Consider the following 576,716-nt stretch of genomic DNA (forward strand, 5'->3'; position numbering starts at 1 on the left):
AGAGCATATGCTACCACCACGTATTTCACAGCACCTTTGTATCAACTGATCCTTATTAGAGATCCACTCTTCTTTGAATCAAAAATAAATCCACAGAGAAGTGTCATGATGTCACAGTACAACTAGGTAAGAAGAAAAGAGAGGGGCTCTTAATTACCCAAAGGGAAATGGAGCGCCAATGTACTTGAAAAGTAAAACAAAAGGTTTCCCAATGGGATATACTGTTTCCTGCTCATAGATCAGGGCTCAACTCTCAAACACCATTCACACCATTCATTATTATGGAACGGGAAAACACTCACCAGAAAGAAAAATCACCTAATATAATAATACAGTGAAAAATATAGTAAAAATTGTACACTTTATTCTAAAATTTACAACACTAATTGATAAGTCAAAAAATAATAAAAAAGGACACTTAAAAAACACAATTGGATACACAATTAAAAAAACCACCTAGTGTGGAAGTGGAGAAAGTTAATCTAAAAAGACACTTAAATCTGTCTTTAGTCCGTCATTTCAGGCCCTCTTTTGTCAACACTACGAGGAAAAAATATTCCTTTCGTTCAGTTAGAATGTTGGCAATGCCGAATATGACTTTGGAGTTGGCGTCGACGCGTTTCGGAAGCTTAGGAATTGATAGGGGCTTCCTTCCTCAGGACGGTTTGTATATGTATTCTCCACAATTTGATAGACAACCTAATGTATAAATAACATAAAATATAACTATTAGTACCCTCTTCTATTTTACACATGTTACTATTATTAACATTACTATTTTGGTTACAAACAAACTTTATACTCTTTTTATAAATCACGATAAGGGTGATAACAACAGCAACAACAATTCATAATGCCTGTCAGTGATTTTAGAAGCTTTGTTTTTTACATGATTCCCATGCGAGATACTAACCATTTCTTACCCAAAGTTGGTTATACACCCAGTTACACTCATTGGAAAGATTTTTTGAAAAAAACATCAACACAGAACAACATGTCGGGCTGACAACTGATTTATGCATCTAGATCCTCTTTTTGCACGCTACTTACATAACGTTTTAGCCCTGCGAGATTAGCATCTACCACACTGGGTCCTAATTTATTTTAAAAAAACACCGGCGGAATTTATACACATCCGAGCAGGATGACTACACATAAACATTCCCAGTATAAAACACACATCTCTACAACTGAAACCATCTATCCATCCATTTTCAAACCTAATTACAACGTAAGAGACATTTGTTATTTTTCGCTGTCTATAAAGTACATTTTGCCTTTTGGTTCATGTTATCCACGTTCTTTTGCAAGAAATACCACATTCATGCTTCAATCATACTCACTGGCAGCGATGATACACTAACCAAAATGATTGTTATTTTCGTGAAGAGGCCACCCAATGTATGATGATCCTCAGTTTTGCTCCCGTGACAGTCACCTGGCTTTTCTTTCCTGCCCCACCTATGGGTTAGAGCGATATTCAATTAGGTATAAGCTTACATTTATTCAATTATCACCTAATGTGCTAGGTTCGAATTATATTCACCTTCAAATTTTGAAAGATGTTTTTTATCATGACACTCGTCTTTTTCTAATCTCTGCAAGGATAAAGCAGGGGAGTACCTTAACAGCCGCTCAATGCGATCTCTATTTGAAGATATAGGTCTTTCAGGTGCTGTTATTTGCTGCAAAAGCGGAGACAAGCGCATTACATCAGCTAAAATCCAGGGCGTAGTTTAACTTATCACCCAAGTTTCAAAGTCACGTGTTTCATCTTACCCGAATTAAGTGGGTTTTCTATCCGTAAATAGGGCTGTTATCTTGCTGCTGGTTATAGTAGTGCACGAGGCTACATGCAGAAACAAATGATGAGAGTTGTTATTAGGGGGTAACTTAAGAAAGGAAGGTTTAGCGTATTCAATTCTAAACAACCCTTCCACTTTCAGAATTTAATCTTACCCGGGATCCGGAACTCTCGTTCCTTAATTGGGGTTCTTGTTCTGCAACCGGGTGCTTTAATGCGCGTGGCTGCATACAAGAAGATTAAGAAGGTTTTACTGAAAAATTCCGCTCGATAACGGAAGCTTCGTTTCTTTTAGTCTGAGCACCCATTTCCTGACTGTCCTTACCTAGTGGATGCACACGGCTCGCGTTCCCGGTGCTTTATCTCGTGGCGTTTGTTCAATCACCGCTATCGTAGGGAAATGTTTGCACGTCCCATTCGGCGTCGCATTTTAATCTCGTGTAGAAGTCACGTGATTAAAGAAGGGTGGGTCAGTATTCATGGATTCTCCCTGCTTTAGTCTGTTTTTTTTATTTATTTACAAAGGGAAAATGACTGCTCCTAAATAAACTTTATTGTTCTAAATCGACAGTGATATTATTTCTATTTACCTGTTGTTAAGCTGTGGTGTTCATCGCTATGTAAAATAAACATTACATCGAGAAAAAACTTTCTGCGCTTAGCTAACAATTGTATTAAATAACACCGGTTATTTTTGGTACATATTCTTTGCTCAACTTTAAACCGGACCCTTCACGAGGGGAAAATTATTCGAATCTGACAAAGCTATGTCATAGCGATGAACACCACAGCTTAACAACAGGTAAATAGAAATAATATCACTGTCGATTTAGAACAATAAAGTTTATTTAGGAGCAGTCATTTTCCCTTTGTAAATAAATAAAAAAAACAGACTAAAGCAGGGAGAATCCATGAATACTGACCCACCCTTCTTTAATCACGTGACTTCTACACGAGATTAAAATGCGACGCCGAATGGGACGTGCAAACATTTCCCTACGATAGCGGTGATTGAACAAACGCCACGAGATAGAGCACCGGGAACGCGAGCCGTGTGCATCCACTAGGTAAGGACAGTCAGGAAATGGGTGCTCAGACTAAAAGAAACGAAGCTTCCGTTATCGAGCGGAATTTTTCAGTAAAACCTTCTTAATCTTCTTGTATGCAGCCACGCGCATTAAAGCACCCGGTTGCAGAACAAGAACCCCAATTAAGGAACGAGAGTTCCGGATCCCGGGTAAGATTAAATTCTGAAAGTGGAAGGGTTGTTTAGAATTGAATACGCTAAACCTTCCTTTCTTAAGTTACCCCCTAATAACAACTCTCATCATTTGTTTCTGCATGTAGCCTCGTGCACTACTATAACCAGCAGCAAGATAACAGCCCTATTTACGGATAGAAAACCCACTTAATTCGGGTAAGATGAAACACGTGACTTTGAAACTTGGGTGATAAGTTAAACTACGCCCTGGATTTTAGCTGATGTAATGCGCTTGTCTCCGCTTTTGCAGCAAATAACAGCACCTGAAAGACCTATATCTTCAAATAGAGATCGCATTGAGCGGCTGTTAAGGTACTCCCCTGCTTTATCCTTGCAGAGATTAGAAAAAGACGAGTGTCATGATAAAAAACATCTTTCAAAATTTGAAGGTGAATATAATTCGAACCTAGCACATTAGGTGATAATTGAATAAATGTAAGCTTATACCTAATTGAATATCGCTCTAACCCATAGGTGGGGCAGGAAAGAAAAGCCAGGTGACTGTCACGGGAGCAAAACTGAGGATCATCATACATTGGGTGGCCTCTTCACGAAAATAACAATCATTTTGGTTAGTGTATCATCGCTGCCAGTGAGTATGATTGAAGCATGAATGTGGTATTTCTTGCAAAAGAACGTGGATAACATGAACCAAAAGGCAAAATGTACTTTATAGACAGCGAAAAATAACAAATGTCTCTTACGTTGTAATTAGGTTTGAAAATGGATGGATAGATGGTTTCAGTTGTAGAGATGTGTGTTTTATACTGGGAATGTTTATGTGTAGTCATCCTGCTCGGATGTGTATAAATTCCGCCGGTGTTTTTTTAAAATAAATTAGGACCCAGTGTGGTAGATGCTAATCTCGCAGGGCTAAAACGTTATGTAAGTAGCGTGCAAAAAGAGGATCTAGATGCATAAATCAGTTGTCAGCCTGACATGTTGTTCTGTGTTGATGTTTTTTTCAAAAAATCTTTCCAATGAGTGTAACTGGGTGTATAACCAACTTTGGGTAAGAAATGGTTAGTATCTCGCATGGGAATCATGTAAAAAACAAAGCTTCTAAAATCACTGACAGGCATTATGAATTGTTGTTGCTGTTGTTATCACCCTTATCGTGATTTATAAAAAGAGTATAAAGTTTGTGTGTAACCAAAATAGTAATGTTAATAATAGTAACATGTGTAAAATAGAAGAGGGTACTAATAGTTATATTTTATGTTATTTATACATTAGGTTGTCTATCAAATTGTGGAGAATACATATACAAACCGTCCTGAGGAAGGAAGCCCCTATCAATTCCTAAGCTTCCGAAACGCGTCGACGCCAACTCCAAAGTCATATTCGGCATTGCCAACATTCTAACTGAACGAAAGGAATATTTTTTCCTCGTAGTGTTGACAAAAGAGGGCCTGAAATGACGGACTAAAGACAGATTTAAGTGTCTTTTTAGATTAACTTTCTCCACTTCCACACTAGGTGGTTTTTTTAATTGTGTATTCAATTGTGTTTTTTAAGTGTCCTTTTTTATTATTTTTTGACTTATCAATTAGTGTTGTAAATTTTAGAATAAAGTGTACAATTTTTACTATATTTTTCACTGTATTATTATATTAGGTGATTTTTCTTTCTGGTGAGTGTTTTCCCGTTCCATAATAATGAATGGTGTGAATGGTGTTTGAGAGTTGAGCCCTGATCTATGAGCAGGAAACAGTATATCCCATTGGGAAACCTTTTGTTTTACTTTTCACAGTACAACTAGGGACCAAACTATCACTTCATAGAGTGGAATACATTTTTTTTTACAAGATGCTTAGAGGGTGGTGTGAGACCCAGTGCTCACACACTGATCACTCTTAGGAATTCCAAATTGGTGCTCTCTCGAAAACTGTTCACATGCATCCGAATAGGGAGAGTCCGAATAGGCTACTTATCCGAATAGGCTACTTATGAAAGGCAGATATTTGACATCTGCACAGCAGTGTCACAATCTTAAGAATGGCAGACATTTGGATAATGCAGAAAATAAAACACTGGTTTAAAAACATAAAAGTTGGGTTTTATTAACATATCAAGAACTTGAGAAGCATTATATACATACAGCAAGAGCATCATCTGATATGCACCGTCAATCCCGTTCAGTGAAGCAGCCCCACCTCTCACTTCGCATCAACCTTACTAATACCGCAAATCAAGCATCACACTCATTCACAACGCACATAAAGCTCATTCCAACCCAATGCCATGCATGAACCCAATCCCATCCAGTGTTTCAGAACAACCCGCCCCCTCACCTATACATCACACTGACATCAGTCACACCCAGTCTTTGCCACAGACCTGTCCAGTGTTTTGCGACCCACCCGTCATGTCCAGTGTTTCAGACCGAGTACTGTCCTGTCCAGTGTTTGTGACCAACCACGGTTTAGTTTAGTGTTTGCGACTCTGTCCAGTGTCTCAGACCAACATCTATCCCGTCTAGTTTTTCTGGTGCACACCAGCCCTTGCCAGTGGTTCAAACAATGCTCATTCAGGGCCGGTGACCAATTCACACACTAAACCTTACTTATTAACTCACAAAACCAGTCTCAGGCCTAATCAATATCAAACTTCGGACCTTCCCATGCATTAGTCATTCCAATCTCATCATGTGCTCTGATAGAGGGCAGGATGGGTCTGGGATTACTGAAGCCCTCTAATTATTAAATGAGTTTTGCTTGCTCTATGTGCATCACATCGACCAGAAGTCTATCCAGACTATTAGGCCAAAGGAGTCCTTGATAGGTTTACCAGACTAATCTCAGTCCTGCCCAGTGTATTAGTCTGTTCCAAAGTCAAGTCAAATGTTTCAGGTTAACCTCTGTTCTCCTAACCTCAACAATTACTATCGTCCTTAGCACATCCCTAACCAGTGTTATCCAAGTCAAAACAAACCCTCTCAGTATACCACACAATTTGTGTTTTCAGTCCAGTGTATTATAAGGTTATTGTGTCCCAGTCCTAAATGGTGTGCATGTTTGGTTCACATTTCTAGACGAATGTTAGTCCGGCTCCGTGATTTTGAATAACTCCTTTTTTGATACAATGTATCAGACTATTTTGGCACCAAGAGTTCTGTGGTGTTAGTCACATCATAGTCGGACATTTTCACAATGCCCTTCTTGTGCGTATGTTCTTGACGTTTTTGAGAACAGAACGCTTTCATTGTCTGTAAAAGTACCGAAGAGATCCATAGATCACAGTTTGACACAGGCCATGTGGGGAACTTGTCACTTTTTAAATGAGCTGTAGAGAAAGTCTTGGGTCATGTGGCAGTACGCACAATCTACAGCTTCTACGAATGTCAGCATTGAAGGTCCCTTTGGAGGTGTTTTTGGAATCCCCAACACAGAGGCCAGTCCAAAAACAAAGGTGCAGGGTGTTCAAGAGAGGCAAGAGTGAGGTCAAGTCCCAAGGCAGATTCTGAACGACTTGAAGAGCTGCCACCAGGATTTCAGGTGCAAATAACATCCCTCAGTCTTCTGCATTTGGTGATCAGTGCTGAGAATGGTCCCACAGGAGTCTGACGCGGTTCAGAGCGCCCAAAAGGCATCAAGTTCAAAGGGCTAACTCTGGGCCATCAATAATAGCTCTCTGTCTCTTGCCAGTTTGTTACCCAGTACTTCTGGGGCTTGTGAGGAATAAAGTCTTCCTTAAGTTTGTATCGCTCCTCTTGCCGGATCCGCACCGCGTTGTACTTTGGCATGATGCGGTAGTAACTCGTTCGCTTGAAGAACCCACACTGTGGAGAAGAGGGAGAGTTGGGAATAAAAAACAAACATTAGTTTATGGAACAAAAAATTGAGGAAATGGGAAGAGAAGGAGGTGATGAAATGGGTTGTCCTAGAGATAATAATAACGAGAGGAGGAAAGGAGTTGACAGGATCACTTGAAGGAGAGAGGGTAGACCGATGATGAGGAGTGATAGTGAAATCATAGGGTGAACATGAAGGTATCAAAAAAACAATAGGGACTGTAGTGAGATACATAGGGATAGAGGACAGGGTCATGTGGTGAATATGATCCTTATCTATGTTCTCTGGTAACCTTATAAATCACAGATATACAGACAGAGCTTTCGTATACGTCACCACAATTAAGAGATACAATATTAAACAATATAAAAGATAGTTGTTATGTAGCTTTTATATTGCATTTGACCATAAAAATCTATGCTACCCATTGATTGGCGGCTATTGTGTTAAACTCATTAATTAATAGGCAATAGTTCTTGGGTGTGACAATATTCCCAAGCCTTATGGGTTTCAAAACCTTTACATTTTCAGCAATAACATAATAGTCAAACATGCAATATATAAATAAAAAAAGGAATTAAAACGGGTGAGACTAATAGAGCGAAAAAGAGCAAGAGAGAGAAAGAGGGATGAAGGAAGAGAGAAAGCGAGAGAGGAATATGGATGGAGGTTTTACAGTGAGAAACAAATGCTGTGAGAAGGACAACAGTGGAAAGCAAGGGGAAGCAAAAAAGTCAGGGGGTGTTTTTAATTAGATGTCGAGAAGGGAGAAGTTAATAGGCCCCATGAAAGCACACAGGATCGCAGACATAGATTTAGTTTCAGAGTGAACCCTGAGAGAATCCAGAGAGGCAAAAGAGCAGCAAGTTCCCTAAGGAGAGTGCAAGAGACTGGTAAAGAAGGAATAGTGAGACAGTCCCAAAACACCACTTTTATTACCCTGAGGAGGGGGCAGTCAGACGATGCCCCCAGTTACTAGTCCTCCATTAGCCCTTTGGTTTCAGACGGCCGGATCACCTCAGCCTTTTGGCCCTTGGCCTCATACATGGCTCGTGTGTTCGCTCTCCGGAAGAATCCACACTATAAGGAAGCAGGCGACAGCGGTCAGGATGAGGAATCAATGGAGAAGGGGAATGAAGAGTGTTCCTCAGGACAGGGTGGAGGAACACAATTTAACGGAGGAACTGATAGGGGGCAGGATGGGCAGTCGATAGGGGATCAATAGTATCCTTGACAAAATGTTGAGGCTCACATTGTAGGAGAGTAAGTGATTCCAGTAAAGAGACTCAAACAATGTTGAAAAAAGAGAAAGACATTCTAATAAATCAGGCTAGGGAGTCGATGGGGCCAGTGAGAGGCACACAAGTCGCCACAGCGACAGGGTGGAGGCACTCATTCTGAGTAAGCGGTTTTGAGTGGGAATCAAATGAAGGAGGGCAGAGACGGTCTTAGTTGGTAAGAGCCTGATGTACAAAGTGATTTAGTGGTGGCAAATGCCGAGTTACAAGTGTGTGGCCACTTCATCATGTTTTCTGATGTACCTCATTTTGTGATTCAGAAAACTTTAGAAACCCATCCGAATTGTGATTTGGAAAGGGCACATTAAGAGCTTTCCTTCCAAATCGTGAATCAGTATGGTATGTATAAAAGGTTTAGTACTGAAATTCCAGTTTCAAACCATTGATCTGTTGCCAAATACCAACTTGGGGTGGTGCTGATTCGCAAAGGGAAGTGGTGTGGCAGCATAACCGGGAGAAGCAGCAATCTAGGAGTCCACTGCCTGCACTCAGTGCTCACTGAAGTTTTCAAAAACAAGATTTATTTTTCTTTTTAGATGAGTGTGGGCTTGTTTAAGGGACTCTACTGCTTTAAAAAACAAGTATTTGCAATGCAATAGGTCTCGCATTACTGCAAGTTTGAGCTATTGGCGTTGCTAATAATAATAAAATGCTAATAGCTCAAACGTTCAGTAATGCGAGTACTATTGCACTACAAGTCAATCGCGGCACTCTTGCTTTAGCTTTAAACATCTTAAGCGAAAGAGTAGGTGCCGCGATTCATACAAAAGTAAAGAAATAGAAAAACTTTTTTTTTCTATTTTTTTACTTTTGAAGCAATTGGAGCACCCATGCTTTAGCTTAAGATGTTAAAAGCGAAAACACGGGTGCTGAGATTGTAATAAAAGTGAACAAATTAAAAAAAAATTGGCCGCTGAACGCTTTTTTTTCTATTTATTTAATATTGTTACAATGGCAGCACCAGCGCTTTAGCTTTAAACATCTTAAGCTAAAGCATGGGTGCTGCGATTGCTTCAAAAAGAACAACAAATGCCCATTGGTTTTTCTATTTCTTTCCTTTTGACACAATCGGGGCAACTGCATTTTAGCTTAAGATGGTTAAATCTAAAGCATGGGTGCCACCATTGTAACCAAAGTAAATATACTGAAAAAAGGCATTTTAGCAACTAAAAAAGAAAGGGGCGGCCTCCAATATTTCAGCCGAGGCATGCTGCGCTAGGTAAATAAAAAGAAAAAAGCATTGTGGAGAGCGTGTCCTGCCTGCAACATCAGGCAGAAGAAAGCCATTTAAGAAAATAGCACTTGGAGTCTGTATTTAAAATGTAATGAGTAATAACACATGTACCAGGGGGTGTCCTCATGGGAGGTTACAAGAAGAGAAAAGGCAATACTAAAGAGGGAATACTAAGCCTATTGACCAATGTAAAGCCACCAGTTACAAAGGACAGTGACAGGAGCCAATTAAAAAATGGGCAGAAAGTGGGCGGAGCTTCATGCCTATATCCTGAATACAGCATGTCTCGAAAAGTCAGCACACTCGCTGCCTAGGCGAGACCTAAAATGTTTTAAATTTTGGAAAACAATTACAGGGCTTGTGGTCTGCTGTTCCTTGCATGCCATCAGCCCTGAAAAACACAAATTGCAGCCAGCTTTAATAATATTAATTAAGCAGGTGGTTCTGTGACCCCCTGAGATTTGGTATTTTGTGGACTGACCTATTTGTATATAGGTTGGTTCATAATACCAGAATACATTTGGAAAAAAGTCACTGCAACCATGTTTTGCAAATAATAATTTTTGCACATCAGGCCCTAAGTAGTAACAATACGGAGAGTAGTAGGGTGGAGCTGGGAGAGCTCAAAGGGAGCTGGTGATGGCAATCAGAAGCCAGGTGAGATGTGAATGTGAGAGCTATCACAAAACGCAAATGTGAGACCTATCACAAATTGTAAATGGCATCAGTCAAAATAGGAGGTGAGATGGGAAATTGAGAAACAATCTAAGGAGAATATCACATTCAAGTTGGAAATGGGCAGAGTGTGGACAAGAAATGGAGTGACTGCACTCATGATGGCAGTCAAGTAGAGAACAGTAGGATACATTAGAATATATTTGGTATATTATACTGTTTATATTATATTGATTGGCAACAGTCAAAATTGATAGTGTATGGATCTGAAAAGACAAGGGCGAACCAAAGGTCTTACTGCAAGTCTGCATGTATGATAACCGCCTCCAATGAATGCTCATTCAAGAGCATCAAACACTGAACAGAGCAGGGAAGTATTTAAACACAACTTTGTTTATTTCTTAACATGCTCACGCCATTCCAGACATGGAGAAAAGATAACTAAATTGTATATTTATAAAAAATAGTATAATATGATAACGTCTCTGCTGTTCTTTCTAGGTTGCTTGGTAATTTGGGTGCTAAATTAAGTGAGTGCTGAAGTTTTATTGCGGATGTGAATTAAATCTGGATGGTGCTGTGAAAGAATAGACTCTCCCACTGCTCAGAAGATGAATCAAGACCCCCCAAGCGGGCATGAACATTAAGGACATGGCCTCTTGTAATGTACAATGAACCCCATGGTGGGATTCACATAGGTACAGGGACAAATAATGATAATATATTCTCACTACACTTCACTACATGACCTGTGGATAATGGCAGGTCATTGATTAGCAAAGGCAGCACTGTGAGGTGTGCTTTCATCTAGGGGCACTGTGCAATCATTAGCTGTAGTCTGTGGAATAGGGAATAATCACCCAGATCCAGATCTATATATATACATATGCATAATGCAGAAGATGGGTGGAGTTGAGGCTGGCTGTGTGGGAGCATTCCGTGCACCTCCCCTATTGAGAATTATGGAGTTGCAATGTCTGATGAGGTGCTGAAACATATCTGGCAAAACTGGGCCATGTGTTCCCATACACTGTCATTCTGTTATTTCAGATGTGCAAATACCTGCCCCCGTGGAAGTATCTGGGGCTCTGGTCAACTGATATTCAGTCTCCATGTAATCACGGTAAGAGATCAGTGTTATTTTAAATCATCAATAAGATGAGTCCTCATTCAAAAGCCACACTGCAATCTGTAGTTATGTAAAGCACTAACTGAAGTGTGTGATCATGTGATGGGTCATTAAAAGGTGCAGCTGTTTGAAGAGCTCAACGTAATGTGTGGCCATACAAAAGCCACTGTGTATTGTATGGTGATGCAAAGGCCTCAGTGTTTTGGGAAGTCATGTGAAATCTTCAATGCATTTTGCCGGCATGCAGGAGTCTATCTACATTGTGAATGTCACACTGGATTGTACAGGTGCAGACTAGACTGCTGAGTCATGCAAATGCCTTGATGCATTTCATCTTCGCATAAAGGTATTCTTAGCTTATGCCTTGCTTTCAGCACATTAAGTTGTTCATACCCAAAGTAGCCAAACACTCCACAAGGACCTCATCTTCCCTGCTTCTGGAAGTCCATACATTTAAATCCGTTTTTAATAAGGAAATAATGAACAAGTTACTTACCTTCGGTAACATGTTATCTGGTAGAGACTCTATCTAGCCACAGATTCCTTACCGGAGAATAATCCCCAGGCATCAGACTGTATCTGGAAATGTTTTGTGAGCAATACCCCTGCACGCCAGTGGGTGGCGTCCTTTGGCTCCATGTGGTTTCATTGGCATCGTTCGCAGTGCCTATATATGTGCCACACAGGCACACTGATGTCAGTTACTTTTCGTGACTTTCCACGCCAGAAGTGTGGAGCCACGAAGTACACTAACCGCTGGTGTGGAAAACTAGGACCCAGATAGGAAGGTACCCTGTACCTAGAAATACGCTCACAGCGCAGGGTTGATGGATGGGTCATTAAGGAATCTTCAGCATGATCGAGTCTCCACTAGATAAGGAATTACTGAAGGCAAGTAACTTGGTCATCTGATAGAGACTTCTAGCCCCAGATTCCGTACCTTAGGATAGATACCAAAGAAATGCCTCCACGGAGGTGGGTCCAAAGACAAATTTCACACCAGGAAGTCATGTAAGACCGAACAGGCAAAATGTTCATCTCTACAGACCTGACTGTCCGAACAGTAATGTTTATTGAACTTGTGGAATGAGGCCCACATTGCTGTCTGCCAGATATCCAGGACTGCAACTCTGGGAGCTAACACAGCGTTTACAACTTTAGTTCTGGTGGAATGAGCAGGCAAATCCTCAGGGGGTTGCTTTTTGGCCAATGAAGATTTGGATGCAGAGCACGATCCATCGGGAGATGGTAAGCATTTGCAAGACCAGTCCTTTCTCCGCTCCGACATACTCCACGAAGAATTGGTCATTCGCACGGAACTCTTTTGTACAGCCAAGGTAGAACAACGCTCTTTTTGGCTCCAGACGGTGAAGTCACTCCTCTTCATTGGAGGGATGAAGGAGAGCCTTAAAAAGTAGGCAGAGTTATGGTTTGGCCTACGTGAAATGGAGTGACTAATTTCGGGGAAGAGGTAGCTCGCGTACAAAGCACCAGTTTGTCAAGGTAGACGTTCAGATAAAAAATACTCTATGACAAGGCCTGAAGCTCACTGATCCTCCAGGCAGATGTTATCATCACAAGAAAGGCTGTCTTGATGGAAAGGAACCTGAGTGGAGAATTGTGCAGAGGCTCACAAGGAGTGCACATAAGAAGGTGAGAACGAGATTGACATCCTACTGGGTCATAACGAAGGGAGTGGGAGGGAAAATATGTTGCAAACCTTTTAAAAACGTATGTACAATAATGGATTGGAAAAGGCAAGGTTGCTCTAGCAACCGAAGAAAAGCAGAAATTGCAGATAGATCTCCCTTACCAGTGTCCAGAGCAGAGCTCTTCTGGTCAAGGGAAAGAACAGACAGGAGAACCTGGGAAAGGGGCAGAAAGGGGATTAATGCGTCTTTCTGAACATCATGACACTAATTTGGCCCTACAGCAGGCACGAACCGTCTTGGTAGAGGGCACGCCTGGCTACCAAAATAACATTACAGACTTCAGGTAGAAGGTTGAAAGCGGTCAACTGTCACCAATCAATCACCATGCAAGAACGCGGAGCGTCGACATGTTTAGATGGAGAACCCTGAATCAGCACTCCATCCGTTCGCCAACTTCGGCTAAGTTCTTCTGGCATTTAGATACCCCCTCCAGATGTTGAACTAGTATGGATATGCCCTGATGTTCCAACCATGTCCAGAGACCCTCTTTTCAGTAGGTCCATGACCCCACCCTGCCCTGCTTGATGCAGTACAACACGGCGGTGGTGTTGTCCATGAACACCTGCACTAGCCTTCCCTGGATGGAGGTTAGAAAGGATATCAATGCCAATCGGATCACTCAGAGCCCCAACGGGCTGATGTGGAGTCCAGATTTCGCCTGAGACCAGAGTCCTCTGATCTCCACCTCTTCCAGATAGCCACCCCAATCCAAGAGTGATGCATCTGTCACCACTGTGAGATCTGGTTGGGGAAGGGAGAGGGGCCTGCCGCTGACCCAATTGAGGTTTGTAAGCAACCACTGCAGATCCATTGCAGTTTCCTCCGAGATCTGGACCATGTTGGAGAGATTCCCCTGATGCTGCACTCACTGGAACTTTAGAACCCGATGCAGAGCCCACATATTCAAACCGGCATGCATCACAAGCAGGATGCAGGAGGCCACGAGGCCTCCTGCATCCTGCTTGTGTCACAGAAATCCAGGCTAGAGGCTGAAACATCGGTGTCATAGCCAGAATATTCTAGACTCGCTATTAGGGAGGATAGGCCTGAAACTGCACTGTGTCCAGAACGCCTCCGATGAAAGGGAACGTATGAGAGGGAGTCAGGTGTGACTTCGGCAAGTTGATAGTGAACCCCAGCGAATGCAGGTGGTTTCCCGTAGTCTGAAGGTGGGAGATGACAGCCTGGGGTGAGCCGGCCTTCAACAGCTAGTCGTTAAGATAGGGGGAAGACTAGCATCCTTCAGCTCTACTGTTAAGCTCCAACCACCACCACCACCTTGTGAACACACAAGGGGCCAAAATTTAGCAAAGTCAACTGAAAAAGCTTGTGGCCCACCATGAAACACAGGTAGCGCCTGTGGGCAGGCAGGATGGGAATGTTAAAATTGGCGTCCTGCAAGTCCAACACTACCATCCAGTCTCCAGGGTCCAAGGCAGACAGGACCGGAGTCCTGTCTGAGTGAGCATCTTGAATTTCAACTTCTTGAGGAAGAAAGTGAGAGAGCATAGGATGAGCCTCCGTACTTCTTGGGCACCAGAAATTAGAAGGAATTCCAACCATGACCCACTTCTGGCACTGGAACGCTCTACGGATCCTTTGGCCATAAGAGCCATCAGAGAAGAGATAGGTGACCCTCTGTCAGCCTGTCGTAAGAGGATGGCATGGCGGTAAGGGGTAGTCTAGATGGGAAGGGAGCAGCCCCTACGGACAGTCTGCAAAACCCACCTGCTCGATGTTTTGGACCGACAAGGGGCAGGTGATGGCGAATTCTGAATATCTAGGCAGACTAGGAGAGTTTGGAGGCTCCAGGGGGGATGAAAGACTCTCCCGACGGCCGGCCACTTGACCCACGGGGCCGGCATTTATAGCCACACAGAGGCTGGGGAACTTGCGCATCGCTGTAGCTGGACAGGTAAAGATGTAGGTGCCCGCCTGTTCCGTGGCCATAAAAGGAGCAAAAGCCGGATTGAGGGTGTCAAGAGCCATAGAAAGGCTGTAGCCCTGCTGTCCTTAAAGTGCTCTAGTGCTGAATATGCCTTGTCTACGAAGAGATAGGAGCTATCAAAGGGCATGACCATGAGTAAGGACTGGACATCCCCAAAGAAGCCAGTCATCCTGCACCAGACGAGAGGTCACAGGGCCTCCACTGAGAAACCTCTCTGCCCTGTGAGTCGACGGTGCCAAGTCCACAATGGATGTTGAACTTTGTTGCATCTATCCCATCAGCAACAGCCTGTGAGAGCAATGCCCGGTCTCCTCCAGGACTATTGGCAGCACCTGAGCAACCGTATCCCACAGCACATGGGAATAGCGGCTCAAAAGGCATGCATTGTTCACAAACCACAGTGCCAGGCTGGTTGAAGAAAACATCTTCTTTACAAGACAGTCTAGCCTCTTTGATTCCATGTTCGGAGGTGCAGTAGGGAATGAACCAGGATTTAGGTGGGACATGAAGGCTTTGACCACCAAGCTCTCCGAGGTAGAGTGTTGTGTGTGGAAATGTGAGTCTCCTGGAGTGGGACAGTGGTGGCGGGTAATCATCCTGTACACAGGAGCCCTTGTGTTGGGCTTGGACCTAGTCCCAAGCAGGACGTCAGAAAGTGCCTAGCTGAAAGGGAGCAAAGGTTCTGAAGGGGACACTCACGGCCAAAATACTTCTGTCAATACATTAGTCTTGACTGCCATAGAGGGCAAGCTAAGGTGCAGGACCTCAGCTACCCTCCGCACCACCATTGTGAAGGAAGCTCCCTCTTCCGTACCCATGGTAGGGGGAGAAAGCAAGCCAGTATCTGGAGAAGTATCTAGTCCATTGGCTTCACCCAGATCCTCAGCCCAGCTCAGTTGTTCCTCAAAAGGATGGTATTCTACAAAGTCCAGTGAGACCTCCCAATCCTCCCGAGTCCTAACCTGTAAGAACTGGGCTCAGTACCGGACCCAGAAGGCATGGCTGAAGTCGGCACCAGAGCAGGCATCGGCTGATGCCCCTCCAGCTCCATGTCAGAGTCAGGGATGAGAATGGGGATGGCACCGCCAGAGGGTGCCAGGTGCGTAGGCCTCAGGATCGGTGCTGGGGACAGTCGAGGTGGCATGACTGGTGCCGATCGGGATTCATCCTTGGATTCCTGGGGCCCAACAGGTGCTAGAGCTGCCTGCGTGGATGCAGGAGGTGGCCTCAAGAACCCACGAGCCGAATACGCACAGAGGGAACGGGCCATCCAAAGATGAGGTGCATGGTCTCATAAAATTCATGCAATTCGGAGGGGGTTGCTTTGGCTCCCAGAAACTCCGGGAGGCACCGTGCCGACTTAGATGCTGGCCCAACCGCAGAGCTGAGTCTTCGAGAAGTGATGCTCTCTCGTCTGCCAATGGACGAGGTGAGGTCGAAGCATGCTTCAACTTCTTTTTCTTCTTGTGAGACTTGAACTTATACGAATGGCTCAATGACTTAGAATAGGCGATCTCGGACTGCGACGACTCGGGGGACTTTCCTCTAGACCAGGACCATGAACGCCATGCCGTCGCATGTTGAGCCACCAATAGCTTGAGGGATTGCTCCTTCAAGGCCTTCAGGTGCATTGCGCAGCAGTCAGGTCAGGTCTACTGTCATGGTCCCGCTCATGGCGCCAAAGGCATACAAGGTGCGGGTCTATCACCGACATCTGTTGGCAAGGCCGGACTGGCAACCAAAACCGGCCCTGGCAAAGTGCCCGGCCGCCCCCAGGTGGGGGGTGAGGAGGGGGGGGGTAAAGGGGGGTGCGACCGCGCTCTTTGCCGGGGCAGGTTTCCGGCAGGTTTTGTTACAGGGGCGATTTTGCAAACCGACCCTATAACAAAATCGGCCGCCAGGGGCCCAAATCCTGTCCCAACCCGTGCGGTGCACCGGGGGATTGCCCAGTGCCCGCTACGGCCAGTCCGGCCCTGTCTGTTGGTGACAGGCACCGCAGGGCTTGAAACTGCCCTTCCTCGAAGACATCCCTGTTACACCATGAGGTAATACCTCAAAAAATACTTAAACAAAATGTTTTTAATAAACTAGTCAAAAAGTGAATATGAGGTAGCTCTTCCCGCATCTTCGCTGGATGGCGTGAAAATATAGGAACTGACATCAGCGCACCCGACTAGCGCCTATATTGGCACAGCGAACGTCACCTCTGGTGCGGATGACGCCGCATGACGCCACCCACCGGCACACAGAGTTAGTGCTCATGAAAAATTTCTGGATCCACTTTGATGCCTGGGGATTATTCTAGGGTAAGGAATCAGCAGCTAGAGGTTTCTATCAGATCATTGTTTACCTGCTAGCCTTAGAACGATTACACATCTGTCCTTGCTTTTAGGAGACAGCTCAAAACACATCTCTTAGAAAAGTCTTGACAGGATAATATCATGAACAACAACAGAATCATTGACTCTACACTACAGTTTTTGGACGTTATTTACTGTCAATTTAATTGTTTATAAGAATCATTATCTCCTCTTTGTGAGGTATGCTCAGTTTGGTGCAGTTGTGAACTTTTGAATACACTACTGTTTTGCTTCTTACCCATCTCAAAGTATCCCTTGTTCATGTTCACTAGTTATATGTAAAGAACCCCTATACCTCGCTTAGTATTGTCTGTAGTACATAAATATTGAAATTAAATAAATAAATACAGGCCCTCAATTTCTAGCTGATGTCATAGAAGGTGTCATATTTAAAATCTTAGGTTTTACCAAATTGGAAATGTGCAGCTTCCAAGTGCAAAACAATGACAAAGACCTTACCTTCCATAACAGGACAACAATGATTAACAACAGCAGGACCCCTGCCACAGCTGCCACAATGAACACCCATAGATCCTGCGCCACAGGTATCTCCTCCTCCAGTTCCGAGTCGATATTCACAAAGAACTACAAAACACAACCACACACAGTGAGCAGAAGGCAGCAGGATAGAGAGTTACTGGTAAAGAATAAGCATGCCATTGTAAGCAAATTATATACCACAGCATGGTGACATTAAATCACTCAGTCAGTCCGAGTGACCACAGAGATTACATGTATAGTTTGTGGAACAGACCTTAATTATTAAACAGAAAAAAGGAGTAACTTGAGTAAGACATCTTTCCAGACGAGAGGTTCATTGATTATTATCAAGGGTGAGTCTGTTACAAGGTGTGACACTCAACCACATAACCATCAACATACCAGTCAGATGGTTGCGTTGATGATGAGATGGAGTTCAATGGGAGTCTGTTGCAGGCTTTTTGGAAGGGCCATCAAACTTAACACTCGACAGCCTGGCTAGGGTGGAAGGATGATCCCACTGAGATTGTCAGCCTCCAACTGAGAGTGGCTTGAGGTTTCTAAGTTAAAATCAGACATGCTCACAAATGTGATGGAGAGTGCATAATGCCTAGTAATGACCTTGCAAACAGTGTGGTTGTTTCTAGGATCTATGGTCACTGGAGAATGATGTCATATGTAGGAGGTGAGTGGTATGTAGAACGATATGCTTATCTATAGGAGGCGATATTAAGAACGATATGCTCATCTACCAGCAGTGTGGTGATCTGTAGGATGGTGTAGTGATCTTTAGGTTAGCTACATCACAGAAAAAATAAAGTAGGATTACCTAAAAAAAGGGGTGTGATTACAGTCTCTGCGTAATCTGCTGTGATACTGTAAGCAATTAATTCTAAGTACAATTTTTTAAAGGAAAATGCTACTTACCCAGTATGTATCTATTCCTTTCATATAGAGCTGTAGAGTCACATGCAGTGCATAGATCGCCATCTAGTGTTGGGTCCGGATGTTTGCACTTTTGTTTTTCTTTAAAGAAGTCTTTCCATTCATGAGGTAGCTGACTCCTCCTTTTGATGATAGTGCGCATAGGCATCGACTCCATTGTTAGATTGTTATCCCGCAGAGGGTGATAATGGAGTTAGTAAGAGTAGTAAAAGGAGATCTCCATGAATGCATGTATCTAAGTAAGATGTTACAGCAACAGGTATAGGTACCCGGGGAGGTGGGGGGGTGCAATTGACTCTACAGCTATATATGCCAAGAACAGATGCATACTGGCTAAGTAGCATTTTCCGTTCAAAGCATATGAACTGTAGATCATATGCTGTGCGTAGACTATTTAGCAGTTATTTCCCAAAGCGGTGGCTAACTTGTATCTGTTGCAGTGGTCTGAAATAGTGTACGTAAAACTGCCTAGGCCACTCTAGCTTGTTGTCTTGATAACACATCTACACAATAGTGATTTGTGAATGTGTGAGGTGTAGACCATGTTGTAGCTTTGCATATGTCATCTATGGGTATATTTCCTAAGAATGCCATAGAAGCCCCCAGTTTGCGTGTAGAGTGTGCTATAGAGGGATCTATTAATGTTTGTTTTGCTTTTGCAAAGCATATTTGAATGCACTTGACTATCCATCTGGCAATGTCTGATTTTGATATGGGATTGCCTTGGTGTGGTGGAGCAAAAGCGACAAAAAGTTGATTTGTGTTACGGAAAGGTTTTGTCCTTTCTATGTAATAAAGCAATGCTCTCTTCACATCCAATCTGTGTAGGGCACGTTCTGCCACTGAAACTAGTTGAGGGAAGAACACAGGTAACTCAACAGATTGTTAGTTGTGAAAAGCAGAAATTACTTTAGGAAGGAATTTAGGATTAATCAGAGGAACCACTTTATTTTGGTGCCAATTGTTAAAAGGGTTCTTCTATAGTTAATGCCTGAAGCTCATCCACTCTTCTGAGTGATGTGATAGCAGCGAGGAAAACAGCCTTTCATATAAGAAATTGTGGTTGACATTTGTGCAATGGCTCAAAGGGTGGACCCATTAGTCTAGTGAGAACAATGTTGAGATTCCATACTGGAGCAGGTGGACATCTCGGGGAATGACTCTTTTCAATCCCTCCATAAAGGCTTTGATAACAGGCACTCTAAAAACAGATAGCGGTCGTCTATTCAGGAGGTATGCATCTATTGCAGCCAGATGTAAGCCTATGGACATGTACAGTAAATTGAAATGTTGTAGATGTAACAAAACATATAATGTTTTGTACAGAAGCATCAAGCGAGTTGATGTGGTTGTTATTAAAGTATATCACAAACTGATTCCACTTTACTGCATAGCAGGTTCTTGTGGTAGGACGTCTAGCCTCTTTTATAATATTCATGCAGTCTGGCGGTAGATTAAGATAGCCATACTCTAAGACTTCTGGAGCCAGATAGCCAGATTGAGTTGACTGGGGTCTGTATGTCTTATGTCTCCATGGCTCTGTGTGAGAAGATTGGGTGTAAGACGTCGTTTTTGGTGAGGAACTACTGAGAGTTCCAATAAGGTTGTGAACCAAGGCTGACATGTCCATGTGGGAGTAACTAGGATTAGTGTACGGGACGCTTGGTTGAGTTTCCAAACCACTAATGGAATGAGTGAGAGAGACGGAAAAGCGAAAGCAAATATCCCTGACAAATTCATCCATAGTGCATTTCCTTTGGACAATGGGTGTGGATACCTGGACGAGAAAGTTTGGGCATTTGCTTTTTGGTATGTGGCGAACAGGTCTCTGTGAGGGGCTCCCCAACATTGAAAGTATGGATGGAGGACCTGAGGGTGTGGAGTTCCCATTTGTGTATTTGCTGTCTCTGCCTGCTGAGGAGATCTGCAATCTGGTTGTTGACTCCTGGGGCGTGTTCCACTAGGAGATAAAGTTTGCGGTGAATGGCCCACCTCCGGATGTCTTGGGCTAAGTGAGACAGTTGGAGAGTGTGTAGACCTTCCCCCCCCCCCCCCCCCCCCCCCCCCCGTTTGACATTGCTGTCATGTTGTCTGTACGAATTACGACAGCATTGTCCTTGCGGTGAGTTTGAAACGCCTTGAGTGCTAGGAATTTTGCAATCATCTCTAGGTGATTGATGTGGAGCACCTTCTGTTGTTGGCTCCACAAGCTTTGCACTGTGTGCTGTTGTAGATGAGCTCCCCAGCCAGTGAGGGACGCGTCCACTGTCAGTACTATCTGTGGCACCGGGTCTATGAACGGAGATCGTTTTGATAAATTTTGTGTTCCACCACTGCAGTAATGAGTACGGCCGTTTACCAACACTAGATCGGTAAATAGACCTTGTGAGTGGTTCCACTGACTGGCTAAGCATTCTTGAAGTGGAAGCATGTGCAGTCTGGCATGGGGGATGATCATGATGCAGAGTGACGTAATTCTGTGTAGCTGCATGTAAGTTCGAGCTGGAATCCACTGGAGTTCTTGGAGTATCTATTGTGGCTCCTAGGTAGTCCTTTTTAGGTCTCGCCTACGCATAGGAGGGGACCTCATGTAATCGACTTGCTTTTTGGGCCAAAAATGTGCACTCGTTGTAATGACATCAATGGCAACGGGTGCACGTGAGGCGATCTACTTGGGGGAGCGCGCGACGCCAAATGGCAGCAATTATTGCTCCCCCAAGTTCAGGCCCCCCTCCTCCACCCGCTGCCGCGCCTCCTCCTGCTGCTGGCGCGAGCGCGCAGGCCCCTTCTCCCTGCTGCTGCTCTTTTAGTGCGCGCACGGAACTCCGGTTTCTCCTGTGGGTCTCCGTGGCAGCCATGTTTGCTGAGGCCTGGAGTACGAGCGTCAGTCCCCTTTCTATGCCGCTTGTTCTTGATGTGGCCTAGGGGTTAAGATCCGGTCTCACTGTGATTTGTCCGACTTTGGCTTCCGTTGTCCGGAAGCTGGGATTGATGCCGAGGAGCAATTGACTCGGTCGTGTGTTGGAGGATCGGCGCAGGGTTTATCACTAAGCGCAATCAGGTAAATCTGTGATTTAGTCACAAATATCTAGCTGGGTTCACGTTAGAACATACCTTGGCCTCTTCCTGAATTATATGTAGAAGCTATGTGTTAGATGTATAAGCGTCTAAACCACGGGTACATTTTACATTTGTTTATATTCCCCGTTTATCAGGTTCGACAGTGCCAGCTGACGCGTACTTTATGTATATAAATCCGGCACATGTATATAAGTCCTGTTGAGTGATTAGGATATGTTTACGTTACATTAATTGGGGACATTTCTTGATACTATCCTTTGACATTTGGTGATTTAGGTTGTCTTTTGGAAATTCCCGAATGGTGTTTTACATGAATATCGGAGACACACATAATTCGGATGAGCACAGTTGTGCAGAGGAAATGAATGCCTCCTTTTTTTGCGACCATTTAACTCCTGAATACGTCTGATGCACTTGACATCCATATTTGAAATTGGATATTTATTGGCAATTCCCTTGTTTTGTAGGTAAGGCCACATGGTTAGCCATGTTGTTTTTGTTTTCAGTCACACTGGCATGATGGACACCAGGGGTGGTAGCACGAAGACATAAGAGTTGTTTTCACTGTATGTGTGCACTTATGATTAATACGTTGTTGGTGTTGGTTTTTCTGATCACACTTTCCCTTTCGGTGTAAAAATAGTTTGTGATACCAGAACCTTGAGGAACTCACTTCTCTTACAGTGGGAGTGGCCCCTTTGGGTGCCTGTGTCGGTGAAACATATAGTCTCATTGTTTTATGACTTAGAAGGATGTAATTACTGATAATGTTTATTTACTCTTTTGTTTTAGGATTTCCTGTTAGATTATTGTTGCCCTTTGTCCTGATGAGGCCTGAAATTGTTTGACAGGCTGAAACGCGTCGACAGTTACCATTGATTTCGACACCTTCTTTTTGATTTGGAAATCATGTGGATATAATCTCTAGGAGCATTATTTTGATTTCAAGCCACAAAGACATTGTTGTTCGCTTCTTTATGCTCCTTGCCCTCTGGGTGTTCGAAGAAGGAAATAAGGCCAGAAAAGACATTGCCAGATTTTCCTTGTATATAAACTATTGGGCTTCTCATACATCTCATGGATTAAGGAGTTACAACGATTAGATATTTGAGTATTTGGATTCTGAACAGGATATATTGCTGCTGAATTTTGAAAAATAGTTTCACACAAGATTAAATATTGCGTGAATTGTATGTATGATGTAAACATATAAAAAGGATTTCTAAAAGAAAATTTTTAATCACTTTTGTTTGCAGGTGTCCTTTTTAGTTTTAGTTGTTTTGTAATGGCTAGTAGATGAACGTCCAATTAGATGAGATATTGATTATATCATGTACTATATGATGAAGACAGATAATTAGTAGTGTTTGTCTTGACAAATAACCATTTTTAAGACAATACCGTTGGCATCACCTCTTTCTTAAATTGCTATATTCACCCAGATGCTACATGGTTTACCGGGTACCCCCTGTTGTTAATATTAATATTTATTTATTTATTGTCTCCTTAGGTGAGCAGCTACTACTGCCAGGCACTTTGTGAAGACTCTGGGAGCGGTGGTGACACCAAATGGGAGTACGCTGAACTAAGATTGTTGACCCGCTACCACAAACCTGAGGAATTTGCGATGGGCATGGTGAACTGGTATATGAAAGTAGGCGTCTTTTAGATCTAGAGTAGATAGAAAGTCGCCTTTCTGTAGTAGAAGTATCACCAGTTGAAGTGCCACTATGTGGAAATAGTCTGACTGAATGTACTAGTTAAGTTATCTGAGATCTAAATTTGGTCTGAGATAACCGTCTTTTTGGGGAATTAGGAAATAAAAGGAGTTTACACCTGACCCGTGATGGTGGGGCGGCACAGGCTCTATAGCCCCTTTTAGAAGTAGAGACTGAACCTTTTGTTTGAGGAGGTATAGACGGGTCTGGTGATAGTTTGTGGGGCTTTGGTGGAATATTTGGAGACATGTTGATATATTCCAGGCAGTAACCAGAACGGATTATTTGGAGATCGCAATTGTCTGTTGTGATTGATTGTTAGATTGGTAGAAAATCTGACAGTCTTCCACCGACAGGTATTGAGTGGTTGGGGGGAAGTGCAGGCAAGTCACTGCTTTGTGTTGGCGGGGGAGGTGCATGTGTTTGAACCCCAGACCCTGCCTTTAGGGGTTATTTCAGGGGAGGTTACAGGGGTAACAACAGTAGATGGAGAGGGTTGGCTATTGCCCTTATAGGTGGAGGTGGCTTCCGATGAGGTATTCTTGGAACCTCCTCGGTAAAAGGAGCATCGAAAGGAAGCACAAACCTGTGTGGACTGAAGGGCTCCCATAGATTTGGCTACCTTAGTATCTTTCTTCATTTTGTCAAGTGAAGAATCTATCACTGGGCCAAATAGAAGTTCCTTATCAAATGGGGTATTTAAAATGGAGGATTGAACCTCAGGTTTAAAACCAGATATACGGAGCCATGCATGCCTCCTTAAAAAGACACTAGTGTTTATAGCTCTAGCAGCAGTGTCTGCAGCATCTAGAGAGCATCTTATTTGATTGTTAGCAATAAGTTACCCTTCATGAACCAGATTGTGTGCTTTTGATTTGTGTTCCGGGGGTAAATATTGGATCATTTGTTCCATTTCATCCCAGTGCGCATGGCTGGCTCATGCTAACAGTGCCTGAGTGTTGGAGACGCGCCAAAAATTGGCTGCTTGATAAGCTACCTTTATCCCAGAAGCGTCAATAAGTTTTGATTCCTTATCAGGAGGTGGAGCCTCTCCTGTTGTCTGGGAGTTGGCTCTTTTTGTTGCAATGGACACCACCAGGGAGTCTAGTGGCAATTGTCCCCTTATATACACTTGGTCCGATAGTGCTGGCTTGACTACTTGGCCACTCTAGTAGTAAGAATACGAGCTCTGACTGGGTCATTAATAATTTCATCTACATGCCTGACCATGCCTTTAAGCATGGGTAGTGTATGTGATGACTTCTGTGTGGTACTGAGGGTTTGAAAGAAGAAATCCTCTTCTAATGACTCCTTATGTAGCCTACACTATCATCTGGTGGAGAGGGTTTGGTAGGGAACAGGTCGGGATCATTGCCCGTGGGCGAATTGGTGTTATAATCGTCCCATTGGTCTTGTGATGGCTGATCATCATCCTTATCCTGATCATCATCCTCGTTGTCAGGTGTATGTGGTGGTGAACGTTCAGGTAAAATGGGGTGAGGCTGAGGGAAAGGTGGTGATGAAGGAAGATTAGGTGGAAGAAGAGGAGAAGGGGAAGGGTTAATTCCAACAGATCTCTTTAAAGGGAAGTGATATTCTTCTTCTGCATCAGCCCCTCTCTTAGGAGTTACTTTAGAGGTGATATGGCAAGTCTGTAGATGGATATACAAAAGCTTGTGGTTTGGATCCAGTTTTTCAATTGGGGCATCGAAACTGGGCTTTGTCGTTGTTTTCTGCACGGAGTGGAAACCCTTGAGGTTTACGGATCCGAAGATTTTGTCGGGGTCGGTGCCGGACTGGTGTTTTGACCCGAAGGGCTGGGCTCTGAACTCGGTTTGGAGGGAGTCTTTTCGGAGCAGGAAGGCTTTTTGGTAGGCTTTGGTGCCGAGCCAGAGGGCGGGGCGTAAGAAGCGCGATCTTGGTGCCAACAGGGGCCCGGGGTGCGGGTTGGACCTGTGCCTTCTTTTTAATTGGAATTGTCTCTTGGGAAGAGGGGGGAGCTATACTCATGGTACGTTGACCATGTGGGATGTCGTCCTCTTGTTCGGAGTTGAGTTCTGAGTTAGCGATCAGCTCCTGCTCCTCCACGGTTCTCATGGCCTCACCGGCCTCTTTGTCGGATTGTTGACCGAAGATGTCCGGAATGGAGCATGTGTGCTGGCTATGCATGTCGCAGTCTTGTTCTCTGTGTTCGGGGGACAAACACAGATTACGCACTTCGTGCGAGTCGTGCGCTGGTATTTCGCATGACACCAAAGGGAGAATTTGAAGGGCGTTTGTTCCATCGACTGCAGGTCGACCCGACACAGGTAGGTACGATGGCCTTCCACGAACTTTCCGTTCGAAAGATTATTTTAGGTAATTACGATACGCGATAGAAAGGGAGACGTGATCGAAAACAATACCGTCGAGAGGGAGTATCTTGCGCACCGAGGAAAACTGAAGGAACGGTGTCAGACCGGAGGGCAACGATAGACGACCGAAACCGATGGCGGAAAAAAACAATCTAACAATGGAGTCGATGCCCATGCGCACTACCACTGAAAGGAGAAGTCACCTACCTCGTGACTGGAAAGACTTCTTCGAAGAAAAACAATGTGCAAACATCCGGACCAAACACTAGGTGGCGATCTATGCACAGCATATGATCTACAGCTCATACGCCTCAAACAATTTTTTATTAGCATTTGCAAAGAAAAGATGTGGACATACACAGTACATTAAGTTGCACAAATGCCGAGGCACAAAAAGAAGTCCAATAAAATGCAGCTGGCTATTAGCCACTCAAGTAGATAAGAAGTCCATAAAACAGTCTTGTTTTTTCTTATGTATCCTTTATTCCAATTCAAGTACGATTTTCATATCCGAAACAGGCAGCAGACACGTGTTTCGTCCGAAAGGACTTTCTAAAGGCTAAAATCGAAAGAGTGCCATTGTATATTTAAGAATCCTACGTCAATGTAAGAAATGTACCACCTGCGTTGAAGGTGTGACACCTACATTCTAGAGACTCAAAGGAATCCTCTCTCACAACACATGTAGTGAGAGAGGATTCTTAATTATGCAATGGCTCTCTTTTGATTTTAGCCTTGAGAAAGTCCTTTCGGAGGAAACACATGTCTGCTGCCTGTTTGGGATGATACGAAAATCGTACTTGATTTGGAATAAAGGATACATAAGACAAATCAAGACTGTTTTATGGTCTTCTTATCTACTTGAGTGGCTAATCGCCAGCTGCACTGTATTGGACTTCTTTTTGTGCCTCGGCATTTGTGCAACTCATTGTTAAACCTCAAGAGGGATTCACCACCTTGGGTGTTGATTCAGCCTCCTATGAGCAGAGGGAGGCTATATGCTTGGAGAGCACTATAGTTTATACACATTTAGAGGAATTTCTTCCCGACGGACGAAAGGGGTGGATGTGCATGTGTTAAATGGCATTTCTGGTTTGTTTCTCTTTTGTGTATTGATACACAGTACATTACCATGTCTTAACCATTATCAAATTGCCCCAATCAGGGTTGGCTGTTCAGAACCCAGAAAACAGTTTTCAATTACATAATCTTGCTAACAGCTGGTACAGTATCTGAGCTGCTGGCAGGGGAATTACAATTGAGCTGCAATCCGATAGGAAGTGTGCAGATAAAAGTGAGATCAACAAGACCGATAACAAAATTATAAAGTTGTCCAACTGTGGGCTCCAGGTGGACAAACTTAGAAAGGAGAATGCATGGGGAGGAGTGGGTAGAGAGGACAGTGAGTGATGGGCACTTTCACCTGCACTGCGAGCACAAACCTTCATGTACAGCACAACTCGTACATAATGTGTATTGCATCTAAGGTGCAGCATTCTCACCACGTCAAACCATTTGGAGTGATTGCTCCAGGCGGTTGCCATCAATTTCTCACAAGCGTTCTAAGGCATTCACCACACCCTCACTTTCAAACTTCAGGGGAGGAACCAGCGAGGTCTCCAGGGTTGTCAACTGGCGCCCAAGAGTGGATATAGGGCGTCTCTGTATGCCCTGAGCTTGCTCCCTGCACAGCACCTGGTCTTCTGCACGAGCACAGTCTCTGAATGCTGTCTCCCATCTCGCTACACTGGCCCAGTGGTCGCCTTCCAGGTCAAGGCAATAAGTCTTTTAGCTGCTAGAAATGCCAGGTCAAGGAACCTGTTACACACCTTCCTGGACTCTGGGGGTGGGAACCAGCCCAGCAGGCATACCTCCAAAGTAGAAGGTATATCCCGGTTCAATGTCCTATTCAACCTCTGTACTACTGCAGACTAGAACAAACACTTGCACATGAGCACATGACCAAGTAAGGTGACAAAAGTCTGCTTCCTGAAGAGTGCAGGAGGGGTAGCGCTTGGGGGCGCTTCCGTAGATTGCAGTCAGTTTCTTCGGGTGAGATTAGTTTGATAAAGATATTTGAATTGGATCACCTTGTATCGGGTGTTCTGGGACACCTTCTCTGGAGAGGACAGCCCAGCGTTGTCGCCCATTTGCATGTGAGTGCATTCAGGTTTTTCAGGACCATCCTACTGAGTGCCCCGTACAACCACTTGATCAAGTGTCGACCCCGGCCTAAGGTCAGCAGCAATTGCAAAACAGTATGTGTCTCGGAATGGTCCACGTCCCATAACTCAAACCCCACCCTCGCTACAGATGTCTGAACAGGGCCTCGTAAATGAGGAATTGTCCAGGGAGCAGGTCTCGTGTTTCAACCAGAACCTCCAGAGGCACCAATTTATCGGCCTCATAACAATCTCCAACCCTGACCAAACCCGCTCAATCCAAGGTGCCAGCTGGGCCTCAGAGAAGAGTGTGGGGGATTCCCATGTGGAAGTCCCACCAGCGTCAGCGAAGGGGCATACAGTGGGCAGTCTCACATCCAGAAAGCACAATGTCTCCAACATCGGAGCACCATCTCCAAGAGTACTCTTTTTGCTCCCCGCCTGGGCGTCCACCTCAGCAGGTGGGCCAGAAGGGCAACTCAACCATAGACTTTCCCCTGCATGTCAGCTCAGCTAAATTCTCAGCCAGCCAGTGTGTAAGCCACTGGACCTGGGGTTCCAGACATTAGAGTCCAAAGTCAGGTGTTCCCAGGGCCCCCTTCCATGATGGGTCGCTAAAGCCTATCTAAGGATACCCTGTTTCTCACCCCCCAGCCAGTGTGTAAGCCACTGGACCTGGGGCTCCAGACATTAGAGTCCAAAGTCAGGTGTTCCCAGGGCCCCCTTCCATGATGGGTCGCTGAAGCCTATCTAAGGATACCCTGTTTCTCACCCCCCAGCCAGTGTGTAAGCCACTGGACCTGGGGCTCCAGACATTAGAGTCCAAAGTCAGGTGTTCCCAGGGCCCCCTTCCATGATGGGTCGCTGAAGCCTATCTAAGGATACCCTGTTTCTCACCCCCCAGCCAGTGTGTAAGCCACTGGACCTGGGGCTCCAGACATTAGAGTCCAAAGTCAGGTGTTCCCAGGCCCCCTTCCATGATGGGTCGCTGAAGCCTATCTAAGGATGCCCTGTTTCTCACCCCCCTCCCAGATGAAATCCTTCAAGAGGGCGTCAAGTGTCTTAAACAAAGAGGCAGGCAGCCAAACTACCTAAAATGCAATCGGGCAGCATGATCATCTTAGTCAAGGCTATACATGCAATGATAGGGAGTTGGAGGGAACACCAGAAGGCCATGCATCCCTTCAGAGACCATAGAACTACCCCATGCTTGCCTTCACAGATGTCATCCAGAGTGTGACACACCCGGATAATCAGAAAATGGACAGTTGAGGGTGCCCAGTTGAGATCTAGCGGTAGGGACTGTGGCCGAACCGAAGCAGGAGCAATCAGAAAGATGTACATCTTCGCCAAATTCACCCTCAGTCTGAGAGTTCACCAAAGCTGTGTAATAACTGAAGCATGAACTGAACGTCAGTAGCCATGTTGGAAACATATATTAAGATGTCTGCATATAGCGAGATCAGATGTTCGGTGTCACCTACTAGAATGCCCCTACCTTGCCCCCGGAGCTGGAATATTTCTGCTAGGGGCTCAATAGCAAGAGCGAAAAAGAGTGGGAACAATGGGCATCCTTACCTGGTACCCCTACAGACATCATAGCAGGCCAATATGATCTGGCCCATGCGGATCTGGGTGGTGGGGTCCGTTTATATTAGCCATACCAAAGATGCTCCCAACTGCATGTTAGTCATAACTTTAGATAGGTACTGCCAGTCAACACAGTCAAATGCCTTTTCCAGGTCCACGGACATCAGGCCAGCCCCAGTCTCCTTGCCTGGTCTGGGGTAAATAGCACTGAGTACATATGACATAGGTTAAGGGAAATATTACGCTGGGGGACAAACCCACACTGGTCTTATTCAAAGTACTGATCATGGGAAGTTGACCACTGACTTTAGTATACGACTGTGCACAAGAATTTAAAGGTATACATCAAAAAAGCTGGAGAACTTGGGCACTAAGAAGGTAGAGGATCTGTACCCATACACAGAGCACTTGTTATAACAAAAACTTACAACCCATCCTTCCAAAACAGAAACTGCAGATAATTGCTCAAAATCAGGAATTGAAGGAGTGTTGTGAAACCTACAGCCCCATTTTCTGCAAAACAGAGGCCACATATTTCATCGCAAAGACACCTTCAGTGCTGGAAGCTCAAAGCTCTTCTTAGGCTTCTAGTCAAGCTGCTCTAAGAAGAAGCTACTTAAGGTATCAGGTTTATTATGCTACACAATTGGAAGTTCAGAGCTACAGGCAATCAAACTGCTTTTGGTAGGTGACACGTCCAATACAAAAGTCTATCTGTGAAGGACTGGGCCTAACTCACCCTCAGTGTGTGATTCTTCATGTGTACAGTGGTAATGTTTGACCGTAGATACAGCATTGCTTCTCCAAACACCTTCACTCGATCCATTTTACGATACTCCTGTGATGGAAGAAGCAAGAAATGCAAAATTCAGATTATTCTCTTTTGGTGCTTTAGGTGTTCAGGTATGTGTACTATTCTGTTAAGGTTAACTGGTTGCAGTGTTATTTGCAGATTTCTGCAAAGCTTGTGACCTTTTGATGTAGGGCTGTGTACTCATTACATTAACTGTTGGGTTTGTACAGGGTTTCAGAGCTCTCTGGATGTGTTACCCACCCAATCAATAGTTACTCCAATGTGTTAGATTTAGAAGAATTTGTTAAGCACTGCATGATGTTGTGCTCTGCATTCACTGCATCGGTGTGATGAGCGTGTTAAAGTTTGGCAATAATTTCAGGAGTTTGCCTTCCATGCATAAGTAGATGCCGTCAAAATCTGTGTTGTCTTCATTGGCTGAATGATTATGTTGAATTTGAAGGGGAAGGTCACTGGCTGTGGGGTGATGTTGGATTTGTTCTGATGCATCAGTAGCTTTAGGGTTATGCTACATGCATCAGCTGTTGAGTTTTGTTTGCTTTACTATGTGCTGTATATTGCACTGTGCCTTGCATTATGACCGCTCAGCCCTCCACAGGGCTTGGTCGCCCCACTAACTGCTGCCGCTCCTGCCTGCCTCCTGCCTGCAGATTCCTTCGCTCGCTGCCTGCTGCTCCTAGGACTTTCCCACTGCCTGCTGCTTCTTGGATTTCCCGCCGCTGCCTCCCTGCGGCCCGCCCCCCTGTGATTCCATTCGCCGCCCTGCTCCCGCCACCCAGCTGCTCCTCCCTCCCGGCTCCTTACTTAAGGGGACCGTAGGGGACCTCAGAGTGTGACCGCTCAGCCCTCCACAGGGCTTGGTCGCCCCACTCACTGCTGCCGCTCCTGCCTGCAGATTCCTTCGCTCGCTGCCCGCTGCTCCTGGAACTTTCCCGCTGCCCGCTGCTTCTTGGATTTCCCGCCGCTGCCTCCCTGCGGCCCCGCCCCCCTGTGATTCCATTCGCCGCCCCGCTCCCGCCACCCAGCTGCTCCTCCCTCCCGGCTCCTTACTTATGACGCCCCCAGAGCGACCGCGCAGCGGACGCGGGCAGCGGGAGCACTGATTGAGCGCCGAAGGTGCGCCAAAGGTAAGCCTGTCTGCGCCCTTCCGTGCCTGGTCCGCGCCCAGCGCCAGAACGCCTGGCCCCCGCAGAGGCCACCCCACCCGCCGGACCTACGACGCCGCCACCCTCAATGCACTCAGCACTGGCCGAACCCCCGGGTGCTACCGAGCCACCCCGAGGCGCACCCACGGACCCTTCACCTGCCAGTCCTGCAAGTTCTCCTTCATCCGGACCTGCACCGCACCCACCAAGCCGACCCCCAGCAGCAACCACCTCAAGTGCATCCTGCTCAACACAGCCCCGTCCACAGACACGCTGTGGAACTCTGGAACCTCCTCGACTCGACATCCCCAGACGTCGCCTTCCTCAACGAAACATGGATGAACGCCTCCTCAGCGCCCGACATCGCCATCGCCATCCCGGACGGATACAAGATCACCCGGAGGTACCGCGTCAACCAGACGGGAGGAGGCATCGCCATCGTCCACAAGAATACCATCCGCATCACAACCAACTCCGACGACACCCTCACAGCCGCCGAACACCTGCACTTCCAGATCCACACCGACCCAAGACCACCCTCAGAGGCACCCTCATCTACAGACCCCCGGGACCAAGCACACAATTCAGCGAAGACATCGCCAACTTTATCAGCCCGCACGCCCTCCCCTCCGCTGACTACATCCTCCTCGGGGACCTCAACTTCCACCTGGAGAACAACAACGACCGCAACACCACCACCCTGCTGGACAACCTCGCCAACCTTGGACTCAAGCAGCTAGTGACCACCCCCACCCATTACGCCGGCCACACGCTCGACCCCGTCTTTTCCTCCAGCAAGGACATCTCCTTCAGCCACGCCACCGGACTCCACTGGACGGACCACAGCTGCATCCACTTCTGCTTCAGAAGGACCACGATCCACCACCACCAGCAACAGGTTCCCCGCAGAAGCTGGAACAAGATCACAGCCGACCAGCTCGCCGCATCCCTGAACAAGAACCCTCCCGCCAGCTCAGCAAACCCCAACCATGCCGCCGACAACCTCACGAGGTGGATCAGCAACTGTGCAGATGACCTCGCACCACTGAGGACCCCTCCCAGCAGACCCGGCAGCAAGAAAGCATCCTGGTTTACCGACGAACTCAAGAGCTCCAAGAAGAACTGCCGAGCCCTCGAGAAAGCCTGGTGCAGAGACCCGACTCCAGACAACATGACCACCCTCAAGCTCGCCACTCTAAAACACCACCAACTTATCCACACCACCAAGAAAACCGCATTCAAGGAACGACTGGACAACAACGCCCACAACAGCAAGGAACTCTTCAACATCGTTAAAGAGCTCTCCAACCCCAGCGCCTGAAACGACATCACCCCATCGCAAGACCTCTGCAACTCGCTCGCCTCGTTCTTCCACAGCAAGATCGCAGACATACACAACAGCTTCATCACACAGCCGACGCACCCTACGCCCGCACCAGCGCCCCCCACCACCATCCTCTGCGCCTGGACCCCGATCAACACCGAAGACACCATCCGCACGATGAACTCCATCCACTCCGGATCCCCAACCGACCCCTGCCCTCACCACGTCTTCAACAAGGCCGACTCAGTCATCGCACCCCATCTACGGGACACCATAAACGGCTCCTTCGACCCCGCAACCTTCCCGGAGAGCTGGAAGCACGCCGAACTCAGTGCCCTCCTGAAGAAACCAGCAGCAGACCCCACCGATCTCAAAAACTACCGCCCCATCTCTCTCCTCCCGTTTCCGGCCAAAGTCATCGAGAAGACCGTCAGACAGCTGACCGCCTTCCTCGAGGCGAACGGATCCCTCGACCACTCGCAGTCCGGATTCCGAGCCAACCACAGCACCGAGACCGCCCTCATCGCAGCCACTGATGACATCCGAGCCCTGCTCGACAACGGGGAAACAGCGGCCCTCATCCTCCTGGACCTCTCCGCGGAGTTCAACACTGTCTGCCACCGCACCCTTGTACAGCGCCTCAGCAACGTCGGAATCCAAGAGAAAGCACTGGAATGGATCATCTCCTTCCTCGCCGGAAGGACACAGAGAGTCCGCCTCCCCCCGTTCAGATCAGAAGCCACTGAAGTCAGCTGCGGCGTACCATAAGGATCATCACTCAGCCCCACGCTGTTCAACATCTACATGAGCCCCTTCACGGCCATCGCACGCCAGCACAACCTCAACATCCTCTCCTACGCAGACAACACCCAGCTGATCCTCTCCCTCACCAACGACCCCGCCACCGCCAGAACCAACCTACACGAAGGGATGAAAGACGTAGCCGAGTGGATGATGAACAGCCGCCTGAAACTGAACTCAGATAAGATGGAAGTCCTCATCCTGGGATCTTCGCCCTCCGCCTTGGACAACTCCTGGTGGCCCCCTGCCCTGGGCAGCGCACCCAAACCAACGGACCACGCACGCAACCTGGGCTTCATCCTGGACTCCTCCCTCTCGATGACCAGACAAGTCAACGCCGTCTCCTTGTCATGCTTCAACATCCTACGCATGCTACGGAAGATCTTCCGGTGGATCCCCCCTGAAACCAGGAAGACGGTCACCCAGGCCCTCGTCACCAGCCGACTGGACTACGGCAACTCCCTCTACACCGGTACCACCGCAAAACTCCAGAAAAGACTCCAGCGTATTCAGAACGCCTCAGCACGACTCATCCTGGACATCCCCCGACACAGCCACATCTCCGCACACCTAAGAAACCTGCACTGGCTCCCCGTCAACAAGAGCATCATGTTCCGACTCCTCACCCACGAACACAAAGCTCTCCACAACCAAGGCCCAAGATACCTCAACGACCGCCTGAACTTCTACACTCCCACCCGCCAGCTTCGATCGACCAGCCACGCCCTCGCCGCCGTCCCCCGCATCCGAAGAGCCACAACGGGAGGAAGATCCTTCTCCTACCTGGCCGCCAAGATGTGGAACTCCCTCCCCACCCACCTCCGCCTGACCCTAGACCACCTCGCCTTCAGGAAGCAACTCAAGACCTGGCTGTTCGAGCAGTAGAGGATCCCCCCAAGCGCCTTGAGACCCTCCGGGTGAGTAGCGCGCTATACAAATGCTTTGATTGATTGATTGATTATGGACTCTCAGAAGCATACCAAAACTTTATTACTACCCTCACAACAACAAATCTATCAGGGAATGGTATCCTAAAGATGTTATACCACTGCTGAAAAACACATGATTACATTGCTTGGAATTGCTTCTCGCTCTGCACAATGAATCATTTTACAACTCGACTGTACAACATACAGGAATGCAGGTCTATGCAACAGGATGTAGGAGTCGGAAATCATGGACAGAAGGAATTGATATCAGACTATGAATGTGAACCAGTCTGGTACTCTTCACATAATCTACCCCCCTTTACAAGTGTGCAGTTCTTCCCTTCAATCTTGAATAGGGATTTGTAGCAGCAACAGTGTAATGCCCAACTCGTACTGGGAGTAGTGAGTAATCCTGCACTAAAGCGCTAGGGTTTCCCTTCGTAAGGGTAGATTCCTATTAAGGATTTTTCTGCTGTGGTTCCTTCATAACTTTTAAGCATCTACAGCATCCTAAACTGACAATACTTACACTATTGAAGCCCGTATCTTTCTGACACGTATGGTGTTTTTAAGGATTGTAATGCTAGTGTGTTCTCTGTATTTATTTACAACCAGTTGTGTATTGCACCTGTTTTTCCATTTTTCCTGGATTAGTGATTGTGATATTCTGTGCTCTTATTACATATTTAATTGTGTTATATTTGTGTGGATTGTATTTTAAGCTAGCAGGTTTTGTTGTGCTTTGTGTGGTCTGTCCATGCGTTCCTGAAATGTGTTCTGTTCATGGGCTCTTTGACTTATCTACGTAGTTGGGCAGTGGTTCAATGTTTCTACTGTTCATTATTCGGCTGCCCTGTGATGGTATTGTCACTGCATTGGATAATGTGATTAACTGGGATGCTTTGCTCATAATAGCTATTTGGTTGGTTGTGTGTTGATGCATTCATCCTCTGGTGTAGCTGATTCCCAACATCCATTGGCTGTGTTTTCAGACTCAGAAAGCTGGATGTACTAGATCATCATTTGCTCAAAAATTACAACATGGGACATCACTTTACCTCCAGAAAGGTGCTGTTCCACACTCGAGCCCGGACAATGATGTTGGAAGAATTCCTCATGCGCAGCGGACACTCAAACCGGACACAGTTGGCGTTCCCCTTACTACAGCGCTATGAAGCAGAGATAGAAACTCCAGTTAGTTTGATAGCATGGAAGTAGACAGTAGTTAAGGGTACTTAGTTGTGCCACTCACCACTACAAACTCTGCTCTAGCTGCTTTAGTACTGGGTAACAACAGCACATCTGGAGACTGTGTCTGCTCTTCAACCTCGCGCTTTCTGCGAGAGTCTTTCTTACTCACAAGCTGCAAAGGAAATATAAAAACTCCATTATCCAACGGTGCATATATACAAACACACTCTACAGGATGCTGCATGGGCATGAAATCACTATTTCTGTGCCTAACAATGAGTAGTGACCTTGGCTCAGAAATAGAACAGGTCAATGCTGATGAAGAAGCATGCACCTTTCATTAGCTCAAAAACGCAGTCCACCATCTTGTACGCCGGAGACAAGACGATGTACTCAGTCTACTTGGTTAACATAGTGCATCAGCTGCTATTGAATAATACGTGTGCGTGCATAACGTCACAGGAAGGCAAAGGGAATAGTGACCATATGGCTCTGTGCCATTGTAGCAAGACTTGGTCAATTCCAGGGCTTTCTTTTCACAAGACATTATATTCTAGATTTGCTAGTCCGATTGTGAAGAAATAGTACAACTTAATTAATATGTTGGATTGTTCAGTAAAACCTGGCCTTGAAAGATGGTGTGCCGTTGATACAGAGCTACTCGATCCCCTCACCCAAGGCATGTCTCTGCTAATGCTAATTCATCATCACCCAACCCTATAAATGTTCGCACAGTTACTCGGACAGTGAATTTGAGATGTTCTCAACTTCTGGAGATACATTTTACAGAGGTTTGTAAAAGTCCAATAGAGAGTCTTTGTGTCATAGAGTTATGATGCTGCAAATTCTTAAGTGGTGAGCTGAGAAACAGAGTTAACATCAGGCTGAGACAGGTGTAGAGCAAAGCTCATCAGGCTGCAATAAGGTCCTTTTAATTACACCAGGCACGAGTTGGCCTGGAATGTCGAAAATTGTGAGTTTTGCTAAGAAGTTGCTGCCTATGAATGGGCGGTAGTGCAGGGACTGAGGTAGTCACCTGCCAGAGGCCTGTTGGCACTTGAGAAGCACTAATATGGCAAGAAATGCCACTATCGCTCCACACGATAAGCTGTCTCTACATATTAAGATAGAAAACTCACAACGAAATTCAACATTGATTGGTAGTGAGTAAAACTTACTGTCAAATTGAGAGGGTTTATAACATCCCCTGGAGGCACACAGGGCTCCTTCACTGACCCTTCCACAAGGACCTCCGTCAAGTACAGCAACCATTTGCCATTTGCAATCTCAATGGGCCATTCAAAGGCAGCGATCAGGGCTGTTTCATCCTCCAGGAATTCGCCAATAGTGTTCACCTGGGAAGACACATGTACATTAGTTCACCCATAGCTGTACTCATGGAGAAACAACTCTGTCCTTACTACAGGAACGAGGGATCTAATACTTACTTCTCTGTATGGGAACGCTTCAGACTAATAATCCAACTTAACACACACTGCCCTTCTTACTGAGACCTATCTCCATCTGCCTAGCCTTTTCCAGGGAGACACTAGTGGGACAAAACCTGAAGGGGAAACCTGAATACTATATCTCGTTATAGAAAAATGTATGAGACTTTCTTGAGAAAGGTTCCCCACAATCTTTGCTCTTCCTTGAGTATTCATCACTTTCTTCAGTCTTTATAGGGAAAATCTCGGTTACCCCTTAATTTTCCTTAAATACATAGGGAAAAAGTTTAACATATAAGCATCTGTTTATAGCATGTATCACTGTAGATTCACATGCTATGCATACTTCTGCCATCTAGTGTTGGACTCGGACGTTTGCAATTTATTTTCTTTGAAGAAAGCCTTTTGAGTCATGGATGCCTAGTTGGCGATGTGCATGGGCACCGACTCCATATCACTCACATAGCGGGTCACAGCGATTAATGAGTGGCAAGCGAACACAGTATTGTGCACATGTGTATTGCGAAAGTAAGTTAATTAATAGGGAAGAGGTCTGCAAGTAGAGCCACACAATTCCGGAGAGAAGGGTAGGCTTATGTGAATATACAGCACCACACGCTATGAACAGATGCTTATAAGGCAAGTTACATTTTCCGTCTGTAGCATGTGTTGCTGTAGATACTCATACTCTGTAGTACTCCCCTATAAATGGTGGCTAGCATGTATATAATGCGGGTGCCTGAAAGAAAGTCCCTTATGAGTTTCTGGCAAACTATCACACGCTGGCAGGCTAAGATATCCATACAGTAGTGATTGTTCAGAGTGTGTGTCGTTGACCACATGGCTGCTTTACATATGTCAGCTAGTATGATATTGTAAAGGAAGGCCATGGTTGCTCTTTTCATGTATGGAGTTTGCACCATGGGGGTAACACAGAGGGCTCTTTTGGCTTTACGATCGCAATTGTGAATGCACTTGACTATCCATCTGGCAGTAGATGATTTGGAAATAACCTTTGTGACGTTTGACAAAGGCTATGAATAACCGGTTGGCTTTACAGAAGGGCATGGTCCTGTTAATGTAATACCTGAGAGCCCGTTGAAAATCCAGGGTATGGAAGGTACTCTGCTTCGGAGTATGGTTGCGGGAAGAAGACTGGAAGCTCTATGGTTTTGTTGAGGTGTAAAGGAGAAACCATTTTGGGGAGGAACTTTTGGTTGAGTATGAGAATGACCCTGTTCTTGTGGACTTTAAGGAAAGGCTCCTATAGTGTGATGGCCAGCAACCTACTGGTGCATCGGAGAGATGTTATGGCTACGAGGAAAGCTATTTTCCAGAAGAGGAACTGCAGAAAGCAAGAGTGCAGCGGCACAAAGACGGTTCCTGTGAGTCTGGTAAGGACCACATTGAGGTTCGAGATGGGGGCAAAGGGGCACTCTTGGAGGGATGATCCTCTTAAGGCCCTTAATGAATGCCTGAACTACAGGGAAGTGAAAGAGGGAGGAGTGTTCCCTGTTTTGCATGTGTCTACGGCTGCTAAATGCAGTTGTTTAAAAGTGTATGCGAGGCTTGATTTCTGCAGAGAAGAATATAACTGGTAATGTGCTGGATAGTAGATTTAAGGACATAGGAAGCGGTCTCTTTATACAATATGCCAAAATAAGGTATATAGTGCAAAGAGTCGAGGTGAGCGAACAGGGGCGTGCTCTAGAAATCCCACTGTGCTCTTCTAGGGGGTAATGTGGTCGAGCAGCCATAGGCTTATCAGAGAGGAGTGTTAGACACCTGCAAATACACAGAGTAGTCAATAAATGATGCACACGACTCAATAAGGATAGACACACCAATTTATAAAAGTAACACACATCTCTATATCTTAGCAGGTTGTTGCTGTTTCACCATTGCAGAGAGATAGACATTGGCCATCATACCTAGCAGACGAATGAGAGTTCTGAATCGGAGTGGTCTATTGGGATGAAAAAAATGTTAAATCAGATTGAATGCCAACACCCTCTGTAGACTGGGGTAGGATTTGCCTGTGACTGCATTGAGTAGAGATCCATGTAAGGGCTGAACTTAAGGGTTACAGGTTGGATTTAGTGGCATTTATCATGAACCCTCGGCTGTGGAGAAGCCTGTGTATGTGACACTAGTGCATGCCAGCACTCTTGAGCAGCCTGTCATTGTGGTATGGAAAAACGGGGACGCCCGTTCCTTAAGTTGGTGGCCACTACTGCCAGGCACTTTGTCAAAAATCCTGGGGCAGTGGTAATCTCGAATGGGAGGGGTCATGATGAAGCAATCTCACCTTCGGTGTCAACATGGAGCTATCCCTATCTCCCTCGATGTTCAAGAAGTTTCCTTACCTTGAGGAACTGCCTGAAGTCTCCTTGTGCTTCATAGGACAGAATAACCTCCACAAGCCTCAGACAGTTTGTTATCTGTCCCAATGTTGCTTGACAAGTTGCAGCCCAGCTCCTTCAGTCAGACTGACAAATTGCTTTCACCAGCAATTATTATCAAAGACAACTTCTTAAGTTCTAACTCTATCCCAGGGCTGAAAGGATAATGGCAATCCAACCTTTGGACTCCACTCATGGATCTGGACTTCCTCGATGACCCCTTGTGGGTGCCTTTCCAGAAAAGATAACAGCCTTGAACAACCCAACTGGCTGATGAATCCATAATTTTATCATTACCTGAGGGACAGGCTAATTCAATCAAGGGACTACTACTTTTGCATCTTGGGTACTCCTCCAATTCTGGGGCATTTTTCCTGCATGTTCACTGCATGATCAGTTTGTATGAGAGGTGCTCTCTCAGACTCTTGGCACCTGTCCGTCCTAGCTCCCAGAGAGGAATTTTAATTTATTCCAGACCATGAGGCTCTGACCATCAGCCAGCAAAAAGGGAGGGGGTCGTCCCAGCAGACGGTAAGAGCTAGTGCCTACCCCAACCCACCAGACTTCTACTAAGAATAGGGAGGGCAACAGAGCTGAATTGTCCAGCAGAACAGATTCCTGCTCATCTCACATTAAAAACACAATTACTCACTAAACTTCCCAGTGACCCCACTGGCTCTCAAAACACACATCCCACATACCACACAGGCAAAGGGTAATGGGAGGCAGCCCCTCCTATAGGGTACTTTGGTACTAGTACCCCTGAGTATAGATCAATGCTGCCACCACTGTTAGTCTACCACAGCCTGGGCAGACAGGGCAGTAGTCAATCTCTGTAAAAAAAAAAGGGGGTACATTATATATGCACCCTCGACCTCAGAGCCAAGCTCTAGGGTCTCAACCCATGTAAACAGGAAGGCCTTCAGTGGACATGCGTGATGGTCATATTCACGGAGGCAAAGATCACGAAAACCTACAGTACCTTTAAGTGACTTGCCAATGGATCAATACAGGGCAGGGAAACACGCTCTTCAGAGCCCTGCAGAAGACTTCCCATCCCAACAATGGGTATGTGAAAGTAGGCTTCCTTCAGATCTAGCGCCGTAATGTAATTACCTTATTGTAGCAAGGGGCGACATCCTGCAGGACTGTCATGTGGAAATTTCAAAAAGTATATAGCGACTAGGGCCTGAGGTCCAGGATTGCCCTGCGAGAGCTAGCCTTCTTGAGAATGAGGAAGTAAAGAGTATTCGACCTTCCCCCGGTGGTGAGCGGGCCCTGATTCTATGACTCCTTTTTGAAAGAGGTTGAGATGTTCTTTACTGAGAGAGTGGGGTGGTATGTTGGGAGGAGTTGTAAGAAGTTCTAGGTAGTAGCTGTGGTGACCACTGATAATACTCACTGGTATGATGTGATTTTCTCCCAGGTAGGTAACATTCTGCAGTCTCCCATCTGACAGGTGATGTGTGATTGGGGAGGTGGGGCTGAGACATGGCAAGTCCGCGCTAGGTGGCAGATGCCCCATTGCTGGAGACCCCTCTACATCTGGCTTCATTATTTTTGCCCCTTGAAGGCACCCTTGTGCACCCACTTCCTGCCGATGTAAAGGTTGTCTCTAATATGAGGGAGTGAGATCTGGTGAGGCAGCCTTCGAGCGTCCTCCACACCCCTCGTGCACCCACTTCCTGCCGATGTAAAGGCTGTTCTTAATAGGAGGGAGTGAGATCTGGTGAGGCAGCCTTCGAGCATCCTCCACACCCCTTGTGCACCCACTTCTTGCCTGCTGATGTAAAGGATGTCCCTAATATGAGGGAGTGAGATCTGGCGAGGCAGCCTTCGAGCTTCCTCTAAGCTGCTTTCTCCGAAAGCAGTCTCTGGCAACAAAGCTTTGCAGGGCACCTATCGACTCATTAACCTGTGGCCGCTTTCGAAAAGCAGGTTGAGGTTATGTTGTTGAACCTCAGGTTTGAGGCCTGAAATATGGAGCCAGGTGTCACTTCTAACAAGGACACTATTGTTCACTCATCAGGAAATAGTGTCCACAACATCAAAGGCACAGCAGATGGTGAAATTGGATATAATATTCCTTTAGGGGGAGGCGGTAGGGCTTTTTCTGCTCCCATGATTCCCTGTCATAGCGGGCGAGAAGCCCCAGAATTGGCTATCCTCCACTGGGTGACAGCCCCTTCCTCCACCCTTTTGCTGGCAGCGTTGGCTTTTTGTTTTCCTTGTTCAGCAGGGGAGCATCGCTCTTAGGTTGAGCGAAAGACAGCTTGTGCACAGTGTGGAGAACCAATAAGTCGAGTGTGACATGACCCCTAATATAGGCAGGGTCATTGAGAGAGGGATTATACTTGTTTCAACCCTCAGCATTACTGCCCTGGCTTCCACTGGTTCTTGAAATGTGTCAGGATAGGGGTTATACTTTTTTCAACTCTTGTTGTTACGGCCCTGGCTTTCACTGGTCCCTTGAAAGTGTCAGAATTTGAATTTAACATACACTTAGCATGAGCTAGAACTGGACAGTCCATTCAGACAATGGAGGTGGAGGTGGCACATAGGGGTTGGAGGGCTGGTGTCTCTGTGTCTATGTTTCTTGGACCTGGGAGCATGGTCCGTCCTCAAAATCCAAGCCTCCTGGTTTGAGGTAGTGTTTCAACAGGTTTCAGTGAAGGGGATTTTGATTAAATCTTCCCAGTGATGGAATGAATGATCTATTCTGCCATGTGTCCAACTCCTCCTGTAGTCTTTGGAGGATTTCCTGCTCTAAGTTATTGTAGTGGATCGTTGACATTTTAGACAACGAAGGTGGCATAGTAGTCAAAGATGGTTTGTGTGCTGAAAGGGCTCTGGCTTCAAGTGAAGTTGAAGCCTATACAGGATCCTGGGGCTCACAGGCCATTAATGGCCATGCCCTTAGATGGGAGCTTTGTCGGCTCCGAGGCCTTTGTTTGGTGCCGACGGGAGGCAGTGGAGTTCATAGAGGCTGTGATGACTTTAGCACAGGGCTCGGCACCTGTGCTCTTAGGCAGTGCTCTACGTCTGTCTATGGCCTCTATTCAGGCTTAGCATGTGTCTGTGTGCTGACCATACTCACGACCCTGCCGAATGTCTTTGTTCAAAGACCACTGGTTGTGGAAGTCAAAGGAACCTCCTCTTTTTCTCCCTGGTCTGAGCTACTGAAGACCGCTTTTGGACTGGGCCCTGGTTGGTCGGAATTCCCGAAGAGCCGGCATCCTTACTTTCATTGATGCTGAGACGGTCCTGTTTCTCAAAGAAGTCAGGCGCATCACTGGGGGGGGGGGGGGGGGGGGGGGGGGGGGAGACTTACTGTTGTACATTCTGGTGCACTCAACGTCTCACCCACCGGTATCTTCTTAGCCCTTAGGACGGCACAGGCTTAACACATGGCATCATCACAGTTGTGGGAGAGGCAGAGTTTACAGACCTCCTTGACAGTTGGACTATGGGTTCTTCGCGTGGCCCAGAGATAGTTCTGGAATGGCGTCCGTTCCATCATCTTGTGTGCATTCTTGGCAAAGAAGTTATAAAAGATGAAAGGGCACATAGCGTTTATCTTCGACAGGTGCTATTAAGGACAGCGTGGCTAACATCGTTTTTCATGGTTGCGGGTGTCAAGTTTAACGGTGTGGGCCTAAAGAAAGCATAGGAAGATACTAAGCCTCCTAGCCCCAGTACACGCCTGAATCCGATGGTGGAAAAAAACAATCTAACATGGAGTCATTGCCCATGCGCATTGTCAACTAGGGTGGACTCCCAGTCCATACAGTGACTCGAAAGCCATTCTTTTAAGAAAACCAACATGCAAATGTCTGAGGCCAACACTATATGGCAGGAGTATACAGAGCATGTGGATCTACAACAAATGATACCAACAATTATTTCTGTTCATTCTTTCTCAAGATGTTTCTGTGAACATTTCATATTACCTATCTGGACTTCGTTCCAAGTGGGACTTCCTGCAAATTTGCACCATTTCTTTAATAAATACATGTTGTATTTATCAGTCCTTCACTAAGCAGCAATACACATTTTATCCTGTATCTCTTTTCTGTCATTCTGTTCTTCAGCGATAAAGCTGTAACTTAGAATGTGTTTGCAGAGAGACACTGCTGGCAGCTCATCTTTCCCTTTGAATAAACGTACCCCACAAGTCTTTTTCTGAATACAGAATTCCAACTCATTGCTGGATATAAGTATGTCTACCTACCAGTCCAGTCCTTCTCGATGCTTAGCAGACCATCAGTGGGTATAAACACCCTTTTCAGTCTAGCCGGTTCCCCCATGTCCCTCTAGATGGAAACACCATTGTATTACAATTTTTACCATAAACGTAAACTCTACAGGGCTTCCAACATCAGTCACCGTCTTCATAGCCGACTCGCCCATCACAACCCCACTGAAATAGGTCTCCACATAAGAGGGCTTTCTACAGAGAAAAGGAAGAAAAGTTTTTCAGTAGCAAGTACTGTCAGCATTCCAGTATAAGGATTCACACTCCTAGCAACATACACTATTAACATAACAGTACTGAGATTCACACTCCTAGCAACAAGCACTATTAACATACATGATTTAACTTTGGCATCAAGCACTACTAACACAGCAGTCTGCACTATTAACACACCAGTCTTAAGATTCCTACACATAGCAGCATCAGTGTGCACTGATAATACACCACATGCAAAGTTCATCCTCTTAGCAGCAAGCACCATTAACAAACCAGATCCACTATTCACAGTCTTATCAGGAAGCACTAGTATCAACATTCACAGTCATTGCAGCAAGGACCATTACCACCATTATCAATAAGAACAATTCACACACCAGTATCAAGATTCAAAGCCTGTCAGCAAATTCTATTAACCAATTAGTATGAGTATTTACACACCTCTACACATGCACCAATAGCACACCAGCATCAACATCCACGCACCTAGCAGGCTTCACTAATGATGCACCTGAATTAAGACTCACACCCCTATCAGCAACCCACAAGTATCTATGTTTGTGGTGGCAGCAAGCATCGTTATCACTCACGTTTCAAGATTCATGCTCTTAGCAGCATTCACCAATGACATACCACAATCAAGGTTCACACTCTAGCAGCATGCCCCGGTAATGCATCAGTATCAAGATTCCCTGCTATCATCCTGCACCAATGAAGCACTGAACCAGGATTCACATTCGTATCAGTAAATCTCTTTATCCACAAGTATCCATATTCATACTTGTAGCAGCAAGCACAAATAACACATTAGTTTCAAGATTTACACTTGTGGCATGCACCAATATAGTGACTACCAATCCTAGCAGCATGAGTCCCTTTCTCACTGCTCCATCAGGATTCAAGCAAGCCGGGCCGAAGAAGGCTGAAATGCCAGAAACCGGTCCCCGGTAGCTTGTCTCCTTTCTGGTGAAGAATTGGCTTGGTAGTTTAGTCTGCCCTGTTCCCATGATGCACTGGGCCAGGGACAGACTGATTTGCATATAGCCAGGTTCTGAGCTGGGATGGGGCAGTGAGATAAATAACGGTGATGGATCAAGCCCTGATCTTTGGACTGGGTAAGAGTGGTCTGTTTAACTCAGACACTCTGTTCATCACCACCCCCTTTTCTAAATCGTTTTTGGCCACTATCGGTGTGGCAGGGTATACTCAGACATGAGTCCCTTTCTCACTGCTCCATCAGGATTCAAGCAAGCCGGGCCGAAGAAGGCTGAAATGCCAGAAACCGGTCCCCGGTAGCTTGTCTCCTTTCTGGTGAAGAATTGGCTTGGTAGTTTAGTCTGCCCTGTTCCCATGATGCACTGGGCCAGGGACAGACTGATTTGCATATAGCCAGGTTCTGAGCTGGGATGGGGCAGTGAGATAAATAACGGTGATGGATCAAGCCCTGATCTTTGGACTGGGTAAGAGTGGTCTGTTTAACTCAGACACTCTGTTCATCACCACCCCCTTTTCTAAATCGTTTTTGGCCACTATCGGTGTGGCAGGGTATACTCAGACATGAGTCCCTTTCTCACTGCTCCATCAGGATTCAAGCAAGCCGGGCCGAAGAAGGCTGAAATGCCAGAAACCGGTCCCCGGTAGCTTGTCTCCTTTCTGGTGAAGAATTGGCTTGGTAGTTTAGTCTGCCCTGTTCCCATGATGCACTGGGCCAGGGACAGACTGATTTGCATATAGCCAGGTTCTGAGCTGGGATGGGGCAGTGAGATAAATAACGGTGATGGATCAAGCCCTGATCTTTGGACTGGGTAAGAGTGGTCTGTTTAACTCAGACACTCTGTTCATCACCACCCCCTTTTCTAAATCGTTTTTGGCCACTATCGGTGTGGCAGGGTATACTCAGACATGAGTCCCTTTCTCACTGCTCCATCAGGATTCAAGCAAGCCGGGCCGAAGAAGGCTGAAATGCCAGAAACCGGTCCCCGGTAGCTTGTCTCCTTTCTGGTGAAGAATTGGCTTGGTAGTTTAGTCTGCCCTGTTCCCATGATGCACTGGGCCAGGGACAGACTGATTTGCATATAGCCAGGTTCTGAGCTGGGATGGGGCAGTGAGATAAATAACGGTGATGGATCAAGCCCTGATCTTTGGACTGGGTAAGAGTGGTCTGTTTAACTCAGACACTCTGTTCATCACCACCCCCTTTTCTAAATCGTTTTTGGCCACTATCGGTGTGGCAGGGTATACTCAGACATGAGTCCCTTTCTCACTGCTCCATCAGGATTCAAGCAAGCCGGGCCGAAGAAGGCTGAAATGCCAGAAACCGGTCCCCGGTAGCTTGTCTCCTTTCTGGTGAAGAATTGGCTTGGTAGTTTAGTCTGCCCTGTTCCCATGATGCACTGGGCCAGGGACAGACTGATTTGCATATAGCCAGGTTCTGAGCTGGGATGGGGCAGTGAGATAAATAACGGTGATGGATCAAGCCCTGATCTTTGGACTGGGTAAGAGTGGTCTGTTTAACTCAGACACTCTGTTCATCACCACCCCCTTTTCTAAATCAATCCTAGCAGCAAGCATGATTAACAAAAATCACACTCCTAGCACATGCACCGATAAAACACAAAAATCAAGATTCACACTCCTTTCTGCAAGTCCCAAAAACCAACATGAATCTATATTCATTGCAGTAAGCACCAATTAATCAGCAGTATTAAGATTCACACTTCTGGTATCAGGTACCAATAATGCACCAGTATCTAGAGTCACAGTCCCACCAGTAACCATCAATAATGCATCATTATCGAGATCCACATTTCTACCAGCAAGCACAGTTACCAACAATATCACATTTCACACTCCTACTAGAAGCACTATTAACAACCCAGCTTACTAGCCTCAGGATTGACACGCTTACCTGCAAGCTCTACTAACAATCCAGCAGACTGACATCTGCACAAAGAGCCAACAACATGTTGTGACCATTACGAACACCCTCCAACACTCAGGTAACAGGTGAAATAGCAATACGTAAAGACACTTACTTGAGAATAAAGTGATCCAAGTGACCAAATGCACAAAACCAGGATGCATACATCACACTCTATGCCACATATATGTACCTCGAACCTAACTATAAAGCAGCAGTGACTACAGTATACTGTGGTTGGTGTTTAGAATAACATACAGACTATAGGTTACAAACAGACAATACACAATGGGGTTCAGGTGGGAAGAGGGGGCATATTGCTTTGCCTTCTGCACTTTTTGGTCTTCAACCTAACAATGTTGCTTCAACAGGTTTCAGAGCCCACCCCTTCTACAGTAATGATTTTGATTTGACTTGCTAGATATGCTGCTGTTTTAGGTTCACTGCCTCAATGATGTCACATTAGTGAAATTGTCTCCAACCGGTCACCTTTGCATTCTGACAATAAATGTTACTGCAGCCACACATACCCAGTTCCAGACACATACACATTGGGCTTGTAGAAGAATGCAGAAATGTTCTCTTTATGCAAGGACATCTGATGGCACATACATCCCCAGTGTGTAATGCTAGAATGATCAGATATATATGCCACTGTACGCTTTAATAGTGCATGAATTATTTCCCCCATCACTGAAGCAGAAGATCTAATGGTGCAGAGCACTCATAGTTGGCAAATGCCACCAGCTCGAGTAGACTGTAGGGCGAGACCAGAAGAACTTACACAGAGAATGTCGTCTCGATTGTGTACTCCACCAGAAGCTTTGCTGACACCGGTGAGAGATCGCTCTGCTTACTTAATCTGTGAACAGAAGAGAGAACTGGGTGAGTGTGAGTGAGTGAGTGGGCTTCACCAAAGGCTAAGTAACCAATACTCTGGACTGTCCGATAACAATTCCCAGCTGGGCTCACATGCATCCTCCTCGAAACGCGGCCACTGTTTTCAGATTCCACGATTTCAGTGAATACAACAGGGGACACCTCAGGGCAAAACTACGCTCTCTTCTGTTTGGAGTACCGCACTGTCATTTGCATTTGGATCATGTGAAGCTCTGTGAAAATACACTGGCAGTGCACCCATGTGTTCCTTCATGTTACTTATAGTGGCATGTCAAATATGCCCTTGACGTGTGCTCCTCATAGTGCAGCATTTTGGAGGCTCTTGGCTATGCTGGCTGGAGTGCACTGCAGAGAAATCTTGGTGTGTTCTGATTACACTTGATGTGTGTTGGCTAGAGTTGCAGTATCAGTGAGGCTCTTGTTATCTCTTGGCGAGCGCACAGTGCCGGGTACCCTTTTGGTGTGTGTTTGGCTAGACAGCAGTGTCAGGGCTGCTCTTGCTGTCTCTTGGCTAGCGCACAGTGCCGGGCACCCTCTTGGTGTGTGTTGGCTAGAGTGTAGGGTCACTAGCACTCTTGGTGTGTGGCTGGCTAGAGTGCAGTTTCACGGCTGCTCTTGCTGTCTCTTGGCTAGCGCACAGTCCAGGGTAGCCTCTTGGATAGTGTTGGATGGAGTGCAGTGTCACTAGCACTCTTGGTGTGTGGCTGGCTAGAGTGCAGTTTCAGGGATGCTCTTGCTGTCTCTTGGCTAGCGCACAGTCCAGGGTAGCCTCTTGGATAGTGTTGGATGGAGTGCAGTGTCACTAGCACTCTTGGTGTGTGGCTGGCTAGAGTGCAGTTTCAGGGATGCTCTTGCTGTCTCTTGGCTAGCGCACAGTCCAGGGTAGCCTCTTGGATAGTGTTGGATGGAGTGCAGTGTCACTAGCACTCTTGGTGTGTGGCTGGCTAGAGTGCAGTTTCAGGGATGCTCTTGCTGTCTCTTGGCTAGCGCACAGTGCCGGGCACCCTCTTGGTGTGTGTTGGCTAGAGTGCAGTGTCACTAGCACTCTTGGTGTGTGGCTGGCTAGAGTGCAGTTTCTCGGATGCTCTTGCTGTCTCTTGGCTAGCGCACAGTGCCGGGCACCCTCTTGGTGTGTGTTGGCTAGAGTGTAGGGTCACTAGCACTCTTGGTGTGTGGCTGGCTAGAGTGCAGTTTCGCGGATGCTCTTGCTGTCTCTTGGCTAGCGCACAGTCCAGGGTAGCCTCTTGGATAGTGTTGGATGGAGTGCAGTGTCACTAGCACTCTTGGTGTGTGGCTGGCTAGAGTGCAGTTTCAGGGATGCTCTTGCTGTCTCTTGGCTAGCACACAGTGCAGGGCAGCCTCTTGGATAGTGTTGGGTGGAGTGCAGTGTCACTCGCACTCAAGGTGTGTGGTGGCAGGCATGCTCTTGATCTCTTCTCATTAGAGTTCAGTTTTTGTAGCTCTAGCTCACCGTGCATTGCTAGGAGTGCTTATAGGAAAAAAAAACTCCCCATAACTCACGTGGAGAGCTGCAGCTGCAAGTTAACCTCTCTTGTTTTCAGTGATATTCCAGATGCTTCGAAGGTGACGACCATCTCCAACTGTGAAGAAGGAAGATGAAAAGTGAGTGAAATACAGTTACAACCCTTCTGTGTCTTACACCTCAGTGACAGCAGAGACAAACCATCTTTGGCTCAGACCAATCCTCTGCCAGCAGCAGATATCTCATTTAGAGTTGAGAGATAAGAAAACAAACCTATTTCTAGAACAAGTGCTAAATCGATTGAAAATTCCACTAGTGCAATTTACTACAGCGACAGAAGGGCACCGATAATTCCCAGTGCATTCTACTCCAGATTTAAACACTTCCTTTAGAAATCAGACTTCTTTACATCACAACCAGCTCTAGATCACACCTCAAGTCTGAAGATTACACACTAAACCAGGCTTCTCCAATGAGTAGCTCGCAAGGAAGAAGCTCTCCTGCGCGCAGCAAAGCCTACTACATTAGAAGAATTTGTTTTGAATTAATATATGTATCCCAAAATTGAAAAGCGTGTATTTGAGACGAAAATGTGCATATTTTCAGAATTCTCTAGCTAATGCTTGGAGAAAAACATATTTAAAGTCTATATATGAAAATCATGAAATATTACCTTGGTACCAAGGGCATATCAGTTATGGATGCCATGTATTACCCATGTAGAGGATTTCCAAATTGAAAAAGCTTTTTAAATGATTGTTGGCAAACCTGAAGGGAACACCGACATCTTTGAGCAGCTGAATAAAACCAAATATTATTTTTTTGAAGTCGGCCAGTGATTAGAATAATGAAGCGATGTAATGACCTACGTCCTGCTAAACATTTTTTTCAGAACCTACAGTGGGGGCGACACAAAAGTTGTGGGGCGGGTGGTGTGTGTGTGGGGGGAGTGCAGGGGGGGGGGGTAAATTAAAAAAAGAAATAAAACGCACGTGCTGCTGCTTCTTCTGCCTCGTGCTTCTCTGCTTCCTGCTCTTAGCAGTCCCTGGGACAGCATCAGAGACTCCCTGTGCATTCCCCGTTCTGCTCTCAAGTAGCATGAGAGCAGCGCGGCGATTGGCCTGAGCGGGCTTGTTTAACTCTCGCTCAGGCACAGGGAGTCTGTGCTGTTTCTCCAACCTGGCTGTGGAATACAGCTGAGTTGGAGAAACCCAAGTGCGCATATGTGTTTGGCCGGCCTAAGACAGACAGTCAAACACACATGCACAACACTCCACCCCATCTGCCATGGCCTGGCCCGGCTCCTCCCTACACATGCTGGCTCAGTCACAAGCTGGAAAATAAAATGAAAATAAAATAGTTTTATTTTTCAGCTGCTGGTGCTGAGCCAGTGGGTCGATTCTCCTCCGCCCCTGCCTATCTATCTTTCTGACTAGATGGGAACTGGTAGCATCTGCACATTTCTTGTGGACGACTTAAATCTCAAATATTCACTTTGCGAAAAATAGCAATGGCCTTCTATCAGGTAGTTTTCTCGCTAATTATCTCACAGGAACACATTAACACCTTTCCAGTCATCTGCTCAGGTTAGTTTTTTAACAATTTGGTTATAACTTTCCCTTGTGTCAAAATTCAGTTGCAGGTTACAAAAATAAAAACACCCAATAACCTAAAGAGACTTTGATATTACACAAAGAGATGTGTATGTAAACTAGAGGATGTTTAAATATATGTGTATATCCATACTAATATAATAAAGAGAGAGCCCAAACCTTTGAGGCGGGTAATCTCAGGAACCACAGCACCAATCACAACACCCAATAGAGCGTTGGAAAGGGCAGTGGCAGCAGAAGGACATAGGCTATGCAGACGCCCACCATATAAAAGGTAAAAGAACCGTGCCAGCAAAGTAGTCCCTTGTGGGCGTGTTTGCGTTGTGCTGTGGGCGTGTGCTGGGGGCGTGACAAACGCTGGGGGCGTGTGGTACATTCCGCCCTTCATGCCATGTCTCATATTGTGTGCTAATCCCACCCTGCTCCCTTTAAATACCCCTGCACCCCATAATCATAACCCACCCTTACTCCTTAAAATACCCCGACACCCTTACACACTAACCCATCTTAACCCTATAAATATACCCTGTACCCCAAAACCTAAACCTATCCCTAAACCCTAAAAATACCCCTGTACCCCAAAACCCAAACCTAGCCCTGAAATCTATAAATATCCCTGTACCTCAAAACCCAAACCTACCCCTGAACCCTAAAAATACCCCTGTACACCAAAACCCAAACCTAGCCCTGAACCCTAAAAATACCCCTGTACCCCCAAACCTACCCCTGAACCCTAAAATACCCCTGTACCCCAAAACCCAAACCTAGCCCTGAACCCTAAAAATACCCCTGTACCCCAAAACTCAAACCTAGCCCTGAACCCTTAAAATACCCCTGTACCCCCAAACCTACCCCTGAACCCTAAAAATACCCCTATACCCAAAACCCAAACCTAGCCCTGAACCCTAAAAATACCGTTTTACCCAAAAACCCATACCTATCCCTAAAACTACCCCTGTACCCCATAAATCAAAACTATATCTGAACCCTTAAAATACCCAAACACCCCAAAACATATACCTTAGACCCCCAAAACATATACCCCTATACCCATACTTACCTTATCCAAACATTAAAAAGAAACATGCTTTTACCATTCATGCATTTAAGTACATTGGTGGTACGGAGGCACACATCTCCAGCAACATACTCATATTTGTTCACCACCCATTTGAAAAATGCACAGGTCTCTCATTGATGGCCAGCACCAACATACACTTTTAGACACACCTCCGCCACAAGTTCTAGAATTGCGAACTTTAGAGCTGGGGAGCTACGTTCGAATATCGGCATCAGCTCAACATCCTGTGATTCCAGGCAAATCGCTTTGTCTCCCCGTGCCTACCACAAATGAATGTGTTCTTCTGTAATGTAAATTGTGCTCATGCCATGTTGTCGAGTTCGCGCTATTTAATAATGTTGCAAGGAAAAATAAAGTAGGGAAACTCGAGTTCACACACTACTGAACGCGCACTCTTAAGTGCATTAGCAGTGCACTGTGAATCAGGCCTGTCACAGATAAGAAATGCTATCAAAACGAAATCCTACAAAACAATATACTACTGGCCGGCAGCAATTCATACCCGGACAACGTCGGGACGGGCTACTAGTTCTATATAAAGTGCACTAGTACTAAATTGGTAAAGTGGTGCAAAGGAAAAATTTGAAATAAATAAAAAGCTCTGTTTAAACCCTAGAAGGAAATGGTGTCCATAACAATTTTTTTCGAAACTTTATGCCCCTGGTTGCATGTTGTCGATCCCACTGCCCCTATTGTGGGAGAAAATGCTATCAAAAAGCAAGAAATTCACTCAATCAGAGCTCTGACGCTGCATTTTAGATAAAATGGATTTTTTTAACCTGTGCTAAAACTTTTTTTTTAAATATCTATCAAGATATCAGGCTTTGTTGATTACAGAGATGGTTCACCTGGACGAGTGGTTTTATGCCTGGAGAACACATGTATAATTTAATCCACTTGACATTACTATTACTGTCCAGAGTGGATGCTGAAAAGGCTTTGGACTGTGTGACACAGGCTTTTTTGTAGGAAGTCCTATTACATAAGCCCTTTGGAATAATAATAGTTATAATTATGTAGGCCTCATACAAGTACATTTATACAAGATGATAAATGTTGAAATTTAAGATTTTTATACAGGTGACCGAGCAGCAACGCTGTGATGCCCCACTTTCGAGAGCTGTTTAATAAATTGTTTAGTTTAGGCATTGTTTGCACCCTAACATATTTTCAATTTCAAAATTGTTCCATTATGTTAGACTTGAAGGCGGATGATTCTACTGTTTACACATCTGATCAAAGGGAGCCTTATTTTGCTATTTTTTTTTTTTTTTACTTTTTATTGCTTTTTTCACACCAACCAAAAACCGGTACATACAAAATAGAGTCACTGTGAGAAATACTCCAGTAGTGTATTTAACATAGTGCCATTTACCCCATGGTGGAAAGGGAGTCCAGGCAGAATAGTACTCATTATACATTTCCGGGGAGTAATGAGAGACCAAATTATACATAAAGTATGAACAGACAGCAACAGGGAACGGGGAATAAAGAGACCTAGAACATCACCCCTAAGGGGGGAAAGCCAGCACCTCTGCCGTCAACGGAGCCATCAGCGCCCGTCTGTCTCTACGGAGTTCCACCGTTCGGGAGATGCAGAGGTCCCCTCTGTACCTATTCCGTTTCCCCCACTTCCGGTCCCACTTTTTGGGGCAACTTCGACCTTTGAATACTGACTTTTCCGCCACCATGGCAGTATCCATTTCCTTTGCCCAGTCAACCAGGCGCAGGACCGTAGCCACCCCCCAGTGCCGTGTCATATTTCGCTTCGTTATAATGAAGCCCGTAGAGGCCCATGTCTGTTCCGCCTGCGTGAGATCGGACGCCCCCCAAATGTTAATTATGCATAGTTGGGGAGACAACTCAAGGGATTTACCTCCCAGCCGCTCAAGTTGACCGGCGATCCTCGCCCAGTATATGAGAATATGTGGGCAGTCCCATAAAATGTGAAAAAAGTGCCCTCTTGATTGCAATGTCGGAGACAGAATGGATCGGGGCGTCTACCTAGCCGGAACAGGAGTTTGGCATCAAAATATGCTCGGTGAAGGATCTTGAGCTGGAGCAGTCGCATGCGCATAAGGATGGCTATATCTCGGGGTGAAGCTAGAGCGTTCCACCACATACTGTCCTCCATTTCTCCCAAATCTCTCTCCCACCCCTCTTTAGGTTTCAACATCGGGTCCGGCGCTAATTGACCAGCTTCTTGTAGGTGAGCGAGATGGCCTTACGGTCCATGGGATCCAACAGGCGGTCCTCCAGAGGGGACGAGTCGGGGAGAGGACTGTCTCTAGGTAGGGCTGAGGACACCACGTGAGTAATCTGTAAATACCTGAACGTCTCTGACGGAGTCAGTTGATACTTAGCCTGGAGCTCCTGGAACAATGCTAGCCTCCCCTCAACCCAGATATCTCTGACTGTGGAGATTCCAATCAAATCCCAGTTGTCGAACCCTGGACAAGTGCAGAGATGACCTAAAACATCGGGCTCCCACAGGGGGGGTCGCCTTCGTCAAGCGCCCGCGTTATCCTAATTTTCTGTTGACATCATGCCAAATCTCGACCGTGCGCGCCGTGGGGCCTGTTAAATTATGCTTGCGGGGGTTGGTGTAAAGTGCCCTGTTGTAACCGCCCCGCCCCAGGAGCCAGAGATCCGTGTGGAAATTCGGCTCGTCGTGAGGCTCAAACACCCAGCGATTGACTACCACCAGCTGGGAGGCCTGGTAATATAGTCTGAGATCCGGTAAAGCGATGCCGCCATCATACTATAAAAACAAAAAGAATATGCCAGTACTGAAAACACGAATCCTTTAGTAACTGTAAGAGTAAGTTTGTTGTTTATGGCATTATATGCCCTTGTCGCCTACTGTACATAGGCAAAACCAATCAAGAGATCCGTCAACGAATCTCGCAACATAAATCGAGAATCAAAAGGAAGGTCGAAAACGCCCCTTTGGTGCTCCACTGGACGCGGATGCAACATGCTGTAAGTGACCTCAAATGGACTGTAATTTCCAAAGTGGATAAAAATCCACGTGGTGGCGATCAGAATCTTGCATTGTCGAAACGGGAAGCTTTATTAATAGTCAAATTTGACACTGCGGTGTCTGGGCTGAATGAACTAAGTGAAATTTTTAAATTATAAGCATGTTTGCTTCACTTCCATTCGCCCCTTCTATGCCTGCAAATTCCGTGGTTCTAGTAGACCACTGTAAGTCTTCACGGATCCATCAATCCGGTCCTGGTTTTCCTTTTCCAAACTGACTACCGGGAAACTCAGTGGGCGTGTACTAATTATCGACCTGTATATATGGGCGGTCGCATGGCAGTCCAGCTAGCTAAGGCGCTTCCGCCAGAGTGCAGCCCCCTCGCTACGCCGTCGCCCGAGGTCCTTGATTAGAGCTTCAAATGTGAGTATCACTAAAACGCTTGCCCCGCAGTGCTAGCCAGTTACACTCTACCGCCGTATAACTAACCCCTACAGTTTTGTTTTTATCGCAGTAATTATCTCCAATATGCCCTCAGCGTGCAGCGCCGCGTTGACGGTAATACATTTACAATCACTTCTAAATTTAGTTCTTATCCGTTGCAATGGTTCCCTGACATTCGTCATGTTACACTCTTGCAGGGCCTCTGATTTGTTTGTAATCAGCAAGTCGCGTTCAGCGGACCACGCCCTTCGCAATTAAACTACAGTAAGCCGCGTTGCGTCCACCGAACGTTGTGTAATTAGTGGCGGGCAACATCCCAAATGTTCTGACGAGCGCTTTGTTGGTTCCTTCGTAGGTTCGCCAAACTACGTAAGCTAAAGTGTCGGTTACAGTAATTGCTACACTGTATCTCCAGTCTCTCTGGTAAGATATTCCAGAAGTTACACCTCGATATGTTAGTATATTGAGGCTGTCGCATTTAACTGAAGCTCTTGCTCCTTTACATTTTTATAGACCTCGTGCCTTGTTTTACTCTCACTTCGACGGCGGCTGTACCTTAAGACAAAGGCTCAAGAATAGTAGGTAAGGATTGCTGCTGCCATCCTATAACTTTTCGCGCCTTATTAGTAAGAAGTCTGCCCTGATTCTATACGTGTCCACTGTCTTACAGGTACTACCACAGTTCTTTTAAGTGACCCCGCCTTTAGTATAGCATTCCTACTTACTACCAAGGCAGGTAAGATCAAAAGTTTTTCAATTCTTTCATCCTTCAGCCACCCTGATTTAGTCCTGTAGGTAACCAAAGTCTGCCTCGATCATTTTTAGGTACAATTTCCCCCCAGCCATGATGCTGTGAAATTTAATACCTGGATGTAATTTCACCATTTTGGTAAGCTGTGGAGGAGGGGGTGTTACCTGAGTGAGGAATCTGATGTTGATTCACTGAATGCACACTTGATACAACTTTTTTTCCTAAAATCTTTCTTTTTCTTTTTTAGATATAAATAAAGGCCCTGATGAGAATCCTCATAGACCAGCAGGATTCGAAACGCGTAGGCCCATTACCACTCTCGAGTCTGCATGGGTGATAAGCTCATTTGAATCGCCTTGTTGCTTATCACTAATTTTTGTACATTACTTTGTTCACTTTCTTTTCCCTAACAAAAAAAACTGTGAATATTTGAATTTGTTTAAGGAATGTACTCTTCGTATAAATAATTTTTTAGTAATACCCTTCAAAATACTTTGCAGACCGTGGTTTTTTTCCAGCATTTTTGTGCTTGTTTGCCCACTGTAAATATTGTTCACTGTAATATATTACACACGTCCTATTTTCCCCATTGTTCCTGAATGGTTGAATGCTGTATGCTTGTGACATGTTTGATATGATGAAAGATTTCCTTTTTCCGTATTTTTGTACCTGGCATGTAATATTGTTTACCCTTTTGAACAAAATTTTCTAAAACATAGCTGCTTTTTGACAAAATTGAACAAAATAATAAAAGCTACTAATCAGCTCCCAGTCTTGAATCATTGTTTCAGGTTCTGTGTTCTAACATTTGTTAATTAATCTTTTGGATCAGTACTGGCATATTCTTTTTGTTTTTCTAGATATTGGCTCAGCCATACTGATTAGAGCCACCCTTTGTAGTTTTTTGGCCATCATACTATGCCATGGTAAGCTTGTTCATTGCGATGCGCGGCGTACAGCCCTCCCAAGTCAGACCCCGTAATATTCCATCGATCTTGGAAAAATAAGAGCCCGGGGTCTGGATACGGGTATGCTTTAATGCATAGAGAACGCGCGGGAGTGCTCACATTTTGAAAAGGGACGCTCTTCCGAGAAGAGTGAGAGGGTGGAGAGTGCCAATGCACGAAGTCTGATTTGAAATGCTGGAGATGTCAGAGTAAGTTGTGTTTGAAAAAGAGTTCGGGATCAGGAGTAACGAAAATGCCCACGTACCGAAAGCCCCGAAGTGCCACCGGGATATTAAAGCCCCGAGGACTCGCCGGGAAAAGCAACGGCGACAAGGGGCAGCCTTGTCTCGTGCCCGATGAAGTGAAAAATTGGCGGAGTGATGATTATTTACAACGACATGGGCCGTAGAGTGAGTATACAATAGTCTAATTCAATGAATGAATTTGGGTCCGAGCCCCAGACGGGCCAAAACGGTTTATGAGTATCGGCTTGGTTTATTAATCGGCACGTTTCAATCAATAAAAGTGCTGATTAATAAACCAAGCCTATACTCATAAACGGATCTAACCCAATATGTCTATCCACCAGAATCTTGCCCTATGAAATATCGTTTGAAGACAGTCAACATAACAACAAACAAACCATACTGCTTCAAGTTCAGCCTAAGGTGATTAACTAACGTATTACTTTCTATGAATTTAAATTTTGCCGTATTGCTCGATGTTGATTGATCGCCAGTTAGTGTTGAATCTTTAGCTCAATATTAACTTGGACAATGACTGCCTTTGATTCTTTTTGAGAGAAGCGTTACTTTAACTCCTTTAGATTAATGGTTTACTTTTTCTGATACTATCATTATAGGACCAACTGGATACTTTCTTCACCAGTTGCATACACGATTGACAAACTGCTACACATTGTAAAGGTATCCAAATGTTATATAATCGTGATTGTTTTGAGTAAAGTATCTTTTGCTTTATAGGAACAGAGACTATGATAATTGATTTGACATTTATCTATAGCTCCAAAAGGGAATAACTTTTGAAATAAGTCACTGTATATAATGATCTTGTATTGCACATTAAGTCCTCTTGTTTTCATAATGCTAATTTTTAAGAGATGCCGAAATTCTGTGTTACCCAGTTGTTTTCAAAAACAATCTTTCTTAAGATGGTATAGTTCAGGTGATATGATTTTGAATAAATGTAAATGCTGTACAGTTGTTTATGATGAGATATTAGCTAGGATAAACAATAATTGATATTCTATGCTATTTCTAGGGGTCTTCTTGTAGATCTTCGCTATTGTACTGAAGATGGTCTTGACAATCAATTTATAGAGACCGAAACGTCGACCTACGCTTTTTCTTTAGAAATCTACTGTATAGACTACAACAAAGAAGAAAAGCGCACATAATTGCTACAATGAAATTGTTTTATTTCTATAATATGTACTTCTTGTAACATTGTTGATATACTTTCCAGTACCCTATTTTGATTAACAATCTATATAAAATATACTTTTTCTAAATACACCCGTTTCTTTTGCCTTTCATAATTTGATCACATACTGTGACCGTCTTAAATTTGAACACATAATCACGCTTGTTTAGTTCATCAATAGATTTCCTATTGTAAACAAAATACCTTGCAGGCACCTCCACCCAATACACAAAGAGCCTGTCTGCGGAGGTGCCAGCACCTCCCTGGGCAGGAAACCTATTGTCCAGGCCTCCCCTGCCGGAGTTTCGTCCAGCAGCAGGAGGGCAGACTCGTGTCTGTGGCAGCAGCATCCATTTTGTGATGCTGAGGCTCTGTTTAACTTTAATCAGGTAAACCAGTAACTACATGTCTTGTCCCTCTAGAAGGATGGAATGCTAACCCCACCAGCAGAACTGGTGAGGGGTAGTATTCCAAAGTGTTTGACACCTTGCACAACATGTTTTGATAAAGCCAGACCAAAGTTAGCATTAACCGCGAGGATTTTAATGCACTTAAGAGTATATGGTATGGCTATATCATAGAAAAGTTATAAGGAGATGGTTCCGAAAGCTGCAGAGGGGCTCAGCTCTGCTAGGGCACCCTCTCACATAAAACCAAGCACTCTGCCTCCAGGATTGTTAAGGCCTGCCATAGGAGTGACTTATAGGTGTATATGTGTCTATATGTTTATATAGATATAAGTATACTATATCTAAGTAAGGGGTGATTACACCACCTTCCCAGGCTGTGTGAACAGACCTGTGGTGTCAGTTTGGAAGGCAAAGAAGGTGGCACAATACATGCTGCAGCCCCTAGTAGTCCTAGGGTGCACTATGCCCTGGGTACCAGGGTGACCCAGTAACCAATCTGGTATGTACCTAAAGTACACAGTATCATTTTAGAGAGAGAACAGCTGGGCTGTGGACCTGATCAGCAGGACCACAGCCAAACTAAAGTCGAAAAAATGAAATGAGTTACTTACCTGTAACTACAGTTATCCAGTATTGGTGTCTTTCATAGATTCACATGCCTGAATCATTCCCAGTCGTCGAGACGGGAGCCTCCGGTACATAGAAAAGTAATGTCCTATAGACATACATAGAGAAAAATAGGCCTAAGGTCCTCCCCTCAGTAGCCTATCCTTGTCCTTTTGTAAAAAGGACCAAACTCTTAGAGCCAGCCAATCAGCTAACACCTCCCTCTAGAACCTTCCTGTCAGGAGCCTCAGTTCTTCAGATTTTCGTACGCACCAAGCTAAGTAGGCGTAGCACTGATAGAGAGATAGGTGAGTCCTTCCAGGGGAGGCGGGAGGGTTGCATGTGAATCTATGAAAGACACCAATACTGGATAACTGTAGTTACAGGTAAGTAACTCATTTCTTATCCAGTATTATGGGTGTCTTTCATAGATTCACATGCCTGAATCAGAGTAGCAAGCAATGCAGAGTGCACATTTCTGATGGAACAGCATATAGAAGTCCTTAGATAAGACATCCTGCGAGCATGAACCATCACTAGAGCATGAACCATCACTAGGTATCCACAATAAATAAGACTAAAGAAATGTGCATACCAGGGTAGGATGGAGGGACGGAGGAAGGCTCACCTTACCGAAATAGATGGCGTTACACCTTACAGAAATAGATGGCGTTACACTGTTTGTCCCACTGCTGCATCATTCATCAGCTCCGTATCCAGGCAGTATTGCCTAGTAAAGGTATGCGGCGACTTCCATGTTGTCGCCCAGTAAATGTCAATGAGAACCATAGAACTGGACATAGCTCTCATGGTGAGCGCTCTCACTTTGGAATGCAATGGCTGTCCAACTTGGTCATGACAGAAAGCAATGGCTGCAGAAATCCATCGGGAGATGCTCTGCTTGGCAAGCGGTAGACCCTTCCTAGGTCTGCTGTAAGTTCCTAATAGCTGGTTAGATTTCCTGAATGTTTTCGTTTTGTCACTGTAAAACTGTAAACATCGCTTGAGATCCAAGGAAAAAAACAGCGATCTCTCAGCTGCCGTGCAGTGGTTCGGAAAAAAGGAACGCATAACCACAGGTTCATTTAGGTGGAAGTTCGACGGAACTTTTGAGATAAACCTAGGAGTGGATCTCAGAGTTACTCAGTCTCTATTAAACTGCAGAAAAGGATCCTGGATACAAAACCGCCTGTAGCTCACTGACCCTCCTTGCGGATTTGAGCGCCAGGAGGGGTGTGGATTTTCCACGAGATATACTTTGGGTCAGCTCTGTGTACTGGTTCAAACGGATGTTTAATGAGCTGGTTAAGAACCACATTGAGATGCCAGGAGGTGGCAACATCCTTATTGGCGGGAAAGATCTATATAATCGTTTTAGAACTTGCTTAATCAACCCGCTTGACCAGAGCGATGGACTCGTTGAAATTATTTCCTAACGAGATATTGCTGCTAAGTGTACTTTACTGGAGGAGTGGGCTAGGTCCGACTGTGCCGGATGTAATAGATAAGGCAATATTTGCTCCGGTGACGTGGAGAAAGGCCAATTTCCGTGATCTGCACCCTAAACACAAAAGCTCTTCCATTTCAGGGAATATGTGTAGGTGCTATCCGCTCCTGCTCTGGCAAGAATGTCTACAGTCTTGTGGAATATTCAGATGGTGGAACTCTGAACCCAGGGGCCAGGCGACTAACCTGAGAGACTTCAGATCCGGACGTTGAACTTGATTATAGTTCATTGTAAGCAGAGATAGGTACTGCCGCAGGTGGGCCGGCGGCTCCAGGGATAGACGATGGAGCTCTGTGAACTAATGTTGCCTCGGCCAAATTGGGGCTATTAAAATCAGAATACAAGGCTTCACTAAAATTTACTTGAAGACCATGGGAAGCATCGGGAATGGCGGAAAGGCCTACGCAAAGACGTTGCGCCATGCGATTGGAGATGCATTCCCTAGAGACCCTGACTGGGGTTGCCAATTTGCGAAGTGTGGGCATTTGGCGTTCATTCTCGTCGCAAATAGATCAATTTGCGGCGTGCTTTATCTGGAGAAGATGTGGCCAATGATTTGTTGGACAAGCTCCCACTCGTGTGACGATGTTTTCTGGCTGCACAACACATTGGTGAGCCCATTGTCCGTCCTATTTTTGGCAGGCAAGCTTGAAGGGCCAGGAAGACCGCCTATAGTTCAAGCAGATTGATATGTAGTTTCTTCTCCATAGGAGACCACCATCCACATATCTGTAGCTCTTGCAGAAAAAACTCCAGAGTCTTCCAAAGAGACGCCTTTTGTGACGACATGAGGAACAGCCGGAAGTAGGAATGGCGAGCCTTGAGACAGGTTTTGAGATGATATCCCCCATTGTAGGACTCCGGCCATGTGAGAATTCATTTTTTATGTGGTCGTCAGATGACCCTGTGCAGTGGACCCACTGCTTCTAGAGCGCCTCCTGTAGAGGTCTCATTCGTAGTTGACAGTGAGGAATCAGGAGGATACACGATCACTCTCTGGATGGGAAAACCTTTGCTGACCGTGTGTCCAGGGTTGCACCTAGGAAACTTATGTAGTGAAAAGGTTTTAGGACCGATTTTTCTTGATTGAGGGTAAGATCCAAGCAATCGAAAGCTGAAAACAGGCGTTGGAAGACCTGGACACGTCTTCTAAGGATGAAGCCTTGACCAGCCAGTCATTCAGATATTGAAAGACTTGGTGTCTGAGATATGCCGCCACCGGGGAACGGTATTTCTTGAATGTTTGCGGCGCAGACTGGAGCCCAAAAGGCCGAACGCGAAACTGCAAGTGTCTGCCCACTACTGCAAATCGTAAGTACTGTTAGCTATTCCTGTGAATTGGGATATGGAAGTAAGCGTCCTGTTTGCAAGACCTCCTGGATTATCATGCGAAACGACTGCTTCTGTAGGAATTTGTTGATGGCTCTGAAGTCCAAGATTGGTCTCCACCGCTTATCTTTTTTCTGGATTGAAATATATATTTTTTACAAATTAAAAAAATAAAAATAAATAAATAAATAAAAAGAAGCGGGAATAAAACCCTTTTCCCTTATGAGGAGGTACTCTCCCTATAGCTGCTTTCTACAGCATAATCCAGATCTCTCGAAGAAGCAGCCGTATATTTTGATATCTCCGCTGTCCTTTCCTTGAAAGGACAACTTCTCAAAAGAGGAGTGCTTGTTTTGCTATTGTTGGCGCTGAGGGCATTGCAGTCCATTATGGCCTGAAGAGCAGGAAGACTCGAATTGATAATTTCCTCTGTAGGAAGACCGTCTTCTTCCTCCATTTCTACTAAAGGACTGGTTCTTATACTGACGCGTGACCAAAGCTCTCGCATTGTCTGCTTCGTTAACTTTATGTGCCAAATAGTAACTGGCTATCATATGGCCTGTCCAAAAAACGTTGTTCGCACCTCAGGACGGAAAGGGCCCTTCTTGGATCCGCAAGACTGCTGCTCCAGCCAACTGGTGGAACCCTGTCATAGCGATATTCCTCGCGCAGTCTATGGTTTGACGCCGATGCTTCACCATCTAGCAGACTCCACTTTACTTTCTCCTCGGATGAATGTGGCAATTCCGATTGGTATGGGGCATGTGTGCTCACAATTGTTCATGATAGCGTCCCAAGGGCGCTAGAGCGTTCGCTGGGGAAAGCCTGTCCCCAATGTTGTCCACTCTTATTCCCTCCTTATCAGGAGGAGGCGACAACGGGGCCGAAGGATTCCCGGAGCTCTTCTGGGCCGCCTGTGTCACTACGGAGTCCGGCTTAGGATGTTCCTGTGAAACACGCCGGTGCTGTATCTGGCGCCTTATACTTCTTATCCAACTGAGGGATCACCAGTGATACAGAGGAGGGGTACATCATGACCCTTTCCTGTCTTATCCAACTGAGGGATCACCAGTGATACAGAGGAGGGATACATCATGACCCTTACCCTTCCTGACTATAGGTAATTGATAATCAGTATTGACCTTACTGCCTTCTTGAAGGGTTCTTTGAAGACGAACAAGAAACAGGCCTCTTCCTGAGAGGTTATTAGATCTTAAAACATTGAGCAGCCCTCTCTACCACCTTAGAAGAGATTCCAGAATTGGCGGATTTCTTCCTTCGTCCACGAGCCCTTCGACGAGATCGCCGCCATAGACTATGCCGTCGTAGACGAGCAGTCATAGATGAGGCCGTCGTAGACGACTCCATAGACGATCCGTCGTAGACAAGGCCTTCGACACCGTCGGAGACTAGCCGTTGTAGATGAGGCCGTCGTAGATGAGGCCATCATAGACGAGGCCATCGTAGACGAGGCCATCGTAGACGAGTCCATCGTAGACGAGGCCATCGTAGACGAGGCCATCGTAGACGAGGCCATCGTAGACGAGGCCATCGTAGACGAGGCCATCGTAGATGAGGCCATCGCAGAAGAGTCAATCGTAGACGAGGCCATCGTAGACTAGGCCATCGTAGACTAGGCCCTCGTAGACTAGGCCCTCGTAGACTAGGCCATCGTAGACTAGGCCATCGTAGACTAGGCCATCGTAGACTAGGCCATCGTAGACTAGGCCCTTGTCGACGCTGTAGACAGGCCGCCGTAGACAGGCCGTCATAGACGAGGTCGTCGGGGACTATGCCATCGTAGACGAGCCATCGAAGATGAGCCTTCGTAGACGAGGCCATCGTAGACGAGGCCATCGTAGACGAGGCCATCATCGATACCGTAGACAGGCTGTCATAGACGAGCAGTCGACTCCATAGACGATCCGTCGTAGACAAGGCCGTCAACGCCGTCGTAGGTCATGGTCGACGCTCTCGCCATCGACGCTCTCGCCGTCGACGCTCTCGCCGTCGACGTCGACGCTCTCGCCGTCGACGTCGACACCCTCGGCGTCGACACCCTCGCCGTCGACACCCTCGGCGTCGACACCCTCGGCGTCGACACCCTCGGCGTCGACACCCTCGGCGTCGACACCCTCGGCGTCGACACCCTCGGCGTCGACACCCTCGGCGTCGACACTCTCGGCGTCGACACCCTCGGCGTCGACACCCTCGGCGTCGACACCCTCGGCGTCGACACTCTCGTCGTCGACACTCTCGGCGTCGACACTCTCGTCGTCGACACTCTCGTCGTCGACACTCTCGTCGTCGACACTCTCGTCGTCGACACTCTCGTCGTCGACACTCTCGTCGTCGACGCTGTCGTCGACGTGCCATTGTAGACGAGCCTTTGTAGACGAGGCCATCGTAGACGGGGCCAACGTCGACGCCGTAGACAGGCTGTCATAGACGAGCCATCGTAGATGAAGCCATTGTAGACGAGGCCAGCGTAGAAGAGGCCATCGTAGACGAAGAGGCTGTCATAGGCAATGATGATGGTTTTGTCATCGACGATCCAGTTGACGATGTTGGCTTCTTAGTCTTTACCTTAGGAGGTATAGAAGACGCCTTTCTGAATGATCCCATGACCAGTGGAGGTGATTTTGACGGCTCAGAAGTCGTCTTTTTACCTGATTTTTTCTCCAAAAGCAAGTCCTTTACTCTCCTTTTCCACAGAGTGAGGAGATTTTTGAAGGACTGCGCCCGGAAGACCCATGAGCGGTCTTTTTTAGGGCCTTCTCAGGACGGTCCCCTGAGGAATGAGTCTGAGGAGATTCTCTTCTTTTTTGAGGTCTCCAAGACGTTGAGGGCAACACCTCATAGCAGTAACTGGAGAAAATAAAAACCTCCTTTCTGGTCTGAACAATATTAAAAGTCTCTCTTCACAACCCCTCAAGAAATTACTTGAGAAAGTGCAACATACCTTGCAGCCTTTGGCCTGTGAGTGTGAGGAACAGAGCAAAGCAACCTTCTGGAACAAGAAGCGCAGGCTTTAAAATAAAATTATTTCATTCATCTGTGAAGGTAATCCATAGTAGAAAGCAAAATTATTGTAATTAAGTGAAAAAACACAGAATCTGAGCAGAGCTCAGGGGAGACTCCCTTAGCACATCGTGCGGTAGAAAATCTGAGGGACTGAGGCTCCTGACAGGAAGGTTCTAGAGGGAGGTGTTAGCTGATTGGCTGGCTCTAAGAGTTTGTCCTTTTTACATAAGGACAAGGATAGGCTACTAAGGGGAGGACCTTAGGCCTATTTTTCTCTATGTATGTCTATAGGACATTACTTTTCTATGTACCGGAGGCTCCCGTCTCGACGACGGGGAATGATTCAGGCATGTGAATCTATGAAAGACACCCATAATACTGGATAACCAGAGAATCACAGCAAAAAGTGGGGGTAACCATAAGAAGCAGACCCTACTCTCCTACACAACTCCCCCCCCCCCCAAACGCAGGGACATTAAACTAACCTGGACCAGCTGAGTCTTCATGTTCTAAGTGGAAGTATCTAGAGAGTCCATCTGCATTGGCATGGTTACTCCCAGGTCTATGTTCCACTGTATAGTCCATCCACTGTAGGGAAATGGACCACCTGAGCAGTTTGAGATTTTCACCCTTCATCTGTTTTAGCCACAAGAGTGGCTTATGGTCTGTCTGAACTGTGAAGTGAGTACCAAACAAGTATGGCCTCAGCTTCTTCAGGGCCCAAACCACAGCAAAGGTCTCTCTCTCAATAGTTGACCAACGTTTCTCTCTAGGGGTCAGCCTTCTGCTAATAAAAGCTACTGGCTGGTCTTGACCTTCTTCATTCAATTGTGATAGTACAGCCCCTACCCCCAACTGAGAAGCATCTGTTTGAACAATGAATTATTTGGAGTAGCTTGGACTTTGCAGAATGGGAGAAGTGCACATGGCATGCTTCCGGTCATCAAATGCCTTTACTGTCCGCTGAACTTTCTTGGGCCTTCTTTTAGAAGTTAAGTCGTTCAGGGGTGTCACAATGGAACCATACCCCTTGACAAATCTGTAGTACCCAGTCAGGCACAAGAAGGCTCTGACCTGAGTCTGGGTGGTTGGAGCAACCCAGTCCATTATGGTCTGGATTTTGCTCTCTAATGTTGAATCTGGCCTTCACCTACAAGGTGGCCCAGGTACACAACCGGACTCTGCCCTAACTGACACTTGGTAGCCTTGATAGTTAGGCCTGCCTTTTGCAGGGCCTCCAAAACATTTTCCAGGTGGATCATGTGATCTTCCCAGGTGGCACTAAAGACAGCAATATTATCAAGATAAGCTGAACAGTAGTCATCCAGGCCTGAGAGGACTTTGTTCATCAACCTTTGAAATGTAGCAGGTGCATTTTTCAGACCAAAGGCATCACCACAAATTGATAATGCCCACTAGGGGTTGAAAATGCGGTCTTTGGCTTGGCCTCCTCGGCTAACCTGATTTGCCAGTAGCCAGCTGTCAGATCAAATGTGCTCAGATATTTGGCTGAGGCCAATTTATCTATGAGCTCATCTGCTCTAGGTATTGGATGGGCATCTGTCCTGGTGACAGCATTGAGACCTCTGTAGTCTACACAAAACCTCATCTCTTTCTTACTACCCTGGGTGTGAGGTTTTGGCACAAGGACTACTGGACTGGCCCAAGGGCTCTCTGAGGGCTCAATCACTCCCAGTTCCAACATTTTCTGGACTTCTGTCCTGATACAGTCCCTGGCATGATCAGATTGCCTGTAAATCTTATTTTCAACAGGCAGACTGTCTCCAGTGTCCACTTCATGAGTGCACCAGGTAGTCTGACTTGGAGTCAGTAAAAAAAAAGGCTGTGTGCCTGTAGAACTTGTCTGCAGTCACTCTGCGGTTGGTCAGTGAGGCTGCCTGCCAAGGCTACACCATCAACTGAACCATCATCAGGGTTCTGAGAGAGCAGGTCTGGGAGAGGGACATTCTCTTCCTCCTGTCCTTCATCAGTAGCCATGAGCAAGCCCATGTCTGCCCTGTCAACATATGGTTTCAATCTGTTGACATGAAGCACCCTGTGGGGGCTCCTGGGAGTTCCAAGATCAACCAAATAGGTTACCTCTCCTTTCTGTTCAACAATAGTGTGGGACCTACTCCACTGGTCTTGGAGAGCTGCTGGGGCCACTGGCTCAAACACCCCCACTTTCTGTCCTGGATGGTAAACAGTCAGTACAGCCTTTTGGTCATGTAAGGCCTTTTTCAATTCCTGACTTGCCTTAAAGTTTTTGGATGCCTTTTTCATGTACTCTGCCATCCGGGAGCAGAGACCACATACATAGTCCACAATGTCTTGCTTGGGAAGTTTCAGAGGTAACTCCCATCCTTCCTTTACCAGACAAAGGAGTCCTCTTACAGGATGCCCACACAGAAGTTCAAAAGGGCTGTAGCCAACCCACTTCTGTGGGACCTCTCTATAAGCAAACAAAAGGCAGGGTAGCAGGATATCCCATCTCCGCTCTTCTGGGAGACCCTTGATCATACACTTTAAGGTCTTATTGAATCTTTCAACTAGACCATTGCACTGCGGGTGATAGGTTCACTCCACACTCCTTCCACATTGCAGTCAAGTAACTCGACATGAAGTTTGCACCTCTATCTGATACAACCTCCTTAGGGAAACCCACTCTTGAGAAAACTCCCAGGAGGGCTCTTACCACAACAGGTGCTGTAGTGATCCTAAGAGGAATAGCTTCTGGGTATCTGGTGGCATGATCCACTACCACCAGAATAAACCTGTGCCCAGAGGCTGTTTGGGGATCCATTGGTTCAACAATGTCTATCCCAACTCTTTCAAGGGGAACCCCCACCACAGGTAGTGGTATAAGGGGACCTTTTTAGTGCCACCTGCTTTGCCACTGGCTTGGCAGGTTACACAGGAGCGACAAAACTCCTTGGTGTCTTCTGACATGTGAGGCCAGTGAAAATATGGAACAAGCCTGTCCCAAGTTTTGTTCTGGCCAAGGTGTCCTGCAAGGGGAATATCATGGGCTAGTGTCAAAAGGAAGCCCCTGAATGCAAAAGGTATGACCAACCTCCTGGAAGCACCAGGCTTGGGGTCTCTACCCTCTGAATACAGGAGCCCTTCATCCCAGTAAACCTTATGGGTTCCACTAGCATTCCCTGCAGCCTCAGCAGCAGCTTGCTGTCTGAGGGGCTCAAGAGAAGGGCAGTCCAACTGCGCCTGCCTCAGACCTGCCCTAGAAGGTCCCCCTGTCCCAAGAAACTCAACCTGATCAGGCTCAAGCTCTTCTAGGGCAGTTCCTTCCTGGGGCTCACAATCAGCTTCCTCAGAAGGCTGATCCTCATCCTGAGGCAGGGGGAAGACACAGCCTTAACCCTACTGCTCCATTTCCTGGAAGGCAACTGGTCCAATATTCCAGAATCCAGTGCCTGTTCAGTGTTGCAATTTTTGACCTGTGACCTGGTCACAGCAAGAACATGTGCTGATATGCCCAACATTTCTGTATGTATCCTAATCTCCACTTCAGACCAAGCTGTAGTCTCAAGGTCATTGCCAAGCAAGCATTCTACAGGGAGGTCTGAACTAACAACAACCTTCTTAAGGCCAGTTACCCCTCCCCAGGAGAAATTAACAACTGCCATACTGTGTGTGGTAGTGACATTGCTAGCATTGGTCACTAGGTAAGTTTCACCTAGTATGATCTGTCCATGGTCCACAAAGTCAGGTATCACCATGGTGACAGTAGCCCCTGTGTCCCTGTAGGCCTATTCCTCTTTCTCATTGACTAAAGGAGTTTGTCTGTACTTGCCCAAGCTATTGGGACTCACAGTGAAGGACATATCCATGCCTCCATCACAGATCAAAACAGCTTGAGTTGGAACTCTGACTAGGCCAGAGTCCATCTCAGTTCCCAGGGTTAACCATACTACACCCTTTTGTTGAGAACCACCACTTGGAGCTGAACTAGGGGGAACAGTTGCCTTAGGGGCAATGGTGGCTGGAGCGGTCTCCTTTTTGGTGCAATCACTGGTCCAGTGAATATTACTTTTACAAACTTTGCACCATGGTTTCTTTTGGCCTTCTTTCTTTTTAGATTGTTGGGAACCCCCTCATTAGAAGCTTTTTGGGGACCTTGAGAAGACTTCTGGTCTTTTGCTTTCTCCCCACCCTTTTGATCTTGCTTCTTCTGGTCACCACCTTGGTTCTGTACCTTCTGCTTCACCCTGGTTCTGACCCATTTTGTGCCCTCTTACCCAATTCTTGAGGAGAGGTCAAATCAGAGTCAACCAGGTGTTGATGCAATAACTGGTTCTGACAAATATTAAGAATCTGTTCTCTCATTATAAGGTTATACAATCCTGTATAGTCACTTACTTTACTGCCCAGTAACCAACCTTCCAGAGCCTTAGTAGCACAATCTACAAAATCTGTCCAGTCCTGAATCTGTGTCTTTTGGGTATCTCTGAACAGCAACCTATACTGTTCAGTGGTTAGGCCAAACCCATCTATTAGAGCACTCTTCAGGACAGTGTAGTTGTCAGCATCCTCTTCTCTAACATTGAGGAGCTTGTCTCTTCCTTTGTCTGCACAGGAGAGCAACACAATTGATGCCCACTGACTCTGGGGTACCTGCTGTACTTTGCAGGCCCTCTCCAAAGCAGTTATCCACTTGTGGATGTCATCCCAAATCTGATAGGGAGGGACAATCTTGTTTAGGTTTCAATGGGCATGAGCCGATCCCTACCACTAGGGATATTGCTGCCACCAGTGGGCTCTAGCCCACACAATTTCCTCTCTCTTTTAAGAGCCAGGGTCTCTTTGACCAGGGCAACTTCTTGCCTCCTGAACCTAAGATTGACTTCTCTCATTCTTGCGTCATGCTCTCTTCTCTGAGGGGATGTTCTGCTCCAGTGAGATGAGGCAGTTGACCCTATTGATGAGCCAGAATGGTGAGATTCACCTGAGTTAGATCTCTATCTTCTGGGTCCACCAGTAGGCCTATCTGCGGGAATGAAGGAGTGACCCTCATGGCCATCTCCATCTCCAGTTAGTCCTCTTTCTCCCAGGTCTGGTTCTTAAACCACTTCCTGGTCTTCATCCTCATCCTCTTCAGAGTCCTAGTGGTGAGCCCCACCAGGATCCTCCTCTGATGATAGATGCCCCCCTCCCTACTACCTTGGGTACCTGGATCTGATGCTTTTGCCAAGTCATCTGCCACCAGTAGATCTATGAGGTGTTGACTGGTTTAACTCTGTCCTTGCCTTAATGTTCTTGTGACACATAATCCTCTCAAATCTTGGAATGAGAAGGTGTCCTACTTAGAGGTCTGCACTTGGCAGGTCAGCACTTGGCTGACATCTGGCAGAGCGCCACTAGCACCTGCTCTTAAGGACATGACCAGTGAGGTGTGGTGTGTGCACTACCTACACTACTTGTTTTCCTACTAGAACTTCTCAAGAAGTTGTAGTAAGGGTGTGCTAAGCCCTTACCACCTACAACTGCTAAGTTCAGTAGAACTTATGTATTATAAGACTTGATTCATATGCGCTATGTATAGCGCATAACCACCCGGAGGCCTCCGGGTGGTTATGCGCTATACAAGTGGAATTTTTCATTTCATTTCATTTCATGTACCTACAGGTACCTTGATGTGATTTATCAAATGATATTCTCAAGATTATTTGGTTAAACAATGCAAGCTCTTATCCCATCCGCTGCTCACCAATGTGAGAAGTTAGCGTGGCATATATGATGTCCACTAGTTCTAGTGGGCACCTTGCACCAGTCTAAATCGACCCATATTGATGGTGGTTGTAAAGTCAACCTCATAGAAAGCTATCCTAAGGGTAGCAGTGACGAGCAGTCTTCAGGCTAAGACTTCAGAGAGCGAATTAAGCAAGTTGTTTTTATCAAATATAATCCCTTGAGTACCAAATGAAAGCACACCACAAACAGTATATATCACACATATATATATATATATATATATATATATATATATATATATATATATATATATATATATATATATATATATATTATTCAAAACACAACCCCTCTGCATTCTTTATGAGGTCAGAGGTAAAAGTACAATACAAGTTACTCAATTAGCATACGATAAGTTGCAAAGTATACGTTTTGCCCTAAGGGCCACACAAATCATATACTAAAATAGTGGTATAAGAACCACGTGAGAATTAGAAAGCAGGCCTGGGCCCTGTGGAATCGCTGGAACTGCTCTAAACAACCAAAGATTAGGATGCAGGAGGCCCACAGGAGAAAGTGACTAAACACAGCCGCGGGTTACCATTGACTTTCTATGGGAAACAAACAAGTTACAAATTTACAATTTAAGGACACTTCTAAATAAACTACGATGGAACCCTTTTGGACTCAGACACTAGGAGTGCTAATACCCTCGTGACTACCAGAGTACTCGTGTTACCTCACCCACGGAAGCCGGGTGCATAGGTCTCTTTTGGTGTCGGGTTTCGTTGTCGATTTCAATGGAGATCTGCAAAGGAGTGCTGCAGGTGACCAGAGGAAAGTGTCTGGGTGGATCTAAGGGTGGATCGAAGGGTGGATCGAAGATCTGTAGAAACTAAAAGCAGAAGGGACAGAGTCTGGGCCACTTGCCAGTGACCAGGGCGGCGATAGGAAGATGCCACCAGATGCCGGATGATTTCAGGTGATAAGGTAAAGTTTGTCTCTTCAGCCACGAGGACCAGGAGGCGTCGACGACAACCAGGAGCTGGATTCGAGCTGTGCCACGAAGGATCTAGTTGACTGCGGTGTCGGTATCCGGATGGGACCCAACAAGCCTTGGCAAACGCAACCCATGCAGGATGTCAAGATTGGCTTCGGTGCAGACCAGCAAGGTCTGGGGAACTCCTGGTTGCAAGCCTGGAGCAACCAGGAAAGCAAGTTAGATTGAAGGTTTGTCTTCTTGGGGGCTCACTAGCCAATGGACTAGGAACCATGAAGACGCGTCGAGCGGAAATGCACAAAGCGAGCCCACAGGCCACTCGTGGAGTGTGGAGCTCTGTGCTTCGTTGCAAAAGGTGCTTGGGTCTGGGGCTTTAAGCACCCTAATGCAAAACTTCGGAATACCTCGGGAAATCGATGCAGGTAGCAAAATGCAGGATGTCCAGGAGTTCCGGTCCCACGTCTCTCGTGTCTACCACGGGTCTCATCTTTGCTGTGAGCGAAGGTCGGGTCAGAGATGTCTCAAAGTCTGTGCCCTGTGTCGCAGATTCTTCGGGATCCGGCGAAAGCCTCGAAAATGCAGACCGGCAAAGATGCTTTTGGTGCCTGTTTGAACAGGGTGGTCACTCCTTGACCCCAAGGGAGATGTCTTCCGTCTTCCAGTCGAAATGGAATGTCGAAGGTCCAGGATATAGGTTTCAGAGTTTCGTCCAGGGTAATCTAAAGTCCTTTGGACTGGGATCCTATACTTATACTAAGTTTAGGGGTTGGACTAACTTTAAGGTCCCTCCTATGGGTGGACCTGGGGTGGAGGTGGTAACACCCCTTCCCTGTTGTCCAGTTTCGCGCCAGAGCTGGGGCTGAGTGCCCCAACAGGCGGTTTGAACTAAGAAATGCATGGAGCACCTAGTATGCCCCAGGCAGTGTCTGGAAAGCATTCACTGAATGCAGCCCTCCATGCCCCAAGACACAAAGAGCCTGTCTGGGAGGTGCCAGCACCTCCCTGGGCAGGAAACCTATTGTCCAGGCCTCCCCTGCCGGAGTTTCGTCCAGCAGCAGGAGGGCAGACTAGTGTCTGTGGCAGCAGCATCCATTTTATGATGCTGAGGCTCTGTTTAACTTTAACCTGGTAAACCAGTAACTACATGTCTTCTCCTTCTAGAAGGGTGGAATGCTACCCCCACAAACAGAACTGGTGGGGGGTAGTTTTCCAAAGTGTTTGACACCTTACACAACATGTTTGATAAAGCCAAACCAAAGTTATCATTAACCGCGAGGATGATAATGCACTTAAGAGTATATGGTATGGCTATATCCTAGAACAGCTATAAGGAGATGGTTCCGAAAGCTGCAGAGGGGCTTAGCTCATGCTAGGGCACCCTCTCACATAAAACCAAGCACTCTGCCTCCAGGATTGTCAAGGCCTGCCATAGGAGTGACTTATAGGTGTATATGTGTCTATGTACTATATCTAAGTAAGGGGTGATTACACCACCTTACCCAGGCTGTGTGAACAGACCTGTGGTGTCAGTTCGGAAGGCAAACCAGGGGTGGCACAATACATGCTGCAGCCCCTAGTAGTCCTAGGGTGCACCTATGCCCAGGGTACCTATGGTACACTAAACAGGGGCTCACAAGGGTGACCCAGTAACCAATCTGGTATGTACCTAAAGTACATGGTATCAATTTAGAGAGAGAACAGCTGGGCTGTGGGCCTGATTAGCAGGTCCACAGCCACACTAAAGTCAAAAAACCAGAGAATCACAGCAAAAAGTTGGGGTAACCATAGGAAGCAGACCCTACTCTCCTACAGTTATCACTAGTGTTGCGCTACAGCGACTTTCCAGCCCCAGAAAGTATTCAGGCCACTGTCAGGCCGTCTGGGATGTGTACCACAGGCGTGCACCAGTGGCAGCAGAGGGGGAGAAAAAGGTCTTTGTAACAGGAGCCGGTCAGAGGCAGTCGATGAGCGCTGGCACGGTGGCCGCGGCATCCCGCCACACAAGGCAAGTTCACAGGCAATGTCGGGGGTCACCACAGTCCCTGTAGTCAAGCTCCAGTCACGTCATATCACGGCAAAAGATAGTCTTCCAACGCCGGTCGCAGCCCGACCTGCCTGTGCCCGGAGAACAGATGTATGCCGCCGGTCACTGCCACTGCAGCGTTGCGGTTCCGGCTCAGACGAATCCTAGGTACACGGGGCCACGTGGGGTTCCCCAGGGGATCAAAAGTGCAGTCCCCCGCCGCGACGCACTCCAACCAGAGCGGGGTAGGTCACCCACCTCTCTCACTCGCTCCCTAGCCCCGGTCTGTAGCGATAAAGGCCACCGTCGGCACCTCCGCCGGTGTTTCAAGGACGCACCCACTAGCCCCTCTGGTATTCAGTCCGCCGCAGCGCCGGGTCCTTAACGGCGCTCCCGCGACCCAGAGAGGATTGAGGCGAGCAACAGCCACAGTCCGGGTCCTCCCGCTTGTAGCAATGGGGTGCCTCACGCTATTTCTCTGCCCTCCAGACACGCAGAAGGTTTCCATCACCGGTCTTACTCACAGCCGGCAGCCACGCGGCAGCTCCCAAGGACCTGTCCGGTCCGATTGCGCAGGTTGTGTATCCGGTTCTCCGCTGCTCCGCTGAGGTCACAACGGGCATCGATAGGTTGTCTGGCCCTTTCGGAGACAGCTTGTGGCAGTTCTGCTATGATTTGGGGACAAATAACCGGATATTGGGATGGATTTGGAGCTCGGTCGGCGGAGCGGAACGATTAGGCGGCCATCTTCGTGCTCTGCTTTGCCACGCCCCCTTATTTTGCTAACTTGTCTACCGTTTTCAATGTTTGAGGGCTTAAACAGTTACAAGATTAGCATCAGTAAGACCGCCTAGACACAGACCAAACTCTATAGATGGTAGGACTGTCAGATGCCCTGACTCCTATGACAAACGGGAAAAAACCCTGGCGACAAAGCCTAGTAGCCAAAATGTTAACATAACTTTCCCAGATAATAACCCAACATTTATAGGAGGCAGTTGAAGAGGCTGCTGAGGTGGGATTTCTGTATGGCTAGTGTGGTAGCGATACAAAACCCAGGTCGACCATCGGAGAGTGATGGTGCATACCGCCCAATCTCGCTTTTAAATATAGAGACTAAAATAGTAGATAAGGCTCCAGCCAATAGGTTATTTAATAGTTGATTGAAGATGATCCCTTCACTGGTACACCTTGACCAGCAGCTTCATGCTAAAGAGAGGCAAGACATAACCAAAGAAAAATGCAGTTGGCTATGGGAAAGGCTCACACCTTGCCATGGCAAGAAGCAATCAAGGCAATCAATTTATTTGTCACACTGAATTAGAAATATCTATTTAAGATAATGGAACAGGCCAATTTAGGGCAAGTGTTTTTAAGGTATGCCTGATCATTTGTAATAGAGGTGAGAGATTGCTCTGCTTGGTTAATCTAATGTCCCCATAACTCAAGTCCAGTGTTTTCTCCATTCACCGTACAGCAGGATACTAGACAAGGCTATCAAATCTCCCACAGCCGGGATCCGTATGGATGGGCAAACACTTGGACTTGATTGGGCAAACTGTTGTTCCTCCACCTTAGAAAACCAAGATGGTCAGGTTAGCAACTTTTTGCAAACCTGGAAAAATGAGAAATGTCTGGTCTCTTTTTTAAGTGCGATAAATTAACTCCTTACCCACTGCAAGGAGGTGATCTTGCAGTGAATTAGCAACATTGGCTACCCATTGCTTTAAATACGTGGGCACACACATTACACATGTCCCACAACTTGCATGGAAATTAAACCTTGACTCACTCCTTCGGACTTCAAGGGCAAACCTGACACAGTGGCATAATTGCCCCTTTCCATTACAGCCCCATTAAAAATGGTCTCTCCACCTAAATTGCTGTGTGTGATCCAAAAGTACCCCTTGTGTCTTCCAGAAGATTCGAGAGCACCTATGTTGCACACCTATGTTGTGCCCAGAGAGTAACAAACTTAGATTGTGGCAACGCCAGTTTTAAACAGACGTTATTTCAGAAGGAACCCATCTTTCACCTCTTAGACTCATGTGGGGGACTTTAGAAAAATATGTAAAGCCAATCTCACCTTCTGGTTCCTCTTGAAAGGATTCCCCAGTTCGCATAACAATGTCCCATTAAAGGTGCACGAGAGACTCTAGGGGAGACAGTACAACAAACAGCTTAATGCATGACATCTTCCACCCACCACCAAATGTATACAACAAATTCATGTTTGTGTAACAAAACTAAGAACAATGTATTTCTGCCCTTCCAGGACACTGGGGCCATCGTCCAGGTAGGAGGGAGCCTCGCGGATTTCCCTCCCAAGACTTTCAGTCAGCAAAGGGAACAATTACTGCCCCCATGCTGTTGGATATACAAACTAACATTGTATCCATCCCATTTTAGCCAATCATCCCAGGTTTCATCCATTGCTCCAAATAACACATCAACCAAATCCTGGATGTGCATGAGAAACAGGCACTGGAGATGTAAGCAGCCAAAGGAAGATGAGAGCAAGCAATGTAAGAGTCAACTAGCAAACGCAGAGAATGAGAAATGAAGGTGAGAAAGAGAATGAGGCGAAAGACATATTAAAAGAGATGTTAGCTAGCACAAAATGGATCAGTAGAAACATTCAGAAATATCAAGTTAGGGAAGAGAGGAATAAGCAAAAGAAAAGGAGAGAACAGCTAGGTAGAGGGAGCAAGAATGGAGAGACTTATGTGGCAGCATGTACAATTGCATTTCTGTATGAAATATATATTTTGGAGGAATTTGAACATGGAGTAAGGAATAGTAAACATTTATAACTGCTGTATCAGGATGCTGTTTGGTCACTTTGTCAAATGAGGTCAGTGATGTCACTGGAGAAAACAATGGCCGTGGATCAGTGGTAGAGAGAGCAAAATAATATTTGTCCTTACCGGTCGGACAGAAGAGAAGAGCAGGACAGGCGGGATGGTGATATTTAAGTTCGCCTCATGTGCGTCCTCGCCATTGGTGGGTGTGGTTGGAATGTTTGTGACCGTGACACTCAGTTGGAGCTTTGTTTCAGGGCTGTACTCCAGGACCTGTACACCCTTGTCCCTGCGGATATACACAACATGTTTACAAGGCTATATTGTTAACTTTTCTAGAGGTGCTCAGAGTGGTGCAAAAGAAACCAGCAGCCTGCCTGCTCTTGGAGAGGCACTTTGAGTTACCTTGCGACACCCATATGCTACTGGATGCATGCAAAAACATCAAACCGATGGCTAGATATTGCTCAGAGCACACACGCTACAACTGATTTGTATGGTCTTGTGTTGTATTTTATTGGCATTTATATAGCACTTTCCATAAAAGCCCGGAACAGCAAGAGGCACAGTCAGGTATTGCACTAACACTTGCATACTCGTCAACTTGTAAGAGGAACACCTGTAAATCACACACACACTGATCTGTGAAACGTATCAACGGGTTACAGTGACACCTACATACTTCTCTTGAGAGAAGTGTGTATACAAATTTAACACTGGGCCGTTTACATATTGCTAACAGTGTTAGGGACAGGGACTGGGGTTAACTAAACTAATATCCTCCTCATCCGGTGGGACACACATGCAAAGAGGTTGCACTGGTACCTAATCATTGGTAACACTTTAAGAGACACCTGTGAAGCAGTCAGGGTGTAAGGCATGGGCCAAACACACAAAACATTGGTGGGAGGAATGCTTGCATTTTGTCTAACCACTGGCAATTGCTCGGGTAGCATTCCAAACTGTTCTTTTGCCCACCATGCCAGCCACCTCAGGTTGGACCCCTGGACTGGCAGTTTGGGCTGATATGTTCCTATTGGAGCAGTGTCGAGTCTGATTTGCATATATCGGTGTCCTGACTGAGGAGGCTTGGTGGGAAAAAGAACACTGGGTTGGAATACAACCATGAGCAATTGCCAGTGGATAGACAGTGCAAGCATTCCTTCTATCACAGTATGCATGTTTGATATACCGCCCTAAGTGGCGAGGGCATGCACAGTCGTGGGTCCTGTGTCTACTGTGCCAACGGAACCAAAGAGTACCAGACTAATGAGCCCCAATCAGTCTTGGGTTGCTTGTGTTCTGCTTCAGGGAGGACCTAGATACCAGTTCATGCTGGACTCCTTCTACTGGAGCAGTGTGGAGACTGATTTGCATATGGCTGGTTCCAAACTGAGGTTGCATAGTAGGCAAAAAATCAATGGGTTGGAATGCTACCATAGCGATTGGCATTGGTAAGACTTAGTGCAAAATTTCCTCCCATCACCTTTTATGTGTCTGATGTAAAACGGGGGTATCCGCATATCGATGACACTATTAAAGGCTGGAGGTAACGGACTCTAAGCTGCTCCTCATGAGACACAGACACACCCACACATCTAACATCTAAGCATGAGCGACACTTTAGGAGCTATATGTTTGAAACATGGTGTAAGACGGGAGTACCAGCACATGTGTGACACTATTAGCGTCATACATAGAGTTCCTTATGGACACGTAACAAACCTGTGAAAACCTCAAGCGCCCATACGTCTCTCCTCCCTGATCACTCACATCACACCCTGTGAGTCATTAGAGTGGAAGTTGCTTATCAGTAGGGTGATCAGGTGATCTTGGGCAACGTGTTTCCATTTAAAGGAACTGAAAGGCTGACACTTACAAGCTTCATCTTTTCTGTGGGCACAGTATACAAAAACCTAGCAATGGCAGAAAGCAGGAACAGGACAAGCCTTGCTTCCTCCCCATTATTAACCAGAGAGCAGACAGGCGGGCCTCTCACCTGGGCAGCGGATCCATCTGCGAATTCACAAACTGGTAGGACATCTGCAGGTTGCTGTTGCAGGTGTTGTCTGTGCCACACTCCTTCTGGAAGTTAATCTAAAGGTAAATCAACATAGTTACAAAATCTGCTACTTGCCCCTCAAACACAAGAGGGAGCAAAATGCACAGTGGCAGATGCCCCTAAGAGGTGTGGGAGGGAGGGGGGGGGGGGGGACTAAAGGAAGTGTGGCCCCACTAGAAAATATCTATAGGGAATGAAGGCAGAGAGGAGCATAATGAAAAAATACACTGCTTTCATTTTGCTTTATGTTTGAATATACATAACAACCAGCATTGAGTCACAGCCAGGGTGTATACGCTCACAACCAAAGCTGTGAGAGTTCCTGTTTAATGAAATTAGGAGCCATTTCCATTCCTCCCATTAACATGCAGAGGCCTGGCTGGATCAGCAAGGGCGAGCTGAATGAACACATAGTAATGAGGTGGCTCATCAAGGAATGGTTTGAAGGAGGACAGACCCTTGACTTGAGAGGGATAATTAATTGTGATCCTTCACAAAAGAGACTTTCCTGTTCAGGCCCATATGCTTAGTAGCTTTGATACGAGGCCATTCGATTTTTCTACTTGCGTAGCTGAGCTTTACAAGTATTAGAGGCACAAGGAGCTAAGAAAACAGCTACTTACCTCTAACAATTGTTTTGCACCCACCTGTCAGACGTGCAGTCTAGTCTTTGTTTGTAGAAGTGCAATATTTTTCCTCAAAAACTTTCGTTGTGGCTGTCAACACTGGGAATGTCTGTAAAGATGTACCTGTGTGACGTCGACCAATGAGCAACAACGATACAGGGTTCGGTTCCATCCAAAGACTCTTTTTTTATGCTCTCGGTATAATGTGTGTGAAAGAATTTGTCGCTGATGCACCTCATGGGGAGGCTGAGATGCATGTGATCCATAACCATTCAGGCTACAAAACTACTGGTGCAGATAAACAGCTTCATTTTTGGAGCTTGAAACTGTTAACACATTTGCATACTGTGCACGGAATAGCAAGCACTATTTACTTCAGGGCTGGGCTAGCGATAGGAACAGCTCAAAACACATTCTAAAGTAGTGTTTCCCCTGTGCACTCATCCGTGCAGCTATGTTAATACGGTCATGTTTTGCAAATGAACGCAGTATGCCTCAAATCGGTGCTGAACGTGAAAGTGTTCAGCCTTGTGGAACGTGCTCGAGGCCATCTTGGTCATGAGTGACTGATGCTTTTAGAACAAATATGTTTGCACCAAACAATTCACCTGTTCCATCCAGATTGAGTTAGGTCTCCCTCGTTAAAAGGAAATGAAGGATTGCTTTGAGCTCGGTCACTTTAGAGCCCTCCAGGCAGGCAGTGATCTGTTTAGAACTATTTCTGCTTTTATCTGTGGAGCCTTAAAAATACAGTCACTAACTCATCTGACCTACATGGAATTGGTGTTATCTTAACTGCTAGAAATACAGACTATAGAAATGTACGTATATAGCTTGCTGCAGCTCGCACTAGAACATGGGGTAACAAAATAGCAATATCGGATGTGCAGGTAAAGCGTCATATTTTCTATATGTATCTGAATAAAGGGATGTTCTGCATCCAATACATGAAACTCTCTAATGCTCAGCAAATTCAGTACAAATATGAGTGTTCCCTTGAAAAACAAAGATAGTCCATGTCTGCATTGGTTGCAAAAGAAAGACCTCTTTTATAGGTCAGTATCGTGTTTCGATCCTATTTTGCCACCTGTTTTTTTTTATTGGTGGTCTTGTTTTCTTTAATTGTTTTAAGAAAAATGCACTCATCGGAAGCTTAATATAGGCAAGGCAGCAGACCTTTCCCCTGTGTGCAATCAGGACCTGACACAACATCCATAAGGACCATGCTAAGATTAGGAAAAAGTTGTAGACGCGCCTCTTTAAAGAGCAGCAACTGTACACTTCTGCTCCCAGAAACCAGCTACCACCCCATCACTTGTTGGCTTTATGCTTGCCTTTGAAACCCTACAACGCTCTTCTGCCTTTTGGCTAGGTCAGCGCTATACAAATAGCGCATACATACATACATAAAGGCCAGCTGTGCGGTGTTGTGTGCCTCTATATGCCATTAACGTTGCAATGACTAAGTGTACATAGTCGTACATTTTAGATTTTTATTTACCAAATGTGGAAGGTATGTTAAAATGCCCTTCCCTGCCCCATGAATGGGCGAGACTTTATTCCTCAGCGACCACATCATAGAAGGTTCTCATCTAGGTAAAACTGTCAGATCGAAGGTCGTCTGTCCTCCCTCAGATCAGGTCAGTGACCTCTGGAGCCATGCTGCTGCCTTCATTGGCTTCCATAATAAGTAGTGTGATATGTAATTGCCTTTCATGTGAGATGCAATGGCGGTCTGCATTCTTAGGAGCACTGTGTGCCCATGTTGTTGCAGTCAAAATCATAGTCCTACAATTTCCAAATAACCCAAAGGGCTAGTAGAAAAGGTGGAAAAGTAAAATAATTGTATTGTACCATCTTCTCAACAGTGAGTTCCCTTTGGATGCTCTTGGTGGGTGAACCGAGGTGCTAACTTACCTTGTTGTGTTTCTCCTGCAGTAAAAGTCTATGTCTGGGGACACCTCATCGAGAAGGTGTAATAAGGTAAAGCGATCTACTTCTCAAGTGTGGTTTAGTTTTATAAATATTCTCCAACCGGTATGTGTTCTGTAATAACAGCGATAGGTGCCTTTAATTATTGACATTATCTATGCATCCTGCAATAGCCTTGGTAAGGATATTTCCCCTGCTTCTTGATGTAATATTTTGTTATAGGCTTTGTTCTGATTTGAATGAAGATGTCATTTTACCATAGTCTGAAAGAACCGAGGGCTCAACACAACATTTCACGGTCCAGCACGTGTGTATGCAACACAGGACCTGTCCTTGACCAAGACCCAATAATAGCCTTTGTGGCTCGGACCTCTGCCTTGGATGTGTCTCTTCTGATGTTAACCTGACGTCTGGGAGAAAGATTGTTCTCCTTTGAGGTTGTGCTGATTCAACCATTTTGAAGAGTTCACCCCCAGTCGCCTGCCTCCAGCTCACAGCATCATTTCTTGAGCAACCACTGTTGTTGCGCTCTCATTTCGGTCTAGAGGGGCCTTGGAGGATGCATGAATTCGTAATTTCCAGCCGTGCTATCACTTCTCTCAATGCCAGTGACTGATGTCTGATTAAGACAAATGTTCTGCATAAAGGATGCTCTCCTCTTCTCGGTTGGATAGTGATCGTCTTCTTTGTGTTTTTCAGGGGCCTCAGACGTTCTCTGTCCTGCCTCACTTGGAAGCCAATGTTACTTGTTTCTCTTGATTGCGAATCACTGTTGATGTGTCGGTTCTGTTGTTCCCCTTGAACTGCTAACGTTGATATTATTTGGCAATGGTGTAGCACACAATCAGCCAGTAGAGAATTCAGAAATCACACATGTATCAACACTGCCCATGACCAACAGCTGATGCAGGTACAGACAAGCACGTATGCCCTCTTGTCTACAATGCACATTTTTCAAATGCTCCTAAACGCAGACAGGAATATGAATGGTATGGCTGAGAACTGATCATGCTTGTGGCGTACTCTGAAACGTTGTGAAACAAAAGGGGATGATGGACGGAGCGTTTGAGCAAATCAAACACTCACCCCCAGTCAACTGATCTGGGTTTAATCCATCACCATTCTTTAGCTCACTCAGCCACCCCAGTTCAGAAATTACCATATGCAAATCAGTCTGACCCTGTACCTCATGGGAACAGTCCAGCCCGAACTGCCAAGCCATGTCTTCCCTGGACCGGAAACAAGCATCCTGGGACCAGTGAGTGAGCTAAAGAATGGTGATGGATTAAACCCAGATCAGTTGACTGGGGGTGAGTATTTGATCTGCTCAAATGCTCCGTCCATCATCCCCTTTTGTTTCGCTTTGTTCGCCCTAAGTTGGCAGGGTATGCTCAGACGTGAGTCCCTTGCATTTAGGCCTAGATCTCTGTATTGGGGTGAATGCATGACTTTGTTCTGCATTCTGTCCATCAATTGTTGTTTTTGCATTTGTCACCCCGAGTGGGATGGGTATGCTCAGACGTGAGTCCCATGCTCTCCACACCACTGAAGGCAAGCTATCCTGGCTGAAGACGGCTGATAGCCAGAAACCGGTCCTAGGATGCTTGATTCCGGTCCAGGAAAGACATGGCTTGGCCGTTCGGGCTGGACTGTTCCCATGAGGCACAGGGTCAAGGCTGATTTGCATATGGCCATATCTGAACTGGGGTGGTGTGGAGTGCAAAAAAACGATGGATTTAGGCCCGGATCTCTGTACTGGGGTGAATGTATGACATTGTTCTGCATTCTGTCCATCAATTGTTTTTGCAGTACTCAAAAACGTTGTCATTTTTTCCAGGTCTCTGATACTTCGGTATGTGAAAATTGTGCGACCTCTTTTCTTAAATTGACTTGAGCCATATTATGGCTTGTAATCTGGCTGTGCAAAACATCTGAGTTTTGCACATTTAATCTGAGCAAACTCATTTATTCATTGATCTAGGATTTGTCACAGTATCCTATATCTTCCTTCTAAAACAAATTACTTTTTTACCCTTTCCACTTACAAAGCCACCGCGTTAGCCCTTTTTGCTAGAAGTAATTTTACGTGTCCTCTCAGAGATGATAAGTGTTGCTCCTGTTAACTTTTAGTGGTACCTGCCTTTACCTTTTTCCAAACTGGATGCAGTATTGTTGGGCATGCTATATCCAAGACCCATCTGTTTGAGGTTATCTCCACTCACTGTCTTGGGGGAAACCTAGACGCCCGTCACCCATTGGGGTGCTTCAGTCGGGGCTTAGTTAAAAGTCACCTCCAGCACACTAAAAACACATGCACGGATACTATGGCCCCCACTGTTGTGGGACTTTTTGACCTTTGATTGAATGTCTCTGTATCTTTAGACAACTAACAGACTACTATCGTCTCATACGACCTCTTGTGGTCAATGCACAGATGGGGTGTGAGCGTCCATCGCCTTCCAAATTGTGTCCATGGCTCATCCAGTGGTGATCCATTGAAAGGCATATTCTTAACCTGTAGCACAGACTTGATCCTTTTGCTCATGGCCAAAAAGGTGTGATCACACACTGGGCCAATGTATCACTTTGTTCTAAAGGAAAGTTTTTCCTATTATTGACTGTTATCCTCTAATCCTTTATGATATTCATGTGTCAGATGATGTATTAACTCTTCATGTCTGCGTCAGAATTCAGCAATGGCCAGGCACAAGTGCATTGTTTTTCATAATGGGGAATAGTTATGTTCTTTACGCTACACACTTCTTCTGGGTGTGCACAAGAACATACCCTTGTGCACCATATTTAAATACAGATTTGACCTTTTCCCAGATCTGTAACCACTAATCTCTAACCCTTACCCTGAGAGGAACTTTTTCCTACTACAAAAAGTCTTGCTCATTAGCATCTATTCTTTCTACAACAACCAGGCTCATTACCTCATTCCAAGGACAGTCATGTATTTTCACTGCGACCCCCTACATAGCAAGGTACAACAGAATGATAATCATAGGTTTTAGATGAAGAAAACACATGTCGCAAAAAATTATCACTCCTAGGTGAGAGAAGCCATGTTTTGCCTTCATTCCCTGATCTCCTTCACCCTCCTTTCAGCAATCACGCCTTGTGCACCTCTCAGTTACTTGTTGGTTCCTGGTAACTCTTCTAACTCAAACTCAGTCCTTTCACATCTACATATCAGCCCTCCATTCCCTTTAACCCCACGCCGGCTTTCTCCCGATGCGCCATGAATTTTCATCTTTCATATCAGCTCCCTACTGTCCCACACCTGCTCTACTTTCAGCGCCAAAGGGTTCCGGAAACGCACTTGAGCCTCAACGCATGCCTCGGTAGTCCTCTCATACCTCATCCCTCTCATACCTCATCCCATATGGGGATCTCCCACTTTAGATCCGAGAGACGCTCTCACCTCAGTCTGCTCCATGGTGGGCTGATCCATGTTGAGGACAGGGAAGTTGTCCAAGGAGCGCACGGCTTGCCTGCCGCGAGCTTCCCTCTCGTGGATGGAGTAGTTCATCGAGAGCTTGATGGGATGAAGCTTATCTCGAATATTGTTCTGTAAACCATAAGAGACTGGGGGTCAGAAGCAAGCATCACCAAGATGAGCATTCAAGACTGCACAGCACTGTTCAGAAATGTAGCAAACAGGACTGTCGCCAACTGGGAAAACCAGCGACAGTTCCATGTTTGCAGAACAAGAGCATCCAGAGCATAACATTTTTTTTATTCTAGGTATGTTGTGTAGCACAGACATAGCTCCATGGAGCACTTCACAAACAACAAACTTTTTGGTAGGAGGAATTTTTCAATCATGTGAAACCTGACTGCAGAATCCAGGGGGCAGCGGATATGAACATTTAATTGGGATTGCAGTAGAGAGGATACTAAACATTACATATAGTCGCAAATATTTTTTTATTACCCGACCATGCACTTTTATATGTAATAAACACATTGACAAGTTCAGGAACAGAGGGATAACGTGTGTGGCAGCTGCCTGTATATCATGGGACTGGAGGAAGTACTTTCCTGGCTCCCAGACTGCTGTTTGAACCTGACCTGTTCAGTGTTCAGGTAGACAAACATTACTCAACATGTTTCCTGACACAGGAGGTCATGTCGTGGGGGACCTACAAGGCTGCGATAGTTTTTGAACAGCTCGTAATTTTGATCCCCGCACAAACCTCAGTTTACGTAAAGATGAGAATTTGCAGCCTGATTCATTATCAGTCTGTATATTGTGCTAGTGAAGAAATAAGTTCCTGATGGTGTCGAGGGAGTGACACAGAACGTATACTGTTGATGTGGGGAAGAGTAGAGAATATTTGATTTTGACATGTAGGCTTGCGATATAAGGATACTTATAGCCATTCACCCACCGGCTACGGCGTTGTGTCCTGCATATGAATTTAAGTGCTACAGCATGTGATTGAATGGGAGAATGTTTTATCGTCAGTTAGACAGACATTTGCATGTGGAACGTGTGCATTCATGTGCAAACATAAGCACTGTGCGAAATGATTTCTGCTCCAATCACAAGCTAAGCAGAAGCCTGCGTTACAGACACACACTAGAAGAATAAAATCCCTGACAGATTGGTGCACAACCTAACTCCTCAAGTATGGCTTCCCATTCCATGCACAATAAATGTGCACAGGGTCAACACATTTCTCAATACGTCCACGTCTGTGCTGACAACAAATGAGTCAGAGCGGTTCTGCTCCTCCTTTCCTCATCCCCTTCCTTGTTCAACAGATAAGGAACAGAGACTTATCTGATGCTCTTCCCTTCATCATCATCAGGCTGAGCAACCTTCAAAGAACTAAGACAGATTGAGGTTCGAAACTCAAACTAAAACTGATCATACGCTGCACTGTAGCTTAAAGATGACGTAATAGAATCTGAATTTACTTACTTAACATACTGTAAGTTACCTTCTACAGTGGGCACACAATCCCAAAGTCGTGATTCTGTTTCCAAATCTCCCTCTGCCAGCCGTCTAAATCTGGCGTGCATGGCTAATGCACAGTAGGAAGCAGCTTTTCTTCAGAAGCCACCATCTAAGCTGGCTCAAGGCTTCACATATTAACAATTTCTCATTAGAAAGCAAGAGCCTAATATCCTTTATGTTTAACTTTTATTTGCCAATGGAAACTCATAAATTTGAACAGATGCAGATTCTGTCTGTCTCCATCACTCCAGATGTTCATATCTGTCAGCACAGCTTTCCTTGCGATTGTGTGGACAGGATTCTAACTTCCACGTCACCTCCAGGTACTTGATACCTTTTGTCTTCCTCTGAAGCCTCTTTGGCTAGATTTATCTGCCTGTATGGCTTCTACATTCATAATTTTCTTTAAGACTTGCCTTCTGGAGGCGCAATACTGGATAACATAACCAGCTGAAGCTTAATTTTGAAAATACAAATGTTGGGGTGCTGGGTGGCAGTGACAAGTCGAATGATCACCTTTTGGCAATAAAGATGGGTATTAATACTATATGGGTCAGCTTTATAAGCACCTGCACCTTCAGATTTGACTCGGTCATCATCTTCTTGACTGTAACAAATGCTGATTTTCCCTCCTGTACCTGACATTTTTGTCTATTGCAGAACATGTTATCAGTACTTACATACAGTGGGGGTACGTTGTGCAAGTCACTGCTGTAACTGGGGTCTTTTAAGGCTATGGGAACTCCGGTTGTTGGGATCTCCCATATGTGTAATCAATAAACTGCAAATTGTCCAGAATGTGGCAGTTATAATGCCCACTGCAATCTGTAACTTTGTCTCTATGGCCTTGCATCAGTTTCACATTGCCTCACAACAGAGCACCAGATTTCCGAAAAGGTACTCTGCACACAACATTGGGTCAAGTGTTCTTGAAATGCAAACTGAGAATACAGGGGCCTGACGGATCGTGCACTCAAGTAATTTCTAACGTTTTCAGATCATTTACCAAAATGAGACAGGAAGGGGTCCTTAGCTTGTGGCTTATCTGCCTTTTGTGGGAAATGTTTGCTAGAAACTGAAGACTTACTGTTCTTGCAAATGTTTTAGGCCTTATCGCCTTCTAGCACCGAGGAATAATTTGATCCACTCTGCACGAAAATGTAGGAATCAAATAGAAACCAGCAGCCCAGAATGCCATGCAGGTGCCACAGACATGGGCACCTGAGCCAGGCAGCAGGTGTGCAGTGCTCAGCACTCACCAGGAGAAGCAGCGTGCGCGTCTCACACTTGGTCTCCGGCATGCTGAAGTACCCCTGGTAGATGGGTGAATTCGTTTCAGGGAAGCGCACTCTGGCTGGCCTTCTGTCCTTGTCCGCTTCCAGGGTGTACGCTAGAGCTGTGGAGGACAAAGGGGCATAATTAAGGCCTCCATCAAGCAAAAAACGACCTCCCCTACACATTCATACTATAGGGTCAGTGAGCTTCCCACATTAACACCACCCACAAATCAGAAACAGACATCAAATTTATGATTGAAACAAACAGGCATCAACTTCAAGAACCCAGGTACAGCGTGTTCATCTCTACATCAGAAACCAATGATAAAAGCCCTGAAGATAAAAATCTCAAGTCTGCATATCACCTACACCTCACTACTACACCTACTCACAATTCCCACAAACCCCACCGAAAATACTGAACCTGATCAGATATCAAAAAATCACTACTACACCCAAACCACTGTGTACATCACTTCATACAAGTCTACATAAGAACTACTTTGTCCACTAACCAGAGTTCACTACAACACTGACCCACTTTGATCATCAGCCATATGGCCCCATGACTCAATATCCACATATCACTAGTAAATGCAATCCAAACCTCCCACCGGTACCCCTTCCTAATCAAACAATGTCCCATAAAATCAAGAAACACCATCTCACTCCTACGACCCGTCCAATGCGTCAATACGACCGGACTAACTATGCTCACCACCAGCAAATTACTACTACACCAACCATCACACCTGAACCCAGAATGCATAGTATACCACCTACACTTCACTAACACACCCAGCACTATATGAAGAAACAAAATGCAAACTATTGCCACATTAGTACTCTCACGTCTGAGTCCTGGTCCAGTGACACCTCAGCATCCTGGCCGGGGCTAGTACCAAGGTCAGCAGCCTCGCAGTTCACACTGATCCCTCAAATCAACTGTGCACTCACCACTGCTTTCCTCATGTAAAACTTTGAAACACATTTTCCTCTTCAATCATGATAGTACAATGTTCAGAGCACACAGGCGCCAGTCATCGCCAGGAACGGCTACAGCAAAATCATCTACCAGGGCCTTCAAAAGTATCCACTGCAGAGGTTGTGATGCATTCAGAATGCAGCAGCCAGTCTCTTCCTTAATTTGAAGCACAGAAAGCACATCTCTAACGTGCCTGCCTCGCTTCAAGGGTTGTAAATTAATCGGTGGAGCCGCGTATGAAATTCAGGAAGCTTTGTGCGGTGGATTATATACCACAATATACGGACGGAAATCTTGTCCTGCAAAACTATTGACTCCAGAAAATCAACTAACACTACATTGTCAAAGATCGGCAATTATAGATTTACTATACCTAGCTCCACGTCTACATACCTTGAATATATGTATATTTCTTCAAACTACAGAGATGTGGAGTTAAGAATAGTAAATCTATACCTACCAATGTATAATTACCTTGATAATATGGAGGTCTCCGATATTCTGGAGTCAATATATTTGCAAGATAATTTTACAAACATGATAATATGATAGACCACCTATGCAATATAGAGGTTTTTACAATATGGACCACACAATATTAAGGAATAAAAATCGGTCGCTACTGCTGTGGGGAGGCTTACACGTCGCCATTTCCAGATTTCTGACTGTGCCCACACAGAGAAAACTAAAAGCGGGGGAAAGCTTTATTTCATTTCAAGTGGCAGTCCCCTGGAAGAGTCTGTAAGAAGAGTTGAGGACCAAGTTTGACCACGATGCTGTCAGCACAAAACACAAAGAGGATCTTTTCGGCTGGGCACAATAAGCGACATGATATGAACTATAAACTCCAGTTATGCAAACTGGGCTGGCAGGTCTTGCCAGATGCTGGTGATTGAAGATTTTATAAAACCACATTACCATAAAGGAATGTTGCATCCAAACAAACAACCCCAATCTATCATACTCTTGACTATAAAAAGTTTAGTAATCATACCGCTAAACTACTCCCTCATCTATTATACAAGAAAAATTGCACACAAACCAGCACCCACTAATCTACCTTCACTACAATTCTTGCTGACTCTGCAGACCTCTACTTCTGCATTACAATTACAGTATGCATTGTTACCTATTACTTAAATCAAATGCTATCATGAATAGATAGGGGCTACTGTACAGACCATTAACACAAGAGGTTAGAAAACACAAAAGATAACCATACACTGTACTCTATGCTAGTCACACTTGCACAAACATTAGCACAATATTACAACACCTCCACAACATGCAACTCACACCGTATTGCCACACTAGTAGTAGACTTAGTCCAACCACACCTCTCCACTAAACACACATCGTGCAATGCTCACCATAACCATTTAACTACTATAGGTTGCACAGTTATTAAAATTGTACACATGATTGAATATCTGGAACTGGTGAGGAATAAACATTCATCCCAAACCAAGATGGCCCCTGGGAGGTAATTCTAGTTCAGAGGGCTTTCAGGGAAGCGGAGAGTATCTGGGCTTCAAGGTGACAGACAGCTTCGCCTATTCCGACATGTCAGAATGAATATCTATTAATGATGAGGAACAAACAGTTATCCCAGGCCAAGATTACATCCACTGGAGTTTGTGCTTCAGAGGATGTGTTCTCTCCTTACTTCCTGTATTGCACCATTAAGGTAGCTGCTTTACAGGAATGGTTCCTTGCAACACCTATTAGTTTAGCTTTGATTTTAGATCCTTTACCGGTCTTAATTCTGTGATACCAATTTCTGATTTGTGTTTTGAGGGTTGTCCGGTTCATGTCACTTTTGGAACCCTCCAAGTTGAGCCAAGTAAGAGTTAGATCTTCAATGTTAAAAGGGTTGAGCCCAACAGCGACTTCCCAGACAGGTTATGTTAATAGATTATTTATAGAGAGCTTGGTTGCCTAGGCTTCATGGCACTGTTGAAATCACAACACTGATTTAAAAACCCCATACTAATACATATAAAATCAGATACCGTGGGAAACATAAGGTGCTCAGGAAATAATATTTAAGTAAAACTGAACACAAAATGTAATGGTAATGGGCTATCGCTGAACAGCTTGATTTTCTGCAGGTTCATTTCTTGTCGAAGATTTAGGGGGGAAGAGTTTCATGCTCTTGCCTCCCGCAAAACATGAACTCTTTTTGGTCACTCCTTCATATTGGAGTGTGGGGTTAAATTGGGGTTTCTTTCCTTGTGCAAGTCTTCCAACACAACCAGTCTTGAAAGGAAGGGAAAGGGGAAATGGATGGGAGTTAAAACCATGAAGAGATAACAATGGGACTATGAGATAAACAACCATAAGAATATTGAGAGAAGAACTGCTGCATTTGTACAATAGGACTCTACTGCATTAGCACCACATGACTACTATTCATCCCTTCTACATGAAACACTACCACACTACTACATCTCTAATGCAAACAAGCCACTTCCCCACCACACGTACTAATATTTTTCTTGTAATTTAAGTTTCCAGTGCTCAGGAGGTAAGAGAAGCACAGCTGGATTTCGATGCTGTAAGAAAGAAAAGAGAACATAATTAGAAATTTAACGACTTGGAAAAAGTATGAAAATAATGAAAATACTGAGGTAGACAGAAAATAACTTGTACAGCAAGCATGATATTGAGTGAGACATGGCTTGGTGAGACAAGAGAAGTATCCTAAGTGTGTTGAGAGTTAAATCCATGCAAAAAGCGGGAGGCATTAAGGAGGCGAGAAATAAGCATTGAGAAGAAGCAAGGAGAAGGAGAAAGAAAAGAGGGAAAACACGGATAATAAGGAGTGGAGGGAAGCGTGGGTTGGGAGAAGAGGGTTGTTTGATGTTATAACGTATGCTTTTACCCCGCATGCCATAACAATGCACATTTTTACCCCGACTTGCTCTTGGGGGTGCGCTGGATGTTAGTATAGTATAATTTACTATTCCAACTCCAGTACGTGCAACAGTAGGGAAGGTGTTGGAGTTAAATCCAACACCCTGCAACAAGCCATTTGCATTGTAAGTGCATGAGGGGTGAAAGCATGCATTGTAACTCATGCGTTGTAACAGCTGTTTCCCGGAGGAGAGAGAACAAGACAATGATAGTGGGATGACAAGTGGTAAAAATATTGTAAGAGAAGAGAGCCAAGTAAGCAATGAAGTTAGATTAGGGCTAGGCGGAAGAAGAACAGGAATTATTTATGAAATAATTGAAACAATAATTGAAACAAACACACTGCACAAATGGTGTAAAGTGGGGAGTGGTGTCATCCAGAATGAAAACATACTAATCAGTAACAGCAGTTTTGCATGCTGGGGCTATTTGTGCTCAACATGTGCGAAAAAAGCGTTTGGCATACGAGATTTTAAAGCATTTTGTTTCCTTGAATAATGGTTTGCGTTTCCTATATGCAGGGTCAGGAAGTCTCATGACCGCATCATACTGAAACCTATCATGCCCAACACTGTAAATGCCATGTCCAGATTGTAATTTTTCTTGTTGTTATGCACCGTAGGAGGCTATGAATCAAACTATGTTAGCTCTCTACAGTGGGGAGGGATGGGCAGAATTTGTAATCCAGGGCGCAATAGATGATTTAGGGCTCCACTTAAGAGTTCAGATGGCGGATTTACTCTGTCAGGGTGACAGTATATCCGTCCCTTGAATTTACAGTTGTCCATCTGCCCACCAGACAACTCTAGTCATTGACAGAAACCTCTACCATGGCAGTTCCTGGAATAAGTTAAGTTTGACGTAATGCTCCTTCAAACATGAGGGCCGCCTGTCAAACATTTAACTTGTTTTTGTTTCTTCAAAAACAAAATCCCAACGTGCAAGTTCAGTTTTGAAAAAACAAAAACTAATGACCCCCCCCACACCATGGGAGATTTCTTCCCATGGTGTGGGGGGGGGTCATTTAAAAAATGTTACTGTCCCATACTACCAGGTTTTTTTACGGCAGTAAGAGACAGCAAAAATAGGCCATTCAAATACCTACTTTTAATAGGGCTGGCGGGCAAATGGCAAAACATTTGGCGGCTCTTACTCCGTCAGGGCCTTGGGGGAGTATGTCTGCGATAGAGACATACTTAGGGTCCGCCTGACTGTAAATGAGGCTCGCGGACCTGAAGTTTGGTGTAGAGGGTAACTCTGCCGCTGTTGCCACAGAGTACCCTCTCAGCCGAGATCTAAATCTGTCCATTGGTGATTGGATTAAGCAAAGCAATGGTGCGGGTGTTCAAAAATATTTTTGGGGCATTACGCATGTTATCTTAACTAGAAGGGTAACAGCAAAATCAGTATAAATTGGAAAGGTATTTGGTGAGAAAGTTGAAAAGTTTACCTACCTTTAAACCTATTCGTAATGATTATCACAAACTCTGATTACTCCTACCATCTAGTGGATATATCCTCAATAGTTTTTAACATTTCGATAAACCGCTCCAATTAGGAATCCACAGGAAGACGCATCGGTGACCATGCTGCCCGTAACACTGCATAGAACTTAAGAATTTGTTATAGATCCATACGGCGTAGCTAGTAGCATCTGTTTGTGGAGAAGACTTCAATGTTTTTCCCAACATGTTCGTTAAGACAGGCTTCAAGTAGCTGTTTCTCAGCAGGCAGTGGGTGCCAAAGAACATAATGTTATTTTGTGCTAGATGTATGACCATTCAGTTTTGTGGGTCGCAATTGTGATTTTTTGCGACTCGCAATATGGAATGTGCTAATGTGTCCCAAACACATTTAGAGAATCTTAATTGGGTCGCAAATGACCTGCCTCATCAATATTCATGAGGCAGGTCGCCACTTGCGACCCATTGGGAATGGGCTATAAATCACAGGAATGGTGGTCTGCTGGAGACAGCAAACCATCATGTCTGTGTTTGCTTTTTAAATAAAGCAACTTTTTTTCCAAATGCAGGCCATTTTCCTTTAAAGAAAACGGGATGCCATTAATAGAAAAGAAGTAAAAGTTTTTGTTTCAATTTTTAAGGGCAAGCAGTGATCATGGACCACTGCCTGCTCTTAAAAAATATTTTTGCATACATTAACAAAAGGCAAGGGGTCTCCTGGGGACCCAGTCCGGTTTGCGACATGCTTACCACCTACTTGAAGTAGGTAGCAAACTGTGATTGATTTGTGACCGCTATTAGGAAGGGACGCCCTTGGCACGCCCCTTCCTAAGAACGACTCGAAAACCCTATTTTGCAAGTTGGTAATGGTTACCAACTCGCAAAATAGGCTTTGTACATGCTACAAACTTTAGTGGTCGCAAACGGGCCGATTTTCAGTTTGCAGCCGCTATAAACTGTTTGTTATGTATCTTTAGTATTTGTGTTGTGTGTTTATTTTCAATATAGTCATGGCACGGACCTTGGACCTCGGCTCTCCCTGATGTTCTAGAGTCCTGGTCCGAGTCCGTGCCGTGTCAGTTCTGGTCAGTTGCAAAGTCTGTTCTGCGCTGACGGATGCCTGTTCGTGGTGCTGCCTTTTTATGGAATAAACTACTTTCCATCAATACTTGTCTACGACTCTTCATAACACTGTTGTACCTCTCGCCCTTAGTTTATAACTGCTCCAATTCACAGCAGCGAAAATTGCGAAAATAAAGAAGCCAGACCTTACCTCAGGATGGATGCTAATATGGATTGGGACACAAACTGGTTTCACTTGATTTTCGACTCGTTTCTCGCCCACACGTTGATTTTGTCATGTAAAACCTTGCACTAGTCTAACATATTCAAATTTGAATGCTTCGAAATGGGGTAACGTGTGCTATAAAGAGTTATGCCCCATTCTGAGGTTCAAAAATCATAATGGGGCATACATTGCATCCCCTGTAAATATCATAGATAGAACTAGTAATTTTTAAACTCAACTGGACTTATTACAATAAATGTTACAAAAAACAGTAATGTTATAGTTCTGTACGTGACAGCCACCCCATAAATGCTCACCCTACTTGGCAATTGTTCCTTCAGTGATGCACAACCAGCAAGCAATATAAAGCCCTGCTGCTCACATCAGATGTAAACACAGGCCCAGTCCCGCCAGAGCTAACCGAGCCTTTCATCCTTCAAAGGTCGATACTATAACCCAATTTAATGGTACTTAATGCATCACTTGTTACTTACAAGGTTTCTAAATGGGACAAACAAGACTATAAGGTAACTTTTTACCAACTCACAAAATATGGTATACAAGTCGCTATTAGGAAGAGGTCTGCCAAGGGCATCCCTTCCTAATAGCGAGTCACACTGTTATGTGTTATGTAGAAATGTTTTGCAAATGTGGTCGTAAAACATTTGCAGTTTACCACCAATTCCAAATTGGTTGTAAGCCATTCGCAAATGGAAAGGGGTCCCTCAGAGGACCCCTTCCCCTTTGTGAATGGGGGCACCAACATTTTTTCAGAGCAGGCAGTGGTCCCACTGACCACTGCCTCCCCTGAAAAAATGAAAAGAAATCTTTTCATTTTCTTTTCGAAAAGCATTCCATTTTCCTTTAAGGAAACGGGCTGCATTAAAAACAAGCATTTGCAATGCAATGGTCTCGGCATCATTAAAGGTAGAGCTATTGGCATTGCTCATGACATTTTTTTTCTTTAAATCAAAAATAAATGGGCATTGTCATTAACATTGCCAATACACAGCACTCTGCACTCAACAGCACACAATGCTCTGCACTCACTGCTCTGCACACTCACTACTCTGCACACTCACTACTCTGCACACTCACTACTCTGCACACTCACTACTCTGCACACTCACTACTCTGCACACTCACCACTCTGCACACTCACCACTCTGCACACGCACCACTCTGCACACGCACCACTCTGCACACGCACCACTCTGCACACGCACCACTCTGCACACGCACCACTCTGCACCCTCACCACTCTGCACCCTCACCACTCTGCACCCTCACCACTCTGCACCCTCACCACTCTGCACCCTCACCACTCTGCACCCTCACCACTCTGCACTCACCACTCTGCACTCACCACTCTGCACTCACCACTCTGCACTCACCACTCTGCACTCACCACTCTGCACTCACCACTCTGCCCTCACCACTCACCACTAAAAATACAGAAAGCGGACACCTCCCTGTTAGAATCCGAGGGAAGCGAAGACGCGCCCAGAGATGACCACGTGAGCTCGTTCGCATGGGGAAGGAACATCGCTTAATCTTAAATTCATTGAGGTTTTAGTGTTGGAATGATGTCATTTAACATGTCTTGGGTGTTTGCCATAAATGTGCACACAAAGTACTCTGGACAGTTTTAAAGTAATTGTGTCTGCCACAATGAAACCGGTGTTCACTTTTAAGGGTGTAGGCCAGGAGCTGTAGAACTCCAAATCTGAACAGCTAAAAAGGGACTATCCCAAAATATTAACTTTTTTTTTCTTTCGCAGGTATTTTTGATTTTCCCATTCATTTAATGAACTTGCAGTCCTACTGGCGTGCACAATTACATTATGGCTAAAGTCGTGAGTCAACAGGCCTTCAGCCGACTCGCACCAAACGCTTGTACGAGTTCAGAAACCTCATTTTCGTTGGCTGGCCTTGCATCACTGGCTAAGGTTGTTTACACTCGATTTTAAGTACCGATTGGGATGGTTCAATTTCACGGAGCATGGAAATACTTGGGGAAATTATAGCAAGTATTGGGTATTGCTAACTGTTCTTTATGTCCCCATTGTATACGGGGAGGCAAGCTATGTGAGGGAGTCTGAACACTGCTCTGCAGGTTGCCACACCCCGTGTGTGGTAGAACCATTGCTCAGAACACGACAATTACACACAATTGCAGTGCAATTAAGGGAGGGACTTGTGCGCGCAGGCTTGCCTTTGTTAAGCAGCACGTGGTACAACAGAAGATTGTGGCTCTGTGGTTAGACATGGATACAAAGCCTTTCCTTTAGATACTCCAAACTGGGTTTCTAAATACATGGGTATTAAAATCCCATGATGCTCGCTCTACCTTTCTCTTATCCACCGTTCCCCTCGCCCCCCACCCACCCCCTCAATTAACTGCGCATGTTGCATACAAACTGCACAGAGCAGACATACTTTTTCGTCGGGCCAAATGCTTCCATTGTAGCTATGAGTTCGACTTCAGCATGATTGCAAAACGCTAAAATAAGTATAAATTGAAGTGTGCAGAGGTCCTGAGGCACTATGGGTGGGGTGTCGAGCACAGCAGGCCCGGGGGCGGATCTAGTCCAAACTTTAAACATAAAAGGCCACTCGCACAACAGGTTGGTTGTATGTGCCTTAAGTGGACAGCGTTAAAATGCAGCCTGCATCCCACTCTCCTGGGCTTGTGTTGGACACGCCACAAAGGGTCACGGCTATGTGAATATTCGCCATGCCTTTCCCACGCTCAACGCCGTTTTAAATTCACCCCTAAACTAACTGGCACACGTGGTGCAGAACGTGGGAAAACACAGAAGCCCTTGTTCAAGGGTGTGAGAGAAGGAATATTTTTCAGGAACTAGTTTTTCACATGGACAAAAGCATTAAATGTGCTGGAGAAATACCTTAACGCATTTTAATGTGACGCAAAATGCTCAAGGGTTTTAAAGAAAAAAAATCCCGATAGGTTTTTAAAGAGAAATTCCCAATAGGCCATACGTTTTCCATGAATTAATATAGTTAGTAAATGTCTAAAATAAATTATTGTGGCTGCAATTTTTAATTTTTTTTTTGGTGTGGGGGCAGATAAGTGAAGGCCCTGCTTAAGCCCAACCTGTTTGCAGTTTTCTTTTGCTTGATATTAATTACAGGCCACACACTGTTAACTAAGACCGTCTTTGCAACAATGCATAATGTGGGTGTCTCGGGTTACCTAATGGAGATGACCAACGTGTCTGGAGTTGTGAAACACTTTTAACTAGGAAAGAAGCCACGTCAGTATCGCGGCCGCCCCGGAAGTCAGGCACGGTCGCCTGTGACGGGGGCGGGGCCACGTTCAGACCGGAAGAGGAGACAGGCGGAGTCGTTGCGTCTCGCGGCCCGGGGCTCCTGTGAGCGGTGTAAAGCCCCGGGGCCGCGCCAGCAGGAGGTTGGGCGCCGCGTGCTGAGGTAAGGTAAGTTCCAAAAGGCTGGAGCGCGATTGGTGCACTTGTGTGTGTGTATGCTCGTGTGTGTGTGTGTATGTATGTATGTGTGCGACGGTGACGGTGGGGGAGGGGGGGCCTCGGTGCACTTGTGTGTGTGCGCGCATGTGTGTATGAGTCAGGGGTGGTGTCTCTGTATGTATGTATGTGCGTGCGTGCATGGGCGCTTGTGTGTGTGTGTGTATGCGCATGCGTGTGTGGTGCTTGCGCTTCCCAGGAGACAGCGCCTGGCCACAGCGCGCGTTCCAGTTACAAATCGCCTGGAAGGATGCGCGTGGCCGGGACTGTCTCCTGGGAATGATGGTCGCTGACAAAAGATCTCGGCGGAGACGCGCTTCCGCGCGTTGACGCCGAGACCTAAAAACTGCTTCATGTCAAAAGCAGTCTCAGACCTCAGTATGCCACGATCCTTGCGAGTGCTGGCCATTCCCAATGGGTCCCAAATTGCAAGCTGCCTCATGAATATTAATGAGGAAGGTCTCTTGCGACCCATTTGCGAATCGCAAACAGTGTCTCAGAAACTGTTGTACATCATGTTTTGCGATAAGCAATTTGTGAGTCGCAAATCCTGATGGTCGTACATCTTGCCTTTAATCTCTTAATAAAAGCATGGACTCTTAAGGTGAACCAGCAGACGACAGTATCAGTTTGAGCATTCTGTTACGGTGCTGCTCTACAAATCCCAACCAGTGAGACTTTTCCCAAAAAGAAAGTGCTTACTTACTGCAGGCCTCAAACCGACATGATTTACAAGTGCTTCTGAATTCTGTGCTGGGTCTAAATGTCCCTTTCGCAGGCAGGGTGTTTGAACAGCTATCTCAGGTGTGGGATAGTACACTGGTAGTTCAATGGTTTACTTAATATGGAACTCTGAAATGATGTCAGGCAGAAGTGATAAACATCTCCTAGTCTGACATTACTGCTATGGGATAGCATGATGGGGCTGCCCACAAAGCTTGCAATCCACAAAATGTGTGATCTGATGCCCACAATTGTGATGTCCACTTTCCATAAAAGAGGTATAGAATCTGTAAACAGGTTTAACTCAATGCCTCATATGTTTAGGTTATACAACGTTCACATCATAAGATGGCACTTGATGCTCTGATACTGACATTTCTTTTTTTAACCCCTTCGAAGCTAATGACGAGCTGGGCTCGTCATGGCGCTTACCTGCCGTGCGCGGATGACAAGGCCAGCTCGTCATGAATAATGGGATCCTGCATATCTCAGCACAGGACGGGAAAACGCCTAGCAGCCATGTGGTTAAAGCATCTAGAAATTAGTGTACCACTGGTACGTAAAGTTCAACATCCTGTTGCATACCCTCTAATAGAGGAGCCTTGCTTGGACAAGCACGGGCAAAGTGAGTAGGTTTGGTTCAATATCCGAACCATTTTGGGGAGAGGCACGTGGGAGGCATCCAGCAAGAGCGGACAGAGAGGGCTATAGTTGTAAAGTAGCTCCGCATGCAGTTCAATGCAAGTCCTCGAGTGGAGGTGTAAGGATACACTCAAATAGAAAACAGCGTTAAGTGAGAGATAAATTCTCTACTGGGTAGAGCCAAGGTTCAAGCCAATGTGTGAAAGAGGCTGGTTAAAGAAAGCCAATGGTTGAAAGACGCAGACCCAAAATACACTTAATGCATATTGTTAGCAATAGGTCTGTTTGACAGCTGCACTGTCAAACCCCAGAAATAAAAACACACAATAAAACACTGAAACTATAGAGATGAAAAGGCCATCCTCCGAAGCTCTCAGAAACACATTTCCACATGGTTTCTCTGACAGTGTTCATGTATTTTTAAAAAGTCATCTTGCACGAGTTACATTTGCCCTGGCTTATGTGGTTTGTTGTCAAAGAGGGATGGCTTTTTAATCCTAAATCTATTACTATTGTAGGGGCAGAAGCAGATGCTGGAGCCGTGGAAGACTGCATATGACCAGGAAGGCTGGAGAAAGTAACATACACGGATCCCGCCCTGGTTAGGGCTCACTTGTTAAAATGCCTTTCAATGATTCATTTGGTAATAATTTAACCCAAATTCACTGAGTGGATAATCCTGATGACCCCTTTGGAGGTAAACTGAAATCCTACATTGTCAGTTGAATGTCACTTTACAAATATAATTTTAAAATGCCCAACTCTGCCAAAATTGCCCCTGTGGGCACTGCTCGGGCATATATAGAACGCACTAGACCCAAAGTTATCGGGTATCAGAGCGATTTACATAAGGACACTTTCATGTTTTTGTTAGGCACAGGGATATTAAGTGATTTGCCCAGAATCATAAGTTATTGAGCATTGTTGCTGAGACTCGAACCCGGTTCCCCAGGTTCGACGTCGTCTGCTCTAGCCGTAAGGCTACATTCTCTCCCCATATCAGTCAGGTTAACTTTTGTACATGTGCCTTAAGAACAGTGTAAATTGTAAGAAGCATTAGAACATTGGAATGTTGGGAGCTCCACTGCGGACAATGGAGTGCTCCCTGCTTCTACGGGCAGGTATAGGCCCGCAGAGCAACATTCCAATGTTCTACAAAGGCTTCTCGAAGCTCGAGGGGATTTATATCCCATCGAACTTCGAGAACCCTTTGTTTAATTTGTTAGAACATTCTGCCCTCTAGTGGCAGAATGTTCTAATAGCCTTTTAGCCCTTCGTAGCAGGGCTATACCAGCTATTAAAGTCCCGCTGTCTCGTTAAAGTCCCTCGCCTTCGTCTTGGGCCTTTAACGATTCAGCGGGCCTTTAATAGCCGGTATAGCCCGCTACGGCGGGCTATAAGGCTATATTAAATGCTTGTGATCACAAAAAGCAGTCTAGTTACGAGAGGCACACCCCGCCACATGTAGATCTGTTTTTTAAATCTGAATTAGTAGAAAAGCCAAGTTATCCACACGAGGGCTGGAGAAATATTATGATGGGGAGCTAGAAATGTATCATCTACTCACTGCCTGCTAGAGCCCAGAAACTACACCAAGAGAAAAATAGCGGCCTATTCTGTAGAAAGCAACATCCAAGCGAAACATAACACGGAAGGCACTGAACCCACCACAAGGTTTGCTTCTGGTTTTCAGAAGGAAAGATGTGGAGCAAGCATAAAACACAGCAGCTACTGGTGTAGGGAAACGTGCAGCCAACCCCAGGTTCCGGATCATAAGGTATGATGAGCTAGAAAAACTCATTCAACATTTGCCTGACTAATATAAATGTAAGGCTGAAACCTTATTCAGGAAGGTAAACTCATTACCACATCCATTAAATGTGCACTAGACGCAGCAGACACAGCATCTCGTGCAATTAACACCAGTGTACTATTACGCAGACATGCTTGGCTCAAAATTTCTGGATTATATGGGAGCAACTAGGATAAGCGTCAGGGAGTGCTGTTTGGGTTTCCGAACCACTAACGGAATGAGTGGGAGAGGTGTAAAAGTGTGAGCAAATATCCCTGGCCAATTCATCCATACTGCATTGCCTTTGGAAAATGGGTGTGGATGCCTGGTCAAGAAGTTTGGGCATTTTGCTTTTAAGTGGGTGGCGAACAGATCTATCTCTGGGAAGCCCCACATTTGGAAGAATGGGAGGAGAAATGGAGGGTGAAGTTCCCATTCGTGTATCTGCTGTCGTTTATGACTGAGCAGATCTGCAATTTGGTTGTCTACTACTAGAAGATGTTGAGTGAGCAAGGAGATATTTTTTGAGGTATGGCCCATCTCCAGATGCTCTGTGCTAGCTGTGAGAGCTGGAGAGAGTGCGTCCCCCCCTTGCTTTTGTATGCAGTACATCGCTGTCATGTTGTCTGTGTGAACCAGAACAGCTTTGCCTACTAGATGAAGTTGAAAAGCTTTCAATGCTAGAAACATTACTAGCTGTTCTAGATGGTTTATGTGGAGTTGTTTTTGTTGCAGAGTCCACATGCCCTGAATTGTATGTTTTTCCAGATGTGGTCCCCAACTAGTGAGGGATGCGTCTGCCGTTAGCACTATCTGTGGAACTGGATCGAGAAATGGCCATCCCTTGGAAAGGTTTTGTATGTTCCACCACTGCAGAGAGCGATGAGTACGGCCATCTATCAACACCAGATCTGATAAAGGACCTTGAGCCTGGTTCCACTGACGTGCTAAGCATTCCTGTAGGGAACGCATTTGAAGTCTTGCATAAGGAACAATTAAAATGCAAGAAGCCATCATTCCGATCAATTGCATGAACACCCGGGCTGGTAATGAGTGTTGAGGCTCAAACTGTGAAAGGTGAAAGTGGTCTGACTGTATGTACAGATTCAGTTATCAGAGGTCTAGTATAGGCCTGAGAGAGGCATCCTTTTTAGGAATTAAGAAATGCAGGGAGTATACCAGAGTCCCTTGATATATTAATGGGACAGGCTCTATAGCGTGCTTTTCTAACAGAGATAGAACCTCTTGCTTTAAGAGGGTAAAATGTTCCGGGGAGGGGAAACGAGGAGTAATGTTTCATTTCTGATAGTTATTTTCCTCTTTCAATGTGTGCTGCATTCTACAGCACGCATTGAACGAGGAAAATGCCTGTAGTGTTTTTTTTCGTGCAGAAAGGTTCCCCTTCCTGCACGAAAACAATCTCCCCATGACATAGGCATTCTTGCACCAAGGTGCAAGGAAGCCTATGCATGGCAGCTGTTTGTACGCCAGCGAAGGGGAGAGCACAGGAACGTGACATGTCAATTTAAATATGTCGCATTCCTGTGCTCTGAAAGGGCTGCAGTATGGTCAGCCAAGGGCTGCGTCACCTTCTTGTAAATCTGCCCAAAATGTTTACATACTGCATAATCTTACCATGAAGAGGAAGTGCACTTGCTGGGGTCTATCACCGTTGGGGTCACTGTCAATGTCTTGGAGATGTTTATTACAGGCCGAGATCTAATTGGAGAGAGAGATTAGAGAAAGCAGGTTAGCGATGGCAAATCTTCCGCTGTCGCCTTGTGAAAACAGAATAAACCTCAATGTAGAAAGAGAACAGCCTTGGACATCATTAAAACTAATCTAGCCTGTGCATTGATAGCTTGACGTTTTGCCAAGGTCCAATGCAGGCAGTTTTTAAACTCAGAGAGAGTTTAAGAGGGACAACACATGAAACACTCACTGCAAGAGTCCGCTGTTAATGCATGAAGAATACCAAACCACAGAACTAACATGAGTGCAATACATAGGCAGACAAGTCCTCAGTAAGAAAGCAAACTGCTGAAGGCAATAAATCCTACAAGACGCAATGAAGGAATCTACCCAAACCATAAACCCATGTCTAACCCCAAAAAGAGTGGTCAGTACAATATATGGAGTCGACCAAGAAACCAAAGAGACCAATGCATGGAGTCAACCAAACATATTCAAGCAATGTTAATCAGGGGACTAAGTCAAACCCAACCACCTATTTGGGTACAAACAACCCATAATCACACACTGAACAACTAAGATCAATGGAGAGGAACCCATCTCCACTGCTGAGGGAACCTAAATCTCCAGCCAACAATTATCCAAGTATCTAACCAAACTCCACATCCACATCAAGCCCTACAGGAAGAAGTCAGACAAACCTGAGCATAATGTTTGGTGCCAGTCAAGTAAGTCTGAGATCACTGCACTCCACGATGTGGGATGCAAAACAAACCCCATAACTCAGTTTAAAGGGCAAACCCACTCCAAAGTGTGGAGTGGCCCAGACTACTAATAGAATTAAAGCACTATCATTCAATGTGGGAATTAAACCAAACCACATTACTGAAAGTGTAGAGCTAAAGCAATGCCCCAGGATTAAAGTTCCTGATAAAGTGTTAAAAAATGTTGTAGGCAATTCAAACCCAGACAATAATAGAGAAGTAAACATAACCGCCAAGTGTAATGAACCAAGTGACCAAAAAAAGACAAAATTTATAGTTCAAAACAACTCACACCTTAGAACACAGAGCACAAAGTAACCAAAAGGGCAGAAACCAACGTAGGACGTAGCACAAAACCCTAGAAGTCATTGCTGGAAGCACTCCGAGCCCAAACCCAATATTTTAATGCAGAGGCGATGGAACGCCCAGGATTTAATGAGGCACTAACTAAAATCCTCCTACCGCAGCGAGTGGCGTGACTGAAAACACTAGAACCGTACAAAGGGCATAAATAATTCCAAGATAGAAAAATCAAGCAGTAACTCCCAGAATTCAATTAATGGAGTAACTCAACCACCAGACCCTATGCAAAGCAAAATAAAACCAAACCTGTTTCTCAAACCTCAGAATCCAATGAATGGTGACAAGCAAATGCATACGTAACACAGAACTCCACTAAAGAAGTGACAACAACTTAAAAACCACACACATTCGGGCCTTTCCTGGTTTTATATTTGGATACCCTCAACTCATATCAAATTGAAATTGATGGAGACCCATGTATCAAATTTATAGTGGTATGAAGTTACATTTATAGAGACCTGCCCCGGACTCCTACTCAATGAAAATGTAAGAAACCTGCCAATTCATTCGATTTGCGAAGTATGAAAACTCCCCAGCCAAACTCCCATGCAAGTCAAAATAGGGAGTATCACAGAAACGATCATAGTCCAATAAAGGGAAAACCAAAACTCTTTCTTAAGCCCAGTGAACGGAGACCCCCAGTTCCTGTTCAAGTCCAATGTTCAAGTCAAGCCTCCATATCCCATCCAAATTCCATGCACACATGATGCATGAAAGACCCTTCCCAATCCAGTTAAGGAAAGCACCTCGCTCTCATCCAACTGCAAACTGGAAGAACCACAGCTCTCAAGTGCATTGCAAATAACATGTAATCTAATGCAATAAAACATGCATTACTTTCAAGAGCTGGTGAATACTCCGCGATTCTCAGCTCGGTGGTCTGAGAGCACATTTCTAGACACCCCCTTCACTCTCACACCCCTTGCTCACCACCATGTCTTCTCCTCCAGCCACACTTGCTAAGCAGAGTCATACATCCCCCATTCTCTCACATCTTGACTGCGACCTCCTTACCTAAGTAAAGCGATGCGGTCTGACAAACTCCCGACGAGCAGATCCGGATATGAATTGTCGTCCACATCAAGCCCACCATTAAGAGAGTAGCCGAAGGTGCGTATTCCAGCAGGCCCTACATCCTTCCCATCAATGACCTAGAGGAGAAGGAAAAACGAGGACATTAAGAGTGAATACTTATAGCAGGTGTTTCAGAAAGACTCGGCAGATGTTTAAAACCTGCAGCCCTATATCTGGGTCTCCAGCGTCTGACTATGTTATGTTATGTTATGTTAAAATGGCTTTTATAGAGCGCACGGCTACTCAAAAAGAGTGTCCCGGCGCTTTTATTTAAGGTAGGCTGCAGTAGACTAACATAACACATTAAAAGAGAGAGTGTCACAGACAGAAAGAAAACAACAAGCATGCAAAAGGCCTACTGGGTAAACAACCAGGTTTTAAGGTCCTTTCTAAAAGCTAGTAAGCTGGTGGCTCCCCGGAGTGTAAGAGGCAGAGAGTTCCACAGCTGTGGCGCCAGTAGTCCAAAGGAGCGACCTCCCAAGCGCGCTCTCTTCACTCGCGGGACAGTCGCCAAAAATAGGGATTCTGACCTCAGAGAGCGAGCCGGTCGGTAGAAGGCAAGTCTCTTTTGGAGGTACTTTGCTCCCGTCGCATGGAGGGCCTTGTATGTTAGGGTCAAAGCCTTAAAGGTGATCCGCTTGCGGATTGGGAGCCAATGCAGGGTCTGGAGCAAGCCCGCAGCACTAGCGCGTCTGTTCAATCCATAAATCGCTCTCGCCGCAGCATTCTGCACAACTTGGAGCCGCTGTAGCAGGTACTCTGGCAGGCCCAGGTACAGAACGTTTGAATAATCTAGCCTAGAGCCTATCAGGGCCTGCACAGTCAGCTTCCTGTGCTCCTCCGATAAGAGGGGAAGAAACCTCCGTAGCATCCTAAGGAGGCCGAAGCAAATGCCCAACACCCCCAGGATCTGGGACTTCATGGTCAACCCCTTGTCCATCTTGACCCCCAAGTTCTTAGCCATTTGGGATGAACACGTTGGGGGGAACATGTTGGTAGGCCACCAAGCCTGCCAGTCTGGCTCCGTGTCACACCCAAAGAAGAGTACCTCGGACTTATCGGAATTGCACTTGAGGCTGTTCAGTTGAAACCATTGAAACACAGCCCCAAGGCAATCCCGGATACTCTCCCCCTCAAAGTCTCCTCCTCTCTTGCACGAGAAGAGGAGCTGGGTGTCGTCTGCATAGGATACGATCCGGGCCCCAAACGACTCCGCCAACGCCGCCAAAGGGGTCATGAAGATATTAAAGAGGGTCGGGCTCAAGATAGAGCCCTGAGGGACCCCGACTCCCAGAGGCGGCATCACGGCGGAATCTGGCGAGGCCCAGACCGTTTGCCGGCGGCCAGCTAGAAAGGAGGAAAACCAGCTGAACACCGTCCCCCGTAGTCCTATCTCATAGAGTCTTGTGAGAAGGCCATCATGGGGGACGGTGTCGAAAGCCGCCGACAAATCCAGCATCACCAGCATGGCTTTGCCCCCAGTATCCAAAATCCCTTTGATAGTTTCGGAGACCTCGAGGAGCGCAGTCTCCGTGCTGAGATTAGGACGGAAGCCCGACTGGGTGGCGTGCAGAATCTCATTCGACTCTAGAAAATTGGACAGCACCGTCTGCACGTGCTTTTCAACAATTTTCGTGAGAGCCGGCAGCAGAGAGATAGGCCGGTAGTTAACTGGGGCCTTAGGGTCCAGACCAGGCTTCTTGAGCAGCGGGATGACCATTGCCTGCTTCCAAGCCTGCGGAACCACTCCCTGGCTCAGCGAGAGATTCAATAGCGGGTTAGCCAATGGATTAATCACCTCGGCCAATTTCGCCAGAATTTTAGCAGGGCATGGGTCCAAGGGCGAGCCCGATTTCAAGTTGCCCATAAGTGCTAAAGAGGCGGGCGCAGATATAGGTGGAAATACGCCCAGCGTCAGGCCTGGCGAAGCCGGGGACGATCGGTTGGCCTCAGAATTAATCCGCTCCGCGGGTACCGCCGACGGAAAAGAATCCTGTATAAGTTGGATCTTGCTAGTAAAAAAACTAGCAAGATCAGAGGCCCAAGAGTCAGAGGGCCTCTCCTCAGAGGTGTTAGTCCGTGGAGATATAAATTCTCTAACTATAGAGAAAATCTCCTTACAGGAGTTGGAGGCAGCTTCTATCCTCCCTGCCAGGTAGGCTTTCTTACCCAGGCGGATGTCCCGGTGATACTCCTTAACCACGCTCTTATAGGTCAACTTAGCCTCCGAGTCATATTTTCCCCGCCAGGCTCTTTCAGCTACCTTGCACTGCTGCCTCCTGGCTGCCAGTGCTACGGTGAACCAAGGGGCGGAAACTCGTTTAGGAGTAAGACGGGGGGCTAGTTCCGGGGCAAGATCGTTAAGCCTGTCAGAAAGCCATGCCTGCAAGGACTCCAGATCCTTCGTCAGGTCGCCAGAGAGGGGGCAGGGATGATCCAAGGCAGCCTGAGCCAGCATCTCAGGGGTCACTCGATGGCACGCCCTATGGGTTCGACCCTGCTGCTGTGGGGCGGCAACAGCCGATTTAACTGGGCCTTTGATTGAAAATTTAGCCAGCAAGTGGTCTGACCATAGTACCGGGATAATCTCTAACCCCTCAAGAGGGGAAGTCGAGAAAACCTGGTCAAGAGTGTGCCCTTTGTCATGCGTCGGCCCATGCAGATAGGGAAGCAATCCCAGCGGTGCCATAGCCTCTGAGATTTTAATAGCGGCCGCGTCAGATGGATCATCCATCCGGAAGTTAAAATCCCCGGCCACGATGCAGTGTTCTGCTTTCAGGGCCAGTCCCAGTAAAACGGAGTCAAGATCCTCAAAGAACGTTCCGGGTGGGCCAGGCGGTCTATAGACCAATAATCCCTTGACTGATTGATGCGGAGCCAAAGCGATAGAAAAAGCGAGGGCCTCCGAGCCACGAATGTCCTCCACTGGCAAGATAGTACAAGCCGTGCCTTTCTTCACCACCAGTGCCACTCCACCGCCCCTTCCCTTAGCTCTGTCCTTCCTGAAGACGTTATAATCAGGCGGAATTGCCATGGCGACATCTGGATTTGAAAGTTCTCCCCACCATGTCTCGGTGAGCATAAGACACAGTGGCTTAGCCGTGTCAAGAAGCTCAAAGATGTCTTGTGCATGTCTGCACGCCGATCTGGTGTTTAGTAACATGCAGAGATATCCCACAAAGGCGATGTTATTGCCAGGGGGCCATGGCAGAGCACGGGAGGGACGCCAGCCGCAACCGGGGCAGATGGACTTACCACGGTGACGCCCAGGGAAGACAGTACAGCAGCCACTGGAAGCAGTGAGGAGAGCGCGGAGCTCCCCGGCAGTGTAACGCAGCGCCAGTGGTCCAGTATGGCCCATGTTGGATGGCCGAGCCTGCCCCGCCGCCCCGAGCGCCTCCGGGTCGCTGACGGGCGCAGACGGGCAGGACTCTGGCTTGACTCAGGCGAGAGTCAGGCGCTACCGCTGCGCGTCACCGCTGCGCGGGTATAGCGAGCATTAAGTAGGGCTCACCTGTGGACGTAATAAGCGCTAGAGCGCTCAACAAGTGGCACACTCGACACTAGCCACCCCCAAGATGGCGGCCACGTGCCAAAACGAAGGCAGAAAGATTACAAATCCGCTCAAAACGCGGTGAGGGGCCCAATTTAAAGTGCAGGTGTGTGGGCGCTACAAGCACAGTTAAGAACAGGGTAGAATTGAAATTAAAACAAAAGTAAATAGAAAAAAACGGTAATTTTAAAAATGACCAGCGCTGCAGCCTACAATTACAGCAGCATAGCGCGCGTGCGTGCTATTACCTTATCCAAGGTCGAGCTGAAGGAGTGCTCACCTTAAGTAGGGCTCACCTGTGGACGTAATAAGCGCTAGAGCGCTCAACAAGTGGCACACTCGACACTAGCCACCCCAAGATGGCGGCCACGCGCCAAAACGAAGGCAGAAAGATTACAAATCCGCTCAAAACGCGGTGAGGGGCCCAATTTAAAGTGCAGGTGTGTGGGCGCTACAAGCACAGTTAAGAACAGGGTAGAATTGAAATTAAAACAAAAGTAAATAGAAAAAACGGTAATTTTAAAAATGACCAGCGCTGCAGCCTACAATTACAGCAGCATAGCGCGCGTGCGTGCTATTACCTTATCTATGTACCACTGAGGTGAACTGAGAGCCAAGTTTTGTTGTGTACTCCGATAGAACCAGTTCCAAACTGGTGCTATCGGAGTAAGCAACAAAACTTGGTCTTGATGGCTTTAGAGGTTACCATCTCTTCAACAGCTAGAGAGCTCTGCTATCTAGAGCATTACTATGTGTAAGATGAAAAATACATCGCATGAAGCGGTTATTTAAAGTTGGACGCTGTGGGACATCTGCCAAAAATTGGTGGAGGTCTTATCTGCCGTTTTACACCCCAAATTGGACAAACGAAACACCCACAAATTTTGGTGAATGCCTCTCATCCAGCAAACCTTAATTAATCCATACATCTGCAATCTTAAGTTAACTCCATGGCCAGGATAGTGTTCTGTATTATATATCCTTAGCTAATAAATAGGTCTAATGTCGAACTTCAGAATCAATGTAATATATGCAGCTAGAACAACAGCACAACTCCCTGAGCAATTAGACTCTTTGTGGCCGATGTAGAGCTTGGCAGACAGGCTACCCTGTTGCAAACGCCCCGTTTAGAGATGGGGAGATCTTAAATATTCCATCAACGGCCCGTCGGCTCTGCCGATGGAATACTTCCACCAACTGCCCAATGGAGTAGGAGCCATTGGAGAGAGGACATTACACAGGCCATCCTATTTAGGATAGAGGGTTTAATGCCTTTTTTCCTGTCCATCAACTCAAGTAAAAAAAAAAAACCCGGTGGGGAGGGACAGAAAAAAACTAACGAAAATTCCCAGGGCCCGATTCACAGAATTAACTTAAGACATAATCCTAAACTTACTTACTAAATTCTGAAAGTCTTAAAATTAGGATTTTTCTCAGTTTAGGAATCCGAAAGTTAGGAGTCCTAACTTTACTACTCCTAAACTGAGAAAAATCCTAACTTTAAGACTTTCGGTATTCACAGAAGGCATTTAGGAGTCCTAAACTTAAGACTCCTAACTTCTGTGAACACCGAAATGAGTAAGTGCCTACTGTGAATACCAAAATGGTAGAAAGTTTAGGATTTTGTCTTAAGTTAGTTCTGTGAATCGGGCCCCCAGACACTAGGGGGTCATTCGTTTTTTGTTTTTCAAAAACAAATTATCACTCTGGGAGTTTGTTTTTGAAAAACTAAATGTCAATAGTTAGGTATATGACTGTCAATACCGAAAGCGGAAGTTACACCAAATGCTTCAGCACATTGAAAGGAACTGGCATGATGGAGTTGTACACGCGCCTTGACTTTCAGATAAGTTATTCTGATTTTAGGAGAAGTCCCACATGTAAAAGGAAGGAGCACTCATAGTAATTCAATATCACTGTCAATAATTGACTAATATTATATTAATATTAGCAACAGTATTTATAGCAGGAGTTCTTTTTTGGCAATCTTCAATGAGTTATTTCTCAATTACTGTCCCAAAACATGTCAACCTCTGAAAAGTTCATGGGTGAAAGGATCTGTGAAGCTTCTTCAAACCAAAAAACTCAAATGATCCAGATTTAATTCCTACTTCAGCTGGTTCAGCCCTCAATGGTACGACAAAGTAGAAAACTTCTTACCAGGGTGTTTCCCTGTGGGTATTCTGAAGGGAGAAAAGTGTAGCTGTTGTAAAGCTCTCTTACCTGGCTGGGAGTTTTCACAAGACCCTGGGCGCTGCTGTGGTAAATGTACACTTTACCATAATCCTCAAAAGGTGCTCCGACTGCAATATCTGTGGGAGGGAGAGACGAAAGAGGATAGGGCAGTTCACTGGACACAAACTACAACTGATACTGTCTAGAATGCCAGAGTTAAGAACACAACAAAAACAGACACTCAACGAGCATGGGGGAAAGGAAGTGAGAGGGGAGAGAAAGAAGACACAAAAATACTAAACAAAATGGAGGCAAAGAGAAATGGAGCAAGCAGCTCTGATTCACAGCTATTTCCATGTGTAAGTTCAACTGCATGTGCAAATAACTTGATTTTAGAGTGCAAATTCACTTTTTCAATTCAGAGTAATGTATTTGCACTTTTTAAGTATTTGCACTACCTCAAGGGACAAACCTGCCATGCTCCTGGAACACATGCACTTCCAACTGCATCTCAGCCTTTCCACGGTCATCTCAGGCACCCTTGCATATTGACCGCCAGCACCCCGCACCACATCAGCAACCTCCTCAATGACTATCACTCTTATCGCCATTAGATTCAATGCCTTCCTCCTGCTCGGCAATCTCAACATTCATCTCGATTACCCAACGGACTGCAACTCCACTGACTTCCTAGAGAGCTGTGACAACATCGGACTCACACAGCTTGTGTAAGGCCTGACTGATCAGTGCCAAGCTCACCATCATCAGCTCATTCAATCTCAGTGGAAACTTCCCAGACAGCTAGGGACACGCACAGGTCACAGCTCTCCTGAGGAAACCCTCAGCCAACCTGAAAGTTCTCAGCAACTACACTCCCATCACGCAGAGTCTTGGAGAAAGAGCTCAACAAGCAGCTCTCTGCCCATCTTAAACAGCACCACCTCCTGGATTCCACCACAGCCAGGGTTCCGCTGCAACCACAGCATGGAAACCACCCTCGTGGAAGCAACAGATGACATCCGGCCCATCATGGACAGTGGAGAAAGTGGACAGTGGAGAAACCGCCGTTTTCCTCATACATGACCTCTTGACGGTGTTAGACACCATCTACAATGGTACCCTCATTACCAGACTCCAGGACTGAGGAACCAACAGCCCACCCTGATCTGGTTTGCCTCCTTCCTCTCCAACAGGACACAGAGATAGAATCTCCACGTTCACCTCCAAACACAAGAAGTCCATCTGCGGAGTCCTCCAGGGGAGTTCCCTCATCCAAGCCCTGTTCAAAGTGTACATGGCACCTCTCGCCCACATCATAATAACCCACTGCATCAACATTGTATCCTACGCAGATGACACTCAGCTCATCCGCTTCCTCAGTGACACGAACAAAACAACCAGGACCAACCAGGACCAACTCCACTGCCTGCATGTTCAACGTGGCCAACTGGATGCAAGCGAACTGCCTCAAATGAATATGACACTTTACAACGTAGGCGTTACAAAGCGTGTCATTACAACACATTTTTTACATCGCAAAATCCATTACAACACATGCCGTTACAACGCATAATCCATTACAACGCAATTACTATCCTAACTCTGCTGTGGCGTTACTTTGGGGAATGCGTTGTAATGGATTATGCGATGTAATGACATGCGTTGTAATGGATTTTGCGTTGTAAAACATTTGTTGTAATGACACGGGTTGTAATGTGTGCATTGTAAACAATGTTTCCCACCTCAAACTGAACATGGAAAAAACTAAGCTCCTGATCTTTGGAAGTAAGAATTCCTCCTGGGACTCCTGGACAGACCATGCTGGAAACCTCAGCCTCATCCTTGATGACAAACTCACGATGAACAAACAGGTCAATGTTGTGATCGCATCCTGCTGCCACATCCTCAGAATCTTTTGTAAGATATTCAAATTGCTTGTCACTTACACAAGACGCTCGGTCATCCGGGCCTGCTTATCACCAGCAGACTAGACTATGGCAGAGCACTCTATTTCAGAGTCTCCAACCAACTCAAGCAAAGACTCCAGACCATCCAAAACACAGCTGGCAGACTCACCGTAGACATTCCAGGAAGCACTCACATCACTCCCTAACTCACTGAATTACACTGGCTGCCCATCCAGAAACGTTGCAAATGACCAACGGATCTTAATGACCAACTCCAACTCTACTGATCCTCAAGACAAATACACTCCACCTCTCTCTCCCTTGCACAAATCCCCAATATCTGCAGAAGCAAGACCAGAGGGGGCGCTTTCTCCTTCATCGTCGCCAAAAACTTGAACTAACTTCAACATATCAGGACTGCTACTCCGCTTCTCAACTTCCGGAAGAAACTGAAGCTCTGGCTGTTCAACTAGGAGCAACGCCGGGCCTATACTCCTGTTCCAGTGCCTGGATACCCCCACGGGTCATAATCTGTGCCATACAAATCTACATAACAATGTGATTAGGTCCAGTATGGCGGTAAGGAGTCCCTTTACAAGAAAGTAAATCTGCTCGCATGGGCATTGAGTTGGCTTTCCAGAATGGGGAAACCCTGGAATGTTTGGAAACACCCACAAGCCTGTGTGTCTGTGAATATTCACAGACTTTTCCCCAGCTCCTTCCGGTCCTGGAAATGGTTGGATATTTTCTCCTGTCAAGTTAAGGAGCAAATCCCCTTACAAGCTAAGGATGCATGGGGGCACGCACATAACTGGAGAGAGCACACAAGAACAGGTTTCTCAGCAGTGAAAAATATTTTTAGTTGGACAGAAAAAAAAGAAATGTGCATTTTCCCTAATGCACAGCATGTTCACGTGCTCAACTGTAAGCTATGTACATGTGTAAATTGCTTTGCATGAATATAAATAGGAAATCACAAACGTTTCCCAGGAGTTCTCAATGAAAAACCCATGTGTTATCTGAGAAAAATGTTATCAGCCACATTTGAACACTTACAAATAAGTGAAAAGTAAAAAAAACTGGTTAGACTACATGAGTCTAATATGCATTTGATACAAACCATATCCAACAAGCATTCAAAAAAATAGGCAAGGGGGATGCAAAATCAAGAGACCAGAGCTTCATCCCTATCACAAAGCATGTACAAATTCCATACATTTTGGTTGTAAATTTATATACTTTTACCTAAAGTTCTAGTGAATTGAAACTGGAACATGTGACATACTGACAGCTACAGATAGACCCTAACAAACAGGTGCAGGGCTTTTTCCAGGAAAAGAATGTGAGAAGACCTTAGGATACTTTTTTCTAGAAAAAGCTGACTCTTCTACTTACTGCAATCCTTGCTTTGCTGTGTTAACTTCAGAATGCTTCTATGTTTACTAAGGCAGGTTAACATGTGAAGTGTACAGCACAGGATAACAACATAGAAACTTTTTAAAAATGCATTTGGTTGTGCATTAAAGAGAAGGCTTTACTGAGCTTCAAGCAGGTAAGAAAAACAAAATTGCAACTGATTAATAAAATATTTCAGCACATGGTAAGGCACATAAGTGGATTTCCATTGGTATACTTCCATAACTCTTTACTGTGACACTTTTGGCAAGATTGCGGACTCTTTCGTCTATAAATTCTAGTCACTTAAATCTGACTTCTCTTTGTATCCTCGTCCTGCCAACCTCCTTCATCCTTGGTCTCTTGTTCGCCCCGTCATCATTGGCCTGGTTTTCCTCCTAACATTTTGCCTTCAACCCTCCTTTTTACTGACTTCGTTTTGGCTGGCTTTAGGATTTTGTGCATTTTACCACTGCTAACCAGTGATAAAGTGCTTGTGCTCTATCCTTAATACATGGTAGAATTGGGTTATACCAAATTGGCATATTGAATTTACTTGTAAGCCCCTACTAAAATGGCACTGCCTGTGCCCAGGGCCTGTAAGTTAAATGCTACTAGTGGGCCTGCAGCACTTATTGTGCCACCCACCTAAACAGCACTTTAATCATGTCTCAAACCTGCCATTGCAGCCAGTGTGTGCAGTTTTAAACCACCATTTTGCCCTGGCAAAACAAACCTTTGCCAGGCCCAAACAGTCCTTTTTAATTCATACGTCACCTCTAGGACAGGTCCCTGGATAGCCCTGAGGCCAGGGTGAAAAGTATTAAAAAAACAGGACATTTACTCTCACGTTTTACATGTCCTGGTAGGGAAAAACTCCTAAAATTGTTTCTCACTACTGCATTATATTTAATAAGCTGTAAATGGGAACAGGTAACACATTCAAGTTTGGTGTCTTTTGAATTGTAATGAAAAATAGCAACTTATAGTAAAGCTGGATTTTAAATTGCAATTTTGAAAATGCCACTTTTAGTTTGCATTTTCCTGCCTTAGCTATTTGATACCTGCAGCCAGTCTCTAGGTCACATGACTGTGTGTAGTTGACAGTTGGGCTTTTTGTATTACTCCTGCACAGCCACACACAAAAGGGGGCTTAGGTGTGCCTGGATGGGCCATTACAGGCAGGATGAAAGGGAGGAGATTGACACAGCCCCAGTTACAATTGTATAGGCTGTGTCCTGCCTCCACACAAAAGACTGCATAACCCCTGTAGTTATTGTGGAGAAGGGGAAGAAAGGCAGGACACCTGTGCACTTGAAAGGTAAGCCTCTAGAAACGTTTCCACTTCAAAGGCAGAAATGGGTATAAATATTGGCCTTCAGACACCAACTCCTTAGTACACATCTAGACCTGTGGATACTCTGCCAGGAAGAACTGCTGTGCTGCTGAAAGGACTGCCACTCTGCAGGACTGCTGCTCTGAAATACTGCTACCCTGCTGTACTGGCCAGCTGCCCTCTTGCCTGTCTGAGAAGAACAGGACCTGTTTCTGTTGAATCCATGACCCCGAGTGACTCCAAGGGTTAAGGGGCTTGCCTCCTGACTTGAGCCTCAGGGACAGAAGGCTAAAACAACCTGGCGCCAGCACCTGGACTCTGCCATCTGTGAATCTACCCTGCCAAGTGGTGCTACCCCAGTCCTGCATTCCTGGAAGTGAGCCTAAGGTGTTCTGCTAGCCTCTGTGGATCTAGCAGAACCAACTCATCTTTTCGGCTATGCGGCGCAACCCCAGGTAGAACCAATGCATTGTTGTCCCTGCGTGGATCGTCCCATTCGCAAAGATCCACATCATGGGCCCACCACCTCATCAAAGCCAGCGCTGCAAGATACATCCTTGGCGCAGGCCCTCATTTACCTCATCAACGGCAGCCTTGATGATGACGACAGACACCGCATTGCAGCCCCCCAGAACCGATGCATCACTTCCGGTGGTGACGCACCTTCAATGCAGACCCTCGAATGCTCCAACAACCAGGACTTTAGGATTTACTTTGTTCAGTGGCCTCACTGGGTCACAAAGCTGGCTTGTGCTTCATCATGCTCGGCCTGAACTTGTGACAGTGGCAAGGTCCAGATATCCACTGTTGGCGCTTTGTGTTTTTTTGGCACTGTTTTCCCTGAAATCTTCAAACTTACATCTCTCCAGTTCGAAGGTTTGGATTTTTGTTGTGTTGGTCTTGTTTTATTTATAAAAAATTACACTATTTTCTAATCTGGTGTAGGGTTTTTGTGTGGTATTTTCACTCTATTACTGTTTGAAATGATGTACAAATACTTTACGCATTGCCTCTTAGTTAAGTCTGACAACTCTGTGCCAAGCTACCAGAGGGTTGAGCACAGGTTAATTTAGGGTTGGCTTGTGCATCACACTGAGAAGGATTGGGGTGTTGCTTGACCAGGGATCACACCCCAATCAACCAACAACCCAATTACAGCGCGTGGCTTTTGACCAGCAGTTGCCAGCGTGGATACTGGTGTCGTTCTGACAGATGGCTGAAGCAATGTCTTTCCATGTGTGGGGAGACTGGGAGGGGGACGTTTACCCCAATGAGCACTTTATCTGATTCGAGGATGCCTGGGCGGAGTTTGTTCTAGGGCCTGGTTTCTTTATGCATTAAGTTGGCTTGGTGGAGATAGCCAAGCAGACCTGCACCACATTTCCGGTGGTACCAACAACATCAGACACTTTGAGGACCCTATTGTCATGCGGGTCAGGGAGACACTTGATATCACTGATATATAAAGCCCTGACGGTAGAGGTGGTTGGTGGCAGGGTGCGGGCCCAGATGGCTTGGGAGGGGGACATGGGGTATCCCATTGATGACAAAGTTGGGCTCGCGTATGTACTCTCACGCAAACTTTATCGAGCAATGCTCACTTTGAGATGGTTCATTATAACTTTTTGCATCACTCTTACCGGACTCCCTTGGCTCTATGGCGAATATCTCGGTTCCGGTCTGACAGCTGCCCCCGGTGAGGGATTCAGTGGGCAGACTTCCTTCAACTGGCCTGGGGCTGGTGCGGAGTATTGGATTTTTGGGTTCAGTGGTGGATGAACTCGTCGGTACCACATTACTAAGTGCCATGCTAACTTCACAGTGCTGCTTGCTGGGGGACATCAGACGGCCCGAAGGCCATGAGATGGCTGGTCTAGCTAGATGTAGGGTGGCCATTACTTGGATGGGACAGCACGCCCCGGAGATAGTTTGTTGGCAAGGAGACGTGGCGGAATGGATGCTAGCAGATGAGGATCATATAAAATGTAGCAGGAGGGATGAAAACCTTGTGTAGCAGCATCTGGGTGACATGTTCCTGACCCTGGATTCTGGTCCGAACAGAGGTGAAAGTGATGGTTCCGAGTAGTCCCCCTTGCTAAGTGGAACCTCCACATGTCGCGATGCAGCGTGTCTGGCTGTACTGTTGTGCCTTTGCCGTTACCTCCTAGGGTAATGAATGAGAATTACTACTCCACTATTGGAAATCCTATACCTACCTGCTGTACACAGTGGTTCCTATTACTACGAATGCAAAATAAAGGTTTTAAAAAACACGTAAAAACCAACAACCGAATTTCTCACATCTCTACACAATGCTCTTTCTGCTCGCTTCTCTTATTAATCTTTATTTTCCCTCAGGAATAGTCCCAGAAAGATGGAAGTAGGTTCCTGTTTTAAACGAGCCATCTGTCGACCATGAGCTACTCTCAAATTTAAAACCTATGTGCTTGCTTCCTGGCCCTTCTAAGATTCTGGAGTCCTATTTAATTGAGAAACTGTCATCCTTTCTTAAAACCTCAAACTCTTTTCACACCCATCAGTCTGGTTTTCGATCCAATTTCAGTACTGAGCCAATTGTAGAGATGATTGTAAATTAAATCAGATCATGTTTGGCCACTGGAGATTCTGTTATCCTGCCTTACTAGAACTCTCTGCCGCCTTCGACAGGATCTCAAACCCCATACTTGTGTACAGACGTCAGGAGGCTGGGATGGGAGTGCGTGCCCTGGACTAATTTTGATTCCTTTTTCTTCAATAGGACCCGAGTGCTGCATCTCCCTCCTTTCCAATCTGATTTCTCTAAAACTACATTTTTGGTTCTTTATGATTCAGTCTTGAACCCAACCGTATTTAATGTGTATGTTACATCTCTGGCTAACATTATCTGTACAGCTTCATGTGTTTTTCATATGCTGATGACACTCAAATGATCCTCAGCTGAGGGTAAGTTCTTTGCCCTAAAGTCTAGATTAAAGCAGTTTATGTTGAAAGTCTCAGGCTGAATGAATAACAATTCTTTGTTCTGAACTCCACCTTCTTGGCTCGAATTTCAGGCATCATTTTTGACAGCTCAACACTACACATCAAAGACATCTTCACTCTGAAAATTCTGAAAAAGTCTTCTCTCTTTTGCCTAACAATTGGTAGAAAAAGATATTGCAGTCCATCATCTTATCCAGTTTGTACTATTGCAATTCTGCATATCTTGGACTTCCTCAAAAACAGATTCAGACTCCAAAGCATTCGGAATGCTGCTGACTGCCTTCTGCTAGTTATCCAGAAATTCGAATCAATACCGGGCCACCTTTGTGCCTTGCATTGGCTTGCAGTGGAAAAAGATGCATAGAAAGCCCAATGCCTTTGCTATTCGGTCATTTAGGGCTGACAAACACCCTGATTTCTTTTCTTACTTGGGTTCCTTCAAGCAGTGGTGGGTGCTTAGGGAACGGTAGTGAGGAGTGAGGGCCGGAGGGGGAAGGGGGGAGGGTTAGAAAAAAGGTTAAAAAAAAAAAAGAAACGACTCTCCTCCGTACTCCCTCGGTTCCTGGCTCCTAACCGCACCCAGGCTCCCAGCCTCCCCTCAGCCAATCACGTTGCCACTGTCACCAGCATGACAGCAGCATTGTGATTGGTCTGAGCGGCTTGGTTTGCTGCTAAGACAGGGACTGTAAGCCTGGGGCTGTTCTCCACTCGACTGCGCAACACAGCCAGGTGGCGAAATGCTAAGTACACATGACGGTTTGGGCGGCCAATTTGTCATGCGCACTTATGGTGCACCAACCACACCTCCTCCCTTTGACTAAAGCCCAGCCCTACACGCCCTAATCTGGCTCCGTACTAGAAATAAAATGATAGCAACTTTGTTATTATCATTTTATTTTTCCTTTTGCACTGCTCAGAGAGCAGTGGGGCGGCGCTCCTTAGACCGCCTTAGAGGAGGATCAGCTGCTGCCTTCAAGCGCTCTCATATCCTGATCCGCTAATCTTATCAGAGTCCCTCTCATCAAGAAACCCAAACCAGCATGCGATTCATTCAGTTTCTCACAGTCGCCCTTTGGAAAACATTTCTACTGTCACTCCGTTCTACCCCTCCCTATCTGAAATTAAGGAACTATATCAAAGCCTATTTTCTTTAATTAGTTACTCTGCGCCGCTTTCTCAGACTTGCAACTAAGCTTAGTGCCAGGACACCACCAGTGGGTAAAATGCTAATTCATTTACACCATATACGCAATCATTAAAACATGTATGTATATATGTTCACGTTCTCACTACGAGTCATGGGGTTCGAATTTCTGTGTGAATCTGGCCTGGAGTGTGTTGTAAAGTAGACCAATTAGATCTGCAGCTCTTATGACCCAAGTAAATCTTAGACATTCCTTCTAAATGTGTTCATTCTAGTGTGCTCTATGGCAATCTTCTTGTAGTATCATGCTGCATAGCATTCACACTGTCATGCCAAGAAGTACTCGAACACCCTTTCATCAGACGTGGCCCACACTATACAAACACCGAAAGAGAAAAAGGTAAAGCAAGTAGGAAAAAGAGTGGGAAAAGTTTGCAGAGGGGTGAAGAGAGCAAGAAGAATACATGTGGTGGTAGATTTTATGAGGAAACAGAGATTTAATGGAATTGGAGAAGGAAAGAAGAAGAAAGAGACAGTGAGGGACTAGGATGAAGACAAAGTGAGCAGGAGCAAAACCAAGTAGAAAAAGAAAGAAGACCACAGAGTGCAAAAATGTAAGAGGGATGAAAGTTGGACGGTCATACATGTCAACATTTAGGAACAATTTATTTTGAAGCACGAAGTTACAGATAGCCCTTCATTTACTGAAGAATGTGGCATATTTTGGGAGAGCAAAAGGAAACATGTTAGAAATGAAATCAACATTTTAGCTAGAATATCAGGAATCTCCCTCCTGAATTGGGTAAGTTTGAATGTTTAGCAGGTATTAAAGAGAATGGGGAGGGTATGAAAAAAAGAACGGTGATAGTTACAAGGACCGAACCAGTAGGAGGTGATACGGAGGAAAAGGGAGGAACTCGAGAATAGGAGATTTCTAGAGTAGGAGGTAGAGGTAGAGAGGAGCCATACATTTTTGGGACAAAAGACAGGAAAGGCAGGACATAAGTCAAAGCCCATCCTCGTCACAGGCGTTAGTCATCAGACAGTACCTGCTCCCCACATCCATGTATTTACCATCCTTTACACTTATAGATGTAATGTCACATTTCACATTACCTGGAAATCCATCTTGGTTAATGTCACCAATATTTGCCACAGCAAACCCGAAGCCTGAGCCACTTGGACCAACCACGAATGGTTCAGCCTGGTCCTGGAAACTTCCAGCTTCATTGATGTACACGTAGACAGCTCCGCCAATCTCTTCCTTCCGATCAAAGTAAAAGGGAGCCCCGACCAGCAGGTCCTGCCACCTACCAGAAGACAAATATCAGACAGGGGTAGATGCCCTAAAATACAATCTACCATAAAAAGAGATTCTTACAATGTGTAGACATCATATGAAGGGTGAGACACCCCCAAATAAACCTTTATGAAGTACGTAAACAAAGATCTTGCTGGGGCACAGATTTTTAATGCCCTGAGAACAGGGTCTTGGTGGGCAGCCGACCACAGGGAGGTCTGCCCCTAGGATAGTTTGGGGAATGGAGCAATCCAGCAACTGCTGCTGGATTTGGTCTGGATCTGGGTTATAATGTAGGCCAGGAGATTACATGGGGCCATTTACAGCTACCAGCCACCATTTTATAGTGGTGACATTGTGGCTACTAGAAGTTTGTAGAGCGTTTTCCCACCCGCCAACTACTTAATTAAGAGTCCTATTATTCATGTATTGGCTCATTGGGGTTGGCTCTGGTTAAAACATGTGTACAAGGGTTATAAAAGGCATGTACGGTTGTCACTTTGAAGCAGGTGCAGGAGCCGTTGGCAAAGAAGTTGGCATGGGTAAGCCAAGTTTATTGTTGTTGAAAGCGGCAATCCAGGCTGAAAGGGGACAGGTAGACAAGCTCATGCCAGGACGAGGCAGGAAGTTTAAGGTTTATTAGGAAGTTGGCTTAGTTCGAGGTTAATAGCTGCAGGAAAAATGTATGGACGGTTTAAGGTCTCAATTGCTGAAGATCAGCACAGGAGGAGGTAGAGACTTGTGGGTGAGGTCCGTTGGGGGAGGACTTTTAGGGGTGAGGTGAAGTTTAACATAGCCAACATATCTGTAAAGTGAGGTTATAGTTTTGTAAGGTGAAAGGCCCAGGGTTTATATTTGTGATGTGCACCTGTTTCAATAAAAGTAGCCTTTTTCACACAAATCTAGTGTCAATGGCCTGTGCTGCTCCCTCTATTCCCCAAAAGGTTTCTTCCACTACAAAGTCCTCTCAGGGAAGCAAAACATCTTTAAACACAACACAAAGCCCAGCTTAACGTAAGACCATATTCTACTCTTTAACTAGATGTCACGCCATATTCTACTAGAGGTCAATATGTCAACATGCTTGGTTCAGGGACACAACCATGTCAGCAGAGCTCTCACCCAATTCCTTTTCTCCACTCTTCAACTATAAAACCAAAAGACATAGTAATGAACACGTTTACATCTCTTTGTTGTCTCCAATGAGACAGGTCAGAGAAAATATCCTCTTTGGCTAAATCAAACACTGAGGCTTTTTGATTTAGCCAAAGAGGATATTTTCTCTGACCTTCATCCATTGGGTACTCTACCTCTTTGGTGTTAAGGAGCCCCCCTCTCTTTTTGAGATCCAATGAGACAGGACCATGACAATATAAGATTTACATGGAGTACTTGCTACTTCATTTTATAAACAAAGGAACTCACCCGTCATTATTCAGATCTGCCAGGGCAAGGGCACTTCCAAAGTAGGAGCCAACTTGTTCATTGAGCAGTACCAGGTTACTGTACAAATCCTTCCTGCCGACACTCATCAGCATCACAGCACCCTTGTGATCCCAACGCGGGGCTCCTGCAATCAGCGTACTATTGTCCTTATTCAGGACAGCCGTGCTCATTTGAACAGAGTAGCCTAAAGAAGGCAACGCACAAGTTAGTGTACCAGAACCTGGGAATAAGTTCACATAAAGTTCACAACAGCCTTTAAAGATGACATCACAGATTTATTAGGAGGGTCTTACAGTGAACGCAGGCTACTGTCTGAGGTCAGCATGAGCTCTTGTGATGCACTGGTGTCCAGCCCCGTTGACAGATCGAGGCTGCTGCTCCGCCCCGGAAGTGATTCAGTTGAGGGATCATGGTCTCTGGGTTGGCATTGCTTCTGCACAGTCAGGAGCCCTATGACCTATGTTCACTTCCCCCAGGTGTTTTGTCCACTTAGCAGCCAGGGAATAATGTATGGACGGTTTAAGGTCTCAATTGCTGAAGATCAGCACAGGAGGAGGTAGAGACTTGTGGGTGAGGTCCGTTGGGGGAGGACTTTTAGGGGTGAGGTGAAGTTTAACATAGCCAACATATCTGTAAAGTGAGGTTAACTCCTGGCACCATCAGGCACACAGCCAGCCAGGACCGAACTGGACTATAGGGTAATCAGTGCCGGACGGGCTGGTCTGACAGTTCGGTGTGTGGGCGTTTTTTTTGCTGCTTGTGGGCTGGTTTTATGGTCTGCCATAGGGTCTTCTCACTGGAAGTTTGGCTAGGATCTCAGTGCTGGCGTGTTTTTTTAGAGACGCACTACAACTGCATTGTAGGTTATGCTCTGCCACCATCTACTAAGAAATCTTTGGAGGGTTTTGTTTTCAACTGAAAAGTCGGATCATCTGTACAGCATTAATAGGTTAAAACCAGACACCAAAAATTCCATCTGCAGGATACCACTATATAGAATAGGCGCCAGTGAGCAAAACAACCAACAGCACTCACTGAACGCAACCACTTGCATCATCAGGCAAACAATAAAGCCCCAAAACATGTACGTGGCAAGTGTCTGCAATCTCAATCGCATATTTAGATACAACTTTAATACAACATAGTCCAACAGTACATAGCGGAGAACTCCTGGCACCATCAGGCACACAGCCAGCCAGGACCGAACTGGACTATAGGGTAATCAGTGCCGGACGGGCTGGTCTGACAGTTCGGTGTGTGGGCGTTTTTTTTGCTGCTTGTGGGCTGGTTTTATGGTCTGCCAATACGGTTTTAGCTGTTGAGTTCCCTTATATTAAAGTAAACATTGCCTGTAGCAAGCTCAAATCCATGCAGTCTTCAATTCATTGCAAAAGACTTGTACAGCAGGTTTTCACAAGTACAAAACTGCCCAATTTCCAAACCTAGGCCACTTTTTTTAGCTTTCTAATTAACTAAAGGGGACCACTTTATTATGTGCCTGGGCCTATTTTGTGTCCCAGTCGGACCATGAGCACTGATGGAAGCCATATATATGCTAAATGATTATCACTTTAACAGAACACTTGATTAAACCATGTGCTCTCTAAGTTCTATGACTATGTTACACATTAGAAATCACCCCTAGTACCTTCATGCACATATGATGGCTTGAACCATCAAGTTGACAAAGTATTTACCATTTCCAGAGCACATCAAGATTAAGTTATACTCACACTTCACAAACGGTACACCTTAGATGCAGCCCCACTGCACCTTCACGTGGATTGCATCTGACACTGGGCAAAGGTTGTCTATCGAGACAGCATGACCCCAAACTATCTCGTTAGCTGTGCTTTCATCACCTCAATGACACACATAGTAGCCATTGTGAGGAAGCCAACTCAAACCTACTACGTACACATCAAATAGCATCAAAATCACACAATGAGCAAAAATGTCTTGGGTTTCACACACACCTGAAGCTGAGAAACACACTGCAGTAACACCCAGAATAATAACACAAAAGGCAAATTCTTTCAGCACACACACACCCTCATGCAACACTCTACACAGATTCACAGCAGGAACTGGATTGCCAACTCCAATACAAACAATAACTAGAAAATCCGCTACCTGATGCCAACTTTACAACTACTATCTAATGTAACTTGACACACAGTATGAAACACAACCAAGTGCAGATTTAACTGGCAAATCGGACTCAGGTCAACAAAAATCCCAGAAGTGTATAGGGCGCCCAGATACCAAAAGTGTTTTGGGACCACTGAAATGGTAGGAATAGGATACAAATGCCCTCACCACAGAACAGTGGTCTTCAAACATGTTAATGCTGCGACCGCCCCCCAACCCCCGTGACAAAATAAAACCAGGCCCCTCTCAACATTTTCCACATTTATTCTATTAAATTGGCAAAGTTTCAATAAGTCTAGACTTATTTAAACATTGCAGTCAAGTTCTGCTACCTTTTTATAAACAATCAAATGCATGTTGCCAAACATACTATTCTGTTTAGACAGGTCTTACTAACGAGTAAAAGTATCTACAGTGTGATTATTAGAAATGAGGGTAGGGGATTTGCAGTCCCTTACCTTTTCACACCTTCCCCCACCCAGGATATACATGACAAAAGATGTTAGTGATGACCATTCACAGAGCGGCTTACGGACACTCGTTTTTCCCACTGAAAACAAAGCACTGTTATCAGCATAATAAGTATTTTGGTCAGAGCCTGGCCCTCCCCTCCCGAGATCACTTGAGGCCCCCCAGTTTGAAGACCCCTGCCATAGAATATGTGTGAACGGAAATCAGCACCTGGCTTCCCCGGTGGAGAACGCGTTTTCAATCTGAAGGCAGTAAACACCTAGGTCTGTGCTCCATACAGTGTATTAAGCACTTCAGCATTTGCAATACATCAGCAACCACATCACATGTTAATTTCATATAAACATGTTAACATTAGTGCTGCACAATAGCAATAAATATAAATATATTGGATAGACATCACATGCCATCTTCAGATTGTATTCAGAACAATTTATACCTGTGATAAAGGGATTGCCTTGTAAAGCAGAAGAGGCAGATCTGTCAATTCAAGGACATTAAACAGACTCTTAAAGAATGAGGCAGGTGGGAGCTGGAAGCAATATTCACCGGTGTCAGGGGTGAGTGTGGTCTTGCAGTCGAACGAATATGCTACTTACCAGTATGCATCTGTTCTTGGCATGTAGGGCTGCTGACATTCATATCTGTGCATAGATCGCCGCCTAGTGTTGGGTCCGGATGATTGCACATTGTTGTCCTGGAAGAGTCTTCGAAGTATCACGAGATAGGTGGCTCCTCCCCTGGACTACAGTGCGCATGGGCATCCTCTCCATCCTCAGATTGTTTTTCGCCATTGTGGCAGAGATGGAGTGTAATACAGTGAGTGATGTCCATGCTAGATAGTAATTCTGAATGCTACAGCTGCCACAGGCGCCGGGGAGGAGGGTGGGCGATATGAATGTCAGCAGCCCTACATGCCAAGAACAGATGCATACTGGTATGTAGCATATTCGGTTCGAGGCATGTGGGCTGCTGAATTCATATCTGTGCATAGATTACATAGCAGTCCCTCCTGTTAGCGGCGGCTGCCCGTGCCAGCTGCAGCAGTCTGAAAAAGAGTTTTGAGAACAGCCTGTCCTACAGCTGCCTGCTGTTTAGAATGTATGTGTATCAAGAGGGAGAGAGAGGACCAGATAGCTAGTCCAGATCCCCGGTTTATATGTCAATGAATCAAAAAGAGACTAGCTAAGAATGGGGTTGGTATGATATTTATATTATAAAGATCATGGTGACTCAGTTTAGTTTTGTCAATTGGTGGTGGCACCTGCTGGGTGTCTTTAGAAAGCCCTCACCCACCAACCTAGTTGGTGGCATGCTTCATCATCGGGCCCACCCAGTGACACCTAGCGTGTCCCGGGTGTGCTACGACGCCTGATTACAGCGGAGCAGGTATGTCACTGTGTGTGCGGTGAAGGATGATAAGATTGTGAGTTTAAAACGGCTTGGCGGGGGTCCCAGTACCCAGAGGGTAAAGACGCTTTATTATCTGGGCCTCCGTCAGCGGTTAAAAATAAGGCTGTGGGACGTTAGAGGCGAGTTACGACCTCCCACGTCCTTTAGACAGACCCCCCAGGATATAGCGGCATGGATTAGCAAATTTAGCGGCACAAAAATGGAAATTTAGCGGCACAAATATGGAAATTTAGCGGCAATTTTGCGGCATTTTATGTGGCCATTTTTCCTACAACAAACACAGATATCTTAGTTTTTTTAGTTACTTAACAACATGAAGCTATGTATATTTGGTTTCTTTACAATGTAGACACTTTGGGGCAGATTTACAAGCCCCTTGCGCTGCTTTTACGCCACCGTTGCGCCACTTTTGTGACGCAGCGGTGGCGCAAAAGATGCACCATGGTGCAGGGTATTTACTACGTGACGCATCTCCCAGATGCGTCACGTTGCAAAGCCCTGCGCCAGAAGAGGCGTACCATTGCAGGTCAGTTTGTGTCTTGCAATAGCCTTAGAGCTTGGTGCCACTGTACCTGCTGCACTAATGATGGCTATACCCATCGCCCCTTTTATTAGTAAGCACGTTAAATAGTACAGTGTATTTTGAACACGACCTGATATCCCACCGGATGCCCGTTCGACAGACCTAAACACTAGAGAAAGAGCAGTCAAAACCGCCAAGTGGTCACTTGTTAAACAGTAGCGAACTGCATGTTGGTACTTGTAGTTTTGTTGCAAAATGTCAGCCTGCAAATCGTCTCAGATTTAAAAGCGGGGACTGATTGAAGTTGACACCCATGACATGGGGCCACTTGACGCCCGTGTTAAATGTCTCGCCTCTAGGATTTTTCCCATGGCTCACTCCCAGGGGGAAATGGTCTGCAATAGGTGAGCTCAACCCTCTGACTTCATCCCTTGTCCAGCGCGCCTCTGCAGATACCCCGTCCCGTGTGCGCCTCAGCTCTCTCGGCTGAGTGGTTCTGTCTGTTTATCTTGAGGGACAGACATCTCTGCACAGCGCTCCGTCTCCAAGACAGCGAATAGGGTGACCAACTGGCATTGGTGCAAATTCAGGACGGTGAGTGTAAAAATTCAGGACAAAGGGTCAAAATTCAGCACACAAATTCAGGACAGGAGCTCAAAATTCAGGACAAAACTTCAGGACAATAAGTACGTTTTACCATCAGAGGTCGCGCAATAGTATATAAGTAAGCCCAGCCATTTCCAAACATATTCAACCGTTTGCAAACCTATCCATCATGTATCCTTCCATCTATCATTTCACTCATCCATCCCTTCATCCATCCCCTCATCCATCCTTTCACTCATCTCCATTATCCATCCACCCTTTCACCCTATCCATCTGTACACTTATCCATCCACTCTTCATCCCATCCATCCATTCACTCATCCATTCAGCCAATTCAGGACAAAGGGTCAAAATTCAGCACACAAATTCAGGACAGGAGCTCAAAATTCAGGACAAAACTTCAGGACAATAGGTACGTTTTACCATCAGAGGTCGCGCAATAGTATATAAGTAAGCCCAGCCATTTCCAAACATATTCAACCGTTTGCAAACCTATCCATCATGTATCCTTCCATCTATCATTTCACTCATCCATCCCTTCATCCATCCCCTCATCCATCCTTTCACTCATCTCCATTATCCATCCACCCTTTCACCCTATCCATCTGTACACTTATCCATCCACTCTTCATCCCATCCATCCATTCACTCATCCATTCAGCCAATTCAGGACAAAGGGTCAAAATTCAGCACACAAATTCAGGACAGGAGCTCAAAATTCAGGACAAAACTTCAGGACAATAGGTACGTTTTACCATCAGAGGTCGCGCAATAGTATATAAGTAAGCCCAGCCATTTCCAAACATATTCAACCGTTTGCAAACCTATCCATCATGTATCCTTCCATCTATCATTTCACTCATCCATCCCTTCATCCATCCCCTCATCCATCCTTTCACTCATCTCCATTATCCATCCACCCTTTCACCCTATCCATCTGTACACTTATCCATCCACTCTTCATCCCATCCATCCATTCACTCATCCATTCAGCCATTTACCCTTTCACCAATCCAGCCATCCTTTCACTTACTAATCCTTCCAATCATCCACTATTTTAGTCATCCATCCATCCTCCCTTTCTCTCTCCATCGACCCTTTCACTTAGCCATCCTTCCTTCCATCCATCCTTTCACCCACCCATCATCCATCCATCCATCCATCCATCCATCTGTCCTTCCCCTCATCATCCATCCTTCCCCTCATCACCCATCAATCCTTCTCCTCATCCATCCATCCTTCCCCTCCATCCATCCATCCATCCTTCTCTTCATCCATCCATCCCCTCCATCCATCCATCCTTCTCCTCATCCATCCATCCATCCATCCTTCCCCTCCATCCATCCATCCTTCCCCTCATCCATCCATCCTTCCCCTCCATCCATCCTTCACCTCATCCATCATCCTTCCCCTCATCCATCTTTCCCCTCATCCATCATCCAGCTACCCTTCCATTTCTTTATTTTCTTAAATTATAGACTGCATGTTTGAAAAACCGAGGTTTGCTTACAATTTAGTGACATTAATTACGCTCTGTGAAGAGAACCACGTGCTGCCTCGGTGTAATCAGGGGTGTAATCTGGCCGAGTCTCGGATGTTTGGGGCCCTGGGTAGAAATGGAATGTGTGAACCCCCCTCTAAATAGCAGAGACATGACACATTGCCTCGTACAGGAATTCACAGACGCAGGGCGCTTGCCGCCCCAGAGCTCGAGAGACAACCCTCCAACCTCACCTCTCCCCAGCCCCTCTTCCACCTGCTGGCGCGTGCTGCCCTCCTGGGACCCTGTGACCTCTGCGGCTGGCCCCTCTCGGGCTCTCCGTGGCTGGATAGCTGAACCTGTCTGATAATTAGCATCAACTTGGAGACAAGTTGATTGTTGGCTCGGGGTAACAAGAGGGAAATGGCAGTCGCGGATTGCACCATCAGGCAGGGCTGTTTGCATGTGAATAGATGTCGCTGCTCCTGAACCTGCAGCCCCTCCCTCTCAGTCACCTTCGAAGCACCTCTTAACAGGTCATCAAGGGCTGGAGGTGTGAGGGTTGCAATCCCGCTGTGCCTCTCCAATGCTGCTGATAAAGCAGACCCCCCAGGATATAGCGAAAAATGCCGCGATTTCTACAAAAATGCCGATTTCGCGGGCATTTTTGTAAAAATCGCGGCATTTTTTAAAAAGTGCCGATTTCGCGGCAAATCGCGAAATCGCGATATCCTGAAATCGCGATATCCTGGAGGGTCTGTTTAGAGTGTCAACATGTTTCAGCCAGTGCCTTATCAATATGCTGGCTTTCTTTTTCAGAACCGGTTCTGCGAAGGAGGCACAACAGGTCCAAAGCCGGCGCTGGCCAGAAATCCTGGTCAACCCCTTGCCACTTCAATAACCTTGAAGAGAAAACAACTTAAAACTAGCGTGATCTTGAGAAGGGAATCCCCCCTCTCACAGTTAGATACACTTTAGGGCGTGTAGACACATAGCCTGCACTACACACCCACTAGTTTTAATTACACACACCCTTTTTATCAGTCCTGAAGAAAGCCAGCATATTGATAAGGCACTGGCTGAAACATGTTGACACTCTAAAGGACGTGGGAGGTTGTAACTCGCCTCTAACGTCCCACAGCCTTATTTTTAACCGCTGACGGAGGCCCAGATAATAAAGCGTCTTTACCCTCTGGGTACTGGGACCCCCACCAAGCCGTTTTAAACTCACAATCTTATCATCCTTCACCGCACACACAATGACATACCTGCTCCGCTGTAATCAGGCGTCGTAGCACACCCGGGACACGCTAGGTGTCACTGGGTGGGCCCGATGATGAAGCATGCCACCAACTAGGTTGGTGGGTGAGGGCTTTCTAAAGACACCCAGCAGGTGCCACCACCAATTGACAAAACTAAACTGAGTCACCATGATCTTTATAATATAAATATCATACCAACCCCATTCTTAGCTAGTCTCTTTTTGATTAATTGCTGTTTAGAATGCACATCTACGCATGAGTGTTTCGTAAATGTATGTGTGGTGGACCAAGTGGCTGCCTTACATATCTCTTCTAAAGGAATATTCCCCAGAAAAGCCATGGACACTCCTAACTTACGTGTGGAGTGTGCTCTTGGTGGAATGGTAAGTGTGCCTTTAGCCTTAGCATAGCAAATCTGTATACACTTAACGATCCACCTGGCTATCCCTGACTTGGAAATGGGGTTGCCTTTGTGTTGTGGAGAAAAAGCAACGAAAAGCTGTTTTGTTTTTTTAAAATCTTTTGTTCTGTCTATATAGTACATTAGAGCCCTTTTGACATCTAACGTATGTAGGGATCTTTCCGCGACATTTTCTGGATTAGGAAAGAAAACTGGCAGTTCTATGGTCTGGTTCATGTGGAACTGCGAAATTACCTTAGGCATAAATGTAGGGTTGGTGCGTAGTACAACTCTATTAGCGTGGACCTGTATGAATGGCTCTTGAATGGTTAGTGCCTGGAGTTCACTAACTCTCCTCAGTGAGGTAATGGCCACTAGGAAAGCAACTTTCCAGGTCAGAAATTGAATCTCACAAGAGTGTAGAGGTTCAAAAGGTGGTCCCATCAATCTGGTGAGGACCACATTCAGGTTCCAGACTGGTGACGGTGGGTGTCTGGGAGGGATCACTCTTTTAAGCCCTTCCAGAAAAGCTTTAATGGCAGGCACTCTGAATAATGAGAGGTGCTGCCTGTTCTGAAGATAGGCTGCTATGGCGGATAAATGTATGCGAATGGAACTGTACGCTAGATTACATCTGTATAAATGCAACAAATAACAGATAATGTTTTGAATAGATGCATCCAGTGGGTTAATGTCATTGTTGGTACAATATATGACACACCTTTTCCATTTAGCCGCATAGCATGCTCTGGTTGTGGGCCGTCTTGCCTCCTTGATGATATTCATACATTCTGGCGGCAAGTTGAGGTAGCCAAATTCTAGGACTTCAGGAGCCAGATCGCCAGGTTGAGCTGTTACGGATCTGGATGCTGAATGTCTCCATGGCTCTGCGTCAAAAGCCTGGGTGTGAGGCGTAGCCTTTGATGCGGTACCACAGATAGTTCTAGAAACGTGGTGTACCATGGTTGGCGTGCCCACAGTGGAGCAACCAGGATGAGGGTCATTGAGTGTTGCCGTAGTTTGCGTGCCACTAGCGGTATCAAAGGTGCTGGGGGAAAAGCGTACGCAAATTTGCCTGACCAGTTCATCCATATCGCATTGCCCTGCGACTGTGGGTGTGGGAACCTGCTTGCGAAGCTTTGGCATTTTGTGTTTTCCCTTGTAGCGAACAGGTCTATCTGTGGATGACCCCACTGCTGGAAGTACGGTTGGAGTACTGATGGATGTATCTCCCACTCGTGCATCTGGTGGCTGTGTCTGCTGAGCAGATCCGCCTTCTGGTTGTCTTTGCCCGGGAGGTGTTCCGCCATGAGGAAGATGTTCCTCTGAATGGCCCACTTCCACATGCTCTGAGCCAGATGAGACAACTGTGGAGAGTGCGTTCCTCCCTGCTTCTGTATGTAGTACATGGCAGTAATGTTGTCCTTCGGGATCAACACGACCTTGTTGCACAAGTGTAGCTTGAAAGCTTTCATCGCCATGAAGATTGCCATCAGTTCCAGAAGGTTGATGTGCATTTTCTTTTGCTGTGCTGTCCATAGTCCCTGCACCGTGTAGTGGAGTACATGAGCTCCCCATCCCTGGAGAGACGCGTCCGCCGTCAGTACAATTTGTGGAACAGGCTCTTGGAACGGTCGGCCCTTGCAAAGGTTTTGTGGGTTCCACCAATGCAGAGAGTTGAATGCCCGACCGCTCACCAACACTAGGTCTTTTAACTGTCCTTGAGCCTGATTCCATTGACGTGCTAAGCACTCCTGAAGCGGACGCATATGTAGTCTCGCGTGCGGAACTATGAAAATGCAGGAGGCCATCATGCCTATCAACTGCATGAACACCTTCGCTGGAAGCGAGCGTTGAGGTCTGAATTTCTGTATCAGCAATTGCATGCTGTTTATTCTCACTGAATTTGGCTGTGCTTTGGCTGCCAGAGTGTCTATTGTCGCACCCAGGTACTGTCCCACGTGGGCGGGTTGAAGGTGTGACTTCGGATAATTCAGTGAGAATCCCAGTCTGTGAAGAAGATGAATGGTGTGGGACATGTGGCTGACACACTGCTGGGCCGACTTTGCTTGAATAAGCCAGTCGTCGAGATAAGGGTAGACATGTATGTGCTGTATCCTGAGGTGTGCTGCTACTGTTGCCAGGCACTTTGTGAACACCCTGGGTGCTGTCGTTACTCCTAAAGGGAGGACTTTGAACTGGTAATGTTGATGTTGAATAGTGAACCTGAGATACTGTCTGTGTGATGGGTGTATGGGTATATGGAAATACGCATCTTTTAGATCCAGCGTTGCGAGGAAGTCTCCCTGACTGAGTAACGGCAGAACCTGTTGCAAGGTGAGCATATGAAAATGCTCTGACAGAATGTAACTGTTTAGAGGCCTGAGGTCCAGTATAGGTCTGAGAGACCCATCCTTTTTGGGTATTAGAAAGTCGAGAGAGTACACCCCTGACCCTTGGTCTTCTACAGGCACGAGCTCTATGGCCCCTTTTTGCAGCATGCTGACGACCTCCTGCTGCAATAAGTGTAAGTGCTCTGCGGACATAGGACGGTGTCTTGGTGGGATGTTGGGTGGAGTGGATGTTAATTCCAGACAATACCCGTACTGTACAATGACTCACCCACCTGTCTGTGGTGATGGATTTCCAAACCGGCAGGAACTGTTGTAGTCTCCCCCGACAGGTGTTATATGGTCGGGGGGCAGTGACAGGGCGTCACTGTTTGGTATTGGCAGAGGATCTGGAGCTGTTGTTTCCTTTGCCTCTGCCCTTGATGTTGTTTCCCCGATATCCACCCCGGTTGTTCTTATTGTAGGTGGATTGTGTACCTCCCTTATTGTATTGTGTCTGTTGCGTTGACTGGCCTCTTGAGGGGCCTCTAGTACTGGAGCGACGAAAGGAGCCACCCCGAAACTGCTGTGACTGCAGAGCCCCCATAGACTTTGCAGTCTCTGTGTCCTTTTTAAGTTTCTCAAGGGTGGTGTCAACCTCAGGTCCGAATAAGAAGTCTGAGTTAACAGGCTGATTGAGGATAGAAGTTTGAATTTCAGGTTTGAATCCTGAAATCCTCAACCAGGCGTGTTGTCTAAGCATAACACTAGTGTTGATGGCCGTGGCTGCAGTGTCAGCTGCGTCTAGAGCGCACCTGATAGAAGCATTTGTTATGAGTTTCCCCTCCTGGATGAGTAGCTCTGCCCCCTCCTTGTACTGATCAGGTAGGTGTTGCAATAGTGTCTCAAGGGTATCATAATGTGCCCTGTCATATCTGGCCAAGAGTGCCTGAGTGTTGGCAATGCGCCAGATGTTAGCCGCTTGCGCAGCTACTCTTTTTCCTGAAGTTTCCATAACTTTTTACTCTTGGTCAGGAGGAGGAGCATCACCTGTAGTCTGGGAGTTTGCTCTCTTGCGCGCATTAGAAACAACCAATGAATCCAATGGCAACTGTCCCCTTATATAAGGAGGGTCCACAGGGGCCGGCCTATATTTTTTCTCAATCCTTGGGTTTAACACCCTGGCCCTAGTGGTATCTTTAAAAATGTCAGCAGCATGCTTGAGGACCCCTTTGAGCATGGGTAGAGTTTTGACTGTCCTTTCTGACGTTGAAAAAGTGTCTACCAGAAAGTCTTCGTCCACAGGGTCAGCATGTAGCTCTACGTCATGATTACTGGCTGCCCTCTCAATAAGGGCGTTAAAAGCTGTTGTGTCCTCAGTAGGAGACGTTTTCACACTGTACACATGAGTGTCCGGGCCAGTGTGCGGATCCCTTAAGTCAGCAGGGTCCGTCCATTGTTGGTCTTGATCATCAGGATCAGTGTCCACATGATAGAGGTTATCCTCATTGTCATTATCCCCAGTGCCCACATTTGAGTATGTTAGGGAATAATTTTGAGGTTCCTGTCCATAGTGATGGAGGGGTTCCACAAGAGCTGGAGAAGTTGTAGAAAGTCTCTTTTTCTTTAAGGGAATCCTATATGATTCCATGGGAGTCTCTGGCATTAACTTTCTTTTGTATATGGACAGTCTCCTATTTTCCGAGTCGATGAATTGTCTCGGTTCTTGGTCTTCAGGCTCTTCCGCAGCCTCCATTTCCGTCGACACATGTTTAGTGGCGCCGATAGATTGTTTCGGCTCGAACATCTTCGGACGCACAGAGGGTGGTAACCCAAATTTGATAGGTGTGGACGCGGTCTGAACTTGTCCGACCAGCTTCGGCGTCGGGGCCTTCTTCGGTCCAACTGATGTAGCCTTATGAGTGATGCGCTGGAGCGACTCCGACACTTCTTTGGCTATGAACGGACTGGGTCGCGTCGACTCGACAGGGTCCTTGGAGCCAGTCTTCGACTTGTCCGTAGGCTTCGACCCAAGTTCGGTCCCGTCTTTCGGTTCGAGCCTGTTGTGCGAATCGACACCCTTCGGCGTTGGCTTCGGTGGCCTTGACCTTGGTCTTCGGCGCCCCAACCATTGGCTCGACGACCTTCTTGAGTTTTGCGGCGTCGACGGCCATTTTCTTTTTCTTCGGCTCCGAGGGGTTTGAGGCCTTGGAGCCGACGAGAGGCACAAGCACTTTCGGTTTCGGTTTATGCAAATACGCTGTCGGTTTCGATTTCTTTGTATCGACCGATGGCGGTTTCGAAACCGCAGGCTCTTTAGAAATGTTCGAAGCCGGGCCTTTCGGCGGGGCTGTAGAACGAGATTGTGGATCTTGGGTAAGGCCTAGTGGCGATCCCTCGACCTGAGCCTTATTGAGTGCGCTATCTTCGGCCCCCGTGTAGCCGGGTTGGCCTAGCTCATCGCCCGAGCTATCTTCGACGGCCCCAAGGGCCTCCACGTCGTCTCCTACCTCATCGACGACGTTCTCGTCTTGTACCTCCTCGTCTTCGGCGTCATACTCTGAGTCATGGCCCGAAGCCGGATCGGAGCAGTGTTCCTGATATTCCAGATCAACGACCTCCTCGTCCTCGGTCCCGAAGATGTTCACAGGAACAGGCGCTGACTTCTTCGACTCCAATCGAGCCGCGCGTCGAATCTTGAGGGTTTTCTCCGACCTGAACCAGGCACAGGCCATACAGTTGGCTTCGTTATGCTCCGGGGACAGGCACTTGTTGCACACCGGGTGGACATCGATGTGCGGGTATTTTGCATTACAAAGGGGACACCTCTTGAATGTACTTCTTTCCATTTCAGATCTAAGATCGGGTAGAGTGTGGAAAGAAAAAACCTGTTGAGTCCTCGATGTCCTCTCGAAGCAAAGGCACCGATACCGAATGAAACGATACCGACGCTATCGAAAGCCTTTTGGCTTTGTAGAAAGTTTTCCTAACTTGATCTAAGATAGTAACATCCGAACCAAATGGCGGAAAAAAACAATCTGAGGATGGAGAGGATGCCCATGCGCACTGTAGTGCAGGGGAGGAGCCACCTATCTCGTGATACTTCGAAGACTCTTCCAGGACAACAATGTGCAATCATCCGGACCCAACACTAGGCGGCGATCTATGCACAGATATGAATTCAGCAGCCCACATGCCTCGAACGCATGATCACCAGGTCAATGGTGAGTGAACTTAAGGTGTGGAAGCTCTGTCAGTTTTGAGCGTGCTGGTGTTGTGAAGCTTGATCACTGTGTCAGTGGTGAGTGCTGATGGTGTGAAAGCAAGACCATTGGGTCAGTTCTCATTATCACTGGTGAATGTGCTTGTGGAAGCACGATCACTATGTGAGTGATAAATATCTCTTCTTGAAAGCAGTGGTGAGTGTACTTGAGGAGTTGAAACTATATCAGTGGTGAGTGTGCATGTTGAGGAAGCATGATCACTGTGTCCGTGTCACTAGTGAGTGTGCGATCACTATGTCAGTGTGACTGTGGAGTGCAGGCTGCACCTATGTGTGCCAGTAGTGAGTGTGCTTGCGCAGATGAAGCATGCTGAATGTCAGTGATAAGTGTGCTTGGTTAGAAGCAGTGGTTATTCTGTCGATGGTGAGTGTGAATGAGGAGTGGAAGCTGTACCGGTGCCAGTGGTGAGTGTGCGTTTGTTGAGGAAGCATGTTACAGTGCCAGTGTTAAGTGCCCTTGAGACGCAGAGGCAGTGGTTACTGTATCAAGGGTACGTGTGCCCGAGTAGTGGAAGCAGAGATTTATGGGTAGTTACTGGATTGGTACCAGATCATCAGACTTTACCTGCGTAGTAGTAGTTCAGATCCTTGTTTGGATACGAAACAACTTCTTTCCCCACTTCGCTTGTTTCTGCTCTCTGGACAACGTAACTAGTCCCTGAAACAGAAAGCGTGAAACATTCGCTGAACATGAAGAGAGACAGGTAAGCAGAGAGAAGACAAATTGCCTCATTTATAATGCTGAAGTAATGTAAAAAAAAGAAAAAACAGAAACATCAATCTTTGAGTTATTGTAAACCCTCGTTTCGAGATATATGTTAACACTCCATGCTGCAAAACGGAGCTTTGGCCACCATTGGAAATGAATAGTGCAACTATGTAGTATTTCTTCATGTGCTTTTCCTTCTGCGGCACAGTCTATATATTTTACCACATTGCTCTAAAATTGCAGATAATTATCTAAAGCATGTGTGCAGTAATAAAATATCAACGCTGAGGGCGAAAGAGCAGTGGTGGAAGCCTAGAGTTATTGTGAACAAGCATTTACAATGCAATTGGTCTCGCATTTGCGAGAGTTTAAGCTAATGGTATTGTAAATGGCAATGCCTTTTATTTATCGTTTTGATAATTAACACTTAAATAAAAGGCATTTACAATGCCAATAGCTCAAACTCTTGTAATTGCGAGACCTATTTCATTTCAAAGAAGCGGCCACCATTGTCCCGGGCTGCTTGGAAAGTGAAATCGCGTGGCGTGCTGAAAGTTGCATATCTGTTGCAGAACCCACACTGTGGAACAAACTTTCTCTGACCCTCAAACTTTGCACAGATCACCTAAAATTTAGAAAACAACTGAAAACTCTGCTTTTTACTAATAAGATCTAGTTCCATTCTTTTTCATCTCCTCATCTGTTGTAATCTTACCCGGTACCAAAGCGCAGAGATACTCCAGTTGGAGTCGATTCCAGCGCTATACAAACTCACAAATAAATAAATAAATAAATAAATAAAGTTGCAGGAAAGCAGGTCGTGCTTGCAGTAGGAGAAACTCAAAGAAAATAGCGCTTGCAGACTAAATAAGACATACTGTGTAACAACAGAAGTAAAAGGGGCAGTCCTCATGAGAGGTTACAAATGAAGACAAGGCGGTTCTAAGGAGGGACTAAAACCTATTAACGAACCAGAAGCCAGCATTTATGAAGGACAATGACAAATATGGGCAGAGTGTGGGCGGGCTTCAAGTCCAGACTCGAATACAGCTGCCCAGGCTCGACCTAAAAACTAAGACAGCTAACACTGAATGGAAAAGAACAATCGTGTAGGTTGCTTTCTGACAACTCTTCATAGATAATTAACCTTAGGAACAGGAGGATGCCTTTCAGCTACACCAAACAAAAGGAAGACCACCACTGACACAAAACCTGAAGAAGCCCTCCACCAATACCCAGCCTCAAGAAGTCATCCATCTATACAAATACTAAAGAAGTCCTCCGCCAATACCCTGAGGAAACATGTTAAAATCGCCTACAAACAAGGAACCTGAAAATGTTCTGTGGAATAGGATCCAAGCTATAACTCACTCAGAGGCCTAACCAGGCTTAAACCGGCATCCATTTGCTTGTGCTCCCTTCTGGAGAGGGCCTCATCTGGCAGCTTGGGATGGATAGTTCCAATGATGAGCAAAGTCTGAGCTGATCTGCATATGGCACTTTGCATAGAGTGGCACAGGGGACGAAAAACAATAGGTTGGAATGCTACTTTGAGTGATTGCCAGTTGTTAGACTATTCGCAAGCATTCCTCCCTTCACCTTTTGTGTGATTAATTGTTCAAGGAGGCATAAAAAAATGAATTGCCCAATAACTTTGGCGCAATTTAAGGAATCTCCACGAAATGTGGTAGGCAGTTAGCAAATTTCCTCAGTGCAGGTATTTTTATTGTGTGCAAATTTAGTAAGGGGGAGGGGTTAAAAAATCTTTCACTTACTTATAACTTTTGCATGTATAGGTTACTTTTGGCATTTTTCAGTTCGTCCATCGGGTGTCGATAATTTAAGTTCTTTTGGCACGGTTTGGTAAATCAGCACAGAATTTGGTAGGCGTTTAGCAAGTTCACCTTTCTGTTGATATGTCTGCTTGAGGTGGTGGGGTTAGCAAAAATAACTGGGGGCAAGAAGATGATTATTTGCTAATAACTGATACTTTACTGATGTAGTGCGTGAAATTTGTCAGACAGCAAATTAAGCCTGAAGTAGATATATCAGATCTAATTCAGAAAAGACAAAGGGGGAGGGATTAAAGGACAGGGCCAAATATAATTACCTGGCCTTCTATTTATATAGGGTAGGGTGCACGGTCAACCAAAGGTTAGGCCCCTGCAGCAAAATCCGTGACCAAAACTCATGCTCAATAAGGGTTGTCGAACTGTGGGAGTTGCGTGCTTATGCCTCAACTCTACTGAAAGTCATGCACCCGTGAAATGGGAAAATGGCAGATGAATGCAGTATATCATAAAAAACCTAGAAATTCACTGAAAAAACACTACTAAAGGTTAGTTATTGTTCAGCGAACATAAAACCAAAAAATTACTAACATTTACCAGTTTTAGTATGCAATGCATAAAAAGAACATCACAACACACGCCGCACCACAATGATCAGTGTATCACTTTTCTAATGGCGCGTAAGAAAAAAAATGGTCTACCAACGTGCATGTGTGTATATACAATGGGGGAAAAAAACAAAGGTTAAAGGTTAGTTATAGATAGGACAACTTATTTTCCCAATACAAACCAAGTCTAAACTACAGAAATTTAAAAAATTCTACAGTTATAGTTATAACTTTAATTTACAATTTATCTACCCCCTTCAAATTATCATAAGTAGCGGACCTCATTTCACACTCTTTTCAGCTCGCTAATTAGACAACACTAACTATAACACGCGACTCTACCATGCACTGTGTTTTGACAAATAATGTAATTTGAGAAGTTATAAGTGTCATTATGAATGCTATGATTTCACGTGCTATTAGTATGCAAGGGTATAAACAGTGCATGGAAAATGCATGAGTTATAGTTAATGTAGGGCCATAGGTATCATGCATTTTGTCGGTAGCAAATGACCTGATTCATAGAATCGGGCCATTTGCGACCAGCAAAAGAAATTTTGGTATGTATGAATTCCAATTTGCGAGTCCATACTGATTCGAAATTAGGAAGGGGCGTGTTTAGGGCGTCCTTTCCTAATACCGAATAACAGTGGTATGTATGAATGTTTTGAGACTGAAATGTGGTTGCAAAACATTTGCATTTTACCACCTGTTTCAAGTAGGTGCTAACCCAATTGCAAATGGAAAGGGAACCCTAAGGGAGCCCTTCCTCTTTGGCATTGGTAGCGCTACCCATTTTCCTTTAAGGCGGACTCCCTGTGATTTTAGCGATTCCTAATGGGTCGCAAATTGTGACCTACCTCAATAATTTCATGACATAGGTTGGTTTGCGACCCACTAGGAATAGCTAAATAAAATCATGGAGTTTCATACATTAGGAATAGCAATTACCAAATTGAGATTCACAGAAAATCGCAATTAGGGAATCGCTATTTCCAATAATGTCACATGTGTCCTGTAGTGTTTCAAGTAAGGTGACGAGTGTGTTTGGCGGTGCACGACTTCTAGTGATTCAAGGAGGTGCCTCAATTATAAATTGAAGTTATAAATATTACTTTACAATTTTTAATGTTTGTATACTTTAAGTAGGGTTTGTAGAAAAACAAAAACATGGTATTTAGGACTATAAATTATCATAAATTACACTTAAAGTTTATTTTTTCCATTGTATGTTAATGGTTTTCATTTTTAAATAAAAAAGTGTGTTTCAAATCGCAGTGTGGAGTGCCATACATTGGAGTGTCGTCAAGAGGAGTGTCAGAGTATAGTGTAGGAGAGTGTCGTAGACTGGAGTGTCGTGTCTTATAGTGAAGAGAGAATTGAGTGGCGTATCGGTGTGTGTCATACAGTGTAGTACAGTAGCGTACAGTGGATGGGCATAGAGTGGAGTAGCTTGTCAAAGTGGCACAGAATGTAAGTACTATTTTGTACAGCAGAGTTCCATTCAGCGGTTTAGAGAGTCAGACAGTAGAGCGACGTGGAGCAGAGAATGGTACAGTAGCGAAAATTTGGATAAGAAAGGAGTATAGTGGAGTGGAGTACACTGGAGTAAGTTAGTGTAGAGTGGAGTAGTGTCAGAGTGGAGTGGCGTGTCAGACTGTAGTGGCATGGAGTGCAGTGGAGTGAAGTGGCACAGCATACAGTCAAGCAAAGTGTCATACATTTGAGTAATGTGTTGTACAGTAGAGTGTAGTGGGGTGTGATACAGTATTGGAAAGTGATGTTGACTACAGTAGAGTAGGGTGGCACAGTCGAGTTTATTTTTGCTGAGTGGAGTGGTGTACAGTACAGTGTTGCAGAGTGTGTACAGTGGATTGGCAAACAGAGTTATAGAGTACAATAACATTGAGTGGCTTGGAGAGGCGTACAGTGGAGTAGTGGAGTAAACTGGAGTCTTGTGTCAGAGTAGAGTGGAGCAACGTGGGGTGCAGTGACATTCCAAGAGTTGCATACAGTGTTGTATAGTGGACCAGAGTATCGTAGAGTGGAGTAGAGTGTTGTACAGTGGCATAAAGTATAGTACAGTGTTGTACAGTGGAGTGGCGGGGTATAGTCAGGAGTAAAGTGTCAGAGTGGCAGACCGCATAGCAGGGTGTTGCAGAGTGGAGTTGCATGGATTACAGTAGTTGTGTGAAACATTTGAGCTGCATAGAGTGGATTGTTGTACAGTAAAGTACAGAGAGATAAAGTCTAGTACAGTGGAGAAGAGTGGAGTGGTGTAACAGTGTGAAGTATGATAGATTGTATTGGTGTGTCAGAGTGGAATGCACTGACAGCATAGGTACTAAACTGTTATAAAGTGGAGTGGGGTCTCGTACAGTAGAGTGGAGTGCTGTGTTGAATAACAAAGTACAATATAGTGGAATAGAGTGCTGGACAATGAATAGTATGGGGAAAGAGGGAAGCAGAAAGTTGCAGAGTGCCATCAAGTGTCGTAGACTTTTATAGAGTGGAGGAGACTTTCATACAATGGAGTCGCGTAGAGTAAATTACCGTAAAGTGGAGCGGCATGCAGTGGAATATATATGGAAAAAGTTACCTACCCTGTAAGCATCTGTTCATAGCAAGTAGTGCTGTAGATTCACGTGCTCTGCATCTAGTGTTGGGCTCGGACGTTTGCAAGCAGTTTTCTTTGAAGAAGACTTTCTAGACACGAAGTACAGGGTGACTTCTCTTTTAGTTGGCAATGCACATGGGCACCGACTATGTTAGACTGTTTATCGCACAGCCGGCGAAAGTAGTATGGAGTGTGAGTGAACACAATGTGGTACACATATGTATTGCAAAAAGGAACTTTATTAAGAAAGAAAAGAGATCTGTGATCAGAGCCACATGCTTCAGGTAGTAGGGTGGATGCATTTGGATCTACAGCACTACACACCATGAACAGATGCTTCAAGGGTAAGTAACATTTTCTGCTCATAGCATGTATTGCTGTAGATACACTTGCTCTGCATAGGCTGTAAACCAGTACCCTTCTCTAAGCGGTGGCTAGCATGTGGATGATGCAGAGTTGTCAAATACGCTCCATAGGACTGTCTGGCCAACCATAGCTTTTTGTCTGACTAGGATATCCACACAACAGTGAATAGTGAACATGTTTGGGGTTGAATATGAAGCGATTTTACATATGTCGACCAAGGAAAATATTTTGCATGGCCATATTTGCAGCCTTTTTTGTGAAGAGTGCACCCTGGGTGTGACAGGGAGGGTTCTCTTGGTTTTATGACAGCAAGTTTGGATTCACTCGACTATCCTTCTAGCAATGCCTGCTATAGATAAGGCTGGCCCTAGTGAGGTTTTGCAAAGCCTACGAATAGCTGGTCTGCTTTATAGAAAGACTTGGTTCTGTTGATATAATACATAAGAGCATGTTTTAACTTCTAGGGTGTTGACAGCTCTCTCTGCTACCGAGTTTGGTTGGGGAAGAAAACTGAGACATCTGTTGTTTGGTTTAGGTGAAAAGGGAAAACCACCCCAGGAAAGGACTTAAGCTTAGTTCGGAGTACTACCCTGTCCTTGTGAACCTGAACGAAGGGTTTCCATATTGTGAACGCTGCAAACCACTAATGTTTCTAAGAAAACTTATTGCAACAAGGAAGGCCACTTTCAAGGAGAGGTACTGGAGAAGCCAAGAGTGTATGGATTCAAAAGGGGTACCCTTATGTCTTTTGAGGACTATGTTAAGATTCCAGATTGAGGCGGGTTGGATGCCCCTTTTGAGACCTTCCATTAAGGCTTTAATGCTACGCTGGCTGGATTGTGAGATCGTCTAGAGTCTAGAGTAGGCTGTCAAGGGGACTCTCGTAGATAGCAGGTGGAATTATTTTGTGTATCGGCTGAAAAAAGGGAACCATCCTTGGAACCCTTGTGTGCCTGATCAGCGGTTTTTAGGATTAGAGACACAAACCTACAAGGATACAGTGTGAAAGAACATAGTATGCACATCTGCACTTGAAGGTCGCTTGCAGCTACAGAGGAATGACTCTTCAGCTATGCCAGTGTGTGATGACTGAGCTTTCTATGAGTTTCTATTGTACATCCTTGGTGGCTGCTGCCATCCAGAAGCTATTTTTGATACCAGGCTTACTACTGATAGTTTTTCTCTGGACAAAGGCTATTTGTGGGTCAATTGCAATTATTTTATAATGTTTGAACGAGTTATCCATTTTCTTAATTTTGCTGCAATTCATACTATTAAAGGAAAATGCTACTTACCAGTATGCATCTGTTCTTGGCATGTAGGGCTGCTGACATTCATATCTTAGCATAGATTGCCACCTAGTGTTGGGTCCGGATGTTTGCACTTTTTTGTCCTGGAAGAGTCTTCGAAGTATCACGAGATAGGCGACACCTCCCCTGGACTATAGTGCGCATGGGCATCTTCTCCATCTTCAGATTGTTTTTCGCCATTGTGGCAAAGATGGAGTACAGAAAAGTAAGAGATGACCATGTAAATGTATGTAGAAAGAATTACTGCAGCTGTGACAGGCACCGGGGAGGAGGGTGGGCGATATGAATGTCAGCAGCACTACATACCAAGAACAGATGCATACTGGTAAGTAGCATTTTCCGTTCGAGGCATGTGGGCTGCTGAATTCATATCTTAGCATAGATTGTATAGCAGTATCTCCTCTAGCGGTGGTCACCTGTACTAGCTGCAGCAGTTTGAAAAAGAGTTTTGAGGACAGCCTGTCCTACGGCAGCTTGTTGCTTTGCTTACACGTCTACACAGTAGTGTTTAGTGAAAGTGTGTATGGTAGACCATGTAGCCGCCCTACATATGTCTTCTAGTGGAATATTTCCTAGGAAAGCCATGGATGCCCCCATTTTGCGCGTTGAGTGGGCTTTAGGGAGAACTGTTAAGAGTGCGCTTGGACTTTTGATAGCATATCTGAATGCACTTAACTATCCATCTGGCTATTCCTGTTTCTGAAATAGGGTTACCCTTATGTTGTGGAGCAAAAGCAACAAATAGTTGTTTTGTCTTTCTGAAAGCTTTAGTTCTGTCAACGTAATATAACAGAGCTCTTTTTACATCTAGTGTGTGTAGGGCTCTCAGCCACTGACTGCGGGTTTTGGAAGAAAACTGGCAAATCTATTGACTGATTGATATGGAACATGGACATAACTTTTGGCATGAACTTAGGGTGAGTACGGAGCACTACCATATTATGATGTATTTGCATGAAAGGTTCTTGAATTGTTAGTGCTTGTAGCTCACTTACTCGCCTGAGGGAGGTAATGGCAACTAAAAATGCCACTTTCCATGTTAGGAATTGTAATTCACACGAATGGAGTGGTTCGAAAGGTGGCCCCATAAGTCTGGTAAGTACTACGTTTAAGTTCCAGACTGGCGAAGGTGGATGTCTTGAAAGGATACTTCTTTTAAGTTCCTCCGTAAAAGCTTTGATAGGTGGTATTCTGAACAGGGACAGGTGTTGTCTGTTTTGGAGATATGCTGCTATAGCAGCAAGGTGTAGCCTTATGGAAGAGTATGCTAGATTGCATCTTTGCAGATGTAACAAGTAACAGATTATGTTTTGGATGGAGGCATCTAATGGATTGATTTGGTTATTATTACAGTAAATTACAAATCTTTTCCATTTAGCTGCATAGCATGCTCTAGTAGTTGGGCATCTTGCTTCCTTGATAATGTTCATACAGTCTGGAGGCAAGTTAAGATATCCGAACTCCAAGACTTCAGGAGCCAGATCGCTAGGTTCATCTGATTGGGATCTAGGTGCCGGATTTCTCCATGGTTCTGCGTTAACAGCTGTGGCGATAGGCGCAGTCTTTGGTGTGGAACTACTGAGAGTTCTAAGAGTGTTGTGTACAATGGCTGTCTTGCCCATGTGGGAGCAACCTGGATCATTGTGAGGGACTGTTGCTTTAGTTTGCGTGCCACTAATGGAATCAGTGGGGTTGGCGGAAAAGCGTACGCAAATCTGCCGGACCAGTTCATCCATATCGCATTGCCCTGTGACAACGGGTGTGGGAACATGGCGGCAAAGGATTGGCATATTGAGTTTTCTTTTGTGGCAAAGAGATCTCTCTCTGGATGCCCCCACTTTTTGAAGAATGGTTGGAGGACTGGAGGGTGAATTTCCCATTTGTGTATCTGTTGGCTGTGTCTGCTTAGTAGAGCTGCGATCTGATTGTCTATTCCTGGGAGGTGTTCTGCCAGGAGAAAGATGTTTTTTGGAAATGCCCACCTCCATATGCTCTGTGCTAGGTGAGACAGCTGCGGAGAGTGTGTGCCTCCCTGTTTCTGGATGTAGTACAGGGCTGTCATGTTGTCCATCCGTATTAATACAGCCTTGTTGTACAAGTATTTCTGGAAGGCTTTCATTGCTAGAAATACTGCTAGCAACTCTAAGTGGTTTATATGCAGTGTCTTCTGCTTGACTGTCCAGAGCCCTTGGACTGTGTATTGAAGTAGGTGGGCTCCCCAACCTGTCAGTGATGCGTCCGCTGTTAGCACTACCTGTGGAACCGGCTCTTGGAACAGTGCCTCTTGGAAAGGTTTTGTGGGTTCCACCACAGCAGAGAGTTGTAAGTGCGACTGTCTACCAACACTAGGTCTTTTAGTTGTCCTTGAGCTTGGTTCCACTGCCGTGCTAGGCATTCTTGCAATGGACGCATTTGAAGTCGGGTATGAGGGACAATGAATATGCAGGAGGCCATCATGCCTATAAGCTGCATGAACACTCGAGCTGGCAAGGAGTGTTGTGGGTGAAATCTTTGAATTAGAGACTGCATGTTGGCTATCCTGGCTGGATTTGGATATGCTTTTGCCACGGAGGTATCTATTGTTGCTCCCAGATATTGTTGTATGAGGGAGGGCTGCAGATGTGATTTTAGGTAATTTATAGAAAATCCCAGACTGTGCAGCAGCTGGATTGTCTGAGATGTGTGGTTTGCACACTGTGCGTATGAGTTGGCTTTTATGAGCCAATCGTCCAGGTAGGGGAACACATGGATGTGTTGCCTTCTGAGGTGTGCTGCTACTACTGCTAGGCATTTTGTAAAAACCCTTTGTGCTGTAGTTCCCCCGAAGGGGAGAACTTTGAATTGATAGTGTTGACCTTCTATTGTGAACCTGAGGTATTTCCTGTAAGCTGGATGTATAGGTATGTGAAAGTATGCATCCTTGAGGTCTAATGTAGCGAGGAAGTCGCCTTGTTGGAGTAACGGGAGTACTTGTTGAAGAGTGATCATATGGAAATGCTCTGAGAGTATGTATTGGTTCAGAGGTCTGAGGTCCATTATTGGTCTGAAGGACCCGTCCTTTTTGGGAATAAGGAAGTATAGGGAGTATACTCCTGTCCCTTGGTGTTGAAAAGGGACTGGCTCTATGGCTCCCTTTTCTAGCATGGATGTTACCTCTTGTTGTAACAGCATGATGTGTTCTTTAGACATAGAACGGTGTTTGGGTGGTATGTTGGGTGGAGTAGAAGTGAGTTCCAGGCAATAACCATACTGGATAATTTGTCTCACCCACCTGTCTGTGGTAATTGCGTTCCAGACTGGTAGGAATTGTGTTAGTCACTGTTTGGTGGCGGTGGAGGCTCTGGTGTTGTTGCCGCCACGTCCTCTGCCCTGGTTATTAATGCCTCTATAACCTCCTCTGTTGGAGCCTTTATTAAAGGTGCTCTGGGTATTACTTTTGAATGTAGAGGAAGTTTGGGATGTGTTGCCTCTATCTGAGCCTCGAAAGGAGGAGCGGCGAAAGGAACTTCTAGATTGTTGAAACTGAAGTGCGCACATAGACTTAGCAGTATCGGTATCTTTTTTCATCTTCTCTAAGATGGTATCTACTGCAGGGCCAAACAGAAAGTCTTGGTTAGCTGGCTGGTTGAGGATGGTTGACTGCACTTCATTCTTAAATCCGGAAATGCATAGCCACACATGCAGGCGTAGTAATACGCTAGTGTTGATGGACCTAGCTGCTGTGTCAGCTGCGTCAAGTGCACATTTAATGGAAGCATTTGTTATAAATGTGCCTTCCTGTATTAGGTCGTTAGCTTTAGTTTTAAAGGGTTCTGGGAGGTGTTGTAGTAAACCTTCCAGCTGGTCACAATGTGCTCTATCATGTTGTGCTAATAGAGCCTGTGTGTTTGCAATTCTCCAAGTATTTTCTGCTTGGGATGCCACTCTTTTGCCTGAGGCTTCTAGTATCTTTGACTCTTTGTCAGGAGGGGGAGCATCTCCTGTTTGTGAATTAGCTCGCTTTCGAGCTTTTGCTAACACTAATGAGTCTAAGACATTGCCGGAGAGCTGCTTACCTACGCTGGAGTCCTGTCTGCAAACTAAAGCCCCTTTTAAGCTGCTTGTTCTTGCTCTGTGAGCGGGGGGACTAAAACCCCCAGGATCCTTGGAGACTCTGCCCCGCCCACCCACGCCTACTTCCGCGCCCGGAGGCACTTAAAACATCGCTGCTTCCTAGGTGGAGCGGGAGACATTGCCAGAGAGCCGCTTACCTACGCTGGAGTCCTGTCTGCAAACTAAAGCCCCTTTTAAGCTGCTTGTTCTTGCGCTGTGCGCGCGCCGTGTCCCTGGTTGCTGTCCCCCCCCCCGCTGCCGCCTACAGTTCCACCAAGCGGCCGCCGAGCGGGGGGACTACAACCCCCAGAATCCTTGGAGACTCTGCCCCGCCCACCCACGCCCAATTCCGCGCCCGGAGGCGCTAAAAACATCGCTGCTTCCTCCGCGTCGCAGGACTAGCCGGGCTAAGCCCGGCCAAGGTTGGGCCCGTCCGGGCCCGTCCTAGCCCGTCACAGCCCGAAGCAGGCTGGGATGGGCCACCCAACTTCCATCTGCCACCTGGACTTTATCGTAAGACTTTACATCTTTCACTGCCCTATTTAAATGTCTGTTCACCCGTGACATTTGATTTGGACACACAGTTCAACCTAGATTGTGTTGAAATTATTTGCTAATTGAAGACGGGGTTAAAATGCCACGTAAAGGGGGGGAATGTTACTGGTACCCTGGACCAGTTCTTAACCAGGGCCAGATCAGCGCTGGAAAAAGAAATCGCCATTGCTGAGCATCGCCTCTCTTTGGAACCCCTTCTAAATAAACGTTCCTCCTTGGGCCCCATAGAAACAGCTACATCCCCAACGATACATGGGAGTCTAACACCCAATGTTGGGACCACTGGGGGAATCAGAACAGACCGTTCAATCGAGGCGTCTCCAAACTTAAATATTATCAGGGAGAATAGCAATACTGACTCAAGCCTGGAATTACTCCTAGATATTACATCTAACGAGTCTCTAATGCTTCTTCCAATAAAACCTAAAGAAAACGTAGAATCAGTGGTAACAGCCCAAGGGCAAGGCTCTGTAAACAAAAGGAAATGCGGTGGGACCAGACAGAGGGGAAGATGCCCAAAAACCGCAAAAATTGATAACCCCCAAAACATCCAAAAGTGGAGTTAAAACAGCCAGAAGATCCCTTACCCCCGACCTTCACACCGACTAGTACCCCCTCACTAAACGTTTAACAGCAGAAAAATCTGTTTCCCCTTTATCACTTTTGTCATACAATGAGGGGCTCATGGACAAAGTTGAACATCTCATGAAATCCCTAATGGCCCCACTTTTTGAAAGGGTAAAGCGGATTTGTGAAAAGATTGATCACCTAGAGCAAGTAACGATATCTAGCTCCAATACCCTAAGGCAACTTGCGGATGGTATCTAAAACAAGGCCATGGAATCCCAAACATGTCCCAGAGCCCAAAATAGTGTTTCCAATAACATAACCCAGTCACCAACTGCCCCCAGACCTTTACCTGCCCAACGAATGAATCACACTGAGAAGAATGGTAGGATTTCTCTGAGGGACTTGAGGGAGGTCGAAGGCGAGGATGTGCAAATAGGTGAGAGTGGTTCGCTTAAGGTCACAGAACATGTGGGACAGGAGAATACAAATATCCATGCAGGTAAGGACTTACCCATAGCTCCTAAAGCAAAGAGGATATTCCCTCATATTGACCTACTTCCACAATCAGCTCCATACACTGTAGTGCTAGCTGGTGTCCCGGAGTTAGGCCGAGAAAAATCAGAAACTTATCCAGAGCTAAGAAACAAAGTTGCCTACTGGCTAAACAACAGGCCACTCCCCTTAAACGTCAGTGGGGAAATCTTATTTGCCAGGAGATTACGTTGGGTGGGACACAGAAGAGAAGATCTCCCGGGGGACTGCATTGTCATCAATTTCAGGGATAGACGGGTGGTTCACCACATATGTAACTGGCCTATTCACTTTGTTGAAAGTGGAATCCACACTAAAGATTTTAGTTTTTTCTATCCTCAATGCCCCCGCCCATCATCAACAGTCGTGGGTCAAGGGGGTGTATTGAATATGGAATTACTGGAGGGGACTAGACCTAGATATAACATCCCGACTTTCAATTACTTTGACAAGCTCTCTGAGCTGGAGAGGGTGGACTGACTTGAGTCTGAGGGCTCGATTACAAATGCAATGCCTAACACCTATGCCCCTACTGAACATCTAGTCAATTTGGATCAAGGCATTACTGATAGTGAAGAGACTTTGCCCACTATGACCCAGTTTTGTCACTATGAAGAAAGTATGGGCCTAGACTCTGAAAATCTAATCAATAAGGAAAAACCCTCCCTGAAAATATTATATTGGAACGTTTCAGGCTTGCGTGCTAAGGTGGTGAATGACATCTGGCTAGATTTTGCCCATAATTTCAGTATCTTGTGTCTGCAAGAAACATGGGCGACATCTGAAATACATATAGAGGGATATAAAACGTACTTTTCCCCCGCACGACCATCACCCTCTGGCAGAGCAAAAGGTGGACTGACCATCTTTGTGTCCAAACCTTTGCAGATCATGAAAATAATTCCCATTAAAATAGAAGTATATTTCCAAATACTCGCTCTACATCAGAGTAAAACTAATGATCTCTTAATGGTGAATTTCTACAATAATCTTCCCCCAGATGATTTAATAAAAAACATAAAAGACATATTTTTTACCCTCCAGGACCTATTAAACAAAGCCACTAAAGAAGAGGTAATAATATGGGGAAGGGACTTTAATCAAATCTTATGCAATCATAGTATAAATACACTCTGTGGTGTTGTGGATGAACACGATAACCCGGTAACCCATTTCCCTCACACTCTAGTTGGGGACTGCTTGAACAAAACTTTTTGTGGCTTAGACCTTGCCCTTGTCAATGATATGGTAAATCCAACCATACCTCTTATTTCGACCTTCAATGGTAGAGGAAGGTTAAGTATAATTAATTTTATTTTTATGTCCTCCAAAGCCGGACCCCAAATATTGAATTGTAAGACCCACAACATCACCATTAGTAATCACTATTCAAATAGCATCACATTAAAAATTCCACAGAAATGTCTTAGGTATGATTTTATGAGCATTCTTGGTCAAAATAACCTGACACTAGATAAAATAAACGGTCATTCACTCAAGTGGGAAAAAGTTGCCCCGATGGATGTCACTGTGAGATTGGTCAGAAATTCAAGGTCACTGATCGATAAATGTTGCGACGGCTGAGCCTGGGACCAGGCTAGGTCGCCCCCACGCTCCTCTGCTGCCTACTACCTTCTAGGTAGCCTCCATGCTTCCTGCATTTGCCGCTTACTTTTTTCTCTGACTCGGACGACCCATCCGCCGCTGAGCCGCCCGCCCGCCCCAGACTCTTCCCATCGCTGCCTTCCCTGCGGCCCGCCCCCCGCCAGCCCATTCGCCGCCCCGCTCCCGCCACCCAGCTGATCCTCCCTCCCGGCTCCTTACTTAAGGGGACCGCGCTGACCTGGTAGGGAGCGACCGCTGAGCCTGGGACCTGGCTAGGTCGCCCCCACGCTCCACTGCTGCCTACTACATTCTAGGTAGCCTCCACGCTTCCTGCTTTTGCAGCTTCTTTTTCTCTGCCTCGGACGACCCAGCCGGCGCTGAGCCGCCCGCCCTCCCGCCTGCCCCAGACTCTTCCCGCCGCTGCCTTCCCTGCAGCCCCGCCTCCGCCAGCCCATTCGCCGCCCCGCTCCCGCCACCCAGCTGATCCTCCCTCCCGGTGTAATGGTAAGCTTTGTATGTTTTCCATGTTATGCCTATGTTCTTTAATAGAATGCAGAATTCTGTGTGAGTAACATTCCTTGCACAGAGAATGTTCATCTGTAGATTCTGGACAGTTGAGCTAGAGCTGTTTGTGGCTGAGGTTAAATAAATCTTACCTCTCAACTCTTCATTCCTTGTCTTTCATCTTTCATGTGGTAAACACCACATATATTTGGCGACGATCGGAAGTGAACCTCTTCTACCTCAATACGAAGCCTATTCGTCTATCCCATCACTCCTCCAGCGGCCGAAGAATTTTGAAGGAAGCGCCGTCTTCCCAGCGGCTGATTCTTCATTTTCAGCGAAAAAGAGATTATTACACGGTGAGGAGTGTGGTGGGAGGCCTTAAAAGGGCTTTTCTAGGCTTTATTTGGAAAAGTCAGGAGAAATCATCCCAACCGCTTTGCGTGCCGGTGACGTTTTACTTTGCTCGCGTGTGCGTTTCACCAAGCACGGAAGAGTTTCCTTTCACATTAGCGTATGCGTGTCAGTGACGCGCTACGCTAGCAGCTGGTTGTCAATCATTGTGACGCACTACGCTTTACTAAGAGGAAAAAAAAAGTCAATTTACACGGAGAAGGAGAAGGCAATGTTCGATGCGTAACAATGGTACATTCTTTGTTCTGAAAGAACATCATTTTTGCGCTGCATTGCCAGGAGACTGTCTTTTATTGTTCTCCTTTTGATGAAACATTCTTGTTTTCTACTGCTTGTTAAAAGAATGTTGTTACACGCATTGTGAGTGGACAAAAGCTTTAAGGCCAATAGAGATATAATCTTAAAAATCTATCTCCAAGTTAAATAAAAAACATATTAGTCCTTATGTTGAAGGAAAAGAAGTGAGATATAAAATATATGGATAGACACTATAAAAACAAATAGTTTTTTTTTCATGAGTATAAATTAGTTTTTTTTTTATTTCTTGTTACAAGTTTTAAAAAAAATATACGTTTAAAGAAAAAAGGAAATCAAAGGAAAATGTAAAATGTAACTCAGCCAGCATTTTTTCTAACGAGTCCAGGAGAGCCGAATGTAAAATGGCAGAAGTGGAAGAAAATATTTGCTAACTATGCAAGAGTGTGCGGCACGAACTGAAGTGCTGAAAGAAAACATTCATTATTACTAAATTGCTTGGGAGGTGAAGGTCAAGATGTATTAGAACATTTACCAGAACTAAGTACGTCAGAACAAAGGAACTTACATGAATATGAAATAGCTATTGAACAATTGGATCGACATGATCTTCCCAGATTGAGTACAATAATGGAAAGAGAGGCCAGAAAAAAAGATGAGTCTGTGGAGGACTATGTCTCGGCGTTAAGGAAATTGGCCTCCTCTTGTAAATTTGGTCAGACGTTGGAAGAAAGAATAAGAGACCAGTTTGTTTTAAAATGTGCACATGACAGTATCCGGAAAGAACTTTGGTTAAAGGATGAACCTCCATTGGAAAAAGTTTTGGTTATTGCGAAACAAGTTGAACACATGACTAAATGTGTGGATGAATTGAAAGGGGAAAAAGAAAAGACGACGGACTCAGAAAATAAAAATGAATCAAAAGAAGAGGAAGTAATTTGTCAAGTAAAAAAAGAAGAGAAAGTAACCATAGATAAAAATGATTCTGCGTTGAGTAACTCTAATTCTAATGTCACGAATGTTAATAACAAGTTTTCCTGTTTTAGATGTGGAAATTTTGGTCATTTGGCGAACTCTCCTATTTGTCCTGCTTTGAAATCTATGTGCAATAGTTGTGGTAAGAGGGGGCATTTCTCGAAATGTTGTAGAACTAAAATCAATAAAAGGGAGGGTACTAATAGAAAATGGTCTCAACCTCATGTAAAGACTGACTTTTCAAGTTAATGGAAGCCCTCTAGAACACCCATCACATTTAGTAAAAGTTGATGATGCATTAATTGAGTTTAAATTTGATTCCTGCTCGCAGATTACAATGATTGATGAAACTTTATTATATAAAAATTTTGGAAAAAATTTTAAGCTCCTAAGAAGTGACATTTTACCTTTGGGTTATGGAAAGAAACCCATCAAATTGTTGGGTTATTTTGTGGCTACCATAGAGTTGGGAAGTCATATCATTCCTGGGAAAGTTTATGTAACCAAACAAGGTGATGCACTACTTGGTTGGAAACATCAACGTGATCTAGGGGTTAAACTTAATCCCAATGCTTCACCTCAAGTACAGATACAGGAGGTGGAGGATTTGTCTTCAATGTTTGCAGGTAAATTTCCTTGTGTATTTAATGAGAATTTGGGATGTTTAAAAGGTTACAAACATTGTATCAAATTAAAGAAAAATGCAGTTCCTATTATAGCAAAAGTAAGAAGAATTCCTTTGGGTGAACAAGAAAAGGTACAGAAGGAAATTGATAAACTTATTGAGAATCAGATTATAGAGCCTGTAGAAGCTACAGAATGGTTAGCACCCATTGTTATAGCTAAGAAACCCTCTGGCGAGATTCGCTTATGCATAGATTTACGTGCCTTAAATAAGGAGGTCGTCGTGGACAGGTTCCCTTTGCCAAATATTGAAGAAATTGTAGGCACTTTGGAAGGAGCGAGGTATTTTACCACCTTAGATTTAGCTTCTGCCTACCACCAGGTAGAATTAGATGTGTCTTGTCAGGAGTTAACAGCCTTTATTACTCAAATGGGCACATTTAAATTTAAAAGGATGACCTTTGGGCTGGTTTCAGCTGCTTCAGTATTCCAACGCATTATGGCGAGTATTCTCAAAGGTCTTTGTGGTGTAAAGTGTTATCAAGATGATTTGTTAATTTATGGAGCTAATATGTTTGAGCATAATGAACGTGTATGTACAGTTTTAGAGAGGTTGAGTGAAGCTGGTTTGTCACTTAAGAAAGAGAAGTGTAAGTTTGGTATGGAAAAAGTGAATTATCTTGGGCATTGTATTAAGAGTGAAGGTGTTTTTCCAAAAAGTGATTTAGTTGAATCTATTGATAATATGGCTGAGCCAGCTAATAAGGAGTCTCTGTCTTTTCTTGGTATGGTGGACTTTTATGGGAAATACATCATGCATTTTGCTGATAAAACTAAGAATATGAGAAGACTTACTGCAAAAAGTGTGGTTTTTGAATGGTCAAGTGAATGTAAGAAAGAGTTTGAAGAAATTAAAGATGAATTGAAGAAAGCTCCATGTCTTCATGTCTTCATGCATTTGTTCCAGGTTTGCCGACATATTTATTTACAGATGCTAGTGATAAAGGTCTTGGTTCGGTTTTAGTTCAAAGTAAACAGGGTAATGATTCTCTCATTGCTTGTGCTTCAAGATGTCTTAGAGGACCAGAGTTGAATTACTCGGTTATTGAGAAAGAGTCATTAGCGATTTTCTGGGCTTTGAGAAAATTTAAAAACTTAATTTGGGGCACTAAGATCATGGTCATGTCAGATCACAAGCCATTAAAAGAGGTTTTTTGTAAGAAAGGTTTGGATTCTATCTTGTCTACGATTAGGAGATGGATTATTTCTTTGCAGGAGTTTGATTTTGAGGTGTGGTACATACCTGGTGTTTCTAATAAGTCTGCTGATTGTTTCTCTAGATTGGTGAAAAGAGATAAAGTGTATGCTGAGGATGCGATTGAAGAGGAGGATGATGGTATTAATGTCTGTGAAATTACGGAAGGTGTTGTTGAGGAGAATGAGTGGAAAAATGAACTGGAAAAAGATGAGGTGTTAGTTAAGGTGATGGGTATGTTGAGAGAAAACAAGCGTTTGGATAAACCTTGGTCTCTTGTTTCTGAGGAATTATCTATAACTGATGGCATGCTGACACGTGGAGCGAGACTTGTACCTCCATCAGGGTTGAGGAAAAAATTGTTATTGCATGCACACTGTGGTCATTTAGGGATTGTAAAAACCAAGGAGATGTTACGTACTCAATTTTGGTGGCCTGGAATGGATTTGGAGATAGAAAGAATGGTTAGAGAATATGTTGAATGTTGTGCAAGTGATAAAATTCTGAAGACTAAAGATATGCCCATGGTTTGTAGGAGTTAACCTAATCATCCGTGGGATGAGATAGCTACTGATATTCTAGGGCCGTTTTCTGGTGTGTCTGACATTCCTTACTTGATTGTGGTAATTGATTTGTATTCACGTTGGATTGAGGTGTGTGCAGTTAGTGACATAACGTCTGATTCGGTTATCAAGTTTTTGGAGGAAATTTTCAAGAGGGAAAGCTTTCCTAATAGCATCTTGTCAGACAATGGTACACAATTTTGTTCTGGAGTTTTTGACTCTTATTTGAATAGTCGTGGCGTTGTTCACAAGAGATCTTTTTTTTGTACCATCCTGAAACCAATGGTGCTGTTGAGAGAGTGAATAAAACGTTAAAAGAATGTATTCAGCTTGCAAGGGCTAATGGTTTAAAATGGAAAGTAGCTCTTAAGGAAAGGATTGATGCCTATCGGTGTTCTCCCCACTCCCCACTGGAAAGTCTCCTTTTGAGTTATTTAAAGGCAGAATTCCTAATACTATGTGGTGTCCTGGTTGAATGAAGTTGAATAAAGGGTTTGTGGACAACCGCATTGGTGCTTGGAGAGGGAGGAAGTTGGAAAAGCAAGCCTGTAGGAAAAGGTATTTTGATGATAAGAAATGTGTCCAGTTCCAAGACGTCAAGATAGGTGACTTTGTCAAAATAAAAGCACCTGTTGGACGGAAATCTTGGTCCAAGTACACCAATGTTAGACCTGTTATAAAAGTTTTTAAGAATGCTATAAAAACACATGATGGGAGGATTTGGAATAAAAGTCGGGTGGTTGTGGTGAAATCCAAAAATTGTGTTCAAGGCGATTTGGATGCTGATAATCATATGTTTGGTGCTGTCAATGTTCCTCCACTTTGTTCTAAATATTCTCCTGGAGTTCGTGCAAGGAGTCAAAGAATACGCAAGGCTCCTGCTTACATGAAAGATTTTGTGTGAACTACTCTGTGTTTTCTATCTTATTAGTTTTATTGTGTTGTTCTCTCTTTTCTTTATTTTTGCTGCATATTTTATTTTGTAGTTGTTAAGAAGGGAGATGTGTAATGGTAAGCTTTGTAAGTTTTCCATGTTATGCCTATGTTCTTTAATAGAATGCAGAATTCTGTGTGAGTAACATTCCTTGCACAGAGAATGTTCATCTGTAGATTCTGGACAGTTGAGCTAGAGCTGTTCGTGGCGGAGGTTAAATAAATCTTAACTCTCAACTCTTCATTCCTTGTCTTTCATCTTTCATGTGGTAAACACCACACCCGGCTCCTTACTTATGACGCCCACGTGGATGCGCAGCGGTAACGCGCAGCGGGCGCGCCGATTGTGCGCCGAAGGCACGCCGAAGGCAAGCCCGTCTGCGCCCGTCCGCGCCTGGACCGCGCCCAGCGCCAGAACCCCTGGCCCTCGACGACGCCAGACCTCACGACGGACCTACGACGCCGCCACCCTCAACGCACTGAACACAGGACGGAACGCCACCTGCTACCGAGCCACCCCGAAATGCACCCACGGACCCTTCACCTGCCGAGCCTGCAAGTTGACCTGCCACCGGACCTGCACCGCACCCGCCAAGCCGAGCTCCAACAACAACCACCTCAAGTGCATCCTGCTCAACACCCGCACCACCAACCGACACGCTGTCGAACTATGGAACCTGCTCGACACAACATCACGAGACGTCGCCTTCCTCACAGACACCTGGATGAATGCCTCCTCAGCGCCCGACATCGCCATAGCCATCCCGGACGGTTACAAGATCATCCGGAGAGACCGCGTCAACCAGACCGGAGGAGGCATCGCCATCGTACACAGGAACACCATCCGCATCTCGACCAGCTGCAACGACACCCTCACCGCCGCCGAACACCTCCACTTCCAGATACACACCGTCCCCAAGCCGACCCTCAGAGGCACCCTCATCTACAGACTCCCGGGACCATGCACACAATTCAGCGAAGACATTGCGAACTTCATCAGCCCGCACGCCCTCTCCTCCACGGACTACATCATCCTACGGGAGCTCAACTTCCACCTGGAGAACAACAACAACAGCAACACCACCACCCTGCTGGACAACCTCACCAACCTCGGACTCAAGCAACTGGTGAACACCCCCACCCTCTACGCCGGCCACACTCTTGACCCAGTCTTCTCCGCCAGCAAGCACATCTCCTTCAGCCACTCCACCGGACTTCACTGGACCGATCACAGCTGCGTCCACTTCAGCTTCAGGAGAAACACGACCATCCACCACCCACAACAGACGCCTCGCCGGAGCTGGAGCAAGATCACCGCCGAGCAGCTCACCACCTCCCTCAGCCAGAACCCGCCAGCCAACACAACAGACCCCAACGAAGCAGCCAGCAACCTCACACAGTGGCTGACCGCCTGCGCCGATGACCTCGCACCACTAAAGAACCCTCCCAACAGACCCGGCAGCAAGAAAACCCCCTGGTTCACCGACGAACTCAAGGACTCCAAGAAGAATTGCCGCACCCTAGAGAAAGCCTGGCGCCATGACCAGACCACAGACAACATGACCGCCCTCAAGCACGCCACCCGCAAGCACCACCAGCTAATCCGCACCACCAAGAAGACCGCATTCAAAGAACGACTGGACAACAACGCCCATGACAGCAAGGAACTCTTCAGCATCGTCAAAGAGCTCTCTAACTCCAGCGCTGGAAACAACGACATCACCCCCTCGCAAGACCTCTGCGACTCACTCGCCTCGTTCTTCCACCGCAAGATCACCGATATCCACAACAGCTTCAACGCACCAACCACGCACCCACCTGCCGAACCAACGCCCCCTACCACTACCCTCTGCAACTGGACCCCAGTCAGCACCGAAGACACCACCCACACGATGAACACCATCCACTCCGGATCACCTACCGACCCTTGCCCCCACCACGTCTTCAACAAGGCCGACTCCATCATCGCACCCCATCTACGGGACATCATCAACACCTCCTTCCACACCGCCACCTTCCCCGAGAGCTGGAAGCACGCCGAGCTCAGCGCCCTCCTGAAGAAACCAACAGCGGACCCCCACCGACCTCAAGAACTTCCGCCCCATATCACTCCTCCGTTTTCCTGCCAAAGTCATCGAGAAGACGTCAACAGACAACTCGCCGCCTTCTTCGAGACAAATGGATCCCTCGACACCTCACAGTCCGGTTTCTGTGCCAACCACAGCACCGAGACCGCCCTGATCGCAGCCACCGATGACATCAGATCCCTGCTAGACAACGGGGAAACAGCAGCCCTCATCCTCCTGGACCTCTCCGCAGCGTTCGATACTGTCTGCCACTGCACCCTAGTACAGCGCCTCAGCAACATCGGAATCCAAGAGAAGGCACTGGAGTGGACCATCTCGTTCCTCGCCGGAAGAACCCAGAGAGTCCGCCTCCCCCCGTTCAGGTCCGAGGCCACCGAAGTCATTTGCGGCGTACCGCAAGGATCATCAATCAGCCCAACCCGCTTCAATGTCTACATGAGCCCCCTCGCAGCCATCGCACGACAACACAACCTCAACATCATCTCCTACGCAGACGACACCCAGCTGATCCTCTCCCTCACCAACGACCCCGCCACCGCCAGAACCAGTCTACACGAAGGGATGAAAGACGTCGCCAAATAGATGAACAGCCGCCTGAAACTGAACTCAGACAAGACGGAAGTCCTCATCCTGGGATCATCGCCCTCCGCCTGGGACGATTCCTGGTGGCCCCCTGACCTGGGCTCCACTCCCAAGCCACCGGACCTGGGCTTCATCGTGGACTCCTCCCTCTCGATGACCAGACAAGTCAACGCAGTCTCCTCATCGTGCTTCAGCACCCTGCGCATGCTCCGTAAGATCTTTCACCGAGACCAGGAAGACGGTCAGCCAGGCACTCGTCACCAGCCGGCTGGACTACGGGAACACCCTCTACGCCGGAACCACAGCCAAACTGCAGAAAAGACTCCAACGCATCCAGAAAGCCTCCGCACAACTCGACCTGGACACAGCCACATCTCCGGCCACCTGAGAGACCTGCACTGGCTCCCCGTCAGCAAGAGGATCACGCTCAGGCTCCTCACCCACGCACACAAGGCTCTCCACGACCTGGGCCCCAAGTACCTCAACAACCGCCTGACCTTCTATACGCCCACCCCCCAGCTACGATCGACCAGCCTCGCCCTCGCCGCCGTACCACGCATCCGCAGAGCCACTGCCGGAGGAAGATCCTTCTCCTACCTAGCAGCCCAGACTTGGAACTCCCTTCCCATCCACCTTCGGATGACCCAGGACCATCTCTCCTTCAGGAAGCAACTCAAGACCTGGCTGTTCGTGCAGGAACGTATCCCCCCCTCCCCCCCCCCCCAGCGCCTTGAGACCCTTCCGGGTGAGTAGCGCACTATACAAATATCATGATTGATTGATCCTGCTACCACCAATGAGGGCGTTATGTCTAATTTTGCAACACTATTAAAATCAATAAAGGAAATTCTATTTGTTAAACTGAAAACTAGTAAGTTCAGATCTAACGGATGGTTTAATAGTAGTTGCACAAATGCCTACCAGAATATGAAAGTAGCTTTATATAACAAGCATTTGCAATGCAATGGTCTCGGCATCATTAAAGGTAGAGCAATTGGCATTGCTCATGACATTTCTTTTTTTTTTTTAAATCATAAATAAATGGCATTGTCATTTACATTGCCAATACACACCACTCTGCACCTGCACTCACTGCTCTGCACACTCACTACTCTGCACACTCACTACTCTGCACACTCACTACTCTGCACTCACTACTCTGCACACTCACTACTCTGCACTCACTACTCTGCACTCACTACTCTGCACTCACTACTCTGCACTCTGCACTCACTACTCACTACTCTGCACTCACTACTCTGCACTCTGCACTCACTACTCTGCACTCTGCACTCACTACTCTGCACTCACTACTCTGCACTCACTACTCTGCACTCACTACTCTGCACTCACTACTCTGCACTCACTACTCTGCACTCACTACTCTGCACTCACTACTCTGCACTCTGCACTCACTACTCTGCACTCTGCACTCACTACTCTGCACTCACTACTCTGCAGTGACTGAAGACAGCGCGGAGTGAGGCTGTTGGTGAGCGAGTCCAATCAGAGAGCTTGATATGGAGTGAGCCCAGTGGTGAGTGAGCATGGCAGTGAGTGAGCACACAGCGTGAGCCTCCGACGGAGTAAACCTGCCGGCGGGAATGATTCAATCTGAGTTGGGCTGCTGGCGGGAGGGGGCAGCAGTTCATGAAAGCCCTGTGGGGAGTGTTGGCTTTCTGTGTGGACGCCCAGTGCCTCTTTTCACTATGTTAAATGCATTTTTAGGTGTTACTGAAAATGTGCAATGACTTTATTGAAGATGGTGTATGCATGTAGTTCTAAATACCATTAAAGATCCGCTCGAAGCTGGCAGGGGGCGCTGGTAGCAGGGAGTGCCCGAGCGGGACTCCCACAGACTGCGCCGCGGGGTGCCCTCCGGTGCCCGCAGGGTCGCATCCTGACCGGCCGCCGCGTGATTGGAGGGCGCGCTGTGCGCAGTGTGGTGCTGGCAGCCGTGTCCGTGGTCACTCCCTGCGTGTCTGGGCAGCAGCCGTTCTCCACCTCCGTGTGTCTGGCGGCTGGGCCTGGCACAGAGCGGGCTTCCCCAGAGGGAGTCCCCATTCCTGGAGAGGGAGGGCAGGACGCGGGTGGGGCAGGGTCACTGTGAGTGTGAACAGGTCAGCGCCTCCCTGCAGCCTCGCAGATTAATTAAAGAGTGCTAATCGGGCTCAGCAGACAGTTGGCAAGGGGATACTGGCAGAGAGTGCCCGCCTGTCACGGCGTGTGAGGGCTTCCAGACACTGCATTCTGGAGCTGGGCACCACGGGTATGGACACTGCCAGCCTGGGCGAGCCTGTCCATCCCACTGCTCGTGATCGCTTCCAGACACTGAGTTCTATGTGAGAGCAGGGGCGCTGCTGGGAATGGCGCAGCAGGCGCGGTAGCACCGGGGTCCGTGGAATCCTCGCTACGTCACTGAGCCGCGCAATACTGGCGGCAGTGGCGTGCATTCACCAGGGTATTCCGCGCTGAGAAGTACTGGGGTGCCCTGGAGCAGGGCGGCGGAGGGGGCACGGGCGGAAGTGAGGAGGGTGCTGGCAGTGAGTACTGAGTGTGCGGCCTGGCGGTCCAGCTGTGTGGTTTCACATCGCCCGCTGCACTGGTCTCTGTGCTGGCGCTGGTTAACTGCAGTGGCGCGTGGGTTATGGCAATGTGGAACGCGAGGTGTTGAATTATTGGCTTAATAGTGGCCTGAGCTCATACTGGTGCACACGAGGCCGCACTGCACTACACTGCAAGCCGATCCTGGAAACATGCAGTGCGCAGCTGCACGGCGGTGAATTTATTATTGATAAAGGACGAGGTGTGATGCATGTACTCCTTGTTGTGGAAGAAGACAGCTTTCCTGTGCACGTGCTCAGTGGTGTACAATCAGCGCTTTAAACTCTGAGGCACTGTCAGGCACTGAGTATGTGCACTTCTTTCATTCGCAGTGAGCGAGCCTGCACTTCTTTGATTTGCAGGGAGAGAGCATGCACTTGTTTCATTTGCCTAACGTGGGGCGGGACTGAGAAAACGAAACCTATCGTGGGGCGGGACTTCCGTTTTGTGAAGCCCGCGCCCACGGAGTGCCTGGAGGAGCACCGAGGGAGAGCCCCGCGGTCGGAGGGCCTTTGACCGGTGAGCGGAGCGGCGGGGGGGGGGGAGAGAATGCCTGTATGTCTGCGTGTCCGGAGGGCCTTTGACCGGTGAGCGGAGCGGGGGGGGGGGGGAGAGAATGCCTGTATGTCTGCGTGTGTGTGTGCGCGACGGCGGAGGGGTGGGGGGCGGGGTGCGACGGCGGAGGGGAGGGGTGCGACGACGGAGGGGTGGGGGGGGATGCTCGGTGCACGTGTGTGTGTGTATGCATGCGACGCTGGGTTCGCTGTATGTGTGGGTGCGTGCGTGCATGAGCGCTCGTGTGTGTCTGTCGCTGTTTCTGCGCATGCGCGTGTGGTGTATCTGCTTCCCAGGAGACAGCAGCTGAGCGCGTTCGCGAGCGCGTGGCCAGCGGAAATCGCCTCCAGAGAGGCAAAGCGCGCGACAGACCCTGTCTCCTGGGAAGCATCGTCCCTGACATAAGATCTCGGCGGAGACGCGCTTACGCGCGTCTTTTAGCCGAGACCTAAAAAGGATAGAGACTCAAAGGAAAATGTTACCCTCAGGAAGACTTGTACCCAGGTCTTAAAACGCAGGAAGGAGAAATTGAAAAATGATCTCTGGGATCAATTGCACGAATCTTGTTCCCTGAGGGATAGTGCCTCCCTCCTTCTGGAAGGTCGTTAATTCGCCATTTCTATCAGACTCAAAGGCTAAACCTAGTCTTGACGTTGCGATTGATGAGCACCTGTTGATTGAATATTTTGCGTGGATATTCGGCCTCCCACTAATCGCAACGCAAACTACCCCAGTTTTGACTATTCCTAGCCCAAAGCTGAATCCCTTCCCGTTATCCATACACATATCCCATGAGGAGGTAGAGCTTGCAATGTTGGCTAGCAGGAATGGAAAGGCTCCAGGCCCTGACGGGGTTCCAATTGATCTTTTTAAATTTAGAATGGATTTATGGTCCCCAATTTTAACTAGGGTTCTTCAAGCATCATGTGCCTTGGGGCTCGTTGACTCTTGGTCCCAATCAATTCTTGTCCCCATTTTTAAAAAAGGGGACCGCCAATTACCCTCGTGTTACCGGCCTAGTTCACTGCTGGACTCGCTCGGGAAAGTGGCTGGTCGTGTTATCCTAGAGCGTCTTCAGCAGTGGGCGTCCGATAAAGTTCTATCCGATCTGCAATTTGGGTTTCGAGAGGGTTTGGGTACCACAGAGCAAGCCCTTAATTTGTCTCTCTTAATAGGCAAATATGTAAATGCAAAAGGGGGGGCTCTATATATGGCGTATGTCGAACTTTCGGCAACTTGCGTCAGCCACACCAAGCTGTGGACCATTTTGGCGGACATGGGAGTAGAGGAGTCTCTCGTAATTTTCCTATGTGAGCTATACTCAGACGCTACAGCTAGAGTCAGGTATGGTGTGGGAGGGGAATTAACAAAGTCATTCAGAGTAGAGAGGGGAGTAAGGCAGGGTTGCGTCCTGTACCCGTTTTTATTTAATCTTTACACTAACGGCCTGGAGCAAGCCATGGTTATAGGGTGCCAGGACCTCCCCACCATTAACAAACGCCCAATACCGTTGTTACTCTATGCGGATGACGCCGTGATTTTAGCCCGTACCCCCATGGAACTACAGCGAGCACTCTGGAGATATTGTACCTTTATGGCCAACCTGGACTTGAAGATCAAAATTAAAAAAACTTTTGTTATGTCCGCTGGTTCTAAGATTAAGAACATAAAGGCAATTTACATTGATAAGCAAAAACTCGAGAGCACTATTACTTATCCATACTTGGGCATCGTTTTCGATCATAAATTCACCTGGAAGTACGCTATTGAGTCTAGGAAACTGTCCTTTATGACGGCCTATGGCTGAGCTTATAGAGATCTATAGGGCAAAATGCTTATCTACTGTAATTTACGGGGCTGGCGTGTGGGGATATGGGAAGGTTGAAGCGGTCCAAAGGGTAGAAAATAGTTTTGTAAGATTTCTACTTGCAGTCCCGCGGGGCACATCGACATATGCATGCCATTTGGAAGTGGGCCTGTCTTATTTAACAGATATAATTAAAATCCAACCCCTTCTTCTATGGCACCGCATTTGGTCTAGTAGTGAAACTATTCTCTGCCAAAGGTTCATACAGGATTGCATTTCCTTAGACAATGCCCATAAGATCGGATGGATTGCATATATTAGGAAATTTCTCAATGATATGAGTATGTTACAATACTATCATTCCCCCACTTCAATTGCTGTTTTGCCGAGAAAACTGTTTAAAAAAGCTGGTTTCGCTCATCTAGAATCCCTGAGGCTGTCTAGTGAGGTAACCAAAGTGACAGTCCAACAATCGCTACTAATTCAAACAACCATGACGGTCCAGCCATACCTAACTTTCAATTTTTCAGGTTATCAAAGATTCTTATTAACTAGGTTCAGGCTAGATATTTTTCATCATTTGGTTACTTTCCCTACAACTAATAACTGGGCAAAGTTCTTACAACCCTGTCCTTGCGATGACACCTCCCCCCAATCAACGATTCATACAATACTGTTTTGTAAATTCTACCACGAACCAAGGAGACGCTGGCTCACACCGATTTTAAAAATCATGAGCCTACGAAAGTGCCGTCCCGCCTTTCTCGCCCTGCAATTTCTGGACGCGGATTGTTTTGCCAAATCGATAGCAAAATTCTTGAGCTTAGTCGTTAGGCATAGGCAAGACTTGGATTAACATGGGGTGCTTATTTTTTTTATCACGTCACGTTTTTACTGTTAAAGTTTGATATGATTTTATTAGTATTTAACATGCTGCAGCGAACGATTGCTGTTTTTAAAAAAAAATTGTACTGATCTTAAAACTGAGATAATTGTTTCGCCTAAGCACCACGCACTTTATATACAGTCGTGTTGAAGTGTTGTTCTCCAGAGTCCCACCCTAAAAATTACTCTAATTACTTCTTTCCTGTTATCAGGAGAATTGCCAAAATTGCATGACGCCAAAATGAACTTGCTATCCTTTCGACACTTTACCCTGAAGATCATATTTTTAAATTGTGTTTTTATGTATTTGCAAGTACACTATGCTTTTATGGCTGTTTGATACAACCGAATAAAGTTTAATACATTGTAATTGAGTCTAAAGGCAACTGTGACTTAATACAAGAAGGGTCTGCAGGGGCTGCTTTATACTTTTTCTAAATTCTGGGATTGAGGACACGCGCTCTGGCTGGATCTTTAAATATGTCTGGTGCATGTTTTAGTACCCCTTTTAACATAGGAAGTGTACGCACGCTTTTTTCTGAAGTTGGAAAAGTGTCAAATGGGAAATCCTCTTCTATTGGGTCAGTGTGCATGTCTACATTATGATATTTAGCTGCCCTATCCACTAGTTGGTTAAAGACAATGGTGTTGTCAGTAGGCGACGGCTTTGTAGGATATGTAGAGGTGTCAGGGATGGGTTGTGGGTCGTATGTATCATAAGGATCATTCTGGTCATCCCATGTGTTATCTTGTATATCCTGATCCTCAGGTTCTACAAAGTTATCTTGAGGATCTTCCCCTATGTTTTCTGTCTCATCATAATTTGAGGGAGAGTAAGGTACATAAGGCATGTCAGGAAGGAAAGGAGGAGGAGTGAAAGGCCTTGAGGGAGATGTTGCAAAGTCTTTCTTCTTTGGAGGAACAGGGGAAGAAGTGTCAGTGTCCAAAGGTCTCTTCTTCCCGTGGTAAACTGTTACCCGTGCTGTTTCAGGGTCTATATACAGTTTAGGCTGTTCTTCACTTTCTGGATCAGGATGGAAAAGTTCTTCCTCAACTGTCCGTGGTTTTGGAGCCGATGTTTTTGGCTTAGTCAGTTGTTTGTGGTGAGTCTTTGGCTCGAGGGCCTTTGGCTGTGGAGCTTTTTTCGGCTCGACTCCTTTTTTCGGATCGGTGACCTTTTTCGGGTCGACGTTTTTTGTTCGCTCTACTTTTTTGGTTTGGCGGCCTTCTTTGGTTCGACGACCTTTTTCGGATCGACCTGTTTTTTCGAGTCGATAACCTTTTTTTGATCTACCGGTGTTTTCGGTTCAATAACCTTTTTCGGATCTACCAGTTTCTTTGTAGAGTCTACTGCCTTCTTCGGGTCGACGGGATTTTTAGTGTGACTTGTTTTTTGTCGGTCGACACTTTTTTTCGGCTCGGCGGCCGTTGTCTGGTTCACTATTCTTTTGGGATCGACTACCTTTTTTGTTTAGACGCTCTTTTTTGTATCAACCAGTGTCTTTGGTTCGACAACCTTTTTCGGTTCGGTGGCTTTTTTGGGAATATTGTAGCTTGTTCCCGGGGTATCAGAAGGCTTAGGTTTGTTCTTTGGAGCCGAGCCAGAAGGCGGGGCCTCTGAAGGAGTTTGTTGATCTCGGCTAAGTCCTTTAGGCGATGCTTCGACCGGAGCCTTGTCTTGAGATGCAAGCGGGGGTGGGGGCGTGGTACTCATCGTTTACCCCGGTGCGATCTGGTCATCGGAGTCCGACTGGTCCTCTACAGTGACAATTTCTAGGTCGGAGCTCGCCGCTTCTGGGAGGTCATGTTCGTCTTCAAAAATGTTCTCCAGTTCCGGTGCCTGCCGCTCTTGTCTAGCGGCCCTTCAGTTCCGGATAGTCTTCTTCGACCGGAACTGAGCACAAGCTGGACAGTTTTCCTCGTTGTGCTCGGGAGAGAGGCACTTGTTGCATACTGTATGTTTATCAGTATGTGGGAACTTGGAGTGACATTGTGGGCACCTTTTAAACGAGGTCCTTTCCATTGGCAGCAGGCCCACGTGGCGTCGAAAAGGCCCAACGGCCCGTGTCGACGACCGGATCGAGATGGAAAGTATTATCGTGTAAAGGTTTTACCGAACGAGAACAACACCGTCGAGGTAGAAGGCCTTTTGGCCTTAGAAAGTTGAAAAGTTTTGGTTCCGAAGTTGGAGTTGAGGAATAGCATCCTTTCCCAATGGCGGAAAAAAACAATCTGAAGATGGAGAAGATGCCCATGCGCACTGTAGTCCAGGGGAGGAGTCACCTATCTCGTGATACTTCGAAGACTCTTCCAGGACAACAAAGTGCAAACATCCGGACCCAACACTAGGCGGCGATCTATGCTAAAATATGAATTCATCAGCCCACATGCCTCGAACACATATCTTTTCCCTTAGCATGGTTTGAACATTGTAGATTATTAGGTTCTATTGTGGAATATCTTTGTAGTGGCTTGTTGCACCTCCACTTGTATTATCTTCTCTGTTGATGATCTTTACGCTTCAAAGATGATCAGAGGTGTGCTTAGTAAAACGGGGTTACTGCCGTGGTTTCCTTTCACTGGGTAATGAGGAAGCTCAGTCACAGCTCACATCAAGACTTTGGCCCTACGCAGCCAGCCAGTGGCAATTTCCTAGACTTATAATAAGCTCTCACCCAAATTTACCATCTGTCAACGACATTATATCACTTTCTCAAACAGACTCAAAATGACTGGAGAGTTAAAGAAGCTAAGGATGTCATCCATAACCTTTAAGGTCCTGGGATAGCCAGGAGACAAAACAGTACTAAACACAGATACTGTCCCATACACCACCACCCCCCCCCAGACTTGGAGAAAGAGATAGCCATGCAGCCTCCTCTCCTTCGCCAATTGTTATTGTCATTCTTGTTACCTCACCATCCCCTTTGCTTTCTTGATATCCCAATGCCTCCTCCTGCTGCTTACCCACTTTCACACCCCTTCCTGCTTTGCAAGTTCTTTCTGTTTCTGCAGCCCTGCCCTGTGTATTTGATTTAACTTGCTTCCTGGCACTTCAATGCTTCTTCTCTTCATTCTCCCACTTACCAGGACTCTACCTCAGCAAGTTCCAGGCATCTGATGGGTTCAGCATTTCCCAACATGGTCTTTGCCCACATTATGTCGCTTGGGCATCTGTGGATGTTTAAAGTAGGTGTGAAGAACAATGCAACTCCCACATTACCACATACCTTGCCAGTGAAATGCGCCAGGTGCACCAAAATACACCATGTCCTTGCTGAATCCACCACTGATGCCCAGCTGGCACATGCCCGTCATCTCGTAGTACGTGTTTGGGTTGCACAGTTCGTAGTAGTCATTCTGCCAGTCATCATTTGCATTATACTTCAGGTCGTTGCCACGCATGTAGCACTTGCCAATCATCCTGCGAGGCTCGTCTGTGTTTATCAGCTTCGTGTACCTGTGTGCACAGACCTGCAAACACCAAAAACAGACATCAGGCCTGGGTGCAGAGATCGGTAAACAGCAGAAACAGAAATCTTACCTGTGTGCACACTGCACAGGAGTCAACTTCCAAACCTTTGCACATATATCTGTAAACACCTGGAATATGATCTCACCTGTTATAAAGCTTGTGTGTGTGCACTTCGGAAAACCTAGAAATAGCAACACACACATGTGCATTGATCTTCCAACACTAAGAAAAGACATCACACTTGTCTGCACAGTACTGCAGGCAACTGAATCACAGATCAAACTCTGGTGCCCGGGCGGGGCTGATATTAGCAATTCTTGGAAACATTCAGATATCAAATCGTTGTGCACAGACCTGCACCGCCATTTGCGGGTAAGCACATAGGTGTGCACATAACATAGAACACGGCAACCCACATTTACTGTCCTTCATGCAATGGAGCACCGAGTGATAAACTGCACCTCCACAAATAGAGTAGCAGCAGATTTAGCAAGAAACGCCCTCTGATGACATCATCAATGAAAACTGCACTACATTTGGCTCTTCTGTGCGTTGTTTGTTTTGCCACGTGCTATGGCGCAAAGGCAAGCAGCAGAGTCCAGTTTACGATTTGTACACATCCTACAACCTTCAGTAAAAACTTGTAAATAACAACACTGGGGTGAGAAATGTAAGAACTGTGATTTTGTGTAGAGCGCACATCTTACACAAAGGTCCATCAGGTGATACACCACATGGCGCCCTTGCTTCCACCTGATAACAGGGATTTGGAGCAAAGCCAAATCTTTTCTTTTAGCAGATCTGACTTAGAGTGAACGCCTGTGTTTTTTGGCTTCTCCCACCCCTTGCATACAGTAACAGAATTAATGTAAAGAGGTTTAGACACAGCACAAGGGCTAGAACTTTCAGTGCAAAACAGCTTTTGCCCACCAACTTTGCTGCGGTTTGTCTCACTTTGTGTCACGCGGGTGCCAGTAAAAACCATCAGACAAGAACACACAGACGTGGAAATGACCACACCTGTGTACACAGATCTTGTAACATAAAAGATTTCTCCTAGGCACACAAAACAACAAAGATCACACCACAAGCCTAGGTGCACAGTCACCACACACACTACAACTACAATAGACATATGAGGAAGGTGAGCGAGTGCACTCCAGACTGCAGTATGGAGGGGGTCCTAGTGCATAAGAGAATATGGTGGGAGCTCGGATTGGAAGATGCTAAGAATTCTTACTTAAGAAGAGGGTAATTGGTGGACTGGATAGTGGGAGTTGTTTGTGCAGAGGAAAGGACTCATAGTTGAGAAAAGAAGATAGTTGATGCTCTTTTATAATAACTTGTGTTTGTAGAACGCTTGCTATTGCACTCCAGCTGTTTCTAAGCACTGTGACTAATGCTGAATGTCTAGCAACAGGTTAGAAGATGGCAGGGAAGCATAGTACAAAGATGAGGCTAGATGGGGCCATATTATACATGGTGTCCCTGTGGCAAAGTGAGCATTTACACCCATGATTAATATGGCATTATAGAAGGAGTTGCAAATACTCAAACAGCCAGTCTGTAAAATGCAGTGCGCCAGTGCTAAATGGGTGCAGGCGCAATCCTAAGGGAGGGTGCCCCCATTTGTAATGAGTTGTAGCCCTATACAAATTAGGAGATCCTTTGTCTTTGTGCCAGTGCCATATTACAGACTTAGACGCAGAGGCAAAAGCTAAGACAGGAGGCACAAAATGTGTCCCCACTTTGAGGGGACACTTGTGTGGGGAGCATGGGGTCCCAGGTACCTCCCCTTCTGGCTGGCAGGTGGAGTCACTCACTGCACATTCCTGCAGGGGGATCTCTGCCTCTGTTTGAAATAGAGGCCCGGTTGCTGCCTGCCCAGTGAAAGGCAGGCCAGTATCTTGAACATGCTAGCTAAGTCCTCTTAGTCGGGAAGTCAGTGTTCTTAGTAGAAAGACAGGATGCACAGTGCTCTAAGGTCACAGTAGAGGATGGGTGCTGTTCTTAGTACAGCAGAGAGGTTGGTTGATGCGCTTAGGGCAGAGGAGAGGATGGTTGGTGATCTTGGTGCAGAGGAGGAGAGGGTGGTTGGTGCCCTTAGTAACAAGAATCGGGTAGACGGTGCTCTTAGTACAGAGGAGAGGATGGTTGGTGCTCTTACTACAGAGGAGAGGATGGTTGGTGGATGGTTGGTGCTCTTACTACAGAGGAGAGGATGGTTGGTGCTCTTACTACAAAGGAGAGGATGGTTGGTGCTCTTACTACAGAGAAGAGGAGGGTTGGTGCCCTTAGTACGGAGTACAGGAAGGTTGGTGCTCTTACTACAGAAGAGAGGATGGTTGGTGTTCTTAGTGCAGAGGAGGAGAGGAGGGTTTGGTGCTCTTGCTACAGAGGAGAGGGTGGTTGGTGTTCTTAGTGCAGAAGAGGAGGGGATGATTGGTGCTCTTACTACAGAGGAGAGGATGTTTAGTGTCCTTAGTGCAGAGGAGGAGAGGATGGTTGGTGCTCTTACTACAGAGGAGAGGGTGGTTGGTGTTCTTAGTGCAGAGGAGGACAGGATTGTTGGCGCCCTTCGTGCTGAGTAGAGGATTGTGGGTGCTCTTAGTACGGAAGAGAGGATGGTTGGTGTTCTTAGTGCAGAGGACGAGAGGATGGTAGGTGCTCTAACTACAGAAGAGAGGATTGTTTGTGCTCTTAGTGCAGATGAGGATTAGTTAGATGAGAAGTTTCTTGGTGCTCTTACGACAGAGAGGATGGTTGGTGTTCTTAGTGCGGAGAGGAGGGTTGGTGCCCTTAGTACAGAATAGAGGATGGTTGGTGCTCTTAGTACAGAGGAGAGTGGTTGCTGCCCTTTGTTCAGAGGAGAGGGGGTAGTTGTTGCTCTTAGCAGAGAGGAGAGGGTGGTTGGATGAAAATTCTCTTGAAGATAGCCACATTGCCAGCAAATCCATCGCACCCCTCTTTTAATTCCAGAACTTACTGCCAAGAGGTCTTGGAGTGGACAATAAAGTAGTAAGTGTTTTTAGTGCAGATGAGGATAGTGAAAGTTCTTTGTGCAGCTATGGATAGAGGAAGATCTTAGTAAATAAGAGAGGATTGAGAAAGTTCTTATGGCAAATGGTAAGATGTGAGTGCTTTGTGCAGTTCGGCATAGTAAAAGTGAGCAAAAGTTAACTTAGTTAAGTGAGAGGATTATTACAGTTCTTAGTATCGACAAGAGGATGGCGAGAGCTCTTAGCATGAATTGGAGGATGGTCACAATTTGAACACAAACGAAAGGAGAATGAGTTCTCTTATTAAAAACAGGATTGTTAGAAGTCTTAATAAAGCTGTAAGGATGTTGAGAGCTCAGCTCTTAATACGCAACATAGGATGCTCCTAGTGCAGGTACGAGTAAATGGAAAGACTTCAGTTCCGATAAGAGTACAAAGATAGCTGTTAGTACAGAGCACAAAATGCTTGACATTATTACGCAGATTATCCTTTCATGAACTTGCTTCACCATACAGCACCCTTCTCTTCCTGACCTATGTCATGGCATAAGCATGGCAAGGCCATGGCATACAATGCTTACCAGTACTCTGCCCGCAGACGCCTGGCTTGCGACGGTCACACCCAGCCACATATTCTCAACGATGCTGTCCTCAGTATCAACTGAAAGAAAATGTGCATAATGATGAGTAATGTCAAGTGGACATTACCTGCCTAGAGACAGCTCTAAACAGTCCCTGACAGCAGTCCAGTTTCTCATGGGATGTAGTAGCTTATCCCTAAGCAATGTTCATGCTTCAGGTGGGATGGAGCTGCTTAAACTGGAGCACCATATGTGCTGAATGTAAGTGGGGACAGTCCTACTCTAAAGAACACTCTATGTGAGATGGTATGATCCAACCATAACCAGTTCTACCCCATATGGGATGGTATGATCCAACTGTGTTACAGTAGTGCGTCATCTTGGGGGATGGCACGAGGCGACCCCAAAATATGGTTACAGTTCTTACCTAAAACCAGTACCCAATTTAATGCAAGTTCAGTCCAAAGGAGCATTCACTCTCTTTTTTTGTCATGACATGCTCCATCCAGGAATGGTTGTTCTGAATGTGAGATGATACTGCCCAAAATTTCCTAAATAGTCCTAGTGTATGTGGATTTCAAACAAAGTAAAAACTCCACACTCTTACATCCACCCACAAACCTACTACAAAGGTGATGGGAGGAATGCTTGTAAATAGTCTAACCACTGATAATCGCTCAGGGCAGCCTTCCAACCAATCATTTTTCACCCACTGAGCTACTCCACTGTGCCTACCATACGCAAATCAATACTGACCCTGCTGTTTAAACAAATAAGTTTATTAAGACATATCTATACTACTATTATAAAGAGAGAACTTGCACCTTTTGGCCAGGTAAACTCGGGAACCACAGCGCCAATCTAACCACCTGATACATCTATGAAAATGTCAGGGTGTGTAGATGGACATAGGCTATATAAATTTTAAAAAAAGTAAATAAAAAAAATTAAGTTTGTAAACAAAGTAGTCCCCTGAAAGTAGCGCCGGCCGGGACCTAGCGCTGGCCGCTAAGCGACGTGCGGGATGACGAAGAAGGAGGGCAGTGCAGTGACGAGCGGCTACGCAGTGAGGAGCGGCGGCACAGGTAAGGAAAGGGAAAGTGAGACTGTGTGATGCAGGGGGAGGCAAGAAGGAGGCAGTAGTAAATGAAAATGTCGGAGCGCGGGTGAGTCGGGGCGGGAGGGGGGCGCGAGTGAGTCGGGGCGGGAGGGGTGCGCGAGTGAGTCGGGGCGGGATGGGGTCGGGCGGGAGCGGGTGTACTGCCCCCAGCCCCTTTCTGCCCCAGGCAACGCTGGGGCGGGCTGCTAGTATATCCATAAATCATAAACGTACGTTGCCTACAGCAACATCAAAGAAATGCATATTGGTCAGAAATGCTGTTTCCTCATATCTTGACCAAATCGGCTATTTTAAAAAACTAGAGATTTTAAAACATTTCTACGAGTGGTTATATAATAAGGGCAATTAATTAAGATATAAGAGATAGAGCATTTTGTTTTTAAAAAATATTACGAATTTTATTATTATCCCTAGTCATATTGTACAATTCAAGTTGAGAGAAAACTGGATTGCAACCAAGACGCATTTTGAGTAATTCAAAGTACATTTTAGGGTTTGGAAGATTTGCCAAATAGGTAGGGAAAAACATCTGCCTGTCCAAGGGTGGATGGTTTCTTAAGAAGGTGTTCCATGTCCAGCTTTTAGGAAGCGTTAAGGTGGATTCTCTCAGGGTACGTTTTTGGGAAATGGTACCCATGGTCTTATAGTGCCAAAAGTACAATGCATGGTTTTAATTACATTGGCTAATTTGATAAGTCCCATAGCCCATTTGCTTTCACTTAGGAGAAACATATCCCAGCATAATTTAAACATTATTGATGCCTCTTCTCATAAAGACAATTTATTAAGGAAGCTTAAGAGACGTGAGCATGGCATAATTTACCAAGATGTAAGATTAAATTATCGGCTTATGCTTTGAACTATAGTGACCTTAGGCAGATCAAAAAATATGTTTTAACACTGTAGTCTCTTCAGCTTCCCAGATGCTCCTGGCTTCTGATAGCTGAACCTCTGCTCCATACAGGTCAAATGGCAGGATTTTACCTTCATATGCTTTCATAAGAGGAGCTAATGATAAAAGCCCATGTGTATGATTACATTTGATTAAGCAACCTGTTTGTAACAGGTCTCTTTCCCTTGTTATTTTCATATGGTTGACCCATTTCAGTTTTTTTTTTTTAAACAACAACCCTACGTATTTATACGAAGTGACCACCTCACGTCACTTTTCATCCAGTAACCCTTTTGGCTTAATTACCTTTTTCCCAAAGATCATAATCTTTGCTTTGTCGAAATTTATTTTTAAAACGTTTTCCCTACAATATGTTGATACAGTGTCAAGTTTCTACTACAGGCCAATAGCTGTATAATCCAATAATATTGGATTGTCCGCTTAAAGGAGACAAGGAATATGACGGGACTGCATCTTTGGCGAAAAAGACTGTTGCTTTTAGAGCAGCTGGCAAGTCTGACATATAGAGCCTAAAAAGAGAAGGTGCCAATACACAACCTTGTTGTTAATATATTAATTCTATCAGATAACCACCCCCAAGGAGTCCAATTCTACCTGTGCCCAGTCCACCATACGCAATGACTGTATGAAAAATAAAAGATCACAAGGAACTTTCCAGTCTCTTCAGGGTCTATTAGGATGGCGAACAGATGGCCGCCCCTCGGGCCGGCGGTGGCAACCGCCGGACGGGCAGTGGACACCCGCCCGCGATTGCAACCCGGTAAACCGCCAGTCCCATCAGCATCAAAGAACAAAACAAAGGCCAATACTGGATACCCTTAAAGGGGGAAAAAATTGTGGTCACCTTTATGAACAAAACATAACGGTCCAGATTACGTCATCAGTCAAAAAAACTTTTTATTATTTTCTTTAATTTAACTTTCTTTTTAGTAGTTGATTTCACAAATTAATTGTGCATGTATAAACAGTTCAAACGTTAAACATAACAACACATAAAGTCTTTATACATATTTACAATTTACAATTTACACACATCCTCTCAAACATTCATTCTGCATTCATCCAGTTGTACACACACAGAAAAAATAGAACACCTTTTGTCACAAAAAGCAATTGAAATAAACAGTGGATGATGATCCCTATTTATGATTGGAAAATAATTTAAATTGAATGTTGAGAACATTAATTCATATTAAGGAAAGCCAAAACCTAATTCAAAAGAATTTGGTCATATGACAAAAGAGTTCAGTCACTCCTATTGAAGGTCAAAAGGTCGACGCGTTTCAAACCCCCAAGTCTGGGGTTCTCATCAGGACCAATCTTTTTCTACAAAAAAGAAGAATTGTAAACCAAGAATTAGCCAACCAGTTTACTATTGGACTAAAGACCTGCAAAACACCAGTATAAACCAAAGCCATACCTTATAAAGTCACTAAATGGCCATGCGTAAGTCTGTGGGACATTCGACAGGTACACAATGACGCTAGACGAATAGACAGAAAAAAATCAATACTCATGCGTTTGGGTGGACACTGGCAGAACCTAACTGGTCGTATACCAAAAAGCACTCACCTCTTTATGGTGGCGCAGGGTCTCCCTAAAAAAGAATAGGGGAGAAGCTGTAAGGACTCAAGCTGGGCGGAAGAGAAATTGCTGAAAAAAACTGAAAAAAACTTTGGTGAATGGGCGCTTACCGGTTAGCGGTAGCTCTTGTTACATGTCCGCTTGATTTTTAGAGTTGCACTCCGTATAGTTGGATCGATGAATTTATCTGAAAAACGGAATGCACGGTAAGCAAATTGTGGCGATGAGTGCATACGGAGCTATACGAGGACAGATGGTGGTTCTTAGCAGGAGCCTTACCTCCGGGCCGGGAGCCGATGGTTTAAACTGTTGCACACGGGAAGCGTTAAAGGCATTAGTCCTGCCTCGATATTTACCCGGAAACTACAGAAACCACGTGACCGCTCCGGGCAGCCAGGCGGACGATTCCTTAAAGTGATAGTATCTGAGTCAAGTGCTTAGTGCTTTATTGACAACTAACAGCGATGGTCGTGGGCAGCCTTCACGAATGCGCTACGATTGCCTTATGTTAATTGATCCTTAGAATTTCCGATACTTCATTCAGTCCCGTGGATGCAGTGTCATATTTCATGATAAGCAGCGCTTCCCGCTGACTAAGTCTGCCCTCAATGTCACCACCTCTAGAGTCCATTTCGACTTTAGACAGCACAGTCCATTTTAAATCTGCTTCTTGATGCTGACAACGTTGCCAATGTAGTACCAACGGAGCATTTGGTGTGTCATTCCTCAGGCGTGATTTGTGTTGTGTAACACGATGCCTTGCTTCTTGGGTTGTTTTTCCCACATAAAGTTTCGGGCATGGGCACATGATGCCATACACAATATTTCTCGTTTGACAATTAGTAAAGGAATCATGTCTCCAATGAATCCCATTGAATGTAAAAAGGGATCCTTCAACGGTCTGAGCGCAACATGCACAATTGCCACACTTATGGTGACCTTTTACAGGAGGTAAGTTCAACATACTTCTTAAAGAAGGTTTCGGAGCAGTTGGTAAAGCAGCTCGGACAATGTGATTTGCCACACTTTTTTCTTTTTTAAACGCAAACAGCGGAACATCGGAAAAATCCCCGTGTAAACCTTTAACTAGATGCCAATTTTGTGTGACTAGCTTCCGTAGCTGATTGGCTTGGGGTCCAAATGTGGTTACACAAACAATTCTGCTTTGTTCCACACGCTCTTTCTTTTGCAGCAGGGTCTCCCTTGGCACCCACCACGCTCTTTTTATCGAGTTTTTTAACAATTTTTTGGGGTACCCTCTTAGTACTAATCGGTCTCTAAGTATATTAGCATGCCGAAAAAACTCATCTTTATTGGAACAGTTCCTCCTAATCCGGAGAAACTGTCCGAATGGTAAATTTTGCTTCAGACTCCTAGGGTGGTGGCTGGTATAGTGGAGTGCCTTGTTGCGATCAGTCGCTTTCCGAAACAAGGTGGTACACAAGGTGCCATCTAATGCAAACACTTGAACATCAAGAAATGTAATGTTTTTATTGGAGTAGCTGAAGCTAAATTGGATCTCTTCCATCCTTTGGTTCAGCCAAATCATAAAATCTTGAAGCTGTGCTTCTGATCCTGACCAAATCATAAATACGTCGTCAATATAACGAACGTATTTCTGGATGTATTCTGCAAATGGGTTGCCATTATAGATGTATTTTGTTTCGTACAGTCCCATGAACAGGACTGCCAACTCGGGGGCAAATGGACAGCCCATCGCTACTCCTTGCGTTTGATAAAAGAACTCACCATCAAACTGAAAGTAGTTCCTTGATAGTGCAAACTTAGCTAATTTGATCAAAAAGTCAGTGGGTACTCGCATCGGTTGCTCTCTCTGTTCTAAGAAGTAGAAGATCGTTTCTAATGCTAACTCCTGAGGGATCTGTGTGTATAGTGAAACTATATCCATAGTCACTAAAAATTGTTTTTCATCATTGAACTTAACTGACGATATGTGGTTGAGAAATGCCGTTGTATCTTTCAAATGTGATGGTATTTCATTGATAAATGGTTTTAGAAAAAAATCAATATATTTAGATACTGGTTCAATCAATGATGAACAGCCGGAAATAATCGGGCGCCCAGGGGGGTTGACCGCATCCTTATGTATTTTCGGAAGTACGTACATTATGGGTATTCGTGGGTGTTTATTCTGGAGAAATGAGAATTCTTTATCTCCTAATATCCCTAGGTCATGTCCCTCTTGTAGTAATGAAAATAATTCCTTTTGAAGGTCATTTGTTGGATCCTTAGTAATTCTTCTATAACACTTCTGGTCTCCAAGTTGGCGATTGACCTCTTGTTTGTATTTGTTAATGTCCCATAGGACGACCGCCCCACCTTTATCTGCTTGTTTTATGACCAATGTTTGGTCATTTTTCAGGGTAAAGATTGCATCCTTTTCTTTTTTAGATAGATTGTAGCAGGTGAATTGTTTTTTCTTTTCAATAGCTGTTATTCCTGACAATAAAGTTTTTTCAAACGTCAGTATTTCTTTTGGGACTTTAGACGGCGGTGGACAGAAAGTCGATTTATTGCGCAGTCCTGTAACTTCATTGGAGATACTGATTGGTGTATCTTTGAAGAACATTTTTAAACGGATCTTCCGGCAAAATTCAAGCATTTCTAATTTCATTTTAACAAAATCCGGAGCACGCACTGGGACGTAAGACAGTCCTTTTCCCAGGATTGATATTTCTGATGGAGACAATGTGCGATCTGAAAGATTAAACACTGGTGACAATTCTAACTCTGATAGTGTTGGCGTCTCGTTCGCATTTCCCATGGCTGATACGTTGAACGCGACCTGCCGCGTGGTCTGCGTTGGCCTCTTCCTAAAAAAGGTTGGAGGTTTTGTTGTTGATTATTTTGATTAGTCCTGGATGATTGATTTGTCCGGGTATCGCTTGAATCAGTTTCCGTTCCTGATGAGGAGGAGGTGTCAGAGAAAGTAAGAAACTTATTACGAGAACGTCCTTGGTTATCCTCAAAAAATCGTCTTTGTACTGGTTTAGTATAAAAGTCCGCTTGGAGGTAGGGATACACTGACTCCAATGAAAAGTTCTTTTGATCTGACTCGAATTTATTACTTTTCTGTGTAACCGTGTGGTCCTTGAAGTCAAGAATTTCTTTTTCTATTTTCTCCAACAAGGATTTGGCATCAGTGATTAATTGATTGTTTTGAATTTCTGTTTCCAAGTTGGCAATTTCCGCCAACTCCTTTAGGGACAGTCTCTGTGCTGTCTCTATAGTAAGAACCATTAGGTCCCTACTACATTTAGTCTCTATGCCACTGAAACCTTTTTTATACTCTGGATCATCAGTAAACACCATGGGAGTATTCCGAATTTGAAGACCTGATGGTATGGTCCCGGCACGTAGGTGTTGCAAGAGAAAATGACCGTGTAGGTCCGTTCTAATTTGTTTTTTCTTTAGTCTGATTAGTCTGTCAGACTCATTTTGTGTTTTGGCAGTAGTGCTTAAAATGGCAGAGGCAAAAACTGGTGGCTCGCTGATCAATTTCTGGATGTGGTCCGCACTATATGAGAACGTATCTTTCTCAGACATAACAATCCACAATTTGACAAGACTCACAAACACGCACAAGACAAATAAATTACAATAAGTGAATAAATTCCGTAATGCAGAGAGGCACAATCCTACCTCTTACAACCTCGCGAGCCGGCGCCCGCACAACAACTGGAAAGAAACAACACAGGGTTCTGGCTGTTTCCAGCAAGGCTAAGCCAAAGATACCAAAGAACAAAACAAAGGCCAATACTGGATACCCTTAAAGGGGGAAAAAATTGTGGTCACCTTTATGAACAAAACATAACGGTCCAGATTACGTCATCAGTCAAAAAAACTTTTTATTATTTTCTTTAATTTAACTTTCTTTTTAGTAGTTGATTTCACAAATTAATTGTGCATGTATAAACAGTTCAAACGTTAAACATAACAACACATAAAGTCTTTATACATATTTACAATTTACAATTTACACACATCCTCTCAAACATTCATTCTGCATTCATCCAGTTGTACACACACAGAAAAAATAGAACACCTTTTGTCACAAAAAGCAATTGAAATAAACAGTGGATGATGATCCCTATTTATGATTGGAAAATAATTTAAATTGAATGTTGAGAACATTAATTCATATTAAGGAAAGCCAAAACCTAATTCAAAAGAATTTGGTCATATGACAAAAGAGTTCAGTCACTCCTATTGAAGGTCAAAAGGTCGACGCGTTTCAAACCCCCAAGTCTGGGGTTCTCATCAGGACCAATCTTTTTCTACAAAAAAGAAGAATTGTAAACCAAGAATTAGCCAACCAGTTTACTATTGGACTAAAGACCTGCAAAACACCAGTATAAACCAAAGCCATACCTTATAAAGTCACTAAATGGCCATGCGTAAGTCTGTGGGACATTCGACAGGTACACAATGACGCTAGACGAATAGACAGAAAAAAATCAATACTCATGCGTTTGGGTGGACACTGGCAGAACCTAACTGGTCGTATACCAAAAAGCACTCACCTCTTTATGGTGGCGCAGGGTCTCCCTAAAAAAGAATAGGGGAGAAGCTGTAAGGACTCAAGCTGGGCGGAAGAGAAATTGCTGAAAAAAACTGAAAAAAACTTTGGTGAATGGGCGCTTACCGGTTAGCGGTAGCTCTTGTTACATGTCCGCTTGATTTTTAGAGTTGCACTCCGTATAGTTGGATCGATGAATTTATCTGAAAAACGGAATGCACGGTAAGCAAATTGTGGCGATGAGTGCATAGGGAGCTATACGAGGACAGATGGTGGTTCTTAGCAGGAGCCTTACCTCCGGGCCGGGAGCCGATGGTTTAAACTGTTGCACACGGGAAGCGTTAAAGGCATTAGTCCTGCCTCGATATTTACCCGGAAACTACAGAAACCACGTGACCGCTCCGGGCAGCCAGGCGGACGATTCCTTAAAGTGATAGTATCTGAGTCAAGTGCTTAGTGCTTTATTGACAACTAACAGCGATGGTCGTGGGCAGCCTTCACGAATGCGCTACGATTGCCTTATGTTAATTGATCCTTAGAATTTCCGATACTTCATTCAGTCCCGTGGATGCAGTGTCATATTTCATGATAAGCAGCGCTTCCCGCTGACTAAGTCTGCCCTCAATGTCACCACCTCTAGAGTCCATTTCGACTTTAGACAGCACAGTCCATTTTAAATCTGCTTCTTGATGCTGACAACGTTGCCAATGTAGTACCAACGGAGCATTTGGTGTGTCATTCCTCAGGCGTGATTTGTGTTGTGTAACACGATGCCTTGCTTCTTGGGTTGTTTTTCCCACATAAAGTTTCGGGCATGGGCACATGATGCCATACACAATATTTCTCGTTTGACAATTAGTAAAGGAATCATGTCTCCAATGAATCCCATTGAATGTAAAAAGGGATCCTTCAACGGTCTGAGCGCAACATGCACAATTGCCACACTTATGGTGACCTTTTACAGGAGGTAAGTTCAACATACTTCTTAAAGAAGGTTTCGGAGCAGTTGGTAAAGCAGCTCGGACAATGTGATTTGCCACACTTTTTTCTTTTTTAAACGCAAACAGCGGAACATCGGAAAAATCCCCGTGTAAACCTTTAACTAGATGCCAATTTTGTGTGACTAGCTTCCGTAGCTGATTGGCTTGGGGTCCAAATGTGGTTACACAAACAATTCTGCTTTGTTCCACACGCTCTTTCTTTTGCAGCAGGGTCTCCCTTGGCACCCACCACGCTCTTTTTATCGAGTTTTTTAACAATTTTTTGGGGTACCCTCTTAGTACTAATCGGTCTCTAAGTATATTAGCATGCCGAAAAAACTCATCTTTATTGGAACAGTTCCTCCTAATCCGGAGAAACTGTCCGAATGGTAAATTTTGCTTCAGACTCCTAGGGTGGTGGCTGGTATAGTGGAGTGCCTTGTTGCGATCAGTCGCTTTCCGAAACAAGGTGGTACACAAGGTGCCATCTAATGCAAACACTTGAACATCAAGAAATGTAATGTTTTTATTGGAGTAGCTGAAGCTAAATTGGATCTCTTCCATCCTTTGGTTCAGCCAAATCATAAAATCTTGAAGCTGTGCTTCTGATCCTGACCAAATCATAAATACGTCGTCAATATAACGAACGTATTTCTGGATGTATTCTGCAAATGGGTTGCCATTATAGATGTATTTTGTTTCGTACAGTCCCATGAACAGGACTGCCAACTCGGGGGCAAATGGACAGCCCATCGCTACTCCTTGCGTTTGATAAAAGAACTCACCATCAAACTGAAAGTAGTTCCTTGATAGTGCAAACTTAGCTAATTTGATCAAAAAGTCAGTGGGTATTGTTTTTCATCATTGAACTTAACTGACGATGTGTGGTTGAGAAATGCCGTTGTATCTTTCAAATGTGATGATATCGTCAGTTAAGTTCAATGATGAAAAACAATTTTTAGTGACTATGGATATAGTTTCACTATACACACAGATCCCTCAGGAGTTAGCATTAGAAACGATCTTCTACTTCTTAGAACAGAGAGAGCAACCGATGCGAGTACCCACTGACTTTTTGATCAAATTAGCTAAGTTTGCACTATCAAGGAACTACTTTCAGTTTGATGGTGAGTTCTTTTATCAAACGCAAGGAGTAGCGATGGGCTGTCCATTTGCCCCCGAGTTGGCAGTCCTGTTCATGGGACTGTACGAAACAAAATACATCTATAATGGCAACCCATTTGCAGAATACATCCAGAAATACGTTCGTTATATTGACGACGTATTTATGATTTGGTCAGGATCAGAAGCACAGCTTCAAGATTTTATGATTTGGCTGAACCAAAGGATGGAAGAGATCCAATTTAGCTTCAGCTACTCCAATAAAAACATTACATTTCTTGATGTTCAAGTGTTTGCATTAGATGGCACCTTGTGTACCACCTTGTTTCGGAAAGCGACTGATCGCAACAAGGCACTCCACTATACCAGCCACCACCCTAGGAGTCTGAAGCAAAATTTACCATTCGGACAGTTTCTCCGGATTAGGAGGAACTGTTCCAATAAAGATGAGTTTTTTCGGCATGCTAATATACTTAGAGACCGATTAGTACTAAGAGGGTACCCCAAAAAATTGTTAAAAAACTCGATAAAAAGAGCGTGGTGGGTGCCAAGGGAGACCCTGCTGCAAAAGAAAGAGCGTGTGGAACAAAGCAGAATTGTTTGTGTAACCACATTTGGACCCCAAGCCAATCAGCTACGGAAGCTAGTCACACAAAATTGGCATCTAGTTAAAGGTTTACACGGGGATTTTTCCGATGTTCCGCTGTTTGCGTTTAAAAAAGAAAAAAGTGTGGCAAATCACATTGTCCGAGCTGCTTTACCAACTGCTCCGAAACCTTCTTTAAGAAGTATGTTGAACTTACCTCCTGTAAAAGGTCACCATAAGTGTGGCAATTGTGCATGTTGCGCTCAGACCGTTGAAGGATCCCTTTTTACATTCAATGGGATTCATTGGAGACATGATTCCTTTACTAATTGTCAAACGAGAAATATTGTGTATGGCATCATGTGCCCATGCCCGAAACTTTATGTGGGAAAAACAACCCAAGAAGCAAGGCATCGTGTTACACAACACAAATCACGCCTGAGGAATGACACACCAAATGCTCCGTTGGTACTACATTGGCAACGTTGTCAGCATCAAGAAGCAGATTTAAAATGGACTGTGCTGTCTAAAGTCGAAATGGACTCTAGAGGTGGTGACATTGAGGGCAGACTTAGTCAGCGGGAAGCGCTGCTTATCATGAAATATGACACTGCATCCACGGGACTGAATGAAGTATCGGAAATTCTAAGGATCAATTAACATAAGGCAATCGTAGCGCATTCGTGAAGGCTGCCCACGACCATCGCTGTTAGTTGTCAATAAAGCACTAAGCACTTGACTCAGATACTATCACTTTAAGGAATCGTCCGCCTGGCTGCCCGGAGCGGTCACGTGGTTTCTGTAGTTTCCGGGTAAATATCGAGGCAGGACTAATGCCTTTAACGCTTCCCGTGTGCAACAGTTTAAACCATCGGCTCCCGGCCCGGAGGTAAGGCTCCTGCTAAGAACCACCATCTGTCCTCGTATAGCTCCGTATGCACTCATCGCCACAATTTGCTTACCGTGCATTCCGTTTTTCAGATAAATTCATCGATCCAACTATACGGAGTGCAACTCTAAAAATCAAGCGGACATGTAACAAGAGCTACCGCTAACCGGTAAGCGCCCATTCACCAAAGTTTTTTTCAGTTTTTTTCAGCAATTTCTCTTCCGCCCAGCTTGAGTCCTTACAGCTTCTCCCCTATTCTTTTTTAGGGAGACCCTGCGCCACCATAAAGAGGTGAGTGCTTTTTGGTATACGACCAGTTAGGTTCTGCCAGTGTCCACCCAAACGCATGAGTATTGATTTTTTTCTGTCTATTCGTCTAGCGTCATTGTGTACCTGTCGAATGTCCCACAGACTTACGCATGGCCATTTAGTGACTTTATAAGGTATGGCTTTGGTTTATACTGGTGTTTTGCAGGTCTTTAGTCCAATAGTAAACTGGTTGGCTAATTCTTGGTTTACAATTCTTCTTTTTTGTAGAAAAAGATTGGTCCTGATGAGAACCCCAGACTTGGGGGTTTGAAACGCGTCGACCTTTTGACCTTCAATAGGAGTGACTGAACTCTTTTGTCATATGACCAAATTCTTTTGAATTAGGTTTTGGCTTTCCTTAATATGAATTAATGTTCTCAACATTCAATTTAAATTATTTTCCAATCATAAATAGGGATCATCATCCACTGTTTATTTCAATTGCTTTTTGTGACAAAAGGTGTTCTATTTTTTCTGTGTGTGTACAACTGGATGAATGCAGAATGAATGTTTGAGAGGATGTGTGTAAATTGTAAATTGTAAATATGTATAAAGACTTTATGTGTTGTTATGTTTAACGTTTGAACTGTTTATACATGCACAATTAATTTGTGAAATCAACTACTAAAAAGAAAGTTAAATTAAAGAAAATAATAAAAAGTTTTTTTGACTGATGACGTAATCTGGACCGTTATGTTTTGTTCATAAAGGTGACCACAATTTTTTCCCCCTTTAAGGGTATCCAGTATTGGCCTTTGTTTTGTTCTTTGGTATCTTTGGCTTAGCCTTGCTGGAAACAGCCAGAACCCTGTGTTGTTTCTTTCCAGTTGTTGTGCGGGCGCCGGCTCGCGAGGTTGTAAGAGGTAGGATTGTGCCTCTCTGCATTACGGAATTTATTCACTTATTGTAATTTATTTGTCTTGTGCGTGTTTGTGAGTCTTGTCAAATTGTGGATTGTTATGTCTGAGAAAGATACGTTCTCATATAGTGCGGACCACATCCAGAAATTGATCAGCGAGCCACCAGTTTTTGCCTCTGCCATTTTAAGCACTACTGCCAAAACACAAAATGAGTCTGACAGACTAATCAGACTAAAGAAAAAACAAATTAGAACGGACCTACACGGTCATTTTCTCTTGCAACACCTACGTGCCGGGACCATACCATCAGGTCTTCAAATTCGGAATACTCCCATGGTGTTTACTGATGATCCAGAGTATAAAAAAGGTTTCAGTGGCATAGAGACTAAATGTAGTAGGGACCTAATGGTTCTTACTATAGAGACAGCACAGAGACTGTCCCTAAAGGAGTTGGCGGAAATTGCCAACTTGGAAACAGAAATTCAAAACAATCAATTAATCACTGATGCCAAATCCTTGTTGGAGAAAATAGAAAAAGAAATTCTTGACTTCAAGGACCACACGGTTACACAGAAAAGTAATAAATTCGAGTCAGATCAAAAGAACTTTTCATTGGAGTCAGTGTATCCCTACCTCCAAGCGGACTTTTATACTAAACCAGTACAAAGACGATTTTTTGAGGATAACCAAGGACGTTCTCGTAATAAGTTTCTTACTTTCTCTGACACCTCCTCCTCATCAGGAACGGAAACTGATTCAAGCGATACCCGGACAAATCAATCATCCAGGACTAATCAAAATAATCAACAACAAAACCTCCAACCTTTTTTAGGAAGAGGCCAACGCAGACCACGCGGCAGGTCGCGTTCAACGTATCAGCCATGGGAAATGCGAACGAGACGCCAACACTATCAGAGTTAGAATTGTCACCAGTGTTTAATCTTTCAGATCGCACATTGTCTCCATCAGAAATATCAATCCTGGGAAAAGGACTGTCTTACGTCCCAGTGCGTGCTCCGGATTTTGTTAAAATGAAATTAGAAATGCTTGAATTTTGCCGGAAGATCCGTTTAAAAATGTTCTTCAAAGATACACCAATCAGTATCTCCAATGAAGTTACAGGACTGCGCAATAAATCGACTTTCTGTCCACCGCCGTCTAAAGTCCCAAAAGAAATACTGACGTTTGAAAAAACTTTATTGTCAGGAATAACAGCTATTGAAAAGAAAAAACAATTCACCTGCTACAATCTATCTAAAAAAGAAAAGGATGCAATCTTTACCCTGAAAAATGACCAAACATTGGTCATAAAACAAGCAGATAAAGGTGGGGCGGTCGTCCTATGGGACATTAACAAATACAAACAAGAGGTCAATCGCCAACTTGGAGACCAGAAGTGTTATAGAAGAATTACTAAGGATCCAACAAATGACCTTCAAAAGGAATTATTTTCATTACTACAAGAGGGACATGACCTAGGGATATTAGGAGATAAAGAATTCTCATTTCTCCAGAATAAACACCCACGAATACCCATAATGTACGTACTTCCGAAAATACATAAGGATGCGGTCAACCCCCCTGGGCGCCCGATTATTTCCGGCTGTTCATCATTGATTGAACCAGTATCTAAATATATTGATTTTTTTCTAAAACCATTTATCAATGAAATACCATCACATTTGAAAGATACAACGGCATTTCTCAACCACATATCGTCAGTTAAGTTCAATGATGAAAAACAATTTTTAGTGACTATGGATATAGTTTCACTATACACACAGATCCCTCAGGAGTTAGCATTAGAAACGATCTTCTACTTCTTAGAACAGAGAGAGCAACCGATGCGAGTACCCACTGACTTTTTGATCAAATTAGCTAAGTTTGCACTATCAAGGAACTACTTTCAGTTTGATGGTGAGTTCTTTTATCAAACGCAAGGAGTAGCGATGGGCTGTCCATTTGCCCCCGAGTTGGCAGTCCTGTTCATGGGACTGTACGAAACAAAATACATCTATAATGGCAACCCATTTGCAGAATACATCCAGAAATACGTTCGTTATATTGACGACGTATTTATGATTTGGTCAGGATCAGAAGCACAGCTTCAAGATTTTATGATTTGGCTGAACCAAAGGATGGAAGAGATCCAATTTAGCTTCAGCTACTCCAATAAAAACATTACATTTCTTGATGTTCAAGTGTTTGCATTAGATGGCACCTTGTGTACCACCTTGTTTCGGAAAGCGACTGATCGCAACAAGGCACTCCACTATACCAGCCACCACCCTAGGAGTCTGAAGCAAAATTTACCATTCGGACAGTTTCTCCGGATTAGGAGGAACTGTTCCAATAAAGATGAGTTTTTTCGGCATGCTAATATACTTAGAGACCGATTAGTACTAAGAGGGTACCCCAAAAAATTGTTAAAAAACTCGATAAAAAGAGCGTGGTGGGTGCCAAGGGAGACCCTGCTGCAAAAGAAAGAGCGTGTGGAACAAAGCAGAATTGTTTGTGTAACCACATTTGGACCCCAAGCCAATCAGCTACGGAAGCTAGTCACACAAAATTGGCATCTAGTTAAAGGTTTACACGGGGATTTTTCCGATGTTCCGCTGTTTGCGTTTAAAAAAGAAAAAAGTGTGGCAAATCACATTGTCCGAGCTGCTTTACCAACTGCTCCGAAACCTTCTTTAAGAAGTATGTTGAACTTACCTCCTGTAAAAGGTCACCATAAGTGTGGCAATTGTGCATGTTGCGCTCAGACCGTTGAAGGATCCCTTTTTACATTCAATGGGATTCATTGGAGACATGATTCCTTTACTAATTGTCAAACGAGAAATATTGTGTATGGCATCATGTGCCCATGCCCGAAACTTTATGTGGGAAAAACAACCCAAGAAGCAAGGCATCGTGTTACACAACACAAATCACGCCTGAGGAATGACACACCAAATGCTCCGTTGGTACTACATTGGCAACGTTGTCAGCATCAAGAAGCAGATTTAAAATGGACTGTGCTGTCTAAAGTCGAAATGGACTCTAGAGGTGGTGACATTGAGGGCAGACTTAGTCAGCGGGAAGCGCTGCTTATCATGAAATATGACACTGCATCCACGGGACTGAATGAAGTATCGGAAATTCTAAGGATCAATTAACATAAGGCAATCGTAGCGCATTCGTGAAGGCTGCCCACGACCATCGCTGTTAGTTGTCAATAAAGCACTAAGCACTTGACTCAGATACTATCACTTTAAGGAATCGTCCGCCTGGCTGCCCGGAGCGGTCACGTGGTTTCTGTAGTTTCCGGGTAAATATCGAGGCAGGACTAATGCCTTTAACGCTTCCCGTGTGCAACAGTTTAAACCATCGGCTCCCGGCCCGGAGGTAAGGCTCCTGCTAAGAACCACCATCTGTCCTCGTATAGCTCCGTATGCACTCATCGCCACAATTTGCTTACCGTGCATTCCGTTTTTCAGATAAATTCATCGATCCAACTATACGGAGTGCAACTCTAAAAATCAAGCGGACATGTAACAAGAGCTACCGCTAACCGGTAAGCGCCCATTCACCAAAGTTTTTTTCAGTTTTTTTCAGCAATTTCTCTTCCGCCCAGCTTGAGTCCTTACAGCTTCTCCCCTATTCTTTTTTAGGGAGACCCTGCGCCACCATAAAGAGGTGAGTGCTTTTTGGTATACGACCAGTTAGGTTCTGCCAGTGTCCACCCAAACGCATGAGTATTGATTTTTTTCTGTCTATTCGTCTAGCGTCATTGTGTACCTGTCGAATGTCCCACAGACTTACGCATGGCCATTTAGTGACTTTATAAGGTATGGCTTTGGTTTATACTGGTGTTTTGCAGGTCTTTAGTCCAATAGTAAACTGGTTGGCTAATTCTTGGTTTACAATTCTTCTTTTTTGTAGAAAAAGATTGGTCCTGATGAGAACCCCAGACTTGGGGGTTTGAAACGCGTCGACCTTTTGACCTTCAATAGGAGTGACTGAACTCTTTTGTCATATGACCAAATTCTTTTGAATTAGGTTTTGGCTTTCCTTAATATGAATTAATGTTCTCAACATTCAATTTAAATTATTTTCCAATCATAAATAGGGATCATCATCCACTGTTTATTTCAATTGCTTTTTGTGACAAAAGGTGTTCTATTTTTTCTGTGTGTGTACAACTGGATGAATGCAGAATGAATGTTTGAGAGGATGTGTGTAAATTGTAAATTGTAAATATGTATAAAGACTTTATGTGTTGTTATGTTTAACGTTTGAACTGTTTATACATGCACAATTAATTTGTGAAATCAACTACTAAAAAGAAAGTTAAATTAAAGAAAATAATAAAAAGTTTTTTTGACTGATGACGTAATCTGGACCGTTATGTTTTGTTCATAAAGGTGACCACAATTTTTTCCCCCTTTAAGGGTATCCAGTATTGGCCTTTGTTTTGTTCTTTGGTATCTTTGGCTTAGCCTTGCTGGAAACAGCCAGAACCCTGTGTTGTTTCTTTCCAGTCCCATCAGCATGGCGGTGGCGACCACGGCGGTGAGATTTTCCGCCCTGCACTTTTCCATCGGTGGGAGTTCGCACGCATGCCTAGTGGGCGGAACTGGCCCGCCACAATGGTGCCGGTGCAAGGCCAGGCTCCGCCAGCATGATTATGATGCCGGTGGTAACCAGACTTTCCGCAGCGGTGGGTCCGCCATGGAAAGGCATGCAGAGAATGTCTCTGGGGCCCATTGCGGGCCCCCAATGTGTTGGGGCTGTGTGGTTGCACTGGTGGGGTACCCACCACCCTACGTGTCCCTGTACCAGGTGGCAGGCATTATGCAGTGCCTGCCATGCAGTGCAGGGACGGTGCTGCTGGCAGCAGCAACCGCCGCAATGTTAAATGCCGCGATCCCTCCACCGGTGTCGGATTACGACTGCGGAGCATACTAATTGGACCGGCGGTTTTCCCGTGGTCCTAGTGGGCAGTGTTTTCCTGCTACCTTGGTGGTTGGAGTGATTTTCCGACCGCCATCCTAATAGACCCCTTAGTTTCTCCCAGAACCACCCTCTTTCCACCATATTACAGCTCATGCGGAAGTCCACAAAACAATAGCACAGCCTCTTATTCACTGATAAAGATTTCTTAATGATAGCCCAAAGGGCAAAACAGTGCTAGAGTGGTGGAGTGGCCCTCCCAGAATCCTCTCTGTTCAATTGGATGACGGTTATTTGCCAACACCCACTCTGCCAGCTGAGTTAATAAAATTTTGGAGAAGACTTTTTCTGAAAAATCTAATAGGAGGATTAATCTATAATTCCACAGCAAGCTTTCTTTCATTGCCTTTTTTCAATATTGGCTTAACCACAGAGTCCTTCCAAATATCAGGGAAAACCCTGGATTTGGCAATCCAGCGACACAAATGCAGAAATATACCTGCCCACCATTCACTGTTGGACTTAATGACAACATCCGGAATATTGTCTGGACCAGCAGCTCTACTCAATTTCAAAATATAATTGTGGATTGGATTATTGCCAGAGAAAAAAAATCATATTTCATGACATTAGTTAGAAGTACTAGTGGGAGAGTCTGTAAAACTGGTGAGACATATGAATCGTAAAAATAGGCTGTCCATGTATCTTTCAAGGTCATACATGTCAATAACCCTGGACAGACGTTGCTCACGCTAATTTTCTATTTTCCTTCTTCTGATCACCTTATAAAATTTCTTCTCTCATTTCTTCCCAACCATTATAAAACAAATCCTTTTTGTTTTGATTTATGTGTGATTTATAATTGTTTTTTAAATGACAGACTTCTTCTTTTCGTATATTAGGAGAGTCTTGTTTAAATTATCACTGTATCCTGCGCAAATCAGTTTTTAATTTCTTGCTGGAATGGTCGACCCACGATTGAGATCAGACCCTCGCTTCATTCTTAATTCTTTAAAGGTTATGGTTTACATTCATTCGGATACAATAAAGTACATTTCTTATATGAGTCGTATACCATGGTATTTTATCCTCGAATAGTTCATAACCAATATTAATACCATCTGCGCCCTGGGAGGCGGCAAGATGTTGGAGATGAAACGTGCCAAGGTGTGTTGTGAGCTATCTAGGAAAGCAAATATTAAGGAGAAGGACTTTTTTTAGGTGCAGATATTTTAATAAAACTCAAACTTGCTTCAATTGCCCAATGAACGCTTCTTTAAAGCTCCAATACCTTAAAAAGTTTTAAAAAACAAATTTCCAAACAAATATATAACTATAATCTATGGAACAACCATGATGACCTAATTAAAAAGTTTGCAAGGCAGGAAAATCATTGTGAATACGGCTATTTAAACAGATATAATTTTTTTTACTAATCGCAGTTTATGAAAAGAGTGCCTAGCTGAGACGGCATGGTGGCCAAAGTAAGAGGGGTTTGGAATGCTACCCCGCACAATTGTAAGTGCTTAGACTATTTACGAGCAAGCTCTCATTACTTTTTGTGTATTTGATGTAATGCACTAAGTGGCCAAGATCATTACATGGATGCAGAGGTCAATGTGACTCCGCAATCAAGCTGCACCTGGCTGAATAGGCCCAAATATGCCGAAACCGCTCTTGAGTGGGCTGTGTTCCGATTCAGAAAGAACCTGATTGGGTAGTTCGGGCCAGACTATTCCTATTGGGGCAGGACCACAGCAGATTTGCATATGGTTGGGTCTAATCGGAGGTGTCATGGTTAGCAAAAAAACTGTGTTGGAGGGCCACACCGAGTATTGACAGTAGTCGGACTATTTGCAAACATTCCCCTCATAACCTTTTGTGTGTTTGATATTACCCAATCCAGATACTTCACTGACTTTTCTCTTCCAAGTCGACTCTCTGGCAGTCGTCTGTCAATGCTGTTATGGGGCAGTAGTACAAGGCGCCAGTCCTATTGGCATTGGTGTTGGGTGGGGCCACATCCTGCGGTGCTCCAGTCAAGAGCCTGTGTAGAAGAAGCAAAGAAATGTCAGAATCAAAAACAATATGTTGAACCTTAGAGAAGTGCCCAGAATAGTCACTAATCATCTATTGGTATCAGTTGCACCAATACCACCTGTCATTGACCAAAAGCGAGGGCATCAAACATGGCTCTTGCGAGGCCAGATTTATTCTAGATTTTCAGGATATCCACATAAGATGCATTTACATACAATTAATGTGAATAAAACTAATTTAAACAATCGGGGGTTATCCTGAAAATCTGGCATGGATCGGATACTCTTGAATCTTCTCTGGACTTTTTTAAAGCACTGCAGAGTGAAACGAGTTAAACAAATAAAATATTTAGGCCCTACAGTAAATCCAGAGCATTGTGAAGATTGAAGGGGATAGGTTGTGGCGGCTACAACAATACAAATATTGTGGGGTGCTACGGCCACAACCTCACCATGTACTGCTCCCACGGGTGCACACCTCTATCCCCGATCAACGTCCACGAGCAGGAAAGGGAAAGACTTCCTTCCTGCTCAGTGGACACCAAAACAACTAAACCTGGAGCTGCTCTCTTGCTAAGAGCAGCTCCAGGATTGGTGGGAGCAGGCTAACCCATCGCTAATTCTTAGGCTGGGTGCGGGGCTGTGCCAGCAATCAATTGCTGGGTGCGCACTGCGCATGTCAGGCTGGCTGTAGCAATATAGCCATCCAACCCGACATGCGCAATGCAGAGGCAACTGTAAACCTGCAATTGCAGAAATCAGCCCTGCCCCCTGCCCTGGCACTTCTGCATTTAAGTAAAATGGCCTTGACATACTATTTACTTATTCGTGTGTGCCTGCTGTGCTCGCAGAAGTAGGGGCATCATTCCTCCGCTCAATCGGAGAAGCCAACCCTGGTGAGAGGTGGTAGCCCAGCCACACCCCGCTTAAACCCCACCCCCCACCCCCCTTTTCCCTCAGGTCTTTGACATCAGCAAATAGCAACTGTTCAAGAACACTGCATGGCATTCACCTATTTAGCTACATATGCCCAGCCCTTCACCAAGGGACAGGGCCTTACTGTGGTAGAAAGGCCAATCAACAAATAAACCATCTGCCCAAAGGCAAGAGGAGCTTCAGCTCGGGGCATTGGGCGTGCTGACTGGCCCAAGCTGTTCTGGTGGGAAGGGTGCACCAACGCAACCCCAGGGTTACAGACTGCGCTCTAAGGCACATCTCACCCGATCCCACACCAGCTACAGGTCACAGGCAAAAATGCCAACTAAGCATCTCTTCTATCCACACAGAGAACATGCATGCAAATATAAATTTAGACATACTATTCAAGTAAACCTATTCTGTTCCTCGTGATACTAGCCTCAGAACATGATAAAAAAACACAAAGTACAGTGATGCCAGAACAGGACAACCTTTATGGAAACAGACAGAAGTCACTATCCGGCCTTAAAACCCAATATGTGTCAACCATCTCTTGATTCACTCTGTATACACATTATATGGGTGGCGGAAAGCCACATTAAAGGATCATGAATAGAAGACCACTGCACGAGCCAGAGGGAAGGCTACATCGGCATGGGAGCGGCCTGGGAGGGCCACAAAAGGGGCACACTGAAGGATCATGAACAGAGTGAGTGCTGCAGTCAGTGCTGAGAGGGCAATGCTGCAGCTGCCAACAAGTATGGACACAAAAGGGGCCTGGATGGAGGGTCTTTTAAAGCAGTCTGTGGGTGCATCAGCTCGGAGCGTGCTGGACAGCCAGTTTTGAGTGTTTGGAGAGGAGAACTGGTGCTGAATGATGTTGCTGTGTGATCAGTTTACTGCTCAGATATCCAGAACAACAGGGCTCTCAGGTTTCATGAACAGGTAGCACATCCCATCCAGATGTGTCATTTTGCATTCAGGGACTACATTCCATTCATTTAATAAATGGAGGATAACCGGTACCGCCATTCAAAGAAACAACTCAAGTGGTGGGATCCTCAAGCTTGGAAATGGAAAACGGGAGCATCTTGTGTGCCATTCTGCCGATGGGTATGTTTCTATTGCAGTTTGCGGCAGCGCCTAATTTAAGCATGTGGGTTTACAGTAGGCCTGGGCGGTAAATTCTGTTACGCTACCGGAATTTGGTTAATTTCGCGTTCCGCGGAGAACGCAAAATTGCCCAAAATTCAGCGTTCCGCGACTTCGCGAAATTGTTTGCTTGTTCGCGTTCTCGAAATGTGGGTTTGCAAGATATTTCCCCCCCCCCGAGCACGCAAACAGCAATTGCGAACAGGAAAAAAGCATCGTGAACAAGCAATTCCGCGTGTTCCCGGAATTTCTGCTTGTTCGCGTAGATTTTTTACCGTTAGCAGAGATTTGCTTAACGCGATTGCGCAAATTTGTCCCACCCCTAGTTTACAGTGCTCGGCACCGGCACTTTATTGTTAGCACCGGCACTTGTGACAGCTGCCAGATGGCGGCACTCTTTGTGTAATTCAAAGGTGAGCAAAACAATACTGGTTTATCAGTACAATATGCATTAAAAACAAGCAATACCTGCCGACCAAGCGATTCCTATAGCTTTGGGGGCCTCCAACAGTTTGAATTGTCACACTTGTAACAGTGTGATGACTTGTAGTTCTGTAGGTACTGTCATTGGCAGCTGGCCGAGGCAATGTATGGTGCAAGTTGCAGTGGCCTCCTCAGGGCCCTGCCACTAGTTTTTTTTTTTTTTTTTTTTTTACAAAAAATAAGCACTGGTGTGCGGGAACTCTTGTGTTAAATATGTTACAAGGTAATACTTGGCCCAGCAGAACTGCTTGTTTTTCAGTCAATAATGAAATCTGCTAAGAAGTGTCACTCAAGGGGTCACACATTAGACACGAACATGTCACACATAAGCACAACAGAAAAGTGAAAATGTCACACATAAGGGCTGGCTTAAACCTGGCACCCTTTATCCCGCATCAAAAGGTCTCGCCGGTCTGCCGGTCTGAAGTGCCCGGTACTTCCTTGTAGACAAGAAAGTGTTTTCAGGTCGTAAATACAGCCGACCTGAGCAATGTAGCGCTGGCTTAATGGCTAATATTAGTGCAAATGACAGTAACAGTTTGGACTGCGTCCAAATTAATGTATTTGTTTATACGGCACAATGTTCATTCGCCAAGGCTACTCGGGCACTACTAAAAGTAAAATAAAGGGACAGGTTGAACAACAAAGAAAGGTTTTCAATTTCCTTCGAAGCTCATCAACATCTGAAGCAGCAGGAAGTAAGAGATTCAACAGAGAATGAAGGTTGTCATATGTTTGCTGGCCAGAAGACAATAAAAGCAGAGGCAGGATGAAGCTAGCAGGGTTCAAAGACCTGCAGCTTGGAGTCTGCAGATCAGAGCAGGGAGGCTCAGTATTGGCCTTGAGACCCCACCGGTCAAGGTTAGCAGAAGCAGACAACCTCGGAGGAGTCAAGGGAGCCTCACTAGGCAAGCCTAAACCCTCACTTTCCATGTCCCATTAGCATCTTGTATGCCTTTACAGATGAAAAAAATCATAATTCCACTACTTAAACCACGGTTACAGATAAGGTTTTAAGTATGGGCATTCTAATTTCTTTTGGAGTAAATATTAATTCCAAACTTCAGTATTTTTAAGCAGGTAAAAACAAAAAAAAACATTGTACTTTTAAACCAAAAGTATCATGTCATACATTTTTTTGTAGCTGGAAAAACACCCCAAAAAAATCAGACATGTAGTTTTTAATTTTACGTTTCAGATGAAGCAATATTAGAGTGCCCCCTTGTGGCACAACAGTACTCATGCCACTGATCGGAACATCTGAGACCTCAATACACTTACAGGAGCCCTTTACTCCTAAAACACATAAACAATAGTATTAGTCCAAACCTGCACGTCTAGAGGAGCGGATCAGGTAATTTGAAACCTTAAACCTACCTATTACCACCAAAGCCTACTGCGAACTTCATCAAACAGAACTTAAGCGTCTATGCTGGGAAATGGAGTGAAATAATCAACTCTAAAATGTGGCCAAATGACACATTGTGTAAAGAAACCAAATGTGGATTCCAGCTTTACTTTCAGCTATAGATGCATCACCAACCTCCCATGGCTAGGCAAAGTCACAGAGGAATGTGTCTATTCAACCATCCACACAGGCTCAATATGGAGATCTCCTGTCTTGTCAATCAAGTTTTGCTTGGGATGTACCATTGGGAGAGATACACTGAAAATCTTGAAATATGTTTAAAAGATGTTGGATGGGTACAATTCTGGTCGCTTGGTACTCACTGCGGCTTTCTACACAGTTAGTGTAGCTAATGTCGTTCTGGAATATCACACTGGAATCTTTGCACCGTGCTCAACTGGGTCACCGCCAACATTTGACGAGAACCTAATAAGTCAAACTCAGTGGTCAGACCACAATGCCCTTGTTAAGTGTCCCGTGGGTTCCTCCGGATTGATTATTGGCACCAAGGCTATTCAACATGCACATCGAACAAATGGGGTATGCTCGCAGTGGTGCAGAAGTCTCGTACACCAATATGCCGATGACACCCAGATCTACCTTAAGACATCATTGATACACTACGCTCACATCTCACCAAGTTACAAAAACGGATGACCAGTGGCAGCTCCTCCGCTAAGGCAGAAGAGCGTCGCCCCACTACTCTGTGAGCAATAGTTAAAGAAAACTAAAATGATAATATCCTTTTAACTTTCTTTTCCTGGTGCGGTTCGGGCTTGACTGCCAGAGCATGGCAGGGGAGGAGTGGTTTGCCCACTCCAAGGTGCACATTGAAGCTCTTCGGCCGGGAAAACCGTCATGCGCACTTTGGGATCTGCCCCCAGTCACCCCGGGTGCAGAACATGCCCTAGGCTCCCATTTCCTGCCAATCCACGGCACTCAGACCAATCACAGCGCAGCATAGCAGAGTTGTGATTGGCTGGGGAGTCAGGAGCCTGAGTGCTTCCCGTTTCTGCTTCTAGGAGCAAGAGGAGGCAGCAGTGAGCTGACCAAAAGGTGGAAGCCAGCCGGCCCGGTGACCGGCCTGAAGGTAAGTGGCTTTTTTTTTAACCCTCCACATCCCCCCCCCCCCCAAAAAAAAATAAACAAACCTCGGCCGCTACTGCGGATGACAATCAACTATCTAAAACTGAAACCGTATAAACAGTTCATACTGGTCTCACCAAACCTAAAAAGTAGCTAAAACCCTGATCTGCTGAAGGAATGGATGACAACAGACTTCCCCCCTTTGCGGCCTCAGCAGGGCTCACCCTCAAAACTTCAGGATCCCAAAATCACAAAAGCAGCTAAATTCTACCTGCAGGCACAAAAGAAAACTAAACCCATTCAGACACCTGCCCACCTCAAAGCTACTGCACACGCAGTTATACTATCAAAACTGGACTCCTTCAAGGCAGTCCCGTTGGGGGTGCCACAGTCCACGCTCAATACAGTAAAAGCCAGCTTCCAAGCCACTGGAAGTCTCTGTCCTGACTGCAGAAGTGCCATCACATCCCCCCATCCTCAATCAATTGTACTGGCTTCCTACTGAGGCAAGATCCAAGTTCAAAAGAGATGCCCCACTTACAAGGCCCTACATCTTTCCGCACTCTCACACCTCGGGGACCTATTCACAATCTCTGGTGGCAAAGGGGTCTACGAAACAAGGATACACTCATTTTTTTATGTCTTCAATCCAGAACCACCTGGACTTCAGGAACTCTCTCCTAGTGACCTAGGACGAAATGTGAATTTACTGTCCTTTCAGCGATAATTAAAGACCCACTTGTTCAGATGATATCTTATTGATATCTAATCGGGTAATCTTTGCACTGGCTTGTCTCATTCACTGAAGTCTATTAATTCTCTGCCTTCAATATTCAACATTTACGGCGCTCACGATGTGCTGCAGAAAACTTCAGAATACACGTTTATTATCCAAGCAGAAGCTAATCTTGCCATCATTAGACGCATGTAATACATTCTGTCTGGTGCGTTCTGGTGAATGTTGGGCGTATCATCTGGGAGCAATGCAGATATTATGTTAAATAGCTAAGATGGCTATTCCTAAGTTATGCTTAGCATTCAATGAAAACAATTAAGTACAGTACCAGCACTCAGTGTCACTTTTGGTGCTGTGGTGGTCGTGTGCATGACTGGTGTATGATGCTTTGTTGTCAGCTGCACTGTAGAGGGATCTGTTGCAATCAAGGCCATCATGTTTATTATTGCTTGGTCGCGTTTGGATTTCTTGCTCTCATATATGCAACTGCACTTTCAAGCTAGGCAGGGGAGCAGCTGTGTGTTGTGCATGTCTACATCAAAAGAGTGTAATCAGAGTAAGTCAAGTCACCTGAAGAGTGACATGATGTAAGTGATAAAATATCCTCTGATGTACATTATACGAATGCTGCAAGTCACTGAGGAGTTTCTTAACCATATAGAGGAGCGAGGCGGACGGCTGAGGTCCTTTACAAGGTTATTTAACTCCAAGGTGGCTTGCAATATTCTTATCATGTACTGCAGGGGGTACTTTATCCCATATAATGCATGGTCACGCCATCATCTTTCCCACAATCCACTAAAAACGTTGGTGCATAGCTCTTTCATATGAAAGAGAGAGCAGGTTTGCAAACATGAAGCATATAAATAGAACCTGGCATGCAAAATTAAACACATCAAAAACCTGTTTGATAGTTGTTGCAAAAAGATATTAGAAATAGTTCAATAGTAGGGGCAGGAGGCTGATAACCCTATTGTACTCAGCCATGCGGCAGGACTCCACCCCACCGGTTCCACCGGCGTGGGCGGCCTGGGAGGCTGACCTGGGGGTTGCTTTGGACCCGACACAGCGCAAACGCATTGGTACCCTCACCCGGAAGGTGTCGTGCAATGCACGGTTCAAACTGACACACTTTAACTTTTTACACCGAACGTATGTGACTCCGGTTGCCTTGAAGCGTATTACCCCGGACAAGCGCGATGACTGCCCTAGGTGTGGCGCGCCGGGTGCCTCCTTCCTTCATCTGAGTTTCAAAGATATCATACAATTCAAAATGGACACACGATCACCATTAAATTTGAAACAAGTCAGAGAAATAGATCAACTTATTCATTTCATTCATTTTGGCATTTTATTCATGCAAGGTCAGAGTACGATCCAATTGCAGCCAAACTTATGAATTAGCGAATTGAAGTATATACATGTAATTGTAACGTCATTACATTCGATATTCGGAATAGGTGCTCTCGGTGAAAAGGGGGAGGGTAAGTGAATAAGTGAAGGGGACAGGGTAAAGGTGTTGTGACATAATTATTACATCCAGATTAAAAATTGAAAAACCTCTACAATCAAGTTAATGGGCAAAGGTTCCCAAAAGTCACATCACACATAGATAACGAGAGTGCATCTCTTATTTAGCTCCTATGGTGTGTAAAATGGAGGCGTAGTTCTACGTTTTGACCCCGGTTACGCTAAAGGGCGATTCGCGGCCTCATGTTGGGGTCTTCATCAGGAAGAAATGGAGAGCATCATCAGACGGTCATCATATGTTCCGTCTGTAAAAGGGGCTCCCTCAAGCTCCAATGATTATTTACGTGCTGATAGTCACACAGCCGTTGGGCACAGGTAGTTCGATCCTCAAAGGGTTTATTTTACTTTCAATGCAGGACGCCGACGGAGAAGCAGCGCGGCAGTGCGCTCCCGTTTGCACTCTCGTTATCTATGTGTGATGTGACTTTTGGGAACCTTTGCCCATTAACTTGATTGTAGAGGTTTTTCAATTTTTAATCTGGATGTAATAATTATGTCACAACACCTTTACCCTGTCCCCTTCACTTATTCACTTACCCTCCCCCTTTTCACCGAGAGCACCTATTCCGAATATCGAATGTAATGACGTTACAATTACATGTATATACTTCAATTCGCTAATTCATAAGTTTGGCTGCAATTGGATCGTACTCTGACCTTGCATGAATAAAATGCCAAAATGAATGAAATGAATAAGTTGATCTATTTCTCTGACTTGTTTCAAATTTAATGGTGATCGTGTGTCCATTTTGAATTGTATGATATCTTTGAAACTCAGACCGACCTCTTTTTTGTACTGACCCATGGACCCAGGTCCTGAGTTCTAAGGGCCTACCCCTTTTATACTCATCCTTCCTTCATCTGGCGTGGGACTGCCCGTTGGTTTACGCCTTCTGGCAGTCGGTGGTGGCGCACATTTGTAAGGTTACTGAACTCCGGATGGAACTGACCCCCCTTCACTGCTTGTTAGCCTTAGTCCCCAAGCCCAGGAAGTGTAATTTGTCCTACAAAATGTTACAACTACTTTTAGTACTGGCAAGGAGGAGGGTGGCCATCACATGGATGGGACAGAGGGCCCCAGAGATGTCACAGTGGCTTAGAGATGTGGGGGAATGGTCCCTGGCGGAGGAAACCTTCATGCAAACCGTGCGCAGAGATGTGAAGCTGCAGGACGACCTGCTTGCGTGGAGAATGATGCGAGTGGTGGGAGAGGCAGCCGAAGACTCGGATGGTACGAGTGCGGAGTTGTTCACCCCTGGCGATACAGGGTCTGAGGATGAGGGTGGTGGGGAGGGTGGGGGAGGGCAGTGAGTTGGGGGAGTGCCTGACTGCACACGCACATGTAGGATACAACTGGGAGGAATTGTGTTTTGGTATCTGAAGGTTTCATTCCTAATTTACGTAATAATCGCTGCTCTATCTGCCGATAGGAGTGCCATAATGAGGTGAACGACCTGTATACACATGTTTTAGTCATGAATGCCGAAGTTTTGGGGGGGGGGAGGGTTCCTTTGGGGAGTTGGGGGGTAACCTGTATTAAAGAAAAAGAAAAGCAGATCAGAATATCCTGCAGCGCAGTTACATGGCTAGGTTCGTGACCTGGCTTACATGCTACCATCTACCGCCGCCCGGCCTTCGGGTTGTGGGCTGATAGGCCGTGTACACAGAAGTATGTTCTTTGACATAATGTCGTTGCATTCTTGTAGCTGTCGGCGCAACTGTTATATGCTATCATTGTCTGCGACAAAAATAAAGTTTAAAAAAAAAAAAAGAAATAGTTCAATACAAGTCAGTTAAAAAAAATAGCTGCAATAGTTCAGAATGTGTGGAAACATGCAGAAAGAGTCTACCTTTTCTTTATCTAAGGAACACAAAAATAATCATGTTCTTTCTGCTGGTCACTGTAAGCTAGACAAATAGAGCAAAAGAAAGAAAAGCAGTGTTTCATTTGCGTTGCTTTAAACAGCTGCTTCGTGATCTGACCTGCCTTTCACCTCGGCTGCCGGCTCTGGCAGCAGGCACTGTACTGTGATGCTGTAACTGATTACAGTTGAGTACTGTGGTCTTTTCTTCATAATCAGCGACTGGGTGTGTCACAAGTCACCGATTATAAAGAAACTAGAGGCAAGATTTTATACAGGGACTGCAGAATCCCATGTATTACACAAACCAATCAATGCTTTAAAGGCAGGGTTTCTGCCTACTGCTATAGATTTATAGTAAAATAGTGAAATGATAATTACAACACCAATCAAAACCACTGACATGTGCAGAACCTAGAAAACATCTTAAAGTCACAGATGTCTCTTATCCGCTGCCTCCTCCACAATAGGGCTGAAAGAGGCTAATTTTCCACAAACCCTTTTTAAGTACCCGACATCAGAGATCTTGTCAACTGTACCAGGAGATGGAGCTGTAATGTGGCCTTTGAGAAGTATAACCATGTAAACTCCCTGTAACGTAAGATCCAATAACCAAATTATTAGGTATTTTCTCTGCTCCTACCTACCCGAAATATCTAAATCTTTTCCTAGAGCTGTGCATCTCAATTTTTTTTAGAACTACAACCCAATTTTTAGAACGACAAACTTCAGCATCTCATCTCCCTTTAATGAACAGAAGGTGTGGCTGTTTTTAATGTAACTAAAGCAGTGTGTGGTACAGCAGTGTCATTTACAGACAGCACATTTCCCATTGAAATGGCCACCGAATTTGCACAGACGTAGTTTTACTGATAAAACTATATTGCACAGAAATGATATGTGGAAATGGGGTTTCTGCGAAAATGTATCATTTGTGCAACACCAACTAAAAATGCCTTGATTGGCTTGGATTCTATTAAAATCTCTTGTTTCCAGCGCACTTCAAAATTCAGAAAAAGTGCTTCATTTTTGCTTTCCTAAAAGCTGAATGTGTACAGTTCATTTACAGGTATTTACATTTTGGTGTGTCTAGCAAAAAAAAAAAAAGAGATCCTACAGCCTTTCCTTTCGCACACCCTGTACTCCAGCAAGATTGCCACATAAGTCACTTTACTTTTCTTTCTCGGATTGCAAAGTGAGAGGAGTTTGTAAACACCAATCCCAATGTTAAAAAAAAAAAAACAACCAGCAATTTGTCACAAGACATAGCTTGACATTTGGCCTCTGTCTTTGAAACTGAGCACATTTAACAAGATAAACACAAAATTTAAAGGAATGTTTATTTATTGTTTGACCTTTCCCGACTCACCAAAAATCGGTTTGTAACCTGCTAGTGGATCGAGAGTCACATTTTGGGAAACGCTGTCCTACAGTCTACATGAAGAGAAGATGAGTAGGAAAAATGATTGAGCCTTATTGTTTGCAAATATTGAATCCTAGCAAATGTGGCACTTGTGTACGAAGTATCGTTTCCATGTATGCCGCAATTAATCATCTAAAGGACAGAAACCTACTGTGCCATCAACCGAAATCGATGACCAAGGAGAATTTAAAGTCAGAGAGGCTTGTGACCAAAAAGGCATGCTCCTTGGCTGGGTAGCTTATGAATACATTTTATAGAGTGCAACAATTTCAGTGAGGAGTTTCAAAGACCCTTACATTGGAAACTAAATCGCACAACTTAAGGACTTCAAATAAGACATACTTCATGACAATTCCTAAGAATCAGCAGAAGAAGCTCCAATGTTCATATCTGAATAATAAAGTATTTTTGTTTTTTAAACCATCTTGCAGGCTTGGACCCTTTGGCTTCTCAGTGAATCTGCCTTTGACCGAGTTAGTCACATTTGGGGGGGTTTAACTTATACTCCACCGGGCTTAAATGCATCTTAAAACTGACCCTGAGGAAGGAATAATGTCCTGCCTCTACTTCAAACTTCAAGTGAAGCCAAAGGTCACATCTTGATGGAAACAACACAAAAGACTTAATTTTACATCTTGTGAATTAATAACCACAACAGCTAAATCGGAGTCCACTGGTTTTCTCCTTCATGCCGCATGTCCTGAGATACTCCTGGTAGGTTACAAAAACAAGCAGATAAGCAAAGTCTTCACGGCAGCAACAAAGCAGGCTACCATGTCCGGAGGAGCTGTATGAAAAGTGCACAGGGTGGCACCCAAAAACCCTCTTTTCCAATGGAAAGCCAGCGTTTACCATAAACACTGACGCTACCCAATGGAAAAGAGGGGCGGAACTTAGAGTTCCTTTTACAAATCTTGTATTTACAAGATCTCTCGGAGAGGTGGAGCAGGGCTCGGCCTAGCCACACCCAGCCGAGACCCAACTACAGAAATAAATCAGTGGTTTGTAAGTGGTCCATCCACCGGGAGAATGCAACTAGTGCCACAAGTCGGTTTCTCTGATCCATGGCGTGCATCAATCCACACTGTTTTGTTTTGTGTGAATGACACACCACAGATTGTCATGGCTCGATAACTGTTTTTATGACACAAAAAACAAAGGGCCTAATTTATGAAAAGTGACGCATCACTACGTGAAAACAGCGGTATGTCACTTTTCATTGCACCCTCCTTGTGACACCAATGATGCGTCATACTGTAAATATGACGCATCATGTTGCAAGGAGTTAGATACGTCAGTAATGCCGACGTATCTGTAGGTGCAAAATTGACGAGTTGCTGGAGTGTGTTACAAAAGTGACGCAACTCCAACAATCGGTCATTGCCCATGGGCAAGTCACATGTTAAATGTGCCTGCGTCAGTCTTACGCCTGCCATGAGGCGTAAGATATCGACGCATTTGCGTCCTAGAAGTGGCGCAGTGAAATCTTATAAATTACATTGTGTCGCTTATACGCCCCTTTCTTACGTCAGAACGCCCACCCTGCATACATTATACCTGGTGCAGGTATAATGTGGCACAGGGGTTTACAAAGTGACGCACCTACCTAGATGTGGTCACTTTGTAAATATGGCGCAACATGGCACATTTTTTACTCCACTGGTGCGTCACAAAAAGTGACGCTCTGGTGGCACAAAAGTGACGCAAGGGCCCATAAATAAGCCCCAAAGTGTGATCTTCAACAACAAAGTGTCTTTATGATCAATAAATATAATGACATGAGCAAGTGTTCTGAAAAACATGTATCCTAAGCACACTCAAGGGGCCCCCTCAACATCGCCATACTCCATACTGTCACAGCACACTGAACACACGTGTGCGGAGGAGAGCTGAGACCCCCGAAGCTCGAGTGAACTCTGATCGCCAGCCAGGATCCTACTGGAGAAGAAACCCCCTTAAAGAGGACCAGCAACTTAAAAAGCACACACGGGTTTGGGGGTGGTCGAAAGATACGAGCTTCTAAAATGATTGCCTCTCAATTTGCCACCATGTGTAACCCCACAATATGCAAACTATCCCTAAATCCATAGCTCCTGGGGGCCGGCTAAAGTGCAGAAGTGGGCTTTAAAAGACATGCAACACGATCTAATATATCAGGAGAACACGCGGGAGTGGGGATAACGAGTCCAGCAAAGAACCGAGTATCGACGAACAAACACTCTTGTGCACTAACTACCAGGAGCAGGGGGTTACAAATAAGCTACATGGAAACCCCTCTGTTCACGTGCACGCGGCCTGAAGCGTCTCCCTCCTACACCAGAGGCCTCACTTCAGAGCCCGGGAACTGCACTCGACGCTTCACACGAGGAGCTGCTGCCGCGCCCTCTCCGGGCTGAGTGAAGTTCCGGCGTGGTGAAAGAGGGTACAATGACGCGTGCCATGCGCTGCCTGAGCGTGGTGAAAAGGGGCACAGTCAGGGCACGCGGCCGAGATACCAGGACAGAGTGCTGACGGGCAGTGATGAGGTCACCGACAAAAGCACGTGGCGACAGTACCTCTCATTGCGCTCAACGCTGACAAAACGAGGTGGTCTGCAGGCCACAGACTCGCCCCACCACCCGCCCTAGGTCGGGATCGGTAAATAAGGTGTTACTTGCAGCGCTAAGATGCGAGAGAAGTGCCGTATGCAGCGCTATATAAAATATTAGTGCTGACGGAGTGTTACTGCTGGGTACCGGTGCTAAGAGAGCGGGGCAGGTGTTCGAAGGGCACGAGCCCTCCCCATGACTCAACATGAAGGTGCAAATATTTTGAGCCTAACCTGTAACCTCATGGGAGGTGCAGGAATTCGTGTCGGCGCCCCAGTAGTCCTTTGGGCGGTTGTGGGCCTGTGCAACCGGGGGTTTGCCTAGTCACGCCCAGCAATGGGCGTGTCAGTATAATTATGGTATTTGTACAACAGTTTGGTGGTTCGCCACTGTGTTGTTTGTCTCAACAGGCGGGCAGGTGGCGAGAATGCGGCCTGCCCTAGGATCGTCCGTAAGATAACCCACCGTCATTTACATATGTTGTATGTAATAAACCTGCAGCAATTTTTCCCAAACCTAACACTTGTGTCTTTGTGTTATTTGCAGGTTTGGGCATGTGGGGCGGGGGTTCATGTGGCCCTGATGTGACTATGCACTCGACGCTTCACACGAGGAGCTGCTGCCGCGCCCTCTCCGGGCTGAGTGAAGTTCCGGCGTGGTGAAAGAGGGTACAATGACGCGTGCCATGCGCTGCCTGAGCGTGGTGAAAAGGGGCACAGTCAGGGCACGCGGCCGAGATACCAGGACAGAGTGCTGACGGGCAGTGATGAGGTCACCGACAAAAGCACGTGGTGACAGTACCTCTCATTGCGCTCAACGCTGACAAAACGAGGTGGTCTGCAGGCCACAGACTCGCCCCACCACCCGCCCTAGGTCGGGATCGGTAAATAAGGTGTTACTTGCAGCGCTAAGATGCGAGAGAAGTGCCGTATGCAGCGCTATATAAAATATTAGTGCTGACGGAGTGTTACTGCTGGGTACCGGTGCTAAGAGAGCGGGGCAGGTGTTCGAAGGGCACGAGCCCTCCCCATGACTCAACATGAAGGTGCAAATATTTTCCTGCCGAGTCACTTCCTTTCCTGGTGGCAAAGCGGAATGAAATGTGAGTGAGTCAGCGCCCACCGGACCCTCCGCGCTCTGGGAGGGCTGGCGGGGCTCCAGGCTGCCACCCACCCTGCCCCCTCCCTGTCCGTACCAGCTATGCCGCTCCCTCACCATGCCATGCTGCCCTCTCCCGCCACGCCTTTGCAAACCTCTGAGCCTCAACCTATGCTCAAGTATTCCCTCCCTATCCGTGCTTCACGCCTCCCTCTCCAGCCAGGCTCCATGCTGCCCTCCCTCATGTCCTACTACTAGTGTAACTGGCTATCAATGGGGACTAAGGAGGTGCACGGATAGCGCTGCATGATAGCGCTGCATTAACTGGCTGCTGGCGCTGGCCAGGTCTGGTGTCCATAGGCAGAGCCGTGTGTGAGGACCTGGTAGACGCCAATGAATGGCGGGACGGATGCCTCGAAGAGGACAAAAAGATCAGAGCAGGGAATGAACGGCCAGCAGAGGAACATGAAGCGGGGAATGATAACAACAAAGCCACTGACATTTTACTGTGCAAATAAAAAACACACTTGCACTTTGCTCTGGCAGAAGAAAAGCAGATCTAAAAAGCTGAGCACTGAATGGCACCTGGTCTTGGGGTTTGTCTCCGCCTTCAGTGTTTAAACAACATAGCATTGTCCTTCCCCGGGTGGTAAGAAGAAAGGCAGTATTTAACTCAAGAAATATGTAGTGGAAAAAAAAGCATTAGCAAAACCATTAGGTTTTAGTTCAGCAGGCAAATGCATGCAGAAGTAGCACTCAACAGCCAGCAGCATTTCATGAGATGAATATTCCACTGGGCTGGGCCGAGGTGTGATTGACAACGTCTCAAGCTAATGAATGAAAAAGGCTGATCTAAGACAGACGAAGGGGTGGGCCCAGAACCCACTCTACGTACATTAGAACCCACTCTATGTACAGTAGGCAGGGGCACTGGAACGGATTCTGTGCCACCCGAGATTTGACTAAAGAAAAACAATTGTTTCTAGCTCGCGCATGTCATGAGGCACTAAACAAAAAGTGCGGCAGTGGTTCTGTACATTGACAGACCTGTTCTTAAGGTTCATTGGGGTCCTTTCAGTTGCTGATCAGTGTTCAGGCGTTAAACTGGTACTAGTCCTGTGCAACTTTGCCTAAAAACTATTAATAGTTGCAAAAATTACAATATACTACTACAGATGGTGCGGCATTATGCCTCACATTTTCATTACTTGCTGCATATTTTTGTCAACCCAGTTGCATAAATTGGTCCTCCAGTGCCACATAATTCCAGTGGCCCAGGAAATAGGTCTGTTCAACAGCGTTGCTGTTAAAACACAAACCAAAACAAAAAAATGACTCATTGATGTATGTTCTCTATAATAGAGTTGCCAAATAGCAAATCTTACTAGCCCAAAAGGTCAGAACAAGAAGCACAGAACGGAGAGTGGTCTACGTCCCAACAAGGAAACTACGCTAGGCAGCTCCATGTTTTACCCCCTAATGGCCAGCGAGTGGCTGAAAGACGAGGCACAGCCCAATGTGTCCAGGGCTGCAGACCCAGTGCCTTGCCCCAGGGATGGGACTCCACCTACCCCAACTCTCCAGCAAAGGACACGGTCCGCATCCACAGTGGCCTGTAGTAACTCGTTACTTGATATGTAGTGCTGTATAAAACTGTCATGTAAGCGGATAGTCATTTATTGTGGTATATTCTCCAGACACCTCACTTTCGAAGCAGTGAGGAGCAGAATGTGTACATTTGTGCATGCATTCATTTGTGTAAGAAAAGATGTTCAAGGCCTCCTTGTATCCCGATGGACACAGCACTGCCAGTGAGTCACTGCTGAGGGATGTCTCTGTGGGACTCCGAAAGATGATACAAATCTAGCACGGATTGCCCTTATCTGCGGCTAGTCCAATAAAAGAGTGACATCAAACCCTGCAGGTTTGGGTTGCTTTGGCGGAGCTGGCACCGTTTTACTATCCCTGCCACTGTAGGAAAGCTGCACTCGTGTGCCAATCCTCATCAGGTCCAGTGGCATGGTAAGGATTTTGGGGCCACTGGGGCAAAACAAATTTTGTGGGCCAGTGTATAGAACACATTTTATAGTTGTATTACCATTTCCTGATAATTCATCACCAAGACGCCAATCAATGCTGCATTACATGTTAAACTTTAACAGGGCCTCAACAACAGCTGAAATAGGTCTGCTCGGGTCCCCAAAAGTCCCGAAGATGTCGCCGGGTGGAGACAGAGTCCGAGGTAGAAGCAGAAAAAGAGAGAGGGGGAAACAGAATAGAAAAGGAGGTCTAAGAGAGGGAGAAAGTCCCCTTTCCCAAGGGGGCTCACCGCTCACGTTGCCCAGGTCTTCTAATTCCTCTGCGCGGGGCACTGGCCACAGGTGCTCTGTGCAACAGCAGACGCTGAAGGGGGCGCCAGAATCACACTTTCCAGCATTTCAGCAAAATGTGGTCGTTTTGTTAACTTACAGGACTGTTTGCGATTGTGGTTGCTTTATAGATATTTGGGATTGCGCTGGGCAAGTTGTTAGAGAGACTCCTCGAGTAGTGTGAAAGGAGGAGTAAGCAACTCGTTGGAAAATCCGAACGTGTAAAATAAGACCCAGCCCAGCCTTCATGAAGCATTGCACTTTGTTTTGGGAGCAAGAGAAAGCAAACAAGCGAATTCTGAACAAGAGCAACAAGAATAGTTAAAGTGAATGTAAACACAAATCACATCTTTTAAATCCTTGGTGATCTATAGGAGATCCTGAGGTTTAAAGTACCTCGGTGCGACTCCTGCGGCGAGGCAGCGTTCTCCCTGAGCGGCTGCATGGTGCCGTCACCAGTGTTTCTGCCTTCCCCTCACTCGCATTCTTTGATTTAAATCCGTGATCTACAGAGCATTACTTCAGTAAAGGCATCTCCGACGATCCAAGGGAGTTTCGGGGCACCAGGCACAATGATAATTTGCTGTTTGAGTGCCCCCTTTCCCTAAGAACAAGGTCGTCGTATAGGCAATTTATTGGAATCTGGTGCCCTCGTGTGGCCATTTGTAGTGGTGCTGTGAACCAGATATCTACACAGGCCTTAATGGAGCTAACAGCAAGCCCTTCATATCAGCTGCTGCTGGTTTTACGATAGTGTAGTGTAATTTAGACCGTGTTATTGCACAAGTGGAGCAGTATATCATTTTATTTAACGATTTCCTGTAGGATGTATAGCTCCTGCCAACTTCAAAGAGCGCATGCGCAATACTGTATCTTTTCGCCTCACTGAGAAGGCAACTAAAAATGCAACCGGGCGACATCACATAGGCACTAGGGCAGGAATTCACAGGCACTGGGACTCAGACGAGTACTGGGACAAACAGACATGGACACAGGACAAAGAGACACATGAATCAGTGAGACAAGGACAAAGGCACGGGCACTGTGGCACTTTCTGAACACGTTGCATCTCTCGAAGGCAGAGTGAATGTGGAAGAGGTGTGCGAGTGAAGCACTTTATCGCCTGCCGAAGCAGCGGTGGTAACTGAAACACTAAAGAGTTCCCGAGGAAAGCCGACTGGGACCCACAGAAAGGCTGCTAATGTGCAGAAGTGATAAAGAGGTGCTGACATGGTGGGGAGAACACAAGTCAAATAGACGGATAGGAGAGAGATTGCACTGCAGAGAAAAACAAGAGGGAGAAATAGATGGCCGAAGTGAAAGAGCAGCACAGGAATAAGGATAGAAGTGAAAGAAGGAAAAAGAGGGGATAAAGGGGACGGCAAAGGGACAATGAAAGTGAAACCAAGAAAGATGTGTGGGAGGTGAACAAAACAAGAGAGTACTGCAGCAAACAAAGAAAGAGAAAAGGCAGAGCACGAAATGGAGAAAATCAGTGCAGGGAAATGTGCAGAGAAGGAAAAGAGAGACAGACAAAGAAAGAGAAAAGAAAGGCAGAGCACGAAATGGAGAGATTCAGTGCAGGGAACTGCGGAGAAGGAAAAGAGAGGCAAGTCAAGTCAAGTCAAGTCAGAATTTATATAGCGCACTACATACCCAGAGGGTCTCAAGGCGCTTGAGGAAGGGGGGGGGAGGTTTACTTATCGAATATCCAGGTTTTAAGCTGTTTTCTGAAGGCTAGGTGGTTTTGAGTGAGGCGGAGATGGATGGGAAGGGAATTCCAGGATTTGGCCGCCAAGTAGGAGAAGGATCTTCCCCCCATGGTGGTTTTGTGGATGCGCGGAACAGCGGCGAGGGCTTGGTTGGATGAACGCAGTTGGCGGGTGGGGGTGTAAAAGGAAAGGCGCGTGTTGAGACAATCAGGTCCAAGTTCGTAGAGGGCTTTGTGTGCGTGGGTGAGGAGACGGAACGTTATCCTTTTGTTGACGGGGAGCCAGTGCAGGTCTTTCAGGTGACCGGAAATGTGGTCTTTGCGAGGGATGTCTAGTATGAGTCTGGCTGAAGCATTTTGGATGCGTTGGAGTTTTTTCTGCAGTTTTGCGGTGGTACCAGCGTAAAGGGTGTTTCCGTAGTCCAGACGGCTTCTAACCAGTGCGTGGGTGACCGTTTTTCTTGTTTCGGTGGGGATCCAGCGAAATGTTTTTTTGAGCATGCGTAGGATGTTGAAGCATGATGATGAGACGGCGTTGACTTGTCTGGTCATCGAGAGTGAGGAGTCCAGGATGATGCCCAGGTTCCGTGCGTGGTCCGTCGGTATGGGAGCTTTTCCTAGGGCCGTTGGCCACCAAGAGTCGTCCCAGGCGGAAGCGGACTCTGAGTTCTTCCAGCATGGAAGAATGAGGCGAGGGAGTCGCTGAGGTCTTGAGAGGGGGTGATGTCGTTGGAGCTGGCGGTGGGGTTGGTGAATTCTTTGATGATGTTGAAAAGTTCCTTGCTGTTGTGGGCGTTGTTGTCTAGTCGGTCTTTGAGTGCTGATTTCGTGGCTGTCCGGATTAGTTGGTGGTGTTTGCGGGTGGCGTTTTTGAAGGCGGCTTGGGTGATACTGTTTGGGTCTTTTTTCCAAGTTTTCTCAAGAGAGCGACAGAGCTTCTTGGATTTCTTAAGGTCATCGTTGAACCAGGGGGCGTTCCTGCTTCCTTGCTTGATTTGATGTTTTTTCAAGGGTGCTAGTTTGTCGGCGGTTTGGGTTAACCATTGTGTGAGGTTGATGGCGGCTTGGTTAGGGTTCGTTGAATAAGCAGGGGGTTTTTGAAGAAGCGATGTGGAGATCTGGTCGATGGTGATTTTGTTCCAATTTCTTCGCAGAGTTGGTTGAGGGTGGTTGTGGATCGTGGTCTTATTGTAAATGAAGTGGATGCAACTGTGGTCCGTCCAGCGGAGGGCTGTGGTGTGAGTGAAGGAGATATGCTTGCTGGAGGTGAAGATGGGGTCGAGTGTGTTTCCTGCGTAGTGTGTGGGGGTGTTAACAAGTTGTTTGAGTCCGAGATTGGCGAGATTGTCCAGAAGGGTGGTAGTGTTACTGTCGTTGCTCTTTTCCAGATGGAAATTGAGATCTCCCAGTAGAATGTATTCTTCTGAGGGGAGGGCGTGTGGGGTGATGAAGTCAGTGATGTCTTCGCTGAATAGTGTGCGGGGTCCTGGTGGTCTGTAGAGGAGGGTGCCTCGGAGTGTGGTCTTGGGGTCGGTGTGGATCTGGAAGTGAAGGTGTTCGGCGATAGCGAGGTTGACGTCTGAGCTGGTCGTGACGCGGATGGTGTTCTTATGGACGATGGCGATGCCTCCTCCTGTTTGGTTGGTGCGGTCCTTACGGATGATCTTGTAGCCGTCCGGGATGGCTATGGCGATGTCGGGAGCTGATGAGGCATTCATCCAGGTTTCTGTTAGGAAGGCGATTCCGGAGAGATGGTGTCGAGTAGATTCCAAAGGTCAATGGCGTGTTTGTGAACTGAGCGGGTGTTGAGAAGGATGCATTTAAGGTGGTTGGTGTCGGATCTCTGTTTGGTGTTTGTGGATTTGGTGTGGGTCTTGATGCAGTTGAATTTGCAGGAGTGGCAGGTGAAAGGTCCATGGGTGTGTCCCGGTGCGGCTTGGGCGCAGTTAGGGAGACGGCCGGGGTTAAGTGCTAAGAGGGTGGAGGAGTCGTATGTAATGCGGGAGGGGTGGGTATGGCGGGGGCCAGGGGGAATGGCGCTGGGCGCGGTCCAGGCGCGGACAGGCGTAGAAAGATATGGGGGTGGTCAATAATTGGGGGTAGTGCTCGAGAGTTTTACTCTTCCTCGTCACAGTCCTTACAAATGAGGCACCCGTCTCCAACATAGACCATCCTGAGTCTATAACACAGAAAAAACAATCCTTTAGACCCCTCCCCCGCCCCCCAAACCAGCTGATGCAAAAGAGGGATTAGCCTCTTCAAACATGTTCTATCAAAACAAAACAGGAAGACAAATATGGGGAAAGTGAAAAAACGCTTATCAATGCGAGTAGGGAGAGATGGTGAGATAAAGAGATGGGATAGGATAGGAGCAAAGAGTGAACACAAAGAAGAGAGAGGCAGATGTGAGGGAATGAACAGAAAGAAAGATACCCGAGAAAGGGAGCAAAGAAAGGCAGAGAGCGGGAGGTGTGGATGGAAGACCCGAGGTTGGGTGGGGTGCAGGAGCGGAGAAGACCATCTGTGCAGGCATCACTTGAAGAAAGAAAGAGAACACCACAGTCCACAAAAAAAAGTTCACCAGGTGAGCTACACTGAAGATCTACATGTACCCTGCAGATGACAGGGCGGGCCAGGCCACCCACATCTCAGGCGTTAATCATTGTCAGGTCGACAAAGTGAGCAGCATCATCCCCTTCAGTGCAATGAACAGTAGTTCAAATGCTACAAACACAACTCATTTCATGATGCTCCCTATGTATATACAGAGGTTATTGTTGATGAAAAAACTAATAAAATAGATTAGAGTAATAACGGACGACAAAGCAAGGAGGGTATGCAAGTTTGTGCATATAAGGTAAAGGAAGGACGAGGCATCCGAGGCGAGCTTTACACTTCACCCAGAAGGAAGCCCTCCGATGCCACCCGCCGAAGCCTAAACAGCCGCCCTGGCTCCTGCTTGGATACACACTCTCCGCCCTGGGCAGCGGGCCAGGAATAGAGGCGCCAAATCTATTCCCCTCTCCTCAAGGTGTCTGGCAATCCTTACCCTGCCCTGCACTTTCTTCTGCTGAGCCTTACATGCGCTGTTGCACTTCATTATCTTGGTTTGAGTTTTGTGATTTTCTGGTGCACAAGATTGTGCAAATGGAAGGTATATTGTATAAAGTTGGGGCTCTGAGACGCGGTCTGGTAACCATGCCTTCATCCGTGACACCGGAGATTCAGGTCCCGATTGTGACTGAATAGTGCTGCGTGGCCACAGCTCTAACGCCATGTGCCTCGAAGACCCTGTCTGCACTCAGCAGTGTGTAGAAAACGACAGACCCGAACAGTAAGCACGTAATAAAGAAGATGGATCTGGGCATATAAACATAGATTAAAATCAGGTCCACTGGTGTTTGGGAGCAACGAAGGGCAGAATTATGCAGCAAAGTTACTAAATTAAGCAGCAAGAACAGGGCAGTTTAGCACCATAAATTGTTAAGAAAGGCATATTGGGCTGAGCACACTCATGCATTATTTTCTAGTAATTTTGACCGCTTTAAACTCCATGTGCACACCTTTGAATACACGTTCAGCCGTTTGAGCTATAAAGAATTGATTTGTTTTGAAATGTATGTTATGCAGCAACTGGGGAGTCACATGACAAGTGCATCAAATTCCTATTTTTGCAAATAAATCCTTGGGTGTGGAATCGCAAAAATATAATTAGCCCGACTAAAAGGAGCAAGCATTGGCAAAGCCAACAGGTTTTGCCTTTAAGAATTACTGGCTTAGTGGCTTTGCTAATGTTTTCTATCCATGCTGTGCAGCATTATGGCTGCTGTGCCGCATGGTTTAAAAATAAAAAACGTTTTAGTTGCTTCATTTTGTTCGCGCGTGCATGTGTTCAACACTGCCATGCGCACCTACAATGGATGGATTGGAAAATAAAACAAGCATTGGCATAGTCAATAGGTATCGCCTTTGGGATCTAATAAGTGTTTAGCCATGCAGCATATTATGCATTACACTATATTAGCTATTAAAGACATCTAAGTTTGTGGTAAATCATCTATGATAAAGTGGCCTTATTACTACCAGGCATTAATTAAAGTCCTTTGACAGTGTTGGCACATCTTCTGCACTAAACCTTTATGGTCATTCTGTAATAAAATATGATATAAAAAAGGAAAGACAGTGAGTGCATCACTAACGAGGAGGGAATAAAAGTAAAGGGTGCGCTCCCCACTTGGAGCCAAAACGATGTGGCAGCTTGTCCTCTTCGGTTCTGCTTAGCAACTCAGAGTGACTGTTCCAAAGGGAACACGTGACAAAGATAAACAAGCAATGCCACTTTCCATATTTATTTTACCTTGCCAGATCTTTAATTAGGCACCGATTCGATGTGCTCATCCTTCCTGGTACTGAATCGCAAGTAGCTCGAGGACGGGACCTCGTTGGTTAATGGTCTATAAAGGAGCCGTTTATAAAAAGAACCTGCAAGTCCCTCCTGTCAACAGCATAGGAGAGCAAAGAGTGACAGGAAACTGATCAAAGAGCAACACAATAGCAGAGACTGAGAGAGCAAAGAGTGAAAGGAAATCAGCCATACAGCACGTTAAAAGTAGAGCAAAGAGTAAGAGAGCAAGACTTACAGGAAACTGGTCACAGGAAGTTAAAAAGAGAAAGTAAAAGAAACATGGCAGGTGGAAGTAGTAAGTAGGGTCTGCAAAAAGCCTCAGCTGGCCCTTATAGTGAAAAGGCAGAAGACAGTGGAATAAAAAAATTAAAAAAACACATGGGCAGCATGCAAACAAAATGTCAAAAGTTTAATCACGGACACCAACAATAAAACCGATTTTGCTAAATGCTACGTGAAACTAGTGCAGCCTTAACACATTGCTCCGCAGCCTATGTATCAAAAATATTCAGTTTATGTCCCAAGCCCATAAAAACAAAGAGAACTCTCTGGTATGAGACATGCAAGGACGAATAGCAAAGAAATACTTCTGCAGACAAAGCTTAGACGATTATTGCAACCTGAGGAATAGGTCTGGTTGTCAAGGTTCAAAAACATTGTGTATTTTATTTCATTGTGAATAGGATACGCTCCAATATCTGTACAGCAACAACTTGTGATAAGCCACCAAGGTCAGAGATCTCACAGCAGACAAAACTGTGTGAGATGTGAAAACTACATGCTAACACTAACAAATGGATGACACCGTTACACATACTTCAATGCATTAAGTAACAGTAAAATGATAACACGTTTTCAAAGCTTAAATTCACCGGATGCCGGTTTACTCAAAACCACTCCCTGCGGAGATCCCTTTCGAAATGGAAGAAATTTCCGAAGAAAGACCAAGAGGGTTACTTATAAATGGCAAGCACACTTCGGGACCACGTGGGAGACCTCCTGCTGTCCCAGCGCTCAATTCAAAAGTGCAGCTGTGAAGCCCAGAACCTTTTAGGCGCCTGTGTGACTGTGCAGACAGGTGCGGCTTTCACAGCCGTGCTGGCGTCCGTGGGTTGCAGCACTTACAAAGCGCAGGCAGGTACATCCATTCAGACTGATTCTTACTTCCACTGATGTGTGCAATCAAAGTAATTGGGGGGTGGGGGGAGAATCAAGATGGCTCGTTCGTGCCCATTCACTGCAGCATTGCTCCGGCTCCAGGGAGCCTGACTTCTTGATGGAGATTGTGGAGCGGGGAGACCCCCGGGAGTGGAGGGAGGAGGTAGGGCAAAGCAGCGAATGCTGTGGGAGAGAAGTGAGGATGAATTGCTGAGTGATTATGGGAAACGCTGCATTTTTGCTCAGAAGGTGGGGGGGAAGGCTCCTAGTGCGAATCGGCGGGGGAAGCAAAACAGATTAAAGGAACACACCATGCAGTGCAAAACAAAAGTAAGGCGGCGCCCACTTCAAGAAAGCTTGTTAACACAGACTACTAGTTAAACATGCACGCGAGTGGTGCACGCGCACGAGCCACAGCGAGACATCTGTTTTTGAATTATCGCACGCGTCTGGGCACGATAATTCAAAACAGATGGTACCTGTGCGGGTAACTGCAAGCAATAGGCCGTGGGCGGAGCAAAGGCAGGACAAGCGTGCTGTCTTTCTTAGAAAGACGCACTCAAAGCCCAATAGCCTGTGCGAAAACCAAAAACAAGCACAAGCGTGTGGTGAGCTTGGTGAGCTTTCTGAAGTAGTTTACTAAAAGTCTCGCAAGCAGCGCATGGGCGCTGCTCTAGGCTCAACCTAAAAAAAGAGGGAAAGAGCGGTTTTAAAACGCAATGCGTTATATACATATATAAGTAGGTTTCAGGAGTGGGTTGGGGGTGAACCAACATTGCAGGTGAGGGTAGAAGCAGTACAGCGAGGGAGAAGCCACAAGATGGAAAGAACACAGGTGAAAGAGAACAATGTGGAGTGTGTGGGGGCAGAAGCACACAGGCGAAAGAGCAACCGGAGTGTGGGTGGGAGAAGGGAAGCACATGGGCAGAGACAGCGAGGGGGCAGAAAAGTACACGAGGGACACAGCTGAAAACTCATGCAGTCTCGTCGAGTGCTTAAACAAAGAGAAAAACGTAGCTCCCTAAAAGTGAGCAGAAGAAGCATAGAAACCTGCCAACCAAATAGATTTGTAAATAAGCAATACTCAATTGAAGTGACAAATAAAAGACAGACAAAATGCATCAAATAAGAAGCAGCCAATTGAGAGTAACAGAAAAGTCAACGTATGGCAAGCAATAGGCCAACTCCACGCCCCTGTATGTTGTTGGTAATCCCACAATAAGTCTTTTCCAACTAGCGCAACCTAAAAATCAGTGAAAGTACACCTGATTCAGGGTGTTTGTCAGACATCTGAGAAAGAAGCTGCGATTTGCAGATCTTAGTAGTGTGGTTTGCATATGGAATTAATTCTCAGCGCAGGAAGGGACATTCGAGTAGGAAAGAGGTACCCTATACAGACTGGATCTAGGTGAACTTACTGAAAGGAAACAGAAGTAATGTCTTTTAAATGAAAAACTTACATTACTTAGTGCTATTAGTTAAATTTGTTTCAAGAATTTAATGTGGTTTACTTGAATATTTTCCCAGCAATATTCTGACACTACATGGATAACTATTGTAAAATATTTGGAGTAAGTGCTGGTAACTGATAACACTCCCCTCACTAACTTCTACTGTACAGAGCAATGTCAAATTCAGATTTTAATACTATAACGTTTCTTCGTATAATTCTCTAAAAACAAATTGTTTCCTACCATATTTCTTCATTTGATCAGTTCAACCCTTTTCTATGGCAATCCCGGAAACAAAGGAACTCTTTCCACATGTAAATATCTACAGAAACTGTCTTTGATCATAACCTTTAAGTACAAGACTGAGTCAGACACCATCTAGAGCAGGGGTCTCCAAACCGGTCCTGGAGGGCCGGATCCATGCCAGATTTTTTGGATATCCCCATTGAGATACATTTATTTATTTATTTATAGCACCTGTAGAGCGCGAACGAAGGCCCTTGGGCATCTCGGCGCTAAAATATCTGCTATGTACAGCCAAAGAGGGGAAGGGGATCACTGATTAAAAAGCCAGGTTTTAAGCTGCTTTCGAAAAGACCACAGAGACGAGCTGGTTTTAATGGCCAAAGGTAGAGTATTCCAGAGTTTGGGTGCTGACACGAGGAATCTTCTGTCACCCCCATGACATTAGTTTGGTACGGGGTACCACTAACTCGTGTAAGTTAGAAGATCACAAGGGTCTAAGGGGACGGTAAGGAATAAGATTTTGAGTGAGAAAGACTGGTCCCTGGTTATGCAAAGCTTTATAAACAATGCAAAGAGTTTTGAATTTTATTCTATTCCTGATAGAAAGTCAATGGAGTTCTCTGATGGTTCCTGACACTGAGTGAAATTTGGGAACACCTCCCAAAAGCCTGGCAGCTGCATTTTGGATGGCTTGCATTTTATTGAGAACTCTTTCTTGTGTGTCCAGGAATAGGGCATTGCAATAGTCCAAGGTGGACAGAACCAAGGACGTAATCAAAGTTTTGCTTGCTGAGGTCGGAAGGAAAGGGAGAATTTTTTTTATAAGTCGTAGCTTATAAAAAGCAGAGGAGGTAATCTGATTAGCATGTGGGAGGAAGGTAAGACGGTCGTCAAAAATGACTCCCAGATTCCTCACCCTACTTACAGGTGTGGGGGGAGGACCTAAAGACAGTGGCCACCAGCGGGACGACCATTCAGGGGTCAAGTTTCCGAAGATAACTACTTCGGACTTATCAGAATTCAATTTCAGGCAATTGGAAGCCATCCAATTCCCTATGGCTTGCATGCCCAGATTGAATTCGTCAGCAATTTTTGGGCCATCATTCCTGATGGCAAGGACCAGCTGGGTCCAGCATGAGCTCGAATGATGTTAGCAAGGTTCGACACGTATATATTAAAAAGTGTCGGACTCAGGGATGAGCCTTGGGGTACTCCACATGGCAGTGATAAGGTGGCAGATTGGAAGGGTCCTATGGTGACCACCTGGGTTCTTTCTGCCAAAAAGGAGGCCAGGAGAGTCTTGGCCTTTTGCTGAACGCCAATGCCTTCGACACGGTCGATCAAGATGGTATGATCGACCGTGTCAAATGCTGCTGACAGGTCCAGCAGTATAAGAACTGCTGTTCCCCCAGCATCCCGGGTAGCTCTAATATCCTCCGCAGCCTTGATCAGGCTGCGGAGGATATTGACGAAAGCCACACTGGGAATCATCCAATAAGTGATGTTCCTCTATAAAGGCTGAAAGTTGAAAATTCAAAGCCTTTTCATCAATCTTTGCCAAGACTGGGAGGTTAGCAATGGGCCGATAGCTCTTAAGTTCATCCATGTCGAGATTTGATTTTTTGAGCAAAGGTCTTATTAGGGTTTTTTTCAAAGTAAGTGGATAAATACCTGTAGTGATCATGGTGTTACAAATGGTGGTAATAGCAGGAAGAACCACTTCAGTAACTGAAGATAATACTTTGAAAGGACATGGGTCAAGGGTGGAGCCTGCTTTAATGGAGGACATAATGTCCCTAATCTGAATTATGGAGACCTCTGCAAACTGGAGGAGCAATGGGCTGGTCCTTGGGATACAACCCAGCTCAGAGATGGTTTTAGGAGTGGATTTAACACCGTTAGCGAAGGTTGCATAGATATCATTAACTTTATTAAAAAATAATTCTGCCAGCGCATCGCAGAGTGGTTGGGAGGGGGGAGGGTGTAAGTTGGGCGAGTCACCTGCTAACTGTTTAGTGGTCTCATACAAGGCCTTGTTGGAATTTTTGGAGAGTTCTATTCTTTCGCAGTAAAACTTGTTCTTGGCCTCACTTATTATTTTATATTTGGTCACCATTTCTTTATATTTGGTTTTGGCCTTTTCAGAGTAGTCTCTACGCCAACACCTTTCGTACCTTCTACACAATTGTTTCTGTGTTCTTAAGGTCTCGGAATACCAGGGGGCTGACGGGGAGGATCTGTTGCGAGAGCGTTGTTTAGTCTGGACCAAAGCGGAGGTCGCGGATCCCACCCACTCATTAAATTGAGTAATGGCAATATTTGGGTCGTGTGAGAGGAGAGGTTTGGAGGTGGTCAGGAGTGATTCTAGACTGTCACTGTCTATGTCGTTCCAGGCCAGATATGACTGGCGGGGACTGACACTTGGCATAAGTGCTCCAGTGTCATGGGTGATAAATGAAGCAATTACGACATAGTGATCTGACCAGGTGATGGGGAGTATTTCGGTAACATGTAGGTCCTCCAAATTAGTAAAAATCCCATCAAGGATATGACCTCCTTCGTGAGTAGGGAACTTTACCAGCGAGGAAAGGCCAAAGGTTATCAGGTCTGCCAGGAGAGTAGCTGTATCGTTATCTTCAATTTTATCAAAATGAAAGTTGAAGTCACCTAAGATGGTGAATGAGCTATCAAGGGCAGACACTTCCAGAACAGACCCAATGTCGGAAATGAATCCAGACCTATGCCCTGGTGGGCGATAGAGGAGAATGCCTTTAAAATTCACCGAAGGGGTCAGTTTAATAGAGAATTGAAGAGCCTCACAGGAAAGGAGCGGTATCACATTGGTTCTTACCGCATATGAATCACGAGCAATGATTGCTATCCCACCCCCTTTCTTGCGTTGTCTATCCAGTCTACATGTAGTTATTTTAAAAATCTGGCATGGATCCTGCCCTCCAGGACCGATTTGGAGACCCCTGATCTAGAGTATGCAAGAACTGTTCCAATCTTGCTCCAGTACAAAGCGTGCGCTGCTTAAGACAAATGCACATTTTTGGGGAGCTCAGAGAATATGCAGTCGACTCTTAAAGCAAAATCCCTTCTTTACCATAAACATGTCATACTGGTCCCAGATAAAGAGATGCAGGCGGAACCAAATTGGTCCACAGGGTAACTACAGGCTAAAGAAATTCAGCAGCTGTCCAGTCCTGAGTGAGTACGAGAAGGAGAAGGTGGTAGCGATGATCAACACGGTCTTCAGCGGTGAGCCGTAATTACGTAATCTTCTGGTGCGGTTTAGTATTCCCTCTGACGGGAACCATACAACATACCTGCATGGACACTGATCTTTCCTGTGCTCTTAGCTATGGCTCAAATGTGTGCTATGTGGACAGACAAATCACCAATATTTCATGATATTTAGCTTTCAAATATCTAACATCGCACTGCTTTTTAGAAATTACACGACGTTTGTGGAAGCCGCTGATGGAGTAAGCAGATGACGTGCTTTCGTGGGGCGATACAGAGCTGGCCCAGGTGACCTATATCTTTTGACTATGTCCCACCCATTGGATTTATGCCCAGATAAACCAAAGTGAGTTCCTTGGGTCAAGATCCTTTAATGTTGCTGCACCAAAAGTGATTGCAGACTAAGCCCTAATATTTTCATATAAGCTAAAGTTCCTATAAAACTAGCTGTTTTGGTTATGCTATCATAAATATGCATAATCTAGAGATCTATATTTTGCTCAGTGTGATCAATAGGTGTATAGTTCTGATGGTGTGGCTTCATCCTGGACTCCTCCCTCTCGATGACCAGACAAGTCAACGCAGTCTCATCATCTTGCTTCAAAATCCTATGCATGCTCAAAAAAATCTTCAGCTGGATCCCCACTGAAACAAGAAAGACAGTCACCCACGCACTAGTCACTAGCCGACTAGATTATGGAAACACCCTCTACGCCGGAACCACAGCCAAACTACAGAAAAAACTTCAACGCATTCAAAACGCCTCAGCCAGACTCATACTCGACATACCCCGTCAAGCTCATATTTCCGGTCACCTGAAAGATCTCCACTGGCTTCCCGTCAACAAGAGAATAACGTTCCGTCTCCTCACCCGCGCACACAAGGCCCTCTACGACCTTGGACCTGAATGCCTCAACAAACGACTGTCCTTCTACACACCCACCCGCCAACTTCGCTCATCCAATCAAGCCCTCGCCGTAACTCCGCGCATCAAAAGATCCACCATGGGAGGAAGATCTTTTTCCTACTTAGCGGCCAAAACCTGGAATTCTCTCCCCACTCACCTTCGCCTCACACAGAACCACCTCTCCTTTAGAAAGCAGCTGAAAACCTGGCTATTCGATAAGTAATGCACCCACCCTCCCTCAAGCGCCTTGAGACCCTCTGGGTGAGTAGTGCGCTATACAAATTTATGAACTTGAACTGGTTAGCTTGGTTGGTATTGAGGTTAAGCATGCCCTGGTGACCTCAATGGGGTTGTTCTAGCTCCTAGAGGACAGCTGGCTCTGAGAACATCTAGGCCTGTTCTGTTCAGGGATTTACAGTAAGTCTCTCTACTTTACACTGGAAAAAACAAAACACTGGTGGCCAACACACACAGGAGACCAATGGAAATCTAACCTGCTTGTATAAGCGAACATTTGCACATGCAAGGGTTTCCACGGTCTGCAATACGAGAATGGATCATCAGTCCAGAAGGAAGCTAATTTGAGTTTAAATACTGGATTATTTGGTAAACCTAGAATCCTGTTCTGAATGCCGAAGGCCGGCAAGCAATAACAGCCGACAGCTGTGGCAGACATGTACTACACAAAACCAGATGCATAACATAACATAAATGAAGGAGAACCACATTCAACAAGCTAGTAGGAAACTCCCCAGAATAGACATCAAGGTCAAAGAACGATATCTGAAGGAGCTGGACTAGAAGGGTTGGACCAATAGTTATATCAGGAAACCATAGATTCCCGCTCAATGCATGACGCCATTGAGAATGGTCAGGAGTGAGGCTGTACTATAAGGTGTGAGACTCTTGCCTAGTAATGGCTCCCCAAAGAAGCTATCAGAGTCTAAAGAACCTCTTTAAGGAAAGAGGTCTCAGCTGTCTGAACAGCTGCAACATTTTTCCTTTGATTAACTCTAGCCATGAGCTGACGGAGACATTCCTACAGCCTTTAAAAAAAACATTGAGCAGCCTTAGGCGTCTGGTACGAGTGTTGGAAAAGGCGCGAATCCAGTAAACAGTGCCTCCCAACACGATACTTCTGCTGCCAAGATTATTTCTTGGATTTCCAATTTTAGGCAGACTTGCAGATTTGCCACTGGAGACCTCCAGCTGACCTAGCAGGTTTACAGGCCACCCACCGAAAACACACAAACCGTGGTAAGGTAAGAAACAACTCATCGCCACAGTCTCGGGTGATAGATTTCTATTGGCACAGGTAAAGTCATTTGGCTATTCAGGCCTAAAAGCTACAACAAAGCGTAGTGGAAAATGGCTATTATAATAAGTACTACATGCCAAGTTATTTTTTGCGTCAACAAAAATTAGGGAGTAGAAACCCAGTAAGTCCCTAAAATAAAAGTGTTAAAAACTGCTATGTCTGGTCCAGCATATGGGGATACACCCAGTTCTAGCAATATGAAATTTTCAAACACCTTCCTGATAGCACCGTGAAGCACATCTACGTCTTGCTTAAGTGCAGAAATGGAGGCGAGGTCTATAGGCAACTTGGCAGCATTAAGCCTGGTTAGACCGTGGTTTAGTATATGAACAAATCCAGAGGCCCATCATTATGCAGCGACACATGAAATGACATGGTTGGCTCAGCCGACGCTCTCAAAAGCCTACGGATTACATTTAAAAACACTTTTCTTAATTATACTCACATATTTGTTAGATCCTGTGTCCATCAACAGTAGTACCAAGGGCATCCTCAATCAGTAAGATTAGGAGTGGGTCTCTGACAAAAATTAGGCTTAAACTGCAGCTAGAGTTTGTGTCTTTTTTCAGCCACATTTACATCAAATTATTTCTTTCAAATCCCTACTAGCATCCACTGCCTAATTCCCTTTGTGCATAGAAATAGTCACTCTAAAGATACATCGACGTGCCTCTATGCTGAACAGAGAAACTGAAAGCGATGTACTGTATTTGAATTGATATTGTCAAAGCAGGGCTAGTAAGAACTCATCACATCAATCCTAAATGTTAACAATATCTGAGAACTGGGTGGAAGATTAAGAATGTTATATTATGTTAAAAATTATTTCTTAAGCGCTCGTACGCCCGAAGGCTTCATGGCGCTATCGCAGAGAACAAAACAACATTGCAAAACTCAGCAAACATAACAATTTTAAATCTCCAGTATGCCTGATTAAAAAGCCAAGTTTTTAAAAAAGTGTCTGAAAGTGAGGAGATCTGGACTAATTTTTAAAGAAAGCAGTAGCGAGTTCCAGAAAGTGGCTGCCAAATGGTCAAAACAGCAGCCGCCAAGGCGCTTTTTCTTAAAAGGTGGAACAAACAATAAAGCTTTATAGGCAGAACGAAGGTTTAGTGAGGGGTTGTATCTGGAAACAAGGTTTTTTATGAATTTCGGACCTGTGTCCTGTAAGGTTTTAAAAATAATACATCCCGTTTTAAACGCGATTCGCTGTGCAACAGGCAGCCAATGGAGTTGTTTCAAGCCAGGTCTAATAGACTGCCATTTTGCCTGTTTAAGGATAAGCCTAGCAGCTTGGTTTTGAACAAGTTGGGAGTCTTTTTTGCAGGCCCGCTGGAATTCCCAAGTAAAGACTGTTTGAGAAATCCAGTCGGGACAAAACAAGGGGATGACAACCTGAATTGCGTGAGAAACTGGGCTATTTTTTTTATTTTCTTAAGTTGAAAGAAGCTGGCAGAGACTACTGTGCCAACTTGTCTTTCCAGGGAAAGATCCGCACTAAGTGTGACTCCCAGACTCTTAACAGAGGAGGTTCTCGCAGGTGGAGCCCCCATGCTAGATGGCCAAAAGCATGAGCTCCAACTTAGTTCGCTTTTCCCAGGCAAGATAAGTTCAGTCTTGGCTGGGTTAAGCTTTAGATGATTAAGACTCATCCACCTCTGTATGTGCATCATGGTGTTCTGAAATTCAACCACAGAGTCTGGAGAGTTAAGGGGGAAGACAAGTTGGAGATCGTCCGCGTAGTTGTAAATGGTGACTTTAGCATTCTTTAGAGAGTAAAGTAAAGGGCGGAGATAAAGGTTAAATAATAAAGGTGATAATGATGATCCTTGTGGCACCCCGCATGTAGTGGGAGTTAAAGGAGCTGTGAAAGCACCTAGTCTTACTGACTGCGTGCGACCTGTGATAAAGGAGGTAATCCAACTTAAAGCAGGACCCCTGAGGCCGGCTTGTTCGACACGGTTGATGAGAATGGTATAATAGTTGTGGGTTTGTTCAAGGACAGTTGTACACCTATTTTTATGACAAATATTTTACTCTTTTAACCCCTTCGCTGCGGCGGCAATTCCGCCGCAGCGCTAGGGGGGGGGGTGCGAGCGGCGGCCGCATGCTCGTGACGGAGCGGTTCCGTCATGGCCCCGCCCGCTCAATAGAACGCGCCGCGCAGGCGCGAAATCAGCGCAGCGCAGGCGCGGCGGCAGGGCCATGACGGAACCGCTCTGTCATGAGCACAGCTCAGTCGATGCTCATGACGGAGCGGCTCCGTCATGAGCATGGGAGGGGTTAAACGACTGGATAAGGTTACTTGAATATATTTGAAATTCATTGTATTACATGTTTCATTAGGGTGTCATTTTATGTCTATTGTACCATTCCAAAAGGGATATTGCTTGAGCCTTTGTTCAGAGACAGCAGGTGCACTTCACAGTCCACAGACCTGGGAGAACAGGGGAGGTTTCTAGCCTGCGCTAAGGGAGAGGTTGATAGTTCATGCTCTGGTGCAGGCTTATGGCTCAAGCTTTTACCAGGTAAAGGTTAGAGAAGATTCTTAGGAGAGGCTTCTGGTCCATGCTTCTCTGGAAGATGGAGAGCTTTATAGTCCATGCTCTGATGGAGGCTTATGGTCCATGCTTTGTCCGGGTGGGGTTTAGACTCGATGCTCTGGAAGATGGAGAGCTTTATAGTCCATGCTCTGATGGAGGCTTATGGTCCATGCTTTGTCCGGGTGGGGTTTAGACTCGATGCTCTGGAAGATGGAGAGCTTTATAGTCCATGCTCTGATGGAGGCTCATGGTCCATGCTTTGTCCGGGTGGGGTTTAGACTCGATACTCTGGAAGACGGAGAGCTTTATAGTCCATGCTTGGATTGAGGCTCATGGTCCATGCTTTGCCCGGGGTTGGGGTTAGAGCTGATTCTCTGGGAGAAGGAGAGCTTTACAGTCCATGCTTTGAGAGAGGCTGATGGACCACGCTTTGTCAGGGGTGGAGCAGAGTGTCGATCCTCCGGGAACCAAAGAGATTTATAGTCCATACTGTGGGAGAAGCTCATGGTCTACGCTTTGTCTAGGATGGGGTTAACAGTCGATGGTCTGGAAGAAGGAGAGCTTTAGAGGCCATGATCTTATGGAGGCTTCTGGTCCATGCTTTATCTAGGGTGGGGTTAAGAGTCGATGCTCCGGAAGATGGAGAGCTTAATAGCCCATTATCTGATGGAGGGTTATGGTCTATGCTTTGTCCGGGGTGCGGGTTAGAGTGGATTTACGGGAAGAAGGAAAACTTTACAGTCCATGCTCTGATGGAGGCTTATGCTCCATGTTTTGCTCGGTGTGAGGTTTAGACTCGATGCTCCGGAAGATGAAGAGCTTTATAGTCCATGCTTGGATGGAGGCTTATGAGCAATGCATTTTCCGGGGTCAGGGTTTGAGATGATTCTCTGGGAGAAGGAGAGCTTTACAGTCCATGCTTTGAGAGAGGCTGATGGACCACGCTTTGTCTGGGGCGGAGCAGAGGGTTAATCCCCTGGGAGCAGGACCGCTTTATAGTCCATACTGTGGGAGAAGCTTATAGTCTATGCTTAATCTAAGGTGGGTTTAACAGTCGACGCTCAGGAAGAAGGAGAGCTTTATAGACCATACTCTTATGGAGGCTTATGGTCCATGCTTTATCCAGGGTGGGGTTAAGTGTCGATGCTCCGGAAGATGGAGAGCTTTACAGTCCATGCTCTGATGGAGGCTTATGGTCCATGCTTTGTCCGGGTTGGGGTTTAGACTCGATACTCCAGAAGATGGAGAGGTTGATAGTCCAAGCTTGGATGGAGGCTCATGGTCCATGCTTTGTCCGGGTTGGGGTTTAGACTCGATACTCCAGAAGATGGAGAGGTTGATAGTCCAAGATTGGATGGAGGCTCATGGTCCATGCTTTGCTAGGGGGCGAGTTTGAGGCGATTCTCTGGGAGAAGGAGAGCTTTAAAGTCCATGCTTTGAGAGAGGCTGATGGACCACGCTTCGTCAAGGGTGGCGCAGAGTGTCGATACTCTGAGAGCCGGAGGGCTTTATAGTCTGATTGAGGGTTCCGCCGCATGCTTTGTCTGGGGTGTGGATTTGAGCTGATGCTCTGTGAGAATGATCTTGCAAAGTCTTATAGTCCACACTTTGTTGGAGAGGAAAGATGGGGACTAAGGCTGAAGCTCTCAGAATAGGAAAGTTTTGTAGTCCATGCTCTTGTGTGGGAGAGGTTATGTTTAATAGTCCATTCTGTGGGAGAAGAAGGCTTGTTGTCCACGCCCTGGACAGGTCGAGAGTTTTCTACTCCATACACTGATGAAAAGGGAAACAACCTTTACAACGCAACTTTTACAACGCACTACCATTACAATGAAACTTTTACAACGCAACATCCATTACAACGCATGCCATTACAACGCAACCATTACAACGCAGTCATTACAACGCATACCATTACAACGCATACCATTACAACGCATAGTACCCTTACACTATCCAACACTTACCCTACTGTTGCACCCCCTGGAGTTAGAATAGTAATTTTTACCCCTACACTATCCAACACTTACCCTACTGTTGCACCCCCTGGAGTTAGAATAGTAATTTTTACCCCTACACTATCCAACACTTACCCTACTGTTGCACCCCCTGGAGTTAGAATAGTAATTTTTACTCCTACACTATCCAATACTTACCCTACTGTTGCACCCCTGGAGTTAGAATAGTAATTTTTACCCCTACACTATCCAATACTTACCATACATGCAATGTAATGGTGTGCGTTGTAATGGTATGCGTTGTAAAGGTAGTATGCGTTGTAATGGAATGCGTTCTAAAGGTAGTTTTTAAAAATGCGTTGTAAAGGTAGTTTTAAAAAATTCGTTGTAATGGAATGCGTTGTAATGGATGTTGCGTTGTAATGGCATGCGTTGTAATGGTATGGGTTGTAAAAGTATGCGTTGTAACGTCATACATCCGATGAAAATGAGGTCTATAGCCCAGGCTCGGAGTAAGGGGTGGGTGTGTTTGAAGTGTAGGCTCTGGGAGATGTTCATACTCAATGGTCATACAGGGGAGCAGGGATCAGTCCATCTGTCTAAGTCCAGGCTCTAGAAGTGGAGTTTCCAACCCATGCCCCAAGAGGGAGCCTTGGCGGGCGCTGTTATGGTGCGAAAGTGACTTCCCGCGCTCGGGGAGGGGGCTGGAGTTACAAAGTGGGGGCGGCAAGGCTCTAGCAGTGAACACTTTGCAGTCTGTGTTCCGAGAGAGGTAGGCTACCCCCCAGGCCTTGAGATTGTGCTGGGAGGGGGTCGTGTGGGGCAGCATCAGGCTAAAGATGGTCCATACCATGGGCGCGAGGCCCGGAATGCGGCCCGTGCCGCCCTCGCCTCGGCTCCCCCGGGCGCAGCTCCTGACGGGGGCTGGCTGGAGCAGGAATGTGTTGATAAGAGACAAGTCTGGGCAGCGTCAGCAGCTGGTACTGAGGAATGTAAACATGTAACGTCTCGGTCAGCACCGCTGCCCCAGCCCTTGCCTCCAGAGACAGACGGGTGTTGAGACTACAGGCTGAGATCCAGGGGTCTGACAGGGACACACAGGCACAGGCGATGCAGGGGGCAAGCAGGCACACTGGAACAGATAGGGGACAGTGTGTGTCAGAGACAGGCATTGAAGGCTGAGAAGAGAACACGGGGACAGACCGGGTTATCGAAGCAAAAGAGACATTCTGGTGGAGGCACCGCAGAGGGACAGAACTGCATACTGGTGGGCACAGAAAGAACACATGGGACTAAGAAAGACCGTGCATTTCCAGAACAGCAGATTTATCCTGGATGGTCGGTGAGAAATGTCATGAAGTCTATACGACTGTACAGAAGTAAAGTCCTTGAGGACGCACTGAGCGCATCTCTTTCTTATTTTCTTTCATGTGCACACTGCGCACAATGCGCTTCCAAACATTAACGCATCACAGTGGATTATTAAATACAATATGCTTAGCATTCTTGACAAACATCTCATGGGCACATTTACACCAATATAGCGCGAAACACGTGTCAACGGATCTCGTTTAACAAGACTTGGAGATCAGCAGCCGAGGCTCAGATTATGACCTGTCAAATTAAATTCAAATAACCATAAATGCACAAACGAGTTAAGTGGAAATCTGTAGCCTAGTTCTTTAGTATTTAAAAAGATCAAAGCTCCACTGCTGAAGTGGCTTGGGTTAGTCATCTATCGGAATTAGGTGTTCTTTGCCCCATAAAAAAATGCAAGCAGACAGCTATGACATTCATAAGAAGGTTACCTCCCAAAATACAGTACCAAGTGGTGAAGACTAGAAAGCTTCTCAGAGCATCTCTATTATTAGACAAGTGAAAAAACACCAGGAAATAAGATTGATTACCAACCACCATAAGGACAGTCACTATAAACACAGAGCCTTCCAAGAGGACTGGTACTAAGGGGTGACGTGATAGGATTAACAAGTGCCCTTTCGATCCACCCTCACATGACAAACTACAAATCACCCAGGCAAAAAAACTCCTCTTATGCGCACCCGAATGGAGGCATCTCAGAGTTCAGGGTATCACAACCTACTGCTTTGAAAAACCAGAAGGGTTTTTACCTGCCGCTCATGTTCAGTATGTGAACCTGGAGGAAACAAAGCCTGGCCCTAAATGAGAAGGACCATTCGATCACGAAAACCAAGGCAGAAAGATTAACAAAACAGAGCATATTAAATCAAATACCATTAACATCAGAGGCAATTTACTTTATTTGAAATTGAGAATATTTAGAAAAAGAGTAGAGGTGGCTAGAAACCACGCTTGAGAAAAAAAGAGAAGAGCAAATGGATTCTGTGGTTACATATGATCCAGTGAGACTAAACGAAGATGTAGATACACACACCTGGCTAATAAAAAACATATGGAAGTTATGGAAGTTCCCTGTTGAAATATCCAGCAGTAAATGTGACAGCTATCAACTATGATATTATAACTAATTTGAAGAAACATTGACCAACATGCATTTCACATACTATATTTAGATTTACACAATACAAAGCTCATTTTTTAAGACAACAGACCCTATAATGGTAAACCGACCGACCAATTAACATAACACTTTTAACCGTAACGTAATGTGACTGTGACTAAGTATCACTGCACATTTGGACCGTATTATATGTAATTTACGCCCACCTATCTGAAGACACCGCCGGCTTGAAGCAGACACGAACACGGAGATGGCGACACCAGTTTGACATGTGCTCACAATAGCAACCCTACATTGTCTGGGCTCGGCCATCGACCTAAGATGTTCAATCCCAAACTATCGCCCAATGGTACCTCAGTAGAGAGCTGTACAGCCATCCAAAGGCATTAATTTCTATACTGCCACCCCCTAAGTTCCAACTACCAGGTAATATTACTATTGTACCTTTTACTCAAATAAGTTAGAGGCACCTCGTTAGCCACAGTTCCAAATGTAATCACAACCCTCTATCACATTTAGATATTAGGATTGTGTTTCCTGTCTTCCACTTTATTCCAAGGTTCACTAGTAACAAACTTGAGGTACTGCAGAATTCGGATGCCACTTCGCCCCAAATGACGACTATTTAGCTCCCTCCAGCATCTTCATTACCCAGACACTATTCTCATTGGTTCGCAGTCTACCTTATACACATTTATGAAATATAATGGAATCCAATTCCTATTTCCAACCAGTGAGAACTGCATCACGACTACAAATTCCAACTGGCCTGTAAGCCATTTACTCATGCCTGAGGGGAAGCAATACTCTAACCTTTTTAACTTCGAATTTCTACTTTTTGCTACGAATCTCAAATGTGTCACTTGCAAAAGACTAAAATGTCGTTTCTAATTTTGTTTACTATGACAAATAATTCGTGGATGGATGAAATTCCTGATTACAGCTGCTGAATTGTGTATTAAAAACACATGGTCCAATGTAGTTTCTCATGAAATACTTTAACCTTTAAAAAATATATATATTTTCTATATAATTTTTACCAGCTCAAAATAAGGAGCACATTTTAAATGCATGTTTTTTTTCATATCCCAATACTGTTCGTTTTTACAACCCTCCACCCATCCATTTGCCCTGGGAACTTCGGTTCTCCCTTAGTATTATTCTGCACCTTCATAGGTTTGCACCAGGGCTCCTTCTGCTGCTCATTATCTATGACCACGTCATCTATGTGCCTTATCTAATGCTACAGTGCCATTATAAGGCGCTTTAACGCCTTTGGGTAATGTAGGTGTTATATAAAAGGGAAGGGAGGGATGGGGTGAGAAAGGATCGGCTATAAAAGGGATAGAAAAAAGGAAGGGAATGACAGGAGGACAGGAAAGGCAAGGAAAGGAGGGAAGGGAAGGGAAGGGAAGGGAAGGGGAGAGAGTCTAGGAGGGCCCGTAAACTCAGCGGCACAGACCCCATTCCTGCCACAAGGTGGCAGAGCAACCCAAAGTGATGGAAAGGGCCGATGGCTGGACACAGTTACATCCTGATATTATGTTATTCATTAAATGTGCATACACCCAAACGATGTCATGGTGTGTGTTAAATCAACAGATTTCTCTTTGCTGTAGTGCACAGTTATGGAGCTAACCCAACCCTGTAGTCATCAATGGTGCATCGGGTGCACTGGCACCGGGGCCCTGAGCATGAGGGCTCCTCTCACCCTGATTATGGCCGCTTTTTATTACCCAAGCAGGGGCATGCTCGGTTTACCCTCTTGGCTTGGATTAGGGCCCTTAGCACCCTTGCCATGCCACTGACCCTCCATGACTGTACAAGCAGTATGCATGCCCAGGGTATAAATGACGCTACATTTCGTACTGTACTACTATGAGGCACACTGTGTATGCCTACACTATACGCTTTTGTACTGCCCAGATTATGGCCTTGTTCCCTGGGATATTATGTTCACCATCGAAAAGTAACAGGTCATAACTCAAAGATGAATTGTTCGTGTAAATACAACCAATATTCCTGTAAAAATGTAAGTTTAACAAAATAGTAATCAGAACTGTGACCAAAGAGGTGGCGGGTGTGGCGGTAAAAGTGGGGTGAAGGGCCGAAGGGATGCATGCAGCATGTTTGTCATTTCACAGCCTGTTTGAAGATGTTCAGTTTATCAACCACTGAAGGACGAAAGGCAGAGCTGGCCCTGCAATGAAAGGAACCATTGCCTGCGAGTCACAGAGATATTGAGAGCCGTCTTGCAAGCTCCAGATTCGTCGTTGGAAGGTGCATGAATATACATGTACATTGAACCTTATGAACGCATGCTATGACCTGTAGCGTAAAAAACAAGCGGCGCTGCGAGGAAAGACAAGTCTTTATCAAGCATCAAAGGCACCCCGGATTCCTTCCAAAATACTAAACTATACCAGCCGGGATGCTTTACGCTGATTACATTTTGCAATCTGCACGACCACAGAGAATCAAATTACCATTTCTATGTGGAGTTGAATAAATGTACACACTGGAGGCCTCCGATGCTTAAATGTGTGCGGATGCTGGATGTATGGATTTCTTAATACCTCCAAGGACAACCAATCAAGCACCCAAGTAATGTCATATTGCCCTAAAATCAATTCCGCCCACACTGCACCAGAAGTATCCGAAACAACAGCAGACACTTGAGAACCCACCACACTGCAAAGAGCAAATAAACAAAAGGCTGCTGGGTGACCAGGCACTATTGGAAGCACACAGAAGAGGTACCCACATATAGAGTCATTCAAATTATTTAATGATGGACTTTTCTGGATAGAAGAATTTAAATAAAATATTTTTTTTACTCTTCTAACAGTCCTAGTGCAAAAACAAGATTGTTCTTGGGGAGTTCGAGCTGACGGGATGAAGCAACGTATCTGCTTGTCCATGTGGAACAAATTAAGCATGCCCATAATGTGGATACTGGATGGTGCCAGCATAGGAAGAGAACCAATACAAGGTGAGATTTTGATATGAAAGTGTTGTGTGCACCACCACACTGGACTGACGGGCTCACTGTTAAAAGGCAGGCTGTTCGATATGTTTCTATAAATATCCCACCCTGATCTACATCAACAATGTCTTGCCGAACGTCTTGGTTTATGCAGGTCATGAATAAAAAATAAAATCAATATTGGGTTTTTAACGAGGTCAATATGAGGTGTTGTAAGTACTCCACGGCGGCTAGTAATTTAGGCTCTGATTTAGAGATTGGTGGACAGTCCTTCGCCACAACCACTAAGGGTTACCCTACCACCAACCCTTGGTCCACTCGTTTCATTTTGGGACAGCCGGACCATAACTTTGACGTAGCCCCCATTGGCTCCAGTGATGGATAACTCACTGACGGAGTAGGGGCGGTCAGAGAAAGGACATTACATCACCCACACTAGGGTGAACCATGTACTGTCATTTTTGTCTGCCTATCACCACTAGGAATTACCTGGTGGTCGGGGACAAAAGGGAACTTCCAGAGGGTGGTGGTCATTCATTTTCTGTTTTTCAAAAACAAAGTCATGCTTTGGGAGTTTGCTTCTGAAAACCCCCCAAATTAAAAAAAGGTTGGTGAACAACCGTCAAAACAGACGGTGGCCATCCACCAAACCTTTTGCACATTGAATAGGAACAGCTGTCATGGCGGTCCCTTTCAATGCACAGAGATGACTGCTGGGCCGGTGATTATCTTCAAATTTGACAGCTGTTAGACCTGCGCTACCATAAGGTCTATCAAACTCACAATCAGGCCCTACGTCTCCATTTCTAAATTGTACTTCATGGTTGGTGATGGGTTTGAGTAGCCCCATAACCACAGTGGGCTAAAATACCTTACCTTCATTTCATCAATTCCACCATTTAATGTACCAGATAGGACAGGATGCAGTGCGCAATTCTAAACATATTCCTTTATAATATGTCTGATGTTAACAAACGTTCTGCTTTTTCAAAGAGGTCCACTCTAATTTAAAAAAATCTAATGATCTGCATTTGGGTTCTTAAGTCTCCATAGAGTTATTACACCCCCTGAAATGAGAGCCTATTAATACATACAAACAGTGCTTCCTTTGTAAAAAAGAATATGTTCAAAATGATTCCTAGGAGATTGCCAGTGTCACTTCCAAACCACAGGATTGCTGAACACCAAGGCTGTCTAATCTTGATTCCGCCTTGTGTCTCTTCCTTCCATCACCCTACCCTTTGCTTCTTACTCTTGCAGGTTCTTTTTAATTCCTGCTTTCTTTCTGTCACTGTTTTCGTTCTCATTATCCTCCTTTTTCTGTCCTCAGCTTTTCTTGTTCTCTTAAACTGAGTATTTCTGAAACTCTGACGATGCATAAGTCAAGGTCCCAAAAATGAGTACCAATAGCCACCACAAGCACACTGTAAGCACTCAACACACCCAACACATTTTGTTGCGAGTGTAAAGAACCCAAATCCTAAAGTTTGTGGGCTCAAGGTCAACATAGCACAACACGCACGAAAAGGGTCATGTGCTATCCAAAAGTACAGATGCTGATGTGGGCATTTATGGGCACAGAGGTAACCTAGAAATGTGGCACATTCAACAAGTAGCCAGATTTTCAATAGAAAAGACATGGCAAATGGTGACCCCCCGGCGAGGACAAGTAGGATGGTTATTTGGAATGTTAGAAACAACCACATCTGAATATCACAGCCATTCCCAAAAGCATTTCCCTCTCTCAATGTACTCATCTCAAAAAGAGGCTGGATCACATCTATATTTAGGGTGCGCCTGTGCTTCACGCTGGCCCTTGCTTTCTCTACTCTTTGGCTGTAAAGAAGAGATTTCTGCAGATGGAAACAGGTTATAAATCTAGACGAAAGAAAATGGGACAATTGTGCAATTGCACTTATCTCAAAGCCCTAACTATTCCTGATTGTAATGAATGGGGAAGCAGGAGTGTGCCTAGGAATCTACAATGCCTTTAAATTTCTGGGTTTGCATATAAGGATTTGTAGGAGTCCCCAAAATAGTAAATTTAGGAACATCGAAGGGGTATATGTATGACTTACTCAGTTTGAAAATCAGGCCCAGGATAAATGCTTGATGGTAGTTTATTTGAGCCATAAAGAGCACCAAGGGCCTGGGAGTTTTGGGGATTGCATTTACACTGAGGTACGATGCTCCATTTAGCTTATGTTTCGACCAGGTATTGTCATGATCATCGAATAAAGAGCAAAGTGGGACAAGGCTTCACACAATACTGGTCAAGGTGATAGGTTTGGTGGGATGAACACTTTTATGCACTTCTTGCTGTTTCGCCCAAAAATCTTGGAACACCGAGAAAAGTGGCTGCACCATTTTTTTTAGAGGTTATCAAACAACAAAACATGTTGATGCAGCCAATTTAGGTTTTAAAACAACTGACTTCTATAGTTGCAATGCAACTGCATCATACCTGTGGTAACCGTGGTGCATAAGGCAGATGGATTTTTAGTCTGTCTCAGCACAGTGTATTTTGTAAATGGTGAGGTAGATTAATTGGAGAAGAAAGCTTCCATTTTAACTGAATAACAGTTTTTATTGTAACAGGATTGTTTTCTCTCTTTTGTTCTGATTTAGTATATGGTCTATAACAGGTGTATGTGTATATTTGGATATAACTCATGTGCTTAGATTGTTATGGCATAAGCTGAAAGCAATAAAGAATTACAGTATGTTACAGAGGAAAAGGAGGAAACTTCAAGCAGATAACGTTGACCAGACTGATACTTCTTTACAACAATCGACGGACATTACCCGGGGGTTGTTGCCATTTTGGGGTCCCATGTTCAATAGTAGGGCCATTAGGAGACTGTCTAGGGTCATGGAGAAGGTGGTCAATACAGAAGCTAACATTGAGACCAACATGACTGTTGAGATGCAGGCTATGAGACTTTTCACTTTACAAAATAGTATTGAGTTCTTGACGTCATCCTGGCTGATAGGGGTGGAGCCTGTCACGTCATCGGGACCTCTTGTTGTGTTTATATACCTGATTCCGCTCCCACTATTTGGCTGTACAAAAACTCCATCGATAGGCTGCTGAGTTACATCAGGACACTGGCACCTGGTCATTGAGCGGGTGGCTCCGGGGTATCTTCCCTTCCTGGGGTTGGAAGATCTTGATGGGGGTAGTGGGAGTTTTAGGGTTTCTATTGATTTGCTGTTTTTGTGTTTATTGCCTTCCTCCTTGTTGCTTGCTTTGTGCCACTACAATGACCTCCTCAAGATCTCAATCTCGACAATATCCAGTTTTGAATAATGTGATACACAAAGAGATTCAATCACCTATGGCAATTGATGAGAGCATCTTTGAGGATTGAGGGTAATTATTAGCCAGTTGCCTTTCCCATACTTATTGTAAAGGCACTCCTTTGGCAAATAAAGGCTGCGCTCATGTTAGCCAGACAATGCTAAAAGGAGGGTCTGATAGGTTTTGCATTTCCCGCCCCACAATTCACTTAACATGAGGACGTATAAGTTAGCATAGTGTGTTTAACCAAATGATGTGTTGCATATGTATTTAGGACTGATTGGTTATTTTTGTGTTCCAGTTCGCAATTTCTTAGCTTAGCTTCTGTGCCGCCATCTTGGGAACAGGTCTCTGTGGCCAGACTGCAATGCCCCCTCCCTTATGAGCAGAAATCCCTGGTCTCAGCATTTCTCGCCTAGAGTTAGAAGTTGCAGAAAACAAACAACGAAATGTATTAACGTTTTTGCTATCAGCAATGTTCCCATGCCCGGGAGGAGCGGAGTCTCGGCTCCGTAGCCTTGGGGGTGATAACAGAGCTATCCTCCCGCAGGTGCAGAGCTCCATGTGTGTGCCCATTGTTCATCATTTGTCCAGTCCTGTACTTTTCCATTAGGGGCGTGGCTAATGTTGCTGTAACCTGTTATAATGTATTGTAGTTTGGAGAACAGGCAGTCCTCTCTGTGCACTTCTTGGGGTGCAGTCCTGACGGGGCCTCTCTATATAGAGAAACTAATGGCCTAATAAACGTTTTCTAATTCTTCTCCACTGTCTGGCTGGCTTATTTTATGGGAATGATATCTGAGTGAGGTAAGTTTGCTCAGGTGGTTTTGAGCCACACTTATCAATATAAATAAATGCATGGTTGGCATAATAGCAATAACTCAAAAGGGAGTGGGAATGATGCAAGACTTTTTTTTTAAATTATACAATGAGCAGGGTCTCGTGGCTGATTCATAATGGAAATAACAAACATGAAGCAAAGATGAATACATGATGTCAAATAACAGACAAAATGTAAGAAGTAATGTTTCCAACTTGGCAAAAGCGTTTGTGCCTCTGTAGTTATGGTTAGCTCACTTTTTTCACTGAAAGGACTTTTTTTTGTTTTTGCAAAAACTTTGGCACCGTTTTAGAAATCTGTACAAAACTTTGTAAACAAAAATCCATCAAGCAGGGGACTAAAAATAAAGCGGCCCTGAAAAGTGAAATTTCTATTTAAACTCCCATTTGGTTCTTAGCTCCTTGACACCGAAGACAACATTCCATAGCAAACCCCCCCTAAACAATACTTGGAGTATTTATAATTTCCCCCAAAATATTCCAGCAGTGGAGTCAGAATAGTAAATAAGCCTCCTGGAATATTTGGGGGAAAATGCTCTTTCCCCAAATATTCTAGGACTGGAGTTAGAATAGTAAATAAGCCTCCTAGAACAATTGGGGGAAAATTGCTCTTTCCCCCAAATATTCTAGGACTGGGGTTAGGATAGTAGTCAGTCAGTCAATAAACTTTATTCTGTTTATATTTACAAAACCATAAAAGTTGCAGTGATGCATACATAAAAAAACAATTGGTTATTGACTTAATATTCAAAAAAGAAGCAAGCTCCATATCCATATAATAAATCATCTGTAAACATGTCTAAGTGAATAGCCTCTACATGTCCATATAGTGCCTAGATTTCAGCGATACTTTTAAAAACCCTACAATAAAAATGATAGTCATCCTTCAACAGTTGTAGATACATAAGTGCTGGTCTGACTTGATTAAAATTCAATTTCTTTAAAATAGGAACTAAAAAGTGCCTCCTGGGGACTACATACAGTCTACAAAAGAACATGAAGTGCAGCAAATCCTGTGGAGACTTTTCATCGCAGCCACAGGAAGCTAACACTTGGCCTTTTGAGGTCTCCTTGAGTCTTGCCAACAGGATGTGGATAAGATTAATCTGAAACCTTGTTAGTAGGAACTTCTCGTGTGTCGTCATAGAGCCCATAAGGTATGGTTCTGGCAAAGGCGTTGATTTTAAAAGAAGGCATACCTGTACACTCTATTTCCGTACCTCTTGTGCCTCCCGATCCAGCCTTTGTTCAAAAAGGCTGTTAGGACAGTAAATAAGCCTCCTAGAATATTTTGGGGAAATTGCTCTTCCCCCAAATATTCTAGGAATGGAGTTAGAATGGTAAAGTTGTCCTGCCAGTGTCCACCATGCTCACTGCTGCCCTGAATGCACACTTCAGGGCACGAAACATGAACGAGAATGTGATTGACATACTAAGAAGTCTGAAAGGTCCCTTTAAGAGAGGTTTCAATGAGCAAATCCACGTGTAATCTTGAAAATATTTGGGTGCATAGTTTTTCGTTGTATGTCCATTACAGTACCTTTCCATTTTAAAGAAGCAATGGCTGGATATTGATTTATTGTTATTTTTGTGCACTGTTGAGTTTTGATATTCTTTCTCGCATCACTTTTCCGAGTCAGCCTCAGGCTGCTTCACCTCATTACCCTCAAATTGAAGTGTTATAAGGGGCACTTCGTCCCGGTTTGAAGTACTGAGGTACAGAGGCTTCAGGACACCGGAGAAGAAAGCCATTGACGCAATTCGCACCAGTAATGACCAACTACCCTGGGACATTCTGAACTGGATTCCTTTAATACAATAGGAAGACATTTTTGATTGTGAATTCTCTCATAAATACAATAAGTTGTGATTTTACATTGTGAACTTCATGCCGAACACCATAAGAAAGTTTTAATAATGTTAACTGTGTGGCAAACACATTAGGAAAGAGTTTTACACAGTGAACTCTCGAACACATGAAATAAAAGGGGGCGCCCTCAATTCTGATAACTTTAAATTGTGATTTTCGTATCAATACAATAAGGACATGTATTATGTTTCGAACTCTGATAACTGCAACTGATATTGGTTTTACATGGTGAACTCTCTGGAAAATACAATAGGAAGGGATGTTGTGAACTTAAGGACAAACACCATAGGAACGGGCTTTACATTTTTAATCATCTGACAAAAGCAATAGGAAGGGCATTCATATTGTGAACTCTTTGATTATTGCAATTTGATCAGGGTTCATGCATATGTCTCTTTTTATCTCAGTTTTGTGGTCTGACACGAAATAATTATTTCAATCTCAAAAGGGAGACTTAAGGTTCATGTTAATGTATACTTTGAGAGCTCCTAAAATGTTTGATAGGTCTCTCTGGGTAGAGACCAGCTGGTCATATTTTGGTTTTGCTTTATTGATTAGGCAATGTGGTGACAAAGGCAGAAGTAACCCTCTCATTCTATATTGTGCATGGCTGACAAAGCCTGTAGGCTTAAACTGCTGGTTGCGAAAAGCCTCCTGTTTTCTAACAGGTCCATCCATATAGGACCATGTCAGGTTTTTATGATAAGAGCATACTTGTTTGAAAATTGTCTGTTACCAAATATAAGGAGCAGGCCACTTTTACAGAGTAAGTTGCCCCCGTGATTTTTGTAGACTACCAGATCTGTACCCTGGTTAACCGCGAGTAAGGGATCGAAACGAAATTTCACGTGAAATCTTGTAAATAATTGCAATTTTCAGCATAGCATTGAGTTGTATTTGCATTATATAGAAGAATCATTGGCTGGACATTGATGGTTTTTGATATTTTTGTGTGTCACTAGATTTGGGGTTTTAGCCCTCATCATATCCCTGCTCTCCTAAGAGCAAGGTTCTACATGGTGAACTCACTGACAAAAGCAGTAGGGTTTGAGGAGGGGGTGGGTGAGGCGGTTCATTGTGATCTCCCTGACAAATGCAAGAGAAAAATATTTTGTATAGAGAACTCTCAGAAGCAATAGGAGGATAGTTCTATTGTCACCACTGGGATGGCTTTAATACTAAGAGACCTTTTGAAAGATCTCTAGTTCAGGCGGTGCTAGAGACGATTCATTTTCATTTGTAATTGTATGTATATTATTTCGTTGTGCGTGAATTGATGTGTTTTTTTTCTTTTTGATTTGATATTCAATTTCGTATCCAACATATCAGTAGGAACTCTGATTTCCTCTTAAACTTTAAGAATATCTTGCTTCAGTAGCACACTGAATGACCAATAACTTACTGACGTTAAATACAGATAAGAAAGAGGTGTTGGTTCAAAGTGAATATCCTTGGTCCTGGACTTCCGTTTGCTAGTCACTGGCTCTGCTTCGATCACCAAAAATGTTGGCGTAACTATCAACACGGATATTAATTTTTGCCCACTTTTCAATATGATTGCATGTGTATGTTACTCCCTTTTGAAGAGCTTAAGGAACATTCTTCCAAGCAGGTCCACGTTGAAGCAAGGAGGTTGGGGCTATCAGAAGGTATCTCAACCAGTTTGGATTATAGGAATGCAAGCCTGCTTGGCGTACCTAAATATCTTACATGTCGGCTTCAGATTGTGCAAAATGCTGCTGCCACGTCCATTACTTAATTTATCGTAGCTTGCTTCTGTTAGATCCCAATTGGATTTCCTCCATAGGTTACTAGTGAATAAACAGAAATTGTTTGGCATGGCGCACGAGAACACTTTCTGGCACCTGTCCTATCTCAGCTCCCTGCTTCAGCCGTGCGTGCCCCCTCACATCATCGGTCTGTCTTCTCCCTCATTCTTCGCTCTGCCTGTATTCCACCACGCCAGAGGTCCTTTCTTGGTTTCACTCCTGTTCACAGAACCCCAGATATAAGAGACTTTGCTGTTCTGAAGAAATGCAGGGTGTTGTTGGGGAAACATGGAAGAGCAGACAAGGCAGAACCGATGGCTATATGTAGAGGACGAGGCAGACCGACACAGGATTGGGCAGAAATGATCTTCATCTTGCCTTTCTGCAATAGACATTACTGAATTTGCATGTAGAGGGCCACTAGACTGAAGAGGAGGAACCCTGATCCAAGGGAGGGAACCAACACTGTGCTGGGGACCCTCCAGGACGGGACTCATCATGAGGCGCAACTGAGGTGGGCATCCTAGAAAACAAAAATCACACGCATGTGAGGTTTTTTTACAGTGACCTTTGCTAAAGGGTTTTGCAGGACTTGAGATAGGTTTTGTTAATCCTAGCTCCCAAGCCAGACTATCTCCTGATCAACTGAGGGGGGTATTGGCGCCCCAGTCTCGTTATTTGCACAACCAGATGCATGTCTGTAAAGTGTCCGGGCACAGGTCGCTTCTGATGATGTAGCTTGAAGGTCAGAGCATCCATGAGACATGTCATGGACGTGACTGCCTCTCATCACCTGGATCACTCTTCTCAATGGTTACTATACAGATATCTCGAAGTGCGTTTGTACCTCTGCACTGGCTGATGTTTTGGGAGGCTTAGAGGTGCTGAATGAGTTGATTATTGTTACCTTTCCACATCCTTTGCTACCCCTTCTCTGGTGACTTTGTTTATTGCTCCTATCTTTCTACAAATGTTTTTTGCTAACCCTTAAATGCGTTTTTATTTTCATTTGCCAATGTGTACTTCGTCTAAATGCCATGGCCTGTGTTTACTTAACATGAATTGATTTAAAAGGAGGGCTAATAAAAGAACTATAAAAAAAGGTTGCACATTATTTTGATGTCCGTTTGAAACTAAGAAACAAGAATATTTTGAGGGGAGACTGCTACCTTTCGAAATAATAAAGAAAGTAACTCATACAACTAAAATGAATTCCTTTGGCAGGTACTCACAGATGCAAGTATTACAGGGGAGGTTTTGCGAGATCTAGAAGCAGCAAGAATATCTTGTCAACAAGTCATACTTTATTTACAAAGGAGGATGGTAAAATATGAATCAATGGAGCATGAACCTAGGTGCAGTTAGGCGCCGTAAAATATGGAAATGGAATGCTTAGATGTATGAATGGCGGCAGCAGAGTTCCTGTCGAGTCAATACTCTGTTATGTTTAGATTAGATTACACTCATGATAGCAATGCATGCATCATCCACTGGTAATAGCTGGAGTGAAGAGGGCGCGCTCTTCCCTGGGCCAGGACAACTTAGAGGGAGCTTTATCTACATTCAGTGGAAACTGATCATTAACTATAAAACAGACTTTCTTGAGAAGCAATGACACGTGCAGCTCAGAAGGCCTAAACTTCAGTACACGCGCCGGAGTTCCTGAGATCCCGTGTACTATTGGCCACCTATGGATTGGGAGTACAAATCAGCAGGTCTGCTTCGTTCCCTAGCTGGGAGGGCCTGGTGTTTGCTGTGCACAGGCATTACGTTGACTCTGTGCAGACTGGCCTCGTGTGACTGTGTACATACCAGAAAGCCTGGGAAAGTTTGCACACAACGGGAACAGAGGGACTTTCTGTACAGGTCCGAGCCTCATTGAATGACGTATGCACGTTAGAGACTCCCATTGTGTACACACCTTGAATATCCCACAGTTCTGTGGGCGCTACACACTGGAGTTTTGAAGTCCATGCCCAAATCAGAGCCCCCTGGATGCTGCATACAGATCCGGGACTCGGGATCTGGGTGCATAATGGTGCCCTCTGAGTCTGTGTACACATCCGCGGGCTTTGGAGTGCGTGTACAAAGCAGAGACCCCAGGGTTCTGCACAGCAGCGATTAGGAGCATCGCCCACTGCTTTTCAGCAGTGTAAAGAAGGAGAAATACAATTATAATAAACACAATGTTATCGTTTTATTTTTCTGAGCAAGCCAGGTTAGGGCGAGGCAGGGCAGGGCTGTCAGAGCAGGGGGAGGAGGAAATATGCGCATTTAACAGCGCATGATGGTTTGGCTGGCCGTCTTGGGCTGGCCAAACAGTTATGCGCACTTAGCATGTTCTTAACCTGGCTGTATTACACAGCCTGGGTGGAGAACATCCAGAGGCTCCCACTCCCAGTCACAGCGCCGAACCAGACCGCTCAGACAATCACTATGCTGCTGTCATGCTGGTGACAGCAGCATCGTGATTGGCTTAGGGGGGCCGGAGTGCTTGCGGGAGTCAGGAAGAGAAGTGGAGGACGACGGCCATACAGAGGTACGTGTTATTTATTTTATTTTTGTACCCCGCCACCCCTGTTCTGTGCTAGCCGCCACTGGTTCTGCGTACAAATCAGGGGAGCTTGGTTTCCTAGTACAGATTAGAGACTCGGATTCTGCACACACATCTGAGACTCTTCTTTCTGTGTACCTATCAGGGCTTCTAGCATCCTGTGTACAGATGAGGGGCCCTTAGGGTGTGCTTAGGACATACGACCAATGTATTCTTTCCACTCCGAGAAGGATCTTGGGTTAAGTGTATGGTTGGTCAGAGTGAGGGTGTGTCTGTGTGTATTCCTTGCCATTAGAGTCCCTGTACAGATTCTGTGTACCTTACCACACATATCCTACAAGCAGATAAACCAGCTGGGTGAAATGCTGCGCACATATTAAGGACGCACTGAGTATATGTGTGCACAGATGACCTAGCACTGAGCACATATTGACAGGCCTCAGATTGGGTCTACTAGTCTGAAACACATTCTCAGGCACAATTGCTGGAAGTAAGGGTGCAGAGGGTGCTACAGCACACTCAAAACACCAATGCTGAATTTACGAAGGATAGTGAGCAATAAAGATGCCTTTATGTTTATCTTGTCACATTTGTTCTGCTTTTAAAAACAAAGGTAAAATGTTATTATATGGCTTCTAACAAATTGCGTTTTTTTAGATCTCGCCTTCAGAGCGAATGCACTGTGACTTATTGTTTAATATTCAGTGGGCTCACAACCAGCCCACAGCATACTATTGGTTATTTCGTTGTCACTCATTTGAAATATTTCAATTGCTTAGTTCCCATAGGCTTCCCTTCCTTTCTTGTGTTAGCTCCTCCCTAGAGCATGGACAACATACATGTGTTCTGGCTTGTCTTGTGTCTTCCTCACCTTTTTGCAATTCACCATTTTTGTAATAAGAATTTCAGAATTATTACTTGGTGTGCAATGTGCTTTCTGACTTTAACACTGACATACGGATTCTTATTTATGTTGCTTTCGCCCATCTCTCGTCTCTGTCTACGCTTTCGTAATACTGAGACACCACTAGGGAACATTAAATTATGCTCCGTAATTACAAAACAAGGGTGATGAATGCTTTCAAAAGATGCTCTTATTTTGAAGAATTCTTTCAAAAGATGCACTTACACTTTAATTAGTTCATGAAACTGCTCGTTTTTGCATGTCTTTCTAGGAAATTCTACATGTTGGTCTCTTATTTATGTTGCTTCATCGTATCTGCAGTTTCTATCAACGCTTTAGTTACTTATACCCACAACTGTACGACTATGCCACTTTACTCTAAGCTACTAACGCCACTCTGCTCTGCGCTCATCCACATCACTCTACCCTATGCCACTCCATTCTACCCCACACCACTCTAAGCTATACCACTCAACATCGCTCCACACCATTTCACTCTATGACATTACACTTTACACCACTCGTCTACGCACTTTCGCTTGACACCACTCAATTCCACTCTATGCCACTTCACATCGCTTCACTCCACTCTACCTGTCTCCATGCCACTCCACCCCACTCACCTCTAAGCACTCTCCTCTATGCCACGCCACTCAACTCCATTTTACAATGCTCCACTTTCTGCCACTCACCACTCCACGCCACTCCATGCCACTCCATTCCACTCCACTCTAAGATACTCTACGTTGCCGTAAACGATGCCACTCTATGGAACTCTACTTTATGCCACTCCAAACCACTCTACTCTATGCGACTTCACTCCACTCTACTTTACAATGCTCCACTTTCTGCCACTCCACACCACTCCACTCCACTCTACGCCACTCTCCTCTGCGCTACTCTACATCACTCTACTCTGCTCTAATCTACACCACTCTATGAAACTCTACTCTATGCCACTCCACTCCACTCCACACCACTCTACGCAACTTTGCTCCACTCCACTCTACTCTACTCTACCCCACTCAACTCTATACCACTCCACTTTATGCCACTCCACGCTACTCTACACCACTTCATCCTCCTCTACAACACTTAACTTTTCTCTCCTCTACGCCACATCCCTAGTTTTAGCAATGCTGGTTTACAAAACGGCTAAAAGACATTGTCAAGGCCAATAGCTCTCACATAGGCAAGATCTACTGGCTTTGCCAATGCTTCTTCTTTTAACAATGAATTTGGAGTTTAACTTTTGTTCTCTGACGGCGAAGTTGGAGTATTTTGGGACCTATGTGACAATCTTGCTGAGGTACAGGGAGTGAAAGGAAAGGCTGTAGGATGTAAAAAAAAATTCTCACACTCAAAAAAATTTAAATATCTGTAAATGGACAATACCCATGTGAAAATATATCAGAAAATAGAAAAGCACAAATGAAGCTAATTTTCTGCAATACTCAAGTGTGATGGAAACAAAGGTTTTAGTAGGATCAAAACACTTTACCAGAGGAAGCGCACATTATAAATGTTTACTGAAACATGATTTCCACACATTTTCTTTTGTGTGCTATATAGCTTCATTAGTAAAGCTGCATATCTATGCACATTTATTGGCCGACAGTGCTCAACTCATCTCTAACTCACAGACATGTGGTCCAGTGCGAAGGTCAAGTTCAATACCTGCATGACTGAAATCGCCCAGTGGATGAAGACCAACTGTCTGAAGATGAACACTGACAAGACCAAAATGGTGATCTTGTGGAAGAGGACTCTACTTTGTGGCCAACAGAGCTATGTGGGACACCCAATCCCACCACCTATGCCAAAAACCGCGAGATCAGCACTAAAAGCAATCACAACATGACCATCCACGTGAGCACCATCAACACCTCATACTTTCATACTCTAATGATGCTGAATAACATTTTCAAATGGTTTGCATTCAGTAACCTGAAAACCGTCAAGTCAGTCCTCGTCACAAGCAAGCTGCACTACGGCGACACCCTCTATGCCGGTGTGAACAAAAAACTCCCAGAAGGCTGCAGATCATTTAGAACTCGGCACCCAGAATCACTCAACCTCCCACGCTACACTCGCATTACACCACACTTGAAGGAGCTCTACTGGCTTCTCATTCACAAACAAGCATGATTCAAACTCCTCCTAAATACATTCGAGGCACCATACAACAGACTCAACAATCACATCTGCTTTCACAAACCTTTCAGACACCTCCACTTGCCACATCCCACACATATAGAATTCTTCTTCTGCACCACTTCTACAGAGTGATATGACCTGCTGCTACATATCGAAGCCTCCTCAAATCATGAATTGTACAAAAAGCTGAGGGCTTGGCATTTTGAGTTGTCCCACCAGGCTCTAGGTTTGGCTACATTTACGCAAAAACAACAGTTGATGGGACAGAAGCAGAACAATGTCATACATTCACCCCAGTACAGAGATCTGGGCCTAAATCCATCCTTTTTTGCTCACCATGCCATTCCAGTTTGAACCCGGCCATATGCAAATCAGTCTCGACCCTGTGCCCCATGGGAACAGTCCTGCTCTAACTGCCAAGCCAGGCCCTCCCTGGACTGGAAACAAGCATCCTAGGACTGGTTTCGGGCTTTCAGCCCTCATCAGCCAGGATAGCTCGACTCCAGTGGTGTGGAGAGCATGGGACTCACGACTGATCATACCCGTCCCACTCGGGGTGACAAATGCAACAACAACAGTTGATGGACAGAATGCAGAACAATGTCATATATTCACCCCAGTACAGAGATCTGGGCCTAAATCCATCCTTTAATTGCTCACCATGCGATTCCAGTTTGAACCCAGCCATATGCAAATCCGTCTTGACCCTCTGCCCCATGGGAACAATCGAGCCTGAACTGCCAAGCCACGTCCTCCCTGGACTGGAAACAAGCATCCTAGGACCGGTTTCCGGCTTTCAGCCCTCATCAGCCAGGATAGCTTGATTCCAGTGGCATGGAGAGCACAGGAATCACATCTGAGCATGCCCGTCCCACTCGGGGTGACAACAACAGTTGATAGACAGAATGCAGAACAATGTCATACATTCACCCCAGTACAGAGATCTGGGCCTAAATCCATCCTTTTGTTGCTCACTATGCCATTCCAGTTTGAACTAGGTTTGGCTAAACTCACACCTGATCAGTGCAAGGATTCCCTCCCAGGTGATAGTGCACACTAAAAATCTGCAAAATATTAAATAACATTGCAACAGAAAATGTGCTGACTGTAAAGGACAGTGCACTACCACGCCACTGGTCCAAAACGCGCCATCAACTTCATCCCACACCCATACCACTCTCCTGCTGAATGTGCATGAAATATTTGCTACACTTGTTTTGTGTGAGGTTTGGATTTTTCACAATGCCTCTGACCAGGACTTTAAGCGGGCCAAGCAGGTGCCGAGACGGGTCTACATCGGGCTTTCCATTTTTACCCTCCGGTTTTAAAGAAAAAATTATATCACCGCTTTTGATGTAACTTCAAAGTGACTCGTTTTTCAGTTGTATATAGTGCAAACTTGGAGAGATTTACATAAGCACCTGTTACATTGAACAAGGACATAACACTTTTTTGAATCACAGGAGGTCAGGCTCGAACCTGTTTTCTCAGCTTAAAGGTTGGCTGCTCTAGCCTTAGGCCACAACCTCACCCACAAGAACTAAACCATTTTCAATATTATACTCAAAGTCATAGTTGTTACTTATTAATCATATGTAACGTTACTTTTGTTATATACCTGGATGAATGGACTAAGCAGCAAAATACCAGTGGGGGGCACACTATGCAAAGCACAGATTTTTTATCTAAAGCGTTTTAAGCCACGTCCTTAGTTACAGCGGCCACGCCACTATGAGAGAACCCCCAGTTTTTTTTCATCCTACTTTAAGCCCTGCCTCTGACGTCACTGATATAACATTAATGACATCAACCCCACACTTGTTCCAGCACCATTGTTCTCAGGCTGGGAGGATGATGAATATCTTGCTTCCCTTTAATCATACCCCTGAATTCAGTGCTGCTACATAGGGTGAGCGATAAGAACATCTGCGCGTGCTTCAGGGAGGGGCAAGTATAAGAGAACAATAACATGAGCTGCTGAATGGATTAAGAGAGTGGGAAATAAAGGAAGGGGAAAGAGGAGGTGAGGAGACAAGATGGAAGGAATGGTGAGAGGGTAAAAGAGTTGTGTTGTGCATCAGAGCGCTATAACATGGTCCTGTGTCCCTCACTGCGATGCAGGGACGGAAAATAAACATCTGGCTGAAGAATACTTTTATTGGAAAACGTATAGTCCACCACTGTGAACATGGGCAATGGGGAGAAAAGACGACAAATGTGGGGCAGTACATGGGGACTATTTGCAGACTGTCACCTGGTAGATGTTCATGAGGTGATGTCTAGGGGGTCAGTGTTTAAAGTGAGGTCACTCAGGGGAGATTTAAGAACACCAAGGTGTTTGCTTCAGAGGCGTTTTTTCTGGGAGCACTTAGAAAAGGGGCAGAGATGGTTTTCGAAAACCAGAAATAGGGAAACAGAGAGACGATTAGAGAGAGAGTCAGTCTGTCATACATTAATATAAAGAGCGCCGACTTCCAGTCTATTGAGTGAAAAATGGAGAATGCTAGAGACGTGGTAAAAAAAGTTACCAGTAGAGAGAGAGTGTGAGGTGGAAAGGAGAGGGAGGAGAAGAGATCGGTGGGGACCTACAGTGAAGGTGGGGACCTAAAGTGAAGGTGAGAATAATGGGAGAGTTTGCTTGGGAGGAGAAAGGAGGGAGAGGCCCCTGCGTGGCTTGCTGCAGCAGCGGCGGGAGAGCGAAGCCGGATATGAGGCCTGCGAACACTCACTCCCAGCCGGGCCTCACCTGCGCCTGCGGGCTCGGCTTCTACGGGTCACTGCAGGGAACAGAAGTGGAGCCGCGTCTGGGCGCGGCCGCAGGACTGCATGCCCTGGGAGCACGAGATTCCAGGGCCGCCTGCGAGCTGAGCTGAGCTGAGGCTCAGCGCGTGCCTGCCTCTGTCGGTGTTCAGGGGCGGGGCCTCATACACATTTTTAATGTATATTGAATTAACAATTGCCTGTTCTTGTCGTCACTAATTTAGCTAGACAACGCCACCTCGTGGCTGGCTGTCACATGCGCTGGTGTTGAAAATTATGTGCAGGTGCCATGCACCGGAAGCCACAGGCTCAAATTAAGCACTCCAGGCGCCCGCACCCCCGTTAGAATCAGTATTCTATGCTTACAGCCTAACACCGTGGGTATTGTGCAACCTACCCTTAGTAAGCCTGGTAGCCATGTGTGTGCATATCTGTACCCATCATGTCTTCCTATTTCGCTATGCACCAGTCTGTACAGCTGTATTTTAAGTACAACCTACCTAAGAAAGTCCACCTGATCCATGCCTGTTTATACCAGTCTGCTTTCCGCCTGTGTATGTCTGCGTGTAACATGCCTGTGTAAGTGTGAATTACATAATTTCATTAGAAGGTCTGAGTACACCAAATGTAAACGTACTTCTGTGTGCGCAGATCGTCCTTTGTGCAACGCCTTGGCTGTATTTGCACCCCTCCTTGGCTGTGTTCACCAAATGTCGCCATCTGTGCGTACCTTGCCTTTGAGGACTTTGTGGGTATGTATGCACCCTGTCCCAGACTGAATTAGTCTATATGCAGTTCACTCCTACCTACACGCATTGTCCTTGTGTAGACTAGCAAGGGCTCCTGTCCATGTATGTAGGTACGTCCTTCCCGGGTTGGTCTGTGTACAGGCCGTAGGTGTATAGTTATGAGTGCACCTCTTTCTGCGTCTCCTTGTGCGCGTATGTATGAGGGCACCTATTTCTGTGTATCGGTTTGAGACCACCTACTATTGTGCCTCGGTGTGAGTGCATATCTTTCTCTGCATAAGCGCAACAGCATCGCTTTCTGTGTCTCGTATGAAAGCACATATTTGTGTCTCAGTGTGAGAGCACCCCTTTCATGTACAGGTGTGAGTGTCTCTCCTATTGTGTTTTGGTGTGACTGCATATCTTTCTGTGCATAGGTGTGATAGCACCTCATTCGTGCATAGGTATCAGCAGACCTGCCAACTAATTCAACAATGCAATAGGTCTCGCATTTACAAGAGTTTGAGCTATTGGCTTTGTAAATCATTTATTTGTTGTTTTTTTTAAAACAGATAAATAAAAGGCATTGTCATTTACTATACCAATAGCTTAAACTCTCGCAAATGCAAGACCTATTGCATTGCAAATGCGTTCAACGCCGTGCTATATGCTATGCATTTTTTTTAAAAAGCATTAGGAGAGAGCGTGTCCTGTCTGCAACAGCAGGCAGGACAAAGCTATTTGAGAAAATAGTGCTCGTAGGTTGTAATTAAAGCCGACGGAGTAACAGCACACTTACCAGAGGTTGTTGCCATGGGAGGTTACAAAATGAGAAAAGGAGATACTAAGGAGGGACTACTAAGCCTATTGACCAATGAACAGCCACAGTTTACAGTGGACAATGTCACGTGGCCAATGAAAAATATGGGCAGAGAGTGGGCGGAGCTTTAAGTCCCTACCTGAATACAGCATGCCTCGCAGAGCAGTGCATGCGCTGCCAAGGCTCGACCTAAAAATCATACAGTGTGAGAAGGGTCGGGGTCTTGGAGGGGGCGGGGTAGTGTGCATGGGGTGGTGAATGAAAGAGATGAAGTGGAATCAAGGCTTGACAGCTTTAGTATTCAGCAACTCCAACATTCGACAGGAAAGCCGTGGGCCTCTAGAGAAAAAAGTTTGGGCACTGGCACTTAATATTTTACAAATAAAGCATTGCCTAAGAGTCCAGTTTAATGCACAACCTTCAGTCTGGCTACAAGCCTTCGTCGGCAGCCTTATTTTCTTCCCTGTTCCTGCTCTGCCTTTTCCTGCCTGTCCCAGAGAGGCGTCACTGTGCTCACTGCTCCCAGCTCTTCTTCTCTGCCTGCCTGTCCCAGAGGTGTCACTATACGCACTGCTCCCTGCCTGCATCTGCCTGCCTGTCCCAGAGGTGTCACAATACGCACTGCTCCCAGACAGTTTCCATCGGTCTGGGAGGCGAGGTCTCACACACTGCGCCTGTCTCTACCTGCCTTCCCCACAGGCGAGACTTCTTACCTAAACAGTAACCCAGAGTCGGAAGCGGTTAGCACCCAGCCGTGCCCCGGAATGCAGAAGGCGCTAGATGCGGCCACTGCTCATTTCTCAGCGGTCTGACAGCTTGGCAGGCGGAACTGTGCTCGGGGACCGGGCAGAGGAAGCATGCTAAAGTGATCTGCAACCTCAGACATTTATTATACGCCCCCAATTTTAGAATTTTGGAACCCTTCACTTTAAAAAGAAGTTCTGCTTTTATTTAAATTTTTTAACTGGGAGAGAAGTTGGCCTAACGGCTAGGGCAGTCGACCCAGTCAGCAAGGATGCGCAACATCCTGTGATTCTGGGCAGATCACTTAATCTCCCAGTGCCTTACACAAATGAATGTGTCCTCATGTAACGCAACTGGTGCTCGTATAAAGCGTTCTGACACCAGATACCTTCGGGTCAAGTTTGCGCTATATATATATATATATTAAAAAAACACAACAGATCTATTGCTCATAATTAGGGCTCCCGGTTTTATTGTTTTTTTTGTTGTTGACATTTCCGTCTGTATTTATCCAGATTTTTTTTTTGTCAATTCTATCTGTATTTATCCATATTTATTATGGGTTGTGTGAAAACCAATAAATATTCAGTCATGCTTGAATGCCTGCAAGGTTTCAGGGATATGAACACCTGCAGAAGATAAATCAATGCACTTATACGAAAATATGCCTATTTCAGTATCTGCCTTTTGCATAGCTACTGCTGTTTAAGCCTCTTTACTAAAATTCCTTTCTTTTTTAGTCCCCATACCTATCAATCCACACAGTTATTGGCCTCGCAGTCATGGCAAAGTGTATTTAGAAACACTCAAAAAGCACCCAATTTCTGTTTTATCCACATTTAAAAATAAATACAGACAAGAAAATAAATAGTTTTCTGTGTGTATTTATCTGTAAAAATCAGTAAAAATGGAAAACAGGGAGTCTTACTCACAATAAACAATAGTTGCTTTGTATCGGCCACTTTCAACAAGCCCTGTTCAATAGGTAATTTATGCAAAAAAAGTTTGTTACCAAACTCGATGGTGCTATTCTTTTACGGACCTCTTAAAAACTAATGGCTGAATTGTCCAACCTAACAATCCATTGTGACATGCAGTTCTTTGAGCGAGGGATGGTGAGGTTAAAGAAAGAGTGGGGAAACAAAAGGAGAGAGTAACAGAGGATGAGAGAGAAAAATATGGCTACGGGAAGAATGAGCAAGAGTTAGAAACGAGTTAGTGAGAATGGTGCGCAGGTCACCCCTCATAACATCATTTCAGCAGCAGGGGCATAGCTTCAGGGAGTTGTTTAGGGTGTGACACCCCCAAATAAATCGATGTGGTCAGGGGCTTTTAGGGGGCAGGGATGTATGGTGTTTAGAGGTTGTGAGAGGTCAGCAAATTAAAAGCATTTGAACTAATTGTCCAAGTAAAATATATAATTCTGAAATGTCCCCTGAAGAAAAGCACTGAAATTAATATCTCAGACAAAACTTTTCGAAACTAGGACCTGCGATAACTGTATTTACAATAAGCCTGCGCTGAATTTCAATTACCCCTGACTAATTGGAGTAATTTCTGTAATTTTGCGTTCCTCTTGGACGCAAAATTAATGATAATTATGTGATTACTACTCCTTGCGTAATTAAAGAGAAATTTGGGCGGACCCTACCACGAGCTAGCACTTGCTATTTGCGTTCTGCTGAATTTTGTCCTGTTTTTTAGCGCAAAAAGCATCATGAAATCCATTTTGGACGCAAGAGTACTAAGAAAATAGCGCTAAATGTCAGAAGTAGGTTGGGGGAAATTCTACCCTAAGAGCATATTTAGCGAGAGCAAGGAGCTTCTCGCGCTCACAATTTGCATTCTGTTGCATTTAGCGCTATTTCTGGTTGCAAAATGCCTTTTCGCGTCCATTTTGAATGTGAGGGGGCATTTTTACTCTAAGAAAAAGTGCCAAATGCAGAATTAAACTTTTCACGTAATTCCGCGTAATCTTGTAGAATTCCTGGGCAATTCCATGTGATTACGCTACATGGCATTATGCGGTTACGCCCACCCCTAATTTACACCTTAAAAAATAAGCAAGCACAAGCCAATTTCAAATTATAAAATTATTATATGAATTGGTTTCTATGAAATGGTAAAGGCCATTTTTCCTGAAAAGTTCCAATAAACAGTTTAGGTGAAAGGGTTTCTCAGTAATAGTATTCCATGAAATCGTTTTTCTATGAAATTATTTACAATCGCAGCATGATGCATCACTACTCACCACTGCGGGATATGAAAGCTGCGCATGCCCTGACGTACCAAAGGCAGTAAACCCCGTACACCAAGGGTTAGCAGTGCCTTGTGAAACATTGTGCTACTAGCATCTTAGCTATAATCAACCTTCAAAAGCCATTTTCTGAACTTTCCACCTGGGCCTTATATCAGGTTATGGCTCCAGCCCCTCTTGCTCCCTTTGTTAACTAGGCCTTCACACTTTTCCTTAACCTTTCAGCTGCTTTCAACACAGCCATTCACCTTCTCTCTGACATTTCAGATACGTTTCCTAACTAGTTCCCTTCTATTTTCCATCCACTCTTTTCCTGACAGCTTTTGCTCGCACTTTATCTCCTCAGACCCTGAAAAAGAAAGAAAAAGACAAAAAAGCAGGAAAGAAGGATGAAAAGAAAGAGGGGCAAACAGTAATAAAGGGAGAAAACAGATTAAAAAAAGGAGGAACAAAGATAAAACAAAATAAGCCGAGAGTGTAAAAGGATGAATGAAAGATGCATGAGGTAGAATCAAGACTAGACAGCTAAATTATTAGGCACCCCGACTTTCGGCAGCTCGACCCACAGGCTTTTAAAGAAAACTTTGGGTCCGGCACTTATTCTTTTACAAATTAAGCACGGGTTAGCTTCCTTCAACATAATTATAAAGTTTGCTAGACGAGCACTACTTGATCTTCCTAGACACACACGGACCTCATTGCACCAACTTTCAGCTGGGTGGTTGTCTTCCAAATGTAAAAGTACAAATTACAGAAGAGTTTAAACCATATATAGCACACCTCCAACCTACCTCTTACAGCTTGCCACAAACCACCAACATCATGTTAAGAAAAACTCCACATTCTGCTTCTAATCAAACCTCATACACTCCCTCTGGTTCATTCGGGCTTCTTGGTCCACCTTTTTAGGGTGAGCCTAGTGCTGCGAGCACGCGTTGCTCTAGGAGAGGAACATTTGGAATCGGTCTGCACTTTCCTAAGACTCAGGCGTGTGGCGGCATCCACCTTGCCGGAGTGAGCAGTGGCGCGCATGGGCCATCTGAGCCTAATTAACGTGGCCGCGCGCGCTTGTTTACATTCCTCTGTTCTCTCTCCCCTGCCTGTCTCACCCTCGCCCTGCCTTGTCAACTGTCCCCACCTAAACAAGTTTGTGGCTTGTTGATCTCTGCCAATTACTGTGCTACATATCTAACGTTCCTAAAAATGCACCTAAGAAAATTAGCCAGATGTATTGCAGTAATTTCTTTTGAGTTACAAGATTAACTTCGTAATGTTGCAATTTCATTAAAATTGTGAAATTATGAATTGCGCTTTTAATTAAGGCACTGGTAAAATACTCCTCTTTTCACATAACTATGTTTTTTTTTCAAACAAAATACTTTGACGGAAAAAGTTAAATAACGCCCAATTCACTATTTTTCCCCACAAAGCATTTTTTTTGCATACTTTTTCTCCCGCAATTAAAAAAAAGTAGGACATTTAGGGAAATTCATATAGTTAGTCCATAGACCGTCATGAATGTAAACTCCCACTATTCCAACACCTTTAACCGAAATGCCTTCCTCTGCACAAGATTATGCCAACCCACAGGAAGAAGGTGATGCGTATCGCCTACTTTATAGAGACCGTCAGGGGCATCACCCACTTTTCAGATTGTGTACTCTCTCACTCTGCCACCACTGAGTAAAGCCCCTCATCCAGGTCAGTGGTCAATCCCACCTGGAAATCCCTTGACATGGAAGTTCTGTTCAGCAGTGTGTATCGGTCTTGCGAAGTCAAAAGCCATAGATGCCACCACTTGATATTTTACATGATGATTTCTCAGCTTTACCCACGGCTGCCGTGACTACAAATTCTTGTGTTGTCTAGTTGAAAGTAAATTAGCAAATGGTTTGCAAATGTCTTGGCCATAGCAAAGCAGGAAAAATGAGAACAGAAATACGTTGGAGGTATAAATATGATCCACCAGTGATACAAAATGATACTGTTGAGGCCTACGTCGGAAATGCAGAAGAGTGTATTATAGTCCGAGAATACTTATTGCTTCTCATCGGGTCAGTATGACTTTGGTCTGTCATGGGTACTCACTGTGATAGTCTACCTCTATTTCCTTACCCAGTAGCCTCACATCCCAGTCACCACTTGGAGATGCTTCCTGTATCTTTTTATTATTAACCCAGCAGATACTAGCCTCTGCTGCACAGGAGGTACATTCAAGGCGTACCTTCACCTAAAATAAACGGAGGCTACTGCCTCCTCGCCAGGTGATAGGGAGAATAATGGTTGGTATCAACTCACTCATGCACCAGTGGGTAGATGCCTTTTTACCTGTTCCCATGAGAGAGGTGTCTACAGCCTAAGCAGCTGTCTTTTCACATCTGCCTATAAACAGCTGACGCCCACACATCATGTCGAACATGTGTGAGGCCTGATCCAGTCTCTTGTCTCTCTTCTGCGATGTATGACCGCTTGCATCGAAACTACCTAGCTCTAATTGGGTGTTTTGTGTGTGCTAAAACAATGTTACTGCAAATTGATCAAAAGGTAAATTGTGTATTTTTAGCCTTCAGGCTACTTTAGCATTGACACTAATTGTAAAGCTGTTCCGCATTTGCTTTTTAAGCGAAAAGGCTACAACAAGAATTTTCAGTAGCAGACAATTCATTACTTAGCAGTTGGGTTTAGAAACATAGTTATGCTATATAAGCATTGGCATAGCCAATAGGTCTCACTTTTAGGACAACATCATCAACTGTTGCATGGCTAAACACTCATAAGGTCCCAAAGGCGATTCCTTTTGGCTATGCCAATGCTTGTTTGAACTTTTAGCTTGGGCTACTTCCTCCCTCCGAGTTTAAACAAAACTCTACTCTCTTCTGACACCAAAATGACCAAAAAGCAAGAACCTGACAGAGTTCCCTCTGATCAATCATATAAAATGTAAGTATCTGCAAATATGAAGCCTTCCTCCTACCGGTACCTTTGACAAAATGTAATAAGTTGGCGATCTAATGGTTGCCTTGTAATATATGCATCCTCGCATCACCCGTCAAACTGCAGCTACCATCACATCTGGCCCCTGTTATCGACCACCACACCTGTGACCGATTTTGTGTTGTTTCAAAGAAGCATATCTGTGAGAACAGCCTGGTGATATTTCAGCTAATACAAATTTGAGTTCGAGGGACAACGGGGAAGGAAGAGAGTGAGCACGAGAGAGTTAAGTACTTAATGAAAGAGTGAATGCAAGATCAAGGCCCTACCCCAATGTCTAGATACACCCGAAAGCTACTGTAATTCAATGGCCTAAAAATAAACTAGGCAAAGATCAAAGACTGCTAGGGGTTTATGGCTCAAAAAAGGCCAAATTAAAAAAGCAATGAATAGCAGTGCCAGATGACCGAGGAGATTGTTTATCTACGAAATTGCATCCATTAAAGCAGACTTCAACAAAGGGCTGAGCAACATAAAAGAAAAGGCCGTGAGAACACTACGATAAAAAACAAATACTTCCTGTGATGTTCTGGTGAATAAGAACTGAGGCACGAGAAATAACATTGATACATAGCAAGGCAGCGTGAAAACACAAACGCACACACATATGGCTGAGATACCCGCCACCCCCTCTCAACACAATCCCCGAAAGGAGGGAAACCGGAAACAGTTCTTGAAGTTTTTGGAAGTGGGAGGGAGTGACCCCCCCGGCCGTATTTATTAAACAAAATTAAAACATTAAACGTTTCATGTTATGTACAATTTCATTACCACATTGCGATGCTTGGCTAACCTTAACATATTCTCTAATACAGAGGTCTCCTAGCCGAACTAGCATCCTACAAAACATTTTCCAGAACTATTGAAATTGTACATCCTAACGTTTAAGGGCCAACGGCAAGGTCATAACCGGTGTCAAGATCCCTAACCAGACTTACCCCTCCCACTCGGGAGGGGCGACCGCACGGAGGCTTACCTCAAGTGCAACTACTATCAATTTCCCTTGACTTGACGGGGGCACTAAAGAACTCGACGCCAGTTAAAGGTCGTTCGAATACTCGTGTGAGGTATCTAGAAGGTATCGTAGACCTCCCCCCAACCCCACACAACTTACCGCATCTGCCGTCGCAGATGTCACTGGCCCCGGGAAATACCACAGGAGGGGGCTGTAACCCCTCCTACACAGGAAGGGGCCTTGACCGCCTTTCCTTTACTTCCGGCGACCCATCCTTAGAAGGGACCGCCTCCCCATTGAGGGGCCAATGGCCACCTCACCCGAGCGCTCCCATCCGTGTTGGGTGACGCCCACTCATAGGGATCTACTAATTAGTGCTCACCGATCATGACCTTACCGCCTACCAAAATAAATACGACAATGCTAATCAAACCTATGAAAACATTGGTCACTACGACCGAAAGAGCATGCTTAAAATTCAACACTAAATCGAATCATTTTTAATCGCAAAACTTACAACATACACCATTCTTTATTATAATTAACATCAACATGATACTATCACAAACCTGTAAACGAAACAGAAACATAAGTTTAAATTAACTTTATTACAAAACAACTGGCTGTCCTCAGGGGCTGGTGGGTGGGTCAAAATTGGCTCTTGGTTCTGTCCCGAGCTCACGTGTAGCGAGGAGGTGCAGCTTCAGAGCACAAGAACAAGAGGACGTCTTCTGGTCTTGCGTCCCTTTTATCCGTCTTCAGGGCGGGCGAAAACCCGCCCCTGCCTGCCCCGAGGGCGTGGCTGGCTGCGTCAGTGTCTAGGCCAGCCCACTCTAGGGCGGGAAAAAAGCGCGCCCCGGCTACGCCGCTTCGGGCATACCAGCCGAGACGCGCCTCCCGCCCCAAAATGGCTTCCCGGGGGGATCGAGGTACTCTGCCATACGTTCGGGGGGACCGAGTGGTCGCCCCTTTCCATATGGCTGAGATACCCGCCACCCCCTCTCAACACAATCCCCGAAAGGAGGGAAACCGGAAACAGTTCTTGAAGTTTTTGGAAGTGGGAGGGAGTGACCCCCCCGGCCGTATTTATTAAACAAAATTAAAACATTAAACGTTTCATGTTATGTACAATTTCATTACCACATTGCGATGCTTGGCTAACCTTAACATATTCTCTAATACAGAGGTCTCCTAGCCGAACTAGCATCCTACAAAACATTTTCCAGAACTATTGAAATTGTACATCCTAACGTTTAAGGGCCAACGGCAAGGTCATAACCGGTGTCAAGATCCCTAACCAGACTTACCCCTCCCACTCGGGAGGGGCGACCGCACGGAGGCTTACCTCAAGTGCAACTACTATCAATTTCCCTTGACTTGACGGGGGCACTAAAGAACTCGACGCCAGTTAAAGGTCGTTCGAATACTCGTGTGAGGTATCTAGAAGGTATCGTAGACCTCCCCCCAACCCCACACAACTTACCGCATCTGCCGTCGCAGATGTCACTGGCCCCGGGAAATACCACAGGAGGGGGCTGTAACCCCTCCTACACAGGAAGGGGCCTTGACCGCCTTTCCTTTACTTCCGGCGACCCATCCTTAGAAGGGACCGCCTCCCCATTGAGGGGCCAATGGCCACCTCACCCGAGCGCTCCCATCCGTGTTGGGTGACGCCCACTCATAGGGATCTACTAATTAGTGCTCACCGATCATGACCTTACCGCCACAGGTCCGGATAGTTGACCGGCTATCTGGACCCCCCACAAAAAAATCCTACCTAAAGGTCATGTTTTAACGTTTTCAACCAAGCTAAGAAGTCTCCTATGAGTAACTCATTCCCCACCCGCGACAAATGCACACCATCCCCCAAATACATACTGTCATCGTTAATACAACTATGCGAGATAGAATGCAATGTCTTGGAACGGAACAACCTACTCACTTTGTTATTAAGTTTTCTAACAGAATGATTCAAAGCGGGAATCGAAATAGCCCCCCGCCACACTTTTCGTGGGATCATATGAGACCACGCAATTATGCACCCCGGAACTCTCCTCGCCAACCAACTTACAGTGGAAAGCATTGCCTCTAGGAGAAGTCGTCGACCGGTGGTGACCAAATCATTGCCCCCTAAATGTACTATGACTATAGACGGCGGTGACCTCGTCCGCCCTAACAAACCCTCAAAGAATGCTTGAAACTGGTCAATACAGAGACCGCCTCTTCCGTATAAGGACACTCTGTACCCGTATTCCCCAGGTACGTGAATCATGTCACCTGCTTCGAATACGTCTGCGGCACGCCTCACGTATGAGTGGCCCACGACCCACACCTCCTTTTTCACAGCCGGTGATGTCTGACCGCTGGCCTGGTGTTGGGTCGACTGCATAGTCCGCCCTGCCTCGTAGGCTTGCGCAACTGAAAACCAAACAAAAGACAAGAAGCGTGAGTACATTATTACAGCTTCACAACATGTGCAATCGCACATATCTCTTATAACAATTGGAGGACCAACGCCCCACTCGTTTTACTTGCTCAACATTAAGACCCCTGGCTGTAGCTTCAGTGGCAGCCCCTATTCGAAAGGAATGGGTCCCGAATTCGCCCGGGTCCAAGCCCGCTGCGGCAATGGACATCGCAAGCACCCGCTGAAACTGAAACCTCGTCAGTGGGGTGGCGTCTGCGTGTCTCAACAATGTCCCCCCCCATGATGCCACCCTTCGTGCTAGGTAATCTTCTAAACACTGTACCGGACACATGGAGGACCCGGGGATCCTGCGGATGATCGTGCAGTCTCCCATCCCATCCTGATCGGTCTTGGACCTGACAAAGGAGACAATCATCGCTTCACCCCTGATCTGAACGTGCTCCCGGCACAAACCCCCCACCACATCCTGCTTATTCCTCGCAACCAGCTCACTTATCCTCATCGCCCCGTGAAATGCCAGCGTGAAAGCAGCTCGGAACAAACACGTCTCGAACTGAGACGAGCATGTGGTAGGGAGTGTGGCCAGCAACTGGGACAATCTATCCAGACCTATCGGGCGCCTTTCATCTACTCTGCGACCCTCAAGGCGTTGCCACCCACGCAGCGCCTTCTGTACCACAAAAGACGCTGTGGGGTCCTGGATATTATGGGCCCTGGCAACGAAGGAAATGGCAGCACGATGCCTCTGGGCCGTCGCCACCGACTTCCCAGCCCTACGCAAGGACATCAGAAAATGCACTACCCATTCCTCCTGACCCCAAAGCCCCTCTCTTTCCAACCCCAAAAAGGCTAAATAGGCCCGGAACGCCCCTTCATATGCCTTCCTCGTCCTTGGCGCTAGACTCTCTCCCACGAGGTGACGAAGTTCGGGGCACCGAGAGACCAGAGAGCTTCGGGGAAGGGGGCCGGCTCTAGGTCCGCAGAGGGAAGGAAACCCCAGAAAGCCTGCATTTGAAAACGAGACAGTGCATCAGCCGCCTGATTCATCACCCCTGGGACATGTTTTGCTCTGAATATTACGTTCAGTTGCATACACAGTAAGACAATTTCTTTGAGCAGCCTTAAAATCATTTTACAACGTGCTGCCTGACTATTGATGCATTCTACAACGGTCATATTGTCAGACCAAAACACTACAGAATGATCTTTGAACCCTTCGGGCCAGGTTCTGAGGGCCACCAGGATGGGAAACAGTTCAAGGAAAGCAATATTACTCGTCAGCCCCCCTTCATGCCACCATGGGGGCCACCTTTGTGCCGACCATTTTGTGCCGAAGATGGCGCCAAAGCCCATGCTTCCTGCTGAATCTGTCCATAGACCCAGCTCTTCAGAGGACACGGCTGGTGTGTTCCAAACGACTCGACCATTGAAGTCGGCCAAAAATGCTAACCAAATACGCATGTCTTGGCGGACCTCAGCCGATAGTCTCGTGCGATGATGACCCTCCTTTAGGCCAACCATCGCTTGGGCAATTGAACGGGAAAAGGGGCGGGCCATTGGGATCACCCTCAGGGCAAAATTCAACTTCCCCACCAATCGTTGCAATTGATTCAGCGTAACTTTAGATGTGTTTATACATACTTGCAGGGCTGCCCTGAATTTCGACACTTTGGCAGCTGGTAAACGAAAACAACCCTCACTAGAGTCCAACTCGATCCCCAGAAACTCGAGACAAGTCGTAGGACCCACAGTTTTTCCTGGTGCCAATGGCACGCCAAATTGCCCCATTAACATACAAAAGTCAGACAAGGCCTGGCGGCATTCGTGATTTCCGGCGGGCCCAAGGAACAGAAAGTCATCAAGGTAATGCATTACATTTCGGAAACCCGTTGTCTTCGTGAATACCCATTGCAGAAAAGTACTGAATTTCTCGAAATATGCACAGGATATAGAGCATCCCATTGGCATACACCTATCCATGTAATACGATCCCTGAAACATGAATCCCAGAAGACGCTGGTCGTCTGGGTGTACCGGGAGCAACCGGAACGCTGACTCGATATCTGATTTCGCCATCAACGTCCCGGGCCCCAGGCGATTCAAAATGGCCACTGCTTCATCAAATGATGCGTACCGCACCGAACATACCTCTGGATCAATTGCATCGTTCACCGAAAGACCATGTGGAGCTGACAGATTATGAATTAATCGAAACTCACCTGGGTCCTTCTTGGGGACCACCCCTAACGGAGAACAGACAAAATACGGTACCGGGGGTTCACTATACGGGCCGGCGACCCGTCCCCGGCTAACCTCTTTCTGAATCTTATCTTGTACTACAGATGTATGCTGCAAAATGGAAAGTTGATTTTTGCACGTCCCGACACCCTGAAAGTCTCCTACCGGGATGCGGAAACCATATGAGAAACCGTTCCGCAGCACCCCAGCAGAAGTACGATCTGGGTATTCACTGAGCCAGGGAATCATCGCCAAGGTATCAATCGGGGTTGGTAAAGGCGCCCCTCGGCCTGTGTTAGACCTGTTTAGCGCCTCCTCTACCCCCGTTCTCACCCGTTCTGGCTCTGCACGAGGACTCAGGATGGGACGACCCGCAAGTACTACATTCGTGTTTGAATTTACACGATCCCGGAGGCCTGTTACATTTACCTTTGTTGAAATTGAAGCAGAAACCCCTTTTCCCTGTATTGCCGGCAGGTCTCGAGTAATCGTCGGTGCCCGTACCTGACCGAAAGGACGTCCCCGCATTTTGGCGGGAGTATTCAACAACATTGCTACCTACCAACGGCATTTTTAACATTCCTGACTCTTTCATTTTATCCCATGTCAAAGAATCATAACAGTCCCAAGTTAAATTTTTGTTATGCTCCTTTTCTTTCCTGAAAAGGTTGTCATAACAGAACCAATGGTTACCCTGATACGCTGTCGAGTAACCCATAATTCGTGACTGGTAAATTGGAAACTCAGGAAGCAACTCGGGCCTACGTTCCCCCAAAATAGATGTAAAGATACCCCACGCATTGCCCCAGTTGCCAATATTCTCATTCACCTTAAAGGCGGCCATTTTTGCGCGCCAAACACTCGGATGCATTAGGTCTTTCTGACTCTTAACATGCTCCACTTCATAATGATCGACAAGCAAGGAGAAAATATTCACATACTCCCCCGCCCAAATCTTTTCCTTTACTGCCAACGGAACATGTTGCCCCAATTTCTCTCTACGAGAGGGTGCTGACTCATCCCTTGCGATCGGCAATGGCCGCTTACCTGAACCGGACGCTGTTTCCGCCACTTGTGGCTTGTCTATCACCGCAGCCGGCGCGGGCACCTTGGCTGCATCTCTTTTTTCCCTCAGCTGTTTCATCAGTGCCTGTGCCTCGGCAGCCATGGCGCCCTCACTACTATCACCCAACCATGCTGCTAGCTGTGCTGCCAGCTCGGGGGGCATGTCCTCCTTGGATGTCGGTGTGACGACAACGGGGATCGGATTCCCCTCCATCGGCACCGGGGTCGGCGCCTCGAGCGGGGGAGCGGGGACCGGGACGTCTCCCCCGGCTGGAACCCTTCGTGGCCTCTCTGGTCTCCCTCCAGCCGGTGGACGCCCCGATCCCTCCCCCCCATCTCGCTCCGCCAGCCGCTTCTTAATGTCGGACATCTCTTTAAAGAGGACCCGAACCATCTGATCAGTCGTCATTCTCTTTGCGCCTTTCTTGGGCATCTCTCCGACGAAGTATCTAGAAGACAAAGAAAAAAGATCAAAACGCTCAAAATTGGCTCTTGGTTCTGTCCCGAGCTCACGTGTAGCGAGGAGGTGCAGCTTCAGAGCACAAGAACAAGAGGACGTCTTCTGGTCTTGCGTCCCTTTTATCCGTCTTCAGGGCGGGCGAAAACCCGCCCCTGCCTGCCCCGAGGGCGTGGCTGGCTGCGTCAGTGTCTAGGCCAGCCCACTCTAGGGCGGGAAAAAAGCGCGCCCCGGCTACGCCGCTTCGGGCATACCAGCCGAGACGCGCCTCCCGCCCCAAAATGGCTTCCCAGGGGGATCGAGGTACTCTGCCATACGTTCGGGGGGACCGAGTGGTCGCCCCTTTCCACAATATTTCTACTAATAAATAACAACTAAAAGCAAAATGCAATCAAACAACATCACACAATCAAACCAATACATTCATAGTCTTCTCTGTCAAACTGTTGAGGGTAATGTGACTTACAACATTTGTTATTGCATGTTTTATTAAGGGTGAGATAATAAACATTGCATTGGTGATGGAGGTAAGGTTTTTAGGGCTGTTGAGTGAGTTATGTATTGCGCTCCAAACTATAGCGTGCTATATTCAGTGGTTGGTTTTTCGGTTTTATTCGTAACCATAACTGCACTTGAACTGTGCTTAATTAGGTGATCAATATATATATATATAAATATATCTCAAGGAACTCCTCCAGAAGAAGAAGAGAGGCCACAACGGGGGAAACAGCAGAGTCACCTTTATTCAGCAGCAACACACTCAGGATGGCGAATGCATTTTGGCGTCTGTATCGCCTTCTTCAGCGCCGGGGGTATGTTCAGGATGCGAGCATCAATCTGGGTTTAAATACCCAGCCCCATCCTGTTGCTTGATACGACACTCCACCCCAAGGTATGTAGTCTTAGCATACACTTCCTGCAGGCAACCTGTTGTACGGTTCCTACAAGTCCCAGAATGCACTGTTCATTATGGGCCAGTGTTTTGGGAGTGGATGTAGCTAACCATCAAGGCGCTACATCCACTCCCCCCCGAAGTTCCGTGGGTGGCGGAGTGCAGTGCGGAGTGCATTTTGTGCTGGTATTCCTGCAGCTAAGGTAGAAAATCTATCCAAGCGACAACTTCCTGTTTGCGATCGCGAGCGGGGAAAAAACTCCGTGAAGCAGAGTTTTTTGCACTCCGCAAGCTGGAGTGCGGAGTGCAAAAAACTCTGCAAACTCTGCGAACGGAGCAAAGTTCCAAACACTTATTGAGGCCCTGGACTTTGCATTTGCTTCCTTCCATTAGGATGAAGTCTATCAGATGATTCCAGTAGATTTGTTGAGAATGAGCCTGCTAGAGCTGAGCCTTAAAAGCAGAGTAAAATATAGGTCAAGTGTTCTTCAAAAATGATACAGGAACCAGTTAGGTACACGACAGTATGTTCTGTAGTTACATGTTAAGCCCGTAGGTACGCTGTTGGGCACACAGCTCTAATCAGGGCTTCATCCTCCTACCAACAGTAACCATACATTCATTGGCTTCTACTTCTCACACACATCAACATACTATTACATCATCATTCACTAACAGCATTCTAGACGCCAGCTCAGACGTACAAGGAATGGGGATAGAAAGGGTTCTAGACGCCTCTCTCTTTTTTTTTTAACAAATAAAAAAATACAATAAATAATGCCTTCATACACAGTGCTGAAGACAATTATTCACAATCACTAAATCTTCAACACATGTAAGTCACATATTCACCCAACTAACACCATGTTACACTCTCCAACACCCATTGAGACACAGTACAACAAACAAAAGTCATACTAAATCCATGGAGGATCTAGTAAAATATTGCTAACCTACCTGACATGAGGCTCCTCACAACATACGAGGCTCCTCACACCATAAGTCTAAGAAAAAACGACAAGACCACATCTAGGTTGCACGCAACATCCCAACAATTAACAATCCACACGTATTGTTATCGTCTTAGACATGAGGCCCAATCACCAGGTCTGCACACTCAAAATCACACCATACGATCAAGTGATTGACAAGGCACAGACCCTCTGGACCTCCTTCAATGAAGGGATATCTCATCATTCACTTAGCTGCAAAATCAAAGAATAAAAATAATAAATACCAGGAAGTTAACCATGCTATTTGAGGTTAGTATATGCAACAGCAGACGGTGCATAAACAGCTCTGTAATTCACCTTGACAGTAATAGTCATGTTTTACCTTTTTATACAGAAAACTGGTAATGCGGTTCCCTGACGCATACGATGTCTGGTACGTACAGCCATTCCTGACTTTTTGAAGCGTCACACTTTTGTTAAGTTATCTCATAAACATTTGTATAAAGCGCTAGTAGTGCCAATTGTTTAGCATCGCAGCGCCTCCGGAGCCTGGCTGCTTTGTATCGATCTGGGGGGTTTCCTGTTACTGAGTTGTAGTTATCTGGTGTCATTTTGTTTGGTCATTGAAGATACATCTGTGCACTGTATTGTTTGTTGCTTTTCTAAAGTGGACATTGAAGTCCAAACATATAACGGGAAGGAAGAAACTACAAGTCTTAGCACACAGACGGCATTTACTAAAAGGCAAGACAGAGTTGAAATGTCACGGATAGCATGGAGTCAATAGGCTGCCTTTAACGCGAAATGCCATGTAATATAACATGTCGCCACCTTTACTTGCCAGTTTTTTCATATTTACAGTGTCCACCTAACTTACTTGCTACAAGTTTTATCAGGATCCAGGATGCAGCAATAGCTAAGGTGCCACAAACGGTCCGGAGGCAGGTTGCACGTCCAACAAGAAGATTGGCATGTTAGGATATGCTTCGGTGTAATACAACCCTCACAGCAACATGATTGGCATTTGGCAGCAATCTCTTAATAGCATCTGTGTGTTTCTGCAGCACCCCCAGACCACACAACAGACAAGATGAAAACAGTGAACTGTGTTCACCGTCTGAGGAAAAAGCCCATCGCAATGAATTGGGATCTCCTCCTGGAGTCCTTCAAGGCGTTAGACATGGTCACAGCCTAATATTGTCAGACCCCCTTCCACTATTGAGAAGCAACTGAGACACAGGGAGATATATATCAGCCTACCTCAAATCCTAACCCCACACAGTGCAAAAGCAAAGGCGACATCACACAACTCAGTCCGGAGAGAGAAGGGCATAACCAGACTTTCATGCTCAAGACCCCCAACACTTAGTATCGACAACCTAGCACATGTACATTATTCAATAGCAAAAAACGCAGATTATATGGCTCATCTCTTATTTCTTTCCATTGTGGCACAATGATAGGTGCATCGTCGTTTCGGAGGGGAGGGGGGGGGGGGGGTAATTAATTAAGAAGTGTTGCTTCTCAGATACTGTATTAATTATACAAATGCAAACTGTTGGATTCCTAAACACTGCTATGCATGATACTGCAACTTATTTGAGAGCAGCAACGCTCACATACATGCAATGTATCATGCCACTTTCTCGTTTGAGATGTAATGTAGCCATTGTTAGGTGCGCATCCTTTTCCTGGAACACCCAATATTTTTTTTAATCTGTGCTCACCAATAAGATAGGGAAAGGATGTGGCATAAAGGCAAGAGATGCCTACTTTGAAACTAGCAAATCAGAGTCCAGTCCCGGCTTCTGTGACACTTCCTAGGATTCTAGACAAATCACTGAGTCTCCCTCAAGTCTAAGAAAAAAACAAGAATACCGCTTGAGTAAAGCACACACTACATAATCTGTAGAAATTAATACACTACGGATAGCAGTCGCAAGGAGAGCAACGCTTGTGTTAAGCGCTGAAAAAAAAAGTTTAAAAAATGTGCTGCGAAGTGCACAGCTGAAAACACAAGCACTCGTGGTAAGTGATGAAAAGAAACCAAAAATGTAGTCCCAAACCCGTATTCTAAATGAGAGGAGTGGATGAATGGTAGTAATTGGTTCCTGTTCTTGGGGGAGGGGTAAAGACAGGAAGAGGCATGACACAGGCATGCCAATGTAAATAAGGAGAACGGTTAGTAGAGCGCCGATGGAGAAATCAAATAAGAAGATTATGGGCGGGCGAAAGCCTCTGATGGATATACAACATGTCTTACCAAGACCGCGCATGTGTGCCGCCTGAAGCCGAGACCTAAAATCGACATAATTACTCCAACACTCAAACACATTGCCACCTGACATCTACATTGTGTTCACACACACACCACTAAAATACAAAGGTAACACAGTAGCAATGAATATCCGTACACATTAAGCTTATACTCAACACCATAAAACCTGACATGTACACTTTATCCACACTTGCACAATAACAACGATCTCCATTCATACAGAGCACAAATCTGAAACTGTATACAGTCTTTATGCACACAACTCACATTAAACTGGTGCACAATATCCATACTTACACATATGGAATACAAATTGTATGCAGTCTCAAAATGTATGAAACGCACAAAAATCCACACAGATCAGCACATAAATCACAATCACACTAGCCTGGAATTGTACAGTCTACGTATGTACTTAATTTCTAGCTCTCATAGAAGTACACCAAAATAAAATCCAGACAGCATCACAATCTGCAGGGGGAAACCTGCCTCATGACCTGTAACATGCAAACACACGAAGAAGACAAACAACGTCAAATACTGGAGTTGCAGAAATCTACAATATCTACATTAACTCCTCCACTTAACACATTAAACTACAAATACGTTAATGTTACTACATTTCTGGAACTTATGACATCACGCAAGTTAAACAGTGGCTTTGCATGACTATATACTATGCATATCGAGCACAAACTTCCTCCAGCTCCAAGGCAAATCTAAAGCATTTTACTAGAAATATGACAGATATAACCTAGAAATAGTAACATCAGGCATTTCTGCAAAACGTTACACCAATCCACTATATTATGTATACATTTCTCCTTTGGCATATTTTCTGCTCTATTATATATGTATCAGCAAAATCAAACTCCAAACGTCAGTATGCAAGAATTTTCAATCTCAGTATTTTAAACTTGAGCATTTGAACACTTGCAATTTCAAAATCTGAATAAACTCCTTCCTCCTTGAGTTAGTAAATAATGCATAAACAGAAATTGGAAAATGTTCACATTATTTAATTGTTCACAGGGAAAACCCAGACGTCTACTTCAAATTGCAGGGCAGAAAAAGAAATACCCCCAGTCCTTCTTTCTCTTCAGTAACTAGTAGGCACACAGATACACTCACCACAGCCCTCTTTCACTTCTACTTTATCAGCCATTTTCAGTAGCCGGACATAGTTCACCATCAGCGCTGCCCGGTGCGACTACAACCAGACTCTGACAGACGAAGATATCCGCTACTGACTTAGACAGTGCCTACTCCCATCCTCAAGCAAATGAGCTCATGTAATGCCTTCCGCGCAATACGGCTATTGGGCATATGACATGCGTGCCCAACTCTCAAACTATGCATGTAGTTGGTCATTCAAAACTAATCAAAAACAAAATGGCAGCACAGTGTCCTTGGGGCTTTCCAGGCATCGTAGACAACTGTAATAGTACCCCGCATTTCAACAGCCCACCCTCGTTGAGCTGCGCTTCGGCTCCAGTTCGCAGCTTGCCCCGCCGAGGACTCGTCGACGAACACTGCTTCTGCATAAAAGTTTCTAAATCAGAAGAAAATTACCTGGTCCCTGTATCCGACCAGTGCTCTATCACAGTTGGACTCAACTTTTGACTTGGACTCAGTCTAGCGCAACCAGATACCACTAGTTGCCACTGTGTGACATTTTTAATTCAAACTTTAAAAATCCATTTCTCCAATTCTAATTACTGAATTTTTATCATATTTATTAAAATATTCTTTATTTTTCTAAAGAAGTTTTCCTTTTTTTCGTGTAGTGTTTTCACTGTTTTGAGTGCTGCATACATATTTTACACATTGTCTCCAAGTTAAGCCTGGCTGCTCTGTGCCAAGCAACTAGAGGGTGGTATATAGGGTTATTTAGCAGCTGTAGTATGTCACCCTGACAAGGATTGTGATATGAGGTGGGTCATCAACCCCTTCAATTAATACTCCAATTTCATATAAACTTTCTATTACATTATCATTCACTGTCAACATGCCAGTACCAGCTCAGACATACACGGAATGGGAACACATAGGTTACAATATATGCTTAGGGATTGACGTTGTTTGAGAAAAGATAAATTCTGGAGATTTCTGTAGGAGTTTGATGGTTCAATGGAAGAGAAATGGGGAGGTAGAGAAAGTAAGTAATGACATTATTCATCTTTTTAGAGTAGTTCTGAGTGGTATGTAGCATCCTTCTTTCAAGAATCTCCATGTGGAACATTCTACCTCTGGACACATCCATGCAGGAGCATGAAGTGCTCTGTGCTTCTTGTGTTGCCAGCTGGCTTGTGGTTCCCTCCCTATAAAACGGTGTTCATAAATCTCTTTACTATCTAAGCTAGGGTTTGTTTTTTTCGTTACACTGGTGACAAGTGACCACGCTAGGGAGGAGAATATCTCAGGGACGATTAGCTGGCATGTCCGGTGATAGTCCAGCAACCAAAACAATTGGAGTACCCTGGACGGACTGACAACAATATGGTCAGTCACTTCGCATTGGGAATAATCTCCCACTGCAAGCCCTCTTAACCCTGATTACACATGAACTGGCTGTTCCTGTTTAGCGTCTTTCCTTTCCAAAAGGATTGGAGTTTCAGTGAAATAAAGGGGAAAGTAATTGCTAGAACTGTTGAAGTTGATAGTGGGGTCACAGTTGAATTTATCCTACAAGTTCGTGAGGAGCAATGTAAAGATAGAGATAACCCCTATTACACAATCAAAACTGATGGCAGAGATGCTACAGTGATGGTTGATTCTGGTGCATGCTACACATTTATTGATGGAAAATATTGCTCTCTGTTTGCAGGATATTAACTGAGGCCCTCCTAAATAGAACGTATGGAACCAGGCCCGTTGAGGTGGTCGGTTATTTTGTAGCAAAGGTGGAATTCAAGGGAGGACGTATTCTTTTTTAAGTGTTTTCTGCCAAAGATGAGTCCTATTTGCGGAGGTGATCCGAGCAGCAGGATTTACTTATACCACTTGATCCCGATCATCTGGACCAAGTTCTTAATGAGGAGGTAAATGCAGTTTTGATGAAAGAACTTCCAGTGGTGTTAAGAGAAGGGTTACAAAGTGGCTCAATCACAAAATGATTTCGAAAGAAGGTACTGTGCGGATTGTATGTGCTCGAAGTTATGTGTGTGTACCATTAACCAAGAAACACTTGAGGCTTGAGGAATACAATGCTATTGGCTAACAAGAGGAATGGTGAACATAGGCTTCCATTGACCTGCATGCTCTCAATGCTGCTATCTAGGTGGAGAGGCACGAGTTGGCCAATACTATTGAAAGCTGGCGCCAATCAAAGATCTGGTAGTTTTCCCCATCATACACCTATCACCAAATACATCTGCATCCTGAATAGAAATCTTTGCCATTTTTTGTCACAGCTGAGGAGGTGAATAGGTAGAAGTGGGTGCCTTATGGGTTGTCCTCTCTGGCCACAGTGTTTCATGGGACCATTCACTAACTGCTCAAGGTTATCCAAAATGTAAACTACTGCCTGAATGATATTCTGCTCTTTGACACCACCATGTATGAGCATGATATTGTTTTCAACGAGGCATTAGAGATTTTAGAAGAGTGGGTAGACCATAAAAAAGAGAAATGAAAGATTGGAGTATATAGAGCCGACTACTAGGGACACAGGCTGAATCGGAATGGAAACTCAACCTAAACTCTAAATGGCGAGTTCTATTGAGGAATCTTTATCACCTCAATATAATTACAAACTGAACTCTTTTTAGGGTTGGCAAAGTATTACTTTCAGTTTGTCCAGAAGTTTGCAGACATGTGAGGTTGATGCAGAAGAATGAAAAGTATGCTGATGAAATCTGAAGGAGAATTCAAGGAGTTGATGGGCCCAGGGAAAGTAGGAAATCATCCCTTCCTGGACAACAAGACCCTTGAGAGGTGCCAAGTAGAACTACTCTACAAATGAAAAGGAGGTGTTAGTCATTTGAAATTACATCCAATGTTATACAGTTAAATCCTTCAGTTATGCAAATCTTCTTATACTTCCTCTCGCAGTGCTTGAACTAGACTCTTGTAGAACTCTCTCTTTCGACCTTCCATGAACATGTTGGTCAATTTGCACTCCCAATTTCTCACTCACATATGGAGTTTTCATTTTAAGTATAAATAACTTGTCTTGGGGACAAAGTTTATCATCACTCAGCACCGCAGTATCATGTTTTAGGACTTTCGCCCACTTGGGTACTGAAAAATGTGATCTACCATTCACAACTTGCTGATCTAACTTTACTTTTACCATTTCTCTTAACCTTCAATTCCTTCTTCACATCATTAGATGAAGGTTTGTTTTGAACGGTCCTCCTCAGTATGTAACCTTACCATGTCAACCTCTTTCCACTTCAAACGTAACCTTAACGTCACAAATGGAGAAATCCCTGTGCTAACATGCGGAGTAGTTTGCAATACCCACAATATGTCTCTGAATGTTTTTTTCCACTCCAGACCACTTACCAACCCGAATGAATTTTATTTTTGATCACCCTACTCAGACGTTCAACCAAACCGCTCCTTCTCAGTTGATACAAAGAAAACTTTACATTCTCACAGCCATCACTTCTTAAGTAGGACTCCATTTCTGCTGCCACAAATTGAGAACCATTATCAGCTACCATTTCTTCTGGCAAACCTTCCCTCTTAAAAACATTATTACAGAGGCGGGTGCATAGTCGAAGAGTCAGTGCGCCTCCTGACAGCAGCTCTCTGCATGGGGTAAATGCGGTCCTATGGACCCCTGAGACATCCCCTTGTAGGCAGTTGCAGTCACTGACTGCACCCGCATGCAAGGGGATATCTAATCCCCTTTGAAAGTGCAGGCGGGTGCCCTGTGCAGCTTCTCTGTGTTTGCACCTGAATGCGCTGCCCCCAGGGCAACGGAAGTTTATTGGCCTTGTTTGCGCCTAGAGCACCTTTCGAAAGGTGCGCTGGGCCCAAACAATGCCAATACAGCCCCAGGTGTGATTTGCTACCACACCTGAAACAAACACCCTCCCTGGCAAACTGGTCCCCCTTTTTCTTGTCATGTATGTTAATGTGATTATCAACCATTACTATTGAGGGATTCTTATTCCTCACTTCAGCACAAGTTTTTCTTTCATCAATAACAGGCATCTCTCTCATACACACATCCATATGTTGTATACTATGACCTAGTTCCAGTGCAGCCTCCAATGTAGAAACGTCCATGGACAGCAACCTGTCTTGAATCGTTTTGTTGCTTGTGTTTTTTAGGTCTCGACTATTCTGTCCCGCAGGGATAGATGGGCGAGTATATAGTAGGCTGCTCGAATTCTCTACCAACTGCGGATCACGTACAGTTCATGTGGACACATTCACGTGCATTGTGCAGCCACACACATCTTTTTAAGAGCTTCAATTTGCTCCCAGACACTTCGTGCGCGCGCCGCCCTCTCACTCTGTAGCCACATGCATTAAACTCACCAGGCAGCCCACCCCTCCCTCTCCAGCGTGCGCCACGCTCTCTCTCTCTGTTGCCACACGCATTAGTAGGCAGCCCACCCCCCTCCCTCTCCATATGGTCGCTCGAGTTGCAGGCAGCCCACCTCCTCCCTCTCCAGCGCCTGCTTCCTCTCTGCCCACACATCGCGCCTTTTCCATGTAGTTTCATGCCGCCTTGTTATTACAGCTTGTTTTTACAGGGGTCTTCTTGTGCCTTTCCTTTCTGCTGTCCCTCCCTCACTTTTATTTTCTCATAGGGAAATTGGTTCTCGAATCTCCCGAAAAAAAACACACACACACACACACACACAACACACATTTATTTTAATCCATTCTAAACAGGCTCCGCGATCTTCGTAGTTAAACAGCAACCGAGCGGTTCACATGTCATTGTTTTTGAGCATTTTCGCTTTGATCATTATGTAACGACCAACAAAATTGCAAGCTTGGTTCACTAACTTCGATAAGTGAAAATTGAAGAACCTACCTGACAAGGCAACAGCATTGTTTTCTGTAAGATCCCATGTGCAACACTGAAATAAATATTTCGAAACACTGACCACGGCACTCCCTCTTTGTCTCTGCCTACTCTTAAACTGGGCTGCGTGGATTATTTGAACCCTTGGGCGTGCTTTTCAAAGGCGCAGCAGTAGCAGCTAGGGAAGGACGGAGCTTGACGGACAAACCCCTGGCAGGTTAATCTTGGTTCTACTACAATACCTATACATGTTGATGTGGAAACTGTTGTACATGCTTACGGGGCCGGTAAGGCACCGCGACCTTAGACCAACGAGATTCTGCACCTTGAAGGCCATCACCACACAAAGAAGGCAGTAACCAGTATTTCCAATATTTTAAAAGCTAAAGTAAAATAAAAATGGGTAAATTTAATAGAGAAAATTCTGTAAGACAGACGACCGACCATTCTGTGTCGTAAATGAGTATATTTAAAAGAGTCTATTCAAGGCACAACCCTATTTGCTGCCTTCTTCCCGCGGGTTACAGCAGCCAGACTTCCCACTTTAGCCTCAATGTGAAAAGCGGCGTGAAGCATTCTTTTACTTCTGCCAGGGCTGGGCTCTTTGAATGCACTGCGGCAAAAAGCATACCTTGCATTACTGCTGCTTTTTTTGCTCTTCAAAGTCCCATTTCTACTCTTGGCTCGGAGAGCCGGACCGTGCTGGATGGCTGCTCAACACAGCCATTTTACCCAAAGGTGAGCAGCACGTCGTCTCAGTATGCGGGCTTTCTGCCTTTCACATTGCTTTTGGATACAGTAATAGTTAAGTTGTTTATCATTACCTCTTCATGCACGCATCTAGCTTTTTATAAGCTCTAATAAATGAATCACTGACAGAATTTCGATTTCTCAAAAATCGACCTACTATAACATCGAGTCTCAAATATCGATAGCACTAATATCGACACCCTATACTTAACATGAAAACGACAATAATATCGAGCAAACTATATCGATGCTCAAAAATATCGTCTACAGAAATATCGTCAACATTATTTTCGAATACCATAATATCGACACTCAATACTAGATATAACACACTACAATAATATCGAATACTAAAATATCGATAGCAACATAATCACCCACCAAACATCTCGGAAATAGAAGTGAGATCCACTCTTGAGAATATCAAAGAATTAAGTACCAGATCAGAACTACCTACCAACGTAATTCTGAAAGAATTACTACCTAAAGTTCCCAAAGAAGCAAGAGGTCAGCTACCATCTATTGCTTCCATTAAAAGAACACTAGCAAGAACAAAAAAAGCAAGTAGACCCAATATACCAACTCCTAGAACTTTTGAAGAAGTCATAATTCCGCCAGAGCTTGTAATCACTCATAATGACGAGCCATTTATTTTTTATGATAATCATAGCAAGGACAAAAGAATAATCATGTTTGCAACTAATAACAATATTAAAAAATTAACTGAAAGTGCTACTTGGATGATGGATGGAACTTTTTCTATATGCCCAAAACCTTTCTACCAGTTATACACAATTCATGGGCAATATCATAATACCTGTATCCCCTTCATATATTGTTTATTACCGAACAAACAAGCCACAACTTACTCAGAAATCTTACAAAAAATAAAAGAACAAACTTCTGACTACTTCCCAATGAAAATCGTCATAGACTTCGAACAAGCTATGATTAATTCTATTTTGAAAACTTACCCACACACATCCATTCAAGGATGTTATTTTCATTTCAATCAATGTCTCTGGAGACATTTACAAAAATCTGCCCTTAGTGTTGAGTATGCAACAAATATAACTTTTGCATGCCAAATCAAACATCTCATTGCTCTGGCATATGTACCAGTAACTAATGTGGCCGAACATTACAATCTGTTAATAGAAAGTCCTTTCTACACCCAAAATGAGCAAAGACTCGCCCCACTTTTAGATTACTTTGAGGACAACTGGGTAGGAAGACTACATAGGTCAGGCCACAGACGCCAGCCAAAATTTGCAATTCCCTGGTGGAATGTATATCTACCAACGCTCAACCAAGAGGCAAAAACGAACAATGCTGTTGAAGGTTGGCACAATGCCTTCCTCTCTTCTACTGGACGTACAACACCCACATTACACAAGCTAGTCACAGTTATACAAAAAGAACAAAGCTTTCAGGAACTACGTATGCAGCAATCTGTCATACAACTGAAACCAAAAATCTCTAGACAAACTGCTCAAATGTATCTATATCTTCAACAGCAAGTCCAACTTTATCCTACAACAAGAGGACTGGAATATCTAAAAATGATAGCCAAAACCTTGAACTAATTGCAATAAATAAATCAATTGATAAAGATCAAACAATATCCTTAATCTAATGAAACACATATTTTAATATAATAAAAAAATATTTATTTAGTCTAATTTATTTTTTAACACTATTATAAAAAGACTAAATAAATATATTATTATATCACAATATTTGTTTTTAAATACTGTTTCCATACAAAGAAAATAACATAAATTAATAACTTACCTTTAAATAGAACTTCATAAAGATTAATCCTTTACCGACAATACAATGTGTAAATGTCAAAGACTTAATCCAAAAAATCATTAATTATGTTTCAAATAACTCTGCTAAAACTATCCATCATCCAAAAAAAACGACAATTTAAATGCCATTTAAACGGACGACTGTTATCTTAAACTGTGAAAAATATTTCACAGAACTCAAAATGTAAAGGAAGAATGTAAATCAGCTCCGTTCTAACAACTGAAACACACTTCCTTTCCCTAAAAAAAAAAAAAGTCGGAAACGGAAATAGCTGTTTCAAAATACGAGAAAAAAAAAAGCTAAACAATCCCACCGACATAACACTAACGAGTATCCCATAATATATAAACATAACATTCCTATTTTTTTTTTAAATTAAATTATACCACATACTCATTAACTCCAACTATTTTAAATGGCTCAAAAAGTCGTGAACGAAAATACGTATTGAGTCCACTCCATTATATGTAAATAGTCATACTTTAATTACCAACCCCAAAATAACAAATTACTACCTTTAATTTTAAGTTACAATACTTTAAAAAGATAAAAGTAGAATCGTACCTACTCAAAAGGGAAGCTGCTTCCAACCGCGACTTTCCCTTTCCCAAAATAACGCAAAAAGACAAAGAGTGGTTACAAAATAAAAGAACCAAAATATATGTAACTGTGAAAAGTGCTACTATAAATGTCCATTATTGTTATATATATGGATCGAAATTATGTCTAATGTACAAAAAATAGTGTAGTATATTGTGAATAGAAAATATTTTTGCCTGTATATTTATTATATTTTACATACTTTTAATATTTATTACATTAAGTATGAAAATATATAAATATTTAATGTAATATTTATTAAAAATATTATATAACTAAATGTGTAATATTGTATTTGTTTATCAGATTTACTTGTTTACAATATGACTAATATGTGAAAATTGTTATGATTAAAACGTATTTATTAATAATAATAATCATACATAACAATATTGTATTGTTAAAAGATTCATTGATGATGATGTACATGTTCTAATTAAGATCTTTATATTATATTATACATTTAAAAGTGTTCATATGTTAATATCATCATCAGTATATCACTATATTTATTAAAATTTAGTGACTTATGTTTTTCATTACACATGTTTAATGTTTTATTAAGAAACAATTTTTTTATTATGTATGTATAATATCATACATTGCATTATGTGAACTAACCATTTTTTCTCTACAAATTAAAAGTACTTCTCAAGAAAACTACTCTAAAATGTGATTATTAAAAGAACATTGTCCTCCTTTTTTTTATATTGATACCAAACATAGCTTGATAAAATGTATATGTGATTGTATTTTTCAAGTGTTGAATAAAAATATTTACAGTAAAGAAAACTGGTGTCATTATTTTGTATTACCTATGAAAAAATCATTTTTATGTATTTTTGGAAATGTATTATAACTGTAATGTTCTATCTATTTCTATATACCACATGTAATTAGAGTACATACTATACACTGAACTTATAACAATTATTATTCATACACCCATATACATATAATATCAATATTTGAAAGACACATAATTAATTTTTTAATATTCCAACTCCAATCACCATTTACTTTAGGTAATTGCTTCTCAAAAAACGCTAATAATTTACTATTACAACTGCAATCACCATTTAATTAGGGTAAGTGCAGGACACAGAACATATAGAATTTACTCTTCCAACACCAATTAACAATTAATTTAAGTAACTGCAGGACATTAATTTATAATAAATTACTATAGTAAATCAAATGTTAAAAAATGATTAATGTAATATAATTAAATATAATTTCATATAATAAATTTAATTTAAATTGAATCTTAATTTATGTTTTCCCTGTACCCCTATAACTAAAAACTGAACAAGAATCCCAAAATACCCCTTTACCCACAAACTAAAAACTGACCCTGAAACCTAAAAATACCCCTTTACCCACAAACTAAAAACTGACCCTGAAACCTAAAAATACCCCTTTACCCACAAACTAAAAACTGGCACTGAAACCTAAAAATACCCCTTTACCCACAAACTAAAAACTGACCCTGAAACCTAAAAATACCCCTTTACCCACAAACTAAACACAAACTAAAAACTGGCACTGAAACCTAAAAATACCCCTTTACCCACAAACTAAAAACTGACCCTGAAACCTAAAAATACCCCTTTACCCACAAACTAAAAACTGACCCTGAAACCTAAAAATACCCCTTTACCCACAAACTAAAAACTGACCCTGAAACCTAAAAATACCCCTTTACCCACAAACTAAAAATTGACCCTGAAACCTCACAAAACCCCTTTACCCACAAAATAAAAACTGACCCTGAAACCTTACAAAACCCCTTTACCCACAAACTAAAAACTGACCCAGAAACCTTACAAAACCCCTTCACCAACAAACTAAAAACTGACCCTGAAACCTTACAAAACCCCTTCACCCACAAACTAAAAACTGACACTGAAACCTAAAAATACCCCTTTACCCACAAACTAAAAACTGACCCTGAAACCTAAAAATACCCCTTTACCCACAAACTAAAAACTGACCCTGAAACCTAAAAATACCCCTTTACCCACAAACTAAAAACTGACCCTGAAACCTAAAAATACCCCTTTACCCACAAACTAAAAACTGACACTGAAACCTCACAAAACCCCTTTACCCACAAACTAAAAACTGACCCTGAAACCTTACAAAACCCCATTACCCACAAACTAAAAACTGACCCAGAAACCTTACAAAACCCCTTCACCCACAAACTAAAAACTGACCCTGAAACCTTACAAAACCCCTTCACCCACAAACTAAAAACTGACCCTGAAACCTAAAAATACCCCTTTACCCACAAACTAAAAACTGACCCTGAAACCTAAAAATACCCCTTTACCCACAAACTAAAAACTGACCCAGAAACCTTAAAAAACTCCTTCACCCACAAACTAAAAACTGACCCTGAAACCTAAAAATACCCCTTTACCCACAAACTAAAAACTGACCCTGAAACCTTACAAAACCCCTTCACCCACAAACAAAAAACTGACCCTGAACACGTAAAATACCCCTTTGCACACAAAAAACAAACAAACCCTGAACGGAAAAAATTAACCTTTGATAAAACTACCCACCCTTATCCACTATAAACTCGACATCCCACTCCAAAAATTATGATACATTTCTTTAGTAAATATCTACTAAATTATATATTTATAATACTTTTTACTACATACACAAAATACCAAACTTTAAAAATAAAACATAATTGTGTTCAAAATTTCGGATTTAAATAATATGTATATAAAATTTCGAAATGAAAAAATAATTAAATACAATGCGAAATTTTTTATTCTATGATTACAGTATACTTTGTTTATACACTACCCACCCTTATCCCCTTGAAACTATACATCCCACTCCTAAAATAATTGGACAAATATTTATAGAAAATATATAAAAATAATATATTTACAAATCTTTTTCGTACATACACAAAAGCAAACTTTAAAAATGTGTACTATATTCGATAACAATCGATATCATTTCGCATCATTCAAAATGTTTTTTTAAATTTTTGAAATTTCGCAAATTAATAAGAAAATGCGAAATATTTATTTATATAATTGCCCTACATTTTTTAAAACACTACCCACCCTTATCCCCTATAAACTCTACATCCCGCTCCTGAAATTATTTCACTAATATTAATAAAATATAAATGTATTATTTTATATTTATTATACTTTTTAGTACATACACAAAAATTATAAAATTAATTTAATATACTCCCTAAATTTCGAAAAAATTTCGACTACTACTAATATTTTCATAAATTATCGAAATTTTGAAATTTAAATGAAAATTCGAAATTTTAAATTGTAAAATTACACTATACTTTTTTAAAACACTACCCACCCTTATCCCCTATAAACTCTACATCCCGCTCCTAAAATTATTTCACTAATATTATTAAAATATAAATGTATTAATTCATATTTATAATACTTTTTAGTACATACACAAAAATTTAAAACATTTTTTAATATACTCCCTAAATTTCGATCAAATTTCGCCTACTACAAATATTTTCATAAATTATTGAAATTTTGAAATTTAAATGAAAATGCGAAATTTTAAATTGTAAAATTACACTATACTTTTTTAAAACACTACCCACCCTTATCCCCTATAAACTCTACATCCCGCTCCTAACATTATTATACAATTATTTAGTAAAAATTAAAATATTAATATATATTTACACAATTTTGTAATATATATCCAAAATCAAACTACAAATAATTTAACAATACTCCATAAATTTATATAAACATTCGCATTTTACAAAAATTTGATTTAAATTTCGAAAATGTATAATTTTACTTCAAATGCGAAATTTATTATTCCATAATTACACTATACTTTTTTAATACACTACCCACCCTTATCCCCTATAAACTCTACATCCCGCTCCTACACTTATAACAAAAATTATTTAAATTATATGTATAAATTACCTTATATATAAACAACATTTAACTATATCATTACTTAACATACTTTAAAAGATCACTTTTACATATCGATATTTTTGCAAATCGATATTTTCTGCTTCGATATTACTGATTTCGACATTCATGTCTTCCATATTATAGACACACACATAAATCGATATTTTCTACGACGATATTTTGGTTTGCGATATTTCTTACCATCGATATTTAGGACTCGATAATATGGTACTTCGACATTAACAACTCGATATTTTGACTGTCTACCCTAATAAATGTATATGGAAACTGTGGCACGCTGAAATAAACCAGCTAGCCCAGGATCACACAGTATTGTGGTGTGGAGGCTTCAGGTTTACAACTATAACTCCTGGAAGGAGAGTCCGCAATTTAACCACAGACCCGCATCTCGCAAAGCAATCTCCCCCTCCATTATCTCATACCCTCTATGCTTTTCTTTCTGATCCAGCCTTCCTCATTGCTAATTTAAAATGTACAACTTATGGTGACAACGCCTTTTCTTTATGTTTTTTAAACCAAAACATGAATAAAAGGCATTATCATTTAAAATGCCAATAGCTCAAACGCGTAAATGCAAGACCTATTGCACTGCAGACTTTAGTGGTGCCTTTTGTTACTTTAACAACCTCAGTGTCCTGCTGTCCTTGATTTGCATGCCACAGATGCTGCAGGCGAAAGATTACAATCTTTCTCGCTCAGCTACTTCACCCTTAATTAGCCTGCCTGGTTTCCTTTCTCAAGTGTAGGGATTTACACATAAAGTCACACTCCAGTAGACTTTCAGTCTGCCTTTTTCCCCCAAACAATTTGAGTTGAGTTGCAAACACGTAGCTTGAGCCTTCCTTTTAAGAAAGGAAGTGCTGGTGTTGTAAATAGGCAGCAGCTTCACATTTTATAAGAATTTTACTACAAACATGCATGTAACTCTACATTTGTTGTTTTGTTTCTTAATTAAAAAGGTTTTTTGTGTGCTTCTTACTTTGAGGGAATAGCAGTACTTAGTAAAAACATACACATGATCCAAAAATATTGCCTTTAGTGGAGCCACAATACCAATTCAATTTATGTGTGCCAACAAACACTTGGCTACAGCCTCTGTCCTAGTACATAAACTTGCAAAAAATAAAAGGTCGGTGCTTTAATGAGGCAGCACCTTACACTGTATTTATTTTTTAATTAGCAGAACAAAGGGCATATAAGCTAAAAATGTAAACTGTATTAATTGCAGTGTTTCTTCTACTGCGTAATTTGAAAGGAAACCTGTGCGAGGGCTATTATCAGAGGGCAACGGTCTGCTGCTGCTGAGCGCCACAACCCACCAGTTTATATGTAGCATTGCGCGATCTCGGTTTATTTTGAGACTGAAATGTGCTATGGCTTTGGACATGCAGCAGCTTCACACCAAGTATTTTTGCCGGTCTAGAAAGACGACCATAGATAGACCTGTTTTACCCCACCCTTGCTATTTACCAAACTATAACGAAAAACATAGCGATTTACTTAGCCTTTCCAATGAGTGCAAATGCATCTGTGCCCAGCTAGCATGAACAAGTTTAACAATTTATAGACTTTGGTTGCAATTGGTGTTGCAATATTTAGCAATGCCAATAGCTCAAACTTGATTAATGCGAGACCTATTGCATTGCAAATGCTTGTTTTATTAGCAGATCTCTATTTCATCCTTTAAATCTCCATAATTACGAGTGGCTGCTAATGTCCTCAGGGCTGCTAAAAATTCACCTAATTGTTCACATGGATGTTTGGGCGTGTTGCAATAATTTATGTCTGTCTTAAGCTACTTTTTTATTTAGGATTAAGGGCCTGATTTAGTATTTGGCGGAGTGGGTACTCTTTCGCAACTGCAATGGAGTAAGCTCTGTGCCAAACCCTTGGCCTGCCCACCAGATTTGCAGGCAGGCAGACCGGTTTGTAGACGACGTAGCCTACTTTGGTTTTGACACCAGAAAATTGCTCTTAAAGCCCAACAGAGTACAGGCCCTCGAGGTTCTGGAGATTCACCTGCCCAATTTAGAGTGAAAGATCGAACTACCAATTTTCACTGTCTGCCAACACCGGGTAAAACATGGCAGTAAGAGACAGTGAAAACATTTAAATGACTCCACATGGAACAGCTGTGGTTCGAGTGTCAATAATTGTTTTGTATTTTTCAAAAACATACTTACACTATGGGAATATGTTTTTGAAAAAAGAAAAATATGTTAAAGGTTTGAAAAACATCCGTCAATTTGTGTTATAATTTTTTTTTCTTACCATTTTGATTTTTTTTATCATAAGTACAATAAGGATAATATCAAGTTAAAATCTGAATGATATACATATGTTGAATATATGAAAAAGAAGAAGAAAAAATTCATATATGATAAATACTAGGCGGCAATAAGTAAAACTTACAAGTAAAAAGATAAGTAATGGAATACATAGTTGAATAAAGAAAGTATGGTAAATGTTAAATATTTAAGTAATGCTATTAACAGATCTAAGAAATATAAAAAATCTTAAAGAAACAGTAAGATTTTTCTCATCAAATAGATAGATTAAATATATAGATTAAATATTATATATCAATAAATATAGATAAATATCAACATGGCAAATCTCCTCAGCCCTCGAGGAATAATACATTTAAAAGATCAAATACTGTAAAATATACCAAGAAAGGAAGAGTGAGTAAAATAGAGAAAAATTGTTGATATAAGAACTATCACCTGTCATACTTATAATACATTGACAGGAACTACCATGACTGTAATTCCTGCCAATGACTAGAGATGTCTGCAGGGTCCGCAGACATCTCTAAATGTGGAGGATGGGTACGCCCTCATCCTGACGGAATATGAACCATAATCCACACTATAAATCGGATCATAAATCTTTTGTCTAATGTTTTTGTGATGAGGGGGACCCGGACTCGGCCCTCCTGGCTTGCCTATTCATGTGTCCCCTCTCTTTACACGGCAACCGGACTCCTGGAAAACCGAGGACGTGGTCAGCTGCCATCCCTTGCTGGACTCTGAGGACCCGTGTTACTTTAAGTGGGCGGACTCGGACCTGGGACCCGCCCTCCTCAACTCGGTAAAACCCGGCCCTGATTATGCACAGGTGTGTGTTACACCCGGAGGTGGAGGAGAGTGGCGTGAGGAGATCGAGGACGGAGCGGAGTGGAGGAAGACCGAGGACGGAGCGGAGTGGAGGAAGAGCGAGGACTGAGCGGAGTGGAGGAAGAGCGAGGACTGAGCGGAGTGGAGGAAGAGCGAGGACAGAGAGGACTGGAGGAAAAGCGAGGACGGAGCCGAGTGGAGAGAGATCGAGGAGCGGAGAGTGAAGGGGAGAGACCAGGCGGACCAAGGAGCCAAGAGTACCGGAGAAAGATCGGAAGAGGAGCGAGACTGCAGCGACACGCCAGGAGGCCAACGTGAAGGCGCATCGCCCAGCCACGCTTCCTGGGAAGTGTGGCTAGGACAGGTACGGTCTCGTTTCCTGGGTTGGGCGGGACGTAAGCGGGACAAGCCCCCGTGACCCGGACTGTCCCCCTCACTACACCTCACGAATAGCGGGGTTTCTAGAGTGCACGTGTGCCTCCTCACACCCCCTACCCGGTCTCAGTTGTTTTGGATAGCCCAATAATATTGGTTTCCGTTTTCTTTTCTTTCTGCTGTCATCTACCGGCCCGCGTGCAACGACGGCGGAAGCACGGACTACACCTCCCAGGCGACATTGGGAGTTGAGAAGGCAAGGAATCGTACGAGAGGTTACGGAGGACGCTGCCAATCCCCTCCCGTATTACCGAGTCCCTGTTCAAAAGAGAAGACTGTATAAATCAATAAAACCTGCCCTACCTACAACACCGTTGTCCGTGGATTTGTTTGGTAAACCCCCTGAATCCCCACAGTTTTCAAAACAATAGAAATTCAACCACCACAATTGCTTCACTACTTTCGAGATTGAACTAGTGGCGGCTGCTCTAATTTTGGGTGTGGTGAGGCAACACAAACGTGCGGGGGATAATAATGAAGAAAGACACTTACCTGCCCCTGCTGTCGCCGCCTCTGTGTTTTTCTCTCAACACTGGTCACGCTGCACAAGCTCCCAGGGGGCAATCAGGGCGCTGTCCTCATGCAGGGAATACTATTTACCAGCATGAGAGCAGCGCCGTGATTGACCCTCGCTCAGGCACAGGAAGCTGTGGTTTTTCCTCCAACTCGGCTATGCAACCTAGCTGGGATAAAGAAACATAAGGGCGCATGTCTGTTTGGCTGGTCTAAGACAGCAGGCCAAACTGACATGTGCACTTGCAAGTGCCCAACACTCCTCCCTACTGTGATGTGACGCTCGTCAGGATGGCCATGCCCCCGTCCTAACCTCGGCTGACAGTAAGAAAAATAAAATAAAATGGTTTTAATATCATTTTATTTTTCAGTGGGGTGCCGCTCCCCCGCCATAATGGACGAGACACCCCTGGATTGAATATTCACTTCTTATAATGGTAATGTTTCTAATCTGCTTATACCCTCTGAACCTAAAATGTAGATTAGAAGTGCTTTCTTTTAATTCTGAAATAAAAATCCATCAGAAGTTCTATGGAAGCTACAAATGCCTCCTTCCATTGTTATCGTTTTAATGAAAGTTTATCGGGTGCTACTGAAAAAGGAGCTGGAGGTATAACTCCTTCAATTACACTACAGTATTCTTTCTTAGCAGATGCGTGGGTATATGCCGGCTACTGCCTACACTTACATTAAGGTAGGTATATAGCATTTATAAATGTCTCTCTGCTAATTGTCCATTTAGTGTTCTTTATTTTTCGGTTTTCTTAAGTGAATTATTTCAAGATGTGCCTTTATTTGTCCCATGTTTGAGCCTCAAGACCATGGGGCATATTTACAAGCCCATAGTGCCACGGAGCTTCTTTTATTTTGTCACTTCGGTGGTGCTCCACTCTAGCCAATATTTATAAGACTGTGCTAAGCCACAATGCGTGGCTTAACACAGCCTTGTAAATATGGCCCTCTGCAAGGCAGTTTTCTGTGGCAAAGGGGCATGCAATGGGTGTTGCTGGGGGCGTGCCCAGCAACACCCATGGCTTTTTGACACTGACCCAGATTTACAAGGATCTGTAAATCAAAGGACGCGCCAAAAACGAACGCCTTTCAAAAGGAGGAGTTAATGTGGCGCAATAAGGAGAAATTTTATTTCTCCCAGTTATTTGCTCTATGTGTGCTGCATTCTGCAACACACATAGGAGCAAAACTCCATTAATGATTGTTTGTGTGCAGTAAGGTGTACCTTCCAGCACAAACACAATCATCCCTGCAACGCAGGCACCCTTGTACCACCCTTGTACCATGGTGCATGGTGCTAGGGTACCTGCGTTGGAGCTAGGCAGCTTTTTTAGTGCCTGGTGGGGTGAGCACAGGGATGCACCGTATTCTTGGTTATTTGGTGCATCCCTGTGTTTTGAAAATAACACAGCTTGACGCACCAAAATGGCTTGCGGCACCGCGCTGTGCCATTTTCATGTAAATATGTCCCTATTTGTGCAAAGTACTAGTCACTGACTGTTTCTCCACATTATAAGCTCTTGTACTTGAGCGATGCCAGTCTGGGGAGTGTTTTTTTCAGTTACAGATTTCTTTAAAATAGCTGTGATGCATGTTGCATCCATGTGCACACCACACAATGACATTAGCACCTGATGCACAAAACTACACTGGTGAGCAGTATCTGCCTTACTTTACTGTACAACTTGTGTTGATTCATCAGGGATTGGCCGACAGCGCAGTCGGTCTGATAATATTTCTCCGTTACTGACAAGCTGCAAAAAGGCTGCAACATTGATTTGCTGCACAAAGGCTGCGATGCATATTGCGTGGATCCGCACATAAAGCGATGACGTCAGTGCCTGACATGTAACGTTGCCTGGCCACTGTCTGTCCTGCGTTCCTTCATCAGCAGTTGTGTCTCTCTGTCTCATTGTTCAGTGCTGCCACAGGGACAGCACAGGTCAATGGTGACCTGGGCTTGATTCTCATCACCTTCGCATACAGTTTAGGAACCACGTCTGATGTCTTCGTTTTCATATGTATAGCATAGAAATTTTGAAAATCTGCCAGCAGTAGTATTGTTCATTCATGGTCATTCATCACCAGTGGAAAGACGCTTGCAATGCTTGGAAAAAAAATCTTAACTAAGAGAAAGTTGCAACACAGGATAACACTGCCAGTTCTCTTCACAGGCAACAACAGACTGATTGGAATGCTGACAGCAAAAACTTGGTTCTAAACCAGTTGGACCACTTAAGAGAATAACAGGGGTTGATTCGACTATATTGTAGTGTAGTTCCTATATTCCCAATAGGCTCTGCGCATTGGAATAATATATCCTTTAGATTTGACGTAGGAGTTATGTCGGCTAGGTCTGTATCGAATATATTAGACTTAATTGTGAGTGCCAGCTAGCTCAGAGGTCACTAGAAACTTTCTCGAATAAACAAGAAGGGATTAGTTTCTGACAACCGCATAAACATGACAACTTTGTTTCCCCAAGATAAACCTGATCCTCAGAGTCGTGGAAACAATAGATAGATATTTTAATCAATCGTGCATGCTTCGTTTCATCAGAGGTGCAGAGAAATAGAGAGACGGGCGTTTTCAATTAAAGGGTTTATTGAACAGTCTTCTTTCTCATGCAAGTAAAGTGAACTGCTACAATCGTAATACTGGTTGCAATGTATAATGCGTACAGTAAGAAGAGTATTATAAAATAATACTGTAAAAGCATTGTATGGTTCCTAGACCAGATAAATACATACATAAATAACAAAGGCTAAAAGTACTCAACTGGTGCTTCTAAAATACGCCTACCCCGATGTACCTAATATAAGTCTAGTACGAGGGAAGGAGTAAGTAAGGTATAGCATAGGTTTCGTTTTTCTTTGCCAAGAATCTAACCAAGATTTCTCTTAGGGTCTAATCAGCTCCGTACCTTGGTTTTAGACTGAAGGAGGTCTGGTATCTCTGTCTCGGGACTCGATTTCCCAACACCCCGCGAGGGGAGCTTGGAAACAATGGAGCTGGATTCTCAGCGAGAGAAAGGCAGCCTCTCTGTCAGTGCATCAGCTGGAGGGTCGGCTTCCTTCGGCACTTGCTGTAGCGAGCTGCGTCGGGCAAGCAGATAGTCGAGCTGCTCCGAACCACTGTGTGTTTGCTAGGGCAAGTGTAGGCATATTTATACCTTGAAGGTGCCTAGTTTGACGTAAAGTCGTACATAATAACGTCACCAAAGAACCCCAAGGGAATCGTAGTTCTTTGAAAACTCCATGATTTCTAGGACAAATCAATATTCAAGTAAGGAGATGTCCCTGACTGCTGAAGCAGAGTTTTCCAAGAAATCGTTGTGGCTTTTTGGAACTAGTGGAAGTAGCCATGCCTGTATTTGGACTGGATGAGTTATGTCTAAATATGGGTATGGTTTCTATGCCTATATAAGGGCAATGTGAATTATACCTATATAAGGGCATGAATCGGTAAATTACGCTTGATTATCAAATGCTTCACAACAATATCATAACAAAGATTATACTTAACCCATTCCCCCCATAGGATGTTTGGAACTTATGTTGCGTGCTTATCTAGGTTCCTGATCGATACTGTGACCTTATGCCCCTATTCGGCTATAAAGCCATTTATTCCCTATATTGGCATAACCGTTCAAGTGCGATTTTTCTGAAAAGTCATCTCTGGCCTCACACGAACAGAGCCACATTCCAGCATGACTCTCTGCTACTTCCTTTGCGACCAATTAGTGCAATGACAGAGCAGCAGTCACTATCTGATATTCCTAGATAACACTCCGAGTTCTTCAACAAGATAAAAACTTAGCAAACCTGGAAATCCCCGCTTGCTATGTTTTGATTAGTAATGGAACTCTAATGAGCAACTGATAACTGTCACTTCCTAGTGACATCTTTAATTGACGTCTTATGTCCAGCAAACTTGCGTCAAACCCGGCACCTGTCAGGTATAAATATTACCAACGTTGCCTTAAGCAATGCGAAGCTGTGAGCTGTTAGCTGTGAGCTACTGTTGCTGATGCCAGCTGTCTGCATGACCCCGTGTTGGTAAAAACTAGCACTCTGTCGCTGCAGCCTGCTATCCTGTGGTGGTGAAGCTGCTGATTACCATTATCGCCGCTACAGCGCGAACTATGGTTCAGTACGCTTGAGGAGCCGTGCAGCCGTCCTCTGCGAAGACATCCAGCCGATTCCAGCTGCCCGCGGACGCTGTCACCCCTCCTTCCTCGACGCGCTGAGAGAAGCCGCTGCCTTTCTCGTGCAGAGAAATCCAGTCCCGGCGCTTCCGGTTTACCCTCGCGGGTGACTGGGATATCGAGAGAGACCCCTGAAGGAGATACCAATCCTCCATCATTCTATTCAGAGGTATGGTGTTGACTAAACCCTTAGAAGAGAATTCTTGAAACAAACCTTGGCAAAACAAACTTAACTTAAGCTACTTACTTACTCCCCCTTCTCACGTGTTAGGCTTAGGTCAGGCACACTGGGGTAGGCTTAGTTAGAAGCACCAGTTGAGTATGTTAGCCTAATGTATATATGACTGTATATATGTTTTATTACTTTTAAATCATTGTATGGCTAAGAAACCATATCAATGCTTTTACAGTTCTATTTCGCAATACTTATCTTACTGTACGTACTTTTTATAATAACAGTTATTGCAATTGTGGCAATACATTTCTCTTGTACGAGAAGAAAGACTGTTCAATAAATGTTAACCTTTATTGATACACGCCCGTCTCTCTATTCTCTACATACTGTGAAAGTAAACTGCACTAGACTGACTGAGTGAAATCTGTGTCTATTGTTTCACACGACCCTAGAGATCGACTCTTGATCTGAGGAGCAAAGTTGTCATGTTGCACGGTTGTTGGAAAACTGAATCCCTTCTTGTCTGTGCCAAGGAAGCTGATCACTTCCTATGCAGAGAAGAAAGTTTCCAGTGACCTCTGAGCTAGTTGGTAACACAACCCAATTAAGTTTAGCATAGTCAGTGGAGGCCTGGAATATAGCCAGTTCCACGTCGATACTACTGTTTATGTTATTCCAATGCGCAGGGCCTAGTGGGAAACTAGGAACTACACTACATGGCGCCCTAACGTTTGGTAAGGCGATAAACTAACGCAAGACTTGTAGAGTAACTCAGTCGTGCATATTTCACACCCCTTTCTCCCGTAAATACTCCAATAGACGTCTGGAGTGGGTGAAAGGTTAAAATCCGCCCGACCTTAGTAGGAAGAGATTCCTATGTAAAGCTCTGGTTTATTCAACGTTGAAGGATACAGTGTTCCAAAATATTGTGCATCTAATCTTTGTCTCCTTGGAGACCTACTCTGCAAAAACTGCATTTTTACAATGCCAGAAAACGGAACCCCTGGGGCCGCAGCAGATGCGACTCAGCAAGGTCCCGAATACACAGACCCGGGTGCTATTATCATCCCGGTCCAGTTAAGAAGATCTATAACTTTAAAACTTATAGAAAACGGACTGCCACCTCAAGGTGGTACAGTAATTTTCGTGATAGAGGCTCACGAGTATCGGCAGACAGAGGTATTCTATTCATGGATAAACTTTCCAGCGGTAAACGCTATAACACAAGAGTTTCACTATTACAAAATAGAGGAACCTCCGGATGAGTACGCCCCCTTCGAGGAGGTTGAAATTCCACTTAAATTTCAAGAGCACCTGCTCTGGTTTAATGGCGCCCTAAAACACAATGATCACATTACCAGGCTCGGTCCACTAGGTAGACCAGGAGCCATGTGGCCGGTTCTAGCCAGCTACACACCACATCCTGACATTATAAAAATGTCTAGAGAAGAGCTGTTAGCACAGCTAAACACATTAATAAAAATACATAGGCAATTAGTCCAATATGTAATACGGACTGCAACAGTCCAGCCAGCTGTTAATACACCACAGCTGACCCCTCATCAGGGGAACACAAATAAAATTACACCACAGAACATACAGTCATGTCTTGGTAAAACACCCGTAAAACGGGAACAAATTCCTTTCTGGTTAGCCCAGAAAATCACTCAAATAGAGGCAGTATTTCCTGATACTACCCCTATTGAGAAACACAGAATCTTGACCATCTGCCTTCCTATGGGAATCGCACCACACGTGGAGGACTGCGACACTTGGGGTACAGTCTTTGCTTCCATTTACACAAAAACACACGGTGTTCCGTCTATGGCGGTAATACCAGAAGTGCTAAAACAGATTCAAAATGAATTCGGTCCAGAGCCCGCTTTAAATCTAGTTATGAAATTACTGAAAGATTTCAAGCAGGTCATGGCTATATTATTAGCCAACATAAAGGGAGAAGCAGCATCTGTGGCGATTCGCCAGAAGTTGAGGGAAACAGATATAAAAGATCCTGTTGAGCTTGCAAAAATCATAGAAAAATGCTATGAAGAATTAGGTAGAGACAGCTTGGGTGGGAAACCAGTTAAGCCCCAACTGCTCGAAAATCCTGAAAAATTATTTATTAAAAATAATTCAAACACTCCTAAAAAGAGCTGGGATGGAAATAAACAATCCACTCCCAAGGAAAAAGTTTTCCAGTCCAGAGGAAGGTCTCCTCGACGGAGGGAAAGAACTCCGACTCGAGAACGCCAGTCTCCCCAACGGGAGCCCTCTGAGAAAAGATATAACCTTAGGAATAGGGATAATATAAAAAAACCTGATAGATATCAAAGTATTGATACACGTCCCTCTCGATCTTCTCCACAGAATTCGGAAAGAAGAGGACGGTCAGACCCAGGAGAGCACACCAAGTCCAAAGACAAGGAACCTGCTCAGAGTAAAAAATCTCAATTTCAGACAAAGAAGGTAGCCAGTATTAGAGTAATCAACCATGCCGAGAATACTGAGGACACAGTTGAAAAACGGGGAGTGGGCATTGACAATGTTGGACAGTGCAGCAGAGATCAGTATAGCGCGCAAGATCTTGATGAGTCATCTGGAGACAGTGGACACGAATGAATACATTCAGGTTGAAACTGCCGACGCCAGACTTAGCGAGCCCCATAAAATATACGAAATAACATTGCGTATGGAGGGTGATAAGACTAGGAAAATTAAGGGTCTATTTTGGGATAAGCTCTCAAAAGGCTATGATATTCTGTTAGCTGAAAAAGATTGGCCCCCGGAGTTTGTCAGGGAGTGCCCTCGTGGCGAAGAAGTGATTATGCCTGCCTTCTCGAATCACATACCGATTCACAAAAAATATACATATGCAAGGAAATGGGCAGTAGCCCAGGCACCTGCATTGTATAAAAATCATGTAGGATGGGATGAGGACTCACCGCCTCACAAAATCCAACTAAAAAGTGAACCAACTGCCCAACGGCAGTATCCCATAAAGCAAGAAGCTAAAAAACAGGTCAGGGAGATCTTAGATCAACTTGAGTACCAGGGGGTGATTGAAACATGCACCTCTCAAATGAACAATCCTTTGTTTCCTGTCTCCAAGCCAGACAATTCATATCGTCTAGTTTTGGACTACAGACACCTTAATACATGTTGCAAAACTTTTGCAGTACAAAACTCGCATAGTGCAGCCCTAATGAATAACATAGTTAGGAAAAAATACAAAACGACATTAGACATTTCTAATGGTTTCTTTTGTCAAAACATTGCACCAGAAAGCAGATACTTGACCGCTTTCTCCGCATTTGGGTCACAGAAAAAATTCTGTCGACTCCCACAGGGGTTCAAGAACAGCCCAGGACTATTCTCAGCCAGGGTAACAGAATTACTACAAATCTATGATGATGAAGCATTGTCTTACGTAGATGATATTTATCTCACAGACGACGACTTGGATACTCACTTGAAAAGAGTGAACACCATTATACTTGGGTTCGCAGCAGAGGGTTACAAATTCAACTTTAAAAAGTCCCGAATTGCCCATCTGACAGTACTGTTTTTAGGATACGAATTATCAAGTGAAGGGAAAAGCCTAGCGGACAACTTCTTAGAGAAGTGCGCTGTACTCCAAGCTCCAAAAACGCTGAAGAATTTACAATCAATACTAGGTTTTCTGAATTTCGGAAGAACTTACATCCTAAATTACGCAGAGAGGGTTAAACCTCTCTACGAACTAATAAAACCTGATTTAAAACAAATCAATTGGACTCAAAAACACACAGAAATTTTGAGATCACTGCAAACAGACATGTTAGCAAAAACAAAATTAGATACACGTGACAACACGATCGATCTTGTAATCCGTGTCATCCCAGGAAGATGCGGATTCACGTACCTGACCTCTAATGAGGGAGAAAAGGTACCAATTTCAATTAAATCTCACTTGTACACACAAGCAGAAAAAACATTCAGTCACACAGAAAGAACTGTGAACGCAGTGCAAATCGCATTAGCAAATGAACGAGAACTAGCACACGGCAAACGGATTAATATCCTTATAGCGGAATCCGCCTTCGAGGCGCTATTCAGCCCAGTAAACCTGCCTACAGTGTCACTAGATCCGAAATGGATACAGTGCATAGATTCTCTAGGAGCGGAAGACGTGAAATACTATTTCGCCCCGCAATACAAAGAACTGAATGATTTGGAATATGAAGAAGAATATCCTCTGCCAATCGAAATCCTGCCTCTCCCACAATACGCCTGTATAATCTATACAGATAGCTTTGTACAGCATTTTAATGTAGAGAGTAAATCCTACAATGCAGCATGTGCGATCATTAAAGGTCGTTGGCTGTGCGGTAAATTCAGACCGAAAGTAACAAAAACTGAATCAGTAAAGTACTGTTCGGTTCAAAGAACTGAAATCAGATCTTTAAAGATGGCGCTCGAAAATGCAGAACGCGAATTCCCCACACTTATCGTGTGCGATTCTCATTTTTGCGTCAACTCTTACAACAATAAACTGCAGAGTTGGATCGAAAACGACTACAAAGATGACACAGGTGCCACAATAAAGCATAAAAAGCTCTGGAACGAGGTAGCTCTTTTACACAAAGAACTACAAAAGACTCACGTGATTCACGCACAGAGTCTTCAGCGTGATGGCGTTCACGTTGCAGGGAATTCATTGGCTAATACAGCCACCGCGGAAGCAACTAAACCGGCTTCCGTAGCCACAAAAAGGCGTACAGATAAGTACATAGACGGGGAAACCATGCTGGCAGTAAAAACGACCGTAAAAGGCGACTGTGCAGCACTACCCGTGAACTATCCACTCAATTATGCATACATAATCGATGCAAACTCCGTTCCTTTTGCTCGAATCCCTGGAGTGGGGGATAGAGTAATTCCAAACAGGAGCAGGAGGGGCTTCCTCCTACTGGAAGCACACATGGGGTTGGGTCTGAGACACCAAACAATCAAAGCCTCTCTGAAAGAATTACAATCAGAGTACTGGTGGCCAGGAATGAGTATAGATATTCAATGTTTTGCTCAAAATTGTGAAGACTGCAACAGAGATCGCAGTAATGAACAGGCCAGTGTAGTTTCAGGATCCCTTCTAGACAGCATAAGGCGGTCTATCTGCGCAATCAAAGAAGAGAAGCGCGTCCCAGTGTACACAGTTAAGACGAAAAGCACTTAAATAATGAGGCCCCCAGCGCTCGGCTGACGCTAGAACGGTTATAAAAGATTTGCGAGTCCATATCGGCATATACGCAATTACCACGTTCCATTCTGACCAGGGTCCTGCTTTCAGCTCTCGAGCCTATAAGGAGGCCATGGCTAGCATGGGAATTGGGTTGTGGTATTCTTGTCCATCGCACAAGTGTGGTAGAAAGAAAAAGCCGGGATATAAAGCAATCTATAACAGCGAAGGTATTAGGTTCAGGCGCTGGGTGGGTCAAACATTTAATAAGTGTCCAGACTAGTCTTAACAACATGCCAAGAAATTCTCTAAAAGGTTTCAGCCCATACGAACTATTGTTCGGAATTAGAATGAACGTTCAGGACCTCGATAGTCAGATGTCAGTGGTACAAGAAGAAACAAAGCAGTTTGAAGTAAAAGACCGTTTGGCTGTTTTACAGGAACTGAATGAAACAAGAAAATCATTAAGCAACATAAAGTTAAAGCAACAGCCAAATACCACTGACGAGGCACCACCCGCAACAGCCCCAGCAAGGCCTGTCTGGATTCCAAAGATTGGGGATCTAGTCAGAGAAAAGATCGCGGTGAAGAAGGAATTTGGGCCTTCTTACAGAAAAGCAGTACCTGTCTTGGCAGTCACCGGAACAAGATCAGTTGTGCTACCGCCCCTTGCTGGTAAAAAGGAGAACAGAGTCGTGTCCATCGACCTGGTAAAACCACAAGCATGTGGCCTATAATCAACAGTAGGCCCAGTGGACTCCCAAGAAACAACAGAATACCCAAACTTGCAACAATCCAAGAGGTTCAAACTGAAAGACTCATCACATTCGATCAGCCTGCAGTGCACAATGAAGGACTATGCAATAATGCCATGGAACTCGTGCCTCTTGAAACACAGATTGAAACAGTTCGTCAAGAAACAACACCAGTCTACAATGATGTGGCATCAGAAAGTGCTACCGAGAGACAGATTGAAAGAACAATCCCATCAATTGACAGAACTGCCTCTGGTTATTTCATCAACTTCGACAACTTCTCTGAAGATTTAAACGACCCAGAAGTGATGCCAGAAACAAAAAAGATTTCTAAAGAAAATGAAACAGGACTCCTTCAACAAATCAAAGAACTATATCTGGATTCACCGTTGATTGAGCATTGGATTATCTCAGGGGTATTCATACTCCTACTATGCCTAATTTTAGTTTTAATTTTAGGAAAATTCATTACAATTGAATGGACACAGCAAGTCAGAACATCAACGTAGTCCTGAAACCACACAGATCTTCCCACGTGAAGAAAAGAGAACTGTCAACAGTAAATGTCACAGCAATTCCAATACCTGGTGGGGTAGTATGGGAGAAAACAGACTATGAGATCTATGGTCCGGTCGAAATCCTGAAGTATCCTCATCAACTAAAGGTTTCCTTAAGTGACTTTTTGACACCTAGTACATTCTCTGATGATTGGGACTTTAACAGTATTAATGACATGATGTCTGATTTAGTAATGTCAGCTAGATTCACAGATCATGATTATTTACAAGGTTCATCTAGTTATGAGCAGTTATTCTGTTATACCCACTATGGGGATCATTACTTGCATAAATCTGCACAGCCTAGAAATTTTTTTATGTATAATCAATGGGAACATTGTTCTACACCACCTAAAAGCAGTTCTAAAGCATTTTTTGAGAAATTCAAATATTTTTCAGGGTTTAACACCAGTGATGCAGAAACGTTTTATTACAAACTGTTAGATAAAACGGGAATGAAAACGATGCTGACAAATTCTAAATTGATATATTCAGAAGCATTTTATGACAAAATGATGACATTTGGTTTTGATTATTGGAAAAATAATATTGAAACGAAAACAATTTGGGGTACAAAAGATTGGCAGGTGCAAGGCATAGAAGCACTGTTTAGAACCTGCATGATACCAGAACAAATGTTATTTTTAAATGACACTGTACACCAAACATCTTGTCTTGGCCTAGCCAAGAACAAAGAAATGAAAACACCGTCTATTCCAAAGCCAATACCTGAAAATACAACAGCTGATATTGAGTTAGACGTGTCACACATTTTAAGTTTCAACAGAACACATCCTGATTGGAAAAAGTGGTTAATCTGGCCTACAGACACAAATAGCTGTCAAGATAGATTCCTGAATAAAACACAGGGGTTAAAAATGACCAGATTGGACTCTAGATATTCCCAGAGACAACATCCAGGGATTATAACAACATACAGTGTAGGGAAACTCTGCCTAGAATGGCTAACTACATCCACACTGGCTGAAATTAAGCAACACTTGTCTTTATTAAAAGATGGTGCTGATTTGCGCGACTTCATTCTTGGACCACGCAAACAGCGTCAAAAGCGTTTCATAGCGACCAGTATCTATGCTGCTTACAACGAGGCTTGGAAAGTAAAGCAAATTGAAACTGCTGAAAAAATACGAGAAATTGATCGTATTAATTTGGAAAAATCACTTTCTGTAGTAGACAATGGGTTAATGACTCTGTCTTCCAGAATATATTCTTTGGACAATATTGTATCCTCTGCCTTTGATGTGATAGACAGAGATTTGCTAATGTTACAACATGGCCAGTCTCAATTACGCTCTATTATAGAATTAGGCTGGACGCTGCAAAATCTTCGTTCAGGCTATGTGCCTTGGCGTTTAATCAACACAACGTCATTATTTTCCATTTGTAACCTTACTGATAAACAGATCAGTTTGGCACAGAAAGGAGCAGACTATACAATCTTGAGCATCGAGAAACTCGAGAGATTACCATTGACAATGTCAGAGAGCCCTGTCATTGAATGGATAATACACGGAATTATCACAATTCCGATAACAACTTTCCGATTTCATAAATGCCTTGAGTACATACCTGCTGGCCAATATGAACAATTGGGTAAGGGATATGTTAAATCCGAATGGAAATTACCATACACTCATTCTTGCTATAGTGACAGCGACAAAAATGTATTACTTAGTGGTGAGAACTGTAAACACTCACTAAGCGGTATACTTTTGTGTCAGGGTATTAATTTACACGGAGCATGTGATGGAAATTCAAACAACCTTTCATGCCACCAGCTAGTCACACCTGCAACTCAGATAGAGCCCTTTTTTATGCAACTCGCAAACGGGAGTTACATTCTTAGAACGGATCACAGGTGCTGTGGCCTCGCGCCCGGACTAAGTTATCTAGTACAAGTAACGTCCATGGTCAAATGTTGTATGCAAGCATTGTTTCCGAGCGGGCCTCCAGACATAGTGACTCCCCTCTGGCCTCGTCTGAATCTCTATTCTATACGAATTGATACATTAAGCAAAATGAAATCTGTGCTTTTACAGACAACAGTGCCTATAACGTCATCTAAAGAGACGTATGATCTTCTAGTCGCAAGGACGGCTACTGAGGTCCATGACCTTTTATCAACAAATTGCCCCGTGCATTTCGTAGAAATGTTTAGCCAACTCCTTAACATGTCTAGTGCAACAAGCATCCCAGGCATATTTAAGACAGTCTTTACAGGACTGCTAACACCCTTCCAGGCAATTTTGGGAATCTTTCCTAATTTTGTGCACTCCATCTTTGGTGGTATTCCACTATTTTTGGGACTCATCGCAGGGATTCTATTTTTGACCATCCTGCTACGTTATGGCAAACCTCGGCTCAGACATAGCTCCCATGGGAATGGAAGAGACAATCCTAGCAATGCGCTACAGGGACAGGATAACTAACGTCCTCGAATTGGCCAGGCTGAGAGATCTAAACATGACCTGGTTCCTTTCATTCAGACCGATATGGCAAAATTGCATTTTACCTGTGCTACGGTGTATGCTTTGCGGCGAGGAATGCGTGTTGGACATCTGTCTTTCACTTCCATCAGCAGTACCAATGGACGTCGATACTTTGCTAAGTCCGATAACGGCTCACGCATTGTGTTGTCCCCAGCGGCTACCAATCCTGATGACGGCATTCGTGGAGACTCCTGTACTACAGCCAAGTGGTAACAGTGGAGCGAGTGACAAAAGCAACATCATCCAGGTACAACGTTCTGTGAGCATTGCTGGTCCTGCCTTCGATGACAGCAATCATTCTCACACCTGCCAAGTTACAGCGCTATCTAATTTGGTTGAACTATCACCTGATTTTGTAGACCAATTCTTTGCGAGCCTGTCTGATACGATGTTCTCACCCATAGAGAAACAATAACTTTTGAGAAGCTTTTCCGACACACAGCGTTCCCATGAACTCTGAATTCGGCCTTCAGTTTTGATCAACAAAAACTGCCAAGTGCTTTGGAAATATATTTTTCTTTGAATTGGACAATTTTTTAAAAAAAAATATTGACCCTCTCTTTTTGGCACGAACAATTCTTTGCTTAACGTAAAAACTATTCTTAGAGAACAGAAGCTTCACACTTCTATTTCTAAACACATCTAGAGACATAACAACATAACACCAGCCTCTAGCGCACGTTATTACAATGCATTTTTATGTGATGATTTATCTCGCATTTCTTCTGTCAGAGATACTTCATGTGTAATTCCTTTTGCATAATCGTTCATTGATCTCACATGCAATAGTTTTTGAATGATTACTATGCTTTAAAAAACGTACAGTACCTAAATTCCATGTATTTCAAGTACGCCTATTTCGAATGCATTTATGTATTTTGGGGTGGGCAATGTTACACATGCATCTTATTGCTTAGTTTTAGTAATTTTTGATGGACATGTATACGTGGAGTGGGTGTTGCGTGCTTATCTAGGTTCCTGATCGATACTGTGACCTTATGCCCCTATTCGGCTATAAAGCCATTTATTCCCTATATTGGCATAACCGTTCAAGTGCGATTTTCTGAAAAGTCATCTCTGGCCTCACACGAACAGAGCCACATTCCAGCATGACTCTCTGCTACTTCCTTTGCGACCAATTAGTCCAATGACAGAGCAGCAGTCACTATCTGATATTCCTAGATAACACTCCGAGTTCTTCAACAAGATAAAAACTTAGCAAACCTGGAAATCCCCGCTTGCTATGTTTTGATTAGTAATGGAACTCTAATGAGCAACTGATAACTGTCACTTCCTAGTGACATCTTTAATTGACGTCTTATGTCCAGCAAACTTGCGTCAAACCCGGCACCTGTCAGGTATAAATATTACCAACGTTGCCTTAAGCAATGCGAAGCTGTGAGCTGTTAGCTGTGAGCTACTGTTGCTGATGCCAGCTGCCTGCATGACCCCGTGTTGGTAAAAACTAGCACTCTGTCGCTGCAGCCTGCTATCCTGTGGTGGTGAAGCTGCTGATTACCATTATCGCCGCTACAGCGCGAACTATGGTTCAGTACGCTTGAGGAGCCGTGCAGCCGTCCTCTGCGAAGACATCCAGCCGATTCCAGCTGCCCGCGGACGCTGTCACCCCTCCTTCCTCGACGCGCTGAGAGAAGCCGCTGCCTTTCTCGTGCAGAGAAATCCAGTCCCGGCGCTTCCGGTTTACCCTCGCGGGTGACTGGGATATCGAGAGAGACCCCTGAAGGAGATACCAATCCTCCATCATTCTATTCAGAGGTATGGTGTTGACTAAACCCTTAGAAGAGAATTCTTGAAACAAACCTTGGCAAAACCAACTTAACTTAAGCTACTTACTTACTCCCCCTTCTCACGTGTTAGGCTTAGGTCAGGCACACTGGGGTAGGCTTAGTTAGAAGCACCAGTTGAGTATGTTAGCCTAATGTATATATGACTGTATATATGTTTTATTACTTTTAAATCATTGTATGGCTAAGAAACCATATCAATGCTTTTACAGTTCTATTTCGCAATACTTATCTTACTGTACGTACTTTTTATAATAACAGTTATTGCAATTGTGGCAATACATTTCTCTTGTACGAGAAGAAAGACTGTTCAATAAATGTTAACCTTTATTGATACACGCCCGTCTCTCTATTCTCTACATACTGTGAAAGTAAACTGCACTAGACTGACTGAGTGAAATCTGTGTCTATTGTTTCACACGACCCTAGAGATCGACTCTTGATCTGAGGAGCAAAGTTGTCATGTTGCACGGTTGTTAGAAAACTGAATCCCTTCTTGTCTGTGCCAAGGAAGCTGATCACTTCCTATGCAGAGAAGAAAGTTTCCAGTGACCTCTGAGCTAGTTGGTAACACAACCCAATTAAGTTTAGCATAGTCAGTGGAGGCCTGGAATATAGCCAGTTCCACGTCGATACTACTGTTTATGTTATTCCAATGCGCAGGGCCTAGTGGGAAACTAGGAACTACACTACACTTAAGTACTGAAAACTGGGTACAGTTGGTTACAAATGAATTTCTTAGAGGGATAAGGCACATTAAGGGCTGACACAGTGTTTGTTGAACAGAGAACTCTGTCACATTTGTCAGCCAAACCCTCAGTCCGCACGCCTCATTTGGAGGTGGATGAACCCCAGGCTTTCCGTTGACATAGCCACCGTTGGCTCCATCGACAGAAAGCTTATTTAACAGATTAGGGACCCTCAGAGGCAGGGCATTACACCACCAGTCCTAGTCCGGGTGAAAGGTGTCATGTCCTTTTTAGGTTTTGCTGGGGGGGCGGAGCCGTTAGGCTCCTCCTCCAGAGAAATCTGTAGTTTCTAGTATGGGTGACTTGAACACGCCTCTCTGCTTCATTGGCTAGCTCCATAAATGGAGGCTAGCCATTGGAACAGAGAGGCGTCCGTCAATGCCGGACCAGACACGGGGGCGTTCCCGAGATTCTTTGGCTTTTGCCGACGTCACGCGACGCCGGGAACGCCCCCGAGTCTGGTCCGGCCGGGCCGTGCTTGCTGCTGTCCTGCCTTGTGTCCCTCCTCCCGCCGTCCCCACGTTTCCCGCCTCCCTCCCGCCGTCAGTTCCTCTCGTGTCCTTTCCCGCCCCCCTCCCGCCCCCTGTGTCCTCTCCCGCCCCCTCCCGCCGTCCGTTCCTCTCGTGTCCTTTCCCGCCCCCCTCCCGCCCCCTGTGTCCTCTCCCGCCCCCTCCCGCCGTCCGTTCCTCTCCTGCCCCCCACTGTCCTCGTAGGTGCTTGTTCTGTCTTCTGTCACTGTCTCTCTCAGTTCGTCTCACTGAGGCCCTGATACGCACCTTTCGCAGGGGAGGGGGGGGGGGGGCGTGCGCTCAGTAGGAGAGAGCATGTAGAGCACTGCTGAGACCGCCCTGTTTTTCAGCTCCTCGCGGGGGATGCTTTCAACGCAAACCACCCCTCCCCAATCCTTCCCGGAAAGCAGTCTGCTGTGATAGGGAGACCTTGTAATCCACGCCTTAGGCCAGGCAAAGCACAGAGGCGTGGCCCCGCTCTCATCGCTGATGATTGGTTAAGGTTGCCTGGCCTCGACAGGACCGCCTCAGGGTGTCAGGTCACGTGCCCCGACCGGCATCTGGAGTCAGCGTGGAGACAGTGTGCAGTGCGAGGCGTCGCTCTGAGGCGCTGCACCTGCCGCTTCAAGGCGCTGCTCCTCGGCGCACCATGCTCCCTGCAGCCTACCTCCTCCTGCTCTCAGCCCGGCTCCTCGCCTGTCCTGCAGCCGCCAGCGGTGAGTCTGCAGCGGACTGTTGCCGGGGCGATGCTCCGCTCTGTGCATGAGACTGACTTTATTATTATTTGTTGAAGCTTTATACAGCGCCCACTCGTCCCGCAGGCATCGTAGCGCTGCAAATGAGCAGCAGCGACGTCACACAGAGTATCAGTCAGTTTTTATTGGGGGGGGGGGGGGGAGGTTGGGATGCCGAGCCCACACCGGGACTAGAACCTGGCTTCGAAGGGGCAGCGCTGGCTGTCCGGTCTCAGCCTCCCCTTAACAGGGATCACAGGGAGGGTTGGAGTCGCTCACCTCACCCGCAGGAGGGGATGCTTCAGCCTCGGGGCCAGACTCCCTCCGGCTATGCATGGCAGACACGTGTCTACTACTGCACCGCAGGCAGAAGCGCGTCAAATAAATGAAGGCATCCTCCTAGTGCAAGCACGGAAAATGTTTAATGGAGGGAATGGAATCAGCACTTTATTCATGTCATTTCGTTTCAAAAGCTTTATTCGGTTTGTCAATAACAACCGTATAAGCAATCATTAAAGTACAAAACTATGGTTAACAGCCCTCAATACATTCATCATGGGTAACTTTATGTACAACCTAAACAAAATGTATTCGTGCAAAATCGCATAAAAGTGCCAAGTGCTAGCTATATAAATTGCATGATGTGCACATGTCGCAATAAGGTACCATATGTAAATGATTTACATGTCGTGCAGATTTTTACCAAAGTGGCAATTCTGGTACACAGGCATCCTTTAAAAAGGGACAATTTATTGTCTCCCAAAACAATTTGCTATTATTGGTAACTGCTGCTAGGCTAAGTTTATCCCATGCTTCAGCTTGGAGTTCTCTTTTTCTGGCCTTGATAACTAGCTAATAATTCAAACTTAAATCTTGGGTATGTGCTGTATTTCGTGGTTTGGTACCTAAGGCCTGCTTCAAACTATGTAGAGCTTGAGTACAGTTTTTATCAAACAATCCTGCATGCACCTGCTTTTTAGGTTTCGACTGCAAAACTGCGCAAGCAGCTTTTGCGCAGGAGAGATCTGATGATTACAGTATGTTGCTCGGCAATCCCGCCCTCTGTTCGATTGGCTAGCTCCATAAATGGAGGCTAGCCATTGGAACAGAGAGGCTAGGTTTCGACTGCAAAGCTGCGCAAGCAGCTTTTGCGCAGGAGAAATCTGATGATTACAGTATGTTGCTCGGCAATCCCGCCCTCTGTTCGATTGGCTAGCTCCATAAATGGAGGCTAGCCATTGGAACAGAGAGGCGTCCGTCATGGCCGGACCAGATTCGGGGGCGTTCCCGAGAATTTTTGGCTTTTGGCTACGTCATGCTACGTCAGCCAAAAGCCGGGAACGCCCCCGAATCTGGTCCGGCCGGGCCGCAAGCAAGCCGGAAGTCCTGCCGCCGCTTGTTTGTCCTATGCAGCATGATTGCCTTCTATGCCTTTCTTGAGGTGCGGTTGCTTCCTGAATTGCTTAGGAGGAGCCACGCAGCAAGCATGTCCCGTGAGCTCGCCCGTAAAAAGGAAAGGGTTGGTCGGGGATCTGGCCGCCGGTGTAGCGCTGTGAGATCGTAAGGATGAAGCGCCAACCAGCGATGTGCCCCAGAGTCTATGAAGCGGCACTGTTCACTGAACGACGTCCCCTGGGCGCCTCTCAGGTGGTAGGATTGTGCAATGACCCCGGTATAGGCACGGGCAGTCCGTTGCCAATTCGCGCTCAGTTCCCTCCTCCGCGGCTTCCGAGTTCGCACCACAACACTTTAGGGAGGTGAGCACCGCTACAGTTCTGTGGGCAATTAGCGCGGTTTTGACTCGTAGGGAGGCAAGGGGGTACTGTGTCCTGAATGGCGGGTAGGTTGTGCGGCGTTTTGCGGCCCGTAGCTCACCTTGGCACCGGGCGCTTGTGTGACAGGACGCGCCCGGCGGAAGACCCCTGCTGCGATCACTCCACTACTGGATCACTTCCGTAAATGCCCCCTCTGTCTGCAGTCCGATCGGGTGCCTTCTCGTCACCTTGGGTATCCGGCGGTGTAGTTGTCTGGGCCGATCCCCATTCAAGGCAGCTGCAGTGTGTCGCCGTCCCAGCTGTTAGTCATGGGCCGCCATGACACGAACTCACGCGGCAGCTCCGTTGTCTTCAGCGATGCAGCTTTGATCACCATTTCGGTAGTGTTTCTCATCGCCATAACATCAGCAATTTTGACATGTGGTCCTGCAGGACATTTCAGGTTGAGCCAGTTCACAGATCCACACCTGTGGAGATACTGCTATTTTATCTAGTCACATGGTGAGGAATCTGTAGAATGGAACTATCAAGCAGAAGAACAAGGTGCTTGCCTTCAGTAACAATGTTTCTTGTGGATAATCTATCTAACAGCAGATTTCTCGCTGACCCTCCTACCTCCCTATTCTGTGAGTTGGGCTCTTTTTCTTCTGAAAAGGTTCCAATCTAGAGGTCTGCACACTGGTCATTCCGATCTGCTGATAGACCCTCAGTCTGAGGGCACGGCTAGTCTAAGAAAGCAACTAATATCAGCATGAATGGGTGACACTTATATGTGGGATTCCCTTTGTCATTCCCAGAGGAGAATGACGTTTTTGCAGAGCTGCACAACACTATCTACCAGCACTCAGGACTACTGCTTTAAAGTTTGCGCATCCAGGCTGATGCCTGGGGAATATTCACAAGCTGAGTAATCTGTAATTATGTAAGGGTATCCACCAGAAAGATCAGTTCTGAAGGTAAGTAACCTGCTCGTAGGGGAATGCTGGTAGAAGCATTCTACTAAAGCGAGAGAACAATAAACAGTGCAATTTCTAAAGCTAGAAATTGGTTCCCATATAAGTACTATAAGAGTTTCAGAATCACAAAATATGTCCACAGATTACAAACGTTTTTAACAATTGCTAGGCAAGTTGACATTTAGGTTTGCTGCTGTTTGTTGAAATCATTTGAAAAACATTAAAACCATAAGCAGTGCTGACTTGCATACATGGAGCAGTCTGATCAACTTTTCAGGTTAGGGGTTTGGGGTTTGGGTAGTAGCATTATCCAAGATCCCGTAAGCATTTTTTTAATACTATCAGACATTCTTTTCAGCTCCTATAAATCCCACTCCACATTCAGAAACCTAACCCTTCCGCTGGATGTTTTAGCCCCCCAAAGCTTCCTTTTTTATGACATACGACATCCTGTCAAACCTAAAGCCCTCAGTGACTTAGTTGTCCTTTTAAATCCAAAGTGTAATGCCAGCTTTTGTTTAAAACGGCTTAAGACTAAAGTGACGTTATAGTTGCATGAAAATACCAGTTTAAACGTAACATTTTAAACTAAAAAAAAACACTGAAATTCACCAGTTATAGAAAATGACTATAACTCTCATCCGGTGAAGCACAGTGTTGTCATTAGAAATATAATTTCAGACTTGATCAATGATGCTATCAATCATTTCATTGTACATCTCGTGGGTGATGTAATATGTGGGGTCAGAAGCAGTGTATGGCGAGACCACAAATTAGTTATTTTTTTTATACACATTTTATTGGTTTTCTTAGTAAAACAACGTCTTCCATTATTGACTTACACTGTTTGAATCACCATCCTCATGTTACGTATTAAAGCTAGATATAACTAGCATTGGTGGAGCCGGTGCGTCTGGGGTTGGTGGTCAGCTTTTTGGTTTTGTCAATGTGTGACTTCTTTTGGCATACCACTACGGCGGGTGTGGCCGCTTCCGCGGCTACTACTAGGCCAGGCAGGCAGCAGGCACTGGTCTGGCATTCATTTTATTTATTTATTTATTTATTCTTGTTGATTCAATGACCATTAGATTCCCAATGTTAGACTAATGTTCTGATTTGTTACCTTTGCCCCAAATTGTAAAGCGCTCTGATATCCTTCGGGATCAAGTTTGCGCTATATAAAACTTTATAAATAAAATAAATAAATAAATAGTGTCACTCTGTAAAAACGTTACTTTCTTTCAATGTCCGCCCCCCCAATGAATTAGGGCCCGAGTGGGCTTGTGGTGCCTTATTTGCTTCTATAGGTACATGTCTGTCCTACAGGAGCGGGATGCAACAGAGCCTCCATTAAAGTCAAGTAAACTGTGGGGGTTACTTGTTCGGTATTAAACGTGTTCCTCTCGTGTTGTCCGAAATTCTGTGTTTGTCCTGTATTGTTCTATGTTATGTTTTGCAGAGCATTCTAAGCAGCGCATACCATTCAAGAACGCTTCTAAGTCAAGAGAACACCAAACCATTACTTACAGCATAATATGGGGTAATCTTTTTTAGCTGTCTTTTACGTCACCCCATGTTTGATAAAGTTAAAACAAAGCGGAGAATACAAGCGCTTACTTTAGTACTCTCTGCAACTGCAGAAAAATGTAAATGTATTGTTTTCTGGTTCCCGTGAGTGAACAAAGGGAAACCCTGAGACTTCGGTAAAATGCCCTAATCCGTGCCCTATGGAGCTGTTTGGCGACGGACGAGTAGGGAAGGGGAAGAACTCGCCCGCTGCAGCTAGTTACGTCTGAAGGAGGCTTGGCTTCTGCAAGGAAAGTTTGCCTCGCTGAGTTGGGTCTGACTTATGCAACAGGTGAAACATTTTTGTGTTCGAGTGTAAAGTGTTTTTACTGATGTGCCCACTCTGATGATGTTGTTTTTTTTTTTTTTAAAGAAATATTTTTTCACAGATCTCAGAACGTAGACCGACAATAGCGTTCGTATCCCCCTGGGGAAGCCTCGGAGTGCTGAATGAGCCCAGAGCATGCCGCTTCTCACAGATGCGCAGGGCAGTGGCGTAACAAAAATGTAGCCTCCCGTTCCTACAAAGTACATCCCTCCCCCCCGGCTCCTGACCCAGTCCTGAGCTCTAATGCTAGGGACGTGCCAGTGGTGGTGGTAGGGGGCAGGGGGCTCCGGAGCTCCGAGCTGCCCGTCCTGCGTTTCTGCTTTTGTTATGCCCCTGGCGCGTGAGCCCCCCTCCCCCTCCTCTTGCAGGGCCCACAGCTGCCACTTATGCGCAGGGCAGTGGCTGGTGGTGGGGGGGTCTGGCGGTGAGGAAGGGTCCAGACACGTGTGTTATGTGCTTTAACTCCCCATCCCTCAGCAGCAGGGGCACCCCTCACTTACATGAACCCCAGCCCTGGCCAGGCGCAGCATGTTTGTGATTGTTGAACCTCGTTGAGAGACCTGTGACTGCTACAGCGCCACTGCTCCGATGAGGTCACTCACGGCGTCTTCTCCTAGAAGACCCCTCTGCGAGGGTGTGGGCGCTGAATTTTCTTTTTTCACGTGGGTTGTAAGATCATTTGAAAATACAGTCTGCACCAGGGGGGCTCTGCGGGCGTCTTTGAGGCGCGAATCCTTGATTTACAGGTTGTGCCCAGAGTACACACTACGAGGCCTTCCACCCGCCGAGCGGCTCTTCCTGCGTTTTTTGTGAACGTTGCTTGGTTTCTTTTCGGGGTCGGATGGCACATTTTAGGGGCTATCAGGTAAATATGTCATTTTAGGGACGGGTGAGGCCGGTCTTAGTTTATCTTCAGTCAGAACTGTGGGCAGGACAGTCAATGTGGTGAAGTTTCATTGATGTGGTTTGAAGGTCGCACGTGTAGGTCACTCATAGCTGCGTGGGCCGGTGCGCCTGCTGCAGAGACCTGGGACACCAACTTGCACGTGTGTTTGGAGCCGGCGAGCTGGTTGGAAAGGTGTGCGGACCAACATTTGATCCACAGATCAGTGATCTGCCTCGCCATGTGCTTCTTTGCCTCTCTTGTATTCTTTCCTTCACCTGTGTTGCTTTCTCCCTGTCTCCATGTTGCTTTGTCTCGTTGTTTTGTGTTCACTTGTGCTGCTTTGACTTGCCGTGTCCTTCTCTGCCCCTCCATTGCTTGTCTTTCCTTCACCCATGTTGCTACCCCCTGTCCGCATCCTTCATTTTCCTTCTCCGCCCGTATCCCCCGTTTTCTGTTTTGCTTCTGCTCTCAACCCTTGCATTTTTTTTGTAGTTACTGAGCCAACTCGGTGTGTAACAAAAAAAAGCCTATGTAATTTGTAAGGGTGCGCTTGCAATTGTTATGGCACACATGTCTACCAAATGACACAGCTGTAGGCGTCAAAAGTTTTTTCTTTTCAACTCTTTAACATAAGACTTGGGCATTTACATTTGCACAGTCATCCTGCAGGCCATATTGTAGGAATATGACAAGGCCCTAACATTTACATAGAACTCAAGAACTCATGATCATTTCTCTTATGTTAGTGATTTTATAAAGTGCAACATATACATCAGATGCCCGGACAATAAGAAGAACTAACAAAATGTGCTGCTGCTTGAGAGAGAGAGCCCGAACCTCCTGATGACCAGGTGCCATGGGATTAAACGCATAGTTTTCATCATTGCTGGCCCCAAGGCAGACTTTGAGCATGAAGGGTATGCTTGTGTCTTCCTCTTGCTGAGACCTGTATACAGTAAGCAATTGCAAAGACACTTTTCCATAGGATGCAGACCCATTAATAGTTTGAGGAGGGCGATCACATAGAGCCTAAATTATAAAGCCCTGGTGGAGGCTAGTCATCCTTGGACTTGACTATCCAAACATCATATTGTTGTTAGCATCTCTTCTTAACGATACACACGAGGTAGACGTCATGTAAAGGGTGAGCTCCGGGTTCTTTTTAAGAAAGCATTTGATTCCTCTTTGTATTGCATTGGTCGTGGATAATACCTGCTGCATGTGCTTTCCTGTGGTTTCTCTTATTGCTGCTCTCCTGTTCAATATGTTCCAGCCTAACATCAAGTACCAAAGCCACTTTTTCCCAGGACAGTGGCACTCCCTGCAGCTTAAAAGTCCCAAATTCAACAGGCCAGATCAATGAAGAGGGAGCTTGGATGATTTATTAGGGCTGATGCTAATATATGCGAGATTAAGATATTTCTTTCTTATTTTCTACACAGTTTCTTCTTTCTTCTTTATTTCTATATCGCTTTAACTGCTGCTCTTCTCTTTGTCGTTATTCCAAAATACTTGACTGTGCCTCTTAAAAGTGTTCAAATCTTATGGATGCATCTCGTTACATATGGTACCCACAATCACTTCAAGTACGTATGTTGTGATCGGTAGTCTCTGTCACCTGCTATACATTCCACCATACAGTTTATGATTCTTTTTTGTATTTGTATTCATCCATTTACACCCTTTTACGTTAAAATAGCTATAGCTTTACTGTATAGTTGCTATAAAAGCTTATAATATGGTATAGTGTGCACTTTAAAAAAAAATCACTCCACTGCAAACAAAAAAGCATGAATAAAAAACATTGCCATTTACAATGCCAGTAGCTCCAACTCCAACAAATGTGAGACCTATTGCAATGTAAATAACAATGCCATTTATTTATAAGTAAAAAAAAAAAAAAGAAATGTCATGAGCAATGCTAATAGCTCTAACTTTTCCAAAGGCGAAACCATTGCATTGTAAATGCTTGTTTTTATTTCAAGCTGGAGGTGAGAGACAGAAAAAATCATGACCTCCCCACACCCTGAGAGAAAACGTTAAGCGTCTTGGGGTCATTAGTTTTTTGTTTTCTCAGGAAAAAAACTCAGGCTTTGGGAGTTTATTTCTGAAGAAAAAAAAAGAAGGTTGAAAACTTTTGATGAACAGCCATCAAAACTGACACGGTTCTCCACCAATATTTTTGTATCTCAAAAGGAACTGCCATCACATCAGTTCCTTTTAGAGTAAAGACATGACTGCTGGTCCAGTGGTCATTTTTAAATTTGTTGAACGGTAGTACTTCAGGGTGTCTGAAGTTATCTCCTCTGCCACCCTGACGGACTGAACTCCCATCCACCAGACCTTAAATCAGGCCTATCCCCAAGGCAATGGCTGAATAGAAAGATGAAACACAGTTGTGAAAGCAGGACTACAATTGGAGAATTTAATTGTAAGATCATTCTTATGTGAGGCTATTAGCAAGTGATTGGGTTAGAGTGAAGGAGGAAAGAAGAACCAGGACAGAATAGTGAAATTTCTTTCAACTATTTAGAGCTGTGGGGGTCGATAAGTCCGTCATGTTACTGAGCAATGGTAATGTATGTAATCAAAAAAGGTGTTTAAGCTGCCAAGCTGTTTGGTGCAAGAAAATAAAATGGATGTAACCCATAGGAGAAGGTGGAAGAAAGGTGGAGGTGCTGGTAGCAGGAAATGAATCTAAAGAGTGTGCATAAGTCAACGCCGTTTCCTCCTCCTGCTTCAACACCCTCTGCATGAGTCGCAAGATCTACAGATGGATCCCCACTGGAACAAGAAGGACGGTCACCCAGGCCCTCGTCACCAGCAGGCTGGACTACTTCAACGCCCTCTACACAGGAACCTCAGCCAAACTCCAGAAACGACTACAACGCATACAGAAGGCCTCCGCACGCCTCATCCTCGACATCCACGCCACAGCCCCATTACTACCCATCTGAGGGACCTGCACTGGCTCCCCGTCAACAAGTGGATCACCTTCAAGCTCCTCACCCACAAAGCACTCCACGACGCAGGACCAGCATACCTCAACAAACGACTACCCTTCTACCCTCCCAACCGCCAGCTTCGCTCCGCTGACCTCGCCCTCGCCACCGTTCCATGCATCCACCGAAAAGCCACCGGCAGCAGATCCTTCCCCCACCTCTCTGCCAAGACATGGAACACCCTCCCCATCCACCTGCCAGACCCAGGACCTGCTGACCTTCAGAAAACTTCTCAATAACTGGCTGTTCGAGCAGTAGCAGCTCCCCCCTCCCCCTTTAGCGCCTTGAGACCCTCGCGGGTGAGTAGTGCACTCTACAAATGTTTGATTGATTAATTGAGAAGACAACTTCGATAGAAGGTTACCAGATGGAGTAATCCAGTTGTCTTGTCTGCTAAGCACTTGTTTAGTAGTACTCTTTATAATTCAGGAATAAAAGATTCATACTACTCTGTACTCTTTTTATGGTCTGCTTGACAGCGCAGCTGTCATCAGATAATTATGTGAACATCACTAGAGAGGGGCTTTGGCCCTGCCCACATGTCGGGAGCCAAGAGCACATGATTTGATTGGGCAAAAGTTGTGTCCTTCCACACAAAAAAGTGCTTTCCTTCACCAGCTGTAATCATATTGATTATTTAGCCAGCTGCCTGAGCTTAAAACTTTCAGGGGGACACGCATTACATTAGAATGCTATTAAAGTGTCTTAGATAACTAGATGGGTTGTGTTGTTTTTCTGACAGCAGCACAGATGGGGGGAGGGCAGTCATTAACCTGCATGGATTTCCGGTCTAGCTTGGGAGTGCAACTGTCACCTTACCTTTTAACCTACAGCAATAATATTGTCCAGTTCATTGCGTCCACACAAATACAGATATATCCCCATGCTATTTACTCGTAATGCTTCACATTACCATATAAAATTCCTTTAAAGCCAGAACAATTGGCACTGCCAATGCTTGTTGGATGCAAGACTAATGTACTATCTTTTTCTACACAGACTAAATAACCACCTTTTTTCCTGTCAGCATATGTATTTTGTTTGATAGGGGAGACGTGTAGCACAATGCCAGGAATCGCCATGCTGAACATCCTGCCTCAGAACATCCATGCAAGAGCCCTGTGTGTCTGTCTCAGTGGTCCAAGTGTTGTCATCTGGCTGGTGGGTCAGTTTCCCTGTACGACTATACAAATAAACCCCCTTAACGTTCTTCTCTTGAGCCGGTCTTCTTTGTTACAATGTGCTAGGTGGTGATGGCAGGAGAAGTTGTTTGCAGCAAGAGGTAAACAATATACAATGGGCAGGCGAAGAGGAGATGATGACTTGTAAACGGAGGTAAGAGTGAGTTAGGTGAGCAAGCAGCAAAGACAGGCGAGGGTTTAATGGAACAGGTGAGGCTTTTCTGTCTGAGTGAGGAGTTACCTGTGTATGTGAAGACGATAGGATGCAGGTGAGCGACAGACAGGACGGGAGAGGAAGGAACGGGCCAGGTGGGACAATAATGGGAGAAGGTAACAGGACAGGGGAGGTAACTGATGACCTAGGAGGCTGTCGAGTGATGACGTGGAAGTGTAGAAGGCAGCAGTGGAAGGAAGCTTGAGGCACTGATGGGTCAGGTGGATTGGATATTCATTAATTAAGGCACAGACAGGTGACCAGGCAGCACTAGCCTCTTCGGGGGATGTATGGTGGCGGCTCCAGTGCAGGTAACACGAGAGAGAGGAATCTGATATATTGCACACAATATATGGGTTATTTTGATAGTTTCTTTGGAGAAATGGTTAAGCTTGGGTCAAAGGCATACTGTTTGGAAGTTCAGTGCATTCTTATCAAACATAACATTTGATGCATTTATCTGAATTACCCGGGCACCTTGGAAAGTCCCGCCTCCGTATTTTATGAACTGACACAACTCGAAACCGCTCGTATGTTTGCTTTGAATTTAAGCCACTGAAAAAGATCGCATGCGGTTTGCGGAGAGTATGACGTGGTCGCGAGGCAAACTATTAAGAACATAACCAAACGTCTTTAACAATAAAAAAAACACATCGCCTGAGGCCATTTGAATAGTTTTAGCAGCAGCCTCTTTGGGGGTCAGGTTTTAGCTTGTTTGTGCCAGACAGGGTACAAGCAGAAACATGTTGTGTTGGAGGAAGTTATCATCTTAGCAAATGCTCCATCAGCCCGCTTAGACATATCAACTCGCTTTTCTCAGCCCCTGCCTTGAATCTTGGAGACAGAGCAACAGTTCCTCTTTCGAATACGCCGTCTTGAGTACTTCACACAGTCACACCGCCAATGGTCGGTTCACTGTTTTTGAGGGGGAGGTGGGGGTATGCAGAGGGTCTCTGAGTGATGGCTTTAGGCCACGTTTGCTTTTTTCTGTTAGTTTCATATGTGGATTTATTGACACTAAAGTTAATACAACTGAAAACATCCACCCCAGACGATTGTATAGAAAACATGCTTCGTAAACTCAAGATTACAAGAACTAAGAATCCTATGCAGGTTTTATCTATGAAACACATAAAACGTGATGTAAGGCTGCAGGCAACAAGTCTACCCGTGAGCAATAGCACTCCTTTTGTGTGGGTTTCATGTAGTGCCCTAAGTAGCATGGGTATGCCCAGACATGGTTCGCGTGCTCGTTATATCACTGGAACCAAGCTGTACCTGGCTGATGAGCCCATAACTAGGGAGAAACCGGTCATGGGTGGCTTGTGTTCTGGTTCAAGAAGGACCTTGCCTGGCTGAACTGTTCTCATTAGGAGCGAATGTATGATGTTACAACGCATAGATTTACAACGCATGCCTTTAAAACACAGTTTTTACATCGCATCATCCTTTACACCGCATACATTTACATTGCATCCCACTACAACCAATTTTTTTAAAACAACAGTTGTAATGCATTCTATTACATCACATTATACCTTTACAACGCATACCATTACATTGCTTTTGAGGTAAGTGTTGGATAGTTTAGGGGTAAACATGACTATTCTAACTCCAGGGGGTGCAACAGTAAGGAAAGTGTTGGATAGTGTAGGGGTACTATGCGTTGTAATGGTATGCATTGTAATGACATGCGATGTAATGCCTGCTTTGTAGTGACATGCAGAGTAGCGTCATGTGCTGTAATGACATGCAATGTACTGGATGCTTTGTAGTGATATGCGTTGTAAAGGACGTTGCGATGTATTGACTGCGTAGTAAATGTAGTGCGATGTAATGGTTGCGTTGTAAAGGTAGTTTCCCATTAGGAGCAGGGTCAGGACGGATTTGCATATGGTTGGGTCCAAACTGAGAAGGTGTGGTGAGCAAAAACACAATGGATTTAATCCAGATCTGTGACTGTGGGTAAATGTTTGATTTGCTCTGCATTCCATCCATCATTTGTGTGTTCTGTTGCTTTGTCGCCCTAAGTGGGAAGGGTATGCCCAAACATGGGTTGATGAGAGGTGATACCCAGAAACCGGTCCAAAAATGATTTTTTTCCCCGTCCATGGAGGACCCGACCTCGCAGTTCGGGCTCGACTGTTCCCATGGAGAGCAAGGTCAAGACTGATTTGCATATGGTTAGGTCCAACCTGGGGTGGTGTGGTGAGCATAGAAACCAATTGATTTAACTCAAATCTGTGACTGGGGGTGAATGTTTGATTTGTTCTGCATTCCATCCATCATGTGTGTTTTTTTTTGCTCCCATCACCTTCTGTCTGTTTTATGTACCGCTCAACCCAGTTGTGGGTCTCGTGCTCACATCATCACTGGAACCAAGCTGTACCTGGCTGATAAGCCCATAACTAGGGGAAACCCGTTTCTGGGTTGCTTGTGTTCCAGGTCAGTGAGGACCTGGCTTGGCAGTCGGGCTGGACTGTTCCCATGAATAGCAGGGTCAAAACAGATTTACATATGGCCGAGTCCAAACTGAGGTGGCATGGTGAGCAAAAGAAGAATGGGGTTGAGTGCTACCCTGAACTATTGCCAGCAGAGAGGCTTTTTGCAAATGTTTTTTTGTGTGTTTTGGGTTTTATTTATAGCAGATAGACAATATTATTGCGTTTGTGAAAACACTAGAATTGTGGATACAAACACACCTCTCATTGAAGAGGTACCCTGTATTCTAAAGCACTCTTACCGTAAGCATAAGCTCTTTCACACACTCTGTTTTGCTCCTTTGGCACAACTTAGATTAATTTGTGTTGCCACCTCTGTACACATCAGAGATGTTCTACAGAGGTGCTCATCAGATCTTCATCTATAGTCAATGAAAGACTTCTAGTGTCCACTGAAGTCAGTGGCCAGTACTTTGAGACGGTCTGTTGGGCTCCTATTGTTGGGTAATGTTTATTGTCACTGCTAAATGATAGTTTCCGCTCATCTGCAATGGTCATTGTTTGAAGGCAATCTGTCAGTCACAGCTGTACGTTTTAATGGCAATCATAAATTCCCAAACAAAAGAGGAAGCGTAGTGGTGCTGATAGAATCACCCTCCTAGCAGTATTATATAAACAATGAGATTCTATCAATGTGTTACGGTGATTATTTTTCAGGTTATGTTTTCTGTGTCTAGTGAAATACTAGGCTCTCTCTTAGGTCTAGAAAGACGAGAGCACTATGTGCTTTTTAAAATACCCCTCACACACTAAAAAGTCCTTTAGTGTCATGCTTCATCATAGGGGTCTTCCCGTCCCTCTAGCGAGGCGGGGCGTGCTGCGACCAACGAACTACGCGGGAGCACTTATTTCGTGGCAGAAGGCTATGTGTTGGTGTAGGGGGTGTCAGTGAAGTGTAGGCACCTAACATGTGGGTGCAAAGATTAGTTTAAAAGGTTAAAAATTCCCTGGCTAGTAGAAAAAATATACTTTATTCGCTTCTCTAGCTGGGAACGTTAAGAAGGGGATTTTGAGGTAGAGCAATAGCTTGCTACCGAGTCGACATGTTTCGTAAGCAGTCCCCTACTGCTTACTCATCAGGACCATATAGTGGTCCCTACTACAAATTGCTCAGTTCTAAAGTAATAAGCCTACCGTCCTACAAACAAACAGCAAAAATAGGCTGACTGTTTGGGCTTCAGGGCATGAGCTGGCCCAGGTGAAGCATGGTAAATTTCAATAAATACCAAAATTTGGAGCAGCACGGGGGTAGGATCAAGGCAATGCTCTTGTACCGGTGACTCTACCGCGTTGAATACCCTTCGCCTGCAAGCTCATGGGGCATTGAACACTTGTGGAAATAAGACCACAATAGGTCAATATTTTTGGTATTTATTGAAATTTGGGTGAAGCGGGAGCTCGCGCAGCTTAGTTTTTTACTAGTAAAAAACTAAGCTGTGCGAGCTCCCCCTTCACTCTAGTTCTCTCTGATTTCTGTCCTCGGATTACACATTGATAGAATCTCATTGTTTATATAATCATAAATTCCTACCAGCTAAACGCAAGTAAGAAACTTGGTCCTAAATTCTTTGACTCTTGAGTCCCTCATATCCAATCCGTAAAACAAGATGAAAATAGAAGTGGAAGCCCATGTCAAGCCTTGCTGATATAAGGAGATCACGGATAGAATATCGGAAACAAAAAATATTGTGTGGACAGGATATCTAGTCAAACATATGGAGGACCAGAATATCGAGCAGGTAAGTGCAAATAGGTAAGTATAAATGTACTATTCTTAGCTTCACATCTAAATCCCTTCAAGATATAAATATATATATATATATATATATATATATTGTCAAAGCACATATATGTTGAGTTGTATATATACAAAAATTTTCCTTACCTATACCAATTTACCTTCACTATTTGTTTGTCCGCAATATTCTTGATACAAAATTTAGTCCCACGATATTTCTGTTTTGGATATTCTGTCTAAGCTCTGATATAAGAGATTGATGCACATTGAGTGTGAATGTATGTATTGATGTCTTGTAAAGCGCATGAATTACCCAACATGGGGTATCTCCGCGCTGTAGACCGCTGGGTAACCCATCCTGGCTTTCCCTGTGAGATGGTCCCTACTGGGTATCTCCAAGGTGAAACCAGGCATCCCCGGCGTATGTGGGGGGGCCGTTGTGGAGATGAGGCAAGCTAATGCCCAGAGTTGCCGAGTGTGATCCCTGGTTAGAGTAGGCACCGAGGCGAGGATTATCGAGTCCGCTGACCCTGGTCCACGACCCTGCCGCGTCTAACTATGTGGGACAGTCCATAAGCCCTGCCAGCCATCAATCTCACCCAGGTACTCACGATCAGCACGGACACTGCATAGAGGGACTAAAATTTACAAGTAAGCCTTCGCTCACAGGTTGAGGTATGGCCTATTCCAAGTTCAGCTCCACAACCATGCACAAGGAAGGAAGTCTTCTTTTTCAATAATACAAGCCAAAGGCAATTAAGTAGGAGCAGAATGTATCCTTTGTGAAACTTTGAGATTAGCACGAAATCGATGTCCATGTCTCAGAATCAGGTGAGTCAGAAAAACATGAGCTATGCAGACCCGGTGACAGGGGATCGCAGCTTCCTTCAGTGCCTAATGGAGAGCAAGACCACACAAACAAGGTACTCGACATCTGCTACCTAAAGGAGGTCTCCCGCAAATGATTGAAAGGTGGACACTTCTGAACAGCCATATAAATAGCAGATCCAAGCTGCACATATACCAAAATACAAACCACCTATGATTCCATCAATGCTTTAATGACTGAACACTGTAAACTGCAAAGAAGGAACTAAACAGAGGTCATATACTTCTTGAAGAAACTGAAGAATGGGAACAGATGCAAGCCTCCTTACCGCAATAAGACTGGATGTGCACCCAATGATGGTCACATTGATTTTTTCAAGGTTGAACACTTGGATGCCATTACCATTTTATCTAAAGCTCTGAGAGAACCGGAGGACATGTCACTCTGAGCTCCATCCGTAAGGCACCTCCACCACCTTAAGTTCTTGTTGAATTGTATAAACTTTGGCAATTGTACTGACTTATCACTACCTTGCTTACACTGGTTGTAAGGCAGACTGGACAGGCGGAGACAGGTGCTAGTTCTTCTCAACTGTTTCCTGTTTGACCACAAACAATGCACCAAATGATCCTCAGACGTCGCTCTCCATTGTTAGGTCAAAGCATAACTTAAAGGCTTAAGTGGGTTCAGAAGAAGCAGATAATAGAATAGGTCACCCAAGCATCCCCACTGCTTATTTAGTTTATCTGCATTTATATACCCAGAAACGCCACACAGTGCAGCAAGGTGGTACATTAAATTGTAAGAGCAGAATAGATCAGTGGTGGAGAAAATTGGTGATGAATTGCACAAAAAACAATGCAGCTGCATTATTTATAACTTAAAATAAACATGTTTTTACTATTTCCATTACATATGTCTTTAGTGTCAGGAACAGGGAGACAAAGTGAGATGCCAAGAGTCACACAGCATTTGTTGAAGTCTCAAAGCCAGAATTTTAATTAAGGGGTAATTCAGACCATGGTGGGCAGCACTCCGTTCTGCCAGGACAGCAGAGGAATGTACTCCCCTTCCGTGGCGGACTCACAGCCGCCATATTGACCTGAAGGGCAGCCATAACATCTCCTCTAAAGGCACTGAAAGTTTGCTAAGTGACTACCATCTTTCATGCGGCCGCTCAGCGGACTGTTTGTTTTATAAAAGTAAACTCCCAAACTGGGAATTTGTTTTTGTAAAACAAAAAACTAATGACCCTAACATTTAAAGAATTTTCTTCCGGACTGTGAGGATCATTTTTTTTCTTTTTTCAGTGACAGAGCCAGGGTCCCGAGCAGAAACCGGTACATCAAAATGTCTACCCAAGATAGAACAGACAGTCGGAGGTACCTACACTGAAAGCCCCAACTCTGCTGGTTGAAAGATTTCTGCCAGTAGAGCCAGCAGGGGCACCGCCAGAGAAAACATGACACTCTCCCAAAACTCCAAATGGGGCATGGGGGTTCCTCAGTTTTCTGCAAAGATACTCCACCAAGTTTATGACAGAGTACCAAGCCCCCTAACCTCCAAATCAAGCATTCAACATCAACAACTTACCCACTAGACAACATCTGTTCCCCCTAGGATCTTGTCTGATGTGAGCTAGTTGGCTACCAACAGACAATAGGTCTTCCCAACATACCCATCTCAGCCTGGTTAGGGCACAATCAATATCACTGCCATCTGAACGGAATGGACACAAAAGCCAAAAATAAGCATTCTTGACACCTGAAGGATCTCCTGCTTGCCCATAGTGACCAAGGTTCCTCACCTCAGAAGCAGCATGCAGCGTTCCCATGGGTTTTCAGCAACAGGGCTTCCGCTGAAAATCCAAGTTATGACAAATCCCGGTTAATGGACATCATTTTTTTTACAACTTCACTGGACAGTGGACCAAAAAGAACCAAGGACAGCACCAACCCTTGAGTTTGTACAAACCAATCCGTATTTTAAGTCCAAAATTATAAGTACTGTGTGCCTGTTCCAAAGATGTCCCCTGTCCAAGGGCACCACCCTTACAGCAGGGTAAATTATGAATGTTCAAAAAATTTGGCACAGCACCACTTGCACAACAAGTCCAGTCAAACCATATCACTTAAGAGTCCTTTTTGAAGCGCTGCATCTTGGGATATATTCAAATGCTATTTTATTTTCCTGCGCTGGGATTCAACCCGAGAACCGCTTTGACGTTGGAGAACTAGGAGCAGGGACGAAAAGGGCATTAGCCCAACAAAAGAACCCTTATTCCTGAAAAATTATATTTACGATATTTCGGACATTGACATTATTTGGAAACCAAAATATTTTACGCCAGAAAAGTAAAATTAGCCTTGAGAAAGCCCCGGCGCAAATCGCCATGAGGGGGCGAAACACGTGTCGGCTGTCCATGTTCTATGAAAAACAATAAAGAAAACTTTTCTGCAATGAAAAATAGCTCTGTCCTTTGTACTACAATTTAAAAGAACGGATATTAATCTTGGAAAAGCTCTCAAGATCTTCTATGGAGTACACACTCACCATTCCCTAAACTTGTTTTCCTACATGAAGCCCAAGAGGTCCAGAGCTTCGAGTGTGTCTCCATTCACCAACAAACATAGCTTATTTAAGCGTTGTTAAAGCCTTGGAATTCTTGGACCTTTGCTACTTTATCCACAACTGTAGATGGCCCACGCCCATCCAGCCAATGAACCACCTGCCTAAAATTGCACAGTATTATTTTACTTACATGGTCACTGCAGTCCACAGCCTCGTGTACCGCTGACTGAGCCTATTAGTCTTAAACTAGAGAGGACTGTCCGCGGCACGTCTGTCTTCAGGGGGGCACATCTTAGTGAGTGGTCTTCAGCGGGTCCCGCCATTTACACATAATCAAGTTCTTTACCAACTTATGTGGCATTAGTTTGTGAGTAGGTGGCCTCATAAACTGCACAGTCTGTGCCAAGGGCCTCTTGTTCAAGTAGGAGCTCCAAACTTATCTGAGATAATCTATTAAGATAACCAAACTGTTCTTAGCCACAGCAACCAGTCTGGGATGGAGCGTTTAACCTCTCCACATTGCACACAGGAAAGATAGATGAGAAATGTAAGACAGGGTGAAAACGGTATAATATGTTTCTTGGGTGTTTCCATCCTAACTTCCATGCTCCTGAACCTAAGCAAAGCAAGGGTTTCCTTACCAAGACATTCAGCTTTAGCTTTGAAATTGTGAATGGGGGGTGGGGGAGGGGTGGTGGGGATGGATCTTAAGTAAAACAACGCCTTTCTACAACACATCATGACCGGTGTCCAGCTCCGTCTCACCATTCTGAAAAAGCGAAAACTGTCACTTAGAGTGGTATTTATATGCTTCCATCCTTCTCGGGAGCACGATGCGCCAAAATGCTAAGTAAGAATATAGAAATTACATATAGTCCACACAACTAAAAAGTCAAAGGTGATGATATTTCCCATCTGTTTCCCTCACAATGGGCTGCCACGATGGTGCAAAATTTGAAATGCTGGCCTGTGTTACCACTTGAAGATGCCTGTGCAACTCCCCGACTATGCCACGCAGCCTGAATAAAGAAAAGTTGGTTCAAAATAAAATAGCGTGTCCCCCATAATGATGCTGAATATGTAACGGTGAACGTGATCGGTCAAGCTGTTGAGTTCCTATTTAAGAAGGGCATTCATGAAGCCAATAAAGGAGGGCACAGTCCATAAGTCCTAGAAGAGAGTAGTACAAGTCCCAACCTACAGAAAGGACATCTGCAATGCGAATACATGCAACTCAGTACACCTGTTAGACGTTGATAAAACGATTTTAGCAAAATACATATTACAGGCATTATGGATGTGGGGACAACAAGATCATATCCCTGATCCAAGCTGGATCCAGGTTAGGCTCCTCAATTAAAGGTCAGGTCTTCACCCTGAAGGTCACAGTACAAAACATCGGCAAACAAAACTAGATGCCGCTACATGTGCGGTTTGTGATTTTACTAAAGCATTTGATACCACTGACTGTACAAGACTTTGGGAACAACTTGATGAACGATAGACTGACAGACCATTGACAAACCTAATTAAAAGAGACTGGGAGTTCATTGCTTCAGAAGTGAGAATATGATGGAAAACAGATGCTAGATGGACCTACCTGCTATTTCCTAATCCATTTAACCTCCACACAAATGGCATTTATGTAGCACAAATATCAAAACAAAGCACCAATCTCGTAGTTCAACAACGACTCCATATTGATGGCCAGAAACCCAGCAATGCTACAAAGCCCCGCTAATGAAATCTACTGCAGACAGCCAGATCTAATTATTAACAGCAACAAAAACGAAGACAATGGTAATAGCAAATCCGGGATAAACCCAGGGATTTCACATAAAACAGTCGATGCCTAGAATCCAGGAAAACAAACACATAACAAGAGCTAACTTTGGGCAGTAAAGCAATATGCCCCATGTGTAGATCTGACGGTCAAGAAGATGGACAGAGGCAGAAGTACATTTGCTAAATCCCTTAGTCACAGCACTGCATGCAACCTGGATAAAGCCATGCAGGATAAGTTGCTGTAGAATCCGATTTAGGCTTAAGAAAAGCTGAGAGAGCTAGAAAGATAACACTGCAAAAAAAACCCTGTTGCATTCAAAGTGCATTGTTACATAAGAATAGGGTATATATATACCCAGTGAGCGGTTGGACCTGGGCTAACAATGGTACATCAAACAAGTAGTCCAACTGACTCACGAATTTGAACGAAAAACAACATAAATCAAGCCACCTTTTGTTTATCTTTAACGAAACAAAAACCAGGGGAAACTTGGTTATCAAAAACACGTTATATTTGTGAGTTAATCATAAGTTCCATGTTCACATGGTTGCTCCACAAAAGAAAGGGTGAATAAGGTGCTCAAGGTGGTGCCCGTGAAGGGATGGGGTGTGATGCTAAAAAAACATTCTAATATTTACCATAGTAACAGCGACCTGTCTAACAATAAATCAAGGGACTAACTCAACAACTCATGTAATGAGATGCTATTAGTGAGACACTCGGGTTGACTGACCTACTTTGTTAGAATTACGCAGATTCATTCTGCACGACTTCTGAATACACAGAAGGATCCTGTGTTAGGCCCATTTTAATTGGATGATGGAAGTGGATGGGAACTGCTGTGGGTCATGTGACTTGTGTGCAGGTCAATAATCTTGCTGTGACTTCTGCAGGTCCACGAACTGCTTTGTTCATTATTATTTTTTGTCTTTGGTAGGTGGAAGTGAATCCCCTGAACAGGAGAATACCCTTGGAATTTGCTCCCATTTCCGCACACTGGAAACAAGCATTTGCAATGCAATAGGTCTCGCAATTGCGAGATTTTAACCTATTGACATTGTAAATGACAATGCCATTTATTTATGTGTTTAAAAACACCTGCAATAATAAAGGGCATTGTCATTTATAATACCAATAGGTCAAAGTTTCTAAATTGCGAGACCTATTGTATTGCAAATTGCAGGATGGTGGGGGCGAGCAACTTGGATGGACAGAGTGTTGTAAAAGTAATATGGTGGTGGGGTCAGCGTTCAGCCGGATGGAAAGCAAGATACAGGGGAGTGAGTGGTGGAGGAGAAGGTACGGACAACAGAAAGGGTGTGGGCCGGGGGAAGTAACACGGAGGACAGGGTGGAGGGCAGCAGCAAAGAGCTAGAGAGCAATGTAGAGGCAGAGGGGGAGAACCACGTTTTCCTCAGTGTGGGTTAATTAAAACCCAGTGTCACAAAGTATTTTGTAAAAAGAGAGAACATGGTTTCAGTGTTCTTAACTCTGAGTGTTTTAAATGCGGTTTGTTTTTCGATTATATAATAAAGACGGTCATAAAATACAGGGGGAGGGGCACACACCTGCCCCTCCCCCACCCACACACAATCTATTATTTTAAGGGGATTCTGGTGTTATAACAGGAGTGAGAGATAAGCTTGACTTAGTACATTTGGGTTGTATCATAAAGTGACTATAGCACTTAAACGTGAGAATTTCTTAACCTTTTATGGTGATGCCACTATCAACATATTTGTGAATGTCAGCTCTCTTTCAAATGTAATTTTTTTGAGGCTCCTTATATATTTCAGAAGCCATTGCGTTTTAGCGGAACTATTGTATGAGAAAAAAGCGCTTTCGCAAGTATAAATGTTTGCACATCCATGCAAAAATAGAATGTATAAAACGTCAGAGGAGGTCTGGTTAAATAAATAGACGCAATAACATCAACCGAAATGTAGCCATCTGTTGGAACGTGTTGTGCCCAATATTGTCCCTTAGACCCATGTAGAAGCCTTGCAGAATGATGTAAAAACATTAAATAAACGTGTTACTTTACCAGGTTGTTTTCAGTGGAAGCCCCGAAGATTTGTTTTTGCGGCCCTTACTTCTCCTGTTTTCCCCTAGCCATGCATATGCGGTTTCCAGCTTGTCCATAGTTGCTGTGCTGTGGTGGCTGTGCTTTTTAAAGGAAAGGGTGCTCTTTAATGAGAAGGAGGTGAATTCTCAAGTTTTTTGGTTATTTTCAACAAAACACACAGCAGTTATCCCAATTAGGTGCCCCTTTCCTCTCTGGTTGTTCTTCCGTCCTCTTCTTCATAATATAATTTTGCAGATGTGCTTGAAACGTAGTACACTTAGGAAACAAGAGAGCAGAACAGTGCACCAACGCCAGGGAGTGAAGTGCTGTCGCGTGGTCAATTAATATTCTGTTAAAAGTAGCAGCTAATTTGAAACCAGACCAAAACACCACATGCAAGATATGTTAAACCACCTTCGATTTGGCTGACATTTCCAAGGACAATATGCCCACGCAAATGTGTTTTGTTCAAAGGCTGGGCTAAACATGAAAGCTCCCAGAAGCGATTTCTATAGAATGCTGCGCTAGACCATGTTTCAGTCCAATTAACCCCTTTGGTGCTCATGACAGCCCCCGGCCGTCATGAGTCATGGTGGGCATGTGTGCACAACGGCCGGGGGCCGTCCGAACCACACCCAAGAATGAAATGTCCAGCACTGCTGTGGAATTCGCACCGCAGCCAAGGCGTTAAAGAGAATAGAAGCCGTGAGTTCGGCCATCGCGCATAAAGGAGGTTAAGGCTCTCTGAAAGAAATATATAAAATCGGGAACTTCTGTGGACAAGGTGCGAAGGGACCCCCCTTTCCTTCCTGTACTATGTTGTTTTATTACTTGTGTACAGCGCAGATGAACAGCGCGGGCAGAGTGAAAAAATTTATTTTCGATCAATAGCAAAGATGGTTATTAAGGTAATGCATTAATAGCCCGTGATATAACATGTTTTGCATCGAACTTTGAACTTCTCCAGACTGGTGAAAAAAGCACGCAAGGAGAACATATCAAGGGGGGAGGGTTAATGTTTTAATTAGGAGCTCTTATCGAAGTACACTCTCCATCAAAAGAGCCGCGTTCAAGTGTATACTGGCCTGCGGTGCTGTGCCAAAGCTCGTCAGCAGAGTGGAGAGCTTGCTCATGTACAAGTCCAGATGGGCGGGGCCTAAAGGAGACAGGGAGGGTACAAACAAGCCTCACTTGCAATGAAAAGCGAGCGTTCAGCATAAATTGTGATGCGCACCAATCAAAAGAATGGGTGGAGCTCCCACCCCACTTCCGAAATCGACCCGGCGACAATAGATCTCGCAGAGTGAGTAGCGCATGCGCTGCAACGCTAGGCAACACCTAAAAACACCGCCCAGCCCTAACTGTATGGGTATCCATGCTATACTTTACCCTGAGGAGAGAAGTCACTGGGGTACTTAAATGATGGCTGGAAACTCAAATGTGAAAGGACAGGCCTGAAAATATCTTGCTGAACTGCGATGGTTGAGTATGGATCTCCAGCGAAGGAGCTTAGGCAGGAGTAAAATCATGCTTTGATAAGTTTTCAAGAAGATACTATGAAATCTAAAACTCCACTTTCATAATAGTATAACATAATTTATATTTATTATGGCATGGATGAACTCCTACACGTTGACTTCACACAAAATATGCGTTAACATACAGTTGGATTCGGGATGCAGAAGTCCCTGCTAGCAAAGGACCCTTTTTCTGTCAAAATAATTTGTGTTGCAGAAGAATACCGGTTTTTAATTACATCTATAATGCCGACAAACATCCTGTGTGAGAAAAACTTGCATTCTATTCTGCGTACTTATGGTCTGATGCTTTTTTACTTGTTTTATTAATTATGTGGTAGAAAGAAAGGCAGTGGTTGAAAGTGCTTAACAAACATTTGAGGTTCATATTGGCTAAGACAGTCGTAATGGTGTGAAAGCTCTGCATATAGCAAAGAACGAGCCGCAAACTTTATATCCGATTCTGGACAATAGTGTATTTAAGAAAACAGGTTGTGGTGAAGTTTCTCCCCAAACCAGTTTCCATTTCTTTCCAGATGAATGCATGCCCAGGGTATCTACTCCATCCTGGAGAAGGCCTCCATTAAAAAGAGAATCCCTCCCATACATCCTAACTCCATGAGTAAAATCGTGTATGCTACAATAATGTCTGCCCCCTTTACATACCTCTCCTTTTACCCTTCATCCTCCTCAGCCCATTTTCCCCTGCATTTCCTCCCACCCGGTTAGCTTTGGCTTGACAGCACAGCTGTCTCCAGACCATATGTGATCACCAGAAAAGAGCCTGATTAAGCAGCACTAAGAGAGGCTTAGGCTGCACCCAGATGTTAATCTTCTTCACTACAAGCTTTTGATTGGGCAAAAGATGTGGACAGGAGGGGTTGTTTTGCCTTTTGGGAAAGCTCAATACATTAGGCCTGAGTTGGTTATGGTGGTACGCCAGTGATGATGGCTAAAGACCGGATTGGTTAATTGGGAACAGTTATGTCAGATGCCATGGGTCTGATCTGTTTATTTTTAAAGGTATGACAAATGAAGTAACCCAGAACTATTTATTGTGAGGCATATGCAAAAGAACAAAGGCTTTTAATGGTGGGTTGTTTTACAGAGTGTTAAAGCATGTAGACAAGCATGTTGCTGCGTGAAAGCCCAAAGATTACCACAGCAGGCGAGGGTTTTGGTGTTGGCTCCCCCCTCTAACAAAACCTGGGGTTTGAATATTTGCTTCTGTTATACGTTATCAAAATGCACTTCATAAGAGCCATCACCCATGCTCATACGAATGGGGGTCATTTTGTAGTATTTTTGTGAGAAATACGATTACGTATGTGTGTGCATAAGCAACCATCTTTCAATAGATGTTGCCATAAGCAACGGTAAAAACAAATGAGCACTGGCAAAGTCAATAGCTCTGTGTCCCGGTTTCACAGGCAAGACCTGGTGGTTTAGGCAATATTTATTGATTCATTTATACTCTCCTTCAAGCTCAATCTAGACATCCGTTTTTCATTGCCCTGATCTCTCCTCTCCATGCTCCCAAGGCTGCTACTGATAAAGTAATTCACACTTCACATTCTACTGAACTCGCTCAAAGCAAACTTCAAATGTAAGCAGGTGACTGGTGCATGTTCAAGATGCGCAGCACGGAAGAGGAAATTAATACAGGACAGCGAGCTCTTCATCCCGCTGACCAGAAGTACTAGAGCGCAGCAGCACAGGCTGTCCCGCATGAGCCGCCATTGCAGCACAGACAGATCAGGCTACAGTAATGGGGTGAGTAACCGTCCCATTTTCTGAGGGTTTATCCTGCTTTTAAGTTGTCTGTCCCTCAGGTTGCCAAATGTCCTGCTTTTCGCCACTCACAGGTAAAGCAAGAGAAGATGATTGGAGCTGCCTGGTGGGACACCTCGAGCAGCCTGGAAGGGTGTCTAGCTCTCAAGATTTCAACTCCATGTTAGCAGTAAAAGAGGTGCCACGTGGGTGTGAGGGAGGTGGTGTCCTGCATAATGCAGGCTTAGCAGCAAGTCCAGCTTTAAAGATGCAAACATAGTATGTAACCCCCTGCCTTTAAACAGCTAAGAATGTGTGAATGAAAAGCTTTCTCTGGTCATTATTTCTACTATTAAGACTGTTTAAAGCGCAACCTATTGAGAGATTAGTTGAAAGAAGCACATGGAGGGGATGATTTTCCCAGGATCCTTTATGTTATTAGAGTAGAAGAGGTGAGACTGTAATATATGACTTAGGGGCTCATTATGATGGAGGGAGGATCGCCACCGCTGGGCCGGTGGTGGTAATCCTACCGCCATCATAATGTGATTCAACCCCCACCAAATTAGGATGGCGGTGGGAATCACATTGGTTCCACGGTGGACGTAAAGTCCATCCACCATGGTCTCGCAAGGCGGTCCTTTTCCGCCCGCCCGCCTTGCGGAACCCGGAACCAGGGCATCATTGTGGCGGTGTCGTGCAGGCACCGCAGTAGTGATTAGGATGGGCCCTTCCGCCTGTCTTTTTGCAGCGGATGTCCCACCGCCAAAAGACAGGAGGACACTAGCTTTGGGGGCACGTTGCAAGCCACCTCTGTGGGGGTGGGGGTGCACTGGGGAGGGTACCCATGGTACCCCCCTACATTTCCATTCACAAGGTAGCAGACACCGTGGGGTGCCTGCCACGTTGTGCATGGAAATGCACATCGTGGCATTTTCACATTACGGACGGTGATGCAGCCAGCAGCAACGTTCGCATTCTGAAAAGGCCAGGATGCCGCCGCCAGTGTGGCGGGCGCATCCTAATTGGGCTGGTGGGACCGCCGCATGTCTGGTGGGCGGTCCCATCACCAGTATGATGGCGGGCGGACTGATGTCTGCCTGCTATCATAATGAGCCCCTAAGTTCCCCAAAATGTGTCATTTTTACCACCATATTATATTTTGGTGAATACGCCATAAGAACTGCCATTTTGCACTGCCCCAGGGTAATATGCTGCAGTTCTTTTTTGCCCAGAACTTTGCTGACAGTTTTTATATTGAGGTTAAATATTTCCAATCTTGCCAAAAATCAACAGAGAAATTCAAAAAGTGATTGCTCAACTGGACGCAATGTAGCCAAATGGGGAGGTTGAGATTGCACACAATTTGGCAAAGTGGAGAGGCCATAATTAAAATCCATGTCTCCTGGTTCCACAATTACCAATTATCCCCCTAGTCAACAACTGGGGTGGCAGTGATTTTGAAGGCAAGGCCAAGCGACTGACTACCCTTCCATGGGAAATGGCACAGAGTTGTGGGCCCTGTCCAAATGTAGAATACAGTATTTACTTCCAACATATTTAGGCGAAGTGGTAGAACCAAGTTTAGGTATCAAAGTGTCATCACTAAAAACTGGGCACATCTAGTTCCGTTGGGTTGCCAACCTCGTGACATGCCCACCTTGTTAGGAGTGTTATCAATGTTGCTTTATAGCACTCGCTACCTGTATTGAGGCTGGCTATGTCAATACTTTCATAAAATGGAAGAAAGAAATACGCAGATTCCAAGGCATTTTCTTTTAGTCCTCACACGCAGCATGGGCATTTGATATTTCCTATTGGCGTTTCAGGGCGCAAGACTAGTTCATTCCATTTTCATAAGTTATTCAATTAGCAAACCCGTCTCGAAAGCATACATTGAGAGAGCAGCCAAAGTTTACTCCCGGAAGTGGTAAAAGGATAGGAACCCAACAGTACGAATAGTAATTATACTAAAAGAACATAAAATGAGTGATCGAATGGTGAGAGCTGCCCAGCTCTGCCCAGCTCCAGGCGCGCGCCTCATCTTCTGGGAACTCGGCCGCCTACGGCCCTGGCATTATGCGGATCACAAATTGATTCATGTTTTCATGTTCCTGCAGAGACGGCGGAATTGGAAGCAGCCGCCTCTACGTCAGCGAGGCCGTCCTTTCAAGGCCGTCTATTGTCTGACTGTCCTCGGTTGGAGGTCCTGAGCTCCCTCAAAACACCTCAATGGGGACGGCGTGCTATGTGGGTGCGGCGTGTGTCATCGCCCTCGCAGACGGGGTTACTGGGAAGACCCTCGGTCCTGCCTGCATGGTGGTGGTCTCGAAGACACAGTCTTGTGTCTCAAAATGACGTTTCTTTGTCTCCGAGATTCCCATCAGGCAGTAACACCCATGTCTGTCGCCATTCCTATCCCCCGAGCTCCCCACTCCAGTGCTCCCTGTTAAATGACGAGCTGTAAACAAGTATTTGTAGGTGCTTTCAGAACTATTATGTTGTTCTATCTCTATAAGAATCTAGAATCTAGGCCACATACAACTGACTTGCTTCCCAGTTTACTATTGCCAAGAGGGGGGCGGGGAACGGTTTAACATCTATCGCTATTGCTGTCAAAGCTTCCACAAGTTAAAGTAATAAGCTTTTGATAAAGTATTTCTTTTACGTGTGGTTTGTTGCAGGATTTAAATTTTCAAGTCTCGGCTAGCGAGCAGGCTCTTAGAGACAAGTCAGACCATTGGCTTGGCTCTGACTGGCTCGCCTCCCTCTAGTCCTCGTGCACCCAGCATCTCGCTCAGATGGGTCACACACCGCAGTCACTACAAAAGAGACGCCATATTCTCTCTCCCTTCTTCCCTACTAGCTCCCTGTAAGATTCCCCTCCTACCGACCACAGATTAAAACATCAAACCCTTAGGCATGGGTTCTACCAGTAAGGAATTGTTAATATAGTAGTAAACTAGCACAACAATGTGGCCTAGTAACATAATGTCACGGTCGGTATTACATTGAGCTAAGATTGGTTAACCTGCACTTTCCTATACACACCAACCTTGATACTGTGATAGTCGATGTTGTGGAGTCCATACACGAGCAGGTCAATGCTACTGACGTAAATATTGGGACAAGTACACTTGGACATCTCTTTTTGTGGTTCCTCTCTCAAATATGCCAGCACAATTATCAGTAAGTTGGCATGCCTTTGGCAGTCTCTCCCAGAGAGGCCTATGACAGAATGGGCATGGAGCGTAAGCTGCAGTGTCACCGACTGGCAGTGTGAGAAGCTGGAGCAGCTGTGGGCAAATCTAGGCTTCCGGGGGTACTAGATGAGCGCCCTCATTTGCCAGAAATGCTTCAGTTTACAATATGCAAAAAAAAAAATCTTGCCTCATGCCCTCTCTCCCTCTGGAGCTTAGATCCAGGTGTGCCCAAAGAGAACTGACATTTATTCGAATTATGGCATTATGTTTTATAATGCATAAACAACTAATTGAAGGTAGACTGTTGGGCATTTTAACATTCTTGGCCGACAGGCATGCTGAAGTTGGCCGAGGAGGTGGTTGTAGACCCATGGTGCAGGGTGATGATTTGTCAGACTCCTGCCTAATCAGAACAAAGGGGAAGGCCAAGGCTATCTACCTAGTATTTTGCAAGCACCGCTCTTCAACAACAGGTGCCTCTAGTGCAGGGGTGTCCAACATCGCACCTGGAAGGACCAGTCGATGACACTGTCAGGAAATTGCACAAAAGGTAGTTTAAACAATAAGATCCTGATTGTGAGTGGGCTGATTTACTCCAACCTGCGTAAAAACCCCTGTTTACGCACCGGAATTGTGCGTTTGGCTGTATTAACCCGTTCCGTGCTCGTGATGGAACCGCCCCGTCACGAGCCTCGGGTGGGCTGTGCTGGTGACGGAGCGGTTCCATCATGGCCCGCTCGCCGCGCCTGCGCAGCGCGTTCTATTGAGCGGGCAGGGCCGTGACTGAACTGCTCCGTCACAAGCACAGCCCACCCGAGGCTCGTGACGGAGCGGTTCCGTCACGAGTGCGAGAGCGCCGCGAGGCACCCCCTCCCCGCTAGCGCTGCTGCGGAATAGCCACCGCAGCTAAGGGGTTAAACACCTCAGCTGTCGTTCGATTTCAGGTTAAACCTGCTAAAATTTAACAGGGAAGATTGTACGGTATTTACTGTACCATGCGGATTTTGGTACGTTAAATACCAAATTCCGCATGTTTTTCCCCACAAGCTCGTGACAGATGTTATTTTTCGCACACGATAAATAGCAGACCTCGTGGTATCGTTATTTTATCATGTGCGATAAATAACACAAACTCATAATCAGGGCCTTACTCTAGATGAAACTCATTTAAAAAGCCAATAGTTACCCTGAAAGTATGGAATAAATCTGGCCATCCTGGGCACTCCCTGTTCTAGGTAAATATATAACATAACACGTGTATTTGTAAAGTGAACCTTCGACCAAGGGTCTCTTAGCGCTGAATAACAGATGTTTATTGTTACCCAACTCAATGGTACTCATTTGATCGACCTCAGAATGATGACAGGCTGAGTGAACCTGCCTGGATTTGAACCTGTGACCAAAAGGTCGAACACAGGCCCCTACAATGGACGCATCAGTCCACTAAGCCAACAGAACCAGTGACTTGTCATTCCTGAAAACTAGTGTATTCACACCACACAGCCTCAAATAAACATCGCCTCACCATTTTAATGTGGTTTGTGAAAAGCTAAAAGTGATTTCCTGAGACATAAGGGGCTGTGATATTTGCCCGAGAAAAAGAGCGGTGCAATGTGTGCCTGGACCTGCGTATCTGTTGTTTGCTCCAGTGAGGCAAGTGGCATGGTGGCATTGTCTTCAGAAGGGATGCAGAGGGTAGCAGTCTGTGTTTCTTGAGGTTCTAGGGTAAGGTGTGTGTCAAGTACAATGCCAACAGTCTTACTTCGAAGGATTAGAAGGGGACCCATGTGTTTCTGAGAAGATGAATGACCCTTGTCGGCCCTATTCGACACATATTTAGTTCAAGAGGACTTGAACCACAATAGTATACTTTAAGAAAAGGGATATCTATGCTGTCATTAGTCTGCTCAGTGCCAACTCTTGGCTAACCTCAGGTTTAAGGGCCAATATAGGGACACGTTTAGTTGTCACGTCGTGATTTGAATAATGACAGACAAATGATTATCTTTAAAGGAGCGTTATTCCTTGCTTCTTTCTTCGTACCTGTCCCTACTCTCTCTGTCCCTTTCCTGTCTCCACTCCTCCTCTTCCTCCGGCCCCCTAGCTCCGCCCACTCCCAACTACTAGACTGTAGCACAACATTACATCTCCCCCCCCCCTTGTTAGCGAAACAAACTTAGCGACCAACATATTTAGAGTTCCTCGATCAGCCACACGGGTCCGCGGGCTGTTAGTTTGAGCTATGGAGACACATCTCAGCTTGTGATGCGTGACTTTCTGTCGTCTTGACGAGAGCATCCTTTATTACAAGAGTGCATCTTTGCACTTGCACGAAGTCTCGGGTGATGTGCATATGCTCAGATTCATGGTGGTTTTCACTCAACCTCTGGGCGATCAACTCACCTTCAGTGTCTGAGGTGTCCATGAAGGGCTCAGCGTGATATCGGCAGTCTGTCCTCCTTTGTGACTCTTGTTCAAGTGACGCTCGATCTCTTGAATGAAATGAAAAAGATTCTTAATAAAGTGCACTGTGACCAAGCGGCTTCCTGGCGCTAGAGGTAAAAAACTGAGGGAGATGGGAGAAGCCAGAACTGTTTAGCAGGAATAAGCAATAGAAAACAAATGGGTTTTTAGGGCCTTGCGGAATTGGGAATAAACATCTCAATCTCTTCTCTGAGGGGATGCTGTTCTGGTTCTGTTCCGAGCACCCGCATACACCTTTACTTCTTTTTGTCTTGTCCGGTTGAAGGCAACACTGTCCTCCTGTTCAAAGTCCTGGATCAGAAGGTAGTGTAATATCTGAAGAGATCATCTTGGTATGGCTTGGGGACTGATTTGCTGTCTCTGGATGTCTCATCCACTCCCGCTCGCGTTTGGGACTGGTGAACCCTGAGACCTGCCGGGTATTTGTAAGTTTCACCCTCATCCGATGATGATCTGTCTCTATTGACACGTCTGGCTTCCTTTGCAGATCGACTGGCTGGTCCAGTTCCATCTGGTTACTAATGGCCACTATGTCTGTTTTCCTATTGTGAGCCCTTTGAGTCAGCCTCGCTGACCCCATCCGGGGTGGTGGTGTATTATTTGTGGCTGGATACACCTGTGACTGACTTGACAGATTGTCTCGTGGAGTGATTGAGTGTTCATGGACATTGGTGTGAGACATGTTGCTCTTGACGGAAAGAATGTCCCTTGGTTCACTGGTGTGTTCGGATGATTGATGCCATGGCCGTTGTCGGGACCACGACTCGGTAGACTCGAAGGATCGGACCGACATGTCTTCTGAATCAGAGGAGTTCTTTGTCACTTTCCTTTGCAAACGTTCCTTTGAGAATGTCTTAACGGGTGGATCTCTGAAATGAGTAGTTCGTGACAAGCTGCTTTTCACGTCAGAGTTGTTTTTGGGGTGTTTCTCCAGGTATCTTTCTCGAGGTGCCTTCAGTGTCAAATCACTGGAGAGGTTTTTCGATAACCACGTACTCACGTCTTGAGTTTGATCCCAAGGTAGTTCATTTCTCTCTCTCTCACATAATGATAATGACCTCCTCTCCGTTTCTTCATTATTTTGAGTGTCATGCATGCGTTTGTCTTCCCCCTTTCGTTGTCTGGATGAATCAGTCCATCTTATACGGTTCACTTCCACTTCACACTTGTCTGGTGTACTGACATCAGTGTTTCCGGTGTGGTTTGTTCTCTTGTTTGACGTCTCCTCGGACTCGTCTCTCGAACAGTGAGATGCTTGTGTGTGTTCGCGTACCGATTTCAAGTGTTGACTTGATTGGTTCATTCTTCTGTGTTTTGCCTTTCTTGCCTTGGTCCATTGGTGCGATCTGACCCACTTGACACTTCATCTGCTTCAGACCCGTTTGCACCATCTGTTGACTGACTCCTTGAGGTCGAGTAACTCCTTACTGTTGTATCAGTGCCGCTATCGCAATCCTGGCTCATTCTGGTCTTTCGTGTTGTTGACTCTGAGTATTTCATGACGCTTTGTCTCTTCTTTTGTCTTGGCTCTGATCTGCCTTCACCCTCCCTTTTTCTGGTTTTGTTCGATATGTCTCTTACTTCGACCCGCACTCCAACCTCGGCCCCTCTGATGATTCTCCTTAGTAACCACTGCCCCTGAAGAATCTTGCGCTTTGTGTCTGCATTTGAACAGCCTTCGATTATCCGAAGCCGAACGGCTTCTTCATTTATAAAGGTATTGAAGTAGCAGCCAGGTACCAATCTTTGCAACCGGGCAATGAATTTTGGCAGTGGTTCTCCTGGTTCCTGCCGTGCTGTGGTGAAGCCAATGCGAGCATGATCCACGTCTACCGGTGCATGGAAATGGGTACGTAGTTTCTTTTGGAGTCTCTCATAGGTCTTTGTATCCTTTTCAGGGAATGTTCTGACTAAACGTCGGCCCTCATGACCTATCAGCTGGAGAAGTAGTGTCAGACATTTTCTATCTCTTCGTTCACCGATCGCGTCGAGGAAATCGTCCAATGATTCCAGCCACCGGTTGCATGTAGGGCCGAAACTGACTGTCAGTCTGGGTCACTGGGGGCGGTACTTCAATGCAGGGATTGGACCGATGGGTTGTTTTTCCCACCGCCATGAGGGAAGGAAGATTCTGATCTTCTCCGGTCACAGGACTGTTCACTTTGCTCCCGTCTTCTTCGCTGCCTCTTTTCAGCCAGAATCTTTGGTCTGGTTGTTTTCTCTGAGGTTGATAAGCTTCGCAACTGTTTCGATAGGGGCCAGTTGATGAAACTTGGATTTCTTGAGTTCCGAATGGCCACCACTCATCCACACTATCCGTGACTCGCTTTTCTTTAGGGTTGCATGGTAGCTGCAGGTGGTTGGTAGCTCTTCCGCGATTCCACATTTGACATCCTGTTCACTCATGTGTCTTTTCTGGATTAGTGTAGGTTATCCAATCACGTCGTTGATGAGAGGGCTTCCTTGACGTTCCTCCACTCGTGCTTCTGGATCATTTATTTTCTTAGCTCCTGTTGCTTTTAATTGTTTGGCCTCACGTGGTGCTGACCGTTTACTTTGGCGCTTGTCTTTGCTTGTGCTCGTTACATTCGGGATCTGCATTTGCTTGTGCTCACTGACGTCGGAACTTGTGGTCACCCGTGCTTGTTTATATTCAGTGCAGTCTTCTCTTGTTTCTGGTACTGTCTTCTTCGGGTCTTCTGCCGTTCTGCCCTCTTCGGGTCTTCTGCCGTTCTGCCCTCTTCGGGTACTTCTGTAGGACTGCCCTCTCCGGGGTCTTCTGCAGGACTGCCTTCTTCTGGGTCTTCTGCAATTCTGCCCTCTTCGGGTCTTCTGCCGTTCTGCCCTCTTCGGGTACTTCTGTGGGACTGCCCTCTCCGGGGTCTTCTGCAGGACTGCCTTCTTCTAGGTCTTCTGCAATTCTGCCCTCTTCGGGTCTTCTGCCGTGCTGCCCTCTTCGGGTACTTCTGTAGGACTGCCCTCTCCGGGATCTTCTGCAATTCCACACTCTTCGGTTTGTGCTCACCGTTGTATTTATCCGTCCCTTGCATTGGCTTGTGTTCGGTCTCTTACGCCTCTTGCGTTTGCTTAGGTTTGTTTCATCACAAAACTTATATCGGCCAGTGCTTGTTTTCTTGCACCACGTCTATTTGCATGTGCTTGTTTGCGTGTCTATTGGCTTCACCAATGCTTGTTTGGTCTTCGCCAATGCTTGTTTGGTCTTCGCCAATGCTTGTTCTGTAGGTATCAGTGCTTGTTTTTTTTGCATGTACCAATGTTTCTTTATCAATGTCTGACACTGCCTGACCTCACAATGGCCGCTTCTAATTTCCACATAGAATCTGTCCTTATGGCTGCCTGACTCCAAGATAGCCGCCGTCACTGGAATCTTAATGCACATGAGACTTCCTCTCTGTTTCTTCTAACCAGGGCCAGTTCAACAGCGCTCACCGGCAGCCGGTCTCAGAGGCAGCACTTTCCAGGTCTCCACACTCCCACATCTGCCACGTTCAGGTAAGGTTGGGGTGGGCTACCACCTTGCTCTTCTGGGTCCCGCGCTCACTCGGCGCCACCTTGCTAAACCTCACGCATCGGGGGTGAGATCCCGATGTCGTGAAGCGTTCGAGCTCTGTCTTTCGGGCGCTCAATAGCGCGGGTCAGTAGGGCCTTCCTGGGGGCACCAAACGACATCAGGGGGCATTCCTTCGTGACTTGTGGTGGCAGGCAGAGTCGGGGTGAGCTCCCGACCTCTGCTCTTTCCGCGTGTGCCGACTTGCACGCATCAGGCGTGAGTCGCGTTTTTTGGCGATCAGGCGCTTCTCTTCTCAAGCGCCCCGGCGCTTGTCGCGTCGGTTCCTCTTGGGCTCCACACAGTCGCCTGACTGGGGAATGGGGTCACCTGCTGCTGGCCTCTCGATTCAGGCGGCAGCCTCACTCTTTGCAGCAGCACTTCTCCTTTTCTGATGCTGCTTGGGACAGGACGCTCCTGCAGGGTTCAGTGGGTGGTGGACACACCAATCCCACCCTCGTCGCCAGTTGTCACGTCGTGACTTGAGTAATGACAGACAAATGATTATCTTTAAAGGAGCTTTATTCCTTGCTTCTTTCTTCGTACCTGTCCCTACTCTCTCTATCCCTTTCCTGTCTCCACTCCTCTTCTTCCTCCGGCCCCCTAGCTCCGCCCAGTCCCAACTACTAGACTGTAGCACAACATTACAACGTTTGTTTGTTTTTTCCCCTTTTATGGCATATGCCTGAAATAAGGAATACAAACAAAAATTTCCCATTTTACTACAGATCCTGCCGGATAACTAATGATTTTAGAACTCATTTTAAGTTTTTGCAGTAAACTGTGTGAAATATATTTTTTCATTTCAATTATATGTCGCAAAAAGAAAAATCTAAATTAAAATAAAACTTAACTTTGGCTGTCATATGCTTCCAATAAAAAAATGTAAATTAAAAAAAAAGATCACTGGTGTGGCCATTTTAATAGTGATGTTTCAAAATAAGCCTTTCCGTTGTGAAATGCATTTTACTAATATTATCTGTGAAAAAGACAATAAATCATCACATTACCAAGCACTCGAATCGGAGGCAGCTACAGAGTCACCTTAAACACTTTGTGAATTTAAAAAGACCAGGAAATAATTTGCCAACTCCTTGAGCGCTCAGAGTTGCTGGCAAAACACAAACCTGGTATTAACATACAAAATACATCAAATTAAAAAGCACTCTTTACAGTACCTTTGTCAGTTTAGAAAAGAGAACTATTTGGGGCGTAGGTGAAGAATGCGCAAAGGTTTTGTGAAGTCACTGAAAGTGAAAGGAGCCGATGGGTAAAGTGGGCCCATGTATGGTTTGTTGGGCGGAGGCAACATGTGAAGGACAATTTAACGGATAAAGCCCTGTGAACAAAAGTTTGCACATTATACAGGATTTTTTAAGGAAAGTAATCTGTAAAAACAGCTAAAACTGCCCCAAAGTCAGACCTAACCAGTAGGAACGCTCCAACCTGATCATCTGTGATTTCTTATATTTTGCCACCACAGAGACAATGGTGAACTTTGCGCTCTAGTTAAATAGGAACACTGAAGGTTGCCCTCGAGGTGCGACTTTAGAGCACCTGTCGTGGCCACAGATGCCAACATCTGCAGCCTGGTCCACAGAGCCCTCCTGCACACAGGTAGTGGCCCCAGGGATGAACCATGCCACAGGTTGTGGGTGAGGGGTTTACGTCCTTTTAGATAAAAATGCACTACCACAGAAACTTATTGCAAACAGAAATATACAACAGCAGAGTACTTAATGAACTAGGTTCTGTAAAGCTATTTACAGCACACAAAAGAATCACAGAGCCTTAGAATCGTTATCAGTCTGTAGCTGTGAGTTGGTTCACAGCATCTTGATCACAACTGAGCTGGTAACTGGGAAAGTTGCAAACTTTTGAGCCTTTAAATTGGCGGTAAAAGAAAAAAACCCTATGTTGGCCTTCTTGAAGGCCACACTATCCCCCCTGGTTTAAACAAAAGAGATAGGAGAAAACAGTACTGCCAGAGCTCCTGCTCATGGTGTGTTCATAAGATAGAAATTATGACGAAAATTTAACAACGAGGTTTCTATAGTTGGGTCTTAATGGGAATCTCCAAAGTCGTAGATGTCCTGGACAAAGGCAAACTGGCATCCTCCGCCTCCCTGCAGGCCACTTACCAACTTCACCCGAGCTAACACTATGCTTATCTCCAGTTTCACCATGCCTGGCGAGCCGAAGGGCTTGCGGAGGTGACGCTTCCGGAATATGCCCCTTTAGAGGGAAGACTCCTCCAGGAAGAGATTCCTTGCAAGGCTATCTCACTAACCTATAGGACACAAATTAATAATATTCCTGATAACCTAGGCCCGCTCAGGGTAAGATGGGAACGTACTACCGGCCCGCTAGAAGACCTTGACTGGGAGGGCGCCCTTATGCAGCCCTGTGACGTGGCGATCATGGCTGCGACTGCGCCTTGTACAATACAAAATCCTTCGTAGGGCTTATTTTGATAGGGCGAGGCTACACGCAATTGGCAGAGCAGAGAACCCGGAGTGCCTTCGATGTCATGCAGAGTGGGGGACATTCATACACATACTCTGGGAGTGTACTAAGATACAAAGGTACTGGCCCACAGTGGTGCAGGAATTGAACACTCAGAGGGTCATTAGGATGGCGGGCGGACTTTGTCCAGAGATGTCAAGCGAGCTCTCACTTGAGTAACTCTGTGCATTACTATATGCAAAATTCAATTATCGTGAAATGGGACCGCCCACCATAAGGGCGGGGGTCCCGCGGAGGCCATTAGGATGCGCCCGACACAGTGGCGGGCACATCCTGCATTCCTGACATTGTGGCGGAAGCAGCACTCAGCACCGCCCGCCACAATGCCAGGAAGGCATGTTGTGCACTTCCATGAACAACATGGCAGGCACCGTGCAGTGCCTGCCATGTTGTGCATGGAACTGCAGGGGGGTACTATAGGTACCCCCCATGTGCAACCCCCGGAGTCCCTAGGGGCCCGCAACGGGTCCCTGCAAGCAGACTCTGCATGCCTTTCTGTGGCAGCATGTTCCAGGCCACACACTTAAATATGGCTGGCGGAGTGTAACAGACACCACCACCATACTGAACCATTTTCTGCCCGGTCGACTCGTCGACCGGGCGGAAAAGCGGCGGACGGTCTTCCCGTCCGCCGCGGACACCCCAGCCATAGTAATATAGCGGGGTGGGTCATACTGGAAGGATGGCGGGCTGATCGCCCCCGCCGGGCCGATCTGCCCGCCATCCTAATGGGGCCCTCTATTGGGGGCTCACCTAGAGGTAGAACCTCGCTCTATACTATTGGGGATAAACACGGAAGTGGATCTTTTACTATATAAGCTTCTATTGGTCAATTTGGGATTGGTAGTTGCCAAAAAAGACATTGCTAGCTACTGGGGCGTTTCCCAAATCCCTACCATAGAGGAATGCAGGAACTGTTTAAATTTGTATATGGTGGCGGAGAAAAAACATATATAGCGAGGGGATGTCCTCGAAAATTTAGTCAAATATGGACTTCCTGGTTACGGCACTATGGCTTGGAGATCGAGTTGGGGGAGGAGGGATCGAGCCTGTCGGAAGCGGAACCAGGAATTGCGCCTTGACTGTTCTACTGCCTGCATTGTTGATAGATATGTTGCTAGTTATTGAGGGGTCTTCCAGTATATTTACCTATGTAATCATACGTTGGGGAGCCCTGTCCTTGTTCGGGAGGGGAGTCGCGACCTGTTCTATCTATCAGCGATTTTCAATGTGTATTGATGCCTGGTTATCTCACACTCATGATTTTCGCGTTTATTGTTAAAATGCAAATAAAAGAAATATTAAAAAAGAAAAATTAACAAAGAAAACAAAAAATGGAGAAAACGTTGCACAATCTCTGAAAATGAGGAAGGGGCGCGGCTGCTAGTGAGCACATTGCCTGGGCTCATGCAGGGAGGTAATGGACTCCCCAAGCTCCCTTCTTTGGAAGAGCTGCACTTCAACAGCCCTGAACTTGATTTCAAGGTCCCTTGGGCACGAGAGAAGACTAAAACAACACGTGTTTGTCCTGGTTAAATAAAATAAATCAAAGCTAACTCAATAGCCCTGCAATAGAAACGAAAGCCGAAAACATCTGCAGAGGCCGATCTATGGAAGAGGGAGGTTCCAGGAGAGTGGAGGATTTAGAGTACAGAAAACACCTCCAGGGGCTGGGGAGGAGGAGACAGGGGGCAGAAGGAGAGAGAACTCAGAGTGCACGGGGAGTCAGGAACAGCATGGATGACCGGGAGAAAGAGGAACAAGTAAACGGGAGAAGGAAAAGGTAGAAAGGAAAGTGAGAGGAACTAAAGGGGGAGATCGGAGGAAAAAGAGAGCGCAGGCAGACAGAGAAAAACAAGGAGTATGTGGAGAGGGAGCGAGGGAAAAGCAACAGGTACAGAGAGAAAGGCTAGTCTAAGGCAGAAGAGATACACTGACTAGGCCTAGATAGACAGCACACTAGGCCTAGATAGACAGCACAGGTAGATTAAAAAAGAATGCAGCAATGAAAAAAAATACGGAGACAGGTAAGGAGACTCCTTATACACTGTCCCGAAGAACTAAATTGTGAAGCATCGCAGGCTAAATTTTATGGCAAGGAAAGGTAAATTGAGTGCCATTTTGAAGCGCTTTGGCTATTTTTTTTTTAACAACATTTTTATTGAGTCAGCAGACAATGCTATCACATTACTTACAAAACATTTGCAATATATAATGGTCAGCTAGGTAACAGAGTATTATGACTTTCATTACTGCAATGTAGAATTTAGAGTGACAGAATAACAACAGAGTGAGATTACAAACTACAGCTCGCATCCTTATACATTTCTGTGCCATACACCTAATTATGATCCAACCAACATTTCCCTCAAGTATACTTGTATATAATTAAGTCCAACATTCCACCCTCAATATCAAATTCCCAGTCTTACAGCATTTCCGCGTCTACAGTTAATGGCGGGGGAGTTTCCAATATCAAGCCTCGATAATCCGCCCATCGTTTCCAAATTTTGGGGTGCTTCTGGGGGCAGCCCCGTGCCTTAATTGTAGGTTATTCCGGACCCATACACCAATCGAGGCCGGCTTTCCACGCGCCCAGCCGGGGTAGGGCTTGGGCCTTCCATGCCTTCGCTATATCCCTCTTGGCCAAGGTGAAACTCAGAAATAAAAGGTGTTTTTTGTATCGATTTCCCCCAATGTCCTCAGTGATATGGAGTAACACAAGTTTGGGCGAGAGAGAGGTATATCTGAACCCAATACTTCGGACAAACATGTTGTGACACCCCGCCAACATTTTGTGAGTGCAATACCATACCAAATGGTGTGAATAAAAGTGCCGTCCTCTCCACCACATCGGCGACAGGCAGGGGAGGGTATCATCCCCACTCTCCACAATCTGTGTCTAGTGAAATAGGCGCGGTGTAGATATTTGAATTGAATGAGTCGAAGACGAGAGGCTATTGCAGCGCCCCGTGGGGATTCAAACGCCTCGGTCCAATCGTCATAGTCGAGGGGGCCAAGCTCTGTCTGCCATTTATCTCAGAGGGAGTTCGGCGTGGTGGAGAGATTCATCCCTAGGGATTGATATATTTTTGTGATCTTGTGGTCCCCCAGATCACCCGTAAATACCTTTGCCTCTATCGGATTGAACTTCAGAAGAGATTCCAAGTGTGCAATGTATGGAGACAGCGTGTGACAAAATTGCAAATATTTATAAAATTTTGTGTGTAGCATAATGAATTCCTCACGAAGCTCCTGGAAGGGCGCTACGGCTATTTTGATATTTTAACACACATTGCAGCAAAAATAATCTCGCCGCTACAGAAAGCAAAACAAATGATTAGAAAATAAACTATCGACATTCAGCTGTTTCTACTGAAAACTTTAATTAACAACTGGCAATGATTGGGTCTAGCATAGAGTCACAGAAACAATATTTTAATACCTCGGTAGGGGATAAGGTCTAGCATCCAGGTGAATTGTTGGTGTAAAACATATATAATACTTCACTCGGCGTACAAGACTGAATGCATAAATATCACAAAACGACAGATTCCAGAAGTAACAGAATCTTAGGAAGCCATGCCCTGCTCCAGTTGGAAATGCACAGGATTAGAAGACATCACCTCAAACAATCCTTCTCTGGAAATGTGTCAAAGAAAGGATGCTCTTCTGTACACTCCAGACCAGTCTGGTCCATCTCCACCTCCAAGAGGGACCTCAAGCAGCCCTTCAGTAGAGTCCTTTTATATTCTGCGTCCATAGGATGACTATGGGCAATAATATGTACCAAGGCCGAACTCGTCTCTTACTAATACTGCTACACTGTTTAATCCCGCTGTTGGTACAGACTCCCTGACTTCTACCTGCACTTTGTACCAGGCTGTAAAGAGCTCTACTGTCTCATGCTCAGGGCCTTGAAGTGCTACATCAAGAACTATAATAAGTAAAGTGAACTGCTGTCCAGTGACTGGGCAGCAAGGGGACAATAGTGACTGGGCAGCAATGGGACAATAGTGACTGGGCAGCAATGGGACAACAGTGACTGGGCAGCAAGGGTACAACAGTGACTGATGGGCAGCAAGGGTACAACAGTGACTGATGCAAAAAACACAGTTGATGGACAGAATGCAGAACAATGTCATACATTCACCCCAGTACAGAGATCTGGGCCTAAATCCATCGTTTTTTTGCACTCCACACCACCCCAGTTCAGACATGGCCATCTGTACTGGGGTGAATGTATGACATTGTTCTGCATTCTGTCCATCACCTGTGGTTTTTGCATTTGTCACCCCGAGTGGGATGGGCATGCTCAGACGTGAGTCCCATGCACCCCACACCACTGGATTCAAGCAAGCTGGGCTGAAGACGGCTGGAATGCCAGAAACCGGTCCTCGGAAGCTTGTTTCCGGTCCAGGGAAGGCATGGCTTGGCAGTTCGGGCTGGACTGTTCCCATGAGGCACAGGGTCTGACTGATTTGCATATGGCCATGTCTGAACTGGGGTGGTGTGGCGTGCAAAAAACGATGGATTTAGGCCCAGATCTCTGTACTGGGGTGAATGTATGACATTGTTCTGCATTCTGCCCATCACCTGTGGTTTTTACAACAGTGACTGGGCATCAAGCGGACAACAGTGACTGGGCAGCAAGCGGACAACAGTGACCCGGTGGCTGGGGTCCGAAGACATAGGGGTCATGGGCTGTAGAGATTTGAGGGGGAGGGCTGCAGAAACGGGAGACAGAGACGGCTGAGGTGTGTCAGAGCAAAACAGAGCCGACGAGAATGCTAGTCGGGGCAGTAAACAGGAGGCAGAGAGACAGGTGCAAAAGTTGGTGGATACACATAGGAAGAGGAGACATGAAAACATGATGAGAAGAGCGGAGGCCGAGGAGGTGAAGCAATCGTTGGAGAGAGGCGGAGTGGTGCTCTGTGTATGTGTCGCAGGAGAGTAAATCTGCTCGAAAGGACAAAGTGTTAGCAAGGGAGGGACACAAGAAGTGTTCATGCCGTTCCATTCCTAGGAGCACATAGCTCCCTTATCTGCATGTGAGAGTGCACTCCTCACAGGTCAGGGCAAGGGCACAAGAGTAAACAGCAGAGACACCTTTGTGCTCTATTGTATTCTGGCATTTCTGTTGCGCTTCATACCCCGATGTGGTATGACTTCAACCTAGAGGCAGGGAAATTTGTCTAAGGGGTCTAGGCCATCTCAACAATTCTATATTGATAACCTACAAACTACAAGTGATACCCCTAAAAGCCGACAAGACAAGTAAGACAAGAATTAAAGAGATAAGTTCGCTGTGGCCTAAGGTTACAAATCAAAGTAAGATTTTAAGTTATTCATTGTACATATAGATGCAAGTCAATCATTGTCTTGGAAGTATTTTTTAGTATTCTTCCAATACTGTTAATTTGGCATAACGATTTGTAGATTAGAACCAGCCCACGCATGTTTAGCTCCTGTGGTGCGTAGGCCTGGTGCTTTTTCGAGACCAGAAAATACGGCCAGATGTAATAAGCTAAATTGCGATCGCAAATGCTACAATTCGCAAAATAAGGAATTGTGATTCCCTATTTTACGCATGCATTTAGAGAATCGCAATTTGCGATTCCCTAAATGCTATTCTAGTAGCCATCACAAACTGCAATATTACTGTAAGGAATCGCAAGTTACCACCAACTTGGAGGCAGTTTGCAATTTGCTCGAAAAAAGCACTTTTTTGCTTTTTTTTTTCAAAGTGCCATGTGGCACTGTAGGCCACATGTGCAACATGCACATTTCAGGGGTGCAACATGGTGTCCTTTTGGAACCCTTGCAATTGCATGCGCAATATGAGAGTACCTACTGGGTACTCGCAAATTGCACATGCAATTCCCATTAATTCCTATGACCTCTTGGCCCACTGGAATGAATGGGATGGGATTCCTTAATTGCGAATCACAATTTGAGACGTGCAATTAAGGAATATTTAGGTATCGCAAAAATTTTTGCGATCACTACCTCTATAGTATTTTGCGAGTCCTTAATAGCGATTCTCTAAAAATCGCTATTAAGGACTCGCAAACTGCTACATCGATACATCTGCCCCATAACACCTAGTCATAGAACAAAAAATCTGCGTGACTTCTGAAAAACTGGACTGGAATAGAAGCTTGTTGGGCTTTTATCTGAAGATGATATGTCTGCCAACCTCAGGCTACAGGGGCAATTTACAACTGCCAAGGCGCAAGGAAAGAGTACCATTTTCACCAGAGGGGTCACTGCAGAGCCACCATCATAAGTAAGGGAGGAAGCAAGGGTGCAGCTCCCACGACTAAAGAGACACTGCCGGGGTGTGGAAAGGGGCATTGTGAGAATGTCAATCTTCAACAATGGGCCAATGTCCGAGGCGGAATGCAGAGGAAAAGCCCGCCTCCCACATAATATGCCTCCAAGTACTAAACCACATCTGGGCATACCCTTTGCACCTCCAGCATCTAACTGAGAAAAGCAAGAGTGATGGTGGAAGGCTTGAATTCATTTCAGCCACTGGTTGGTTCTCAGCCTGGACCGTCTGCTGGTTTGCACCGTGCCAGTCTGGAGTGGCACAGTGAGCATGGAAAGGGTGGGAAGAATGTAAACCACAGTAATTACCAGTGGGTGGACATGCTGCTTCGGATTACTTGATGCCATGCCTAACTCGTAAAATACATTCCCCTCCATGCCCACCCTCTCGCCCCAGGCCCCTCCCCTTCCCACCCGGGCCCTGCTGAGAGACAGCTGCTCCGAGGGGACACTTCTCCAGGGATGGCGTCTGACATTCCAGAGATGCGTGTGAAATCCTCCTCGGAGCATGGAATGTAACAAGCAGCCTGTGGGCAGGGGGGAGTGGCAGTGGGGGCGGTGGCGAGAGGGGGCTCGTGGCAGCGCTGACCTTGGGATGCTGAGGACAGACAGCCAGTGGGGTATGTGGAGGAGGCAGAGGAAAACGGCAGAGGGTTTGTGATCCTAAAGGCGGGGGCGTCTGCTTGCTTCTGTACTGACCTTGGGAGACGGAGGAGCAGCTTGGTATATGAGAGCACCGAACCCGCTTATTTCTGCTCCCGGAATAATGTCTGCGCGAGAGATGAATAGCAGAGAGAAAAGAGCGAGAGTTAGAACGGGTGAGGCGCGGTGGGCGGGCCTGCGGTGATCCAGCAGGCACTGCCAGGCTGTGGCGCAGTCACACATCCTGTCTCTCGTCACCCAGGGCCTGCCAACACCTCCTGACGAACCCTGCCCCCGAGGGGCATGCTGAACACAAGAGTGCGGTTTAGTTGCGTAGATTCGACACGGGGATAAAATAAATTACTGCCACATGAAGTACTCCGCACATGCAGAATGGCAGGGTGTGGCGTAAGGGCTAGAGCTACCGACCTTGGGGCTAGGGGGCTCAGCCCCGGCTCAAAATACTGTAATTCGGAGCAAGTAACGTAATCTCCCTATGCCTACAAATAAATGAATGTATAATGTAACTGGTGTTTATGTAAAGCGCCCCAGTGCCTTCCTGTCAAGCCCGCGCTATATAAAACTGCAAAAAGACAAGCAGTGAAAATGCAATAGGTCTCACAATGGGTTTGATTTAGAGCTATTGGAATTGTAAATATGAATGTATATGTGGAGGAAGTAAAAGGCAGGGACAAAGGGAGGGAGATAGGGCCGCGTGGGAAAGAAGGCACCAAAGCAATGGAAAGGAACAGAGCCTGGAATGATGTTGCTGAAATATATACTTTAACCTCATGTAAACAATAAACCCCATGCTAAATCCGACCTTAATAATAACCCAATTGAGAATTAAAGAAACATAGACCAAGAGTAAAGGAAAAAAATAAATAAACGAACAGTGTTCCCAAACTTTCAAATCTTTCACTGCCGAAATAGGGAGCATATCGTTAAGAGTAGAGGGGTCCCAGTGAGGGAAAGGAAGTTATTTAGGAATCAATGGAATGAATCTAATCAACAGAAGAATACTTCTATAATGTTTTAATCACACTATAGGAAAACGAGCAATGTTAAGCAATCACAAAGCATACACAATTATGATGGTACAGGTGCCCCTGGGGGATGGGGGGGAAGTGATATAGTGAAGGTAAGGTGGGGAAGTACTTTGTGACAATAAAAACACGATATTGATCGAATGATATTAGGATACCAATGTTAAATAATAAGCAAAATAAATGATTAATCAATGTCAAAATTTCAAAAAACATGCCCCAGTGTCCATCATGAGCACGAATGGTGGGTTGAAGGGGGCTGTTGAGGGGACGTATGTCGACGTTTCGACCCTAAGAAAGCAGGATGGGTAAGATTCCTTGCACGTGGGTCTTCTTCAGGACGGGCGGTATGGTAGGGGCAGCCAACCTGAGTACATCTGTTAGGGGATGAAATTAATCCGGGTCAAGGTCCATGACATTGGTTTAAAACTAATGAAGTAAAGTCCGGATTTCCAGGGGTGGATCCAGTCGCTGGATGCGGAACCACTCGAACAATCGAGTAGGTTGGAAGTCCGCTGGTATATTCTATAATCTGAGGAAAGATCGCTGATCAAATCAAGCGCGGTTTCGGTCGGCAAGCAGCTCGGCGTCTGACTCGGGTTCCTCTAGGGAGCATAGCCAAGCATTTTTAATCAAAATAAAGCCAAGACAATTGTGCTCCAGACCCACTCTTCGTTCATAAACCCATTTTGGCTCACGCAGGTGAAACTCATCCATTTAAACACCATGTGTAGTTCAACAACATGCGACTATGAAAACTAATCCTAAATAAACATAAAAGAAATATGTGAAAACCCACCGCATAACCTTTCTCACATTCAACTATGTGAATTCTTAAAGCACGTCAATGGCTAACTTATATCCTAATTAATTAGACAACTTCTGTAAAATGTTTTAAAACAATAAATGACCATAAATATTCTTTGCGAACTATGGACTGTTGTGTAGACTTAACCCCTTGCATGCTTATGACGAGCTCAGCTCGTCATGAGGGGCAGTGGAGCTGTGCTCATGACGAGCTGAGCTCCTCATAACTGCCGCGGACGGCCCACGCGGGGCTGATTCCCCGCCTGTGCGTGCGTTCTAAAGGAGTGGGCGGAGTCGTAACGAGCCCAGCTTGTCATGAGAACATCTCCACTGTGCGGCATGACGAGCTGGGCTCATCACGAGCACCGCGGCGCAGGGCTCGTCCCCTCCCCCCACACCGCGGGAGAACTAGCCCCACGTGGAAGGGGTTAATATGAAATAAATAGCGCGCAGAAGAACAATTCTCACCGAATATGTTGAAATTCAAATGTGAACCTTAATAAAGCAAAAATTAATGCTCTGAATAAAAATATACACAATTTTGATGTTAAGGTCGCTCCTGCTGTTGAACCTAATGAGGCTCGAAGTACTCGAAGTACCCAATACACTCCAGAATGGCATTTTAAAAAAATGTAGATGCCTCTGCCAGGAAAGGAGCACATCGCAAAACTGCAGCGCCGCACCCGAGCACAGAAGATCTGACTCCCAGGTTGTGAAAGACATGGAACGTTCTTTTGAATGGTAACCTGTGGTACATTACCGCTTTTTCAGAAGGGGCCTGTGATTGGTGCAGGAAAGAAGGAGCAAGCAGAAAGGGGAATGAAGAGGATATGGCTTAATGGCTGGAGCGGCACTTTGAGGCTGTAGGGCCGGGTTCAAGCCAGAGGTGCTATACTTTCGGAGTGGGGGTACAAAAGTAATTTAAAAAAAAAGTTGAAACAAGCTAAGGAGTGTGGGTGTATAATAGAGGAAAAAGCAATAGGGAGGGGGTGGAAGGGACAGAGAAAAAGCAATAAAGCGATCGAGAAGTGTGGCTCAACGGTTAGAGGCAGCAGACCCGGAGGCAGAGGTCGGCCCGGGACCAGGGTTCAATTCCCGACGCGGCCGGGAGCAGGACCAATGTCAGCGGACCCTATAAATCTCGCCTCGGTGCCACTCTAACCATGGGGTCCCACGCTGCAACTCTGGGCAATAGCTTGCTTAATCTCCACTCCGGCCCCATCACCGCCGGGGATGCCTGGCTGCACCTTGGGGTTGCCAAATGTAAAAAGAAATTACTGAAAGCCACGCATCAGCGCTAATGAACTCAAATTATAAGGATCTTTGTAAAATTAAAACAAGTTTTTACTCACCTGGTTTGCGTCGAGTGGTGGCAGGAAAAAGAAAGTGCTCACCCACTAATTAAAGGAGACAGTATCACACGGTAAGTAAAGGTTCCAGTTCGGGTGGGCGGGGCCAAAAGTGGACAGGGCGGTAACAAGGAGGGGCTAAAAACCTCCTTCACACTAGAAAGCAAGCGTTTAGCCTGAGCTATGATGCAAGCCAATAGGAAGAAGGGGCGGGGCTACAAGTCCCCTTCCGAAATCGTATTGATGGCAATAAGCATGTGCGCTCCAGGGCTGGGTCTGTGAGACCTAAAAAAGCACAAAAGTCTGCAAAGCCACCCACGCTGCTGCTGGCCGAGTAAGAGCTCACCTTTATTGAGTTCTGCAATTCTAGGTATCAGCATTAGCCAGTCCTGTTTTTTCCCGGTACCTAGAGTTTAGATATTAACATTATTTATACATCACTGAAGCTGCTAAAACACCCCATTTTCAACTTCAGGAACAGCATGATCAGTGACCTCACTGGTGGCAGATATCACGTACCACATCCCCATTGACAGCATAAACAACAAACAATTGCACTTATCCACACCTATTACTGGCAGAGGAAATTCGACCTAGTTTCTGTAGATTTCCTCTGTGACGGTATCTCGGTGTTAACAGTGCAATCATGAAAGTGCGAGCCTTTCTCCTCTATATTAGCTAAGATATCTAGTCCACGACGGTAGTAGTCTAGCCTACAACAGCATTTCAATTAGTGATGTTATTAGTAATATTCCATGTGGCGTCACCACTTTTTTTGCACTTTTTATAACGCGCGAACTTGACACAAGGGTATCAGACCACTTTACATGCGCACCAGATTACATTAAATAAGGTCAGATTTTTTTAGGCACGAGGCGAATATGTGATTTGCCAAGAGTCACCGGATGATCAGCTGAAGTCGAGACTCGAACATGGTTCCCAGATCCAAAGGTTTTAGCTCTGGTCGAAAAGCCAAAGTATGCAGTTTGCGATAGCATCTCTGACATTGTGCAAATTTATGAGCAGTGCATTATGGGGCGTATGGAATCTATGGTAACTTAATTCACCGTAATAACGACATTTCAGAGGGTCATACCCATTAAACATCCTTTTCAGCAAATGGATTTTTCACCTCCTACGATGCCATTAAATGGACCTGGATGTCCGACAGAGAACAAACAAGCATTTGCAATGCAATCGGTCTCGCCTTTGGGACCTTATATGTATTTAGCTATGCAGCACATTACCCTGGGTGCTGAAACATCTACTGTTCTTTAACACTGAGAGAAAGTAAGCACCAAACTGCGTGACACACCAGGTATGGGAACACATGGAGAGAAATATTGCCTTTCAGCGGGAAATGGTATAGCCCGAAGCTCTGTCATATCACTGAAAAAACAAGATTTGAAAAAACTATTATTGTCAACTGGTGCTCGTGGAAGACCATTTCTGTAGACTGGAAGCTAGAGAACGCTAAAATGTTTCTGGTATTTTACTGACCTCTGCTGGTCATTTTCTATCAAGACAGTTAATTAGAGGAAGCTGAACAGAAAAAGAAGTCACTAAGCGGAAACAGACAAGTCCTAGGGCTGATCTCCAGAGCCCACAAGGTACATACACATATAAGTATATACTAAAGTATAGAAGTAAATACTAAAGTATATACAAGAGGTCTCGAATGCTAGACCTAAAAAAGAAAAAAAACATAGAAGAATTTCCACAATAACCAATTATTTGCAACTTCAGTGACGCCACCAATGATGTGATTAGTGAGGTCACCGGTGGTGTCATTTACAATATAATTTGTGATATCAACTGTGATGGCATATGTGAAACCATGAATAGCATTGGGGCCAACATGGCACCACCATATAAAACCATAATTTGAGAATGTCAGACATGTTTAAGTTTTGTCTTATGACTACAATGCTTCAACAAATCTTTACTTTCTTATGACAATGACTAGCAATTAATCAGAGTAGACAACCTTAACTTCTATTAATTCCCCTTAAGAGCATTTCATTCAGTGAATTAAATGCACTTTGTGATTTCTTCTCTTAACAACTGCCCGGAATCTCCCTCTACTCCAACCCACAGTACCAACTAGGCACTGCCCCCTAGCAATGTCCAGATAACACTCCCCCGGCTTTATGCTGCCCTCACATGCCACTGTCTGCTCTGACCTGCCAACCTCTCCCTACTGCCACGTGCCTCCTCTTCAAAGCAACTGATTCAGAAGCTCGATTTTAAGCATAAAATCTGAAATAATGTGGAATATGATCCAGTAGTTCTAGACTCACATGTTATTCCCCACTCTGGAATGGAATAGTCTGTAACTTTCATTATTTGCTGGGAAAATAATGGCCGGAACCAGATTTAAATGTTATTTCTTGGACCAGCTCATAAACCCAAGAGTCACAATTCTTCTAATTGTATATTTTCAACGTTTTTTTTTAATTACTGAACTGCTTTACACGAAAGCAAGCAAAGGTACTCCCTTGAGATAATTGCTATTTTTTTGTCAGGTCTAGTGTAAATCTGCCCAAAGGTTTTTCAGGTAGCAAATGAACTGGCATTAACACAGTCAAAAGCTGCAGCTTTAGCAGGCTGGAGCGATGGTTAATTTCTATTTTTTTAAAGCAAGAATGTGTCACAAAAATAAAAAACGAAAAAAAGAAAATATGCAGTCCCTTATGCTTGCGATTAAAAAATATAAATGTAAAAATCATACACTGAAGCGGCTGTTACATTAGTCATTTATTTTAATACTAAACAAGCCTTTTAGTTGTGTCAAGTAGACAAGAATGACCTAGTCAAACACTCAAATAACAAGCCTCTTCAATGTTGCAAGTCACTCAAATACATTTTAGCATGAAGACAGGAAAAAAATCACCAACTAACTGGGCACCCAAATCGCAAGCAATTTACACAGTCGGTATCTAAAGTTGATATAAAAAACAAATAACATAGAATTCCCGCTTGGAACCAGCTTCACAATGGAAAAGAAAATAACTATTTTGGTAGATGTGAAGTATGCGCATAGGTTTTGTGCAGCCTCTTAAAATGATGGCAGCCAGCTCGCCAATTACCCCATGACCCATGCTGTGGTTTAAGCAAAACATGAATTACGGTTTGACAGACCAGTGGATGAAGCCTGCTGACCTAAAGCTTGTCTATGCATGTTTATTATATCTGATGTTTAGGAAAAACACAATAGTCTGGTGTGAAAGCTAAAAGGTGTCGCAAACACCTAACAAACTTTGGCAAAGCCGACAGTTCTCACTCATGCAAGATCTATTGGCTTGGTCAATGTTTTTTAGACATGTTGCACAGAGATGCTGTGCAACATGACTTAAGAGAAGAAAAAAGTGGCATGACAGAGCCAAAGTTGATGGAGTCATCGTGCTTTTATTTTTAAGCCATTTTTCAACAACAGCTAGAGCTGCTGTGCAATATGTTAAGAAAAGAGCTTTGGGAGCAAGTAGATAGGTGCGTAAGAGGAGGGAGGAAGCAGCAACAACAGATCGCGTGAGGAGGGGTGGTCTCAGAAAAGCAAAATTCTGGGGCAGGAAAATGGTGAATGGGTGGGTGGGAGGGGAAAGAAGCATTAAAACGCAAGTGGAAGGGGAAAGAAGAAATAGTACCTCAATCAGAGAGCGAGCAGCAGACAGGCTCTAATTCAGTTAAATCAATCTGTGCTTGCTCCACAGAAAGCAAAGGAAGTAAACTTAGGGCCTGAGTACAATCTCGGTACAAAGGCCTCCAGACTGGTTCCGGAACAAGCAAATCCGATTCGAAGTCTTTGTTTCCGACCGAATCGTCCCCCAATCTAAACGACCAAGTACGATGCGAAGATCTCTTCCACGTCGACCTAATTGTTTCCGAACCCGATCCTGTCAGTCCGACTCGTTCGCAGCCAAATCGTGCCGCAAAATGGAGCCGGTTTCCGAACGAGCGAGTACGATGCATGATCCGAACAGCTGTATTGACTCGGTCTCAGTGAGACAAAACAGCTGTGGGAATCGAACTTCGGGAGGCTGTAGCAGGCACCCCTTTATCCAGGGTGCCAGTTTTTCCCCACTCACCCCTTTTTGCAATGGCAGCCTGTATACGCGTTCAGTATACAGGCTCCATTAGTGTTCAATGGGAGTCCGAACGAACCGAGTCCGTCACCATACGGGTGCATCGCTCGGACTCGCAGAGCAGAATTCGCTAGGAAAGCCCTCCGGATCCGAGTCGTACGGATGTGCTGGTCAATTAGGACTCTGCAAAGAAGAGTGACAATGAAGCCAACAAATGGCAGGCAATGGGCAGGCTCAAAGCCAGTTATTGTAAATAATGATCACAAACAAGAGTGCAGGCACTGTTGCAGGCTTGACCGAATAAAAATAGTTCCCTGAATATATACCGTGGAAGGACACAAGGCATTCAAACAAATGTATGGTAAATAAGTGATGCTCCAGGGGAGGGATAGACATAAGAAGGCAAGGAAAGACATCAAATAAGCAAGCAAGCAAATGAGAGTGACAAGAAAGTTGCAAAGCCTTGAACAATGGCCTGACACATAGCCTGCTCTAAGTATCGATATTGCACGCAAGGTCCTTTAACAACAGGCAGCTGGCTACTAAATGCCGTATGTAGACGAAACCCAAAAGCAACCAGTCACTTCAGACACAACCAAACAGCCATGGGGAGCAGGGAGCACAGAAAAGCTGTGACTGCTGTCGCAACATGTTAGTTATTGTCTGAGAAAGTGGCAGGAACAGCCTTTGTGGAGGCTGACAGTGACTTTGAACAGATGACAAGAGGTGGGTGGATGGATGGAATAGGATGGCTGATGTGGACAGGAAGAGGTATGTGCAGCCTACGTAGAAGTTCTGGTGTGGTGGGAAACAGATTAAGAGAGGGGGGAAGTGATGGCACAGAAAAGACAAATAAACCACCACAATCAATACAATACAATACAGTTTCCTTCACAATAAATAAAAAAGAGCAGTAGATAAGTTGTCAGAAACTGTGACATCGGAGAAGGAGGCAGCAAACAGGGGCAACCAGAGCCAGAAGTCAGGAGGGGCATACTGGCTGCTGCAAGACTGCTTTGTGAGGGGGAGACAAAAAGGAAGGACACCGGGCATCCCTGGAAGCGAGGGTAAATGGGTTGTCACTGGAGCTAGCAGCACGCTGCGCTGTGCAAGTAAAGCGGTCCTGGGGTTCTGTTTAAGAAGCTAAATGATGGATGTCAAAGCTGTTCCTCAGAACCTGAAAATATAGACTGATTCTCTCTTTCTACTTCTTTAGCGTGTCTCTATCTCAATTTAAGTTAGGTACTGGCCTGGGGAACTTCTAAGCAGTGCAAGCTTACCTCGAATAAGAGGCCTGGATAAACACGACTCCTGTGGCCCCAGTCCACCAATGATCTACACATAACAGTAGTTTTGTTCCATTTCTTCTACCAAAGGCATTTTAATATGCATTTAAATAATCTAGCTACATTTATCAGCAAATACAGCAGTACAAACAGAGCAGAGTAACAAGAACTCAAGATGGTGTAACGGTAACACTTCTTAAGAGTTCTATAATTTGATGTAATCTATCCACCATTTCGCGTGACCACCAAAGCCTTGAATCTCGAACTAATGGACACTATGTGCACTTTATAAATAAAATAAAGACCAAGCCTGATGTACATAAGAATACTATACAGTAATTAATTAATTAAAGGGCTTTTTAATAATGTTGCAGACTAGAACGATAGGCATGTCCCTTGAGCTGTAACATTTTGGTAAAGTAGGTGGCCTCCAACATATTACGATTGATCTAGTTGACGAGTTTTTCTTATTGTGGGCTGACCCAAATCGCTAGCTACGTAAGCCATGTTATTTTTAAGGGTTTGCAAAATCTGTATAACTTGCTTTGAGTAATGACAGGAAATTTCAGAAAAAATTACAAAACATTATGTAAAATGGAAATTGTCAAACAGCGACTGTTGAATTCGGATTGTTCACGTTGTTACCACGCACTCATGCAAATATTTTGTTGCGAATGGCAGATAATTATGCAATGTGGTATAATAGGGACATTTTGGAAATTCTGCATAACAATGTGTTGCAAATTATGCACAGATTAGGCTGGCGCAGCAGAAATTGCACTCGCACCCAATAATTTTCCTGCAATCTGCAGAGATGTGTATAGACAGTACTACCTTCAAGGAGTGAACTGGGTTTGTGTTCATAGCAGATTAGGAGATAAGTGGGTGTGTGACATGTAAATTTGTGCATGCGAGGGTTTTTTGGTCACTGAGCACTAAATTAATCAGGATCTAACATTTGCATAAATGGCAGCGAGATCTACAAAAAACGAATGCCCACAATACAAAGGCACGGTTACTAGTGGTATGCAGTGCTGTCATAATGCATGGGAAGGCTGGGAAGTTGCTCGGGGGCCCCACAAAGACCAGCATTTTAACTCATTTTCCATTAAACATTTTTATTCCTGCGATTGGTTGCGTAGGCAGGGCCAAGTGCAGTGCTTGGCCCGGGGGCCTACAATGCTTTTAAGACGGCCCTAGTAATATGTACAATAACTCCTGTTACCACGCACATCGCAATTATGAATGTGGGGGTAATTTTTACCCCTCCGCTATCCAACACTTTCCTTACTGTTGCACTCGCTGGATGGGAACAGTAAATTTTACCCTTCCACTATCCAACACTTTCCCTACTAATGGACTCACTGGAGTTGGAATAGTAATTTTTACCCCTCCGCTCTCCAACACCTTCCCTACTCTTGCACTCGATGGAGTGGGAATAGTCATGTTACCCCTCCACTAGCCAGCATTTTCCCTACTGTTGCTCTCTCTGGAGTGGGAATAGTAATTTTTACCCCTCCGCTATCCAACACTTTCCCTACTGTTGCATTCACTGGAGTGGGAATAGTAATTTTTACCCCTCCGCTATCCAACACTTTCCCTATTTTTGCACTGACTGTATTGTGAAATTTAAGTTTAAATATTTTTTTTATAGTTTAATGTTTTAATTTATTATGGATTTTTGTGTTTTAATATTAAATCATTGATTTATATTTTTATTGTATATTTTAAACTTTTAACAAACTAAAAATAGTTTAATAATTGTTTTAAAGTAAATATATATGTATAAATAATTATGCTTGTGTTTATTTTTTGTAAAGTTTGTTTTAGGTTATTGAAATGATTATTAAATGTATTTTATTTTGTTAACATTAAATGTAACATCTAATATATATGATTTTATTTTATATTTATATCAGTCAATATTTTATACATCTATATGTTTTACATCAATATTTTATAGTCTATTTTTTTTTACTTACCTGTTTAAGTATAGGAGACGATATTTCTGTTGGCTATTTTTTTTACTCGATATTTTTTACATCAATGTTGTATCAGTGAACCATCCTGCTGTAGTACCTTAACGTGTGTGTTGTTTCTCGGTGAGACAATGGGGGAGTGTTTTTGTAGCATTTTAAATGTATGAATATGCATTTTCCTTAGAGAATAGGGATTTAAAATTAGAGTCAAATAGAATTCAGTGCCAACCACAGAGCAGCCGATCACAACTACACTGTGCTTGAGCTAATGGAAACCCATATTCCCTGTAACCACAAAGAACCAAGAAAGCACTTGCCTGAGGGTTTCCAAAAGGTTTTTGACAGTCTGGCACCTCGGGCTGTTACTGAAACTTCTTAATGCTTTGGGAGGTAATTAGGCATTCCTGTCCAGGTAGGACACAGGGAGAACTGACTCACTGGAACATGGCTAAGGGGTGAAAGTGGGGTGCTGGCTGTCCGAGCCCATCCTTAGTAAGCACATGAATGACCTTATCGCTGAATGGAAAGTCATTTGTCCAAGCCTCACCAAGTCTACAACCAAGGCACATCAATTATTTTAAGAAAGCCTACTTTGATGCTGTATTATTTTGTATGTATTTGTGTAGAACGTGTGGCTCCTTCGTACTTTCAAGATCTGGGCGCCCCTTTAAACTTCTGAGACTTTTGTTTTGTTGATGTTATATTTGGTTGTTTTCCTTTTGTTTAGAGTGCATCTTGATGGGTATTTTATGTAAATGATAGGATAGATTAATGGATCGTTTAGTGATGGATTAGAATGGATGGTGACCAGTAAGACCCTATTATTAATGTATTCAAGTACATATTTATTTGGCAAGTGATTAGCATTTCGACAAGAGACGCTGCACATAGCAACAGAACCACAGTAAAAGGCTGTGTACAGTTTGGGTAACAGATACATTATTTGTGTTATAAACAAGACAATAAGTGTCAATAAACTGGCTATACAACATGGTACATCAACATGTTTTCTATTTAGGTCAAGGATACTGGAAGTGTAGAAGTGAATTACCGTGCAGTCGGTGTGGTCACTTTTGAGCACGAATATATGATTATTTAAATGTGGTTTTGACAATAACAGGAGTAGAGATGGTGCATAGTTCAGATGGAAGTTGGCCCCGGAAGTATATTCTCGGCAGCTCCAAATAGTGGAATCAGGAAGCCGCACATGGAGTTTTTGGGACAGCAAGAACATTTTGGCTAGTTGAGAGGAGGCTGGGAGAAGGCGCACACCTGTTGGCATTTGAAATTGGTAGCTGGGCGATGATACCTCACTGACAGCGTTAAAACCAGAATTCGTAGTTTGAAAGCCGGACTGTTATTTGCAGATAACAGGCTTAGTCAGTGATGGTAGGATTTTGGAGCGTAGGTAGGTTATATAAGACTAATAGCAGTTTAGCCTTTTGTTGAATAGACGAATTGAGAATAGAGGACGACCAACAGGTAAACTGTTGCAGCAGTTCAACTTGGGCAGAACGAGGGTAGAAGGCAGTGTTTTGGCGGTCTAGAAGGAGATGTGGGGATGAATTATGCAGCCATTGAGTACTCGGTTTGATTTAGTTTATCTATAGACTACACAGTAAAGCATACAACAAAGCCTGGACATCACAGAAACAGTGGCAGCCGGCATGGCTCGCAGGTGGCGAGGCGGGCGCCTCAGTGGGTGGGGGGGTTCGCAGGGGGTCGCGATTGTAGGTTGGTGCGCATAATAATTAGCTTACCTTGCCGCTGGGTCCCGAGTCTCAACTCCTGCTCCTCCTTCATCGAACAGGAAGCACAGTCAGGACCCACTGACCAAAGTAGCCTTACAATTGGTAGGCATCCAGGCTCCCCTGACCAATCACAACACAATAATGCAGCATTGTGATTGGTTTTGAGCATCCTGGTTCGACGCTCAACCAGGAATGTGGGGCCGGGCATGTTCTCCATGCAGGCTGTAATGCGGCCTGCATGCAGAACAGGGAAAGTGAGCATTTTGGGTGGCCAGAGAATGCTGATGAAACAGTCAATGCGCACTTAGGAGTGGGCAAACCACCCCTCCCCTGCCCTGCTCCGAGAGCAGGGGCAGCCCTGCCCACCCGCCCGCAAAGCAGCACCTACATAAATGATAATAACATTCAGTTATTATCCTTTAAGTTTCTACTTCTCGCACTGCTTGAAAGCAGCGGGGAAATGCTCCTACGCCACAGCGGAGGAGCAGCCATGGCACAGAAAGGTACGCTGTAGTCCCTACAAGTAAACAAAACAACAATCTTGGACATACCCCAAAGAGGGCCTAGAATACATTTATCTAGAAATAATATATTATCGGTGTTGTGGCAATCTCCTTAGAGGAAACAAATGTCTATTGGCAATATTATCAGTGTCGGCTGCTCCCGGGTAGAGGCAGAGCGGGGGTTGAAAAATAACATAACTTACCTACCGGCTGGCCAGCTGCCGCCTCTTCCCATTCTATGAGAGCCGAAAGCAGGAAGCACCCAGGCTCCAATCACGATGCTGCTGTCACCATGACAGCAGTGTTGCGATTGCTCTGAGTGCCGTGATCCGGCGCTCAGACAGCGACTGAGAGCCTAGGCATGTTCTCCACCTGGGCTGTCATTACAACCTAGTGGAGAACATGCTAAGTGCGTATGACTGTTTGGTCAGCCAAGGACGTACGACCAAATCGTTATGCACCCTCTGCAAGGCCGGCTTTAGGGCAGTGCGACTGGTGGAGTTGCATGGACACTGACCTGCCGAGGGGGGCGCTATGACCTCAGGGGGGTGCGGTGTTCAGCAATATCTTATGATGGGAGAGATAAGGGGCACTTTTGCAGATGGTAGGGAGAGAATCCGAAGGTGGTCTTGTGATATGGGGGCGCCAAAAGTGATTGGTGCGCAGGGCGCCATCAGCACTAAAGCCGGCCCTGGCCCTTAGAAAGTGCCAAACCATGCCTCCCCTGCTCGGTGATAACATTGTGCTATTACCATTTTAGTTTTCCTTTTTTGAAGTGCTGAAAAGCAGTGGGGAGACGCTCCTCCGCCTCAGTGGAGGAGCCACCCCTGAATATTATGAAATAAAAGAAACAGTTTGCTTAGTACGAGCACATCCGTAAGCCCCACAAATGGCCTTAGTTTAGAGTGTCATTAAATTAACTCTCCTTCAGGGACGTTGGTGAAGTCTGGTGGGCATCTCTGAACCAAATGTTTGTGAATGAACCAGAATCATGGCAAAAAGAAGTTGTTGTTATGGCAACAGGTACATAGAGTCTGCAGAAAAGGTCCTAATAATGCAGATGGCCTAGAACTGTGAGGGCAGCCGTCAAATATGGAGATTGTCTCAACAAGAGTAAATGTACTTTATATGAATATCCTGAATATCTGGCATGGATCCAGTCCTCTTAGACCTAAGTTGGACACATTGTGGCGTGCGTGATACAAAATAAACATGTAACTTCAATGAATAAACAAACTGGGAAACCAAGGATATCAATTTGGCATAATGCTAGGGGTTATGAAAGTGACATCACCCATTAAAGCCCAATAGCACTAAAGAGTGGTCTCATATTCTCCCCCTCTTTAACCCCTCAAGAGCCTCTATTGCTGCGAAGGGGTTGTGAGGAAGGGCAAAGGTGCAAACTGCACAAGATTAACAGGCTCCACAGAGCCCTCAATCACTTTCTGTTCCTGACACTACCTTCATACCCCAGGGGCAGAACCAGTGGCACGAAAGGGCAGGCCCCCGTCTCTGCGGCTATGAAGGCCGTGGCATGAACAGAAAGTAAACACTCACTACGGTTTGCTTTGGTGATATATAAATAGACTTATCAGTGGCAGAGCGGGGCCCTAAAAAGACCAAACTGGCCGGGATGCCCACCCCCCAACCCCCTAGCGACACCCCTGGCCTTGAAGCAGTGGTGTAGTGTGTGAAAAAATATGAGGGGTGCAGACATTTGGCTAACGTATACATTAAGACGTTGTTCTAAAGTAGCATTGTATTGTCGGATATTATATTGGGAAGGGGCTTGGAGGGAACAATCCAAGGCAGTCGTGGCTTCTAGCAGGCCACCTCTACCTCGGGGGGAGGGGTGCTGAAAGAAGGGCTTTTGTGCAGCAGGTTGAGCTCAGACACTCTATACAGCCAGGAATGCGGGGAATGCCTGACAGGCCAAGCCTCGGCCCCAGCACAGAAGTGAAAGAGAATGGAGGTACGGTGGAGGGGGGGTGTGAGAGGTGAGCTCCCAAGCCTCCACATAGACACTGCCCCCCCACACACATAATCCCATCTTCAAGACACACACCATCACATACACAGAGAACTCCACTCAAGTGGAAATTCAATACCCTAGTTTCCCCTGTGCACATAAGCTCTATACAGCACGATCTAGGCCGACCCCATAAACCCACCTGTTACACAAAGGATTACAAAACATTGCACACATGCCAAGCACAGAATACTCATGTACTAATCTCCCACATTTCAATACATAGCACAGATGCCAAGCACAGAATACTCATGTACTAATCTCCCACATTTCAATACATAGCACAGATGCCGAGCACAGATACATACTCATGTACTAATCTCCCACATTTCAATACATAGCACAGATGCCAAGCACAGATATATACTCATGTACTAATCTCCCACATTTCAATACATAGCACAGATGCCAAGCACAGATATATACTCATGTACTAATCTCCCACATTTCAATATATAGCACAGAAGCCAAGCACAGATATATACTCATGTACTAATCTCCCACATTTCAATACATAGCACAGATGCCAAGCACAGATATATACTCATGTACTAATCTCCCACATTTCAATATATAGCACAGAAGCCAAGCACAGATATATACTCATGTACTAATCTCCCACATTTCAATATATAGCACAGAAGCCAAGCACAGAATACTCATGTACTAATCTCCCACATTTCAATACATAGCACAGATGCCAAGCACAGAATACTCATGTACTAATCTCCCACATTTCAATACATAGCACAGATGCCAAGCACAGATACATACTCATGTACTAATCTTCCGCATTTCACATACCAGTCAAGCTAACCCCATATGCGAACTTTGTTCGTGCCGCCCTCAGCCCAACTTACACAGCGCTCATACGACCCTGACTCATAACCCTATATACACCGCTTACAACCTGTTCTCACATCACTCGGCCCACTCTCACACAAACCCATGAACGCGTCTCCACTCTCACATCTCACAGACACTTAACGGAGACCCCCTATATTCAGTTGTCTTCTCACCTCTTCCAGACCGTGTCTACAAAATTCTCGCATCTCTTAGACCCTTCTTACAGCCCTTCCAGGCTTTACCTGCGTTTTTGCGTTCTCTCTTACGTCACCCTATGTTAAAAGCGGTTGGCATTTACTGAGTCTACATCTGGATTTGGGCCTAACCGGAGCCTGCCGCAGCACAGCCGTGAAGAGCGCTGAGTGACGTTGCTCGCTCCCTGGCAGGCGGTGGGGCCCTGCAGCTGGCACGGGCTGTGCCTGGCTCAAAGAACCACCTGGCAGCCGCTGCTTACCTGCAGACCGCAGCTCCCAGAGCTGGCGGGATTCCCGCTCGCAACCTGTTTTGCTGCTGATCCAGCCCACCGGCGCCAGCTCACTCCTGGACCCACGTGCGCACAGGGCCCATTCCAGCACAGACGCCGCCGCCATCTTGGACACGCGGGTTCGGCTGCGCTACAGAGGGTGCGCTGCAGCGTCGACATGGCACAGGTGACCCCAAACGCTCTCCCACGGTTTACCTGCAAACTCTGCTTGTGATGGAGCGGCGAGGTCTAGGATTAAATACAATTTAAACCAATCACCTCATGTCTTCTCCACATCCAAGCCACGCCCAGTCATTGGTTCTCCAAAGCAAACTGAGGCTCGCAATCCTTCCTTCCAGATACTTACTAACTTGTAATGTGCTCCCATGTATCACAACTTACCACCATTCTTTACCAGCACTAGAAGTTTGCAATGCTTTATTTTTTTAGCAACCTTGGCACCTAAGTATACTTTTTGACAACTTTGCAGAGCTTGCATTTTTTCTTTTGTCAATACTAAGGGAAAATGCTGACATTTGTGTCAACTTAGGTCATATCCTCATTTAACTAAACGGTAACGGACAAGCTATATTTAGGTTAAAAAAACTGGTGTTCTTAAAGTGTACTAGCTAGCTAGTGAAAAATATCGTGCAGCATAAAAAACACTTTGCACGACAGCTGTTAAACAGCAACATTCCAACCTTTGCAAAGGGTGAAAATGTGAACATAACATCTCTGGTCTAAAAAAGAATCTCTGAACACCTATATTATACAGGTATTATTCTCCTGGGCTAATGTATTCTTTCCCTTTCCATGAACGTAGTTGCATCTATTACTAGCCCTGTCCTTTTCCCAATACTTTTCGGTATCACTGCCCCTCCCTCACCAGTACTTATGGCTTTCATTAACCCCTCTTTCCCCCACTACCCACAGCATGACTGCCCCCTTCACCAGTATTCACAGTTAGGATTAACTGTTTCTTCCCTCAATACTCACAGGTATCACTGCTACCTTCGACAGTAACCAGTCTCATTAGCCCCCCCACCCCACCCCCTCAAAGTAAGATAGCTCAGTCGATTGTTGCCGGCAGGTTTCGTCTCCCGGCTGGTCAGTGTAGGCCGCTGCTCCGTCTTACATCAATGAGTGTTATTTGACTCAGATACAGGTTACTGCGACGCTTTGACACTCGAGATAAAACACTCCAAAAACCCTAGTAAACACTGAAAAATAACACAAACCAGCAATGTGTGTACAGTAGAAAAGCAGCTTCAGTTACTCTTGAGAGTTCCCCAGTAATAAAACAAAGTTTCATTTTTGCGCTTTCCTTCCTCAATGTTCTCTCTACACCATGGAACATCTCTGGGGCCGGTGGAGCCCACACATGCCATATTTAAAAACCCTCCGATATTTCCTTCCGTTCGAGCAGTCTTGGGGACCAAGATCAGACAGTTTAAGACACTAAGACCCACACAGGCAATGTGAGGAGCTAGGTGGGGCCCCAGGGAGACATGAGGTGCGGCACTCCGGTCCATAGAGATGGTGTTAGGAACTGGGGGCCCGGGTGAGTCATTTAGGCCCAGAGACATACAAGTCACTGACGGGCCCATCTGAGGCATTTAGGCGTCAGTGTGAGGAACTGGGGGGCATGGGCAAACTGGGTGATAGACTTAGGCCCACAAAGATGGTGTGAGGCTCTCGGGCCCATGAACGGCCTGGTTGAGACACTTAGACCCACAGAGACAGTGCGAGGTACTGAGGGCCAAATGAAAGTCCGTGTGCGGCACCAAGAGTCAATGGACAAATTGTGTAAGGGGCCTGGGTAACATGGACAGACTAGGTGAGGAGCCAGAGACCCTTTAATGTTAGAGGGAGGTGCCTGGGGTCCATGAACATACAATATGGGGTACTGAGAGGAGGTGGACTCACTGAGCAACGCACCCAGGACCCATGAACAAACTAGGTGAGACACTTTGGGCCAACGTAGGCTGTGTGAGGCACTTGGGGCCCATGAACACACTGGATGAGACACTTAAGCCCTTAAAGACAGTGCGAAGCACTTAGGAGCCCATAGAAAGAAGGGTGAGACACTTAGGGCCTAGAGACACTGCAAGGCACTGAGGGCTGATGGACAGACTGTGTGAAACATTTAGGGCCATACACAGAATGTGAGGCTCATTAACGAAAGTGGGAGGTGGTTGGGGCCCCTGGACAGACATTAGGGGCACTGATATGATAAAGGTACCCATGCAAGACACCATGTGAGTAGCTGAAGTCACAGTATTGTCAGACGGTGTGAGGCGCTATAGGGCAGGTCAGGACAGGTGAGTAGCGCGCATGACTGGATGAAAAGCTGCTGCCACGTGCACAGACTGTGTACTGGACTTGGGGCCTAGGAGTAGATCAGATGGAACTCAAGGCACAGTAAACTAGGAGGCTCCTCAGACCATGACTGACAGATGCCTTGAGGCTTTCTGGGCTATTAGAGTGACTGGGTGAGGGGGTCATAGCACGAGACACGGTGTGAGGTGGTAGGAAGCACGAACTGCATCAGGAGCTTTGGGTCACAGCGAGCAGTGTGTGAGGTGGAAGGAGGCACCCGGACAGATAATGTAGGAGCTAGACAGTGAAGAGCACACTGACCATGTGAGGACCCGGGAGGAATCGCAGAAATGACCTAGTGGCGGACAAACATTCATCCTCAACAAATCTTTTTTTAACACTTTTAGCTCTTCATAAGAACTATCCCCTAGGCTGTCACAAATATCTTTTTTATTTTTCTTAACTATTTCTCTTAACTGCTGTTATCGCTGTTGGTCTTTTTGTAATGGTTTTTATTAACTGTACAATAAAAGTATTACTCGCACTGCCCGTGTGAGGAGCTTTGGGCATAAGGGTGGAATGTGAGGGGTAAAAAGGGATGCATGGACAGAGTGTGAGGAACTAGGCACGCATGAACAGGAGGGTGAGGGTGGGACATGAGGACGGAGAGTATAAGCAGCTTAAGGCACGTGTTGAAAGTGTCAGAATTAAACTGAGGTTTAGGACAGCGTGAGGTGAGCTTGGGAGAATGACAGACTGTTTGGGGCTTAACAGCAAATGGCTAGAGTGTTCGGCACCTAAGTAACGCGGACAGGAGCTGTGGGGACATTCATAGACGGCGGGGACCTTTGGTCACCAGGAAAGGCAAAGAATACCGAGGTAATCTGGTCCTCAGTGTGTGGTGTTAACAGGTCATGGGCACACTGCACGTGCAGTGCATGGGAAGGGTTGTGAGCAGGCGTTCCTTTTTTCCAAGAAAATATTCTGGTTAAATGATAATTCCTTGCTCAAATAACACTCATTAATCCAGGTTGATTTGAGTGAAAGTGATTCTTTTCATTCACCACATTACTGTTTATTTCACTCATTTTGCGTTTTCGTATAGCAAATTTTTAGGGAAAGTTAACAGATGACACGTGTTTCACCCCATGTGGCTGGTAAAGCCAGGGCTGTCTCAAGCCTAGTTTAAACATTCTAACATCATAATATCAGCTACGAGTCCGTACATTTTCAAATTAGTAATGGAGCATTGTGATTTAAGTCCAATTTTTAGTAGTCATGAGAAAGAATGTCTCTCGTCAGGTCCTAGGATAATTCCTCCTGGAGCAATATGCTATACGAAAAACCAAAAATTAGTGAAATTAATACAATAATGTGGTGAATAAAAATAATTACTTTCCCTCAAATCTACCTGGATTAAGGAATGTTAATTGAACAAGGCATTATCCTTTAATCATAATATTTTCTTGGAAAAGAGGAACACCTGCTCACAAGCCTTCCCTCTACTGTCTATCCAAGGCGGTTAAGGTCCAGAGCCTTAAGCAAAAGTTCAACTTACAACACCAGTGATTCATATCCAGTATCAGGATCTCTGTGCCGGTCACTCCTTTCTCAACCATGTGCAGTGAATGGAACTTGTGAGAAGGCGCAAAGGAGACTTGGACACTGCGGCCCTCGTTACCAGCGGTCCAGATACTGCCTGTATGCATGGCAACAATTGTCACTGCACATACCAGCTTTAGGAGTTTGGTTGCCAACGCTGCCAACCTGCCAAAATTTATCAGGGGATAAAGGCCCGGTAATTTGCTAGACAGGCACATTTTGTAGCAGTAAGCAACAGAATCTGCCTGTTATTCCCCATTATCAAAGACAACCCCATAATAGGGTGATATTTATTTAACCTAACGGGTGAGCTAAAGATCACTGCACCTACCGAACCACCCATGATGAGAAGCCCAGATGGATGCTGTGGGGGGATCTGGGCAAAGGGCAGTGAGTGTGGGGGTCAAGGAGCACATGGACAGTGTGAGGAGCTGGACACGCACGGACAGAGTGTGGGGGGGGCACATGGACAATGGGGAGACCTTGGGCAACGGACAACGAGAGGAGCGTGGAACACATGGACAGTGTGGAGAGCGTGGGGCACGTGGTAGTTCGTGGAACTGGGCACTTTGAGGAACCTGCGGTACATGGGCAGTGTGTGGAGGTGGGGGTACACGGGCTTTGTGGAGAACATGGGGCACATAGGCAGTGTGTGCAGCTGGGGCACAAGGGCAGTGTGTGCAGATGAAGGCCACAAGGGCAGTGTGTGCAGATGAGGCCACAAGGGCAGTGTGTGCAGCTGGGGGCACACGGGCAGTGTGTGCAGATGAAGGCCACAAGGGCAGTGTGTGCAGATGAGGCCACAAGGGCAGTGTGTGCAGATGGGGGCACACGGGCAGTGTGTGCAGATGGGGGCACACGGATAGTGACTGTGCGGTAGCTTGTTCTGCCATGGACACCATTAACCACCAGAAAATCCGGTCCTAAACAGTTAAAAAGCTCAAAAGTACTAGTGCTTAGAAGTGAGTCGCTCAAAGAGGGCGCTATATAATTGTGTTCCTTATTTGTTGCACTTATACATCGCGGCAATAACAACACTACATAATAACACTTCTCAATCAAAATAAATACACACAATCTCTACTCTTCCACAGTGTACAAAAAAAGGGGCAAAAGGGAAAATGTACAAAAGGGCAAACATCCATTATTAATTTGAAATGTCACAAACGACGCGGTAGTAAAATATAATATTTCAAAATCCAGGCCCTCACGAACCACAGAGATAAAACAGTGAAAGAAAAGTTGGCGTGTTTGTGCACACAGGTACACAGTGATCCTCGTGTGATAAATGTGAACCGGCTCGCCCATATCATATTCATAGCGAGCACGAGAAGAGAAAAGTATAGAATTCCATAACGTATGTGTCAAAGCATCGAACAAAAGGCAATGAATGCGAAATCCATTGTCAGTAAACATACAAGAAGGCAATACAAACCAAACATATTTGCAGCCAGATTTCATACCAATTCGTACTTCGTAATTATGGTCAGACATTTAGCTGATGGTTATAGGCAATTGTATTTATTTAGAACATGTTTCGATCTATTTGTTAAGTCTTCTTCATGTGTCAATTGGTTCATTCACACAGAAAACAAAGTCCACTCCCTGGTATCCGCTTGTATTATTTATTACCAGGCTGCAATATTGTGTATTTATCTAGAAGTTTTTTACACATCACATCAGCTACTTGAAGGCGCAATTCATTGACCCCCCCATCAATACTTCGGATTGTAACCTTTACTTTTCTGTGTATTCTTTAAGTGAAATCTCAATAGAAACAGACGTGAACCATAATATTATATAATCTACCGTTTCTAGTGGGTAAGCTCTAAAACAGCCCCGTGCGTTAATCACAGAAAAGTAACCCCTCTTCTGCCTTTGCCATGCTCACACAATCAATTGAACAGCTCCTATTGGGAAATAGTCAACAACAAAACCTGTCGTAGACCTAAGAGGTGATGCCCATGCTAACCTGGCCCTGAAATCTCTTCAGTGTCTCCAACTAAAGTTACTCTGAACACTACACAGAGCTTCCTCTGCTTTTCTGCGTTATATTTGAGCACCAGGCCTCAACTAGGGAAGGATGAACTTCAAAGACACACACAATTCCAATAGGGTAATGCAGGCCCTCCCGCCTTGGTGGTAACTTTCACCAATCTAGAAACTTGGAGAAGAAAAGGGACCGCACTAAACCTCAGGAGGTATGCAAACAATCGACTGCTCTTCAGACATTGAGTTAGCTGACTTACTGCCCATTTGAAATGTTCTGCAGCAAAAAAAGACAGACAGAATGCTGATTAAATCAAACATTCACCCCCAGTCAAGAGATCTGGATTAAATCCAGTGCTCTTTTGCTCACTACCCACCACAGTTTGGACCCAGCCATGGGCAAATCAGTCTTGACTCTGGTCCTCACGGGAACAGTCAAGCCCAAATTGACAAGCCGGGTCCTACCTTGACTGGAAACAAGCATCCTAGGACCAGTTTAGGGGTAACACCCCTCAGCAGCCAGGCTAGCTTTAATCCAGTGGCACCTCGAGCAAGGGACCCACGTCTGGGCATACCCTTCCCACTTAAGGTGAAAGATGCTGCAGCAATAAATGATGGAAGGGATGTTGAGCGCGCCGCCAAATTAGGCCATGTCATTATCCTGCTGTTATACTTAACCCTGTCACACAAGTCCCTTGAACCAAGACGACAAGGACAGAACTTTAAATGGGCCGGTACTATTCGGTACTGAACACCAGCACCTTTTTATTTTGAGAGGGAGAGTACCTGCACTTACCCAGAGTGACGTAATATTTTTACTTCGAGAGTACCCGCACTTCTCAGAAACAAGCAGCTACTCTGGTATAGGATAGCTGCACTTCTATTTTTCCATTTCAAGCACTGACAGAGACCACACGTGCAGCCCAGAGTTCCTTATCCATTAATAAAATATGCATTTCAATTTAATTTTTATTGTTCAGTTCCACAACAAAGTGTTTCCACATGGTGCTCTGCTTTTAAGCAAGCTTGTTTCTCCCCAATTAGAACTTTCTCTTGTCTGTTTGCAGCTCACCACACCACAATGGTTTATGCGCCAATGTGTTTTCTGCACACATTAAAAGTCCTGTTGGCACGCATCACGAACACAATTTATGCACCCTGGAGCAATCGTATGGTGGCGGAAGGCATCAATTAAGACAGCACAAAACTATTTTTTTTTTCACTTAGTATAACCAGGAACACTTTTTTATGAAGCAAGATTCGGTGTACACCGGTACATTTAACAGCATTTGTAATAAATAGTTTTACGTAGCATGGATTGCACTTGCGACATCAGAGTGCTTTACAAATTTACAATTTTAAAATAATGCGCTTAATAATGTGAGAAATCACCCATTACAGTGATATATGTGGAACAAAAATAAATATCTGCTGAGCTGTAAATACCACATTCGAAGATACACATATATAAAATGAATGAGTAATCCATATATACAGGGTTTGACCAGATCCCCAATCTCTCACTCCCTCTGATTGATTGGGAAAGTACTCACTGATTTTTAAAGTAAGGCATTTCCAGAAAAAAAGGAAGTTCAAACTCCACAAAGAGTAGAGAGTCAGTTTTTGTACCAGATTATTGGGGAGGTCCAGGGAGGAGAGTTTAGGACACACCCCAGCCAACCTCAAAACACTCCCACTTTCAAGGGCAGCCACTGGGGCGTGATGAGCACAGTGTGTTCAGGCCCAGGGTTGTGTTCTTGGCACCAACCTTGCAGAAGCGTGTAAGGCCTCATCTGGAGGTGCAAGGTGCATCTTTGGAACCCTTGAGGCGAACCCGCCATCAGGCCCAGAAAGAAGTGAGGCGCTGTAGTGACAGGGGTCTCAAGGACAGAAGAGTATGACGGTGTACATGGGATGTTGGCGTGGCTGAGGAGACATCCAGTGTAGATACTGAATGGAGCCCGTCTCCCTGGCCCGCTAGGTGCAGCCCTGCCCATTGGTACACTGTATTCTCACCCTCCAGGATAGAAGAGGTGGCACAGGTACCCCTTCACATTATAGAGGTATTCCCCTTCAGGGGCCCCCACCCATCCCAAAGTTAATGAATATTTGGAAGATATAAGAGACTGGTGCCCTCTTCACATTTTGCAGGAGGAGGGCATTATTTGTCGGTATTGGTACACTTGATACTCACAGGCAAACCCCTTTCCTGGTGCACCCAGTACTCGTGTACGGCGCATTCCTGCTGTTATATCCCTGGTATATTACTGTCAGGCACTTCCATGGCATACTCAGTACTTAGAGGTATACTTCGGCCCTACTACACTCGATGCTAGCAGGGCACTCCTCCCACAGCTTACTCAGTACTTACAGGTGTCCACTAGACTGCTATATTCAGTACTCCCAGGTATTTCCCATCCATAGCAAACTAGGTGTTAGGAGACAACTCGTCACCGGTACTCCATACTAGCAAGTAATACCCCACGCTATAATCAGAACTTATAGGTATATTCCGTTCTCACTGGTATATTCAGTACTCACGGGTACAACCGGTACTCGGGTCTCGCCCACTCTAGGTATATCAGTTCTCACCGGTACACTCGGTACCCACAGGTCTCTCTCCCCCTTGTTATATGAAGTTCTCACATGCACAGCTGGCCTCTCACTCTAGTAACACTCTGTACTCACAGGCACACTCGGCACTCACAGGTTACACTAGGTACTCACAGGTTTATCCCCTGTTATATGAAGTTCTCACATGGACAGCTGGCGTGCTCAGTACTCACAGGTACCTCTCACTCTAGTTACACTCTGTACTCACAGGCACACTCGGTACTCACAGGTCACACTCGGTACTCACAGGTATCGGTCCTGTCCCTCGGTCTGGTGGTGCAGAGCCACCGAGAATCCGAAGAAGCTCTCCGCGGTAGGTCCCTCCTTCACCACCGGAAACCTCCAGTCCAGATTCGACCCGCAGCACCCGGAGAGCAGCGGCAGCAGCTGCAGGAGTGCCCGGAGGGCGGCGGGCCCGGGGGCTGGGCACCTCCGGCGGGGCATGGCCTCCCCTACCTGGGGCACGGTCAGTCACTCTCTTCCCTGCGTCGAGCCTGCTCCCCCGTGCACCTGGCTGCCCCGCACCGCTCTGTCCCCTGGTTTTAAGTGCCCCCGTCACCTGTCCTCTCGTCTGTCAGCCTCGCGCCCCTCTCTTCCCTCTGACCGCTTGCTTCCTCCTCTCACTTCCACCCCACTCTTTCCTTATTGGCACCTTCCTGTCCCCCGTTCTTCGCCCTTCTCTGAGGTACTTCACTTTTAATGTTCCCTCTTCTCCTTTCCTCTGCTGCGGTGTTGCTCCACTCTTTGCCTCGCGCCCCTCTTCGGCCCCCCTCTCCTGCACTCTTCCCTCTCACTGCCGTCTCACCATCAGCTACCTTCTCTTTCTGCTTCCTTCTCCCACTCCTGTGCCCGGCCCTTTCTCCACTTCACTCCTCCCGCCTCCTTCCCTCTCCACTCCCCGTGCCCCCCGCCCTTCGCCCAGCCCCCACCTGCACCCAGGAGCGCGGCCCAGCCCCGCAGCTACATTTCTAGCCTCCTCAAAGCTCCTCTCCGGCAGGAAGCAGGGCAGGCTGAGGCTGGTCCCAGCGCCTTAAAGGGGCCCTGCGGCCCGCCGCCGCACCTGCTGCCGGAGGAGAGGCCCTGCAGAGCCGCCCCTGCCCTGCGAGCAGCGCCGAGGACTGCCCGTCACTGCTGCAGTGCTCGCCCCGTGCAGCTGGCGGCTGCTGTGTATGTAACAAGTGACAGGAAGTGAGGGGCACTGCTTTCTACTTGCATCCTTCGCTCCGCAGCTCAGGCCACCTGTTCTACAGCCTCCCGCTGCAGCCGCTGCAGCCACTGCATACCAGCAGCGTCCATGCAGTGCACAAGAGGCGAGAAGTGCACGAGATACCTCTATCCTAGCCATCCCACCCGAGCTCGGACCGCTGCACACAGTCCCCTGCTGCAGTGCTTGTATAGATTGCTGCTACAGCGTTTATAACAGGTGGCCAGTTGCCCCATCATAAACCCTGCAACTCAGTCCACATTTTCAAAGAGTTCTGCTGCAGTGCATGCAATAGGTTGAAGGGCACACTGGGTTCTTGGCAACCCGGGCCGCCCGTGGGATCTGATCAACAACCTCCTGCTGAAGCCCCTGATTGCAGTGTCTGCAGTGCATGGAACAGGCTGCAGGCAGTGAGGGCCACTGCTCTCTGTGCGCATCATAGGCCCTTGCCACCCACGCCACTGCCCGTGTGATCTGATCAACAACCTCCTGCTGCAGTTCCTGTCTACAGTGCGTCTGCAGTGCATGGAACAGGCTGCAGGCAGTGAGGATCACTGCTCTCTGTGCGCATCAGAGGCCCTTGCCACCCACGCCAAAGTCCATGAGATATGATCAACCATCTCCTGCTGCAGTTCCTGTCTACGGTGTGTCTGCAGTGCATGTAACAGGTTACAGGCAGTGAGGGGCACTGCTTAGTGCCAATATCGGCAACACTCCCCATCCCTCCCACAGCAATACTCTGGAGAAATAATCAGACACAGCACATTTTTTAGTGGAGAAAATTGCTGCAGGTTTATTTACCTAACAAATATGACAACATGGGTTATTTTACGGGCGATCCAAGGGCAGGCAGCCCCTCGCCGCCTGCCCACCTGATGAGCCAAATACCCGGTGGCCCTCGCCAACCGGTGTTTGTTGATTTGGGGGAGGGGATTGCCCCTCCCACCGGCGGACCGCCAGTCCACCCCCCTCTCCTGCCCGGAAGTGACGCAGGCCTGGGGAACCCTCGAGAGTCCCCCCAACACTGGGAGGCTAACAGTGTGCCATCCTGTGGCACTAAGGGGGGCCACCCTCTTAGGAGGGCCACCTTCGGGGGCCCGGGGCAGCCCTGCATTTGGAGAGCTCCCTGGGCCCTTGCAATACACACCAATGCTTATGGGATCTGTTCAACAACCTCCTGCTGCAGCTCCTGCTTACAGTGTCTCTGCAGTGCATGCAACAGGTTGCAAGCAGTGAGGGGCAATGCTTCCTGCGTGCACCATAGGCCCGCAACACGGGTTACTGCCCATGGGATCTGCTCAACAACTGCTGTGCTGAAACCTCAGAGATTATAAAGAAAGAATACCTACAATAGAGCCTTCTCTGGCATTGCCCCGAGAATTTAAAACTCCCCCCCCCCTCCCCGACACAAGACTAAATCCCTCAACTGTATCCTTAACCACTTCGATGCTGATGACGAGCTCAGCTCTTCATCAGGCTTACCAGCCATGTGCTGATGACGAGCTGAGCTCATCATATAACGCGGTAATTAAAAAAATGCTGCACACAGCGGGAAAAGCCGCCGCATCGATGCGGTTAAGAAAGAAGTTAAATTACGACTCCGGAACAATTTTCGGCCCTAGGTTCTTAGAACTCTTCTCGCTGAGCCTAACTGAACCCATTGTCTTCTCTCATGATATGGCTCGCTGGTTATTTTATTGTTTTGACTCTCTGTCCTATCATGAAGGCGATCCCGCCCTTTCAGAGATTCCGTCAAATAATGTTCCTTTCCTGACTATATTTATAGTGATTGTATATGTCTCTGTTCCTTAACATGTGTAAAGCGCTCTGATACACGCGAGGGTCTTGTTGGCGCTATATAAAACCTTCAAAATAAATAAACCTCCTGCTACAGTTCCTGCTTACAGTGTGTCTGCAGTGTATGTAACAGATTGCATTGCAGGCAGTGAGGAACACTGCTTTCTGTGCTCACCATAGGCCCTTGCAACCAGGGCCACTGCCCATGGGATCTGTTCAACAGCTTCTTCGGCAGTCCCTGCTTACTTTTCATCTTGCACACACTTTGAGTTGAGTATTTTCTACCACTTGGGATATCCCCAAGTGTTACCTATTTTTTAAATAAATATTTACTCAAATTATTGTGGAGAAAATGCCTGAAAGTGAAAGTAAAATTACTAACACATCTGAATTAACACAAAAGTCTCCTATATATCCTACGTAAAAACACAGATAACGCCTTTTCCCATTTTCCTTAAAAAAGATCCATAGAAGACAAAAGGTAACAAAGACGCGGTGGTACAGTAAGGAATAATACGCAAGTTATGTGCAATGTATGATCTTTTTGCACTTGGACAATTGTAAATGAACTAGAATGGCCTTTGTGTACAACCTTAATGTCCATGGGGCCCTTTGCGCGCGGTGCAAACCTTATCTACTGTACATCGGAGGAGACAAGAGATTGAGAAAGCTTAATGATTCCGTGGTTGAACTATAAAAAACATACATAGAAGTATATGGCAATGCTGCATTGTGGGGCGTGTACGTGGCATGCACTCTTCCACAACAGACAAATAGCAATGTACAACCTGTAGCGACTTGTGCTCTCCATTTCATTAAGTTGTATAAAAGATGCAGAATCCCAAGCAATAAGCCTTGCTCGTCACCATGCACTAGCACACTCTTTTTGCAAGCATTTCCTTTGCTCTTGTAAATACAGTCCTATCTTATCCTATTGCCTCGGTGGACTATCTCATTTCAGGGCAGACATATTGTCACCGGCTGATAAAATCACATGAGGTTTTGACTGCTACAGCAGTCAACACTTGTCCCCGCTTCACTCGAATTTCTTTTCTCTGACAAGGGGGAGCATTCAATGCCCTAGGCAAGAACTAATCTTCCCCTTCCCTTCCTTCTCTACCCCACCTGCCCCACGGCCTTCACCCGGTGCCACACAGAAGCACCACAGCCATGGTAAATGTGTGCTTAACAGGCCCAGCAATGGCAAGAAGCGTTGTACTTCGCAAGTGCGACACGAGGTCATAATTCGAAATTAAGAAGTCCCCCAAAGTAACATAATTTGCCAATCGGGGATTTTGAGTGGCCTGGGTAATCCCCTCAGCCAAGGGACTGGCATCATCGTTTATAATGCCACGCATGTTTGCCACAGGGATTAAAAATCTTTCCCTGGCTTGTCAGCAGTAAACAACATCACTTCAGGATTGTCCATTTCAGGTTCTGACATTAGTACAATATCGTTCAGCTAACGTGACAGCATTCTGAAATAGCACGCTATCCTTAAAGTATATGTTGCCCTTAACTAGTCCGGGTCCAAAGCAGCTGACAGCATCACAACATCCACCAGGTAACCCATTTTGGCGCAAAGGTGTCGGCATGTTCCAAAGGGAAGTGTATATGACAATTCAGGCTAGCTGACTACGCCACCTTTTGCTGTAGTTTTAATTCAACAGCGCCATCGTTAGGTCGGAGCAAGTTTATGTATACATTGAGAAATGCATCCATTTGTAGGATTGAGCTCATCTCTTCACAATAAGTACAAGAAATGACAGGGGACAATGGTACTAAAGAAGACGTTAGTTACAGGTGGTAAAGTGACAATTGTGTAGCAAAGTAAATAAATGAGGTAGCAAAAAGTGCATGGTAGAAGGGATAAGTGATGAGTTGCAGGTGGTAAGGGATACGAAGTACAATGGAAGGTACAATACTGCAATATGTGCTAGACACCCAGGCCTAGAACAAACGTAAGGTAGGCGATGGTGGCACGGTTGCAAGGGAAATACTGTATAATTAGAGGTGAAACACTGCAATACAACAGAGAACTGTGAATGACGTTTGACGGCTACGGGCACCTGCTAGTGCGTGCTCTAACCAATCTCAAATAACGGCACTAGAGAGCAACGGAAAGTAGCTAGGTGGTGGGGGGGGCTCTGTCATCGACGGGGGCCTCCTCCAGAGCTGTGGCGGAGTACAGGGCGATCTGGAAGCAGATGGACAGTAAGGGTACCTCTGCGGCAGAAGGATACAGTCAATACCTCTGCCTGGCACAGTAGGGGTGCCTGAGCCAAGAACCTGGAGCCGAGGGGGTTCCAGGAAACAGCGTCGGCGCCCCGTTAGTCCTTCGGGCGGTCGGGGGGCCTGAACCGACCGGGGGTGTGCCTCATCGCTCCGCCCTGACAGGGGGGGCGGGAGTAGAACGAAATAAAGTATTAACGTATTGCACCGTCAAGAGCATCGACTTACCGTGCAAAATGGCTAATTAGGCATGCGGGTCAGCGAGGGGCTGCCGCATTGGATCGCCTGTAAGATGACCCACCTTATCTGCTACTTATTATGCAAAATAAACCTGCACCAACGTTTCCCACACTTATGTCTCATGAGTCTCCTTGGTATGAAAGTGGTATGGGCCTCAAGGTGGAGCGAGCGCTGGCAGTGTGGGCACTATGCCGCTGGCCGCGCGACACGAAGGGGAGATAACGCGAGACAGCGTCTTAGTTCCACATGCCGCGCGAAGCAGAACAATAGCGCGCCGCCCCCTTTGCAACAGCCAATGAGTGGTGAGACTTGCGAGCGGGAGGCGGGCTCACGGGACGACCTATAACTAGCAGGGTTAGCATTGCTCGGTCTTTTCCGGTCATGTTTCCTGGGCTGCTCTGCGCTGTTCCCACCCTGGCCCTGACCCAGCAGCAGAGCGGCAGGCGAATTGTGAACAACTAATGGTCTGTTTTGTGTTGCAGGCGGAGTCACAGGGCGATCTGGAAGCAGATGGACAGTAAGGGTACCTCTGCGGCAGAAGGATACAGTCAATACCTCTGCCTGGCACAGTAGGGGTGCCTGAGCCAAGAACCTGGAGCCGAGGGGGTTCCAGGAAACAGCGTCGGCGCCCCGTTAGTCCTTCGGGCGGTCGGGGGGCCTGAACCGACCGGGGGTGTGCCTCATCGCTCCGCCCTGACAGGGGGGGCGGGAGTAGAACGAAATAAAGTATTAACGTATTGCACCGTCAAGAGCATCGACTTACCGTGCAAATTGGCTAATTAGGCATGCGGGTCAGCGAGGGGCTGCCGCATTGGATCGCCTGTAAGATGACCCACCTTATCTGCTACTTGTTATGCAAAATAAACCTGCACCAACGTTTCCCACACTTATGTCTCATGAGTCTCCTTGGTATGAAAGTGGTATGGGGCTCAAGGTGGAGCGAGCGCTGGCAGTGTGGGCACTAAGACCGCTGCACACAGTCCCCTGCTGCAGTGCCTGTATAGATTGCTGTTACAGCGTTTATAACAGGTGGCCAGATGCGCCATCATAAACCCTGCAACTCAGTCCACATTATTCAAAGAGTTCTGCTGCAGTGCATGCAATAGGATGTAGCCAGTGAAGGGCACACTGGGCTCTTTGCAACCCGGGCCGCCGTGGGATCTGATCAACAACCTCCTGCTGAAGCCCCTGATTGCAGTGTCTGCAGTGCATGGAACAGGCTGCAGGCAGTGAGGGCCACTGCTCTCTGTGCGCATCATAGGCCCTTGCCACCCACGCCACTGCCCGTGTGATCTGATCAACAACCTCCTGCTGCAGTTCCTGTCTACAGTGCGTCTGCAGTGCATGGAACAGGCTGCAGGCAGTGAGGATCACTGCTCTCTGTGCGCATCAGAGGCCCTTGCCACCCACGCCAAAGTCCATGAGATATGATCAACCATCTCCTGCTGCAGTTCCTGTCTACGGTGTGTCTGCAGTGCATGTAACAGGTTACAGGCAGTGAGGGGCACTGCTTAGTGCCAATATCGGCAACACTCCCCATCCCTCCCACAGCAATACTCTGGAGAAATAATCAGACACAGCACATTTTTTAGTGGAGAAAATTGCTGCAGGTTTATTTGCCTAACAAATATGACAACATGGGTTATTTTACGGGCGATCCAAGGGCAGGCAGCCCCTCGCCGCCTGCCCACCTGATGAGCCAAATACCCGGTGGCCCTCGCCAACCGGTGTTTGTTGATTTGGGGGAGGGGATTGCCCCTCCCACCGGCGGACCGCCAGTCCACCCCCCTCTCCTGCCCGGAAGTGACGCAGGCCTGGGGAACCCTCGAGAGTCCCCCCAACACTGGGAGGCTAACAGTGTGCCATCCTGTGGCACTAAGGGGGGCCACCCTCTTAGGAGGGCCACCTTCGGGGGCCCGGGGCAGCCCTGCATTTGGAGAGCTCCCTGGGCCCTTGCAATACACACCAATGCTTATGGGATCTGTTCAACAACCTCCTGCTGCAGCTCCTGCTTACAGTGTCTCTGCAGTGCATGCAACAGGTTGCAAGCAGTGAGGGGCAATGCTTCCTGCGTGCACCATAGGCCCGCAACACGGGTTACTGCCCATGGGATCTGCTCAACAACTGCTGTGCTGAAACCTCAGAGATTATAAAGAAAGAATACCTACAATAGAGCCTTCTCTGGCATTGCCCCGAGAATTTAAAACTCCCCCCCCCTCCCCGACACAAGACTAAATCCCTCAACTGTATCCTTAACCACTTCGATGCTGATGACGAGCTCAGCTCTTCATCAGGCTTACCAGCCGTGTGCTGATGACGAGCTGAGCTCATCATATAACGCGGTAATTTAAAAAATGCCGCACACAGCGGGAAAAGCCGCCGCATCGATGCGGTTAAGAAAGAAGTTAAATTACGACTCCGGAACAATTTTCTGCCCGAGGTTCTTGGAACTCTTCTCGCTGAGCCTAACTGAACCCATTGTCTTCTCTCATGATATATCTCACTGGTTATTTTATTGTTTTGACTTTCTGTCCTATCATGAAGGCGATCCCGCCCTTTCAGAGATTCCGTCAAATAATGTTCCTTTCCTGACTATATTTATAGTGATTGCATATGTCTCTGTTCTTTAACATATGTAAAGCGCTCTCATACACGCGAGGGTCTTGTTGGCGCTATATAAAACCTTCAAAATAAATAAACCTCCTGCTACAGTTCCTGCTTACAGTGTGTCTGCAGTGTATGTAACAAATTGCATTGCAGGCAGTGAGGAACACTGCTTCTGTGCTCACCATAGGCCCTTGCAACCAGGGCCACTGCCCATGGGATCTGTTCAACAGCTTCTTCGGCAGTCCCTGCTTACTTTTCATCTTGCACACACTTTGAGTTGAGTATTTTCTACCACTTGGGATATCCCCAAGTGTTACCTATTTTTTAAATAAATATTTACTCAAATTATTGTGGAGAAAATGCCTGAAAGTGAAAGTAAAATTACTAACACATCTGAATTAACACAAAAGTCTCCTATATATCCTACGTAAAAACACAGATAACGCCTTTTCCCATTTTCCTTAAAAAAAGATCCATAGAAGACAAAAGGTAACAAAGACGCGGTGGTACAGTAAGGAATAATACGCAAGTTATGTGCAATGTATAATCTTTTTGCACTTGGACAATTGTAAATGAACTATAATGGCCTTTGTGTACAACCCTAATGTCCATGGGGCCCTTTACGCGGTGCAAACCTTATCTACTGTACTTCGGAGGAGACAAGAGATTGAGAAAGCTTAATGATTCCATGGTTGAACTATAAAAAAACATGCATAGAAGTATATGGCAATGCTGCATTGTGGGGCGTGTACGTGGCATGCACTCTTCCACAACAGACAAATAGCAATGTACAACCTGTAGCGACTTGTGCTCTCCATTTCATTAAGTTGTATAAAAGATGCAGAATCCCAAGCAATAAGGCCTTGCTCGTCACCATGCACTAGCATGCTCTTTCTGCGAGCATTTCCTTTGCTCTTGTAAATACAGTCCTATCTTATCCTATTGCCTCGGTGGACTATCTCATTTCAGGGCATACATATTGTCACCGGCGGATAAAATCACATGAGGTTTTGACTGCTACAGCAGTCAACACTTGTCCCCGCTTCACTCGAATTTCTTTTCTCTGACAAGGGGGAGCATTCAATGCCCTAGGCAAGAACTAATCTTCCCCTTCCCTTCCTTCTCTACCCCACCTGCCCCACGGCCTTCACCCGGTGCCACACAGAAGCACCACAGCCATGGTAAATGTGTGCTTTACACTCCTTAAAAACGGAACATCTTGCACAATACTGCATAGTAATTTCATATCTGCACAGTTATTCTCCATTTTAAGAGGTTCAACTCGTAATCCTATAGTCCTGGCATCACTCACTCAATATCAACAAATACATAGCGCAAAAACTAGTGAGAGGTTCATGTTAATGTTTTGAGTTTATTTGCCATTGATTAGAGGCTTTTGATTTTTGCATGCTTGCATACTTGTTCCCCATGCTTTCTGTGCTCTGTGTTTCTGAAGCAGTACAGCACTGCTGCTGCCTGGGCTAGGCCTGACTGTGTTGGCAGAGCTTCTCTGTTTGTGCCTGTGATGTCCATGCTGTGCTTGTGAAGGATGCCTGCAGAGCTGTTGCCTATGCCCCGCCTTCCCCATGTCAATCTGTCAAGTGAGTTATAAACATTTGCAACAAAAAAATTGCCTTTTACCTTGCATGTCACTTTCATAAAAAGGCAGTGTCAAATATGTCCCTAGTATTCACGTTTCTTGGTAGAAGATGTATGTACACATTATAAACTGTGCACCATTTTCTAGCTATTTTTTGTGGAAAAGGGGTAGGAGTAATTTCTTTCACATCACCATGCTGTTTTACCATCCACTTTTAATACTGCCACCTATAACAGAGGACAGTGTATATCCGAAGAGTCTAGATCAGGGGTCGCTAACCTTTTCTGTAATAAGAGCTACTTTTGTTCAATGAAAATCATTCTGAACTACTAGCGTTAGTGACAGTGGCCACCCCATCCAAAATTGTCAGCAGTGATCACATCAGTGCACTAGGCAGGGTGGCCAGTAGTAAAGTAAAATACCACTATCAATTTGGAATGCATCTACAAAGGTAATACATAACAGCCATTGCTGCAATCCTCTTGGCAACAAGGTAATAAAATTAATAATAAATCTCTCCCAGTTCAAATATTATCTTTAAATCAATTTTGAAAATGTAACAATTTTCTCGCAAAACATCAGCTTATGAGTTCTGAAAATATACACATTTTCATCTTGAATGCAAGGCTGGACTGGTTATAGTGGACACTGGGCTTTTCCCCCGTGTGCCGACAGGGTGGCGGCCGGTTTTGGACCCTTAGGGCCCGCTTTTGTTACAGTGTGCCAGCTTTGCAGCATAGCTGCAATTTCGGCATCCTGTAATAAAAGCGGAAACGGTGACAGAAGTGGTGCTTCCAACTGGACTCCCCCGAGTGGCCGGCCAAGCTGTTTGCCAGGGCCGGTTTCGGTTCCCAGTCCGGTCGTGTTGAATACATGCTTTTTAGCTTTGGTCTACAAAAAATATTTCTACCAAGCAAAAGCTTCTATTTTAGAAGGCTGGACTGCACACAAGACAGCTACTAACAGGTAGCTGGAGAGCTGCGGTAACGGAGATGCCTGGTGTAGATATTAAGCAAACACAAGGAGATGATGGAGTGCTGAAACTTTTCAGATACTCAACCCCATTCACAGATCTGGGTTAAATCCATCATCGTTCTTTAGATCACTTTGCCACCCCAGTTCAGACACAGCTATATGCAAATCAGTCTTGGCCCTGTGCCTCATGGGAACAGTCCAACCCGAACTGCCAAGCCATGTCTTCCCTGAGCCGGAAACAAGCACCCTGGGACTGATTTCGAGGTAACACCCCTCATCAACCAGGCTAGCTTGAATCCAGTGGCAAAGTGAGCAAGGGACCCACGTCTGGGCATACCCTGCCAACTTAGGGTGAACAAAGCAAACACAAGGATATGATGGATGGAGTGCTGAAACTTTTCAGACACTCACCCCCAGTCACAGATCTGCACTGAATCCATCATCGTTCTTTAGCTCACTTCGCCACTCCAGTTCAGACAGAGCTATATGCAAATCAATCTTGGCCCTGTGCCTCATGGGAACAGTCCAACCCAAACTGCCAAAGCATGTCTTCCCTGGACCGGAAACAAGCACTCTGGGACTGTTTTCGGGGTAACACGTCAGAGCATACCTTGCCAAATTAGGCGAACAAAGCAAACACAAGGAGAAGATGGATGGAGTGTTGAAACTTTTCAGACACTCACCCCCAGTCACAGATCTGAGTTGCATCCATCATCGTTCTTTAGCTCACTCCGCTACCCCAGTTCAGACACAGCTATATGCAAATCAGTCTTGGCCCTGTGCCTCACGGGAACAGTCCAGCTCGAACTGCCAATCCATGTCTTCCCTGGACTTTGGTCATCCTCCCTTCCAAGCAGTGATCCTCAAACTTTTTAATTTCGAGCCCCCCATAAAGAAAAAAATAATCACTGCCCCCCTAATTTTTTTCCCCCACAATTATTCTATTAAATGTTTAAATATGTGTCGACTTATTTCAACATTTTAGTCAAAATCTGTTTCCGTTTGAAAAAATGCAATCAAATACATGATTGTCAAACATATCTACAGTGTGATTATTAGAAATGGGGTTGGGGCTTTTGAAGAATATTGGGAGTCCCTTCCCTTACACATGATTGTCAAACGTATCTACATTGTGATTATTAGAAATGGGGTTGGGGCTTTTGAAGAATATTGGGAGTCCCTTCCCTTACACATGATTGTCAAACATATCTACAGTGTGATTATTAGAAATGGGGTTGGGGCTTTTGAAGAATATTGGGAGTCCCTTCCCTTTTGACACCTTTTATCAGCCAGGATAAATATGACAAAAGAAGTTAGTCATGGCCTTTACTGCCACTCATTTTTTCCTGCTGATGCTGAAAATTAAGAACTGTTATCAGCATAAAGCATTTTTTGGTGTTTGGCCACAGCTTGCCACCCCCCCTTCCCGGGGTCACTTGAGGCCGGCCAGGGGAGCCCACCCCCAGTTTGAAGACCCCTGCTTCCAAGTCCTCCACCCACCCATCCAACCTTCTCTCCAGCCATACTTCCTTTCTCTATTCATCCTTCTTTGAATAAACCATCCTTCATTCCCTCCATCCTCCTCTTTATCCTTTCTTTTTTTTTGATTGGTCCATGCATTCATACACCCACACATATGTCTCCACACATCCTTCCATTCCTCTCTCCAGCTTGCAGTCCATGCATTCACCTTCCTCTCACCCATCCCTCATCAATCTCTCTATCCACGGGGGAGGAGCCAAGATGGCGACCTGATCGGACGTGTAGTCCCTCGGCTCCGGAGACCGTCTACTTCTTTGTGACTATCCTGCCGGCGATCCTGTTTTTAGAAGACACGACGTGGAAGCCGATGTGCCCAGGCGTCCTGCGGTGCAATCCTGAGGCTTGCGACTCCTTGCAAGTGGGAGCAATGCCCAACTGAAGTTTGCGGCCCGCGGCGGACCCGAGTCCGGGGCCTCGAGTGGACGCTGGGGCCGGCTGCCGGGTGATCAACACCGGGCGTCAGAAGTGGCATTGACCCGGTCGGACCATTTACGATAGACGCGGCCGAATTTGGAACGTGTGCTCCTTTGGACTGCAGGTACTGCGTTGGTTGTGCCTGGCGAACTATCCGCAGAGATTGCATGAGTACATATGTCCACATCGCGACTACTGACGAGTGCTTGAACACTGCCCTGCTAGCGGCGGGAGGCTCCTGATCTTTCTACCCCCTCAATGTCGGGCGGAGTGGTTTGCTTCTGGGGCAATGTTTACGGCATCTTTTTGGACCTGCTCAACGCCTTTCCTCGAGCTGTACGCCTTTAGTCAATGTCAGCGGCCCTGCACTACTCGAGGTTTTTTCAGTGGTGATCACGAAGTGCACAATGGAGGGCGGCTTCAGAGAGACTGTGTCATGGAGTGATGGTGGATGTGTGGTGCGAGGCGACTTGACCGGGAGGGCACATGGAACTACTCGGGGCTATGGAGATCTATTGGCGGCTATTGTCTCCCTTCACTCCGAAGTGCTACACTCTGCAAAAACCCTGATCACCAAGGTGGACGCTCTAATAAGTGATCGTGGATGCTCTAAAATGGCCGCCTCGTCAGACTGGAGCGGGGTTCTTTGTTCTACGTCTGACCGCGACAAGATGGCGGCGTTGCGTAGCGGTGCCTGCCCAGCGACCCCAGACCCCGGGGTGCCTCTTGCTACTGCTGATTATTGCCTTGGCCGAAATGGAAAGTACGGACTGCAATCACGACAAGTGTTCTATCCCAGCACTATATCTCCATCTACCCGTAGATCGCTCCAGAAAGGGCCTGACACTGAGACTTTCATCCGTGGATCGATTTCGCTTTGTGCCACGGGTGTGGCGTACTCTTGGCCCAGCTTGTTCTCCTTGGCCCTGTATGTACGGGACATGGTTGAATGCTCCAGTCGATGTTCCCCGTTTGGACTATCGTGCCCATCTCCCTGGATTCTCTGGGTTTCCGTGGTTAGCAGTGGTGGCGGAGAGAGAACGGGACAGGGGTGAACATTTATTAGTATGGTCTGGAGATCTCCTGTTGCTGACCTGGGCATGTGGGTGGTGTGTCGCTGCCTTTGACTGCGCTATGTGTCGATTCTGTATCTCTAATTTATCCTGATTGTCCTGTTTCATATCACCGGGCTTTTTACTCTGTGTTGTTGCTGGACTTGCGGGACGGTGGGGCCGAGGGACGGGCGGTGGGCTCCTCCCCACCTTTCTTTATTTTTGAGAGTTATAGATTAGAATTCTTTTCTTACTCTCTATATTTCGGGACTCCTTTTACTGGGCGACAGGCACACTGCTAGGGGGGGTTGGGCCGTAGCCAGCTGCAGGGGTGCAGGGTGGGGGGTGGATAGGGGGGGTTTTGGTTTTTTCTTTTAGGTTCTATGGGCCCTCTATTCTTTTCCTTTTTTCCTTTTTCTGGGTTTAGACGTTTTGCATGTGTGGTAGGCAGCGAATCTGGCATTTTATTACGGTTCCTATTTGTCAATCCTGTTCCTACGACTCCAGATCCAACTCGTTGTTCTTCGATATCCTGCTCTTGCCTATCCTACAGAAAAAATCTTTAAAATTAGTCCTCATTATTCCTGTTACATGTCCTTAGCACCTTTTTTGTTGCAACGTACTGTACTTGCTAGCCCTCGGGCTCTTTGCTGTATTGTATGTGATTTTTGTCAATAAAGGTCTTCCAAAAATTTAAAAAAAAAAAATAATCTCTCTATCCACCTTTCCATCCATCCTTCACTCTCGACCCTCCCTCTTTCCTGTCATACATTTCATGCTTTCTTGTTGCATGTCCCCCAACTCCACAGCTCTACCATGCTTTTCTCTATAGTGTTTTTAAGAGTTTATGCTTAGAGACCAGTGTAATCAAATTCAAAGAACGAATCAACAAGGTCTAAAGGTTTTCTTCTTTACACGCTACCCTGTGACACTCAGCCCTTAACTGCTAAAGAAGGGGGTTTCCCGGCGCCCCTGTGCATCACTCCAGAGCAAAGAGGCAGTGGCGTAGGAAGGGGATTGCCGTGAGTGTGGGCACCCTGGGTGTCCTCTCTGAGGGGGGTGACAAAATGACACTGAGGGGGTGACAAAATGGCAAAAAATGTGTAACTATCTTTTTTTCCTTATTTTAATTATTTCAATGTGGGCCGGGGGAGAGAAGAAATTTTCCGCCCCAGGTACCACCTGACCCGGCTAAGCCACCGCACAGATGCATGACTGGCTGCATAGCACAGTGATGTTATGGGCACTGACTTGACTGTGTGGATGTTATCTTATCAGATAATCTATGTTAAAGCGCCCACGCGGGATCAGAGGCAGTGTTAGACTCAAGAGTAAATGAGGTAATGTGCCCCTAAAAGATAAGGATTGTCAACAACATGAACAGCATAGTCAAGGAAAAAAAGCCTTCTCGAGTAGGATTTGAAATCATGAAGGTTGATTAGAACTGTATAAAATAATTAAAGAAGGCAAAAATATGGTCAATTGTATTCAGTGTATTAGCATAGATGCAGCATAAGAGGACTTAAAAGCCTTTCTCAATACATTTGAGAGGATAGGTCTGATCCCCAGGTATGAGAGAGAAAGTTCTCCGAGGGACAGGCTAAGCAAGCCGGGCTCTTCTCTAAAACAAGCCCTCTTACATAAAAAAATTGCATAGATGCAGTATAAATCACACTGTCTGCATGAGGAAGTAAAATGCTACATATGCTCAGCAAGGCACAATACAGAAAGAAATCCAACATCATATAACCCCATCCCACAACTGAATATGAATTAGTCCACTTTTGACTAATGTCATTGGATTTGACAGTACAAATCTCATTACACACAAAACAATGAAGGGCTTATGAAATGAATGGACTCACTGGCTTCAGGCAGGAAGGACCTTGAACAGTTACATGTGAGAGGGAAGCTTCCACCGGAGTTCACCACCAACAACATGTCATCGGGTCACCTTCCTCAGGGGGGCGGACAACATCACAGCAAAAGTTTCGCCCACTCACAAGGCAAGGGTGGAAATGTGGGCCTCCCTGGACAAGATCATGGAACCACCAAACCCCCCTAGACAGCACACAAAAGCATCGCAGGCTGTGAAGGCTTGGCACACAACGGCCACCACACCTACCCGGTCCCCTTTTCCCCTTTCTTTTTTCCCTCTTCTTCTTCCCACTTTCTTTTCCTCCTCTCGGGGGTAATACAATACTAAGCGTAACAGGTCACGCCAAGCATTTGATCGTGGAGCAGATGTCCAACCAACCATTAACTCTTGCGGTCACGCCTATTGTAACCCCAACGGCGTCTGGAACATTCATATTTTACCCTCACTGTATCGTACTGTACTGTATATGCAAAAATCCTCTAATAAAATCCTTTAGTTTAAAAAAGAAAACATTTAATTTGTGCACATTTTGATACCTGTGGAGAGAAATGAAAACACACAATTCACGCTTAAAATTTCACAATGAAGTTGAGGCCTAGTGTGACTAGCTTAAAGGAACACAGGTCTGTAGTGTGCAAAATCGTTCAGAATCCGAGCAATGTTTTTTATTATTAAAAATAGCCTTAAGTGTGCCACTGCAATAATGTTAAAATGTTCCGATAATACTACATTACAGCACAGCAGCGCAACTGCATCATCGACTGCTCAATGATGATGTGCATTGTTGCAATATGCTTCGTGCAAGCTCTATCTTTGTGGAAGCCCACTTCCTTGTCTCGCAACTTAGCATCAACTAGTTCCTTCAAGCTAAGGCGGAGAAGCGCGCCCCACTGCTTTTCAGCACTGCAAAAAAGAAAACATAAAATGATAGTAATGCAATGTTATTATTATTTTATTTTTCACTGCTGAGGCAGTTTTGCAGGGCTGGGCTGGGCAGAGCAGGGGGAAGGAGTGATGGCACTCCCTGAGTGTGCATGATTGTTTGGCCGGCTTTCTTGGGCTGGCCAAACAGTCATGCTCACTTTGCATGTTCTCCATCGGCTGTATTGTAGAGCCTTGGTGGAGAACCTGCCCAGGCTCCCAGTCCCTGTCTGAGCGCTGAACCACGACAGTAACATCATTCTCTGTGAATGATCCCTGAGGAAAGAGGACAGAAGGGCCAGGGCCTTTTGTGTGACACCAATATCCTGAAGGCGATCAATCAGCATTGAGGGAGAGATGGTATCAAATGCCGCAAATAGGTCAAGAAGTACTAGTGCCGCGCTTTGCCCTTCATCCACTAATCGCTAATATAGTCCGTGGCTGAGATTAATGCAGTTTCAGTTCCGTGATGTTTCCTGAAACCAAACAGAAAGTTGTCCAGCCACCCCTGCTGTTTTGCAAATTCCATCAAATGGTCATTTAGATGTTTATCAAAGATTCTAGATGGACACTGCAGCAGTGAGATTGGTCAGTAGTTTTTACAATCCTTGCTATCCGGATTAATTTTTTTGAAGGGGCCTGATCACTGCCTCCTTCAAGCGAAGGGGATAGCACCAGGAAAGAATAGTTTTACTTATCAGATTAGAGAGAGGGCGAGCAACAATACTAGCTACCACGTGTAGAGTTGCTGGCGAACAGGGTTCCAGGGGTGACCCGGATTTTGTATTTAAGGAGATCTTGCTCCACCCTCTCAGAGGTAAGGGATGATAATACAGAGAGTAATTTCATCTCTTAGTTCTTAGATTGTTACATCTTGTTGGGGTCCGGCTCCAACTCTCTAACCATGGTTTGTGTAAGTGCAGTTTTGAGAGTTTAGGCACCTTTAAAACCATCATAGATGTCACCAATTTTAGATTGAAAGAAATTAGCTGGCTGGTTACAGAATTTTTGTGAACCTTCAGCCTCCCCAGCTGCAGAGGAGGTGGAGATCTGTTGGACCACCCTAAAGAGTTAGCTTTATCAATTTTCTGGGTACAATATGCAGACTTCTCCTCAGTAAGAGCTCGTTTGTATTCCCTGATTTGATTCCTATATATGATTTGTCTTGCTCCTCATGGTTTTTCCGCCAGACTCGCTCTTGTCAGTGACACACCTGATTAAGAGTTCTGAGTCTAGTATTATACCAAGGAGTTGATGGGGATAGCCTCTTTAGCTTAACTTCCCTAAGGGGGGGGGGCTAGCGTACTGGCAGCTATATCCAACAACTCTGTAAGAGCATCAGCACCCTTGTCTTCATCCTTCAGAATCTTAATGGTTATGCCATCCAGAGCATTAAACAGGGCTTCAGTCAAAACCACTTTCCAATTTCACTTCTAAGTCTCGGTCTTAAAGGGATGGCAACTTCTCGCTGTGGAGGAGGACAAAAGAGAGAAAGCAACTGCGCCATGGTCGGACCAGATGAGGGGAATACCTGATTGATTGGACATGCTGGCATCATTTAAAAATATGCCATCTAGGGTGTGGCCAATATCATGTATAGGAGCTAACACCAGTTGGGACACTCCCAGACTGGACAAGGTTTCGATGAGTGTTAGTGAGTCTTGATTGCTGTTTTCTTCAAGAGTGGAAATTAAAATCTCCCAAGACGGTCAACCACCTATTCGTCATGTAAGGTTCAATGAGGTAACTACCCCCTTTTGTACACTTAGCTGGTTTACAAAAGGGGCGTGTTGCGAATATTAGGGCACGTCATTAGGGAACGCGGAAGTAGCCTAAAGACTACAGCTCCCATGATTCTCTAGCACGTGACGTGCTCGCGCAAGACGGAAAAAGGAAGACGGACCTTTGTTTCTTGTCGGAAATTCTTTGTATGATTTCGAGCAAGGAGGACGCCTTACCTTTCCCTTGGGGTTTTTACAGGTGTGGAAAAGGAGCAGGGTTTCGCTTTCCGTGGAGTTGTCCCTTCTTAGAGTTCGCCGCCGTAAGAAGCACCCGTTTCCAGCTTGCCCCGGTGAGGTAGGAGTGCCTGGCACCACTTACATTGGGTTCTTCCCTGAGGCTGGACTTTCTACCCTTTTCTGGTGATCCCGCAGTGTCGGGTTCAGCTGGAACTCCGGGTGGTGTGTTCAAGAAAGTCACGTTGGCTTAGAGCATTCCTGTTTATTCTATAGTAGTTCTCGTTTGCCTTGGGAACTAACTACTTGACTCTGCTACTCAAAATATCTCTGGTTCTACTAGATTCTGAGTTATGCCATTAAGGTTTTTTTATGGCATTGAAATTATATGTTATGTTCATGACGATACTGGGTACATAGTTCCTCAAATCTTTGGCTAAGGGACACAAGCTTAATGTTCCTAGAGGTTTCTTATCGTTGTTCCTAACTACATGATATCTGGTTGATTTATGGGTGCACTGTTTTCTTGACTCTACTTAACAGGGGTTCTCGTGTGAGGTACGGACTACCCTCGGTCCCCTGTGATGCTGTTAGGAGTCTGAGAAGGGTAAGTGTAACATGGTATAATACATTTTCCTAGGCAATATGATGTGAGTAATTATGATGAAAGTTGCTTTCGAATAGTGATGATTTTATGTATCTTGTTGCAGCACCCCTCTCCACGCCAAGACTTATATTCGTATGAATTCTCTATGAACAACACATTGTCTTGTGCTATCTTTTCTTTGCAGGTATATTGCATAGGTTTTTGAATACATGTGGATTGACTGTTGGGAAAGTTTTTTATCAGATGTTGTGGAAGGAAACTGTACGTTGATTACCTTTCTTGTTTCCTCAGATCTCCCTCCCCGCTGTTCCCTTCCTTCCCTTCCCCCACTCGATCACCTCATTGACCAGTGCCTTACGGCTACTCTGGCTCGGGGCTATCGAGAGGTGGACCATTCTCAGCTACAAACCGATCCCGAGGATATCCTACAGTGACAGTGGGTCTGGCTCATGGTGGTCTATATACTAACAAGACCTCCAAAGGAGCTGGTAGCTGATAGTATAAACTTAAAGTACAGGGCTTCACAAGTCTTTACGTATTTCGTTTTGAACACAACAGCCAATCCCCCTCCCAGCCTACCTGCCCTGTCCAGTCTTAGCATTGTATCATTCGGCCGTATGGCATTGACTAGGTCTGGACCTGAGGTTTCATTGGCCTAGGTCTCAGTTATAAAGACCCAGTCAGGATTCCATGATGTAAGAAAAACAGCAAAATCCAGCTTATGTTTAATAAGTGAGCATGAATTGATGAGAAAACCCTTAAACGTAGCCTCTAATGTGGAGTTAGTACATCCCTCAGTTATAACGGGTGTGGAGCCTAGTAGAGGATGTCCCTCCAGCTTATTAAGATCCTTGCTCTGTGAATAATTCATCCTGAAACCACAAGACAAACAGCAGCATTGCTGTTGCTCATACAAATCCAGGAAAGGTAACCCAGTACAAGAGGATGTTTCCCACCTACCTTCCTAAATTCAATAAGAAGTTTCTGGAGTACCTGGTTACTGAACTCTGCTCCACTTTAAAAAGTCCAGGGTTCGGGGCGCCAAGTGCAGTCCAGATAAGGACGGGCGCAGACAGGCTTGCCTTTGGCATACCAGCGGAGTGCCCGCTGCGCCCATCCATTGCATGTCTGCATTCACATGGCCTTTAAGTAGTAGCATCTAGTTAACCACTAGAATGCTACCTGGTCGTTCCCCTACCAGCCCAGAAATGAGCTGCTTACAGCTTCCATCCGCAACAATTGTGCCATGAAGGCGCCTGGCGGATGAGGAAGCAGGTGAGTGCAAGTTTGAAAAACAAGCAATTTGTAATAGCAATGATTAAAAATTAGCAAGTGAAATCAAGTAGGGGCTGCATTGCAAAGAAGTGTAACAGACAGCACTGACTTCTGGCGCGTCCGCCTCCACGTACACATTGCCTTTGATAGAAGAATTATCGGTCTGTAGCTTGCACAGTTACTCAGGTCACCTATCTTAGAGATCTTGATGAAATGTCCCTCTTTCCAGTCTGATGGCACCCTTTCCTCCTCCCAGATCCTTCGAAACATGCGGTAGAGCATGTCTACTGTTGTTTAAGTGTCTGCTTTCATGCCTCTGTAGGAATGTTGTTAGGTCCCACTGCCTTTTCATTTCTCAGTTGTTTGATGGCTTGTCATATTTCTTTCTTTGTTGGGCTGCTTCAGTTGTTTAGCCTGTGCTTGTCAGGTGTCTACTGGAGGTTGAGGCACCGGCTGGGTCAGCAGTTCTCCATAGTGCTCTACCCATCTTTGTTTTTGGCCTTCGTTATCCGTGATTGTCTTCCCAGCTTTGTCTTTAACAAGTCTTTCTGGCTTGCTGTAGCTGCCGGAAAGTTTACTTGGTGTGTGGCACAGTTCTTTCAGGTGTCTGTGGCTTGCTGTATCCCGGGATTCTATGGCAAGCCCATCAATGAATCTTTGCTTGTCTGCTCCTAAGCTTCTCTTTGCTTTCTTGTTGGTTTTGGTGTATAAGCCATGAACCTTGGCTTTTTCTGCTCTTGTTCGGCTGGTGTTGACCACAGCTTTCTTTTCCTTTTTCGCTTGATTTTGCCGCATTTCTGTGGATATCCATTCTTTATGCTGGTGTTTCTTGGAACCTTTTACCTCCTCGTAGGTTTATGTCATAGTTTTTTTGATCTTCACCTAGTGACTTTCTACTGGGTCTCTGTTGTCCTCTAGTTCTTGCAGGACTTGAAACTCGTTACTGAGGGTGACTGAGTATTCACTACGTTTCTGTGCATCTTTGAGGAGGATGGGGGTTATATTGCTGGTGTTGGTTTCTCAGTTCCATGCATGCTATCTTAAGCTTTAGCCTTAGGCAGGCCACGAAAAGGTGATGTCTGATGCCACATCCGCTCCTCTCATCATTCTCACATCCTGCAGGTACCTCTGGAACATCTTGGCAATGCAGACATGGTTGATCTGATTCTCTGTTGAATGGTCTAGTGACAACCATGTTGCCTTGTGTATTCTTTTGTGTGCGAATACACCGCCGCCTATCACCAGACTGTTCAGTGCACAGAGATCCGTGAGCCTTTCATAATTCTCGTTCATGCCGTCAAGGCCACAGCTGCACATGACTTCTTCGTACCCAGTGTTGTTGCTTTAAATCTTATCATTGAGGTCACCCATCAGTATGGTGATGTTTCTCTCAAAGCATTACTAAAGGATGGGCTGGAGTATTTTGTAAAACTCTTCTTTTCCCCCTTCTTTGCTGTCATTTGTAGGTGCATAGCAATGGTTAACATTCATTTTGATCCTTTTTTTCTTTGTGCAGAAGTTCGCAGTGATGATTCTGGGACCATGTGCTTCCCAACAATTCAGAGCACTGTTAGCTGCTGGCTCAAGCATCAGTGCTACTCCCTGAGAATGTGGTGTGTTTTCTTCCTCATGTCCAGAATACAGACACAATCCTCCAGAAGCCAGTCTTTTCTGTCTGGACTGTGTCCAGCTTATCTGGCTGATGCCCAGCAGGGCAATGTTGTATTTTTCTCCGCCACCACTTGGGCTGTATTGCCTGTCCTGTACATGGGTCTCTCCTTCCATGTACCAATGGCGAGGATCTTGGTCGAAAGCAGGTAGATTAGCTTTGTGGCTTCAATTGATCTCAGACTTTCACCACAAGGCTTCATAGCTCTCCGTGAAGGAGATACCTACCTCCCCAAGGCTGGGATGTATTTTGATCTTTTGGTTGATGTTTCTGTAGCTAGGATTTTTTTCACATGTTGAGGAAGCTAGCCCCGCGCATAACCCTCCTCCTTTTGCAGCGGGCCTAAGAACTGGTCATGGTGAAGTTTCCCTCTGGTATACAGTAGAACAATGACACAACTGTATCACCACAGTTATGTTAAAGTATAAAGATATGGTATGGTGACAAAACTGCATCACCTCTTTCGTTTTATCATATTTTGGCATTTATATAGTGCTTCCTACCCAACACTCTTTTTAGTTGGTTGAGTAAGTAGGTAAAAGCACATCTCTTTCAAGAAACAAGAATGAAGCCATGTGGTGTGAGCAGGTTGCGGTGAGACCTATGAACAGTAGGTTTTAGGGTAATGGGTAAAGCTCTGAGGTGTGCTCCAGCCTTGCTGTTGTTGCATGTAGCAAAACAACAGTTGATGGACAGAATGTGGAACAATGTCATACATTCACCCCAGTACAGAGATCTGGGCCTAAATCCATCGTTTTTTTGCACTCCACACCACCCCAGTTCAGACATGGCTATATGCAAATCAGCCTTGACCCTGTGCCTCATGGGAACAGTCCAGCCCGAACTGCCAAGCCATGTCTTTCCGGGACTGGAATCAAGCATCCTAGGACCGGTTTCTGTCTATCAGTCGTCTTCAGCCAGGATAGCTTGATTCCAGCGGTGTGGAGAGCATGGGACTCACGTCTGAGCATACCCATCCCACTCGGGGTGACAAAATGCAAAACAACAGTTGATGGACAGAATGCAGAACAATGTCATACATTCACCCCAGTACAGAGATCTGGGCCTAAATCCATCGTTCCAGGGAAGGCATGGCTTGGCAGTTCGGGCTGGACTGTTCCCATGTGGCACAGGGTCAGACTGATTTGCATATGGCCATGTCTGAACTGTGGTGGTGTGGAGTGCAAAATAACCATGGATTTAGGCCCAGATCTCTGTATTGGGGTGAATGTTTGACATTGTTCTGCATTCTGTCCATCAACTGTGGTTTTTGCATTTGCCACCCCGAGTGGGATGGGTATTCTCAGACGTGAGTCCCATGCTCTCCACACCACTGGATTCAAGCAAGCCGGGCTGAAGACGGCTGGAATGCCAGAAACCGGTCCTCGGAAGCTTGTTTCCGGTCCAGGGAAGGCATGGTTTGGCAGTTCGGGCTGGACTGTTCCCATAAGGCACAGGGTCAGACTGATTTGCATATGGCCATGTCTGAACTGTGGTGGTGTGGAGTGCAAAATAACCATGGATTTAGGCCCAGATCTCTGTATTGGGGTGAATGTTTGACATTGTTCTGCATTCTGTCCATCAACTGTGGTTTTTGCATTTGCCACCCCGAGTGGGATGGGTATTCCCAGACGTGAGTCCCATGCTCTCCACACCACTGGATTCAAGCAAGACGGGCTGAAGACGGCTGGAATGCCAGAAACCGGTCCTCGGAAGCTTGTTTCCGGTCCAGGGAAGGCATGGTTTGGCAGTTCGGGCTGGACTGTTCCCATAAGGCACAGGGTCAGACTGATTTGCATATGGCCATGTCTGAACTGGGGTGGGGTGGAGTGCAAAAAAACGATGGATTTAGGCCCAGATCTCTGTACTGGGGTGAACTTATGACATTGTTCTGCATTCTGTCCATCAACTGTGGTTTTTGCATTTGTCACCCCGAGTGGGATGGGTATGCTCAGATGTGAGTCCCATGCTCTCCACACCACTGGATTCAAGCAAGCCGGGCTGAAGACGGCTGGAATGCTGGAAACCGGTGCTCGGAAGCTTGTTTCCGGTAAGGGAAGGCATGGCTTGGTAGTTCGGGCTGGATTGTTCCCATGAGGCACAGGGTCAGACTGATTTGCATATGGCCATGTCTGAACTGGGGTGGTATGGAGTGCAAAAAAACGATGGATTTAGGTCCAGATCTCTGTACTGGGGTGAATGTATGACATTGTTCTGCATTCTGTCCATCAACTGTGGTTTTTGCATTTGTCACCCCGAGTGGGATGGGTATGCTCAGACGTGAGTCCCATTCTCTCCACACCACTGGATTCAAGCAAGCCGGACTGAAGACGGCTGGAATGCCAGAAACCGGTCCTCGGAAGCTTGTTTCCGGTCCAGGGAAGGCATGGCTTGGCAGTTCGGGCTGGACTGTTCCCATGAGGCACAGGGTCAGACTGATTTGCATATGGCCATGTCTGAACTGGGGTGGTGTGGAGTGCAAAAAACGATGGATTTAGGCCCAGATCTCTGTACTGGGGTGAATGTATGACATTGTTCTGCATTCTGTCCATCAACTGTGGTTTTTGCATTTGTCATCCCGAGTGGGTGACAAATGCTCAGACGTGAGTCCCATGCTCTCCACACCACTGGATTCAAGCAAGCCAGGCTGAAAACGGCTGGAATGCCAGAAACCGGTCCTCTGAAGCTTGTTTCCGGTCCAGGGAAGGCATGGCTTGGCAGTTCGGGCTTGACTGTTCCCATGAGGCACATGGTCAGACTGTTTTGCATATGGCCATGTCTGAACTGGGGTGGAGTGGAGTGCAAAAAAACGATGGATTTATGCCCAGATTTCTGTACTGGGGTGAATGTATGACATTGTTCTGCATTCTGTCCATCAACTGTGGTTTTTGCATTTGTCACACCGAGTGGGATGGGTATGCTCAGATGTGAGTCCCATGCTCTCCGCACCACTGGATTCAAGCAAGCCGGGCTGAAGACGACTGGAATGCCAGAAACTGGTCCTCGGAAGCTTGTTTCCGGTCCAGGGAAGGCATGGCTTGGCAGTTCGGGCTGGACTGTTCCCATGAGGCACAGGGTCAGACTGATTTGCATATGGCCATGTCTGAACTGGGGTGGTGTGGAGTGCAAAAAAACGATGGATTTAGGCCCAGATCTCTGTACTGGGGTGAATGTATGACATTGTTCTGCATTCTGTCCATCAACTGTGGTTTTTGCATTAGCAAGCCGGGCTGAAGACGGCTGAAATGCCAGAAACCGGTCCTTGGAAGCTTGTTTCCGGTCCAGGGAAGGCATGGCTTGGCAGTTCGGGCTGGACTGTTCCCATGAGGCACAGGGTCAGACTGATTTGCATATGGCAATGTCTGAACTGGGGTGGTGTGGAGTGCAAAAAAACGATGGATTTAAGCCCAGATCTCTGTACTGGGGTGAATGTATGACATTGTTCTGCATTCTGTCCATCAACTGTGGTTTTTGCAGTTGTTGCATGTAGCAGCAGTCTGAAATGGTAAGTGAAAGCATAGAGAGGAGTATGTTTTCAGGCTGCGTACAATTTCTTGTAGCCTGAAGTCACGCAAGTCATGATTTTGTGAACAGCTAGCTCGATATTGCTTTGTTGAATTCTAGACGACTATCGTAATCCTTATCCTCTTCTGGAGCGGGTTCTACATCTTTTCTATTTTTACTGGGAAAGAGCTCTCACTTCTCGCCCTAATTCAGTCTGATCACTGCAGACCAGTGCAGGCAATTAAAGCCAGGCTTCCTGTGCTACCAAAATGGGAATGTTTTAGAAAACTGGGTGTATTAGGGCCATTTAGTGTCTGAGCCTCGGTCCAGCCTCCAAGGCTATGATACAGACCACAGAGAGTTAAAGAGCACAGTTGAATTAAGGATCTCTCAATCAGGCGAGTTATCCGATGTTGATTAGGTAGAGGCGAGGCCTCCTCCACCCCAGAAGCTTAGAGCCCGGTTAATGAGGCCTTGAGCTTTTTGGTCCTGGCAGGTCTTTCTTTCCATACTGGCCTGAGCTCCTTCCATGTTGTCATAAGGGCATGTACATAATCCACAGTGGAGGGTTCCTCCTTGCAGCTGATTCTGACTCCTCTAGCCCTCTGTATCAAAGGCAGAGATCCCCTCACTATTTGGACAAAGTGTTTGTCAAAAGGGATAGATCCCTTATGCTTTCTTGAGCCACATCTGAGTGAGCAACCTTTCCACTAGTGCACCTATTAGCTCCTAAGAGGGCAATCGATGTGTTTTATATCTGCTATTGTGTGTTTGGCCCAAAGAAAGCTTATTATTGTATTCTTATATTCTGGTGTGAAGAAAAGGTGACAAGTGCTGGTCCAGAAAATTGGCTACGAGGTGCTCTCTAATTGGCCATCCTCGGGAAAATACCCCTCAGCCGCACATCAGACACTGGTTCAACCCCACGCACATACAGGTGATGTTATGAATAAAGTATTACATAATCTATGCAGGCCTGCCCTAAAAGCTCATAGACAAATCACAAAGGCTACAAAACCAGGCAGCCACACTAGGTCTTAAACTTTGCAAACAGGACTATACGCTAAGGAACAGGAAGCCACGGACGTCACACCGAACCGCTGCAATAAGCTCAGCTCCCCTACGACAACTTCAGCGAACAGAATCTGGACCCCACCCCCGCTCTACCACTGACAACCAGCCGACCATCACCACTTGGAAACCTGCCACCACTGAAGACACCGCCACAACCATGGAGAACACCCACTCAGGAGCCCCCTTGTACCCCTGCCCACTGCACATCTACCACAGAGCTGCCGCCGTCGCCTTAGCATCTGGACTAGGCCTGACCATCAATGCCTACCTCGAGTCTGGCATCTTCCCCGATGACTGGATGCGGGCAGAGGTCAAGCCTCTCCTCAAGAAACCCTCGGCCGACCCGACAGACCTAAAAAATTACCGGCCCATTACGCGGCCTGGGTGACTGACTCCTGAATCTGGGGATCACGGTTCGATCCCCAGGGCCGGCGGCAGATTAGCCTAGCACCATGTGACTCTGGGCAATAGCTTGCTTAATCTTCCCGACGGCCCCCAGCGCCTAGAGACCCTTACGGATGATTGTGCGCTTTACAAATGTGGATTATTATTATCCTTCCCATCACAGCAAAGTCACTGAGAGATTCATCAACGCCCAGCTGACCACCTTCATCAAAGAGAATGCCATCCTCGACTCCTCCCAGTCTGGATTCCGCAGCAACCACAGTAATAAGACCGCCCTCCTCGCCGCCACTGACGACATCCGCATGCTACTCGACCAGGGCCACACCGCGGCCCACATCCTACTAGACCTCTCTGCAGCCTTCGACAGTGTCTCACACCATACTCTCACAGCCAGACTCCACGACGCCGGCATACGATGAACTGCCCTCAACTAGTTCCACTCCTTTCTCTCCGGCAGAACCCAAAGGATCAGTTTCCCTCCCTTCCTCTCCGAACCTACAGGGACCAACTGTGGAGTATCCCAAGGTACCTTGCTCAGCCCCACGCTCTTCAACATCTACATGGCCCCCTTACCATCATCGTCAGAAACATGGGCTCAGCATAGTATCTTACGCCAACGACACCGAGCTCATCCTCTCTCTCACGAAGAACCACGAATACACCAGACTTAGCTTCCAAGAAGTAATGAAAGACGTAGCAGCCTGGATGAGCGACAGCTGCCTAAAACTGAACTTGGAGAAGACAGAGGTCCTCATCCCTGGACCTTCCCCACTGCGTGGGACAGCTCCTGGCAGCCCCCAACCCTCAGAAACCCACACCCCATCAGACCACACCCAGAACCTCAGCATCATCTTAGACTCCTCCCTCACCCTGACCCGCCAGATCAACACCGCTGGCTCCACCTACTTCAACACCATCCACATCCTCCGTAAGACCTTCAAGTGGATCCCCCCGAATACAGAAAGACCGTCACCCACACACTCATAACCAGCAGACTGGACTACAGTAACGCCTTCTATGCCGGAATCAACAAGACCCTGATACACAGGCTCCAAACCATCCAGAACACCGCAGCCAGACTCATCCTCGGAACCCCATAACACAAGCACATGACCCAGCACCTACGAGACCTCCACTGGCTCCCTGTCGAGAAGAGAGTAACCTTCAAGCTACTCACCCAAGCATACACAAATCCCTCCACAATATCGGACCAAAATACCTCAACAAAAGAGTCTCTTTCCACGTACCCAAAAGGAAACTCTGCTCTGCAGACCTCGACCTGGTAGAGACCCCACGCATCCATTGAACCAGAGCAGGTGAAAGAGCCTTCTCCTACATCGCAGCAAAGACCTGGAACGAGCTCCCAGTCAACATCAGACGCTCCCCTACACTGCACACCTTCAGGAAGAGCCTCAAGACTTGGCTCTTCGACTGATCCGGAACTGCACTCATTCTCTCCCCCCCACCCCCAGCGCCTTGAGACCCTCACGGGTGAGTAGAGCGCTTTATAATCCCCTGATTGATTGATTGGTTTATACGGAAATTACCTTGAAAGCATGCAGCTGGCTTTCAGTGGAGTTGAGGAACAAATTGAGACATCTTGGCCCCATCCACAAGTCCTACCATAAGAAAGGCATGAGCTCTGCACTACACTCCAGCCAAGTACCTACAGTGCAAAAGATGGCACCAGATTCACCAACAAACCTTCAAGAGTCAGGAGAATGGAGACAGACTTTCGGCATTCAGGGCTCAGGCTCTGGAATACTTCAAATCCCAACTTTTGAGCAGAACCAAGACACCAAGGCTTGAGTAAACTCTTGAATCAAAACACTTTAAAATGGTAGTATGTTGAAAATAGGAGATTGCAAGGGAAGTGAATGAGATTACAAGGGCAACGTATGAGGAATACCAAATGAGAGTGTATCCCTCACAATCGATTGGACTTCAATTACTCTAATGTCTGCAGATAGTTCACTGACTCATAACCAACCCTGCCAGTGCTGTGCGGTGCTATAAAGCGACAAGTGGCACTATAGGAACACTCTGACTGAATTAATCATTAAGACTTCCACAAAGGTATGACTTGGGAGATAGAGGAAGCATACATGACAACATTTTGGAACAGGAAAGTGTGAGTTTTCGGGGTGTAAAAAATCGTGTGAACGTATTTTCCCGCCTAACTTCCATTCAAGCAGAGAGAGGGAGACTTTTGGCTTCAAAAATCGAGAGTTCCCCGGCTGAATCTGGGCTGTTGTTGACATGTATGCTGAAGTGGAGAGCGTGGAGTGCCGCAGGGCCACACGGGCAGGGAGAGGACAGTAGAGGTGACAGGAGAGATTATAAGCGGAGTAAAGACGAGAATGGAAAGAGACAGAAGGAGGGGCGTCACCAAGGAGACACACTATGATGATACAGCGCAGAGAGATACAGGTATGTAAAAAAACATCGAAAGACGATAAAGGAATAAACCAATAGATATGAGAAGGGTGTGGTGTAGGACATCGTTCGCCATTGTGTTGTTGCTTGGCCTTTTCTGCTGCTCTGCCACACCACGTGACCCGAAACCATGGTATTAATCTAATGAAAGTTAATGATTACAGTTCTGACGATAGCCGCGGCGCTGGCGCGCGGCCAGGCCTCGCGAACCTCTCCAAGGAAGCCGCGCCGCGGAAGCACGCGCCGAGGACAGGCGGGGGTCATACGGGATGTGGTTTGTTTGTCAGGAGGTGACTTCCGGGATGAGATCGGAACTGAAGACTACGTACGCCCCGCGTACTCCCACGCTCCCCTCACAGCCGTGCACCGGCCCGCACCCAAACCATAGTGCGCTGCCAATGGGCGGATCGATAGCTTACCCTTTCATGCCAGCTCGGAGTGAGTCATTTCCCTCAATCATGCCCGCTCTGCTCGCCCTATGAGCAACTGTAACGCAATGACTGTTCCTCGGAAATCCTGACCCTGGGGGCAGGGGTGGAGGAGAGGGTGGCATGCCTCTGCATTTCCTCAACTTGTGGTACATTTAGTTCTGATCTCATCCGGAGACTGCGGCAGCGTCAGATGCCAGCGGCATCTGGTGCCCGCAGTGGAAGAGCACGAGCCTTTTGGTGTGATAATATTAATTATCTGTTTTATGCCCCTGCCGCCCCAGGGTCGTGGATTCTAAGCACTGAAGTCAGCGTCAGTGTCGTGCATTACCACCTCAGAATCTCTCGGTTTCACTGACCCTTGAAGGATACAAAACTGAGGCACTCTATCCAAGACCGTACCACTAACCTACTGGGATTGTATCGACCACCAGCTTAATGGTACAAACACGAGAAAGCAGGCATTTTGCTGGCCATGAGTTTCTTGCCCATGTTTACTATAAATCGGTGTAACAGGGCACATTACAAAACCTGAACAAATTGTGTGGTGCTAGCCATACCCCCTTCCAGATCCCTGGTAGCATCGTGGGGGCCAGGGGACTACCACTAACCTTTCAGACCCCTCACGGAACCTCATGTATTGTGTATTACCTCTTTACACCAGGCAGAACGCTGCTTCGGAGCCCAAGGTTTAGTGGTTAATAAAGTGGTTATTGTTGATTATTGGGCTCAGACTTGTGCTATCAAGAAGACTTTTCCATGCTTTGTGGTAGATTACACTGATACGTTTACATGTGAACATTAGTGGCGGCTACATGAGTTCATGCAAATGACTGGTGGCATTAACAGATAGCAGGAGGTGATTAGGTATTGTTAGATTGCAGTCGGGATATGGTTTCAGGAGGTCCTGGATCTATGGAAAGAGGTGTTAACATTTTTGAGAAATAAATAGAGATTAAGGCAAACATGCATGTGATTTAGAGAAAGCTGTATTGCAGAGAGTAGTCATGCATGGGATGGAAAATAAGGAGAGGGTCCTTAGAAAGAACAGGTGCAGCAACAGTAGGGCGTTTGAAATCAGGCTCAAATTGTCATGCAGTGTTTTAGGGTTATAGAGGAGGCTTTTGGAGATAGCATGCAATTTGACATCCACGGCGCTGTAGTCTAGAAGTCTGCTTAGTCCCATGTTCATCAGTTTATGGTTTGGGTGGCCTTGTGGGCTTGCTTTAATCAGTATGAAAACAGTGAGGCCTAGGAACACTTCAGGAACTATGAAGACACTTCCCGAAACATGTTCGGCTGTCATACTCACTACCACAAATGCTCTTTGTCAGCGGTAGGAAGCAGTATATAATTGCAACCCAAATACAATTTCTGCATTATATGTACTCCATATCAATATATATACATTGAGAACCGAGGTTCTTCACCAGTAAGTGGTATATAGGAGGAGGGGCTTGAATGTATAGCAGAGAAAGGACAGTCAAAGTGAAATACAGTTGTAGGGGCATAGGAAACAGGGTAGAAGGGTGCATGCACAGGGGAGTGAAAAAGGAGGGACCTAGTAATCTAGAACAAGCATTTGCAATGCAATGGTCTCGGCATCATTAAAGGTAGAGCTATTGGCATTGCTCATGACATTTTTTTTTCTTTAAATCAAAAATAAATGGCATTGTCATTAACATTGCCAATACACAGCACTCTGCACTCAACAGCACACAATGCTCTGCACACTCACTCTGCACTCACTGCTCTGCACACTCACTCTGCACTCACTGCTCTGCACACTCACTCTGCACTCACTGCTCTGCACACTCACTCTGCACTCACTAAACTGAACACTCACTCTGCACTCACTACTCTGCACACTCTCTCTGCACTCACTACTCTGCACACTCACTACTCACTACTCTGCACTCACTACTCACTACTCTGCACTCACTACTCTGCACTCAGCACTCACTACTCACTACTCTGCACTCACTACTCTGCACTCAGCACTCTGCACTCAGCACTCACTACTCACTACTCTGCACTCACTACTCTGCACTCACTACTCACTACTCTGCACTCACTACTCTGCACTCACTACTCTGCACTCAGTACTCTGCACTCACTACTCTGCACTCACTACTCTGCACTCACTACTCTGCACTCACTACTCACTACTCTGCACTCACTACTCACTACTCTGCACTCACTACTCTGCACTCACCACTCTGCACTCACCACTCTGCACTCACTACTCACTACTCTGCACTCACTACTCTGCACTCACTACTCTGCACTCACTACTCACTACTCTGCACTCACTACTCACTACTCTGCACTCACTACTCTGCACTCAGCACTCACTACTCACTACTCTGCACTCACTACTCTGCACTCAGCACTCTGCACTCAGCACTCACTACTCACTACTCTGCACTCACTACTCTGCACTCACTACTCACTACTCTGCACTCACTACTCTGCACTCAGTACTCTGCACTCAGTACTCTGCACTCACTACTCTGCACTCACTACTCTGCACTCACTACTCTGCACTCACTACTCACTACTCTGCACTCACTACTCACTACTCTGCACTCACTACTCTGCACTCACCACTCTGCACTCACCACTCTGCACTCACTACTCACTACTCTGCACTCACTACTCTGCACTCACTACTCTGCACTCACTACTCACTACTCTGCACTCACTACTCTGCACTCACTACTCTGCACTCACTACTCACTACTCTGCATTACTACTCTGCACTCACTATGCACTCACTACTCTGCACTCACTACTCTGCACTCACTACTCTGCGCTCACTACTCTGCACTCTGCACTCAGTACTCTGCACTCAGTACTCTGCACTCAGCACTCACTACTCACTACTCTGCATTACTACTCTGCACTCAGCACTCACTACTCTGCATTACTACTCTGCATTACTACTCTGCACTCACTACTCTGCACTCACTACTCTGCACTCACTACTCTGCACTCACTACTCTGCACTCAGCACTCACTACTCTGCATTACTACTCTGCACTCACTACTCTGCACTCACTACTCTGCACTCAGCACTCACTACTCTGCATTACTACTCTGCACTCACTACTCTGCACTCACTACTCTGCACTCACTACTCTGCACTCACTACTCTGCACTCACTACTCTGCACTCTGCACTCACTACTCTGCACTCACTACTCTGCACTCACTACTCTGCACTCACCACTCACTACTCAGCACTCACTACTCTGCACTCACTACTCACTACTCTGCATTACTACTCTGCACTCACTATGCACTCACTACTCTGCACTCACTACTCTGCACTCACTACTCTGCACTCACTACTCTGCACTCTGCACTCAGTACTCTGCACTCAGCACTCACTACTCACTACTCTGCATTACTACTCTGCACTCAGCACTCACTACTCTGCATTACTACTCTGCACTCACTACTCTGCACTCACTACTCTGCACTCACTACTCACTACTCTACATTACTACTCTGCACTCACTACTCTGCACTCACTACTCTGCACTCACTACTCTGCACTCTGCACTCAGCACTCTGCACAATATTGTGGGATACAAAAGCTCATTTAGTTCTTGGCTAATATACGTACTCAACAAACAAAATGTATTTCTTTGCACTAATTCCATCGACTGTTTATAAGGTGGATATGAGCTTGATTAAGGGTTTAAAGTGCATAGAGCGTAATAAAGGGCAGAAAGTCCATAAATGCATGACTCAGTATCACAGTTCGATTCGTGAATCATGTATCAGTGTATTCCTAACTTGATAAAAGGCAGCATTTGTATTCCTCAATCGATATAGAAACTATGCTGAACCAAGAAGCTGTTTATTAACAATTTTATCAGAAATAACAACTTCACTTGGATAATCATGAGATGCAATATACATATTTAAAAATAAGCATTCTTTGATAGTGTAGAACGCAAAGTTGCAAATAATTATAGGGAACCATTTGAATCAGTCATATCGTAAATTGCTTGGAAAACGAAATAACCAAAAGAGCACATCGGTTTTAAATCAATAGATTTAAAGACATTAGGCCCTCGAGGAAATTCGACGTGTAAGAACTAAAACAGTAATGCTCAAATTTCGCAATTCCGTGTTGAACGTCGTTTCAGTTTCGCTTCATGTGATCTCTGTGGCAGGGCATCCATTAAGTCGAACGGGTGGAATGTCTTTCGCACTATGCAGGCGATGTCAAAACACATCACTTGCACTTTCAACACTTGAGATTGCAGCTAATAACGTGGGAAGGGTTGACAATGCCCCCGGAATCCCGCCGCGGCCGCCCCGGAAGTCAGGCACGGTCGCCTGTGACGGGGGCGGGGCCACGTCCAGACCGGAAGAGGAGGCAGGCGGAGTCAAATGCGTCTCGCGCCCGGGGCTCCTCTGAGCGGTGTGGAGCCCCGGGGCCGCGCCAGCAGGAGGTTGGGCGCCGCGTGCTGAGAGCAGAGTCCCCGACATTGGCCAGGTAAGTTCCAAAAGGCTGGGGGGGCTTGGTGCACTTGTGTGTGTGCGTGTATGCTCGTGTGTGTATGTATGTGTGCGACGGCGGGGGAAGGAGGGAGGGAGGGAGGGGGGGCCTCGGTGCACTTGTGTGTGTGCGCGTGTGTGTGTATGTGTCAGGGGGTTGTCTCTGTGTGTATGTATGTGCGTGCGTGCATGGGCGCTAGTGTGTGTGTATGCGCATGCGTGTGTGGTGCTTGAGCTTCCCAGGAGACAGCGCCTGGCCACAGCGCGCGTTCCCGTTTCAAATCGGCTCCAAGGATGCGCGCGGCCGAAACTGTCTCCTGGGAAGCACACTCGCTAACAAAAGATCTCGGCGGAGACGCGCTTCCGCGCGTTTAGCCGAGACCTAAAAAGGAAGGCCTTGATGAATGTTACACAGAGGAATTGGCATAGACACAGGAGTATAAAAAGAACAAGGTTAGAATGTTGGTGAGAATGGCATTCTCAAGGGGGACTAAAGCAAGAGAGCCATATGTGTATAAAGGAGGAGGCGGAAGACATGGACAAATGGGTCTACAAACGGGGTAGGTGGGCATGAGCTCAGAATGGTAAAGGAGTGGAGCACAGGTGTATGAAGGAGGGGAAGATGGGCACATGAGTGTAAAGGATGTGGGTCTATTATGAGGGATGCCAGCGCCACAGGGGTGTAAAGGAAGAAGTCATGTAAGAAAACATGAAAGCTCTTATATGAGGGAAGAGCTTTAATGGCTTCAATGAAGAGGGTCCCCATCTTTTTTATTTTCCTAGAATGCTTTCTGTTCTTCTACCTGAGTTGGTCCCCCTACCCCCAAAAAAGTTTTATCCTCAATGTTAGATTAAAGGTAGGGCACTGAAATTATGCCACAAAGAAGGAACACATTATGGGATAGAGTTGACTAATTTGTGGGGCAAAGAGTGCAAATCTTCTGCATATCCATAAGCTAAAAATGTGTGCTTAGCATGGTGTGCCGCCCAGCGTCGTATTTGTAACGCGGGCACTCGGGCAATGCCCGAGGGGCCGGTGTCTTAGTTCCAGCTGTGGGCTGCTTTTTTGAGCAGTCTGGGGGGCCGATTGTGGCTGTTTCTGCATTGTTTGGATACCGCCAGTGTCCCAGTGGATGTCTGAGTGGCCTTTCTGGGCGCAGATGGGCGCCAATTACCTCCCATTTAGGAAGGGATAAAGGTGTCACTCTGTTTCTCTCAATGGGCAGGCCCATTAAGGTGTGCATATTGAGCGGGGGCAGGGGGCCTGAGCAGAAGTGGCCTCACTTGTGTTCAGGTGTGTTTCATTCCTGCAAACGAATCCGTGAATTTCTAATCCCCCCTTTTTTTTTTAGATAAAATTTCACCGAAACAGTGTTTCCAGAAAAGGCAATATGCAAATGTGGGCCACTTTTTTTAGCGTGCCCGGGCCGATTTTTAATCCCAATACAACCCTGGTGCCGCCCGACTTGTATTTTGCTGTTTCTGTCATTGCATCCAGCTATATGATACAACAAGTAATATCATACCTACAACAAGGCAGGACTGTTGGTTTTGTCAATGGTTGTTAGTTGCATATTATAAATAAGCAGCAACTATGGCTTGTTGTAAATAATATATAAAAGCTTCCACTTAAAGCCCTGCTGAAACCACGAGGATGTTGCTGTTCCTGAGTTTCAAAAAGAGAAGGGAAATCCAGAGTGAAAATGACTCTCTTGAAAGGATTTCCCTTCTCCTACAACGGTCATCTGGCATGACGTCATGCCATAAGGTCTCAACTAGTGCGAAGTGAGCAGAGCACATGATGTGCCTCCTGTCACTGCAATCCGGAAACAAGCATTTGCAATGCAATAGGTCTCGCATTAGAAAAGTTTGAGCTATTGGTATTGTAAATGACACATATTTTATTTATGTGTTGGTTTTGAAAATAGCGAAATTAATAGCTTTGTCATTTACAATGCCAATAGTTATAATTTTCGCAAATGTGACACCTATAGCATTTGTAATGCAATATGTGTTGTATTTACGTGACTTAGATGGCTTTTAATTTTTATTATAATTAATACTTAAATATTATTGTTATTGTAATTTATAATGGCAATAGCTTAAACGTTTGTAAATAACTTTTGTGAAGATTATGTTCAGCGTATTTTATTGTGATGCAAATCCAAGAACAGAAGTGAAATATTAACATCTTTTTGTGACATGTTGTAAATAACTTTTGTGAAGATTATATTCAGTGTATTTTATTGTGACAAAAATCTAAGAACAGAAGTGAAATATTAACATCTTTTTGTGACATTTCTAATAAAGCTTGAAACATTGAGAGAACATATTTGAACCAGTTGTTGTTGAATGGTTGCACAGATTGATGCTGTGGTGGCGCTGAGTGATGTTGTGGTGGCGACGAGTGATGCTGTGGCGTTCAGTGATGCTGTGGTAGCGCATATTGATGTTGTGGTGCCCCTGAGTGATGCTGTGGTGGTGGCAGCACTACTGTGGAAAATCACGAAATTGATGTACATAAGCAGCGTTCATTTGTCTTTTCCCATTCCCCTCCCTGTGCGCACCATGAATGTCATGAGACGTTGACCGCATCATTCTGCCAGCAAAGGCCCATGCCCGCATGTACCTGACAGCCATTTTAGGCACCATGGCCTCTTTGCCCGCTCATTGAAATCCCCGGCTTCCCCCCTGCGCGCATTTGAACACCCCCCCCCACTCTCGAATGACCCTCTCCCTCTGCGCGACCCTGCTCTGAGAAGTAACCCTCCTGCTTGACCCACGCACCCCCCATCTCCTCCTGAAGAAGCATCCTTCGCCTCAGCTGACAAACCCCCCCCCCCCCCCAGCTGTACCTGACTGCCCCCGCTCTCACATGCACAAGTCCGCATGACCCTGTCCTTGGGAGTCACGGCCGCGCCTGACCAACACCCTCCTTTCCTTTCATGAATAACCCCTCTGTTGGTAAACTCTCCCTCCACAATTGACTGTCCACACAGGTCCGAGGCCATCGTCTAAGCCGGGAGATACTGCTTACTGCCCCTTATTGTATGAAGTCACTCCTCTTCAAAGGGCCCACTATTGATCCTGGCCTCCCCACCCCCTGGGATACGATCAGGCGCACACATCCAAAGAATCGGCGGAACACTCAGCTGCGTGATTGCCCCCTCCTCTTATCGGCAGGCTAAGGGCCTCTATTGTGGATGTATGAGGGGTGGGATTGACACGACGATTATGGGAACGTCTTTTCCTTGTTTCACAATGTCGTTATTGTAATAAGGAATGTTTTGTAAGGTATAAAAGGCGATGTCGCAGAGAACTTGTTAGAGCACCTCCCGAAAGACACTGTGTTTCGTGTCCGAAATGACAGGCTCTCCTCATGAGTAATAAATCCTGTTCTTGTGATTCCTGCTTCCAGCGCCCGTCTCTTTATTTGGTAACTATTCAGAATGGGAACTAAGAGGCGACTTGCGTCAGCAGCCCGGGCATCGATAGTAATATGGGCTCACTTTCGACAATTGGCGTCCCAACGCGGGGCCCATCAGTGACATAAGGTCCAGTAAGAGAGATCCAGACGATGAGGTGAACATCTAAATGATTGGAGTATACCTGCCTTGAGAGGGCCCTCGTCCGGCTGCCGATTGAATGAACTTCACCGATTCTGAACGGACCTCTCTCGAGTGACCTATTGTCCTGACTGGAATCCCACGGGAATGCTGCATGGAGTAAGAGAACGATCGGGCGCTGGAGGAGGAAGACAAAGAACCGTCCATATGGTCCGGTCCGGGTAAGATTAAATAGGGCGTTTTTACGCCTGATTGGTAGGATGGTTTTATCCATCTGATTGTTTGATTGATTGTATTGGAATCGGTATTTAAATACTGATATTGTTTGGTTATTGGTTCATTTAGCTTTGGTTGCTACTTGAAATATTGGTTCTCTTCTTGAGAACGAGACATTCTCTGTTTGCAAACAGCGGCGAATAGGAACGTTCGTCTCTCTTTGCAGATAGAGAAGGGTAGGTAATGCCCCTTTATGATTTGTCATGCCTACCTTTCTCCCCACTGATTGTTTGATATCGATTGAATATCGATTGTTGCTCTTTGAGATCTTCCCTGTCCACAAACAGAGACGAATAGGAATATTCTGTCTCCCTTTGCAGATAGCGAAGGGCAGGTAATGCAGACGTTTGTCCCCGTTGTAATCCGTCATGCCTGTTTTTCTCCCCACTGATTGATTGTTTGACTGGACATTGTTGTCCAAGGAATTGTTCGTTTGAGGTATTTTCTGTTTGCAAATAACGTGGAATAGAAATATTCTGTCTAGTCTTTGCAAGTAGTAAAGGGTAGGTTATGCCCCTTTATGATTCGTCAGGCCTATCCACTCCCCACTGATTGACTATTTGTTGGAGGTAGCTCACCTGGTCCGCCCAGGAAGCTACCCTAATGAAGGGACATATGCTCCCCACTCATTGACCATTTATTGGAGGTAGGCCTTCTGGTCCGTCCAGGAGGCTACCCTAGTGATTGGAGGTACATCATTTGGTCCGTCCAGGATGATACCATAATGAAGGGACATGTGTTCCCCACTGATTGATAATCTAGTTCCACCCGGACCATTTATTGGAGGTAACTCATCTGGTCCGTCCAGAAGTACCCCTAATGAAAGGACATATAAAAATATGAAGTGATCACCGTACCCTATTAACAGAAACTTTAGCTCGAAACACGCTAAGGAAAGGAAGGAAAAATAAAAGAAATCGGGCTAAGTCAGTAACCCCCTGATGAGCTTTCGACTTCACTAAAAATAAGAAACATTAGGAATAGTTCGTAATAAGAAATATAAAATGGCGAAAGCTTGACGGCAAGACAGCCACGAGGTAGCTAGGCTCCACTGCCTATTCCTGCTCCAAACATGTCTGCCTCATTGCCCACCACGCCCAAATAACGGTAACATGAAATAGATACAAATCAATAGGTACCTACCCCCATTCCGGAAGCTCCCGAAGTGCAACGGGTCCGCGGTTACGCCCATCCGGAAGGCGAGGCCTCGATGCGTGCAGGGCAGGGCCTGGCTGGCCGCCATTGGAAGGGGAGGCTGTAGGGCGGACGGCCCGAAAATCGTAATGGTCTCCCCTTTTCCCCTCTTCTGCTGCCCTGCAGGCCACGGGGGGGGGGATGTCTTGCCTCAGCCACCGACCCCCCCCCCCTCTCTTGCCTGATCCGGCCATCATCAAAGACCGAAGCCAAGGCGAGGTCGGCAGCGCTTTTTCAATTATGTCTTGGACAACTCTGGAGAGTTGCAGGCAGTCCCGCCAGTGGCAACCCCTGATAGTTGCAGGTAGTCCCGCCACGGAAAGGGGGGGATGTCTTGCCTCTGCCTCCGACCCCCCCCCCCATCTTCATTGCCTGGCACGGCCAATACCGAAGCGCTGGAGCCGAAGAACGGCGCGGGTCGCTGGAAGGGGGAGGCGACGCGAACGAGCCTCCCCCACCTCCCTCCAGGTGGAGGCTTCCAGCGACACCCCAACGCTCCTGCTTGAAGAGGGTCCAGATCAAAAAGCGGGTCTTTGCCCGGGACGGGCGCACGCCCTGTGCTCCTCAACCTTGAAGATTCTAAAAGAGCCGGGGGGGCCATTCTCTCCACGAGGCGCCCCCCACCCCCGTCCTCCGATGGAGCCACGAGACGTCGGCGCACTCCTGCCGGCGCCAGCCTCAGTTTGGAAATGGCTAAAATGCAGCAAAGATACAGACTTGTTCAGTTCCGGTGGAACACCAGAATGACCCGGTAGGAAAGATTGTTGCCGCCCTCCCCACTTTTTGACTGATGGTCCGTATTGCTAGTCTGTTACCCCATTACGGAAAACTTTTTGAACTGCCAAAAGAGGTTCTGGTCCAACCACGAGTCAGTGGAGGCAATCTGACTATACTGGGACTTGCCTGACCTCGCCCAAAATGGCGCCGATACAAAATGAGACTTTTAAAAATCCTTGTTGCACCCTGATTGCTCAGCTTTGATGCTCCAAGATATGTATGCAGTTTTTGGACAATGAAAGTAGATAAGATGGATATTGATTATGTGCTTGGAAAAGAAAGCGATATAAGATGGATATTGATTATGTGCTGGGACAGTGAACTGATTTAGGGTGGGTACTAATTATGTTTGGAAGCAATGGATTGGTATAAAATAAGCACTGATTGAGCATTTAGACAATGAATTGATAAACGTTAGGTCTTGAGTAAATGGTTGGACAATGAGATGATATTATTGAAAGCTTGAATTCTTGACACGCATTGTACTCGCACCTTAAAGAAAGTTCGATACGATTTTATTGCACCACTGCACGTTGCGAAATGAATGGCCACCGACTTCGTTCCTCTTACGCACAGTTCCAGTCTGCTCCGTAGCCGGCCCCCTGGGTTGTAGGCCCGTATTTGTGCGCCAACATTTTCATTAAAGTTTTTTGAACACGCAAATATAATCGTAGCGTTTGTATTGATGAATGTTGTCGAAATGTATGGCTACTGTCACCGACATAAGTAAAATACATGCAGCATGATTAAGGTTGAAGGTTAAAAAAAAAAGGGCCCGATACTTAACAGTTACATTATGTGTCGCAGGCAGCCGGAAAGTGTTTTAGACGCCCTTAAGCGATACCAAAGAAATGTCACTTGACCACCACCCTTGCACATGACCTAAAAGGCCACGATCAAGTGATTCATGTAGATACGCAGACCATTGACGATTATCTATCTAAACACTACTGGTCCCTCTGGGCTTAAACGCCGAGATGGTAGAGAGTGCACCCCGTGGAGATAGGTCGAGTATGTGGTAGGTAAAAACATTTTCGGATTTATGCGCGTTGATGTGTTCCGAATGCTGCCCCCCACCCCCTTCTTTCTCCTCCCTTCTGCAGGTTGCGCCGGAACATCGGCTGAAGTATGGAGGAGTGATGACCGAACGACCGACGAAAGGGGAAGGAGGGGATCTGAGCATAGTACTTATGCTAACGAGTTTTGAAAAACATAGACTTAGATATGACTGTTCCTCCTTAGAACATAGCGACTGGGAGGATGGACTGACATAGAGACTTGACGGGTTAGTACTGTATGACGGAATTTGACTCGAACCAGCACGCCAGATAGTGCACCTATGACGTTTAATTAGATAGAGAAAGGACAAGGAAAAGTCCCGGGGTAAGGGTTACCTAGGCACCACCCGTCTGGGAAAGTAGGAATGTTGTTGATGTTCAAAATGTACCACCTCCTTCTCGCACTCTTATAGATATAGCCAAGCTGTCCGACTGTTCTCCCGATCAATACCCTCCGTTGCCCCAGCCTGGAGAACTTCTCACCAAAAGAAGAAACTCTAAAGGGGTTTAAGATCCAACCATGGGCAATAGTCTGACCAGGTTAATTTCTGACCAGCTGACCGAGGTGTAAGTATTAGTAATCGAGAACACTCGCAAAGATAGCAAACGAGAGGAAAGAGGAGGAAAAGGTAAAAAGAGCTCAGCCCGTAGATAAACAGAATATTAAAGATGCGCAGCATGCAGAAAGATCTTTTTGGCCAATAACTGTTCTATGTTTTGTCGTGAATCTCTTGTGTATGTAATACATGTACTGTCTTCCTTCGTCTGAGTTTGTGTTCATGTACTGTATGGGTTTATGTCTCCCCTCTGTTCGCGTCTCTTTGTTACCTGACCCCTGCTGTTCTGTGTTGTGAGCGCACTAAAATGACCTATTCCCGTACACGTCTCTCTTTCTCTCTCTCTCTCTCCCTCTCTATCTATCTCTCTCTCTCCCTCTCTCCCTACATGTCATACGTGTACCGAATGGCTCGTTTAGGTTGCGGACGACTCTCACTCTCTATGAGAGTCCCCCTGTTCCATCTTCCTTTTTTGTGGTAAAATTGTGCCCCGCTGGCACCAGTCTGATTGGACACTTATTGAACGCAAAGGTGTTCAGCAAAATTGACAGAAACTAAAACGATCGTAACTTGCCATATTGCTACCTCTCCTTTCTGCAAAATGAATGAACTCGAATTGGCTAAGAAAGAAAGGACAGGTAAAACGACTAAGGTCCCCTAATCTGGCCTTTTATAGGGGAACTATATGTCAACGGCACCCTATTTTTCAGTTCGTTAGAGACAAGCGCCAATATCCAGATTGACCCCCCCAATGCCCAGATTGCCCCACCCCTTGGCACTCAAGCGCGAATGCCCGAAGCATCCCCGCCCCACCTGATTGACCCCAGCTGCTGTCCCCGATGTATAACTAATGACCATGACCAACTGTCGCCCCTCGAGAAAAGCCTGTTTAACACTGTCTTTCAATGATTGCACCCCCGCTCTGCTTGAAAGAGTTAGCCAGCTCTAAAGGGAAATGTAAGACTGTTAAGGCTCGGTTTAGAAGGACGAGTCTCCCCTGAATGTTGCCAATTTTGGAGTTTTTTGATGAAATACGCAAGTGGTAGGAGTCTGACCTCTGTCCATATGTGTCATGAATGAATGACTTGGTGCGAACACAGTAGAAATACCCACATACTTACTTCATGGTAGTAGACTTCTGACTATGACCAATGAGCATAACCCCCAGGTGCTAGGATTGCGAGTGGAATTCAAATCTAAAAATCTCTTCTCCTGCCAGTTCTCTAAAACTTGTTTTTACCCATTCAAAGATATACGATCATCGGAGGAGAAGGGTCGGACGTGGCGCACAGCCTGGCTGCAGATCATGAGACACATGCGACCTCGACCAAAGGTGGAGCCGCAGCGCAACAAGATACGGGACGAGGCAGCACTCTCAAAGGCGATAAACGAAAGGATGAAGGGCTGTCCTGAAGCTTTCTGTCCGCTAACGCACGTGTGCCTGAAGCCTCCGTCCCCCTTTTTCAAGCCCGATTGATGGGCCTGCTTGCTTGCTCCCTTGGTCCCTTTGGTGTGTCCCAGGAAATCTGACCCCACTCCGCCCTCACTCCCACCGACTATTGAACCACATACCCTCTTTCCCACGTGACTTTTTGCCGAATGGAAGAACAGCATTTAGGTGGAAATGGGGTTATGCCGCGGAAATATAGGTGCCGAGCATAAGGCGCCACTAAATGGATTGGTTAGGGAACAGGACTGTGGTCTAACAGCAGAGGACAGACCGCACCTTGCAACGCGAAAGGTTAAATCCGAGCTGGACCTATAGCTCCACCGCCGGTGCTCAACAGCGCCAACAAAAGGACACGGACTAGAGCCTACCAGTGATGGCTCACTGTTAAAAAGACACTGTGACGAAGAGATCTTGTTGGACTGAATTCCTCCCTCAACTACTTGGTCAAAATGTTCATTGGTCACATTTTTTTAAAGTCAGAAGCATTTATGCTATGTAGTACGTTTGCAAATACAATTTCCTATATGCTGCATTCTGCCAATCGCATCAAACTGTTCATGATCATATGCAATGTGTTAGTATTGACAAATGCTATTTCATCAACCACACATGTTTATATGTACACCCATCAATTAGGAAATGAACTTTGTTATGTAAAAAGCGGCGACTGTGAAAAATCACGAAATTGATGTACATAAGCAGCGTTCATTTGTCTTTTCCCATTCCCCTCCCTGTGCGCACCATGAATGTCATGAGACGTTGACCGCATCATTCTGCCAGCAAAGGCCCATGCCCGCATGTACCTGACAGCCATTTTAGGCACCATGGCCTCTTTGCCCGCTCATTGAAATCCCCGGCTTCCCCCCTGCGCGCATTTGAACACCCCCCCCCCACTCTCGAATGACCCTCTCCCTCTGCGCGACCCTGCTCTGAGAAGTAACCCTCCTGCTTGACCCACGCACCCCCCATCTCCTCCTGAAGAAGCATCCTTCGCCTCAGCTGACAAACCCCCCCCCAGCTGTACCTGACTGCCCTCGCTCTCACATGCACAAGTCCGCATGACCCTGTCCTTGGGAGTCACGGCCGCGCCTGACCAACACCCTCCTTTCCTTTCATGAATAACCCCTCTGTTGGTAAACCCTCCCTCCACAATTGACTGTCCACACAGGTCCGAGGCCATCGTCTAAGCCGGGAGATACTGCTTACTGCCCCTTATTGTATGAAGTCACTCCTCTTCAAAGGGCCCACTATTGATCCTGGCCTCCCCACCCCCTGGGATACGATCAGGCGCACACATCCAAAGAATCGGCGGAACACTCAGCTGCGTGATTGCCCCCTCCTCTTATCGGCAGGCTAAGGGCCTCTATTGTGGATGTATGAGGGGTGGGATTGACACGAAGATTATGGGGACGTCTTTTCCTTGTTTCACAATGTCGTTATTGTAATAAGGAATGTTTTGTAAGGTATAAAAGGCGATGTCGCAGAGAACTTGTTAGAGCACCTCCCGAAAGACACTGTGTTTCGTGTCCGAAATGACAGGCTCTCCTCATGAGTAATAAATCCTGTTCTTGTGATTCCTGCTTCCAGCGCCCGTCTCTTTATTTGGTAACTATTCAGAATGGGAACTAAGAGGCGACTTGCGTCAGCAGCCCGGGCATCGATAGTAATATGGGCTCACTTTCGACACTTCGCGCTGCTAACACCAGCTCGACCTAAAAAATATATATAGCACTATGACGCTGGCAAACATTCGGCATGAAGAAATCAAAATAAAAAAACAAATTTGCAAAACGTATATTAATGCAAGCATTAGAATGCGACTCCAACCCAATAATTATTTACGTGCATATTGCCACAAATAATTTTGTTTCGCTTCAGAGACTTCAAGCAAAGGCTGCGGATATTAAAAGATGAAAGCATCACTCCACAAGTCACTTCACAGCTACAGGATGATATCTATTAAAGATGCTCAGCAGTCATTGACAGGTAACTCTCCCTTTAGGGGCTGACATTTCATGACAATAATATTACTTAATATAAAATACCTTCGACAGAAGCCTTCCTTCTAGGTTGGGGGGGATGAAAATAACTTTTTGAGAGATTGAAGAAGAGTATGTGAGGACAATCCTGGTCTACATACATGTTCTACTACCTAATTTTGAATACAGTACCACGTCCGTGTACAGAGGTTCTTGTGTGCACAGTAGCGTAAAGGTGCCCCAAACTGTAAAAATGTAGCCAAACACTACTCAACCATTTATAACCACACTTGAAGCCAGCCTGCTTGGCTGCTATTTCTCAACAGGCGAACACCTTCCACCAGGTACCCCAAAGGCACGCCTAGATCTCTTTTACAAGATCGACATACTGGGCCTCACTCTCATCCCTGCTGGTAAACCTGCCAGCTATAACCTAAGAGGGCTCAGTACTACACAGAGACCCATATTTCAAACATCTGGTGACCACTGACGCCGCCCCCAGTCAAAGGTGAAAAACGCCCACACATCCTCCCACTTCAGATGTGCCTGTTGAAAATTGCAACTTAAAAATGGGGAGTCTCTCTCCTCGATCAGGCGTGTTTTGGACATGCACCAGTTGACATCAGGTCTTTCTCTGAACTCATTTTGAGTTAAGCACTCGAAATCTTCCAAATGCAAGATACTGGTGAACTGCCACGATGCATTGATATAGGGACAAGCAGATGAACTGTGGCACCACTGACCCGACAACTTTAATCATCTGAAAAGCAAGTGTGATCTTCGAACTGAACTGCGTTAATGTGATGTAACCACGAGAAAGGCAGCATACAGTGACCAGCCACGGCCCGTGGAGGGAGTTTTGGTGGGGCGGAGAGGCTGGGCGGAGGAGGGGCAGGGTGGGGGGTGCTAAAAACTGGAGTATGGATAATTGAAGGTAAGTAAACAATGTAATAAATCAAACGAATTTCGTAGCGCACCCTGCATCGCATTTTACGTTGCAGGGTGCGCTACGAAATTTGTGATGCAAGAGTCTGAAAGACACGATGCGGAGGCACTAACACACATCTCCTAGTTTCAATGCCACAGGGGAAATGACATGGGGGTTCTGACCAATGCTGAAGTCAAGTGACAGAAGGGCAGGAAAGCCGGTTTTAAGCTCCAAATCAATAGCAATAATAATTTCAAACGCAAAATGAAACAAGCACTGACTAATAACGAGGCGTGGAACGCAGGCGAGAGAGGCGGACTCTACTTTGATAGGCAGGAGCCTGCGAAGTTCCTGGAGATTCCCCGCCTCTGTAGCAGGCTAGCGGTGGCGTAGCTCGTCCGGAGCGCGGCACCATGGAGGCAGAGGGAGCCCACAAGAAAGCAGGGATTCCGGGGGTGATGGGGTTCCCGGGAGAGAGCAGGCAAGGCATAACGGTGCGAGGAAGGTTCTCCAACTTACAGAACATCCCGTAGCAGCGCAGCAAGAAAAGAGCCCGGGGAGTGGGGTCTGTGTGTGGGTGTAGCTGTGTGTGTGCGCGTGTATAGCTTTGTGTGTGTATATGTGTGGCTGTGTGTCTGTTAGCTGTGCGTGTGTATATGTGGGGCTGTGTGCGTGCGTCCTGATGCAATGTGCCTGCGTGTGTGCGTGGGTGTATGTGTGTGTGTGTGCGCACATGCGTGAGTGTGGTTGTGTGGGTGCGCGATTGAGAGAGGCTGACTTACTGTGAATGTGAGACAGGAGATGTGCACGGCGCCGGGCTGGGCGTGCGCGCCCACGAAGTGAAATCGCCGAGGGCTTGCGCGTGCACATCACCTATCTCACATTCCCGGCAAATCGCTAATAATAGATGCTTCGCTGTGCAGTGCTTCGCACTGCTAACACAGCTCGACCTAAAAAACGACCGGCTGTGCCACAGCACAAAACAGAGCCTGATAGAGATCCGTCTCGAGGCCCCTTAAAAAAAATTACCGGTGCTCAGACCCGGTGAGACCCGGCCCACTTAAAGCCTTGATTTTGTGCCAAATAAAACTCTGTAAAGAAAAAAAAAATGGCCAGAGATTCTGGAATAAGTTGCAAAATTAATTGTGGAAAATCAGCCGTAATTCCCCATTGCATGCATAATTATTGGAATTCTGCAGTAAAGCCTCACCCTGGATTTGCAAATTCCTGTGGGACTAATAATTCCTAGTGTGAAATCACCAATGCAGTGTTCCCACTAGTGACACTGCGAGGGCCATTGAGTCAAAGGGGATACCAGCAGTACACAACCTTCATTGCCTTCTGATTAAAGAAACGTGTACACTCCAGCAGATCCTATTCACAATGCAATTCAGTAATAATTAATTATCTTTTCTTTCAAGTATCCACAGGACCACTCTTCTATAAACACTGTCCTTTCCCCATTCTAGAGTAAAGTAGTTTGTGTAAAACATGTTTAATGTTGTACTCCGGGGAAGAAACTATATCTTCATATTCTTGCTTCTTTATTGAAAAAAATGCCTATTTTTCTTTTGGCATTCCTGCAATGTGTTAATTTTGTATTTCATTTTGAGTTTTCCCTTTGTTCACAGTGTTTGGCTTTATGCAAGCACCTCTATGATTAAAAAGCAACTCCACAAAACAGTTCAGTGCATATTGTATAATTTACGTGTCACCAGGAGGCACTCCAGGGGAATCAGACTTTAACAAGTTTAAAATGTGTGGAATTATTCCAATCGCAGAGTCCTTTTGTGAAATAATCATTGTTTTGAGACAGTGTATGAAATAATGATGACTGCTGTGAGAACAGTGCCTGTGATGGGAACATGGATTTGCATGAATTGTGAAAGGAAACACGACCATAGTAAATATTGTTACTCTCTTTGAAATATAATGAAATAATCAAGATTTTTGTTTTCTTATGGAGACAGAAATCCTTACCCCTGTCCATCCAGCAATTAGGGATGTTTGCTTCATCTGGGCAAAATTATCCTTCTTTCAATGAGTGAAATATCCATTTGTTCAATTAGTGAATTCAGCAATCAGAAGATAAAAGACTTCGGACATAGTATTGCACCCTATGTGTAACATTTATAAAGTGTAACCCATTTAAGCTATAAAAATATTTTGTAAAGATATTCAAATTGTTCAGCAGTTAATGCAAATATATTTTAATCATAGTAACCCAGGCGAGATAGTCTTTACAATCGTGTCATTTCAGTGATCGTGATAAAAAAAAATTGTAAATTACATATTGGTAAAGCGCGACTTATCACCCCTAAGGGTACCCAGATGCTGGGGTCCATTGGGGAGATTAAGTGAGCTATTGGAGTTACATGATGCTGAGCTGACCTGCCGCCGGCAATCGAACCGCGAGCCCTTCTCTCCGGAGTCAGCCATTCTGGCTGCTGCACCACACCTTGCCCGAAAGAGGCTTTGAAAAAACGACAGCAATTAAGCAGACCCCATTCAAAATGTTATTCATCGACAATGAATGTTTTTATTGTGCAAAGACGCACGTGAATCTCGTTTAATTAACACCGACATTTCGGCTTAGCGAGTGAAATAAATTGTGTTAAGAATATTCAGTGTTCATCAGAAATTAAGTTTAAGAGTACACAGTTGTTTAATAAAAGGTGTGCCTAATTTATTCACAGCCTTACAATTATGTTCTAAAACGTGTCTTTATTTTCAGGTTTGCTTTATGTTCTTACCACAAGGTCTGTGGAAGCATTGCTTTCCATTAGGAAACAGCCACGCAGAAAGATACAGAACATCTCATATTATTATGTACTTGTCTTGCTAGGAACAAGTGAAATCGTTAGACCTTAAAAATAGAACTCATATCTTTGGGATTATTCTAAAGTCTGAGAGATTATGTTAACCCCCCGTGCAAACTCCATTTGGGTCCAAGCAGGAGTTTTCATCCAAATAAGGACGCTAACTCGCACACTGTGTGCACCCCTCGGTGTTAGAGGGTTTGTCAGCAAGATTTGCATCGGGAACAACCTGACACAAAGCACTACCAGTAGGATAATCAATGTGCAGGGTCAAAAAATAGGACCAGGCACCAAAATAAAGGTTGCCCCAATTAGTGAAACAGCTTAAAAAGTGGCCTACATTTGCAAGTTTGGCCAGATTTGAACTTGTAAAGACACGCAGTATGGGTATTTTGAAAGGTATAGGAGACTGCATGCATTTGTGCCTGCTTCAGGCAATGTTTCTGGGAACATCAATGACATCAACAGTAAAAAAAAAACTGCCCTCTCAACCATAAAACAGACCCCCAAACTGTTAAATAAACTAGCCCACACATTGATCTATTAGACTAGGCCATCGGGCCCATTGACGTAAAGACAGTTGAGGCCCCCCCTGCTAGGTACGTGGAAGGACCCTCTCTGGACTCAATCAGGTACGTGGAAGGACCCTCTCTGGACTCAATCTGGCCAGGGTACTGTGCTGAGGGGGCCCCCTGGAGCTTGGGGTCCCCCGACCGCATAGGCTGCGGAGGCCTGTGTTACGTCTTCGGTCGGGCACTGGCTGATTGCTCTGTAGGCCAATCGGACCCTGCCAGTGTGTCATGGTCCCTTGTGCAGGGAAAGAAATAGCTCATTGGCTACTGTTTGAGTTATAAAATACAGCAATATTCAGGGTTAAGTGAGCCCAGTACGAGGAGACAGCAGGGATGACCTACTGTGTTGAAGGGTTTTAGACCAGAACACTAAGAAGCTTTCTCTGCTGTGCGCAGTGCATCTTCATCCCCCCTCCCCGCCCAGAGCCACAAAGATCCTGAGGCACAATGCCTGTAGGTTGAGTGCCTATGCATGAGTCAGCGAGTTGCCTGGCGCTGCCCACACTAAACGCTGACTCACCTGTTGGAGCTTGGGGGAGCTGAGGAGCTGAGCCCTGAGGTGTGATTCCACCTCAAGCAGGAATGCTGAGAAAGGATAGATTGGAAAGACGCCAACACTAGCTGAATATACTTGCTTGATGTGTGAATGGATACACCTCCACTCCTTGGCTCACCCCATCACCAGGGAGGGGTTACAGGAGAATGAATGTGCTCAGAGCCGCCTGCAACGTCTCAAAAGAGATAAGGCTGTGTTTACCGTTGAGATAAGGCCTCCACCCAGACATCACCCACACCTGGCAGGAGGGAGGGCAGGCACACGTGGCTGCATCATTGACCACACGGCAGATATTAGCCACCAGCGACAGGGCGATGGAACAGATTCCACATGTAGCATTGGCATGCAGCAAGTTACCTCACCATAGCTTATTACACTTATCTCGGTAGCACAGTGACAACTCAAACACTAAAGGGGATCTGCATGGGAATATTAGAGTTGGGTGCTATCTGTATTACCACATATTTTAAAGTAATGCAGAAATCCCACATCATCTTATGTGATAATAGCTGCAAAATCCTGGAGGTAAGAGAGTGTGAATAAAGGACGACAAATGTAATGTAATCTTGTTACAGCATGTTATCACTCATTTCGTATCTAATAATTCCATACCCTCCCCCACCCCCACACACACATTTTGTAAAGAGCTAATTTATCACCCCTACGGGCATCGTCGGGGAGATTAAGTGAGCTATTACCCAGAGTCACATGATGCTGAGCTGAATAGCTGTCTGCACCGGGGATCGAACCATGAGCCCTGCACTCCAGAGTCAGCCGCTCTGGCCACTGCACCACACCTCCACCGAATCGAAGCTATACATTCAAAGCTTTAAACTGAATTTAGTTGATCATCAACAACCAATACTTCTGATAGAGGCCCTGTCATAATGTTCTTCTATCTCCCCGATGGCCATCACTAAGAGCCTAGTGGTGCCCAGAATCTTCTGCAGTCAAATATTGCTTTTGGTGCTTGAAGATGATCTTGGTTATTCCGATTTTCCCTTCCTAGTCCCATGTTGCTGAAGAAAGCTCCCTTTGAAGTCGTTTTTCTTCCCAATCCAGGGTCATCACCCTTCTCCCCTCCACTGGAAGGACATAAATGAAGCCTGTCCTCATTGTGTGACTGCCCAACTCGTTTGGAGGGCGCAGTCAAAGTGCCAGGGAAGAATAGACTTTCATAAGTACAGGGACAAAGAAGTGGGAATAAGACTCAGGAGGTTTATTAGCAAGTACTCTGAGCATCAGTTCCTCATCCAGCCATGCTCAATCAGGATGTGCCTGAGAGGGGCATCATCGTCTCGATCACACACTGGTCTAACAAAAGAATACTTATCCCCAAAGTATTGCACCACCCCTAACTGGTGGCATCAACCATGAGTGAGCGATCAAGAAATGATGTGCCTATCTATAGCACAGAAGAGAATGGCCATATATTATCAAACAGCCCAGAGGGGGCCCTCAATGTCTCAGCTCCTCAAATCTCTGTTCAGGAAGGAGTCTCCGCACATGCTCATGCAACCGCCATCCGCTTAAAGCAGGTACCCCTCTCGTAGGATAAAAGCACTACCAGCAATGGCTCATAAGCCATTCGAAATTCTATGCCAGTCATTGAGACTGAGTGAAAGAAGGGAGTTTTACACTAATGCAAGACATTTCAAAATCGACCAAAAGTGCTAATCGACTGAGCAACCTTCACCCCTGCCCCTCAAGCTAGAGACTACCAAAAGCGGTTGACTTGAATTCCATGAGCGCCCCCCTCCCCTTTTATAGTTGATTTGGCCCCAATGGATGGGGTTCCCTGAAGCCCATTATGGCTTGGGGAGGGGTGGGGCAGATGTTCTCCCTCCCCTTTTTATTGCATTTGGCTCAGGAGATGGGGTTCCTGGCGCCTATTAAGTTTTGGGGAGGGGGCATGTGCCCCCTTCCCTTAATGTATATGTTTTGCCAATGGGGGAGAGGAGCCAAGTGCACCCTTCTCTTTACAAATATTGTTTTTCCACCGGGAATGGGGTCAAAGGACGTGTGCAATGTGGGGTTGGCCGTCTGCGGGGTTGGACACAAGGGCCTTGGGGATGGAGTTTCCGGGGCCCGAGAAGGCATGGGTAGGAGGGCCTCATGGCCCCCTTCCCCTTTTAAAGAACATATGGCCCCGAGGAAAGGGGTCTCAAGGGCCTATGAAGGCTTGGGGACGGGGGCAATGCAGGGTTGGGATACCCTGCACTCATAAGCACTGTGGAGGGGTCACGGGTCACAAAATAAAAAACAATAACCCCGTAGGATCATGACTTTAAAAAAAAAAAAAGAAACACCCGTTGGAATTTCAAATATAATTAAATTAGCCACCTAGATAGGCCAGGCCCTGGGGTCTTCAAAATTATATTTTTGGGGAGGGGCCGCGAGTCGGCCCCCTTCTCCAAACTACTTAGTGCATGGGGACCCATTTTCGGGGGCCAAATGCACAAGGAATGGGAAGGAGGTATGCGCCCCCCCTCCCTGAACCACCTGTGGAACCTGGGGACCCCATCCCCCTGGGCTAAATGCACTGAAGGAGAGGGGGGGCTCATGGCATTTTCACCTAACTATAACTTAATTTTTAACTTTTTTTTCAGTGATTACATATACTCACTGAAAATCAAAGGTCAAAGGAATGGTATGCACAACTTTAGCCGTGTTTCATGTATGTTTAGGTGGAAGCCCTGGCCTGCAGCCGCAAGGGCAAACACATTGCCCCCACTGCCCCTGCCAGCTCACAAGCCAGCACCCATTGCGGTGCTGGCACGAGCTGGCTCAGTTATTTTCCTCCCACCTGGGTGGAAGCAGCATTTGTCTGGGCTCCAGGAGCATTCTCTTCCTGTATGCCGGCACTCCCCCGGGCACTATAGTGTCCTGGGCAATAGGGCCCCTTAGACACCGCAACTTTGTTGGGTCCCGGGGGATGGGGCTCTGTGGGCCGATCAATTGCTCAGGGAAGGTAGCAGGGCTCTTACCCTTCCCTAAATGTGATACAGGGCTCCAGGGGATAGGGTCTCTGGTCCCTCGATGGGGCATGAGGTGGGAGCGCACACCCCCTCCCCTAAATGGTGTACTTATCCATTGGTGGCTCCTCCGCTAAGGTGGATCGCCCCCCTGCTTTTTAGCAGTGAAATAAAGGGAAAATAAAATGAAAACTCGTGTTATTATCATTTTATTTTCTCCTACTTCCGCAGCTTTGCGTGAGGGGGCGGGAGCAGGGGAGGAGTCGCAGCACCCTCCTAAGTACACAATGACAGCTTGGCTGGCCCTCTTGGGCCGGCCAAACAGTTTTGCGTACTTTGCATGTTCTCCACGCAGGCTGGATTACCAGTGCCGGTCCTAGGCCTTCTGAGGCCCCGCGCGAAAGGGAAGATGTGAGGCCCCTCCAAGTGACATCACAGAAAGTGACTTCGCAGGACTTTTGATCTTAGTTATTTAGCAAAAGTGCCAAATAAACACACATCGGAATGGAAGTGCACAAATCAAGTAGGGCAAGAGCTACAAAATAGAGACACCTTCAGTGTAATAATCATTGCGCAATAGGTGATCCAATGGCATAAGCACCATAAAGTCACAGGATCATGATCAGACACCACCACACTTCAACTCATACTAATACAGACAAAGTGAGAGAAGACCTCACTGGCGGAGAAGGTGAGCACACATGAAAAGGAGGTGAAGAAAAAAGTAACACTACAGGAAGTATCTGACTAGGAACACGTCCCTTGGTGACTCATCTTGTTCATAATTAAGGCTTCCTGTTTTCCGTTTTTACTGATTTTGACTGATAAATACAGACAGAAAAACATTTCTTTTCTTGTCTGTATTTATTTTTAAATGTGGATAAAAACGGAAAGTGGGTTGCTTTTAGAGTAACTCTAAATACTGTCTGCCATGGCTGCCAGGCCTGTGGATTGATAGGTTATGGGGCTAAAAAAGAAAGGAATTTTAGTAAAGAGCCTTTAACAGAAGTAGATATGCACAAGGTTCATTTTTAAAATAGCATATTTCCATTTAAGTGCATTGATTTATCTTTTGCAGCCAGTGTTTGCAGCATTGAAACATGAAAGGCATTCAATTATGACAGCATATTTACTGGTTAAATAAATGTGGAAATATAGTAATTTCAGCTTCATTTTTCCACAAAACCATAAATAAATATGGATAAATACAGATAAAATTGGCCACAAATAAATGTGGATAAATACAGATGGAAATGCCCCAAAAAATAAATACCATAAAACCGGAAGCCCTATTCATAATGTACCACATCTTACTGTAGAAAAACACACCTCACACCATACAAATTGTATTTGTACCTTTCACTGTAGTTATCAGAATTAAAATGCACATCATACCCTGTCAAATAACCATCCATTGCAATATACTTCCTTTGGTGGAAACATCAGAAAGTAGTTACGAGAAAATGAAAGGGGTTCGGATCACACTTCTGTCACATAAAAGGCTTTTTTTAGAGATTCTGAAAATGTAGTGCCTGGCGAAAGGAAAAAGAAGGGGGAAACTTCACTGATCTTTACAATACTTAAATGGACTTTATTTCTGGTGCTCCCTAGTACAGAAACAGTGGAATGTTCAGCTCTGCTGTGCTGGGATTTGCATGAATGTGTACCAACCTATAGTTACTTTGCTGGAAAAGGCCTGTCATTCAAACCTATAATTTTTGTATATCACAGCAGTTCTATTGATGTACCCTCTCATCCGTTTTTATTTTGTTTTAATCATTGCAGAAATTGATTTAACCATGTCACCTTCAGTAGCTATTATGTCATCTTCCGGCTATGATATATTCATATAATTAGGGTTTCATATAATTAGGGCTAACGGCCCTTGACTCAATGATGAATTGAACTGAAGCAGGTGCTGACTTAAAAGTCGCAGCAGGCTCTGCTCAAAGATGGGACGCAGAGACCCTAGGTGAAGTAAGAGAGAGAGAGGGGGCCCAGGGGGCCCAGGGGGCAGTGATGCCTAATGAATAATGGCTGAATGAATACAGAGCTCTAAGCTCTAAGAAGTCTCCTCTCACACCTCTTTGCAGCCAGCAGACACCCTTGAATTGAATATCACAGAAATGCCGAAGGTAGGCACACGCATCAGAGGCGGTAACAGATGCCCCCAATGTCAAGTCAGAGGCAGGCAAGGACGGTCTGGAAGTAAGTGAGCGATGTGTTCAGTCAGGCACTTTGATCTCGGGGCCACGTGCAACAGAGTGTGGAGAACGAGGCCTGGTAACTGTCTGCAAAATAAACACACTCGATAATATTGGACGGAAGAATGCAGAAATAAATCTGAACCTTTGATACCAGAGCTCCGCCGAAGCAGCGGGCCCTATCTACCTTCAGCTCCAGCCATCGTTCATAATAAAGACTGGACTAGCCTGTCCTAGGGGCCTCGCATTCTGTGCCCCTATCTTTAATACCAGAGCTGGACACGCCTGTCCTAGCACCTCGGATCACTGTTCTCCCACTGCCTTCATAACCGGAACTTTGACTTCTGCCAGGCCTCCTTCCCTGCCTTAGTTAGTTACTGCCTGCAGCCTGCGGGCCTGCGGCCCGGCTCCTGCGCGAGTGCTGTGCTCACTGTGCAGCACTTTTCCCCATCATCATTTATTTATTCCCGCAACTGCGGGGGCCGGCGGCGGGGCCCCCCTGAGCGCGAGGCCCTGGGCAGCTGCCCATACCGCCCATGGCTAGGACCGGCCCTGTGGATTACAACCTGCGTGGAGAACATGCCCAGGCTCCCTGTTCAACGTCTGAGCACCAAAAAAACACCACTCAGACCAATCACAATGCTGCTAAGGAGGCGTTGTGATTGACTGAGGAGAGCCTGTGTATGCTTTCTGTTCAGGCCAGCAAGAGAGGACTACAGAGAGAAACGTGGTGAGGAAGCAGCGAGAAGGTACGTTTTTTATTTTATTTATTATTGCCCGCTTTCCCTGCGTCCTACTTCCTCCTGCCCCCGACCCCGAACCCTACCTCCGATCCTTGCTGGCCACAACTGTACTTAGCCCCAGGGGATGGGGTCCCAGAGGCCTAGATGAAGCTTGTGAAGTTGGGCCACATGCTTCCCTCCCCTAAATGTTATACTCCGCCCCAGGGGATGGGCTCCCTGGGATCTCATTAAAGCATGGGATGGGAGGCTGCACGCCTACTCCCCAATAAAATATATATAAAACAACCCCCTCTACCCACAGGTCCCTAGCCCATCCCAGGGGGCTCGTATTAAAACAAGCATTGGAAATGCAATAGGTCTCGAATTAGAAAAGTTGGAGCTATTGGTCTTGTAAATGACAATTATTATTTTTTTGTTGGTTTTTAAAATAGCTAAATTGATAGCTTTGTCATTTACAACGCCAATAGTTCTAACGTTCGTGAATGTGACACCTATAGCATTTGGAATGCAACATGTTTTGTATTTACGTGACTTTGATGGCTCTCTGGTTGTTAGGCCACATCTCTAGAGAGCAGGAGAGTGCAGCAGGGGAGAGAAGCACAGCAATGCAATATGTCTCGCATTCATAGAGCTCCTAATCCCATTACTTTACTTAGTATCTAGTGCGTTTCTATTGAGGATTATGACTTTAACCCCACCCCCCCCATACGACAACCCCCAAAGTAGACCAACCTCTGTGTCTAGAAAGGTCGAAAGCTCAACAGGGAAGAGGACATGTGACTAATTTAGTTCTCAACCTCTGCCACCTCACCAATGTGCATAGTCTTGTGAAAATCGTGAATTATTGGGTTTTGAATATTTGTCATAATTTTTTTTTATGCATGCATTTTGCATAATGTTCACTATTAAGATCCTGGTTTGAGCAGAAAATGTCTTGAGGGAATATAGTCAGTCTGCCTTTGCTGTATGTGTGGCGCTAGCAATATCCACCTCATCACTTCAGCTATCTCGCCTGACCTTTGTATCCAGTGGAACACTTCATGTAAAATGTTAATAGATAGCAACCTTGAGAAGGTTTTTTTTTATTCTGATCTACAAGTTAACAATGAAAACCACATACATTAGTTCCTTTTGATTGTAAAGTACCCTTGTGTATCTGTGAAATGGGGTGGAGGAAGCAAACTGATTACCCTGCAAGCTGAGGGTCCTCCCATCGCACACCCATCTGTGGCTTGAGTGGTGTGAGGGGTGTGAGGGTGAGGGGTGTGAGGGTGAGGGGGTGTGAGGGTGAGGGGGTGTGAGTGTGTGTGAGGGTGAGGGGGTGTGAGGCTGAGGGTGTGTGACGGTGTGTGAGGGTGTGTGAGGGTGAGTGAGGGTGTGTGAGGGTGAGTGAGGGGATGTGAGGGTGTGGGTGTGTTACAGTGTGTGAGGGTGAGGGTGTGTGAGGGTGAGTGAGGGTGTGTGAGGGGGTGAGGGTGAGGGTGAGAGTTAGGGGGTGTGAGTGTTAGGGTGTGTGAGGGTGAGGGGATGAGGGTAAGGGTGTGTGAGGGTGAGGGGGGTTGATGATGAGAGGGTGTGAGGGTGAGGGGGGTGAGTGTGTGTGAGGGTGTGTGAGGGTGAGGGTGTGAGGCGGAGTGAGGGTGAGAGGGTTGTGAGGGGTGTGAGGGGAGCGAGGGTGTGTGAGGGTGAGGGGGTGTGAGGGTGAGGGGGTGTGAGTGTGTGAGGGTGTGGGTGTGTGAAGGGGTGAGGGTGAGAGGGTTGTGAGGGTGAGGGGGCGGTTGTGTGTGTGTGTTGGTGTGTGTGTGTATATTTGCTGTTTTGGAGTTTAAGGTTTTTTTTTGGTTGTGTGTGTTGTGTATGTGTGTGTGTTTTTTTATAAATGTGTGTTGTTTTTCTTTTGTGTGTGTGTTGTGTGCGTGTGTATTAAATGAAAATGGCAGATGTGCTAATGTTCCCCAACGTTACTTAAGTTTGTTAGTGTAGCGGTCTAGTTTTTTTTTGTGTTTATGTTTTTTTTTTGATTGAGGTGTTTCACAGCCAATGAGATTGGTACGTTGTTACGTAGCGTCCTAATTGGAGCGCGTAACTTTGGAAATCCCCTGATTGTCGACCGCGCCGTTCTTGGAAGGCGTGCCGGGTTTGCTGTCTGTTTGCTGCGTCGCCTGACAGGTAATTTTTTTTTTTTTTTTTTAATAAAGTTTTGTCTTTTGGTATGTATTTGTTGACTTGTATATTTTTTTCGAGTTTAGTGTTTGTTTCGGAAAAAAAAAATCTTCGTTAAAGTAAATGGTTTATTAGTTGACAGTGTCTCTGCTGCATATGAACGCGATGTATAGCTTTTGGATGTTAATATTATAAGTATATTTGTTGTATTGTGAAGAATTCGATTGAATATATTGTCAAAGTTTATTATTTCGTCGTAATAGTGCAACATGTTGCATAAGTGCGTGTCTTACCTTTTATAGTGGGAAACTTTTTATTTATTTTTAGCAATTTGTATTTGTAAGTGCCGTATTTGTTCGGGTAGTATTGTGTTGTTCAAATTTAGAGAAGTGATTATTTGTTTGTTATTATAAGTGGTTGCCGTTAGTATTCTGTTTGTTTTGAGAGTCTGTAACATTGTATGTATTTTGCGGCACCATCGGTCAGAATAGTGTTGTTTTTGTTCTGCTATGAGTATGTTCTACACTTAGCGAAGTTGTAATTTAGTAAAGCGCCACCATTAAGATTGTTGGAGATAGAACATGGGTGTTTTGCTTTTTTTTGGCTGCACACTTCTTGTAAACGATGACGACTTTCCTCCCTATTTCTGACCATAAAAACCTTTTTGATAGTACTTGTTGCCTCATCCGCTTTTCTTCCTGCCCATGTCTATAGCAAACATACATGTTTTGAAGCGGATGCCTGACAGTCGTATGCTGGACCCCAAACTGTGGTGTGTGGGCGGCTGTGGTGTATGGGCGGCTGTGGTGTGTGGGTGGTGGTGTTTGTGGGCATGTGAGAGAGAATGTGCGTGGGCGTGTGAGAGAGAGTGTGCGTGGGCGTGTGAGAGAGAGTGTGCGTGGGCTTTTGAGAGAGAGTGTGCGTGGGCGTAAGAGAGAGTGTGCGAGGGCGTGTGAGAGAGAGTGCGTGAGCGGGTGAGAGAGAGTGTGTGTGCGTGGGTGGGTGAGAGAGAGTGCATGTGCGTGGGTGTGTGGACTTGCTGTATCATTCAACTACTGTAAGAGGTACATCTCAAGGTTGTACAAGCTGGAGAATACGCTAACTCTGGGCCTTACTCCAGTGCTTGTGCGTGGATTACAGCCTCTGGATGACGGTAGCAGCAAGTGCAATAATGCAAATGCTTTTTGTTTTAATGCTGAGTTGTTGTAGCTTTGGACTTGTATGGTGGGTGCTTATACTTCCACACAATGACCCCACAGTGCTACGAATACAATCATATAAAGGATGCACTCATATGTCAAGCATTGCACTTGCTGTCCGGAGTGATATTTGGTTCCTCCAGTCTGCTCCTGTATGCATATCAAATCCCCAGCTTTTGTAACAGAGTCAATAGAGGACGTCAATGCTTGGTCAGTTTTTGCAAAGTTTACTTTTGAAGATGTAAGTGAGAGCTCAGGTTTCGTGGATGTTCTCAACACACAGCGCTGCTCGCCGTATCACAGCAAATCATTTTGTTTTTCTCGAAACAGATGGATATATTTTCAATCAAAAGTATTGTGATGGGCCTGCTGCTGCCTGCCTCTTGCAATCATTATGTGCTCAATTTTCCATTGCATGAGTGGATTTGCTTTCATCAGTGATTATTTGTTTGTTATTATAAGTGATTGCCGTTAGTGTTCTGTTTGTTTTGTGAGTCTGTAACATTGTATGTATTTTGCGGCACCATCGGTCAGAATAGTTTTTTTGTTCTGCTATTAGTATGTTCTACACTTAGCGAAGTTGTAATTTAGTAAAGCGCCACCATTAAGATTGGTGGAGATTGGCCTTCGATGCCGTTCCACGAGATAGCGGTTCTGCCGCCGTGCCTGTTGACTCGTCCCCCATACCTGCGGCTCGACTGATGGTGTGTGCTGCTTTGCCCCCCTTGGCTGCTGCTAAGAGTGATGCCGCCGGGCACCTACGAGACTGTATGTCAGCGGCCCCGAATCTCCAGGAAGCTTCGACTGAGGCGAACATGAGCGAGGGCCCCACGTCGGGGCCCGTCCATGCTGGTCTGGATGGGGAGCTCGGCGGATGCTTGCTTCGAACTGCTTTGGTGTGGTCCCGCGGCTGCCTTGCAGGGGTCACCTCGTTTTTTTGGACGGCGGGGCCGCACCCAGTTTGTTTGTTGCTCCTGATGCTGCTACTTGACAGTCTGGTCTGCCGCAGCCACTGCTTGCTCTGCTGTTTGAGACTGGAGTCCTCCGGACTGCACCCTTGGCCTGCCTTGTCTCGTTCCTGTGTGTCTTCCATGCCGAACTGCTTGCTACCTACTACTTTGTTACGCACGGAAGCTATGATCAGGAAAGGACAGGGGTGAGACAGAACTGCTTTGGCGGACTACTGTTTAATGTACGTAGAAGAGGACTATCCGCAGCTATGACAATATGTCCGACTCCTTTTCCCGTTCCTTATGTTTGAGGTTGTGTCTTTCTCGCTTTGATGTGGGTTTCAGTTGTGCTAAGGCGGGGGGTAGGAGCTGAATGTTTGATTGCAGATCTCCTCTCCCACTGGATCCCTTTTCCCCTTCCCCTTTTACTTTTCCTTTGATCTGTTGTGTTCTTTTTCTCCCTTTCTGATTCTTCTATATTTCGGGTTCTACTTAGGGCGACAGGCACGCTGCTGGGGGGGGTAGGCCGTAGCCTTCTGCAGGGGTGCAGGGTGGTGTGGGAGGGACGGGGTCTTTTTGATGTTCGTTTTTCTCTTTAGTTCTATGGCTCTTTTGTATCCCTTTATCGGGACGCTGTGTCTGCGCGCGCCATCCATGGAGTGTTAGCTGGTAGTGAAGGGGTCGCTTTCCCACTTCCACGATATCAACTGCACATTGGCATGTCTTACATGATTCGCCCCGACAGCGGGTCCTCCAGTTCTGCGTGCATTATTGCCGTGGGGCGAGTGCAGTGGCGCCGCATTCTTTCTTTCCCTCTTTCTGACATTCTCTTCTCTACTCCTCCCCTCTTTTTCTCCTTATTTGGGTTGGTATAGTGGATGACTATTATGTTGCTGCTGATTCTTCTGATCTGTGCCAGCACGCATACGGGTGGTGACGGGTGTGTGGCGGGTCGTGGTGGGAACTGATCTGAAACGGGGCGACTACAAGTTGATTCCTATCAATTGCTGCTATTACTTCCACTTATCAATGCCCCTTTGTAATGATGCTCTTCATATAACCCGCCATGGGAATTCAGATTTTGATGGTTGCACCTGATCCTGCTATACTTCCCTACTACATTATAAAATTAACCTTATTTAATCCTGCCTCTAGCGGTTGCATTCGGCTTATTAATGTTGGATTGCTTGCCTGTATACCACTGGGTGACTGCTGGGGAACTTCAATGTTGACTCATGTGCGTTCATAATGCGTCGTGGCCGGCCTGATTGGTTGTAGGCCCGTATTTGTATGCTTCTATTCGCACAATAAAGGTTTTAAAAAAAAAAAAGATTGGTGGAGATAGAACATGGTTTTTTTTTTTTTTTTTTGGCGTCCATAGCTGGTGATTTGCTTAGATTTCAGTGGAAATTTGAACAAAACAACTCTGAGTGATAAAACAATCGTCACTGAAATCCACTGCCTACGAAGTGTAATGCGTGTGGCAATAGAGGGAGAGCGCGGCGAGCGCTGGAGAGGGAGGGGGTGGGATGCCTGGTCACTTTAATAGCTTTGCTCTGTTGGTAGTGGTTGTGCAGGGAGAGAGAGGGGAGGTGCTGGCGGCTGGGGAGGGGGAGGAGAAATGCAAGCCTGGCTGTGTACAGGGGGAGGTGATGGCGGCTGGGGGCTGGGGAACAGATGGCGAAGGCTGGCAATTAAAAAAAAAAAATAGTCTGTTATCTCGAGTTGTGCAGGCTGAGGCGGTGCCGTTAGTGTTCTGTTTGTTTTGCGAGTCTGTAACATTGTATGTATTTTGCGGCACCATCGGTCAGAATAGTGTTGTTTTTGTTCTGCTATGAGTATGTTCTACACTTAGCGAAGTTGTAATTTAGTAAAGCGCCGCCATTAAGATTGGTGGAGATAGAACATGGGTGTTTTTTTTTTTTTTTGGCGTCCATAGCTGGTGATTTGCTTAGATTTCAGTGGAAATTTGAACAAAACAACTCTGAGTGATAAAACAATCGTCACTGAAATCCACTCAGTATGGAGAGGGAGGAGGTGGGCTGCCTGCAACTCGAGCGAGCATAGGGAGGAGGGGGTGGTCTGCCTACTAAGTGTAATGCGTGTGGCAACAGAGGGAGAGCACGGCGCGCGCTGGAGAGGGAGGGGGTGGGATGCCTGGTCACTTTAATAGCTTTGCTCTGTTGGTAGTGGTTGTGCAGGGAGAGAGAGGGGAGGGGGAGAAGAAATGCGAGCCTGGCTTTGTACGGGGGGAGGTGATGGCGGCTGGGGGCTGGGGAACAGATGGCGAAGGCTGGCGAATTCTTTTTAAAAACTAGTCTGTTATCTCGAGTTGTGCAGGCTGAGGCAGTGGCGCTTGGAGTCGTGGAGTTGCGGGTTTAAGACGAGACACGGCCGTGAAACTGCAGGGAGAGAGAGGGGAGGTTCTGGCGGCTGGGTCGGGGGAGGAGAAATGTGAGCATGGCTGTGTGCAGGGAGAGAGAGGGGAGGTGCTGGCGGCTGGGGAGGGGGAGGAGAAATGCGAGCCTGGCTGTGTGCGGAAAGAGCGAGGGGAGGTGCTGGCAGCTGGGGGTGGTGATAGCCGTGGGAGGGAGCATTGTCACTTTCATGTGCACGCGCTTTTAATGTCAATGCGCTTGCGCATTGAGCTTAAATTTGACGGGCACTGCAAGGAATCGCCACGGAATCGCAAGTTGGTTAAAGTCTGTTTAAGCCCCTATAGTCTCGGAAGCTCAATGTGCATGCGCATTGACAGGCGAGACCTAAAAACACGAGAGGCCTTGAGGCATACCTATGGCAGGGATATCTACACAGATAGAAGAGGCTTAGGTCTCCGGCTATGCGGTTGTGAATAGCATCTGACAAACGTGTACTGATGAAAAGTACTAATGCAGTATTTACTACTTTTCATACTATAAAACACAGTTTGTGAATGGGCCTTTGTTGTGTTCTGAACAAAGGTTTATCCAGCGGTTCAATTTGCCAATCACCTGGCACCAAGACACAGTTGTGCCTGTTTAAGTTATGCTTCATGAAAACCCTGGAATAGACACATGGCACACAGCTGCAGCACCTTTCATATTGGACATGAATATGGCATTGGTGCCTGCTAATACAGCCACTCTGATTAGGCATGTCATGGTCAATGGCACGTGGTTTCAGTACTTCTCTGTTAAGCAATGCTTCAGTGCTTGAATGGAAGTCTGCTGTGATTAGACATGCATATGGGACTAGTGCCTGGCTGTAGGTTTGCTGTTTGGACACGTATGTGGCAATACCGCTCGGTTGTATACTTCTTTTTAATTGAACACATGAATGGAGGCTGGCCTTAGGAATGCTCAGATTGGACAGTAACATGGTGCACGTGGCTGCTGGTCTGCTCTGATTGGACCTGCACATGGTATCTGTAGATCCGTTCTGATTGGAGATGCATTTGAAGCTGGGCTGTCCCAGCACTCTTTGACAGTCTGAGCAGCGCTGCTTTTAAGAGCCCTCTTGCTCTGTCAGCTTTCCCTTTTCCAGTCAGTCTTCTTAAGCACAGATTGTAATTATCCCAGGACTTAGGCTGCGGTGATAATCAAGGCCGAGGCCGCCGATGAGTCACCCAGTCTAGCAAAGAATGCCAAGGATCACACTCTCCTTACCTTGAGAGCCTGGCGCCGTGCCAGGTACCCAGGCACCGACCAGCGAGCAGCCAGGATAATGCCGACGCCCCTGCGGCAGGCCTAGTGCTGTGTAACTACTGGCCTCTGTGCGAGGCCCAGGGGGTGGAATTAGTGCTAATTTACAAGGGGGAAGGGGGAAGAGGGGGTAGTCTGTGGAAAGCAGAGGGGCACACGGTTTATCCTGGCGTTAGCTCACCAAGGTCTCGCGACCCACAAGATGATCAGGAATGTGGGGGTGAGTATGGACATCTGGCCGCGGAAAATTCCACAACTGGGCTGCACTAGTCAAAAAGATTCAAGCAGAAGAACCTCTGGAAGGCCACGAGATGCCTCTTCCCTCATTATGCCCTGCCCGACTATATACCAGCTCTTAGCAACCACTCTCAGTTCGCTTTCATCACAGCCATTCCGGTTTGGTCCCGCCCTTTTCCTCTGAGGGGGAACTGACTTTGAGACTGGGCCTCTGCTCTCCGCTCACTCTTATGTGAATGATAACAAACTCCATTGGCTCACCTTCAGCCGTGGCGGCCACCACACAATAAAAGTGGGGGAGATGGAACGGCGAATTTGAGGGTAAAAATAATATTATAAGAAAATCTTACCTCTCGCTGCCCTGATACCGACGGCCGCCTCAGTGCTACACTCCCGGCAGTCTCTGGGAAGGCACAGGCTCCCCTCCCAATCCAGATGCTGCTCTCATGCTTGTAGCGTTTGTGCTAAGGCTAGCGCTGGGCGAGCGGCAGCGTTACGCTAAATAATACAGCAGCCGAGATTGCTATCTACACGTGGCTCTGACTGACTGCCGTAGCCACGCCTATTTATTTTATATCCACCCGCGTCTGACGTCACGCGTCAGCGCAGGGACGCTCCGGTGGCGCGGGTCATCTAGACCGCTGCACTTGCGCACCGGAACACTACATTCCTTCTAACCTTTATTAAAACAGAGCAATATTAAAATTACAATGAACCATAAAACAATGGATCTGTTACCAGTCTGTTAGTGTTCATTCAGGGCGTCAGTCCACCAGGTAATCAGCTAGCTGGGAGGAGGGAGCTGGATTTTGCCGCAGTCCATATCGGGACTGTCCTCCCCTGGGTATCATCACCCTCGGTGTTCCCGGCATTGGGGTACTGTTTCCTCCAGCCGGAGAAAACGGGCTAGACATTCTACTTTCAGGGGTAGCTGGAAACTGAGAGGTGTCTTGGTCCCTCGGGCCTTCTTCCTCCGAGATGTACGGATCAGTCTCTGGCTCCTCTCCCTGCTGTGGACTCGGACTGGGCTGTGCTGTTCTCGGCGAATTGCTCTGGTGTGCCTTCTTGAAGAATGAGATGTCTCTGGTAACTGTCTTGGCTCCTCTCTGGGCTGTCACCATAGTGCCGGTCCGACGAGTGACTGTCTACGGTTGGTGTTCGAATGGGAGTCGGAATTTGCTTCCTGGGTAACGATCCTTGACATAGACCTGGTCACTCGGTTGAATCATGGATTCACGGGCTCCTCGTCGATTGCTGGCTTGTTCATTGGAGTGAGTTCGATTAGCCAGGGCCTTTTCTTTGCTGGCTCGCTCGGGAACCCACGTGGAGTGGTTCGGGAGAGTGTCTTTCACTATCCAGCCCATGGTTGACGCACTAGGTGCCGCCTCTGTTGTGACGTGTGGGGGCATGCGATACTCTCTCAGGAAGCTGTAAATGGCCTTCTCTAGAGGTGATCCGTCGGCGAGGGCTATGCGGATGGTCTTGTTGAGCGTGCACATGAACCTCTCGACTTCCCCATTGGCCTGGGACCAGCGCGGGGTTATTTTGCGGTGATGGATACCCCAGCTCTTGAGGTACTCGGCGAACTCTTGACCTTGGAAGGGTAGTCCGTCGTCAGTCTTGACCACTCCAAAGATGCCATGAGTGACGATAGTCTTCTTGAATTTGGCGATGACTTCCGTGGCCGTTTGGCTTCCTACGATCTCTATCTCCGTATACTTGATGAAGTCATCAATTATCACAATCGCATATCGCCCATCAGGGAGGTGTCCAAAATCTGCGCTTACGCATTCCCAAGGTATCTGAGGGTTGTCTTCGGTCACGACCGGATGAGGGCGGTCCGGCGGCCCCGCTGCCTGACACCAGTTGCATGCTCTGACAGTTTCTTCCACCATCGGGTTCATGCCCGGGAACCACACCTTGGCTCTCAGTCGGCTCTTGGTTTTCACCATGCCTTGGTGCCCTCTATGGGCTAGTTCCACCGCTTGATGGGTTAGGCTGTCCGGCAGGACTAGGCGGGGACCCCGTAGGAGGCATCCTTGGCTGTCGAGGGACAGTTCTTCTTTGATTCTCAGGATGGATTCCAGGGTTGCTTTCGCATTTGGTGTCCTCTTGCTCAGGGAGTCCTGGATGGAGCCTCTCTCTCTCTCTCTCTCTCTCTCTGTATCATTACTTCTCTATCCGTTACCACAGACAGCGTCACAAGAAACATTGTTTTGCCACAAGGGGGGAAATGTCGTGCCCAGACAGTGGGCGCTAGGACCCTGGGTCTGGGGCAAAGGGAAGGGGACACCGGACACCAGTTCCGGTCAGGGATGAGGGCAGGGACAGAAGACGACCAGCAGGGCAAGGGGCAAGATGTGCATAGATGCTGTACTCAGAGAAAGAATAAAGGTACCTTAATACCAGCCACCGCGTCCTGTGATCCTTGGGACTCTGGGATATGACACAGACCACATATTCATTCCCGGTATTTCCAGTGGCAGTCTGAAGGACGTGTTTAGTACATTTGTATGTGGACAAGTAAGGACGCACTACACACTACGCACCTGTGGAGGAGGAGCCCGCTCGAGCCAAGAGCCTAGGAGCCTGCGGTGAGCCACGGTCCGCCAAGACTGCCGAGACTGCCATCGAGACTGGCACCGGGCTGGCCACCGGTCTCTGAGTCTGCTGACCAGGGCCGGACTGAGAACCAAAACCGGCCCTGGCAAAGTGCTCGGCCGGCCCCATGGGGGTTCGACCGAGCTCTTTGTTGGGCCGGTTTTCGGCTGATTTTGTTACCGGGCCGCTTTTGCAGCTATTCTGAAAAAACGGCCCTGTAACAAAAACGACCCCCAGGGTCCAGCGCACCGGAGGATTACCCGGTGCCCGCAATGGCCAGTCCGGGCCTGCTGCTGAACCAGCGCCGGTCCCTGAGGGGTGCCTGAGGCGTGAAACCAATGTGGGGTGGGCGGCTTGACGGAGCTGGGAGCAGAGCCGGGCAGCTTGAGCGAGCAAGTGAGCGAGGGGAGGGGAAGCGGGAAGCATGAGCAAGAGCGGAGCAATTCAGGCCTGGTGGTGCATCCTTGCGCCCCCGCCCCTACCCACTAGCTGGCTGTTTTTTCTACGAAAGCACTGTGCAAGTTTGACACAAACAGTGCACCTAGGAGCCGAGGAGGAAGGCCCGCACTGGAGAGCACACTGGAGAGCACAGTGCGTACAGTGAGAATGGAGAACGGAGGTATGGTTCTCTGTTTTCCTTACCTTTCCCCTCCTATTTACATGGGCCCCCAGAGACTGCCCTGAATGCCTAGTGAGCTATTGACATTCACAGAGACTGCGGGTGGCATAATACTGGGAGCTTCGAAGGTGGAATGAGGCTGCCAGGCCTGGGCCTGTATCTGTGCCTGATTCTCTGCCATCGGTGTGCCGTCGGGCAATTTTTACTAGAATGAGGGAGGCACATTGGCGAGGCTGACCTGAGGAGACACAGCCTGTCCTCTCGCTGCGGCCAAAGCTGCTGGACGCATTCCCACCATATGCTCACCCCGCAATAGTTGTGACTAGGGTGCATAAAGTCAGTAGCAGCCAGTATCAGTTGCAGTTAGCGCATTGTGGGGACACCGGGAGCTATGACTGAAAAGAAAAGCTGCCTGCACACGATTTATCGCAGCACATTTTGACTCTGGTTCCTCTGTCCTGTGATTCTGTCCCGTGATTTTGATGACTCTGGACTGCTTTACTGCTTAATTTGTTATTTATGGTTAATTATGGTGTAATGCTCTATTCATTTGTTCCTTTGTCCCTTTGTCCTTGGATCCTTTACTTTTAGTAGAGAATGGACAGTTCCGTCTCCAATTGTTGTAGAGAGAGCTGTTTATTCTGGATTTTAAAGAGACTGTAATTAAGTCTATAACAATATATATAAGAATACGTCTACAATAAGTCTACAACTAATATAACCTATATAGTTGAAACTGGTTCCCTACGCGGAACACTTTTTGTGCCGGCCTTAAATAAAATGACGATTCAGAAAAGGGGGTGGTGATGAACAGAGTGTCTGAATTAAGCAGACCACTCTTACCCAGTCCAAAGATCAGGGCTTGATCCATCACCGTTATTTATCTCACTGCACCATCCCAGCTCAGAACCTGGCTATATGCAAATCAGTCTGTCCCTGGCCCAGTGCATCATGGGAACAGGGCAGACTAAACTACCAAGCCAATTCTTCACCAGAAAGGAGACAAGCTACCGGGGACCGGTTTCTGGCATTTCACCCTAAGCGTGGAAGGGTATTCTCAGATGTGAGACCCTTGCTCATTGCACCATCAGGATTCAAGCAAACCGGGCCGAAGACGGCTGTAATGCCAGAAACCGGTCCCCGGGAGCTTGTTTCCTTCCCAGTGTAAGAATTGGCTTTTGTAGTTTGGTTTGCCCTGTTCCCATCATGCACTGGGACAGGAACAGACTAATTTGCATACAGCCAGGTTCTGAAACTGGGATGGTGCAGTGAGCTAAAAAACGGTGTTGGATCTAGCCCTGATCTCTTGACTGGGTGAGAGCTTTCTGCTTAATTCAGAGACTCTGTCCCTCACCACCCCTTGTTGTAAATATTTTTGTCCACCCTAAGCGTGGAAGGGTATTCTCAGATGTGAGACCCTTGCTCATTGCACCATCAGGATTCAAGCAAACCGGGCCGAAGACGGCTGTAATGCCAGAAACCGGTCCCCGGGAGCTTGTTTCCTTCCCAGTGTAAGAATTGGCTTTTGTAGTTTGGTTTGCCCTGTTCCCATCATGCACTGGGACAGGAACAGACTAATTTGCATACAGCCAGGTTCTGAAACTGGGATGGTGCAGTGAGCTAAAAAACGGTGTTGGATCTAGCCCTGATCTCTTGACTGGGTGAGAGCTTTCTGCTTAATTCAGAGACTCTGTCCCTCACCACCCCTTGTTGTAAATATTTAAATAAAATGACGGCAAGAAAACGTAGGTTAGGGTGATTACTTGTGGGTAGGACCTGTGCAAAAACGAAATCAAATCCGTTACGTAACAAGGACATCTCAGATATGCTGTCGAAAAGGAAAAAGTCACTATTTAGTCTATGGGAAAGGGGAAAGGAAGAAATCTTCAAGTTGAGTCAAATAGCTTGACCATTTGGAATGGGGGGATAGTGTGACTAGGAATGATGATATAATGGTTAATACTGTCACTGATATGGTTGAGGTCATTGAATCACGTACTACTGATAGTAAGCATGGATGAGGAGAGCCAGTACAATGCCCTCAGGACCTGATTGGCTCTCCAGTCCATTTGGTATCCTTAGGATCTACTTTACCATCTCCCAAACAGAACACCACACGTGATCATAGAAAAGCCTCTTGGTCCCTACTTAGTAGAGGATGTCTAAAATAAAGATTTTACTTTCCCCTATTCGGATTTAGAGCTTAACAGGAGGCATATCTCTCATGCCACAAGCAAGATTACGGAACTAGCAAATACCCTGGCAATAGCAGCTCCTATAGGACTAAAATTATTCAGTATTACCCCCTCTATTAAATCTAATGATTCTCTTCTGCAATAACAACCCTCTTTGACCCCTGATCTAAATATCAGTGATACCCAACCCAGTCAAACTCTAAGGAAGCATATAATAGTCTCGGATTCATTAGTATCCTTAGAACATTTATTATCCTCTATCCTAAAGCTATTCGAAAAATTTGTAGGAGGTTCTGACTGTGTATTGGAAACTGTAACTCAAATATTAAAGATATTGATAAAAAGTAATCAGGAAAGGGAGACTAGTTCAAGTCTACATACTGAACAAGAAGACACAGAAGTAAAGGTGGAGGAGGCTCTAGAGAATATACTTGGTGGTGCTAGTAGTAAATCAATCTGTACTGCTTATAATGGCAATCCCCAAAATGATAAGATAATGAATAAAGTTGTGATGTTAGAGAAGACTCTTGAACCTTTATCTGAACCCATACAAGTTATCTCTGATTCGGATCAAAAAGTAAAAGGCTCAGTGGACTCACCTAGAAGGATAGACCAGGAAGTATTCCCTATTTTTAAAACCCTGAATACTATCGCCCAATTAGCAAGCTGTCGCTAACTGATGTTAGCGACAGCTTTGAGGCGATAGCGAGCGGTTTGGGGCCCGCTTTGCAGGTTAGCGATAATTATCGGTAATGACATGCAAAGTGGGCGTTCCCAACCCGTTAGCGACTGAAAGCAGTCGCTAATGTCTCTAACGCATATTAGCAAAGCAGGCTTAGCGATGGCAATATTCGCGCTAAGCGCAAATATCGCCAAAAACTAACACCTGCCCAGAACAGTTCTTAGCCATGTTATCCAATGGGAGGTGGATAACATGGCTAAGAACATTCTCAGCGATATTCACGCTATCGCCGGAACAGTTATCGCTTTGGAGATAAACGTAGCTAATAGCACGTTATCTTAACAATAATTTCCGGCGATGCTTAGCGATAAAAAAATCGTTGCTAAGCCTAGTTAGCGATAAATATCGCTAATCGTTGGTAATACGCCCCAATGTTTTAAGAACCTCGCACCTGGAAAAAAATGGAAGAAATGGAAAAAAGGTAAAGAATAGAGGGAAAAGATGAAATCAACATGAATATTCTCAAAAAAGAAGCAAAGGAGAATTTGTTTTAAAGAAAACAATGAGGTTTCAGTTAGTACGGAGACTCCCTCCCAGCACCCGCAAAATAAATCACGAGATATAAAGCTGGAAGATTAAATCGATTTTGTGAACTCTCAGAATAAAGGATTAACAACAGAGTCAATGGTGGCCTATGAGGCCTCCCCCTCAATTATTTTGTACTCCAAAGGAGCTTGTGATAATACCTATAACAGTGGGCGTCAGTTAACCTTCTTTCATCAGTACTTAACCCCCTGGCAGTCCCCTTCACTGACACAGTAAAAGTTAGAGGTAAATCAGAGATAACTGGTGTTGAACCCCTCTGGGAAAGCATTGACACACTACAGTTAGATTTTATTCCTCTGTTTGATACAGCTTTAATATTAAATAGGACATCACTACTTAAATGTCTCTCGGAGATTGAAAGTTTGAAACTTATACAAAGTAGTGCTATAAATCTAGTCTCCATCTTAAATACAGAAGTTGGTTATAAGTCGAGGGTAAGGTTTAATTCGAAAATTATTGCAAAACTTATATTACAATGGTCAGAAGACCTCCAAAGCAGGTGGATTGATGTTATTCCACTCTTTGAGATACCCCGAAATAGAGCTCTCGACAATAGGTCTTAGTCAACTCACTCACATTTAGAGAGTAGAGCTTCCTTGCATGATTTAGAGGAATTAAAAATCTGTATTAAATAAATGGTAGACAAGTGAAACTTAAAGAATGCCCTCACCTTTCCTTTAAATGGAATTCTAAAGAATAGAGTCCAAAATGGAATTGGTTACCTGGTGGACTATCGAGCAGATCTAACAGTAAACATCTACAACAGACATCCTTCTAGCAATGAACTAAAAATAATATCCTGGAATGCTGCATGAATAAAGAATAGTAGGGAGAAGTTACTATATTTAAGTGTATTAGATGCAAACGTAATTCGTCTTGAGGAGACCTGGTGACCGAGGAACTGGTATCTAGGGATTATTTCACTTTAGATTGTAAAGCTACCCCGCCAAGGAGGGGACATGCAAAGGGACGGGTGGCTTGCTTACTGTCAAATAAGATAAAATGGATTTACGATTACTATAAGGATCCTAGTAATCCTTTTGGGGCAATAACGTTGTATAATTTTGATAATAATGTAAAAAGTCCACCACTAATGCTTGTAAATGCCTATATTCCGCCAAATGCCTCTCATGATGTTCTCTGAAAGGCGTTTTTTCCTACATTAAAAAAGTTAACGATGTAGAACTTCCCCCTCATATAGTTCTGGTAGGAGATCTGTATTGTAAAATCCCTAACTCTACTCTCAACAGAGTCTGAACTAAAGACAAAGTAGAATCAATGCAGATTCCACAAGCGCTCTTTCCACAAAATATAAGAACTAATAAGAAAGGGAAAATGCTGGTTGATGAATTAATGAAGATTGATAGCATTATAGTAAATGGAAGATTTCCTTCGTATACACCGGCAGCTTTTACTTGTAAAACTTATAGTGGAGAATCTATTTTAGACTATGTGGTAGTGGAAAGGTCCTCCTTTTTCTTATTAAAAGACTTAAAAGTCTCTAATTCTTTCTGTAGTGACTATAAAGTACTAACTCGTAAATGTAAATTTGTTTTCACAAGATCCATGGGCATTACATGGGGAATCTGTTAGTTTTCCCAAGAAAACAGGGAGATGTCATTGGGATAACAAAAGAAATACACAGAAACAGTTGCAAGAACAAAAGAAATACAGCAGAAACAGTTGCAAGAACAAAAGAAATACAGCAAAAACAGTTGCAAGAACACAGGCTTAAAAGCTACAATTAATGGCCAGGGGCTATCCTCCTGACATAGTAAATCAAGCTGAGGCATGTGCACTGCAAGTTGAAAGAAGTGTTCTACTGAAGAAGTCCACTATTAAGAAAACCATACCTAGAGAAGTGTTTATGTTCCACATTTTTTTCTCATTCATACCTGATTGATAAGATAGTGTTAAATCGATGGGAATTACTCCAATCTGAATCCGATTTTCTGGGTTTATTTTGTAATCCCCCTCTGTTTGCGTACAAACGTTCTCATAACTTAAAGGAGATTTTGGCATCACCTCCACCTACCACAAAGGGCATTAACAAGGGTATGACTAAGTGTTTAAATTGCTCACACTGTGACAATGTAATTGTGGGAAAGCACATTTCTCATCCTAGATCAGGCAAGGATATTGTATTTAACTTTACCGCCAATTGCAATAGTTCACATGTCATTCATGTCATAAAATGCCCATGTAGTCTTTACTATGTTGGAAAAACTGAGAGGTCTTTACGGACCCGGATCACAGAACATAAGAGTAGAATACGGACTAGAACTTTAAGTTCACCGTTGTCACAGCACTAGCTAGAACACTATCATTCGATAGAGCAACTTAGATTTTGCGTCGTAGAAATGATCAAACCACGACCAGAGGTAGAAGTGACTAGATCTTTACTGCAGCGACAAACCCAATGGATTTGGTTTTTGGAAACCCTCCACCCGAGAGGGTTGAATGACAAGTTTGAACTGTCTTCTTTTTTGTAAATTAGCTACGGATTTTTATTACATTTATTTTATTTTCATCTGGCAGGATTATCGCATTATCATTTAGTGATTGTTTGGTTATCACCATCACTTTGTAATAGTTGTTGGCCCTTGCATTACTCTCACTAAGTGTTGTTTATGCTAGTTCTGCATAGACAGGTCCTCGGGCCATAGTTTTTTACAGGCAGGAAGATTTTTGAGTTCTTTTTGTCATTCTATTGTAAACTCTTCTTTATAGTTTTGTATAGCCAGGCTGATCTTTGAGTTCTTCTTCTTACTCGTTTCTTTTTCTTCTTTTCCTTTTTTCTTGTCATGTTGTGTAAATCCTTCTCGTAGTCTTTTTCCGGCATCAACACAGTGATTCTTCTATTTCTTTGTCTATCTCGTTGTCCTCTTTTCATTTCCATGTTTACTTTCCAAGCGGGGCACACACATTGTGTTTAACCCCTTCTTTGCTCATGACGAGCTCAGCTCGTCATGAGTCACGGTGCTCGTGTGCTCATGACGAGCTCAGCTCGTCATGAACACACCCATTTTCATTATGGCAGCACAGCAGAAGAATCTCCCTAGCAGCCAAGGTGTTTAAATCACCGAATCGCACACTCACATTTAACACTGGCATCTTGTCAGAGAATTCGGCTTTAAGACTGCATGAGTGTCTTCACATTTCCGCACTGGTAAGCATCGGGTCTCTTTCGGGGTTTGATTTTCCACTCGGTATTAGTTCAATGCTCAGCATTTATCACTCCTTGGTTGCTTATGCCACAGGCTTTCTCCACTCTGTGTTTGGTTTTTTTCAGGCAATACAAGAGGTATGCTTTCGCTAATCTTTGTGGTTTACAGCTTTTGGGTTCTACGTTATCGTTGACGTTTATTTGGCTCTGTTGTTTGTCTTGCAGCAGACCGTCGGTTTGCTTTTGAGTTATACAATTTTCTTATTGGTCTACTTTGGCTGCTATACGAAAGGTACATTTACTGGCTTTTTAACTGTGTTTATTGTGCCAGAAACTGTTCCACACTAAGGGTGACCTTTGATTGATGGTTTCCTTCTTTTTTCATTCCCTTCATTGCTAATCCGTATTCTCACTATAGTCACATTCACTGTTACCTCGTTTCTTATTTTACTCTTTTGAGCCTTGTACCATTTACTATTTTCTATCATCTTCTATTGTTCACTTCATATTACTTTATGTTTTCAGACATGTATATTTTTGAGACAAGCATATTATTCATGTTTTAGATTCCTCTGAAGAAGGGCTTTTTCAGAGCCCAAAATGCATTTGAAAGATGAATCTCTTCGACTTAAATTGCTGATCAATAGCATCATTGTTTTCCTCATTGAAGAGCATCTGCATTTTTGACGGCATTAAAGCAGATTATATTATTCGTTGTTCTTCACGATTGATTATTTTGGAGTGTTTTGAATTATATGATTTGAACTGCAGGTGATCAAGCTTATGACTGACTCATGATTACATATCTATATTGATTATATTCATATATTTGGGTACATGTAATTTCATGTATCCTTAGGATTAAGTGATTTGTATAGTAGTGCACTTGGAGTCCCTGGATATCTATCCAGGTTTTTTGTTTACATTGGGATAACAAAGCCATTTTAAGCCTTGACAGTATCTTAGAGGTCACCTTAGAGAAATTCCCTAGTTGGAATGGAACAGAAATTGCAAGTTTTCACACATTCATGAATCAAGCGGTAGAAACTGCAAAGAAGTTGAACCAAAGAAAAAGCATTAAAGTAGTCCCCAGACTCCTCCTGCCATTAAATCTTGAAATAAATAAACTGGTTTGGGAACAGTACTTGAATTACTTCACAGAAAGATAATATAAAATATTATTATTAAAAAGGAGGAGGACTCGGGTAAAGGTTAAATTAAGAAAAGAGAGGGAAGAGAACATTTGGATTAAACTAAGAGAGGCAGCCGTTAAAGGCCAGGTAAGAACCATTTGGTCTCTCATCGGGTAGGGATGTGGAGCTAGATCTCGACCACTCCCTGTGGCCATTGAAGAACGTAAATGGGTTAGCTTTATTCAGGATTTATATGTAGATAATGCGATGGCAATTAAGTACATCACACCAAAGGAAGACCCCTCATCGAATGGATCGCCTTCTGAAAAAGAAATAGAAATGGCGATTGGGGGATGCTCTCCTCAGGAGCAATGGGCCCGATGAATTACCAATCACAGTTTTAAAACAAAATAGTATACTGTGGAGTGGAATTCTTTATCCTATGATCAAGTATTGCTATGAAAACAAAATAGTCCCCCCCTCTTGGAAGTGGAGTATAATAGTCCCTCTGTTCAAGAAAGGAGATCGAGATGCTCCTCAAAACTATCATCAAATTGCACTTCTTGACGCAGTATGTAAAGTTTTTGCTAAATGCCTCTTGACCAAAATTAATGACTAGGTGGATGCAGTTCAAATTTTACAGTTGGAGCATACCGGGTTTAGGGCAAAGCATGGAACAATTGATAACCCAACTGCACTACAGGTAATACATGAAAAATATGTTACAGATAGAGGAGGTAGGGTACATACAGCCCTATAGATTTCTCCACAGCATTCGATAAAGTAGATCGTCTTCTGCTGTGGAGAAAACTGTCAGATCTAGGTATGCTGGTCACCCTTTTGGAATTAGTTTGTGCTCTCCATACGGATACTTGGTGCAAAGTCCTAATGGAAGGGGTAAGAGGTCTCTCCCAAACTATCCCTACTGCAAATGGCCTAAAACAAGGATGTTTATTGGCTCCCCTACTTTTCTCCCTATATATCTTTGATCTTCCTTACAATTTGGCCCAAAGTGAGGGCATTGCCCCGTTACTGGGGGGAAAACCGATTGCATGTTTACTTTATGCAGACAACATAATAATATTGGATCTAATGCCTAGGGCAGGGCCGGACTGGCTACCGGGCATAGTGGGTGCTGCCGAGCAGGGGGATGATTTCTCTGTGGTGTGGGCCTCTTTCGTTGATGGGGACCTGCGTGCGCTTTGAAATAAAAAAAGCAAAACGAATTTCGTTTTGCACACACAGGTCCCCATCAACGAAATCATCCCCCTGCTCGGCAGCACACACAACTGCCCGGTAGCCAGTCCGGCCCTGGCCTAGGGAATTAAATAGTCATCTGCAAGCTCTTCATAAATTTGCAGAGGCCTACTACCTAAAGATTAATATATCTAAATGTAATATCATGTGCATGCATGGAAGAAAAAAGTTGCAGTCTGGGAATTTCGTATGGTCTGTGGGTAGCCAAAAACTGGAACTTGTAAAATCTTACACTTTCTTGGGAAAAATAGTGTGTGGAAATCTAAGTGACAAAGCCTATATAGAAAATAACATCCGTAAAGCTACTACGCTGGGGAAAATCTTTGCCTCCCTCTATAGATCTACTGGAAAAAGACACTTTTATTAGAGTTTTTTCATGCAAAAATCCCTGCTTCGCTGTTGTATGGTATTGAATTGCTTGATGTAGAGAAATGGGGTTTTTAAATACAACAGAAGGCCAAATTTTAAGGAGCCTAGCCTCAGTCAACTCTGTGGCTGCTCTTAGGTTAGAATTTGGTTTAAGAAGTAGTTGGGTACAGGGTCTTGCGGGGATAGTGCGATGGGTTGTAAGCCTGGTAAAGGGTGATCCTGGTACACTATGGTTTTTACTTCAGAAAGAAATATTAGAAAGTTTCAAAGAGCAGTTATTAATTCTTAAAATTTTTAGGACTGCGGTTGATTTGCTGGAACTGAATGAGTCTCTGCTCTTCACCCTATTGTCATATCAATTAAGGACCACTTTGAAACAGACCACTTGGGACTTAAGTTTAACAAGGGATAGGGATGCTCGCGTTTAAAGAGGGGTATCCACCCAGCCATAGACTCCTGTGTGATAAATAAAGTACAGGCCTATATTTCCTGGAACCTGCCCCATGGAGTGCGCCGATTTCGGCTATTTTTGAGGCAGGATATGCTCCCTTTAAATACCCTACTGTCAAAATGGTATGGTTGCTCCCCAATTTGTAATTTGTGGATGTTAATCATGTGCTATTTATTTGTCCCGCTTTATTATTGTGTCGGTGTAAATGGATGAGACCAATTTGTTTACATTTATCTATTGTTTTGGCCTTGGCACTAATCGATTCTATTTATGAGCCACCAGATGAAATGTTCTGTCGTAGGATTTTTTTACTTTTTCAAGCGTTTGTTAAATTTGTATTAACGATCAGTAAATGAAGGGAGCAATTATTAACTTTCGTTTTAACCTGTTGTTATAAAGTATTAACCCCTTGCGTGCTGCAGTCTGCCATTGGCCGACGGCAGCACTACCTCCCTAGTGCTGCCGTCGGCCAACGGCCGACCCAGCCCCGCCCACTCTTCAGAATGCCCGCACCACGGCGGGAAAACCGCCACAGTTAAGGCGTTAAGGGCATAAAGGATATTTTAATTATTTCTTACAGTATAAAATATTCTAATGTTTTGTATTTCTGTCCGCTTTCGCTTAGGATTGTAGAAACTATGTTGCACAATTTTGTTGTTGCTCTTTCAGTTTATGTGGATCTCTTTGGAGTTTCAAGATCATAAATAAATATACTTGAAACTTAGACATTCCAGTCTGGCAAATCCGTGAAACACTAAGACACCAGCTCTTAACCCTCTTCATAGCTGAATTATAATTACTGTGGGCAGCCGTCAATCATCCCTCTCTGAAATGAGCTGCAAAGCAGTAGAAAGAAATTAATCTCAGTGCTCAGATCAGAGGATCAAACACCAACTCTGGCTGCACACTCACGAAGGATTACTCATGCTTTCCGTTGGCTATTTCTTAGTTCTGAGAGCGCCAAAGCGAAAATGAAGGTCAAGAGAAGAAGCAGGGGACTAAGCAGTGGCTGCTAGTTTGGGATCTATAACAATAATAATTGGTCTGCCCTAAAAATACAAGAACAAAGGGGCAGATTTACAAGCCCTTTGCACCACTTTTGCGTCACTTTTAACAAGGGAAATGTGCAGCAAAAGTGGCGCAAGGGGCTTGTAAATTAGCCCCAAAGTATAGATGTAGGCATCAAACCATTCTCACTGGTAAACACCAAAAATTGTTTTTAATTAATTTTTCTTTTCTCATTAGTAAATGTATTATGTGCATAGTAACTAAATGTAATCCTCCCTTCTTCCACAATCAGTAGAGTTTCAGACTTACTTCCTTTAAGTAAGTCCACAGAAATCATTTAAACTTTGTAACATGTTTTTACAGAGTACCAAGCATACCTGGCTGATTATGGGCTTATCCAAGCGAGAGATAACACACCAGTGCTGAGATCTTGATATTGACTTTGTAATTGAGAGAAGTAATGTTTAAAGGGACAGCTGTGAGCACCAAGCCATTTCGGAAGACTCACGAATTCCTGTCCTCTGAATTTGCTTGGATTAATCTCGAAGTTTTTTAAAATCAATATCTTTTATTGGTCCCAAAGGCTAAATTAAGGGCCTTTTGCAATTAGTCTTTCCCTCTAACTGTCACTGAAGTACGAAGTACTTTGCTTAATTGGATAGTGGCTCTTACTTAGTCAGGTTGAAGAGAATTGCTGAAAACCCTGCTTTTTCACCAGCTACTCTCTTATGTTTTGTTTTGACTGGCAGGGTGTTGTTTCTGTCCTCTGTGTTTTTTTGAGGTTGTGTAATTTATAATACCAAGATGCTCCGCAACTGTGCTCTTACAACTAAATGAACATAACATAATATCAAGTACAAAAATTTAATGTTATATTTTATTTTCTGAAAGAAATTTCAAAGTTTATTTGCAGTATGTTGAGATGGGAGAAGCACCAAGAAGTGGGCAAGTGGAAGACTGCGCTTCTAACTAACCTGGATGCAGGGCATCTTGTGTCCTTATACAGTGATTGCCACATCTTCAATGGGTAGTGGGAACTACAAAATTCTAAATTTAGAAATATATTTGCATTACACATTGATGCCACATACTGTGAAGATGGTCACTTATTACACTATTAGAAGTTGAGCAGTGTAGTATTTTCACACATTTTCTAGTGGAAAGAGCGCTTAACACGATTACAGGCTTTACCCGGTGAGGTGATACCAGGTATTAATACACATTACTGGGAATTTCAGTCCTCTAGCTTATAGTAGCTCTTAAATAGCTCCTGGTAATGGTAATATGGGACCTGGTATTGTAGGAGCAAAATTGAACCCCAAAATTGAGACACCCACATATTCTCCTCAATCAGATATTCTACTATCAATTGGATCGAGGATTGTGATAAACCTCAAATGCATAAGGTAATGTGTACCCATGTTATGGCACTTCCCAAAACATCAAACATATGAATTACAAGTCATTAGTTAACTGAGATGAAATAAATTAATTCTCCGAATAACAGAGTTCTAGATCAATGAAAAGTCAAAGGGTTTAATTACAGAATTAACAAATAAGTGGTACAGAGTCAATGCCATGAAGGTCTCAAGTGCAGAGTTATACAGAGAATTCAAAAATCTGAAATTATTCTGTGTCTCAAATGGGCAGCAAAATCAGTAAAGAGTCGGATAGCATCCCTAGTAGAAAAGGAAAGTATTCTGGCTCGCCTCCAAAAAAAGAGGGGTCATAATACATTATTTTCACATATGAAATTACAGACACCACAGTCTTACTGTGTTGTGAATACATGTATCATTTCATAAGCAAATCTGGACACATGAAAAACAAAAGCACATTGTCTTAACATTCCAGCACTAACCCACTGCATGAATTAATATTTAGCACCCTCTATGCTAAGGTCGTCCAGAGATGCTAGAACAAACCAAGATAAATAAACAAGAACATGTCATGTGAATAAATAGAGCACACTAAATGAATTGAAAAGCCTTGTAAATGTTTCAAATCATAGCGGAACAAGGAAAAGTTAATCAAGAGTAACACAAATTGTGAAAATAAACCATTTAATCTCAGCTTGACTGATTGCTAAAGAGTTTGTGAGGAGAGAAGGCAGGTGGGGGAAATCAGGCTGTGCCAAAAATGACTTCCATCTTGGACAAGATGGTGCTTGTGCTAAAATGTGGCATCTTTAACATGCACCTTAAAATCACACCTGTACACACCATCGAAAATTTGTTTCAAAAGCGAAAGCACGCCATTAGTGTATACAAGTAAAATTGAGAGTCAAAATGCTTTCTGCTCATTGTTACAATGCATACAAATATAAACCCATAACATATCTTACAGGATTTCCACCCTAACTCATATAGCGTTCTTTTAAGTTGTAAAATCTGAGGACACCAGATTGCATATATGTGCCATAAGATAAATGCCTATTGCTCATTTAAGCCTTTGCATGGCCTGGCTTTACAGTGCAGCTGCTGCCAGATGATTATGTGAGTACCACTAGAGAGAGGCTTTCGCTCCGCCCACATGTTGGAAGCCAGGAGTACAAGTTTTGAAGATAAAGAAGTTGTGTGATTCCCCAACAAAAGTGCTTTCCCCCCACCAACTGTGTTAATTTTTTTTATTTTTCCTGGCTGGCTGAGCTTGAACTTTCAGGGGCACACATATGATATTGTAATGATGTAAAAGTGATAACTCTATAATTTACGGTGTTTGTCTTTCTCTGGCAGCAGCACAGATGGGAGGAGGGAGGTCATTAACCTACAAGGATGTTTAGGTCTGGCTTGATAGTGCAACTGTCACCTGATCTTTTAACCTACACCAATATTATGCTACAGTTCTTTACTTCCACACAAATACATATGCTATTTACTTGTAATGCTTCACACTACCATAGCTTTAAAGCCAGACCTAATGGCATTACCAATGCTTGTTTAAATATTTCTTGCTCTGTGTAAGTGGTACAGCATAGAAAGTGCGTGTAAGCAGGTCAAGTTCAGAAAATTGGCAGCTCAGAGAGGTGTGAACGTACCCTTATGAAATTAGACCGATTCGCACTTGCTGAAAAAATGGCATCCGGTAAAGGAAATATTTAATGAAGAGCTGGCGCTCCTTCACCCTTGAGGGGATGATGATAAGGGTTTGTGGTTTCCTCTGTCTGACAGTTTCTCCACTTAGTGCAAAGTGCGCCGTCATGATCTGTTCTCGAGGCCAGCACAGCATGAACTTGTAGGAACAGAGTCTTCTAGGCACAAAAATAACTCTGAAATATCAAAGAGCTCTACCCAAAAAAATAAAGAAATATATATAAAAAATACGAAGATCAAAATGGTACAATATTTACATAATACTATTTTGTCACAACGGGACTAATTGTAAAACGTGGAACAAGCATGAATGAGCCAGGGCAAATGTCTATACCTATGTAAGTATTTTTAGAGTGCAAACTGTTCCCCAAATGGTGCTCCTGGTACTAGAATCCACAAAAGGCAGGAGAAGCAGAGGAGAAGGACCAAATATCGAAAAGTCAGGTTTTGAGGGGAATCTTATACACAAAAAGTCAGGGATGAGCTGATGCTCAAAAGGTAGGGCATTTCACATTTTACCGGCTAAGAATAGGGGCGTAGCTTGGTCAATAATATTAGGTGGGGGTGAGCTTCAGATTTCCTGACACTCACGCTGTTATATAATATTAAAATACATTATATGACAAGCAGGGTCCATGAGACTTAAGGCACAGAGAAAAAAAAGAGAGGAATGCGGGTTGGTATGATTACTAAGTGAGAGAAGGGCATTATTTTGTAAAATAATCAACATTTTTTAGGACTTTCAAAACAGAGATGAGAGTGTGTGTGTTCTTGTCAGTGTGTGCATGCAAAAATTCCACGTGAAATCTGACATACACCTCAACATGTCCGACTGAAAGCACCTGCACCCAACTATTTATCAGAAAATACATTTATTAAGGGGGGCAACACCCCAAATACCCCCCCGTAGCAACTCCCTGGCTAAGAACCAGAAGGAGCAACCACACAGGCAACTCTTCTAACAACTACAACTTACATTACTTGAAAAAGGGATATTTAAGCAATTGTAAATGAGTCATTTTGACAGTATTTAAACCATATTTTCTCAAAATCAACTCTTAAGAAGGCAGAGCTGCATGACAGGCCCAAACCAGCGTGAGCTTTCAAACATATTTATTTAAAACCATCTAAACAAAATATTGTAGGATGGGCAAATGGCAGCACACATGGAAAAAGCCTCCCAGGATTGTTTCTGTGCAGGGCCCTCCCAGCAAAAAAACAATTCTGCATACAAGGCAGACTCCTTTGCACTATGGTGCAAGAGTGCCTGCACTGGTGCCAGACTGGTGAAACGTCACCAGAGCAAGGGAAAGGACAGGAATGCGCCGTATGCCATAGATACGTGATTCAGAAAAGGGGGTGGTGATGAACAGAGTGTCTGAATTAAGCAGACAACTCTTACCCAGTCCAAAGATCAGGGCTTGATCCATCACCGTTTTTTAGCTCACTGCACCATCCCAGCTCAGAACTTGGCTATATGCAAATTAGTCTGACCCTGGCCCAGTGCATCATGGGAACAGGGCAGACCAAACTACCAAGCCAATTCTTATACTGGGAAGGAAACAAGCTTCCGGGGACCGGTTTCTGGCATTTCAGCCGTCTTCGGCCCGGCTTGCTTGAATCCTGATGGTGCAATGAGCAAGGGACTCACATCTGAGTATACCCTTCCTCGCTTATGGTGGACAAAAATGATTCAGAAAAGGGGGTGGTGATGAACAGAGTGTCTGAATTAAGCAGACCACTCTTACCCAGTCCAAAGATCAGGGCTTGATCCATCACCGTTTTTTAGCTCACTGCACCATCCCAGCTCAGAACTTGGCTATATGCAAATTAGTCTGACCCTGGCCCAGTGCATCATGGGAACAGGGCAGACCAAACTACCAAGCCAATTCTTATACTGGGAAGGAAACAAGCTTCCGGGGACCGGTTTCTGGCATTTCAGCCGTCTTCGGCCCGGCTTGCTTGAATCCTGATGGTGCAATGAGCAAGGGACTCACATCTGAGTATACCCTTCCACGCTTATGGTGGACAAAAATGATTCAGAAAAGGGGGTGGTGATGAACAGAGTGTCTGAATTAAGCAGACCACTCTTACCCAGTCCAAAGATCAGGGCTTGATCCATCACCGTTTTTTAGCTCACTGCACCATCCCAGCTCAGAACTTGGCTATATGCAAATTAGTCTGACCCTGGCCCAGTGCATCATGGGAACAGGGCAGACCAAACTACCTAGCCAATTCTTATACTGGGAAGGAAACAAGCTTCCGGGGACCGGTTTCTGGCATTTCAGCCGTCTTCGGCCCGGCTTGCTTGAATCCTGATGGTGCAATGAGCAAGGGACTCACATCTGAGTATACCCTTCCACGCTTATGGTGGACAAAAATGATTCAGAAAAGGGGGTGGTGATGAACAGAGTGTCTGACTTAAGCAGACCACTCTTACCCAGTCCAAAGATCAGGGCTTGATCCATCACCGTTTTTTAGCTCACTGCACCATCCCAGCTCAGAACTTGGCTATATGCAAATTAGTCTGACCCTGGCCCAGTGCATCATGGGAACAGGGCAGACCAAACTACCTAGCCAATTCTTATACTGGGAAGGAAACAAGCTTCCGGGGACCGGTTTCTGGCATTTCAGCCGTCTTCGGCCCGGCTTGCTTGAATCCTGATGGTGCAATGAGCAAGGGACTCACATCTGAGTATACCCTTCCACGCTTATGGTGGACAAAAATGATTCAGAAAAGGGGGTGGTGATGAACAGAGTGTCTGACTTAAGCAGACCACTCTTACCCAGTCCAAAGATCAGGGCTTGATCCATCACCGTTTTTTAGCTCACTGCACCATCCCAGCTCAGAACTTGGCTATATGCAAATTAGTCTGACCCTGGCCCAGTGCATCATGGGAGCAGGGCAGACCAAACTACCAAGCCAATTCTTATACTGGGAAGGAAACAAGCTTCCGGGGACCGGTTTCTAGCATTTCAGCCGTCTTCGGCTCGGCTTGCTTGAATCCTGATGGTGCAATGAGCAAGGGACTCACATGTGAGTATACCCTTCCACGCTTATGGTGGACAAAAATGATTCAGAAAAGGGGGTGGTGATGAACAGAGTGTCTGAATTAACCAGACCACTCTTACCCAGTCCAAAGATCATGGCTTGATTCATCACCGTTTTTTAGCTCACTGCACCATCCCAGCTCAGAACTTGGCTATATGCAAATTAGTCTGACCCTGGCCCAGTGCATCATGGGAACAGGGCAGACCAAACTACCAAGCCAATTCTTATACTGGGAAGGAAACAAGCTTCCGGGGACCGGTTTCTGGCATTTCAGCCGTCTTCGGCCCGGCTTGCTTGAATCCTGATGGTGCAATGAGCAAGGGACTCACATCTGAGTATACCCTTCCACGCTTATGGTGGACAAAAATGATTCAGAAAAGGGGGTGGTGATGAACAGAGTGTCTGAATTAAGCAGACCACTCTTACCCAGTCCAAAGATCAGGGCTTGATCCATCACCGTTTTTTAGCTCACTGCACCATCCCAGCTCAGAACTTGGCTATATGCAAATTAGTCTGACCCTGGCCCAGTGCATCATGGGAACAGGGCAGACCAAACTACCTAGCCAATTCTTATACTGGGAAGGAAACAAGCTTCCGGGGACCGGTTTCTGGCATTTCAGCCGTCTTCGGCCCGGCTTGCTTGAATCCTGATGGTGCAACGAGCAAGGGACTCACATCTGAGTATACCCTTCCACGCTTATGGTGGACAAAAATGATTCAGAAAAGAGGGTGGTGATGAACAGAGTGCCTGAATTAAGCAGACCACTCTTACCCAGTCCAAAGATCAGGGCTTGATCCATCACCGTTTTTTAGCTCACTGCACCATCCCAGCTCAGAACTTGGCTATATGCAAATTAGTCTGACCCTGGCCCAGTGCATCATGGGAACAGGGCAGACCAAACTACCAAGCCAATTCTTATACTGGGAAGGAAACAAGCTTCCGGGGACCAGTTTTGGCATTTCAGCCGTCTTCGGCCCGGCTTGCTTGAATCCTGATGGTGCAATGAGCAAGGGACTCACATCTGAGTATACCCTTCCACGCTTATGGTGGACAAAAATGATTCAGAAAAGGGGGTGGTGATGAACAGAGGGTCTGAATTAAGCAGACCACTCTTACCCAGTCCAAAGATCAGGGCTTGTTCCATCACCGTTTTTTAGCTCACTGCACCATCCCAGCTCAGAACTTGGCTATATGCAAATTAGTCTGACCCTGGCCCAGTGCATCATGGGAACAGGGCAGACCAAACTACCAAGCCATTTCTTATACTGGGAAGGAAACAAGCTTCCGGGGACCGGTTTCTGGCATTTCAGCCGTCTTCGGCCCAGCTTGCTTGAATCCTGATGGTGCAATGAGCAAGGGACTCACATCTGAGTATACCCTTCCACGCTTATGGTGGACAAAAATGATTCCATAGATACTGCACATTCCTGCCATTTTCCTTTCACGCAAAGGGGACTTGCTGTGTTGCCCTGCAACAAAACCTCATAAAGCTGCAGGTCTGAGTTCGAAAAATTCTGAAAGGGCAGCCTCTAATATAACTGAAGGGGGTACGGGGCAGACTGGACCCCCTCAACTTTTGGGTTTTGGTGGCACTGCACCGGCCTCACCCCTGCAGGGAGTTAATACGCAGAGCAGCAAGTCACCGTGCTGCACGGCACTGCATCACTGGGATTGGGCATGAATATGCCATAATTAACCCTTTCCACGCGGGGCTAATTCCCCGGCGGTGCGGCGCGGCGGTACTCATGACAAATCCAGCTAATCGTGCTGCACAGTGGAGCTGTGCTCATGACGAGCTGGACTCGTCATGACTCCGCCCACTCCTTTAGAATGCCCACACAGGAGGGGAATTCGCTGTGCGTGGGAGGCGCCGCAGCAGCATCACAAGTCCAGCTCGTCATGAGCACACGACCACCGTGCAGCATGACGAGTTGGACTTGTCATGAGCACGGAAAGGGTTAAGGCATAAGGCACATTCCTTATGCTCATGGTACAATGATGGCAGAGTATGGCTCACGGTACTCACTGTGATGGCAGGGTATGGCTCACGGTACTCACAGTGATGGCAGGGTACGGCTCACGGTACTCAAGTGATGGCAGAGTAAAGCTGACGGGACTCACAGTGATGGCACCCGAAGGGCCACCTACCTACACAAAAACAATCCTTTGAGGCATATTTCTCTATCCATGTGTGCTGCAGACAGAAGAGCACACATAGAAAGAGGAAGTATCAAGGAAAAATAAAGACATTTCGCTTGTTACGCCTCTCCTGTGGAGGCGTATCTTTTTGGCTCATTCCTAAGTTTACTAGGTTTCTTAAACCTGGAAATGCTTCAAAAACCATGGGAATTGAGGGGCAGATTTACAAGAAAGTGACGCATCTATAGAGATGCGTCACTTTCCTGCGCCACCCTAAAAAATACTTGCGCCACCATTGATGCGCCATATTTACAAGGCGGCGCACTATGGCGGAAGGATTGACAGATGCGTCAGAAATTCTGACGCATCTGTTGGGGCAAAGTCACGCATTACTGGAGTTGTGTTGCAAGCACGATGCAACTCCAGCAATGCATTTTGTGGCCTGTTCCCACTACACAGCGTCACTCTTTACGCCTGCTTCAAGCAGGCGTAAGGTTTTGACGCAGTGGCGTCCAGAAAGTGATGCAGTGACATCTTGTAGATGTCACTGCGTCACTTTTACGCAGGAATATGCCATATTTAACCCTGATGCAGGTATAATGTGACGCAGGGCTTTACAACGTGACACATCTCCCTAGATGCGTCACGTTGTAAACAGGGCGCATTGTTTCTGCCACCGTTGTGTCACAAAAAGTGATACAATGGCGGTGCAAAGAGGCACAAGGGGCTTGTAAATCTGCCCCTGAATGGGCACACCAATGCAACCATGGAATGCCTCCCTTGCGCAGAGTAAAGCAACACAGATTCATGAGATTTTTAGCCTTAAATGAAATGTTTTCTTTGTTATGCGATGCCCTCTAGTGGTTGTCTGCTTATTGCATCCTGAGTTGCAGACAGTTAATCACAGGATTTTGTACGCTATATAGACAGAGTACACGTTTTTTGGAGACCTGGCAATATTTTTTATCATCAGAGGTTTCCCCAGAGTAAGAAAGAGAAAAGCAGAAAAGAAAAAAAGAAGGAGGAGGAGAAAGAGGTTCAAAAGGAGAAAGCAGGGATGAGAATTATCCCTCAAGAGTGAGATAAATGGAAATGAAGTTGTTGGGTGGTGGAAGAAATAGACATGAGGTGGAATCAAGACCAGGGAGCCTACATTTACGTTTGTTCCACAACTAAGCACTGGTCCCACCACAATGACCCGATTCATTCAATTTGCCCTGGAGATGGGTGCAAGGAGGGTCGCCAGGGCTTGCTATTCATCATTTGCCAGTGAATAGCTATGCTATCACCTGGCTCAGATCAAGTGGAGGTTCAAACCCTACCGTCTGGTCACCATGCTAGTGCTATATCCTGTAGGAGTTACACTATTAGCCGAAATGCCTTAGAAATTAACTGGATTAAACTAGTTCCAGCAGATGAAGCTGGAGAGTGGGCCAGAGCCATATTCGAATCTGCCTGCAAGGGACACTGGGGGATTTCATCTGCTGCAAGACACTCCTCCACACCCGGAAGCCCATCACACTGTGATAAAAGCCTTCAAGGAGCCTTTGTATGGAATGATTAGGAGATACCGACCTTGGCATACTCAAGTCCACTTTTAATACTCATGATCACCCATGAAAGTTAATTACTCGTCTGGACATTAAGGTAGTAAGTGGTCCATACCTGCTGTTGGTCAGATGTACTGAAGCTCTAGCTGGATGACCCATTCCTTTCTAGTCTGAGGTTTTGTACCCCAGTGCTTGCTTCAAAGTTTCAGTTCTATGAGCATGCATTTAGAGACATTTGGATGCATGCAGGTCTGCTCGCGACAGCTGCTTGAATACTGAAGAACATGACTTCTGAGAACCTGAAATTATGGGGACAAAAATGCCTCAGCAGATTGCACTGTGTTGTATTCTAGAATGTATACAGTGATTAATACAGCTGAGGAGGCCATGAAGACCTGCCATCCACAATGGGTGCATTGTGCCCTGTTGGAGTGAATGGCTACGAGGGTGTGGGCTGTGCCCAAGGAGGCGTTAAGTGAGGTGCTTGTGGTTTAGAGACGCGCCTCAAATATATTGCAATGAACAGGTAGCATGCACAGCGTGATGTAACGCAGAGATGTGCATGCAAATACTAACCTTTTACTTCAATGGTCTGAATCTTGCAGGCACATGGTTGGGAAGACACAGGCTTTAAGGCCCTTTTACATTCACAGGGATTGCCTGTCCCTCTTATTCGAGTAGGCATCGAGTTCCAGTGCTCAGCGGTCTGAACAGAGAGGCCACTTCCACCAGTTCAAGACTTATTGAAGCTTTGAAAGGAGAGTGGTTCAGTGCCTTGGAATGCTCGATGTTTAATGCACATTGCTTTACCTGCAATGCTTCTAGTGATGGGTAGCTAGTATAGGGATTTAAGGCGCGGTGAGTTGTGAGCCTGGGTTGATAGGTTGTGAATCTGTCTGGTAGCTATGGTCTTGCTGCTGAATAAGTTGCAGAATTACCAACCAAAATGTGTGCTACTTAATGTTTCTTAAGACCTAAGTAGGCCAGAGTCAGAGAGGGCGGGGCACTCCAAAACTATTTGTTAAGAGGACCAATGCCTCTGGGACCAATAACAAAAAGGTTTTTATAACTAGTTTGCAGACATGGTAGATATTGATAAAGTTAATTTTCATGTGAGTAAATCTTCAACACATGCAACTTTACACTTGCACTTTGTACTAAATGTACTACTTTTGACTATTTACGATTTAAGAGTATACATTCTACCAAATCTATGTTTAAGTATAAGGAAAAGATAAAAATGTTAAGTTAAAACCATTCTTAAAACTAATGCTATGCCAAATATTAATTTAAAGTAATTTGTATGTTTTTCAAATGTTTTGAAATGTAGAGCACAATAAAAAACGCTACAGCACTATTAACTCAGTTTTGAAATGAATATTTAATTATTCAAATATATTAAATTAAATAACACTTTTTAAATAAGATTTATAGAGAAAAATCCCTCCAGAAGTAAAATGCTTCTATTATTTATGTTTGAATAATTCCTAAAATGTATGTATAGAATGAATTTAAATAACTATAATTTCTTTTCAAATAACTACAATTATTTAAAAAAATAAAAAGCTATCAAAATATTGTAATTTATATATTTTTAAATGTTTTGAAATGTAGAGCAAAATAAAAATGTTACAGCACTATTAACTCAGTTTTCAAATGAATATTTAATTATTCAAATATATTAAATTAAATAACACATATTAATAAAGATTTATAGAGAAAAATCGAACCAGAAGTAAAATGCTTCAATTTATTTATGTTTTAATAATTCTTAAAATGTATGTATAGAATGAATTTCAATAAATATAATTTATTTTTAAAGAACTACAATTATTTTGAAAAAGTTAATAAAATATTGTAAAATAAAATAATATTTATTTTTCCTTATATATATGTTTACATCAAATTATAAGCATATGTATTTTTAAACCATAGTAATAAATTAATTTATTGTAACATTATTTTGTATCTGGTTCTATTTTAAGTTCCTACCTCCATTTTATTCTATGGGATGGTGTAGAAGTACTAGTGGTTTGCCCTGTGTTTTGGTAGACTTACTCCAGGTCTGAGATGAAGTACATTTACAACTGTTTTGGATCCTTTTTGGCTGTAGTAACTATGGAAGTGCAGTTTGTGACCAGGTATGGGCTTACTCTTTCGTAGGTGGGTGCATGTCAGTCAGTGCTTAATTAAGAGATAGTAGTTTCTGGTGTTCCACCACCAGCACTTAATTCTCAACACCAGCACTTATGACAGTCTGTCACATGATGGTGCTGTCTGTCTAATCTTGAGATAAGCACAACAACAATTGTTTTATAATTATATATACATTAAATATGAATAATACATCAAGCCCTCTCCATTTTATAGCTTTTGGGGGTGCCTAGAATAGTCTGAATTCTCACACTTGTAGGGTGTGATGGTTAGTAGTTGTTTTGTTCTGTCATAGGAGATTTTTACAGGAGAAACAGGTGGGGCAAGCTGCAGTGGCTTCTTGAGAAGGGCCCTGGCACTTACTTTTTTTAAAACTGAGAACAGATGTCAGTCATTAAGCCCCTCCCTTTTTCTTACTTAACTCCTCCTACGTACCCCTGCCATTTAGTTATAAATGCTCCTCATTTTCCACCCACTCCCAGGCCCTTTCCACATTTACTACAAAAACATACATCTTTGTGTGCTGAGATCTCTGCTCATAAAAGATTGGAGGGGCGTAGCTTTGTGAATTTTATGATACATGATTATTTTTATAATAGCACTACTATATCTACCACAAAATGCAGTTAGTAAATAGGCCCAATGGAGTCTAGATTGCATACAGCCTGCAGCAGCCAGCAAAAGCACAGGGAGGCAGCCACCAGCACTCACGTTTAAGCACTTTCACAAGCCACATCTCCATCTGTGAGCACCCCTGCTTTGAGATATTCTAGGGCGATATGTACAAAGGCATTTTGAATTTCCTAATGGTGCAAATGGCTATTTCAGCCATTAGAAAATGCAAAATGGTATTTTGGTATATACGAAAGCCATTTTTGATGTTGCAATTTGTGATTTTCATTGCGTAGAAATCACGTTTCGCATTTTGAAATAGAAAATTACAAATTGGTAATACCAAATAGTGAATCACTAACGCTGTGTACAAAGTATTTCCTGATTGCGATTAGTCGCAAAATGCCCATTTTTGGAAATACAAGGTATCGTTGGGGACCAGGTGTAAACTATAAAAAATTCATCTGAAATACATTTGTTTCTTTGAGAATGACTGCTCAGTATGACTTGGTGAGGAGGATGAAGATTTGACAGGTAGGAAGAGGAGGAAGAGGAGACAGGAGGGGATGTTTAGGGTGAGGGTCATCCTGTTTGAACAGACTGAAGAGGAGACATATGCCAAGTACAGACTTAGGACCTGATTACCACCTTTCAGCAGAGCGGTGGCGCGGTGATGCAAACCGCCGTTCCACCAAAGGTCACCACCACCCATCCACCAGATTACTACTTTTCAGTGGTCTGATGGGCGGGCAGTGTGGCGGTTCCCCCTGTGATGCACTTTAAAAGGCGGCGTGCCTTTTAAAAAGACACCGGATGGGAACGCCACACAAGGTTCTCACGGACTCGAATGTCTATGCCGTGCAAGAACCTATGTGCATGGACACAGGGGGGCGCATTATATGCCTCCCTGTGTGCATACACATATGTTTGAGGCACAGGGCCCCCTTTGTTTACTCTCTGCCAGGCTTTTCATGGCGGTTCCACTGCCATGAAAAGCCTGGTGGAGAGGAAACTCGTAATATGCTTGGCGGGACCGTGGCGGTCCCGCCAAGTACATTGCGATCTCTGACCGCTGCTCCTACCCCTGGCGAAGCCTGTGGTTCTAGGGTGGTTCGACTGCCCAAGTTGTAATCAGGCGGTCGAACCGCCGGGATGGCGGTGGCTAGATCCGCCACCATCACGCCACCACTTATAATCAGGCCCAGTGTGGTGAGGTAATTTAGAATTTCATTGTTGCGTTACATCCTCAGCAACAAACCCCAACAGAAGCAATGCAATCCCACTGCATGAGCAGGTATAGAGTTGTCTACACCTTTTAGCTTCTGACGTTACCAGGGAGTCACAGCAGTGGCAGGTTGAGTGTCACAAAGTAAATTTTCTAGGGATTTTCATAGTTTTCTGGACATCATGGTTGGCAAAGTGAACCAATATGTTTTTTTCTAAACACTCCCCAAGAAATACAACACTAAACTAATATTTTATAGACTAACACAATTTCCTAACATTATTGGTTGTGTTGATGGCACACATATTGCCATATGTCCGCCACATATAATTCATTTTTAGAAACAGGAAACACACCGATTCACTCAATGTATAGGTAGCATCTGATGCATCATAACTGACCTTGTAGCCAGATTCCCAGGCTGCATACACAACTCATTTATGTTCCCCCACAGTCGAATAAATAACCGTCTGTCTCAGGGTATTTTGGTGAAGGCTTTTAACTTGGTCAGAGAATTGCAAACTCAATTCATACAGTGTTCAAAAGTACGTTTGTCAAATAATCTAATAGTTTCTCCTTTTCATACTATTTAAGGGGACAGTGCATATGTCTTGCACCCTTGAAAACTGACACCATACTTGTATCCCAGAACCAGAAGCGAAATGCAGTACAACAGGGCACATAAAACAATGCGATCTATAATCGAATGCCTGTTCAGAATCCTAAAATCTCGTTTCAGATGCCTCCACAAGACTGGTGGAGCACTACTTTGCAGACCAGAGAACTGTTGTAAAATCATTGTCACATGTAAACAAACAGCTTACACGCTTCTTGGAAGATAGTGAAGTATGGCACCCTAACCAAGCAGGTTTTAGGACCCAACATTCCACGGAATCGGCCCTCCTGTTCACTACAGAAACTATCCGCTCAGCCCTAGACCAAGGCAAGAAGGCCGTCCTGATTTTATTAGACCTATCGGCGGCCTTCGACACGGTCTCACACGCCATCCTACTAGACCGGCTAATAACATCTGGTGTTACAGGGACAGTACTTGAGTGGATAAGAAACTTTTTAAGTGACAGGAGACAAGTGGTGACCCTGGGGGAATTCTGCTCCAGTGAGAAAGCGCTGTTGACGGGAGTTCCTCAGGGTTCAAGCTTGAGCCCGACCCTGTTTAATGTTTATACTGCACCCCTGATAAAACTGATATCGTCATTTGGCATAGACGCCATAGCCTATGCCGACGATACACAACTTATCCTGGTAATGGATAAGGATAACCAGGCCTGGGAGGAAAAGCTCAAAGGTTGCCTAACGGCCACTTTTGAATAGATGCGCCTAAATCACCTGAAATGCAACACAAGTAAAACGGAGATCATGCCAATAGGCCCAAAAAACGAGTTCATCCCAAGATTATGGTGGCCAGAAAAAGCTGAAATACCACCTCATACTACCAACTCGGCCCGTAATCTGGGGTTGTATTTCGACTCTGACCTGTCTTTTAGACAACAAGCGGCCAGAGTGGCAGGCATGTGCTTTGGGGTGATAAAGGGACTAAGAAAGTTCTTTGATTTGTTGCCCTTCGAAGCAAGAAAAACAGTTACGGTTGCACTAGTAACATCGCGCATCGATTACTGTAATAGCCTCTACGCTGGTACAAATAAAGCTGTCACACACAAACTTCAGATGGTGCAACATGCAGCAGCGAGGTTGGTTCTGAAATGGCCGAAAAGATCATCAGCAACCAAAGCCCTCAATGCATTAAATTGGTTGCCCATAACAAAAAGGGTCTTGTTTAAAGTACTGCTAATTACCTTCAGAGCTGTTCATAACCTAGGCCCGCTATATCTAAGGAAAAAATTCAGCAGATACTGTCCAACTAGAGCACTACGTTCCTCAACTGCCAACCTGCTTACCGTCCCGGGTTTCAGACTCAAAACCTGAGGGGGCAAATCCCTGGCGGTACTGGGAGCAAAAGCATGGAACACTCTCCCCCCTCAGCTGAGATTATTGGACAAGGAAACAGACTTCCGCAAATACCTAAAAACCTGGGGCCTCATTTATGAAAAGTGACGCATCACTGCGTGAAAATAGAGATGCGTCACTTTTCATTGCGACCTCCTTGCGACCCCAATGATGCGTCATATTTACAATATGACGCATCATTGCGCAAGGAATTACAGATACGTCAATATTTCTGATGTATCTGTTAGCGCAAAAGTGACGCATTGCTGGAGTGTGTCACAAAAGTGACGCAACTCCAGCAATGCGTCCTTTCACATGGGGAAAGCCCCATGTGAAAGGGCTTGCGTCAGTCTTACGCCTGCTGTGAGGCAGGCGCAAGATTTTGACGCAACAGCGTCCTAAAAGTGACGCAGTGAAATCTCATAGATTTCACTGCGTCACTATTACGAGGCTTTTTGCGGGGGAACGCCCCCTCTGCATACATTATACCTGACGCAGGTATAATGTAGCGCAGGGTTTACAAAGTGAAGCATCTGCTTAGATGCGTCACTTTGTAAATAGTGCGCAACAGAAGGCATGTTTTACGCCGCCGATGCGTCACAAAAAGTGACGCATCAGCGGCGTAAAAGTGACGCAGGGCCTCATAAATGAGGCCCCAGGATCTTTAATCTCCAAGACACAACTGCCAGAAGCCTAGTGTAATCCTGGTCTTGGTCAAGTAAGCATAGAGACTACCTAACATTTGGTGGTCCTCTCTTGGGCGCCTAGATGCTCCTTGGAGCGATTGTTGCGCGATACAAATTGGCATTTACATTACATTACATGTACCCTGCTCCAGAACACAACAACAACATAGTCGTGAGGAAGTGTCTACACAACATCAACATAAAGCCGGAACCAAACGATGAACTAACACCACTACAGATTCAGCAGGACAGGACATGTTTAGCAGAGAGTCGAGCTTGACACACAGAGATCACCAACATCTATTTTTAAGGTAAGAATGATGACAAAACCTAAGGCCAATAGCCAACACACATTATGGTAATGTTTTTGCATTACTGAAAGTTAGCCTTTTATTCAGGTGGCAACAATGTCTTGTTCTTCTTTACGTCAACTGTATCTTTACAGGATGTTATTTTTAAACAAAGTTTGAAAACACAAACATAACAAACTAGTTTCATAAATCAGAGTGCATACAAACGTCACTTTTTATTACCAATGCAGGACTTGGCAGTGGAGTTGGGGATATATCTGTTCCAGTTGTGCATCGGCATGGTCACTTTGGACAGCATCCATCAGGCACAGATTTGCCACAGATGCTGGAGCCGTCCTTCACTCTCAGGTGGTGGTAAATGTAAATGTAGTGTATTTTGTAAAGCGCACAGCTGCCCCAACGGGGTGTCCCGGCGCTGTATAATGCTGTGGAAGTCTTCCTGGCTCTCCCTGTGAGATGCCCCTCCTGGGCACCCCCAAGGTGAAGCCAGGCATCCCAGTGTTGTAGGGGCCATTGTGAATGTTAGGGACAGACAGGTTATGTGTCTGAATGTTCTCCAGAGTTATGGTCACTTGGACCAGAACGCGTGCTGCATCATGGCAGCAGTGCCACGTGCCGTTTTGAATATTCACAGATCTCCTGGCAAGAGTGGTCATGGCTACTGCCAATCGATTGATTGATTATGCGAATATATCAAAGCATGCCATGTGCTGCATGTGCCTGAATCTCTGATGACATTGCTCATTCTCTATGGCAGCGATCCAACGCCCTTGTCCTTTCTGCAATTGCAGCATTGAGCGTGACATGCTTTGCGGATGCTGATTAACTGTTTGGCTTGCAGGTGTTATCGTGTGATGATTGATTTTTCCAGGCCACCAAACAATGGAGAACTGTTTGTCATGTCATCGGAGACATTATCATTGTGAACTGTTTGCTTTTGGGCTTAATGTGGTCTGTGTGTCCTGCACACAGAAGGAGTTGTATTCCTACTTTGTGTAAGCTTCTCGTAACCTTCCCCAAAGTCTGGTAGTGGTGACATGTTTGCTCTCCTAGCAGCTGCGGTTGGTAGGGGAGTACCTGCCGGGGCGGTGACGTGGGGAGGGGGAGGGGCAGGGTGGGGGTTGGTAATGTATGGATAATGTATGTTTGCAGGTAAGTAAACATATACATAAATCAAACGAATTTCGTTGTGTGCACTGCATCCCCAAATGCAATGCAGTGCACGCAACAAAATTCGTTTGATTTATGTATATGTTTACTTACCTGCAAACATCCATTATCCATACATTACTAACCCCTACCCTGCCCCTCCCCATGTCACAGCCCCGGCAGGTACTCCCCTACTGACCGCGGCTGTCTCCTAGTAGTTGGAGTAGGAATTATGGGTGTAGAAGAAGCAATTGTGCTCTCCTGCATTTCCACGTGTGTGTCAATTGCTGTATCCACCTCAGTGGTTTCACACATGTCCTGGGTGTGATCTGTGGATATGTATGTATAAAGTTATTGAAAATAAATGGTTACTAAGTTTGCGTTATATTGTTGCAAATTTGAATTTTGTGTCGGTGACATGGAGATTATATATGGCTGTGTATTAATCAACACACAGTACACAATGTAACTTAGTTATACTAGAGCTCCCACAATGGATTGCCACATTACACAGAACATCAAAATGGAGTTTTGGTAGCTAAGATGTTGTACTTGAAGACTAACAAACAATATGTTATGGAAATATTTATACACGTAAAGGACTTAATTTGTCTGGAGCCTGCAGGATTTGAGGTGTCAATGTCTCACACACCCTCCACATTTTCAGGTTCAAGGGTCCCCTCATTCATTGATTGCACTGGAGTGTGAGGAGGATGTTTGCCACAAGCCTCGGCCATCCTGCTGACCACCTTGACATTGGTGCGGGATCTTAGGTCATACCAGTATTTCCATATTTCAGTTATGATTCTCTAGGTGACACTAAGTTAGTTTACTTTTTTCCAGGATGCTGTTCAATATTTTTGTTTTCTGGGCCTCAGGTACAGAAAATGATGTTTTCCCAAAAGCTGGTACATGTATGCCACACATTCTTCTGCTAACAGCTCCTTATCTGAAAATGTTACTTTGAGTTTCCTGCTGCCAAGATCCTTCCCCCCCCATCCTGAGACATGATGTATTTCTGACATTGGATTTTCACTGCCAGTAGTCACACAGGAGCACACCTTCTTTCTAGCACCTTCCTAGGCTTCTGAGTTATAGCTAAATCCTGTATTTCTAAACTTCCTGGTTCTTACATCATCATTCTGCATCCAAAATGGGACTTTTCCTAAAAGCGGATTCCCATTTGTGTGCCATTTCCATATAGCAAACTTTCTATTTGCGATTACGAATTTGTAGGAATCGCTAATTGTGGAATTTACCACTACGAACATCTCCTTTTACAATTTCCAAATAGCGATTTCTATTGAATCGTTGTTTGGAAATCACAAACAGCGACTTTTGTACATATGGGCCCTAGTGGATATTTTTTGTAAACTTCCGCCATTTAGTGGACATTTATGACACAAGAATACTTTAATTGTTGCTTTTTTAGAGTATCCTTCCTTCAGGAAATGTCTACTTACTTGTGATAATCCTTTAACTATTGTTTTCAATCCTTATTTGTTATTCCTACTAATATTTTCTCTTTTTACTTAAACTTGATGTCAACTTTTATCTATTCTTCAACTATAACTCTTCCTTGGTGGGTTTGTTAAACCCAACATCTCACACATTTACTCTTAGGACTATTTCACTGCTCAGACGAAGCTGTTCAAAGTCAACCAAGTTCGTCATTATTGAGCATTGTTTACATCTCGCCTTAGCCTGCCATTTGAATTTCCTGTACACCTCTGTGCAAGGATAGGTAATCGATGACATACTGTTTTACAATTGTTTAATTCAAAGGTACTCTTCTAAATTGCTGATAAAGACTGCAAGATTGCAATGTCAGTATTGGAATGTTAACGCACTGTACTCCTTCAGGTTTTTAATGCATAGTTACACATTGTATCGACAATTAAAGCTGGATCCAAGCTAGATCCTTGCCCACTATCGGCTCTCTTACCGGTGATGGAGTCGATTATACCAGTCCTGACGCAAGTTTGTAATTCCATCCTGATCTCTGGGACATACCCCTTTAGTCTAAAAACCACACTGCTCAAACCTCTGCTGAAAAAACCAGGAGCTGATAAGTCAGAACTAAAAAATTACCGACCCATTGCCAGTCTTCCGTTCATGGCCAAAGTGGTGGAAAAGGCCATGAACCAACAATTAACTGAGTATATAGAAACCCACAAGAAGCTAGACGATACTCAGTATGGTTTTAGGAAATATCATGGTACTGAAACTGCCCTTATTAAAGCAACCGAAGACATACGAACAATAAGAGACCAAGGCGGAACAGCGGTGTTGGTACTGCTGGATCTCTCAGCAGCTTTCGACACGGTCGACCATGGCATTCTGGTCGGCCGTGTTGGAAAAATAGGCATCTCCTCCACGGCAAGAGCTCTCCTCGCCTCCTTTCTCTCGGAGAGAACGCAGGCGGTCTCTCTGGGCCCTTATCAATCTGCCAAATTGTCACAACCGTGCGGGGTACCTCAAGGCTCATCCCTGAGTCCGACACTCTTTAACATATATGTGTCGGACCTGGCCAATGTCATCAAGGCACGCGGGATGAGCCTTACCTCCTACGCGGATGACACACAATTAGTGTTGGCTATAAGGGGTGATGGCGAGGAAGTAGCTAAAACATTCCAGAGGGGACTGACAGAACTGGGGGATTGGATGGCAGCAAATTGCCTAAAACTAAACTCGGAAAAAACCGAAGTTATGATTTTCGGGCAACTCTTACCAGAATGGCCTACCTCGTGGTGGCCCCAAACCTTCGGTGCCCCCCCTAATCCAGTGACTAAAGTAAGGAACTTAGGAATAATTTTTGACAATCATCTTAATTTTATGGACCATGCCAGCAAAGTGGCATCAGCTGCCCACCATAAACTGCGCATGATCCGAAAGATAAGTCCCTATCTTCCTACTACCGCCATTAAAACTCTGGTGAGCTCATTAGTCCTGACATCTTTAGACTATTGCAATGGGCTCTTTATTAACGCCCAAGCAAGAGTCCTAAAAAAACTGCAGACTATACAGAATGCAGCAGCACGTCTCATTCTAGGAATTCCAAAATTTGCTCCGCTATCCAATGCCATCCCCAAACTACACTGGTTGACGATTCAGAATAGAGCCAGATTCAAATCCCAGTGCATTGTATACAAAGTCCTAAACAAACAGGGTCCACAGTTCCTTAAAGACCATCTACGACCATACCAACCCACACGCCAATTGCGCTCTACTAACAGTAACCAACTTATGGTTCCTCGAACCAAAACTGTGAAGTGGGGAGACCGACGGTTTGTAGTGGCGGCTTCCAAACTTTGGAATACCCTACCCCAGGACATCAGGGCATGCCCCACGCTACTCCAATTTCGCAAGAAATTAAAAACTTGGTTGTTCAATAAATAAACTACTAAATGACTCCGGGTATAGAATAACCATCAGAGCAAGGCAGTTTCAACCAGCCGGCAAATTATTCAGCGCCAAGACACCCCAGGGTATATGTTGCGCTATACAAATGCCAATAAATAAATAAATAAATAAATAAAACCAGTGCAAGTTCCACCAAGAAAGAACAATATACATTTTAAGACCCAAATAAAATAGATATATCTTACATAGTATTTTAAATGGTAAAAAAAGGAGATCCTATAAAAAATCTAGATTTAAAAATATTATGCAGTTGGTAAAATAGATTTTAGTTCAAACAGGGGCTCGCTAAGTTCTTGGGTACCAGGGGAGCAATGCCCAAGCCATAGCTCCTCGGACTGTCTGGTCTATTAAGTGTCAAAAGCAGTAGACCATCTGTGAGAGAGGAGCTTTCCTGTCAAATGTTAGAATTCCTAACAAGATTAAAAAAATTAAATGAGAAAGTGCAGTAGCTCGTTGCAATGGCAGCCGAGGGTGCTACAGGGAAGGGTCAGAGCTAGATCTTAGTTGTTTGTGTCTGCCAATATCAGAAACTTTACTAAATTGCGAGTCAACTGCGGGTCCTCTGATTTGAAGCAAGCTATCACTGCCGGTCTCCGTGTGCGGATCCCATGGGAATTGAACTGTAATTTAAGCAGGTGAGAACTCCCCTCCTTCAGGTTGATGCAGGTACAGAGCAGATGTGGCATGTATTCAATTTCATTGTAGCACAGGTGGTAGTACATTGGAGTTTGCCCCATCAGCTACTGTGGGAGATGCAAGATGGACGAAAGTATGCCCAACCTGCATTTCAGCAACTTTTCCTTAGTTTTCATGGGGTAGCCCTGGCTGAAGTAAGGCTGTGGCCGAGTGACTTGTATCAACTAATCGTCATCCATTCTATGAACTGAGAATGCTGCCTTGTCTTCTACTAAGGAAAGACTCCTTATTGCCTTCCGCACCACTTTTTTGAAGACTGTGTGGCTGGTTGGGGTGTCTCTGAGTTGAGAGTCCAGTGGCTGCAAGCTGCTACTGCAGGAGATTTCTGGACGGTGATGTACTTCTGTGTTGAAGCTCTTGCCAGAGTAGATGACTTATGGTATTAGGGGCAGACTTTCTGATCTTGTGCCAGCAGACTATATAAGCCTTCTGCCTTGTTAGGTATTGTTTGGTGAGGCCAAATTCCAGCTGGATCTGTGCTGCAGAGGCATAAATGTTGTACATGATTGTATAGCTTTGACTATCGTACTATCCAGGATTTCTGGAGTGTCTTCCTCACAAGGCTTCACTTCCATATGTAATGGTTGGTAGTATTTTTAATTAGCAATCTGGAGAAGAGGAGAGATCATTGGGCCTGTCAGTTAGATTTTAAGGTCCACAAAGTTGCAGTTAGGGTCAGCCCTTTCCTTTTGATCACTTCGAGTTGGCTAACAAATTGTACATCGTTGTTGATTATTACAACTAGATACATGTAGTGTGTTGCCATCTGGATTTGGGTATCACCCAATCACCCGTAGTGATATTTTTTCCTGCCCTTTTTTATGGTCATTGTTTTTGTTTTCTCTAGATTTACTTCAAGGAAGTTGTCCGCGGTGTATACCTCCATTGTGTTTATGAGGCGCTGTGTACCCACTTGTGTGTGGCTGACCCAAACCACATAATTATTATATAGAATTCTAGGTAAACCCTTGGGGCTGCGTCATGTTCACTATATACAGATTGAATAGAGTGGGGACGAGCAGACACCCCTGTTTTAACCCTTTGGTGGTTGCAATACGCCTTGAGAGGTGTGTGCCATTGCCCAGTTTCACCTACACCAAGGTGTCTGAGTGGAGAAGTATTAATATATCCAAGAGTGGTTGTGGAATCTTCCAGTGGACCACTTTCCTCCAGAGTCTTGCTTGGTCTATGTTGTCACATGCTGCTATGAAGCAAAGATGGAGTGCTTGTTTTGATAACTTTGCCATGTCTATGAACAGTGACACGGTTAAGATGTTTTGTCGTTGTGTCTGCAGTCTTGGAAAGCCCGGTATGATTGCATAGTCCGCCTTCCAGGCCTGGAGTTCATCTAATAAAGTACCGGCAACATATTTTGCCTCATTATTTAGAAAGATGACAGGGTGATAATTTTTGGGTGACAATTTGTGTTCGTTCTTATAGATTGGGGAGAGGACAGATCCCCTCCAGTAGAGTGATAGTTTGCCTAGTTGCCTGATTTCCCTGGAAGAGAGGATCTAGAGTCGCTGCCCAATAGTCCGAGTCTTGCTTGAAAAGGGCAGATGTAATCCTGTTAGGCCCATCTCTCCTGCCCTTAGAGATTTGGCACTTAGTTCTAATTCAATGGGATGGTCCAGCAATGGGTTAACAATGGTTTCGGAGGTGACGTTATTCTGTAGATCTTGGATTGTAGTTGCCTCTGTCCTTGAGCTTATGAACCGACTCCCAGCTAGCTGGTTAAAGTAAGTTGTCAAAAAAACTGTCCATGAGATAGGTGCATTATTTTATTCACTGTGGCCCAAAAGCATGTGCTGTTTTTGGCTTTGGTGTTGTAGAGAGGTTTTACCCAGAGCTCCTCTTCCCAGGACCTATTGATGTCCCTTTTTAGGTCTCGCCTGTCGATGCGCATGCGCATCGAGCAAGCGAGAGTATTGGGACTTATCCACTCTTTTCCCAACTTGCAAGGAATCGTGGCGATTCCTTGCAGTGCCCGTGACTTTTAAGCTCAATGCGCATGCGCATTGAGCTTAAAAGCGGGTGCACGTCCGTCTTGGTTTACCCGCTCCGCCCCCTCCCCTTCCCGCCGTCTCGCATTTCCCCTGCCGCATCAAAGGCTTTCACGGCCGGCCGGCCATGCTTTCAGTTTCACGACCGGCCGGCCGTGTGAATTACATTCCAAAGCCCGCTCTCCCTGCTCCGCCCCCTGCTCCGGCCGAGACGCATTTCTCCTCCCTCCTCCCTCCTCCTGGGTCAGGTTACCCTGCTTTCTCTTTCGTTTTTTTTTTCACTTGCAAGAAAACAAAAGAATGACTGAAAACAACAAAACGCTTCACCAGTGAGCGACCTCTCACCTGTGTCATACCACAATGGCCCATCTTTCCTATAATGTTTTTCTTTGGTCTTTTAATTCTTCTCCCACGTGTAGTGACCCCTAGAGGAATGTACTGGAAAAATGTCAACATTACGTAGCAGGGAGCTTGAATGAAATCGCCTCAAATGTGTGTTTCTGAGCTGTCTAATTGCAAATCCACTGTCAGACGTTTGAAAAAGGTGGCCACTAGACACTGGTACATTACCAAATCGTTCCTTTTCTCCAGAACGAAGTGCGGAGCAGAAGTACACCAGGATCCTGCGACATGCCCGGTCGGCTTTAAACTTCCGTACTTCTTTACTCCCACAGCTTGCGGTTGGCCGAACTTGATCGGACACAGGCTAAAGACAATACGGGTCACTCCGCAGCTCTTGTGCTTCTGTGCTGCCTCCAACACCAAAATGTGGGCACGCAGTCACAACAGCGTTGGGTGGCTGAAGGTGGGAGCATGCTGAAACAAGTCCATTGGTGGCTCGCAGTGCTGCCTTGCAACTGAGACGACAAAGAAGTCCCTGCAGCACCTTCATGTGACCCCATGGAGCAGGTCAGTCTGTGCGCGCTCAGAGTGGCTCGTGACTCAGACGTCAAGCCGCAGCGGCTAAACCGCCCCCAGTCAAGTCATCTGCAATAATTAAGAAATAAATAACAATATTTGTCTCACCTCTGAAGGCCCCCTCTGGCCACCCGATAAGAAGACCAAGTAGTCAAAAGCATTGCGTGTGTCCCTTAAGTTGTCGGACACCGCATGTAGGCGGCATGTAAAAACACGCCCAAGAAACATTATGGGCACTGCCAACCACCCAGTTGATGCGTTGCTCAAAGCAAACGCTTATTGAGACAATAAAAAAAAACACAGTGTGCAGCAATTCCCTTTCCAGAGTACACACATAGATGGCAGCACAGCTTGTAATACGACAACCTCAACCCCTCACCCTCACTCACCCTCACTCACCCTCACCCTCACTCACCCTCAACCCCTCACCCACCCTCACCCTCAACCCCTCACCCTCAACCTCAACCCCTCACCCTCACTCACCCTCACCCTCACTCACCCTCAACCCCTCACCCTCACTCACCCTCAACCCCTCAACCTCAACCACTCACCCTCACTCACCCTCACCCTCACTCACCCTCACCCTCACTCATCCTCACCCTCACTCATCCTCACTCACCCTCACCCACCCTCAACCCCTCACCCTCACTCACCCTCACCCACCCTCAACCCTCACCCTCACTCACCCCCTCACCCTCACTCACCCTCAACCCCTCACCCTGACTCACCCTCAACCCCTCACCCTCAACCCATCACCCTCACTCACCCTCACCTACCCTCACCCTCACTCACCCTCAACCCCTCACCCTCACTCACCCTCAACCCCTCACCCTCACCCACCCTCACCCTCACTCATCCTCACCCACCCTCAACCCCTCACCCTCACTCATCCTCACTCTCACTCACCCTCACTCACTCTCACTCACCCTCACTCACCCTCAACGCCTCACCCTCACCCTCACTCACCCTCAACACCTCACCCTCACTAACCCTCACTCACCCTCAACCCCTCACCCTCACTCACCCTCACTCACCCTCAACCCCTCACCCTCACTCACCCTCAACCCCTCACCCTCACCCTCACTCACCCTCAACCCCTCACCCCCTCACCCTCACCCCCTCACCCTCAACCCCTCACCCTCACTCACCCTCACTCACCCTCACTCACCCTCACTCACCCTCAACCCCTCACCCTCACTCACCCTCACTCTCACTCACCCTCAATCACTCTCACTCACCCTCACTCACCCTCAACGCCTCACCCTCACCCTCACTCACCCTCAACACCTCACCCTCACTAACCCTCACTCACCCTCAACCCCTCACCCTCACTCACCCTCACTCACCCTCAACCCCTCACCCTCACTCACCCTCAACCCCTCACCCTCACTCACCCTCAACCCCTCACCCTCACCCTCACTCACCCTCAACCCCTCACCCCCTCACCCTCACCCCCTCACCCTCAACCCCTCACCCTCACTCACCCTCACTCACCCTCACTCACCCTCACTCACCCTCAACCCCTCACCCTCACTCACCCTCACTCTCACTCACCCTCAATCACTCTCACTCACCCTCACTCACCCTCAACGCCTCACCCTCACCCTCACTCACCCTCAACACCTCACCCTCACTAACCCTCACTCACCCTCAACCCCTCACCCTCACTCACCCTCACTCACCCTCAACCCCTCACCCTCACTCACCCTCAACCCCTCACCCTCACTCACCCTCAACCCCTCACCCTCACCCTCACTCACCCTCAACCCCTCACCCCCTCACCCTCACCCCCTCACCCTCAACCCCTCACCCTCACTCACCCTCACTCACCCTCACTCACCCTCAACCCCTCACTCACCCTCACCCACCCTCACCCTCAACCCCTCACCCTCACTCAGCGCAACCACAGCATCTTCACTAAATATATTTAATACACTTTAAGCTATTGGCAATATAAAATAAAATCCATTTTATTTACGTATTAATTATTGTTTTTTAAAGCCATTGATTTTTTTTATATCAATACATATAAGTCACATATAAGTCCCGTTAATACAAAACATGTTGCTTTACAAATGCTAGAGGTGTCACATTTAGAAAAATTATAACTATTGGCTTTGTAAAGAAGAAAGCTATTAATTTAGCTATTTAGAAAAAACAACACATAAATAAAAAACAAAAAAATAATTAACACCTATAGCTCAAACTTTCCTACTGCGAGACCTATTGCATTTCCAATGCTTGTTGCTTTTTGAGCGCATTCCTCTGTTGCCGCAATAGTGGACACCGGTTGAGATCTCCAGGATTTTGCCTCAGCAGTCTCAGCGTGCTGTGTATTGACTTTTTCATTAGTTTCAGCGATCGGAATCCAGCCTGCTTCTCTTGTGTCTTGGGGTGGCCTATATTTGACTATTGAGGAAAATGAAATTGCTAGATTGACAGTGAACCTTTCCCATTTGCTGGTATGGGCTTGCAGGCACAGCTGAGGCCAGTGCAGGTAACAGTGGTGGGGCGATGGGGCCGGAAAGGGGGGATTTTGACAGATGATGAGGAGGAAAAATGATTTATTTAATTTTCCCTCATGGCTGTCTGTCGAATCCCTCCCCAACTAGGCCAAACCACCCCACCACTCTTACCTGCACTGGCCACAGCTGTGCCTGTAAGCCCATCTTGAGCCTATAGTAGGGAGTCTGCTGATTGGGCAACCTCCCTCTGTTTACTAGTGAGGATTTGATTCTCTAAAAGTTGATTGTATGGTTAGAGTGAGGACCCTTTGGTAAGTTTTCCAGTGCCGGGGCAGTTGCTTGTACAGATATCTCCTGTGGGCGATGGTCACTGTCCCCCTTATCACCAAGGAGGAATGAAGCGACGCGTTGGAAGAATGAAAGGGAGATCAATGTATAATCTAGTGTTGAGTATGTAGATTCGGAGTAGAAGGAGGGTGCAGGTAGGGAATCTTCATGGAATCTTCCATTAAGTACCCTTAAGTTTATATGCTCCAGGTTTTCCAGCAAGCGTCTGGCTGTTTACTCGCTCGATCATGCAGGTTTCTGTTTTGTTCAGGAATATTCCAAAGTGCGGACTGCACCAACACCTCGTCATCTGTTGAGGATCCCTAGAGTTATAAGTTTAGTTCTCCTCAGAGGAAGAGACCGGGGTGTGTCCTGTTTGATTATGTGTGTCAGAAGGTGGTCCAAAAGACGCCCTGTGTCTCGGATTTTATGTTATGGGTCAATGAGCATTGAAAATTATCACCTCCACATTTTTTCCGTCAAGAATGAGGGAGGTCTTGACTGTGTTGATGGTCATTGAGGATGAGGAAATTTTGTTTGCGGTAGTTGTACATGATATTGACAAATAAGTTGCCAGCCCGCCTGATAGCCATATTCTGAGTTTGACTGCTGGCATATAAAAGCATATGTATCCCTGTAGTTGGAGTGGTTCAGCCATCTAGGTTTCCAGGAGGAAGATTATGTCAAATGATTTGATGTATAGCATAAACTCTGCATCAGTTGCTTTGCTTCTTAGACCACTAATATTCCAAGAGCAGAAGCAGAGGGTTGGATTGATTGCCCTGTAGGAGCAACCCATTTTGTTAAAAATTTTGTCATGGACTAATGGCGGGTCGATTGATGGTTCTAGAGATCCACTGAATATCGAAGTGGATAGTTGGTTGTTGCAATCAGGGCTGAGATTAGTTGCGTCGGTCATTTTGGGCCCACTCCCTTGTGAGTGATTGGCCCCGCACTTCCCTAAGCACAGAGTTGGTAGTTTTTCTGCTGCTGATGATTTTATTCCCAAAGTTGATGAGCAATGGGGAGGGGTATCCTACACTGTGGTAGAGCACGATGCTTATTCCCCATGACTTGAATGTTTTGTGTTCAGCTGGCACTTTATCGGCAAGCAAGGTTGATCTCCATGTGGCCTTTGTGGTTTCTCACACCGAATGTGCATCTGTCCTTACGAATTCTATTGAGAGCACATCAGTTGTTTTTATGTCCTCTAAAGTTGGGATGGTTGACAGTATTTGTAGGATATTGCCTCTATTCAGGACATCTCAGTTCCCTCTTGATTTGAACTCAGGTTTGAAGAGCAAAGTGCTTAAATACAGTTGCTGTCTGGTAGAGTTATTCATGGTTTGATCTTGCACCCTTGGGTGCTGACTAAATGGCCCGGACTGTGTTTGCAGATTTAGCTCCCTATCTCCATTATTGTTTTGGACCGTTGGTGGGGAGAGGTAGTTGGCTTGTGATGACCCTGTGTCTGCCGGCTCTCTGCAAGTCGGGCCTTAATTGTTGTAACCGCTAGACAGTGTGCCCCCTATGTTGCCAGGCATGGTTGAAGGGCCGTTGCTGGATTCAGGAATATCTGCTGTCCGTATGCAGGAGCTTGCGAGGTTTGTCTGTACCACTGTCAGGTCTATATTTTGCCTGTGCGTCAGTCGTGGCATCTCTGGCACCTGTCGGGTACCTGACAAGGCACCTTTCCTAGTGCTGACCCTGCATGGTTATTGGCAAGCTTGTTGATGACCATCGGGCACTGTGAGAGATGGCTATCTCCCCCAGGATAGAGTTGCTGTCTCCCCCGTTTGTATTTGCTGTGCAACCTTAGTCGTCCGCGATTGATATGCCAGAGACTTCTTGCATGTTGGCCCCCCTGTGGTTCCTGTTAATAGAGACAGGGGTATATTCTGAAGGACTTATCGCCAAGTTATCAGCACTTTAGCGAGGCAAAAGTGGCAAAAGAATTATCGCCCCATTCTCAAGCTGGTGCAAACTGTCGATATCAGCAGTTTTCCAGCAATAGCTTCCACCAAAAACATTGCCACGGATGAGAGCGACAACTAACGCTAATGATATGCAGAGTAGGCCTTCCCGTGCAAAAACACATGAAAACACCACTTCCCGAAATTCTCAACGACCAGCCAGATCTGTGATGCGACCAAAAAAACAGGCGATAAGGTGCGTTAGCAGCAGGGATTTAACACCTGCCTTTTACTGGTGTTAAGCAGGACAACAACCGGCAGTATGAAAGGGAGCCCAGCCTAGAGCCACATCTGAAGACCAACAAATGTCATGGAGACACTGATCATGCAGCTCGGAGACCCAAGAGGGCCACAACACCCAGCGCCAGCACTCCCAGGACACCCCGCCCAGGACTCACCCCCGGACTACCACAGAGGCAGTGCAGAACAAGGCAGCGGACCTTCCGAAAACGCACCAGCCTCGGAGACTTAACGCCAGAGGAAGTAATTGCCCACTACACGCGCAAAAGGACAACCATCCTCCACATCCTGACCCACATTGCCCACAGGCTGACTGTACCAACACAGCGGACAACCAACATCCCTCCGCAGACAAAGCTTCTGGCTGTGCTGCATTTGTTGGCCTCTGGTACCTTCCAACTAAAAACTGCCAGAGTCAGAGGAGTCTCACAGCCAGCCCTATCAAGCTTCCTCACACATGTCTTGGATGCATTTTCACAAAAGCAACCGCAGGCCCCTGTATCCGCACCACACGCCAGTCCCAATTCGCAGTGTTCCTGAGCAACCAACCCCAACCCTAGCTGTTGCCTGGCACCTCTGTTCCCCAGATCCAAGATTGTAGTTTCTGAAATGGGTGTGTGCTAGGTCATGAAGTCCAGTAGTCAACAGTAGTGGAAAAACAGTTATTTATTACAAAAACATAAATGAACACCATGAAAACATCAGCCACCGCGTTCCATTCTTAATGGGGAACTTCATCAAGGCAACTTGTGGATCCAATTAACTGCATATGTGGTCCGGGAACTCCCCAAAACAATTCCATACTCCGAAAGTCCGTATTCAGAAACCTGTTGGATAAATGGTGACAATGGTCAAGCGTCCGTATAGTCACAAACGTGATCTGGTAGTGTATTGCACTTGAACAAACAGGAATGCTTACTGGTATGATCAATCCTGCACAAAAAGACCGTAACAGTAGTTTGTGTGGTCGTAACGTTCATAGGAAAGAAAAGGAAGGTTACAACCACATGTACTTCTGTTACGATCTCATTAGGCAGAATTTACTATATCTGTAAGCATCACGGTTTGTATCAGCTTGATACCTCTGCACCTTCACTTCCCCCACACTGCGCAGGAACAGCTGGAGACCAGCAATGGAACTACACCATAGCAGGCTTCCCGCATGTGTTGGTGGCAACTGACTGTACACAAGTACTACTTGTGCCCCCTGCCGACACTACGCACAATCACCGCAACAGAAACCACACGCATTCCAGCAATGTGCAGGCAAAAGTGGACCACCAGGGCTTGTTTACCAATGTTGTCGCAAACTTCCAAGGCAGTGTGCATGATTCCTACATCTTCAGCAAGCACCCCAGCCCTAGTCCACATACAGGTCCATCGCCCAGCGATGCCTGCCTGACCCTGCGCACCTAGGCCTCAATGCTCACCTGCCGCCACCGGCGTGTCTCCAAGAGGGCCCACCATGTGCTGGTACACCCTCCTCAGCCGTCGCTGGATTCCGCAGCACAGGCCCTCAGCGCACCCTGCTGCACTGCGCCGCAGAGTCATGTCTGTGCAGCCTGCTGCCTTCGCGTACATGCGGTCCAGCTGAGCTCACAATTCAAATCGAACCTTGATTGGCAGGACAGTGTATCGAGGCCTACACATCATCGCAGGCTGCACACCCGCTCAGCTCTGGTCCCACTAACTTTGTGCACCGCAAGTCACCGTCTCATGGCGGTAGACCTGTGCTGGCCAAAGTGCCTCGGCTGCCACTAACTCGATGCACCGCAAGTCACTGTCTCGTGGCGGTAGGCCTGTGCCGGCCAAAGTGCCACAGCTGCCACCAACTATGTGCACCGCAAGTCATGGGCCCTTCATGATTGAGTTGCGTGATGCAGACGCCATCATGTCACCTATGGCAGTGGGGAATGGGATGTGGTAGGGCCCTAGGCCCTCATGCATAAATAACGACCTCACGGACACTCTCCGATAGATAGTGGAAATGACCTCGAGCAAGTGCGCCCGGTCCGTTTTATTGGCAGGGTCACGTGTCCTGTGATGCCTGTGCTGGATGGGTGTGGGTGTAAACCAGCCCTCAGGGAGAGGCTGTGGCATGCTGACAACTAGACATGTGATCCCCAATTGGCCTGCAGCTACAGATCAATTGAATTAAGGTTCCCCAGCTGTTCATCAATTCCTCCCACATATAAAGCCAAGGTGTTAAGGAGCGTACGTTTTATGTCCATCTTGTTGGACTGATACTGGAGGGCATCCACAGTCTGTTGCATAGTGTTTAGCACAGAAGATCACACATTGGCTGTCTGCGATGGGGCCATACTGCTTGGGAGAGCTCTGCTCCTGAGGGCCGCATCGGGTTCTTCTCTACAGTCTTGCTCTGTGTTTGTTAGGTTCGGCCCTTGTAAAGAGTCCAATGAGTAGGATACCAACATATCGGCCGACCCCAGAGTGCCCAGGTAAGAAAGCACTTCCTGCTTGTTCTCCTGAGTTTCATGGGCCTCTGTGCCCCTTGGAAACTTAGATTGGTCCCCTTGACCAGACAGCAGTCACGGTGGAGCAAGGAGGCCGTGGGAGGGACTTGGAGGGAGTACGCTGGTGGTTCAGTCCTTAGAGTCACCCTGGAACTCATCCTTCTTGACAGACTGTGTTGAAGTGATGTTGGTTTTGGGCTCTAGGTGCAAAATTCATTTCAATGAGGCTGGTTTGCCAGTGCCGGGACAGTCCCCTGGTTGCCTTCTACATGAATAGATGCTTGTAGATCGTTGTTTGAAAGGCAAGGTGGGGGGAGTGCAGGGAGTTAAGGCTGGGGGCCACTCCCTTCTATGGAATCCACCAGAGCTATGTGAGTCGTGGAGTGCTTGGCTTCCGCTTCAGCTTGGGGTTTGGCCACTTGGAGTTGCAGTGATTTTATGGGTTGAGGTGAGGTGTGTATAGGTTACATTGGGGGCTGCAGGCCTTGTAGTCTGCTGCTGGATGAAAAGATGGAGGAGCCTCCTTCTTTTAGGAAAAATATTTAGAGTTGATTATTGGTTGAAAATAGTGTGTAGTACTGTTCAGGATGTCAGTGCTCCTTGGTAGCGTGCCGCGTGTCACCAAGTTGATTGATAGTAGGGGTGTCGTTGGCTGACCTTTCATTCACTGAAGCCAGCTTAATGTGTTTTGCCCTTCTCTGGTTGATAGGGGGAGGCCCCCTTGTCTTCCCTCACCTCATTGCGACCCTGCGTCCCTGGCTTGTTTCTCTCTGTGGTGCTTCCTTATGTTTCCCCCTTTTTTATGATGATTGGTGCCCGGGCCACTGCTTTGACAGTTGCTAGTCTAGATGACTCTGAGTTCCGTTCCGGCACCAGGTAGCGCCTGCGTCTTGAACGTTGGCTGCTGGTTGTGGCGTAATCTTGAAGCTGGTAATTAACAGACCAATGTAATTCTGTGCTGCCTCACCCCACCAGGTGAGGGCACGAACACAAGTGCCTGTCAAGGGGCCAGACTGGCAGTGTGTTCCTGTGGTCCACAGATTTTTCCACTCACCTGTGGTCCCTTGTTCTGTGCCCACTTAATGCTTCTTTGTCCTCTTTATGCTCATGGGCAGGGGCATTTAGGAGCTTGCTTCCTAGTCTCAGCTGCTGGTGGGTGACATAGAGCCTTTTGTGAGGCCGTGACCACTGGAGGAAACTAGAAGAGTGCTGAGGTAGTGGGATGAGCATGGCTCTTGGACACGACTGCAATCTGCACCCATCCTAGGTAGTGTAGCACTTGCTCTTAGCAGTGCTTGTTCCTTGCCTTTCCATGACATATGCTGTGTTCCATTCCTTTGTTGTACTCCACCTGCAGATTCCACCAAAGGCAGTTTGTACAGTGGCTGGCGAAGGTGGGATCATGCTCGGTGTGCTCTTGTCATCGCAATTAAAGCTGTTTCTAAAGCTGCCAGTATCCGTGTTATGAGGTGAAACCTTCAGAGCACTGCAACGTGACCTGTGCTGTTTGCTTGACTGGGCAGCAGTCAACCTGTTCTAGGAGGGCGCAACACTTAACCATAAGGTGAGAAACTGCCCCCCTATGTTCCTGTGCTCCCTCCTTTCCGGCCATCCTGACTTGTCGATGTCTCGTTAAAGAGCCTCTGTGTTACTACGCTTCTGAACTGCTCTATTAACAAGAGAATGAGAGCCGCCGGTTGCTCTCGGATTACATTAGTCTGAGAACCAGTCGTTTTTTCACTTGTGTGTCTTCTTCCGAGAACTGTTACCCGCAAGGTCTCAGGCACCCACCAGCCCACAACTAGTTCATCCTGTGAGCCAGGGGCGGAGGGTGAGATTTTAAAGTGGTGGGGCGCAAAGTGATTTGCATAGAGCACCGCAGCGGGCGAGCGCAGCGAGCGTGCCCGAACCCCAAAAGGGGGGTTTGGGGGTTACCCCCCCAAGAAAATTTTGAAAAAAAAAGAACAATCGTGCATTTTCAAGCAAATTTGAGAAAGCAGGAAGGTTAATAAAGCAATTGTGAAAGTGCAGTTATTACATTAATAGATGGCATAACATAGGTAGCTGCCACTGGTTGCTTAATAGAGTCATATAGTGTGCCCATAAATCAAAACAGTGTGTGGTGCTGATATACAGGACCACAGGGGATTACGAGAGTCATCTGTAAGAGATTCACTGTCAGCAGTGAAGATTAAGGTGAAGCCTGACATATTCTTTCCATGATATCAGCGTAAACAAGGGAACAGACTAGTTCCATCGCAAGGGATAGAAAGGAAGGACCAGGCAGACAATGAAGAAGAGAAAGGTTAATGATGGGCGACCCGCTGTGAGGGGAAAAAAATATAACAAAATAAAGAAAAGTGAATAATAAAGGAGCAAACAGTGGTGAACCGCAAACAACACAACGCATAATGTGCTTCATGACATGAAATGTACTAACCTATGAGGGTGACTTCTGCGCCCCTATAAACCAGAAGTTGAGTTGCACATGCACACAGCCTGTCTGTGCTGCTAGGACTTCATTTGTTCATCAAGCCCTGTGGGAGGAATGCGGTTCTCCAGATCCACCTCACACACGAGGCAGCCACCAGCACACTCTCACAGAACAGTGCAATGTCAGGCTTTCACGTGTTGGCTTTTGCTACATCGTTGCTGTCTTTTAATCTTGGAACAGAGTGCTTCCCAGAGTAAAGTGCTACAACACCTTGTCAGGAGTAGTAAGCGCTATATAAAAGCAATTACAACACAATACTGTTTCCCAGATCACATACACCCACTGGCTATGAGCACGGGCAGGGACATAGTGCTACTTTTTGGGATAATGGGTATTGTCGTTGGAACCTCACCCAGTGCAATTAGTTGTACAGGCTGTTGCCAAAATGGCTGCCATGTTCCCATTTTATGTAATATGTCCCTGTAATTTTCTGAAAGAATTGCACTTTGTACACAGCTTTCAGCTCCAGAGAAGTGCAGAAATGGAGGGAGCAGCCAGACGGCATAGAAAGTGAAATGCCAAACCAGGGGTCCCAGTTGTGCATGTGAGCAAGTGAGGTATGAGTAGTTCAAAGTTTCCTCGGTTTAATTGCTGACTTTTACCTTTATCGTCAAAAACACTGGAATACAGGAAGGCAAAATAAAAGCAGTACAAGCCACGCATGATGCAGGACAACGTGAGATCTTTGTAGATATAATAGAACAATGCTTCGAAGTAAAGAATAGCTATGTCCTTGCCCCATGTTAAGCATGCTAAATGGAAAGTCCGTCTTCAAATTGCTGCATTTTATTTCCATAATTCCACTGAATTTCCATTTCATCAAGCAGGCATTTATTTTTCCCAAGTTCATAACAGCTGCCTGGCATCTAACAAAACCCTAACTAGCTACCTCCGCCACTTACCCACTCCCTCCTCAAATGGTAGGAGTGAGCCCGAAGCAGCCCCTGCAGGTCACGAGGCCCCAAAACAGGCCACAAACCCAAACCACTATCTCATTCTCCACCCTTCCACCCAGCTGTCCCGGTCAACAGAACACCAGCAGCACCACTCTGCCAATGCCCAACCACTTCGCCTGAGAGGCACAGCCCCTGATCGCGACTGGTGCACCCACGAAGCTCTGCCTGCACTTCTGTGGAATGCAATAGCGATGTTTACCCCTTGTTAGTGAATGTCGTTTGTCCTAGGTCATTCAAGTTTAATTAATTAGGAGCAAAGCCTCCTAACACATGTCCGCAAAGAGAAGCAAATGTCCTGCGCAGGGCTAAGCCACGCTTCCCTCATGTAAGTGCTGCCTGTGGAAAACCAGCGCTATAAACTTATTGCCAATTTAGCTTGCACTGATGTGGCCCATTTCTATTCAATACCGATATACCCCTCCCAACCCACTTACTACATACTTACTTACTTGCTAGTTATCATGCATCAAAGGTATTAAAAGCACTGCCATGTGTTGCAATAGTAGGCAAAAACGGTAGCTCCCCTAGTGTTAAAATTGACATAGCCGAGAATTCGTTTGGGACAAAATGTGCAGCATATTGACTTTCCATGTCCGTCCAAACCACCAGGATACAACATCACCACAGATATCCTGACATTTTCTTGTCATTTTTAAACTGCAGCTCACTCCCCTTGCCCCCCATAAACCCAGAGGAGGGCGTGCATTTATTAACTGAGGCACAATTACTTCTGTTATGCTCCAGTACCTCGTGGAACTATGGGCACAGTACAAGAAACAACGGAAACCACAGATCTAATATTCCCATCCCAAAAAAGAAAGAAACATCCCAGTCTTAGCTATGGAGACCGCGCTGTTTGTGTGGCAAGCAGTTCAGCCACTGGATTGGGAGTAGAATTTGAAAGTGCACAGGATCACACGTTGTGGTGGTGCTGCGGTTTCATTGTCTATTAGACCAGTAAAACAAAAGGCGGCCAATTTACCTATTAAATTGGCTCCAGTGACACCTGGTGAAGCAGACACTCCCTCCCATAGACCATCAAGTGCACACTGCAGTGCGACAGCAATTAACTATCACGCCAACCTTCATACGAAATACACCTTATAAACCAGATGCAATATGCCTTTCATTCCAGAAGCATCCATTGTTCCATATTGGCACTGCGATTCTTCCAACACAACTAAATTACCCACTTCCCTTGCCATGCACACTGCAGCAACCAAGCACACGAAAACTCAAGGAACTGGTATACAGCACCCCTAACCCCTACTGAGCACCCCTTCATGCCAGGAGCGGGCCACAAAGCAGCCACTGCACCCAGGATGCCTAAAAAATGAACAAATGCAAACCCTGTTATTTTAACATAGCCACTTCTGCTTGCCCAGCCTTTCCAGCCCTAGCAGCACGTTCGGTTCTCCCAACGCACATCCACTCCGCCGAGACGCATGCTGCCTGTCAGGGTATGTCAATTGTGGTAAATAAAGATTTACCTATGCGGAATTTCTATGCGGTAAAGTTCAATAAGAATAACTCAATCAAGAAATGAGAGGCAGAGTCCGTGGCATCTGAGGTTATAAGGGTTTTATTCCATAAAATGGAATTGGTTCGAACCAGGTATCATGTTCCATCACCACGAAGGTTCAGGAAGGGATAGACAATGCTTTATTAACAGAGTACAATATATATAGTAAATGCATATAATGGTGATGGATACAGAAGGCGTAACAGCTGAGAGAAAAGAGATAAGAACAAATGTACGTAACAGAAGGCGTGCACGAGGGCGTACACGGAGGTGCGTGCTAGACAACGTCACATGAATGTGACACAGGTGGGTGGATCCATAGAGAAATCCTGCAGTGTCAGCAGAAATATATGGCAGAGATGCGCGCGCAGCAGCATGACGTGTGATTGACGTAGGACTGGAGGGTGAAGGGGACTTGACATTTAGCACTATACAGGGAGACAGAAGTCTGGCGTGTCAGAACAACCTAAACCCAAATCATATCTGATATCTTGTGTTTGAGGAACTGTATTATCTAGAAGGAAAGGTCTCTCGGGCAGAGGCTATTCTATACTGACTGCTAGTGCGTGCATATGTGTCTACGTGTCTACGTGAGATGCGAGGGGCCATGGGCCTACCATGGTAACAGGAGCAATGAATTTCTTGCACGGAGACAGAAAGGCCGGGCCCTTTGCTCTGCAGCTGGGGAGATGTTTACCTATATCACTAGACAGGAATGTATTTTCGAGGAGCAGAGCAGATAACTTGAAGGCTGAATACAGTCTTGGCAGGCAAGCAGGCCGAGCCGGGCACCGCTCGCCGCACAGGGAGTAAGGCAAGGGTCATGGATGCAGATCCAGGCTGCACGTTTCAGAGGCAGAAGGCAGAAAGGGCTCGATGGCAGAAATCAGGGCCTAGCTCGCCAGAGCCAGAAAAACGTGAAAGTGCACCATGTAAAGACGGTGGCACGGCATACTTAGGAACGGAATCTTCGACCCATTCATGGTGGATCTGAAAGAGGACATGTTAACGTTGGACGCAAATGTATTTGCGTCTTCATAGCAGGTTGTGGAGGGAACATACATGTACTTGAAGCACGTACATGGAGCCGTTGGGGTCTACGTTAGGGGACACAATTGACCATAAAAATCCATATTACCTCATTCCCTCCTTGTCCCCTACGGACCCTTCATGATATATCAATCTTCATCAGTCTATCAATTTGTTCATATAACATCATTTGCTCTTCCTTTTTCTGACGGGATTTTGAACGTGGACTTGAATGGGGAATACATGATGTGGCACACAAGCCGCAAATCGCTGGCCCACATTGTAAACATAGGCAACAACTGAATACGATGAGAAGGGCTATTCCGAGGAAGGATAGGACTTTCCATCCCCAGGCTGATAACACGCTCCAGAACCAACCGGACCAAGTCCAGGTGCCTGGATTCTGGTGTATCTGACTTGCAATCTTGTGGAGACGGGTTATGGCTCTATATACTGAGGGTGCGTTTTCTGGAATGAAAACACAGCAACTCGATCCGATGACTCTACAAGCTCCGCCCCTATCGGCCAGGATGACGTCAAGAACGAGACGATTTTGAAGGACAACAATCCGCATAGCAGACTGCTCCTCTGTTAAATTACCTAGGGCGGAAGTGGTTTCATTCACTACTGCTTCGAGAGTTCTTGTTAATTTATGTATCAGTTTACTATTAAAGACAGCACCTAAATAGGGAAAGAAACCTTTATTGAAGTCTGTATACTGCTCCCATGCCGTTTCAGTGTAGTCAACAATCGGGAGATCTCTCTTGGGTCTAATGTGTACTAGATGGGAGTCCCTATGATAATCAGGAGGAGCTAGGAAAACAGGTGGCAGAAGGAATGCAATGTAACAAGTACCATCCCAATCTAGAGGTAAGCGTATATATGCTGTATGACCACAAATAAAATAGGAATGACGGGAAGCTCTGAATGTAGACTTGCCCTTATCACTGAATTCGATCACAGTAGTACATTGACTATGACCTAGGTGTACTGAACCATTCTTTTTGACACATAATTCACCTTTGACTGGTAATACTGACATAGCGGGCAAGACTGGTTCGGCTTCAGACTGGACATTCAGAATCATGAGGTTGAGTGTAAAATTACCTAATCCATATACTTCGTTTTCTAGATCGGTCCCTGTCCTTTGGGGAAGACCCTCCTTGTCAGGGAAACATACTTTATGCAAAACTGTATTCAGATTTCCCCATACCCAATTGCCTTGGTAAACTACGGAATCAGAATCTAAAGAATTCATTAAACTAAACCATGCACCACAGGAACCATTATGTGTGAACGGGTACGGAAAGAGGGGCAGAACTCCCTTGTACTTCTGATAGGGAGGGAGTCGGCCACATATCCAACAATTGGTAGCATTGCTGGTCTGATGGGAATGATGTAACATACTGATGAATATATTGTTGCGCAGCGCAAGTCGGTAAGATAACTCGTGCGGGGGCAATTCACTGAAAGTATGCTCGACAGTGTCATTTGAAGAAAAATGTGCACGTGTGAAAATAGGAAAGTACATGTGTAGCAATATGCTTGCAGCAATAATCATAAGACTCAGAAAAAACATAATCAATAATGTCACAATGCAGTGACTGCGGAGAGATTTACAATATTCATGTTTCTTGATCTGTTTCTGTCTATCTCTCTCTCTATTGGGGTCTAGTGGGTACATGTCAGGAACTTGTCTAACCGATTCACCTAGGGGAGGACTTAAACAATTAAACTGTCTGACTTGCTAGACCTCAACTTCATGCGAAATTCTTGGGAAGGAGTTTTCTCTACCAAAGGGAGTTTAGTATCAGTCTCTGGAAGGGGGCAGGGCTTGGAGTCTGGATTTGGCGGTAGTCCATAGTGTCTTTTCACGTGACTCGAGTGGAGCCAGCCCTTGCGGCCCTCCACCTTTACTGCTGTCCTTGTTGTTAATAACACAAGCTTCGGCTCCTGCCAACGGGGCTCCAGCGGACTCCTCCTGTCGAAATTCCGGATAAAAACGTATTCTCCAGGGACGATCTCGTGTGGCTTCACCTCGGTGTTGTCGGGAAAGGCTGCAGCTACCTGTGAACGACATGATTGTAGTGCAGACATCAAGGAAGCAAGGTAATCTGTCAGCATATTACAGTCAACATCTGTTATTTTACGAGGCAGAGGCGTCCCCCACATATTCGGTGGCCTACCAAAGACCACCTCGTACGGGGATAGCCCTGTTCTTGAGTGTGCTATCATTCTCATGTAAAAGAGTGCAACTGGTAAAGCTACTATCCAGTCAACGCCTTTCTCTCTACAGATCTTGGCAAGACGTATTTTCAGGGTCTGATTATGTCTCTCTACGAGACCTGCTGCTTCGGGATGTCGGACACAGTGGAACTTCCACTGATAACCTAGCAGGAGTGATACCTGCTTCATAAGCTCGGACGAGAATGGCTGACCATTATCTGAATACACGATACGGGGCAAACCATACCTGGGGAAAAATTCACGTACCAGCTGCTTGGCAGTGGTCGGAGCAGTGTAATCTGGAACTGGATATGCTTCTGTCCAACGGGAAAGTGCACATACAACTACGAGGACATATTTGAATCCTCGACAACGTTCCATCTGGATATAATCCATCTGGAGGACTTCAAAAGGGTGATCGGGAGGATGAAATCCACCTTGCTCTACGGGAATGCCTTTACCTGGATTGAACTGACAACAGATCATGCAAGTACGCACTTTCTGTTTTGCTGCTGCTCGTAAATGCTTATTGAACCAAAGGTTTTGAATACTGTCTAACATGGCTTTTTCTCCTAAATGTGCAGGACTATGTACTGTGTTAATGATAACTTGAACCATTGAGTCGGGGAGAAACCATGTGGCTTTCCCCTTCGTCATCCATCCCTGTTCTGTCTGGATCCCTCCTAGTTCACTCCATTTCTTGATTTCGTCTGGTGTAGCATGTGTCTGTATGTCAATTACATCTAGGGCGGGATCTCTAACCGTCATGCAATGTGTCGGTGTCGGAACTACTGTCTTTGTCAGGTCAGTTGCGTGAGTCTGAGTCTGAGCTGTATGCTTGGCTGTTCGATCTGCCAGGTCATTACCCTGGGAAATGGTATCTGTAACTTTCGTATGTGCTCTGCACTTCATGATGGATATCGCTGTAGGCAGATGTATTGCGTCTAACAGAGCTTGAACGAGGGGACCGTGCTGGATCTTGGCTCCATGAGAGGTCAAGAAACCTCTCTCTCGCCAGAGTACACCGAAGTCGTGTACGACTCCGAATGCATAACGTGAATCTGTGTATATGTTAACTCTCTTGTTCTTTGCTTGTATACAGGCTTGAGTCAGAGCGATGAGCTCTGCTGCTTGGGCTGACAGGGTGTCAATACGATTCGTTTCTATGACTTCAGTTTCTGACGTTACTGCATATGCGGCCACTAACTCTCCTGTACTTGTTCTCATACATGAACCATCCACATAAAGTGTCAGGTCTGGATCTGGTAATGCAATGTCTGTCAAGTCTTGTCTGGGTTTCGTCGTAATGGTAATGACTTCAACACAATCATGTGCCAAAGGGTCTGTCTCACTTAGTGGCAAAAGTGTAGCTGGGTTCAATGTATTGCAACGTCTGATTTCTATGTGTGGCTGAAACAATGTCAATTCATAACCTGTCAGTCGTGCTATAGTCAAGTGTTGAGTCTGGGTACGGTTTAAGAGAACTTCCACGGAATGTGGAACTTGTACTGTCAATTGGTGTCCTAACACTATGGAATCACTTTGTCTGATTGCAAGAGCTGTTGCTGCTACAGATTTCAAGCACGCGGGCAGAGCCTGGGCTACTGGATCTAATGTACTAGAAAAATAAGCACACGGTTTGTGTGAACCTGCTTGATCCTGGGTGAGTACTGACAATGCAGTACCTCCACGTTCTGTGACAAAAAGTGTAAAAGGTTTACTGTAACATGGTGTCGCTAAAACAGGTGCTTGTCATAGGGATTTCTTCAGATTGTCAAAAGCATGTGTATGTTCCTGAGTCCAAGGGAGGACAGTCGATGTCGCTGCCTCCTGGGTTGTCAACTGTATGAGTGGCTTTGCTAGAAATGCATACTGAGGAATCCATTGTCTACAGTAAGAAGTGAGGCCTATAAAGGCCCGTACCTCCTTTTGTGTCTTGGGCTGTGACATGTTTACAATTAACTGGATACGGTCAGGCGTTAGCTGTCTCCCCCCTTTGGACAGCAAGTGCCCAAGGTATACCACTTGCTGAACACAGAATTGCAGCTTCGAAGGAGACACCTTGTGTCCCTTGTCAGCCAAGAAATACAAGACTGTCAGTGATGCTTGTTCACATTCTGGTTCACTACGGGCGGTGATCAGTAGATCATCGACATACTGAAGTAGGGCAGTGTTGTCAGGCATGTGAATACTGTCAAGTTGTCTTTTTAATGCTTGGCTATAGATGCTGGGGCTTTCTGTGAATCCTTGAGGTGCGCGTGCAAATTTGAAGCTTCGGCCATTTAAACAGAATCCGAAAAGATATTGGCTTTCCGGATCAATAGGTACACTAAAGAAGGCGTTCTTCAGATCAATTACAGTAAAGAACGTTGCCTCTGAATCAATAGCTGTCAATAATGAAGAGATGTCTGGAACCACAGGGTACTGCGGTACAATGCATTTGTTCAATTCTCGTAAATCGATCACTAATCGATAAACTGGAGGTGTATTTGGATCAGTGCGTTTAAGAATCGGAATAATAGGGGAATTACATAGATTCGAGTCGGTTTCTACAACCACTCCTTGTGCAATGAGCTCGTCAATGATTTTCAGTAAAGCCACTACAGCATCTGGGGGTAACTTGTATTGTCGGATTCGTGGTAAAACAACACCTTGTTTCAGTGTAACTCGGTATGGTGTAATGTGCATACAACCTACATCAGTAGGGCCTTGTGCCCATAAATGTGCAGGAACATTCTGTAATCGGGAATCAATATCTCTCAACACATAGTGACCCTTAAAGTCACGCAAAAACAATCTTACTCCTTCCGGAGAACAACAAATTACAGCTCCTAGAGCTTTCAGTGTCTTGATACCTAATAAGTTTTCTGGACATGATTTCGTGAGCAATAAATCTGTAGTGCGGGATAATGGACCAACTGAAAGAGGAACTGGTTTCGATACTTCATTTACAATAGGCTTTCCTGAAAATCCAAGGGAAACATTCTGTGAGCCTGAGAGGGGTGCCCCTGGGACCTCGTCGTGACTGATTGTTGTCCTGCTTGCCCCTGTGTCAATCAAAAACTTTCTATCCTTTCCTAATACCTGACTATGTACATAAGGACCCTCTTGATCTACAGGAACCTCAATAAGAGGCAAGCCAACCTCCCTCTCTAGGCTGTTTCATGTGTATCGCTGGTAATCGGGATAATCAGTTTGTGCATACTGGTACATCTGCTGTGTTGTATGTTGTGTTGCGGCAATCGGTTGTGGCTGTGGTACCGCTACGGTCTGTACTGTCTGTTGTGGAGCATGCATAGGCTGTACATTCTGTGATACGTGTTGTTGGACCTGGTCCTGCCTAGGAGGACGCGGTCTCTCTTTAGTTTTACCTGTAGATATATTGTGTTTCAAGACTGCACAATCGTTTACATAGTGACCAGGCTGTTTACAATAGTTGCATGTCCCTTTAACAGGAGCTGCCGAATTATTGGACTGTGTCATGCCCTTTTTCTGACCGTCAGCTGGAACTGACTGAGCAACGAGCATTTTCATTTTCGTGTCTTTCATACGTCTTTGTTCGTGATCATGTTCTTCCCTTATTCTGTTCTGGTGGTACTGTAACATCTGTAACATTTGAGAAGGCGTGTTTGCTTGCCATGTGCTCTCGACTTTCAATACACGATTCTTAACTTGGGGCAGTGAATTCTCGACTAATTTAGATACAAAAAGGTGTGGGTATGACTCGCTACTTGCTTTCAGGCCACTATTAATAATAAAACATTTCTCAAATCGGGAATAAGAATCACTAGTGTCTTCATCGGGTTTCTGTTTGCAGGCTGAGATTGCATCCCAGTCCTCCTTTTTAGTTGCTAATAAACGTGGCAATACTTGTACTAACAATCCTGGTAATGCTTTAGTTTTGTCCCCAAGACCCAATCCTGGGGTTCGGCCATTTTCTTCTGTTTCTAATGCAGCCCAATCAATCTTTTTATCTCCCACCTCCCACTCTTTTTCTTTGAGTTTCTCGTAAATACCGGCAGGCAATAATACTTTCAATATCTTCATAATGTCGGGATAGGTATAATCTCCCATGAGTAGCATGTCTTTTATTTCACGGTGAAAACCTGCAGGGTCTTTATCATGACTGGGCACTATTTTCTTCATTTCTAACAATTCCATTTTAGTTATAGGCGTGTATACATACACACGTGTAAGGGTATCATCAGCATTCTTGACTGGATGTACTTCTCGCAAGGGATTCTGTCTGTCTATGTAAAACATTTTTCTTTCTGGGGTGGAGCTGAAACAAACTGTGGATTCAGGAAGGCACTATATCTGTGTCGATGTTCTAGAATTACTTTAATTAAATCGGTACCCAGGCCTCTCCATTTATTCATGAGTAACTCTATTAATACATCAGGTAGGGGACCTGGATCAGAATGTTGGCTCTTATACAACGTAAGGAGGTGCTGTATCATGTACATACCAGCTAGTCGCTGTTCGTCTGGAGAAAGATTCTAAAATGTTTGCGCTAATGCGTCATCATTATATTTATCGGAATTGTCAGCCCATTGTACTGCTGACCTGGCTAATTCTTGTTCATCCATGGAATTGAGTACATGGTACCCCATTCGTTCTTGAAGTATTTTATCGGTAGCCTGAAATAGATGTTCAGGAGTCTTCGGATTTGACATAGCAGAGTGAAAAAGTCTCTTGCTTTCCGGACGTAACGTTTTATTAAAGGATCTACCCTTTCCTACATATGCTATTGTTCCTGTATGTTCTGGCTCCTCCTCCTCTGAGGATTCGTTCTTGTCATTATCTGCTTCATTTTCAGCTTTCTGTCTTTCATGAAATACTGTTATTTCCTTACGAATTTTCCTGTACATGGCCTCTATACATGTCTTTTTATCATGTTTTCCGTCTGCAATATTCTGACCCCATGTAGTCAATACCTCCATCTCTTCTTTATTTACACCAGGCCGGTCTCGTTCTCTTATGAAACAGTTTATGAGGAATCTTAAAATCATACTTTGAATGTCTACTTTCTGATGTGCCATGGCCTCGTGAATACATTCCTGACCCTCCCCAGTCTGAACAAAATAATATATCCGGTCTAGATAATTTTTCATTCCCGGAAATAGAACTAAAAAATTTGCAGCACGTCTTATACGTATTGAGGCTAATATCATGCAACCATCTTTGCCTGGTACTGGATCATATCTACAGTCTGTCAGATACTCTTTAAGCTTTTCAATTGTGACTGCTCTCGGGGTACGTTGCATCGCTAGTTCTCTAATAGTTAATCGCTGTACTGGTGGCGGGGTATGGTAACCTCCTGATGCACCTCCTGAAGCGGAGGCCTGAGCATCACTTGTCGGTAGGGCCGTGTCAGGCCCAAAAGGATTAAGTGGATTAATAGGGGGTGCAGGTAAGGGTGGAGGAAGCAGACCGGGAGGGGTAAGCTGTTGCGGACCTGGGGGCTGATGATCAGCGAGTGGTACAGGTGCAGGTGGGACATTGGTATATTCGGGAGCTACATCGTCTAAATAGGAAGAAAGAAAAATATCTGCTGCGGTCTTGTGACGTAATTTAGTCGGAACCAATGGAGGGGGCAGATCTTTCGGTATTTCCGGGGTCGCCTTAGGCAGGCCCTCGGCCAGGACTGGATACAATCCTGTCATAATGGCATTACTCCGTCTATCGTGTTGTTCCATTCTAACTCGTTCCCCTTCTTCTAATAGTTCTTTTTCTTTAGCTTTTTCAGAATCTTCTCTACTTTTCTCTGCTTTTCTGAGTGCTTTCTCTGCCCGTCTGTGTGATTCTTTACGCCATAGTTCAATGGCATCTTTCTGTGACTGTCTGGCTTTCTTTTTCCATAACGCTTCTTCTACTCTCATGATGCACTCGGCATCCCATGTCCCTGTAGCGGGCCATCTCTGATTCTCTGCTAAATCCTTAGTGTAATCCACCCACAAGTCGAGATATAATACGGCATCTAAGCCGTGCTTGTGGTACATAAAATATCCTGGAGTGTCCCTGGGTGGGATGGGAACAGCTTCCTCGAGTATCCCTTTTCTAGTTCCTATCTGTCTCAGTTTAGTAAACAGCGGCATTCTGAACCTTGATACTTGACACTTGATACTTACTCGAACTTGAACACAACTAATACAATAAACACAGTAATGAAGATCAAACAATCACTCATACCACGACATTAAAACACATTAAAACATTTCGGAACGAACAATGACTTGATAACTTGATACTTGATATACTGCTAAACAGTACAGATACACTGCTAAAACAGTGCAGACCGGGTCTGTGTACCCAAACCCGTCTTGACCGGACACAAATTAATGCACCCGTCTAGATGCGTCCCCAGCAACGGTACTCACCGGGAAGCACGGAACGGAAGGCCTCGGAAACTCGACACTGGACTGGACCGGACTGGACTCGACTCAACTCGTGACGTAGGTACTTCGGAACTTTGGGACTGGTGGGCCTCTGAACACCTCGGACCTTGCTCTCTCGGCTGGGCTCTGGTCGGGATCCTCCGCACTCCTCACCGCCTCGTCTGGGTGTCGATCGCAGCCTCAGTCACCTCCGTTGGCCTGAGGGAGGTACAGGAAATCCTGCGGGTACGCGTAGTTGTCCTTCACGGCTGTGGCAGGGGGCTAAGCCTGCAACGCACCGCCGGCGCGTAAGGTGGGGGAGGGGTCCCTGTTCGGGCGCCAAATTATGTGGTAAATAAAGATTTACCTATGCGGAATTTCTATGCGGTAAAGTTCAATAAGAATAACTCAATCAAGAAATGAGAGGCAGAGTCCGTGGCATCTGAGGTTATAAGGGTTTTATTCCATAAAATGGAATTGGTTCAAACCAGGTATCATGTTCCATCACCACGAAGGTTCAGGAAGGGATAGACAATGCTTTATTAACAGAGTACAATATATATAGTAAATGCATATAATGGCGATGGATACAGAAGGCGTAACAGCTGAGAGAAAAGAGATAAGAACACATGTACATAACAGAAGGCGTGCACGAGGGCGTACACGGAGGTGCGTGCTAGACAACGTCACATGAATGTGACACAGGTGGGTGGATCCATAGAGAAATCCTGCAGTGTCAGCAGAAATATATGGCAGAGATGCGCGCGCAGCAGCATGACGTGTGATTGACGTAGGACTGGAGGGTGAAGGGGACTTGACATTTAGCACTATACAGGGAGACAGAAGTCTGGCGTGTCAGAACAACCTAAACCCAAATCATATCTGATATCTTGTGTTTGAGGAACTGTATTATCTAGAAGGAAAGGTCTCTCGGGCAGAGGCTATTCTATACTGACTGCTAGTGCGTGCATATGTGTCTACGTGTCTACGTGAGATGCGAGGGGCCATGGGCCTACCATGGTAACAGGAGCAATGAATTTCTTGCACGGAGACAGAAAGGCCGGGCCCTTTGCTCTGCAGCTGGGGAGATGTTTACCTATATCACTAGACAGGAATGTATTTTCGAGGAGCAGAGCAGATAACTTGAAGGCTGAATACAGTCTTGGCAGGCAAGCAGGCCGAGCCGGGCACCGCTCGCCGCACAGGGAGTAAGGCAAGGGTCATGGATGCAGATCCAGGCTGCACGTTTCAGAGGCAGAAGGCAGAAAGGGCTCGATGGCAGAAATCAGGGCCTAGCTCGCCAGAGCCAAAAAAACGTGAAAGTGCACCATGTAAAGACGGTGGCACGGCATACTTAGGAACGGAATTTTCGACCCATTCATGGTGGATCTGAAAGAGGACATGTTAACGTTGGACGCAAATGTATTTGCGTCTTCATAGCAGGTTGTGGAGGGAACATACATGTACTTGAAGCACGTACATGGAGCCGTTGGGGTCTACGTTAGGGGACACAATTGACCATAAAAATCCATATTACCTCACAATGAATGTTTTTTTTTTTAAATATATTTTTATTGCAGAATTATAAACCACAGGATACAATTAATCAGCCAGTTCACTCGTGATATCCCCCCGTCCAATAAGAAATCCCAATCGTACACAGCCATTCAGCCCGCATCCCGGAGGCCGGGCGGCATATTACTTCATTCAATAGGAAAACATCACGGTGCACGTCCCATAGGGACCATGGTTGAAATGTCGTTTTGCGTATCTGCTTTTACCCCCCCACCCACAACATCACTCCCGTCAGCCATCCCAGTGATAATCAGTGGTACCGCCCTTGTCGGGACCTGCCCTAGGCGCTATGGGTTTGTCACGCCTGGCCGCTCTCCCCAGCCATTCCACACTCCACACAGTACCCACCGTCCTAGTAGATCCTAGGTGCCCTAACGAGCTACCATCTAATGGCTTCCGGCCCACCCCAAACTCCCGTTAACCAGCCCCCCCAAAGCCCCCCCTCCCCTGGCAACTGCTAAGGTGTGTGCCTCGTCCCGTCGAATTGGATGGATCCACTACAGTGTGTGGTACAATACTTCTGTGTTCGCCCCGCGGTGTCCACCGGCTTAGTTCTCACCATCCTCATCCTCTACCAAAGAATCACGCAAAGCTTGTACCACTAACTCCCATGCACGCGCCGCATCCAATGCCTTCTCATTCCCCATCTTGACAGCCTGCTTCATCCGGAGCACACTCTCGCAGTCAGACCACCGCAGCAGTTCATTCTTCCATCTACGCAGTGAGGGTCCCCCCCTGGACTTCCAATGCCACGATATTTCCCTCTGCGCCAGTATCAGACCCAGGTCTATGAATTTGCTTGTCACCTTGGTGTGTTTAGTATGCGGGAACCAGAGCAGCAGGCACGCCGCCATATCGAATTCCACCTCCCTATCAGTCACTTCATTCAGAAGTTCCCCTACCTCCGCCCAATAGGTCCCTAGGTGTGAGCACCCCCAAAACAAATGGTCCATGTCCGCTCCCAGAGACGAACACCGTGGGCATCGAGCATCCGGCACCTGAAAGTACCGCTGTAATTTCTCAGGAGTTAAATAAGCCCTATGAAGCACATAGAAATGTACCTGCTGAAAGCGCGCATTTCTCGTGCCCTTCCACGTGCGCCGCAGGATGTGGCCCCATGCCGTATCCGGTATGGGTCGGCCTACGCTCGCCTCCCATTTAGCCTTGAGCCCTTGGAGTGGTTCCAGTCCCTCATTCAGCATCCTATTATGGAGGCACGTCACAGCTTTGAACGTACCTGCCGCCATCACCACATATTGGCACGCCATAGTCGTTGAGGGTTCCATGAGCCCCCCTGTCCAGTGCTTCTGTAAGGCAGCCACCACTGCCGCGTGTAGTAGGAAACCCCCATCGGGCAGCCCGAACTGGTCCCGGAGCGCTTCGAACGGCGCCAAAGCCCCGTCTATGTATAAGTCGCCCACTACCTGCAGTCCCGCCTCTTCCCAATCCAGCAACGGGGACCAATCTCCCCCGTGCGGCAAAGCCGTCAGCATTCCGATCGGGATCTCCGGTGCATAAGGCCGCGATGCCCTCGCTCTCCGAAGGCTCCTCTGCCAGCACAGCCGGAGCGTCCGCTCTTCCATGGTGAGGGCCCGTAGCTCGAGCCTCTGTTGCATGATGATGTAGGACAGCACGTGGCGTTGTATCCCCCGATCCCGGTCCTCCTCTGGACCCCGAAACACCCTAGCCACGTTCTGTGTAAGGACCTGCAACTGCGCCGCAAGATAATACAGCTCGAAGTCGGGCACAGCCATGCCCCCTTCTAGCTTGGGGCGAAGTAGCGTGCTCAGGGCCACTCTACGGCGGCCATGCCCCCATAGGAAGCCAATAATCATTGACCGCAGGTCTCTAAAGACCCCCTGGGGAATCCAGACAGGCAGCGTTCGGAAATAATAGAGGAAGCGGGGGAGCGCCACCATTTTCAACAGTGCAATCCTACCCAGAACCGTCAGCGGGAGGGTCGACCAGAAAGACAAGCTGCCCCGCAGTGCCCGGACACAGCGACCAATGTTGCCCTCCAATAGGTCCGCAGTCGCGTGGTAGATGCGAACACCCAAATAGGTGATGCAAGAGGGCTCCCATACCACACCCAAATCGCTGCCAGGGACTGGCGATCCCGCTCGCAGCGGGAACACACAAGTCTTCGCCCAATTGACCTTAAGGCCCGACAGCCGGCCGAACTCAGACAACAGATCCATCGCTCCGACCAATGCCCCCGAGGTGTCAGCTAGGTACAGGAGCAAGTCATCCGCATATAGCGATATATAATGCCACTGCCCGCCGCTGACTATCCCCGCATACCTGTCACCTGACCTCGCATGGACCGCCAAGGGTTCCATCGCCAGAGCAAACAATAGGGGGGAGAGAGAACATCCCTGTCGTGTGCCCCTGCCCACCGGGTACGCCGCAGACACTAGGCCGCCCAAATGCACTCTCGCCGTTGCCGAGGTATATAAGACCCTCGTCCACCTGCGGAACCCCTCGCCCATGCCAAACCTCTCTAACACTCCATCCAGGAAAGACCATTCCAAACTATCAAAGGCCTTCTCGATGTCCACGGACAGGACCGCCGGAGCTCCCTCCCCGTCCAAGATGGCGTCCATTATTCCCACCAGGCGGCGGATATTCAGCGCCGTGCTCCTCGTGGGTATAAACCCGGCCTGGTCCTTGTGTACCAGGCCCGTCATATGTGGGGCCAGCCTGGTGGCTAGGATTCGGCTCAGGATCTTATAATCTACCGTCAGCATGGATAGCGGGCGATAGGACCTCACATCCGCGGCATCCCGGCCAGGCTTTAGGAGCGGTACAATCAAGGCCTCCCGCATGGACCCAGGCAATGCCCCCGCCTCAAAAGCTTCCGTATACACCACCAGCAGCCTGGGAGCCAAGCTGTCCACATACTGTTGATAAAATTCAATCGGCAGTCCGTCCACCCCGGGCGTCTTGTTGCGGGCCATATGTTTGATGGCCATCCGTATTTCCGTGAGCGTGATCGGGCTACCCAGCTCCTTCGCGTCCTCCTCGTCCAGGACCGGAAGCCGCCTCTCCTCCAGGTATTCCGCAATGTCCTGAACCCCCACTCCCAGCTGACTCTGGTATAATTCCTCATAATACCCCCTAAAACGTTCCAATACCGCTGCCTGGGAGTACACCATTTCTCCCTGCGCATTATTAATGCTGAGGATCGGGCAGCCCCTAAGTTCCGGGTTAGCTAGTCTGGCCAAGAGGGTACCCACCTTGTCCCTTTCTGCATGTGCCCTGATGATATACTGCCTGTAGTCATAACACCTTAAACGTTCCGTCTCGGTGGCAACCACTTCCTTCGCTTCCAATAACTGGGCCTGTAAATCTGGCCTAGCCGGCCTGCGGCGCTCCAAGTCCCTCAAAGTTTCTTCCGCTTTCATTAGGTCGTTCAACACAGTCGTGCGAGCATTCGAGAACCTACCCAAACACACCCCTCTCACCACCACTTTCATTGCATCCCATTCAGTGGACCTACTCGTGGCCGTGCCCTCATTCACTCCGAAATAGCTATCAATGCCTTGCCGAACCGCGTCGCTGAACACAGAGTCCTCAAGCGTCTCCGGCCGAAGCCGCCATGTTGGTATCACTGAGCGCTCTCTCTGCCACTGAATGTGTACCAATAGGGGGTTATGATCGGAGATAGTCCTAGCCAGGTACTCCGCATGGGAAATCAATGGGGCTAGGGATCCACCGCAGAGCACCGAGTCAATCCTGACATGCAGATCATGGAGAGCAGAATAAAAGGAGTAATCCCTGGCTCCCCTGTGCCGCTCCCTCCAGACATCCAGCAACCCCCATCGTTCCTGCCAGTCCTTCCTGTGCGCGGCCAGCCTGCGCACCGGGGAGTCCACCAGGGGGGGGTGGGACCTATCCAGAGCTACATCCGTGATCGAATTGAAGTCCCCCCCTAACACTATCGGGCCCGCCAGGAAAGAGGCCAAGGACCCCGAGAGGCTATCAAAGTATCGAGCTTGTTCAGTGTTCGGTGCATATACACAGCAGAAAACCACATCCCTGCCATATAACCTCCCCTCCACCGCCACAAACCGGCCAATCGGATCCACTACTTGATTCAGCACTTGAAAGGGTATCCCCGCCCTCACCCAGATCAACACCCCCCTGGCATACGCTGAGTAAGTGGTGCCAAACACCTGGCCCCGCCATCTTTTCTGCAAGGCAGCGCACTCTTTTTTGGTGAGATGAGTCTCCTGGAGCATAGCAATCTGAACCCCCCTGCGTACTAGATATGCATGTACCTTGTGACGTTTCACCATAGTCCGTAGCCCCCGGACATTCCACGTCAGGCATTTCAAATTAGGTAATGTCCCCATTCCAACTTCGTACAGTCCGATTCAAACAACGAAGGTTCATAGCCCCCCCAATGCAGTTGCCCCCCCCCGAACAGTCCCAAAACTGAAAAACATCCCAAACCCCACTCCCCAGGACAGAGCACACGAACCCAATGGCCGCCCCCATCCAAACCTTGAACCAACTTCTCGCACTCTTACCCTGTGGTCTCCACCACAGTCGGCCTTAAGGGCCCAAGGGGGGTGAGTCACCGCCGACCCAGCAAGCGGAGCCCGCGCCCCGCGCCTTCATCCCCTCCGAAGCCCACAGCTCCCCCTCCCTGCAACCCGCCCTCCATCAACAGGATACCACCCTACCATGAAGTCTCGATCTAGTCCCAATTCTATCTCAGCCGCAGAAAATACCATCCGATGTCTGTGTGGGGTCACTATCGGCCCCTTCGAGCTTTCCGCCTCTGAGAGTTCCTCTCCCGTCCTGCTGCCTTCCCCTCCCGAGTCCATTTCTGCCCGTTCACTGTTCTGTTGCGACCCTGTAATGGCCGCCGTCACTGCGAGCGCATCCCTCTTCTCCGCCGCCATTTGAGCCTCCCGTTTCTCCCGCTGGCGCCTGTTGCGGGATCTGATGCGTTGTGACTGCCTCACCCGGGGCTGCTTGGGTTGGTCTCGCCTACTTTTATGCGATCTGTCCGTCCCTGCTCTATATGACTCCAGCCATTGCCAAACTTCATCCGGAGTCTGAAAAAAGTGCGTAGAGCCATCCATTATGATCCGCAGCTTAGCCGGGTAGAGCAAGGAGTACTGGATGCCTTCCTCCCTGAGCTCCTTCTTCACCGCAAGGAATGATGCCCTGTTCTTCTGGACCGCTTGAGTGTAGTCCGGGAAGATCGTAACCTTACTGTTCTCCACCTCATACGGGCCCGACATCCTGGCCCGCTGGATGAGGAGATCCCGGTCCTTGTAGTGGAGGAGCCGCACCACCATCGGTCGGGGGGGGCGGCCAAGCCCCGGCGGGCGAGCAGGCACTCGGTGAGCTCGCTCCAGGGTGAAAAAGGGAGTAAGTCCCTCCGGCGCTACCACCGTGCAGAACCAGTTCTCCATATAGGCCACTGCATCCTCCCCCTCAATCCGTTCCGGCAGGCCTACGACCCGCACGTTGTTCCGTCTATTGCGGCCTTCGGCATCCTCCGCCCTCCGCTCCAGTGAGTCCAGTCGGGCCAAAATGTCCGTGATCCTGTGCTCCGCAGTCACCACCGATGGCTTCAGGTCCAGCAACAGTTGGTCATGATCCTTGACCCTATCCGCCAGCTTCGCGTGATCCGCGCGTAGCAGCCCCAGGCCCGTGGCCACTTGGGCAATGTCATGGTGCAATGCTTCCTTAGTTGAGGTGATCGCATCAAGTATGGCATCCAAACCCCGGTTCAGCCGCTGTTCTTGGTCAAGCTCCGGGGAGGGACTCTCGCTCAGCCGAGTTGATGTCGCCGAGTCCCCCTCAGCGCGACTCCCGGGCATCGGCCCTCCGATCGCCGCCATGCCAGGGTGCTGCGTCACAGGTCCAGGCGCCCGTTTTGCGTTGGCGCCCGTGGTTCCGTGCCAGTCTCTGGGCACCGGGCAGTGCAATGTCCCCACCGATGCTCTCAGGAGCAATGACCAGTTAGACGAGCTCCGTTCCGTCGCCCCCCTCCGAAGCCTGAAGGGGGATGGATGAGTCTTAGGGCGGTGGCCAACGAAGGTCCCCAAGCTCCTGGGCGATTCAGGTCAGCGTCCCCTGGTCTCAGGACACAGCACCGCCGATCCTAGTGCCTCGATCAGCCGAGTGCAGGATCTCTTGCCAGTCGGCGACAACTTGGCTCAGGGCTGAAGTTCGGGGCCGTCCGACCCCCTCGCCGCCATTTTCTTCGCACCCTCGGCAACACCTCGGCCGCCTCTGTACTCGATCTTCTCGGGGCCAGCAGTCCCCCAGCGACTCTCCGATTGTGCCCAGCTGTCCCCTTACACTTCAGAGGGCAGGAGCGTCGTCTTCGGGTCGCCTAGGGTCCCGAAAACAGGAGAATTAGCGGGATTCCGCGCGGAGCTGCGAGCTCACGCCGCCATCCCGATCGGCGTCCAAGCCACGCCCCCACCTCACAATGAATGTTGAGGGTAGAACACACTATCCTCGAGGCTGAGCACTCATTTAACAAAGAAAACAAGTTTCTACTCCAAGTTCATCAGTTTTATTTTCGTACTTCAAATTTTAGCAGTTGATACGTTGTATACGTTTAAACGGAAATTTCTGACAAACATAATTCCATTCTTATGCAGTCATTGCATGATTTTCAAAATGTTTCCATCCACCCAATGCATTTTGGGTCCATGACAACATGACCCTTCGTCAGGGGTCTGAAAATTAAGCGCAAACAGGACCAAATTAGTCACTCTCACATTGTAGAAACAACACAAGACATTGCACTTTATCACAACGCGATACCGATGCAATTCCAAGTGATAACTCAATAAAAATAAAACAACGGTAATTCACATACTTTTACCAAAGTTAACCAGCAAATGCATTAAACTCTAACCAACGAATCTCAAGAGCACATATTTAACGCTTAAACCAAAATCTTTATCACTTACGAGTAACAGGACGCGTCAGCGTCTTCACAGTTGGGATTCAAATTGCGCGTGTATGAACGGAAGTTCTCATGGCAAGATTTTAAATCACATGATCGGGCCCGCGGCCAATGGCAGCGCGGCTAAACCGGTCATGTGAGAAAACTTCTCAGCTTACCGAACAGTCAGCATAGGAATGATTCAGAATTTGAATCTCAAACTTTATGTGTATCACGTACGAATGACAATATATTGTGCTAAACGGTAACTTAAAGTCATGCTGTAATAAACAAACAATTCAAACATCGAAATACTGAATCAATGTGCGGGGATCAGACAATGTCAAAAGTCAATGCTCAAGTTTAAAAGGATCATAAAAAACATGCATGTTCAATCCGATCATTTAGCCCGACGGGCTGGGTTAAGTTCAGTTTTTTTATCCAATGAAATTCTGCCCTTAGTCTCTGTTTCACAGGATCCATGTCTGGGCGTTGCTGGATAGTCTCGATCACCATGAATTTCAATTGAGAGATTTGATGACCCATGTCTTTCCAATGGCTTGCCAAAGTCGATTTCATGTTACTTAATCTGATGTTACTTTTATGCTCCGTGATGCGGACCTTGATCTTGCGCTCAGTCTGGCCGATGTAAATTTTACCACATGGACATTTGATTAAATAAATGCAGTTAGCGGTGTCACATGTACTGGAATGATGTAGATCGATTGGAAAACCTTTCGTGGGGTGCCTGATTGTCCTTCCAATGATAACATTATTGCAATGGATGCAATTGAAACATTTAGACATGCCTTTCCAAGCTATTTTGGGTTTGGTCGGAGTATTCAACAGTTCTTTGAGATTTTTGGACCTTTGAAAGGCGAACGTGATTTTGTTATCGAACAAGTTGTTAAGATCCGGTTCAGTCTGGATCAAATGCCAATGTTTGTTTATGATGTTTTTGATTTTGTGAGAATCCGAAGAATATTTTAAAACGCAAATAGTTTTTTGTTGTTGTTGTTTAGTCTTAGTAGCCAATAGATCACTTCTCTTCATTTTCTCAACTTTGGTTGAGGCTTTTTTCAAGATATCTGCAGGGTAACCTCTCAACTTGTACTTTTCTGTTTGTTTTTGTATTGCAATCTTTGCTTCTTGTTCATCGGAATTGATTCTTTTCAATCTGATATATTGCGAGGTAGGCAGATGTTTCTTTAGAGGTTCAGGATGGAAGCTTTGAAATAGAAGACTGGCATTTCTATCTGTGGATTTGTGAAAGACTTTAGTGCTGATGACATTGTTATTTAAAGTGATTTGAACATCCAAAAATGCTATAGTTGCGTTTGAAATTGTGTAAGTGAACTTGATCCTTTCATTGTGGGTATTGAGTTTGATGATGTTAGACTCAAGTAGTTCTTTGGACCCATGCCAAATCAAAAAGATGTTGTCGATGAAACGCTTGAATAGAATCAAGCCATCTGTCCAAGTTTGATTACTCAGGATGTAGTCTTTCTCAAATTTTTGCATGAAAATGTTTGCATAGGAGGGCGCTCCCCCAAAACCCATCGAGGTTCCATTCGATTGATTGAAAAATTGACCATTCCACTCGAAATAGCTGTGATATAATACAAATTGCAAGATCAAAATTTGTTGGTGCTCTTCTAGATCGCTATTGAGCAAGCTCCATTCCAGCGCTTCAATGCCTTCTTTGTGTGGGATGGAGGTGTATAATGCGACCACGTCTATGGTGCATAACAGGTAGGATTCTTCAAGGTTCAGTTTGACTTGATTAAGCATGTTTAAGAAAGCCGTTGTGTCTTTGATGTATGTCTCACTACGTTGAACTAAAGGTTGCAAGAATTTGTCTACAAATTTCCCTAAAGGTTCCGAGATTGACCCGCAGGCCGAGACAATGGGTCTAAATGGTGGTTTCACTGGGTCCTTATGGATCTTGGGCAACATATATAATTGCGGCCTTCTAGGATGTTTCAATTGAAAGAACGCATGAGTTTTTTGACTGATCCATGACGAAGGGTCATGATGTCATGGACCCGAAATGCATTGGGTGGATGGAAACATTTTGAAAATCATGCAATGACTGCATAAGAATGGAATTATGTTTGTCAGAAATTTCCGTTTAAACGTATACAACGTATCAACTGCTAACATTTGAAGTACGAAAATAAAACTGATGAACTTGGAGTAGAAACTTGTTTTCTTTGTTAAATGAGTGCTCAGCCTCGAGGATAGTGTGTTCTACCCTCAACATTCATTGACATTTGTAAGGCACGTTCAGACTACGTGTGACGACTAGAGCACCGCCTTAAGAATCAACTAACTTTGTTGAAAATTTCAAAAAATTGAGTGCACCGGGATAACACTTTCCTTGCCTGTCAGGGTATGCTCAGATGTGAGTCCCTTGCTCACTTTGCCACTGGATTCAAGCAAGCCGGGCTGAAGACGGCTGGAATGCCAGAAACCGGTCCTTGGAAGCTTGTTTCCGGTCCAGGGAAGACATGGCTTGGCAGTTCGGGCTGGACTGTTCCCATGAGGCACAGGGTCAGACTGATTTGCATATAGCCATGTCTGAACTGGGGTGGCAGAGTGGGCTAAAGAACGGTGATGGATTAAACCCAGATCTTTTGACTGGGTGTGAGTGTTTGATTGATTCAGATGCTCCGTCCATCACCACCCCCTTTTGTACCGCCTGTCACTAATAGCGATAATAAATAACTTGTAATGTCAGCTTACCTTTGAGAGGGGATCTGATACTCTCCTCACAAGCACGCTCCGGAGGCCCTGCTGTGTAGTCTCCAGTTGTTTATACATACCACCAGCCCCGGAGAACTATTAACGGCCTAACTTCATCTCAGCACCAAAGTCTTGTTAGGCGAAAATGCGCAATATACAGCCTCAGCCATACCCAATAAATCCGCTGGATACAAATCAATCACGGGTTGCAACTTGCTCCACGTCCAGCTTCTGAATGAAAAATCAAATGGCAGCGGAGCGTCTGCCCTCATAAATTGACAATAAATTATGAGGGGAGGCCTCATTGTCTGAATGGAACGCATTTGCATTTGCCCTCTTAGTTGTAAAATAGGGAGATAAGTACGTCTTGGCTGAATGGGGTGATATATTAAGAGCCTTCGAAATGTCTAGTCTGGGCCGTTGCAGCAGCGCAAACAAGTAGCTGGTTGGGGGAGATATATTTTTAAAGAGGTAGATTTGGAGATTTCTGCATTTTTGTGCAGCTCGCCAAAACATACATGAAAGCTTACCTAGTCCCGTAGTCACACTGAGCACGGCTAGTGGTTGTGCTTAGCTCCACCAATGGATGCAATTACCTCGAGGGTGTATGCACTTAACTCCATCAAGGGTGCACTCCGCCCTTCTAGAGGCTATGCTTAGCACCCAAATGACTGCACTTAGTAAATCTGATGGCTACACTAAGAGCTACTGATGGATGGTTTTAGTCTGGTGGTTATGCTTAGCCCCTCAAGTAGCTCATCTTAGCCCTACCGGTTGGCTGCACTTAACCCCTCTGGTGGTTGCACTTAATTCCACCGAAGGATGCATTTAGCTCCTCTGGTGGTTACGCTTAGCCCTTCTCGTGGTTGCTCTTAGCCCCTTCAGTGGTTGCACTTAGCCATTCCAGTGGCTGTTCCTAGCCACTCTGGAACCTGCACTTAGAGCTCATGGGGCTGTGCTTTACTCCCTCTGGTGGGTGCACAGAGCTTCAGAATGAAATGGAATGGAATGAGGATTTGTAAAGCGCGTTGGCTACCCAGGGGCGTCCCAGCGCTATGAAGAAATTGAGTTGAGCCAGAGAGGCTGGAATAAGAGAAGCTGAATGAAGAATTAAGCCGACATTTTGCTGAAAAGCCAAGTTTTAAGAAGTTTACGGAAAGTGAGAAGGTTAGGTTCTGATCTGATAGGGAGGGGAAGGGAGTTCCAAATCCTGGCTAGGTTGTAGGAGAGCGAGCGGCCTCCACACCTGGCCTTCCTAATGCGTGGTACTGAGGCGAGGTGGGAGGTGGCGGATCTGAGTGAACGAGAAGGCTGGTAGGCTTTCACCAGGGGGGAGTTAATAGAGGGGCCTGTTCCCCAGTAGGAGCGGTGTGCGATGCACATGCTCTTAAATTCGATTCTGGATCTCACCGGGAGCCAGTGAAGGTCCCTCAGTCTGGCTCTGACTGAGGTTCGGCGGGAAATATCCAGGAGAATTCTTGCCGCACAGTTTTGAATAACCTGGAGTTTGTTAAGTGTAGATTGTGGGGCCCCAAGATATAGGGCGTTTCCACAGTCGAGACGGGAGAGGATCAATCCTTGAACCATAATCTGTCTTGAGTAGAACGGAAGGAGAGGGAGGATTTTACGGAGCAGTCTCATCAGCCCGAAGCAGGTGGCAGCAAGCTTGGTAGCTTGGTAGTTGAAGGTTAGAGTATGGTCGAGCCAGATGCCTAGGCTCTTGATTTGCTCCTTGGGTTGCGGGGGACTTCCTAAACAGAGGGGCCAGATAGGATCAATGGATTTTGCGATGTTATTTCCACGGAGCATTAACTCTGTTTTGTCCCCGTTGAGCTTAAGACAAGAGCCAGACATCCAAGCAGCGACGGCTTCCAGGCATTTGTGTGGATTGTGATGAGAGTTCAGACGGGGGAGTCCATTGCTACCACTTGCTGCGTTTCGTCCTCATAAGTGACGATCTTCACACCAAATGGGCAGACGACATCAGCTAGGGGGCATAGGTAGACATTAAAAAGGGTAGGGCTCAGGGAGGAGCCCTGAGGCACTCCACAATTGAGGGGTCTACTGGCGGAGGTGAAATCCCTCTCAAAGACTTGGAAGGATCTGTCTTTGAGAAAAGACCTCATCCAATTGAGTGCTGTACCTGACACTCCTATTTGGTCAAGACGATGGAGTAGGATATTATGATTGACAGTGTCGAAGGCGGCACTTAGGTCGAGTAGGACGATGGCCGTGGACCCGCCATCGTCCAAGATCCTTCTTGCCTCCTCCGTCACTGCAATCAATGCAGTCTCCGTACCATGACGGGGCCTGAAGCCGGTCTGAGAGAGGTCTAGTATGTTATTGACTTCCAGGAAGTCAGTGACAACAGTGTTAACATGCTTCTCGAGAAGTTTACTAAGCCATGGCAGGAGGGAGATGGGTCGATAGTTAGCGGGGTTCGATTGATCGAGACTGGGTTTTTTTTAATAAAGCTTTGACCATTGCTCTTTTCCATTGAGGTGGAACAATACCAGTATGGAGGGTGGAGTTGAGCAGGTCTTGGATGGTGGGCGAGATCAGATGGGTTATCTGGGTGAGAGTACTGGGAGGAGCTGGGTCGATAGGTGATCCTGATTTAACCTGTCCCATGAGTTTTTCCAGATTAATAAGTTCTAATGGGGGAAAGCTATTGAGAACATAAGGGGGAGCTGTCGTGCAGCCTATGTTGACGGAGTCTGTGGACAGAGTAGCAGGGGGGGAAAGAAGAGTTGATGGTTTCTATCTTCTGGTAAAAAAAAACTCAGCTATTTCCTCACAATGGTCTGAGTGTTATTATGATGCTTTGGGGCCTCGGGAAGTTGCAAAAGGGATTTGGCTATCTGATAGATCTCCCTAGGTTTGGATGCTGCCTTCTCGATCTTAAGTTCAAAATATTTAGCCTGAGCTAGATGAATATCTACTTTGTAGTTTTTAATTGCTGTTCGATAGCTCGTTTTGTCTGCTGGGAGGTAACTGAGACGCCATTTCCTCTCAAGTCGTTTACAGACACGTTTGGCCTCTCGTAGATCACTCGTATACCACGGGGCTGTAGGATTGCCCCGCTTAGGATGGGAATTTTTTAGTGGTAATACTATATCTAGGAAGTTGGTGATCCATTTGTTATAGTTCTCATTATCTTGAGTGGGGGTAGATGTGTTGATGGGTTTGGTACCTTGTAGGAGATCCTGCCACTCAGATAAAGGGAGTTTAGACCAATTGCGGGATCGTTGAGTCGTCGGGGGTTTAGGGGGGAGGTGAAGGGGCAGGGTCCAGGTGAGCGGGATGAAGAGGTGGTCAGACCAGGGAAGGGGGGAAGGATTTCCAACGTGAAGGTTTTTGCAGTTGCTGAAGAGTGGGCCCAGTAACACGTTGGTGTAATTCGAGGGCAATTAAACTTGAGGATAGTTCTCTGGCTGTAGAGTCGTTTGGGTCATCTAGGTGGATGTTAAGGTCACCCAAGATTGTAAAATTGGCAGAGCTAACTGCGAAACTTGCCGCTATCGAGGCAAGATCCGGAAGAAACTGCCCTTGTGGTCCTGGCGGACGGTATATAAGCATACCTGAAAAGGTATGTGTGGCGCAGAATTTTATAAAAAAAGGAAGACATTCACAGTCCGGGAAATTTACGGGGGTGCTGGTGACAACGTAATCTGATTTATAGATTACTGCTAGACCACCGCCAATGCTTTTTTTGCGGTCAAGGCGGAGTATTTGATAACCAGGTGGAAGTGCTTGTACCAGGTCAGGTTCAGAGTGTTCCTGTAGCCATGTTTCTGTGGCGAAAAGAACGTCTGGGCTCATCTCCTCCAACAATAGGGAGATTTCCGTGGAGTGTTTGGGGAGTGAGCGGCAGTTAAGCAGCAACATCGAAATTGATGTGGGTTTCTTTACACTGTGGGAGAAATGAAATCCACACTGATTACAAGCGGAATGTTGGATAGAGGGGTCCCATGTGTGTGAACAGGGTGACCAGATTGTCTGGTTTAGTTGGCGCAGGAGCTGCGAATGGTAGGTGATGGTCTGGCATGATGGCTGAACAGGGGGGGTGGCCCCTGGCCCCGGTCGGTTGCGGACAGGCGCAGACGGGCTTGCCTTAAGCGCTACTTGGGCGCGCAAACGTCGCGCCCGCTGCGCTCGCCCGCTGCGCGACCGGAATATGCATATGATTTATACCACTCCGGGGTTGTGGACCGTGGGGGCGTGGCCTCAAAAGGGGCGTGGCCTCTGCTTGTGGCGAGATGGCGCCAAGGAGTGCTTGGCAATTAGCGTGCTGCGTCAGCTCTGGCTCCGCTGCATCTGACAGCTAGTTTCCCAAGAAGTAAGTGGTTTAAAATACACAGGTTATTCTGTGACTAAACAATTTTTAAAAAGATGTGGCTCGCTCCCGGCTTCCGCCTCAGGAGCACAACTCTATGCTTCTACCCGGCGCCCTGGATCGGCGTCTTTAAGTAGGAGTCGGCTGGGGCGTGGCCTCAAAAGGGGCGTGGCCTCTGCTTGTGGCGAGATGGCGCCAAGGAGTGTTTTGGTAATTAGCGTGCTGCGTCAGCGCTGGCTCCGCTGCATCTGACAGCTAGTTTCCCAAGAAGTAAGTGGTTTAAAATACACAAGTTATTCTGTGACTAAACAATTTTTAAAAAGATGTGGCTCGCTCCCGGCTTCCGCCTCAGGAGCACAACTCTATGCTTCTACCCGGCGCCCTGGATCGGCGTCTTTAAGTAGGAGTCGGCTGGGGGGGGGGGCGTGGCCTCAAAAGGGGCGTGGCCTCTGCTCGTGGCGAGATGGCGCCAAGGAGTGTTTGGTAATTAGCGTGCTGCATCAGCGCTGGCTCCGCTGCATCTGACAGCTAGTTTCCCAAGAAGTAAGTGGTTTAAAATACACAAGTTATTCTGTGACTAAAATTTTTTTTAAAAGATGTGGCTCGCTCCCGGCTTCCGCCTCAGGAGCACAAATTTATGCTTCTCTAGAATGTGCAGCATGTGGTCACAGCAGTGCTTGCACTTAGACCCTCCAGTGCTTGCACTCAGCCCTTCCAGAGAATGCTCTTAAACCCTTCAGTGGTTGCACTGAGTCCTTCTGGTAGCTGCACTTACAGCCCCTGGGGTTGTACTTTAACCACCCTGCTGGCTGCGCTTAGCCCCAGAATGTGCCTCATTTGGTCGCTCCATGAGTTGCACTTAGTCTCTCTGGAGGCTGCACTTAGCTCCACAAATTAATGTATATCGCTGCGCTCCGGTGTTTGTGCCTGGGTGTGCGTAGTTCTTCTGCTTCGGCCTAGTGTTGACAGGGCTCATAAAAACACATTTACTAGAGGCGAGAGGGCTATGAGCGTCATTAAGATGTATCCCATCCAGGCTAGATCACCTCTTTCCCTCAGCATCACACGGCAGACATACTTGAAGCTTTTCGACATGTGTTATGTTCCTATTGGGAGGTTCCTCCATTCATGGCAATGCCTGCCTGATAGCACGCATGCGCCATGTGAAAATATTCAGCTTCAGTGAGTTTCACTTCTCATCTTCTTTATCAAAACCTGCTCCATCACTTCGCTCCGCTGCAACTGTGTTTTTGTTAAAACATAATTTTTTTTGCAGTTTTTTTTATACCCCGAAATCTGCCAGACGGCATTGAAGCGCATACATACTGTGTAACATAAGTTCAGATTAGTGTTTTTAGGTGCGTGGAGATTAAGTGATTTGTTTTGCCCATAATCACCTGCTGTTGAGCCGACTCCGGGACTCCAAGGTGCTTCCGCAGCTCTGGTCGGTAGGCCACCTTTATTCCCGGGATCTAATTTGAAGGGCAGATGTCGCTACTGTAGAGAAAAGCAGATTTTAAAATTAAAATTAAAATAAGTTCACACACGCCTTCTTGTTGCCCACTTCCCGCTGCCTAATGACTCATACAAAACCTTAAACCTCAGCGAGCTTTTATCAAAAGAAAAACAGCTCGAAAACCTTGGCTCCGATATCACAGGGAACGGCCTCGCAGTTCCACCCTCTTGAAAGCGGTCTCTGATTTTCGCACTTTACACAGAAACTACGAGACAGGGCGCATCACGATATTTGAGGGACTCTAATAACATAGCAGCTTACTTTGCGCTAGATAAAACAAAAAAACAAAAACAAACTGCGTGTGAAGGGCAGGAGGGCTGCAGGCGGTTTAATACAATTAAAATGTGATTTAAAAAAAGTAAAAAACTTACTGAGCTTCTGGATGGGTCCGACGACTACGGGGTTCTCTCTAGCTGAGCACAGGCGGCCTTCTGAGGACGTCACGGCGCGTGTCCAGAATGACCAATCACTGCATGGCTTCACAATGAAGTCACACGGTGATTGGCCATGCAGTGCTGAGCCTGAGCAAGTATGCCAACCAGCCAATATTGGCGCTACATGTAGAGCCAGGATTGGCTAGGGGGGGCACACTGACTCCTCGCCCTGGCGCCTTCCATACCATGAGGCCCGGCTACAGCAGCTCCACTCCCCCGGCCCCTTTATTCAGTAGGAGCATCTCTAGCCAGCGCGCATGCTCGGGCTAGGTGCAGCCCTAAGTTCCTCATGCGCAGCGCACACCGTACTGCTGCTGGCCTGCTGACGTCTGCGCTCTGCAGACTGTAACTCAGCAGACCAGCCAGCCAGCCCCACCCCCTGCGCACACTCCCTATTCAATCAGGTGGGTCCCGACCGGACCCGTAACCTGGATTGAAGCGCTGCACTGTGACTTCAATATTCAATTCAAATATTTATTTGTGTATGCGGTGCGTCCAGGCTTAGTGGGGCTACGCCCCTACGCCCCTATGGAAAAACCGCGGCTGCTGTGAGTTCTGTCAGTCACGCTCTACTGTAGCAAACCCTTCATTGTACTTTCAGTGAGCTGCACCTCACTTACTGCCTGCTATGTTTAAAGGAGCATTCACACACTCCTTACCTGCGTGTTGTGGCCTCTTCTTTTCTCTTGTGCTGGGACAGCTGGCTTCCTGCTGCTTGCCTAGTCAAGTCCTGAGTCACGTGATCCGTAATCCGTTAGAGGAATGAGCCTGCTGTTTCTGCGTTATTAGTGTATCTCTGTAACCGAAAAACTGTTTTCACACGCCCTCTGCTGGCCAACTTGATAATTGCATCTCTGATTTTTATTGCATTTCTTCTTATGCTCTTGCACTAATCACTGGATTACAATAGGTCTACGTTTTTAGCTCTATTTTTGTTTTTTGGTTTCGAGAATCTGAAACATGGCTGTGTCATCCATAGTCATTCCACCCCCATTTCTTTCACACCCAGGGCAACCAGCTATGCAATGGAAGGAATGGATTGACTAGTTGGATAACTACATCATAGCGCTCAATGGTCTTGAATTTTCACCTGAAAGAAAGAAAGGATTATTATTAGGTACAGTTGGTAAAAAAGCACAACACATTTTCAAATACTCACCTCAGATGTTGGGTAATAATAACCAGGCTGTTGAAGACGTGTATACTGAGGCCAAGCTTCGTCTCGAGAAAAGGTTCCCAAAAGAAGAAAACATTGTCATGCTGCACTACAAATTCTATACAAGGCCGCAAAAGCCTGGTGAAACTCTTGATGAGTATGTCTCTGGTTTACGAGAACTGTCAATAAAATGCAAGTTTGGTCAGATGACTTATGAACTCATGAGGGACCAACTGAAAGTTCATTGCCACAGTAAGAAAACACAAGAACGGCTTTGGGCTGCAAAGAACCCCACCTTGAAGGATGCTATTTCTATTGCAAAAGTAGTTGAGGAGTCAGAACGTTCCATGAAGGAAATTAGCAAAAAAGAGGACATTGAGGGAGATGTAGCAGCTATTCGGAAAAAAAAGAAGAACCTAACAAAAGTTTTCATCAACAAGTTAAATCCCAAGCTCCAAAGAACGTCCAAGTCTAAGGGGTGTTCTAGGTGTGGCAGTTCATATAATTCCAGTGATTCAAAATGGTGCTTTGCCACAAAGCAAGACTGTAGGAAGTGTGGGCACAGAGGCCACTATACCCGCATGTGCAGAGACTTCAGCAAATCCAGGGTTGCTGTCACTGAAGAGTTCAGTATTGACAGGGATGGTTCTGCCCGATATTGGCCAATCTGAGAGGAAATGCTGTCCTAAGCGTACTTTGGAATCCTAGGCAAACAAGTGGAACTGATGGTTGACTGTGGCTCACTGTATACAATTGTGCCGATGTGGATGTGGGAAAAGAGTGCCCCCATAGTCCCACTCTTACCCAAGGACATTGACCCTAGGGGCGACCAAGGGGAGAGGATTGTGGTCCTTGGTTATTTTTCCTCTTCTATTATTTTTAAGTCCAGACAAGTTGAGGATAAAATCTATGTTGCAGACGATGGGCCCCCCATTCTGGGTTGGAGTCACCAGTTTGACCTCCATATCGTTATGACCTGCATGCCCCAGGCCATGTTTTGTGTGTGCCTGATGTAACCACCACTGAACAAATTCTAGCGGAAATGGTTAATGTATTCAAGGAGAACCTTGGTGTCTTGAAGGGTTACATGCATAAGATTGTTTTGCAGGAGGGCACTATTCCTGTCAAGCACAAGTTGCGAAGAGTCCCAATTGTTGTGAGGAATGATGTTAAAAAGTTGTTGGATGACATGCTTAAGCAAGGGGTTATTGAACTTGTTGAGGCCTCTGAGTGGGTCTCCCCGGTTGCTATCATGAAGAAGAGTGATGGCAAGCTCAGGTTTTGTGTGGACCTTCGTTGCTTAAATCAACACGTGGTAGCTGACACTTTTCCCCTCCCTAACATAAATGAACTGTTGCTTTTGTTGAAGGGTGGTAAGTACTTTTTTAAACTTGATTTGAAAAGTGCTTACCATCAGACCAAGCTTCACAATGACTTGAAAAATCTCACGGCTTTTATAACTATGGAGGGCACTTTTCGCTTCACATGACTACCTTTCGGATTGTCCCCCACTGCCAGCGTTTTTCAGCTAATCATGTCCTAGGTTTTCAAGGGCTTGGATGAAGTAATGTTTTTCCAAGACGACATTCTTCTTTTTGGTCAATCAGTTCATGATCACAAGACGTTGAGGGAAGTTCTGAGCAGGTTGAGGGGTGCTGGCCTTACTCTCAGGAAGGATAAGTGCAAATTCCTTGTAGATGAAATTGAATATCTAGGCCATACCATCTCCGGGCAGGGTGTCCGTCCCAAGTTTGACTTATTAAAGGTGATAAGGGGTACCCCCACTCCTAGTGACAAGGACAAGTTGCGGGTCTTCATGGGCCTTAACGAAGTATAATTTCAAATTTATTAAGTGCTTTGCCTCCAAGACTGAGGCACTCAGGTTCCTTTTGAGGAAAGGGTGTTCCTTTGTTTGGGGTGATGCCCAACAACACGCTTTTGACTTGATTAAAAAGGATATTTGTGAGGCTGAGATTCATGCGCCCTTTGCTACCCATCTCAAAACCTTTTTGACAGTTGTCACAAGTGCTTGTGGTCTGGGATCTGGGCTCTCCCAAGTGCATGGTGGTGTCGGAAGAACTGTGGCTTTTGCCTCGCGCTCTTTATCCGATTGCGAGCGCAATATTCTGTTATTGAGCTTGAGGCTCTAGCAGCAGCTTGGTCAGTTGAGCATTTCAGGACCTTTTTGTGGGGTGTTGATTTTTGTATTTGCACCAACCACAATCCCTTGGTCAACGTGTTGAGCCCTGGAGGTGCTGGTAAAGGCTCTGCAAGGCTCACAAGACTTGCCTCTAGGCTCCAAGAGTATTGTCACAGTGGGACTCACATTCCAGGATGGAAAAACGCCCAAGCTGATTGTTTTTCTCGTTTGTCCTTAAAGGGAATGGGTGAGACTGTCCGTGGTGGGTCTAGGGAGCTTGAGGGAGCTGTGGCTTCTTTGTGTGATGTGGAGGAATGTGTTGGCTGTGTTTTTTCATCTGATTATTGGAGGCATTTTATGGACCTGGATGTCACTCTCAAATGTGTGGAATGTATGTTGGTTCAAGGGGAGCTTTAGCCCCTTCTGTTAGACCATTTGTGAAATACTTGGATGAGTTTAGAATGAGCAACTCAATGTCCTCATGAGAAACGATAAATTTGTCCCTCCCGAGGGCCTGAGATCTAGGATTATCAGGCTAGCACATAAAGGCCACCTGGGATAAACATTGACTAAGAGAAAGGTGCGTTAAAATTTCTGGTGGCCCGGTATGGACGAACAGATTACATCCTGGGTTGTTGGTTGTGACGTTTGCAAGGTGAGTGAAAAGAGGCTCAAGATAGGCAGTCAAGCCTTGCATGGTCACATTGAAGTCCCTGGTGTACCCTGGAGTACTGTCTGTTCAGACTTCATTGGACCTATGCATGGTGTGGAGGAGAGATTGAGGAATGCTTTGGTTTTGATTGACGTTCACTCTAAGTGGCTTGTGGTTAAATTTATGTCTGATGTTACTATGAAAAGTACAATTAAGCAGCTGAAAATTATTTTTCATGAAGAAGGCCTACCCCACATTCTAGTCACAGACAATGGTACCCAACTCGTTTCGCACGAGATGAGAAATTTCCTGAGTAATTGTGGTATTATTCACCACCACACAGCGCTTTACAATCCTCAAGCCAATGGTTTGGTGGAGCATGCTGACTTCCTGGTGAAAGGCACTATTTCCGTGGCTCTACAGTGCCGAAAGGATGTCAGTGTGATGGTTGGTGACATGGTTTGGGCACATCACAAGACTGTCAACAGTCAACTGGGTTTACCCCGTTTGAAAGAATGCGTGGAAAAAAGCCGGGCACCAAACTGCTGCCTGCTTGGCTTACTTCTCCCAAAGCCAAACAAGTCATGTTGTGGGGAGCAGTGTGACCGTGGAGGCATCCTTGCTGGTGACTGGGTCAAGGTCAAGCATGGTAGACCTTGCAAAGGTCTCTCGAAGTTCTGGAGTCCTTTTACAGTTAAGCATGTTTTGGATAACTACGTGCTTCTCGACAATGGCAACAAGTGGAATATACGCGAAGTTGCTTTGTATTGTAAAGGAGAGTGTGTTGAGGCCTCGGTCAGCCAATCTAGCCCTGACCGCTCTTGTGAGTTTTTGAATGGTTTTATGTTGATGAGTGATGCGGAGTTGTCCCCCAGTGTGTCTCATTCCAGAACGGAGACTGGTGCTGGGGATGCCTCCAGTTCTCTGTCTCTTGATCTGCCTTCTGATGTGGGTGTTAGAGTTGCTTGATCTCTCAGGTTTCACAGACCACCTCGTTATCTGGAGGATTATGTTCAAACTTGAGCTCCATTTTCTCTTCTTCTGTTTTGGGGCTTAATTCCTCCTCTTTACCTTGCCCTGCACTTTGTTTTTTACTTTTTGTTCTTTTGCTTTGGGTTGTTTGTTGTGGGTAGACAGGAGCGATGTGTGTTGTAGTGTAGCACTTGCTCTTAGCAGTGCTTGTTCCTTTCATTTCCATGACTTATGCTGTGTTCCATTCCTTTGTTGTACTCCACCAGCGGATTCCACCAACGGCACTTTGTACTGCGGCTGGTGAAGGTGGGATCACGCTCGGTGGGCTCTTGTCTTCGCAAATAAAGCTGTTTCTAAAGCTGAAAGTGTCCGTGTCATCACCACAGACTGCTTCCGCAGATGTCCCGGGCTCGAACTCCACTACAGCAGAGTACAGCTGCTGTACTTGACCCATCTCTGCTTGATGATTATGGCAGTGCAAGAAGCCAAAAGCGAGCGGCAGGCGGAATGCAAAGAAGCAGCCACCCGTAACCATAGCTGGAGAGCTGGAGGGCTGGAGGGCTAGAGGGCAGAGTGGCGGGTGCTGGTTGGAAGAACAGGGCCTCTCTCTGATAGGTAATGGTTACCTTTCTCTTGACTGCTCCTGGCTAGCACAAGCAGGATCCGCGCCAGTGCTGTGCGAACAGGCACCCTTATCAGCTTGGGCCCGCTCATGACTCTCAATTGCGCCTCCGCTCCTGCACAGATATCCTGTATGGCCGCGCCGCAATGGTGCAGTGTCGGAGCCTTCTGGGTGGGGAGGAGGGGGGGCTCGGCCAGCGGTGACACAGCACAGTGCTGTGCTTTTCTGCTCCGCTCTCCTCCTCCGATCCGCTCTCCTTGCGCCCTCCTCTGCTCCACTCACTGTGAGCCGCTTATGTAGTGTAGCATAGCCTCCATGTCTCAACTTCTAACAATTCAGAAAAGGGGCTGGTGATGGACAGAGTATCTGAATTAAACAGAACACTCATACCCAGTCAACAGATCAGGGCTTGATCCATCACCGTTTTTTAGCTCACTGCACCATCCCAGCTCAGAACCTGGCTACATGCAAATTAGTCTGTCCCTGGCCCAGTGCATCATGGGAACAGGGCAGACCAAACTACCAAGCCAATTCTTATACTGGGAAGGAAACAAGCTTCCGGGGACCGGTTTCTGGCATTACAGCCGTCTTCGGCCCGGCTTGCTTGAATCCTGATGGTGCAATGAGCAAGGGACTCACATCTGAGTATACCCTTCCACGCTTATGGTGGACAAAACGATTCAGAAAAGGGGGTGGTGATGGACAGAGTATCTGAATTAAACAGAACACTCATACCCAGTCAACAGATCAGGGCTTGATCCATCACCGTTTTTTAGCTCACTGCACCATCCCAGCTCAGAACCTGGCTACATGCAAATTAGTCTGTCCCTGGCCCAGTGCATCATGGGAACAGGGCAGACCAAACTACCAAGCCAATTCTTATACTGGGAAAGAAACAAGCTTCCGGGGACCGGTTTCTGGCATTACAGCCGTCTTCGGCCCGGCTTGCTTGAATCCTGATGGTGCAATGAGCAAGGGACTCACATCTGAGTATACCCTTTCACGCTTATGGTGGACAAAACGATTCAGAAAAGGGGGTGGTGATGGACAGAGTATCTGAATTAAACAGAAAACTCATACCCAGTCAACAGATCAGGGCTTGATCCATCACCGTTTTTTAGCTCACTGCACCATCCCAGCTCAGAACCTGGCTACATGCAAATTAGTCTGTCCCTGGCCCAGTGCATCATGGGAACAGGGCAGACCAAACTACCAAGCCAATTCTTATACTGGGAAGGAAACAAGCTTCCGGGGACCGGTTTCTGGCATTACAGCCATCTTCGGCCCGGCTTGCTTGAATCCTGATGGTGCAATGAGCAAGGGACTCACATCTGAGTATACCCTTCCACGCTTATGGTGGACAAAACGATTCAGAAAAGGGGGTGGTGATGGACAGAGTATCTGAATTAAACAGAACACTCATACCCAGTCAACAGATCAGGGCTTGATCCATCACCGTTTTTTAGCTCACTGCACCATCCCAGCTCAGAACCTGGCTACATGCAAATTAGTCTGTCCCTGGCCCAGTGCATCATGGTAACAGGGCAGACCAAACTACCAAGCCAATTCTTATACTGGGAAAGAAACAAGCTTCCGGGGACCGGTTTCTGGCATTACAGCCGTCTTCGGCCCGGCTTGCTTGAATCCTGATGGTGCAATGAGCAAGGGACTCACATCTGAGTATACCCTTTCACGCTTATGGTGGACAAAACGATTCAGAAAAGGGGGTGGTGATGGACAGAGTATCTGAATTAAACAGAACACTCATACCCAGTCAACAGATCAGGGCTTGATCCATCACCGTTTTTTAGCTCACTGCACCATCCCAGCTCAGAACCTGGCTACATGCAAATTAGTCTGTCCCTGGCCCAGTGCATCATGGGAACAGGGCAGACCAAACTACCAAGCCAATTCTTATACTGGGAAGGAAACAAGCTTCCGGGGACCGGTTTCTGGCATTACAGCCATCTTCGGCCCGGCTTGCTTGAATCCTGATGGTGCAATGAGCAAGGGACTCACATCTGAGTATACCCTTCCACGCTTATGGTGGACAAAACGATTCAGAAAAGGGGGTGGTGATGGACAGAGTATCTGAATTAAACAGAACACTCATACCCAGTCAACAGATCAGGGCTTGATCCATCACCGTTTTTTAGCTCACTGCACCATCCCAGCTCAGAACCTGGCTACATGCAAATTAGTCTGTCCCTGGCCCAGTGCATCATGGGAACAGGGCAGACCAAACTACCAAGCCAATTCTTATACTGGGAAGGAAACAAGCTTCCGGGGACCGGTTTCTGGCATTACAGCCATCTTCGGCCCGGCTTGCTTGAATCCTGATGGTGCAATGAGCAAGGGACTCACATCTGAGTATACCCTTCCACGCTTATGGTGGACAAAACGATTCAGAAAAGGGGGTGGTGATGGACAGAGTATCGGAATTAAACAGAACACTCATACCCAGTCAACAGATCAGGGCTTGATCCATCACCGTTTTTTAGCTCACTGCACCATCCCAGCTCAGAACCTGGCTACATGCAAATTACTCTGTCCCTGGCCCAGTGCATCATGGGAACAGGGCAGACCAAACTACCAAGCCAATGGGATGGTGCAGTGAGCTAAATAACGGTGATGGATCAAGCCCTGATCTTTGGACTGGGTAAGAGTGGTCTGCTTAATTCAGACACTCTGTTCATCACCACCCCCTTTTCTGAATCAACTTCTAACAAGGCGCACTGTACTCCTAAAATCTTACATCTCAAAAGCGCTTCCAGTGGTTGGGTGGATCGGGGATGGTATTACATTTAATTTGATGAGGGAATGTGTCCAAGAGACAAGGTACAAAACAGCCTTTCAAAACAGTCAATTAAAAAAGGACTGACTCCAAAACTGAGTTCTAGAGAGGAATTTAGATAAACCATGAAGGATTATTACAAAAATTCAAAAGGAACAATACAAGATAGCATAACAAAGAAACTGCTGAGTTACATAGCAAAAGGCAAGCCTGTGTGCACCCATCCATGCCTGGAAGTCGCCAGGATTATTTACAACAAGGGGTGGTGAGGGACAGAGTCTCTGAATTAAACAGAATACTCTCACCCAGTCAAGAGATCAGGGCTAGATCCAACACCGTTTTTTAGCTCACTGCACCATCCCAGTTTCAGAACCTGGCTGTATGCAAATTAGTCTGTTCCTGTCCCAGTGCATGATGGGAACAGGGCAAACCAAACTACAAAAGCCAATTCTTACACTGGGAAGGAAACAAGCTACCGGGGACCGGTTTCTGGCATTTCAGCCGTCTTCGGCCCGGCTTGCTTGAATCCTGATGGTGCAATGAGCAAGGGACTCACATCTGAGTATACCCTTCCACGCTTAGGGTGGACAAAAATATTTACAACAAGGGGTGGTGAGGGACAGAGTCTCTGAATTAAACAGAATACTCTCACCCAGTCAAGAGATCAGGGCTAGATCCAACACCGTTTTTTAGCTCACTGCACCATCCCAGTTTCAGAACCTGGCTGTATGCAAATTAGTCTGTTCCTGTCCCAGTGCATGATGGGAACAGGGCAAACCAAACTACAAAAGCCAATTCTTACACTGGGAAGGAAACAAGCTACCGGGGACCGGTTTCTGGCATTTCAGCCGTCTTCGGCCCGGCTTGCTTGAATCCTGATGGTGCAATGAGCAAGGGACTCACATCTGAGTATACCCTTCCACGCTTAGGGTGGACAAAAATATTTACAACAAGGGGTGGTGAGGGACAGAGTCTCTGAATTAAACAGAATACTCTCACCCAGTCAAGAGATCAGGGCTAGATCCAACACCGTTTTTTAGCTCACTGCACCATCCCAGTTTCAGAACCTGGCTGTATGCAAATTAGTCTGTTCCTGTCCCAGTGCATGATGGGAACAGGGCAAACCAAACTACAAAAGCCAATTCTTACACTGGGAAGAAAACAAGCTACCGGGGACCGGTTTCTGGCATTTCAGCCGTCTTCGGCCCGGCTTGCTTGAATCCTGATGGTGCAATGAGCAAGGGACTCACATCTGAGTATACCCTTCCACGCTTAGGGTGGACAAAAATATTTACAACAAGGGGTGGTGAGGGACAGAGTCTCTGAATTAAACAGAATACTCTCACCCAGTCAAGAGATCAGGGCTAGATCCAACACCGTTTTTTAGCTCACTGCACCATCCCAGTTTCAGAACCTGGCTGTATGCAAATTAGTCTGTTCCTGTCCCAGTGCATGATGGGAACAGGGCAAACCAAACTACAAAAGCCAATTCTTACACTGGGAAGGAAACAAGCTACCGGGGACCGGTTTCTGGCATTTCAGCCGTCTTTGGCCCGGCTTGCTTGAATCCTGATGGTGCAATGAGCAAGGGACTCACATCTGAGTATACCCTTCCACGCTTAGGGTGGACAAAAATATTTACAACAAGGGGTGGTGAGGGACAGAGTCTCTGAATTAAACAGAATACTCTCACCCAGTCAAGAGATCAGGGCTAGATCCAACACCGTTTTTTTTTTTTGGAAGTCGCCAGGAGCCAGGGACCCTGGTCTACTCACTCCTTCACAGGGCACCACAACCCGCAGGCCCTTTTTAGGTCTCGTAAAGAGACCTTTTCCCATCCATCCACTTTTTTATGATGAGGATTCTCAACAGTTCACGTGAAATCACGTGACCACAAGCTCCTTCGTGCACGAGCTTGCATTTACCCACAGGCTTCCCCCTGCCAGCAGCATTTGCCACATCAAAGGCTTCAGCTGCCCCCCCCCCCCCCCCGCCGTCACTTATTCACGGCCGCGCCTCGCATTTCCCCACAGGCTTCCCCCTGCCAGCAGCATTTGCCACATGAAAGGCTTCAGCTGCCCCGCCCCCCGCCGTCACTTATTCACGGCTGCAGGCCGTGCCTTGTTTACTGTTGACATAAACATTGCCCGCAGCGAGGACAAATGCATACACCCTCCCATTCCTTGCAAAACACTCACACCGCTTGTCTTAACATATTCAAAACTGCACTGATGTGCAAACGCAGGCAACTTTTTAACTATCTAATTCTGTAACAGGGGCCACTTTTATTTTGGCCCTGGCCTATGTTCCGTCCCAGTTTCTGTACAAGCACGGACGGCAGAGAGGGTTAAGAACGTTGTTTTCACATGTTGCTGCGTTGAAAGCTTTTTCCAACCCCTTCATTTTCTTCCCCCGCTGTCTGATATTTGAGCCAGGACCACAACTGCATACCATTTTTAGGTTGCTTGATTAAAGCCAGTTTTCCCCTCAGGTCACATCATGAACGAGACACACAGTTTTTGTCAGGAGAGCCGCTACTGGCAGAAACCGCTTTACAGCGCTTGCTCGCAAGAAATTAGTAACTTGATCCTCAGCCTGCTTTATGCCAGCTTTGTAATTATAATATTCCAGTGGTAAGTCAGACATTTAGGCCAGGAGGAATGCAGAAGACGTAGTCGACTTTTTTTTTCAGTATTGCTTTAATGTTCGTCTCTACAGTGTTTCAGGCCTTTCATTAAACATATAATCTTCCTGCCGCTCTCCACCCTTTCCAGGGTTTGTGTGACCTTGTATCCTACCAGATGACGCACATCCTTTTTGGAAGCCACAATGGGTGAATGATTATCTTTACTTGGTACTATTGTGAATACGTAATCTAGAAACTCAATGCACTTCCACACAGGAAGTGTCCTGTGCGCTTGCATTTGTGCTGTGCTTCGGTGTGCGCTTCCAACCAATCTACTGCGTTTGGGAGTGCCACGCGCTCTGATTCTGTACACGCGCTCTCAGAAATCAGGGCCCCGCTGATGGATGGCAACATACACTTCAAATACCACTCAGTGTCACATAATTACACACCACATCATTACACTCTACTGAATGCAAAACACACTCCACACAATACCACTCAGTGCCACATAATTATATGCTACATAATTACTCTGCACTCAATGCAACATACACTCCAAATACCACTCAGTGCCACATAGTTACACACCACATAATTACACTGCACTCAATGCAACATACACTCCAAATACCACTCATTGCCGCATAGTTACATGCCACATAATTACAATACCCTCAATACAACTTACACTCCAAATACCACTCAGTGCCACATAATTATACGCCACATAATTACACTGCGCTCAATGCAACATACACTCCAAATACCACTCAGTGCCACATAATTACACACCACATAATTACACTCTACTGAATACCACACTCCACACAATACCACTGGGTGAGCACATAATTCTATACTACATAATTACAAATTACAATGCAACATACACTCCAAACAATACCACTCAGTGCCACATAATTACACGCCACACAATTGCACTCTACTGAATACAACATACACTCCTCATAATACCACTCAGTGTCACATAATTACACGCCACATAATTACACTGCACTCAATGCAACATACACTCCAAATACCACTCAGTGCCACATAATTATATGCTACATATTTATACTGCGCCCAAAGCAACATACACTCCAAATACCACTCAGTGCCACAGTTACACGCCACATAATTACACTGCACTCAATGCAACATACACTCCAAAAACCACTCAGTGCCACATAATTACATCCACATAATCACACTCTACTGAATGCATTACACACTCCACACAATTCCACTCAGTGCCACATAATTATATGCTACATAATTACAATGCACTCAATGCAACATACACTCCAAACAATACCACTCAGTGCCACATAGTTACAAGCGTAGGGAAATCAAAAATGGGGGAGGAAGAGGTGGTGCTGTGTGGCACCGAGGTGGGCACGTCCTCCTCTTGCGAAAGTAACAGTAATCAGAGAGGTCCACCTCTAAGAGGATCTGTGTGTATCCTGATGTCTATGGAATACACACAATGTGTTAAAATACCCCTCACACACCAAAAGGGCCCTTGGTGTCATGCTTTATCATCGGGGTCTTCCCGCCCGGCTGCCGGACGGGGCAGTGCTGCGACAAGCGACTACGCTGGAGCACCTTTTAAATGTGGGTGCTATGTGAGTGAATTGAGTGAGTGTCAGTGGGGTCAGGAGTGATGAAAAAGTGATGTTAAAAAATACCTGGCCTAGTGATAGAGCAAATTATTTAATAAACACTGGCTGGTATTATTGAAAAAGTGGTGTCGGAAAGGGTAAGCGGGTTAATGGGCTTACTTTCCTGTGCGGGTTAACATGTTTCGGGGCGCCATGCCCCTTCGTCAGGACCGGGGTCAGATCCCCCTGTCACTCACTAATGTTTCTCCACAATAAAGTGTATGTACAAGAAAAGGTGTGGTGGTAAATTAATTTATCAATGTGTATGGATATACAGTTTATATTAATACACTTCCCTTGCTAATGCTAAGATACTATTGTAGTATGCCTGAAAGACAAGAGCACGGTATTATTAATGCGCGGATCCCACAACGCTAATCTCTGAATTGCCTGTGGGGGAGAGAAAGACAAACATACATATAGCAGTAGTCTGGCGTCATGGAACCCCAAGAGAGGTCCATAATTTCAATAGTTATTGAGGTGATTGACTTGACATAGTTCAGCACACACACAAATGAGATCACACATTATTTATAAAAACAGTACAGTAAATTCAACTGGAGGAATTCTGTACTTATTATTTTTTTAGAAAATTATTACATACTTAGCAAGGTGAGGAACAATGCCCCATGAGCCAACTCTAGATCGAAGGGTATTTGAGGGTCCAACTGCAGGTGAGACAAATATGGGAAAAAAGGAAAAGAAAATAGGGGGTTTCTAGTTCCAGTTTTCTAATGGTAAGTACCTTCTAAGATGTGGTGGTGAAACCACAAATGCCATTATGTTTTAGTATCTCCCATTCGGCTATGCCGTACTTACTCAACCCCCAGCCTCGTTGTGCTTCCTCCTCCGTCCGTGGCTTCCGTGATAGTGAGGGTGGAAGCATGGGCGGGTGTTTTTATAGTGGTGTTAATAGGTAAAACAGGGCTGGTCTAGTTAATTAAGGGCTAATGACTCCGGACAGCTGTGCCCGAAAGGAAGGGTGCCTAGGTCTGGTTAATGCGGTGGCCATTGTTAACTAGTCACCGAACTTATTTTATGGCTCAGAAAAGATTCCACAGGTCCCAGTAGCTAATCGCCATGTCGATATCTTGTTTCTGTTAAATTAGAGTGGTTCGCGAGGTAGAAAACCCCGTATTAGTCCCGTTGCTTCCAGGTGCGTTGTGCGCATGGGCGGAACTGTGTTACCGATCCGCGCATGCGTGGTAGAGTGTAATCTGCCCGGGCATGCGCGGTAGAGAGGGCAAGACACCGCGCATGCGCGGAAGACAGTGGCGCTATGCCATTGGAAAGGGTTCTTTCTTCATTAATAACGAAGGACAGTATTGCCAAGCTCGTAATGTACAGAACGGAATGGCTCTTGTGTACCATCTGGGCATTGTTTTTTGTGAAAAAAAGGGGGGAAGAAAGAGGTGAACCTGCAGGGTATTGATCGGGAAGGAGACTTATTAGTATGATACAGTAATATTGAATATAGCTTATAATTGTAAAAGTGGCAGGCTTATATATTTATGGTTAAGATACTACAATGCAATTATTTGGTAGGCACAGAAAATGACAGCTGATTGGGCTGGTGCTATATTTTCTAACAGCATGGGGCTGGTCAAGAATTTAGTTGCGACCAGGGTATATCATTGTTTAGGTCTATATGATGTGTACCCAACCGATGCACCCACCGTTGTTCCTTCGTGAGAAGGTCTTTGTCATTATTGAAAACCTCAATGACCGTCCATCTCAGATCATGAATGTTGTGACCCTTTGTCACATAGTGTGTCGCCATTTTTGTGGTGGTTTCTTTGCAGCGCACATTGCTGCGGTGTTCATTCATACGGATTTTGACTGGTCTGCTTGTCATCCCTATATATTCTTTTTTACAGGGACATGTGATTAAGTAAACCACGTTGCGGCTGTTACAATTAGTAAAAGCGCGTTGTTCCCATGTGGTTTGATTGGAGAATGTGATGGTGCGGCTTTTTTGCGTGTATTGACAAGACACGCATGAGCCACACAGGTGGTGGCCTCCAACTTCTGTAAGTCTGGTGGGGGCGTTGGACTCAGTGTTTTTAGGCCTTGTGTGAACCAACATATCTTTAAGATTCTTGCCTCTCCTATGTGAGAACATGGGTTTGGGGAAATCGAGTTTGCCACAATTGAGCACTCTCCAATATTTATTCACAATTTTGGTGATGTGGTTGGAGTTGGTGTTATATGTTGTCACACAGATGGGTCTAGGGTCAGGCTCCTTGTTACCGGTCTCTTCTAGTAGGGCCTCTCTGTTGTTATTGCGGGCTCTTTTTTGGCCTCTTTTGACAATGGCTTTTGGATAGTTTCTATTCAGTAGTTTACACTCCAAATCTGCCGCCTGGGTCTTAAAATCCTTGATGTTACTGCAGTTGCGTCGCAGTCGAAGGAATTGCCCATAGGGTAGATTCTCGCGTAGGTGTCGAGGGTGAAAGCTGTCGTAAAGTAACAAACTGTTTTTAGCTGTGGGTTTGAAATGTGTGCTTGTTTCTAGTTTCCCATCAACGGGGTAGATGTTCAGATCGAGAAACACAGGGTTCTCTTTGGAAACAGTGTGAGTAAATTTTAAGAATCAATCTTGTTGGTTTAGCCATTCCATAAACAGGTTGACTGAGTCCTGATTCCCCCTCCAGATCACCAGCACATCGTCAATGTACCTCTTCCACGTAACCACGTGGTTTCTATAGGGATTCTGGTCGTTGAGGATCTTGGATGTTTCCAGGTGGTGTACGTATAAACCTGCCAGACTGGGGGCACAGGTACTCCCCATACTTGTGCCGTGCTTTTGCAGATAGTAAGTATCTTCATACTGAAAGTAGTTTTTCTTCAGTGTTAGGGAGATGCATTCAAGTACCACCTGTCTTGGTGTATGGTATTTCCAGGGGGTAGAGAAAAGAACTTCTTCTATTATCTCCAAAGTTTCTTGGTGGGGAAGACTCGTGTAGAGACTCTCTACATCCAAACCTACTAAGAGGTGTTGTTCTGGGTCGAACTGTATCTCTTTGACCAGCTGTAGGACAGCTTTCGTGTCTCTCAGATAGGTGCTGGTTGCTTGCACAAGGGGTCTGAGAAATGCGTCAGCAAATTTTGACAGCGGTTCAAGGATTGAATTGATACCTGATACTATAGGGCGTCCAGGTGGATAAGGGGCATCTTTATGAATCTTTGGTATCGTGTAAAAATACGGTGTTTTGGGGTTGTCTTGAATCAGAAATTCACTTTCTTTTTTAGAGAGCCAATCGTGTGCTGTGGCTTCTTCGATCATTATCATAATACAGATCCTGACCTCCTCTGTCGGGTCATCCCTAAGTATTTCATAGTTGCGCCTATCTTCCAACAACTTCCTACATTCCCTATTGTAGTTTTCATAGGTTTGTATCACAGTGGCGCCGCCTTTGTCGGCCGGTTTAATCACAATGTCTTGGTTTTTGGCAAGCTCATGTAGAGCAACTCTCCCTTGTCTGGAGATGTTCTGGAATCTAGTGCCTGTATCCGTGGGTAGTTTCTCTAGATCCTCCATCACTGCTTTCTCAAAAGCCAGGAGTTCTACCGGCATTGTAGAGTCAGGTGGAGTAAAGGTGGATTTTTTCATTAGACCTGTGTCAGATTGGTCATTGGTCTCATTCTCAGAGTTCTGAAAGAATGCTCGTAGTTTCAATTTTCGTATAAACTCTTTCATTTCCTGGCAGATTTTGAATTTGTCCATTTTGTTGGTTAGGACAAAACCCAGCCCCTTTGACAGGACTTTCTCTTGGGCTTCTGTTAATTGCAAATCAGATAGGTTCACCACTAGGTTCCCCGACTGGTTGATGCTGTCTGGCTCCGGGTTGACACTCCTGGGGGTGCTGCTGGTTGTTGGTTCCAGTGTACCTGGGTGCCCTTTCGGTTCCTTCCCTTTCGGGGGCCTTGGCGCTGGCCTAAAAAAGGCGGTGGGCCATAATAGTTGTATGCGGGTGCCTGTTGGTTCCAAGGTTGGAACTGATTACCCATATAGGGTGGCATTGGTGGGTATTGCATGTATCCAGGTGGCCCTTGGTAGGGTGCCCAACCTCTCCTGCCTTGGGGATATGGTCTTCTATGGGATTGTGCACCACCTCTGGCTCCCTGATAGCTGTTCCTGCTCGAACCTGAACTGTTGGAGCTTGTGTCTGAGTTGTCCGTGTCTTGATCACTATTGTGATTCTTGGACACATAATCTTTTTTAATATAGGGATATATACTTTCTTGTGTAAATCCCTCTGTATCTTTCTTGTGTTTCTTATATTTGCTTTTCTTTAGGGTTAGTTCAAAATCTGTCATTTCCTGATTAAGTTCCTCAAGTCTCTTTTTGAGGGCGGCTGGAGACAGGTAACTCTTAATTTTCACCTCCAGTTTTGTTATCTCTATTTTCAGTTCTTGTGTGAGTTTGGTGGCAGTTTTTATAATTAGGACTAGCCAGTCCCTGGTACACCTCCAACTTATCAATGACCAGTCTCTTTTGAATTCTAAGTCATGTGTGAAAATAAAAGGTTCGTTCTTTACTATTAAGCCTGGAGGGGCGCTTTTTGTCTTGAGGTACTCTTACATCAGTAGGCCATGTAAAGCTGTCTTTATCTGTGTTCTTCTTAGAACAGCTAGTTCATCCCAATCGCCGTCATTTGTGCCTGGTTCCGAATTGCTCAGCCCTTCAAAAGGGCGGAGAGTAGCTAGTATCCTATCGACTTCTTCGTCATCGAAGGTGAGGCCTGCTGCATCTTCCATGATGAAAGGCTAAACGTGTGTGTGAGGTAACTGTTTGTGTGGAGTAACTGTGATGTGCACGACAGTGAAATGTGCGTGAATGTATAGGTGACACAGAGACACACAAATTGATGGTCCTGTGTTAATCCAGAAATACTGGTTATCTCGATTGGATATAGAGAAACAGTACTCCCACAGCTGTGCGCTGTCTAAAGAGTAGGGAAATCAAAAAGGGGGGAGGAAGAGGTGGTGCTGTGTGGCACCGAGGTGGGCACGTCCTCCTCTTGCGAAAGTAACAGTAATCAGACATTGTGTGTATTCCATAGACATCAGGATACACACAGATCCTCTTAGAGGTGGACCTCTCTGATTACTGTTACATAGTTACAAGCCACATAATTACACTCTATCTATCGCATCACCACAGCATCACTCAGCACCACCCCAGCATCACTCAGCACCACCCCAGCATCACTCAGCACCACTCCAGCCTCAGCACCACTCAGCACCATCCCAGCATCACTCAGCACCACCCCAGTATCACTCAGCACCACCACATTATCACTCAGCACCACCACAGCACCACTCCGCACCACCACAGCATCACACAGCACCACCACAGCATCACTCAGCACCACCACAGCATTACTCAGCATCAGCACTACCACTCAGCACCACCACAGCATCGCTCAGCACCACCACAGCATCACTCAGCACCACCACAGCATCACTCAGCACTACCACAGCATCACTCAGCACCACCACATTATCACTCAGCACCACTACAGCATCACTCAGCACCACCACTCAGCACCACTCAGCGCCACCACAGCATCACTCAGGACCACCACAGCATCACACAGCACCACCACAGCATCACTCATCACCACCACAGCATTACTCAGCACCACCACAGCACCACTCCGCACCACCACTCAGCACCACCACAACACCACTCAGCACTACCACAGCATCACTCAGCACCACCACAGCATCACTCAGCACCACCACATTATCACTCAGCACCACCACATTATCACTCAGCACCACCACAGCACCACTCAGCATCACTCAGCACCACCCCAGCATCACTCAGCACCACCCCAGCATCACTCAGCACCACCCCAGCATCACTCAGCACCACCCCAGCATCACTCAGCACCACCCCAGCATCACTCAGCACCACTCAGCATCACCATAGCACCACTCTGCACCACCACAGCATCACTCAGCACCACTCAGCATCACCATAGCACCACTCTGCACCACCACAGCATCACTCAGTGCCACCCCAGCATCAATCTGCGCATCCATTCAACAACAACTGGTTAAAATATGTTCTCTCAATGTTTCAAGCTTTATTACAAATGTCACAAAAAGATGTTAATATTTCACTTATGTTCTTGAATTTTCGTCACAATAAAATACACTGAACATAATCTTCACAAAAGTTATTTACAAAAGTTTAAGCTATTGCCATTATAATTTACAATCACTTTTATTTAAGTATTAATTATTTAAAAAAATTAAAAGCCATTGTAATTTGTAATATCAATACATCTAAGTCACGTAAACACAAAACATGTTGCATTACAAATGCTATAGGTGTCACATTTGCGAAAGTTATAACTTTTGGCATTGTAAATGACAAAGCTATTAATTTAGCTATTTTCAAAACCAACACATAAATAAAAAAATTGTCATTTACAAGACCAATAGCTCAAACTTTCCTAATACGAGACCTATTGCATTGCAAATGCTTGTCTAGACTGGAGTTAATGGTGTTGAGGACTGATCCATCCCCTTCCTACCGGACTGAGATCTGGTAAGCCTTGCAGAGTCTGTCGGTTTCAGGGCCACTCTGGGGAGACGTTAATGATTCACAAGGTACCCCATTGTCTTCCGCCCAGTGTTGCCTCTTACACCATTGAACCCGCTTCCTTCCATGATCACGCTATAGGCATATCCCCAGATAGGCCTCGGAAAGGATGGAAAAGTCTGCTATGTAACATCCGATCCCTGCCTAAGCATTCCACTGAGGTTTGGGACCTACTATCTTCAGCACAGCCTGAGCTGGGGTTTCTGACCGAAACCTGGCTTAAACCCCATTCTGCTCCATCTATAGTGTTAGGCATACCCGAAGGCTACAAATGTATTAGATTGGACAGACTGTTGAAGATGGGGGGCGGAATTGATATGGTGCATAAAGATAGCATTAAAGTTGCTACGCTGGATCAGCGATGCAATGCCACTATGGAAGTTCTAATTTTTAGGATAGACATATCTTCCCATGCTAGCTGGAAGGGGGCCCTAGTCTATCGACCCCCTGGAGCCCTAGCTGAATTTTCATTACAACTCACTGAGTTGATAGCTCCCCACGTGATTGCATGCAGCAATTTTCTACTATTAGGTGATTTCAGTAGTCATAGCGAATGCCCCTCCAATGACGATGCACAGACACTTCTGGCAGACCTAACCAACCTGGGCTTGTCTGAGCTTAATGAAGGTCCGACTCATATAGCTGGTCACACATTAGATATAGTTTTCTCCAACTCTCCCAGGGTTCAGTGTGAACGCCCCCAACAATTAACTTGGTCTGACCATTCATTAATTGAACTTTTTATCCAGGGCCCAAAGGAGTTGAAAAAATCGGAACCTGTCACATTCCACACTCAGAGGCAGTGGCAGAAAATTACCCCAGAGAGCTTTCAAGTCTTCTTCCCAATTCCTTGTAATATTGCACCTGACAATGTAGAGGAAGCCTTGACCAAATACAATTCTGCTGTTTCATTGGCTATCGACCATCTTGCACCACTTAAATCACTCCCAAATCACCCCAGACACCCACAGACTGCCTGGTTCTCTCCTCAGCAGCGAGCACAGAAACAACTCTGCAAGAAACATGAGAGAAGCTGGCGGCCCACTCAAGACATGAAGGACAAAGATCGGTTCCTTGCCACCCTGTCCAGCTGTCATAAAAAATAAAAATTGTGTGAAAAACTCATATAGCATCACAATTCGCCCAGGCTGGTAATGCCCCCAAAACCCTACAACACATTCTCCAGTCCTTTATCAATCCTAAGGCCTGTGAGAACTCTGAGGCACCTACCCAAACATTATGCAACGATATTGCTCTATACTTTTCACAGAAAATAAAGCTTATCTACGAAAAAATTGTCTCACCAGGAAACCAGCCTCTGGCCCCAATGGCATCTGACCAATTAGAACAAGCAACCCCTCCGCTGCTGGAGTGCTTCCCCACACTGACATCGACAAAGGTGGAATCATTGATTCATAAGATAAAATCATGGACCCCTTTGGACCTTATTCTGGACAAAGTGGTCATTTCCCTGGCTAATCAATTGTCCCCTTCGATTCAATCTCTCCTCAACCTCTCTCTAAGAGAAGGCCATGTACCATCAGAATGGAAAGCAGCACAGGTTAGGCCTATTCGTAAGAACCCTAAAGCTCCTCTGACGGATCTCACCAACCACCGCCCCATCTCCCTTCTTCAATTTCTGAGCAAACTACTGGAGAAACACATTAATTATCACCTCTCCAACCATGTCGAACTTACTGGGTGTCTAGACTCTTCTCAGTACAGCACCAAATTAGCTCTGCTAGCGAACACAGATAACATCAGGATGACCCTAGACAAGGGCCATTCTACGATATTGATGCTGTTGGACCTATCCACCGCATTCGACACAGTGTCACATCGGATATTGCTCAGAAGACTAAAGGAGATTGGACTAAGAAACTCTGCCTTGCGTTGGATGACGAGCTTTCTATCTGCTCGCTCGCAGACCGTCAACTTAGGCCTGTATCGTTCGGCACCTATGGAACTGTCTAAGGGAGTATCGCAGGGCTCTTGTTTGATCCCCACATTGGTTAACATCTATGTTGCTCCCTTGGCCAATCTCATGAGGACGTATGGGTTCACCACCATATCTTATGCCGACGATACTCCGTTGCTCTTTCCACTTGATGAATTCACTCCATCCGTACAGCTGGCCTTGTCTTCTGGTATGAGAGCCATCTCACACCGGATGAAAAGAAATTTCCTCCAGTGTAATGTGGGGAAAACTGAGATTCTGCTCTTTGGAGAGGCCCCTTCTCTATGGATGCCTGAATGGTGGCCAGTCTATTAGGGTGCCCACGCTGCCCCCAAATCTACTGTTAAGAATTTGATCATCCGATTGGATCAAGCCCTTACTCTAAAGGAGCATACCGCTCAGACAGCTGGCTCCTGCTTTCACACAATGGGCCTGCTTCGTCGAGTCTTCCCTCTGCTTCCCGATTCAACTCGGAAAACTCTGACGCAGGCACTTGTATTAAGCCGCTTGGACTACGGTAACGGGCTGCTGACCTCTGCCAATAAGGCCTCGCTCAGCAGACTACAGGTAGTCCAGAACACTGCGGCGAGACTGGTCCTCAATGCTCCTCCTAGAACTCCCTCCTGCCCTCTTCTTTTGCAACTTCATTGGCTTCCTATTCGCCAACGGGTAAGATTCAAAATTTGTTGTACCATCCAAAAGGCGTTGTTTGATCTAGGCCCTACCTACCTCTCACAGAAATTTACACCGTACCTACCTGCCAGATCCCTTTGTTCGGGCTCTAAACATCTTCTTATGGTTCCTCGAGTTAGGAAGGCTAGATTGGGAGGGAAGGCCCTTTCTTATCTTGGCCCCCGTTATCGGAACAAGCTCCCCATACTCTTGAGACAATGCCCTGATCACTTGCAATTCAGGAAGCTGCTCAAGACTACCCTTTTCTGCTCCTGATCCATCTGTAGCTGCACTATACCCAGGCTCCCTGTCCAAAGCGCAGAGATACCCCTTCGGGGGTCAATTCAGGCGCTATATAAATAAATACATTTTTTACAAAAATACAGAATAGTGACAAAATCAGAGAAAATGCTAAGTCCCAAGTGTGCAGCAAAATCAGTAAGAAATCAACCCTCATCCCTAGCTGACCCCAAAAAAAGATTCTGCTTCTCCACAAATTTGAGGGTATATAAAGGACATTTTTCCCATAGAAAAGTATGAAAACTGAATCATTGTGGTGTGAGCAAAAAAAATATTTTCCACAGATTAGAAAGCAGATTTTAAAATATACATACAAACCCACCACCTAAGCGCTCACCCACTACATGAATATTGAGTTAGCTCTATTGACCTATTGTCATCCGGAGAGGTCAGAACTAGTTACATAAACAAAGTGAACCACTGTGAATTAATGCAGTAGTGCGTGCAAGATGAAGATCCTTAGACAAATGTTACAATAGTAATCATCTGCTAGAGAGCCTTCTCCAAGAACGGTGTCATTCAGAAATAAACAAAACATGTCTTACTTGACTACGAGCAGCAGCATGAACACAATGAGACATCCATTTTGAAAAATATGGTGTCGAGGCCTAGTTAGCATAAGCCAAGAAAACACACTTTGACGGGTCATAGAAAAAATGCTTCAATGGCAATAGTTTCATATTATCTTAAAACACGTGAAATCATGTGTAAACGTAGTTTCTGCAGTTTGTTACTAGTACACATTCCTGATTCGTGCGCAAAAGCTCCCCCAGAGTACTAAAGTGCGTTAGGTTCTTTTAGCAGACTAGAAAGCGGTCAAACAGGAAGGATCCATCCCCCTTATATAAAGTAAAAGGCAAAATCAGTAAACAAACACGTTCATTTGCTTTCAGCTTCTGCTATGTGCCTGCAATGTTTTTACTTTACTGTAGTGCCACTGCGTGGCTCTTTGGAGTACTGCACTATCAGAAACTTTTGGTGATGGGTGAGCTTCACCACTCATCACAGAAGTGTTGAAGTGACTTAAAGCAGAAACTCCACAAGCACTGTACTGCCACCGAGTGGCTTTGTCGAGTACTGCACTATCATAAACTTTTGGTGGTGGGTGAACTTCACTACTCATCTCAGATATATGACGATATTCCTCTATACGTTATCGCTTGGGAACTTAATTCCTCCATTTATAAATAGGAACATTGGCATACCCGTGTCTCTTTGAGTGAAAATTACATTATTTGTAACTTGTATGATTATTCTATGTGCAGTTCGCTAATTTATAAAGAGTGAACACTTGGTTTTGACAGTGCCACTGTCAAACGGAGCCATCGCTAATAGTGTGTAAAGAGTGGGCTTTGAGTCTGCCCCTTTCAACCATGCCTTTCTTCCGCCAGCATCCGTTAGCCATTGGCTAGAGATTGTGTCTATGCCAGTGCTTAATTTGTAAAACAAAAAAAGAAATCAGTACCAGGGCTCTTGAGAAGAGGCCACTGCAGCGTCCACTACGCCATTCCCTCTGCCGGTGCTGTCAATAACTGCACCACCACAGCTATCAACTCAACTATCACACTCCTGCAAGTGTGACAGTTCCGACTATTCCACACTCCTAAAGCTACAAGAATGGCTTGGGTGGCATACATTTGTCATGTTTTTTTTAATGTTTACCTGGTTAATAAATAAATCAAATGCACAGGGAGAGCAAAAATGCTTTATTCAGCAATCTGCCATCTGGAAGGCAAAATAAATTAATAAATGTAGTCCAATGTCCAGTAGAAAATCAAAAGTCCAATGATGGTGTGAGTGACACCTGTCACCCATTGCTTGCCTGCACTGATAAGGACTAGGGGACATCCACTCTGAGGGGCATACATTGGGCAGGCCATGCACCGCAGGGTCAGGATCAGGGCTCAGAAGGAGGTTGGGAAGGGGTGCTGGGTGCAGGAGAGTCAGTGGCAACTACAGTTGAGGGGTCTGACATGGGTTGTGCCATCACAACTGGGGGCACAAGTCTGATGGGGTGGGTACTGAAACCAGTGAAGTGGGCAGGTCAGGTGTAGTGGACATGGTCCCCACAGCAGAGCCCATGTCAGACTGGGTGGGCGTGGACTCCACTGCAGTGCCTGACCCCATGGGAGTGGAAAGGGGTGCAGGTGGGGTTGGCAGGACAGCTGGGGGTGACACGCTCCCCACAGTAGTTGCAGCAACAGACAGACTGGTGGTGGTGTCAGTGGACGAGCTAGTGGCAGGGGGGAGGGCATGATCATTTTGGGGGTGATGTATCTGCGGGTGGGGGACATGGTGTGGCGGGGGAACCTGTGGTGTGCTGACCTGGGGGATGGAGGAAGGAGACTGTGCAGTGGAGCTGGGGGATGGGGGTTGGGTCTTGCTCTTCCGGCCATGGGGTGACTTGCGGGTGGGGGCCTCCGTGTGCCTGCGCTTGGGAGAGGGTGTCCGGGTGTGAGGGGCACTCTTCCCTGTGTGTGGGGACTTCCTCTTCCCCAGTAGTCAGGATCTGCTGGATCTGAGAGGAAAGGCCTAGGTCACACAGGAAGAGCTTTTTAGGAGATGGGGTTGCAGGTGAGGCAAGGGAAGGGCTCTTGGAGGGAGAGGGATCAGAGGACTGCGGAGTGCTTGTGGATGCCTGTGTGTGTGTCTGAGACCCATCCTCTGTGTGTGTGATATCAGTCCCCTGACTTTGCTTGTGTGCACGTTTAGACTATGTGTAGGTGAATGTGTGCTGTCTGTGTGTTTGGGTAACCGTGTAGGTGTGTGTGTGCTAGGGACAGGTAGAGTGCTTGGAGGAGTTGTTTGGGCTGAGGCTGAAGGGGCCAGGGACTGCTGGAGGAGGGATACTGCTGCCGTCAGTGAGGAGGCCATGGACTGATTGGTCCTCTGTAAGGCAGACATGCCAGATGAGATGCCCTCCATGAACGACATCACTTGTGTCAACAGACCGGTGTGTGCATGGAGGACACTCAGCATTGATGTCTGCCCTACATGGATCTGTTTAATTATGTCCACAGATTCCACACTCAGGGCAGCAGGGGACACAAGGGCAGAGGGTGCGGTGCCTGGCACGAAGGAGACATGCTCCTGAACACGGGACCTGCCAAGGACCTCTGGGATGGGAGCTGAGGGGAGGGTGGTGGTGGTGGTCGTGATGGTGGTGGCGGGGACAGCCTCACCCTCTGTTGTTTCCTGGCTGCTGACACCCGCCCCCACAAGGGAGTCATCCTCCGAGCTGCTGTGGTCCTCAGCTGAGGTGGAATGTGCTGAGGACTCCTTGGTGTGGCTCCCCTCACCCTCCGTGCCACTGGGTCCCTCCGACTCCTCAGTTGATGGCCCGTGCTGGCTCTGTAGCTCATCCTGGTCCATGGCTCTGTCTCCTGTGCCCCTGGATGTATCTGCATATAAGTAGGAAAAGAAGAACCACATTAGTTTCCTGCACTGACTGCACACAACACTGTCAATATCCAACATTACCGGTCATGCACTGGCATCCTTAGCTGTCATGTACTAGAAAATGCACACACAGGGGTACATAGGTCAATACCCAGTCTGAACATCAACCATGGCACCCATATCCTTCCTGGACAGGTACCCATATATCTGTTGCATGTTGGCTGACAATAACCCAAAGTGCACACATGCACCACATACACAGTTGTTGTACATGCAAATTGCCATGTAGAAGTACATCACCATTAACATACATCACATCGCATGCCAATCACTCAATACAGGTGTCTGGATGAATGTATGCCCAGACTCACATTTCACAATCTTGTGATGCCTAGCAGCACAACACACAATGATGTCCTAACGTCCTGATACTAATTGACACAATGGGGTGCATGGAGCACCTCAGACTCCAATGTAGGATCCCTCCTAGCAAGTCAATGCCCTGGCACACACATGCATGATAAGTAAGTCTTCGCTGTCACATGTCATGGGGCAATGCATCCCAAAAACATCAGTCTGCACTGCGTCACATTCATAGGTCATGCCCATACCAAACTCTGCAGCTGACAAGCGCACCAGTCTGTCCCCAGCCACACACTGTTCTAGGACTGTGATGATGTAAATGTAAATGTAAATGTTTTTGTACTTGTATAGCGCACAGCTACCCGCAGTGGGTTTCCCAGCGCTTGTACGAATACCGCAAGGGAACCCTTCCTGGCTTTCCCTGTGAAGTGTCCACTCCTGGGCACCCCCATGGTGCAGACCAGGCATCCCTCGCGTTGTGGGGGCCGTTGTGGAGACTAAGCAAGCTGTTGCAGCGTGGGACCCATGATCAGAATAGGCACTGAGGCGAGAATATCCGGTCAGGGGAATTAATGAGCCCGAGACATCACTTAAATCTGACATATGAGTGACTGCAAACACAACTACCTGAACATGAGCACCGCACAGTCTGCTGACAATTACACACAGCTGCGTGAAAGTAACTCTTGCATGCAGCATTGTGCTCATTCATCTGACCACACTCCTATATGTTGCACAAGTTTCATCCCCATTGTTGCAACTCAGATGTCCTGCTCACACTAAAATCCTCAACACACCTGTTGTCACAAAATAGGAAGCCAAACTACAAAGAGATTGTGCCAGACACCAGATGGCACATTTCAGGAAGCACAACCGGTGGGTCCATACGTGTGAGTACAGACACTCACTATGCCTTGGAGTGGGCAAGACAGAGCAGGTAAACCAAATACAGTGTATTGGCATGGACAGTGGGCAGGTGTCTGGGCCAGTGTGACATACTTCCTCCACATAATCCTGAGGACACTACATGGACTCAGCTGCTGCATGGGTATGTTGTGACCCAGACCTGCAATTTGAACACATATGAAAGGTACACACAGAACACATGTCAGAGACCAAGCATAGTGCAAAGAGGAGACACACCCAAGATACACACATCAGAGTCACAGTAACATATGCTGTGCAGGACCATCAGCATAGCTTATTTAAGGGACACAGAGCCCAAGTTGATAATAGTCACAGGCTGTAGGGACCACAACTGTTGGTCAGGTGAGGAGTGTGACTTACACAATAGAGGGACACGAGTCCTGGACTCCAAGACCAACGTAATGTGGGAGTATGACCAGGCCACAACACTGCACATAGCATGTCAGACATGTTCACAGATCAGGCATGGACTTACCCCCTCCTTGCTGCTGTCTGGCCTTCAGTTGCCCATCCAGGCTCGGGAAGACCACCGGCAGAATCCAAAGCATGTGGGAGGTCAGGGTCCGGAGTCCGCCCCTACAGTGAGGAGGCGACAGCTTCAGCTGGACCCTTGCGATCCTCCGGGTCCAGCCACATAGGTCCTGCCACCTCTTCTGGCAGTTGCGGATCTGGCGCTGTAGACTCTCACTGATCTGACTGCCCGGGCGATGGTCAGCCAGATTTCCTTCTTCTGGTGTGCATCAACCTGTGAGGATGACAAAGTGAAGAGGACATTACCACACATGCCACATAATTGTGCTGCAGACAGTTGAACATACATGTAGTCATCACAAAGCCAAAAGAGGTACACAGGTAGTGCACCCATAGAAATGTGCATTTCTGCAGGTCTGACATGGCAACATTGGCTAGGACTGTAAGGCCAGCACTACTGCACTACTGCAGCAGGACACCTGTTCAACACATGTACCCACATGAATAGGTAGCTGAAAGTACTCAGTGCATATGCCTCACACTGCTGTGCCCACTTACATTACTTTTAGTCATACAACTTGCATAAAATTATAGGCAGTGGACTGCACACTCACCTGCTCCCCTGCTGTCCTATACAGCTTGCTGTACTCTGGGAGGACCCCATCCAGCAGGGCATGGTTCTCCTCCTCAGTGAATGCTGGGGCCCTCTCCAAAGTACGTGCCATTGCAGGATCCAGAGGAAGCATAGACAGCAGCAGCAGTGGATTGTGGAAAGTGGTCCTCTAGCATGTAGTGCAGGCAAGTGAGGTCCCTAGGGGCCTGCCAGCCTTAAATCAGTGCTGCAGAGGCATATTCTGTGACATTTCCCCTCACTGATAGGCCAGACACGGTTACATTCTGTGAATCTGTCCAATCCATGGAAATGAAAGACTCCTACACGTCTTCCGCATCGTTCAAAACACTCAACTTCAGGACGCCCTAGGTTTGCAACATTGTTGTACGCATCCAACTGTATTTCCAGCACACGACTCGAGCGTTTTTTTAATTTGCGTCCGTCTCCATGACAGCCCATTGCCAATGAGTGCACACGGCTCGGAAAACAGACTATCCGACACGTTTATTTTAAAAAAGACGCATCCATCTAGATACAAATCTATGGGCTACGCGTGCGCACAGCTCGGTCCATAACTGTACGACGAGTCTGCTTACGACTTACCCGCGTCGGGTCAGATTGCATACGCATCCAACATGCATGAACCGAGCCGTGTGCACGGATTGCCAATTGGCATCAATGTGATCCGATGTGGGTGACTGTAATGCATACGCATCGTACAGTCAATGGACAAGGTGTATGCACAACTCGGTCCATGCATGTACGGCGCGTCTGCATACGAGTCAGCTGCGTGGGATCACATTGGTGTGACTTGCAGACGGTTCTAACACTGATTTAAGTGCCTTTGCCACACCTTCAACACCACAGCATGTCCCACACTGCATCCCATGGCATGTAAGGCTGTATCAGCTGTGTGTGCATGGGGTGGGGCAACATTTCTATCCTTTAATGGCACTTAGGTAAACCCACTCCCAGGCTGGGCATGAGTTCATGGGGACAGATTACTTTTGGTGTGGTGCACCTCACTAATGTAATTTAAAAGTGTTGGATTATGGGCATGAGTCATGGACACAGTACCAGTTAGCAGATCTGTATGACCTGTCACATACAACATGAGTAGAGAGTTGCATGTCATGTACGTCACAGACAGAGCCATGGCTACATTCATGAGATATCCACAAAGTCTGTGTGCATGTTAAGTCTCGGATGTTTGTGTTTCCATGGACCCAATGTGGGACAGGGTCCACCATGTGCCTTGTGCAAGCTATTACATGCTGTGTGTGTAAGGGCATCCATGTATGGCCTGCAGCGACCACAGGGCCCACTAACTGGGGAAGTAATTATTGTTTGTGGGATGTCAATGATACATCATGGCATTCCAGTGCACATGTGGTAATACAGGGACCCGGGATATCTCCCTGACATGGAGTTTTGAGGCCTGTGAAACATCTGTCATCACTTGTCACTGTGTTGTGTGTTTGTAATGTGACAGCAGTCCATGGGTACTGTGCCACAGCCTAATGATTTGCCATAGAGCCACAGGGAACTCATGCACACATGTGTCAATGATATGTGAGATGATGGGAATGAAGGTGACATATTTGTCCATAACAAGAAAGCACACACCTTAGGTAATTCTGAATTGCTATGATGTATATTGTGATTTTCTGCAAGATGAGTGTTACATGGGTAGCTGAATGTATAATATTACTTTACCCATCTCTGTACTGCTGGGCGCCAGCAGTCCATAGACCGTTCCCGGACCTCGAGACCATGATGGAACGCTACAGCATCCGTCGGTACCGCTTCACCAGGAGCCTGATTAATGAGTTGGCAGGGCAGTTGGCACCACATCTGCAACCTGGCCGCAAATACCCGACAGCACTGACGCCAAAGGTAAAGGTGATGGCAGCCCTGCACTTCTTTGCCACCTGTACCTTCCAACACACTGTGCTAGTGTTGGGGGTATGTCACAGACAATGTTCAGCCGTGTGCTGTTCAGCCGTGTGCTACAGGATGTGTTGTGGGGAATGTTGCACCACCTTGACTCATACATCAAGTTTCCTTCACCAGGTGAACTCGCAGGGATCAAGGATGCCTTCTATGGACTGGGGAGGATACCAAATGTGATTGGCTCAATCGATGGCACACATGTGGCCCTGATACCAACACGGGCACATGAACAGACCTACCGCAACCGCAAACATTACCACTCAATAAATGCTCTGGTGGTATGTCTGGCGGACATAGTTATTTCACATGTGTGTGTACGGTTTCCTGGTTCAGCCCACGATGCCTACATCTTGAGGAAGAGTCGCATCCCGGTGATGTCACAGATGCCAAACCAGCGTGCCTGGCTTGTTGGTGTGTACTGTTTAACTTTGTGTGTGTTTTGCAATGTTGCCTCCAACCCCCTTACAATACTCAACTAATGTGTGATTGTTTGTATGTAGGTGACTCTGGATACCCCAACATGCCTTGGTTGCTGACACCCCTGAGGAACCCTGTGACACCATCCGAGATGCGATACAATCGGGCACATGGCTGAACCAGGCGAGTCATCGAGCGTACCTTTGGACTCCTAAAGAGCCGCTTCCGCTGCCTGGAAAAGACTGGAGGGGCCCTCCCATATGAGCCTGCAAAGGTGTGTAAAATCATCATCGTCCGCTGCATGCTCCACAACAAGGCAGTACGGAAGGAGATGCCTCTCATCCAGGACGATGACGACCAACAACCACCGCCTGCGAAGGATCGTAGCCTGGGCCACGAGGCCAGTGATGATGATGAGGGTGATGTCCGCACGCAGCTCATGAACGACTTCTTCAGCTGAAGGTGAGTAGACAGCGTTGTCATGTCCGCATCCGAAGAACGACAACAGGAGGAAGGTCCTTCTCCTACCTGGCCGCCAAGACCTGGAACTCCCTACCGACCGACCTGCGCCTGACCCAAGACCACCTCTCCTTCAGGAAGAAGCTCAAGACCTGGCTATTCGAGCAGTAGCAGCACTCCCCCCCCCCCCTAGCGCCTTGAGACCCTCCGGGTAAGTAGTGCGCTATATAAATGCCTGTGATTGATTGATTGATTGATGTCAAGGTCCTGAGTGAGCCTGTGATGTGTTAGTGCAGCTCAGTTGCTGTTTGTGTTTGTCCGTGTGGTACTTGACTGGAAGCGTGCTGTGATGTGTCCGGTCCGATGGTCTGTAGTCCACAATTGTGTGGACATGCTAAGTTGTGTTTCTTGTGACATGTTTATTGCATTTCCTACCTGTTCCGGTGTGCTTCTGACTGTGTCTCATTTCTGTCCTTCCCGGGGTTCTTTGCCAGTTGCTGTGGAAAGTCTGACACCAACAACCACAATTCGAACTTACAGCGCCATTTGACAACAGCTTTTTAACATGTGCCCACTGTCATGTTGATTCACCTTGAAACGGTTGTGTAATAAACTTGTTTCTGATTTCTAATGTACCTGTGCTTCACTTACTAATGTGTGTTGTCTGTCTTCACACATCTGACTGACATTTGGTAACCTCACCTGTGGGCTTGTTGGCAGTGACTGTGGAAAGTTGTGGTGTCTGTGCATTCCACCGTATATCTGGCAACCATATTTGTAGGCAATGTGTCACATGTCTGTAAGTAGGTGTTGTGGAGCCCTTTTGGTGTGCCTCCCTCATAGGTGTCACATCAACATGAGTCACATAACGGTAATGACATTGCTGTAGTAGTCGGCATGCACTGTGTGTTTGAGCATGTCATCATCTCCATGACACATACCAAGTTTGAATCACAACATAGGCAAGTATAGTGTAATGGTGATTTTATTTACATACATGTGTGGAGATAGTGCTGTACACGAGGTTTAGAATCCACAGTTCAAACATGAGTTAGAAGTATTGGTAGATGAAATGTCCAGAGTGAAGTCCACATTCATCTTCTACATTGGTACAACATGCACCCTCCATGTCATAATGGGGACCTGTGTCATGTGCAACAAGGTGAACGCTTTGCACCCAAAGACCAACATCCAAAACAGGTTCTGGGTTCCTAGGGGATGGGCAGGGATAACTGTGGCTCACTTGTCCTTCTTCGGACGACCCCTCCTCTTCTTCTGTGAGGGATCCTCAGGAGCAGGCGCCGACGGTGCATCAGAGTCTCCACCAGATTCATCCTCCCTCCCTGTGGCATTAGCAGATGTTGTTTGAGATGTTGTGGGCACACAGAGAGGTGTGGACATATTTGTGCTGATCTGGCGGAGACAGGTCAATATGTCCATATGCACCGCTGTAGGTTTGTCCCACTTGGCCTCCATGCGGGCATGATGGGCAGCCTGCTCCTGTTGCATGTCCTTGAGGACCCCCACTACCTGGCTGAATCCTCCGGTGCTAGCCTGGTACGCATCTATGATGCGTACCAGTTGGGGGTCATCAGGCAGTCCAGGCGCCTCTGCAGACCGTGTCCTCGGCCTAACATCACTCCCACCGCCCCTAGACACACGGGCTGTACCTGTGGTGGCAGGCACAGTTGACCCGGGCCCCCTTGGCTGTTGCCACTGGTGTCATTGTTGGCAGCATCCTGGGCGGCTGGGGCCCCTGTGCTGCTTGCACTTGGTCTCCTAGGTCGGTCCGTGTTGGCGGGGGTGGTAGGTCTGTGGGCCGATGGTGTTGACCAGGCTGCAGGGGGAGCAGGTGTTTCTGATGGTGGGGCTGCCTGATGACTCACACCGGAGGTTCCAGGTTGATTGTCGTCATCCGAAGAGGACAGAGCCAGGTCGACCCCAGAGAGCTCATCCTCCACCAGAGTCTGGGCCAGGGACTCTTCTTCACTTGGTGCTGAATCCGCAGTGGCACCTGTGTTTATAAGACAGACATTGTCATTTCTGTTACCACAGACATCAAGGGTTGACCTATGTATATTCATCTTGCAATGGGTAGTACTAACAATGAAGGTGGGGGCAGTTGATCACTCATCCTGTGCAGCCATGATATGTAAATGATTTCATTCCTTAGTAAATTCCCTCCCATATGTATACAGGAATGGGGCTGTGCTACTTGGATTGCCACCTCTGTGTACTGTAGCTGCATTTACTTTGGTTCACCTTTATCTGATATGCCTCCGCCTGGAGGTAGACTGGCTGCTTTCCCAGTAGTGTCCAGAGGAAATATTAGGTATAGGATCACAAGGGGCTTCTACATGTTGACCAACAGTGACCAACCCTGGTGTGGTGGATGAGTAGCTGGATCCAGACGCAACACCTTTGTTTGTAACTTCATACATCACAATGTTGAACTTTTTTCCTTTGGGTGCTGTGTGTGTTTTTGACTCAAGGCACTTGAGCACAAACGCACACTCTCAGTTTTCTCCTCTGGGCACTACTGAGGAACCAGCCAAGTTACCTCCATCTGGAGGCACAGCATATTTGCAACAAGGGGGAGTCAATGATGCTGCTGCTATAGTACACTGATGCAGTAAAACATGATGTCACACACTACACATGTGTACATATGTGTGGCTTTCAATTCAGGCAACACAATCAGTTATGAACCAGGTTGCATAGGAGGAGTAGACCATTCACCCCTCCCTGAGCGTTGTAACAAGGTTTCATATACATGACATTTGCAACATGACGTCAGGATGTATGCCTGAACACTACATTGTCTTCATTCGTCACAGACAGAGGTTGATGTTGTGGTAGCGCATTGTTTCTGCCAACATGAAGCCTTTCTATGTGCATGTTGATGTGTGCACATACCCAGCCTATGTATGGATTTCCATGTACATGGTCATTGTTACTCAAGGGCCATCAGGTGGCTGACATAGGGGCGTGATCCCTGTTGACATTAGTCTCAGCTTCCCTGTGAGGGGGTGTGCCTGTGCTGACAAGATGGCTGACAGTGGAGTTCTGTCGTTTGTTGGTAGCCAATTCCCAGCAGGGCCTTGCGCTCCCCACAAGAGAGCCCAGTCCCAGAGTACTTGCCAGCCCATTTCCACCCCCTCTGAGGTGAGCATGGTGCAGTGTGGGTTTGCGGGGCCATGTAGGTGGCTGAGGTTTGTGAGTGACTGCAAATCCCAGCAGGCTCTGAGCTACACCACCCTTCCCAGAATGCCCTCACTTCCCTCCTTCTGACTCTACTTCCCTGTGAGGGTGTGTGCCTGTGCTGACAAGATGGCTGACAGTGCAGTCCTGGTGTTTGTTGGTGCACAGTTCCCTGCAGGGCCTTGTGCTCCTCACAACAGGACCCTGTGTCAGACATATTGACAGTCCATTTCCACTCCCTGTGAGGTGAGCATGGTGCAGTGTGATCTTGCTGGGCCATGTAGGTGGCTGAGGTTTGTGAGTGACTGCAACTCCCAGCATGCTCTGGGCTACATCCCCCTTCCCAGCATGCCCTCACTTCCCTCTTTCTGACTGTGCTTCCCTGTGAGGGGGTGTGGCAGCAATGGCAAGATGGCTGACAGTGGAGTCCTGGTGTTTGGTGGTGGCCAATTCCCAGCAGGCCCTTTTGCTCCCCACAACAGGGCCCAATCCCAGGGTACCTGCCAGCCCATTTCCACCCCCTGTGAGGTGAGCATGGTGCAGTGTGATCTTGCTGGGCCATGTAGGTGGCTGAGTTTTGTGAGTGACTGCAACTCCCAGCATGCTCTGGGCTACACCCCCCTTCCCAGCATGCCCTCACTTCCCTCCTTCTGACTGTGCTTCCCTGTGAGGGGGTGTGGCAGCAATGGCAAGATGGCTGACAGTGGAGTCCTGGTGTTTGGTGGTAGCCAATTCCCAGCAGGGCCTTTTGCTCCCCACAACAGGGCTCAGTCCCAGAGTACTTGCCATCCCATTTCCATGCCCATGTGAGGTGAGCATTGTTCAGAGAGGTGTTGATGGTGCAATTGTGAGTGGGTGCATTATCTGTGACAACAACACCATCATGCTTTGGTATAAACTCACTTTGCAAGCATACCCACTATTCCTTCCTGTCAGTCAGCTTCACTGTGAGTTATTGGTTGTGGTGGCAGGGATGTCTCTCAGTGCATGGTTTCACAGTCCCCTTAACGGTGCTGTGTGTGTATTGCGACACAATATTGGGCATATTGGTTGTGTACTCACCATGCTCTGTTATGTTAGGTAGGCCATGGACGCCCTCTGGTGGTAGGATGTCCCGCAACTTCTTCTCCCAGGACCTGAAGTAGATTGGTTTGGGAGGAGGGCCACTGCCGGTGACCTGGCTCAAGGTGTGTTCCTTCTGAAGGAGCTTCTTGACCCTCCTGTGCACGTCACACCACCTGTTCTGGATGTTGGTCTTCGTGCGATACGCTGGTGCTTGTGCGTTCACCTTGTCCACGATTCTGTCCCACATCTTGGTTTTCTGTGACATGGGGGTCCTTTGTACCAATGCGCCAAACAAATGTGGCTCGACTCTCAGGATCTCATCTACCAAAATTTCTAGATAAGTGTATGTGAACTGTGGATTCTTCTTAGGGGGCAAGTTTTTTGGTGGTGGTGGTGAGGAGTGATGTGGGTGTGTGGGTGCAAGTGAGGGGGGGTGGGTGGGTGTCTGTTTTGTTAGGTGTGTGTGTGAGAACTTTTGGAGTAGTGCTGATGGTGTGTGGTTTGAGTGATGGGTGAGTTGTGTGTGTGTGTCTGTGGTTGGTGGCTCAAGGTGTTCTGTGCTGGCTGCTCTGTTGTATTTGCAAAGGATCATGGTAGTGTAGTTTTTCCTTTTTATAGGTGGAGTTGGGGGTGTGTCTGTATTTTTTTTTTAATTGTTTGTGTATTTATTGACTTTGTAATGACTGGTCCTTTTTTTGTGGTTTTGGCATTCTTTTTGGTGGGCATGTAGGAGACGTTCTTCTGACCAAGTTGGACTCCCATGTTGGCTTGTGCGGGCTGCTCCGTGTCTTTCAGGCTGATTGTGTTCTGTGTTGCATGATAGTCTATTGCCGTGGTCTCTCTCGCTTCAGGTACGTTTTCGATCCGGGTCGGTAATGCGGTTTGGGCTCCGTGCGGTTCGGTCTGATTTTGAGCGTTTGGCATCGTACTGTGCGGTTCGGATGTCGCAGGTACGTATTGGTCGGGTTTATTGCTGGTTCGGTTCGGCCGGTGCGGCTCGTGTCCATTTACCGGCCGGATGGCTGAATTTTGTGCGGCTCGGTCGGATGGCTTGTTTTCCGTATGGCTCGGTTGTAAAACACAGGCTTAGCATCGTACTGCACAGCTCGTAGGGTGCCGGTAGGTGTCGGTCGGACTCCGTTCCGGGGACGAGTCGGTCGGGCCGATTTCTGACCCGAATGGGAATCGCCCCCTTAGTGGGAGGGGTATGCCCAGATGTGGGGGTCATGCTCACTGCACCACTGGATTCAAGCTACCCTGGCTGATGAGGGGTGATGCCCCGAAACCGGTCCCAGGATGCTTGTTTCCAGTCCAGGGAGGACCAGGCTTGGCAGTTTGGGCTGGACTCTTCCCATGAGGTGCAGGGTCAAGACTGATCTGCATATAGCTGGGTCCAAACTGGGTGGGCGTGGTGGTAAAAAAAATGGACGTTTGCATTGTTCAATATTCTGTCCATCATCTGTTCATTTTGCAATACTGGATGCATCCATCTGCAGCCAAGTTTGAGCAAATCGCGGGGTACATAGCAGATTTTGAGAATTGGACCTTAATGAATGGTTCTGCTTATAACAACATAACCGTTGTTTCAGGTAGCTAGGACATTTGTCTGGAAAGCCAAAGTCAAAGCCTTAAACTCGATCCTTCTTGCTATCGGTAGCCAGTGGAGCTCTTTAATATGCAGAGAGATATGATGACGAAATGGTACCCGTCTAATCAGTCTCGCAGCTGCATTCAGTACCATCTCCAGTCTTCTAACTAGGTACACAGGCAGGCCCAAGTAGAGGTTGTTTGCATAGTCCAGCCTAGATGTCACAGTGGCATGGACTACAACTCTGCGGCAATCCTCTGGCAGCAAGTGTAAGAATTTTCAAAGATTTCTCAATTTGCAGAAACAGGAGGCTGTCACCTACCAAATTTGAGCTGAGAAGGAGAGATCAGCTTCCCACTTCACTCCCAGATTTTTTGCTTTGGCTGCTGGGGTGGGAGGCAAACCCATTTCAGCCAGACACCACAAATCAGATGCTGGTGGCAAGTCCTTGCCGAAGAACAACATTTCAGTTTTCTCAGCGTTAAGTTTGAGTTTATTGTTGCTCATCCATTGGGAAATGTCTTTCAGACAACCCTTAAAACTCTTGAAGGAGTCCTCCGACTGGTCTTTAAAGTAGAACATCAGCTGGGTATCGTCATCGTATGATATTGCCTTCATGCCCCAAATGGCTATCAGTGAGAACAGAGGGACCAGATATATATTAAAAAGAAGTGGGTTCAGCGGCAACCCCTGAAGTACTCCACAACATAAATGCTTAGGTTCCCACTAATGGGGTTGCCGGGCAACCTTCTGTGTGCTATTTATAAGAAATGACTTCAACCAGGTAAGTACCATTTCCCCGATACCGGCATCCTGGAGTCTCTGCACCAGAATTAGGTGGTCCATATGAGACTGATGCTGCGTTTAATTAGAGACTAGTATCAAGACTGGGGTTTAAGAATCTCATGTACAGAAAGTATTCAAGAGATATATTCAAAACAAATTGGTACTGATTATTGATACCCAAGAGAGGCATTTGTTGCCCAGAGTCATGCTAGTGGATATTAAATGTTGGTATGGGCATTCAGTATGTATAAGTACAAAGATAAACACCCAAAATATAGAATCAAAAATATCGAAAGGACACAATATTGAATCAAAAATATCGAGAGGACAGAATATAGAATAGACATAATATAGTTGGAAATAATATCGACATCAGACCCCCAGGATAAAGCGGCATGGATTAGCAAATTTAGCGGCACAAATATGGAAATTTAGCTGCACAAATATGGAATTTTAGGGGCATTTTGCGGCACTTTATTTTACTCCTAATCGTTCATTTTCAGCACTAAAACAATGGAAACTGTTTTAGCAGAGTATTCCACTTTGAAATAGGCCCTAATGTGAAGTCATTTCCTTTGATGTCCCTTCCACTACCCCTAGCATTTTAGTGAATTGAGCACCATGCTCTAGTTGGCCATGATACCCCTCACCTTCCATGTCTAATGTGCCTGTATTTAAAATATATCTTGATGCATTGAGACAACCCATACTTTCATATATTAAAGCAACTTCTGAATTAGAAAGGTTTATTCTGTCCTACACGGAGAGACGGGCGGCTAAGCTTAGGTTCGCCTTACTGGATGTGGCCGAAATGGGATTACTGAAATGACAGTAAAACCCTGTATCTTTTTTTTTAATTACACAACAAACAGTCGCCTTTTGACTCGGGTTGGCAGATTTCGCACCCCCCATGCTGGCAGACTTACTCCCTCTGACAAGGCAGCTGTTGAAAATTCATCTTATGAAGGATTAACCAGCAGTGCACAGGAGGGTTGTCCACCAAAGTTGCAGCATCCGCCATGTGAAGAAATACTTTGGTGGGTTTCGGCCTTAATGTTTTATCACCAAAGTGGCTCCTCCCATGGAGGGTGCAGATACTCTGTTGAGTAACATCTAACGCTGAGGAGATTCCACCAGTAACATAGCATAAGTATTTGTAAAGCAAATGTTCACCCAAGGGCATCTTGACGCTGAATAACAGATGTTTATTGTTACCCAACTCTGTGGTTTAATTTTATTGACCACAGAAAGATGAAAGGCTGAGTGGAACCACCGGGATTTGAACCTGCGACTTTGAGGCCCCGGCTTAACCATGGCCACTGGGGAGGTCACGCGAAGTGGAAATACATGATTTGACCCACATATCAGCCTGGATGTGGCACAGATTTGGGGCGCCATGACTACCTTTCCATGAAGGCCCACCACTTACTCCCTGCCTCATTTTCCCCAAACTGACCCACACATAACTGCTAAGGTTTTAGATTGCGATGTGTGACATTTTCATAATTTCAGTGAAATTATGAGTGACATTTCAATGACTACGAGTGACACTTTCTTAGTTGCAAAATCAAGGAACGAAATCAAGCAATGAAAATGAAGGAACATAAATACCATCAATTACACCCATTTGAGCAACAAGAAACTCCAAGAAGATCTTTCAACTTCTGAAAAGCACCTTAAATAGAAGGGCACTAACCACTCTTTCAATGCCGCCCACCCCACTGTGATGCATCATAGCAGGTATATCCATGCCACCCTTTTGCGCCCACAGGAGGGTCTGTACAGTGAACTGTCCATCCCAGCAGGTGCTGGACTGCTGGAGTACTGCTCTTTTGGGAGCGTGTAACAGAATTCACACAGATGAAACATGGCTCCCGCCAAAGAATAATGGAGGGCTTTCCATTTAAAGGAACAGTCTTCTGGTTCACAAAGCATTTGGGTGTAAAGTCAATAATCCGCCCAAAAGGGTTGTTTTTCCATTTCGACGAAAATACCGACTTTTTACCCATTTTCACAACACACCCAGTAGCTCGCTGGCAAATCGGACCATAATACATAAGTACAATTTGCTGATGGACATTTTCCAAAAGGTGGGAGATTCTGCATACGTCAAAGTCATGCACACACCTCTGAACTTTTCTGTATGGTGAAATTGTTTCCCTCTGCAGAGCCCTTCCACCCTAAACTTCCATTATAAGGAGGTGTTACTTTCACAGTCATAGCCAGGATACGGCCTTCCTTCTGTTTTTGGGAGAGGTAAATTTGTGTGCATTTTCAGAGTGGGAAGATGTTTGATCGAGTTCGTGAATACCTAAAACAGAGGGATTTTGGGTGTTCACTGACTGTTGTTGAGTCCCACACGTGAAATTCCTCAAACCTGTTTCAGGCTATGAACTTGAGAATGTGACACCTCGACTACAGTTGTGGTATTTCCGCATTCTTAGGTACATTTTACACATGTAAAAATCAACCAGTCCGGATACTCTGAAAAAAGAATATGCAATTACATTTGCAAACGGCAATGGTCATTGAGGTTGTTCTAACTGCAAAACAATTGTTGGTAACTCACATCCTGCAATAGATTTAAAATGTTTGGAAGCTGTGCGCCCTAGTGTAATAATGCATCTCTTCTTTCGACATCCACAGACGTCCAGGCTTACTCATGGGCATACTTATATGCCACTGCGTTGTGCAGTTCCTGGCATGTAGATTCTAAGAGGTTTGATGGCACAGGAGTTGTGCTGACAAGCCATAATCTGCAAATGAGGCCACACTCCCTACCTCCTTCATTTTCGCGGGCACTTATGTAAAAATCGCAGCATTTTTACAAAAGTGCCGATTTTGCAGGCACTTTTGTAAAAATTGAAGCATTTTTTTAAAAAATTGACGATTTCGCGGCAAACAGTGAAATCCTGAAGGGTGTGTATAGGTAAGTAATATCGAATATCATTATATTAAATGTCATATTGAATGTCATTATATAGAATGCCATTATATAAACTTTTTTTTAATTGTATTAAATGCTAGTATATGTGTTAAAAGTATATAATATTTTTTTAATGTATGTTACAATTTTTTTAAGATAATGAATTTTATGTTAATTCATTTTTGCGTATATTTGTTCTGTAGTGGGTTGTGGGTTTATAGGGGAATAGGGTGGAAAGTAATTTAATTTAAATTAAAAAAATATATAATTTAAATTATAATGTATTCATTAATAATTTTATGGTTAATAATTAATATTGGTAATTAATTTTTGCATATATTAGTTCCATAGCGTGTTGTGTGTTTATAGGGGAATAGGGTGGGAAGAAATTTAATTTAAATTTAAAATAAAAAAATAATTAATTAATAATGTTATGGTAAATAATTAATTTTGGTAATTAAGTTAAATAATTTAATATTAAATATTTTAAAAGTTATTAATAACAGTTTTTTAATTAATTGATAAGTATATACATTGTGTACATTTGTATTAATTAATACATAATTAAATATTACTTATTAATAATCAATGTACCAATATGTACATTATGTTCATTTTTTGAGGAGTGTGTTGAGTGTTTATAGGCGAGTATGGTGTGAATTAAATTTTTTGAAAATACATTTTTATTAATATTTATATAATATTTAATCAAAGTTATTTTATACTGTTAATTGTGTTAATTAATTTAGATATCATTGTTATTATTTTTTGTTGTTAATTGTGATTAGCTAATTAATTAAATGTTAATTAATTATATTAATTAATTTATTACTAAATTATTCCTCCACGCTAGAGGTCTTCAAACTGTGGGTCACTGATTTCCAGGCTTCACTTCTCCCTGCAAAAAGACAGCCGTTCTGGGACAGCTAATTGAGATCGTTATCAGCTGCTTGCCTGAATGAAAGGCAAATGTGCCTTATATGTTAATCTGCAAGTGTAAAGGATGCCTAGGAGCAGTTCTGGCTCATTGTGAAGACAAATATGTGTGGTATTTTTTGAGTGGAAGTGCAAAGAGTTAACAACTGGGCTGGGAAGGTCTTGCTTTTAATTGTAACTGCATTTAAACAGCCCTTAGTGCCCCTAAAGAGGAGTTGAAGGGACAGTTATGTAAAACTACTCTCTGGTATTACTAAAACCTACATTTTGAAAGCACCATTTTTTTGAAAAACTATTTGCACGTTTTGCAGCTTTCTATCTTACCCTGTGTGTAATGCAAGTATAAAAAATGTACTTACATATTCACAGTGCTTTCCGTCACAGGCTGTGACTTCGTAGCACTAAAATACACATCACTATTTTCCACTGCACCAATCAAGATTTAATTATGTGGTTCTCTGGTTCCACACAGACCTCTGCAGCGCATTAACTAATATAGGTTTCATAATGTACTACAGTGCATTTCCCACTGAGAAATTATTTTTTACACTTTTTACTTTACACTGCCCATTATTTTATATATAGATACCTGAAGGTGAAAGACCTAAAAAAAAAAAAATAGAATATTTTGGGCTTATTTATGAGAGGCTTGCATCGCCAAAGCATCACTTTTTTGATGCTCCGGTGGCGCAAGCATCGCAACCATACCTATGAGACAGAGCAAAGTCACCTTGCATGGCTTATGGCTTTGCATTGCCTCATAGATATGAAGTAAGACATAGCAGCGCAAGTCACTGTGTTGCCTTACTCTGCGTCAAGGAGGTGTTCAATGGGCGTTGCGTGGGGTTACTACGCAAAGCCCACTATACTCTAACGAGGAGAACTTTTTCATTTCTCCTTGTTTTTTCCTCTCTCCATGTGTGCTGTATTCGGCAGCTCACATAAAAACAGGAAAACGCCCCTCAGGATTGTTTTGGTTCTAGGTACCAATTTGTGAAGGGAAAAGGACTGGAATACACCGTATTTCATAAATACGGTGCATTCCTGCCCTTTAACATTGGCATAGGGCAGCGCCGCAAGAAGACTTGCAGCGCTGCCCTAAGCCAATTCTTCATAAATGAGGCCCTTTGTTTTTAGCTACACTTTTGGCTACACCCCAACGCTCAATGACCTTTGGTTTGCTAAACACTGTTTAATATCATTTCCCCACTGGAAACATTATTTGCTGTGGTAATTGGGGGCTGATAGAAATTGGGGTCTCTAGTTGGCAATCGTTTGCACCTTTGTTCAAGTAGGAGCCCTTCCTTCTAGTCAGGGTAAGAGGGATACACTTTTAAATCGATATTTTACTTCTTTTAATCTAATTGCTGCTTGATTTGGTCTTACTTACTGACACACTCGCACTTTGCACGTCCTGCTCACCCCGTCAGTAGCTTGGCATGAGCAGTCAGGCTTATTTCAGAGGCAGTGTGTAAAGGATTTGCACATAACCAACAGTAATACAGTCATAACACTATAAAAGGACACCAAACCAGTTTAGATAAATATTCAATACTTTATGTATTGAAAACAAGACCAAAACGATAAAAATCCAACATACAGTACTTAAAAATATGCACTTTGCGGGGAGCTGGCATCGGTCAGTTCGGACTGAGGTGTGGGATGGAGCAGTGTGTCGCAAGACTTATAAGCAATGCCCCTAAGCCATGGTGCAGTCACGGTTGTCGAAGTCAGCAATGGCGTCCGTGAGACCAGGGTGGCGAAGTGAAGCGAGACGGTGCGGGGTGCGGTGTCCACAGGTCACGGTACAAGTAGCAGCTCAACGGCCATCGTCAGTGAGACCAGGCTTGCGGTGCGAGATGCAGCTGTACCCTCTGCAGTGCCTTCAGGACACGGGGCCAACGGCAGAGTCAGTGATGGAGTTGGTTGCTTTAAACCCCTCTGTGGCAACTGAAACCACGATTCCTGAGGCAGTACCCAGATGTCAGTGAGGGTCGAGGTGGTCCCTGAGACTTCAAAATAGGAGGCAAACTACTTCAAGCACTAGGAGATACTCAGCAACAAGTAAAGAAAGTTCAGTCCATTCCTTTCACAGCCCAAGGCAGAAGCAGCAACTGCAGGCCAAACCAACAAAGCAACAACACACCAAAGTTGCAGTACTCCTCTTGGCAGTTCTTCCAGCTTTTCTTCTTGGCAGGTTGAGAAGGTGCGCAGAGACACTGAACCAGCAAAAAGTCAAAACTAGGAGGTCAGAAAGGAAAAAACTGGGGAAACATGCCAAAAGATGCCAGATCTAAAAGGGGCATTTATAGTTGTCGATAGATATATGTTACTGCCTCATTTAACAGCCATGTATGTGGAGGCGTTTGAGCAGCAGCGTCTGCCTGACTCCCTTAGAGAAGCATTGATCGTCGCACTATTGAAACCGGGCAAGCCGCCGGATCGGTGTGAATCGTATAGGCCGTTATCACTTATGAACACCGATGTTAAGATTCTGGCGAAAGTCATAGCGACACCATTACGCCTAATGTTAAATGTGATGTTACTCCCAGATCAATCGGGATTCATCCCTACTCGGTCCATGGCGCACAATCTGAGGGCACTGTTTGCAGTCCTGCATCTTTTAAAACCAGAATTGCCAGCAGTTGAGGTTCTGTTAGATGCTGCTAAGGCTTTCGATTCGATTGCATGGACTTATATGTTTACTGTACTCCATCGTATAGGGGTGCCGTTCTTTTTCACAAATTGGATCAAGTTGTTGTACACTGATCCGGTGGCTAGGGTGCATGTGAATGGACATGTCTCAGGTCTATTTCCAATTAAGCGGGGTACACGACAAGGCTGTCCGCTTTCACCCTTGATTTTTGCGATCGTGCTGGAGCCCCTGGCGTGTGTGCTGAGGCAGAGGCATGCTAGCTCAGCCTTGAGGTTCTATCAAAGGCCATTGGCAGTGTCTATGTACGCTGATGACATGGTCCTGTACGTGAGGGAACCAGTACAGTATCTAGAGCAGGTTATTCGGGAATACATCCGTTTTGAATGGTATTCGGGGTTATCTATTAATTGGAGCAAATCTATCATACTTCCACTTACGCAAAGCACAGAGCCATTTGAGCTAAATTACCCTTTGGAGGGGGCTACGGATCCTATAAAGTATCTTGGTATATGGATACATGGGGACCCGCAAGAGGTTATCAGGGTCAATTATAGAGTGGCAATCTCGAAGCTTGAGGACCAGGTGGCTCGGTGGATTTGGTTACCACTGACCTTTGTGGACAGGGTTGTGCTAATCAAAATGGTGGTGCTTCCGAAATTCTTGTATTTGTTTGTCAACTTGCCTGTCAAGCTGACGCAGCAATTTTTTAATATGCTACGCTCCTTGGTAATCACACTTACCGGAGGTGGGGGGAAGAAATCCCGAATAGGTTGGGAGACTCTTATGAAGCCCTATGCAGTGGGTGGATTTTCGGTGCCCGACATGCACTTATACTATTTGTGCGCTCAGACGCAGTTTGCTTATTATTGGCAGAATGTGCCACCGTTCACGCCACATGCGGCAGTGGAGGCTGGCGCGGTTCACCCTTTGCCCCTGAAGGCGATGATCCATATTTGGTATATGAATGAGGAGAGGTAGACACGGTCAGATGTACGGCTCGAGCATAGGAGGAACTGGGGAGGCGTGCGCGACGTCTCCCACTGTATGCACCGGCCATGCCTTTACTGCACCATGCTGCGATATCTGGCGATGTCCACATTCATATACACTACACTCCGCTCGGCAAAGCGCAGTTTGTACTCGGGCTTTCCTGAGGAACCTCCCACATTGGGGGCTTTGCAGCTGCTATATACCGCACAGAATAAGGTTAAATTAGTTTTGCGACTGTATTATGCCTCACAACTGGATGAAGGTGCGGCGCCATGCAACTCTAGGGCCAAATGGGATGTATGTCTGATGCAACCACTCATAGACGAGGAGTGGGAGGTAAGCTGTTGAATGACTTGGAGCTTCGCGGTAAATGGCAATTTTAAATTTATTAATTATAAGTACATTCGCCAAACGTATTATACCCCTGCCCAATTGCATAAATATAGCCTGCGGGACTCCCATTGTTGTAGGAGGTGTGACGTCGACAACGCCGAGTTTACCCATTTGGCCTGGGCTTGTCCTAAAGTATCTGCCTTCTGGGCGGATGTGACTACAGCATTGACGGAAATGACAGATGTGCAAATCACGAGAGATGTAAAGATATGCTTAGTGAGTATTGTTTCTAAAGTTCCAGCTGGTATTCATAAACTGGTGGTGTTGGCTATGCAGTTGGCCAAGCCCTGAGTCGCGTTATGTTGGAATGGCAGGCCAGCGCCCTTGTTGAAGCAATGGCTACATGATCTTGCTTACTGCAGGGATCAACTTCGTGCAGCAGACATGCGGGGTAAGAGCACTTGCATCTCTGCATCTCTGCTCCCTCTCTGTTCTACGCTGCATCCTGCTTTTTAAATCGATATTTTACTTCTTTTAAACGAATTGCTGCTTGATTTGGTTTTACTTACTGACACACTGGCACTTTGCACGTTCTCTCTCCCTCTGACGCCCTTTAGTTGCCTCGTGCTCCCCGGTCCACCACGGGTTTACCTAATTGATGTGGAGGGAGTGCCAGGCGGGTTCTACTTCCGGGCTAGAGGGTAGACGCTTCACATAAATTACAGTGATGACAGCTTCGCGCCTGGACCGGGGTGAGGGCCAGAACCCTGCCCCTCCTAAAACACGTCTAATTTATTACAATACAACAGACCTTCTTCGCCTTAACACGACGGATTCCAACTGGAACGGAAAAGCCGCATGCACAGGATGTTTTTATATTGCCTGGTATACAGCTAATACCAGGCAATATAAAAACATCCTGTGCATGCGGCTTTTCCCTTCCAGATCCTCAAAATAACAGGGCTTTCCAGATAGCCCAGCTCCCCGGAAATAGCAAGCCCCCCATTCTTGCAAGATCACCACCTTACAGGGAGAACTTGTAAACGTCAGATCTCTAGCTAAACATAAGTATGAAATCTCCCAACTCATCTCCGACCACGACCTGGACGTACTGTGTCTGACCGAAACCTAGGCAGACTCAGCTTCTGACCCAGACTTTGTAACCACTACCCCGGCAGGTTCCCAGGTACTAATGGTGGACAGGCCTCTTAAACGAGGTGGAGGGGTGGCCATTATCTTAAGCGACTACCTCCCAGTTAGATTTTATCCGACCTCCACATCCTTCTACGAGGCCTTACTCTTTATGATTGAGCTGAACACTAAACAGACTTTTAAGGGTATCCTCCTATATCGGCCTCCTGGCTTCAGGAGCCATTTCATCTCTAACCTAGATAGCCTCCTAGAAACCACCTTACAAAATGATGAATTCACCATCTTAGGAGATTTCAACTTCTATCTCGAAGATAGGAACAACAGGGAGACTGAAGCACTATTGGAGAACCTGAAAGCAGTAGGTCTCAAGCAAAAAGTCAAGACCCCCACCCACGAAGCTGGCCATACGCTAGATGGCATCTTCACCTCAGTTAACAACCTCGCCCCTATTGATACCTTGGCTCTAACCTGGTCCGACCACTCACTCATCAAATTTGCACTTCTTTTCATCCCCCTGTGACCCTCCAAGGCATCCAAAACCTCTGCCACAACAAAAAGAAATTGGGAGCTCATGGATAAACAATCCCTCCGCTCCCTGTTAGAGGCATCCCGACCTATACCCCCTGAAGTCTTAGCCCCGAAATATCTTAAATGGCTACACAACGCCTCCAATACCACCGCCCCTATTAAAAAAAACTCAGGAAATAAGCAAAACCCCTCAGCACCCTGGTTTTCTGAAGATCTTCGGAAAGAAAAACAGATCTGCCAGCAACTAGAAAGACGCTGGCGGGCCAACTATTGCCCAAACAAGAAAACCATCTATAAAACAGCCCTATCCCATTACAAAGACAATCTAATAGCCAGCAAAAAAGAGTTTTATACCAGACAAATGGAGGAAGCAATAAACTCATCCAAGGAACTTTTTCTAGTGGTGAACAAACTCACCCCGACAAAGATTCCAGGGATCAAGAGTGGCCAAGAGTTATGTGACAACATTGCAGCCACCTTTAAAACAAAAGTAATGAATATCTTTAACAACTTTCGGGACTCCACACATCCATCCCTGACAGAGGCCACCCATAGAGAGCACAACGCCAACACGCTGCTCGCTTTCTCACCAGTCTCTTCTGACATTGTAGCCAGATATATTCAAGAATCCAAATCAGGTTCCCCTAATGACCTCTGTCCACCAAAAATTCTTAAAGAAATTGTGGACTTGGTCCGTTCAGGTCTCACAGAAATGTTTAACTCTATGTTCAGTTCCGGTTCCTTTCCCTCCATCTGGAAAGATACCTCCATCCTACCGTTACTGAAAAAAACCTTCTTTGGAGCCGGCGGACCCTAATAATTATCGGCCCATTGCTCGGCTACCACTACCGCCTTTGATACGGTTGACCATTCTCTCTTGCATGAGCGGCTCAAGAGATTAGGAATCGGGGGTGCAGCATTGGCTTTACTATCCTCCTTCCTTAAAAATAGAAGACTCACAGTCGAGATTGACGCCTTCCACTCAGACTCATATACCCTCCCCAGTGGAGTGCCCCAGGGCTCTTCCTTAAGCCCTTCACTCTTTAACGTTTATGTCTCTGAGTTGGACCCATTAATTCAGAGCTTTGGCTTCTGCCTCACATCCTATGCTGACGACACTCAGATTTTCGTAACAGTAAATAAAAATGAGACTACTCCCACTACACAATTTCAAAACTGCATGCGCACCATCAACTATTGGATGAACAACCATTGCCTCAAATTAAACTCTGATCAAACAGAGATATTGATCTTTGGCAACTTACTACCGAGCTGGAGCAACCTTTGGTGGCCAGTGGAGAAGAGCGAACCCCCAAAACCGGCAGCGAAAGCCAAGAACCTGGGGGTGTGGCTGGATCATAAACTCTCTCTTATTCAACACACCAAAGCTACTGTGTCAGCCAGTCATTTTCTCATGAAAAAGATTAGGAAGATTCTTCCATACATCCCGACAGGATCTAGAAAAACGGTAGTAACAGCCTTAATCCAGTCTAAACTGGATTACTGCAAGATTATTGGGAAATGCACAAAAACAATGCCTAAAAAAACTCCAAAGTGTTCAGAACTCGGCGGCACGACTTCTACTCAATATCCCTAGAAACAATTCAGTCACCGCCGAAATTCGAAAGCTGCATTGGCTCCCAGTGGAGCAGCAGATCAAATTCAAGGCACTGACTTTAGCCTACAAAGTCCTGAACAAAAAAGGGCCGATCTTTCTTCAGAACCTGTTTTCCTGGTACGAACCCCCCAGACACCTCTGTTCCTCCAGAACAAAACTTCTGCAAGTTCCAAAAATCTGCACTGCGCAATGGGGCAGGCGTAGCTTCCACTTCTATACCTCCAAGCTCTGGAACTCTCTTCCTTTTGAGCTTAGAAACGCCCCCACTCTCATCACCTTTAGGAAGGGCCTGAAGATATATGGGGCCCCTAAACCGCATATATGTTAGCCCATTCAGTGGATGGATAAGCGCATATTGACTGATTAAATTGTTAAGAAGTTATTGTGTTGACCTCCTGGCTATGTCCCTCATTGCAATTTTCTTATGCACTGATATATGTATTGTGGCAATTTCACACCTAATGTATTATGTGGGATATTGATTGTATGCACCTGTGACTGCTGTACTTTGTTTCTGATTGCAAAATGATCAATAAAACAAACAAAAACAAAAAATAGTTGTCGATAGATGTTGATAATGAGGAGAACCAGTTTCTAGAAAATTTTGTCAGAAGGGGTCCTTATGCATCAAAAAGTTTGAGGACCACTGCTCTACACTATATAACACTTTCCCTACCGTTTCACTCATTGGAGTGGGAATAGTAATGTTTAGCCTCCAGCTATCCAACACTTTCCCTACTGTTCCACTCACTGGAGTGGGAATAGTAATTTTCACCCTCCTGCTATCCAATACTTTCCCTACTGTTACCCTCACTGGAGTGGGAATTGTAATTTTTATTCTCCCGCTATCCAAAACTTTCCCTACTGTTTCACTCACTGGAGTGGGAATAGTAATTTTTACCCACCCACTATCCAACACTTTCTCTACTGTTTCACTTACTGGAGTGGGAATAGTAATTTTTATTCTCCCGCTATCCAACACTTTCCCTACTGATCTACTTATTGGAATGGGAATAGTAATTTTTACCCTCCTGCTATCCAACACTTTCCCTACTGTTCCACTCACTGGAGTGGGAATAGTAATTTTTACCCTCCCGCTATCCAACACTTTCCCTACTGTTCTACTCATTGAGGTGGGAATATTAATTTTTACCCTTCCGCTATCCAACACTTTCCCTACTGTTCCACTCGTAGCAGTGGGAATAGTAATTTTTGCCCTCCTGCTAGCCAACACTTTCCCTACTGTTCCACTCATTGGAGTGGGAATAGTAATTTGTACCCACCCACTATCCAACATATTCTATACTTTTGCACTTGTTGTAGTGTGAATACTATTTTTATTCACTACACTATGCAACATTTTTATTATTGTTCCATTTAGGGGCGATTCCGATTCGGTAAAATCCCTTTACAAATAGCCGTACGGAGCACATTTCCCGTACAAATCATGCCCGTAAACGTCCGTGTATGTATGATGAGGTACGATTCGGACCCAAAGCAGATATCCGAACGAATCGTACGAAAGACCATAGGACTTAAAAATACATACGAATCGTACTCAGAACACGCAGAACACGATGTCCGTACGGATCGAAGCAGCATTTTCTGACCCAGCAAGTACGATTCGTCTCGTCAACACTCCGTACGACTCTTTTTCTACAGGAGCTCAAAACGTCCGGAAAAGCAGATTTCGACTCGAACCGCGTACGAAACGGACCCCCCGGGAATGCGAGTTCACCCCATGACTGCAGGGGTACGGTGCGTACACACACCATGCATTATAGGGATACGGTGCGTACACATGCCATGCATTATTGGGGTACGGTGTGTACACACGCCATGCATTATTGGGGTACGGTGCGTACACACACCATGCATTATTGGGGTACGGTGCATACACACGCCATGCATTATTGGGGTACAGTGCGTACACACCCCATGATTGCAGGTGTACTTATGTGATTGTGTGGCCCTCCATATGAAGCGCTCATACGCGACATTTTCCATATGAATCAAGTTCTTATTCCCCGGTCCGGATCGTACTTGTCGGGTCGTACAGCATGCTTACGATTCGTACGGTTCACTGTGAGGATCCGTGTCGTACGGATTTTCCCTTGTTTTTAGTAAGCTTCGCAACGATTCGGTCGTATATTTTTCAAACGAATCGTACTACGTGATTCGGACGGAATTGTAAGAGTCGTACGGAGAGAGGGCTACGGATTCGATTCGGTCGTATGGATTGGTTTACCGAATCGGAATCGGACCCTTAATGTAGTGTAAAATATTCATTTGCATAAAAAATATTAATATTATTTAAATGATTCTATATTATTTGTTTAAATTTATATAATATGTTTATCTATATAAATACTAGCTTACCCGTCGCGCGTTGCTGCGATCTCAGAAGAAAGGAAATTTAAGGAAACTTGTTATGATAACATTGAATTTACATTGTGTCATTTTATTGAAACATATTCATTTTAATATGGAAAACATTTTAAAGTGTTGCTTTAATTCTGTTTATTTATTCGAGTGCTTGTAGATACACAGTATTTTTTGTTTTTCCATCTGGTGCGTACACGAATAAATCAGAAGGTCTTCCGACGCGTGAGCTAGCCACATACAGTTGTCCATGTGAGAAGCAGGGACTCTCCAAATCTAGTCCACACACTTGCAGCGATAGTTCTTGTGCTTTTTTGATGGTCATTGCAACAGCGAGTCGCACCAGAAACTGTAAATATTCAGTATTGGAAAGATTATGAGGGCCCTGGAGGGTTGGGGGGCCGATATTTAACAAATGTTTCTTTTATTTGTCAGAAACATTCGCGGGAGTGTACTCAACAACTTTTAACAAATTATTATTTTTTTTTTTTTTGCCAGAAACCTTCATGTGAATGTACTCAACAACTTCCCAAAGTTTCATGCCGATCGGATGAATGGTGTAGTAATGCATAAAGGACAAACAGACAGACATACATTTGTTTTTATATATATATATATAGATGTAATTGTATGTTTAATAATGTTTAAAATATTTTATCATTAAGAATATTCATTATTTTTTAATATTATTAAGTTAATATATATGTTTAAAAATAAATATTTTTTTACATTACCTTTATTATTTTTACATTTTAGGCTTTTTTACATTATTTTAACTATTTTTTATTTAATTGTGTTTATTATTTAATTAGTTTTATATTACTTTTAATATATTTAAAAAAAATTATATTTTAGTTACCTGTATTTTTAACAACGATTTTTTGTACTCGATATTTTGGTACTTACCTGTTTGTAGATAAGTATTCGATATTATGTCCCTCAATATTTTTTCTTCGATATTCTGGCCACTCGATATTGTGTCCCTCAATATTTAGTCACTGAAACAAGTACAAAAGTAGGAAAAATAGGATACAGACATAAAACATAAGAAAGTGTATTGGCACAAATAAGTAATTTGTTATGTAAGTCCCTATGGATGATGCTGGAACTAATCGAGACATGTTAAAGTACGCTTTTGGATACTCAAATAACACATTTTTCAAAATTGTTGTTGATGCTGTGGCAATAATGGTGGAAATAGGGAAACAGAGTGGGAATTGCACCATGACCTGAGAAGAGTTTCATGCTGCCGTCATGGCTAGCGAAGTCAGAATAAAAAGTAAGAAGTGAAACAATTGTTGTCTTTTAAAAGTGGGCCAATAGCTACATGGATACTAAGTTAAACATAAACTTGTTAATGAGCTGGGGAGCTCCAAGATTAAGCATGGAATAGCAATTGTATAGAGTACTCATATGTATAACTGGAAATTCCGTTGCACAGTTGATAATTAAAAATACCATATACATGTTACAAACTGTTGAATGTCAGCAGTGCTGGAATAAAGGGGAAACCAGCCAGATCCCTAATCCGGCAGCTATTATTCAGACGGATTGGGGATCCAACTGACCCCGTGAAATATGCTGAATTTGTCCTGGTGTAATTTGCCAACACTGGGACACAATCCAGCAGAGCCTGCTCTTTGTCTGCTTTCGGTTCGCAGCAACAATGTGCAGGCAGTGAAGGAGCTTTTTTAATTTTCCAGCTTGGGCCTCAAACAAAGGGCAAATTTAAAGGCCCATCAGCCCTGCTTTTGTTTGAGTATAATCCTGTCTGGCAGCTATCTGCAGCCTACATGCCAATGCAATAGTAAAACAAAGGAACACAGCTTGTTATCACTTCACAAGTACTTAAGAGAAACTACAATTTGGAGGCAGGTTTTTGACTTTGTGCAACCCCCAAATATAGGAGATATGCATGTACTATAGGAATTTCAGATGTATCATTATGTATGAGTATTTACATTTATCAAAATTTAAAAGTACTAGCAAGTTTGTTTTATTTAATACATTTATAGCAGGTGAAAACCCCTTTTAGAGAGCCATGGGTCAAGCAGGGGTTACTGGGCAGAAACCATGGGGGTCAGGCCTTTTATTCCTGATGTCATTGGGCCTGACTTACTATGGGGTTTGGGTACCCCCTCTGCATTTGACTCTCAGGATAGACATGGTCCGAGCAGTCCAAGCCTCCCTAGTGGAGGAGAGGGGAGGATGTGTATACAGGATAGTGAACATGGGTTCACAGCTCAAAATGTGGGTACAAGCTGCAATAAATCATTGTCCAGCCGAATACTCACTTTTATGAAAAAAGAAAAGTATTATATTTCTACCACCAACCAACAAAAAGGAAAAATATGACATTCACAATCACACAGCCCCCACCTGAGGTCTGGGCTCCAGTGTTTCTTTGGCGATTTTCTGTCTCACTCTCTCCTTGTATTAACCTCACTAGCAGTCTGCGTCTCAAGAGTCCCCTTTTACTCTAATTTAAAGTCAATATTGTTCCAACGCTATCTCGCTAACTAGCAGCAAGTTCCCCCAGGATCTGCAGGCCCGAAATCAGTCTCCCCTGCACTGGCAGTGCTCCCAAAGCGACCACAGGTTATTTGCAGCTCCTCCTATAGGGTAAGTGTCCAGTTCATCTCCAGTGGAGGGTGGCTGCGATGATGTTGTTGCGCATTCCTCACCTGTGTGAAGGTCAGCAGGGGATCCCACACTGTCCTCACTTCTCTGGCAGGGATTTGTAGATCAGTAAAGTGTTCGGTGGCGGCCCCTCCTGACATATGGGGTGGCGGCCTGCTACTGCACAAGGCTACAGCCCTTACTGCACAGCATTCTTTTTCACAGCTGCCCGTCCTGGCATTCATGGTAGCTGACTGTACACTACGCATCTTGCCCGGCTTGATCAGTGCAACACATGGCTCGCTTCTCAGCAGCCCTCCCTTAGCATAGCAAGGTAGCTGACTCTGGCCTGTAAACAGGCAATGACCCGATTTGTGTGCAACCATTTCCTCACACCTCAAAGAGCGAGTCTGCAAAACAGGGCTCCTCACTGAACCTTGTTCCCTCCAACACTCTCTTTTTTATCACAGGCCATGGTAAGCAGGCTGGTGACATAGGCTCCAGGGCATCTGGTCTTGGATTCCCTGGGTGATGTCCCCTCACCCAGCTGGGAGACTAGCAGGCCCAGGCCCCCAGTACAGGTCACAGGCAGATGTCTTAAAGAGCTACACCTCCTCACACAGCCTACTGACTGCTTGGCAAATGGCAATTTTTGGACTCTAAAACTCCCCTTCTTATAGCCCATTTTCAGACACAGAAAGTGATTCAGGGTCTGACTCTTTGAAGTTTTATGCTGGGGATCTGCTACTTTTGAAGTGTTCTCTCCTCTCCTCTCTCTTTCTCTTGAAATGCAGCTTTTCACAGCAGGAGTGACTCCAAAGCTGATAGCCCGCCAACACAGGCAATGGGAGTGACTAGAGTAGAGGTCACACCTCGATATCAGCCATAGTAGTATGTTTAACAAAAAGTTAGCCCAGTGTTGCGTAAGTTACGACTCTGGCGCACCTCTACAAGGTGTGCTTTTCCAAATTTCCACCCATGGGTGATTCGGGGAACTTGGTTAAATGCACCATCGATAAATGTGAAAGACGAGTTATCATAGCCCCACATAACACTATTCAATGTATAATTGACATAGAATTATTGTTATTTGGTTACTAACAATCCCATAAACGGTTCAGGTGTACTGTGGAAACAGAAACAAACCTTATTTTGTTATTCACAGTATCACACTCACTGTATTAAGAAGAATGAACACTTTTGAATTAAATGTATTTATTACTACAGGAACAATCTGTTTCTCAATATATCTAAAACAACTGCACAGAATAATATAAAAACATCAAGAAGGCACGTTATAAATAATGAGAATACCATGAACATTTGTAGCATTGTTATAAATGTCATTAAAAGGTAATCTGGTGCCTGCCACCATAAAATCTATTTCAATGCGCTATACTATTAGAGCATAAAATGCAGAACAACTTGCAGTCTACAGTTTCCTAGGGAGAAGAGACGCGCTGCAAGCACGAACAGCTACCTCAAACAGAGGTGTCCCGGCGATATAGCGATACAGTGGCAGGCAGGAAGTCTGCTCAGCATGTGACCTAGGCCTGTTGATCTAAGCTAAATCACCACGTTTTCACTGCTCTCTTGAAAAGTGGCTCTGAGTCAACATGTCGCAGGTTATTTAGCAAGGAGTTCCACCGTCTTGGATTGCTCTGAAGCGGTCGCTCCCCACGCTCCCTGACCATCCTGACTCTGTAGCGCTTTACTCCTCCTTACTGCCTGGTATCGTAGCACTTGCTGCTAATTATCATTTGAGCTCGCATTGCCTGTAACATTATCGTAGCGCCTGGTATCGTAGCCTGGTATCGAAGCGCTTGCTGCTAATTACTGATTGTGCTTGTTGCACATTGGGTTGATTGTCATTGTTGCACTGCTCGCATCGCCTGCAATATTATTTGTGCCTCATTGTGACGCTACCACTGCCCTGATCATAACTTTATTCCGGTGGTGCCCCTGTTTTGCTTTTTGTTTGTGCTGCCATTTTGTTGTTGACTCCTGGCCCGTCTCTCTTCGCCGCTCCTGCCTCCCAGCTCCTCCTCCCTCCCACTGATAAGGTTTGTCCCATCCGGACTAGCGCTGTGACCGTCTTGGATTGCTCTGAAGCGGTCGCTCCCCACGCTCCCTGACCAGCCTGACTCTGTAGCGCTTTACTCCTCCTTACTGCCTGGTATCGTAGCGCTTGCTGCTAATTATCATTTGAGCTCGCATTGCCTGTAACATTATCATAGCGCCTGGTATCGTAGCCTGGTATCGTAGCGCTTGCTGCTAATTATTGATTGTGCTTGTTGCCCATTGGGTTGATTGTCATTGTTGCACTGCTCGCATCGCCTGCAATATTATTTGTGCCTCATTGTGATGCTACCACTGCCCTGATCATAACTTTATTCCGGTGGTGCCCCTGTTTCGCTTTTTGTTTGTGCTGCCATTTTGTTGTTGACTCCTGGCCCGTCTCTCCTCCCCGCTCCCGCCTCCCAGCTGCTCCTCCCTCCCACTGATAAGGTTTGTCCCATCCGGACTAGCGCTGTGACCGTCTTTGATTGCTCTGAAGCGGTCGCTCCCCACGCTCCCTGACCATCCTGACTCTGTAGCGCTTTACTCCTCCTTACTGCCTGGTATCGTAGCGCTTGCTGCTAATTATCATTTGAGCTCGCATTGCCTGTAACATTATCGTAGCGCCTGGTATCGTAGCCTGGTATCGTAGCGCTTGCTGCTAATTATTGATTGTGCTTGTTGCCCATTGGGTTGATTGTCATTGTTGCACTGCTCGCATCGCCTGCAATATTATTTGTGCCTCATTGTGACGCTACCACTGCCCTGATCATAACTTTATTCCAGTGGTGCCCCTATTTCGCTTTTTGTTTGTGCTGCCATTTTGTTGTTGACTCCTGGCCCGTCTCTCCTCCCCGCTCCCGCCTCCCAGCTGCTCCTCCCTCGCCCCCGCCCCCTCCACTATCCACATATGACAGATGCTTTTGTGCGCAGCGTTCACGCACAGCAGTCGCGCCCTATGCGCGCCAAAGGTAAGGCCGTCTGCGCCCGTCCGCGCCTGGACCGCGCCCAGCGCCAGACCCCCTGGACCCCGCAAACTCCTCTCCACCCGCATAACGTACGACTCTGCTACCCTCTCAGCACTCAACTCCGGCCGTCTCCCAGACTGCTACCAAGCCGCCCCAGGACACACCCATGGACCATTCACCTGCCACTCCTGCAAGTTCGACTGCATCAGGACCCACACCAAATCCACAGACTCCAAACAAAGCTCCGACACTAACCACCTGAAGTGCATCCTACTCAACACCCGCTCGGTCCACAGACACGCCATTGAACTTTGGAACCTACTCGACACCACATCGCCGGACGTCGCCTTTCTTACAGAAACCTGGATGAACGCCTCATCAGCGCCCGACATCGCCATTGCCATTCCGGACGGCTACAAGATCATCCGAAAGGACCGCATCAACCAAACAGGAGGAGAAATCGCCATCGTTCATAAGAACATCATCCGCATCACAACCAGTTCCGATGACAACCTCACAACCGCCGAACACCTTCACTTCCAGATTCACACCGACCCTAAGACCACACTCAGAGGCACCCTCATCTATAGACCACCAGGACCCCGCACACAATTCAGCGAAGACATCACTGACTTCATCAGCCCTCACGCCCTCCCCTCCGAGGACTACATCCTACTGGGAGACCTCAACTTCCACCTGGAAAAGAACAACGACAGCAACACCACCACCCTTCTGGACAACCTCGCCAATCTCGGACTCAAACAACTTGTTGACACCCCCACCCACTTTGCCGGGCACACGCTCGACCCAATTTTCACCTCCAGCAAGCACATCTCCTTTAATCACACCACAGCTCTCCATTGGACGGACCACAGCTGCGTTCACTTCAACTACAAAAAGACTACGACCCACAACCACCCACAACCAATTCCCCGGAGAAACTGGAATAAAATTACCACCGACCAGCTCTTCACATCACTTCACCAAAACCCTCCTGCAAAATCAACGGACCCAAACCAAGCAGCCACCAACCTCACACAATGGATCACCCACAGCGCTGACGAATTAGCACCCTTGAAAAACCATCAAATCAAGCAAGGCAGAAAAAATCCCCCTGGTTTAATGATGACCTTAAGAAATCCAAGAAGATCTGTCGCACCCTCGAGAAAGCCTGGCGAAAAAAACCCAACCACTGACAACCTGACCACCCTCAAGAACGCCACCGCAAACACCACCAACTGATCCGATCCACCAAGAAATCAGCATTCAAGGATCGGCTCGACAACAACGCCCACAACAGCAAAGAACTATTCAACATCGTCAGAGAGTTTACCAACCCCACCGCCGGCACCAACGACATCACTCCATCCCAAGACCTCTGCGACTCTCTAGCCTCGTTCTTCCACAACAAAATCGGTGACATACATAACAGCTTTGGAGACCAGCCCACCCCACCTACCTCCGAACTAAAACCCCCCTCCAACAACCTTTATGCCTGGAACCCAATCACCACTGAAGACACCATCCGCCTGATGAACACCATTCACTCAGGGTCGCCAACCGACCCTTGTCCCCACCACATTTTCAACAAAGCAGACTCCATTATCGCACCCCATCTCCGAGACGTCATCAACTGCTCCCTCAACTCCGCCACTTTCCCGGAAAGCTGGAAACGCGCCGAACTCAGCGCCCTCTTGAAGAAACCTACAGCAGACCCCACTGAACTTAAGAACTACCGCCCCATTTCGCTCCTCCCATTCCCTGCCAAAGTCATTGAGAAAGCCGTTAACAGTCAACTCGCCGCCTTCCTCGAAACCAACAAATCCCTCGACCCTTCACAGTCCGGCTTCAGAGCCAAACATAGCACCGAGACCACCCTCATCACAGAAACAGACGACATTCGAACTCTACTGGACAATGGAGAAACTGCTGCCCTCATCCTACTCGACCTCTCCGCAGCCTTCGACATAACACCCTTATACAATGCCTCAGCAACGTCGGAATACAAGGAAAAGCATTGGACTGGATAATCTCGTTCCTCGCCGGAAGAACCCAGAGAGTCCGCCTCCCCCCTTATGGATCAGAGGCCACCAAAGTCATCTGCGGCGTACCCCAAGGATCTTCATTCAGTCCCACCCTCTTCAACGTATACATGAGTCCCCTCGCATCCATTGCGCGCCAATACAACCTCAACATTATCTCCTACGCAGACAACACTCAGCTGATCCTATCCCTCACCAAAGACTCAAACACCGCCAAAACCAACCTACACAAAGGGATGAAAGAAGTAGCTGAGTGGATGAAGAACAGCCGTTTATAACTAAACTCGGACAAAACGGAAGTCCTCATCTTAGGATCATCCCCCTCCGCCTGAGACGACTCATGGTGGCCACCGGCCCTGGGAACCGCACCCAGACCAACGGACCACGCACGTAACCTGGGCTTCATCCTGGACTCCTCCCTCTCGATGACCAGACAAGTCAACGCCGTCTCATCATCATGCTTCAACATCCTACGTATGCTCAACAAAATCTTCTGTTGAATCCCCACCGAAACAAGAAAGACGGTCACCCATGCACTGGTCACTAGCCGACTAGACTACGGAAACACCCTTTATGCCGGAACCACAGCCAAACTACAGAAAAAACTCCAACGCATCCAAAACGCCTCAGCCAGACTCATCCTAGACATCCCCCGCCAAGCTCACATTACCGGTCACCTGAAAGACCTCCACTGGCTCCCTGTCAACAAGAGAATAACGTTCCACCTCCTCACCCACGCACACAAAGCCCTCTACGACCTACGACCCGAATACCTCAACACGCGCCTGTCCTTCTACACCCCCACCCGCCAACTATGATCGTCCAATCAAGCCCTCGCCGCAATTCCACGCATCCACAGATCCACCATGGGGGGGAGATCCTTCTCCTACTTAGCGGCTAAAACCTGGAATTCTCTCCCCACCCACCTCCGCCTCACACAGAACCACCTCTCCTTCAGAAAACAACTTAAAACTTGGATATTTGATAAGTAAACCTCCCCCCCTCCCTCAAGCGCCTTGAGACCCTCTGGGTGAGTAGTGCGCTATACAAATTTTAAACTTGACTTGACTTGACAGCTTGCCAGCCTTGACCGTGAAGGATCTCCCTCCCATCCGTGCTTTCCTAAACCGTGGAGTATACAATACGTTTTGTGTATTTGATCTGAATAGTCGATTCTGCTTGTAGCTACAGAGACGTTGTTTCAGGTAACTTGGGCATTTACCGTGGATTCAGCGGAATGCGAATGTCAAAGCCTTGAATTCAATTCTTCTGGCCACAGGCAGCCATTGAAGCTCCTTAATATGCAGAGAGATATGATGACGAAATGGTTCTCATCTAATCAATCTCGCAGCCGCATTTTTCACCATCTGTAATCTTCTAATCAAGTAGTCTGGCAGACCTACATAGAGGCCATTCGCATAGTCCATTCTAGCTGTCACCATGGCATATATTATAGTTCAGCGGCAGTCCTCAGATAACAGATGGAGGAACTTACGCAGGCTTCTCAATTTGCCAAAACAGGCTGATGTCACTTGCCGGATCTGGGCTAAAAATGAGAGATCAGTCTCCCATTTTACTCCCAGATTTTTAGCCATCGCTGCAGGGGTGGGGGGAGACGCATTTCCTGCGGCCACCATAAGTCTGCTGGTGGCGGGGGATTTTTTCCAAAGAACAGCACCTCTGTTTTCTCAGCATTGAGTTTCAATTTGTTATTGTTCATCCAAAAGGAGATGTCTTTTAAACAACCCTTGCAGCATTTGAAGGCGTCGTCCGATTGCTCTTTAAACGAGAACACCAACTGGGTGTCATTGGCGTATGATATTGCTTTCACAACATTGTTGGCAATGAGTGAAAACAAAGGGGCCAAATATATGTTGAACAGAAGAGAACTTAGTGCTGATCCCTGAGGGACTCCACGCCATATCTTCTTTGGTTTAGACTTGTGGGGTTGTAAGGCAATTTGTTACGTACGATTGGAGAAGAATGACTTCAACCAAGCCAGAACTGCTCCCCCTAAGCCGATGTCCTGGAGTCTTTGCAACAATCTTGAGTGGTCCACAGTATCGAATGCCGTGGATAGATAGAGGGGCACCAGCATTGGTGATGCTCCTGAGTCCATTGACATTCTTACCGATTCTGCCACCTCCAAGAGCGCCGTCTCAGTGCTGAAAGCAGGCCTGAAACCGGATTGGGTGTCTTGTAGAATGCCATGATCCTCAATGAAGTTGGTTAGCTGTCTCTGTACCCATTTTTCCAGCATTTTGGCAAGGGCTGGTAGTAATGAGATTGGGCGATAATTGCTCAAATCTCCTGGCACTTCATTGGGTTTTTTCCTGAGGGGGAGGACAATGGCATGTTTCCACATATCCAGGAAAATGCCGGATGCAAGGGAAGTATTCCAGATATGGATCAACACCTTGATGAGCAAGTGAGCCCCAACTTTCCATAACTTAGGGGGAGAAGGGTCCTCCGGGGAACCTGATTTACAGCTAAGGATCTGAGCCAGACCTTCCTGCTACGTAATCTGGGAAATTCCAAAAACGAGTACTGTGGCTGGCTGCTCTCCTTCACATCGATTTAACCGTTTCAACTCTTACTGTGAATGAGTTATGGATTTTCCGAATTTTATTATCGAAAAAGTCAGCAATGTTCTCACATAGCGAGTATGACGATTGTGCTTTAATTTCTAATTCTTTCGGCTTGAGGAAAGAATTCACACCTTGAATATTTCCTTGCTTGAGTTCTCTGCCTCCTTAATGCTCTTTGCTACGTAATCACTTCTTGCCTTTCTCATCAATTTATGCAGCTCTTTAAGTGCTTTCTTATACACCGCAGTAGTCCGCTTGCCACTGACGATCTAGGTGTTTGCAACTGCTTTTTTAAATTCTGAGAATCTCTGAAAACCACGGGGCCGAGGGAGCTTGCCTCCGTGTTTTAGTGAGTCTAGCAGAGCAGTAGCTTCTACTGCCGTAGAAATCCAGTTACGAAATACAAATGCGTCTGCGTTAGGATCTTTTGAAAGTAGAGGTTGACTTTCCTGCGAGGCAGGTCACTAAACTTTCTGCCTTCAGCTTCATCCAGTTTCTTTTTAGGAAATTGCGGAAGCCAGCATGCTGACTCAATTTTTCCAAACTAAATGAGAAAGGGATCAAGTGGTGGTCCACGGGTCCTTCAAACTGAGGGCTAGAATATTAGAAAACACCAGGTGCAGGGTGTGCCCTGCTATAAGGGTGGGGAGTTTCACCTGCTGAACCAGATTGACCCCTGCAAGGGTGGATTCACACTGAGCTGCATGAACACAGCTAGGGTCGTTCATGTGTAGGTTGAAATCCCCTAACACCTTGAAGTTCGAATACAAAAGAGATTTCTGTGCAATATAATCACAAACATCAAGATTAGCCCTTAACGCACATTGTGGAGGTCTGCAAATCAGAAGTCCTGAAAAAGAGGTTGAAGGGCTGATTTTGATACAGAAGTTAACTCCTTCCATTTTACCCATTTTTGGCATCTCTGAGGACTCAATGTCCCAGGAGTCCCTTAAAATGATTGCGACCCCCTCCTCTCTTTGTACCCTCCATATGTGCGCAGCAGATTTTAAAACCAGGCGGAATTGCAACTGCAATTGCTGGTACTGCATCTTCTTCGAGCCATGTTTCTGTCAGGAACATGACGTCCCATTTATTCTCATCCAATTGGAGCCATAGGTCCTTAGCATGCTTAACCAGGATCTGAAATTGGGAAGGAATCCCATGACCTTGACCGGCTGTTTGCTCAATTTCATCCTATAACCTCCCTTGCCATTATTGTCTAAATGCTCTGCTGTGTTCTCTAAAACCCAGTGACAATCCACACAGGAACTGGGTAGTGGATCGTTCACTAGGTTTATAGCATGTTTGCACAGGCAGGGTTTACTTCAAAGGGCAAAGAGATCGTTTCTTGTCCATCGAATCATATCGTTGCTGGGTAAACGAGCAGCATAACTGGCCCTGGCCGCGATCCGGACGCAGCCGTGAAATCATGAGGACTAAATACAGCAACCCCACCCGGACGTAACGAAGGTAGGGGAAGGAGCTACATCCCTCCATGCAAGCAGCACGTAGAGGCCGTGGTGGACCGGGTACCAGTAGAGACAAACAGATAAAGTGCTGTAGAGACAAGCTGATAAAGTGCTGTGTGCATCACATACAATAAGGTACAGTGCAATCAAGTTAAGAGAAAGTTAAAAGCTTTAAAAACGAGATTCTATAAGACTTGCCAAAAATACAGGTTTAAAATCAAGCGGCTGATTTCCTTCTGGCGCGCTGCTACCTGTCTCAGCACGGCCGGGCAACCATGCGGACTAACTACAGTGACCCCACCCGGAAGTAACAAGGGTAGGGTGAGGAGCTACGTCACTCCATGCAAGCGGCACGTAGAGGCTGGGTTGGACGGGGGACCAGTAGAGCTTACAAGCTGATAAAGTGCTGTGTACATCAGATAAAATAAGGTGCAGTGCATTCAAGTTAGGAGAAAGTCAAGATTCTATAAGACTTGCCAAAAACACAGGTTTAAAAATCAAGCAGCGGATTTCCTTCCGACGCGCCTCTACCTGTCTCAGCGCGGCCGGGCAACCATGACGACTA

The 576,716-nt window shown here is 45.7% G+C and overlaps 1 protein-coding gene and 1 pseudogene across 1 annotated transcript; both read right to left on the reverse strand.

The window, feature by feature from the left end:
- Positions 1–5,102: 5,102 nt before the first annotated feature.
- Positions 5,103–371,727, reverse strand: ITGA3 (integrin subunit alpha 3). The gene is made up of 26 exons (XM_086923967.1): positions 370,828–371,727; positions 191,884–192,011; positions 172,127–172,206; positions 168,302–168,545; positions 136,841–136,933; positions 122,336–122,540; positions 120,727–120,920; positions 110,895–110,983; positions 105,059–105,195; positions 102,861–102,944; positions 91,383–91,450; positions 87,893–88,029; positions 85,092–85,238; positions 79,044–79,141; positions 77,171–77,333; positions 76,330–76,398; positions 49,412–49,491; positions 47,775–47,852; positions 43,947–44,049; positions 36,928–37,104; positions 35,811–35,921; positions 35,617–35,727; positions 30,285–30,383; positions 17,675–17,800; positions 7,799–7,939; positions 5,103–6,846 (listed from the first exon to the last, which is right to left on the reverse strand). The coding sequence occupies exons 1-25, from the start codon at positions 371,022–371,024 to the stop codon at positions 7,835–7,837; spliced, it is 3,123 nt and encodes a 1,040-aa protein (XP_086780093.1). The 5' UTR covers positions 371,025–371,727; the 3' UTR covers positions 5,103–6,846; positions 7,799–7,834.
- Positions 371,728–545,485: 173,758 nt separating this feature from the next.
- LOC147717065 (uncharacterized) lies at positions 545,486–546,330 on the reverse strand (annotated as a pseudogene).
- Between the last annotated feature and the right edge of the window lie 30,386 nt (positions 546,331–576,716).

The sequence above is a fragment of the Lissotriton vulgaris genome, chromosome 5, assembly GCF_964263255.1.
Source record: "Lissotriton vulgaris chromosome 5, aLisVul1.2, whole genome shotgun sequence".
NCBI classification, from domain to species: Eukaryota; Metazoa; Chordata; class Amphibia; order Caudata; family Salamandridae; genus Lissotriton; species Lissotriton vulgaris.

What these genes read in the sequence shown, in the direction of transcription:
- ITGA3 (XM_086923967.1), bottom strand. Translation starts at nt 371,024, where the DNA reads ATGCCCCGCCGGAGGTGCCCAGCCCCCGGGCCCGCCGCCCTCCGGGCA. An exon ending in TGGCGCATTTCACTGGCAAG is followed by an intron (nt 136,934 to 168,301) that starts GTATGTGGTAAT and finishes TTTCTGTTTCAG; the next exon opens with GGACTAGTTACGTTGTCCAG. An exon ending in TTGTGAAAACTCCCAGCCAG is followed by an intron (nt 105,196 to 110,894) that starts GTAAGAGAGCTT and finishes CTTCTCCTCTAG; the next exon opens with GTCATTGATGGGAAGGATGT.